The 576,716-nt window shown below is 42.0% G+C and overlaps 1 protein-coding gene and 1 non-coding gene across 2 annotated transcripts; both read left to right on the forward strand.

The window, feature by feature from the left end:
- The first annotated feature begins 125,890 nt into the window (after positions 1-125,890).
- Positions 125,891-392,206, forward strand: COP1 (COP1 E3 ubiquitin ligase). The gene is made up of 20 exons (XM_089676332.1): positions 125,891-126,287; positions 148,281-148,340; positions 167,217-167,314; positions 174,263-174,327; positions 183,171-183,290; positions 190,547-190,615; positions 205,064-205,123; positions 205,581-205,657; positions 212,022-212,079; positions 217,830-217,944; positions 232,126-232,261; positions 269,604-269,747; positions 278,544-278,652; positions 280,454-280,535; positions 307,174-307,290; positions 321,555-321,672; positions 327,469-327,593; positions 328,783-328,943; positions 387,434-387,478; positions 391,744-392,206. Exons 1-20 carry the CDS (start codon positions 126,004-126,006, stop codon positions 391,759-391,761), a joined length of 2,061 nt encoding a protein of 686 aa, XP_089532458.1. The 5' UTR covers positions 125,891-126,003; the 3' UTR covers positions 391,762-392,206.
- Positions 357,651-357,786, forward strand: LOC149462808 (small Cajal body-specific RNA 3). Its single transcript, XR_016312585.1, has one exon.
- Positions 392,207-576,716: the final 184,510 nt, after the last annotated feature.

Raw genomic sequence — 576,716 nt, forward strand, 5'->3', positions numbered from 1 at the left:
ATAAAGCAGCAACGTAAGCCCTGTACATACAGGCCGAAATACCGGTTTCTATTGAACTGGCCATGTGTACACCTGCCTGTCCAACAGAAGCTGGCCAAATGGCTGGCTTCTGTCTAACAGGCATGCTGGAAAACCATCATCTGATCGGCATCCGTGCTGACTGGTGTATTCTGTATTCTGATGGGGGGGGGGGGCAGGTGCCTGTCAGAGCATATTATCTTAATGGAGAGATTGGTATACTAACAAAGGATAGTTAGTACAGCGAGCTCCTCCTGAGCGCTTCAGTTTTTCTCCATTCAGCCTGCTGGGTTGAACAAAAAAAAAGACTGAGTGTGTACCCAGCATTAGTAGAAAGCTATAAACTTCCATGTATTCATACTACCAGGCTGGTTATGGTGAGGTGGACAAATCCTTTTGCCCCTGAGCCAACTATACAACCAGAACTGATGGTGTACAGCACAGATATGTATACAGCGGTTTCAGGTGTCTTGGAAATTCGCTTTAACTAATTTCTCCTTACCGTGAGTACTCGCAGTTGGATGCGCAGAAATCCCCCATAAAGCTGTGCGAATCTCGCTTACCACGACTGCAGCTAAACTACACGATTCCTGCCCATCCAACTACTTTTAGCTTCTGTTGAGATGTGGATGATGGAGCTCCGTTACCCTAGAATAATCACATGACACTCTAAGGCTGGTGTTGCAATTCACATAAGGGCCGGCTTCAGACTCAGCCTTTGGTTTTATTACAAATACACACATGCCCCCCACATGAATAAAGTCAATCCCCTCCCACCGAACAATGCAATGGGGAGTACCTATACACAGGATGTACATTCCGATTGGAGCATAGCCTTTCCTATTATCTATCACTGGTCCTCCCCCATGAGCCTTCTGAGGTCAGCAGACTTCCTCCCCTTCCTCCCATGAGCCTTCTGAGGTCAGCAGACTTCCTCCCCTTCTCCCCCATGAGCCATCTGAGGTCATATTTCCCAGCTCCTAGCAGTATGTCCATTCCCTGTACAAGCATCCCCTAGAAATATCAGTCTGTACCTGGATGGGCCCGATACGATCTTTATTAAAACACATCCATCCAAGATACAGTTCAGATTGGTAATGGGTTGTAAGATATGCATAAGCCTACACACGCAGTTCGTACCGCTTGCGCATTGCGTCACGGAGTCCATGTGGTACTATGCTGCTGATATGTGGATACAGGCCCACGGTCTACTGCCAGCGGCATTTGCATCGAATGCCGTGGTGGTATACACGCCGGTCTATAAGCGCAGATCTGCCATCTCATCCATTACCGAGCTGAGTACTGTAATACCTACATTGTACATGCGCATGGCCCAATTGCAGCCTTCAGAGCTTTAATTAAGCCACACGAGAGACATATGAATAACACTCATATATGACACATTTAAAGTTCGACCAACAATACAAAATTTCCATGACATTCCCTCCTGTTTTATCATATTCTCCTCGTGTCCCTTCTTGATCTTCAGCTTGATGGGTGTAGTCTCAAAACCTCAAAGAGTTCCTGTAGTTGTCCCTGAGAATAAAGCTCCACGGGGTACCTGAAACAACAAGACCCGACGCAGACTCGACGCAAACAGGCTTGATTGAAGCAATGATCCTCAAGAGCGTTGGAACCTTCACTACAGGAAGGCTCTTGCAAAAACCACAAACAGACTTGTGGTATGAATAAGGCTTGTGATCCCACGGTGGTCTGGGGAGATCCAGCAACAGATTCTCAAATTGCCCCTGCAGACAGGGCCATACAAGGCTGGTCTCGACCCAGACAGTTTTCCAAATCGCAGACACAAACCATGATGAGGCTTGAAGCTTGCTTGGAGGTCTCGGAGAATGTGGTCTTCAGAGAGATAAATTAGAGGGAAGCCAGGACGTAATCTGTAGAGAAGGTGGTTGGTTGGTGAGGTCTTCCTCCGATCAGTGGTTGGAGTGGGATTCCAGGAGCGGGCATGGAGATGTGGTCGTCTGCCCGAGCTTGGCTTACACGGTCGATGAGGCAACAGGAACATCTCACCGTGGCATATAAAAGGCAGATGAAAAAGAGAAGCATCAGGACATACACTCCCACTTCCTTCAACCAAGATCCGATGGAGAACAGGAAATCTCCCAATCCTCCCAAACCCTTGAACGGATTCCAACCCTCACTAGCTATAGCTATAGCTTTTCCCTGTAGTTCACTAACTTTGTCCATATGGGCCTGGACCTTGTCATCGGTGTCTTCTATCCAAGTACAACAATCCTCTCCGATGAACTCACAGAACCCCCCTTTGGCGGCTAAAAGGTAATCAAGGGCCATCTTCTCCTGAAGCACTAAAATTCCCATCTGCCGTTGTTCTTGGGCAATTTCTCTGACAGCCTCTACGGTCTCATTAAACATACTATCCACGATGACAGAAAAATTGTTCAGGCGCTTCATAAGTTCTATTCCCCATCCTGTCCATGAGGGGAACCAAGCCCATGCCTGGTCGCCCTCAGAGAACAGTTCCCTGCGAACTCTCCCTGCCATCCTTACCTTCTTGTGGACCATCAACTCTTCATGATCCATCACTACATAGGATGCGGGGACTAGCTTTATGAGGGCACACGAACCTTTCGCGTTCTGGGGAAATGTTCTATAGGCTGCCGAACCACACAGAAAATAGTATGGACCTGTCAGAGCAGAGCAGGAGGAGTTCCTCGTTCGGCCTCTGGCACTGAGCAACAGTTGCACAGACTGGGGGATTGCTCCCTCAGTCTGCACATCACATCCGTCCTTCCAACACACGTGGTCTGGTCGGTCAGTGTGGTTACTCAGAAGGGAAGTCTGGTTAGTAGATTGACAGTTATACCTCCCTTACAGGTGGTAGTCCCAACAAACTTGTTACCTGTGCCAAAGCTGATGTTAAAGCACACCTGAGGGCTGCCTAGCTGTCCATTTACCCATAATGGACTGACGAGGGTCCTACAGGAGCTAGAGCTAATATTGGTGCTAAAACTGATGTTACCTGCTAGAAATGTGTCATTAAGTTCTACCGACAAATGTCTACGTGGGGGCTGACCAGGGGTCCCTTGCTTTTTCATGCCGACGCGGATGTCATATAGGGCATGAACAGCGGCCATTGCGGACATGTGATGACTGGGTGGGGGCTTAGAGCATACCCAACAGTTGGTTTTGTTGGCGGTTCTGGCTAAACGCAGGTGCATTTTAAATAAAAGGTTGGGGTATCTGCCGTCTTTTCCTCCGTTCACACACATGTAAGACATACAAACAAAAAGAAAAAGGTAGGGTGACAGCCCATGTGGTTGCCGAGGGGCATTCCTGATGGAATAGGGGGCAATGGGGAGACACTCAGGCCAAGGTTTAAGGGTATCAGCCATGATGTTGGAGATCCTGTTTTTAAGGATTCCGTTAAGACGTTCAACCTTACCGCTACTCTCGGGGTGATATGGGGTGTGTCGTCGCTGACTCCAGTTCCACCAAAGAAATGCAGTCGTGTCCTTTGGAAGAGAGGTTAGTAGTGGACAAAGAAGACATGTTAGCAGAAGAGGTGTTAGTATTGTTAGTTGTGTTGCAAAATTCAGCACTGTCGTTGCTGTCCTCCCCCCCCTTCTCATCTTCCAACACAGGAAGAAGAGAAGCTGGGTTAAGAATAGTGCATCGTTTGATAGTGAGGTTAGTAGGGGTTAGGAGGGCTTCCCCCTGAGAGGGGTACCTTGGCTTGGATGTCCTGATTTTGCAAGACCGTTCTTGCTGCACTGGTGTCGGTGAGGCAAGGGAGGGGATATTTTAATTCCTCTAGAAAAAGATGGATCTGGGCCGACACCGATTTGTCAACTTCCTATGAGAATTCATAGGAGTTACTTACCATGGTGGTCATAGGGGCGGAGGACTCATCAGGAATGAACTGCCACCGACCTTTAGGTAATTGGGGACAGCTCCTCCTCATGTGCCCCGTTTGGTGGCACTGGAAGCACCTGGATGGGGGCCTATCCTTCCTGTGACCCAGATCCCTTGGTTTTTCGTGTGGGGTCTGGGACATAAGAACTTTGGCCTTGTCCTGTTTTCTTCTATCCATTTCCCTCTCTATTGCCGCAAGAGTGGAAAGGATAGCAGGGATAGACATCTCATTATATTCGGGTCGGGCCAGAACCAGCCTTTCCCGAATTTTAATATTGATGCCTTCCAAAAATTTGGCCGCAACAGAATGTGCGTCGCGGTCACCTTTACCCCTTCAGTTGGAGCATCAGGTCCAACTTCCAGATCTGCATCCAGTGCCGTCTGCTTGAGACGGCGCCAGAAGCAGGCGCTTTCCTCATTAGGACCCTGGGTGAGCTTCATCATGTCCGTAGTAGAGGTAGCACCATACATTTCTGGAAGCTTTGCCTTTAGCTGTGCACAGAACTCTTTGCCCCCTGAAGTCATCTCCTCATGAGTGGTTATAGAGCACCCTGCAATCACTGTACTGGCCACTTCCATGCCCACCTTTGCCCGCAGGATCTGCGCACAATCTGACCCGCTCATACCATAGCTGAACTGGTTTTGTCCAAACATTCGAGCAAATCCTCTCGGATTGACTCGATAGTCCGGGAGCTCAGCCAGAATAGTGCGGATCTCTGCCGGGGTGAAGGGGACATGCCAAACTACCCGTTCCCCTAAAGTCCGTTCCCCCTGTGCATTGGGAGGACCTTCAAATTGCTGCACTCTGACTGGATAGGCCTCGGTCCGGGAAGAGTGCAAGGGCTGGCCCAGCTTCATCGGTGGGCTTAGATTAACCACCTCGCTTACTGCACCTTCAGGTTTGAGGTCCCTCAGATCAGGGTATAGCTGGGGGGCAGAGGTCTGATCAGTGGTTCGTAGCGCTTTGATGCAATCCGCCCTGTTTCTTAACCGGGTGTCTATTCCCCTTGATTCACAGATAGTCTGCAAATCGGTTGTTGAGTAGGCTTCATAGTTGGAAACAGAAGGAGCTGGGGTGAAGCAGGGAGAAGGGAGAGGTAGAGGTAGAGGCTGAGGCATAGAGACAGAAGACACAGAAGGTACATCAAGAGTGACATCACTAGCAGAAGAGACAGGTGCAGTTATACTTATCTCAGCCACTGTTGGTTGTTCGGGAACCCCAGCAGACCCTGATCCTGCCTGCCTTAGTAGAGTCAGCCCTGAAAGAGCTTCCTCCACCTCTGACACTGGATCCTCCTGTTTTATTCCCTCTGGAGGCCAGGTATACATCACCTGGTTCTTCCGGACAGACACCAGTTTATGTATGCCCTGCCTCCCTAATTGGATTGACCTGTGAAGCCATAGCTGTGCGATCTCTAGTTCTGACGCCTGCATCCGTGATCCAAATTCAGAGATGAATTTTTCCCACCTCCATGCGTCAAATGTACCTTCCCGGGGAATTTCCCATCTGGTACCCTTCGACCATTTATTCCACCTTTTGAGGGGTTCTGTAGACTTCCCCCCCAAACTCACCTTCATCAGTTGTGCAGCTGTCCTTACCCTGAAGAGGGCTGGTTCCCCCTCTCTCTTCATGGACTGACTACTGCCCATCGTGACTAGTCACTGGTATATATCCCGCGTCCGGGTACCTGTTTACCCCCTGGAGCACTCGGTGGGATCCTACCGAGAGGCCTGATTCCACCACTTTCCCAGCACAGCGTAATTTATGTGATACTTATCGATCACCCGAAGAGCATCAAGTGGCGGTCAGACTGAGAGCACACCTCCCACTCCCACAGCGCAATTTATATGATCCTGACCACCCGAAGTGTTTGTGGTAACCAGGCTAAGCGTTATACTTCCCTGGACCGCCCACTTGCACAGCGTAATTTATGTGGTTCTCATCACCCACTGTGTTTGGCAGGCCACACCGCACAATGATGAAAGTGGCTTTTCTCTCCCTGCACAGTAGCTAACACAAGTCAAAACAAAAAGAGGGGTTCTTGGATGTTACTTAGGGATCACTGGTTGGCTGGAAACCTGCTAACTGACCTTTAGGAAATTTGTGTAAAGAAAAAAACTTTTCCTAATACACACAGAAAAACCCCTTTTCAACCTGAAAAACCTGAAAAACAGTTAAAAAGGACAAAGTGGATCCTTATGAAAAACACGGGACATTTCACAGTAAAACAATTACACAGAGGTGAACCGAAAAACTGCTCCAAGAATAACCCGTTGCTGACGCAAAAATCAATCCTACCAGCACTGCTAAACGATCTGCGCTACACACGTGATCTTCGCTGCAACCACCTAAAACCGTTTACACAAAAAGTCTGCTGGATGCGAAACACGCAACGCAGCAGCTTTAAAACAAACCCGCTTTACAATAAGGAACTACTTTTAACAAGAAAAACACAAGAAAAACATAATCACTATACAAGAAATCTATGTGCAAAAACCCAGACTTCACCGCGCTCACTAAATGTGGAACACGTGAGGGGAAAACTCGCTTAACACACTTTAAATTGGCTGGCAATACGCAAATTTAAAGCTAAAAGCAAACAAATTAAACTGTAAAAAATTTGGATTACAAACACAAAATGGGTCAAACGCATATAGGAAAAATTGCATAGAGATCATTGAAACTCAAAGTGAAACTTGGAAAAAGGAATGGTGGAGAAGCCACATGGCATTCACAACTAGTTGCCAAACAAAGCAGCACATGTGGTTAGTCAAGAAAATGGCCCCCCACAGGGAAGCACATGGCAGCAGACACTAAAGTGGCCCCCCACAGGGAAGCACATGGTAGCTGTCAGGGATCCCCTCGATCCCCGCCGCGATGGTCCCGGCGCAGGCGCAGTATGCCGCCCTGTGCAGGGACTCGAGCACTGGGTCCGGGCCGGCCGCGGCGTTCGAGTTCGCGCATGCGCAGTAGAAGCCGCGGCCGCCCGCTGGGCACCAATGGCAGCGCAGGGCGGGATATTTAAACGACCCTGAGCTGTCATTCAGTGCCTTCTGGTCTTACCTGTATCCTGTATCCGTGAACCTGTGTATTGTAAGTTGCTGACCCGGATTGTACCTGACCTTGCTGTATTTCTCCTGCCCAGACCCTTGCTTTGCCTGACCTCTCTCCTGAATGCCCCCTATTGGATTTGACCTGCTGTTGCTGACCTGGCGTGTGACCCGACTATTCTATGCCCGCTGCCTTGTACCTTGCCGTCCTCTCTGTTACCGACCCGGCCCGTCTGACCTTGCTCATCCATCCATCCATCCCGTGCAGTGGGGTCTGCTGACCTCCTCATATCAGACTCTTCCCCGTGGGAGCCCTTGGCGCATACCACTACCACTGACGGACGCACCCAGTAGCCACGACCTGGTCTCAGGGGGCTCCAAGTCCATCCCCACCATCAGGTGCCCTGGTGAACAAGCACCCTGGGACTTAGACTCCGTGCGCTGGGGACGCCTACTCAGTGGAGTGCTAGTGGTACCGCCAGGCGGTCCCTTACAGTGGCAGACACTAAAGTGGCCCCCCACAGGGAAGCACATGGTAGAAACTAGCCTCAAAATTGCCTCTAACCTCTTACATAAAACAGACTTTTGGACAGAACATACACTGGACAATTACACAACAATATGAAGTACACACAATTTGGCACAATCACAGAACAGACATAAAACACCAACATATCACACTAACATGCACATGTAACAGAAAGGACCCCCTGCTGCATGCTTGCTGGGAGCAGTAGTACCACAAAACATTGCACAGACTACATACACACAAAGGTCTTACAACAGTTAACAATTAACCTAAACCTTTCAGCACTGTAATGATTACCTCACGTGGAGGGGGGTAAAGTAATCACCACAGTACCTACAACCCACAAATACTTACCTAACACTATGCAACAACTTTTACCCACTAAAACATATACCCGTTTAATTTTTGGTTGGAAGATTTTTAAACTTGACCAAATCCAGCCAACCAAACCCACCCCTCTGCTGCTTTCCGCAGAGACAAACCCTCGTCTTTCACCCACAAATCAAGATTTTAGGACAAAAACTAGGTCTTTGCTAAGCGGTAATTCTTGTTAGCTAACAGAGAGCGAAATCAGCCACACGAACGTGCAAAAAGCGATCCTCTTAATGGCAGAGAGACCTGAAATGTGCCGGCATACTTTTTGCTAGTTCATGATGGCTCATTCCCCCCTCGTGCTCGGTTAGCTATGCAAGAATACGCGTTAGTATCCACCAGGCTCGCCAAACTGTCTTGGAAATTCGCTTTAACGAATTTCTCCTTACCGTGAGTACTCGCAGTTGGATGCGCAGAAATCCCCCATAAAGCTGTGCGAATCTCGCTTACCACGACTGCAGCTAAACTACACGATTCCTGCCCATCCAACTACTTTTAGCTTCTGTTGAGATGTGGATGATGGAGCTCTGTTACCCTAGAATAATCACACGACACTCTAAGGCTGGTGTTGCAATTCACATAAGGGTCGGCTTCAGACTCAGCCTTTGGTTTTATTACAAATACACACATGCCCCCCACATGAATAAAGTCAATCCCCTCCCACCGAACAATGCAATGGGGAGTGCCTATACACAGGATGTACATTCCAATTGGAGCATAGCCTTTCCTATTATCTATCACTGGTCCTCCCCCATGAGCCTTCTGAGGTCAGCAGACTTCCTCCCCTTCCTCCCATGAGCCTTCTGAGGTCAGCAGACTTCCTCCCCTTCCCCCCCCATGAGCCATCTGAGGTCATATTTCCCAGCTCCTAGCAGTATGTCCATTCCCTGTACAAGCATCCCCTAGAAATATCAGTCTGTACCTGGATGGGCCCGATACGATCTTTATTAAAACACATCCATCCAAGATACAGTTCAGATTGGTAATGGGTTGTAAGATATGCATAAGCCTACACACGCAGTTCGTACCGCTTGCGCATTGCGTCACGGAGTCCATGTGGTACTATGCTGCTGATATGTGGATACAAGCCCACGGTCTACTGCCAGCGGCATTCGCATTGGATGCCGTCGTGGTATACACACCGGTCTATAAGCGCAGATCTGCCATCTCATCCATTACCGAGCTGAGTACTGTAATACCTACATTGTACATGCGCATGGCCCAATTGCAGCCTTCAGAGCTTTAATTAAGCCACACGAGAGACATATGAATAACACTCATATATGACACATTTAAAGTTCGACCAACAATACAAAATTTCCATGACACAGGTGTGTTGGCCATCATCAGAGTAGTGTATGAAACATGTAAAAATAGTGAGAGGTTTGTGGCCACTACACATACACATTGATAAGGCATTTACAGCGTATTCTTTTAACACTTGACTTGCTTGCTAGATTCTGATCTGTAGTACATAAAGCAGAGAAAACGGAAGTTACACAGCACATACTTCAGGAAGTGCCCTTCGACAAAACATTTGATGAACTGTCTGGATTTTGGCTGCAGAGGGTTACAGAGAACATAACTTAAAGTGTTATTAACCCTCCATTTAAAAAAATGACATACAGCAGCAAATATATGCACTTACTATGTAATGATTGCCTTTTGTTTTCCTTCTGTCACTTCTCTGCAATTTCCACTAAAAAATGTACTAGCCCCTGTTTTCATTGTTACATTGGTCAAATTCCCTTGAATAGTCCCCTGGAGACACCCTTATGAGCATGCTCCCACCCAGAAAAGCAGCCTGACAAGTCAATTCTCAGACAGTGGACAGAGATACCTTCTGAAATTCGATGATGATTATGGATGCTTTACAGCAAAGGTACATCTAGTCCTGATGCAGCATTGTGGGCAGTCATGTGACTTGGTGAGGTTTACAATGCACGCTTTCCCAACTGAAAGTTTAGAGAAGTTGTGTTGGGGCACAAGGAGGAAGCGGTTTTTGAGGTTTTGAAAATTAAATGACTGGAAACAAGTTTTTTTAAAACAACATGCTGGTATATGATTGCAGGATGTACCTGAATACTTTAACGGTGATAATGGCCACGCAGTTTACCTTAAAAGAGAAGTATGGCCAAATCTTTTGTGGCCATACTTCTCTCGTGGGGTATTGGAGTGCACTTACTTGTGCTCTACTGTGACCCAGAATCAGCAGACAAGGGGCTAAAGCCAGCTGTCAACTGACATCACAGAGCCACTCCAGGCTCTGGAAGGACCACAACCATATTGTTGGGATCCACCCAGCTGCCTGACTACCAGCTGGCTCCAGCTCCCTGCACTTGGCTGAGTGCCAAAGTCAGTTGTGCACCGCCCCCTCAACAGCCCAGTGCTCCATTGAGTGCTGGAGGGGCATATCAGTTAGCGGTGACTGACAGTCACCACTCTTTACTCAGAGCTGACAAAGAACTGAGCAATCAGCAGTCATGTGATAGCTCAGTTTTCAGGCCTAGAGTCAGTGGGAGACAGCTACTGCATCGCTATGAGGTGAGTAGGTATGTTTGTTTTTTAGTAACCCCATACATCTTCTTTAAATACTTCTTTAGGGTATCTTGAGTATATAGCATTATCACTATTTAAATACCATACATATCTTTGCCTTGATGGTATTTCATGGACAACTCACTAAATAAAAAAAAAAAATGACTGTCACTAGAATTAGAACAAATGTCAGGATTTATTTATCACAAAGCTTTGATAAATAGACTTGATTCTTGTAAAATTAACATTCTCTCACCTCTGGTTTGAAGAGGAGTTCAGGGTCACCACTAATGATACTGAATAGTGTTCTCTGAGGCTTGATAATATATGGCAAATTCTGCAAATCTGTCACCAGGCAGGCTGCAACATTTGTAACCATTGGTGACATTACTGATCCTCTGTCTTCAAAAGATAACAAATCTGGGAAAATATGACAGTATAAAATATATTTTCACTGACATGCACACCATGACCACCTCTTCTCCTTGCCTGCAGTGATCATTTTTCAGCCGCCTGACAGAATCTCACCTAGCTCTGAAAATTTGTGGTTTGTATTAGTAGCCAATCATCTGCTTTGTTGCTTTATCTATTGAGGTATTTAGAGACATATTTCATGCTTTTGACTTGAGTCATTTCCACCTCATTTTCTAACTCAGTTCACATGCAAAAAAATTACCGAAGGTTTTTAGAAATAGAAAGCTACTCTTTTTTAGAACTTCTATAGCATTATTTGGCTTAATGGAATTGTAAGCTGTAGCCAATTTTATTTTTCCAGGATTTAAAAGAAAACACGTCATCCTTTCCCTGTCAATCTCCAGCAGTGTACTGACTGCTAACTGTTTTCAGTTGCTCTATAATGCGTAATGATAATTTAATTTATGTCACTGGGAAGATTTTCGTACAGACAGGATTTGAAAGTGCTTGGAGCAAACCTGGAGATATGGAAATGATTTATAGGTTGGATGATGTCTGTTTGGAAAAGGGTCTCTGTCACTGGAATTTTAAAATAATTGAATTTTAATGGTTGGAAGCAGTTTGATGAAATTGAATTCTTGGGATAATTTAATTGAGGGCATATTTTAAAAAAATATATATTTTTTAATGCCATGTTATTTAATAAAAGCCAGTTAAGTAAATTGTTTTGTCATTACTTTATCAAATATAAATAACTTTACCTATTTTAAATACAGTGCAAAAAAGTTTTAAATAATTGAATTTTAATAGTTGTATTCAGTATGATTAAATTGAATTCTCGGGATGATTAAATTGGGGGAATAGTTAAAAAAAGCAAATATTTTTCAGTGTCAGTGTTATTTTCTAAAGAGCAGTATATTCAATTGTTTTTGTCATTTTATTACCAAATATATCTAACTTTACCTATTTTACCTACAGAGCGAATATAGCTAATGTGGAAACTACAGTATAAATAGGTGTGCATGGCCCAATGTACTAAACATCAAGCTTCAGCCAAAGATATATCTCATTCAACAATGCGGCAACATCATTTTTTTAGGTGGCAAACCCAGCTTTTTTATAAAGCATATTCTTCTGCTTTTACACAGATCATAGTAAGTAAACTATATTGGATTTTGAGTCTTGAACAGTGTTCACAATGCATGCCTTATTTACAGACTCATTGGGGTAGATTTACTAAAACTGTGGCACTCAGAAGTTTGTGCAGCTGTGTATGGTAGCCAATCAGCTTCTAACTTCAGCTTGTTCAAGTAAGCTTTGGCAATAAAACCTGAGAGCTGATTGTTTCTATGCAGAGTTGCACCAGATTTTGCACTCCCCAGTTTTAGCAAATAACCCCCACTATATATACATTATGCAGGTTATAATTTCAAAGGAAACCTATAGTAGTTTTGGGTCGATTTTATTTTATTTTGTTTTGTTTTTAATGTTATAACACATTTTTTATATATGTGTACAATCATTGTTTTACACATAAAGATTTTAAAGTACACTTAAATCAAAATATTTTGTTAGTTGTGGGAAATGGTTAAAACTGATTATCATTTTTCTTTTTACATTTTTTTAATATCACCTAAATGAGGTAAATCTTTTCCTAGTTATCACTGGAATAATTGCCTTCTTTTAAAGATATACCCTCTATTTCTGTTCTGGTGACAACTTAAAATGCTGGTTTTTCCACAACTTCTTGTGAGAGTGGTCAAGAGGACAAACAGAGAGGGTGAATCTCCCAGGCAGAGACACAGACAACAATAACCACTTTTAATTTTGCTTTTGTATTATTATACTGTTACTAATGAAACATATATTTGAATACAATTTAAAAACTGAGTTTAGTTTGTAGGACCCCTTTTCCTTGTCCCTGTTTATATTTGCAATTACTAACCTTGCTTATCCATCAATCAGTTAGTGAGTTACTTGCTGAAAATTTCTCAAAGCACTATTCTGAGAAAGTACACAAAGTTGTACCAAAGAATTTTCTTCTTTTCCATTTGACATATTTGGAAGTCTTGTCTAGTCTTACCTCCCTGAAAACAGAGTAAAGCCAACAAATAGTTACACTTAATGATGAAGGCAGACAGACCTATTCTATTATTATTATTATACAGGATTTATATAGCACCAACAGTTTGCTCCGCACTTTACAAAATTAAGGGAGACAATACAGCAACAATACAGTGAGGGTTAGGAGGGCCCTGCTCCTTGGAGCTTATAATCCAAGATAAAGTGCAACTGTAAGTACATCAAAAAAGTTTTTTTTTAAACTACAGGTAGGTTTCTTGAGTTTGGTCAAAGTCAGCTAGTGTACCTCTGCCACGAAACCCCTTTTATTTTAGAAACCTCATGATAAGATAAATATGTAGGCATCTATAATTGACCTCTTCTAAAGAAAACATATGCTGCCTGCCTGTCATGAACACCTTCTGGTTTCAATGCTTTTTGAGTCACTGATCCAAAAAAAGTATGCAGCTCTGGAAGAATAACGTCACTTTCTGCATACCTTCCTGCTTCTCTTAATACAGTTGTATTTTAGTAAAAGCAGTTTGTTTTCTATATGACTAGAGTATTCATGAAATTGATGTAAATTTTTTTTCTTGAAATAAATATATTATGTACTACTGTAGATTTCCCAGTTTTGACAAGAAGAGAAGTACCCTTTTTGTCTCCAAATCACTGCAACTTCTCACATAGATTCTGTTAGATCAGTAATTGAGTTATGTTAAAAAAAAAAAACTTAAAACAGGGTCACTGCTGAGGCATGAGCCTAGAGATAAAAGTAAGTAAAAAATCAATGTTAGACAATTATGTGCAGAATGGCGGTTTTTTAAATTAATAATATATATAGTACATAGGAGACAATTACACACTGTAATTTGCCTTTTAATGAATATAATAAAATATTAATTTTAACATCAAAGTAGAATGAACAAGTGTGTTTTATTGATTTCTCTTTTTTTCTTATATCTTAACCAGTTGGTGGGAAGGCTACCAATGAAAAACATATGTAGAGAGAGGCGGTGGGTAAGAGTCATTAGCAAGGGAATGGGCATGTGAGGACACTGAGTAAAAAAGCAGCAAATTAAAGTGCTTAATGGCAAGAGTCACAAAGATGAACAATGCTGGGCAGCCAGGAAGACATAAAACACTGGCTGATGTAAGTGATTCAGATTAGTTCGGGCACAAAGGATCAAGTCTAGAAGAATGGGGAGCTGAGGGCATAGATCATTTGTGGATAATTAATGCTAAGTAACAGAGGAAATACAAAGAAAAGTTATGAGCAACTTGCAATATAAGAATAAAGTTTATATGTTCAGGAGTAGTGACCATTTACATGTCCAATGTTGAAGCAAGAGATGCCTGTTAGGTCTTGTTCACATACACAACTTTTCAACACGATGTTATATACACATGTACCTTGCTAAATTGGAAAAAGAGAAAAAAAAATTGTGACATTAACCAATAGAAGATTCCCATGGTACCTTTATTTATTCTTTACCTTTCTTAAGGAAGAGTCCTGGACAAGGCTTTTCAATATAGACAAGGCTTTTCAATATATGGCTATGTAGATTTTTTTTGTCAGTGTTTATTTCATTTCACTTTGATCTTAAGTGTAACAGTATGAGTGAGTCACTGTTTTTACATGGTTTCAATATTTTTGGATATATCTAACATACCATAAATTAACAAGGGGCCTAAATAGGGAAAGAGGTACACATTGGGGGGAGATGAACTAAAACTGGTGCACACATAATCTGGTGTAGCTGTGCATAGTAACCAATGAAGTTAGTAAAGTTAGTAGGTTTAGTAAATCACCCACTGTAATTCCTAGTGGTGCAAGGAAAATGTATCCTATAACTACAGATATAAAAAAAACAAAAACATAGCGTAGACATTAAATAGTTTTTGTCTTCTGTCTGTGGAAAGTAAGGATGTCTACCAATTAGTCTGGCACTGGAACACTCCAGAACCTAATAGCCAGTCTTGAGTCTGCAGTACAAGCCCCACATTCTTGTACAGTTCAGTGACCCTGATCTACTTATTTTTTACTTTTGCCATAAATAACCTAATTATAGTTGTATATTTGGGTTCTGCCTTCTGTGATACTGCCTGCCTCTACCTCTACCTCTAGTGCTTGTAGCTTCATCCACAATCCCTTTTTACCCCCACCCATAGTCCTGTCTACTTCTCTTCTTCTCTGTCTAGTATTGCATAGTTATTGTCTGCCTCTGCACCCCCACCTCTGTATTATACCAGTTTGTTGTTACTTTTCCTCTGCTTGATAATCCAATGTGCTACCAATTGTGTTTTTTCCACCACAGTCTGATATTTCCATGTCTGTCAGCTTTTGCCAGCCACTCACTCCCAAATGCCACAGTCTCAGAGTGCTCTGCACGAATATTCAACTCGAGCATAAGGGTCTGGTTACAACTAGGCACTCCTTGGTCTTTCACCCTGAAAAGAGCCTTTTATTACGTATGACAGCCTTTACTGCCATCTCCTTGTTGCTTGTTTTTTGAGTTCTACTTGTTAGCCTCTTCACTTGTGTGGTCACCTAATGATGACTTTGACTGACTACCTCTTTCAACTTTTGCCCTTTGTCTTTCCCTCTGATGTTGCCTCAGGTTACCATACATGATCCTGCCAATAGTTGCCATGGGTCCCACATTAGAATCACTCATCTCTAGATGTGTCCAACAGTTCCCCCCTGGTCTTTACAGCTTTTGTCACTTAATAGCATTGATCTGTGTGACTTGAATTTAAGAAAAAAATCTGTCATGTTTCATAATTTGGAAACAACAGGACACTACCATATTATTTGCCATTTTCTCAGGCTTACAGCCATTAAAGCACTATGAATGTGCAGGCAACTAGAGTTTATTGGCCTGATTCACTAAATGTTTGCACTTATTTGGTTTGTTTCCACATGGAAATATTTTTTTTTTCCATTAAACCTGATTCACTAGGATTTTTTGCTTTAGAACCAGATGAAACTTGTGAACACATGCCATGTGTGTTACATGGAATAATTATGAATGAATTTCAGGTGTTCAAATGAGTGTTAAGGGTACAAATGGAACAGCCCAGTTTCACGCAATGAAACATTTATGGAAGCTTGGCATTAAAAATGTATGTAGTCTCATAAATGTAATCTACTGAAATCATTTTAGAAATGTGTTATATTTTCTGAAGTCCAAACTGAACAAGGTAAACTATGCAGCATGACTATATGTCTTTTTTGTACACAAAATATATGTTTTTTTCTTACCTTTTAAATTATTTTCCATCCTCATCAGTATTAAACATTGTATTCAATTTTATATTATTGTGCTTAATTTAGATATAAAACAGGATACCCCTACTTACCTGACACTTGTCTAGCCAGCAATCACCCTCCAGAAACACTCAGCTCCCTTTTATCACTTTATTTCACACACTTTCTGGTGGTTACTTTTGGCAAACTATATTGGCAAAGGAACACACACATTGATGCATGCACACACTTCCATGAAGCGTGGGAATTTTGCTTTCACATGCAAAAGTTTGCTCTTTTGCTTTAGTGAATTATCCTGTATGTAGGCTAGAAGTCTAAAGTATAGAAATAATTTGCACAAATTAAATAGGATAGCATTCCTTAGGGCTAGTGTACATATTAATTTGATATAAATCTAGGTCAGTTTATGTTTCCTTTTATTCTTCAATACTCAAGTCAATGTATATACATGGCACAATCCCAGATGCATCACAAATACCTGTACACTAGCCCTAGTGACCGTGGTGCAATTTCTTCCATTCATTTAGATCTGGTTCACTTTCCAAGTCCTGCCCCCATGAAAGCATTTTTGCATTTTTTTTTCTTTTTTTTGCTCCTTATACACTTTAATGCAACTTTGATGCAATTTGCATCAAAGTTTGGATTCTCTGAATTTTAAAAAGCATTTACTGAACCCAGTGTGAATTGAACCTGGACAGACTCACTCATCATTTTTAGGCAATGATGTAATATCAGAATATTAAACATCTCCACTTGCCCCTTTGGCCTCTATTTTGTATCTCCGGTGGCTGGACCATTTATACACATTGCAGGCTTGAAAATTTGTGAAAGCCCCCTTTCCAGTGAGACCTTTAGAATTTAAAGCTGGTACTGTAGATTTTGTATGTTCCATAAACATTGCACTAATAATCATCATATTATATTTCTTTATCGTTCCTTAAAGAAGAACTACATTGCATCTGAGCAACACAAACCAAAACACTATTTAATACATTTTTAATATACAAAGCAAACTCTCCCATCCATCCATGTCTCCATACTTTATTTTGCTGAGAAATCACTTTGAAAAACACCCTTTAGCATTTCTGGCCACAGCCATCTTAAGTATGGGCAGATGAATTTACTTCCTGGAATCTGCAATCCATCCACCTTAGCTGAGAAAACCCATACTCCCCTCCTAAAGATTCCTGGGATGGATGACATCATTTGCCTAGGCATGGAAGGCAGGAAGTGACTGAAGAAATGTAAAAAAAAGTTTAAAACAAGTAAATATAATATACCATCCTATCTATTTACTATTGCTAGCAGCACAAAGATTAAAAATAGTCAAAGTTGATTGAGAGAGTAAAGTTCCACTTTAGGCAACACAGGATTCAGTTAATCTAAGGCAATGGGGTTGTACTGCCACTTATAGGAAGATTTGGATAATTACAAACAAAGCAAAGACCATTGGCCAGTGAATTATAACCCCTGCCTTTCCCACATGCTTCAACTTTATTGCTAGTGGCCCAGGAGGATGAACATCTCTTCTTTATTTTATTTTTTATCAAGATGTTTTTTTTTAAGTCAAGATATCATCTATATGCTAATGAACTTGGCTCTATATGCAGCTATCTGTATTGGCTATTTCATGTGCATTGGAGGTCATGACCATACCTCGCTGGACCAAAAATTGCAGGACCTGCCTGCAGCTTACTAACACAAGGTATTGTGTTAGCTGCAGGCAGGCCTGAAATTGTTGTGTGTTTCCAGGTCTAGGCCATGGTGTGTTTCAGTCTCTGAAGACTCTTTATGTGTACATCATTTGAGCAGGTGGAGCTACTGCATTGTTACTATCATTGATTGCCACTGATACTTCCCTATTCTGTTGGTTACTGTGGAAAGGGATTAACATGTTGAGGAATTTTATGCAACACCATTAATTGAGTGTCACACAAGTGTACTCCCCACTCTCTACCTGCCTTTTCCTTCATCAGGAGATAACTTCTTCCTACCATTGGTCCTATATGCAACAGACATGCAGTTTTGACCCCAGTTAGTCCTTACTGCCACTTACAGTGACCTGGTCACCTCTAGCCATTACCTCTTCGACTTAAGCAGTTGGTTGTGGGTAAACTCCATTTTTTACCTTTTTTTAATATTATTTGTTCCTGTTAACACAGTATAAAATGTTGGATCTCAAACACAAGGGGAGCAGTCTTTGCAGAATTGTTTTAATTCAGCAAAGACTGAATTGGAGGATTTTCAAGCATGAACGGCCTGTTTAAGGTTATGCTGCACCTTCTGTATCGGGTTTAAGTCCGGACTTTGACTAGGCTACTCCAAACCATAATTTTGTTTTTATTAAGCCATTCAGAGGTGGACTTGCGGGTGTGTTTCGGATCTCTTTCCTGCTGCATAATCCATGTGTGCTTGAACTTGAGGTCATAAACCGATGGCTGGACATTCTCCTTCAGGATTTTCCGGTAGAGCACAGAATTCATGGTTCCATCAGTTATGGCAAATCATCCAGGTCCTAAAGCTGCAAAGCAGCCGCAGACCATCACACTACCATCACCATGTTTGACTTTTGGTATTTTGTTATTTTTATGAAATGCTGTGTTAGTTTTATGCCTGAGGTAACGGGACGCACACCTTCCAAAAAGTTCAACTTTTGTCTCATCAGTCCACAGAATATTTGCCCAAAAGTCTTGGGGATAATCAAGATATGGCAATTTTGAGATGAGCATTTGTGTTATTTTTGGTTAGCAGTGGTTTTCACCTTGGAACTCTCATTCTCATGTAATTTTTGCCCAGTCTCTTTCTTACTGTTGAATCATGAACACTGACCTTAACTGAGGCAAGTGAGGACTGCAGTTCTTTAGATGTTGTTCTGGGCACTTTTATGACCTCCTGGATGAGTTGTCATGCTCTTGGGGTAATTTTGGGGTTTGTTTGGATTTTGAACCTTTAAAAATATACCCCTGAAAAGTGTCACATTGCCTGGAATATATGGGTCAGGTCCTAGACAGCCCAGAGTTTTACTTCCCCAAGAACCATTTCTGTCTCTCAACTCCCAGACATAGACTCTACTGTCCAGGAACCATCCAACACTGCGATTCTGCATGAGACTTCTGGGCTTGATGATGGCTTTCTCCGAAGCAATTGCTATTTTCTCAGTTCCACTCCAGACCACTACAACTCAATATTCTGGCTGTGTGAAACAAGGTGTAATCTTTGAACAAATTGATACACCTAACACTGAACACCAAGTTTTCTCTGGCCTGGTGGCTCAAGAATCCAGATGTGGAGTCAGAAAAATCCTTCCTCACACTTGGAAGATGATCACCATGGATGCCAATCTGAAGGGCTGAGGGGGTCCTCATCAGTACAGAAGACTTGGTCATCAGAAGAATCTTGTCTGCCAATCAACATTCAGGTGTTCTGAGTAAGTTATGAGTTGTCTATGCAATATTGCATGCCTCAATTACACATAATAGCTTACATCAATCATCAGGGAGAAACCAGAAGTATTGTGGCAAGAGAGGTAGAAAGGATTCTAGCCTGAACAGAATGCTGCATTCCAGCCCTGTCCACAGTTCACAATTCAGGCATGTACCATTGGCAATAAACAAACAGAAGGCGTCACCATCTAAGTGTTTAAGTGTATCGGTTTAATTAAAAACAAGTAAAGGGAAGGGTTAAAATACACTCACAAGGATAAGAGTAAATAGGCATTTCATCAGACCTTATTTGCTGGCAAGCCTCGGTGGACAAGCTATGCTAATTTGACAATGGGGCTATGGGAACTACAGCATATCCATCACCATAACCCTTTTACTCAGCATGTCATCTTTTTTGGAAGGTATATCGACGACATCATAATTATTTGGGATGGCCCACCCACCATGGTTCCAGAATTTGTTGAATATTGTAATACCAACTTCTTTGGACTATCTTTTAGCCATGTATTTTTTTTTTTTTTTTATGGTGACGTTCTTTAATTTATATGGGGCAATCTACATACATAACATATGTCATTGATTTTCTTGGAGGATAGCAGTATGTTATGAACATAAAAGCTGCTGAATGTCTCACAGTTCAACTACTCATTTTACTCTATGGATATTATAGGACAAAGTAATGAAATATAACTACAGATACAGTACACAACTATAATATTGTCATATATATTTATATTTCAATGGTTTTTATTAATTTTAAACAGTCTAAAACAGAGGCAACAAAACACGCCCACGCAGGGGCTATCAATTGCACCGATAAAAAAAAGCAAAATAGAGTCTTATCCATATATTTAATCAACATACCCTCATTTTCCTAGATATGGTATTAGGCTCCATGGACACTCATATAATCACTAAAAATCATTTCAAAAGAGACCGTGGGGAACTCTTATGTGCACTCCAGAATTTGCCATCACCCCAGATGGAAACATAACATTCCAAAAAGCCAATTCCATTGGCTCCACAGAAATTGCACATTAGATGCAGACTATTTAGATCAAGGTAAAATTTTACTTAAGAAATTTAGTGAAAAAGATTATGCTGCTAAACACATTAATCATACATTTGCTATTTATAAAAATTCTCCCGAGAGAACTCACAATCCTTCAACTGAAGAAAATCCCAAAGAGAGTCCCACCAGATTCATAACACAATTCCATCCCAAATATAAATGGATGGAAAATATTTTCAAGAAAAATTGGGGAAGCTTGTTACAGGATCCTATTTTGAAACTCACAGCCTAAGTTCTCTTATCCTAAGGCTCGTAATGTAAAAAGCCAGGTAGCTCCAAGCAAGTTACAAAATCCAGTGTCCGCCGGCCCCACAATAACCAGCTTCTTCTCCAACTTATCTGAAATGTATAGATGGAACAAGAAAAAATGCCTAACATGTGCCTTTGTCCCTAATGGCCTCAAGAGCTTTGAGGCCAATGGTAAAAATCATTCAATTTCCCATTTCTTCACGTGTTCTACATATTTTGTTATTTACGCCCTCAGGTGCCCTTGTGGGCTACTTTTGGAGAACACAGGAGAGCCATCGAACAAAGAGATAAAAATAAAAATAACACAAACAGTGTACCCAGACACTTTCTACAAGTGCATGCCAGATCTTCATTGGGACTACAGGTCGGGAGCATAGAGCAGATCTCTAATACTTTCTCCAAAGCCGAAAGATATAAAAAATTGTGTGAACAGGAGACATATTGGATGTTCTCGTTGAATACCGTAAGACCAGCAGGGCTCAATGAAGAGAAAGAAACCAGTACTATCATTTAGCTCCATTGCTTTGACAATTATATTATATTTAAAGGATAAGTTTACCTTTTTGACAAAAATAATAAATGTGCATTTTTTTGCAGGTAAAAAAATGTGCATTTATTATTTTTGTCTGCAGGAGCCTGGGAAGCATTGCACCAGTGATCAGTAGAGTGCTGATGCCATGCAAGTGTCCTGCAGACCTGTCAGAATATCTGCTTGCTAACGGGATGTACGAGCAAGCAGACATTCTGACTGGAAGCTTCAATGAACTACTACGCTGCTCCACAATGCTGTGGTAGTTAATTGAAAACAAGTCGACACCTGCTAAGGCTGCCGGGACTGGTAGACACTCATTCACAGAACTCTGTGAATGAGTGACGCGCCGTGTGGGTGGAGTCCTGCACGACCACGCTGTTTTCAAATCTGACAGATAGCACAGGGAAACTTCTCCCCGTACTATCTGTCGGGGGGGGGGGCAGCAGGCACGGCTACATCTATGGGAACATGTTACATGTTACACCCTAAAAACGGGTGGAACATGCAACATGTTCCAAAGGTGAACTTACCCTTTAAGCTATATATAGCCTTTTATAATATTTATGCTATTATTTTATATATATTGTTATTTCTTTCCCTCCTAAGCTATCCATATACAGAGAGCGAATGGCAAACTCTTCTTGGAATGCAATTCACATCATGATCTTTATTTTAAGGGCTAGAGTTCCCCTTTAGGTTTTTCGTTTGTTTGTTTGTTTTTTGATCTCTTATATAGTGTCTATTTATTCTAGTTCTGTTTACATTGATTCAAACGTTCTTTGCAATGCTATTTGTATCTGTTATTTTTAATTTTAACTTATTTTTATTTGCTGTTTTATTTTTTGTGCTAGAGTTCCCCTTTATGGGTTTTTTTTTTTTGTTTTTTAGATCATGCACATAGTTATATTTATTCAGTCAGTTCCACCCAAATTTAAGCCATGTCCACCCATATTTAACTATCAATATTATTCCATGTGTGCTACATTTCCCCTCCTCTTCCTCTTTCAGTGCCTAATAAAAAGCTATCCTTTCTTCCTTATTTTATCGTTGTTGAGTTGTTGTTTGTTGTTTTTTTTTATATCATGCACATAGTATTCATTTATTCAGTCAGTTCCACCCGAATTTAAGCCATATCCACCCATATTTAACTATCAATAATATTCGATGTGTGCTACATTTATTCTCCTCTTCTTGTTTCAGTGTCTAATAAATAGCTATCCTTTCTTCCCTTTCCCTCTCATGGTTTGACAAAGAAGCGATTGTAGGCTCCAAAACATGTTACCGCACATCAGGCTTTGACATCAATACGTCCCAACGTCACTTCTGATTCTGGTCCTAGAGCTGGCTTGTGTTTCAGTGCGGCTATATTTGCTTCTGGAGGAAGACGCAGCCTGTCATATGGACTTAATCTGCGTTCTGACAGAGTCCAGTTTTATCCCACCTATCTTGCAGAGCTGTTTTAAGGATATATTTCATCAATCCATCCACCCGCTGTCCACCGAGGCTTACCAGCGAATAAGGAATGATATAGCCCATTCACTCTCATCGTTGTGAGTATATTTTAATCCTTTCCTTTACTTGTTTTTAATTAAACTGATACACATAGATGGTGGCGCCTTCTGTTTGTTTATTGTTTTAGTGAACAGAAATATACAATACCCTGTCAGAAGAGCTGCAGCCATTACAGAAGTGGATTAACACACATGGATCTACCATACAGAGACTACAGTTTCTTGCTTGGGACCTAATCACTCTTTCTCCATTTGCGCTATAGAGTTTTTTATGTTTATGTACCATTAGCAGGCAGACTACCTTATTCTGCAATGCCTGGACCTGGAGGAATGGTCCCTACACCCGGTAGTGTTTCAGAACCTGTGTCATGGGGGTGGGCAACAGATATGGGCCTCCTGGCCTTCAGGTTCAACACCAAACTAAGCAGGTTTGTCACCAGATGCAGAGATCCTTTGGTGGAAGCAGTGCATGATCTAGTGACTCCATGATATCAGTACATCCTGATCTACACCTTTCCTCCTTTACAACTCCTGCCTCTGCCTTGTCTACTACACAAGAGTGAGATGGAGGTCATCTTAGAGATCCTCATAGCCCCATATTAGCCCAGGCAGATATGGTACTCCTGCTTGATCAAACTTACTTACCTGCTTTGAACCAAGAAAATTTCACCACAGGAAATACTCTGTGAGATGAATAAAAACCTTTTTCCAATTTGACCTGGATCAACATTTGGCCCTAAGTACCATCAAGGGCCAAATCCGGGGTCTTGCAAAGGTATTTCAAAGACCACTAGCTTTCAATCCTTTGGGCAATACCTCTCTCATTTATCTCCTCATGTACACTTTCCTGTGATAATGCTCCACTTCTTCAAACTAAACTTTTCCAAAACCGAGCTTCTAGTTTTCCCCCCAGCCCACGCCCCCCCCCAACCTCTCCATCACGACCAATAATGCCATCCTCAGTCCCACCCCGCAAGCCAAAGTTCTAGGTGTCACTCTAGACTCCAATCTGTCCTTCCAGCCCCATGTCCAATCGCTGGCAAATTCATGCAGGCTCCACCTTCGCAACATCTCCAAAATACGTTCGTTCCTAACCCCAGACGCTACTAAACAACTCATTCACTCCCTTATTATCTCACGACTTGACCGGGAACTTGACCGGGAACTTCTGGCAATAAAGGTAGCTCTGTAGGAATGGAGATACTTACTAGAAGGGGCTACACATCCAATTTTAATCTACACAGATCACAAAAATCTGGAATACTTAAGGACTGCTAAACACCTCAAACCACGCCAGGCCAGATGGGCACTGTTCTTCTCCAGATTTGCCTTCCATATCACCTACAGGCCAGGATCCAAAAACACCAAACCTGATGCGCTATCACGCATGGTCGAGGATCCAAAAGATACCCCAAAGCCAGATACCATTTTACCAGCTGGAAATTTTCTGTTACTTCAGAATACAGCAGGCATCAGTAGGAGCATCCAGTCCACCTGGAATCATAACACAGAGCAAGGAGGGGCTTCTATGGAAAGAGGAACAAATTTTGGTACCTGAAGAAACACTTGTTCTGGGTTACTGCCATGATCACCCATTAGCAGGTCATTTCGGGGTCTCCAAAACGCTGGAACTAGCTCAACGCACATTCTGGTGGCCAGATATGGCTAAGGACTGCAAAACATATGTAAAAACATGCACCATCTACAACCGGAACAAGACCACCCGAAATAAAGCCTGGGGATTGCTTAGACCCCTGCCGGTACCTCACAGGCCATGGAAGATGATAACAATGGACTTCATAGTGGAACTTCCACCTACCCAGGGATGCACCGCTATCTTTGTGGTAGTGGATCGGTTATCAAAAATGGCCCATTTTTTGCCACTAAAGAATACACCTTCTGCCTCCGAAACTGCCCAGGTCTTCATTAAAGAAATTGTTAGACTCCATGGAATTCCTGTGAACATTGTCTCTGATCGGGGGGTACAATTCACGTCGAGATTTTGGAGAGCACTATGCGAGACTCTGGAAATCGAGTTGTCTTTTTCCTCTACCTACCATCCACAAACAAACGGACAAACCGAACGGACCAACCAAACTCTGGAGCAGTACATCCGATGTTACACGTCCTTTGTCCAAGATGACTGGGTATCACTCTTACCTCTGGCGGAATTTGCATACAATAACGCTAGCCATTCTGCCACCAAACAGTCACCATTTTTCGCTCACCTTTTTACCTGACCTGGTGCCAAAGACTTCTGTCCCTGCTGCCCAAGATACATTACATTTTTTTGTCACTAACAATAAATTGTTACAGGAGACGGTCACAAAAGACCAGGAGGACAACAAGAGGGTCTTCGACAGAAGGAGAAGGGGAGAACTAATTCTGCACCCAGGAGATCAGGTCTGGCTTGCTACAACCAATCTGAAGATGGCATGCCCTTCAAGGAAGTTGGCACCAAAGTTTGTGGGACCATTTCCGGTAAGACGCAAAATTAATAATGTTAACACTTCCGGAATCCCTTAGAGTGCACCTAGTCTTCCATGTGTCACTAATGAAGCCTGCAGTACCTGATCCCTTTCCTAATCGAAGGTCAAGGCCCCCTGAGCCTATAAATATTAACGGGGAGGAAGAATTTGAGGTTGAGGCTGTTGTGGACTGTAGGAAAAGGAAGGGTCAGACACAGTACCTTATCAAGTGGAAGGGTTATGGTCCAGAGGAAAACTCATAGGAACCGGCACAGAACGTACACGCCACAGACCTAATCCATGAATTTTTTCTTAGCCACGCGCAAAAGAGGAGCCAATTGGGCATCCAGAGGCTGCCCATAAGGGGGGGGCATTGTCAGGAAATGCCTTCCAGTAGTACAAGTGAAGCTCCGTGGCGCACGAATATGCGCATGCGCCGGGTTCTGGCAAGCCGAACAGATGTGCGGGTGCCTGGACAGAGGCGCACGCGGCTGTGCTCGCGGCTGCGCGTGCGCACTCGCGCAAGTGGGTGCGCGCCTCTCACTAATGCTGGCACCAAGCAGGCTATTTAAACTGGCTGCTGTGGATGTCTCATTGCCATATGGTCTTTTCCCCTGCTTGAGTTCCTGACTTCTGTGATTGTTCCCTGTTGCCGAAACCAGCCTGTTCCTGACTTCCGATTGATTGTCTCCTGCCCTGACTTCTGGCCTGTCCTTGGATTACTCTTCTGCCTGCTCCTGATTGATTGACCTTCTGTTGCTGAACCTGGCCCGTGATCTGACTATTCTCCTGCCTGCCGTCCATGCCTGATCTGTCTCGTCTAATACCGAACCCAGCCCGTCTGACTCTGCTTCTCGCTACACGGTGCACCCGCATCCATCCATCCTGCATGGATCCATCTGCACCCTGCTCTGGTCTGCTAGTCATCAGTCCAACAGCTACCACCAGATAGATCCCCAGGCCCTCTTGCCCCACTGAGCTCCTGTGACCACTGTTCCACTCCCAGCGGTCCCCGAGCCGGGATTGTACGAGAGGTCTGCCTCTTCACGTCAGGCTCACTACCCAGGTACATGACAGATACACTCTCTGGCCACTTTATTAGGTATACCTTGCTAGTGCCGAGAAAATATCCCCCACACCATTACACCACCACCAGCAGTCTGGATCCATGATTTCCTGTTGTTTACGCTAAATTCTGATCCTACCATCTGTATGTCGCAGCAACCAGTCTGCCCATTCTCCTCTGACCTCTGACATCAACAAGGCATTTTCATCCACACAACTGCCCCTCACTGGATACTTTTTTTTTTTCAACCCATTCTCTGTAAACCCCAGAGATGTTTATGCGTGAAAATCCCAGTAGATCAGCAGTTTTTCAAATACTCAGACCAGCCCACCTGACACCAACAACCATGCCACATTCAAAGTCACTGAAATCCCCTTTCTTCCCCATTCTGATGCTCGGTTCGAACTTCAGCATGTCATCTTCACCACGTCTACATACCTAAATGCATTGAGTTGATGCCATGTGATTGGCTGATTAGCAATTTGTGTTACCAAGCAATTGAACAGGTGTACCTAATAAAGTGGGTAGAAAAGAAATAAGAGAATGTGTAGTAAAAAAATTTTGAAAAGGCTTTTTACTTGTGTAGCACTACCCACTTAGAAGTCGCTAGAAGATTTGGGTCCCCCTATAGTCCTACACAGCGAGACATCACATATCTTCACAAAGATTTGCATCCAGAATCAGAAATCAGTCCTTGAGCTTTGGTTTTGTTGTTTTATTTAGGGGATTTTGAACTTGGATAGGGTTAGGGGTGTACAGGATGCCCAAGGGTACTGATGAACTGAGTACAACTTCCTATAACTATTTACAAGCCTTCACTGCAACACAGTCTTAGTTGGAGAACTAGCCAGCATCTCCCAATGTACCAACCCCAACCCTAGATGAACTCCTTTTCTTCACCCAGCAATCTGCAGGTATCCCTGAACAGGGGATCCGGTTCCTGTCACTTTAAGAGATGGACAGTCACTGGCAGGTGACGAATCTGGTTTCCCACCAGAGTGCTCCTTCCCCTATACACCCAGGGGGTGCAGGGGTACTCACTCAGATTCTCTCCTGTACCGCTGGTGGGTTGGTGGCTGATACCAGGCCTATCAGCTGGGCCAATCCTTCCCTGCTATACAGGTGGTTCTCTATCAGGGACCGGTGAGCTCCCAGCTTTCCTCCTTTCCAATTCCTCGCAGCCTCCTGTCTTGAGCCTCACATCTTCCTCACTCTCTTCCACCCAAACTTTCCAGTAACTGAGCAGGCTCCAATACTTTTAAGGGTGTCTGAGCCCCTTGCCAAGTCTTCTGTTGGGGATTGGATGGGGTCCCTCAAGAGTGCAGACAGCCACTCCTTAGATCCATCCACTGCCTCTAGGGCATTCCTTCAAAACCCTAGAGCAGGGCGAAATTCAAGAGGGGCTGGCCTCAGCTCCTGACCATGATTTGACCTTCTGGCTATTACACCGAGGCTGCTACTCAGCCCGCCTTATTACCAATTAACCTCTAGCTCCCCCTAGCTAAACTACACTTGAAATTCCAAGTGCCAATAGCACAAATCACATTTTAGCAGTAAAGCAATGTTTCAAAAGGACCCTTTACTGCACTAATGCCAGAAAAAAGTCCAGTGATGCGTGTCAAGGTGTTGTTGGGCATATTGTAACTAGGCTTTTTTGTGGCATTGATGTAGGAAAGGCTTTTTTCTGGCAACTCAACCATGCACCTAGTTTTTAGTTCAAGTGATGTTGTATCATCCTCCTTTAAAACAGCCACACCATCTTTTTCCAGAACAGCTTGTATTTCTTCTGAGGTTACCTGTAAGTTTTTCTTTGTATCCCAAATAATTCTTCTGGCAATTGTGGCTGCAGTCGTTTTTAGTCTACCTGACTTTGGCAAGGTATCAAGAAATCCCCAAATTTTCCACATCTTAATAAGTGATTGAACAGTACTGACTGCCATTTTCAAGGCTTTGGATATCTTTTTATATTATTTTCCATCTTTATAAAGTTCTATTACCTTGTTACGCAGGTCTTTTGGCTCAGTATCTAGCCTGCTCAGTGTACCCATGTGAGAGCTAACAAACTCATTAATTATTTATATGCAGACAATATTTGCAGTTTGAAAAGCCACAGATGTGGGAAATTAACCTTCAGTTGCCATTTTAACTTGTGTGTGTCACCTTGTGTGTCAGTACCAAGGCCAAACAAAAATACTAACAATCAACTTCTATTTTAATCTTTTATATATATAATTGACAGCATTTTGTCATATCTACTCAACAAGTGAACAAATATACCTCTTAACCTTTTTGCTGCCGAGCCCTGCACTCCACTTTTTAACTCATGTGGCCAGACTTTTTTTTAGCAATTTTTCCATTTTTTATTTTTCCATTAAAACTTTCAGAGTTTGTAAAAGACCCACCAAACCATACATTTTCTGAAAGCATAGGACTTTTTTTTTAGGCCCTGTGATATCTGCGCAAATGTTTACCAATTCACTATTTTTGCTAAAAATACACTAAAATCATTATTAGTGGATACATACATGCCAAAACTTACACAATTCCTGCCAAAATACTGCTAAATATAAAAGATAAAACTGTACTGAGTTAAAAAAGGAATATTTGTAAATTTAAAATTGCACCATTTTGTGAAATGGTGCAAACTGAAGGTGTGCAAAATTGTAAAGAAAAACAATTTACTCAAAATTTGGAGGTTATCATTTTTCATTTACAGCTTTCAAAGTTTGTAAAACACCCCCTAAACCATACATATTATGAAAGCACTTGACCTTTAGATTAATAAAATGCGCTACTGATTTTTTTAGGCTCCACAATAGTTGCACAATGTTTATCAATTCGCTATTTTCACTAAAAATACACTAAATCATTATTACTGGATACATATATGACAAAACGTAAAACACTTCTGCTAAGTTCCTACTAAATGTAAAAACTAAAACTGTATTGAGTTAATAATTAACAAATATTTGTAAATTTAAAATTGCACCATTTGTGAAATGGTGCAAACTGAAAGTGTGCAAAACTGTTAATAAATACAATTTACTCTAAAAATCTGGAGGTTACCATTACAGCTTTTAGAGTTTGTAAAAAATTCCCCCCCCCCATACATTTTCTACAAAGTCTTTAGGCCCCGCAATAGTTAAATTAGTGCACGTTTATAAAAATACTATTTGCACTAAAAATACACTAAAATCACAAACACCATATAACTTAAAAAAAATTGTGTCTAAATTGCTAATGAGGCCTTGTTCATATTGGCCATACTAAAGTGTATGCCTTTGGAGGGCCGTGTTTACCCACCCAGGTGTCCTGTGCATCCCCATGTAGGGAGTCCCATTCATGTTAATTGGGATGCAGCGGCTGCACGAGCACAGCAGTTGCTCCCAATCTGACATCTGTGTGGTTGAAGGCAGACAGTATGAGCTCAGGAACATGCACCTGGACTCACATGGATGTCAAATTGGGAGTAGCAGCTGTGTTTGTACAGTTGCTACATCCCAATTGACATCAATAGGACTGCATGCATGGAGATGCACAGAACACCTGTGCATCTCCATGCATTTAAACACGTCCTCACAGGAGCATATGCTGTAGTATGCCCTGTGTGAATCAGACCTTACTATGTTTTTTTTAATTATTATTATTATTATTTTTTTTTTTACAATTTATTTTTCAATATTTTGTACATTTATTTTTTGGGTGGGGGGTGCTTTGGTGAAATATCAGAGGTCTAAACAGACCCCTGATGTTTCTTTTTTGAGACAGAGAAAGGGACTGAAGACAGTCCCTTTCTCTGCAGCCTTATCTACACTGTACATGAATGAACAGGAGTCTATATAGCGACTCCTATGCATTCACAAAAGTTAAGCATAGTAAACACTTCAGTGATGAATGAACACAGAAGTCATCAGTAATGATCACTCCTTGTGTCCATTCAAGGAAAGGAAGGGGGTTGGTAAACACATGTTTACCATCCCCCCAACACCACCTCCGCTCTCCATCCTGACAGCTTCCCTGTGTGCCCCAGCAGCAACTGTAGCCGGATGGAGGGGGGGGAGGCAAATCCGTCCAGCAGTACTACAGGTAGGGGGTGCCGGGGATCGGGTGAGGGGTGTTTAATGCAGGGGTAGTCAGAAAGATGGGGGGGGTGGATTTGCTGGATTTATTCCTGTGTGGCTCCCCTGCAGCACCTAAAGCTGGAAGGAGGGCAGAGGAAAGAAGCTCAGTGACAGGGAAGCCACAGTGAATCAGTCCTGGCAGGATTGGTGCTGAAGGGGGGGATCGGCTCAGCGGGTATCGGTGCTGCAGGAAAGGGGAAATTAGAGTGGTGGCAGGGGGAGGGAATTTAGTTGTGGCAGTTTATTGGTTTGTTCAGCAGAGTCTGCTGAAAAGTCCTGCTATAAGCTCGTGGTCAGTGAGGTGACCATGAGCTCTCTAGAAGAAGCAGGATTGCAGGTCCGGACAGCATACGGACCTGGCCAGCTGGAAGCAGTGCTGTAGGTCCCTACGTTGTAGGGACCTGGCAGCAAAAGGGTTAATGCTATCAGAAATTCAGCGAGTTTGCAACTTCCTGTGCATACTGCATCTAATACACTAAAATCTCAAGTGGTGTTATCAGCCCTGACCAGCTCACCTCTGTGAACTACAGAACAAATGCCCTATGTTAAGGAGATAAGCAAAAGGGAGGTGCTCCTTTGTTCTAATCCAGAGCAAGCTGCCTGAGGTTACAAAGCTGTTTTTCCATAGGTACTGAAAAGTACAGTTTGTAGGACAGGAAATGTGTTACTGGCAGGATCATGGCATGAAAGTAGAAAAATAAGGACTGGTGAGCTGCAACTATTTTTTTTATGTAAAATACACTTTAATCTGTTTTTGCAACAATTTTTTCAGCCATATGTATGAGTATTTACAGAGTGAAACAAATGATTTTGGGTAAGGTTATATTTGTTCCATGTAGCCTGGTCATTTTAAGTGTAGAATTTTGACTGAAGTTCTTCTATAATTTACTAGCCCTTTAACTGCTGATAATTTGTATTCTGTAGCATAGGTCATAGGTATTTATGTAAGCATGAAGCTCTGCAGGTTTGTGCTGCTACTTTACAGATATTTCTGCACTATGCAAGGAATGGTTTGAAGCTGGGTGTTCAAGGGTGGTCTTTATTAATGAAACAGAGCAGGAATTGTTTTGACTGCTTCCTTCATACTCATGATACAGAAAATTCAAGACATATGTTCTTGTACAGTAATGGGGAGGTATTGATCTGTGGCATACTGACATATCATATGCTAAGGAAAGAAATCTAGCAATACCTGTCACAGAACATAATGTACACCAACAGAAGTGGGAGTTCCGAAGACAAGAACACAAACAAAATATGGCTATTGCCCACAACTAATCACATTTGAATGTACATACACTGGGGACATGACGTAAAGAACAAATGAATGCTGTGGGCAAAACATCCAGTTTTCTTCAATCCACTTTACAAATCAGCCTCTAGTTCTGCAGAGAACTATAACTGTGCTAGAGCTAGAAATGTTGTAAGAGAAGAACAGGGTTGTTTTTTTTTTTGGTGGCTGGAACAAACATGTATTTGTTCTTACGTATTCATGCCTTAGTGCCAGTGACTGTAAATTTCAATACAGAGGGTACCTGCCCACAAACATAGACATAAAGGAAGTTGTCAGGAATGGACTCAGCACTGGTTTTGGGACTCACCTGCCGTGTGGGCTGCAGTACCAGGGCTGACCAGCGGGTGCTCTCAGCAGTCAGAAGCTCACTCCTGCAGTCAGCCAACACCTGGGGCTGATTGCAGGAGGTGTATTTAAGGAATGACCAGGCCTGTGATCAGTGCCTTGCTGTATGTTTCCCATGAGCCCCTGTACCTGGTATCCTGTGTTCCTGCCTAGTTGCTGACCCTGCTTTGATCCTGACCTCTGCTGACCGTCTCCTGTTGAACCCCTAGCTTGCCTGACCATCCTTCTGACAGATCCTCTGTACCGCGCTGCCCGTGAGTTACTGAACCCGGCTTGTGACCCTGACTATTCTCTGCCTGCTCCTCCGGTACCTCGCTGCCCGCACGTTGCTGACCTGGCCTGCCTGACTCTACCCAGACGATCCATCCATCCCGCACGGATCCAGTCACTACTGTCCAAACCTGCCAGCCCCTTCACATCAGGCTTTCCCCTGATACATACCCTCGGCGGACCCCTCTACCACAGTTGGGTGCACTCGGGGGCCGCGACCTGGTCTCAGTCCTGCGCCAAGTCCATCCCCACCATGAGGGGCTCTGGTGAAAAGGCAGATTGGGGCTTAGACTCCGCGCCCTGGGGAATCCTGTTCTGTGGGTCACTAGAGATCCCGCCGGGCAGTGCCTGACAGTACCTTACGGCCCGCCTGACCATTCCACCTCTCCAGCCCTGACTACGCCTGTGTTCCTGAAGCCTGCTACTTCCCTGTGTCAGTCCACACATTTCTGGTCATACCCAGATCCCTAACAGAAGTTCTGCACAATGCTTCCTATGTGTACTAACACTGGTCCATTTTGGCAGCCCAGAGCTGTTGTACAGGAACTAGACTTATCGGAACATTAAAATGTTTACTTATATCAAACAAATGTGCTTCAGTTGCTGTCGCCAAAGCTTCGCCCCTTCTTGTGAATCCCCACCCATATGTATAAGTGTGTTATGGAGCACTGAGCTGTGGAGGGGGTGGGAGCAGCTGGCTCAGGCTCTCAGTGGCACGTTGAGCGGCTAAGCCAGCTGCCGCTCCAGGCGTCTAGGTGGATCCCAACTCTAAAGTCGAGATCTTTCCTGAGCCTGGACTGGCTGAGTGACGTCAGCCAACAGCGGAATTTAGCCCGCTGACTTCTAAAAATGAACCACAGAATGAACTACACACCTGTGATCCATAGGAAAAGCATAGCCAAAAGAGATTTGGCTTTACTTCTCCTTTAACTTCCCTGAGTTCAGAGCTAGACTCTGCCCATCCGTACTCAACCTATTCAATGAAAAAACCTTTAGCGACCCTTGAGAGACTCTCATTGGACAGAGTTGTGTCAAATGGGCTAAATATAGTCTTGCCCTCAAAGAAGTCAAGCCCTTAAAATATTGTGAAACTATCTTCAGAGGAGTACATAGTGGAGGGCTACCTGTCCATGCTATGTTCAATTCATCCAAAATTTGTGTGAACGAGTTACCAATTGTCATGTTAGATTTTGCAGGGGTTCATTGGTGAAAGCTCCCCCAATAAAATTCCTTATAATACCCCTATCACCAGCATTACAAAGCCAAATTGCTAGTATCATTCCTCGTACTTCAGAACCCATCTGATGTAAACCAAAAAAAACTCTAGTAGCGAAAGTAGGTTAGCTTACGACTGACAAATGACTGGAGCAGCTGTGCCACTTAAACTTATGGATTGCCTAAAAAACTTGAGAAGCTGGTGGGTGGTGATTCAGCCAGACATCCACCGACAACTGAAATATTAGATTTGAATAGACTGATCATGTAAACTACACCAAATGCATGAATAGCAGTCTTATTCTATCAGTATTGAGTGAGCAAGATGCATAGTACTAATAATAGAAAAACTCTTTATTAAAAGATAAAATAATGAAAAGACCAGGAACTTCTCAGCACAGCTGCCAGTAATGCACTATTCGCCTGAGTGTGTGTGCATGTTTGCAGTTTGGCAAGAAGGTCGGATGTAACATATCATTACCTCATAATGATTTACTTAAGTTGTTATCAAGTCACAGCCCTTCACAGTCCTGCTATTAAAAGACAGCTTTGATGAAGCCAGGCGTTACAGGCCTCGTATGTGAAAGGCTTTTTGCCTGACTCCTCTGGGCAGTTTGGCAGAGTATAGTTAAGGCATGAAGCATTTTGTTGCTGGTCTCCGGTGTACACCTTTAGGGACCTGTTTCTAAGACAACTGGTGAGTAAAAAGCTTGGAATGCTGGATTTTGAGAGGCCTAAAGGAAATCCCGCATACTTCATAACTGAACTCACTTTTACTCTATATGCATTTTTCTTAGCCTTCTCTTCTCCTGCCTTATGAAATGATTTTAACCATCGCATTGTATTAAGGCCTACCAAAACAAACATCATAATTCAGTATTCATCAGATTATACATTTATTTACAGAACTAATAGCTGACTTTATGTTTTAGAACTGGCTGTTGGGCAGAATAGGTAGTGAAGTGACTGGCAGTTGCCATCCATATTTTAATAAAGCGTCTTTCTTAGCTAAATTAATTTTTCCACTGTAAATAGTACATTTCTCTATGTGGACTTTCATATAATCCCCAGTGCTTTGTCCCCTTTCCTATTCCCAAATTCTTATCTATTGACCTTAAAAGTAGGTTCCTTTATGCCTCACTTCTATTTTATCATGCTGACAAAGCTGCAAAAGTACTTCTCAGTTTGTAGCATTGTTTTTCACCCTCTACCACTTTGTACAGCATGTCCGCATACGTCCACAGGATGATATAGATGTGCAGGCGTATCATGCCTCCTGCAGACATGCAATAGTTCTAGCAGAAAGAAGGGTGTCTTCTCCCATGATGTGGGAAACCTACCAACAGGCCCCGCAGGAAGGGAGAGAGAAAGTAGAGACTAAGGGGTCACATGCCAAAAAGGTATTTATCTTTAGAATTTCTAACGTTTGGATAGTGTTATTGTACATGTATATAAGAATAGACATGACATATGCACATATCAAGTAGGCAAGATGAAAATGTTGATACATTTCTTATTGCCTCCTCTAGAGGGATTAAGGTAGCAGTGTCTGCATAACATTGCTGGTGCTGGTTTGGAAAGTTATTACTAATGTACTTATTGTTGTGCTTTTAGGAACTATTTCTTGAGTGCCAAACTATTTTATAAATTGGTTTACACACTGTATTTTATTTATTACAGGAATCCATATAGCACCGTCAATTTACTTATTGCTTAACATAAATTGTACATACACATCAGTCCATGCCCTGAAGGAGCTTACAATCTAAGATCCCTAACTCATACATACTAGGGCCAATTAACCTGCCAGCATGTCTTTGGAATGTGGGAGAAAACACACACAGTAGTGCCATGCTTGGGATTTGAACTGGTGACCCCAGTGCTGCTAGGCAGAAGTGCTAACCATTTAGTCACTGTGCTACCCATATGAAATTCACTGGGCAGCTTTAGGTAGGTATTTCCAGAGGATTGCCAGCAGTAATTTGGTTTAAACTCTCACATACCCTTCTAGTAGCTGTCCAGAGCTATAAAACGGTAGTAAAGACTCCCAGAGTTCAAGCTAATTGAATTGTTATTTTAACCTCTTCACGCCAGCCGCACACAAATGTGCGACCTCCCAGCGTCTGGACCTAGAAGCCGAGCGGCAGCACATTTGCGTTCAATTATAAAAAAACATATGCTCTGAGTGCGTGCGCCCTGCGCGTTCCCAGCACACATGTCCGGTACTCACGGAAAGGTCCCGGTCTTCTCTTTCGATCGGGAACCTTTCCCGATCATGTGATCGCCGTGACGACACGTCACGGCGGTCACATGATCCCGAAACCCCGCCCCACCCGTCCCACCTCCCAGCTTCTGAAACTCTTAAAGGGCCGCAAGGCGCCGGCGTGAAGGGGTTAAGTAGAACTAAAGGAAAAAATGTTTATCTTAATCATACACCCTGGGTAATACAGGCTGCTTTTTTCAGGTGACTGGACACTGGCAAAGCTTTTGGACACCCTTCTGGGCATATCCCTATATCCCTACCCACTCTGTGAGACCTCAGTTATTTGCTAGTTTCCTACGATGATGACCTCTTCCCTCTATGCTTAAATAGTTTTTTTAACTGTATTTTGGATTTTTCAATCAACATTTCAATCAACTCTTCCCTGTCTTTTACTATAACATTAGAAGCAGTGCATCTAGATTGGTATAACCTCTGTAATACCTTTGGATTTGTACCTGAAACCCACACCATGGGGATGGCCTGTCATTTTGCTTCAAGCACTGGATCCTGTATGGGAACTCACCTTGGCAAAGAGTATGACATGTGTTTTAAGCCACAGGGTGCTATATATGCCCAGGGCCATAGTCCATTCCTATGGTTCCCAGTCCCTGAAGACTATGATGGTCGAAACCTGGACCACAATAGAGAGCAACATGAACAGGTAAGATGGTTAGTCCTGTTATTAGGTTGATACTGTAGCCTTTTCAGTAAGCATGTTAATATCTATCTGCAGCACACTTATTTCAAGGAGAAGTACAGCCAAAGTTCTTTTGGCTGTATGTCTGTTGATCAAAGGAGTGTAGTTCGCTTTGTACTCCTGTGACCCATTTTCAGATGACAGTGGGCTGAAGCCTGCTGTTGGCTGACATCACTCAGCTGGTCCAGGCTGGGGAAAGATCCCGACTTTAAAGTCAGATTCCTCCCCGAGTTTGGAGCGGCATCTGGCTCAGCCTGTCAGCAATCTGCTGAAAGCCTGAGCCAGCCAATCCCTACTCCTCCACAGCCCAGAGCTCCAGTGAGCGTGGGGGGCAGAGTAAACAGCAGACAGAGCAGATGTAAACTTCACAATCAGCAGTCATGTGATTGCTGTGTTCTCACAGTTAGAGCCAGCAGGGGACAGAGTCAGCATTGGACCGATGCTGCATCCACCTAGGTAAGTATGATTGTTTAACCATTAGCCGCCCGGCCTATAGCCGTTTGGTGGCCGCAAAAATGCTTCAGCTTTCCGGGTGCACGCCATTTGGCGTGCTACCGCACATGCGCAGTTCGCGCGGTTGCAGAGCCGCGCAGCGGCGCGATCTGTCACCGGCCGTGTACCTCGGACACGGCCGATGACAGATCTGAGCACCGGCCCCGTTGCCGGTACCATGTGACCTGCTGTGACCAATCACAGCAGGTCACATGACAGTTGTATACAATGAATGGCTTCATTCATGCCATCCATTGTATACTAGTGCCTAGCTGTGAATGGTCACAGCAGGTCACATGCACATGTCATGTGATTAGCTGTGGCCAAATCACAGCTAAGCACAAAAAAACAAAAAACAAAAAAAACCCAAAAAAAACCTGAATGAATCGATTTCATTCAGGTAAATGCTTGCTTATAGCAAAGTAATTCTTTGCTATAAGCAAATTGTGTAAAAAAAAAAAAAAAAATACTGATCACTTTCCCAAAGTAGTACAATGTTACTATGGTAACATTGTAGTACTTTGGTCATAGTAAAATATGAAAAAAAATCTTTAAAAAAATAAAAAAAATTGTAATAAAAAATAAAAAATAATAAGAAAATAAAAAAAATATATATATATTTTTTTCATACTGTCACCAGTCAGTGTCCCTGTTCACCGCCATGCCAGTTATATGATGACGCTGTACTGCACTGGTGACAGTATGTAAAAAACAATTGTGAAAATAATTTTTTTAATTTTTTAATTTTCCGAAAAATTATGACAAAAAAAATACAACTTCAAAAAACTCGCCATTCCTCTTATGAAGTACGTCCGACTGTCTACTCTGCAAAAAGGGGTCATTTTGGGGATATCTGTACTATTCTGACATTCTTGGACCTCAAGAAATTAGATTGGCTGTCAGTACTTCAGGATTGATCAATTTTCAGATCTATACCATAGTTTGTGAACTCTATAACTTTCCTACAAACTAAATAATACATCCTAATTTGGGTTATTTTCACCAAAGACATGTAGCAGAATACATCTCGGCCTAAATTTATGAAGAACAATTATTTATTTGTAAACTTTTATAACAGAAACAAAGAAAAACGTGTTTTTTTTTCAAAATTTTGGGGGTTTTTTTTGTTAATTTAGCAAAAAATAAAAACCCCAGCGGTGATTAAATACCTCCAAAAGAAATCTGTAGTTGTGCGAAGAAAATGATAAAATTTTAGTTTGGGTACAATGTTGTATGACCGCGCAATTGTCATTCAAAGTGTGAGAGCGCTGAAACGTGAAAAATGGCCTGGGCAGGAAGGTGTAAAATTCCCCGGTATTGAAATGGTTAAGAAAAGGAAATCTCTTACTTCTCTTTTTAGTATCTCCTGAATAGCATTTGCTTTGTGCAAAAAAAACTATCTGGAACATGTTTGAGTTTATTCACATAGGCTACATTTGCATCCGCTCATACCCTTATAAATATATATATATATAGCCCTTATAAAGTACTTTCTCTACCCTTTTCCACTTTTTTATAGAACGATCAACACCTTGGTTGCTTCTCTGAACATGCTTACCCCATTTCCAGGTGCTACTCAATGAGTACCCAATAGGGGAATAACCTCACTCACAGCAATGGCGGGAACCAGATGCAAAGGAACTGCGGCAAAAATTCAGGCAAACACTTGAAAATATATAATTTATGGGGTTCTATACGCAGAATGGAGTTTCCTCATCTCTACAAAGTATCAAATGCATACATATAATGCCTATGGGACTTTTCTTAAGAAATGCCAAACAATGATACAGTAAAAAGGTAGAAAACATGAGTTTTATTACACAAATATATTAAAAAATACATTAAAAAGACTTAAAGTACATATTTGTAAGTAATTTTATGTTTCCGTCATATGTAACTTGTCAGGATGTATGCGATAAATGAATGATAATAACTGCAGATGACTGGACTACATCATTGATATTCTCATATCAAGAAAATTCTCAACGAGTTTCATGAATCTTTATCATGAACACTATTATTTGGCTGAAACATAATGAAAAAATATTATCATTAAAGCAATTGGAAATAACTAATCTTATTCTCATACATTTCCAGACCTGTTGCAAAAAATACCAATACTCACTAACCCAAACATAGTAAGAGGGGATGGGAGTAAGGCACAGTGGATGGATGCATGAAGATCGCCTCAGAGTGTCTTTCCTGGAAGCTATGGAAGGGCAGGACATCACACAATAGGGCTGCAACTATGTCAGACTTTCTTGGATAGTTAACGGCCTTAATACAGCCAAGAGCTCAAATGCACCAGGCTTCTTCTCCATCTCAAATTTCTCTATCTTAGTCAGAATGAAATCTATCTGTTCTAGAAGCAGAAGAAACTCAAGATCAAGAGGATTTAGAGTCAGTACTAGAGGTGGCAACGGACGATTTTTTATCCCAAGGTCCCTGTACACTTGATACCCTAGCTTCGTCCAAAATGCTTGCCAGTATAGACATGCTCACTTCTACTGTGTGCACAAGCCTTGGCATAGTTACACTTGAGTCTCCTTCATCTTGTCATGCCTCTTTGGAAATAAGAGTCCTGCCAAGTTTAAATAGACATTCCTCATTCCTAAACAAATAAAATGGGTAATTTATGATAGTTTGTGTACTTCTGTAAAGATTTTCACTCCTCCAAAAATCATTGCTGAGCTATATCAAGTGGAAAAAAATTCACCAAAAAGTAGACTGTTCTGGTAGAGGACCCTGCCATCCCAGTCTTAAAAAAAAAATATTTTGCTGTACCTATAGAAGATGTTCCTTTATTAAAATATTCCTCAGAAAGAAAATTTGAGATACTTAAAAGCTTTCTTTGCTCTTGAAGGCCCAGCTCTGAAACCAAATAATGCTGCAATCTCAGTTTGTCAAATAGCAGCTAATTGGATAAGGGAAATTGGCAATCAACAGGATCCAGTTTTCCATTATCCAGTTTTAGCAGAACACTTACAAACTTTTCCTTCCTCTCTACTTTTCTGTGATGATGGATAAAAGCATGGACAGCTGAAGCTGCCTATAAAATAAACCATATAGAATGCTGCGCTACATTCAAACTAATTTAAGTGAATGTGGAATCCAATATCTCAAATCAAAATAGTGACAATAATAATAAAAATATATACGTGCTTACTGATATCAAAATTATCAAATAAAACACCCAAAATGATGAAAAACACAAACTTAAATCTATACGCATGTGCATGAGAAATACATATACATATAATTACATCACACGTGCAAAATGTGAAGTGAAATGTTGACTAAATAATAAACGCAAACTCAAAGTCCAATATTGGAATGTTGAAGGTGAACAAAACTGTAAAACAGTGTTTCCAATAATACTATAAAGTGACCACAGGTGAAACAAATCGTGCAGGTATCTGGGTGTAGATAGAGCTTATGAATCCAACCACCTTCTGGATTAGCTTCTCACCTCCTCACTTCGACCCTTGCGGATCAAAGAGCAGTAATGGATCCCTCTCACAGATCCTCCAGGCACCAAAGCACTCCAAAAACGCTTTTCAGGATTTAATATTCCCACTCAAGCTCTTCTCCAGGTATAGGTGAAATATCAATCTCTCAGAACAAAACAGAGGAATCCTCCCATAGTGTAGTATATTTATTATACCATAGGAACATAAAATCTTTGGTAAAATTGAACTTACGTAGCAGCCAGTCCACATTAGACCCTCATGCTCTCAGATGAGGATATATCTATGTTTGTTGGGTGTACAGCTGAATACACAGGTGTACCAAGATGGCCGCCACGCCGGAAATACGTCACCGCGCTATGCCGACGCATTACGTCACAATGTCACGTGACTTCATCAGGGCCCTGATGAAGTCACGTGACATTGTGACGTAACGCGTCGGCGTAGCGCGGTGACGTATTTCCGGCGTGGCGGCCATCTTGGTACACCTGTGTATTCAGCTGTACACCCAACAAACATAGATATATCCTCATCTGAGAGCATGAGGGTCTAATGTGGACTGGCTGCTACGTAAGTTCAATTTTACCAAAGATTTTATGTTCCTATGGTATAATAAATATACTACACTATGGGAGGATTCCTCTGTTTTGTTCTGAGAGATTGATATTTCACCTATACCTGGAGAAGAGCTTGAGTGGGAATATTAAATCCTGAAAAGCGTTTTTGGAGTGCTTTGGTGCCTGGAGGATCTGTGAGAGGGATCCATTACTGCTCTTTGATCCGCAAGGGTCGAAGTGATGAGGTGAGAGGCTAATCCAGAAGGTGGTTGGATTCATAAGCTCTATCTACACCCAGATACCTGCACGATTTGTTTCACCTGTGGTCACTTTATAGTATTATTGGAAACACTGTTTTACAGTTTTGTTCACCTTCAACATTCCAATATTGGACTTTGAGTTTGCGTTTATTATTTAGTCAACATTTCACTTCACATTTTGCACGTGTGATGTAATTATATGTATATGTATTTCTCATGCACATGCGTATAGATTTAAGTTTGTGTTTTTCATCATTTTGGGTGTTTTATTTGATAATTTTGATATCAGTAAGCACGTATATATTTTTATTATTATTGTCACTATTTTGATTTGAGATATTGGATTCCACATTCACTTAAATTAGTTTGAATGTAGCGCAGCATTCTATATGGTTTATATTCACTTGATCACTGGTATATGATTTAATGCTAGCACCTGTTTGGGGTTCATACATAAATTTATTTTGTTTAATTGTTTAAACACACATTTGGAGCGCAGGAGGGTCACACCACTATTGCCTATAAAATAAGCCTAACTTGTAGGCCCTTTGATCAAAGATGTCTCTTTGGTGATGCACTTGACAAGTTTTTAAACAGACTGCCCTGAACCATCTCTTTTCCCAGGAAATAGTCATTCCAGTCCCTATAGAGGACAGGTTCAGATGATTCTATTCAAACCTGTTAAGGGTACCAAAACCCAATGAGGGTTTTTGTCCTATTCTAGACCTAAACCCTCTAAACAAGTACCTGTGTTCACCAAAGTTTTTCATGGAATCAGAAAGGTCTGCAATCGCTTTTCTCGGGAATATCTTATATCAGTAGACATTGAAGATGCCTACCTGCAGATTCCCATTTCTTCACCCCATCAGCACTTTCTGCACTTCGCAATAGGACACAAACATTTTCAACGTGTCCCACTGCCGTTTGGCTTCTCCTTGGTATTTACAAAGGTCCCAGCACCCCTACCTGTCCTAATAAAAACTCAGGGCATTCAGGTCATAGTGTACCTAGATGACCTTCTTCTGAAGGATTCATCCTCATCAAAACTATCTGCAATTACCCTCATCATCAGCAAACTTGTTTCTTTAAGTTCCCATACTCAGGCTTTAGGTTCAAAAACAAAACCATCTGTGATATTTTCCATGGGGATCCTGGGTCCCATAGCAGCCTCATTCAATGCTGTTCTATTCAAGGTCTCTTCAGCACAACATTCTCTTGGCCTTGAACAACTACACCCCCTCTCTCTATCTTTCCATGTTTCTTGCTAATCAAGCAAGGAAATCCCTAACTTGGTGGACTTCTAACCCGACCTTGGAAATGGGAAAGTCATTTCTTCCATGCTCATGGAAGGTGATAACAACAGATACCAGTCTCAAAGACTGGAGAGCAATGTTCCAATCTCTCACTGTTCAAGGAACCTAGTCCCCAAGGAAAGCAAAGCTCCCCATCAACATTCTGGAGCTCAGAACAATAAAACTAGCCTAGGTTGAGGCCGAGTTGATGAGAGGGCTTCCATTACACCTCTTGGCGAGTTTCCCTTGGAGTCTTAAGGAGGGGAGGAGGAGTTTTCCCAGTTAAGCATACCCCCTGGCCTGCATGTCTGAGCTAAGGGCAGATGGATTCCAGGAAGTAAATGCTGTGTTAACCATCTGGTCTTGTTTAAGATAGCCATGGCCAGAAATTCTAGGGGGTGTTTTTTAAACTGATTTCTTACTTAGTAAAATAAGGCATGGAGACATGGATGAAGGTTTTTTGAATATTAAAATTTAATAAAATAGTGTTTTTGGTTTGAGGTGCTCAGATACAGTGCAGATCCACTTTAAGAACAAGGTAAATTGACATACTCACTCCAACAGATCAGTGGGTGTTTCCTGGCCATTTTTACGTCTGATTTGAAAGGTAACCACTAGAGATGAGCGAATCGAAGTATCCGAAGTGGAATTCGAGTCGAATATCGGAAAAATTTCGATTCGTGCCGAATCCGAAAAACAGCCTAATTCGGACGCGCGAATCGAAATTTTTCCGAAAATGGCGGCTGACATGTGCGGCGACGGAGCGGGGATGTCGGGGAAGGCGCGCAGACAAGGCGCGCTGCCCCATAATGCATTCCTCAACGACATGTGATCGCATCAGCCAATCAGCAGCCAGCCAGCCAGCACTGTGTAATGGTCGAGGTATATATAGCGGCCATTTTGGAAATCTTCATTTGCCTGCAGTCATTGAACAGAGGCAGACCGCTCTGTACTAGGGACAGGGACAGAGTTAGGGCCACAGAAACGAGAATTGGGGACAGAGAGAAGTTACTTAGGGACAGAGAACCATTACTCAGGGACACAGACTTGTTAATGAGGGCCACAGAATCGTTATTTAGGGACAAAGAAACGCTAGTTAGGGCCACAGAATTCATACTCAGGGACAGACAGAATTTTCACTCAGTGCCAGAGAATTGTTACTTAGGGCCACAGAAACGTTATTAGGGCCACAGAATTTTTACTCAGGGACAGACAGAATTGTTACTGAGTGCCAGAGAATTGTTACTCAGGGACAGACAGAATTGTTACTGAGTGCCAGAGAATTCTTACTCAGGGCCACAGAATTCATACTCAGGGACAGACAGAATTGTTACTCAGGGACAGACAGAATTGTTACTGAGTGCCAGAGAATTGTTACTCAGGGACAGACAGAATTGTTACTGAGTGCCAGAGAATTGTTACTCAGGGACAGACAGAATTGTTACTGAGTGCCAGAGAATTGTTACTCAGGGACAGACAGAATTGTTACTGAGTGCCAGAGAATTGTTACTCGCACAGACACAAAATTGTTACTTGCACAGACACAGAATTGTTACTCGCACAGACAGAATTGTTACTCAGGGCCACAGAATTCATACTCAGGGACAGACAGAATTGTTACTGAGTGCCAGAGAATTGTTACTCAGGGACAGACAGAATTGTTACTGAGTGCCAGAGAATTGTTACTCAGGGACAGACAGAATTGTTACTGAGTGCCAGAGAATTGTTACTCAGGGACAGACAGAATTGTTACTGAGTGCCAGAGAATTGTTACTCACACAGACACAAAATTGTTACTTGCACAGACACAGAATTGTTACTCGCACAGACACAGAATTGTTACTCAGGGCCACAGAATTCATACTCAGGGACAGACAGAATTGTTACTGAGTGCCAGAGAATTGTTACTCAGGGACAGACAGAATTGTTACTGAGTGCCAGAGAATTGTTACTCAGGGACAGACAGAATTGTTACTGAGTGCCAGAGAATTGTTACTCGCACAGACACAAAATTGTTACTTGCACAGACACAGAATTGTTACTCGCACAGACACAGAATTGTTACTCAGGGCCACAGAATTCATACTCAGGGACAGACAGAATTGTTACTGAGTGCCAGAGAATTGTTACTCAGGGACAGACAGAATTGTTACTGAGTGCCAGAGAATTGTTACTCAGGGACAGACAGAATTGTTACTGAGTGCCAGAGAATTGTTACTCGCACAGACACAAAATTGTTACTTGCACAGACACAGAATTGTTACTCGCACAGACACAGAATTGTTACTCAGGGCCACAGAATTCATACTCAGGGACAGACAGAATTGTTACTGAGTGCCAGAGAATTGTTACTCAGGGACAGACAGAATTGTTACTGAGTGCCAGAGAATTGTTACTCAGGGACAGACAGAATTGTTACTGAGTGCCAGAGAATTGTTACTCAGGGACAGACAGAATTGTTACTGAGTGCCAGAGAATTGTTACTCAGGGACAGACAGAATTGTTACTGAGTGCCAGAGAATTGTTACTCGCACAGACACAAAATTGTTACTTGCACAGACACAGAATTGTTACTCGCACAGACAGAATTGTTACTCAGGGCCACAGAATTCATACTCAGGGACAGACAGAATTGTTACTGAGTGCCAGAGAATTGTTACTCAGGGACAGACAGAATTGTTACTGAGTGCCAGAGAATTGTTACTCAGGGACAGACAGAATTGTTACTGAGTGCCAGAGAATTGTTACTCAGGGACAGACAGAATTGTTACTGAGTGCCAGAGAATTGTTACTCGCACAGACACAAAATTGTTACTTGCACAGACACAGAATTGTTACTCGCACAGACACAGAATTGTTACTCAGGGCCACAGAATTCATACTCAGGGACAGACAGAATTGTTACTGAGTGCCAGAGAATTGTTACTCAGGGACAGACAGAATTGTTACTGAGTGCCAGAGAATTGTTACTCAGGGACAGACAGAATTGTTACTGAGTGCCAGAGAATTGTTACTCGCACAGACACAAAATTGTTACTTGCACAGACACAGAATTGTTACTCGCACAGACACAGAATTATTACTGAGTGCCAGAGAATTGTTACTCAGGGACAGACAGAATTGTTACTGAGTGCCAGAGAATTGTTACTCAGGGACAGACAGAATTGCTACTGAGTGCCAGAGAATTGTTACTCAGGGACAGACAGAATTGTTACTGAGTGCCAGAGAATTGTTACTCGCACAGACACAAAATTGTTACTTGCACAGACACAGAATTGTTACTCGCACAGACACAGAATTGTTACTCAGGGCCACAGAATTCATACTCAGGGACAGACAGAATTGTTACTGAGTGCCAGAGAATTGTTACTCAGGGACAGACAGAATTGTTACGGAGTGCCAGAGAATTGTTACTCGCACAGACACAAAATTGTTACTTGCACAGACACAGAATTGTTACTCGCACAGACACAGAATTGTTACTCAGGGCCACAGAATTCATACTCAGGGACAGACAGAATTGTTACTGAGTGCCAGAGAATTGTTACTCAGGGACAGACAGAATTGTTACTGAGTGCCAGAGAATTGTTACTCAGGGACAGACAGAATTGTTACTGAGTGCCAGAGAATTGTTACTCGCACAGACACAAAATTGTTACTTGCACAGACACAGAATTGTTACTCGCACAGACACAGAATTGTTACTGAGTGCCAGAGAATTGTTACTCAGGGACAGACAGAATTGTTACTGAGTGCCAGAGAATTGTTACTCAGGGACAGACAGAATTGTTACTGAGTGCCAGAGAATTGTTACTCAGGGACAGACAGAATTGTTACTGAGTGCCAGAGAATTGTTACTCGCACAGACACAAAATTGTTACTTGCACAGACACAGAATTGTTACTCGCACAGACACAGAATTGTTACTCAGGGCCACAGAATTCATACTCAGGGACAGACAGAATTGTTACTGAGTGCCAGAGAATTGTTACTCAGGGACAGACAGAATTGTTACGGAGTGCCAGAGAATTGTTACTCGCACAGACACAAAATTGTTACTTGCACAGACACAGAATTGTTACTCGCACAGACACAGAATTGTTACTCAGGGCCACAGAATTCATACTCAGGGACAGACAGAATTGTTACTGAGTGCCAGAGAATTGTTACTCAGGGACAGACAGAATTGTTACTGAGTGCCAGAGAATTGTTACTCAGGGACAGACAGAATTGTTACTGAGTGCCAGAGAATTGTTACTCGCACAGACACAAAATTGTTACTTGCACAGACACAGAATTGTTACTCGCACAGACACAGAATTGTTACTCGCACAGACACAGAATTGTTACTCAGGGCCACAGAATTCATACTCAGGGACAGACAGAATTGTTACTGAGTGCCAGAGAATTGTTACTCAGGGACACCTAATCGTTGAATTAAATAGTATGTCAGACAACATGCAGAGGAGTGGCAGAGGAGGCAATGTTTTAGGAGCGAGCAGACGTGGCAGCAGAGGAAGGGGTCGAGGCAGCAGTATTCGCAGCCAGAGGCCAGTGCTCCCGGTGTCATCCAGCGGTCGTGTCTCCACCGACAACCCTGCCGTCATTGATTGGTTGGCTCGGTCGTCTTCCTCTTCCCAGGTCACCTCTGACACCTACAGCCAACGGTCGGTGGGTACGTCAGACACAACCGTTAGTTGGCATGGCCCGGGAGCAAGCCCACTGAAATCACGTGTCCTCTACCTGCCCCTGTCCTTTGCTGTTCCCTCACCAAGCGAAGTATCGCATGCTGTGGGCTCAGCCCCACTGTACAGTGAGGAAGAGCTAACAGAGGGCGGTCAGGAACGGGGGGAGACATCGGCCTTTTCAGCAGCCAAGCGAACAAGTACTGGCGAGGAGAGTGGCTCGGTAGCCGGTCTAGAGACAGGTCTGTCTCCTGACCCAGACGCAGCCGAGGGGGCTAGTAGTGAGGCGGAGACCCTACTTGATGATGAGGAGGTTGATCGCACTTGGCAGCCTCGTCGTCATCAGGCAATTTCTTCCGCATCATCAGGAGAAGAGGGTGGCAGCTTGGCAGCGAGCAAAACAGTCGGTGGGTTGCCCAGGAGACAGCAGCAGGGTCGCATCAGTGTCAGTGGAGCCAAACGTCCACGGAGTAGAGCACCAGCTCCACTGCAGCCTACCACCACGGCCAGTAGTGGTGCCGGTGCGCACGGAGGAAGTAGCAGTCAGCCAGTGAAGAGTAGCGGGGGCAAAGTTTCCTACTCGGTGGTGTGGCAATTTTTCCTCAAGCCGCCCGAGGAAGTAAACGTAGCCGTATGTCGACTATGTGGCCAGAAATGCAAGCGTGGCCAGGGGGCCCATGTTGGGACTACAGCGTTGCGTCAGCATATGCAGCGTCACCATTCGGTGGCCTGGGAAAACCGTGATAAACATACGGCGGTTCTGCCTGCCCCAGCCCCCGCTCCATCACCCGCTCCGTTACTTGCTCCGTCACCCGACGTCGTCAATCGCCCTCTATCAGCCAGTCAAGGCTCCAACACCTCTGCTGACGGGAGTTGTCGCTCGTTGGCATCTTCCGCTCGTTCAGATGCTCCTTCTCCTGCTACTCCTCTTCTCGGATTCCGTCAACAGTCTTTCTTGGAATCCGTATCCAAGAGACAACAGTTTGCGAGCACGCACCCGACGGTGCAAAAGCTGAACGTCCTCCTGTCCAAGTTGCTGGTGCTGCAGTCCCTCCCTTTCCAACTGGTGGACTCAGCACCTTTCCGAGAAATGATGGCTTGTGCCGCGCCGCGGTGGAGAGTGCCAAGCCGTCATTTCTTTGCCCAAAAGGCAGTGCCAGCCCTGCATTCACATGTAGAAGAGATGGTGGGCCAGTCTTTGAGCATGTCGGTCTCTGCCAAAGTGCACGGCAGCGCCGACGTGTGGAGCTGTAACTACGGTCAGGGACAGTACATGTCATTTACGGCCCACTGGGTGAACGTGGTGCCGGCACAGCCGCACCAGCAACTTGGACAGGTCACGACGCTTTTGCCTCCACGTTTGCACGTCCTTGGTCCAGCAAGCATGTCCGCCTCTACCACCTCTTTTTCCGCCGTGTCCTCAGCCGCCACCCCCGTGCCAAGTCCCATTACCCGACCGGCATATCACATGTGCAGGGCGCAACGGTGTCACGCTGTGCTGCACCTGGTATGCCTTGGCGAACGTAGTCACACAGGGGAGGAACTGCTGAGTGTAATGAACAGAGAAATCGACAGATGGCTGTCTCCGCGCAAACTAAAAATCGGAACCATGTTGACTGACAACGGAAAGAACATGGTGTCTGCTCTGCGTCAAGGAAGGTTGTGCCATGCGCCATGCATGGCTCACGTGTTCAATCTGGTTGTCAAGCGGTTCCTAAAATCCACCATCCCACTGCAAGACATCCTTAAAATGTCACGTAAACTGTGCATGCATTTCAGCCATTCCTACACCGCAAAGAACACCCTCATTGAGCTGCAGCGGCAGAACGGAATTCCACAGCATCGCCTGATCTGCGACGTTGCAACAAGGTGGAATTCAACCCTACACATGTTAGACCGCCTTTACGAGCAGCGAAAGGCCATCACCGATTTCCTGATGTTACAAGCGGATAAAGGTACTCCCCTGTGTAACTTAGATGTCAGCCATTGGCAGCTCATGCGTGACACCTGCCGCTTGCTCAGGCCCTTTGAGGAGGCCACGCTATTCGTGAGTCGGCAGGACTATGGGATGAACGACGTCATTCCTCTGTTGCACGTCCTGGAACAAATGCTGTTAACAATGGCTGGTCAGGGTGCGGTAGACGTGGCGCACAGATCTCAACGCCACATGACCCCTGTGGGGGCAGGACAGGAAGAAGAGGAGGAGGTAGAGGAGGACATTTGTGCTCAGGAATTATTGAGTGAAATGGGTGGTTTTTCCACTCAGCGGACAGGAGTGGAGGAGCAGGAGCATCTGGTAGAGGAGGAGGAGGAGGAGACAGAGGACCCAGACGCACCGTGGCAGTATGCTGTGGAGATGGAGGCAGGGAGTCCCTCGCATTCCTTGGCACAAATGGCCCATAGCATGCTCGGTTGCTTGCGTAGCGACAGCCGAATAATAACCATCAGACAGAGGGATGACTTTTGGCTGTCCACCTTGTTGGACCCTCGCTACCGGTCCAAAATGGTGGCCTTTTTCACACCTGCTGAGAGGGAGGCCAAAATTACGTACTATAAAAACCACCTATGTAGTCAGTTGGTCTCTGCCTTTGTGCGCCAACGTCCATCCTCAGACACTGTGGGCCCTGTGCGCTCGCGTTCCGCTGGCATGGCAGCAGGGGAGGGGTGGGGTGGTAGGAGCAGTGGCAGCTCCACCAGCAGCGGCTGCCTCAGTCTGCAGTCGATGATGAGTAGCTTTCTTCACCAGCGCAGTGAGGAAACTACTAACCAGCCGCAGCAGCAGCAGCAGCATCAGGTGGACCTGGAGCAGGAGCTCAAACAACAGGCTTGGGCCTACTTGGACAGCACCCTGCCAACCGAGGTAGACAATCCCCTTGACTACTGGGCAACGAAACTTGACCTTTGGCCCCAACTAGCTGAATTTGCCCTTGAAAGGCTGTCATGCCCGGCCAGTAGCGTGGCATCGGAGCGCGTGTTTAGTGCGGCAGGAGGTATTGTAACTCCGCGGAGGACACGACTGTCCACCCAAAGTGTGGAGAGACTCACGTTTGTGAAAATGAATCAGGCGTGGATTAGTCTGGATTTCAAACCACCAGTTCCTGACACAACTGACTAAATCCGCCATGAATCATGCCTCAAACATGTGCCACTTTCAGGTCTCCTCACACTGCTGGTGTGTTTAATTTTTTGACATAGGGTGCTGGCAGATTACGGGCCTCCTATAGCTGCTGCCAGGCCCCTAATCTGCCATAGGCCCCTATATACCGCCTCCTCATGCTGCTGCTAGGTCCAGAGTCTCTCATGGGTCCCTGTACGGCCTCCCATTGCTGCTGTCTCCATCGCCACACTCTGCTGCCATGTGCCACTTTCAGGTCTCTTCACACTGCTGGTGTGTTAAATTTTTTGACATAGGGTGCAGGCAGATTACGGGCCTCACATAGCTGCTGCCAGGCCCCTAATCTGCCATGGGCCCCTATATACCGCCTCCTCATGCTGCTGCCAAGTCTAGAGTCTCTCATGGGTCCCTGTACGGCCTCCCATTGCTGCTGTCTCCATCGCCACACTCTGCTGCCATGTGCCACTTTCAGGTCTCTTCACACTGCTGGTGTGTTTAATTTTTTGACATAGGGTGCTGCAAGATAACGGGCCTCACATAGCTGCTGCCAGGCCCCTAATCTGCCATGGGCCCCTATATACCGCCTCCTCATGCTGCTGCCAAGTCCAGAGTCTCTCATGGGTCCCTGTACGGCCTCCCATTGCCGCTGTCTCCATCGCCACACTCTGCTGCCATGTGCCACTTTCAGGTCTCTTCACACTGCTGGTGTGTTTAATTTTTTGACATAGGGTGCAGGCAGATTACGGGCCTCACATAGCTGCTGCCAGGCCCCTAATCTGCCATGGGCCCCTATATACCGCCTCCTCATGCTGCTGCCAAGTCTAGAGTCTCTCATGGGTCCCTGTACGGCCTCCCATTGCTGCTGTCTCCATCGCCACACTCTGCTGCCATGTGCCACTTTCAGGTCTCTTCACACTGCTGGTGTGTTTAATTTTTTGACATAGGGTGCAGGCAGATTACGGGCCTCACATAGCTGCTGCCAGGCCCCTAATCTGCCATGGGCCCCTATATACCGCCTCCTCATGCTGCTGCCAAGTCCAGAGTCTCTCATGGGTCCCTGTACGGCCTCCCATTGCTGCTGTCTCCATCGCCACACTCTGCTGCCATGTGCCACTTTCAGGTCTCTTCACACTGCTGGTGTGTTAAATTTTTTGACATAGGGTGCAGGCAGATTACGGGCCTCACATAGCTGCTGCCAGGCCCCTAATCTGCCATGGGCCCCTATATACCGCCTCCTCATGCTGCTGCCAAGTCTAGAGTCTCTCATGGGTCCCTGTACGGCCTCCCATTGCTGCTGTCTCCATCGCCACACTCTGCTGCCATGTGCCACTTTCAGGTCTCTTCACACTGCTGGTGTGTTTAATTTTTTGACATAGGGTGCTGCAAGATAACGGGCCTCACATAGCTGCTGCCAGGCCCCTAATCTGCCATGGGCCCCTATATACCGCCTCCTCATGCTGCTGCCAAGTCCAGAGTCTCTCATGGGTCCCTGTACGGCCTCCCATTGCTGCTGTCTCCATCGCCACACTCTGCTGCCATGTGCCACTTTCAGGTCTCTTCACACTGCTGGTGTGTTTAATTTTTTGACATAGGGTGCAGGCAGATTACGGGCCTCACATAGCTGCTGCCAGGCCCCTAATCTGCCATGGGCCCCTATATACCGCCTCCTCATGCTGCTGCCAAGTCTAGAGTCTCTCATGGGTCCCTGTACGGCCTCCCATTGCTGCTGTCTCCATCGCCACACTCTGCTGCCATGTGCCACTTTCAGGTCTCTTCACACTGCTGGTGTGTTAAATTTTTTGACATAGGGTGCAGGCAGATTACGGGCCTCACATAGCTGCTGCCAGGCCCCTAATCTGCCATGGGCCCCTATATACCGCCTCCTCATGCTGCTGCCAAGTCTAGAGTCTCTCATGGGTCCCTGTACGGCCTCCCATTGCTGCTGTCTCCATCGCCACACTCTGCTGCCATGTGCCACTTTCAGGTCTCTTCACACTGCTGGTGTGTTAAATTTTTTGACATAGGGTGCAGGCAGATTACGGGCCTCACATAGCTGCTGCCAGGCCCCTAATCTGCCATGGGCCCCTATATACCGCCTCCTCATGCTGCTGCCAAGTCTAGAGTCTCTCATGGGTCCCTGTACGGCCTCCCATTGCTGCTGTCTCCATCGCCACACTCTGCTGCCATGTGCCACTTTCAGGTCTCTTCACACTGCTGGTGTGTTTAATTTTTTGACATAGGGTGCTGCAAGATAACGGGCCTCACATAGCTGCTGCCAGGCCCCTAATCTGCCATGGGCCCCTATATACCGCCTCCTCATGCTGCTGCCAAGTCCAGAGTCTCTCATGGGTCCCTGTACGGCCTCCCATTGCTGCTGTCTCCATCGCCACACTCTGCTGCCATGTGCCACTTTCAGGTCTCTTCACACTGCTGGTGTGTTAAATTTTTTGACATAGGGTGCAGGCAGATTACGGGCCTCACATAGCTGCTGCCAGGCCCCTAATCTGCCATGGGCCCCTATATACCGCCTCCTCATGCTGCTGCCAAGTCTAGAGTCTCTCATGGGTCCCTGTACGGCCTCCCATTGCTGCTGTCTCCATCGCCACACTCTGCTGCCATGTGCCACTTTCAGGTCTCTTCACACTGCTGGTGTGTTAAATTTTTTGACATAGGGTGCAGGCAGATTACGGGCCTCACATAGCTGCTGCCAGGCCCCTAATCTGCCATGGGCCCCTATATACCGCCTCCTCATGCTGCTGCCAAGTCTAGAGTCTCTCATGGGTCCCTGTACGGCCTCCCATTGCTGCTGTCTCCATCGCCACACTCTGCTGCCATGTGCCACTTTCAGGTCTCTTCACACTGCTGGTGTGTTAAATTTTTTGACATAGGGTGCTGCAAGATAACGGGCCTCACATAGCTGCTGCCAGGCCCCTAATCTGCCATGGGCCCCTATATACCGCCTCCTCATGCTGCTGCCAAGTCCAGAGTCTCTCATGGGTCCCTGTACGGCCTCCCATTGCTGCTGTCTCCATCGCCACACTCTGCTGCCATGTGCCACTTTCAGGTCTCTTCACACTGCTGGTGTGTTAAATTTTTTGACATAGGGTGCAGGCAGATTACGGGCCTCACATAGCTGCTGCCAGGCCCCTAATCTGCCATGGGCCCCTATATACCGCCTCCTCATGCTGCTGCCAAGTCTAGAGTCTCTCATGGGTCCCTGTACGGCCTCCCATTGCTGCTGTCTCCATCGCCACACTCTGCTGCCATGTGCCACTTTCAGGTCTCTTCACACTGCTGGTGTGTTAAATTTTTTGACATAGGGTGCAGGCAGATTACGGGCCTCACATAGCTGCTGCCAGGCCCCTAATCTGCCATGGGCCCCTATATACCGCCTCCTCATGCTGCTGCCAAGTCTAGAGTCTCTCATGGGTCCCTGTACGGCCTCCCATTGCTGCTGTCTCCATCGCCACACTCTGCTGCCATGTGCCACTTTCAGGTCTCTTCACACTGCTGGTGTGTTTAATTTTTTGACATAGGGTGCTGCAAGATAACGGGCCTCACATAGCTGCTGCCAGGCCCCTAATCTGCCATGGGCCCCTATATACCGCCTCCTCATGCTGCTGCCAAGTCCAGAGTCTCTCATGGGTCCCTGTACGGCCTCCCATTGCTGCTGTCTCCATCGCCACACTCTGCTGCCATGTGCCACTTTCAGGTCTCTTCACACTGCTGGTGTGTTAAATTTTTTGACATAGGGTGCAGGCAGATTACGGGCCTCACATAGCTGCTGCCAGGCCCCTAATCTGCCATGGGCCCCTATATACCGCCTCCTCATGCTGCTGCCAAGTCTAGAGTCTCTCATGGGTCCCTGTACGGCCTCCCATTGCTGCTGTCTCCATCGCCACACTCTGCTGCCATGTGCCACTTTCAGGTCTCTTCACACTGCTGGTGTGTTAAATTTTTTGACATAGGGTGCAGGCAGATTACGGGCCTCACATAGCTGCTGCCAGGCCCCTAATCTGCCATGGGCCCCTATATACCGCCTCCTCATGCTGCTGCCAAGTCTAGAGTCTCTCATGGGTCCCTGTACGGCCTCCCATTGCTGCTGTCTCCATCGCCACACTCTGCTGCCATGTGCCACTTTCAGGTCTCTTCACACTGCTGGTGTGTTTAATTTTTTGACATAGGGTGCTGCAAGATAACGGGCCTCACATAGCTGCTGCCAGGCCCCTAATCTGCCATGGGCCCCTATATACCGCCTCCTCATGCTGCTGCCAAGTCCAGAGTCTCTCATGGGTCCCTGTACGGCCTCCCATTGCTGCTGTCTCCATCGCCACACTCTGCTGCCATGTGCCACTTTCAGGTCTCTTCACACTGCTGGTGTGTTAAATTTTTTGACATAGGGTGCAGGCAGATTACGGGCCTCCCATAGCTGCTGCCAGGCCCCTAATCTGCCATAGGCCCCTATATACCGCCTCCTCATGCTGCTGCTAGGTCCAGAGTCTCTCATGGGTCCCTGTACGGCCTCCCATTGCTGCTGTCTCCATCGCCACACTCTGCTGCCATGTGCCACTTTCAGGTCTCTTCACACTGCTGGTGTGTTAAATTTTTTGACATAGGGTGCAGGCAGATTACGGGCCTCCCATAGCTGCTGCCAGGCCCCTAATCTGCCATAGGCCCCTATATACCGCCTCCTCATGCTGCTGCTAGGTCCAGAGTCTCTCATGGGTCCCTGTACGGCCTCCCATTGCTGCTGTCTCCATCGCCACACTCTGCCATGTGCCACTTTCAGGTCTCCTCACACTGCTGGTGTGTTTAATTTTTTGACATAGGGTGCTGGCAGATTACGGGCCTCCCATAGCTGCTGCCAGGCCCCTAATCTGCCATAGGCCCCTATATACCGCCTCCTCATGCTGCTGCTAGGTCCAGAGTCTCTCATGGGTCCCTGTACGGCCTCCCATTGCTGCTGTCTCCATCGCCACACTCTGCCATGTGCCACTTTCAGGTCTCCTCACACTGCTGGTGTGTTGAATTTTTTGACATAGGGTGCTGGCAGATTACGGGCCTCCCATTGCTGCTGCCAGACATGTAATCTGCCATGGGCCCCCGTACCGACTCCTCATGCTGTGACGTTGCAACAAGGTGTAATTCAACCCTACATATGTTAGACCGCCTTTACGAACAGCTAAAGGCCATCACAGATTTCCTGATGTTAAAAGCGGATAAAGGTACTCCCTGTGTAACTTAGATGTCAGCCATTGTCAGCTCATGTGTGACACCTGCGCTTGCTCAGGCCCTTTGAGGAGGCCACGCTATTCGTGAGTCGGCAGGACTATGGGATGAATGAGGTCAAATCGGCCATGGGCCCCCGTACCGCCTGTTCACGCTGATGCTGGTCCCACAGTGTGACCTGGGTCCCTGTACGGCCTCCCATTGCTTCCACTCTGCCATGTACCTCTTTGAAATCTCCTCACACTCCTGCGGTTGTCCATTTTGTCATAGGTTGCTGGCAGATTAGCGGCCTCCCATAGGTGCCGCCAGGCCCCATATCGGCCATGGGCCCCCGTACCGCCTGGTCACGCTGCTGCTGGGCCCACAGTGTGACCTGGGTCCCTGTACGGCCTCCCATTGCTGCTGCCAGGAGGCAGCAGGGTCGCAGCTGTGTCAGTGGAGGCAAACGGCCACGGAGTAGAGCAGCAGCTCCACTGCAGCCTACCACCACAGCCAGTAGTGGTGCCGGTGTGCACGGAGGAAGTAGCAGTCAGCCAGTGAGGAGTAGCGGGTGCAAAGTTTCCTACTCGGCGGTGTGGCAAGTTTTCGTCAAGCCGCCCGAGGAAGTAAACGTAGCCGTATGTCGACTATGTGGCCAGAAATGCAAGCGTGGCCAGGGGGCCCATGTTGGGACTACAGCGTTGCGTCAGCATATGCAGCGTCGCCATTCGGTGGCCTGTGAAAAACGTGATAAAGATACGGCGGTTCTGCCTGCCCCAGCCCAGGGTTCCATTTTGTCATAGGGTGCTGGCAGATTAGCGGCCTTCCATAGGTTACGCCAGGCCCCATATCGGCCATGGGCCCCCGTACCTCCTGGTCACGCTGCTGCTGGTCCCACAGTGTGACCTGGGTCCCTGTACGGCCTCCCATTGCTTCCACTCTGCCATGTGCCACTTTGAGGTCTCCTTACACTCCTGCGGTTTTCCATTTTGTCATAGGTTGCTGGCAGATTAGCGGCCTTCCATAGGTGCCGCCAGGCCCCATATCGGCCATGGGCCCCCGTACCTCCTGGTCACGCTGCTGCTGGTCCCACAGTGTGACCTGGGTCCCTGTACGGCCTCCCATTGCTTCCACTCTGCCATGTGCCACTTTGAGGTCTCCTTACACTCCTGCGGTTTTCCATTTTGTCATAGGTTGCTGGCAGATTAGCGGCCTTCCATAGGTGCCGCCAGGCCCCATATCGACCATGGGCCCCCGTACCTCCTGGTCACGCTGCTGCTGAGCCCACAGTGTGACCTGGGTCCCTGTACGGCCTCCCATTGCTTCCACTCTGCCATGTGCCACTTTGAAATCTCCTCACACTCCTGCGGTTGTCCATTTTGTCATAGGTTGCTGGCAGATTACAGGCCTTCCATAGGTGCCACCAAGCCCCATATCGGCCATGGGCCCCCGTACCGCCTGGTCACGCTGCTGCTGGGCCCACAGTGTGACCTGGGTCCCTGTACCGCCTCCCATTGCTCCCACTCTGCCATGTGCCACTTTCAGGTCTCCTCACGCTCCTGCTGGTTTCCATTTTGTCATAGGTTGCTGTATGGCCTCCCATTGCTGCTGCCTCCACCGCCACACTGTGGCTCCAAACACTGGTTTTGGCCCCGTGACTGGCCAAAGGAGTGAAGTGTGCAGTGATTCTAAGATCGACGGCACTCATCTGCATGTCATACTGACAGACAGTATTATTTCTCTTCCCCAGCAGACTCCAAGGGCATTTAAATTAAAGGTACAGTGTTCTGCACTAATATTAAGTCTCTCTGAAGCCTAGAAACACCCTTTTTTAAGTTAAATTCACAGCGAATTTATTCGACTCGAATCGAATATTGTCCACAAATTCGCCGAATCAGTCGAATCGAATTTTTCATTTCTTCGCTCATCTCTAGTAACCACCTTGTCTTCAATTCATACCTTCTCTAAGGTCTACCAGGTAAACGTCCAAGCTTCTGCGGATGCAGCCTTAGGCTACAAGGTTCTTTTGGCTGAAATCTGAGCTGGGTCTTTGACCCTTGTTTGTTGGGTCTGTTTGTACTGTTCTGTTTGCCTTGTTGTTGCCCACCCATCTGATTTATTGCTTGGGGATGTCCCAGGGTCTGTAACCAGGCTGTGTCCTGTACCACATGATTAATATAAAAGGCGTTTCGATTTACCTGTGAATTCTATATCTTGGAGTACAGTACAGGACACCTCTGTTACTCTGTTATTTTACATTGCTTGCTAAAAACTGAGGTCTCACAGAGTGGTGTAGGGTTATAGGTTACACCGAAGGGGCCTGTCCAAATCATCTGAAGGTAGCAGCCTATAACCAGGGGCCTTCAAATATCCAGCCTGTGCCCTCTAATATAGGACAAGATATGAAATTTACAGGTAAGTCAAAATTCCTTTTTTTATTTTAGATAGAGTATGGAAGGGTTATAAAACCTGTCATGTTTTGCCATCTGTGTCCTATTGGGAGATTTCCCTTCACTTCCTGTCCTATAGCCAAAATAGGAAATAGGAGGAAATCCCTATAACATTAGAAAATCCCTGGGTGTCCCCAGTGGAAGATTTCCTGTCTATTTTTGTTCTGGTGACAACCCAATGTTTAGGATTTTCTTTCACTTTCCCCCGTAAATAATAAAACAAGAAAAAAGACAGAGAGACTCTCCCTAACAGGGCACAGACAGAATTAAATGCCTGATCTCTCACCACACTATCAAAAAATGTTTTTCCTTTAGCTATCATTTAAAGTATTGATGGAGCCTGGTATTCTGAGGAAGGCTCAGCCTTTTTAAATGCTATGAATATTTTAACCCTGAAATATAACAACAAAAAGAACTGATATGGAGCAGATTAAGTAAAAACCTAAAAGGTGTCTCTAGGTCCATAAATAAGGACCTGGCAGCAGAGCATATTAAACATATCTGCTAAAGGAAAGCTTACTGGCCAAAAGGCCATAATGAAGAAATAGAGGTCAGTACAGTTTTATAACCGTGGTTGTGTCAGCTATTGGATACAGTTATACCTCTTTGTATAACAATGAGAGGAGTATTTAATATCATGAGTGTCCTCCCCCCAACATGAGATTGCTGGGATTCTTCAGGGACATCGGGTTAATGAGTCTTTCTAGGAACAGTATCTGATTTTCTTAGTTTCTTTTCTCATCTACAGTACATATAATATAGTATATTAGTCATATCTCACATATATTTCATTTTCCATCTTTTATAGGTTACTTTAACAACAGGTAAAGAGCTCCTTATTGATATGTTTGCACTAAAATTGTAGGGTTGCTAAAGAGATAATGTCATACCAATGTAATTTGCAGTGTTTATTTGTTTTTATTTTATACATCTGTATTTTTAATAATTTTTTATGTACTGGTACTTAATACTTCTGTTTTTTCAAGGAGGCCATTTGTCCACAAAAGAGTTAAGAGTTAAGCTTCTGTAAGTACTTGGCGTTTTTATATTACGGGTTTTTAATAGTTTTTAGTACTTTATAACTATAGACAAAACTTTTTTTAGTATGTTTTGGATAGAGTGGAGAGGGATTAGAACACCTGTCAGTTTTTATTACTGTACTGTGCCCCTGTTAAGGAGATTAACCCTCTCTATTTGTCCTGTTTACCATTATAATTGAAAGTGAAAGTAAAAGATAAATCCCAAATTTTGTGTTGTCCCCAGAAAATTAATAGAGGGGAAATCTTCCAATGAGGACACTAGTTCTGGTGACCTGGGGGTCCCCAATGAATTACGTTAATTTGCAGGGATTTCCGCTCACTTCCTGTTTGGCTATGGGACAGGAAGTGAAGGGAAATCTCTGCAATGGGACACCATGGTGAAAAAAATCTGACAAGAGTTATGACCCACCCTTGCTCTATCCAAAATGAAAAAAAAAAGTTTTGCCTACAGTTCTACTTTAAGCTTTCCTTTGTTTTATCATTGTTATTTGCTCATCTAAGTCCTGGTTCGGCATCTTTTTAATTATGCGCCCGACTGGCAGGGGTTTGTTGTCCTCCAGATTGCTGGTACTCATAAATACACTTTTCCAATGTGGTGGGCAGAACCAGAAACTCCAGCACACAAAAAAAAATCACCAAAACAGTCCCCAAAACACTGTCAGGTACTTTATCTCCCCATCATCCATCAAAAATTTAAATGTCAATATTAAAGTAGAAGTGTGGCATTGTAAAGAAATAAACATTCATGCTCCCCTCTGTGGCTGCAGCACTGCTGCAGGCCAGCTCTAACCCCAAGGGCTTAATGGTGACATGACCACTGATCGATCAGTTCTAGGTCAAATCTGAGCAGAGAACGGTGACTGTCAGTCACCACTCTCTGCTCTGCCCCTCCAGCACTCTCTAGAGTTCCGGGCTATGAAGAGTGCGGGAGCGTCTGGCTTCCGCAGTGTGCTGAAGGGCTGAGCTAGCTGCCCATTAGGCATCCAGGTGAATCCAAACATTATTGTTGGGCAGCACATTGGCTAAATGGTTAGCACTTCTGCTTGGCAGTACTAGGGTTGTTGGTCAAATCCCAACCATGGAACCACCTGCCTGGAGTTTGCATGTTCTCCCTGTGCCTGTGTGGGTTTCCTCCAGGTACTCCGGTTTCCTCCTACACTCCACAGACATGCTGGTAGGTTAATTGGCTCCTGTCTAAATTGGCCCCAGTATGTGTATGTATGAATGTAAGTTAGGGACCTTAGATTGTACGCCCCTTGAGGGTTAGGGACTGATGTGAATGTACAATATATATGTAATGCACTGCATAAATTGACGGAACTATAAACTGTAATTAAAAAATGTAATAAATAAATTATTGGAAGGATCCTTCCAGAGCCTATCCCAGCTCCATGACATCAGTCAACAGTAGGCTTTAGCCCGCTGTTGACAGATTCTGGGTCAAAGGAAAGCACAAGTAAGTGCACTCTTGTGACCTACAGGAGAAGTTTTACCATGACAGCTCTGGACATACTTCTGTTTTAAGAAGACTGTTTGCTTTAATCACACAGTCCTCAACCAATGCTGTGAACAGGACAAATAAACATTAGGATGTGCTGAGACTTGTAGTTTCACAATAGCAGGAGCACAGCAGGTTTCCTTCTGTCATCAATACCCTGGAAAGTTGTTAAGGTCAATTCCAATCCTGGCAGCCACTATCTAGACCTACTTAATTAAATGCATATGTGTATTAATCCTTGGAGTATTGTAGAGCTGACAGTTCTTCTTACATTTATCCAAGACTTTTCAGCATGAATATTTAACTTTAGCGAAAGTTTTTTTTGCAATTAATAATGAAGTAATGTATAATATGAGTGTGTGTCATCTATTGTTCCAAACCAGTTTCCAGACTCATAACAGCATTAAAAGCTTTTCAGTGACAACCTGCCTGTGTTTGTTGTGGACACCACAGTATTGGAAGCACATAATTTATTATTATGTTTACAGTGCTTTATTTTCTGGTTGAAAGCAAATTTAATAGGAAAGTCCTTTAAAATGTTTCAAAAATCCTGTCCAAATTTCTCATCTCCAAGTATTTCCTCAAAAAGTATTCTAGATTACCTTAAAAAGTTTGTATTCATTGTTTGTTTTCTTATGTGTCGGATAGCTCGAGGGAAAGGTTTTTTGTTTTGCTATCTGTGTCCCAGTATTATTATACAGTATTTATATAGCGCCAAAAAGTTTGCTCAGCGCTGTACAGAGTAGTGGGGTACAGTACATGAGACAATACAGTAACAAAACAGTATACGAGGGGTTCGAGGGCCCTGCTCGAGCTTACAATCTAGGAGGGAGGGGATAGTGGCACAGGAGGAAGTGGCTGTGGGGGATGGAGTGGTAGGAGGAGTGGAGGAGATCGACTGTTAGGTGAGGGTGGGGTAGGCTTCCTTGAAGAGATGGGTTTTCAGGGTGCGCCTGAAGGTGGGAAGGGTAGGTGACAGTCTGATGGATTGGGGTAGTGAGTTCCAGAGGATGGAGGAAGTCCTGGAGAAGTCCTGCATCAGGCGTGGGAGGAGGAGACCAGGGAGCTAGAAAGTAGGAGGTCTTGTGAGGAGCGAAGAGTGCGGGTTGGGTGGTATTTGGGTATCAGGTCGGTGAGGTAGTTTGGGGCAGTGTTATGAATGGCTTTGTAAGTCAATGTTAGTAGTTTGAATTTAATGCGTTGGGCAATCGGGAGCCAGTGGAGGGAATGACAGAGGGGGGTGGCAGATGCGGAGCGGTTGGTAAGGTGGATGAGTCTGGCCGCTGAGTTCAGGATAGACTGAAGCGGGGATAGTCTGTGATGAGGTAGGCAGGTGAGGAGGGAGTTGCAATAGTCGAGAGATAATAAGGGAGTGTATGAGTCGTTTAGTAGTGTCTGGGTTTAGGAACGAGTGTATTTTGGAGATGTTGCGGAGGTGGAGCCTGCAGTAAGGGGATTTTCCCCTCACTCTGCATCTCGGAGCCACATTGGTAAGCAAGAAACAAATCTCTCCAACATTAAGAGAAATGCCTTCTTATATAATTATCACTGAAACAGGTTTCCCAAATGGAATATTTCCCCCATTCTGTTTTAGTGAGAACTGTAAATGCTTGAAATACAGTATGTACCACCTTCTGTCCCAAAATAGAAAGAAAAATAAAGAGTACATCATCAGTGTAACCTAGACTACAATAAAAATCAGTCAGTGGTTAAACCTTGCCTACCCTATACATGCTAATATAGCATCTACACAAAATTCTTGGTTCATAGATATTGCAATAAATGCTAATGCAGGTTAAATTGATGCATCTCAGGACAGTCCCTGCTACATCAGCTAACAGTCAAAATTTATGTATGTAAAGCTCTAACAATGAATTTCTCTTATTTGCTCCCTTTAGGTCTGTTAATCCGGTATCTGTTGATCCTGCAGAAATCCTGGTATTTGCAAGTTCTCTCAGGTAGCTTAATCAGCCCTTCTCAGTTTGCCTCTGTGAACTTCTGATCTCCCTCCTTGTGGTCCTAACAGACTAAGGCTGCTTTCACAGTGATCTGTTTTTCTTCCGCTTTTGCGTTAAAAAAAAAAAAATCTGAAGAAAAATGTGTGATGATGTATTCCTATGAAGATCTCACACTGATCTGTTGTGGATCCAGTGCGTCCTGCTTTCTAGGTGAAGGATTGGTGCAGTTAAAAAAAAAAAAAAACAGCAAAAACGCACCTCTCCATTTACATCAATTGAAAACATGGCAAAAAAGCATCCGCTTTTGTGTTAGATACACTTGGACCAAATTGTAGTAACAATTAAGGGGAGCTGTAGAATTTACACTTGTTCTAGGTGTTTTGAATTCTGAGATCTAACACACTGTGTAATTTTACCTTAGAGTGGACCTGAACCCAAAATTAGAACATTTGCTTTGTTATAGGGAAAAAATATACAGTTGCAAGAAAAAGTATGTGAACCCCTTGGGATTACGTGGAGTTTTGCATGAATTGGGCATAAAATGTGCTCTGAACGTCATCTAAGTCACAACAATAGAAGAACACAGTTTGCTGAACATAATACTACACAAACATTAGATGTTGCTATGGTTTAATTGCACATAACATGTAAACATTCACAGTGCAGGGAGGAAAAAGTATGTGAACCTTTGGACTTAATAACTGGTTGACCCTCCTTTGGCAGCAATAACCTCAACCAAACGTTTCCTGTAGTTGCAGATCAGACCTGCACAACGATCTGGAGTCATTTTGGACCACTCCTCTTCACAAAACTGTTTCAGTGTAGCAATATTCTTGGGATGTCTGGTGTGAATCGCTCTCTTAAGGTCATGCCACAGCATTTCAATGGGGTTGAGGTCAGGACTCTGACTGGGCCACTCCAGAAGGCGTATTCTGTGCTGTTGCAGCCATTGTTTTGTTGAATTACTTGTATGCTTTGGGTCATTGTCCTGTTGCATCACCCATCCTCTGCCGAGCTTCAATTGGCGGACAGATGGTTGTACGTTTTCCTGCAAAATGTCTTGATAAACTCTGGAATTCATTTTCCCATCAATGACAACAATCCGTCCAGGCCCTGAGGCAGCAAAGCAGCCCCAAACCATGATGCTCCCTCCGCCATGTTTCACAGTGGGGATGAGGTTTTGATGTTGGTGTGCTGTGCCTTTTTTTCTCCACACATAGTGTTGTGTGTTCTTCCCAAACAACTCAATCTTGGTTTCATCTGTCCACAGTATATTTTGCCAGTAGTGCTGTGGAACATCCAGGTGCTCTTTTGCAAACTTCAAACGTGCTGCAATATTCTTTTTGGACAGCAATGGCTTCCTCCGTGGTGTCCTCCCATGTACTCCATTCTTGTTTAATGTTTTCCTTATTGTAGATGTGTCAACAAAAATGTTAGCATGTGCCAGAGATTTCTGTAGGTCTTTAGCTGACACTCTGGGATTCTTCTTTACCTCATGCAGCATTCTGCGCTGTGCTCTTGCAGTCATTTTTACAGGACGACCACGCCTAGGGAGAGTAGCAACAGTGCTAAACTTTCTCCATTTGTAGACAGTCTGTCTTACCGTGGACACATGAACATCAAGGCTTTTGGAGATACTTTTGTAACCCTTTCCAGCTTCATGCAAGTCACCAATTCTTGATCGTAGGTCTTCTGAGAGCTCTTTTCTGCGAGGCATGGTTCACATCAGACAGTGCTTCTTGAAACCAGTAAACCCAAAACAGGTGTGTGTTTTTTAAGGGCAGGACAGCTGTCAGCAACACATCCAATATCATCACACTGATTGGAGTCAAGGTTGGCTCACTCCTGGCTCCAATTAGCTCTGGGAGAAGTCATTAAGCTAGGGCCTCACATACTTTTTCCTCCCTGCACTGTGAATGTTTACATGTTATGTGCAATTAAACCATGGCAACATCTAATGTTTGTGTAGTATTATGTTCAGCAGACTGTGTTCTTCTATTGTTGTGACTTAGATGACGTTCAGAGCACATTTTATGCCCAATTCATGCAAAACTCCACGTAATCCCAAGGGGTTCACATACTTTTTCTTGCAACTGTACATTTAATTGTGGCATAAACAGTACCCTGAATAATTTTCATTGAATACCTTCTGAAAAATCATAGTGCATTTCCTGATAGACTATATTGCTAAAGGTATTGGGACACCCCTCCAAATCATTGGATTCAGGTGTTCCAATCACCTCCATGGCCAAAGGTGTATAAAATCAAGCACCTAGGCATACAGACTGCTTCTACAAATTATCTACAGATTAGCATAACAACAGTGCATAGAGAGCTTCATGGAATTGGTTGCCATGGCCGAGTAGGTGCATCCAAGCCTTACATCACCAAGTGCAATGCAAAGCGTCGGATGCAGTGGTGTAAAGAACGCCGCCACTGGACTCTAGAGCAGTGGAGATGTGTTCTCTGGAGTGACAAATCACGCTTCCCTGGGTTTGGCGGTTGCCAGGAGAACATGCTTTAGTGCGTTGTGCCAAGTCTAAAGTTTGGTGGAGGGGGGATTATGGTGTGGGGTTGTTTTCCAGTGAAGGGAACTCTTAAGGCAATTTGCAGATGGCCCCTTCCTGTTTCAACATGACTGTGCACCAATGCACAAAGCAAGGTCCATAAAGACATGGATGAGAGAGTTTGAGGTGGAGGAACTTGACTGGCCTGCACGGAGTCCTGACCTCAACCTGACAGAACACCTTTGGTATGAATTAGAGCGGAGACTGCGAGACAGGTTTTTGACCGAAGTCAATGCCTGACCTCACAAATGCGCTTCTAGAAGAATGGTCAAACATTCCCATAGACACACTCCTAAACCTTGTGGACAGCCTTCCCAGAAGAGATGGAGCTGTTATAGCTGCAAAGGGTGAGCCAACTCAATATTGAACCCTCTGGTCTGATTACTCTTGATTTCACCAGAGATGGTTGTGCGTGAAAATCCCAGTCGATCATCAGTTTTTGAAATACTCATGTAGCACCCTCCTAGTTAGCTAGGGGGAGCTATCTGATTATTTGTCTAAACAGGCTGATTAGCAGCCTGGGCAACAGTCAGCTGGGGCAAATTCAGGTCAGGGCTGAGAGGCTCAATTTCTTGATACCTCCCCCTGCTCTAGAATATTGGAGAAGATTCTAGAAGCAGTGGGCGGGGGTGAGGAGGGGCTAGTCTGTATACTCAAGGAACTCTACCCAATCCTGAAGGAGGAGGCTTGGCATGGGACCAGAGAAGACCTTATGTATGACTGAGCCTGCTCAGCAGCAGGAGAGTTCAGGTAGAAGATTTGAGGAAGACTGAGATGCAAGAGCCTGGGAGGAGGCCCAGTGGGAAGGGACTTATCTACAGGCAGGAAGCTGCAAAGGAGGATCACTCAGCCTCACTGGCCCCAGAGCAAGGGCCACCTGTAGGTCAGAAAGAAGCCAGCCCAGCAGGAGGCCTGAACACAGCCACCTACCTACACCAGCTCACAGGAGAAAGACTGAGTGAGTAATCCTACACCCCCTGGGTCAGTTAGGGGGAAAAGAGCACTCTGGTGGGAAACCTGATTAGCTCCTTACCCAGGACTGTTCAACTTACTGTGTCAGGCACTGGATCCCCTTGCCCAGGGATTCCCTCAGGCAGCTGGACAAGAGAAGGATTTATCTGGGGTCTGGGATAGTACACTAGGAGCTCTCCAAAGAAGAGAAACCCTTCTATGGACTTGTACATAGTTGCTAAGGAGTTTGTCCTCAGTTCACTGTTCCTTGGATATACCATACACTTCTTACCCCATCCAAGTTCAATACCCCTAATAAAAAAAAAAAAACAAGTTCAAGGACTGTTTGCTGTCTCCAGACAGTCTTTGGAAAATGCTTGTTGCCTGGCTGTACAGGACTATAGGGGAACCCAATTCTTCAGCAACTCCTGACTGGCACCAATAATTGTGACATGTTCAAAGTCACTTAAATCCCCTTTCTTCCCATTTTTGATGCTCGGTTTGAACTTCAGCAAGTCATTTTCAGCACATCTAGATGCCTAAATGCATTGAGTTACTGTCATGTGATTAGCTGATTAGCAATTTGTGTTACCAAGCAATTGAACAGGTGTACTTAATAAAGTGGCCGGTGATAGTATATCTTACATACATTTTTAACAAAACTTCCATTTTCTTATGCAGAACACAGTACCTGTGTAAGGTGATATTAAAGACAATTAAAAAAGTAAATAACAAACATATATTACTTACCTCCTCTATGCAGTGGTTTTACACAGAGCAATCCAGATCTAATCTTCTCGGGTCCTTTACAGCACTCCTAGCCCCTCCCTCCTGCCATATGGGAATTCACACACAAAGCCATGGCTTGGCCCCGCCTCCTCTCTCCTCATTGGCTCCTAGCTGTGATTGACAGTTTCTGTCTCAGCCAGTGAGGAGGGAGAGTCCCCTGAGAGCCGAAGCTCTTGTGCATATCGCTAGAACTTGATGGGGTTTGGGTAAGTATTGGAGGGGTAAATTTATAAAGGATCCACTGAGAAATCTCAAAGAATTTTTAGTGTTATTTGCTCAAGTGACATTCATCTGCATTTGCCTGGCATGCTACATTATGCTATTTATAATAGGAAGACTGTGACCCAGGGATTGTAGCAGCCAATGAACAGCTATGAAATGTCATAAATACATTAAGATATGACAACAGCTTGTAAGCTTCCATGATACTTGCTGGCAGGACCTCGCCATACCACTAAAACGGTTTTACACTGTTTCAGCACCAAGAGGGTAAACTGTCTTTATTTTTGTGCCCTTCCTCCTATAGAGCTAATCAGTTCAGCATAGCAGGCATGTAATATTAACATAGAAAGTGAGCAATGAGTGTGCAGCCCCCTGCTATATTGATACCGGCCCACATGCCCTTCTGCACGAAGGGAAGGGGAGTGCTTCTAGGATAAAAATCCTGGAAGTGTTGAACCTGTAAAAAAAAAACGTTCAGCACTCTTCATAGACAGTCATTCAATTTTTTTTTTAACAGCTCAACCAGGAACCAGGCAAATGGGTTGAGGAAATGTCAAGTGAATGTGCAGAGAAGGCAATAAGAAGGTGATTCTCCTTTGTTATATGGGGTATATGTTACAGGAAAGACCTTCTCCTATTGATGAAAAGAAGTCAGGAAATGTAATTTTAACTGGGCAAATGTTGCACGCATTTTCAATAATTTGCCTTTTTTACACAAGGAAAGTCTTGCCCAAAAGATGTTGGGCAAATTGCCCAATAAATCATTTATAACCCTACATTTCCTAAGATATAATACTCTTATTTATCAATGAAAGGCAGTTAATTTTAGGCTGCTGTGAAATGAGGACAAAACTTTAAGTATTAGAATATTTTATTCACCATCTGGAGTTAGTTAAAATGTTGATATAGAGAAATTAAAGGATATTTTTGTTTTTATAAGCCATAAGTTGGTCAAAGCAAAGGATGTAGTGGAAATTGAAGACATGGGCAAAAAAAGAGAAAGTCGTCAGAGTATACAAACAACTAGAAACTGCTTTTATGTAGGAAAAACAAACCTCAGATTTCAAAAACTATTTAATATGATCAAATGCTACAGTGTTATAGAGGAGTAATTAAAGATTAAAGCTTAAAGTGTAGTCAATACTTATGCACTCTGCTAGTCAATGTCCATCAGATACTTGAAGAGTAAATCCACACAGAACAGATATCTTGACGTGAGGTATGGTTCAGCACCCCTCTGGACATTACCTGCTTCTCGGAGCCCTAGAGAGGACATATATTTTCTAAAAAAAAGATGAAAGAAAATGATGTAGCCAGCTTAATGTGTAGTCAATACTTATGCACTCTGCTAGTTAATGTCCATCAGATACTTGAATAGTAAATCCACACAGAACAGATATGTTGACATGAGGTACAGTATGGTTCAGCACCCCTCTGGACATTACCTGCTTCTTGGAGCCCTAGAGAGGACATATCTTTTCTTCCATTGCTCAGTAGTTATAGGTTGAGCATGATATTTTTGACAAGCAGGTGTTTTCATGTACCTAAAACTGGCCACACACTATACAATCTGGCTGTATACTCTGTACAATTTTCTTTAGATTTATGAAAACTATGTCTTATGAGGACAGATCCCTTATTGTATCAAATCAAACAGGCACTCACATTACATAGTTGATGTAGATCTGAAGGAGGTTTCACAATCAGAATGAGTAGTGCCTGATCAGTTTATTTGTGATGTTCTTATGTCACTAAGGAGGCTACAAGAACAGAAAAGCTATACTCTCTGTAGGTTCCCCATTCCATACTAATATATGGAAAAATCACTTTTATTTGGCAGTAGTTTGAAGAATAAAGCAGTGCTCAGCAGTATCATACAGTATCTATATTACAGGACCCCATAGTAAAATTGTGATGGTGATGTAATGAACCTGGTCTTGCTCAATCAAAAACAGAAATTTGTTAAAATGGAGTAAGTTTTGTAGCATGAAAGTATATTTACAAAATAGCATCTCATTCATTGGCCTCACTTTGACGACCCAAAGGCAATGTAAATGCAACCTGCGGTTTTGTAATTACGTACAGATTCTTCCACCTTCTCATTACTGAACTCACATGTGCTCCTCAATCTATATCAGTCTGATGTTGGAGATATGTAAAATGGACAGGACCGCAGCGCGCAAGCCATCTTAAGAGCAAAAACAAGATTCAGGTATGTATCACTTTTGTGACTGAGGTTGGGGTGTTCTTTCCATTGATAAGACTGAAGCAGGCCAGAGACAGCTATCTATCTTTATAAATAAAAGGGGTATTTCAGAAGAAACTATATCATGTTTTTTTAAGAGAGTAGTTTAGAAATACATTTATACAAATGATTGTATGTGGGGGATTCTTGGGTGTTTAGAATATAGGTAGGAAAAATATATAACTTATTTGGGGTTTTGAAAGGGTAATAGTATTGTCTTGGATTTAAGCGGAATAGCATCATTCATTATTACCTGCACTCTGGACAATGAGTCTGCATCTTTTTGTTGCCAATCAATTGTCCATTGAGTAGCAAATAGCATAGAGTAGTGTCACCTCACCTGATGGAAGAGATGTGCAAATCACCAAACTGATAGACCTATAACATTCTTTTGCAGGTAAAACAGCATATACAGTATTTCATGTGTTGCTGAAGGTATGAGATATAAGTCGTTATCAAGTTGCATTACTAAAAAAATGTCTACTACAGTTCCCAGATGTCATTCTTGCCCATTTATTTAAACAGACCCACAATTATTCAAAGTGGTTGTAAACATCTAACATGAAATATGAACAAAGCACGTCCTTCTATAGTGTGTATTTGTCTCTGTCAAAAGCACTGATTGTGAGTTCTCTCTGCTGCCTTGTTCCTCTTATCTGCATGAATCACTTCTGATAGCTTTTCCTGACATCAAGAGATGAAAAAGGTAATGTGGGAGGAGAGCTCCAGCGCACGGCCTCAGTTGTGCATGTTCCTATGTACTGTTAAGAGAGGAGGGGTGGGGTTCCATCCCTCCAATCATGGCTCAGAGCTCTCCTCACTGAGCTCTGCAGGTTGGGACTTCAAATCTCCCCCCCCCCAGCTTTTTAGAGCTGAGAGATGCTATGCAAAATGTGTGTTTTAAAAAAACTGTAGAGAAGAGATGGCTGCAGATAAATCAGTAAAAATTACAGTATGTAGGAGGATTTGTTTAATCTCTGTATATTATCTGAGGCCAGTCACATCACTGGGTATATGAAGGGTTTATAACAACTTTAAACCTAATGTTGATTTTTAAATAGAGACCTCAGAAATGATTCATTGAGTGAAGGTTTGAGTGTTGTGAGTAGACTACATTTTGCTCTGTACCTTCTGCAGCTCTGCTTCTATTAATCATTTGCCCTCCTGAGGATTTACCCCCCTTCCTGAGCAGGCCATTTTTTGCGTTACGGCGCTGCGTTACTTTGACTGACAATTGCGCTGTCATGTAACGCTGCACCCCAATTAAATTTACGTCCATTTTTTCCCACGAATTGAGCTTTCTTTTGGTAGTATTTTATCGCCTGTGCGTTTTTTTATTTTGTTTATAAAAAAAATAACGACAATTTTGAGAAAAAAACTATATTTTTTAGTTTTTGCTATTAAACATGTCCAGTAAAAAATTTTAAAAAATCTAATTTTGTCATAAATTTACAGCAAAATGTATTCTGCTACATGTCTTTGCTAGAAAAAAATCTGAATATGTGTAAATTAATTGGTTTACGTGAAAGTTATAGTGTTTACAAATGGCGGTATATATACTGGGATTTGTTTTTAATTTTTTATTTTTACTAGTAATGGTGGCGATCAGCGACATCCCCAGTGACACCAATACAGTGATCAGTACTAAAAATAAGCACTGACACTGCACATTACATTACATTACATCTCGTTTATATAGCGCCAAAGGGTTTGCTCAGCGCTGTACAATAGAGGGGTGGACAATACGTGAAACATTACAGCACCTACAAGCAGCACACGAGGGGTTATAGGGCCCTACACTTTCGAGCTTACAATCTACGAGGGAGGGGGTAGTGGTACAGGAGGAAGTGGCTGTGGGGGATGGAGTGGTAGGAGGAATGAAGGAGAGCAGCAGTTAGGTGAGGGTGGGGTAGGCTTCCCTGAAGAGGTGGGTTTTCAGGGAGCGCCTGAAGGTGAGGAGGGAAGGTGACAGTCTGATGGATTGGGGTAGCGAGTTCCAGAGGATGGGGGAGGACCTGGAGAAGTCTTGCAGATGTGCGTGTGAGGAGGAGACCAGGGAGCAAGATAGAAGGAGGTCCTGTGAAGAGCGAAGGGTACGGGTAGGGTGGTACTTGGGAATCAGGTTGGTGAGGTAGTTAGGGGCAATGTTGTGAAGGGCTTTGTAGGTCAGAGTGAGTAGTTTGAATTTGATGCGTTGGGCGATAGGGAGCCAGTGGAGGGATAGGCAGAGGGGGGTGGCAGAGGTGGAGCAGGTAGTGAGGTGGATGAGTCTGGCCGCTGAGTTCAGGATGGTCTGAAGTGGGGAGAGCCTGCACTGGGGTAGGCCGGTGAGGAGGGAGTTGCAGTAGTCAAGGCGTGAGATAATCAGGGAGTGTACGAGTAGTTTAGTGGTGTCTGGGGTAAGGAAGGTGCGTATTTTGGCGATGTTCCGGAGGTGGAGCCTGCATGTGTTTGTAAGTGATTTGCACTAATGGCACTGGGCAGGAAGGGGTTAACATGAGTGGATCAAAGGGTTAACTGTGTGCTGGGAGTGTTTTACTAGGGAACTGTGTGCTTCACTGTAATCACACTGCTTCACTGTAATCACACAGCAGTGTGCCTGAGCTGACAGGGAGGAAAACTATTAGTAAACAAAACAGTTCTCCTCCCCGTCGGAGATCCTTGGAAATCACTGGGCTCCGGCGAGTAATCACTGGCCGGGACCCAGTGATTGACAGCCGTGGCTGAGAATGGTGGTGCGGGTAGGGCGCTCTCACCCCCTACCCAGAAATGCAAAATCACATATATATACAGGGTGGCCAGGAAGTGGTTAAGGATGAAGTGACTTATGGAACTAGTTTGCTGCATCTGTATGTCATGTGGCCTTTAAAATTGTGCTTTTAGATTACTATGGGCCTGACACCTAGTGAACACAAAAAAAGGAGCAAACCAATAGGACTTTGAGATTGCTCAGTTAAGAAATCTCATGAGATGCAGTATACTGTATGCTTTGTACTCATCTACTTTGTGATATTGCTCTTTAAAATGTAACTCCACATGTTTGCACATTGTTGAAGTACAACTGAACTTTCATATTAAATCACCTAAATACATTCCAAGTGTATCAAAACAAGGTGTTCAAAGTCTAACAGTTAATATCTTTAGAAAGTAGCCACAGCATGAGTAGAAAAGCCCATCCTCTGCCCCAGTGCTGTAAAAAAAGAAGCACCCTTTATTGTAACATTCATTACAGCCCTTTCAATAAAGTATTCGTGGAGCTAAAAAAAAGCACCCCCTTGCTCTCTGTGTGAAAGCAGCGGTCTCTCTGCAGAGGCCCACCATATGCTAAGTCACAACTAGTACTCTACAATCACCAAAGGCACAAAGTTTGCTGATTGGAGAGCTCAATGTCTGACTCACAGGGGATGTATCAGACCTCTGCAGATAGCCCATTATTTCCGCACAGAAAGCAAGGATCCGCCTTTGCAGTATGCTGTCTTTTCTGTTCTTCTAAAGTAAGCAAACTGTAGGATTTTGGACATACCTTGTTTTGATGCACCTGGAATGCTTTAATTGATTTAAACTGAAGTTCAATTGATCTTTCACAGTTTTTGATATACCAGGGCAGTGGGATTATGTAGTTTGAAAATACAGTATATTATTTATCTTTAATGTTTAATTGTATTCTAGCTATATAAGCCGTTCAGCTATTCAGTGTGCACAACTGGAAAAGTAACCGTGAAGTTGCCTGTCAGAGATCTACAGGTACCTGCATTTGTCACTGGAATATTTTATGTGGAATGTGTTTAGGAAAATAAATATTCTGCTATGATGAATTATTAAAAAGCAGTACAAAGTAAAATAATAGTCCGAGAAGTCACAGCCCATGCAAGAGTAGTGTTTTTTTATTTCTCCAAGGAGATCCACTGGGAAGATTTCTCTGCATTTGAGTTCCAAGGCCTGTACACCTGCATCAGCTATTAAAAGCAGATTTACTCTCACTTTCTACATTTTTAAAATATTTTAAATTATGGAGGATGCCACAGTGAGACTGAGCACCCTTTTAGAAGTAAGACTTCAAAGGTGAGTAGGGACCAAATAGAGAACAATGACAGGGAGATTAGAAAAAAAGTACAGGTTGCAACAAAGCTACTTACTTTCTTCAGTAAAACCTGTTCTCTCACCCATTGAGGGACACAGGAAGTCTGAAACCATTGGGTTATACTGCCGCCTACAGAAGGATTGGACATTGAGACAAAACAACTGTTAACTCGCTGGACTTTGAATGTGGTATGGTTGTTGGTGCCAGGTGGGCTGGTCTGAGTATTTAAAAAACTGCTGATCTACTGGGATTTTCCCGCACAATCATCTCTGGGGTTTACAGAGAATGGGTCCAAAAAAACAATATCCAGTGAGCGGCAGTTGTGTGGATGAAAATGCCTTGTTGATGTAAGAGGTCAGAGAAGAATGGGCAGACTGGTTGCTGCGACATTCAGATGGTAGGGTCAGAATTTAGCGTAAACAACAGGAAAACATGGATCCATCCTGCCTTGTATCAATGGTTCAGACTGCTGGTGGTGGCGTAATGGTGTGGGGGATATTTTCTTGGCACTAGCAAGGTATACCTAATAAAGTGGCTGGTGAGTGTATATTTGTTGTGGACATTGAAGTTTTAGTGGAATATTAGGTAAGACAAATAGACACATTTGATTTATTTATTTTTATTTTTGGTTGAAAGAAGCAGCGCAGCATTTCACATTCACGTTTATTATGGGAACACAATCTAATGCAAGCAGCAGCTTCACTTATTGTTTATTACATGTATAATTAGTGGCGCAGGAGTGACACCCATTTTTGTCATTTTTAGGTTCTCTTCATTGAGACATCAGGGATATAAAGGACCCCTGATGTCTCATCTATCCTCCGGTGTAGATGATGGAATAGAAATTGTGTTCCATTAGCTTCTTCCCAAACCAGTATGGCTAGTGAAAGTGACACGCAGACCCAGGGGTGACTTTTGACAAGTTGCTTCCAGGTCAGTAACAGGAAAGGGTAGCCATTGAAGGGATATTCCACACTGGGATGTATGGAAATGACCGGGAGACTGCACAGCCTTCCAACTGCTTCCATCTGACAGCCAGCAGTCGGCTTGTCAGATACATGCACACTCCCGATGGCTGCAGCGCGGGTAAAACTACCAGCTGCCACCCACATAATTTCTATGTCCATGGCAGTGAAAGGGTTAAAGGACCTATAGAGTAGGTGATTGTGGAAGGCCAAGCACATCATTTTAGCTGCCTCTATCTCTGGATCTACTGAGTGTTTTGACATGTGGTTTTCACTAAAGGTAACTGCTGCTTATTTATTTTACTATTTTTCCATGTACTCATTGTAGCATCTGCCAGACTGTTCAGATCCCAGGTTTGTGACAGTTCTTTTTAAGGTTCATCAGTGTTACTTAAGGCCTGAAGAATGAAATGTGGGCTGAAAGGTGATATTTCTTGCTGCCCACAGCAACCATTAAGCTTCTTATTTTTAAACCTGGAGTGTGAAAGATGAATATTTGCTACAGACAACAACACATTTGACATTTAAGGAATTTAGGTATCTGTTTATCAATATTTTCACTCTACAGGGTGTCCCTAAAGTCTGGACACATAAGAAATATATTACTATATGTGTGTCACATCACTATATCGGCTCACCAGACCTTAACTCCCCTCGACTACTTTTTTTGGGTATGCTAAAGAAGAAGGTGTACCCAATGAAAATCACAGATATGAATTACTTGAAGGAACGCATCATGAATGAATGTGCTCAAATTGGTGGAAATGTGGAATTATTGCATCGAGTTCATTTAAACCTTGCAAAGCACATGGAACTTGCATCACAAATTGTGAAAATCACATTAAAGATGTTATTGATTAATATTCCAATTGAATAAAATGTTGTTGAAAAATGTATTGACATTTATTGAAAAGATGCATTTTACCTATGTGCCCAGACTTTAGGGACACTCTGTACATTCATACAATAATCACCCACAATTCACATAACTTTCACATAAGGTTTAATTAGAAAATGTATTAATCTTCGTGAAAGTTATATGGATTGTGGGTGATAACTTGTAGGACTTTTATCAATAACATCTATTAGTACATATGGCAAGTGAAATTTTCCATCTTACACATTCTATGTTCTGACTATTATTATTAATATTACTACATTGACGCAAATGCAGATGTAAGATTCTCCAGGTTAGCAGTTTTTTTTTACAGAGGCTGAGTAGCAGCCTAGGAATGAGTCAGCCTGGGGAGTTGGGTTAACTCAGGACAGGCTTGGAGGCTCTAACAGGTCACAGCTTCTGGAGCCCTCCCACCTCTCCAAAAACCTGATTGCTTTCAGGAGGAGGGATGGAGGAGGCCCAGATCTGCATGTTTGAGGGACCCTGGCCAATCCCCTAGCACGAGGCTGGGCATGATGACCAGGGCAACCCTCAAATGTAGCAGAGCCAGGGGGGGAGGTGTGCTGTGCCTGGTGGAAGATGGATTGAGGAAGGCTGGAGTGAGGAGCCTGGGAGGGGACCCCAGGGAGGGGAGCCCACAGCAGGCAGGATTCCAAAAGGAAGGAAGACCTGTGAAACAGGGAAGGAGCTAGCCCAGCATAAGGCCTGAAGGCAGCCACCAACCCACCAAGCAAATAGGGAAAGACAGAGTGAGTACTCCTACACCCCCCCGGGCCAGATAAAGGGAGAGGGCGGTCAGGTGTAATACCTAACTAGTCTTCATCCTGGACTGTTCTAAATCAACAGCTTTTGGGCCCCCTTGCCCAAGGATACCCTCAGGCAGCTGGGTGAAGAGGAGGATTCATCTGGGGTCTGAGGAGGTACACCAAAGAGTTTTTGGTGCTCTTAAATGAGAGACTGTTTCTTTCCACATTTTGTACATAGTTGGCAGAAAAGTTGTCCTCAATTTTACAGTTCTCTTGGGCAACTCGTGTACCCCTAGACCCCATCCAAATTCTTAACTCCTTAATAAAATCACAAATTCAAGTCCAAGGACTGTTTACTGACTCTGAATGCAAAGTGTGGAAAAATGCATGTTGCCTGGCTGTGCAGAGGTTTAGGGGGACCCAAAACACAGCGACTCCTAAAGGGTTAGTGCTACACACATGAGAGAGATGTAGTCTGATATTGTCCTGTTATTTTTCAAGTGATCACTGTGCTTATTATTGTGTTCATTAGCCTAGGTTCACACTACAATGGTGCAGTAAATCCCATGTGATTCGCACAGGAACCGCACCGCATTCCTGTACAAATCACATGCAATTTGTATGCGGTGCAATTAGAGCCATACATTTTGTATGGCTCTATTTGCACCGCACCAGCACCAAAAATGTGCAGGACCCTTTTTTGGTCCACACTAGAATAGGATCGTATAGGTGTTCACACCTATGCGATCCAATTCTGCACATCGCACCATGTTTTTCGGATCGATGTCAGGGTGTTGTTAACATACACACCCGCATCGGTTCATATGAACGGGGTGCGATTGTGATGCGGTGCGGAATTCGCACTGAAAATGCTGTAAATTCCGTACCGCATCAGTGTGAACCAGGGCTGAGATATAATTAGACCTTATGGTGGTAAGTTCTCTCAAAGATTCTTGGTTTTGGGTAGATACCCATTGAATGAATAACATGTTACCTGTCTTTCTTTCTTAGGAATTCATTGCCAAGAAATGTGTTTATTTTGTATTGTACACATTATAGAGAATTCAGAAGGCAGGCTGAAAAACTGACTAACTGATGTTGAAGTAGGGTGTACAAGACATTATGGTTGTCAAAAAGAACTAGGACCTGCAGCAGGGAGATTCTGACACTATGACATCTCAGAGCTAATAGAAAACTTGTGATTAATTTCAACTATCACCATCCACCCTGAACATAATTATTTATCTCTGTGAACCTGACGTACTGTATATTCTAAATATGGTTTGACATTTGTGGAGTTCCAAGGCCCTCTAGATGCAGACTTTTAGTCCTTCACAGATACATGTATAAAAAGGTGGTGTAAGGATAATAGTGGGGAAACCTATTAAACCCCTGTATGTGGAGCCTGAAGTTAAATTACAGAGCAGGGTGTAAGAAACAAGATATTCTTCCAACGTGAAAAGAACACAGAGCTTCTACTAATATAAACAATTGATAGTAAGAAAGAATGAAAGAACAACATGATAATGGTTCCTCTGTGGCCAGACAAGGTATCGGTTTCAATAGAACATTTAGGTGCCTGATAAAAGCATACTATTAGGACAGAGTGGCATTTTCTTTAAGATTAATTCAGTTTAAAAAAAATACTCAACAGTTTTATTTTCCACTTTACAGAGCTAGTCCACCCAAAACTATTATTACACTTGTAATCTCATGAGCTGACTCATTTTCTGGCTTTTTATATGTTTTGGGACTAAGTAAAGTCATGGTACAGCTCACAGGATAAAGACTTGTCTGTAAGCCAGCCGTAGATGCACAAGGCCTAGCCGGGATACATCCAACTCTTGGAAAGCACAAATACAGGCCACACCACTGCTACTTACTTCCGTCAATAAAACTTAAATGTCCAAAGAGAATCAACATGCCCTTGATGTGTTTTGCCCTTGTATAAGGCTTAAGCATAGAGTCTCTATTAAGTACTTCAGTGGAGGAGCCTGTGTCTGATGGGATACTGGTGTTCTTTGAACAATAATAGTATTTTGTACTCACAGTAAAATCTTTTGCTCAGAGTCAATTGAGGGAAACAGTCTGAAACCTTCACCTTATACTGCCACCTGCAGGAGGATTTGACATTGGCAAGCCACAAAACTGTGGGCCATCCCTAGGTATAATCACTCCCACAACCAGCATGACTCAGATTAGCAGCAAAGTCAGACCAAGAGCATGATTATCAACACAGAGAGGTGGGACCTGTGTCCCTCATCGGAGATAAAATAATTTATTAAAAACAAAATCCAGTTTGGGATGTCTAAAAGTAGTCCAACTGAGGGGTAGGCCATTCAGCCAAAACAGCTAACAGGCCCTACAAGAACAAGACATTAAAAAGCAGTCCAACTGAGGGATTGGCAACAGTCCAATAAGAACGAGGATCTGCCTGCAGCCTAAAGAGCCATCTAAAGGACCTTATTATTATTATACAGTATTTATAAAGTGCCAATGGTTTGCTCAGCGCTGTACATTACAAAGGGGGACAGAACATGTGACAGAACAATACCAATACAATGCAAAACATGAGTGGATCGAGGGCCCTGCTCTTTCGAGCTTACAATCTAGGAGGGAGGGGATAGTGGTACAGGAGGAGATAGCAGTGGGTGATGGAGTGGTAGGAAGAGTGGAGGAGGTCGGCAGGTTAGTAGGGGGTGGGGTAGGCTTCCCTGAAGAGATGGGTTTTCAGGGTGCGCCTAAAGGAGAAGAGAGTAGGTGATAATCTGATGGGTTGGGGCAGGGAGTTCCACAGGATGGGTGACACCCTGGAGAAGACCTGGAGACGGACATGGGAGGAGGAGACCAGGGAACTAGAGAGAAGGAGGTCTTGTGAGGAGCAGAGTGTGCGTGCTGGGCGGTACTTGGATATTAGGTCAGTGATGTAGTACGGGGCAGTATGGTGGACAGCTTTGTACGTCAGCGTTAGGATTTTGAATTTTATTCGTTGCGCAATTGGAAGCCAGTGGAGGGACTGGCAGAGGGGGGTGGTGGAGATGGAGCAGTTTGCAAAGGTGAATGAGTCTGGCAGCCGTATTCAGGATCGACTGAAGCGGGGATAGCCAGCGGCGAGGCAAGCCAGTGAGGAGGGAGTTGCAGTAGTCGAGTCGTGATATGATGAGGGAGTAAATGAGCTGTTTAGTGGTTTCTGGGGTTAGGAACGTGCGTATTTTGGCGATATTGCGGAGGTGGAGTCTGCACGAGTTTGTTAAAGATTGGACTTGGGGCTGGAAGAATAGGTTGGAGTCCAGAATGACACCAAGTACTCTGGCCTGCGGGGCGGGTTTGATGGTGGCGTTGTTGGATGTGATAGAGAAGTCAATGGGGGGTGGTGTCCGGGCTGGGGGGAAGACAAGAAACTCGGTTGTGGAGAGGTTCAGTTTAAGGAAGTGGAGCGACATCCAGTCTGATATGTCGCTCAGTAGGTGTGTGATTCAGGCGGAGACTGAGGGGGTGAGGTGGGGGGTTGAGAGATAGATTTGTGTGTCGTCGGAATAGAGGTGGTAGTTGAAGCCGTGAGAGTGTATGAGTTGGCCAAGGGAGGAGGTGTAGATGCAGAAGAGAAGGGGCCCGAGGACAGAGCCTTGAGGGACCCCAACAGAGAGGGGGAGTGAGGGGGAGGTGGTAGCATTATAGGTAATGCTGAAAGAGCGTTGTGACAGGTAGGATGAGAGCCAGGAGAGAGCAGAATCTCTGAGGCCGAGGGAGTGTAGTTTTTTAAGGAGGAGGGGGTGGTCGACTGTGTCGAAGGCCGCTGAGAGCTCAAAAAGTAGGAGCACTGAATAATGGCCATTAGCTTTGGCGGTTAGCAGGTCGTTGGAGAGTTTGAGTAAGGCAGTTTCGGTGGAGTGTAGGGGACGGAAGCCGGACTGTAGGGGATCGAGGAGGTTGTTGTCGTTGGGGTGAGAGCTTAGGCGGGTGTAGACTAGGCGCTCGAGGAGTTTAGATGTAAATGGGAGCAGAGCTGATATCAGATGGGGCAGAAACATTCATTTGGTTAAAGCCAGCAACCAAGAAGCAAAAGGATAAACAGTCTGACAGAGGCTACTGTGAGTTTGTGAGAAGTCATACCAGGCCAGCTTACTATGCTCTTCTGGGCCAATTAGGGGCTTTAAGAGCCACTGGACTGCTTTCAATCTTGATCCTGCCAAGCAGCTGAGGAACAAGCTTCAGGGGAAAAAAGGCAGATTGTACTACTTCAAAGAAGCAACTGCTACAATTTATTTTTTACTCTGAAGGCCAAGAAGTCCACACCCATCATGCCCCACCTGCGACACAGGTATTGGAATACCTCTGGGTGTAAATACCACTCTTCTAGATCTAGCCACTGCTGGCTTAGAAAACCTGCCTTCAATTTGTCCACACCAAGGATGTACTGTACATGGCTGACAGAGCTGAAACATGATGTTCTGCCCAAGACAAGTTTAGCCACAGTGAGACATCTTGTGAGACATTGATGTATGCCACTGCTGTGCCATTGGCTGACTAGATACAAATTGGATTCCCTGTCAACAAGCTAGTCCAATGCTGAAGAAACATCCTGATCGCCTGAAGTCCCAAGATGTCAAAAGGGAGGCGAGATTTCAGACAATCAAATCCTATCTGCTGACAGAATGCCCAGAACTCCTCCCTCAGATCCAAGGGTGGACATCTATCATCTGGATATTCCAGAACACTGGAAGGAATAAATTCCCAAACATCATAGTTAGATTCCAAAGTCACAAGCTAGAGACAGCTTGGCCCTTATTATCAAATGCATCCGTTTGTCCAGAAACAGGTCTTACTTGTCCCATGCTGACAGAATGTTATCTTGAAGGTTCCTGGAATGGAACAGGACAAAGGGAACTGTTTCAAAGAAACCTACCATCATCCCCAAGATACACATGCAGAAGCATAGTGTGGAAAGGCTCCTAGACAAACCCTTTATTAAGTGGGTATAGCATTTGAGGGGAATGAAAATCCAATCTGGATAGTGCCAATCTTCATACAGAAACAACTCAAATTGTTTGAAGGGTCAGGCCAGACATAGCACTAGTAATAGCAACAGGCTGTTCCTCCAGCTTCAGGATGTTGTACATCAAATCAATAGGGGCTGAGTTTGGTTGCCTTTAACTGAAGAGTGAGAGCAGAGGATTGTAACTCCACAGGGGAAACTTATCAGTCAGAGACCTGAGCCCTGCATGATAGTTGTAAAAACCTCTACTGAGAGGGAAGCAGGCCCACCAACACCCAACAGGTAGGAAGGAAGATTCTAAAGAGGAAATAGACTCAAGCACTAGGGGAGAACATGATCTCAGGCTATGGGCGTTGCCACTATCATGAAGCAGGCCGACTCTGACCCATTACTGGACAGTATACCAGGGGCACTTGGTACAAGATACTGACCTTCCTGTGACTAAAATCTGGCATGTTGTAGTCGCTGTTGCAATAAGCAACTTATGAGCCCAAGTTAGAAAGCTAAGTTTTGACAAATTGGATAGCTGGTAGCTGGCAAAAATGGTGTGCTGAGTGGCTGGAGGTGACTAAGAGTCAATGCAGGGAAGTAGTAGGAACAGATCAGGGAGCAAAGTTGGAGCAGCAGTGGGAAGATGCTTCCTCACTGCTGTCTTGGTGGAAAGGAGGGCAGAGAGTTTGAGTGCATAATACTCCACCCAGTGGAATAACATCAGTGTTCTCTGCCACAAAGGTAACCATTTCATAGCAAGATGGCAGGAAAAGAAGAAGATGAAAATGATTAGGCATCCAATGACTAATAAAATTGGCTCTATATATTCTATATAGTAATAATAATAATGTGATGGGTCACATGACTGGGGAGAAGAAACACTGATGTCAGATCTGCTGCTGCTCTGCATCAAAGGAGGATGCCTGTTCATGATATTGTGAGACCTAAGGGAACTGTGTGGCCTTGGCAACAGGGAGGAAACACTGCAGCTTTTACCACAATGCTTTCATGTTGTGTACATCCAATTCTGACCCTACCATCTGACTGTCACAGCAACCAGTCTGCCCATTCTCCTCTGACATCAATAAAGCATTTTTGTCCACACAACTGCCACTCACGGGATATTTTAACTTTTTTCGGCTCATTCTCTGTAAACCCTAGAGATGGTTGTGCATGAAAATCCCAGTAGATCAGCTGTTTTTGAAATAGTCAGACCAGCGCGTCTGCCACCAACAACCATGCCACGTTCAAAGTCACTTAAATCCCCTTTCTTCCACATTCTGATGCTTGATTTGAACTTCAGCAAGTTGTCTTCACCATGTCTAGATGTCTAAATGCATTGAGATGCTGCCATGTGATTGGCTGATTAGCAATTTGTGTTACCAAGCAATTGATCAGGTGTACCTAATAAAGAGGCCAGTGAGTGTATATTTACTACACAAACCATTTTGCAATTTAGTGTTATTAACTACATTACTCTTTATTTCTATTTACACTGATCTATGATATTCTAAAACTTGTCTGGTTAACAATTTTACCTAATGTTACCAAGCAATTGAACAGGTGTACCTAATAGAGTGGCCGGTGAGTGTATATAAAAACACTACAGCCCCCCCTTCCCCATCAGGCCCTGAGGCAGCCTGATTTGTGTCTGCACTAACCCTCCTAAAGTATGAAAACCTGTAAACCTCCCTAAATGAACTGGATATCTATTTAATCTATTAACCACTTCCCGTCCGGCACATGTATCTAAACGGCCGGACGGGAGCAGTGCAGGGGTGGGTGGCCGTTTATAAACGGCCTCCCCGCACCCTGCTTGTGCGCGCTCCCTGGGAGTGGGCAGCACCATGATCTGGTGCCCGGGGGACACAGTGGAACAGCGATCATTGTACGGAACCTCTGTGTGAGGTCCCAATCGTGATCACTGATTGGCCAATCAGTGATCACATGCAGAGTAGTAAGCAAGATGTCACTTCTGACATCATTGCTTACTACTTGTGAAATCTGTGAATGATCACAGAGGTCATATGGTACAAGGCTATTCACAACAGCCTTGTACCATGTGACAAGCTGTGACCAATCACAGCTCACACGGTATTTCTCAATGGCTGCAAGAATGCAGCCAGAGAGAAGGAGAAATGATTGCTTTTACAACCTTTATGGGTGGAAAAGCAATCAGTGTAAAAAAAAACAAAAAAAAACTTCATAACCCCCCAGAAGTAGTACAGTGTCACTATGGTGACACTGTAGTGCTAGGGCAGTGGTTCTTAACTTTGTTGGAGGTACTGAACCCCACCAGTTTCATATGCGCATTCACCGAACCCTTCCTAATTGGAAAAATAAAATATGATTTTTAAAATTCAAAACATAGGTATATATTTATACATAGGTGCACAAAATGAACAAAACCGTTAAGAAAAAAGAACAAAACCATTAAAACATGATTTTCACACAAAAACAAAAACATAATAATGAATATTTACTGCACGAATCATATGAGTCGGGTGTGAGTCTTCACCTCCGCTGAACCCGCGAGACTGACTCACCGAACCCCTGGGGTTCGATCGAACCCAGGTTAAGAACCACTGTGCTAGGGTGACAGTATGTAAAAAAAAACAACATAAATAATAATATAAAAATAATGTAAAAAAAAAATTTGAAAAATTATAATTTTTGGTTATAAGCTAATTTGGGTTTTTGTTTTGCTAACAAGATAACGGAATACATTTTGGCCAAGATTTATGAAGAAAGATTATTTATTTGCAAAATAAAGAAAAACACTTTTTTTCAAAATTTTTGGACTTTTTAATTTATATAGCAACAAAAATAAAAATCCCAGTGGTGAAAATAAAGTTTTATCTGTCTCAAAAAAATGCTAAACAATTCATATGGGTACAACATTACATGACCGTGCAATTGTCATTCAAAGTGTGATAGCACTGAAAGCTGAAAATTGGCCTGGACAGGAAGGGGATAAAAGTGTCCGGACTGGAAGTGTGTAAAGTGGGCACATTCATTGTCATATCATTGCCCTTAGTCTACTATAATCTATAGTGGATGTTGGTAGGTTAATTGGCTGTTACCTGCAGTGTAAATTCGACTGGGGCTGTGACTGATATCAATGGTGTATCGCAAGGCACAGCTGTTTGCGTCAGTGCTAAATAAATACCAGGGAAAAATAACAATGTTTATCAATTTTCAAATAATGTAATGCAGTAAGGTTGTTAGCATAATTTGGAAAAATGACTGCAATGGAAACAGTTGCTTCAAACATGATATGGATTTTATGTTAACTGTTACTGATAATAACATAGCTCTGTGAAGCTGGATACATCATAGCCGTTATTGTTTACCGAGCAGCTAACTGGAAACTAATTATGCTGATGGCCTTTCCTTAGTATCTGTAATTCTGTGAGAACAAAATGTTAACTTTTTATTTCTATCTGTTCAAAGAAAAACATCATGAAATTGATTATCCTGAGACCTTGCGCTCTATAGGAGACGCAAATTGCATTCAACATGTCCTAAATCTTTTTGCAGCATTTGGGTGCATGTACAACTAGTGCACATATTGCAGCTTCGCATACACTGAGCCTCATCCACCTGTTCTGCTCTGCTCAGCAGGGGATCAGCAAACAGATCCCCTGCTGAACAAATCATAATCTGTCCTGTTTGAAAGGGGCCTAAGGGGGAGCTTTACTAAACCCGGTGCACACTGCATCTAGTGCAGCTGTGCATAGTAACCAATCAGCTGCTAGGATTTATTGTCAAAGCTAAATTAAACAAGCTGAAGTTAGAAGCTGATTAGGTACTATGCAAAGCTGCACCAGATTCTGTGTGCACCAGTTTTATTAAATTTACATCTAAGTGTCATTTCTCTCTGTTGCCTTGTAACTCAGCTATCAGCATGAGTCATTTCTGACAAGTTTTCCTGAAACCAAGAGAAAAAAGTGACAGGGGAGCACGTTCCAGCACACAGCCTGTGATTGACAGCCTCAACTCTGTTCCTGTGAGCTGTGTGAAGGGGGTGTGTCCCTTCCCTACAATCAGTTCTCACAGCTCTTCTTACTGAGATCTGCAGAGTGTAACTTCAGCTCTCTGCCCCCTGTTTTCTGAAAGCTCATAGGAGCTGTATAAAGTCCGCACTTTGAACCAATGCAGAGAAGAGTGGGCTACAGATAAACAGGTACAACCAATGTATAAGGATTTGTTTCATCTCTTTAGGTACTTCACTGGATATGTGTAAGGGTTTACAACCACTTTAACTGTACTAGTGTTTATGTCACCTGCAATTAGAATAGAGTTTAAAGGAAACCTGTGTGAGAAATACATGGGCCATTGCTGATCTCGTTCTGAAAATACTAGTTTTCTGGCTGGCAAGTTGATCTAATTGCTTCCCTGCTTTCTGAGTCAGTGACCCAGAACAAGTATTCAAATCAGCAGTTCTGATTTCTCTGTAACTGTCATATTTCACACTACTGTCATATTGACTGTCATATGCCTTTAAGAGTTTCTATATTTTGTTTCTACTCCTCCCTTTCCTTTGGTTTAGGTAATGCTGTATAGATAGCCCTCCCCCTTTCCCAGAAATGCATTGCAGCTCTAGCCTCATGTCATGGAGCAGGAAACATTATGATCTTTTGACCTATCCAATGTTCATTGTTGTGAGATTCTCTCAGTTTATGGAATAAACTTTACAAGATCTACAAGATGTCTTATCGATTGAGTCACTGACTGTGGTATCCAACTGAGGTTGAAGTTATCGCTGTCTCATCACAACTGTAAATTACAAAGATCACACTATCAATGCTTAGATTAGAGAGACAGAACAGTAACTATGCCACATAATTCTTCAGGGTCAGATATTCATAAAAATAAATAGCATGAGACATCATCATGTATTTCTTTCCTAATAGATGTCCTTTACATCAGGCGCAACAAAGTGTTTGCTGTTGAACCTTATCTAACTTCCTGAAGCCTTTCCAATAAGATACACAGCTTGCCCAGTAAGGGGAAAATGACAGTGTCTGTGTGAAATCCATCTCACCTCTCCAGGGCTCCTCCACAGCACCTTCTTCCATTGAACTTGGCACCAAAATATCTGGTGTTGGCTGATGTTGGAGCTCAAGGGGAGTGGTGATGTCACTCCCTTCGTTGTGTGATGTGACAATACTCAAGAACAGTATTGCATCATGGAAAGGGGTCATATGCTCCCCCATACCTGAAAGCACTGGGTATTTTGCAGTGTCCATGAAGTTAGGAGTGGAGGCTGATCACTGAAGAATGCCAGACAATAAAAAGTGGTCAGTGAGGTGGGCACAGGTTGAATGAGCAAGATGACATGGTCTCTTATTTAGTGATACTAAAGGCTTTTTCTTTTAATAACAGACATGTTATACTTACCTTCTCTGCACAATGGTTTTGCAAACAGCCGCACTGATTCTCCTCTTCTCAGGTTCCCCACCAGCGCTCTAACCCCCCCTACACACACACTTTCCGAGTGCCAACATAGCAAGACGCTTGCCATAGGGACACCTGTGTGTGCTCACTTCTGAGTCCCACTACGTATGTCCATAAAACACACAAAACAGGGCTTGACCCTGCTCCAGCTCCCTCCTCACTTGTTGTGATTGACAGCAGCAGGAGCCAATTGCTCCTGCTGCTATCTCTGAGCCAATGAGGAGGAGGAGAGCCAGAACAGCAGCTGCTCTCGTGCACACCACTGGATCGAGATGGGGCTCAGATAAGTATTAGCAGAGGCTACAGGGGGAGCTGCATACTGAAGGTTTTTTACCTTCATGCAAATGCATGAAAGTATAAACCTTCAGGCTTTTCAACTACTTTAATAGTCACTAAAGTGATCTAATTTTATTTTTAGATGACAGTACTGCAGAGCTTAACCTGGAAATCAGGGAAGCAAAGCCCCTAGTAATAAAATGAAAGTGTATGTCCAGCGTAACTTTTTTTTCTTTAGTTTTGGATAGAGTAGAGAAGGTTTATAACCCATGTTGGGTGTTTATTGCTATATAGCAGTGATGGCGAACCTTTTTGAGCCCGAGTGCCCAAAACTGCAACACAAACCAACTTTTTTATTTCAAAGTGCCAACACTGCAATTAACCACTTGCCTACCTGGACGCATTGACAGACGGCACTGATCGGTGGCACTGCTGGGCATCATTGATGGGTGGCACTGATGGGCAGCACTGATGGGCGACACTGCTGGGCACTGACAGGTGGCACTGCTGGGCAGCACTGACAGGTGGCACTGCTGGGCAGCGCTGACAGGCGACACTGCTGGGCACTGATGGGTGACACTGCTGGGCACTGATGGATGACACTGCTGGGCATCATTGATGGGTGGCACTGATGGGCAGCACTGATGGGCGACACTGCTGGGCACTGACAGGTGGCACTGCTGGGCAGCACTGACAGGTGGCACTGCTGGGCAGCACTGACAGGCGACACTGCTGGGCACTGATGGGTGACACTGCTGGGCACTGATGGATGGCACTGCTGGGCATCATTGATGGGTGGCACTGATGGGCAGCACTGATGGGCGATACTGCTGGGCACTGACATGTGGCACTGCTGAGCAGCACTGACAGGTGGCACTGCTGGGCAGCACTGACAGGCGACACTGCTGGGCACTGATGGATGGGACTGCTGGGCATCATTTATGGATGGCACTGATGGGCAGCACTGATGGGCGACACTGCTGGGCACTGACAGGCGACACTGCTGGGCACTGATGGATGACACTGCAAGCAATCTCACCTCTGGCAGCGTTGGTGTGGCTTCCAACCCAGCAGCTCATTCCCATCCACACTGAACACGTTGCCCCTGGCCCCGAAGCAGTGTGGGAGCAGTGTGGGAGCCTCTTCTTCTCTTCCGCGCCCATCCCCGGGTACATCACCCCTGGTGCCAGAGCCGCATTGGAGCCATTTCCTCTCGTCCACGCCCACCCTGGCCCCAGAGACATGTGGGAAATGTAGTTTGATGGGGATCCAGTGTGGACGAGATCTGGATGGCCGGTCCATGCGCGCTCATCATCCTCTTCTTCCTGGCGTGCCCACTGAGATGGCTCTGCGTGCCATAGGTTCGCCATCACTGCTATATAGAATCTCATTTATACAAATTTACCCCTACTTTCTGTTCTGGTGACTCTGGCAGCTTTATTAGACAGGAAATGGCGGTAAATCTTCAACAGAAACAGAAATAAAAAAAAGTTTGGGCTGGACAAATAAATTGAACTAATAAGTTTTTGGTTAACAAAGGTAATGTCAGATGAAGGAAATGCCTTTTATGAAGTACTTTTTATTTGAAATGTTTAATATCTGGTAGGTTACATTTAATAACTAGGATGGGAAGTAGAGGGACACAAAGACAGCATTAAAAAATACTTGACAGAGCCACAAACTCTTCCCCACTCTATCCAAAAAATGCAGATGAACTTTTATGGCTCCAGTTTTTATTCTGGTGTATATTTTTTGCAACTGATCACCTAAAATTTGATGGTTCTGAATGTTTCTCATTCTAAAAGTTATTAAAGCTTGGTAGTCTTCTTGTCAAGTGTTGCATTCTGTAGACTCCAAGTGCCAAAGCTACATCCCTTTGAAACTTGTGTGACCTTGGGACCCTGGTATTAAGTAGTAGGAACATTGATTTGCAAAGGCACAGCAATGGCAGTGATTTTTGGCAGCATCTTGTAACATGTTCTTGACTCTGTCTTTGTCTTCACCATGTCCCCAACCACACCTGCAGTAGTCTTGGACCATTTTGAGGTATGTCCACAGTCTTTTGTAGTATTGCATATTGACAGAATGTCTTCATTACATATTCTGAACATTGTGTGTGGTTCTTTGGTAATGTCAGGGGCCTCAGTTGAGGTCTCCCTATACTTTGCAATTTGACAACCACTTCTGTAGACTCTCAAAAAATTTAATTTTTACCAACAGGAGTTATAGTTTAACATAGCCTGAATGTATTTTTAAACCTATTCTGTAGAGGATATACAAGAAGACAAGGGTGTAATCCTTACATTTTGTATACATACTACAATCCTGCATTAAAGTGTTACTAAACCCACAACAGTACGCTCAGTCTGCATATGCAGTAAAGCATGCTTGTTATACTCACTGTGGAACCTAAGGGATTAATCCTTTGTATTCTGTAAAAAGGCTGTTTGATCCTGACTTCTCTGCCTCTCCTCTTGTTCAAATGTCCATGCTGATAAGACAGACTGAACCCGTAGCCAGGGGCGGACTGACAACTCATGGTGCCCCCGGGCAATAGAGGATCATGGGGCCCCTGTGTCCTTGCCCAAACTCAAAAAAGCCTATGAAAAAGGTACAAGGGGCATCTCATGGGGCCCCCTACTGACCCTGGGCCCTCGGGCAGTGCCCGAGTTACCAAATGGTCAGTCCGCCCCTGCCCGTAGCCCTTCTGCACATGCTCAGTTTAGTGTGTATTGCTATAGAGTTTTGTTTTGTTTTTTTCTTGGGAGAGTGCATGTCATCAGCAAAGGGCCAATCAGCACTGTCCAGACAAAGGTCAAGGGTTTTGCATCCTCCTAGAGCAGAAATAAAACTCCTCCTACAAGCTTTAACCAGTTCTCTGCTGGACATGTAGATAGAAGCCACAGGACTGTTGTAACTGCTGATGAGAAAAGGTATTTAGCAGTTTATATTTACTAAAATAATTGCATTTCCATGTTCTGTGTACAGTGGGAGAGCGGATATAGTAAATGCAGGGTCATGGGTTTAGTAACACTTTAATTTATTGTGTTACTATCATTTATTGATTTATTTTAAATATAAACAGAATACAATTATATCAGCATCACCATTCTGTCAAAAAGTATAATCTGTTAGCAGAATTGTTATCCAGGAGATGGTCAAGGACTGGTGGCTTTTATTGTAGCAAAAAGACTTTGATGCTTAAATGTGCCTTCACAAGGATACAAGCTGTAATGTTCAGAATACAAATTGGTCATCTCTGTGTGTCTGTTTAATCCAATTGCTCAGACTTAGCTTCAGATGAGTGAGTTAGTGGCATTACTACTTCAAGAAGCTAAAAGAGATCACTTATGTCAGCTTCCGAATGCCCTGGCCAATGCTTGCTGTGTGCAATAATTAGTACTTAAACTAATCTGCTGTACAAAATGGGCTGTACGTAGCTCGCCCTCTGGTGACCAAAGTGCTTTATGAAGTCAGATCTTCAAAGAAGTCTAGAAGAATTCCGCCAAGGCCCACGCTGCACGGGATTGTTACTGGAAACACGGTAGCTTTTGATGTGTGTTAGAAATAGCAAGAATGCCAGTGCTATATTTGCAGAATGAGGCACTGCTCAAAGTGTAGAATGAACAGTAAGCTATTTGAGCTCTGACTGTAAATGCAGATATATTTAACAGAGGCCATGTGTAATAATAGCACTGATATATCTTCACAATGAAATAACTTTTAAGGGCATAGACCACCTTTGCAAAAATATAATAAATGTACCTACTTTAATAGAATTTTAAAAAATGTGTATTTAAAGCTGAACTCCGGGGAAAAGAAAAATCCTCTCTTGCAGTGGGTCTTCCCTAACAGTGCAAGGGTTAAATGCATGTTTATGCCTAGTGTACCAGTAAAAAGGACTTATATTTATTTTATCCTCATCTCCTCTGGCAGCCAGTGCTCTCCTATTCTTCATAACACTCTGGATTGCGCAGTCCATTGCTAGTGGCCCTGCATTGTACTTGATGATGCTCTAGTGTCTTAGAGAATGGGCAGTAGGACCTATTCACATAGTATGGATGGAGTGGGAATAAGGGGTTAGGTAAGTAAAAGTCCTTTTTACTGGTACCCTAAGCATACACGAGCATTTAACGCTTGCACTGTGAGTAGTAGCCCACTGCAAGGAAGGATTTTTTTTTCCTGGAGTTAATTTTGCATTGAAGCCTGCAGAGCAATACGTGTGTAGTCGGTGCAATGCACAGGCTCCTGCATTGATTACATCCCAGTCTCAGGTCTGTATTAAGGTTATGGGACTGGAGGAATTCCACCCCCCTTCTATGCTAATTATGGGTATCATCTTTCTTTTTTGCCTGAGGTGCCCCTGGAATTTTCTGTACCGGCTGTGCAAGATAGATTGAACTTTCTCAATACCAACAACCATCTCTTACACGACACCGTTTTTAAGGCTCAGCAAGTAATACAACATTTTTTGACAATAAGAGAGAGAATTTGAATTTAGAACCAATAGATAAAGTTTGGCTGTCCACAGAAAACCTGAAACTAAGCTGTCCCTCAAAGAAGCTGGGCCCATCTGAAAATCCATCCTGTGTTTCATGTTTCTTTATTAAAGCCAATGGTGCCAAACCCCTTTCCGGATGAGATCCAGTGACTCCTGCTCTGCTGATTATTGAAGGCAATGAAGAATATGAGGTAGAAGCTGTACTCAACTGTAGAATTAAAAGTGGTCAGGCTCAGTTCCTTATTAAGTGTAAGGGCTACAGCCCAGAAGAGAATTTGTGGGAACTGTCCTCAAATGTTCATGTTCCTTATCTGTTGCAAGCTTACTTCCAGCTTCATCCAAAGAAGAAGGCTCTGGGGAACATCTGAAGACTGCCCATAAGGGGGGATAATGCCAGGGAACTATTGTGAGATGGCAGGCGCACAGATATGCACCATGGATTGGTGGCACAGGCGAGAGCATATGCACAGGAATGCACGTGCACATGTGCACAGGAATGCGTGCTAATGTGGGAGCATGTGCACAGTTTCTATTGGCGCCAGATGGCCTATTTAAAGGATGCTAAGATACATGCTCAGTGCTTACTGGTCTTCAATTATTTCCTGTGTCTTGCTTGCATCCTGCGTTATCCCCATTGCTGAAATTTGATCCTGTTTAAGCTTCTGCCCATCCGTTCTTGACCTCGGCTTACTCTTGACCACATTCCTGCCAATGCTTCTGTATCTCGTTGTCTGCCTTCTGCTGACCCTGACTGTTTCTCTGACTATGCATCTGTCTCCAGTTTGGCTCCATGTTACTCCTGAGTGGCTTCCCTGGTTGTCCCTCATTTCAGCTCCAGTCATCACAGTGTGTTCCTGCTTTAAGCCTGCTGGGAGCTCCGGCAAGCTACTCATCCAGAACCTGTGATTCATGCGAAGTACCCCTTTAACCTCGGCTGGTCCACCTTGCACTGTTTCAGACCCTGACTTGATGTCTTGCCTGACCTTCTGAGCCTGCATCTCCAGCTGCATGTTTTTCTATCAACACCTGCCAGCACTTGTGCTGCTTCCGTCTCTCGGAATTATCTGTTCCACCTTCAGTGGGGCCTGGGCACTCGTGTTGCTTCTGTCTGTCAGCATCATCTCTTCCACCTTTAGTGGGGCCTGGGCTGGAGATACCAGAAAGGCCAACCACGTCAATCCAGTCTCCTATTAGGTACAGTGGATATAAAAAGTCTACACACCCCTGTTAAAATGTCAGGTTTCTGTGATATAAAAAAAATGAGACAAAGATAAATAATTTCAGAAATGTTTCCTCCTTTAATGTGACCTATAAACTGTACAACTCAATTGAAAAACAAACTGAAATCTTTTAGGGGGGGAGTGAAACACACCCTCTTTTAACTGGGGATGTAGCTGTGTTAATAATTAAGCAATCACATTAAAAATAATGTTAAATAGGAATCAGTACACACCTGCCATCATTTAAAGTGCCTCTGATTAACCCCAAATAAAGTTTAGCTCTTCTCTTAAGGCTTTCCTGACATTTTCTTAGTCGCATCCTACAGCAAAAGCCATGGTCTGCAGAGAGCTTCCAAAGCATCAGAGGGATCTCATTGTTAAAAGGTATCAGTCAGGAGAAGGGTACAAAAGAATTTCCAAGGCATTAGATATACCATGGAACATAGTGAAGACAGTCATCATCAAGTGGGGAAAATATGGCGCAACAGCGACATTACCAAGATTGATGAAAAGACGAGAAGAAAACTGGCCTGGGAGGCTGCCAAGAGGCCTACAGCAACATTAAAGCAGCTGCAGGAATATCTGGCAAGTACTGGCTGTGTGGTACATGTGACAACAATCTCCCATATTCTTCATATGTCTGGGCTATGTGGTAGAGTGGAAAGATGGAAGCTTTTTCTTACGAAGAAAAACATCCAAATCCGGTTAAATTGTGCAAAAACATCTGAAGTCTCCCAAAAGCATGTGGGAAAATGTGTTATGGTCTTATGAAACCAAGGCTGAACTTTTTGGCCATAATTCCAAAAGATATGTTTGGCACAAAAACAACACTGCGCATCACCAAAAGAACATTATACCCACAGTGAAGCATGGTGGTGGCAGCATCATGCTTTGGGGCTGTGTTTCTTAAGCTAGAAACTGGGGCCTTAGTCAAGGTAGAGAGAATTATGAACAGTACAAAATACCAGTCAATATTGGCACAACACCTTCAGCTGGAAAGCTGAACATGAAGAGGAACTTCATCTTGGAGCATGACAACAGCCAAAAGCATACATCAAAATCAACAAAGGAATGGCTTCACCAGAAGATTAAAGTTTTGGAATGACCCAGCCAGAGCCCAGACCTGAATCCGATCAAAAATCTGTGGGGTGATCTAAAGAGGGCTGTGCACAGGAGATGCCCTCACAATCCGACAAATTTGGAGTGTTTTTGCAAGGAAGAGTGGTCAAATATTGCCAGGTCAAGATGTACCATGCTGATAGACTCCTACCCAAAAAGACTGAGTGCTGTAATGAAATCAAAAGGTGCTTCAACAAAGTATTAGTTTAAGGGTGTGCACAATTATGCAACCATATTATTTTAGTTTTTTATTTTTACTTCCCTCCACCTAAAAGATTTCAGTTTGTTGTTCAACTGAGTTGTACAGTTTATAGGTCACATTAACCACTTTCCCACCGCCCTATAACAGAAATACTGCTACAGGGCGGCAGAGGTGCGCAAAACCACGTATATATATGTGATTTTGCATTTCCGGGTAGGGTTGACGGCCTCACCTGTCAGTTCTCCGTCGGCACCCGGCGATTGTATCACCGATGGTGGGATACATCGGTGATATGATAGCCGACACATTGCTTTATATTGCTCTACATAGCAGAGCAATACAAAGCAATGTGCTTACACAGTAAAGCACACACACAGCACACAGTAAAACACAACACAGCACACAGTTAACCCTTTGATTGCCCCAGATGTTAACCCCTTCCTGCCCAGTGTCATTAGTACAATGTCAGTGCTTTTTATTAGCACTGATCAATGTATTGGTGTCACTGCGGATGTCAGTGACAGTTAGTCAGTTCCCCCCCAGTGTCAGAATGCCCGCTGCAGTCCCGCTAAAAGTTGCTGATCGCCGCCATTAATAGTAAAAAAAAAATCTATACCGCCATTAGTAGCCGCTATAACTTTCACGTAAACCAGGGGTCTCCAAACTATGGCCCTCCAGGTGTTGAGGAACTGCATGTACCCATGAGGCCTTGCAAGACTCTGATAGCCACAGGCAAGACTCCCAGAGGCAGAGGCATGATGGGACTTGTGGTACTTCAACTGCTGGAGGGCCATAGTTTGGAGACCCCTGACGTAAACCAATTAATTTACACATATTGGGACTTTTATTAGCAAAGACATGTAGCAGAATACATTTTGGTCTAAATTGTATTTTTTAATTTTTTTTACTGGACATGTTTAATAGCAAAAATTCTAAAATATTGTTTTTTCTCAACATTATCGGTCTTTTTTTATAGTGCAAAAAAATTTAAAACGCAGAGGCGATCAAATACCACCGAAAGAAAGCTGTATTTGTGGGAAAAAAAGGACATAAATTGTATTTAGGTGCAGTGTTACAAGCAAAAAATGGCCTGGTCAGAAAGGAGGTAAATCCTCTGGAGCGCAAGTGTTTAAAGGTGGAAAAAGTTCTGAAATGATTTATCTTTGTCTCATTTTTTTAACATCACAGAAACCTGACATTTTAACAGGGGTGTGTAGACACTGTCTGGCTCAAAAACACAAAATACAAAGCCAAACCTGTCCCCCACAGCAGGTGATTGACAGCCTTTGATTTTCATGTTTCCCTATTATTCTGTGCAGGGGGCGGGGTATCTTTTTGCTTCACTCAGGTTATACTGATCTCTCCGCTGTGGTCTGTGCTGTATGTGACATCAGATCCCTGCCCCGTCTGCTGTTGCTAGGAAAAATAATTTGCTCTGTGTGTTTTAGAAGGCTGTAGAAAAGAGATTGCGGCAGATAAATAGGTATAACTTATATAGGCGGATTTGTTTCTTTTCTGTGTAGCACCTAAAGATTGTCACTTCAGTACATGTAAGTACATTGAGTACAGTGTAAGTACAGAGTACATGTAAGTACAGTGAGTATATGTAAGGGTAAAAAGTGATTCTGGCACAAAAGGGTCAAAAGTTATTCTGGCACCAGGGACTTCCATGGTGGGTGTCAGGAAGGATGGCAGAAAAATGTGCTGATCTCTTCTGGGTAGTATGAACCCAGAGGCATCCAGCTTTGAGAACTTACAGGCTCAAAGCTGTAAAACCCCAGCTGCTGTGGCCAGGAAGAAATCTAATTAAGCACAGTAGCAACAGTGGTTGATCAACATCCACATAATGCAAAGGTGACATTAGTGGTCTAGACCCCTGATGGTTTATTAAAGAGAACCTGTCACCTGCACTATGCTGTAACATCAAGGGATTATCATTGTGATAGCAAATAAACCCCTTGTTGATGAGAGAGAACAGAGGAGAAAGGCCAGATTTGTTCAAACTGACAAAAGGGCTGTGGTAATTCAGATAATAACTCTTTACAACTGTGGTTTGCTAAAAGTAACCTTGAAGCAGGTGGTTCCACTCCTATCAGTATGTCAAGAACAGAAAGCTGAGGTTGCAGTGGTAACAGATTCACCAAAACTGGACAGCTGAAGACTAGGAGCCTGGTCAGTTGAATTGTAATTTTTGCTGAGGCACACAAATAGTAGACCAGTCAATGGATCTGATTCCAATAGAACGCCTTTGGGATGTGGCAGAATCGGCAATTTGCAGCATGAATTTATAACTAACTTGCAGAAATTGTGTAACATAAGCATGTCAACATGGACCAGAACCTCAAATGAATGTTTGTGGAATATACTCAAAATATATCTATAGCCAAAACTTTTTTCTGTTTGGAAAAAGTAAGGAATTTTAAAGGTTAAAACCACCATCACACAACCAACTGTGTGGAGAGATTACCTTGATGTCCTGTACTGTAGACATAAAATGAAGTGAGAGGTAATGTCTCCAAAACGAGATGAGGGAACTTCTCTTAGCAGCACTAAGATGCAAAAATGCAAAAAAAAAAAAATGAAAATAGTACTTAAGGAAAAAAATAAAAGCATGCCAGTTGTTGTCATCATCTAGTTATGGTTTAGATCTAAATTAAGTGAGGTACATTGCTTGTGCGACAGGGTCTTTTTTCAAAGCTTTCCACAGAGATCAATACATGGGAGCTGCCAATAATTACATATTTATTATGTTACATAATACAGGCTACAAGGATATTATCTACAGTATATCACTCCTTACACTTTTAATAATAGGTCAGCAATGGCCCATTCCATATTTCTGTCTATAAAAGGTGGTAAATATAGGTGGTTGTTTTAGGCATTTAAAAACAGACAACCAGGAGGGAAAGAGAGAGCAACAATATATAAGTGTAATAGTGATAAGAAAATCAATTTAAAAAAAGAATAAGTATTGCACTCACATACACACAGATAAAACACAGTGTATCAATATGTTCGGTGGAGACATCAACGGATGGCAGAATCTTAAGAATACTCCAATGGTTTAAAACAATAAGAAAGTGGAGGGAGGGGAAACACACCACTCTCAGTGAACTATTAATAAAAGGGAATGTACAAAAAATTAAAAGATGTACTCAGAGATGGTGTAACACAGGCACTACTCAGAATCCAGCAGGTGGCGTCCTTCTGATGGTCCCCAATGGAGATGTGTAGAGGGTGGATAGGGAGCTGCTGCTGGTGGATGGTCTCATCAGTGGATGTAAAATTATGGTGCAAAAGACAGAAACCAAATGGACAGTGCTGCTCTATTGTAGTATTATTTATTACATAAAAGGATAAAAGATAAAATTGCACTCACATCTAGTAAGTAAAGTAACAGGCAATGTACCAAAAACATCTAGCCAGTGGCATGATATCGTGGATTCCAATGGACAGTAAGTTCTGGATAGTCATAGGTGGATCAGTATGCCAAAAGCACTAGAGTCTGTCATAGATAATAGCTGTAAGCAGCACTCACAAATAAAAGGTTACCATTGTCCCAAAATTGTAGAAAGAATGCCTGTGTTACACCATCTCTATGTGAGTGCATCTCTTAATTTTTTGTAAATTGCCTTTTATTAATACTACACTGGGAGTGGTGCGTTTTCTCTCTCTCTCCATTTTCTTATCATTTTATATCCACCGGAGTATTCTTAAGAAGCTGCCATCTGTTGATGTCTCTACTGAACATAATAATACACTGTGTTTTATCCACATGTATGTGACTGCACTACTTATCATTCATTTTTTTTTATTGATTACCTATCACTACTAAGCTTAGACAATGGTGCTCTCTCGCTCTCCCTCTCCGTGTTTTCTGTTTTTACATGATCATTGGTGGGAAAACTCCAGAACTCGCCTACAGGAGAGACTGCTTACACTTTAACAGTGTATTTCCTCGATTTGATTTATTATATTATATGGACATTATATTCATGATCATTACCTTGAGATTTATTGACAATCATCTCTGTTCCTTTACCTCTGAGAGTTGTATACTGTCTTGCTCCTTTTTGTGTTGGGTCTCAAGTATATACCCTTGTGGGAGCATATTTGATATTTCTTTTCAATGCGTGTTTTGGTTGTTTTGGGCATGCTCACTTTAGGTGCCCAGGGGCATACATTCTATATTAGTGTCCTATTTGTGGATGCAGGAACAGCTCTGATAGCCTTCTGCACCAAAAGCAGCTGGGTCTCTTATCTTCTAACAGAAATGTGTAAAGAATAATCATTTCAAATGATGTCTTTGTTTAAGCTAAGCCCCCAAGGCCCGAACAAAAATCTTAAAGATTTATAAAGTCAGCATCACAGATTTATCTAAGCATCAAAAAGCTTTTCACTTAAGAACCATGATGAAGAGGATAGCTTTATAACAGTAAAAGAAGAAGTAGATGTAGATCGCTCTGTGATTACCTTCAGACCATTGTGTGATTATTTTCTGCTTTAAATCTCACTGGTAAAAATGTAAAAACTCTCCTATTAAAATAAATCTTTCCCTGCATAAATTTGACTTTTGAAGCTGTCATGTTAATAGGAGAGGGAATATTGTTTCAAATCCCAGTGTCTCATAGAGTGGACTTCAAAAACTGATGTAGCACTACCCCTGCAGGTGACGCTTGGTAATTTGGGTTCTCTGTTCTGCGCCTCGACTCCAAAAACAGCCTAATCCTCTCTGGGTGAATGAAAATTACGGCAAGCACTTATAAGAACACTATGAAACATCTGTGGTAGTGAGCCCTTGTAGATCACCAACTTGGGATTCCCCAGGGAGAGAAGTCTATGCCACAGCCTGCTTCTTTACCAGGGCCCCTGATCGTGGGGATGGCTTTGCAGCAAGCTGGAACCAAGTCGCAGTCCCCAGGCACACCCAGTTGAGGATGCGGAGACCACTCACGTGTGCAGAGTACAAACAGCAAGAGACAACAGAAAATCCAGGAGACAATCCAAAGTCAGGATGGGCAGCAGACAAGCACAGATGGTAGACGAAGCTGGGACTGATCCACGGTTAGTCAGACATAAGATACATGGGTAGTAAGCAAACAGAGAACTGTGAAGTTACTCAGACAACGTGAGCTGGACTGAGCATGTCTATATATAGGTGTAGCACTACCTCCTTAAGGGTTGCCTAGTAATTTTTTGGGGGTGCCCTGTCAATCTGGACCTCTCGTTGAAAGCCCAACCTCTGCTGACACCACCATACTCTGCTGACCCAGCTAAATCATACTTGGAAAATGGACTCACACACAGAGTAGTATAAACAAAAATGAAGGTTATATTGGATTAGGAGGTAACTGAGTCAAGAATAACAAAATAACACTGGTATTGGCAGCAAATCCGATCACTCTTGGCAACTGTGAGCAAAAGTAACAACATTCACAATAAAGCAATATCTGTTAGCAGGCCTGCTTTCAGAAATAATCCACTGCCTCCAGCCTGAGGGACTGTTGAATCCCCAGTAAGCAAGTATAACTATCAATAACAGATAAGCTCACTGTGGGTCCTCAGAACTAGATAACAAGGAATAAATGAGAAATAAGGAGAATTCTCAGTCATAATTGGTAGTGTCCCCTTTAAGAGCTTGGTAATATATTCTGCATGCTTGTTGGGGCCAAACTGAAATTGAAAGCTGCGTCAAGGGGTGGATGGTAGTTCCTTAGGGTGGTCACATCAAAGATAGTGAAGGAAAAGAAAATGTAATACTTCTCTGATTGATGGTAAACATTTGTGCAAGGTTACTTTTAAGGGCTCTAACCATGAACTGAGCTTGAAGTAGTAAATAGCAACAAATGACATAAATGTCAACTCCCTCTGAATGTCAGTAGTAGCAAAAGATGAACAGTAGTAGAAATCCTGCTCTGCAGACAGGAAAATGGACTTGTTGATTTAGTTGGCATTGCTGTATCTTGGTCTGTAACTGTATGTCCTGCGGTCAGCTTGAGCGATAACTGTACTGCAGATATATTTCAACAATGGCACTGGTACAACTACGCAGCAAACTGGGGCAACTGTATATGATGTTAACAACTATGTAAAAGCAGGTAACAGAGGTGATGAATCAGTGTTCACTTGTTTACATTGTTCATTTTAATGCATGCATGGGTCTGTCTCACCCAGTCAATGTGGTTTGGTGGATTGCTGCAATCCATCTTTCCCGATGGATAGAGATAGTCCACGGGCCCTCTGGTTCAGACTTGTTGTTCCACTCTGTCTCCTGCTGTCAGAGTGACCTGCTTGGCAGCATAGCAGGCCGGGCGGTCAGTAAGTTCTTTCCGCTCTTTCTCTCCAATCCTGGCTCCGTGGCCTAGTTCAGCACTTCAGCTATCAGCATAACTCCTTTTCCTTCAATCTCCCTCCACACGCTCCGAAGAGGGTGGGAAAACCTATTAATGATGTACGGTTTCAGGAGAGAAACATGGAAAACATTAGAGATCCTTAAATGTGAAGGCGCTTCAAAGAGAAAGGATTAACCTGGCAGTGGGTGATAAAGGGACCAATGAAACGAGCAGCAAATTTCAGAGGGTACTCTGAGACAGATATTTTTGGTAGAGAGCCAAAGCTTGTCCCCAGGGAGATATTTGTGACTTGCACAGTGATGACAATCTGCAGCTACTTTGTACTTGCGAACCGCCAGATGTAAATTCTTGGACGCATCTGCCCAGATAGATTTGGGAAACACAGTGGCTAATTGGTTAGCACTTCCGCTTGGCAGTACTAGGGTTGTTGGCTGAATCCCAGCCACGGCACCACCTGCCTGGAGTTTGCATGTTCTCCCTGTGCCTGCGTGGGTTTTTTCTGGGTACTCTGGTTTCCTCTCACACTCCAAAGACATGCTGGTAGGTTAACTGAATCCTTTCTAAATTGGCCCTAGTATGTGTATGTATGAATGAAGTTAAGGACCTTAGATTGTATGCCCCTTGAGGGTTAGGGACTAATGTGAATGTACAAATACATGTAAAGTGCTGTGTAAATTGATGGCATTATACATCAACCTAAAATAAAATAAAAACATTTGAAGGATTGTTGCGTATCTGCAGCTGCAGGCACCACACAAGAGATTGAAACGGGAAGCGGTACAGAAGGATGGTGAGCATACACCATGAAAAAGGGAGACTCACCGGTGCTGGCATTAGTGTGGTTATTGAAGACAAACTCTGTCCAGGGTAGAAGGTCTACCCAATCATTCTGATGGGCAAAATTGCAGGGACAAAGATACTGTTCAACATTCTGGTTGACCCTTTCAGTTCGCCCATTTGACTGCAGATGAAAGTGGAAGTCCAACTTGATTCCAAAGGATGTGGCCAGAGCCCTCCAGAAGTGAGCTGTAAATTATAATCCTCTATCATATATTTCCTTAATGATGATGGAAGCCAAAGTGACAGCAGAAGGTGGTGAAGTTAAGTGACACATTTTAGAAAATCTGTCCGCAACCATCCAGATAACAATGGAGCCTGCTGAGGGGGTTAATTCAGGAATAAAGTCCATGGAGATGCCACACCAAGGTTCATCTGGAATAGGTAGAGGTAAAATGAGACCTGCTGGAGTCGTTGTGGAAGACTTAGACTGCACACAAATGGAGCAGGCCTGGACATAATCTTCAACATCCTTCCAAAATGAGGGCCACCAGTAGTAACACTGCAGGAAAGCACAGGTGCGTTGCACACCAAGATTTCCCGAGAGTTTAGTCATGTGCCCATTTGAGAAGCTTGGAGCAAAGGGTGGGCACCACAAAGGTCTTTCCAGGCGGGATACGTGAAGACGGGTGGTGGCCATGATACGATTGGCAGGAATAATAGGTTTTTGCCGCCCTCTTAGCATATTAATATTAAAAACACAGTATATGAAAAGCAATTTATTCAGAAATAATAAAACCCCATAAAAAAGAGAACTATCCAAATTATGTCATATAATAAAGTGGATGTAAATCTCTGAAATAAAAAATTAACAGAGCATATCCCTCTATAGTGTGTATTAGCCTCAATACAAAACACCTGGTGTGATTTCTATCTGCTTTGTCATTCTTCTGCTGTCTACATGACTCATTTCCAATAACCTATCCTGAAACCAAGGATCCCCACCCCCAGTACACAGCCTCAGCTGTGCATGTTTCGCTATGAGACTGTATAGAGAGGGTTGTGTCCATGCCCTCCACTCAGGTCTTAGTTTACACTCAGCTCCCTGCTCTATGCTGTGCAGTATGTGACATCAGATCCCCGCCCCCTGCCTGCTGGAGCTTAGAAATAGCTGTTCTGTGTGTTTTAAAAAGCTGTGGAGAAGATAGGGCTGCAGAAAAAACAGGTACAACTTATGTAGGAGGACTTGTTTAATCTCTGTGTATCGGTCAGGGCTAGTCACTTTAGTGGGTATGTAAGGGTTTAAAACCACTTTAAGACTTTCACATACACTCACCGGCCACTCTATTAGGTACACCTTGCTAGTGTCAAGCAAATATCCCCCACGCCATTACAACACCACCAGCCTGAACTGTTGATACAAGGCAGGATTTCATGTTGTTTACACCAATTTTTGACCCTGCCATCTGAATGCCACAGCTGAACCAGCCTGCCCATTTTCCTCTGAACTCTGACATCAACAAGGCATTTGTGTCCACACAACTGCTTCTCACTGGATATTTTCTCTTTTTCAAACCATTTTCTGTAAACCCTAGAGAATAATCCCAGTATATCAGCAGTTTTTGAAACAACCACAACAGCCGGTCTGGCACCAACAACCATGCCACTTTCAAAGTCACTTAAATCCCCTTTCTGATGCTTGGTTTGAACTTCAGCAAGTTGTCTTCACCATGTCTACATGCCTAAATCCATTGAGTTGCTTCCATGTGATTGGCTGATTAGCAATTTGTGTTACCAAGCAATTGAACAGGTGTACCTAATAAAGTGGCCGGTGAGTGTACATCACATCTATGTATCTATGTATGTAGTAATCACCAATCAGCACCTGGCTATGCCTAGCATTCAGTACTTGACTACACTTAGTCCTAGTTCTTCAGTGTCTGGGGCATGTGGGACAATGATGATGGAAAATTCGACTTAGGGAAAGTAAAGGCAGTTGTTTTTATCCTCCCTGAGCTCTGTGGTTTGATATATCAACCCTATGTCACCGCTGTATTCTGTAGTGATTGATGTAGGGATCAACGGATTGAACACAGAGCACAAAACAGAAGTATTGAATCCTGGGGGTTCTAAAGCAAGATTAGCTGTTTAGGAGAACACAGACTGGTAGTATTTTTTTACAAGCAAGTCCTTTTTAAAAGTTTTTATTCTAATGGCAGAATCACTAAATTCCCTGTCCCTTAGCCACAAAAGAAAAGAACCATTGTAGCTGGGACAGGAAGACACAGACACTAAAAAAAGATTTTGACTGGAGTTGGGCAAATGTATTTTAGCTGGCAGAAATTTAGCTCCAATACGGCATTATCTGCAAGAATGTAATTATCCTATATTGGTATTCTTATAGAGTACATGTAAAAGAAATGTGACAAAGATACGCACTTAGATTACAGAAAAGTAGATACAGGAAAGTACATTAAATGATGCTTTATTCCTCTAATAAAATGTTAGTTATACTGCTATAAAATGTGTTACATACTGATGTGTGTTATTTTAAATATATAACAGTCATGTGAAGTAACAAAGCAAGAAAAGGCAGCTCAGAAGCTAAATTCTATTGTATTTTCAGTTCTAGTTCCAGAAATTTAGCTCCATCTCCTGAATGAAAAAAATGCATCAAAAACAATGTGATCAGCTTTGTTTAACTACCTCTCTCCCAGCTTATGCTCAAATTACTACCAAGCAGGAGCTTTCTAATCCTGGGTGGACGTCATATGAAGTGTTCCAGGTGTGTGCCTCCTGCAAGCTCTAGAGGCCATGCTGTGACTCAATTTTTCACCTGCTGTGTCCAGTGGACACATTGGACGAAAGCTTGTTGTACCGGGCTGGCCCCAGTACGGTGTGAACGCTGTGACCAATCAGTGATCACATGTCAAATGTATGCGATGAATGACTTTCATTCATAGCCATTCATTGTGTGTTATTGTGATCTCTGATTGGTCACAGTGATCACATGGTACAGACAGGGCAATTCACAGTGCACCTGTACCATGTGATAGCTGGGGCCAATCACAGCTATCACAATTGTACATAACATCACATGAATAGATGTCATTCATAAAAATGATTGCTTATACCAGTAATCATCACTGTTATAAACAATCATAGCTTAAAAAAAATCCTGATCACTCTGGAAACACTGCACTGCTCAGGTCACAGTATGTTAAATGCCACCAAATGAAAGCTCTATCTGTCTCGAAAAAATTATAAAAGTTTAATTTAGGTACAGTGTTGCATGTCTGAGTAATTGTCATTCAAAGTGTGACACAGCCTGCTTCTTTACCAGGGCCCCTGATCGTGGGGGATGGCTTTTCAGCAAGCTGGAACCAAGTCGCAGTCCCCAGGTACACCCAGTTAAGGATGCGGAGACCACTCACGTGTGCAGAGTACAAACAGCAAGAGACAACAGAAAATCCAGGAGACAATCCAAAGTCAGGATGGGCAGCAGATAAGCATAGATGGTAGACGAAGCTGGGACTGATCCACGGTTAGTCAGACACAAGATACATGGGTAGTAAGCAAACAGAGAACTGTGAAGTTACTCAGGCAACGCGAGCTGGACTGAGCATGTCTATATATAGGTGTAGCACTACCTCCTTAAGGGTTGCCTAGTAATTTTTTGGGGGTTCCCTGTCAATCTGGACCTCTCGTTGAAAGCCCAACCTCTGCTGACACCACCATACTCTGGTGACCCAGCTAAATCATACCTGGAAAATGGACTCACACACAGAGTAGTATAAACAAAAATGAAGGTTATATTGGATTAGGAGGTAACTGAGTCAAGAATAACAAAATAACACTGGTATTGGCAGCAAATCTGATCACTCTTGGCAAATGTGAGCAAAAGTAACAACATTCACAATAAAACAATATCTGTTGGCAGGCCTGCTTTCAGAAATAATCCACTGCCTCCAGCCTGAGGGACTGTTGAATCCCCAGTAAGCAAGTATAACTATCAATAACAGATAAGCTCACTGTGGGTCCTCAGAACTAGATAACAAGGAATAAATGAGAAATAAGGAGAATTCTCAGTCATAATTGGTAGTGTCCCCTTTAAGAGCTCGGTAATATATTCTGCATGCTTGTTGGGGCCAAACTGAAATTGAAAGTTGCGTCAAGGGGTGGATGGTAGTTCCTTAGGGTGGTCACATCAAAGATAGTGAAGGAAAAGAAGATGTAACACTTCTCTGATTGATGGTAAAAAATATTGTGCAAGGTTACTTTTAAGGGCTCTAACCATGAACTGAGCTTGAAGTAGTAAAGCACTGAAATCTGAACATTGGCCTAGGCAGGAAGGGGGGTGAAAGTGTCAAATGTTGCGGGACTTGTATCATAACAACGACCTCCTAAAGGTCATTTCTATCCAAAAAAGTTTGCATTTTGGATAGTGAGTGTTGGAATCCCTGTAAGGGAGATTGACCCTCTTTATAATTTAGATCTACAATTATAATAGGGACAGAAACAAGTTGAGATATCCATTTTTTTCTCAGGGGAGACATTTTCCCATGGGAACACCCATGGATGATTAGCTGAGATGAGCTAGGGTAAAAATATGAATGTCATACCTGGAAGCAATTTCTGCAAAGGACGCTTGGGGCACTCAGTAGAAGAACACACATGCTGCCTTGGATGCCATGGTCTATCATTACCCCTGATTGCAACCAGTTAAATGTTTAGAGAGAAAAGCAAAACCAGCGCTCAGGTCTATAAGCATCCCAGGAACATGGTAACAGTCAATCGCTGAGGTGCAGCCCTCTAAAGATCTGGGAATCTTGATAATACTGGAAGAAAGCAAAAAAGGGAGCACTCTCCTCGTGCATTACCAAGCTCTGAGGAACGGAGTTCATCTCCCGAAACGCGTTAGAATACCCTGTCGCAAGACCACCATTTGCTGGGACTGTCACATCGGTTCCCTGTTTGTTTACATGACTCTTGGTTTGTGAGTATATATTTTTGTCATTTTCAGTAAACCCTTTTTTTATCACGGTAATGCACGAAGAGAGTGCGCCTTTTTTGCTTTCTTCCAGTTAAATGTTTACAAAGGAACTAGAATTATCCAGCTCTATCACCAAATCCAACACAGTCTTTGTTACAGGAATTCCATTTCTATCCAAACTGCACACCCTACACACAGTATTAAAGAAACCTAATTTAAAATGATCTCCATGTTGTAAATTTAACAGTGAATTTGTGTTTTCTATTGACTTCTCATTTGAAGCTGATCTGTAGTCATCACAGTAAATCTGTATTTATATGCCTGATAATTAATTGTGTTCTCAAATGTATTTTTTTAACTTAAAACTGTTTTTAAAATCACTTTCCATTTCCCCAGACAGCCCATGCAGGACAACAAGGGAATGCCTGTGGACACTGTGTGAGGACCCTGTAAGAATAATCAGGTATCTCTAAAGAAGACAAAACCCAGCATGTGAGTACCTGGAGATACCTGCAATACAAGGTAAGTAGTGGCTTAGAGCAGGGGAGGACTGACAACTCATGGGGCCCCCGGGCAATAGGGGATCACGGGGCCCCAGTGTCCTTGCCCAAACTCAAAAAAGCCTATGAAAAAGGTACCAGGGGCATCTCATGGTGCCCCCTACTGACCCCCCGGGCAATAGGGGATCATGGGGCCCCTGTGTCCTTGCCCAAACTCAAAAAAGCCTATGAAAAAGGTACCAGGGGCATCTCATGGGGCCCCCTACTGGCCCTGGGCCCTCGGGCAGTGCCCGAGTTTCCAAATGGTCAGTCCGCCCCTGGCTTAGAGTATAACTAAAGACAAAACATTAGTTTAGTTTTAGATAGAGCTGAGAAGGATTAGATCACCTGTCAGGTTTTACTGCTCTCTGTGCACCCTGTTAGGAAGATTCACCCTCTCGATTTGTTATATTTACTGTTATCAGTGATAATAAAAAAAAACAAAATTTTTGGTTGACCCCTTGGTGACAACAGGGGTTCCCTCACAAGATTTACTCTCATGTCCTGGTTTGGTTATGGGACAGAAAGTGAAAGGAAAGCTCAACAATGGGATACAAATGGCAAAAAAACCCCACAGTGGTCATATCCCTCTCTTAAAAGAGAAGTTTTTTTTCACCAAATCTTACTTACCTAGGTGGATGCAGCATCAATCCGATGCTGCATCTGTCCACCGCCAGCTCTAAGGCTGGCCATACACTATACAAATTCCTGTCCAATTCTGCCCAATTTCCTTTAGATTTATCTTAAACTATGTAGTACAAGGGCCTGCCTAACTGGATACAATTGAAAGTGTTATTCAGGTTTGACCTCATATTATATAGTTTTTAGTAAGCCTAAAGCAATTTTTCAAAGAGAATTGTATAATGTATGGCCAGCCTTAGTGTTAGAACTCAGCGATCACATGACGGCTGAGTTCTCACCGCCACAGTGAGCAGAGAGTGGTGGCTGTCAGTAACACCTGGCTGCTCTGCACTGGAGCTCTGGACTGTGGATGGGGAGGGAGTAGCTGACTCAGGCTCTCAGAGTCTGGGGTGGATCCCGACTTTAAAGTGAGTGACGTCAGCCGGCAGCAGGCTTTAGCCTGCGGTCAGCTGAAAACAGGTAACAGGAATGCAGAACAAACTGCTCTCCTGTGATCCACAAGAGAAGTACAGCTAAAAGAGCTTTGGCTGTACTCTCCTTAAGGGCTGATTCACACAATAGCAACGCAGTCCAGATGCATTCCGGATGCGTTTCTGCATGGTCATTTTTATGTGTTTTTGACGCATTCCAGTGCGATTTGATGCTTTCCAGTTCAATATTTCCCCTCTTTTTCTGCAATTTAAATAGGGAAACGTGCGTTCCAGTGCGCTCCGGTGCGTTCTTGATGCATTTTACTGCGCGCTAGTACAGTACTGTGCAGGAAAAATGCAGCCGGTTCTACTTTTTTTTCTGCATCCGGAACACACTGGAACTGCAAGCACTGATGTGATCTATGACACTGACAACCTTATAACCTACTTTCTGTGCAGTTTGGATGCAGAAGAAAAAACAACAGAAACACATGTAGTGTGAACTGGCCCTTAATCTTAGTTTTGCCTTTAGTTCTGCGTTCTACTTTAATAACATTATTTTATCCACAGGTACATTTAAAGATATTAACTCATGATCCATCCCTTGGAAAGGTTTCTTAAAGCCAGAGTCTCTATTTTTGTAACAATATGTATTATATGAATAGATTTCTCTAATATGCACAGCACAAAGCCAGATATGCCTTTCATTTGTAAAAGGATTAGTGCGTGCCTGGCTCATAGACTCAATAGTATCAGTCTATAAATCAGCAACAGTAACGTGTACACAGTCATGGTTGTTGCTGTCTAAGCACATATTCCTTAGCAATAATATTTGTAATCAACTAGCAGCTTGAACACGCTGGACAGATTCAGTGTGTCTCTTCTGATACATAACCCTTAGTGATTACATGTCAGCCAATCACTTTGTTAATGTGAAACTGGCACATAGATATCAATTAAATATTGCAATATGTATTATAAATAGACTCATTTTCTTACTGGTAACATGAATTTTGATGGCTAATAAACACTAGGCAGAAAATAAAAATTGTTTAAATTGGTTGCCAAATAGCACAAGGCACATATATGAAATTGTTAGCTATGGTTAAAATTAACCTGTCATATGGAATAGGATGCTAACCTGCCAGAGGCCTTAAAAAAGGTAGGTGCCTGCTTGTATCTTTACAGCTGAACTGAGAAAAAAAAACTGTCATGCAAGCAAACCACTACCCCCTTCCTGTAAATTTAGGATAAAATACTTTTTTGGTCCAGGGGGATGTAATCGAGAGAATTATTTACTGTACTCCATGATCCTACAGGCTTCCTGCCCACTGGTGCCAATAGTAGCAACCATTCTCACACAGCTGCTTCTCTTTTCTACTCGTGTTGCTTCCATATTCACAGACATCATCATGTACAATGAAGGATCAGTGGCCACCCACATGTCATTGTTTTTTAAACTGGAGTTTAGCTTTATATCCATATGGTGCATGTCCACCATGCCAGGGGAATCACTTCAATGAACTCTGGAAGCTGTGCCCAAGAGAAAAAAAAGACAGGCAGAGGGCAATACAAGGACTAGTCGCTCATATTGCCTGCAGTTTTTCTGCAGCCGATCTTTCCCCATTAATGACTTCCATTACTGACTTCCAATGCCTTGTTCTGCACTGGGCCTCTGTGTGCAGGCAGCCATCTTGGTATGGGAGGGCTTTGCTTCCTCAGAGCCTTCAGCAAGGAGAACCATGGGCAGCACAGTTATCTCACCAAATCTCCAAATGTATTCCAGGAGGTCGGCATCTTCAGTGTGGGCACCCGGCTGTGACAGCTTGTAACCACTGCGCATGCACGAGTAGCGCTGTGCTTCATGAATGGTCCTGTAGTCTTCTGGGACCTGTCACGTGTCCCAAAAGACTACAGGGAGGGAGGACACTTTCCGCTTCCGAACGCCTAGGCGATCGGACTGGAAGTGGGAGCAGATACCTGTCAAATTCCCCAATCCTTAATGGGGAGTGGGGGAGCAGTCTTTAAAGCGGAATGTCCTCTTTTGGGTGGAGCTCCGCTTTAACACTTCAAGATGTTCCCTATAACATAGCATTGCCAATAACGAATTGTATACATCATCGGCTTCCTATTGGAGGGTACAGCTTTGCTGTATGTAATACACTCTTGCCAGTTCAAAGGGTTAATCAATATTCTTCCTACTTACCTTACTTACCTCTAGCTCACGATAATTAATGCCCTCCTCACCCTTCTCTCCATAGCTAGGTTTTGTTTGCTGTTTAAAAAAGAACTCCAATAACTGTGAAATAGCTTCTTTGCTGGGGATTTTGTTTTTTTAATTTTTTTTTTCAGCTTAATAACTTAAATCTTGAACTAAACCAATTTAGAAAAGATAGCTTAGGTCTTGTGAAGTGCACTATTATGCACTGCAGGATTACTTTTATTTAATGTGCACCTGGTGATCCTGACAGTTTTAGTCCTCTTTGTAATGCTGGCCATACATGGTTAGAACATTTTTGGAAAAAGCATTCAATACACTCGATCGTTCGACTTTCGAAACAATAGTGGACTAATTTCGATTAGCGAAATGTAAAGTTTAATGGCAAAAAAATTAACCATCATGTCGGATTTTTTGAGCCTAAGAAATTGATTTTGAAAACATGGAATTGATCGAAAAGAGTTTTAAAAAATCTATAGCGTATGCATGTATTAAAATGTAACCCTAGTAGTTGAATCAACAAGCATCGAAAAGAAAGATAGTGTAAACGATCAACGAAATATGTACCATTTATGTTGTTAGCAATTGATAATATTTTGATTATTGGACGACATCTATCGATACAATGATGGCGTAATTGCATGCACGTTCAACAGAAGTTTAGAAATCCAACCGTTTTTTTTTTTTAACAATTTTCTAATTGTGTATGGCCAGCATTAGGCTCCTTTTTCATGGGATCTGTGATAAAGGGAGGCTCTGTCACTGGGAGAATATAGGAAAATATGACACAGCTGTGTTGACAATCTGACAGCTCATAGACCCATACTGCATGAAGAGCTGTTTATGTTTACAGAGCAGCGTGCAGGCAGCCTGTATTAGTCAATGGAGATGCAGCGCCAGGGACAAGTGCACAGTTTTAAAGGAATATCATCATGGAAAAGGCTAATACCACTTAAACCCCTCAAAACCTCACTATTACCATTTATAGATGCATCAAAGTGAGAAAGCTACATTTGAATCTATGATGGGGTAGGGGGCTGACTCTTCTGCATTCTGGAGCCATTTGAATCTGCTTCAACAAGAGTTGTGCTAAGCAGGTGTATTTCTACTAAAGAAATAGAAAAACATTTTTTTCACATTTATATAATGAAATCCACAATGCAGAAAAAAATGAAAAAAAAAAATCTATCTATCTATCTATCTATCTATCTATCTATCTATCTATCTATCTATCTACCTATCTATCTATCTGCAATTAGGCAAACACTTATAAAATGTTTGTGTAAATATTGAGTAGTTGCAGCTCGAAGGTCAAAAAAGGGGATAGGAGGGGACATTTATATGGTATATACGTTATAAAGCATCTTTATAATACAAGTTGTACCTCACTGGCTTCAGATATACACCCCACATTTTAAATCCCCTCCTATCTCCCTGTGGAGCTGGGTTCGTGCTGCAGCTACTCAAGAGACTCTTCAGCAATCAAGGTTGGCTGGTGTTTGATCACATAACTCCTGTATGTGTGCAGGTGAATTTATTTATTCCTGCACTGAAGCATGCCGAGAATGTGACTTGAGCATACGCAGCTTAGTGTACAACATAAAAAAGACCAGAAAAAAAGTGCAGCCGACAACCGGCAATTACATTTACCCGGTGATCTGCTGTATCATTGGACACGGCTGATCACGTGGTAAAAGGCCGCTGTGATTGGCCTTTTACCACATCACATGATCAGCTGTGTCCGTAGGACACAGTGATCAGGGAGATCGCCAGGTGTGCGCCGATGTGGGCGCGCGGGAGGGCTACAGCCGGTTGTCAAGTGGTTAAGGGGTATTGAACTTGGGTAAGGTTGAGAGGTGTATGGGGTGCCCAAGGAAACTGCAACTTGAGGACAACGTAGCCCCTCCTCACCCCCACCCACTACCTTCTAGAAACCTCTCAAGCTTCTAGAGCAGGGGGATGTATGAGGGAACTGAGCTGCAGAGCTCTCAGCTCTGACTTAAAGTGAACCTGGCTGACTCATCCCATGCTGACTCACACCAGGTTGCTATCCAGCTTCTAGCTGAAAACCTATCTAGCCCCCCCTAGCTACCTAGAGGGGCGCTACATACGCATAATAGAAAGAATAGATTTCGTGCATCAGACTTTAAAGAGGTGATGGTCAAAGCAGGCTGGTCCTGCTTTAAGGGCTCATTTACACATGTGGCCAGGGTGCTATAAAAGCTGGCAGTTTTACCTCTCCCCAACTGCTCACCTAAACACTGCAATGCATCTGCTCAGTGTTTGCTTTTCAGAGGGGTGGCAATTTGTGAACAAGCCTAAATGCACAACTCCCTGCTCTCCCCCAAGTGCTTGCCCCCTTCCCCTCCTGAAGGCTGCCAGACAGAGGCAACACTCTAATTAGGCAAATGAAGTGGTTGCCTAAGGCTTCGCAGCCACCCAATAAGCCTGATACATCCAGCTACCAGCTTGAAAGAGAAAGTGATGCAGCAGCTCTCTAGCTGCTGATCACTTTCATGGAGCCAGCAGCTCGGTCCCTCCCCCATTAGACACCTAATGCAGTGGTTCTTAACCTGGGTTCGATCGAACCCCAGGGGTTCGGTGAGTCAGTCTCGCGGGTACGGCGGAGGTGAAGACCCACACCCGACTCATATGATTCGTGATGACATGCCCCGCTTGTCCATCATTGGCTGCAGGTGGTCACGCAACAGCCCAGTGGTCGGCAAGCCTCTCGGGCGGCAGGGACTCTGCAGCGTGATCCAAAAAAAAAAACAGCCAGGGCAGCGCGCTCAAATGCAATGATTGGCCAGTCTCGCTGCCACTCACATCCTGATAGCCAGTGATTGGCTGTCAGGATGTGTGTAGGCGGGGCAGCGTGACGAACGTGAGAGGAGCTAGGCTCCTCTCACAGTCCGCCCTGAAGACCGGAACGGCGCAGGAATACGGCGAGAGGAATGCGCGGAGCAAAGGTAAGTGAATTGACACAGGGGGGACTTGGCTTACTACTTGCTACTTACTTACTACTACTATATAAGGGATGAATTAATATGGGGGATGAATTACTATAGGGGGGATGAATTACTATATGGGGAATGAATTACTATATGGGGGATGTATTACTATGGGGGATGAATTACTATATGGGGGATGAATTACTATATGGGGGATGAATTACTGTATGGGGGATGAATTACTATGAGGGATGAATTACTATATGGGGGATGAATTACTATGGGGGATGAATTACTATATGGGGGTGAATTACTATGGGGGATGAATTACTATATGGGGGATGAATTACTATGGGGGATGAATTACTATATGGGGTATGAATTACTATGGGGGATGAATTACTATATGGGGGATGAATTACTATGGGGGATGAATTTTCATACCGTTTGTTACAACATATCTTTGCGAGCAATCCTTTTCGAGGATGCTGGACATAAAGACGAAGAAAAGGAACAGACTTTGTTGCGAAAATGACATGAGAGTGGCACTTGCCAAGGTAATGCCGCGCATTTCTGAACTGGCCTCTGAAAGACAACAGCAGAAGTCACACTGATTTGCGGTAAATATTCATTATTTTGTTTTTGTGTGAAAATCATGTTTTAATGGTTTTGTTCTTTGTTCTTAATGGTTTTGTTCATTTTGTGCACCTATGTATAAATATATACCTATGTTTTGAATTTTAAAAATCATATTTTATTTTTCCAATTAAGAAGGGTTCGGTGAATGCGCATATGAAACTGGTGGGGTTCAGTACCTCCAAAAAGGTTAAGAACCACTGACCTAATGTCTTCATAAAGAGTACCTGTCACCTGCCCAATGCTATCACGAGGGTTTATTAACCACATGTGATAACAATCAAGTACAAATAAATAAAAAAAAAGAAACAATAAAATATAATACATTTTTTTTTTAAATTGCAGTAACCCCTGTTGTTCTGCACACCTGTGCAAAGCAAGCCCAGGATGTACACGTGTATGTAAACTGCAGTTGCACCACACATGTGACATATCGCCGCAAACGTCAGATTGAGAGCAATAATTCTAGCACAAGAGCTCCTAGTTAACGCTAAACTGATGAGCTGTAAAGACTTTTAAAACATCACCTATGATGATTTTTTGGCACCATAGTTTTTGGTGATATCGTGGGTGCACACAATTTTAACCGCTTGCCGCCCTGCCACTGTGTATATACGTGTGCAGGGCGGCAGTGGAGCGCAAAACCACGTTTAAAAACGGGTTCCGCGCTCCCGACACTTTCGCCGGCAGGGGGCGCGCGCGCGCGCTCCCGCCGACCCGCGGGTGACACTATTTGATCCAGGAGGGATCAATCATTAGATTTCAGCCAGTGATTTCTGGCTGAAATCACATGATCGGTCCCTGTCCTATCCTGTCCTGTGTTGACATACACAGGGCAGGATATGATGTCATTCTTCTCTGCCTGGACACATTCCGTTCCAGACAGAGAAGAAGACATCCAAAAAGTGAGTACACAAGCACTACACTACAGTTAGAACACTCTAGGACACATTTAACCCCCTGATCGCCCCCCCCCCCCCCTCCAGTTAACCCTTCACTGCCCTGTCACCAGTGTTACTGATCAGTGAAGCGATTTTTACTGATCAGTGTCGCTGGCGACTTCCGATAGAGTTAGCGCCCCTCCCAGATAGCGCCAGATTGCCCGCCAGTACACCAGTAATCCCGTTTAACCCCTTGATCGCCCCCCCCCCTCCAGTTAACCCCTTCACTGCCCTGTCACCCAGTGTCACTGATCAGTGAACCAATTTTTACTGATCACTGTATCAGTGTCGCTGGCGACTTCCGATAGAGTTAGCGCCCCTCCCAGATAGCGCCAGTTTGCCCGCCAGTACACCAGTAATCCCGTTTAACCCCTTGATCGCCCCCTTCTCCAGTTAACCCCTTCACTGCCCTGTCACCCAGTGTCACTGATCAGTGAACCAATTTTTACAGATCACTGTATCAGTGTCGCTGGCGACTTCCGATAGAGTTAGCGCCCCTCCCAGATAGCGCCAGATTGCCCGCCAGTACACCAGTAATCCCGTTTAACCCCTTGATTGCCCCCCCCCTCCAGTTAAACCCTTCACTGCCTGTCACCCAGTGTCACTGATCAGTGAACCAATTTTTACTGATCACTGTATCAGTGTCGCTGGCGACTTCCGATAGAGTTAGCGCCCCTCCCAGATAGCGCCAGTTTGCCCGCCAGTACACCAGTAATCCCGTTTAACCCCTTGATCGCCCCCCCCCCAGTTAACCCCTGCACTGCCCTGTCACCAGTGTCACTGATCAGTGAACCAATTTTTACAGATCACTGTATCAGTGTCGCTGGCGACTTCCGATAGAGTTAGCGCCCCTCCCAGATAGCGCCAGATTGCCCGCCAGTACACCAGTAATCCCGTTTAACCCCTTGATCACCCCCCCCCTCCAGTTAACCCCTTCACTGCCCTGTCACCAGTGTCACTGATCAGTGAACCAATTTTTACTGATCACTGTATCAGTGTCGCTGGCGACTTCCGATAGAGTTAGCGCCCCTCCCAGATAGCGCCAGTTTGCCCGCCAGTACACCAGTAATCCCGTTTAATCCCTTGATCGCCCCCCCCCCCAGTTAACCCGTTCACTGCCCTGTCACCAGTGTCACTGATCAGTGAACCAATTTTTACTGATCACTGTATCAGTGTCGCTGGCGACTTTCCGATAGTGTTAGCGCCCCTCCCATATTGGGCCAGTTTGCCTGCCAGTACACCAGTAATCCCGTTTAACCCCTTGATCACCCCCCCCCAGTTAACCCCTTCACTGCCCTGTCACCAGTGTCACTGATCAGTGAACCAATTTTTACTGATCACTGTATCAGTGTCGCTGGCGACTTCCGATAGTGTTAGCGCCCCTCCCAGATAGCGCCAGATTGCCCGCTAGTACACCAGTAATCCCATTTAACCCCTTAATCTCCCCCCCCCCCCAGTTAACCCATTCACTGCCCTGTCACCAGTGTCACTGATCAGTGAACCGATTTTTACTGATCACTGTATCAGTGTCGCTGGCGACTTCCGATAGAGTTAGCGCCCTTCCCAGATAGCGCCAGATTGCCCGCCAGTACACCAGTAATCCCGTTTAACCCCTTGATCACCCCCCCCCAGTTAACCCCTTCACTGCCCTGTCACCAGTGTCATTGATTACAGTGAACAGATTTTTACTGATCACTGTATTAGTGTCACTGGTGACTTCCGATAGTGTTAGCGCCCCTCCTAGATAGCGCCAGTTTGCCCACTAATGCACGGGATTTTTTTTACCAAAAACATGGAGCAGAATACATTTTGGCTTAAATTTATGACTAACTTTGAGTTTACGATATATTTTTTATAGCTGAAAGTAGAAAATATTGTTTTTTTTCAAAATTTTTGTGGTTTTTTTGTTTATAGCGCAAAAAATAAAAAGCGCACAGGTGATCAAATACCACCAAAAGAAAGCTCTATTTGTGTGAAAAAAAGGACGTAAATTTTGTTTGGGTATAGCATTGCATGACCGCGCAATTATCATTTGAATTAGTGCAGCGCCAAACAGCAAAAAAAGGCCTGGTCATTAAGGGGGGTAAATCCTCTGGGGCTCAAGTGGTTAAGACATGGAATCTATTTACTCGATGCAAACGCATCTTTTTATAAAAAGCGCACAGGTGAACAAATACCACCAAAAGAAAGCTCTATTTGTGTGAAAAAAAGGACGTAATTTTCGTTTGGGTGCAGCATTGCATGACCGCGCAATTATCATTTGAGTTAGTGCAGCGCTGTATAGCAAAAAAAGGCATAAATTACAGTATCTATACCATAGTTTGTAGACGCTATAACTTTCACACAAAGCAATCAATATACACTTATTGGGATTTTTTTTACCAAAAACATGTAGCAGAATACATTTTGGCTTAAATTTATGACTAACTTTGAGTTTACGATATATTTTTTATAGCTGAAAGTAGAAAATATTGTTTTTTTTCAAAATTTTTGTGGTTTTTTTGTTTATAGCGCAAAAAATAAAAAGCGCACAGGTGAACAAATACCACCAAAAGAAAGCTCTATTTGTGTGAAAAAAAGGACGTAATTTTCGTTTGGGTGCAGCATTGCATGACCGCGCAATTATCATTTGAATTAGTGCAGCGCTGTATAGCAAAAAAAGGCATAAATTACAGTATCTATACCATAGTTTGTAGACGCTATAACTTTCACACAAAGCAATCAATATACACTTATTGGGATTTTTTTTACCAAAAACATGTAGCAGAATACATTTTGGCTTAAATTTATGACTAACTTTGAGTTTACGATATGTTTTTTATAGCTGAAAGTAGAAAATATTGTTTTTTTTCAAAATTTTTGTGGTTTTTTTGTTTATAGCGCAAAAAATAAAAAGCGCACAGGTGATCAAATACCACCAAAAGAAAGCTCTATTTGTGTGAAAAAAAGGACGTAAATTTCGTTTGGGTACAGCATTGCATGACCGTGCAATTATCATTTGAATTAGTGCAGCGCTGTATAGCAAAAAAAGGCATAAATTACAGCATCTATACGATAGTTTGTAGACGCTATAACTTTCACACAAAGCAATCAATATACACTTATTGGGATTTTTTTTACCAAAAACATGTAGCAGAATACATTTTGGCTTAAATTTATGACTAACTTTGAGTTTACGATATATTTTTTATAGCTGAAAGTAGAAAATATTGTTTTTTTTCAAAATTTTTGTAGTTTTTTTGTTTATAGCGCAAAAAATAAAAAGCGCACAGGTGATCAAATACCACCAAAAGAAAGCTCTATTTGTGTGAAAAAAAGGACGTAAATTTTGTTTGGGTATAGCATTGCATGACCGCGCAATTATCATTTGAATTAGTGCAGCGCCAAACAGCAAAAAAAGGCCTGGTCATTAAGGGGGGTAAATCCTCTGGGGCTCAAGTGGTTAAGACATGGAATCTATTTACTCGATGCAAACGCATCTTTTTATATTTTAACCAAAAATGGGTATGATATTGTGTGTTTTTGCACTAAAATTAATTTTATTATATTTTTTCCTGAAAATTTGCATTTAATAAACAGTTGTGCAAATATCATGTGACATAAATATATGCAAATATCGACTTTTTATTCTACAGGGCCTCTTTTTCAAAAAATATATAATGTTTGGGGGGGGGGGTTAAGTAATTTTATTGCCAAGAATTGCGATTTACATGTATGCAAAAAATTTTAGAAATTGCTCTGTAGCCAAACTGGTTAACACATCTGTGCGAAGGCAGAGTTAAGAGGCCTGTCACACTCATCTCTCGCATTACCTAAGACTTCTAGAACTACGTGTCCGCATACGTCACCCGTCCCATCCACCGCACATGGATCTCAATCTATAAAGACCTGCTGTGTAGCTGATGGTCAGATGGGCATGAGTGGGGCCTCATGTCTAAATTTTGCCTAAGGCTTCAAAAAGCCTAGAGCTGCCTCTGCTCCCAGGCAATATTCCATGCTTCCTTTCTTTATATTCATCATTCTCAGATGTTTCCAGATTGTTCACATAATTCCGCATGGACAAATTCTGTAGGCTGGGTGGTCCCCAAAGCATCATTACACTGTGAGTATAACCGCAGGAGTTGTTACCCTCAAGAGCAAGCACAGTATGTGAGGCCTTGCATTCACAGTATGTTCTCAGTCTTCTGGGTGGAATGATGTTCAGCATCTAAAAGAAAAAAGACACAACTGTGGGGGAGAGCATGGGGAATGAGGTCAGTATTTCAACCAGAGCTGATGTTTTTTAACACCTGCTAGGACACAATTATAAAAACATAGCATGCAGGCTAACAATACACTCTTGGACAAGATCATCCAGTGCTCAGGGCAAAGATGCCAAATTGCACCCCCATCTTCATTATGTGAGGGCTTAGGAAATGGAGGGGGAGAGAGAGCACAGCCAGCACCTCCTCCTAAGTCTCTCCTCCTCTCCTCACCGCTTCCAGTGCTGGGCTCACAAAAGTAATGGTGCTGCTGTCACTACTCCTGTCAGCCTTATAGTAGAAGGAACTTGTGGCGCCCCCATTCGTACAATACCTGCTGTGCCCAGGGAAGCCGCCCCTTCTGCCCACCCCTTGTCACGGCTCTGCTTGGACCTAACCTGAGCATTGATGAGCTTGTGCTGTCATTCGTGGTCCAATGAGCTGCAAGCTAGGGATTCCCTGCCCTTCAATTGGCAAATACAAAGAGGAGGCAGATGCTCAAGACATCATTAGAGTGGAAGTAAAGTATTTTCTTAACAAACTGTGAGCAGGTGGAATGTTTATTGCAGAAGAGACATGCAATGTCTCTTCTGCAATAAAATACATTTACCTACTCGCCTACAGCCTTCTGTAGAATGTACACTGAGCTTCGCATGCACAGCTCCGTATACATTCCGACACAGATCTTGTGTGCTAGGATGATTGAACTCCTGCAAATGCGGAAGAAGCCAGGGAAAAGATGGCAGCTCCGTATTTTGTGGGCATCAAACCTTTGGAGCAAGGGCAAGTACTGCTGCCATTAGTTCTGGTTTAACCTAATATGGCTACATGGCCATATTAAGTCAATATGTCAATATAATGTGCAAATATTAGGTCAGTGATGTAATGAGCATCCCTGCCCTTTTTTATACATCATTTGAGGGATTCCCCCTCCTGAAGCTCATTAGAACAGGAATGACAGCTGACCTCCAGGTTTGGACATAAACCTATCTGAACAAACGCAAGCTCATCCCTAATAAAAAGGAGGATCCTAGAGCTGGCTTATGAAAACTGGAGCGAAACAGGAACTCTTGCTTTGTAATTAAAGTAGAACTACTATAAATGCATTATTTGAATGCAGTAAGAAAGTGTTATAACCCGTCAGGTTTTTTACCTTCTGTGTTCCATTGTGGAGATTTTACTTCACTTTCTGTCCCATAGTCAGAACAGGAAGTGAGAAGAAATCTCTCCAAAGTGAGGCAATCCCTGCTTGTCACTAGAACCTGTGTCCCCAGTGGAAGATTTCCCCTCTATTCATGTTCTGATGACAACCCAAAGTTTGTGATTTTTTTTTCACTTTGACTCTTGGTGAAAGTGTTAAACAGGACTAATTGAAAGGGTAAATCTCCCTAACAGGGACACAGATAGCAATAAAAATTTGATTAGGTGTACTAATCCCTCTCTTTCCAAAACTTTAAAATTTAAACTTTAACCATTTGCTTGTGGGCAGGGGTCTAGATTCGCCTGTGCACATGGGGTACCCTTGCTCAAAAGCACACCCACCAATGCCCAGGACCAGGCAGAAACTGCAGTCATGTGAAAAGTCTAACATCAAGGTAGTTCCCGGACTCAGAGATCAACTTATGTGTGCAATCAACATACAGTGTCCTATGAAAATGTTGTTTTGGTTCAACCAGAGAAGTCCGTCTCCTAGTTGCTATGGGAGATGGACTTCTCAGGAGGGGGTCAAATAGTGACCCCCTCGCTGCCGGAGGACCTGCCCCACCTTACCACGTACAACGTCTATGACTGGTTGCTTCTTGACTTGAACGTGTGCTTATTTAGACATGTGCGGTTTGTTACATTACAAATCGAAATTCAGCTGAAATTTAAATTTTTCTGAGATTTGGATGCATCCGAATTACAATAGTACAAAATTGAAATGAACCTGAAGGATGCAAACTTTCATTTGAAATAACGACTTAATTGAATCAAATTCAAATCAAATTTGCAACTGAATTTGAAAACAGATTCAAAATCAGATTTGAAATTTAAACATATTGCTGATTTCCTTCAAAGACTATACAGTATAGTAAAATATAGCCGTCTTCTGAAATTAGAATTTTGAAAAGAATAGAACTGAATAAAATAGAATAGATAACAAAAGAATAGAATAGAAATTATTATAATAGAATAGAATAAAATAAAATAGAATTTAGCCGTCTTCCAAATTTTAAATAGAATAGAACCAGCTATTCTTCACAATGAATTTGGATCAATTCGATACTTTCGAATACTTCAAGTCCATTAGAAAAATGTGAAACCGGTCAAAAAGGAATAAACTAAACAAAACGAAATTAATAACTTAACGAATCAATCTGGAACAAAAACAAATGTCCTTTTTTCTGTGCATGTCTGTTCTTGGTCTATGCAACGGAATTATTCTTCCTTGATTTAGGCCTGGTTCACGTCTAAGCAGTTTGCTTTTGATCTGTTTTTGCAGTGCTTTTTGTGGTGCGTTTTTCCAACACGTTTTTGATGCTTTTTTTAATGCGTTGTGTTTTTATATATTTTTTTGGCCAATTTGTTGTTGGGCAGATTAAAAAAACGCAAAACGCATCAAAAATGTGTCAAAAATGCACTAGATGCTTTTTCTGCAGCATCTCCATTGAACCAAAAACGCATCATTTTACGTTTAACCACTTGCCTACAGGGCACTTATATCCCTTCCTCCCCAGGCCAATTTTCAGCTTTCAGCGCTGTCGCACTTTGAATGACAATTGCGCAGACATGCAACATTGTACCCATATGAACTTTTTATAATTTTTTTCTCACAAATAGAGCTTTCTTTTGGTGGTATTTACTCGCCACTGGGTGTTATTTTTTGCGCTATAAGCAAAAAAAAGCAAAAGAATAAAAAAAAAGTTTTTCTATGTTTCTGTTATAAAATTTTGCAAACAGGTAATTTTTCTCCATCACTGATGTGCATTGAGGAGGCTACACTGATAGGCAGCACTGATGGGCACTGATAGACAGCACTGATGGTCACTGATAGGCAGTACTGATGGACACTGATGAGGTGGCACGGATAGGCAGCACTGATGGGCACTGATAGGCGGCATTAACATCCATGGACCTCATCCCAGGATTACACAACCGCGCTGTAGCCATCCTTCGGCTATAGCGCGGTTGGGAACCGGTTAAAAAAGTCTTTGACTCTTTCCAAAACCACAGCAGCTGAAAAATATATAGATGTTAATGTGTCCCATAGGAAACCATGTTAAATGGAGTGTAGTGCGTTTCTGCAAAAAGCACCAAAAATGCACAGGTGTGAACCAGGCCTTAGTAATTATATGCATGGTTGTGTAGTGTAACCCCAAGTCCTGTGACTTCATACCCCGTTGTGCTTTACAGACCCTGGTTCTTTTGGAAACACTAGAACTAACATGCACCCCTTTGGATAACTTCAGACCAGGCTCAGAATGGTTATTGCAACCTTACCAACGAAACTTCAGCATAACAGTTTATTGTGAACCATTCTTTACCCTAATACTTTCTACATGTGTGTGCCTGTGCAGGCATACCTCTGTGAGGTGGTAGTCCGTGTAGGTGTAGCGCCCTCTGATGTACATAGTTGTTTAGAGTAGCTAAAGGCTTGCTAGAAGCCTGGATTTAGAGAGAGAGTTACTTCAATGCAGGCTAGAGGGCTCTACAGGTCAGTCCTCCGACAGCTCCCCCTGCTCTAGGAACTTGAAGAAGCTTCTAGAAGCCAGTAGGTGGAGGTGAGGAGGGGCTGATCTGTATATTTTTGGGGAATCTGACCAATCCCAGGCAGAGGGGCCTGGAAGTGTGGCTGGCAGACAAGCCCATAAATATGACAGAGCCCAGCCAGCAAAGGAGTCGGTTGATGGAGTGATGAGAGGTGCTGCTGTATAGCCTGGGAGGGGGCCCCGAAGAAGGGGGGTTTTGCCTCCAGGCTGGAGGCTGGAAGCTGAAAAAGGAAAGAGGAGACCTGAAAGAGGGAGCTCCGCTGCCCTGCAGTCCACCGGGGTAGGACAGCCTGCATAGCTTGAAGAGGAACCAGCCCAGCTTGAAGGCCTGAAATCAGTTATATCCACAGCTGCTGGACAAGGACAGTGCAAGTACCTCTACACCGTCAGGGCCTATAAGGAGGAAGTCTGTTGGGTGCAAGTTCTCAGCAAGTATTCAGGGGACAGTTTATACCCAATCCTTTGTCCTGGGATCAAATATCGTAGCCACATGGGCTGATATTTTGTTCACTTAGGGGACTAAGCTCCTATAAGTTGGGACTTTGCTAAAAATTCGCTCAAGGGGACTTTAGAGCTCCGGCAAAATACCACTTTGTTAAAGACTGTCATAGTTGCGGCTGGAACACAGTCAAATTCCTGCCACTTTTGTAGTAGTCTAGAGAAGGCAATTTTCCTCACTTGTTATTCTGCAATCAAATTGGGCATCCCATAATCCCATTACCCCATCCAAGTTGAACTCCTTAATAATTCCAAAGAAACCAAGCCCATGAACTGTTTTTTTTTGTGTCTGGAAAATGCATTTTGCCTGGCTGTTCAGGAAGGGACCCAAAACCAGGGTCTCTCAAGGAGATATGGCTACATAGGTAAATTCCATTGCTCGAGCAGCAACTCCTTTCCAAGTTGAATCAAGAGCGGGAAGCGGGACTTGTGGAATAGCTGAAGATTTCATCTTTGGCCTTGTTTTCTTGGCTTGATACTTCTTCCCATGCAGCAACTCTCTGTGGGCAGAGCCTGTAGCAAACTAGCTCATCAGAGTTGGACACGGAGTTCCCCTTTTTCTTTTAATGGAAGTATTCCTTATTCCTCACACTCCCTACCCCCTCCCTTCCTGAGAGGCAAACTTATCTCCTGACAGATGGGGAGGGGGGTCAACCACAGGTTAGGCATCCCTAGTTGGTGCCAGCAGTCTGGGAAAGTGTACATTTTCTCACCCATCATAAAACAGATAAGACCTTCTCCCCGGACTTGAAAGAAGTTGGAACCTCATAAAACTGGCCAGCAGTTAATTGAACATTCCTCGGGCCAGCTGTCACTTATGTTTCATATCATGGAGTATGATCCACTGACCTCCTGCCCAAAATATTGTATTGGGCAGACTAGAGCCACCCCCCCACCTTGCAGAGGGATTTTAAAAAAGAGACAGGCCAGCAAGCCTGAGAGTTCAACACACACATCTCCTGAGTGTAACATCGTAACAGAGGAGATCAAAGACCCTTCCTGCTCTGCACTTGGATCTGCTTACAAACCAAGGCATATTGGCAAGTAAATGAACTCTTTAATTTCCTTCCTATGATCTCTTTGCTGTACCTTTATATGCATATATATATATATATATATATATATATAGTTACATTTTCTTTGTAAATATTTTATTGCACCTGTTTGACTCTTTTAGTAATAAATCTTTCTTTCTGAAAGGGTTAAACTGTTTCTAAGCACTTACTTGCAATTCATGAATTCCTGCCTTTGAAGAGACGCTACTGTGTTTGTTTAATCCTCTGCCCAATCGGCCTGCGGTGACCGTATTGGACAGGCGACTTTTTAATCATTATAGTGTATATTTGATAATGGGAGTTTCCCAGTCTCCGACAAAAGTGGTGGTGGCAGTAGAGGGTTAGTTGCGTAATTAACCTGACCCAGTAACAAGCGCATTCAGGCTGCAGGCACCGATTGTAGCCCATTAGCTGGACAATCGCTGTGCAGGGTGCAGCTGGGTGTGGCCTTGTTACGCGCAGCACACTGCGGTTTTAGATCGGCCGGTCCTTTGGTCACGAGTTTGGTGAGAAGGTCTGGGGTCTGATGCCGCGGGCGTGACGTGTTACTGTTGGTCGCGGTCGTGCGATTGTTGGTGGCGGCGACCATGCGATTGTGACAGAGCCCTTCCTCCTTTTATTTACAGCACAGAGGAGGAGGCAGACCCAGAAAAAACAAGGAAACTGCATTAACCCTTCCCTAACCTGGGCAACTAGCTAGCCTACTAACATGATACACCCCCCTTGTAGGTAGCAGCCTACAGCCTGCCTTCATGATTCCGCCATACATATATATGGCCTGTCAACAAGTGGATACACCAATCAAGTATGATCAGTGCTTGGCTAGTGGCTCTGGAGAGCGGGGGAGACAGGACATTACTCTCCTGATGTCACCATAAAGAGGACTTGTTATGTCTGGTACACAAGTTAAGTTTTTTTTTGTTCAACCCCAGTGCACTGAATGAAAAAAAACTGAGAAGGTTGCTGTACTAACTATGCAATGTTAGTACAGCGATCTCCCCACTGTGTTCTAACAAGGGAACCTCCCCCCACCAGAACACATGGGTCTGTACTCCTAGCCATTGGCTGGAAGCACTGATCTGCTGCTGCTTTTCCAGCCTGCTCCTTCAATGGAAGCCAGTCGTGAGATCGGTCTCTGACGGACAAGCGGCTGTACACACAGGCCGAACGTTGGTTGGTGTTTACTGTAACGGCTGATTTCTGCCAATATTTGGCCTGTGTGTAGAGGGCTTTAGCCTCCTTGTGATATTAAAAAGTTAAATGAAAAAAAAGTTAAAAATGTGTAATAAAAATTAAACTATAATAAAATAAATAGAACTAGTTGAAAAAAAGATGTAAAAGCACCCCTGCCCACCTGTACATACATGGAAATACAAGCGTGCCCGTATGTCACACATTTTTTATATTTACAAAGAAAAATGTGGTATCATGTCGGGTTTCTGTGCGCTAAAATTCATTTTCGTGTATTTTGTCCTATAACTTCGAGTTTGATAAATGGCTGTGCAAAATGTGCGTAACGTTAGTGCAACAGCCACCATTTTATTCTACAGGAGCTCTGCTTTAAAAAATATATAATTGTTGGGGGTTCTAATAATTTTTTTAACAAAAAAAAATTTCAGATTTTTAACATGCATGTGAAAAATTTAAAAAATGGTCCAGACAGCAAGTGGTTAAACTTTGAACAGACAGTAAGGTGGGGTTCACAAAGCATCGTTTTTTGTGTGTTTTACAAGCATTTTTACTGTTGGCAACCACTTCTTGTCACATATTTCCCCCACCCCTCAGTATAGTACCATAATTCCCCCTGCAGTGTGTATCCCCTGTATAAACAGGCTGCACAGCCATGACAGGTAGAGCTTCGCAGAACTCTGTAGTTTGTCCTCATTCAGGTGCCGTAGTCCCAAGCACAGAGGAGGCGTGGCGTCCGTCTGGCGCCCCGTCACTAGCCTGACACTTCCGGTGTCGGGCTGGAAGTGGTTCTCTTGTTGACACTTTATTGTTCCGCGTCTGGTGAACAGTAGAATGTACCAGGCCTGAGCATCCCTCGGTCGGATCATGTCCTCGGGTCGGCAATCTCAGCAGCTCCCGGGGCCGGGAGGTGGAACAGGCCCGTCTTCCTCCTCTTCGTCTTCTTCCTCCCCGTCTAGTTCATCTTCAGCCGGGCCGCTGCGTCAGGGACTGGTGGGGGTGAGCGGACTGTCCAGGCTCGGCGTTCCAGGAGGAAGCTCGGCGCTGGCAGGAAGGTCCGGCGGCTCAGGTCCGAGGAAGAGGCCCCTACCTACTCCACTGTGCAACGGCCTCATCAACTCCTATGAAGACAAGAGCAACGACTTTGTGTGGTGAGGAGCTCGGCGGCCTCTTATGAATCATAACCTGAGAGTGATTGTAGGGGGAGTGCAGCCAGGTCACAGGGGCCCCTGACACCCTCTACACATACTATGGTGGGGGTGCAAGTCACAGGGGCCCCTGACACCCTCTACACATACTCTGGTGGGGGTGCAAGTCTCAGGGACCCCTGACACCCACTACGCATACTCTGGTGGGGGTGCAAGTCTCAGGGGCCCTTGACACCCTCTACGCATACTCTGGTGGGGGTGCAAGTCACAGGGGCCCCTGACACCCTCTACGCATACTCTGGTGGGGGTGCAAGTCTCAGGGACCCCTGACACCCTCTACGCATACTCTGGTGGGGGTGCAAGTCACAGGGGCCCTTGACACCCTCTACGCATACTCTGGTGGGGGTGCAAGTCACAGGGGCCCTTGACACCCTCTACGCATACTCTGGTGGGGGTGCAAGTCACAGGGGCCCTTGACACCCTCTACGCATACTATGGTGTGGGTGCAAGTAACAGGGGTCCGACACCCTCTACGCATACTATGGTGTGGGTGCAAGTAACAGGGGTCCGACACCTTCTACGCATACTATGGTGTGGGTGCAAGTAACAGGGGTCTGACACCCTCTACACATACTATGGTGGGGGTGCAAGTCACAGGGGCCCCTGACACCCTCTACACATACTCTGGTGGGGGTGCAAGTCTCAGGGACCCCTGACACCCTCTACACATACTCTGGTGGGGGTGCAAGTCTCAGGGACCCCTGACACCCACTACGCATACTCTGGTGGGGGTGCAAGTCACAGGGGCCCTTGACACCCTCTACGCATACTATGGTGGGGGTGCAAGTCACAGGGGCCCCTGACACCCTCTACGCATACTCTGGTGGGGGTGCAAGTCTCAGGGACCCCTGACACCCTCTACGCGTACTCTGGTGTGGGTGCAAGTCTCAGGGAACCCTGACACCCTCTACGCATACTATGGTGGGGGTGCAAGTCACAGGGGCCCTTGACACCCTCTACGCATACTATGGTGGGGGTGCAAGTAACAGGGGTCCGACACCCTCTACGCATACTATGGTAGGGGTGCAAGTCACATGGGCCCCTGACACTCTACGCATACTATGGTAGGGGTGCAAGTAACGGGTCCGACACCCTCTACGCATGCTATGGTGGGGGTGCAAGTCACAGGGACCCTCTACGCATGCTATGGTGGGGGTGCAAGACACAGGGACCCTCTACGCATGCTATGGTGGGGGTGCAAGACACAGGGACCCTCTACGCATGCTATGGTGGGGGTGCAAGTCACAGGGACCCTCTACGCATGCTATGGTGGGGGTGCAAGTCACAGGGACCCTCTACGCATGCTATGGTGGGGGTGCAAGTCACAGGGACCCTCTACGCATGCTATGGTGGGGGTGCAAGTCACAGGGACCCTCTACGCATGCTATGGTGGGGGTGCAAGTCACAGGGACCCCCGACACCCTCTACACATGCTATGGTGGGGGCGCAAGTCACAGGGACCCTCTACGCATGCTATGGTGGGGGTGCAAGTCACAGGGACCCTCTACGCATGCTATGGTGGGGGTGCAAGTCACAGGGACCCTCTACGCATGCTATGGTGGGGGTGCAAGTCACAGGGACCCTCTACGCATGCTATGGTGGGGGTGCAAGTCACAGGGACCCCTGACACCCTCTACGCATGCTATGGTGGGGGTGCAAGTCACAGGGACCCCTGACAAACTTGACAAAACTGAGTTCTATAGAACATTTGTTCGGCTCATTACATGGAAGGAAGGTTAATAATATAACTTAGATTACAAAATCTTCAGTTTTACTCCAATTAGTTGATGTAAATATACCTACGTGGCGCACAGAAATGCATGTCCCGGGTGTGGGGCGATAGGATTTATGCCTGCCTATAGTACCATGAAGTTTGTATAAGTAGCACCTGAACTACTTTTGCGTGGTCTGCAGACAGCAATCCATTGAAATGAATGGGCTTTCAAAAACAGAAGTCTGCACACACAGAAACTCATGTGTTCTAGCATGGTGCGGCCCCTAGAACGAGGACTTATCAGTGTATTTTTTAAATGTTTTTCACCAATACTCTGGGAGAAGTAAAGACAAAAGGGAATAAAGATGTATGAAATTATCCCCTCTCTTCCTAATTCCCTTTCCCCAAGCTGTGCAAACAAATGAAGTGAAGAATGAGCAGAACAGGGATGTTGTGGAACTAAAAGTCCCAGCTCGCATCAACTAACCCCACCGCTGCCGGGGGGGGGGGGGCAGGAAGCAGAGGGGCTGAACACAACAACCCCTACACCCCTCTGTAACTAGCAGCTCTCATTATCCCAGGAAGAGGGATGTTTCATCCTATCCTCTCCTAGCTGACTGTGCTCCCATAAGCCTGATCTCAAAAGTAACCCTGCTACTTGCTCGCAGCAGGGCAAAATGTGAAAAAAAACCCCATCTGCCCGGTGTCACGATCGCAGCGTCAGACCCCAGACCTTCTCACCAAAACTCGTGGCCGAAGGGCTAGCCGACCTAAAACCGTGATGTGACGTGCGTAACAATGCCACACCCAGCTGCACAACGATTTTCCAGCTAATGGATACCGATCAATGTGCCAGCAGCCTGAATCAATTGTTACTGCGTCAGGTTAATTACGCAATTAACCCATTCACACTGCCACCACCTCCTTTTTGATCAGAGAAGGAGAGGAAACTCGGCATTCAGCTATAACACTATAATGGTTGATATAATCGACTGCATAACTCGGTCATAATACAGGCCTGTTATACAGAGGGTTAAAACAAACGGTAGCGTCTCTTTAAAGGCAGGGATTCAGAAATTGCAATTAAGAGCTATAGAAACAGTTCAACACTTTCAAAAAGAGAGATTTATTACTAAAAGGGTCAAATGGGTGCAATAAAAATATTTACAGAGAAGATGTAACTAAGAAAATATATATATATATATATATATATATATAATGTATGTATGTGTACAGAAAACAACACAGCACAGCAAAGAGATAACAGGGAGAAGTTAAAGGGTTAAGTTACTTGCCATTAAGCCTTGGATGTAAGCAGATCATGTTTCAGAGTGAAAGGCACAGGTCTTCCCAGGTGGTATATTGATGTTAAAATTGGGAGATGTCTTCAACTAACTTCTCTTGGGCTTGACAGCCTGCTTTAAAGTTTCCCAGCAGGGGGTGGTTCTGAAGTAAAAGACCAATCCCCTGTTTAGAGAGGGATCGTCAGGCAGAACCCTAAACTGGAGCCCACATCTTTCATAATTCATATTCTGGTCCATAACTTTCCATCTGCACAAGCGACAGTCCACCCGCGGGTATATTATTATGCAGACAAGTCTGAGGATTATTTAGACTTGAATTATGAAGTTGTATGCTACACGGTTCGCGAGATCTATTTCTCTGCCTTCCCGGGCGCCCGAGATAAGGTGAGTGACCCATCAAACTGTTCGCCTGCTCATCCTCCATCCGATATGTCCGGCTTTTATGTATGTCTCGCATATTCCAAGATATGAGACTTTCATTTTTTACAATATAAAACAATTTTTTTTTGATCAAATAGGGGATAGTCCCCTATGTGATTATTTTTGGTGACAGGTTCTCTTTGAGATGTCCAAGGTCTAAAAGAACCTGCATGTCTCCCTTCTGCTCCACTGAATGTAATGCAGCACACATCGCAACGCATTACATTCTTTCCTGGAGATTGCATTACAATCACTCAACGGGGACCTGTTAGTGACATTATAGGTTCCCTTCCGGGTCAGCACAAGAAGGGGAGGGGAGTGGACTTGTCTGCCCTTCTCCCCCCCCCCCCCCCCCCTCTAGCTGACGGTGAGCCAGGCCCGCAGATGGGCAAGCAGAGCCCGGGGAAACCTCACGGCGGGACGTGGAAAGGCTGGCACTGTGTGGAAGCGATCGGCGGCCGCCTATTTTCACCTGACCGGTAGAAAAAAGGTAGAAAAAAAAAAAACTAGCTGCCCGGTGACTAGAACTACATGTTCCAGGCATTGGTCGATAGGATCCAACATCCCTGTGTCTATAATGCCTTGGAAATTCATTTGTACCCTTCTCCTGACTGATACCTTTTAACTATGAGATCCCTCTGATGCATTTGAAGCTCTCTCCGGACCATGGCTTTTGCTGTACGATGTGACTAAGAAAATGTCAGGAAAGATCTGCTAGAACAGCTGGAAGGTGTGCACACTTATGCAACCACATTAGTTTAGTTTATTTACCCCCCAAAAAAGATTTCAGTTTGTTTTTCAATTGAGCTGTGCAGATTATAGGTCAAATTAAAGGCGGAAAAAGTTATGAAATGATTTATAATAAGCTTTATGCTCAGAAGCCACCTCGTCCAATCAGGGACCATACTGGATACCACAGTAGAGCCACTACCTTTCAGATCTCCTCCAATCATTTTATAAATATCTCTCACAACAGCAGGGTCATGTTCAGAGATAAAAAAGATCCTCCATAGCGTAATACAGTACTTTATTTTTGTAAAATACATTAAAATGCCTACTCACATTTAAGTAGATGATCACAAGCCAAACATCCTGCTAGGAGGGATGTTTGGCTTGTGATCATCTACTTAAATGTGTGGTCCCTGATTGGACGAGGTGGCTCCTGAGCATAAAGCTTATTATACAAGTGAGCTGACCCTTGGGGTCATTGCAAGGAGGTGAGGGGGCACCCAGACCACTTAAGGATTGTGACACCAGTGGCACTTTTACGTTTGCAGAGATATTCACACTATTTGTTTGAAGTGGACTATTTTGTGTATCTACTATTATCACTCATTGCTTGGTTGAGTGGTGTCTCACCTACACGTGTTTGTGCATCGTGTTCCTAAGAGGGAACCACTATATTCACTTGGCCATTCACGGCTATATTCCCCCATTGGGGTTATCATAAAGGGAGTCTGGTTTTATGTTTATTTACTTTGTTTATTTGTTCAATACGATTTTATACATTGTCCTTTTTATATTAGTGCTACACCAGTCAATACTTATATTTTGCATGCTTTTTTTGGTCAAAAGGTGGGTGTTAGCAGCTTTCAGTAGGGGATCCATCTAAGCGCAGGAGGTTCTTTATAAATATTATCTCATATATTAGTTTCACCTTTTAAGTTGCAATACTGAAATAAATGAACTTTTGCACGATATTGTAATTTTTCGAGTTTCACCTGTATATTCTGAGAGCAAGACCCTGTTGCTGTCAGAATAAACAAGTTGGTGCTGCAGCTGAAAGACATCATCATTTCTCAAGCTGGCTTTTTTCCCCCATTCTAAGACAGGTATTTACAAGCCGTTGGGGGAAGCCCTGGCGATTAGGTCGCACGGTGCCACATGTGCCAATTCCAAGATTGTACAAATGTCTAAATAGTGGCACACTTGAATAAAAATTGTCCACGTATAAGTGGTACCCCATATGGAAAAAGAATGACATCAAGTCCCAAGCTGTCTTGCCACTGCTCAACATGTAGTCTGGGCATCGGGGGGGGGGGGAGACTATCTTTTCCCTCGTAAGTCCAAAACTTATATGTATAGCCTGTTGCCTTCTCACAGGTCTTATACATCTTGACCCCATATCTGGCACGTTTGTTGGGGAGAAATTGTTTGTTTGAATGCAATGCGGCCAGAAAAATTAATGAGGGACTAATCAACGCAGATGTTTTGCTGCGGAGTATAGACATCTGCAAATTTTTGGTTAAGGTGATTTACGAGGGGCCGAATTTTGTGGAGCTGGTAAACTTCATGGTCACCTCGTGGACGACAGTGTGTTTTTGAAATGCATAAAACACATTGTATACTCTCATATCTATGCCTGGCCATGGCAGCAGAGAACACGGGCATATGATGAATTGGGTTTGTGGACCAATACAAACGCAATTAAATTTTTTTTTTTTTTGTTATGCCCATGTTGAGGGTTAGGCCCAAAAATTTTTAAATTTAGAAATTGTAATGGGTTTCCATGTGAATGGTCTGGCAAGGTTTGAATTTGGGTTGGCGGTGATAAACTGTTGTGTATATAAATTGCTTTGATCCACAATCAATGCATACAGATCTTCTGTGAAAAACAGCTCCAAAAAAATCAAGGAGTATTTAAATTTGCTGTTTCCACCTGAATTCCAGGTTGGGCAGTGAATTGGGGGAAGTACGAGTGCTGCAGAATTTGTGAGCTGCCAATTGGGATTTGAAAGCACATCCGGAAGGATACTAGGGGCTCTGTGGGCCTGTGTGCGAATTCTTGCTGGCTGTGGGACACTGCTTGTGCTCGCCACCGCACCAGCTTGTACTGCACTTATGGGACTCGCTGCGTCACCAAGTGATACTGCAGTGCTGGTATGTGAAATATCAGGATGTACTAGGCCGCTGGTGCTCGCCAGTTCACCAAAAGGTAGAGCGGTACCAGTACTGCACTCTGCGGCATATGAGAGTCATCAAAATTTTACCAGCAAGTGCTAGCAGAGATCCGGCCTGATTCTGCGAACACTGTGGTTTTGTGTGCAATGTATCAAGTGACCGTGACATACTGACACTGCACTTTCTGGGGGAGAAGAGGGAGGTAAGCGTAGGGGCTAAATGCAGGTGCCGGGGCTGATCCCGCTAACGCATTTTTGCAGCACTACAATAATGTGAACGTTGGTATAGTGCTGATCTGATCAAAGATATTGGTCCGTTCAGACATTTATACTAGCAATGGAGGTTTATTGTGTATGTGAGTGTGTTCCAGGCAATCAAGGGGTTAAATGGTATTACTGGTGTTGACTAGGTTACATGTATTTGTGAATACATCCCAATCCTTTTAGGAGTATTTACATGTACACAGCTAGATCTGAGAGTTCCTACACAAAAGAGGTAGTTCAATCTGCTATATACATTTATTGATAGAGGTACATAATATATACAAATTACACTGCTAAGCAGTACTTAAATTGATATTTACCATGTATTCACAAAACCATGTTTAAAATACAATGTACAATACAGGTATAAAGTTAGTTACCTCTCAATGTCAGGTCTGCTCATGCTGCCTGCTGGGCGTCCCAGCACAAAAAGATCTCCAGCTGGGTGACCAGGCCTTAAATCCACCCTCCTGTCTGTACTGTGGCTAAATGGTTAGCACTTCCGCCTAGCACCACTAGGGTTGTTGGTTCAAATCCCAACCACGGCACCACCTGTCTGGAGTTTGTATGTTCTCCCTGTGCCTGCGTGGGTTTCCTCCAAGTACTCCGGTTTCCTCCCACACTCTAAAGACATGCTGGTAGGTTAATTAGCTCCTGTCTAAATTGTCCCTAGTGTGTGTATGTATGAATGTGAGTTAGGGACCTTAGATTGTACGCTCCTTGAGGGTTAGGGACTGATGTGAATGTACAATATGTGTGTTAAGCGCGGTGTAAATTGACGGCGCTATATAAGTACCTTAAATAAATAAATATAATGCTCACTAATTGGACACTGTACCTAGCCAATGTATATTGGGCACGGCCTGATTGGAAGTTAAAACGAGGCTGCTGTTTACTACTCATGTGAGATATGCGAAGTGGACAACAAAAGTCCAGAACTTCTACAGTGGAAAACTCCATATACATCTACACCAGCATGGAAGCCAGAAAGCCTTGATGCTGCAAAACACTCAATGGCCCAAATACTGTACATTTCCATCTAACCAAAATATACTTGCAATTACAACACCATTTACATCCATTAATAGAGATTTCACATAAACTTATTATCTAACACTGGTGTACTGATGGGCAAACTGACGCTATGTGGGAGGCACAAGTTTACATGAAAGTTATAGCGTTTACAAATGGCTGTATAGGTACTGGAATTTTTTTTCCTTCGTAATAATGGTGGCTATCAGCGACTTATAGCGTGACTGCGATGGGCAATCTGACACTGCGAGGGGTACTGACTTGGTGTCACTGACATCCCCAGCGACACCATACAGTGATCAGTGTTTAAAAAAAAAAAAAAAGCGCTGACACTGTACAAATGGCACTGGGCAAGAAGGGGTTAACATGAGGGGTGATCAAAGGGTTAACTGTGCTGGGAGTGTTTTACTAAGGGGCGGGGGTGTGTGCTTCACTGTAGGCGCACTGCTCTGGATGGCTGTGCACAGCCATCCAGAGCAGTGTGCCCAAACTGACAGTGAGGAGGACTGTTGGTAAACAAAGCAGCCCTGCTCCCTATTGGTTGCTGATAATCACCGGCTAGGACCCGGTGAATGACAGCCGCAGCTGCAAATGGTGGCACGGGTAAGGGCGCGCTCCCCTACCCGGAAATCTAAAATCACGTGTGTAAAATATATATATATATATATATATATATATATATATATATATATATATATCAGTGTGGCAAAAAAGTATTTAGTCAGGCACCAATTGTGTAAGTTCTCCCACTTAAAAAGATGAGAGAGGTCTGTAATTGGCATCATAGGGAGACCTCAACTACGAGAGACAAAATGAGAAAACAAATCCAGACAATCACATTGGCTGATTTGGAAAGAATTTATTTGCAAATTATGGTGGAAAATAAGTATTTGGTCACCTACAAACAAGCAAGATTTCTGGCTCTCACAGACCTGTACCTTCTTCTTTAAGAGGCTCCTCTGTCCTGCACTCATTACCTGTATCAAAGGCACCTCTTTGAACTTGTTATCAGTATAAAAGACACCTGTCCACAACCTCAAACAGTCACACTCCAAACTCCACTATGGTGAAGACCAAAGAGCTGTCGAAGGACACCAGAAACTACATTGTAGACCTGCACCAGGCTGGGAAGACTGAATCTGCAATAGGCAAGCAGCTTGGTGTGAACAAATCAACTGTGGGAGTAATAATTAGAAAATGGAAGACATACAAGACCACTGATAATCTCCCTCGATCTGGGGCTCCACGCAAGATCTCACCCCGTGGGGTCAAAATGATCACAAGAACGGTGAGCAAAAATCATGGACCACACGGGGGGACCTAGTGAATGACCTGCAGAGAGCTGGGACCAACGTAACAAAGGCTACCATCAGTAACACACTACGCCGCCAGGGACTCAGATCCTGCAGTGCCAGATGTGTCCCCCTGCTTAAGCCAGTACATGTCCGGGCCCGTCTGAAGTTTGCTAGAGAGCATATGGATGATCCAGAAGAGGATTGGGAGAATGTCATATGATCAGATGAACCAAAATAGAACTGTTTGGTAGAAACACAACTCATCGTGTTTGGAGGAGAGAGAATGCTGAGTTGCATCCAAAGAACACCATACCTACTGTGAAGCATGGGGGTGGCAACATCATGCTTTGGGGCTGTTTCCCTGCAAAGGGACCAGGATGACTGATCCATGTACAGGACAGAATGAATGGGGCCATGTATCGTGAGACCTCCTTCCATCAGCAAGGGCATTGAAGATGAAACCTGGCTGGGTTTTCAACATGACAATGATCCCAAACATACTGCCTGGGCAACGAAGGAGTGGCTTCGTAAGAAGCATTTCAAGGTCCTGGAGTGGCCTAGCCAGTCTCCAGATCTCAACCCCATAGAAAACCTTTGGAGGGAGTTGAAAGTCCATGTTACCCAGCGACAGCCCCAAAATATCACTGCTCTAGAGGAGATCTGCATGGAGGAATGGGCCAACATACCAGCAACAGTGTGTGCCAACCTTGTGAAGACTTACAGGAAACGTTTGACCTCTGTCATTGCCAACAAAGGATATATAACAAAGTATTGAGATGAACTTTTGATATTGACCAAATACTTATTTTCCACCAAAATTTGCAAATAAATAATTTCCAAATCAACCAATGTGATTTGTCTGGATTTTTTTTCTCATTTTGTCTCTCATAGTTGAGGTCTACCTATGATGCCAATTACAGGCCTCTCTCATCTTTTTAAGTGGGTGAACTTGCACAATTGGTGGCTGACTAAATACTTTTTTGCCCCACTGTAAATACGTGATTTTGCGCACCCGTGCCACCCTGTAGCAGTATTTCTGCTATAGGGCGGTCGGTTAAAGAGTCTGTTTCAGTTGAGCCCTGGTTCACATATATGCGAATTGGATGCGTTTTGTACTGCACCCGATTCATATAGGTGCGGTGCAGCCACAGTGCGTATTTCAAGAGTCAGGTGCGATTTAAATTATCATACCCTTTAAAAATTTGCACCTGAACCGTTGAATGAAACCGCACCAGACTCCTTTTTACAAATTGCACTGAAACCGGCCCCGCACATATATGAACCTGATCTAAATGTGGCTATTGAGAGCAGCAGTGAAGCAGAACTGTATGAAGAAGATGGTTGAAAAAAAGCAGTTGACTTGTATTTGGTGCATATTAACACAGTTGTGGCTGGGACATCCATAATCGTGCTGACAAGAAGGTAACTACCCTTGGGGTCAGCAATTTGTGTAGTATAAAATATACCATCTATGGTATGCACATCTTTAACATCTTTTAAAATGTGTATTGGGCAAATTGCAGAAAAGTAGTGCAGGAACTTCTTCTTTTTTTTTTTTTTTTTTTTGTTATTGCGACTTCATTTGGCACCAATTGAAATTAATGTGTTTTGACTTGTCATGCGACTTTGAAGTGTAAACTGGGGCAAATGTTTTTTTACCTTAATGCAGGGAAAAAAATTTCACTTGTTCGTGTTCAAATTTAGACCTGGCACTTAAAATACAGGACAGGAAGCAATGGAGGAAGTCAACGGGAGTCTAATATAATGCTACCACACTAAGAGCGGTAATGTAAAGAGAACTTCTATAAAAAAAATATTACCATCGGGTATACATCGATCTATAATAAATTTTTTAAATCCCTGACAAAAGTTTACCTTGCACCTGTACTAAGTAAATGTCTTTAGGGATAGCTAGAAGAGGTGTGGGAGGACTTTAGAACCTAGAGGGTCATTATTCTGTCTATCCTATATCACGGGTAGGCAACCTTAGAGGCAGGAAGTAAACCCTCTGTTGCTTTTGATGGGTTCTACCAGCCATTCAAGTAAGTGGGGCCACTCTGCAAGCGCCCCTTATCTGCATGCTTCTGTGGGGTTCAGGGGGTTAAAGCGGGTAGTGAGAAAGCAACACAACGCTGCCTGCTTTAACTCCTTTTTTTGTTGTACTGCACAAGGTTGCAGGGCACTTGCAGAGTGGCCTCATTCACTTGAATGGGTCGTGCTCGGCAGGTGCTATGCCCACCAACCATGACAGGGCGTTTAACTGCTGCTGCAACATGGGTATCCCTAGCCATTGCAGCTAAAGGGGGAGTGGTTGCGGCTTGAGCGAAAATAAAAATATCTTAACTATGGGGTTTTACCACCCCCAAATTGCGCATGTAAATGAACCCTTATTGTTCTGAGCCCCCTATAAGGCTGCTTTCACAATGATGTGCTGCGGTTTACCTGCACCGCGGGTTTAGCGCAGTGCATCTGTGACTTTCCTGGGTTAGCTGCACTTTGCATTAGACTTCTGCAGGTGTGGTGCGCTTTCTGAAAGCACACCAAAATTCCTGCATTCAGGAGTTTTTGTGCACTATTAGAGTGCACCAAACTTGCAGAATATAATAGAAATCTATGGCTAAGTGCAGCAAACTCACAGGAAAGCTGCAGATACAATGCACTGCACCCACTGTGTGGGTAAACTGCAGCGCATCCGTGTGAAAGCAGCTATATAGTATTATGACCAATATATTGCTTCATATTGACCTGAAGATCTCTTCTTTCTTGCTGCTGGCTCCCCTGTGGAGAGCTCTAGCTGGGATAAGAGGTGGAGAGCAGTTGGTATCACTCCGCATGGAACAGGAGCCGGTACTACAGGGGAGGCATCAGCTTATGAGGCTCTTGCTTCCTATTACAGCTCCAACTTTACAAGTAGACCTTCTGGATTGCACTTTGATGCTCTGGGATGGGGGGGGGCATCAAGCACAGACCATGATCTACCAGTCACCTGGATGCGATCTACAAGTTTTTGACCTCTGCTATAACACAATCCATTCTCCAAGGCTACACTGGAGTGATTTGTAAGTTAATATGATATAGCCCCTCCAACTCTGTTTCATAAGGGCATATTTTAGGAATAATACTCAAAGTAGGGAAATATGGTGGAACATAATTTACATGGAATCTCTCTTACATTCAGGGGAAGGAGATAGCTGAGATAAGTTGACCTGATTAACATAATAGCATTCAATTAAAAGGCTCCTTGACTGGATTGCCACAGTATGCAGAGTCCCTAGATGGAGAAATTGAAGTTTCAGAGGGAAGCCTCATTGGTAGCCTGGTTGCTGTTAATGTAACACAAGTATGGGCAAATATCCCTGTGGCATGCAATAGTGGATGGTGAGAGGTCTGTGAACAGTCAATAGAAGTGCCTTCATAAGAGCTCTGTTGATGCAGTCAAGCTCGTGGCGCTCAAAGGACAGTTCAGGCACCAGTTCTTCGAAAAGAGCAGTGATTGATGAATTTAGACCTTTGATGGTTTCTGGTAGCCCACAGCGGCAAACATTAGCTTTGTGGTCTGTTTTTGAGCCCTGAAGTTGACGTTTAAGTCCATGTGCTCATTGGGTGTTTAGCCCTGATGCATGGAATTCTGGCCTTTAGCTACTGGCAGCGTGTCAAACTGAAATGCTGGCAACAGACCTGGCTGGCATTGATTGGTACTGGCAGTTAGGGCAGTATGTGCAAGAGACATATACCTGGAACACAGGCTTCTTGTGTTCTGAGTATTGTCCCTGAGTGCTTAATGCCCAAATGTAAGTACCACTCAATGTATTATCCACTCAGAGCTGTTGTCAGCCTCTCATAGTGTTTGCCTGCTGGCAACATGGCTGGACAGTGCATCTGTGCCCTCCATCCACAGCTAATCATTGGAGCCTCGTGCATTGGGGCTAAACACCCACTGTGCTCCAGGCCTATATGATTAATTTTCTGTTCAGAGTCTCTCTGTGTTCCTTATGGCTTTCAATTATAATAGCGAAGTCTGAACCATGAGTTTCCAGTGCTGAAGTCATGATTAGAGTGGACACAGCATCTAGTCTGTTTGGTACTTGGCAAAAGATATATTGTCCTTTTGCTTGGGGCTATGGTTTTAAAGCCCTTCCTTGGCAGTATGCAGCTATTGGCAATTCAGTAAACCTTGTGAAGTCATGGGTTGTCAAGTTAAGCTTGGGGTCAGATTCACTGACCTTAAACTAGAAGTTGATCATTCTTCGCTGAGGTTAGCCACATGCATACTACTTGCAGGGACTTTTAAATGCCATTCTTTCTAGATGGAGGTTCTGATTGGCCATGGGACTATTCCTAGCAGGGCAAGCATTGTTTCCTCCACCATGCTTTTCACTTGTGTTCAGTTCCTGTCATCCCCCATTGCATGACTATCGGCTAACGCTTGTTTCCCTCTCCTGATTTGTATTTTGTCTGCATACGCAAGAGTAAATGATTCTACCATTCTGTCAGTTAACAGGTTAAGACAAAATGTTTTCTTCACATGAAACTTTACTTCCCACATTTTACTACTCTTGCTCCAGAAATCATGTAATGATTACTGTTATAAAAGTTTTCTATTGGGATCTGCTGTTAAAACACTCAGTTCAGTTGTGCAATCTACTCTAATGGCTAGCCATAAATGATTTATCTTCCAAAAGTTCACGTCATTGCCAGTATCGGATGTGATGGCACATCTGTCACCCTTACTGTGATCTCTGCAGTACTTCTTGCCATGCCTTATTTTTGTTAGCTCCAAAAACTGTTCTTTCCTTATTAAAATCTGATATGGTTTTATATATAGCTGTTTAACCTTTGCTAAGTAAATAAGAGACTAATACATTCTCATGCTCTTTGTTATGAAAGTAAATTTGTAATGTCTGCTCTTGATTTAGTATATTTAATACTTTGATATTAAAGGTAGAATTAAAAAAAATAAATAAATAAAAACACGAACATGTCATACTTACCTGCTCTGTGTAATGGTTTTGCACAGAGCGGCCCCTATCCTCCTCTTCTGCCTTTTTAGAACCACTTTAAATTACATTTAATGAATATGTTCACTTTTTTTGGGGACAAAAAAGCAATAAATGCACCTTTTTTTTTTTGTGGGAGGGAGATCAGAGCATTGCAGGAGCAAAAACATGTTATATGTGCCAACCTAACCATGTTCCCAAAGGTGAACTTATCCTTTAAAGTAGGGCTTGAAATTTCCGCTCGCCAATGGCGAGTGGAAATTATGGTGGGGGCGAGTGTGTACCCCAGGGCCGTCTTGCTGAGCAGGCTCGGAGCTCAGGCCGGATCTGTCATTGGCACTGGGAGCCGTCAGACTGTTCAATAGCTGAGCGCAGTGAAAGCAAAGGAAGGAGTGTGTGCTGTGCTCTCTGCCTCCCCCTAGAGTGCAGTACCCGGCTCTGTGAGTGAACAACGAAGTACTGCAACTTTTTATAGGGCTGTGTGTGTGTACAGGTGAAACTCGAAAAATTGAGAATATTGTGCAAAAGTTAATTTATTTCAATAATGCAACGTAAAAGGTGAAACTAATATATGAGACTCATTACATGCAAAGCAAGATAGTTCAAGCCGTGATTTGTCATCATTGTGATGATTATGGCTTACAGCTCATGAAAACCCCAAATCCATAATCACAGAAAATTAGAATATTGTGAAAAGGTGCAATATTCTCGGCTTAAGGTGTCCCACTCTAATCCGCTAATTAAGCCATGACACCTGCAAAGGGTTCCTGAGCCTTTAAATGGTCTCTGCCTGGTTAAGTAGGAATCACAATCATGGGAAAGACTGCTGACCTGACAGTTGTGCAGAAAACCATCATTGACACCCTCCATAAGGAGGGAAAGCCTCAAAAGGTAATTGCAAAAGAAGTTGGATGTTCCCAAAGTGCTGTATCAAAGCACATTAATAGAAAGTTATGTGGAAGGGAAAAGTGTGGAAGAAAAAGGTGCACAAGCAGCAGGGATGACTGCAGCCTGGAGAGGATTGTCAGGAAAAGGCCATTCAAAAGTGTTGGGGACTTTCACCAGGAGTGGACTGAGGCTGGAGTCAGTGAATCAAGAGCCACCACACACAGACGGATCCTGGACATGGGCTTCAAATGTTGTATTTCTCTTGTCAAGCCGCTCCTGAACAACAAACAACGTCAGAAGCGTCTTACATGGGCTAAAGAAAAACAGACCTGGTCTGTTGCTCAGTGGTCCAAAGTCCTCTTTTCTGATGAGAGCAACTTTTGCATCTCATTTGGAAACCATTTGGGGAGCCATGTCATCTGCTGGTGTTGGTCCACTGTGCTTCATTAAGTTCAGGGTCAACGCAGCCGTCTACCAGGAGATTTTGGCGTACTTCATGCTTCCTTCCGCAGACGAGCTTTATGGGATGCTGACTTCATTTTCCAGCAGGACTTGGCACCTGCCCACACTGCCAAAAGCACCAAAACCTGGTTCAATGACTGTGGGATTACTGTGCTTGATTGGCCAACAAATTCACCTGACCTGAACCCCATAGAGAATCTATGGGGCATTGCCAAGAGAAAGATGAGACATGAGACCAAACAATGCAGAAGAGCTGAAGGCCGCTATTGAAGCATCCTGGTCTTCCATAACACCTCAGCAGTGCCACAGGCTGATAGCTTCCATGCCACGCCGCATTGAAGCAGTAATTGCTGCAAAAGGGGCCCAAACCAAGTACTGAGTACATGCATGCTTATACTTTTTAAAGGTCTGATATTGTTCTATGTACAATCCTTGTTTTATTGATTGCATGTAATATTCTAATTTTCTGAGATTGTGGATTTGGGGTTTTCATGAGCTGTAAGCCATAATCATCACAATTATGACAAATCAAGGCTTGAACTATCTTGCTTTGCATGTAATGAGTCTATCTCATATATTTCACCTTTTAAATTGCATTACTGAAATATATGAACTTTTGCACAATATTGTAATTTTTCGAGTTTCACCTGTATGTGTCTGTGTATCTGTACATGTGTTTGTGTGTATGTATTTACATGTCTGTATTTCTGTGTATGTACATGTATCTGTGTGTATGCGTGTCTTTACGTGCCTGTGTGTGTATACATGTGGCTGTGTGTGTGTGTTTGGTGGCGAGTAACTCTTAAGGCTTGGCTAGTAGCTCAGGACTTGAAATTTTAAGCCCTGCTTTAAAGTACCTCTGTGACATTCAAAATTGAAATAAGTAAACTTCTAACTGAGTTCATTCTTGAGTGGTCAGTTATCAGGCATACCTGATGAAACTTTATGTAACTCTATGAGCAGGCCGGAGTAAAAATATTTGTGTAAAATGATTTTGCACACCAGTTATATACATGTGTATATTTATATAAAAAAAAAAACTGCAAGCAAAAAAGTGAACTAATCACCCCAAAAATGTGAATGTGCCGTGCTACATTAAATCTATACTTCTCAACAAACACGTACAGTTGTGTTCAAAATAATAGCAGTCAGACATCCCTAACCTGATCAATCACTGTTTTTGGTAGAAATGATATTTCTACATGGCAAATAATTTACTAGCAGGTGTAGTAGAGTAATAGAAATCCAACAGACCCAACAGTCATGACATGCATGCTGCTGATTCCGTGTAATTGAATCACTCGTTGAAAGGGACATGTTCAAAATAATATCATTGTGGAGTTCTATTAGTTAGGTCATTCATTCTTTGAAAAACAGGAAGGAAGGCAGCAAATGTACATGCTGGTTACAGTGCATTTCTCTCTGAAATTCTGAGGAAAATGGGTCGTTCCAGACATTGTTCAGAAGAACAGCGTACCTTGATTAAAAAGTTGATTGGAGAGGGGAAAACATATAAAGAAGTGCAGAAAATGATAGGCTGCTCAGCTAAAATTGCAAATGCTTTAAAATGGCAACCAAAACCTGAAGGACGTGAAAGAAAGCGAAAAACTACCAATCGAATGGATCTAAGAGTAGCCAAAATGGCAAGGACTCAGCCAACAATCAGCTCCAGGAAGATGAAAGAAGGTCTAAAGTTACCTGTGAGTACTGTTACAATTAGAAGACGCCTATGTGAAGCCAAGCTATCTGCAAGAAGCCCCTGCAAAGTCCCACTGTTGAAAAAAAGACGCGCTGAAGAGGTTACAATTTGCCAAAGAGCACATTGATTGGCCTAAAGAGAAATGGCGCAACATTTTGTGGACTGATGAAAGTAAGATTGTTCTTTTTGGATCTAGTGGCCGGAGACAGTTTGTCAGACGACCCCCAAACACTGAATTCAAGCCACAGTACACTGTGAAGACAGTGAAGCATGGTGGTGCAAGCATCATGATATGGGGATGTTTCTCATACTACGGTGTTGGGCCTATTTATCACATACCAGGGATCATGGATCAGTTTGAATACATCAGAATACTTGAAGAGGTCATGCTGCCTTATGCTGAAGAGGAAATGCCCTTGAAATGGGTGTTCCAACAAGACAACGACCCCAAACACACCAGTAAACGTGCAACATCTTGGTTCCAGACCAACAAGATTGACGTTATGGAGTGGCCAGCTCAATCCCCAGATCTTAATCCAATAGAAAACTTGTGGGGTGACATCAAAAATGCAGTTTCTGAGCCAAAACCAAGAAATGGAGAACTGTGGAATGTAGTCCAATCATCCTGGGCTGGAATACCTGTTCACAGGTGCCAGAGTTGGTTGACTCCATGCAACACAGATGTACAGCAGTTCTCAGAAACAGTGCTTATACAACTAAATATTAAGTGATTCAAAGGAAAGCAAAATCTTCAAACATTTTTCAGTTTTTATAGTGAATGTTTGTTTGAGTTTGTAAAGAAGAATACAAACACTGCTATTTTTTTGAACAGTCTAATCACTTTTCTTTACTTGTTTAGAGGAACAACACAAATTTGATATATTTTTCTTCATGTTATGATTGGAATAGAATGTGTGGTGTTCCCAATGCATTTGTGTGTATTTAAATAAAAGCTATTAGAAGTATTTTGAGCTTTTTTCACTTTTTTCAACACACTGCTGTTATTTTGAACACAACTGTATGTGATCTAAGTCATCAGTGTTTGTTTTTTTTTTTTCATGTAAATGTCCATATATCAGTTCCTGAATAGGTCCATAACATATATTCAGTCCAAAGAAAACGTAAAGCAAGTGCGAAGAGGGTGTAGTAGCAGATACGCACACTCTAACCTTAACACATTTACTCTCATAACAAAAGTCAAGTTGCAAATCCATAAGATCAACAGGATCTGTGTTTGTCTACCTGGACTCTCCCCAAAGATCCCAATATCCCTCTCAGAACTCTAGCAGACATTCACAGCTCAGGTGGTAGAAGGCAGATTAGTGTTTGTGAAGATCCCCACGCATTTACTTGAATTTTGTGACCTGTATTCATTTTGCCCCGTAAGCACTGCTGTGGCACAGATCCCATAGAGCCTTCTTTCTGAGCTAGAGTGGTGCTGAGAGTTTCAGAAGGCACAGTCAGCACAGGAATTACATCCTGCAAGAAGCAAGGTACCATGGAGTATGTAGTCTTTCTCTCCTAAAAAGTCAAATCAGTCAGCATGTTCCAAAGGTGAACTCGGCTTTAAATTACCTCCCTTTTTTTTCTTTTTTTTTTTTACATAAAATTCTTTCTTGTTCACTGAAGGGCAGTCTTTAAAGCAGAATTACACTTCATCGAAGTACCACAAACCAAAAATCTGTTTCATCCATTTGTAATATTCAAAGCAAACTCGCCCATCCACCCATGTCTCCATGCATTATTTTGCAGAGAAATCACTTTGAAAAACACCCCTATTTCTGGCTGTGGCCATCTTGAGTAAGGGCAGATGATTCAGTTGGCACAGGGGTGCTCAACCTTTTGAAGAGCGAGGGCCACTTAAGTGGTTTGGTAACTGGTTGTGAGCCACAATGAACTATGGGGTTTTACCGCCCCCAAACTGCAAATGTAAACAAGCCCTTTGTCGTGAACCCCTTTTTTATAAGGCTGCTTTCACACTGATCTGCAGGTGCAGCATAGTGGATTGTGGCTTTCCTGTAGCCATGTAGACACTGAGCCATGGACTTCTATTAAAGTGTGGCGTACTTTTTGAAAGCACACTAAACCCACATGATATGACAGTCTGTCTCAGTGCCACTAACCCACAGTGCTGCACCAGCAGGGGCTGCTAAAAAGGTCTCGGGTGACATGCACTTAGTATAACTCTGCCTTGAACGAGAGCCAGTACTACAGAGGAAGGCATCGGATTATGCCAGTTCCTATTCCCTCTATGGTCACCTGCTCCCTCTGCTTCTGGCTCCATGCACTCTGAAGCTCTGGAATGACGGTCGGCAACATGTTGATCGCAGTCTGGGCTTGCCGACCCATTATCCCAGAGCATGGTAAGCACTTCCCTGGTTTGCGGTCGGGGGCCTCATCAGAGGACGCTACAGGTTGAGCAGCCCTGATGTAATATTTACCTCCTGGAATCCATTTGCCCTTGGCTGAGCATGATGGTGTGCTTAGCTGAGAGAGCCCTTAGGGTTTGGAAACCAGAAAGTACTTTTCTATCTGTTTACTAATGCTAGCAGTATAAGGTTAAAAAAATCTTGATTACGAGGGTGACATTCCGATTTAGCCTCTGGTTACACTTCCACGAAGATTGGACACTAGCAAACAAGACTACCAACATTTCTCAGTTTTTTTGTTAGTTTTCTAGGAGGGTGGATGTCTTTCCTTCAGCTCTACTTGGTGGTGATAACCAACTTTATTTTTTTTTGTTTTTTTTCCTAGCACCTTTTTTATTTTTTTTCTTCGACCTGTTTTTTTTTTCTCTTCAATTAAGTCTCTTCACATCACTGCTAGAGTTTTTTGTCTCTTCAGTTGCACCTATACAGCACAATCAACTTCTGCTTGGCCCTTAAACTACTTTGTTCATACCCCACGGGATTGGATGTTGCAGCGATAGCTTGGAAGTGACCATCAGGGTTCCTCATGAGGGGCTTTCCATACTCCTGTACTGGAAAAAATTAGCTACTGAACATTTTCTACTTCCAGAGTCGTGGCATTGTTTAAGACTTGCCGTGTTTCTGAAGACTCCATGATTTGGCTGGTCAGGTCAAGATTTGGGAGCTATCTCCTTTACATAGGTTGCTGGGTGGCTTTATTCCCCAGTCCCATGAGACTGAGCAGTGATATCATCTGATGCATAAACTCCTTCCTGCAATACACATTGAGGAAGAATCTCACCCCCCCCCCCCCCCCCAAACACACCCCGGTCTCAGATTTGAACTGTATTCAAAGAGTCTAACTTTCCGCTTGAGCATGAGTCCTAAGTCTAATGATGGCCTCTTTCAAGACTGTTTTTGTTTGCCCAGTTTTTGTTCTTGACTTGTGCAATGCAACATTTTGTCGTCTTGGGGCAAATCAATTTGGTCTTGCAGCTAACTGAGTTGTCTATCACTCAAGGTTATCCTTGGCTTGGTGGCTCAGAAATCCAGCTCTTGTGTTTTTGGAGGGAAGTCCTTCCTATCTTTTGGAGGATCTCCACAATGGATGACAGCCTGTCTGTCTGGGGAGGAGTCCTGGGTACCCGGTCTTACAGGGAGGCCTAAGGAGGAATCTTGCATTCTCAATCAACATCCGGAAACTTTGGGCAATTTTGGCTCTGCAGTGTTGGACCATCCTACTACTAGAAGGTCATTCGATCTGGATTCAGACCGTTCATGGGTGTACATCCAGTATCAAGAAGGAATCAGAATTCTTGCTGCAGCAAGAGGGATAGATTGAAATCTATCCTTCTCAGAACTTCACATTCAGCCTTGTCAGCCATGCGCCTTTCACTGATACAGTGGGCAGGTTGACTTCCTCATCTGACAGTTGTGTGGGCTAGGGGGTGATCCTCACAATTGGAGGTGTTTAGGTATCTATGTCGCAGGTGTTGGAGACTGTTGCTAAACCTGGAAATTAGGAGGTCCACATACACGTTTTACAGGTTTGTCACCAGATAGAGATACAGAAGCAGTGGCTGCTCTGGTGGCTTTGCAGGCTCAGTACACCCTGATCTACGCCATTCCTTCCTAGAAAGTTCTTGTCTGCTTTGCAGGATGGAGATAAGAAGCTTTGCCAGGTCATTAGAATCTTATGTCCCAATGACACATTATTCCCCCTTTGCTTTACAGTTGCTGGCTTGTACATGTGGCTCCTCCATCTGTTTACTTCTGACCCATTGGGATCTCGCTGCAGTTCAGAATCCACACTTGAACCCATTAGATTCTAGATTGTAAGCTCGAAAGAGCAGGGCCCTCGATCCCCTCATGTTTTGCATTGTATTGGTATTGTTCTGTCACATGTTCTGTCCCCCTTTGTAATGTACAGCGCTGAGTGAACTATTGGCGCTTTATAAATACTGTATAATAATAATAATAATAATAATAATTAGAGAGTTATTAAACTGGTGACTCTATCCCATTCTTGTTTAGCATAGGAACAAGACAGTTTTGAGGGAATATTCCAATGGGGCACTTGTTCTGACACATTGGAGAGAGAAATCTCTCTAATGGGAGTCTGCTAGGAAAAAAAAAACATTGCAGTTTCATGATTCCCTCCTCCACCCAAAATAGAAAAAAAAATGCTTTTAACTGGGAAATGTTCAGGTAAGTCAGGAGGAAAAGTTTGTGGTTAGCTCTGGTGCTTTAGTGATAATATTGAACTTTGGCATAAACTAAAATATGCCTACTGGTCTAGAATTAATTTCTCCTAAATTTCTATATAAATTCTAGACCAGGTCAACTAGAAAACGCAACCAGCTGTTCAAAATCAATTGAAGTCCTAAGAGAACAATTTCAGCTTGGCTGAAGAGCTGGGCCAGACCAGTAGCCTGGGGTTGCCACTATATAATTTTACTAATGGCAGGGCTGGAATGTTTTTATATTGATTATTAAAGTTTGCTAAGTTAAATGATTAAAATCCTACTTTTTTTTTTTTTTTCTTCCTTCCAGTCCGATTTGTTTTGATATGATCGAGGAAGCCTACATGACGAAGTGTGGACATAGCTTTTGGTAAGTTTTAAATTTTTCTTTGGTTTTGCATTAGATTTTGTTCTATGCTATGGATGAATTCATAGAAAATAATTCTACTTCTGGGAAAAAAAAAAAAGTGGTGACATGCTCCTTGCTGCTGATTGCTTACTGACTACCTGAGTTGTGCACGCTTTCATACAGTTCCCCACAATTTCACTGCTTTTTCTTGTGCAATCTGGTCATGCAAAAACATTCAATTTCTGAAGCCATGAGGAACGTGAAATATTCCACATCAGGAGGTGGTGGATTTCTGTGCAAGATTGCATTGAAGAAACCTGAACAACGTTAGGGTAGATTTAGACGTATGTCTAAATCCCCCTTGGCTCTGAAGCATGATCCATGTTAGGATCGCGCTCCAGAGGCTGACAGGTGGTGACGAAGAGATTCGATGCCTCCTCTATTGCCTGTTTTAGCCCTGTTTCTATGAACAATTGCACCACAACTGCTTGCATTGCATGTGGTTGCGGGGTATTTGTGGCGCTTCCCCATTGACTTGCATGTGTAGTGTTCATGTTGGGTTGACATTTTGGGTCAACTCAGCCGCAAAGCATCGTGGCTGTGGCTTGAAAACATCCCCGTCTACTTCCTATTGCAGCTTAAGGGGAGGAAATGTAGTGGGCTTCAAAAACGTGCCTCAACTGCACATTTTTGCCACCCTCCAATTGCTAGTCTAAACGAGGTCTTACAGTGTCCTAAAAGTCACATAGTGGCTTTAATAAAATACCTGTTTGCTTGGCGTGCTGAGCTTCATCAATCAGCAGCAGGGGTTTCATTTATGTCAACTGGCTTTTCAATTTATGTTTAAAAGTTGTCCTATTGATTTTAGCATTTCAGTTCACGGTCTTTGTTTCTGTGAAAAAACTTGCATTTAAAGCCATATGCATGAACTTTATATGAGCAATATCAGCCTTCATTTCTGTGTTCACTTATCAGCTAATAAATATACAATGATTTGGAGTTGTGAAAATATCTCTGCTTCATTGCTTGCCATCTTCTGTTGACCACATTTGTTGTTAAGGAATTTTGGGGATAAAGATTGTTGCAATCCATTTATTGAACCTTTTCTCAAAATGGTGATCTAATCCAGAACGTGTCAGTCGAAACTATCGTTTTTATTTTTTTGTTTTTTTTCTGTAATCTGATTTTCTTAAATGTTTTTCAAAGAGACAATTTTAAAAGTATTTATTTGGGGGGTTTTGAAGTGCTGAGCAGAATTCTGAAGCCTGCACTATTGGATAATTTAAATCCTAGGCATTGCAAACAGCTCTTTGGAGCATGGCAGTTACTGGACACTTTGAGGTATAATGGCTAGAATAGGCAGAGCATACTGGTCTTTTTTTTTTCTCAAGCTTTCAAATGTGTGTAAACCCTAACCATGCACTTCTCTTATTTAGTCCGTTTTGGCCTGTTAAATATACCAATTGAAGGTTGTTACTGGGCATGAGTTTGGGTTCAGTTTGAAATTATTTTCAGCCCAAGCTGGAAGTAAGCTGCCAATACTTCGCCAGTCAACTCCAGGCAGAGGATTGTGCACCAGCTGTACACATACAAAGGGATGGGGGATGCTTCTGACAACATTGTAGGACCTAGAGTTGTAACTTAAAGAAGAACTCCACAAATACACCTTTTTACATAGTTTTATGGCTACTTTCCTACCTTTCTACAATATGGAGTCCATCCTCTGGTTGCCTCTGTAGATTTTGAGAAACGGCTTATGCATTTTTGAAATAGGGTTAATTCCCCATGGTTTTCTGTTCGCAAGACCAGTGGCTGCTGTGCTTTGTAAACCTCCCCCCCCACCAGCCGGTCTTGTCACATTTCTCCTGTAGTTCTTAGTTCAGGGGTCTGAAAACTCTCTTCATCAGGGCTCAAAATAAGATAAGGACTGGATATAAAGTAGAGTATATCATGGCTAAACCGGGCAGATATTAACCACTTGCTGTTAGGGCCAATTTTTTTTTTTTTCATTTTTCACATGTTGAAATCAGCATTTTTTGGTAAAATAGATGATGTTGCTTCAAGTAAATAGATACCAACCATGTCAAAATTTTAAATTGCACACGCCTGTGAAATGGCAACAAACTGGTACCTAAAATCGTCCCTAGGTGACACTTTAAAAGCCTTTTACAGATTATCAGTTAAGAGTTAATTGCGAATTATGTCTGTAGGACTATTGCTTTCACTTGAACGTCCACGCTGTTGTCTCGTGTGGTCCAATCACTGTTTGGACCTACGCACACATTTGCATGCATGCCCAGTGGGGGGCAGGGGTGTTTTTTAAATGTTAAGTTTTTTTATTTATTTTATTAAACATTAGTACTCTAACAGGGGACCTAACAATCCCCTTTGTGATAGCTTTGGGCAGTGGCAGGTACTCTTTATGGGTCATACAGATTGTGCTTGGTTAGCTGCTTCCCTGGCTGTACCAGCCAGAGAATAACCGCTCTGAAACAAGAGGTTATGAAATTATTGTAGTATCCAAGTTCATTCCTCAGAGAGGAGATAGAATGGATGTTCTTCCATCTCCTCTGTGGAAAATCATCTGGCTGCTTACTGTGGTCCCGTGCTCCCTAGAGGAATAGGAGAGCCCACAAGCCACCCAGATCACTGTTGCAAAACAGCTGGCTGAAAAATTGAAAAAAAAAGTACCAGTATCATAGCTGCAGTCTTTAACTTGCAAGAACCATTTACCTATAGGATGTTTACATACGTCGGTCAGCAAGTAGTTAATGTAGAGGATGTAAGGGAATGGTTTGATTTGCTCAAACCTGCTGCTGACAGCCTGTGCAATGATATCTGCCTGGTTCAACTGCCATAACCTTTACATCCAGTACATAGTATGTCTCTTCTGCAAAAAAACCCAAAACACTTCCTACTTGCAGATGTATAGTATACATTTAGTCAAATGACGAGGAGTGTTTTCTGAACGAAACGAAATGGGACTCCAGACCTTCTCCTGCATTTGGCCTACACTTGATCAGTGTTGAGGCATCAGCCACGTCCCTGGCAAAAGCTTCTCTTAGGACTTCATGCAAACCAAGCCTTCTAGTCAGTGGCCCTCATGATTGTCCAGTACCATAACTTGGCATTGGTTGTGACCAACTGCCAGAGAGTCCTGATACCTGTTTTCTTCACAAAAGGCAAGTGTTTCACTTTCTCCTTTCTTTGTATAAATCAGGCTGTTTGTGAAAGCTAATCAGACATCGATATTAACTACAGTTCTATTTTTAAGGGTAATTTGAGTGGCCTTTCTGATTTTAGCATAGTGACAACATTTCTTCTAGAGCAGAAGAAACTCACCCATTAATATTACTTTGTTGGCTTGAGTTGCTCTTTAAATTGATAACTTATGGCATTGTTGAATTTCATGGGGTTTTGGAACACAACAATTAGCAGAATGTGTTAGGGTAATGAATAAACTTTTGAGTCTCTATGCATTTCACAAGCAGAGATCAGTATGTTAATTCTCTCTGTTGATGGTGTGCACTTGATTGTTTGCATTAAGTGGGAACATTCACTTCCTTTTTGATTTTTCTCTCTTGTTTTCTATTCTAACTCATCGTTTCTAAAGCAGCTTTTTATCCTTAAATGAACTGTGAGATCCCACAGAGATTTAGTACTAGGGTTAAAGAACTAGAAGTAGAGTGAAATGTAATACTTTGCTCTGCGTACTGCAACACAAGTCGCAGTGGTAATCAAAGTCAGAATGTAGCTATTAGAGGGGTTTTGGCTTGTCTCAGAAAGTGTCTTATTTGGGAAGCAATAATAGGGTGGAAGTTGTGTATTGCCAGAGACATGTATTCGTAACGGGTTATAAAAAACCTACTCACTTGGTTCCATTGGCAGAAACAGCAGGTGAAGAATAATTTTTTTCAGGCTTCATAGGTGTACAAATTCTTGAAGGCTCTACTTTCCCTATTATTGAGAAGATTTTATAGATAAAATACAGGAAACTGTTTAACCTGCTGGTTTACAAATAGTTAATCCTCAGGTGTTTTTACCTTATGAATCAGTCTATTTAACTACTTGCACTCCAGAAGATTTACCCCCCTTCATGACCAGGTCATTTTTTGCTGTTCAGCACTGCACTATTTCAACCTGTAATTGCGTGGTCATGCCATGCTGTACCCAAAGAAAATTTGTCCTTTTTTCACACAAATAGAGCTTTCTTTTGGTGGCATTTTATAACCTCTGCGGTTTCTACTTTTTGTGCTATAAACAAAAGAAGACCAAAAATGTTGAAGGAAAAAAAAAAACAATATGTTTCACTTTTGGTTTTAAAAAATATCAAACTCGGTCATAAATTTAGGCCATAATGTATTCTGCTACATGTCTTTGGTAAAAAAAAAATCTCAGTACATGTATATTAATTGGTTTGTGTGAAAGTTATAGCGTTTACAAGCTATGGTATATATTTTGGAGTTTACGCAGCTTTTACTTTCTGACTGCCTATCACATTTCTTGAGGTACTAAAATGCCAGGGCAGTACAACCCTTTTTGGAAAGTAGATATCCCAAGAATTTTGCAGGGAGGCATGTTGAGTCCATGGAACATTTTAATTTTTTGCACGAATTTTTAGAAAATGACACTGTGTTTTTTTTTTTTTTTATTTTTTTTAAATACAAAGTTGTCACTAGTGATATATTACCCATACATGCCATGGGTATATGTGGGATAACACCCCAAAACACATTCTCCTATTTCTCCCGAGTATGGGGACACCACATGTGAGACTTTATGGCAGCCTAGCTACATACAGGCCCCCAGAATCCAATTACCACCTCCAGGCTTTCAAAGTGCATATTTCCTCATATCACTTCCCCACTAACTATCACCATTTTGGAGGCTCTGCCAGGATAGTACAAACACCCCCCCATGACCCCTTTTTGGAAATTAGACACCCCAAGGAATTTGATAAGAGGCATGGTGAGTGTTTTTACAGATATTTTTGTCAGGGTTTTGAAAAAGAAAAAATAAATTTGTTTTCCAAAAACATATGGCAACAAATGAGAAATACTCACCATGGCTCTTAGCAAATACATTGGAGTGTCTACTTTTCGAAAAAAGGGGTCATTTGGAGGGGTTGCTTCTACTATCCTGGCATTTCACTTAAGTGTGATCATCGCACCATTAAGAGATTTGTGGCTGATTCAGAGCACAGACGGGTTTGTGCAGATAAAGGCACATTGAGGAAGATTTCTGCCAGATCCATGCATCGGATCAAGAGAGCAGCTGCTAAAATACCATTACATAGCAGCAAACAGATATTTGAAGCTGCTGGTGCCTCTGGAGTCCCACGGACATCAAGGTGTAGAGTCCTCCAGAGTCTTGCAACTGTGCATAAACCTTCTATTCGGCCACCACTAACCAATGCTCACAAGCAGAAACAGCTGCATTGGGCAGAAAAATACATGACGAATTTTCAAACAGTCCTGTTCACTGATGAGTGCCGTGCAACCCTGGATGGTCCAGATGGATAGAGTAGTGGACGGTTGGTGGACGGCCACCCTGTCCCAACAAGGCTGTGACGTCAGCAAGGCGGTGGTGGAGTCATGTTTTGGCCCGGAATCATGGGAACAGAGCAGGTCGGCCCCTTTAGAGCCCCCGAAGGTGTAAAGATGACCTCTGCAAAGTATGTGGAGTTTATGACTGACCACTTTCTTCCCTGGTACAGAAGGAAGAACTATGCTTTCCATAATAAAATCATCTTCATGCATGACAATGCACCATCTCATGCTGCAAAGAATACCTCTGCATCAATGGCTGTTACGGGGATAAAAGGAGAAAGTCATGGTGTGGCCTCCATCCTCCCCTGACCCCAATCCTATTGAGAACCTTTGGAGCATCCTCAAGCAAAAGATCTAAAGGGTGGGAGGCAGTTTACATCCAAACAGCAGCTCTGGGAGGCTATTCTGACACCTTGCAAAAACTCACAAGTTCAATGGATGCAAGACTTGTGAAGCTGCTATCAAATAAGGAGTCCTATGGTAAAATGTAACGTGACCTGTTAAAATGTTTAGAAAGTTAAAATGTTAAAAGTTTGATTGAAATAGCTTTTGATTTCAGTAAATATGCTGCAAACACAACAAATGACAATTTTCAGTTCTTACAACCTATAAAGTGTTTTGAAACTTACTGTGAGTAATAATTTGGAACAGTGCATTGTAAGTTTTTTTTATGTTTAAAAAAAATACTGTTATCACTAGGAGGTTTTTTCAATAAAATTTGAATTGTACTCCTAATAGTTGGTAACATGAGAATTATGCTGACTGTTATTTACATAAATTATTTAAGTAAATGAGAAAAATATCATTTGCATAATAATTTGGAACAGGGTGTAGAAGCTGATGCCAGACATCACCCACTCTTGAAGACCAAGCCTGTCTGACACTTTGTTCAAATGAAAAAAGTTTTTTTGCTAGAAAATTGCTTTGAACCCCCAAACATTATATTTTTTTTTTTCTTTAAGCAGAAACCCTAGAGACTAAAATGGTGGGTGTTGACAGTATTTGTGTTGACAGAATTTTAATGCAGAAAAATATAATCTATTACCCAATTATTTGATATAATATAAAAGATGTTATGCAAAGTAAATGGATACCAAACATGACATGCTTTAAAGTTGCGCATGCCCGTGCAATGGCGACAAAGTACATACATTTTTAATATCTATAGGCGACGCTTTAAAAGCCTTTACAGGGCACCAATTTATATTCACACAGGGGTTTTAGTGCTAGAATTACTGCCCTCGATCTGACGTTTGCGGTGATGCAGGGATTTTTTTTTTTTTTTTTTACACTTTGCTTTGCAGGAGAGAGAATTTCTCCTGCAATGCAAAGCTTGCTGTCATGAACCTAACAATGAATGAGTTAGGTTTTTGACAGCTGAAGATAGTGATCTATGATTGGCTGGAGCTGGTCACATCGTGCAGGGTGCTGTGTTTTGACTCCGTGTATCATGTGACAGCTGTGGGCAAATCACAGCTCACTAGGAAGAGAAGCAGAGCTGTTATGAATTAGATTGATTAATAACCGCTTTGGTTACGTTGTGAATCACATTGTAATTCATTCCTCTGTGTCCACCAAAAACAGCAGTCGCGGGAGGGGAGCACAACGCGACCCCCTGTGTTAGTACAGCCAGAGAGACATACCCTTACATGGCTTTGCCTGCAGCTGCTGCCCTGCTGCAGTACAAGGTGGGCGGGATGTGGTTAATATTTAAACTTTGAGCCCTGATAGGGTAGCTTTTGCTGTGTTAGTACAGCCAAAGCGACATACCCGTACGTCGCTTTGCCTGTAGCTGCTGCCTGGCCGCAGTACATGGCGGGCGGGAAGTGGTTAATATTTAACTAAATTTAGCAACAGCATAAAGAGACAGGTAGTCCATTTAACTCTGGAAGAGAACTGTGCATGCAAAATCTAGTTGAACTTTTTTTGATAGATGCTTTCAATGATAGAAGCTATTTGGTGCTGGAATGATTTGTGGCTAATTTTACAGAATAACATTGTTGGTGTTCTTGTGCCAGCAGGACTTTTAAAAGGCTGGATATATGACTTTTTGTGATTTCACAATAGTAAATACATTTTTAAACCAGAAAATCAAAACAAGGTGGGTGATAATTGAATGAATGTCATAATGTAGAGCAGCTTCAAACATTGATGAGCTGCCTTTTTATTATTTTCTCCCCCAAGTCTGGGAACCGATGAATCTAGGGATTTCGGCACTCTGACAGTTTATAGCCAGGTCTCATTGGGAGGCTTAGTGGTTTTTTTCTTACTGTCAAAGACAATTTTTCTCTGTAGGAAGAGAAAAAAAAAGTCACCAGAAGAAGTGCCTAAGCATTCACTTTAACATCACATCCTAAATATCAAGGGATATACTGTACTGGGATGTACTGGCTGTAAATATCTCTGCCTTCAATAAACATCTTATCGTACAAATTGAAGATTTTCCTTCATTTAAAGATCCCGCAGGTAGGAAGGTTGAGATGCTTTTACAGGCTTTCTTTATGCTTAAGGTCCAGCTCTGCAACCAATGCAGTTTCTGTCATACTGCAGCTAACTGGACTAGGGCAATGAACAACCAATACAATCCTGTATATAATCAGGTATTTGTCATATTCTGGACCTAAAGTCTTTCACTTGTTAACTTTATTCAAGGTGGTGCTTGGATCACGTCTCCCTTACAGCACCCTTGGGACCTCAGACTGGTGCTGTCTAACCAGCAGAAATCAAAATATACAGGAGACCTCATATAAGGGGATTTCCCTGTTGGGTGCAAAGGGCCTTTTTAGTTGTAGTCATGTCTGTGCGATGTGTCTGAGTTTGTGGTTCTTTTCTGAGAAGCCCTGCCTCACTCTTCATAAAGATAAGGTATTTTGATGCTGAAGTCCATATTTTCTTCATAATATGATATCCATCTTTGACCTCAATGAAGACAGTCTTGATTTCTTTGTGCCCTGCTACAAAGCACTTAAAGAAATCTGTTCTTCACTGCCTGGACATAGTTGAAGCCATCAAGAGTCTACTTCAAAGCAACTGCTTCTATCAAGAAGATTATTCCCTATTCGTCATACCCTTACGACCTTGCAGGATTCCGCTTTCAATTTCACTGCCGCTCAAGACAACTCCTCTCTAGAGCTTACACTCAAAGGACAAACCTCATTTTGCACTGTTACAGTGCCATGAAAAAGTATTCATACCCCTTGAAATTTTCCACATTTTGTCATGTTACATCCAAAAATGGAAATGTATTTTATTTGGATTTTATCTGATAGATCAACACAAAGTGGCAGGAAATTGATACATGGTTTTCAAAACTTTTTACACATATCGGAAAAGTGTAACGTGCATTTGTGTTCAGCCTCCTGTACTCTTGATACCCCTAACTAAAATCTAGTGGCACTAATTGCCTTCAGAGGTCACCTAATTTGTATATAGAGTCCGCCTGTGTGTAATTTAATCTCCGTATAAATACAGCTGTTCTGTGAAGCCCTCAGAGGTTTGTTAGAGAACATCTAATGAACAAACGGCATCATGAAGGCCAAGGAACACACCAGACAGGTCAGGGATAAAGCAGGGTTAGGTTATAAAATATCCCAAGTTTTGAACATCTCACAGAGCACTTATTGAACAATCTCTCCGAAAATGGAAAAAGTATGGCACAACTGCAAACCTACCAAGACATGGACATCTACCTAAATTGACAAGCCAGTCAAAGAGCGCATTGATGAGAGAAGCAGCCAAGAGGCCCATGGTAACTCTGTAGGAGCTGCAGAGATCCACAGCTAAGGTGGGAGAATCAGTTTACAGGACAACTATTAGTCATGCACTCCACCAATCTGGCCTTTATGGAAGAGTGGCAAGAAGAAAGTCATTGTTGAAAGAAAGCCTTAAGAAGTCCCGTTTTGCAGTTTGTGAGAAGCCATGTGGGGGACATAGCAAATGTGGAAGAAGGTGCTCTGGTCAGATGAGACCAAAATGGAACTTTCCCTTCCCAGTCTTTCAGGACAAAACCTTGAGAGACTTTGGCTCCTCCCCACCTGATTAAACACCTCCACCCAGCATAAAAGTGCGGCGTCACCACACAGACCTCAGTATTGTTTTTTTTCTCCGGTGGGGAGACACGGTCTCGGAAGCCCTTCCAGGGCGGTCAGAAGATCGCGTGGTGTCTGGGAGATGAGGGGTGTCCATCTGGTGTCCCCCTCCCCCGCCCTCCGCTTTGCGGAAGAAGGGCTGGGCCCCCTCGACGGGGCGGGGGGGGTTTGGGATGCGGATCCGAGTGCGACTGGTGCTGAGGGCTGCATCCTGCACAGCTGGGCGACGGTTGGTGCAGGGAGGCCACACTTTTATGCTGGGTGGAGGTGTTTCCTCAGGTGGGCAGGAGCCGAGGTCTCTCAAGGTGCTGTCCTGAAAGACTCCTGGAAAAGGCATTACTGTAAGTGTTACTTTTTTCTTTTTTTTCGCTCTGCCTGTAATGAGCTCACCTCTGTCCATGACCTTTTTGTTTCCTGCTCCCTTAACCTATTAGCAATTATAGAAACCTGGCTTCAAGCAGCAGATTCTTTTTCTCCCACAGCACTTTCCTATGGAGGCCTCCTCTGGACCCACTCACCCAGACCCAGTGGTCAGAAAGGAGGTGGGGTTGGTTTGCTTCTATCCCCACTGAGCACCTTTCAAGTCCTCCATGAGACTCACTGGATTTGGCGGTTTTCTCCCATTTCTCTGAGGATTGCAGTGATCTATCGGCCTCCTGGACCGTTGTTGCGCTTTCTTGATGATTTCTCCGCCTGGCTACCCTACTTTCTCTCCTCTGAAATACCCACTATCATTCTCGGAGATTTTAACATCCCTATAATGTCAACAACCTGGCTATATCCCAACTCTTCAACCTAACCTCATCTTTTGCATTAGCACAATGGACACAGTCCACCACTCACTCTGATGGGATTACATAGACCTTGTTTTCTCCCTTCTTTGCACTCCCTACAACCTCAAACCACCCCCTTTCCTCTCTCTGATCAGAATCACATCACCTTCACATTGTCCTTGTCTTCAAACACTTATCCCTCCAAGCAGCAAACAATTACCTGCAGAAACTGTCACAACTTGAACCCTGCTCCTTTACACTCTCCAACTGACCAACTGTATGACGGAATCTCTCCCCTGACCTGGCCACTTTTGTCTACAACAGTTTGCTTTCATCCACACTAGACTCACTTGCTCCTCTAACAACACAAAGCATTACAACCATGGCAGACTGGCAACACCAGAAATCTTAAACGACATAGTCGTACTCTGGAGCGAATGTGGCATAAAACCCAAATCTCAGCAAGCATTCACCCTATATAAATCTGCTTTCTTAAAATACAATTTCTCCCTCCATGCTGCCAAACAAGCCTACTTTGTCACTCTCATCAATAGCTTATCATCCACTCCTCGTCGTATCTCTTTTCTACTTTTAACTCTCTACTTTCTCTACCTCCACCCAGCACCTCACTCACTGCTCACGAGATTGCAAATCATTTCATAAACAAGATTAATGCAATTTGTAGGGGCATCTCTACTGCACAGAACTCTATCCATCTTCGCATACCTTGTACTAAACCTCCCTCAACACTTTCCTCTTTTGACCTTGCTACTACTGAAGAGGTCACTAAGGTTTTCTCAGAAGCCCGTCTCACTACTTGCCCCCTGGATCCTGTCCCCCTCACAACTACTACGGTCACCCTCTTCTTCCATCCTATGCTCCCTCACTCACATCTTCAATCTCTCCCTCTAACGGTGCCTTCCCCTCCCCTCTAAAGCATGCACACATCACTCCCATACTTAAAAAGCCCTCCCTGGACCCCACCAACCTGAACAACCTAAGACCCACCTCCCTGCTCTTGTTTACCTCTAAACTCTTAGAACGTTTAGTCTACAATCGCATGAACTCCTACCTCAATGACAACAACCTTTTTAACCCTTTACAGTCTAGCTTTCGCTCACTCCACTGAAACTGCCCTACTAAAACTCACTAATGATCTACTAACTGCTAAAACTAATGGCCACTACTCCGTACTCTTACTACTTGACCTCTCTGCAGCTTTTGAAATGGTTGAACATCCCCTCCTCAAAAAACTCCACTCTCTTGGCCTCTGAGACTCTGCTCTCCCCTGGATCTCCTCCTACCTATTGCAGCGTTCCTTCAGCGTTACCTATAATGCTGCCTCCTCTTTCTGTAGGGGTCCCTCAAGGTTCCGTCCTTGGACCCCTACTCTTCTCCATCTACACCTCCTCCCTTGGTCACTTGATAAACTCCCATGGCTTTAAGTACCATCTCTATGCTGATGATACACAAATCTATCTTTCTACCCCTCACCTCACCCCTTCAGTCTCCTCTCGCATTACTAACCTACTGAGCGACATATCGGCATGGATGTCACTCCACTTCCTCAAACTCAATCTTTCCAAAACTGAGCTCTTCGTATTCCCTCCAGCTCGTGCCCCTTCCCCTAACTTCTCCATCAAAATCAATAACACAACCATCAGTTCCTCCCCTCATGCCAGGGTACTAGGTGTAATCCTAGAGTCCCATCTGTCCTTTCAGCCCCAAAACCAATCGCTGTCCAAATCTTGTAGACTTCACCTACGCAACATCTCCAAGATACGCCCGTTCCTAACCTCGGAAACTACTAAGCAACTTATTCACTCCCTGTTTATCTCTCGCCTTGACTATTGTAACTCCATCCTCATTGGCCTACTTCATCGCAGGCTATCCCCTCTTCAGTCTATCATGAATACTGCTGCCAGACTCATCCACCTTACTAACCGTTCTGTATCAGCCACCGTTCTGTATCAGCCACCCCTCTCTGCCAATCCCTCCACTGGCTTCCCATTGCCCAATGGATAAAATTCAAAACATTAGCAATAACATTTAAAGCCATTTATAACTCTGCCCCAAATTACATCACCAATCTTGTCTCCAAATATCATCTAAACTGTACTCTCTGCTCCTCACATAACCGCCTGCTCTCTAGCTCCCTCATCTCCTCCTCCCATGCTCATCTCCAGAGCTTCCCCCATCCTCTGGAACTCTCTACCCCAATTTATCAGAGTTATTGCCTACTCTGCTCACGTTTAGGCGATCTCTGAAAACCTATCTCTTCAGGCAAGCCTATCCTGCCCTCAGCTAATAATGGAATCTTCTACTTTTCCTACCAGTTCATCCCCCAAAGTTACTACCTTTTTGTACCACTAGCCCCTCCGTCCTAGATTGTAAGCACCAAGGAGCAGGGCCCTTCATATCCCTCTTATATTGAACTGCATTGTTGCTGTATTGTCTCCCTTTATATTGTAAAGCGCTGAGCAAACTGTTGGCGCTATATAAATCCTGTATAATAATAAAAGCGAAACGCTATGTGTGGCAGAACACTATCACTGCACATCAGCCTGAACACACCATCCCCACTGTGAATCATGGTGGTGGCAGCATCATGTTGTGGGGATGCTTCTCTTCAGTAGGGACAGGGAAGCTGGTCAGAGTTGATGGGAAGATGGAGCCGAATATAGAGCAATCTTTAGAAGAAAACCTGTTTGAGTCTGCAAAAGACTTGAGACTGGGGTGGAGGTTCACCTTCCAGCAAGACAACAACCCTAAACATACAGCCAGAGCTACAATGGAATGGTTTAGATCAAAGCATATTCATGTGTTAGAATGTCACAGTCCAGACCTGAATCCAATTGAGAATCTGTGGCAAGACTTGAAAATTGCTGTTCTGGTGATCTCCATCCAATCTGACAGAGTTTGAGCTATGCAAAGAAGAATGAGCAATTTCACTCTCTAGATGTGCAAAGCTGGTAGAGACATCCCCAAAAAGACTTTTTTGTAATCACAGCGAAAGGCGGTTCTACAACGTATTGACTCTGGGGGGCTAAATACAAATACACGCCACACTTTTCAGATATTTGTAAAAAATGTTGAAAACCATTTATCATTTTCCTTCCACTTCATAATTATGTGCCACTTTGTGTTGGTCTATCACATAAAATCCCAATAAAATACGTTTACGTTATTGGTTGTAACATGACAAAATGTGGAAAATTACAAGGGGTATGAATACTTTTTCAATGCACTGTATATGCCTAATCAACAAGGTAGGTGAGTGTTTCCTGGGCATTTGGCACCAGGCCTCCTGCTGCTCAGCATTGTAAGGCTGCCACCTGGTCCTGGTGGTTAGGGCTGAGGCTGGGTTTTGACAAGCCAAAATGTATTTAATCACACAGTTTTTTGTGTTTACAATAAAATCTTTTATTTTGGTTTAAAAGAAAAATCTTTGGGAATTTTTGAACCAGCAATCTGCTACAAGAATAAACCTTGTGCTCAAGACCTCAAATTGTATACTTATTTTGTGGCACAATATTAGAGGAGGTAGTACTGGCACATCTTACAGCAGAGGAGGTACAAATCCATTTTCCACTTACATCTTAATGCTCCTGTGCTAAACATAAATTTAATTCCCAAGTTTGTGATTCCAAAAAAAAAAAAAATTCTAAAAGCAGACTATGTAAAATCATATCCAGGTGTCAGTCTGGAATCATATCTTCGTGTGTGTGTGCATGTTTTTTTTAAGACCTTTAGACCTTTCTAAAACTAATAGCAGCTGCCTCCCTGACATTGGAGAAGTTTTATCCCTGGAAGAAATCCATGTTCTGTGAATACAGAGGGGGAAAGATGTTTTTGTTTTTCTGCGGCTCATCTTAAGCCCTTTGTTACTGAAGGGGCCTCATGGTGTTGTGGAGTAATGCAGTGTTGGCGGGACGGCCAGTACACTGCGTGGTCCGCTGATATGCCTTTGCTCTCTCTACACTGTACTTCCCAACTCTGTTCTTTGTTTATCACAGAATGGGACACTTTTGTACCTTTTATCCGCACTGAACAACAGGATTTAAAGATGGAACTGTTCAGTTTTATTTATTTTTTTATTTTGAGAGCTTTTTTTCTGTCAATTGCTTACTACAATTAAAGAAAAACACTGTTGTATGGATAAGCAGGATATTGTATCAAAGGATCGCTATACTGAATTATAATTAATACCTCCTGTAATGATAATATTCATTGCTATAGTAATCAAATCCTCACATCTGCACTTTAGATAGGTGGATTTGCATGGTGCCAAACATGCAGGCCTGGAGGCTTGTGCTCTACTCAGGGACACCTCTATGGATAACCGTTGACATGTAGCAGAAGTATTCTGCAGCTGTAACTGGGAATCTGGGCTCCTTCAGTCTCATAGGAATTGAACGGCTTCTGGATGCTGAGGAATAGTGGGTGGAGAAGGAATGCAAGTCTGTGATTTGACCCACAAGTCGAAAGTTCATCATACAGTAACCATCAGGCTTTCTGAGCAATTTTGCAGATAGGAAAATGAATACAATGACTGTGTATATGGTCTGCAAGTTTGTTTTTGTTTTTTTTGTTTTTTTTTTTATAAACAAAATGGGGGAGATGTATCTATTTTGTCCAGGTGACCATTGTCATCGAGACAAAGTGATGGGAAGTCCCAACATTTTGCTGTCACTAGAGAAAGAGGTGAGAATACATCTTCTGTTCTGGTGACCTCTGTCTAGATAGGGTGTTCTCCTCACTTTCTAGATATTTTCTTTCATATCTGCAGGATAGCAAGCAAAAATAAATTTCCCTAACAGGACACATATAACAGGAAAAAAAATGACACGATTCATCTCTTCCCTGCTAACCAAAACAAAACATGTTTTACCTATAAATACAGTGTAAAGTCTGATTGTAAGAACTAGCATAATTTCTTTAAAGCTGATCTCCAAAAGAACTTTAAAAAGTTTTTGGATCAAGCTGGTCCAAATAATTTACTTCACTGACAAATGCAGCTGCTGTGAGCGCTATGTAAACTGTGTGTAGCCATATCTAGTATACAGCGCTGTGTTCAGGCAGTGGGATGGGAACTTCCTGCCCTGCTCTTAGAACAAAAAAATCAGAGCACTGCTCAGCCATTCACAGGAACCTTTTGTATCCTATGGCTTGCAAAGCCTTTTCTGTTTGGCTGAAGTCAAGATTGTGACTAGTGGTGCACCAAGCTGAAAATTTTGGTAACGAAATGGAAAATTCAGGATGAACTGAAATGGGCAGTTTTTAAAAGTGTATTATATTTAAGACTCCACATCTCTCCACTACAATGTAAAGCATTAGACCCAAAAAAAATATTGATCTAGTGCTTTTAAAAAAACAAAAAAACAAAAAAAAACCAAAGTACCGGAAGTGACGTAATGACGTCATTCCAGTCTTCCAAGGGCATAGAGATGAGGTCATCTTTCCTCCACTGATCTCTATGCCCAATGCTGGGATCGTTGGATGGGTTCTCAAGTAAGGCTGAGAACCACCAGGCGGCGGGGGCAAGGCTATTTTCGGCACCTGTATTGATGCCTAGTTTCATATTGGCCGAAGGCCAATGGGGGTTTTTTTGACCGATATGTTAAGACCGCTGAAATTTTTGTGTATTCCTAATTATTATTATTATTATTTATCGAGTTTATATAGCGCCAAAGGGTTTGCTCAGCGCTGTACAATAGAGGGGGGGACAATACATGAAACAGTACAGCAACTACAAACAGCACACAAGGGGTAAGAGGGCCCTACTCTTTCGAGCTTACAATCTAGGAGGGAGGGGGTAGAGGTACAGGAGGAAATGGCTGTGGGGGATGAAGTGGTAGGAGGAGGGAAGGGCAGCGGCTGTTAGGTGAGGGTGGGGTAGGCTTTCCTGAAGAGGTGGGTTTTCAGGGAGCGCCTGAAGGTGAGGAGGGAAGGTGACAATCTGATGGATTGGGGTAGTGAGTTCCAGAGGATGGGGGAGGACCTGGAGAAGTCTTGCAGTCGTGCGTGGGAGGAGGAGACCAGGGAGCAAGATAGGAGGTCCTGTGAAGAGCGAAGGGTACGGGTAGGGTGGTACCTGGGAATCAGGTCGGTGAGGTAGTTAGGGGCAATGTTGTGAATGGCCTTATAGGTCAGAGTGAGCAGTTTGAATTTAATGCGTTGGGCAATGGGGAGCCAGTGGAGGGAGAGGCAGAGGGGGGTGGCAGAGGTGGAGTGGCTGGTGAGGTGGATGAGTCTGGCCGCTGAGTTCAGGATGGTCTGAAGCGGGGAGAGTTTGCACTGGGGTAGGCCGGTGAGGAGGGAGTTGCAGTAGTCAAGGCGTGAGATAATCAGGGAGTGTACGAGTAGTTTAGTGGTGTCTGGGGTAAGGAAGGAGCGTATCTTGGCGATTGTTCCGGAGGTGGAGCCTGCATGTGTTTGTAAGTGATTTGACATGAGGGTGAAAGGAAAGGTTTGAGTCCAGAATGACGCTAAGGACCTTGGCTTGCTGGGCGGGATTGATGGTGGTGTTGGTAGTGATGGAAAGGATGGGGGGCGCGGGAAGGGGGAAAGACGAGTAGCTCGGTTTTGGAGAGGTTGAGCTTGAGGAAATGGAGCGACATCCAGTCAGAGATGTCGTTTAGGAGGTGAGTGATGCGGGCGGAGAATGTGGGGGTGAGGTGAGGGGTGGATAGGTAGATTTGAGTATCATCAGCGTAGAGGTGGTAATTGAAGCCGTGGGAGTGTATGAGTTTGCCAAGGGAGGAGGTGTAGAGGGAGAAGAGAAGGGGTCCAAGGACAGAGCCCTGGGGGACCCCAACAGAGAGGGGGAGGGAAGGGGAGGTGGCACCGTTGTAGGAAACGCTGAAGGAGCGTTGGGATAGAAAGGACGAGAAACGAGAGAGAGCGGTGTCTCTGATGCCAAGGGAGAGTAGTATATTGAGGAGAGGGTGGTCGACTGTGTCAAAGGCCGCGGAGAGGTCTAGGAGAAGGAGGACAGAGCAGTCGCCTTTGGCTTTGGCGGTTAGTAGATCGTTGGTAATTTTGAGGAGGGCAGTTTCGGTGGAGTTTAGGGGACGGAAGCCGGACTGTAGTGGGTCAAGGAGGTTGCTGTCAGTTAGGTGGGCGCTTAGGCGATCGTAGATCAAGCGCGCAAGGAGCTTGGAAGTGAGTGGCAGTAGGGAAATTGGTCTGAGGTTGTTGAGGTCAGTGGGGTCCAGGGAGGGCTTTTTGAGTATGGGGGTGATGTGCGCATGTTTTAGGGGGGAGGAGAAGACGCCAGTAGAGAGGGAGAGATTGAAGATGTGGGTAAGGGAGCGGATGAGGGAAGAGGGGGGTGACCGGAGGAGTTGAGAGGGGATAGGGTCCAGGGGGCAGGTAGTGAGGCGGGCTTCTGAGAAGACTCTGGTGACTTCCTCAGTGGTAGTAGGGCTGAAGGAATGCAGTGATGGGGGGGTTATGGTAGGCAGGGCCTTGGGTGTGGTGGGGGGCAGTGCCGTTGCGAGGTCAGAGGAGGGGAGAGATGAGGGGGTGATGGAAGGGGGGAGGCTAGATTGCAAGTTGACTATGTCCTTGCGGATTGCGTCAATCTTGTTGTGGAGATGAGTGGCAATTGTGACATTATCTGTCTCACCCAATCAGAGGAGGTTTTGTATTCTTTCATAGAATATAGAGCCACCTGTTAAATCGTGCAACTTCCCTTCCAAGTCTGATAGCAGTGCCACTTGGGGGTGCGACTTGATAGACATTTGTGCAACTTCATGCATGAATGTCTATTCAAGTCGCACCCCAAATCAACAAAAGTAGTGCAGAAACTACTTTACTAATTGGTGTGACTCCAAAGTCATAGTCATACTGATTATACAATGGTTGTATTGCCGATCATTGCATGCAATTCTTTTTCATGTGCAATTCTTTTTCATTGGTGCCGAAGAAGAGGAAAGACCCATAAAACCACTGGACCGGCTAGAAGACTGCAGGAAAGGAGTATGTATGGGATATTTTTATTGAAATTTTTTGGTATTTAAAAAGTGTGGGTATTTGTCTTTTTGTATTGTAGTATATTTTTTCAATAGTTTTTTTTTTTTTTTTTTTTTCCAGGGAAAAAATGTGTAGTATATGCCTTCAATTTCACCCAGGTCCAGCTCCAAACATAATCTCCTGTTTGTCCAGATTACTGACATTCTGTGTTTTTTATTACAAAATAAGCTTGCACATTTCACATTGCAAAGTATACTTATATTTTATGGACTTTGGCACATTATAGAAGGGCTCTTCATTATAAAAACTGTGTGAAAAAAAGGTATTTCTTTTTTTAAATTATTTGGAGAACTGCATATTTCAGGGAAAACTGGTCATGACAAACACTGACCTCCTCCTGAAAGTGTCTGGAAGTCACAGACGTCAATACTTTAGGTAATTGACTGGAGCAGGCATGCAGCAAGTGAAGTCAATGAAAATCCATGTCATATTTTTTTTTTTTCTTTACAGCTACAAATGTATCCATCAAAGTCTGGAGGACAATAACCGCTGCCCGAAGTGTAACTATGTGGTTGACAACATTGACCACCTTTACCCCAACTTTTTAGGTGAGTACTTTACTTTAAAAGTGAGCAATCTAAGTACCTGGTTTCAGCTTGGTATCAACCTCCTGCAGTCCCTTTACAGCAGAGCTTAGATGGGGGTTGGGTGAAGTAGCGCAAGGAGCCAATCAGTTGTGCTACAGTGTACAAAGCATGCTTGCTAATAGAAGGAGAGAGAAGAATGAAAGAGTGATGAGCTCATTAGACTGACACTTCTTTCCCTGTCTAGTTATAGGGTGGGGAGATAAGCTGTAAGTGTTACTGAACTGTAGCTTAGAAAAAAAATCAGGTTGTCTTCACTGTCAGGTGTGGACGAGCTATGTAAATCTCAGAACTTGAAGGAAGGAAATACAAATCATTTGTAAAATAACCACTACATTTATTTATGTATTTAGTTGTTTGCTTGACGTTCCGCTTTTTCTTTTTTTTATCGTACATCATGGGGCGCAGAGCAGGCTATTCATGACTATGTGGATTATATGCCACATTATAGGTGATTGGAACCTGGCCAACCAATCGGAGAGAAAGCCCTCCCCTATTTAACCCCCTCCTACACAGGAAGTACTTCAGTTTTTTCACCAGTGTCTAAGGTGGATGGTCACTGAAAGTGTTGCTTGTGCTCCAAGGAGCATACCTAAGGTCTGGATGGGTTCCTGGGGAATCGTGGACTGCAATCAGATCTATTCGGAAAGCTGCATAGCCAAAATGGCTGCTTAGCTGGATAAAGAGAAGCGTCCTCAGGGTTTTGCCTGTAATGCTGCTTTACAGCACTGGGCCCTGCGTAATGGAATCCTGTGCAGTGGAAACTGACCAAGGCGTTTTCCGGTAGGCTGCTGTACAGGTCCGAGGCAGTGGCCCCATTTAATAGGGGACTGAGTCCTTTAGGGTCTGTATGACACAGCCTGCTGTGATGGGTGAAGATTGGTACCTGATGGAAGTCAGGACCTGGGGCAGGACTGGTAAGCTGCCTCTGTATTTTACCTAAAATCAGTTTGTGGTTTTGGAGGGAAAAGTTATATACTCTGTTGTAATAGGCCATGATACCACTAGGGGGAGTGCTCACTGTGAACCTGCTGGTTTTTTTTTTTTTTTTTTTTTGCTTGTGTTGTTTTGAGGCCACTAAAAGGAGCAGAGTGCCAGAAAGTGCGGCTGGCTGCACGGGGCGTGCACATGATGGGGGTTCACTCGCAGGCTGGGCTGCTGCTGGACTCTGTGGCTGGGACACAGAGCAGGCTATTTGGTGGGGGGGATGTGAGTTGGTGGGGACAGTAGGCCAGTCAAAAGGATCACACGTGCATGCGCAGTAAAGGCCAGAAATGGAAGTCGGTCATGTTTATTTATTCGGCATCCTGGACACTCGTGGGCTGGGCTGCGGCTGGACGCTGTGGCAGGGACACAGAGCAGGCTATCCGGTGGGGGGATTTGAGCACTCCCCTTGGTGGGTGCAGTAGACCAGTCAGTCAGAAAGCTGCCTTTAGGGCAGCTGTGGGAGTGTTTATTTTCCACACTACTTGCATATCTGTATTGGTTCCTGTGTTGCTGTTTTTGGTACACAGGGTAGAAGCGCTGAGTGAATGAATGTCTTCCAGAAAGTGGAGTGGGGGAGGCATGGCAGGAAGGGCCACTAATGCATTGCCTTCATGTCCTGAGGAGGCTAGTTGAAGTGCTGCTGTGATATCCTCTCCTGAACGGCCAGAGGCAACTGGACAATCTGAGCCACTGCGGTTGTCTATCATTGTGGCTACTACTGGTGCTTCTGCCCCAGGGTATGTAACCAAGGACGATCTTGCTTCATCCTTAGCAGGATTGGAGGATAAGATTGCAGCGATGATTGCCTCTGTTTCACAAGGGGCTAAGTAGCAGGAGAGGTCCCCTTCACTAGAGCTACCAATTCTGGAGGAATGGGTGGAACCCAATGATGAGGAACTGGAGGAAGGTCAGACACTAGAATCTCTATCGGAAGGGTCACAGCCTGAAGAAAAGCAGGCAATTTCTGCATCTCAATCTCAGAGGTTATTGATGCAAGACCTCACTGATCAGGTACGTTTGGGTTTCATGCTACCTCCAGTAGAAACCTCAGATTACTTCTTCCTCTCTGGGCTCTTTGAAACCTCCACAGAATGTTCAGGCATTTCCAGTACATCCCCTCCTGGAACAGATTATGTATGCTGATTGGGATCACCCAGGCAGGGTTTTTGTTCCACCAAAAAAATTTACATTTTTGTATCCCATGGAAGAAAAGTTTAAAAAAATGGGGTATGCCTGTAATGGATACGGCTGTTTCATCCCTGAATAAGTCTTTTAACATGTCTTGTGGATAATGTCCAGGTCTTCAAGGATCCAGCAGATAAGCTTGAATCTCTACTTAAGGCGTTTTTCTCCTTGGCAGGTTCTGCTACACAGCCTGCAGTGGCAGCTATTGGGTCAAGTGATTGCTTGGAAGGGCTTCAGGGCAGGGGGATTATTTGGGTGATGTTCCACGTGCTTTTTTTTTTTTTTTTTTTGTGGTTGATGCTCTTCTCGCTTACCCTCGTATTAGTACACATGCGCAGGGTTTTGTGGCTGAAGAGTTGGTCGGCAGAACTGCCGTGCAAAAAATTATTAGCAGGTGTTTTTTCCTTTCGGCACAGGTGAAGAGATCAGATGCTCTGTTCGTGCCGCTAGAGGGGCCTAGTAAGGGCAGGCGGCATCCAAGGTGACTATTTCACATTGGATCTGCCAATTGATCATTCAAGCCTATGGTTTGAAAGGTAAGGTCACACCCTTTTGGGTAAAGGCACACTCTACCAGGAGTGTGGGGGCATCTTGGGAAATCCGCCATCAGGCATCAATGGCTCAAGCTTGCAAGGCCGCTGCATGGTCTTTGGTTCACACATTCACAAAGTTCTACTAGGTGGATGTCAGAGCCGCAGAGGATTTTGCCTTTGGCCGCAGTGTTTTACAGACGGCTGAGCAGATCCTGAGGGATTGACAGTGGCTATCATGGTGTCACCCTCCCCTCAAATTTCGCTCTGTTTATCGCTGGCTTTAGCTGCATTGAATAGATGAGGAGGTGATGGATCTTTTGTAGCAGTCTACTGATTTGTCTGTACAATGGATTGACTATCACTTTAGAACCTTGGTTCTTTTCAATTATTTTAAAGGAGAAGTTTACCTTTCGCTAAAAAATAATAATAAATGCTCATTTTTTTGCAAGTAAACAAATGTGCATTTATAATTTTTTTTTCTTGCAGGAGCCTGTAAACTATTGCACCAGCAATCAGCAGATCCCTGGGGCCAGGCAGGTCTCCCGCAGACCTGTCAGTATATATGCTTGCCTGTACAGGATGTATGGGCAAGTAGATATACTGACAGGAAGAATCAATTAACTACCACAATGCTCCACAGATATAGAAATGTGTTGCTGCTATCTTTCAACAAAATGGCTATTATGTTTTTGGAGACTATTTTGTGTAAATTGGCTGGGGGATAAATTGCATGTAATTCTTGCCATCTGGACAGTTTATAACTTTCTCCACTTTTGATGAGCTGAAGGATACATATAGAACTATCTCTTTTTGGTCCTCTGAAATCTGCTCATGTTTGTTTCCTATATACTGATAAAAATGTAGGCTAGGATAGAGATTTAGCTCTGTAAGAGAGCTTAAAGCGGAGTTCCACCTAAAAGGAAAAAAAAACAAACAAAGTCAGCAGCTACTATAGCTCCTGACTTTTAAAATACAGACACTTACCTGTCCCTTGGTCCAGCAGTGTCCTCACCACCACTGGTGTCATCGGCGGTCTTCTTTCCCTGGCCCCGGGGCATCTTCAGTGTGGGCACCCAGCTGTGACAGCTTGCAGCTTCAAGAAGCTCTGCGCTTTGTGAATGGCACCGTAGTCTTCTGGGACTTGTCACGTGTCCCGGAAGACACGTCCCGGAAGGGGGGGGGGGGTGGACAACTGCTTTTGATCGCCTATGTGATCGCAGCGGAAGTGGGAGAGCGGGTACTTGTCAAATTCGGGTACCCGCTCCCCAAAGGTGCCAATCCTTAATGCGGAGTAGGGGACACAGGTTTATTATTATTATTATTATTATACGGTATTTATAAAGCGCCAATAGTTCGTTCAGCGCTGTACATTACAAAGGGGGACAGAACATGTGACAGAACAATACCAATACAATGCAAAACATGAGGGGATCGAGGGCCCTGCTCTTTCGAGCTTACAATCTAGGAGATGAGCCTCCAGGTTTAAAGCAGAACTTCCCCTTTTGGGTGGAGCTCCGCTTTATGGCCTCATGCAGATAGGACATTCTAAAAACGCTTCTCTTGGCAGTAGCATTTTGGCAAAAAAAGTGTCTAATGCATTTAGGCATGTTAACAAGCGCCAGAATAATTTATTCTGGCCATTGAAATTAATGCTAAACGTGCCTAGCATTATCACGCGTTTAGGCACATTTAGACGTGTTTACAAGCGCCAAGTGTTTTTTCTGCCAAAACGCTGCTTCTCCTGGGTGCCCTGTCCTTGGGATTTGCTTTCTGCTGGTAAATGCTACTGCTACTAAAAGCTTCTAAAAGTCTGTGTGCATGGACACAGAAGATAACATGGAAGGCCATTTGGAAGCCATAACAAAAGCCGCCTGACACCCCTAAAAGTGGCTGCAAAAACACCCTGTGTGCATGAGGCCTTATAGAACTGGGATGCACACTTGGATGGAGGCTTATGAGAGGACAAAATTAATTCCAGTGGGTTCAACTCTTTCAATGTACATATCTGTTTCGGTAGTGATTGAATGAATTAAGAGAACAGAGTGCAACTCAATTTATCCTTGATAGTCGTTGAAACAGGGTTTTTCCAGTTTCCATTAATTCTATCATGAAGTTAAAAAAACCTGTGTGCAGCTGTGCCCCCAGCCCCCTCAATACTTATCTGAGCCCCATCGAGATCTAATTTGTCAAGTGTCTCTGCCTCTTCATTGTCTGAGACAGCAAGCGAGAGCCATTGGCTCCTGCTGCTGTCAATCACAGCCAGTCAGCCAATGAGGAAGGATGGGGCCAAGCCACGGCTCCGACACACAGAGCAGCGGCTTGGAAACACACCTGCTCTGGTGCCCCCAAAGCAAGCTTCTTGCTATGGGGGCACCCAACAGAAAGGAGAAGCCAGGAGTGCCGGAAAGGGACCCGAGAAGAGGAGGATACCGTCTGCTCTGTGCAAAACCATTGCACACAGGAGGTAAGTATAGACATGTTTATTTCCCCACCAAAAAAAATTAACCTTTAATATTACTTTAATTTTGACTGAGCTCCGCTTTAAAAATTACCTTTTTCTTTTCAATCTGTAGCCAATGTAATTTTCTGTAAAATGCAATGTGGCTAACTTGAGGCACTCTGGAAAATGTACTACCTGTGTACATTGTGTACAAACAAGAGGGGAGCAGACTTTCTATCTAGGGACAGTAAGTTTTTAGAACGTTTGATTTATGTTAATTTTATAGTTCCAAATAGTCCCAGAAGATCAGAAGGATAACATTGGGTTAGCAAGGGATGCCTTGGTATGTAGAATTTATACCACCATCTTAACCAAAAAGTTTAAACAAAGCTCTGAGTTTTATGGCTGTCTGTGCTAATTGCTCCTTACCATATATCCTGTCTCTTGTAATTGTTTTTAGTAGAGCTAGGAAATGTATCCCTCAAATGGAGGGGCAATGCCTGCAGTCCAGGTGAATTTTAGTGAATCTTATAAATGCTTACCTGTTTCAGTGATCTATCCTCTCCTTCAGGGTTATAAGTCATTGGCGAGGAAAAAATAGAACTATGGAGTCTAGTAAGTTAAGCTGCTTTCACACTGATCAGTTTTTCTTCAGTTCAGTTGCAAAAAGCAGAAGAAAAATGAAACCATTTAAATGCGGGTTTACACATATTTCGACAAAAACACTGCTGTTCCTAAATGCGCTGGCAAGGTTTTTTTTTTCTTTTCTTTTCTTTCTGCCTCTAAACACTTGTGTGCATGGACACATAAGCCAACATGCAGGGATGTTTAGAGGCTCAAAAAATCCCCTGCCAGATTCCCCTAAACAGAAGCTTTAAAACATCCAGTGTGCACAAGGCCTTAAAAATCTTAGCTGGAGTTTAGCTTCAGTTTGTTAGTGCATCTAAATCTGCTAGTACATCTAACACTACCTTCCCTCTAATAATGCTGCTGTCCAAAGATGTTTCTCTTGCTCTTTCATACAGAATGTAGACACCCTAAAACAGGAGGTGTATTACTGCCCAGGTCATCAGGTGAAAATAGATGGTGTAAAGCCTTAAAAAAAATTATAGATAAAACTAAACCAGTCACCACATCTAATATTACAATCTTGGATTTGGGTTTAAAATATAACTAAAGGCAAAACTTTTTTTATTTTAGTTCTGGATAGAGTGGAGACGGATTAGAACCCCATTCAGTTTCTATTGCTGTCTGTGCTGACATTTAAAGAGATTCACCCTCCCTATTGTTCCTGTTTACCATTTTCATTGAAAGTGAACGTAAAAGAAAATCCTAAATTTTGGGTTGTTCTACAGTAATAGAGGGAAAATCTTCCAGTTTGGACTCTAGTTCTGGTGACCTAAGGGATTCCCTTAAATTGCAGGTATTTCCTCTCACTTCCTGTTTGGCTATGGGACAGGAAGTGAAGGGATATTTCCGACATGGCTAAATAATCCAACATGGGTTATAACCCTCCCGTGCTCTATCCAAAAAAAAAAAAGTTTTGCTCATGGTTCTCCTTTAATTCTGCTTTAAGACGTATTTTGATTTCTGTATACCCTTTATACTGAAATTTTGTGTTTTAAAACAGCCATACATAAAACCACTCTCCTTTAGGTATTTGCATATGAAAGTTTTTTTTTTAATGTCTTTGTTATTTTGTAAGTTCCTGGTGTATATAACTTGCAGTAAGTTACCTGATATTTGCTTTTTTTTGCTTTTTTTCAGTAAATGAACTAATTCTGAAACAAAAGCAGAGGTTTGATGACAAACGCCTAAAGCTGGACCCATCGGTGAGCTCTTCTATTTAAGACAGCTCTGTGCAAATTAGTAATTTGTAATTACAAAAAGCAGTCATGTGGTTATGGCTTGTTTGATATGAATATCCAGGGGTAATAGAACCCTTCAGCTGTCCTTACTTCACTCTAGCAAGTGTTACTTTGTAGTGGAAAGAGTATTTAACAGACCTGTGTGAGACAAGCTGTATTCTATTATCTCGTTGATTTGTTACATCCTCTCCACAATCATACTGTGGACGAGGATTTTATTTATAAATGTCCTCCATTTCTGAGAAAATCCTTGCAAGAGTTTGGTTTCCACAGGTGTGCAGCATCTGTTAGTGGTAATTTCACCTAAAATACTTGATAGTTGGTCAGATACTCAAGTCCTTTTTTAAAATGTACTATGCACTCAGTTGGGCAGTTCATATCTATGATGGGTATGAAAAATGCTGTTTTGGCTTCAGGTATTCAGATTGAGACCTATGCAGATCAAAGTGTGTAGTGTGTCACGAAGGGGAATTTTAGAATTAATTTCTGTAAAGGAACAATTAAAAAGCTGTTTTATAGTGACTGTCATCTATTTAAAGAATATAACTGAACAAAAACAGTTGGGATGGTTTTTTTACCATGCAAATTAGCAACACAGTTCTCAATCAGGTTGCGTCTTCTCAGCAAAGACTCTGAGAGCCGTGATTGGTCACAGCTTGTCACATGGTACAAGGCTGTTGTGAATAGCCTTGTACCATGTGACCTCTGTGATCATTCACAGGTTTCATAAGTAGTAAGCAATGATGTCAGGAAGTGACATCTTGCTTACTACTATTCATGTGATCACTGATTGGCCAATCGGTGATCATGTGATCGGGACCTCGCACAGAGGTCCCGTACAGCGATCTGTGTTCTGCTGTGTCCTTCGGACACAGCGGGCACTGGATCGCGGTGCGGCACGCTCCCAGGGCACAGGCAGGGAATGCGGGAGGTCGTTTATAAACGGCCACCCACTCCTGCACTGTTCCCGTCCGGCCGTTTATGTACATGGCCCGGAAGGGAAGTGGTTAAAGTAAATTTGCCACAAGCCAAGTAACTTAATCCAAACATGTAATGAAAATAAAAGCTGAAATAGAGGTGACATTCAGTAAAAATGCACAATAAATCAACTGGTAAATAAAGATATATAGGCAGCTGAATATTTACTGTGACGGAAGCGTAGGCAGGACAGAACACACACGGAGGATGATAAATACACAAAGCTTTATTGTAATATGGAAGGCACTCAATCAGGGTAGGAAAGTAGCGTCCGGGTACCCAAAAAAGGGGGAAGAGAGGGGAGGAGCCCAAAACAATTGTAATCTGGCCCACGATAGGGCAATTTGGGTAGCGATGGCCCGAGCAAGTATTAATCCAAGCAGGCAGCTCCAGCAAAGGTAATAGGGAGGTTCAATGGGGCAATGCAGGCATAAAAGGTATGAGTGTTCAACGGAGCAGTCCAGAAAAATAGGGGCATTCAATGGGGCCAGTCCAGGTAAAAGGGAGAATCACGGACATCCAGGCAGGGAAAATAGGGAGATCCAAGGGGGGTAGTTCAGACAGTAGGATATGGGCACTCATGGTTTAGGCAGGAGTAACCTCTGGCACACAGCGGGTAGCAGGCAGGAGTACCCTCGGCACACAGCAGATAGCAGGCAGGAGTACCCTCAGCACACGGCAGATAGCAGGCAGGAGTAACCTCGGGCACACGGCAGATAGCAGCAGGCAGGAGTAACCTCGGGCACACGGCAGATAGCAGCAGGCAGGAGTAACCTCGGGCACACGGCAGATAGCAGCAGGCAGGAGTATCCTCGGGCACACGGCAGATAGCAGCAGGCAGGAGTAACCTCGGGCACACGGCAGATAGCAGCAGGCAGGAGTATCCTCGGGCACACGCCAGATAGCAGCAGGCAGGAGTATCCTCGGGCACACGCCAGATAGCAGCAGGCAGGAGTATCCTCGGGCACACGCCAGATAGCAGCAGGCAGGAGTATCCTCGGGCACACGCCAGATAGCAGCAGGCAGGAGTATCCTCGGGCACACGCCAGATAGCAGCAGGCAGGAGTTTCCTCGGGCACACGCCAGATGGCAGGAGTATCCTCGGGCACACGCCAGATAGCAGCAGGCAGGAGTATCCTCGGGCACACGGCAGATAGCAGCAGGCAGGAGTAACCTCGGGCACACGGCAGATAGCAGCAGGCAGGAGTATCCTCGGGCACACGGCAGCTAGCAGCAGGCAGGAGTATCCTCGGGCACACGGCAGCTAGCAGCAGGCAGGAGTATCCTCGGGCACACGGCAGCTAGCAGCAGGCAGGAGTATCCTCGGGCACACGGCAGATCGCAGCAGGCAGGAGTATCCTCGGGCACACGGCAGATCGCAGCAGGCAGGAGTATCCTCGGGCACACGGCAGATCGCAGCAGGCAGGAGTATCCTCGGGCACACGGCAGATCGCAGCAGGCAGGAGTATCCTCGGGCACACGGCAGATCGCAGCAGGCAGGAGTACCCTCGGGCACACGGCAGATAGCAGCAGGCAGGAGTACCCTCGGGCACACGGCAGATAGCAGCAGGCAGGAGTACCCTCGGGCACACGGCAGATAGCAGCAGGCAGGAGTGACCTCGGGCACACGGCAGATAGCAGCAGGCAGGAGTGACCTCGGGCACACGGCAGATAGCAGCAGGCAGGAGTGACCTCGGGCACACGGCAGATCGCAGCAGGCAGGAGTGACCTCGGGCACACGGCAGATCGCAGCAGGCAGGAGTGACCTCGGGCACACGGCAGATAGCAGCAGGCAGGAGTGACCTCGGGCACACGGCAGATAGCAGCAGGCAGGAGTGACCTCGGGCACACGGCAGATAGCAGCAGGCAGGAGTGACCTCGGGCACACGGCAGATAGCAGCAGGCAGGAGTGACCTCGGGCACACGGCAGATAGCAGCAGGCAGGAGTGACCTCGGGCACACGGCAGATAGCAAGCACCTCTAGCCCCCCGGCACACGGCAGGTAGCAAGCACCTCTAGCCCCCCAGGGATCAGCAGAGTACTCAGTGGGTTCTTGGGGCTGCGGGGGGTCTGGCCTCAGCTCAGAGCTCCCAACAGCTGGCCACGGCGACTTACAGGGGACCAACAGGTCTTCAGAGGGCTGTATGTCTTGGCCGGAGCTTCAAAACCACACAGACATTATAGGACTATAGGTCCCAGCCGTGCACAAAACAAATCACAGTTCCTTGCATCTCATAGTTAGGCTCAGCTAGGAGTGACTGACTTCCTCTCTCAAGCTCTCCCATTCATCCAGAGACCGCATGGCCCTTTCAAATTGTCCCAACCCCCCAACGTCCTGCTAAGAACTGGTCTGGACTGGTCTTCACAGCCACACAAGACCATACTGTCTTTGCTTCCTGCTGAGATACATCCCCCCCCCTGCAGGCACAGGAACTCCAGACAACACAAAAAAAAAAAGAATATTTCTGCTGTCTGTCACATTTAATCAAGTCTCAACTCTTGAGATTCTCACTCTTCCCACTTCCTGGCTCTCTTTGTATGATTTCTTTGACCAGCCTCATTGGCAAATAGGGACAATATAGAGAAGGCGGGGCAAGAACAAGTTTCCCAAGAAACCATTATGTTTTAATATATATATTGTATCTCAATGGCACAGTATAGGACACAGGCTGGATATGCATAGACCCTGGGTTATAGACGGCTACTTTCAGGTTAGTGCTACACCAAAAAGAAAATTCTGTTATTTTATTTTAATTTTATTTGAGCAACTTATTCTCTTCAATTCATGTTTATTCATCACCTTTTTGCTGCTATCTGGTGCAGCTGTTTGCTGCCTTTTGCTTCTGGACCTTCACTGTGTCTGGACCCTGTTTGACTGGCCGTTCAGACTGGACTGAATCTCGGGGCACTGGGCTTCACTTAAGAGCTTTTCAAACTGGTTCTGGTTTTGTGGACTTTGGAGTGCTTCCTATGTTTGGAGTCACAGGTATTGCCGTAGGGCAGTGTCTGATCACTTGCTCTCGTGAATAGTTCATTTGGGCCTGTAATGCCTATGAAATGTATTGGCCTTGGACCCTTTTGTTTCTTGGGTAGTTTTTACAATAAAGCATTGTTGCCCAGATGCCAGGAGCATGAGACATTGATGTCATTTCTCTAGGCTCAAGGAACAGAGTCACAAGATATTAGACTGCATAAAGCACATAAAGAGTGTTTGTGGGATAGAACGTGTTTGTGGCATCTAGAAATGTTACATTACTGCTTAAATTAGATAAGAACTTGTTTGAGAAGTTAGAAATCTTTAAGTTTAGGGTAGATAAGAAGCTAAACTGAAGCAAAAGTGTGATATTCTTAGATAAACGTTGTTTGTAGTGGCTGGGCATGACTCTGTTATCCTCTCGGAACCCTTCTGCTAGCTCCTCTTAGCGGTATGGCGCCCGCCCACTTCGGGAAAGCTGCCAGAAAAAGGGTTTAAAACGGAGCTTATGCAGGATCAATCGGGAGCAGCCTTCTTAAGAGTGTGTGTGTATATTACTTGCTTTTAGTTTTAGCATCCATCGTTGCATTACAGAGCCCAGACGTGGGCGCTGCTCTTTTTTTGGGTTGCTGGGCAGCAAACGCATTTCCCTCTTTGTCCACCAGCTTGCCGCAGAATGGTTAATGCTTTGGGACAGCGAGCTGACAATTTTCCACTGGTTGGAGTGTCACATGCGTGCACGCTTCTCTTTTTCCTGCCAAGACAGTGTTGAGGAATCCCCCCGCTGCTTCTTGTGCTGCAAAGGTGACACAGAACTCTGATCCCTTTCTAGTTGTCCTGCTCACATTGACACTTTGTCACATCTTGCCACTCAATGCTCTGCTCTCGAGCATTTCTGCCTGATACCCATATTTTATAGGTACTCGGGGTCTTTTCTGATAAGTTGAGCCTGCTTACTGAACTTGTAGCTTCAACATACCTGATTCTAGGGTAGGGGGAATAGTACTGCTGTACCAGGTAACCAAGCATACTGTTCACTTGCAGCACACCTCTTGACAGTTGGGGCACCCATAGTCTGGGATCTTTGTCCCCTTGTATTAGTTTATCCTCTCCTCTGGATTGTCCTTTTTTGGGTGTTCCTGGACCTGCTGTCCATTTCGAAGAGTTGTTTACTGTGGTTATGCAGGATTAACCAGCTGATTTCTAGCTGTGATGGTAGCTGCCGTGAAAACTATGCATCAAATGTTTCCGGCTTTAGCTGTGATGGGTTGTTAGAAACTTCCCATCTTCTGTCTCACGTTGGCATATTGTCACTATATATGCATGGGCTTATTGGCTACAATGTGGGACTGCGGAATCTACTTGCAAGAAGCATTTGCTATACTTTGGTCTTTGAGGCCAGCAGCTCTTCTGATGTCCTTATGTTATCGTAGATGCTACCGACAAGCCTACCTCGCTATCCAATTTTCTGTTGTTTTTTTAAAATTATTATTAGGCTGCCTTCTGGACAAGAGAAAATATTGGATTTTCTTTTTTTTTTTTTTTTTTTTTACACTCACTTTGAAATCCTATTCTTGTATCTCTCCATCCATTCGAATCATATTCTTGGCCCTGCTTTGCCACTGGCATAGTTATAATATGAGAAGTTTTACTTGGGGCTGGCTTACAGTTTTGACTGTGTCCTATTCTCCTGTATCCACACTGCCTACCCAGTTGGTCAATCACAACTTTCTATTGCTGAGAATATCGGATGTTGCTTGTTGATTTATAAAGTCATGTTCTACTATTTTGGGTCTTTTCATTTCTTAATGGTTCATGTCAAGTTTTTGAATATTAAAACTGTGTGTACTGAGCATATCCTGAGTTACATGCTCAGGAAATACTTCATCAGTGCATGTAGTTTTTCTTGGCTGTGTATTGCAGAACATTTTGTGTGTGTGATTGTGTTTTTTCTTTTTTTTTTTTTTTTTCTTTTTTTCTTTTTAGCCTAATCATTACCCTGACATACAGTGAACTTGACCTTACATTCATAAAGGTGTCCTTTTATGAAACGGAGATCAGTGGCGATCCTGAGGATTGTTGCTGATCTCCAATCATTAGTGGTTTAGCAAACAGAGATGATCAGCGGAGAACATGTTCTCCACTGATTATCTCAGCACACAGACAGCCAGTGTATGAAGGAGCAATGGCAGCCCTTCACTGGTGATCTGTGTTTTCCTTCCAGATTCTCCAGCCCAGAGCTGGAGAATCGGAGGAACCGCAAACGAAGCAGAGATAATTTACAGCTGCTTAAAAAATGGTGTTTGATTTTACTGTAATCTCGCGAGATTATAGTAAAAGCAGCCGTTTTCCAGCGTTTGTAGATCGCTTCTCCCTTCATTCGGAGAACTGATCTGCACCGCTTCATAAAAAGGCAATGAGAGGAGATCTGTCTTCTCTGAGAATGCCGGAGAACTGAGTAGCGGTCATTTACCGCTGCCTGATAAAAAAGACACCAAAATGTCTATTTTGTATACCAAGTTAGCTGCAATCAAATCTCTGCACTCTCCCAACCAGGAATTTGGATCGTATGTCATATAGTTAGGTTTAAAAAGACACTAGTGCATCTAATTCAACTAGTTCAACTAATTAAAAAAATAAAAAACCACAAAAAACACACACAGAAAACCTCCATATGCAGAGTCCTATACTCAGTTAATCTAGAGGAAGGCAAAAAAAAGCATGATCCAATTCACTCCAGGGGGGAAAAAACTCCTTTCTAATTCCCCCATGAGGCAATTTGATATTCCCTGGATCAACTACTCCTGTGTTATTACCTCTAAATATTAATATCCAGATATACACTTACTGGCCACGGTATAAGGTACACCTTGCTAGATTCAACAAGGTGTTGGAAACATTCCTCGGAGGTTTTGGTCCATATTGACATGATAGCACAATGCAGTTGCTGCAGATTTGTCGACCTCATATCCATAATGCGAATCTCTCATTCTACCACATCCCAAATGTACTCAATTGAATTGAGATCTGGTGACTGTGGAGGTCATTGGAGTCCAGTGAACTCATTGTCATGTTCAAGAAACCAGTTTAAGATGATTTGAGTTTTATGACATGGTGCGTTATCCTGCTGGAAGCAGCCATCAGCAGATGGGTACATTTTAGTCCTAAAGGGATGGACATGGTCAGCTAAAATACTCAGGTAGGCCGTGGCACAATATTACACCACCACCAGTCTGAACTGTTGATACAAGGCAGGATTGATCCATGTTTTCATGTTGCTTAATACAAATTCTGACCCTAGTATCTGAATGTTGCAGCTGAAATCGGGACTCATCAGACCAGGCAACGTTTTTCCACTCTTCTATTGTCAAATTTTGGTGAGCCCGTGCGAATTGTAGCCTCTGTTTTCTGTTGACAGGAGTGGCACCCAGTGTGATCTTTTTGCTGCTGTAGCCCATCTGCTTCAAGGTTTGACGCGCTGTACGTTCAGACATGGTATTTTGTATACCTTGGTTGTAACAAATGGTTATTTAAGTTACTGTTGCCTTTCTATCATCTCAAACCAGTCTGTAAATTCTCCTCTGACATCAATAAGACATTTTCATCCATGCAACTGCCGCTCACTGGATATTTTCTCTTTTTCGGACCATTCTCGGAGTGAAAATCCCAGTAGATCAGCAGTTTTTGAAATACTCAGACCAGCCCGTCTAGCATAAACAACCATTCAAAGTCACTTTCTTCTCCATTCTGATTCTCTGTTTGAACTTCGGCAAGTTGTCTTCACCACGTCTAGATGCCTAAATGCATTGAGTTGCTGCCATATGATTGGCTGATTAGTTACCAAGCAATTGAACAGGTGTACCTAATAAAATGGCTGGTGAGTGTATATTTGAATCATTTTTTGGGGGTTTGCCCTACTTTTCTGCAACTTGTTTGTTTTTAAATTTTGCGGCCTTGTTTTATTTTTTACATATTCTGTTACTCTTTGTAATTTTTAAATGATGATAGTGTTCCTTCATTTTTTATATTTTTAAATGCTGTTTTCTTATTTATAGATATTTTAAATTTGGACGTGAGCATTTTTAGCCTTTTAAATGTAGTGCTCACGGGAATAGATTTTGCAGTGTGTTTTGCATACAGTTGATTTGAAGCATTCCCATTTCTCTTCTGTGTTCTTTAATGACAACATTCTCTCCCAGTGTAAATCTTGGAAAGCAGCCCTCAACCTTGGAAAACTTGCTGTCTTAAAATGAAAGTGATTGTAACACTACTTTTTTTTTTTTTTTATTTATTTATTAAAATAATAAACATGGTATACCTACCTGCTCTGTGCAGTGAGGCACAAGCGTATGTGACCCATGATGTCATCCTTGACATGCCATCTGGGTCTAGTCTGGAGGTGAGCATAGATTGTTCATGGGAGGTGTATGCATGAGTAGTAACACAGTTGATCCATAATAGAAGATATTGGTGCATGGAGATATTGGGACACGAGGATAATTTGGTAGAAGATTTTACTACTTTGGACTTTATTATTTTATAGTGAAAGTTTGTGGGATGTGCGGCATGCTTTTGCTGCATTGTTCTCGTTAAACTGAAGTGCTATTGCACATTGTGCATAACTTAATGATATAGACGTTTACTGTACATTGGGTAATCTGGGTGCCTATAAGGATGCTTTCCCACTAACCCACAGCGATGATGCAGTATTTTTGTCCGGGTTAAATGTGGGAAAGCGCAGCTAACATGCATGAAAACCAGTAGTATGCTGCGTTGCAGCCAAAACACAGTGGATCGGTGTGAAGCTACCCTCAGGGTTGTATATGCTAATATTTGTTTTTTTCTGTCCTCTCAGAATGGTCATCGGTGGCAGATCTTACAGGATCTATTTGCAACTGATCAAGATAACCTGGATCTTGCCAATGTGAATCTGATGCTTCAACTTCTGGTACAGAAGAAGAGGCAGCTTGAAGCTGTAAGTATGCAGGACAGGCAGAGCAAATGCACCCCTGAGCATATATCCTAAATATTTTTTAGAAACCTTGATAAAACCAGCCCCAGCTTTGTCAGCTTGAGTGCTACATTGCCATTTAACTACTTCCAGTCCGGACACTTTTACCCCCTTCCTGTCCAAGCCAATTTTCAGCTTTCAGTGCTATCACACTTTGAATAACAATTGCGTGGTCATGCAACACTGTACACTGCATTTTTTGACAGATAAAGCTTTATTTTGGTGGTATTTATTCACCACTGGGATTTTTATTTTTTTTGCTATGTAAATTAAAAAGAAGAGCTAAGCTTTACATACCTGTCCTTTCTTTTGCCAAAAAGGACAGGTAGCACCAAGGACTGCATCAGACTTGCGCTATATCTATATATATCTATATCTATATATATCTATATATATCTATATCTATATCTATATATATATATATATATATATATATATATATATATATATATATATATATATATATATATATATATATATATATATATATATATAAATGAAATGTGGTCCATAAAGCTTATGTTCTGAATTGGGGTTTAGGATATACAGTTTATTTTTCTTGTGAAAACTGGGAATGTGCAGGTAAAGAGAGTATTAGTCTAATGATTTCCTGCCTTGCATGAACAAACATACATATATTTAGAAGTATATGCAAGTAGACAGACAGTATAAGATTTGCAGTTTCCTTGGATAATCAAGTAGACCAGCAGCAGAAAAGACTCCACAATTAGGTGACATCAATAACTGTCTTACGTTGATTGGATACCTGGCTTTTGTTGTTTTTTTTTTTTGTTTTTTTTTTCTACAACAGAAGTAAATTACTATTATAGCCCTCAATCCTGTTTTAAAATACTGGGTGTCAAAATTCAAAATCTGTTTAGATTTAAAATATTTACTCCTTTATTGAATACTTTAGTTTTTTTTTTTCTGTATAATAGTAAGCTTGACAGGCCTTTGTGGTTTTCTGTACTTCCCTAGCTGTAAGCTGGATTTAGTTGGAATTTATTGGACCTGTGTAGACATTATTCTCTGCATAAGAGTCATATGAAAATGTGTTCTGTAGTTCTGTCTTCTGGTAGAAGGTAGTGGTGCCCCTGTTTTCTCCCTCTTGGCAATCCCTTCCAGGCTAGCGAAGACACAGTCTTGTGGAATTGATAGAGTTTTTCTGTCCCGGTTGCATGCTGTGCCAGTAACAGAACCTCCTTCTACAGCACATATTGTTCAGCTCTGCTGCCAGGACAGCCATAAAAATATTTGGCCAAATATCACAGCAGCAAAAAGGGAAAATATAATCTTCAGATTAAATTTAGCTCCAGAAAGTGAGGGGCTGAAGACAGCCTAACATTTTGTCTACTAGAGCCTGGCACGAGAAGATTGATGGCAGTCTGCATCGGGTGGGTAAATTTAGGAATGATAGTGAACTAGGGATGTGCCTACACTCCTGTTCACAGTTGGCTCGTTTTGTCAGTGTTGATGTAACTTATGTCCAAAACTGATAACGGGCATGGGATTGCACAGATCCTTGGCAGGTCACTCTGCAGCTGTGAATGCACTTTTCCCAAGTGCTAGTTTTTATTATTGTTACTATTGTCATTAATTTTTATTTAGGTGAAAATATGAACCCTTCCTTGTGCATAGTTTCTGCAGAACAGCACAAAGTTTATTCAGTGTGTCAGAACAAAATAAGATCAGGGTTGATCTGCTGTCATATACTAAAGCAACTGTAGATCATCTCCTAACAGGTATGATTCAATGAATCTGAGATCTGATTGGCTATTGTTAGCATAAAGAATAAGTGAACCAACTGAATACATTATATGTTTGTGTTAATTCTGTGACAATACTTTACTTGAGGAAACTGGTGCACAATGAAAAATTTTTACAATTTTGGGCCTAGTAACTACATGTGTTCTTGGAGGTTATTCCTTTCTGTACAGGTTAGATCTTTATCTTTTCATAAACTCAAACTAAACCTCTCATTTGCTAGGCTTGGGCTGGAGAAAATGGAGCTTGATTAGTTGTGCACTTCATAATTTATTTTGTTTCTCCAATACTTCTATCTAAGGCTCCATGTGCACTAGTGCTTTTTTTAAGCTAAAAAAACTACTGGATAAAAAAATGCTGGTAATCGTGTTTTAGAAGCATTTAGCAGCTTTAGTGTTAGTGTTTTTACAGTACATGTACAGAAAAAAAAAGCTAGAAATAAGTTGTAACCCCCTTCTAGTCCAGGCCAATTTCCAGTTTTCAGCGCTGTCACAATTTGACAATTGAACTGTCATGCATCACTGTACTCAAATTAAATTTTCAGCATTTTTTTGAGACCGATAAAACTTTCTTTTGGTGGTATTTATTTAACACTGGGATTTTTTTTTTGTTATATAAATGAAAGACCAAAATTTTTTTTTTTTTAAAAAGTGTTTTTTAAAAACATTTTGCAATAATTTCTCCTTTTCTCTGGCTGCATACCTGCTGCCATTGAGAAATACTGCGAGTGCTCTGGTCACAACTTGTCACATGGTACAAGGCTGTTGTGAATAGCCTTGTACCATGTGACCTCTGTGATCATTCACAGATTTCAAAAGTATTAAACTATGTCAAGAAGTGACATCTTGTTTACTACTGTTCATGTAATCACTGATCACATGAATCGGGACCTCACACAGTGGACCCGTACATCGATCTGTGTTCCGCTTTTGGTGGCCACAGCGAGCACAGATCGTGATGCTGCGTGCACAGGCAATGGATTAGAAACGTTCCCCCCCCCCCCCCCGCATCGACAACACTCCTGTCTGGCCATTTATCGGCATGGCCTGGATGGGAAGAGGTTAACAGTGTTTTAGTAGCATTTAGGTGTGTCCTGTGTTTTCTGCTGGAGTTTTTTTTCGAGCTTTTTTCAGCACAAAAACGCTCCTAACATTTTACTGTACTGTAAAAACATGTATAAAATGCTAACGCTGACTTCTTCTGAACACTTTTTTTTTTTTTCTTTAAAAAAACAAAAACAAAAAAAAAACACGCTAGTGTTTATAGAGCCTTAATGTGATTCCCTGGGAATTCAAGAGATATTTACTGAGATAAATACAGTTTTATCTGGACAAAGCAAGTGTGCAAGTGATACTATCAACTTCATTTCTGTTTTCAGTTTAGATAAACCGTACACACCAACAGTGCACTATATACACATATCCCCTTCCAAGAGTAAAAGCTGAACTAAATTGAGAAATACATTCTTCCCATTTCAGTAGCATTGTTTGATTCAACTGGAACTGATGAACATTCGAGTTGCGAACTTTCACAGATATGAACGGATCTCGCATTACAAACATTTGTAGATGCAAACAATGCGCTGGAAGTAGCTCACGAGTCAGCCGGACATTGTCACAGCTGCTCTGCTGTGTGCGTACTGTACAGTACAGTGCGATAGTGTACTGTACAGAGCCCAGGATGTCTGGAAGCAAGAGGAAAAGCAGTGGTGATGTGGAGGGGACTGCTAGGAAGTGCAAAGCAATAACCATGGAAAAAAAGTGAAAATAATTGAGGAATTGGAAAAAGATGGTAGACATTGCTCGTTCTTATAACGTGAATTGTTCATCCATTGACACAATTCTGAGGAACAAGGCCAAGATTATGGAACCTGTGAAGTCTGTTGTGCCTATGAAGTCAACAATAATATCCAAAAAGTGTGGTACAGTGATAGAGGAGATGGAGGAACTTCTCAGTGTGTGGATGCAGGATCAGCATCGAGTCCCACTCAGCTTAATGCTTATTCAAGAAAAAACTAAAAGCCTGTTTGAAGACTTGAAGGTGAACGGGGTGAACAGTGTTTATCTTTTACTGTCAGCCATAGATGGTTTATCAGATTTAAGGCTAGAGCCAACCTTCACAATGTAAAAGTAAGTGGTAAGGCTGCGAATGCAGATACCATAGCTGCCCAAGAATTTCCAGCAACACTTATAGAAATTGACGAATTTGCTTATTTACCCCCACAGGTTTTTAAAGTAGATGATACAGGACTGTACTAGAAGAGGATGCCAGAATGAAGTTACAAAAGTAAAGAGGAAAAGGTGATGCCAAGCTTTCAAAGCAGCAAAGGACAGTCTAACTCTGTTTGGTGGCAATGCTCCCGGTGATATGAAACTAAAGCCTCCTGTAGTTTACCATTCAGAGAACCCAAGAGCCCTCAAAAACATAGCCATAAAAACATAGGCTTTCTTCTGGCCATTTTCCAGGACTGGTTCGCCCACCATGTCACGGTCCCCTGCAACCCCTCCCCCAAACCACTGCCTCTTTTTTCCCCTCCCCCCCCTTCGGATCCCTGCACAATATGCCCCCTCTCCCTTCCCCATTACATGCCCCTGCATGTAGCCCACTTAAGTGGTGTGCCCGGCGCCAGGGAGCGGCCTCCTGCTGCGGACCGCACACCTTCCCCTCAGCCAAGCGCTGAAGAGTCTGCCTCCCCACTGTGTCTGGATGTGGATTCCCACATGCTGGCCACCTGAATGCAGCCACGCGCCCCCCTCCCCTTGTCTCGGCGGGCACAGCACGGCCCCGATGTTCCCGCGCTCTGCACCTGCCAGAGACTAAGGTTGTACTCCTTGTGAGGGGGCAGGGCTTGTCACCACGGCAACCCCCGACGCCAGGGCGACTGCGGAGCATCCTGCTCTGGAGATAAATACCAGAACAAGACCTGGGCACACAGTCTCCCCCTGTTCGCAACCTAGTGTGCTATGAGAGGTCTTGTGCTGCTGCCAGATCCTTCAGCCAAGCCAAACTTAACCCATTGCCTAACAGAGCCTGCCTTCTGCTGTGTGCCACTCGGACTTAACCCAATGCCTGCCAGTCTCCCGCCCTGCTGTGTGCCCCCCGAACGTAACCCATTGCCTGCCAGTCTGCTGCCTGCTGTGTGCCACTGGGACATAACCCTTTGTTGCCTACCAGAACCCGGTGATCCTTGTCGTGTGTCCCACCGTGTGGTACAGACGTAACTTTTGTTTTGCAAGAACCTTCCTATACTCATCATGTGCCCTGCAAATCACTCAATAAAAGCCTTGGGTCCCACTGCTCTCCGTGTGTGTTCTGTCCCACCTACACCTCCGTCACACACCACTTTATCCCAGATATAGAGAAATATTGTTTGTAGAAAGATATCCCATATAACATTCTTTTGCTGCTTGAAAATGACCCCAATTCATGGATGACTTTCATCCCAACGTCAGAGTAGCACATCTGCCAATGAATACTATGGCGCTCATCCAACCTATGGACCAAGGAGTTATTGCAACTTTCGTGAAATATTATTTACGTCACACTTTTCGTCAGGCAGTGAAGGCTATTGATGAAGCAAGTACAACCTTGCGACAATTTTGGAAGGACTATAACATCTACAAGGCCATAAAAAACATCAACTTTGCTTGGCGTGAGGTTTCGGCTGTCACTATAAATGGGGTTTGGAAGAACCTTTTGCATGCAGTTTGTTCATGAAGTTCATGGACTTGAGAAGATGGGTAAGGAGTCCAAAGGGGTCTTCAACAACTTAGTGACCCTTAGCACGAAGCTGGAGCTAGATCTGCAAGTGGACAACTTCATTGAACTCCTTGCTGTGCAACATGAGGAGCTTATTAATGAGGACCTGATGGGGTCCTGATAGAGGCCCAGCAAAAAGACAGCCAAGAGGAAGATGTAACTAAAGAACCAAAGAGATTCACAACACAGGAAATGGCAAGGGGATTTTCTTTACTTTACTGTTAGTTTTTGAGGCACAGTACCTCAACGTAGAGCGATACACAAAGGTTACAGCAGCCGTTCAGAATGCCTTTTCGTGCTACAGAGTCATCTATGGTGAGAAAAAAATAGCTACTACTCCGACATCACCGGATCATTTTTTCCAGAGGATAGACAGAATTGAATCCATCAAAAAACACGTGCCATCAACATCAGGTGTGGGCCAAATTCCACCTTGCCCTCCATCTCCTATTGCTGATGATCCTTCAGCTCCAACAACATCAGGTGTAGTCCAAATTCCATCTTGCCCTTTTTTCTCCTATTGCTGATGATCCTTCAGCTCCACCATCTCCCAGCTACCCTCCCTCCTCCTGTTAGTAACTCTTCCACTATACGCCAGTTGTGGTACTGTACCACCATTTTAAGGAAACTGTAAAAGTAAAAATAGTTTATTTACAGTATTTGTGTGTTTTTGTTTTTTTTTTTGTTTTATTTCTTTACATTGTATATTTGTGTCAAAGGTGTATAAGACTCACTTTGTCGGACTTACGGATGAATCCGATTTACGAACGTTCTCCCGGAACGGAACTTGTTCCTAAGTCGGGGGCTTGCTGTACATGTATACCTGTAGGATCCTGGATATGTGCTCACATTAGGGCAGTAGAAAAGTAATTGGTTACTATGCTGGGTATCTTAGAATGGGGGAAGTGCATGATCATACAGAGTGACATGAACTGATTGCAGTTGTTAAGAATGGTTATAGTAAATGAGTGCATTGCAACTTGCAGGATAGTAGGTGGTAATTGTCAGCACTAGCAAAGTAGGGGGGAATATATCTAAACTGGAGCAGCCAGAGTCTTGAGCAATTGTGCATGGCAACCAATCATCTTTATCTTCAGCTTGTGTAGTTAAAGCTTTGAAACTGAAAGAAGAAAGCTAACTGGTTGCCCTGCACAGCTGCTACAGATTCTGACTGCTCTAGTTCTGATGAATTCCCATCATAGTGTTTGGCATTACTTACCAGCATTGTAGGATGGTGGTGTTTATGTTGTAAGCTTTGGATATTGTAAAAATGTTCTCTCCTTGTTTGACTGAGTTACTTTGTGTGTCCCAGTGTCATCTGACAATTCTAAAATGCTCAGCAAGATCGAGTATTTCTGAGCTATGGCAATAGATTGTAGGCTTCAGACATTCAGTAACTAAACCTGTTTGTGGATGTTCTCTGTAAAGCATTGCACATTAGCAAACAGAATTTTGGGTGTACATTTTTTTTTTCTTTTTTGTTTTTTTTTTTTTTTTGGGGTCAAGCACTTGTCAAAAGTTGATTTCATTTTTATGTTATTTACAGAACTATTATGGTGCCTTTTTGATTGACGTTTTTCTGTAACTGTCTGACACTGATACAGAAGTATGTAGTGCTTGTTGAAACATTCTTGTACATGATGTGGGATGATTGAATCTCTGCTGCAGAATAAATACTCTAATTATATTCCTCACAGGAATCACATGCTGCTCAAGTCCAAATCCTCATGGAATTCCTGAAAGTTGCCCGGCGGAATAAGAGAGAGGTAATGTGGCTTTAGCGGTTAAGTGTCTAAAGTACTGTACTTCTAAAGGTACACTTCATTCCTCCACACCCTACATACCGTCCTTATCATCATAGTTAAATATAAACAAGTATCCTTCAATGGGTGACTTCCGCATAGTTACTATTTATTTTTGAGATTTGCATAGAACGTAGCATGCGTTTTTAATGCTTCCAACCACTCCTGAAATCACATCCTTCAGACATTTTTTGCAGCCATGTAAATAGTCTTTCTGTCCATGCTTTAGAAATAGTTTCCTTTTCTTATGTGTGGTAGAAAATAGGTCATTTACTCTGCTTACTCTGCACGTTTGACATCTCTCTCCCGAGAATAATTCCATTTAACCAATTTTGTAATTGTGCATTTGCAATTTGTAAAAAGAACAGAGGAGCATGAGGAGAGCAGTCCTAAAATCAGAAGTGTGCATGACTTGGGAATAAAATACTGCTACTCTGCTTTAAACGGGTTTTTTTTTCTTTTTTCTTAAATAATTAATGAACCAAACAAGCTAAAATGGAAAGAAACTGAATTTTGTAGAAGAGCTGCTATAAATATATCCACCTTTTTGTATGTTACATTTTCTACACCTGAAAAATGGCTTTGATCTCTCTAATTTCTTGCTTCATGCCCCTGCTAGTAACACTGACAGTAGCACAGTAAGCCTTCAGTGTTCATGTGCATCCACTACAGCGTATCTGATAATTTGCAGGAATAGAGGGCACCCGGGCACTACATGTCCATGCATCATTTGTAACAGAATCCCTGGTGTTAGGGAAAGGGTCAATCCCTTCACAATGGAAGCATACAGGCTTGAAAATGTCACTGTGTTTTCTTCATGAAACAAAAACAATGATACATGGAGAACTGGCCTTAAAAGTTGCCTTTTCATTTTTCTCCATTTCCTCCTCACTGTTTGGTGTACATGTGCATCTTTCTCTCACTCTGTTTACTGATATATATATATATATATATATATATATATATATATATATATATATATATATATATACACACACACACACACACACACACACACACACACACACACACACACACACACACACACCTTATTTGTGTATTCAGTAAAGGATTGCAGCTTGTTATAGTGTTCTTAAAAGACCTAGAGCTCCCTATTCTGTTGCCATTAGAGGGTCTTACTTTGCAAGAGGAAAAATCTAATGAATCTCTCTATTGCAAACCTCAGACATGAAATATGAACAAAGCATTTTTCTCCATAGTGTGTGCTTGTCTCAATCCAGAGTACTCAGTCATTTCTGTGCACTGCCTCATTCCTCTATCAGCATGAGTCAGTTCTGACAAATTTTCATGATATCAAGAGAAAAATGATGCCAGGAAGGGCATATTCTGTGATTGATATCCTCAGCTCTGTTCCTGTTAGCTTTGTGAAGAGGGTTGTATCCTTTCCCTCCAATCCACTTTTAGAGCTCTCCTCACTGATGTGACTTTAGCTCTCCTCCCCCTGCTTTTCAGAGCTGAGAGAACCTGTGGAAAGTCTGCACTTTGGATGTAGGACTGGAGATACAGCTTCAACTTATGTAGGAGGATTTGTTTCCTCACTGTGTGTCATCTAAAGCCAGTCACTTCACTGGGTATGTGTGAGGGTTTACAACCATTTTAAAGCTGAACTCTAGGAAACCTAAAAATTCTCTGTTGCAGTGGGGCCACTACTGCATACTGGGCTTGAGTCGCTCATCCCTGATACAGGTACTGTGCCAGCAAATTGAGCTGAGCTGTGTATACGTGACTCATTCTACATTACAGAGAAGACCACAGGCAGGCAGATAGTTGTATATTATTGCGGATGAGACGATGCTCATTTCTTCTGCAGTGATAGCTTGCCTGCACGCAGTCGTTTGTAAATTTCCTTAAAGCAGAACTCCAGGCAAAAACATCTTTTATATGTCCTTGTTGCTGATTTCTTATCACTGAATAGGCCATCTAGCTTCTGATTCTCTTGTTAGTTGCTCTGAAATAACCTATTCATTTTCAAATTAAACCGTTAATTCTCTTTGGTTTTCTGTTTGTAAGTCCAGTGACTGCTATGCCTCCTATTCCCCCAGCCACTGGTCTTGGCACAGGCACATCCCTTCTGTAGTTTTCTCCAGAAAGCAGTGATGTAATTCAGCCCCACTTGCAGTGGTGGGTGGACTGAAACGCTTGGACATATTCAACATGTATAGGCCTAATGTACCCGCCATATTCACTACAATTCCCTGTAGATGATGGGAACAGTAGTTTCCGTTCTCTGCAGAGAGGGAGGAGAGGAAATGATGTAATCCCTGCTGTTACACCTCTTCCTTGGCAGAGCAAATGCTGTTATTTTTTAATTGCAGAGATGAGGTCATGAAAATTCAATTTGGCTTTTTCTCTTAAATGGTAAGGATTTTCAACATTTTATTAATGTTTTTTTGTAGAGGGGGTGTACTAATGGGTGATTTTTTTTTTTTTTGCCTATCCTGGAGTTCTTTAAGTTTCTCTTTAAGCCCAATACATAGTTTTATAGCCCTGCATTGAACATGAGGATGCAGAGGAATAGTTCACTGCCTGAGCATGGGGTAATGCGGTCTGCCAGGGTAGTGGAGAATTGGGCAAGCAAAAGTCCTTTTACGGTCTCCTAGACTAAATGAGCAGTTTTCCTTTGCAATGTGGGGGCAGCTCCACTGCGAGGAACAATTTTTAGCTTTCCTGGTGTTGAGCTTTAAAGCAAAAAAAGGTTTCCTGTAAAAGAAGACTCTTAATTTCTGCCAGGTAAATGGTATCTCCTCTGCTTTTCTTTATTCAAGAAATACAGCCTCCAGCAGAATCTTTAACCTATGACACTTTCAGGTGTGTTGAATGCGTACGTCACCCAATGCCTTCTCTTATTCTATCCACTGGCCTTTGTCATCGCAGAGGGGAATTAACTCAAACTGAACCAGCCAGAATCTATAGCAGCTGTGAATGGCAACCAGTCAGCTTCTATTTTTAATTTTCAAAGCAGATGAGCCAATGTCTCCCTCTGCTGTGTGAGCCATTGAGAGGAGAGAGACCCCTGGAGATCCTCTCCTATCATGCACATCACTTGATCTAGATGGGGCTCAGGTAAGTATAAGGGGGGGGCGGCTGAGGAGGGGGAGGCAGGTGCACACAGAATTTTTCTTTTTTTTTTTTTCTTTACTTTAATGTATAGAATTCATTAAGGTAAAAAACCTTCTGCCTTTCAGAACTACTTTTAGGCTTTCTAGGGGCATAATAATACGCATCTAATTTCCTATGTACCTATCACATTTTTGGGTGCCTTGGAGCACCAGGAGAGTAGAAACACCCACAAAATTGCCACATTTTGGAGAATAAACACCCTAAGGTATTTTGGAAGAGGCATGGTGAATCTTTCAAACACTTAATTTTTTGGAAAATGTGAAACTTTTTTTTTTTTTTTTTTTTTTTTTTACACATAATTGTTAGTTTTAATAGGTATTTTTTTCTCAGACACAACGTAGGCATACATAGAATTTCACCCCGAAACACATTATGCTGCTCCTTCTGAATATGGCGATACCACATGTGTGAGACTTTTTTCTTTTCACTTTCTTGGCTGCTTATCTACTTGCCGTGTGCCCACAGTAGTTATATTGTGGGCAAGTGGCACAACATCACCGGATCACGTACCTGTACATCAGCGGGGCTCTTCTGGGTTTGTAGTTACACACATGCACGTGCCCACTGCTGACTGGCCTGTGGTTGAAAACATTGTGATTTTGTCATCAGGTCCCCGCCAATGGTTTTATGGCTGAGACCTGATCGGCTATGTCTAATCACAGCACAGAGCCCTGTGTTTACAAACACACAGGACTCTGTACACTGATCAGCGATCTGGATGTTTGTTTTTCCTGCAAAGCAGGGAGAAAAAAACATCCTGATTGAAACGTAAAAGCACATATTGTTACATATTTAACTCCTTGGTCTCCCCTAGATGTAAGCCCCTTCTCAGCCAGTGCCATTAGTGCAGTGTTGGTGTACAGTATTATTACCGAGTGATCACTGCATTAGTTTTACTAGTGATGTCAGTGACACTCACCGATAGTCTGTTAGCATCAGTTTGTCTGCCACACTCAGTCATACTATTAGTCGTGGATCTCCGCCATTACCAGTATAGTCATAGCTGTGTAAAATCTAGTATATAAGCCATAGTTTGTAGACTTTTGCACAAACCAATTAACATACACTTATTTGGATTTTTGTTTACCAAAGGCATGTAGCGGAATACATTTTGGCTTAAATGTGTAAAGTGATTTTATTGAATATGTCAACATTTTTGGTCTTTTTTCGTTGATCCCTCCCCCCCCCCCCCCCAAAAAACAAAAAGTGGCGATCACATACTATCAAAAGAAATCTCTATTTGCATGATAAAAAAAATAAGTAGCAAAAAAAATGCCATGGTCATGAAGGGGGTAAAACCTTCCGGAGGTTAAGCGGTAAAATAACTGACATTATTTAACGTGTGTATCACACAAATCAGCTGTATGAAAACCAATGTACCGTAATGGTCGCCTCTATACAAGTGGTCAGAGAATATAGCTTAGTGTAGCCTCACCTATAGCAGTTCCAGTTCCTGTAAGCCAAGTAAGCTTAGCCTACTGGAACATGGGTTGCCCCCACGAATGCCATGTTCACTGGCCAGGAAGTACAGGATGCTAAAGAAAGGAAGAACAAAGAAGGTTCTATGGTTCCCGGAGTGCAGTTGTCTGCAGGAGATGGCTGGTACTGGGGTCTCTCAGGAATTTAGGACATGCAGATGGGTCGGTTAAGGTGACAGGAAGCAGTGTGGTCAATAAAAAGGTGAAGGATAAGTCCAGTCAACAGGCAGAAATGTAGTCCATAAACAAGCCAGGCTCAGCAAGGCAGCAGAGGAAACACTGCAGTGGTGTGGTGAGAAGGAACACTTTTGTTCACTTACTGATGTGGTGGAGATCAGGGACACTGTTGCTGGCTCCACTGGTCTGGTTATATTGTTACTAGTGTGACACTGAACAGGATCACAGTGACTCCGCTGAACTATTAGGCCTCGTTCATCTATTTTAATGCAGTGGCTACACTAATACATCTGCTCTTAATCTGTCTGTGTTTAGGTCTTGCATCCGCTTGGATGTCAGATTGGGAGCAGCAACTTTCTGTGCAGCCACTGTGTGCCAATAGACATGAATTGAACTGCCTGCATGGGGATGCATACAATACCTGTGCATTCCCGTGTGGGTAAACCGCCCTCCCACGGGGTATGCGTTGATACTCCCTATGTGAATGAGGCCTTATTGTGACACTAAGACTGGTGTGGTGGTGCTCATGGACACTATAATTGGCTGCACAGGTGTGGTGAGTGCGTAAGGGCTCGTTTACACTTTGTTGTGTTTGAGGCGGCGGTAAAACCCTGTGGTTGAGCTTCATTTTTGCTGCCTCCTCAACTGTTACCCCTTTACCTGGGAAGGTAGTAGCCGGGGGTTTGCCATGTCAAGATTACACCCCACTGTGTGCAACACATGCAGGTGAATGGGGCTTCGCTGTAACTGCTTCATCACTGTGTATCATCTAAAGTAACAGGTTTTTTTTTTTTCAATTTTATTATGTTCTTTTACATTAAAAAAAAAATCACGATCACCAGAGCAGTTCAGTGCAGTATAATTTCATCATAGTGACACTGATCAATGATCAGAGACACTGTATGCTGCAGTGGCATATAGCAGGGGTGTCAAACTCTATTTCATAGCAGGCCACATCAGCATTATGGTTGCCCTCAAAGGGCCGGTTGTATCTGTAAGACTAGATGTCCAGAGCACCCCACCCTTCCCTACATCACAGTGCACCCCCCTTACCTTGTGCTGATGCCAAGAAGAAGCTGGAGGCGGATCTGGGAAGCAGAGTGCACGATCTGGAGGACGACCAAAGGCGGGCTGGAGTCAGCTGCTGAAGTCTGTAGTGGAGGTGGAGACAAGGGGGTGCTGTGGCTGCACAGAGACCTGCAGGATCTGTTGGAGTTTTGTCCACCTCTCTGCTGCCAATTGCTGAGACCAAGGGTGGGGGGTTGCAGAAATGAGCATCTTAGTGGCTGCATGGAGAAAGGCAGGATCTGTCCTCTCTTCTGTTGACAGCTGAGACAAGGTGGAGACGAAGTGCCACAGCTGCAGGAGAGGTCTGAGGGCCACATCAAATGGCCTGCAGGGCTAGATTTGGCCCTCTGTTCTTGTTTAACACCTGAAGTCAAACAATGTCACCATAGTTGCATTGCACTGCTCTATTGACAATGAGTCGGTGTCAGGTGCTTTTTTTTTTTCTTTCAATAAATTCCTTAGCGTTTAGTACTTTACTACATACTTTCTCAGCCGGTTGCAGTGAGAGGAGAGACTTCACAGGCTGCAGTTTGTGTGTACACTGTGATCGCCCACAACAATCACATGGTACAGTAGCCCTGTACCCAGATCTGTGATCCGCTGTACATGGTGGACACAGCAATAACAGATTGCTGAAGGCCGAGGAATAGGTGGCTATGCCATCAGTTAATATTTGGTAAAGATATCTGCCAACAGTCGACAGTTTAATAAAGTAGATTTTAATCCCACTGACTTGGATGCATGTTTTTAGTTCAGTTTTGTATCGGATATATACCCAGATTTGTTTTTATCATACACTTTTACATGCCCAAAACAAATGTCCTAGACGTATATTAGAAGAAAGCTATTTTGTAAACCTTATCAATTTTAAAATAAAGCAATGCTCTCATTTGCATATATGTTGTTGTGGAGGTCACCTCTATACCAAATCCAGGTAATCTTTCACCATCCTATATGCAATGTATGATATTAAAGGGAAGTACTACTTTTACTTTCACATGGAAGATCCTTCCTCCAGGCCAGCGATCCCACACACGATCTCATTTGCAGTGTTACTTTCTCCTCTTGTGTGTATGCTTCTTTCCTTCTCACCCCCCTTGTGCTCCTGTTCTCTCCCTCTTTTTGTTGTTGGGTTAACATGAAACCTAATGAGTAGGGGAAGGTCAAGTTTCCATGGCTGTTTCCCATTTCCTGTCTAGGTGATCTCATAGGAAATGTGGGGAAAACTAAATGCGGAACTAAACCCATCAATTTAATGGTTTACCATAACAGTTGCAGTCAAGGCATGCCATGAAAGATAACTGTCACGGCTGCTTCTGAAATCAACCAAACTGTCAAGCTATTAAATGTCTGTTGTTGTAATTCACATGTGCAGCACCATGACAAATGCAAATCAGAGGCTAAGATGGCTGCTTCTTTGGGTGTAAAGGATTGGAGGGTTTAGTTCCATTTTATCTCTCCTTTTCTAGTGAGAACGTTCAACAGTGGGGTTTCCTTCCCATTTTGTCCTGTTGGCAACTGTCTTCAGGACATGAATTTAAAGCTGTATTAAACACAAATCCAAAAATGTTAATATATTGCAGCTTACCCATCATAAATGTGGTGACTGCATTAGGTTTTTTTAGGCCTTTTTCCTTCTGTTTTCACCCGATTTGGCCAGTAACACACTTGCTGTATTATAGAGCCCCCATGCTGAATTAAGGAGCACAAGGACACCTTTTGGACAGCAGCTTTGTCAGTCTGGGGGGGAAGGGAGCATTCATTGTACTAGCAGATTTAAAATACTCTAACAAATTCAAACCAAATTCCAGCTATTACTTTATAAGCAGTGACAACAAACCGTTTTTTTTTTCTTTTGCAGTAAATGCTTTACATAATATCTGATCATTGTAAGCACCCCTGTCACTAGTTAATGGGTTTGTGTTAACCCTCTAACGGCTACATTTGCAGGACAGCTTGTTCAGTTAAAAAGAACAAAACAAAAAAAAAAAAACTTAATGGCCAAATTACTAGGTGAAAATAGAAGAAAGCAAGCTAAAAGAAAACAAATGCAGACACCACATGTGCGAATTGGTAAGCTGCAATATGTTTGCTTTTGGGTTTGATACCACTTTAAGGAGAAATCTCCCTAGTGGGTACACAGGCAGAATTAAAAATGATATAAAATGTAACCACTTTCAACTCACTCCAAAGTTAAGAAAATTATTTGGTTTCCATTATGGATCAATATGGATTAAGGCACATCTTTCCTGAGTTCTGCCATTGCTGACTGCTTGTTCAGGCTCCTAATGCCTCTGTCTGACTTCAGTATATTTGAGTTACAGATCTAGTACAAACATGCAGAGTCATAAAAGCATGCATGAAAGTCCAAATTCCTAATCTCTAAATGTGTTTTAGGGTCACTGAAAAATGTTGAGGTGAAAGCAATCTACCTGGCAGCTAGCATGTTAATAATGAGAAATGTCACACTCTGCATGTGTCGGCTACCTTTAAAAATGTAAAGGAGCCTAAGGTGTCACTTTTGATTACCTGGTGTATTGGCCAGTATTAAGTATCAGACAAGGTAGCACATGGGCTTGGAAATGTTAATTTGAATATTTATGAGCAGATAGAAATGTTATCAAGATTATTCATAATGTAGTTTATGCCTAGCACTGCTTATCTTTGGCTCACCTTAAGTAGTCTTCGTGTGTTCACTTCTTTCCTTTTTTTTTCTTTTTTTTTTTTTTTAAGATCAGATCAGTAAATAAACTTTAAAATTCATGTCATTTTCTTTGCTTGGTCAGTAGCTGGGATGTTGATGACTTTTGATTGGTCCAGTGCTTTTATTGACGAAGTTTGTGGTATAACTTTCTGATCAGGTCGAGAGATGCTAAACAGATGCTTGGTGTCTCTCAACTGACAGAGCAATGGATTGCATAACTCCCTGCCTTGTCTTTCCAGTTTCTTCCATTCCCCTTTCAGCTTCATATATTTTCTCTGTTTTGGTCAAGAATAATTAAAAACAAATGACAGAGTAGAAATGATATTTATATTGGCAAGAAAATGTCTTAAAGTAACTCCCTCTACACCCCTGAAGATAAACATTGTGTTGATGATATAACCTTCTTAAATGGAGTTCCTTGCTTCATTTGTTTAAATTTCTTTCATACGTTTTCTTCCAACTTGAGGAAACAGTCTTGCGTCTGTTTGGGTTTCCAGTTTTGGCTTTCAGGGAGCTTATTTCTTTCTAGAAAGATAGGACTGTGTCCAGAATTCGGCCTCTTGCTCATTTAACCCTTGGACCTCTACTTTTGTCCAAAAAGTCGGAATGTGCGTAAGATACGTTTTGGCCATCTTTAACATGTCATGGCCTAAAATTCCTTTAGTCTGTTTCAGTCACAAATGAGGCGAAATGGGTTCCTGGGGGTTGTAGAGGATAAACATCTTTTACATTTCATTATGCTGTACTGTTTCTGAGATGTAATCACTCTGAGGGTAGTTGTATACATTTTCTGAATATTTTTATGCACTTTTTGATGTTGTGCGTCATTGTAATCAAAATTTTTGTTTATGACGCACATATAAAACTTTAATCCCAGCACAGTTTCTTGATGATGGAAAACAGCTAAACTAATGAGCACTGATGAAGCAAATACTGCAGCAATGTGTTACAGATTCTAGTACTTCTACTTAGAGAAGAGTGCCAGTCATATATTTAAGTACATCTAAAGGCTCCTGTATTACAATCTAAAGTCCCAAATCCAGCTGCTGTGTAATGCACAAGCCTTAGAGGGTAAACAAAGAAAACTTCCTTTACCTTCACTGAGTGAGCCAAATCCTCATTTATTTGTGCCTTACATTCCTCCCTCCATGGCACTGCTGTCTACAATGGGAAGATTTCGGTACCATAAGCCCACACTCTCCATCCAGAAACAGTGAGCAGTACTTGACCACGTGCGATTTGACAAGCAGCAGGTTTGTAAATCGGCAGTTACATTTCTGACATCCACACCCCTTGCAGCATCACCTCATCCCACTGTAGTGTATGAAGGTACAGCCATATGAGTGGCAGTACTGCATGGAATTCAGAAGCAGGAAACACTTTGAGGTGGTCCCCGTGCATGACAGTATTTATTAGTATTCCTCCACCAGGGATGGGGGGGGGGGTGACGAACATGTTGTTGGAACTCGGTGGGTGGGAAGAAACCAGCTTTTTTTTTTTTTCCTGCCTTTTTACTTTGGATTAGGGTGGCTTACACTTTCTAATGGTCCTGGAGCATCTTTCATCCTTCACTCACTAGGGTGAGGTCTAGGGCTTCCACCTCAGCTCAGTGATCCATGGGGATCCAGGACTTCCCTTAGTCTAGCCCCAGATTCTGCATTTAGTGGTTTAACCACCTGACCATAGGTGCTGGGCATCATTTCCGGTATGGGCAGCACCTTGGTAGTGGCATCAAACCTCAAGTTCTTTTCTATGTGAAAGGGGAGGGGAAGGGTCAGACTTTAGAAGATGCTCCCACATTCCTCCCCCACCCCCCTCTCACACTTTGGCCATTTCTACTGTGCGCGAGGCAGAGGAGATGTGAGTGGTTGCAACAGGCACCAGTGGCACTAGCACAGATGAGCAAGGCCATAGTACTGATATCTTGCTGATCTGTTTTAGAGGTATGGAATTGTTCTACACTCCTCTCTCCTGCTGGACTTTAGGACCTTCTTATCATAGTTCTCTGGCTCTGTTGGAGAACTCTTGGCTTTTTTTTTTTTCTTTACCATCAGGGTGTTTGTTGGTAAGTTGGTAACAACAGAAACCTGGTCTCTCTTTTAGGCTCCTGCTCCACCCAAGCATAAACCTCCTCAGGCTTCCAAAATGAGATGTCGTCCTTGTGCCACTAAGTTGAATTATAACTTCAGTACGACTTTGTCATAAGTCTATTGACAACTTGGTATATAAGGAGTCATCTATAGCTTGTAAAGTTTTACTCACTAGTGTTGAGGAGGAAGTTTTAGATCCATGCTTTTGGATCCTAACTTCTGAGCCAACCATGTACTGTGCCATCTGTTTCCATTCTGGGGTTGTCTTAAAAGAATGTTGATATAGAGGATGAGGAGAGTGACTCTGAGAGGTTGGCGAATTGGAATCTCCCACCCAAAAATTTCTCTGAGCCTCAGAATTCCAGGTCACATACGAGGACCTGCAAATCAGTTTTCCCTTTCTATCGGATTATCGCAGAACCCCTCGACCTGCTTGGGTGTGAGAACCCCAGTGTCGTCCAACTGTGATGATTGCCCTTATAGGAAACCTTCACTGCCGGTTTCCCTTAGTCAAGATGGCAAAGCTAGCACCTGACAGCCGATTGAAGAATCAGCTGGGGGTGAGGACATAGTTGAATCCCTGGACAGGTAAGTGCTCTAATATTAAAAGTGTGGGGGGCTGGAACTCCGCTTTAGAGGTCAAGGATAGGCAGCGTTGGTTTTCAGCAAGATCCCTCTTAGGAGTCCACCCCAGAGGTGCCTCTAGTATACTGCTGAGAATGTGTATAGCTTGATCCTCATCAAGCTCATCAGGATTGTAATCTCACTTGCTGGTTTACAGTTGCGTTCATATATATTTGGACACGGGGACAATTTTCATACTTTTGGCTCTGTATGCCACCAGAATAAATTAAAATGAAACAATCCAAATGAATTTGAAGTGCAGACTTTCAGCTTTTATTGAAGTGGTTGAACATAAACGTCAAGTACAAATTTTAGGAACTGCAATTATTTTTGTAATTGGACAAGTAAATATAATCATAAATAAAATGTTCATTTTTAATATTTTGTTGAGAATCCTTTACTGACAATGGCTGCCTGAAGTTTGGAACCCATGGGCATTACCAAAGACTGGGTTTCCTCCTTTCTGATGCTTTGCCAGGTTCTAACGACAGCTGTTTTCAGTTCTGTCTAGGTCTTTCTGCCTTTGGTTTTGCCTTCAGCAAGTGAAATGCATGCTCAATTGGGTTGAGATCAGGTGATTGACTCGTCCATTGCAGAATATTCCACTTCTTTTCCTTCAAAAGCTCCTGGGCTGCTTTTGCAGTGTGATTTGGGATCATTGTCCATCTGCACTATGAAGCGCTGTCCAATCAATTTTGCTGCATTTGGCTGAATCTGGGCTGACAGTATATCTTTAAACACTGCAGAATTCATCCGGCTGCTTCTGTCACATCATCAATAAACACCAATGACCCAGTGCCACAGGAAGCCATGCATGCCCATGCCATCACACTGCCTCCACCATGTTTTACAGATGACGTTGTGTACTGTGGATCATGACCTGTTCCAAGCCTTTTCCACACGTTTTTCTTCCTGTCATTCTGGTACAGATTAATCTGGTTTCATCCTTCCAAAGAATGCTTTTCCAGAACTGGTCTGGCTTTTTTAGATGTTTTTTGGCAAAGTCTAAATCTGGCTTTTCTATTCTTCAGGCTTATATGGTTTGCACCTTGTGGTGAACCCTCTGTATTTGCTCTCGTGAAGTCTTCTCTTGATTGTAGACTTTGACAATGATACACCCAGCTCCTGGAGAGTGTCCTAAACTTGTCTGGATGTTGTGAATGGGTTTTTCTTTACCATAGAGAGGATCCTGCGATCATCCACCACTGTTGTCTTCCGTGGACGTCCATGCCTTTTTATGTTGCTGAGCTCACCAGTGCGTTCAACTTTCCTCAGAATGTAACAAACTGTTGATTTGGCCACTGATGGATTTGTTTTTTTGGGGTTTTTTTTACATTTTTGAAGCCTTAAAATTACCTGTTTCACTTGCATGGACAGCTCCTTTGAACGCATGATGTAGGTTCACAGCAATAAATTCCAATTGCAAATACCACACTTAGATACAACTCCAGACCTTTTACCTGCTTAATTTATGAAGAAATAAGGAAGGAGTAGCCCATACCTGGCCATGAAACAGCTTTTGATTCAATTGTCCAATTACTTTTGGTCCCTTGATAAAGGGAGGATGGCTACTCTTAAGAGCTGTAATTCCTAAACCCTTCCTCCAATTTGGATGTACATACCCTCAAATTAAACCTGAGAGTGTGCACTTTCAGCCTGTGTCCATTATACAACTGTAGCTTGAATATATGTTGGTAAATACCTGAAAAAAACTAAAATTGTGCCTGTGTCCAAATATATATGGACCTAACTGTGTGTGTGTGTGTGTGTGTGTGTGTGTGTGTGTGTGTATATGTGTATATATATATATATATATATATAATGGACCATGTTAAGCTTACCCTTTTTGTGGTGCTTTCCATGCACCTTGCTCCTTTTAGTCATGCTAATTTTGCAGGATCAAATCCTGGGTTTTCTAGATGTACTCATGAGCCACTTTTTACAACGTTTGAAGGTTGTTCTAGTCAGATTCAGGGTTCTTCCCTGGTAAGCCTAAGCTTTGCAAGATTTTGTTTCTCTGCTGGTTTTCCTAAGGACATCTGTCCTATGTTCTTTGCCTGGCACCTGTTCCTACTAGGGTGGATTCAGATTTACCAGCATTTCCCCTATCAGGGGCTCATCTAATGTCTGATTTGGGTGTTTTTTCCTTCAGGTGTCTCTTGGGTTGATAGAAGGTCCCTATTTTATTATTTTTTTTGGGTTTGTCACTGGTTGTTGCTGTTTGTCCACCCCTCAGTTGTACGTCCCGATAGATGACTTAGTGCTCCTAAATGAGTGACAAATATAAGAATTTTGTGAAGAGGAGGTATTATTCTGTTCTGGCCTACATAATTTGTTAGTATTCAAGTGGTTGTAAAGGCTCAAGGTTTGTTATCTTTATGCACTCTGTGCATGAAAGTAAAAAAATCCTTTTCTGTGCAGCAGCCCCCCCAATACTCACCTAAGCCCCCTCTCGATCCAGCAATGTGCACTGGAGTCTCTGCTATCCCAGGACTCCCTCTCCTCAGTGGATGAGACAGCCTGCTGCTGTCATTCACAGCCAGTGTGCCAATGAGAAGGGGGGGGGGCCAAGCTGCTACTCCGTGTGTGAATAGACATGTGGAGCAATGGCTTGGGAACGTGCTTGCTCAGTTGTCCCCATAGCAAGCTGCTGGAAGACCCGAGAAGAGGAGGATTCAGGCTGCACTGTGCAAAACCACTGCACACAGCAGGTAAGTATGACTTGTGTTTTTTTTTTATTTAAATTTTAAGCCTTTAGTGTCACTTTAAGTCTTCCTGTAGGCAGCAGTATAACCAGACAGTTGATGTCTTTCTGTGTCTCTCGGTGAGAAGAAAAAAAAGAAAAAAAAAAAAAACTTTGCGAGGAGTATAAAAATCCTATTATATGTGGATCGCACTAGCATGGTTAATAAGGACGCCAAATGCTCTGTGCTCAATAACCCGATTCTATATTTCCTTGTGTCAAGTGGCAGTTTCCGGTTATTATTGATGATTTGCTGTAAACGAAATGCCGCTCTCTTTCTCGCTGTGTGTCATACAAGCTCTTCCTTTTTATGTTCACTGTAAATTTATAGATAAGTGAGGCTATAAAGCGTTTTTCATGTGTTGTCCTCTGTTTTTGACCTTCTAGCAACTGGAGCAGATCCAGAAAGAACTGAGTGTGGTGGAGGAAGACATAAAGCGTGTAGAGGTGAGAGACTTGATCAAATTTTTGTCTGCAGCTGGATGCTTTTGGCAGTCTGTCTGCTAACATCCATCTGTAAAGTCAGGTGGCTTTAGATTTGGATCATTCACATTTATTTATTTTTTTAATTTTTTCCTCTGTTTTACCTCCTCTTTTGAATCCTCTCGCGCTTTCTCCTTTGCAATTTTGCTCGCCTGCACTATTTATATTTTGTGTTTATATTTGCTTTAAAAGGCCCCTATTATGATATAAATAAGAGAACTGTCGTTGCTTAAGCAGTCACCAGAAGTCTGGCAATTACAATACTGGCTTGGGCATATGCCAGGAAGGCCGTGGGTTTTGTTGGAGCCTGAAGATCAGCTTTGATCAATAAGCTGCTACATCAGTGTCACACTTTTGCTGTTGTAAAGTATATAACTACTATTTCATTTAATTTTTGTTTTTTGGTTTTTTTTTTTTGCAGGAGATGAGTGGTTTATACTCTCCACGCAGTGAAGATAGCACTGTTCCCCAGTTTGAGGCCCCCTCCCCATCCCACAGGTGAGAATATTAACACCAGAATTTTGACTGGCTGCACCTCTGGAAATATAATTATATCGTTATTAAATGGTTTCACTCTTCCGATAAGGCCTCATTCACAGGGGCATCAAGGCCCACAAACCGTGGATGAGCCTCCAGGTGCTGCGTGCAGGCAGCCCATGTAAGCATATGGGGATGTAGCAGCTGCACAAACTCACTGCGCGGACTAATTTGACAGGCAAGCTGGTTTGAAGCCCTGGCATCAGAGCTGCTCACCTGCACATCGGTCATATTAGGATGCGCCCCATACCCTTACATGGGATGCCTGCATGCAGCGCTTGGTGGTTTAAGCTGCATAAACAGACAAGTCCTTTCATGGTTTATGGGTTTCAGTGCCCATGTAAGGCTGTCCATTTTTGTGGTTCATTTCTACGGTACCCAGACCCTGAAGACCCCTTCAGGGGTATAGCCGCAGTGACGGGCAAAGCCTGAACCTCCCTAGGTCCAGCATAATGGATAAGGTAAAACAGGATTTCCCTGTATGTTTACACAAGTTCTTGAATTTTCTTAATGTGTTGAGGCAGAGGATTTGCGTGTTTTGGGTGTTGGGTAACCCTTGTTATTTTTTCTAATCTCTTGCGGTGCCTCACCACAACTCCTCGATGACATTTTCCCACCCTCCCTATGCAATGAGAATGCAATCCACATGTTCCTGCACTCCTGCCATCTTCTAAAGAGACATAGCCACAGAAACATGGTCAGAGCCTGGATTATAGCAGCTCCTATATCAAGACTTGCACAACCCCATCCATTTCACACATAACGATGAGTTCCTCACTGGATCCCCTCCCTTATCAAGGGTGGAACACAGCTGGAAAGTTGCTGGGACAAAAGGGCCAAATAATTTGTGTTCTACAGATGCCCTACAGGATACTCTTAACAACCGCTCAGGGTGATAGTCATGGCCAAAGGTATTGGTCCACTTTTTTTTTTTTTTTTTTGCGTGGAATGTGTCAGATTTGGCTTTTTGTTTCTCCACTTTTTTGTGTCATACCAATACAAACAAAGGAAATAAACACGAGAATGCCTAAACATGTAATTGCAACAATTTTTTGCGTGAAGTGGTGCCAATATTTTTGGTCATGACTGTAGCTGTTCTTTTGTCCCAGAGCAATAGCCTATTATGACACCACTGTCTTTGTCGGACTGTGGCTATTTCTCAAGCACACATATTGCCTGTCTGGCAAAAGCACAGTTCTCTGCCAGGTCTAAATTCTTTGTAAAACTCGAAGCACTTCTAGAACCTTCAAGAATGCTGCAGGTCTTCCAGTCCCCCTAATCCTGTTCAAGATTCAGAATCTCCTTTCTTTAAGGTTGTTCTGCAGGAAGATATTGAGGGCCTTGATTTTGTAGCGGAGGCTGCAGAGGATTTTCTCCCTTCTGTGTTTTATTAGGTACAAACTGCAGCTTAATACGTCTATGACCTGCATCAGCAAGTCCCTATGAACAAGAAGTCAAAAAGGACTTTACCCATACACACAGATTGATTGTACACTTTGAGGACAGGTTCAACCCTTAGAGGATATACACTTCTGATCTTTTTGCTCATTCTGTTTCCTTATTCAGTATATACAAAAATAAGTGCTGCTATTTCTCCAGCGTGTCAAGTGCTCATAATCACAAGTATAGATAAATATGGTGTACGATACACATAATTGAAACTACCAAAACATTGTAACATAAAAACACATGTATGTGTCACAGTCCAAATTGTGCATCAATAATAAAAACTCTTCTTTTATCCAAAAGTTTTTATTTTTTTATTTTTGTAGGACCCTTTCGTCCATCGCTTTGATTATACAAAGATATACTGTACACAGCAATTCCCCATTACAGTATCACTTCTTCTCACCTCTATATCTCAAGAAGGTCTTAAGAGCATATGAATCATCAAATATTCTCTAATCTTATCCACTGATCTTTATAAATCCTTTATCTGTAGAGATGTATTCACAGTGCAAAAAATGTACTTCGGCTTTTCATCTTTTTTTTTTTTTTTTTAAATCAGAATATCTCATTCATATAGCTTGATAAAAAATATAGAACTCAATGTAGTGTAAAATCTGTCTTTATTAAAAATAGAATCACAAGAAACACACATGTAACGATGCTTCCGATCGCACTGATTTAAAATGCAGAGGGAATATGACATCAGGTTCCATATTTTTAATCAAAGAAGTCACTGGGGGTAGAGGTGCTTTTATCCCACAAGAAGAAGCCTAAGTCTCATTCTTACAACTACTACTTCTACTCAGAGGAACAAATTATTTTCATTTTTCCCAGGCATCTACTTCCAAATCAAGACTTTTCAACTTTTCTTGCAAGCCCTGGACTACCACAGGTGAAATAATGGCAAAAACTCCTGCACATAAGTGTGCAAAGCTGGAAATGGGAATTGTCAGTGAGATGTGGACATATAGGAGGTTCAAGTGAGTAGGCATAGCCTTGCAGCTCTCGTGAACAACAGGGGATGTCCAGAAGCTATGCAAAAGGAATAAAACGAGCGCACTGGCCTAGCGCATTATCCCGAATTTATTAAATGTAATAAATTGTTATTTGAGATAATGTGCTAGGCCAGTGCGCTCTCTTTATTCATGGACTACCAAGTCTGCCTAGAAGCCTTCCTAACAAAGAACAGGTGCCCCCACTCTCAGGAGTGTTGGGGGCATCTAATGGTGTTTGTTCCAGTCTGGATCTGGGACTCCCCAACCTCTGGGTCCTGTGTATCATTTCAAAGGGGTACAAAATTGTTTCTATCTATGCCCCCTTCACTTCTTTAGCCATCCAGTCTGCTGGCTTCACCTTCTGCCAGACCATAATAATGCCTGTTCAAAGTTCCAAAACCAAACGTGGGCATCCGCCCAGTACTGGACCTAAAATCTCTAAACAGGTTTCTTTTGTGTACTAAAATTCTGGATGGATTCAGTGAGATCGGTGATTACTTCTTTACAGAAAAAGCAGTTTCTGGAATCAGTAGACATGCTAGATGCTTATCTAAACATCTCCATCTTTCCTTCACATCAGCACTTTCTGCATTTGACTGTGAGGGACAACACTTTTCCAATTTTTATAGCACTGCCATTCGGGTTCTCCTCTGCACCCTGAGTGTTTTTACAAAAATGCTTGCCCTGCTTCTGGCTTTTTTACAAATCCAGGGCATTCATGTCACATATTACTTGCATGATCTCCTGCTGAGGAACAACTCGGGCATACCTTTTGTCTGCCAACATCCATAGGAAGATTCAGTTTACACAGCCAAAGGTTTGGACAATCAAATTTCCAAAGTCTAGCCCTCACACCATCTGGAGTACTTGGGTCTAATCTCCCACACATCTCAAGCTAGAATTTTCCATCCCCAAGAGAAGGCTACTTCCTTAAATGAGTAGTATGGGATTTTTTTTTTCTTTGTTTTAAATCATACTTGCCTATGTGGATGCAGCGTCTGTCTGATGGTGCATCTGTCCCTGCCGGCTCTAAGGGTGAGAGTTCTGCCCCCCTCCTTTGGCTGTACTTCTCCTTTATGGTCCCACATGAGGACCCTCCGTTCACTTCTGCAATAAGGGCCTGATAGTAGCCTCCTTCGAGACAGTTCTTTTTGCCCAGTTTCACTTCAGACCTCTTCAGTCCAAAATGCTCATGACACTGAACCAACAAATTCAGTCCTTGGATCACATAATGTTTCTGTCCAGCCAGACAAAGCTATTCCTGACTTGGTGGGTCTCCAGACCTGCCCTAGACTTGGGAAAGTCTTTTGTTCACACATCCTGAAAACAGGTGACAGCCTTACAGGCTGGGGCAGAGTTTACAGCTTCCTGACTGTTCAGGGTTCTGGTCCCCACAGTTGTAACTGCCCAGCAACCTCCTGAAACTGAGAGCCATCAGATTTGTCTCTACTCTTCAACACTGGACCTGCCTTCTGCAAGGTTACCTAGTCAGGGTACAGTCAGACAATGCCACAGCAGTGGCCTACATAAACCATCAGAAGGACACCAGAAGTTGGGCTGCCCTAAGAGAAACAAGTCTGTTACTCTCCTGGATGGAGACTCACATTCCAGCTCTCTGGGCCATCCACATCCCTTGAGTGGACAGGCAGGCAGTCTGTGTCCAGGGCCGATCACTCACATGTGATCGCTGCACGAGTAATTACATGTTGCTTTCAATGGGGCTGCCTATTCACAGATACCTATTCGCAGGCAGGGTGCATTCACACCTGCAAATGGTGTTTTCTGGGGGCAGACCTAGTATATATTTTTTGCCAGTGTCCAGTTACATGAAGGTAGTTGCATATAAGCCATGGTCTAAGAAAACCAGTCCTGTGTTTCCTGTACTGCTCTCAAAGTTGATGAGTTTACTGGTAATTCAAAATTTTTTTTTTTGTCATTGACTGGACAAGATGAATAGGGGTGGTAGCATCATAAACTCTACCATGTCCAATCGGAGAATGTTAAAAAAAAATAAATTTAAAAAAAGACAACGCTTATTGTGAATGGCTTCAGTACCATGTGAGCAACCCCCTGTGGTCAGTGTGCAGGGGGAAGCGTGTCAGGCACTACAGGGATTGTCAGGGTTTTTACTTCAAACCTTTTACCCTCTAGGGCTTCCTAGTTTAACATTTTAATCCTTTATGGAGTAGTTTAACATTGTTGTCACTTAACTCCAATGTATTTTAACCTTTTTTTTTTCTTTTTTTTTTTTTTGGGAGATGCTGAGACGTTTACCTCTAAGATTTTATTAAAGTCACAACTAATCTTTAGTAGAGCATCGAGTTACAAAGACAAACAAACTGTGATGCAGTCAGAAACCTCTAAAACCCTCTAAGTTTATAAGTTCTATTACAAAAGAGTCCTAACTGGACAAATGTTATGTCTTTTATAAAGTAAATCATATATGTGATTGACTGACTGGAATTCTACTTTGAACTCATTAAATAACATGTTCTTTCCCTGGTCACCTTTATCTATGGATCGTTGATCTCAATATTAGGTTAACTAATCCAGTTAGATTACAGCCTAAGTGTCCTGTGTTCTTCCACATGTTATGTGTTTTGTAGTGGTGCACCAAAATGTAAATTCTGGTGCCGAAATCGATACTGAAAATTCAGAATGCATGTGGCCGAAAACCGAAATGTCTTCGTATGTGGGGGTGTGGAGGCTCCAATTTTTTTTTTCTCCTACTGTCGTGTGTGTGTGTGTGTGTGTGTGTATTATATGTGTGTGTATTATATGTGTGTGTATTATATGTGTGTGTATATATATGTGTGTGTATGTATATATATATATATATATATATATATATATATATATATAATATGTATGTATGTGTATATGTATGTATGTGTGTATATATATATATATATATATATATATATATATATATATATATATATATATATATATATATATATATATATATATATATTTTTTTTTTTTTTACTTGCTATCAAGTGATTTTATTGCTATCACATAGGGGACCAATAGTCCCCAATGTGATAGCATATGAGTGACAGGTCCTCTTTGTAGGGGGGAGGGGGGTGGGAGGCAGTGTGTGCAAGGAGGGGGCAGGAGAGGAGCAGTGTATACAGAGAGGCCCCCTCACTGGCTATCACTATGTGTCAGTGCTGATTTTTAATTGCAATTGCCGGCTTTTTTTTTTTTTTCGCTATGAGCTGTCACTTTCCTCAGTGGTATAGGAATCTTTGTTTCTTTTATCTCATGAAAGAAACTAAAAGGAAACTTTTTTTTCTTTTAGCATGTGGGGGAGTGACAGCTAATTCTGTGAGCTATAGTGAAAAAAAAAAAAGAAAAAGCCGGTAATTGCATTTAAAAACAGTCACTGACCTATAGTGACAGCCAGTCACTGTATACACTGCTCCTCTCCTGCCTTTTTCACCTTTTTCAGCTATTATCCCCCCCCTCACATCTGCAGTACACACAATCTACTGTATAGGCTAAATTTTTCCTATCTGCAAAATGCCGATATGTTTTGGTGGCCAACATTTCAGTGCATCCCTAGTGTTTTGCATGCTGGAAATCTGATCTACACCCCTGCCAGTACTTAAATGGCTTTTGCTGGAGTCTCTTTAAGTGAGTTTATTTTTCAATTCCGTAGGTGAGCTATTTTTCTTAGTGTGTTGCAGTAACCCATTAATGAAAGATGTCTTTAATTTAATCTGTGACTGTATCTGTCATCATCGTGTCTGTTTTCCTGCTTGTGCCACTTTTTCCTTGTCTAATTTGGGTCATCAAGTTTAAACCCAAAAAGCCAGGCTAAATAGTAATATCTTTAGAATGCATAAGTAACGCTTCTATTTTTTTTTGTTTGACAGTAGTGTAATTGACTCAACAGAGTACAGTCAACCACCTGGATTTAGTGGAAACTCTCAGGTGAGTTTTTTTTTTTTTTAATACTATTATTTTTTTTTTCTTTAGTATTATAACAGCAAAACACTGCTTGCTTCCTTGTACCTAAACTGACCCTATACCAGCAATCTAGCTGCTAAAAGAAACTTTCATTGAAAGAAAGACATAATAAACTATCAAGCAAGACTTTAGCTATAACATTTCAATAAATGATAAATGTAGAGCACGTCTGGTGCAATTCTAATAACCCCATGATTGGAGAGACTGGACTTGCATGGCCCTTGGGTTATGCACCCCCGATCCAAAGGCTATCTGGAACCTTCTTAACTACATGCATTTTAGAAATCTCTAGTTGACGTGTGTACAGTACATCAGTGTCACAATTTTCCTAAACTCAAATCTGGCAGTCTTTATTTCAATAACCTCCACCACATCTGTGATTAAACAATTTAAGATTTTCTATGTTATAGGGAACATCTAGAAATGTAATTGTACCTAAGAAGTACCATGCAAAATGCAATTAGTGCAACCTACAAGGCACTGCTGCCTTCAACTGCTAGTCTTGGGAGATTGTGGAACAAGATTTTCTCACTGTTCTCCTTGTAAGAAGACACTGATAAATACACATTGTGAAGTCAACCTCATATAACCCTGCCTCTAAATTTCTTGTGTCCTTCTTTTTTTTTTTCTTTTTTTTTTTGTCCTTTTCTCATGAACAATTAGAGCAGTCTTGTGACTTCTTTCAGTGTCCATCAGAGCAGTAGTTCAAGCTTGTACAAGGAGTATTCATTCTCCCCTGATTGTCCTGTGAGGGTGCATTACCCCTGACTCTCTCTGTCTGGACAGCACTGATTGGCTCTGTGCTGATCACATGCACTCTCCCACAAAAAACAAAACCTCTAGCAATACACACCAAACAGAGCATGTGCAGCTTTCCCCAGGGCAGGCTGGATGCTTCTTAAAGTAATTTGGTAACTGGTTACGCAGGTTTGCAGTATGGTTATCATACCCCAGAAACACCTATAGGTAATGGTTGAAAAGAACTGTCTTTTTTTTTTTTTTTTTTTTCCCTTTCATCTTAAGGGTTTTTGTTCAGTTTTTTTCATTTAGATTTTGTGCTGTGAGGACTCACATTCATGGTTCTCTTTTGTGAGATTAGTTGTCTAATCAAATAACAACTTTCCTTATCATGGATCTTCTTTTTTGTGAAGTCACAGACAGGGTTCGGTATGCTAGGCTTTTCTGTCAGTTAACCAAATGCTTTGGTATGTCTGTTCAAACTTCCTCTTAGGAATCTTTTTTTTTTTTTCTCTGCTACCTGGCCCAGTAGTTTTTGTTTTTTTTTTTTTTTCTTGTTGACCACGATATTTCTCGGTCTGGTTTTCTCTTGTTTAGGTAATATACTGTTCCTCCGGATTTTAGTGGATGGTTGGGCTTTACCTATTGGGGTCTATGTCTTCTAAAGAAAGCAGTTACCCTTTAGCATTGGTCTGTCCTGATCTGGAGCACCAGACTGATCCTCAGAGCCCTGCCCATGGTTGTGGAAATCTCCATATTTGGTTTGGCCCTTTATTCATTTAGCCTTTAGGCATTCATTTCTTTTGATATTCTTTTGTAGTATGATCACTATATCTATAGGATCTAGCTTTGGCTGTTGCCCACCCCTCAATTAGGCTTCTTTTGGATATCCTGACTGTTTAAGAATTCCTAAGTTCCTGTGTCCCTTAATGGATGATAAAGTAAGATTTTCCTTAAATCTTTTTCTTGTAGTTCATTGAAGGACATGGGTTTCACCCCTCTGTTACTGGCTGTTTGCGCTGTTTGCCCAAGACTAAGGCATGAATGTTAGAGGTAGTTATACAGGCTCTGGCTTAACAATTCTGGTTAGCCAGTGTCCTGATGTCCTGTAAGTGGCAGTAAACCCAACTGTTTAAAGTAGAACTACACTGCACCTGAGCACCACAAACCAAAAATTCTATTTAATTCATTTTTAATATTCAAAGCCCACTCAGCCATCTATCCATGTTTCCATGCTTGATTTCCTGAGAAATCACTTTGAAAGACACTCCTTAGCATTTCTGGCCATGGCGATCTTGAGTAAGGGCAGATGATTTGTGCAGTAGTTACCTCCTGGAATCCACCTGCCCTTAGTTCAGGTACAGAGGCAAGAGGGTGTGCTTAGCTAAAAAAAACCCTCCTTCCCTCTTGAAGACTCTTGCAATGTATGACTTCATTTTCCTGGGTATGGAAACCAGGAAGTAACTGAAAAAATATTAGAAAAAAAAAAAAGTTTAAAGCAAATATGAAATAACTTACTATTTAATAATGCTAGCAGCATAAAGATTAAAAATAGTCATTTGTTGATTGAGAGAGTGAAGTTTCGCTTTACGCACTCCTAAATTCCTGTAGGTCATTTCCTCTTACTTTTTATCTGCAAAGACGTGCATTTATTTATTTTCAAAAGGAGAACTTATCCTTTAACTCTTTAACCTTGCCTTTCCTCCAAATTTTCAGGCATTTGATCAATGGCATTTCTTATAAATGTCTGCAGGTGGCACTGTTGTCTTTTGTAAAAACTTCAGTTCACAAAGCTGAAAATGTAGTTTCAGTTCAGATTTGAAAGGTTCTCTGAAAAAACAAAAGTTAATGTGAAGGATGCTTTTTTGCTATTATAATTGCCACATTTTCTTCTGTTAAAATCTGTTACTTTCAAAAGCGGTTTTATGTTTTTATGTTATCTATTGTGAAATGTTAAAAGTGTCGCTCCTTCTTCCTGTCCTCCCCTCAACTGGTAGTTTGGTCAGAAAATTAAGTCTTGATAGATCGCATCAGGATGGCCCCTTTTGAAAGTATAGCTATGTAATACATTCAAATATGTGTGTATACTGTATAATCAAGTAAAATTTAAAATCCAGCAAAGTAAAATCCTGTTCTGCTCATGCTCAGTTCTCATTGTGCTTAAAATCAGATCTACTAGAGGCCAATCTGCTACAGACTAAAGAGTTACAACAAGGAGGAATGAAGCAGCCTGTGTTAGGGAACTCCTATATTAGGGAGGGAGAAAAGATAAGTATGAGAGGTGACAGGACAAACTCTGCTGCCAGGGACACACAAAAGAATGAAACTTACAAATGATAGTGTCTTATCTCCCTGATATTCTCTCCTTTCTCCCTCATGGGCAGCCTGTGAACTTCAGCACTATAAAGCTCCTGTCAGCCTTCTTCTCTATCTGAACAAAGACAAATAATCAAGGCTGGAAATATACATATTTAATTACAGAAAGTGAGATATTTTTGTGACCAAAGAGAGGGGGAGAGATTCCAATAAGAAGTGACTGCTCTGAGCTTCAAAAAATCGCAGCCCCCAGCAAGAAGAAACAGGAGTAATGCTGGAGGCAATTTACAGCATACACTAATTTTGGTAGCATAATTATTAATGTGGAATGTATATTCTTTTGTGAAAGAATGTTAACTGTTATCAAACCGCCATAGTAAGTGGTAAAATTCCACTTTAAGTGATGTCACTGGGACAAAACTTGAGCAGAATTACCCACAGAGGGGACAGGTGAAAAAAAAATAAAATCATAGAGGTGTTTTTTCTTCTTTACGCTTAAGTGCTTCTTCACGCAAGTGAACATGTCCTGTAAGTTCAACTTGAAATAGTGAAACATCTTCTTTCACAGTAAATTCATCCCCTAATGTGTACACATATTAGGAAAATTCTGCTAAGCCCTGGTTCACACCAGTGCAACTTCAGGTGCGACATGCGATTTGCAAATCGCACCCGCCGTTGAATCGAATGTATTTCTATGGCACTGTCTTAATCTGTGCAATTTGCAGTAGTGCAAGTTCCTGCACTATTTTTCTGATTCTATTGTAACTTGTATTGACTTCTGTTAAATGAAGTCACAAGCCGCAGTGAAATCAGAGGTACAAATCCAACTGATCTGTGGCTTTGAAATTACGATACTTCAAGTGAAGCAACGAGATTTCAAAGTTTTTTTTTGAGATGTGGAGGCCATAAATGATGCTGATGAAATCTCTCCCAGCAAGGCAGTTCAGTTTTTCTGACTAAGGTTTCTCTTGTCATTAGGATGTCTCTTCTCTGATATCATTGCTGTGCCTGTGGAGTGTTTTGAGACTTGTGGACTATGACTATTCACAGACTGTGTTTAGTGGTCTTCTGACTGATTTGATCAAAAATATGTAAGGTCACTGTGCTGTACACTTCTGCCTCATGCTTTTGTTTTCTGTGTATGTGAAGTCATTATTTGCAGTTGGAGCAGCTTCGCTGTCTCCTTATTAAAATGAGAGAAAAAAAAATGAATAAGCAGTCAATCTGTTGGCTAAGAATTAGTAGTATTTGTAACCCAGCAAGTGAAGAGTGACAGGCGAGGTGATCTGGTACAGCAAGGGGATAGAACATTACTACTTCAGTCCAGAGAGGCAAAACCCTTAAACAGGAAAACATTTACAGACAATTCTTATTCAAAGAAGGTTATTTATTGTGTCTTTAGCCAATGTGCTTGGGGTTTCAGTATATATTCTTCATCTGGCTGTATCATGCGGTGAATTACTAGTTTAACCACTTGCCTACCGGGCACTTTCACCCCCTTCCTGCCCAGGCCAATTTTCAGCTCTCAGCGTTACAGCTCGTGAGGAGAGAAATGCCAGCATTTCCTTATATACATGCGATCAGCTGTGATTGGACACATGACAGAGCCAAAGTCAAAGGTGATCCGCTGTGTCCCGGGGACACAGTGCACCACCGATCGCCGCGCTGCACATTCCCGGGGAACGCATGCGCGGTTAGAGTGGGATGATGTCATATGTCGTCCTCGCAGAACGAGAGAACCACCTTGCGTGCCGTCATTGGATCTCTAATGTTTGCAGTGGTTGAATGTGACCAACTTGGAAATGAAACTGTACACCTTTTTAAACAACTGAAACAAAAGGCTAGGCACTGTCACTGGTTTCTAGTGAATTGGGGAACATGCTTACAAACATTTGCTGGTTGTTATAAGCTTCTGCACTTTGCATCTTTTAAATTTCCCTCGTTGCGTCTTTAATTATTGCTCCCTAACAGGCAGTATTTGCATAACGGAGTTAGTGGGGTTTTTTTTGTAGTTGTAAGTGGTGAAGATTATTTCCTTTGCGCATTCTATGCATGAAGGTAAAAAACCTTCAGTGTGCAGCTCCAACTAATACCTGTGCAGAGTCTTCATCCAGCGCTGTCCACGGGAGCTTCTGTTGGGTGTTTCTTTCATTGATTGAGAGACAGCAGCGGGAGCCATTAAGGAGATCAAGGGCGGGACTAAGCCACGCTGTGTGTCTCCATAGACACACAGAGCTGGCTCGGGAGCGAGCACGTACAAGTGCCCCCAACACAAATTGGCGAGGGAGAGGGGCCACAATTGTCGACGAGGGACCCGAGAAGAGGATTGGGTTTGCTTTGTGCAAAACCATTGTACAGAGCATGTAAGTATAACATGTTTGTTAGTTTAAAGAAAACAAGTTAACCTTTAGAACCACTTTAATTGTGTTGTGCTAATGCAATGTCCATTTACCCTGATGGTCTATCACCTTTTGTGGAATTGCACTGCTAGGCCTTGCCAACCATTGAAACGTGCAGTATTATTTGGCATTGTACTACCTACATTTTTTAAAACCAATACAGGACCTAATTTTGCTTGCTATTACATTAGATTGTCTTTATAGTATCAGCACTGTCCTGCTTTTATTTATTTTTATTTTTCCTTTGTACTCCCCTTGCAGACAAAGAAGCAGCCTTGGTACAACAGCACTTTGGCATCACGGCGGAAACGTCTCACTGCCCATTTTGAAGATTTGGAGCAATGCTACTTTTCTACCAGGATGGCCCGTGTATCAGGTATGTATAAAGAACCAAGTCTGTCAACTTGTGGTTGCAATTTTGTTTTTTTCTTCAAATTTGGTTCTGTAATAGTTTGAAGCAACCTGCCAAGTACCTTTTTTTCATGCAGCTAGTCAAGCCTTTGCCCTTTTCTCATATCGATCTCTCCCAAATGAGATGCTTAAATCAGGATTATCACTTTAATTTTGGCAGAACAAAAATTCAATTAAGTTCGTATGTGGTTTGTGCCATGGTCTTTCTTTCAAATGCTTTGGATTTAGTTTTTAATTGCAGTTGTCTTTTCTATTCCTTTTGAGAGATGGTCTTTTATGACGTTATTTATGTCTATATCAGCATTGTGAGCTCTGCTTTCATTTTTACTGGTTCTGTAACTAGATGCAGTGGCTTCACATGTTCTACCCTAAAAACGGATGGAATATGTAATATGTTCCCAAAGGTGAATTTATCCTTTAAAATCTACACCACCTAAATAGATTAATTCCTTTCAGTGTGATGAATAATTTCAAATCATTTGGCAATCTATTTAAATTTCTTGCCAGACTTGTCATCCACAACCTTCTTTTTGAGGGCTTTAGCACTCTTAATCTTGGTATGATTAAGGTAAGAAACCACTAAACAGCTCATCCACTCCCTCATCATATCACGACTCGACTACTGCAACTCCCTCCTCACTGGCCTGCCTCGCCGCTGGCTATCCCCGCTTCAGTCGATCCTGAATACGGCTGCCAGACTCATTCACCTTTCCAACCGCTCTGTCTCCGCCACCCCCCTCTGCCAATCCCTCCACTGGCTTCCGATTGCGCAACGGATCAAATTCAAAATCCTAACACTGACGTACAAAGCTGTCCACCACACTGCCCCGAACTACATCACTGACCTAATATCAAAGTACCGCCCAGCACGCACACTCCGCTCCTCACAAGACCTCCTTCTCTCTAGTTCCCTGGTCTCCTCCTCCCATGCCCGCCTCCAGGACTTCTCCAGGGTGTCACCCATCCTCTGGAACTCCCTGCCCCAACCCATCAGATTATCACCTACCCTCCTCTCCTTTAGGCACACCCTGAAAACCCACCTCTTCAGGGAAGCCTACCCCACCCCCTGCTAACTTGCCTCCCTCCTCCACTCTTCCTACCACCCCATCCCCCACAGCTATCTCCTCCTGTGCCACCATCCCCTCCCTCCTAGATTGTAAGCTCGAAAGAGCAGGGCCCTCAATCCCCTCATGTTTTGCATTGTATTGGTATTGTTCTGTCACATGTTCTGTTCCCCTTTGTAATGTACAGCGCTGAGCGAACTATTGGCGCTTTATAAATACTGTATAATAATAATAATATAATAATGATTCCTCCACTCAGCAAAGCAAACCCCATATCTTTTATATAGGGGTTTTAAATAACACATATCCTACCTTTTTCTAAAGGTGGTTCTTATCATTGACCCCTAATCTAGACTACCTGATTCTATTTTCATGGATTTCAAGTGGTAGTAATTTAAGGGTGTACTTACTTTTTTAACCACTTGCCTACCAGGCACTTATACCCCCTTCCTTACCAGGCCAATTTTCAGCTTTCAGCGCTGCCGCACTTTGACAATTGCGCGGTCATGCAACATTGTACCCATATGAAATTTTGATCATTTTTTTCTCACAAATAGAGCTTTCTTTTGGTGGTATTTAATCGCCACTGGGCGCTTTACTTTTTGCGCTATAAATTAAAAAAAGTGCAAAAAATTTGAAAAAAAAATAAAAAGTTTTTGTTTCTTTTATAAAATTTTTCAAACAGGTATTTTTTCTCCACTGATTTGCGTTGATGAGGCGGCACTGATGGGCACTGATAGGCGGCACTGATGGGCACTGATAGGCAGTACTAATGAGGTGGCACGGATAGGCGGCACTGATAGACAGCACTAATTAGGGGTCACGTATAGGCCGCACGGATATGCAGCACTGGTAGGCGGCACTGATAGGTGACACTGATGATGGGTACTGATAGACGGCACTGACTGGCATCACTTCTGGGCACTGACTGGCGGCACTGACTGGCACAACCCCTGGGCACTGACTGGTGGCACTGACTGGCAGCACTGCTGGGCTGCACTGGTGGGTGGCACTGGTGGGCTGCACTGGTGGGTGGGCACAGGTGGGTGGCACTGGTGGGCACAGGTGGGTGGGCACAGGTGGGTGGCACTTCTGGGCACATGTAGGTGGCACTTCTGGGCGGCACTTCTGGGCACATGTAGGTGGCACTTCTGGGCACAGGTAGGTGGCACTGCAGAGTGGCACAGGTGGGGGCACTGCTGGGCACAGGTGGGGGCACTGCTGGGCACAGGTGGGGGCACTGCTGGGAACGGGTGGGCGGGGCTAGTGGGCGCACTGCTGGGCGGAACTTGCGTGTGTCACTGCTGGGCACCGATCATCAGGGCACTGATCATCAGTGCCCTGATGATCGGTGCCGATCCCCGCTCTGACAACTGCCGGTTCTCGGCAGTACTTTCCTCACGATCTGACAGCGTGAGGAAAGTGCAGCCGAGAACCGGCACTTGCATTTCCCTGTGATCAGCGTGTCATTGGACACCGCTGATCACGTGGTAAAAGGCCGGTGGGATCGGCCTTTCACCACATCACATGATCAGCTGTGTCCGTAGGACACAGCGATCACGGAGATCGCCGGGTGCGCGCCCCCTGGGGCGCGCAGGAGAGCGCGTTCTGGGAGGACGTCATATGACATCCACTCAGAACTGGCCGGCCGCGGTGAAGCCGTCATTCGGCTATGCGCGGTCGGCAAGAGGTTAAGCAACCTATTCATTTTCGTTTCTGCATTATAAAATTAAATACACATGGTTTATTTAATGTGTCATCTGTTCACGTACAGTATATCATCCTAATCTTTTGAATAAAGATCTAAAACTTCTCTAAATAAACCTTGGTGGTTCGTGTATAACACAAATAATTTGCTTAATAAATGGTTTGATCCTTCTGTATTGGGAAAGCTGCACATTAAATAGTGCTTGAATACAGAAACACAAAAACAGCAATGCAGTACTAAATTAAAATGAACTGTCCCTTTGAGGGGACATCACACCCAATTTTAGCACTGCAAAATCTAAAGTTTGCCTGTTCAAACCTGTTTAAAAAAGACAACCAATTCCCATGGTTACGTTCTTACATGACTGTATATAGCAACAACCGTTTTGGTAGCGCTTTTCAAAATAAAGGAAAACACTATAGTTACATCACAGTTCAGGACAATTTATCAAATGGTTTAAAGTAGTTGTAAACCCTTACATATGCTCAGTGAAGTGACCAACTTCAGGTGATACACAGAGATGAAACAACTCTTCCTACATAAGTTGTACCTGTTTATCTGCAGTCTTTTCTTCTCTACATTCGTTCAAAGTAGAGAATGTATACAGCTGTCTGATCATCCAGAAAGCAGAGGGTGGGGAGCTGAAGTTACAGTACACTCAGTGAAGAGTTGATTGGAAGGAAGGGACACTCCCCCTTCACAAAGGGACAGAGCGGAAGCTGTCAATCACAGGCTATGTGCTGGATCTCCTTCCTCTGTCACCTTTATTCCACTTGGTGTCAGAATTGATACATGCAGATAACAGAGGAACAAGGCAGCAGACAGAAATGCCACTTAGTGCTGTTAATGAACACAAGTCCACACTATAGAAGGATATGGTTTGTTCATATTTCATGTCTGAGGTATACAACCACTTTAACTGGGTCATTAAACATAGTGTTAAAACTCATACCGTTGTCACTCACTGGATTTTCTGCTACTGTAATGTCATTAATTGAGTCTTTAAAATAGTGGGAAATTGAACATCTGTGAGAAATATAGGACATGTCACACTAAAATAGCTTATTATTACCTTCCTATAAATTTAATGCCTTTCATCTCTTTTGTCCTGGTGTGCTGAATCCAGAGCAATGTATTTATCATGGCTTGATGAATAATGTTTTCCTTACAATTACTGTTAAACTTTCTGCACACTGTTCACATTGTCAGTATTCCGTTTCATGTTTCCCCACTGCCCTCTTTAATGATTCAGCAGCACGTTGTATAGTCCCACGTTCGTATTTAATGGAGACCCATGCTGCTCAAGTCAGCTCCTCTGTACAGAGAACTTTAAAGGAAAAGTTTTTAATGTATTTTCATTGAACACATATTTTCAATATTCATTGCAGTGGTTACTTTAAGTGCATTGCTGTAAAATGCTGCAAATCTGCAATTTACTGCAACTGATTGCAATGAACCTCCTGGCCACATTGCAGTGCAAACGGGGCACTAATGAAATGGCTATTTTCTGTTCCCTAGCTGTGGCCTGTATTGATCCAGTGCAGGAAAAAAGCAGGTCTCCTTGTATAATGTGAACAAGCCCTAATGTAATTTTTGACACTTTTACGTGCTCACTCTTTATTTTTTGTATTGCATTAAGGGCTCATGCACATGGGGCTTAACCACTTGCTCTCCCGAGGATTTACCCCACTTCCTGACCAGGCCATTTTTTGCGTTATGGCTCTGCGCTATTTCAACTGGTAATTGTGCGGTCATGCAACGCTGTACCCAAATGAAATTTGTCCTTTTTTCACCCAAAGCGTTTTCTTTTGGTGGTATTTGATCACCTCTGGGTTTTTAATTTTTTTTTCGCTATAAACAACAAAAGACTGAAAAATATGTAAAAAAAAATATTTTTTTACTTTGCTATATAAAATATATAGTAAACTCAAAGTTTGTTATAAATTTAAGCCAAAATGTATACTGCTTTAACTATGTGTATATTGATTGCTTTTTGTGAAAGTTATAGCGTCTACAAACTATGATATAGATACTTCAGTTTATGCCATTTTTTGCTATACAGCACTGTGGTCATGCAATACTGTACATAAATTAAATTTATGTCCTTTTTTCACACGGAGAGCTTTCTTTTGGTGGTATTTGATCACCTCAGGGTGGTTTTTTCTGTTTTGTGTTTTTTTGAGCGCTATAAACACATTTGTCATAAAAAATATCCAATAAACTCATATTTCGTTATAAATTTTAGGCCAAAATGTGATTTGCTACGTGTTTGGTAAAAAAAATCCCAATAACTGCATATTAATTGGTTTGTGTGAAAGTTATAGCATCTACAAACTGGTATAGATGCTGGAATTTACACAGCTTTTACTTTCTGACTGCCTATCACATTTCTTGAGGTGCTAAAATACCAGGGCAGTACAAACATCCCTAAATGACCTCTTTTTGGAAAGTAGACACCCTAAGCTATCTGGCTTGTGTCATGTTGAGTCCATGGAAGATTTTTTTTTTTTTTTTTTTTTTGTTTCCACAAGTTTTTGGAATATGACAATTTTTTTTTTTTTTTACACAAAGTTGTCACTTAAATGATATATTGTTCACACATGCCATGCGTATATGTGGAATTACACCCTGAAATACATTCTGCTACTTCTACCGAGTATGGAGGTACCACATGTCTGAGACTTTTTGAGAGCCTAGCCACATACAGGAGCCTGAAATCCTACAACCACTTTGAAAGCCTGAAGGTGTGTAGCTTCCTCATTGCACTTCCTCACTACCTATCACTGTTTCGGAGGCCCTGAAATGCCAGGATAGCACTCCCCACCCAAATGACCCATTTTTGCAAAGTAGACACCCCAAGGAATTTTAAAAAGATGCATTGTGAGTATTTTGCAGATCCTAATTTTTTTTTCCTCACAAGATTTTGAAGAATAAAAGAAGAGAAAAAATGTTTTTCTTTCATTTTCCAAAAACTTGTGGCAACAAACGAGATCTGCAAAATACTCACCATGCTTCTTATCAAATTCCTTGGGGTGTCTGCTTTCCAAAAAGGAGTCATTTGGGGGGAGAGGGTTTGTACTATTCTGGCTTTTCAGGGCCTCCGAAACTGATAGGTAGTCAGGAAGTATAACGAGAAAATAATTGGATTTTGGGGTCCTGCACGCGGCTAGACTGCCAAAAAGTCTCATGTGGTATCCCCATACTTGGGAGAAGTAGCAGAATGTATTTTGGGGGGTAATTCCACATATACCCATGGCATGTGTAAGAAATTATCATTTAAATGACAACTTTGTAAAAAAAAAAAAAAAAAAAGTTTTTTTTTTTTTCTTTTTTTGTCATTTTCTAAAGACTTGTGGTAAAAAAAAATTAATTCTTCTGTTGACTCAACATGCCTCTCAGCAAATAGTTTGAGGTGTCTACTTTCCAAAAAGGGGTCATGTTGTGGGTGGGGGGGGGGGGGCATTTCATGCCCAGCATTAGACATTTATGCCACACATCGCTCACTCTTCTAACCACCTGAAGACCAAGCCTTTTCTGACACTTTTTGTTCACATAAAAAAAAAAAAAATCAGTATTTTGTGCTAGGAAATTACTTTGAACCCACAAACATTATATACCGTATTTTTCGCTCCATAAGACGCACTTTTTTCCCCCCAAAAAAGGGGGGAAAATGTCAGTGCGTCTTATGGAGCGAATATGGAGCAGCTGGTCCGGTATTTCCACCGCCGCCGTGTCAGAATACCGGGCCGGGCTCTCAGCTCTGCAGTGGGACCTTACCTGTTCCTCTATCCAGCGGCGCGCTGTCTTCCCGGCTTCTGTAGTGTGCGTGACAGCCGGGTCCCAAGTGCGCATGCGCAAGAAGCGGTGTTCTTTGTGAATGGTAAGGCGTACCGTGAGGACCATCCGCTCCGTGAGGACGTCGATGACGAAACGCGTAGGGCGGAGCTTGATTGATGTGACGTTATTACGTTTTTGGCTGCCAGCTACTGCGCATGTGCTGAGTAGCCAGGCTCGTTTATGTGATTGCTGTTATGCTGTTGATGCTGGTGTCGGCTGGGACACCTCTTGAGTAAGTGCAATGAGTACCTAATAAAGGAATTGGTTTTTATAATATTGCACCATGAAGTCTTTCTGTTTCTCTCGAGTGCTTGGCATTTCCCCCCATGGATACGTTTGAAGGTGGTCCTTTATCTATTGGAGAAGTGGATTTTCGATTAACTATAAAGTTTTTCATCCTGTTATTTCGATCGATGAGGATCGGTGTGTTGCAGAGTTTCCGTTTCTGAAGATATATTTATGGATGATCTGCCATTATATTATCAAGGTTTTTTGGTGAAATTTTTCATATTTAGACACTTTTTTTGCACAAAAGTTTTTTGCACTTAAAAGTTTTTTTTATATTTTTTTGTGGTATTGGCATATATATATTTTTTTCTGGACTTATGATTTGATGATTTCTTTATATACATTTATATATTTATACACATTTACTAGCGCAAATTATTTATTTATTGGTACACTTTATATATGGTGATTTTTTGCAGCTGGTACACTATTAGTAAGTTATATAATTTTGACCATAGGCGCTATTATTAATTTTTCTTATTAATGTCGACAAACTGCATACATTTGTAACATCCATAGGCGACGCGTTAAAAGCCTTTATAGGCTACCATTTTAGATTTACACAGGTCTAGTGCTAGAATTACTGCCCATATTCTAACGCATCTTCTCCCGCTGCTTGTTAAAGTAATCCTGCAGCTAATTAGCCACTAAGATCGCTTTTACATGAAAGCCAATCGCCGGCTAAAGAAGAAAAAGGAAAAAAAAAAAAAAAACGAAAGCAGGATGATGCCCGAAGCTGTTCAAAGTACAGTGATGCACCAGTACGTCGCTGGTCTTTGTTGGGTAATTATGCTATGTATGTTTTTTTTTTTTTTTTTATGTAGCCTTTGGGCTGAATGGGGAAAAAAAAAAGATCTCTGCCAGAAAAAGTGTGTGGTATGCCCACCAATGGAATATACTGCCCTGCATCCACCCACTCTAATGGGGTGGGCACACATGAAATGGTGTTTTTTTTTTTTTTTTTTTCTTTTGTCCAGAAATGAAAAATAATATATGGTGACGCATAGGGGCCGTCTACTCACTGGCCACCCCAAACCCCCATGCTTGAGCATATATGATCTTTTTTTAACCGCAGGTGAAAAATCTCATCCAACAGCTCTGCATACACTTATGTATATTCTCTGGGAGGGAGAAACACTGCTTGGGTTGCCTAGGCGATCCAAGTGGGAGTGGGTACATGTGAAAACCAAGTACTCCCCTCCCCAAAAAAAAAAGAAAAAGAAAGGTTAGGTGCCAAATATTAGAGGAGAGAGTAAGGAATAGGAACAGCAGAACTTCTTTTGGGTGAAGTTCAGCTTTAAGTACCTTTTTTAGGTTCTGTAATCGGAATGTAGATGCATCAGAACTAGAGACGGGATGCTTTGCTTCCCAGTTGAAACAGGTGCCACTAGTACATGCTTTGTATTCTTCCCCATGTGTTTGAGTTGTGACTACTTTATCATATCTATTTCTGGCTACCTTTCTGTTTTCAATTTCTTTCCTTGTATAGCTAAAATGAGAAATGGTTTCTCAGAGAGCTGCACCAGCTCCACATCTGTGTTGATGTTGCCTGTTAAGCACATAGCTGCCTTTGAACTATAAGCACATTTGTTGTACAAGTCGCAATGATTTATGTGTGTGATCATAGTTAAAGATCTCAAAGCGAACAGGTGCTGATATATAACTCAAGAGCCAAGATCAATTTTTTTGTAATGGCAATATGTGTTTCTTCACAAGAGACATATTTATCCTTGTGAGATTGGAAGATGAGAGATTGATAGAAAATGGACCATATGATTGCTGTGCATGTGGATGGAGAAGATGGCATTTTATTTAGTGATGGTGGAGGGGAGATACGGGCAGGAGGGGAAGGGTTGGTGGGGGTTTACAGGGACATTCACCAAAAGGGATTTCAGTTGTTGGTAGAGCATGTTGGGATGTTTTACTTCTGGTAAAACACATTTACCCTCCCATCACTCTTACCTTTTAAATATCGCAAAAGCTCCTTTGACAAAGTCTCCCTGTCATAGTGTAAGGTTCTTTTCTTGTCCACCCCAGGTGTAGTATTTACATCCATCAGTTTGGTCTTCTCTGTCCTATTCATTTAAAAATTAGTTACCCCTTTGGCTTTAATATTTCTAATGGACATGACCTTTTCCTGGTTACATAAAGGAAACAAAACCTCTTACAATGTTTGGTGCCTCCTGGAGCTTTTGCCATATGTATGGCAAGTATGCCCAGCTTGTTGCACACTTACTTTGAAAAGTACCCTTCTGCAGATATGGTGGTGTTTTTCCCTTGTTGCTTTGTCATTGGCAAGTTTCTCCTTGCTCGGTCGTCCTCTGAGAAACATGGTGATTTCCTGTCTTCATCTACCCTTCTTGACGAATAATGACCCCTATGTGGACAGGGAGTAGGTGGCAGCACAGTGTGGATGGTAAATTATATATTATGTGCGTAATATTTCCACTGCAAGTACACACAGCAGTATTCTATAGTCTGCCTATACAGTCATTCATTGTATGTCTTGTCACTTGACAGAGATGCTGGGAAATTCTAGTGATCTAAAATGTGGAACAAAATCTGGCTGTGCTGGGAAACCTTTAGAACGGAAGTTTAGAATGAATATTTTTTTGGTGGGAAACAACACTATGTTCATTAGTTATATGAAAGTTTGTGCATATCATTGCCTGCTAACAAATCTTCACTGCTGCCAGATCCTCAAAGCTGCTAGATACCGTCTTCAACAGCTGTCTTCCAGTTCTGTAAATGTTAGCTGCTGTCTTGGCTACACACAGGTTGCGCCGTCCACTTTCTCACAACCCCAGAATGCCATGCAATGTGGGATTGTAGTAAGATCAGCTCTGTGAAAGGCAGAGAGCAAAAGAGGGTGGGCAAGTGGTGCAACTTTTTTTGTAGGTAAGGCTTATACGGCTTTGGATGTGAGCCCATGAGGATGGTATCTGGAAGAATTAACAGAGCAAAAGTTTTCCTTTTAACTGTTGCGTAACTATGTATCTTTCAGATACATATATAGCCATATGCTGGTTGCATAGTTCTTGCTTCTAGTTCTGGGTGATATTTATCTGATTTAAAGTGTAAGTCCAACTTTTAATTGATGCTGGAAAGGGTTGAAAAATTTTTCAGGGTTTTACAGTTTCTTTGTAGCAGCGGTGAAAATAAAGATTCCCTTTTGTGTTCTGCTGATAGTTTCCCCCACTTCCCATCCTATCTGTAAAGGAAAGTCCCATCTATGAAAGAGTCAAAGGAAAAACTCCCCTCTACTCTCGCTCAATTTAGTGACAGAGGTCATCCGAATTAAAAAATAAAGTTAAAAGGAATTTATATCTGATTTTGTTCCATACAGATCAATCTGGTGTTATACCTTCCAGGGCTACAGACCACAAATATAAAGAGACTGTTTGTTTAAAAATATGCAAATCTCAACAGATAACTTGGGATGGAGAGCAATTCTCTCCTTAGATGCTCAAAAAGCATTTGATAGCGTAGAATGGGAGTACCTATGGGAAGTACTGTTGACTTTCAGAATTGGACATAAATTTCTTACCTGGATCCCACTCTTGTGCAGTAACCCCATAGCTAGATCATAGCTAAATTGAAAGCCATAACGCCCTTTCTTGCCCATTTGGGATACACAGCAGGACTAGACAGATCTGTCCTTTGTCTCCACTTTTATTTGCCCTGGCTATAGAATCATTGGTTATAGCCATCACAGACACGCACCAGACATAGCGGACTTCAGGAGGGAAACGAGAGAGGATAAGGTGGGACTTTATGCCAACAATGCCCTTGTGTTCCTCGGTGATACACGACAACCTGACAATACTAATACTGCTAATCTTACAATTCAGAACATTTTAAGGCTTACGTATTGGGGCAAATCAGTCTTACTGTCCATAGACCACCTTAAAGACCTGCTGATACACCAAATCCGTACAGTAAATATTTTAAATATCTAGGAGTGGTTGTATCTACAGACGTGCATGATTGTGTCCCTTTTTCTGAAACCACTGTTGGACAGATTTATGGCTAAGTGTACTAGCTGCCCTTTTCAGTCATTGGAAGAACAAATATAATCAAAATTATCTGTGTTCCTCAACTGTTATACGTACTTCACAACTCCATCTGGAAAAAAATCAAAATGTTTTAAAATGATTTTCATTATTTTGTGACCTTGTTTGGGAAAAAAACATCACCCCCAAATTAAACTGTCCACAGTAGAGCTGCCCAAACATACAGGAGGTTTAGCCTTTAACACTTATTAGGATAGGAAAAGGAAAGTATATTTGATAGTTCAAAAGGTGTACTGCTCACTAGGTGTACAAAATAACCCCTCTTCGCTCTCTTAAAATCCAGATGCCTGAAAACATTCACTCAATACCCCACATATGTATTCTGGATAAAGTATGGCAAGCTATGGAAACTTCTGTGGGCATTAATGGGTTTATGCAATGTACTGAAATATGGAACAATGCTGAATATGGGGAGCTATACAAACTAAAAGATTTTGAATTGTACACCAAAGGGGTTAGGTATGTTTCCCAACTGTTTGAAAATGGTATTGTCAAAACATTTTGAACAACTATGCACTAAATTTGATATTGTGCTGGAGATTTTTTCCAATATTGAGACATGCTATTCAGACACAATCACACACCCACAGTGTGTAGCTTTGAATTGTGTCTATTAACTCACTGTCAAAAAGTGACTCTAAAAAGAGGCATATATCCAAAATCTATGCTATACTCCTCGCCAAATTTCAGGGAACACATAGAGAAAAATGGGTCAGAGATTTGGAAGAGCAGTGGGAAGCTGTGCTAGTTGCATTACAACCGGTCTCTCTGTCCCCTACGCACAGACTTACACAGCTGTTCCTTCTATATAGAACATAACACACCCCCAATAAATTATTTACATGGTACGGCAGAGACACCCAACTGTCCTAAATGCATTGGGGGACCAGCCAATGTAATTCACATGCTGTGGAGGTGCCCTAAACTCCATCAATACTGGACCTACAGTTAACATGGTATTCCAGATGACACTTGCAGAGGATCCAGGTATCTGTTTGCTGAATATGGTATAGGAGGCAACCTTACCTATGAATACCTATGTTCCTATGTGGGTACTACCTCAGACCCATAAATTAAGTGCCCAGAAATGGCCGTCCCCACATCTCCTGACATTCGATGAATAGAAGACCAATGTTAACAATGCTCTATCTAGGGAGAAGCTAGTCTATCAGCACAAACTGTCCCTTGAAATTTGAAAAAATATGGAACATGTGGGTAGCAACCCCGGCCCGGGCCTGGCCCCAACTTCGCCAATACTACACAGACTGTTCTCATGAGTGGGGAGCATACTGAATAGCATGTCTTGCTTATCACCAAGAATGTAGCCTAAGCCCTGGTTCACTTAAGTGCGTTCTTGCGGGCCGCATTTTGCGCGGGTACTAGAGCCCATTCATTTGAAAGGACTCCCATGTCCTGGGACACGCAGGGAAGAAGTCCCTGCACTTCTTTGAAAACCGCAACCCGCCTGGGAACCTCGGTTCCAACTGGTAAATTCTGGAAAACGTTAATAAAAGCTGAATTTGAACTAACAAAAAATTATAATAATAACTTTACTTTAGTTCTAATCCACCCCCTCTTTTTTTTGAACTAGAAAACGTTTGACTGGGGTATTACTTTGTCTCCAGCATAAGAGATTACCTTTAGTCTTGAACCTTTTAATATGCTTTGCTATACTGTGTTTAGGCTTTTAAATAGGAACCTTTCCTAAGAGAAATATGGGTCCTACCATTGCTGACTCCTCCTTGAGGTGATTGTAGCCGCATTAGTGCATTTGTTGCAAAAGAAAATTGAGTACTGTTCATGATACTTTATTTGCGCTAACATCCAAATTTTCAGCACAAACCTTAGGGGGTGTACTCCCTCACTTTGCTTGGACCTTAGAATAAGGAGGTACACCACAAAATCTTGTCCTTTAAAATTTGGTTGTTGGTGCAAATTAAAAAGTATCATGGACAGTACTCCATGGCAGTAGTATTGTTTTTGACCTCATAAAATTCCTAAATGCCTATTGCCTTTTTATTTAAAATTTTTATGTTCGTTGGTAACATCATAAAGTTGAATTCCCCTTTAGAGGTCTTTAAAAGTATGTCCAGGCACCTCTAAATGCTTGTTAAAATGTACCGTGTTAGAAATACTTTAGAACAAATGGTGACATATTCATTGTATGTGTCATTTGCCATCTGTGAATTAATTTGTTTGTCAGTATTTAAACTTATAGCACAAATTTCCCATGAAGAGCATAGGACTGAATTAAACATCTTTGCAACACATTGGGGTAGCTTTACTAAAACTGGTGCAGCTCTGCATGGTAGCCAATCAACTTCTAACCTCAGCTTGCTTAATTTAGCTTTGACAAAACCTGAAAGCTGATTGGTTTCTATGCAGAGCTGCACCAGATTTTGCACCATGCAGTTTTAGTAACCCAATGGGTTGTCGAAAGGTCAACTTTAAACACAACTAAAACCATACAGATGTATAAATGTTGCCCAATATAAGTGGAATAGTGTGGGAGAGGAGAGCTGTTTTTGGAAATCTTGATGCTTTGTGTCCTGGAAATGGTCTGTTAAACTGCTATTTGGTCTGTGTGCTCTTCCCGTTGCTGTACTATATTGCTTATGTCTGCAAGGGATGTCTTGATAACATCTCTTGTGTTGTTAAAGAACGTGACCTGGAATGGGTTCTTTACAGATCTTCATCTCCTGTCCAGAACATGCCTGTCCACCATTTATTGGGAGACTGTGCCTTCTCCTGAATATCTACTACAACCCCAAAGTGTGGAGTTGGCACTAGGCCTTACAAATGTTTTCAGAGATATGACACTTGTTAATGATCTCTAGACTGCCCTATTTGTTAATCATCTCACAATTTTGAACTATTCAAGGAACCAAACGGCTTGAGTGCAGCATGAGGGAACATGTTCAGGGTATAAATAAGGATATTTGCACATGTATGAAATGCAATCATTTGCAAACTCATAGATGTCAGTTTATGGCACTTAGATATGTAAAACATGACAACTATTGTTGCTGTTGTTTACACACTGCACTCTACCTTATGTATTTAATGGCCTTTTCTGCATGTAATATGCTGAACAGTGAAGTTATGCATACTTTGATTTGGATCCGATAATTATGGTTTTGTTATATTCATATTGCTTTTTAATGTCTCCTGCACAGATGATAGCCGGACAGTGAGCCAGCTGGATGAGTTTCAGGAGTGCCTATCCAAATTCACCAGATATAATTCTGTGCGTCCTCTTGCCACCCTTTCTTATGCCAGTGATCTGTACAATGGTTCCAGCATTGTGTCCAGGTAAGACTGACATTCCATCTTACCATACTTGTTGCTGATACACAGAAATGGCACTGTATTCCAGATTTCTGATGTGAAATGTTGGTTGTGAACAGGTTAATTTTCCCTGTTGCTTCAAACCTATTTCAAATTAAATAAGCCGCTGAATCCTATTTAAGCACTTTTTTATGTCTTAAGTGAGTTCAGTACAGTGATTTGTCATTTGCTTGCAGTATTGCATTGACAGAATGACAGATTTATCACTGTTTAGATGCCATTGGATTTATTTACAGATTTATTAGTGCACCAAAGATATTTTTCTTGTATGATGTATAATCAGTTGTCATCAGTGGGTGTGATGCTGTTTGAAAACACTTGGTGGCGATCTTTGCACACATTTTCCAATATATGTTTCTAAACAACTGCTGTTAAGACAGTCGTCCATCCCTTATCATTGTCACAATTCATGGGCAGTTTTTTTTTTTCCTTCCCTAATAGTGCTGACAAACACGGGGCATTTCAAAGTATGTTGCACTGTCAGTACTTGATCCAGAACTTGCAGTCTGTGGCATGTTAGAATTTTATGCCAGCATACAAACTCATGGGTAACTTCAAGATTCTTTATTCCTTGTACCAAACCTGCAGCCCTTTGGCACTTACTGTGCTGCCCTTATGGCCCCTGCTGACAGTAATTTACGTTTGATGCTTACTCAAACCAATGAAAGAAAAATGTATTTTAAACTTTTTTTCCTCTAATAAATGATCATTTTGCAAAAAATCACAAATGTGGTAAAAGTAATTTGTAAAGGGTACGTTAACCTTTCCCCAGTCTTTGACCACCTTCTTCTGTAGCACATCCATAGTCTCATCTCTTGTAGCATGCACATAACCTCTAACCATCTCCGGTTGCATGTCCGCAGTTAATTCCTGTAGCATTATATTCTGGGAATATTATGTGTGGTTTTTTTTTGTGATGCCAAGAACCCCACTTGAGGCCCCCTGTTTTAAAGTGGAACTAAACTTGACTAATAAACTGTGCGCAGGCAGCTTTTTATTGCATAACAGACATGCCAGGTCTCTTCTGCAATAACAAACACTTGCCTGACTGACTTCTATTGAATGCATTTATAAACAACTAGGAGTGGTGCAACAAATCAAGCTTAGCCCTAAAATTTTTGAAATGAGTCTGTTAAAGTCCAGTTGTTGTAATTAGAAAACCTTTTGTCTTGGCTACAGCAACACCCTGGTGTAGGTACTTGGGTGAATCCTACTAATGCAATACAGGAAAAGAGAGAGCAATAAGGTGTCACCAGTGTAAACTTATTAAGACGGCAGATGTAGTTCCCTTATGTTTAGATCGGCTGGGGATATGTAGAGGCTGGTTCTAAGCGGCAGAGTCTCAGGAATGTGGTCGGGTATAGCAGAGTGGAGCAGGGAAGCTGCTGGATGGATGGACTGCAGCTGGCTAAGATACTTCCTATATGGTGACAGGAAGAATGATGCAAGGAAGCGGCTGATTCTATGAAACTGCACAATGACTTCACATGCCACGTGCAGAGGAGGCGTAGCAATGCATTTCAGGACACTACGTCCCTTTGTTGAGCCTTTAATAAATGTACACTTTGGCATGGTGGCGCTCTCTATTTTTTTTTTTTTTTACTTTTAAATTCTATATTGAATGCACCCGGAGCTGAACTACATATGCTCAACATGCATTCCTGGCACACTGTGGCTATGCCTGGGTGACAGACTCCTGTGTGCAAGTGTGGATTGATGTCATTCCCCAACTGGCCAACAAAGAGACCAAAAACTCGGCATCCAGAAGTAGCCGGAGGCGAGTATTTCTGTGAATTTAGTTCTGCTTTTAGTTGGCCACCAAAGCTGTATCTGGACAGTGCCCAGGGTTGAAATTAAATTAAGACTTTTGTAATTGAAAGATGGAAGTTGCCATCCCTGACGACTCATTCTACAAATGCATGTTCCTGGCTCTCTGGCCTCTTTACTTTGCACTGACCTGGAAACAAAAAAAAAGCAGCTAGTGAAATCAAGAGAGAGCTGAAACTTCGTCTTCCTACTTATATCAGTTTAGTTTTGCTTCAGCTTTTTAACTGACATACCAGCCGGGCAACTAGCAAAGACAGTTTTGTAATGGCAGCCTATGTGTTTTCTCAATATAAACGTTAAGACCTGGACCCTGCAATAACTTTTATTCTGGATACAGACACACATCTGGTGAATCAAATGGTAAATTTGACTACTTGTGAACACCTATGATGACACATTCCCCCCAGTGTTTCCAGTTCCACACAACAGCCACTACAAAGCCTACAGTGTTTATGCGGTGTCCTGTATCTACATCTGAAGGCCTTAGGGAAGACTAGAACCCCACCAACACACCCCCCAGACTTTTATTTTGGTATGTGTTGCTGCTGTAGATTTTTCCTTTGCTTCTTGTTTTATGAAACAGTTGTCATCAGGACCGGAAGTGAGGGAATCTCTCTCTAACAGAGCCGCAAATAGCAGGAAAACCCAGCACATGTTCTGATCCTTCCCTGCTCTATCCAAAGCTAGAACATTTTTTGGGGCTTTTCAGACACTTCAATGCTATGTTGCAAAAGTTATTTATGCAAGGATTAGTGGAGAATGTTTATACATGGGTAAAGAATTAGGTAAAATAAGACAAAGGGTAGGTCTAAACAGGTTGTTTTTACAATGGGCTACAGTGTTAAACGATTATCAGATTTAAGAAAAGGACAGTATGATATTTTGCAACAGATATCTAACTTTTTTGGAGCTAAAGTCTAATGAGGGATATTATGCGGCTCTCCCTGGGAGGTTATAAAATAATTTTTAGTTTTTTCCTTGGGTGGCAAAATTGGAAACTTGTCGAGTGGTTTTGTTTTGGTCTTCCTCTGAACTAAAGCTGCAGGAGTTGTGAAAGGTTGTATTTGATGGGCATCTGACTTTTTTCAACCTCATTAAATCTGTAACGCTGTACAGATGCTGACATTGGCAGCCAGTCAGATTCTGCATGTCATGTTTTCTGGTTAATCTTTAAAAAACCAAATGGTGTGAAATCCTGGATTCACTGTAGAAGTAGGATTGTTCATTACCCAGAAGATGCAAGCAGTGTGTAACATCTCCTGCTGTTTCAACATACTTTGCTTATGTTTTACTGAAAACACAGGCATACATTTAGGCCTACAGGAAAATGAATGTATTACTATGAAGGATGCTGCTAGCTCCATGTTTTCCAGAGTATATCAGTGGTGGTTCTTGGTCCCTGAGATGATACGCATCAAGGTTCAGGGTTTATGTACATGTAATTTTCATGGTAAAATGGCTTTTATGCAGTTCCACTTTATTTCTAGATTGCTGGCAGAGGACAGTGATCACCACCTGCTAGTCAGTAGCTTTGGTTCCCAATTCCTTTATCATTGTTGGGCCTCTTTCAGACAGGGCAGACTCCGTCACTATCAGCAGGGAATGCTCTCAAAGATCCCTTCAATATTGGAGCATAGCGGGCGGCTCTGCTCTGCTCTATGGGCGGCCGGGTGTAAGCGAACTCTGCTGTCCATTTACACCCAGATACCCTTCGATCCAACTAAATGGAAAAGTATGAATCCCCTTCCATGTTTTTATTTAATTTAAGTGGACTGGATTGGACCCAGAGCTAGGCAGTTGTAAATGGACACAAATCCGTTTGACACCTGCCTGTCCATAGGGGTGAATAGACCATCCTATCAGGTCCGCCTGAAAAACTGACTGGCAGACCTGATTGGATCTGCTGTTGTGAAAGGAACCTTACAATAACTGAGAAAGTATATGCTTGTAGCAGTGCACAGTCTAGTGGCCGTACTCATCCGCATGTCCGTACACATTCTTGGGGGTGGTCATCATATGTGGGGCAAATGCCCATATACACTTAGAGGGCTAACTCATATGAGCCCATGCGCTACAATTATCTGTTTTAGAAGATGGGCTAGTGTACTTTATGTTGGGGGTGTTACTTTGTTCTATCTTTATGCTAGGAATGGTTTACTTTTTTTACTCTTTGTTGACATGTCAGTAACTTCATGTGATTTCCAGTGCATTTCTACATTTTTACGCAGTGCACTGCAACCCAGCTGAAAGCAGCTTTGCAGTGAGAACAGAGACAGCTGTTTTTCTATATGCCCTTGAGGTGACTGGTAGGTTTATAAATTCGTATTTTGTTTTTTTAATAAAACTTTAATTTGAACAACTATATACTTAAAGCTAAATGCTGTGGTCCTCTTCCCAGCCACCACTAGGCATCATTCAACAATTAAAGCGGGATGTCTAGTAAGTAAAAAGCTTTTGCAGCATAGGACTTTAAATGCAGACGTTAATAGAGACTAATACTTTGCTACTTTGTAATGGCGGTGAGGATCTTTTAAAAGGGAAAATATTCGAAGCAACCACTACTGTAATGCACATTAAGTTGGGAATATGTATGTGTTTTGAATATTTAAAGTCAAGGGAGTCTTACAGCCATTACTGTGAAAGCATTACTGGTGTGTGGCACAGTTTGTAAATTTCAACAGTACAAGCTGCATTTTATATTGTTTAGATTGTAACAGCGACGAAGGATACACTGTATTTTGAGCTCTGCTTGGGGTACATTGGACATATCTGATTCTTCCTAAGCAAATCATGATTGTTAGGATTCATGAACTGTGTAATTCTGCACGTATCCACTAATTAACATGCACATATTCCATAAAATTGGCAAGTTAGTTTGAAAGGTGTTAGATTTTCCAATTAGCTGTAAATGAATTCGCTCTGTTAATTCCCATGTATCTGGCATTTGACTATTTTTTTCCTTTTTTGTCTGTTTTTTTTTAGAGGACTTGTTCACATTCCTGTACTGTACTTCACACCACATGTGAATTGGCAGTTTGTGCCATTATAGCCAGCAGGACGGTTCAGATATCAGCAGTTACTGGCAGTGCATTGTCATAGAGTGCCCAATTCCTAGCATTCAGCGATTTGAATTTGAGTTACATAGCATACAATGATGGGCATTCTCCAAATTGGCCCCATGTTAGACTGGATGTTGCCTTGTAGCAATTATTGTAAGTATTTAAAAAAAACGTATGCTGCAAAAGTATGGAGGCTTGCATTGCTGAACCCCCTTTGTGGAAATTCAGTTTTTTTTTTTTCTTAGTAGGAGTTTCTGGATTCCATATTAGAGTTGCAGACCTGGTACTTAATGCGTGTGTTCTGATTCTACATATTTCTGTTTTAGAGGCTTATTCGTGGCCAGTGACCTATAAAGTACTGAAATTGGAGACAGACAGTCAACTTGCCTTTTTATAGGTAGTCTACACTGTGGCAGCCCCTTTGTATTTCTTCCTTTAGATGGTATTCTATAATGGCCCTCACAGTTTTTCTCATTGTAAAAACCAATAACTTTAGCAAATCGTTGACAGGGTAAAAGCCCCAGAATCTGCTTCTGTAAAATATATTCACAATGATTATTTTAAACCTTTCTACCTGCACCTTGTGTTTTTCACCTGCATAAAATGTGTATTGATCATGTAGTGTCATTTGTTGTGCTGTATGCACAGTCTATTGTAAAGTAAATCTTCACATTCCTGTGTCAACAATTTCTGTTTGTGTAGAAACATGAGGCATGGCATATCCCACAACCCCTGCATCTGTCTAGTGGTCCTGCTGGTGAGAGCTTCAAAGTAATTCGGTCTGACAGTCACAAGTCGGTAAATCATTCACAGCCACACAGCTCACCAAATTTTTTTTTTATTATTATTATTATTACGTTAGCACTTCCACCTCTGTGATGCAACGCAGAGCAAATTTTGTCCTGGCCTCTTGGACGATAAGGACAGGGTAGCTGTAGCGATACATGGACTTAAAGCGGAGTTCCACTCACGCGGTCAAAAAATAAGTCAGCCACTACAAAAAACTATAGCTGCTGACTTTAAAAAAACACAGACTCACCTGTCCCCTGCTGCCCATTTTACCATCTGTCTTCTCTCCCTGGGTGCCGGCATCTTCAGTGTGGGCACCCGGCGGCTGTGACCGCTTGTGGCTTGACAGCCTGGTGCCCACTGCGCATGCGCGAGTAGCGCTGCGCTTCCTGAATGGTCCTGTATTCTTCTGGGGCCTGTCACGTGTCTCAAAAGACTAAGGGGAGGAAGGAAGGGAGGACACCTTCCACTTCCGATCGCCTAGGTGATTGGAGCGGAAGTGGGAGCAGGTACCTGTCAAGTTCGGGTACCCGCTCCCTCTCCGCATCCCAAAGGTGCCAATTCTTAATGGGGAGTGGGGGACCAGTCTTTAAAGCAAAACTTCCCCTTTTGGGTGGAGCTCCGCTTCAATCAGCCATGATGCTACATACTAGAAGCACAACATGTGACCCATTATTGGGCCTCGTGTACACAAGAACTCCCCTAGACGTTTAGCTCTCCTGGCAGCAGATAAACGCAAAACATTGCAAAAACGCGTGTAATTTTATTCATTTGATTGGCCAGAGCATTTTCCTTTGACCTAAATAAGCACCCAAGCGCTAAACGTGGCTAGAGTTTAGACATGTTTTTGCAGCGTGTAGCATTCTTTGGTTAAAAACGTTTAAATTCCCCTAAACTTTCCTGCTTTTAAACTCTGGTAAAAGCCTAGTATATTGGGATGAATTCAGGGGCCTTGGCAAATAATTGTCAAAAGCTCCTAAACTCACGTTTAGGAACAGCAGTGTACATGAGGCCTTACAAAGTAAGTCAAACAGAGCAGGGATAAATGAACACCTAGTTTAAAACAACAAAACATTTGTAAGTGTATTATACCTGAAAGGGCAATGTGCTGGGTTCTCATAGCTTTGGTTTGCATTCATTTATAAATGGCTAATATGTCATAATGAATATATACAGTAAGGGCTGGTTCACACCATGAATCGCACAGGAATGCATTAATTAAATTAATTTAATTCATTAAAATGGGCTGAAATTGCGCCGGGCCACACCAAAAGTAGTGCATGTACCACTACTGTACCATGCGTTTCGGTGCAGGCATACACTGTTTTCGTGACCTGCATTTGGGGTGTCATTAACAGGTACGAGCTGCAAATAGCAGTTGCAGTGCGTTTTTAATGCAGTGCGGCAAAACACACATAGAACGCAAGTTTCTCACATGGAGTTCTGATCTGAACTTGGCCTAAAGGTTTCATAATTACCAAATTTAGACAGCAGATGGTGAGCTGCTATTGCAAGTATAATTTGATGCCTAGTAAGCTCTATTCAGACTACATACACAGCTACAGTCAGGTCAATAAATATTGGGACATAGACACAATTCTAACATTTTTGGCTCTATACACCACCACAATGGATTTGAAATGAAATGAACAAGATGTGCTTTAACTGCAGACTGTCAGCTTTAATTTGAGGGTATTTACATCCAAATCAGATGACCGGTGTAGGAATTACAACAGTTTGCATATGTGCCTCCCACTTGTTAAGGGACCAAAAGTAATGGGACAGAATAATAATCATAAATCAAACTTTCACTTTTTAATACTTGGTTGCAAATCCTTTGCAGTCAATTACAACCTGAAGTCTGGAACGCATAGACATCCCCAGACGCTGGGTTTCATCCCTGGTGATGCTCTGCCAGGCCTCTACTGCAACTGTCTTCAGTTCCTACTTGTTCTTGGGGCATTTTCCCTTCAGTTTTGTCTTCAGCAAGTGAAATGCATGCTCAATCGGATTTAGGTCAGGTGATTGACTTGGCCATTGCATAACATTCCACTTCTTTCCCTTAAAAAACTCTTTGGTTGCTTTTGCAGAATGCTTTGGGTCATTGTCCATCTGCACTGTGAAGCGTCCAATGAGTTCTGAAGCATTTGGCTGAATATGAGCAGATAATATTGCCCGAAACACTTCAGAATTCATCCTGCTGCTTTTGTCAGCAGTCACATCATCAATAAATACAAGAGAACCAGTTCCATTGGCAGCCATACATGCCCATGCCATGACACTACCACCACCATGCTTCACTGATGTGGTGGTATGCTTAGGATCATGAGCAGTTCCTTTCCTTCTCCATACTCTTCTCTTCCCATCACTCTGGTACAAGTTGATCTTGGTCTCATCTGTCCATAGGATGTTGTTCCAGAACTGTGAAGGCTTTTTTAGATGTCGTTTGGCAAACTCTAATCTGGCCTTCCTGTTTTTGAGGCTCACCAATGGTTTACATCTTGTGGTGAACCCTCTGTATTCACTCTGGTGAAGTCTTCTCTTGATTGTTGACTTTGACACACATACACCTACCTCCTGGAGAGTGTTCTTGATCTGGCCAACTGTTGTGAAGGGTGTTTTCTTCACCAGGGAAATAACTCTTCGGTCATCTACCACAGTTGTTTTCCGTGGTCTTCCGTGTCTTTTGGTGTTGCTGAGCTCACCGGTGCATTCCTTCTTTTTAAGAATGTTCCAAACAGTTGTTTTGGCCACGCCTAATGTTTTTGCTATCTCTCTGATGGGTTTGTTTTGTTTTTTCAGCCTAATGATGTCTTGCTTCAATGATAGTGACAGCTCTTTAGATCTCATCTTGAGAGCTGACAGCAACAGATTCCAAATGCAAATAGCACACTTGAAATGAACTCTGGACCTTTTATCTGCTCATTGTAATTGGGATAATGAGGGAATAACACACATGTGGCCATGGAACAGCTGAGAAGCCAATTGTCCCATTACTTTTGGTCCCTTAACAAGTGGGAGGCACATATGCAAACTGTTGTAATTCCTACACCGTTTACCTGATTTGGATGTAAATACCCTCAAATTAAAGCTGACAGTCTGCAGTTAAAGCACATCTTGTTCGTTTCATTTCAAATCCATTGTGGTGGTGTATAGAGCCAAAAATGTTAGAATTGTGCCAATGTCCCAATATTTATGGACCTGACTGTATATTTGTCAGAGGAGAGACGCATCCTTCCTCCTTCTCTAGTTAATATGGGTCTATGTGGAGTGTCGCAGAAATTTTCCAAATGTAAGCAGCTACTGCTGAATTGTATTATTAGAGTATGCTTTACTAACTCAGTGTTGTGGAAGAATTGTGACCTAAAAGATTGGAAATGTTTAGAAATATTTTTACATAAACTTGCCATTGGCGATTGTACCCAAACATTTCATTTAGTTTGCCAGTTTGCGACTGTCTCAAAACTCAAATGTATCTCTTTTTGATATAAAGTTTCCACTAAAATGTCCAAAAAAAGTACAACAAACATTTGACCAAATTATTTAAAAAACACACTTTCTACATCACCAACATTTACATTGTCATGCTTTCACAAAATTATTATATGAAAGGTGTTAGGGGGAAAATTGTAGAACATTTTAGCCAGATGGGCTATAAAAAAATATTTCCTGACTCGGATTGCGATCTTGTATTTAAACACAGTGCTATTATTGTTCTGGAAAGTAAGTGAGTTTACCCAGTACTTTACACGGCAGAGTTAATGATCATCTTTGTAACATTTATACATTGCTTGTGCGTGGTCTGAGGACATAAAAAGAAAAATGGATAATTGGTGCATGTAATTTTACCGGTTGTTCACTTTACTCAGCAAGAAATAACACGTTATAACTTGCTTAATGGGAATAGTCTCTGACTTGATAGATGTCACAACTTTAATAAATGTTATATTTTCACATGCTTGCTGAACACAGATATCTAACTTTACAATTTCTCTGTAAATTATAGTAATTGTCCAGTGGTGTGGACTAAATGAGCTTTCAAATTTCATTTGCAGTAATATAGCTTTGGGTTGTTCTGGAGACCTTATTTTCCTGGCAATTTCCAATTTATTCTCCGAAATGCCAAGTACTCTAATTTCTAGTCTTGCTATTTGTTTATCTTTTGCAGTACAAAGCTCTAGAAAGCTCTGTGCACACTGGACGTTTTTACAGCGGCTGTTTTTGGCTTTTGGCAGTTTTTTTCTACAGCCAGTAAACTCCCCAGCATGTTATCCTTTGTGTCCATGCACACAGACTGTAATCAGCGGTTTTTGGTGGGGACAGTTTTTGGCTGGAAAAAAACCCCAGAACTAGTGGGTTTCTAGAGGATTTTTTTTAGCTGTGAAAACGCTCTAATGCTGTAAAACGCTTCAAACAGGCGTTTTTGGACTTTTTTTTTTTTTTTTTTAGCAAAAATTTAAAAAATGTTTTTGGCCAAAATAAATACTGCAAACCCGGCTAAACACTAATACAAAAATGCTGAAAAACTCACATTTTAAACATGACATTACACAGCTAATGGTACCAGCGTTATTAAATCGCCCCGTGTGCATGGAGCCTAAGTAAGCCTAGCTTTGTTTGCGAGTATCTGAATACTGTGTTTGTCAACTCTAGTCTTTAAATACCTCCAGTGGTTCATATTTTCGGGAGTTCCCTAGGCTAGGTACACACTGACTGTTTAATCAGCTGATTAGAAAATGCTTGTAATGTGTTTTGGCAGTTAGTAAGGCTGGCCATACATTGTACAATTTTTTTTTTTTCTTGTATAATTTTCTTTAGATTTACCAAAACCTTATAATATGATGTCAAACCTAAACACTTTCAGTTTGTGTGCAATCAGGCAGGCCCTTGCACTACATAGCTGAAGGTAAATATAAAGGAAATTGAGTAAGAAAATTGTATGAAGTATGGGCAGCTCAACATTTAGAAGAGCTTCTCAAAATGTAGGCAGCCATTCATAAACAGTACACTGCTGTATGCATATGTCTTACCTTGTATTTTAACTGAAGACCCTTCTTTTCTGGGATTCCTGACCTCCTGTATCTCCTAAGCCATTTGGCAGCGGCCTGGTTGTCTTGGGCATGCCCCCTGTAGTTGTCAAGCCTGTAGCGAGTATTGCCATCAGGGCTTCAGCAATAGTGAGTGTTAATAAAGCAGACAGGTAATGCAGTCTTCTTCATAATGCCCACCTCCTGTAACAAACACATCCCCTGGGCGCCACTCTCCTGCTCTCTGTATGAGCGAGGTAAGAGGAGTCAGGAGTTAGTTGCCCAAAGAAAGGCACCTGAGAATGCCTATGCGCATGTCCTTGCTTCACCTTCTTAACCACTTCAACACCAGGCACTTTTACCACCTTCCTGCCCAGGCCAATTTTCAGCTTTCAGTGTTGTTGCACTTTGACAATTGTGCGATCGTGCAACACTGTACCCATAAAAAGTTTTTATCATTTCTTTCACACAAGTAGAGCTTTCGTTTGGTAAAAAAAAAACATATTTCTTCAGCGTTATTATATAACTGGTGTGGCGGTGATCTGGGAAACTGACTAGAGACAGTGTGCAATAGTAATTATTTAATTTAAATTTTCAAATGTATCTATTTAATTTTCTATTACATTATTTTTTTCTTTTTCTTTTTTTTTCAACACACTGTGACCAAAGCAATACAGTGTTACCATAGTAACATTGAACTACTCTGGGCAAGTGATCAGGATTTTTTTTTTAAATGATTAAATGTATTAATGTATTTCAGTGATATTTTCAATCATTGTTACTGAATGAAACTGAATAATTCAGTCTTTTGTTGTGATTAGCTGTGATTGGGCAAAGCTCATCACATGATACAGATGGGCTGTGATTGGCCCTGTCTGTACCATGTGAGTGCTCAGACCAAACACAGCTAACACAATTGTATACAATGGATGGCATGACAGGAAGCCATCAATTGTATACAATTGACATGTGATCTGCTGTGATTGGTCACAGCTGTCACATGACAAAGGCAACGGGCAGGTGTAGTGATATGTCATCGGCTGTGTCCCGTGGACACAGCCAGTGACAGATTGCGCAGCTGCAGTGGCTCCTTTTGACAGGACGTCAAAAGGAGGAGTGTCCCGCCCGGCCGTCAATCTGTTATAGGCTGGGCGGGAAAGTGTTAAAAGAGAAGTATGGATGAAAATGTATACTCGCCTAGGTGGACACAGCATCGATCCTATGCTGCATCTGTCCCCCACTGGCTCTGCAGTAAGAAATGAGCAATCAAACACTGCTGATCGCTCAGTTCTCTCCCTCTGCCAGTCACCGGTCTTTGCTCTGTCCCTCCGGTGCTTACTGGAGCGCTGAGCTGTGGAGGGGGTGTGAGGGGCTGGCTGAGACTCTGAGCAGATTGCTTAGAGGCTGAGCCAGGTGTCGGTCTAGGCTTCTTTGTGGATCTTGACCATATGGTTGGGAATTTTTCGAAACTTGTACCGGCTGAGTGACAACAGCTGACAGTGGACTTTAGCCTGCTGAAAGTGGACCACGGGAGTGCAGTTTGTTCTTTGGCTACACTTCTCCTTTAAGCCACACAGACTGAAGGGAAATAATCATGTATGTGCCTTCCTTCCTCCCACTAATTGATCCTGGCATAGACAAGGAAGGTGTACTGAGGGTCATGTGATGCCAGTTTTAATGGATTTTTTTTTTTAGCTTGTTGCAAAGTATGAAGCAGTGGTTGCTGCTGTTAAAGATTTTGGTTAGTTTCCTGGATTTGGACTTTACATTTTTTTTAAGTCTTGCTTTTGATGGATAAACAAAGGACAAGATACAAGTTGTTGAAGGCTCTTTCCATTAGAGGCCTCTCTCTTTGGTCACATGGTGTCTCCTGAAGGGAAGGTAGGCCAACCTGGACTCCTCAAAATAAAAGCAAAACAAAATCCTATTACAATCCCCTTCATTAAAAAGGTAGCTTACAGACCATTTGCAAAGTAGACAGTCCGAGGTATTTCATAAGAGGCATTTTTTACAATTTTTTTTTTTTTACATACTGTCAACACTGCAATACAGTGTCATACTGTGGTGATCAGGGACACTGACTGCAGTGATCAGGGACACTGGGTTTTTATTTTCAATTTTTTATTTAATTTCATTTTTTTTAGATTTTTTTTTTCATATTACACTATGACCAAAATAGTATAATGTTACCATAGTAACATTGTACTACTTTTGGGAAATTAACGGTATTTTTTTTTTTTTTTTTTCACAATTTGATTGCTTATAGCAAAGAATTTCTTTGCTACAAGCAAGCATTTAATTGAATGAAATCAATTCATTCAGGTTTTTTTGTTGTGTTTAGCTGTGATTGGCTAATCACATGACACAGATGGGCTGTGATTGGCCCAGCCTGTGCATGTGATCACTGTGACCATTCATAGCTCGATCCCCTCATGTTTTGCATTGTATTGGTATTGTTCTGTCACATGTTCTGTCCCCCTTTGTAATGTACAGCGCTGAGCGAACTATTGGCGCTTTATAAATACTGTATAATAATAGCTAGACACACTTGTATACAATGCATGGCATGAAAGGAAGCCATCCGTTGTTTACAACTGTCTTGTGATCTGCTGTGATTGGTCACAGCAGGTCACATGCTACTGGCAACGGGCCCGGTACACAGATCTGTGTCCTTGGCCCTGCGGGCACGCGCTAGGCGTGATCTGGAAAGGATGTCATATGACGCCCACCCGGATCGATGAGAGTCCCGCACGGACGTCATTTTCCTATTGGCCGGGCGGGAAGTGGTTAAAGCATATCTTCTCATGCACAGCGCCAACACACACACACCTACACAGAGCAGGAATTTTACTCCATAAGCAGAGACCACAGTTGTCCAGGAGCAATCCTACAGCAGCATTTCTTCTCAGAAGAGCAACAAATGTAGTCCTCCTGTTATGCTCACTCTATACCAGCAGAACTGTTTACTTTGCTTTAAGTGAGAAAGTGAGTGTAGATCCTCCTCAGAGGAGAACTGTTATCTTGGAAACGTTTGTACCTTAACCAAGCCCCCCCTCCCCCGTCTTCACTGTCCATAGAAACTTGTAGCTTATAATTGTAGTCATCAATAAGAGGAGAGTATTGGTTTAGTGAACTATGGCAGGCCATAGATCATGCAATTCTCTTTCCTTCCACTATGGGTAGAAGGGAAGAAAATTGCTTGATTCCCCCATCAACACAGTCAGTGCTGATGGGGGAATCCCCCCCCCCCCCCCCCGTGCTATTGTGTCCTTCCATTGGGAAGCATTCCCTGCAGGCAGAACACATTGATTAGTGTCGGCAGCATTAATTGTTTGGGAAAAACCTGACAGGCTGGTGGTACACAAGTCTATAGATATGTCGACTTATACAACCAGGTTACCTATAAATGGATAGAAATTCAGCCGGTCAATGCTCAACCGTCCAAGTTTCAATCCATGTATGGCCAGCTTAATTTTCAAAAATCTTTTTTCCTAATAGTTATATTCAGTGGTAAGAGCTGAAAATAGTGACAAATGGCATGTGCGTTAGTGCACTTCATTGCTTTCAATTTGGTAATGGATATCTATAATTTTAAATGAACTTTTTAAGAAGTTGTGTCAATTTAGTTTGACTCTTAAGAAGGCTCATTTTATTCACTGGACAGCCGTAGATGGGGAAAAAAATGTGTATGCAAATTCTTAGTTGTAAATCAGTGAGGATTTCTTTCAAAATGTCTCTTAGTTTTAAAGAGATTATTCAAATTTATTCCTTCAGTTTAAAGAGTACATAAAGTATGTTGCTGAGCCCAAGAATCAAATGGACAGATCATTTTCAACAGCTTAATATGCAGTTCCCAATGGAGCTGAGGACAGGCAGTTCCAGCCTTTTGTGTCCTATCCTTCCTATTCCCAGAAACCCCCTGGCAGTCAAGGACAAGGTTGCAGGCAGTGGCGGGCTCCACAGGGGGTAAATCCACTAACTTGCTAGTTAGGACAAAACGGCCTCCAGGAACAAAGCTGTATTAATCACATATGTGCTGGGTCACCTCTGAAGGCCAAGTTGCTTCCGTTCCAGGTCACCAGATTTTATTAAATGTGCTGTGTCCTTCCCAGTAAAAATTCAACTGGAGTGAGATTTCATTTTGTAAGGGGAGGAAATATTGGTGATATTTGAGAACTTATAGATTTAATTGTCTTGATTTATTGAAAATAATGTGTGGTACACGAGGCACAAGAAGTTGGTTATTTTGTCCTTCTCTGGTTTGCTGTTTTGTTATGGTTGATTACCTTTTGTCCTTTCAAGGCAATTTGCTTCTTTCTGTATCACTGTTTAAAGTGTTACTAAACCCACAACAGTAAAATCAGTCTGTATATGCAGTAAAGCTTACTTGTTATGCTCACTGTGGAACCTAAGGGGTTAATCCTCTGCAGTTTGTAAAAAGTCTGTTTGATCTTTTCTTCTCTGTTCCCCTCCTTTTTCAAGCGACCATCTTTTATCTCCAGACTGAATCCATAGTCACATGCACTTGCTCATTTTGGTGTGTATTGCTAGGGGTTTTTTTCTTGGGAGAGTGCATGTGATCAGCACAGGGCCAGTCAGCACTGTCCAGACAGACAGAGGTCAGGGGATTTCCATCCTCCTAGAGCAGAAAGAAAACTACTACTACAGGCTATAGCTAGTGGTGGGCTGGACACAGAAGTCACAAGACTGCTCTAACTGCTGATAACCACTTTTTACAGCTTAAGGAAAGTGCTGCTTATAACTAGCAAATGCCGCAGAGCAGATCAGCACTGATAATCAGGGCAATCATCAGTGCTGTCTAGCAATTGTGCCCAGCAGTGCTGTCAGTCAGTGCCCATAAGTGCTGACCTATCAATGCCCACCACTGCAGCCTATCACTGCTATCTCCATGCTACCTCATCCATCCATGCTACCTCATCAGTGCCGCCTATCAGTGCAGCCTCATCAACACAAACCAATGAAGGAGAAAAATTACCTGTTTGCTAAATTTTATAATACAAACAAAAACTTTTTTTTTTTTTTTTTATTAGTTTGCTCTTTTTTGTTTATAGTGCAAAAAATAAAAACCCCAGTGGCGTTTACCACCAAAAGAAAGCCCTATTTGTGTGAAAATTATTAAAAAATGTCAAATGTGTACGATGTTGCATGACCGCACAATTGTCATTCAAAGTGCAACAGTACTGAAAGCTGAAAATTAGCTTGGGCACGAAGGGGGTAAAAGTGCCCGGTAGGCAAGTGGTTAAAGGAAACCTGAGCCATTTCAAAAGATTTTGGTCACCTTCAAATAGAGAGCCAGTAGCTGTGACTTGGAGCCTTAAAGGGGTTTTGGCATGTGTTTAATGGTTCCAAGATGTCACATAAATGGTTTACATTCATTTGTAAAATGTTGGCGAATATTTTTTGGCAGACTATGTTACGTGAAACATGCTAATTGACATTTAGACAAGTTACAAAGGTTGAACACTAGTTTAATTATCAGTTAGGATCTTGTTAAACTCAGCATGGTAGAGCCTTGTTGTGAAAGTCTGAATTAGAACAGCAGGTGGTGCTGGAAACATCTATATAGAGGGAGAGAGCTCTATTATTTTCTGACCTATAATAAAACCATTGTGTGCATTCAGGAGAAACGGTGGCATGGTATGTAGCAGTGTACAATCTTTTTATGAAATACTGGTAGACTAATAGTACTTGCTTTTATTTAAAATAAAGAGAAATTGCTAGAAGCAATACACATTGGCCCTAATTTTTCAGTTATAATGACGTGTAGAGGAAGAATCTGCCTTGTAACTTTTACATGTTTGCGTTGGTAGCTATAATTGAGAAGCAGTTGCTTTGGGCAACAAAACATATTTTTCCTTCAGACATGAAGGCCTATAGTGTCTGAGATCTGTGTCTCCAGTCATAAGCAGACCTCTGATTCTTCTGAATGAATGGCTGCCTGTGTTGCACATAGAAACCAGATTCCAGCTGTCTGTGGATAACAGTTGTCCTTTGCTATTCCCAGCCACTAATTGGAGTCAGATTTTCAGATACCAGCTGACAGTTGGAATATGAAAGTTTGAATCAGATTGGTAGGCCAGTGCAGACAGTACTTGTACAAAGCACATTTCAGACTGAGGTCAATTTTTTTGTTGGCAGGCCTACACAGTGACAAAACTTGACAGTCAGAATCTTACTGCTGTGAGCAACTGAGCCTTATTTAACCACTTGGCCTCTGGAAGGTTTCACCCCCTTCCTGACCAGGGCATTTTTTGCTGTTTTAACTGGTAATTGCAATGCTGTACCCAAACGAAATTTATATCCTTTTGTTTTTTCACTCAAATAGAGATTCTTTTTTTTTTTTGTAGAGAAAAAACAGGTGGTGCACACACCTAGTGCATTATCCATGGTTTATTGTAGGAGTGAAAGAATAATAAAAACATACTCACAGACGAAGCATGTATCTAAAAAGCATAGAAAAATTACAATGGCCACAACGGCAGGCAAGGTGTTCTCACTGTCAGTGCGGTCAAATGGCTGACGCGTTTCGGGGACGAGTGACCAGCCTTTGATGCAGATGTATGATGAATGAAAAGTAGGAGCCTTGCTGTTGTTGCCTTTTGGCTGTGCATATGCTGAGGCGCTGGAGAGTACATACGATATCTTGTTTTTTTTGTTTTTTTTTTGTATTTGATCACCACTGTTTTTTTTTATTTTTTTGTGATATACAGTGGGGCAAAAAAGTATTTAGTCAGCCACCAATTGTGCAAGTTCTCCCACTTAAAAAGATGAGAGAGGCCTGTAATTGGCATCATAGGTAGACCTCAACTATGAGAGACAAAATGAGAAAAGAAATCCAGACAATCGCATTGGCTGATTTGGAAAGAATGTATTTGCAAATTATGGTGGAAAATAAGTATTTGGTCAATATGAAAAGTTCATCTCAATACTTTGTTATATATCCTTTGTTGGCAATGACAGAGGTCAAACGTTTCCTGTAAGTCTTCACAAGGTTGGCACACACTGTTGCTGGTATGTTGGCCCATTCCTCCATGCAGATCTCCTCTAGAGCAGTGATGTTCTGGGGCTGTCGCTGGGCAACACGGACTTTCAACTCTCTCCAAAGGTTTTCTATGGGGTTGAGATCTGGAGACTGGCTAGGCCACTCCAAGACCTTGAAATGCTTCTTACGAAGCCACTCCTTCGTTGCCTGGGCGGCATGTTTGGGATCATTGTCATGTTGAAAGACCCTGCCACGTTTCATCTTCATTGCCCTTGCTGATGGAAGGAGGTTTGCACTCGAAATCTCACGATACATGGCCCCATTCATTCTGTCCTGTACATGGATCAGTCGTCCTGGTCCCTTTGCAGAGAAACAGCCCCAAAGTGTGATGTTGCCACCCCCATGCTTCACAGTAGGTATGGTGTTCTTTGGATGCAACTCAGCATTCTCTCTCCTCCAAACACGACGAGTTGTGTTTCTACCAAACAGTTCTATTTTGGTTTCATCTGACCATATGACATTCTCCCAATCCTCTTCTGGATCATCCAAATGCTCTCTAGCAAACTTCAGACGGGCCCGGACATGTACTGGCTTAAGCAGGGGGACGTGTCTGGCACTGCAGGATCTGAGTCCCTGGTGGCGTAGTGTGTTACTGATGGTAGCCTTTGTTACGTTGGTCCCAGCTCTCTGCAGGTCATTCACTAGGTCCCCCCGTGTGGTCCTGGTATTTTTGCTCACCGTTCTTGTGATCATTTTGACCCCACGGGGTGGGATCTTGCGTGGAGCTCCAGATCGAGGGAGATTATCAGTGGTCTTGTATGTCTTTCATTTTCTAATTATTGCTCCCACAGTTGATTTGTTCACACCAAGCTGCTTGCCTATTGCAGATTCAGTCTTCCCAGCCTGGTGCAGGTCTACAATTTTGTTTCTGGTGTCCTTCGACAGCTCTTTGGTCTTCACCATAGTGGAGTTTGGAGTGTGACTGTTTGAGGTTGTGGACAGGTGTCTTTTATACTGATAACAAGTTCAAACAGGTGCCATTGATACAGGTAATGAGTGCAGGACAGAGGAGCCTCTTAAAGAAGAAGGTACAGGTCTGTGAGAGGCAGAAATCTTGCTTGTTTGTAGATGACCAAATACTTATTTTCCACCATGATTTGCAAATAAATTCTTTCCAAATTAGCCAATGTGATTGTCTGGATTTTTTTTCTCATTTTGTCTCTCATAGTTGAGGTCTACCTATGATGCCAATTACAGGCCTCTCTCATCTTTTTAAGTGGAAGAACGTGCACAATTGGTGGCTGACTAAATACTTTTTTGCCCCACTGTAAATGAAAAAAGGCTGAAAATTTTGGGAAAAAAATGTTGTACTTTCTATTAAAAAAAAGAAAATCCAATAAACTCAATTTTGTCATAAATTTAGGCCAAAACGTATTCTGTTACATGTCTTTGGTTAAAAACAAATCCCAATAAGTGTACGTGTTAAAGTTATAGCATCTAAATATTATGGTGTATATATACTGGAATTTACGTAGCTTAAACTTTCTGACTGCCTATCACATTTCTTGAGATGCTAAAATGCCAGGGCACTAAAAAAGTAACAACTTACCCCTTTTTTTGAAAGTAGACACCTCAAGGAATTTGCTGAGGGGCATGTTGAGCAAAGCAAACAACTGCTAACAATAAAACACAGTAACAATATAACATTAACTCAACACTGTTTTTTTTTTTTTTTTCTACTGAAATCTGTGCCAAAAAGAAAAAATACGTATGTCGGATCATAGGAGTGATCCGCTCACTGACCACCCCAGGCCCCTCATGCTTGGGCATATGTTGTGGTGTTTTTTTTTTTTGTTTTTGTTTTTTTTTTATTGTAGACCGCAGATGGGAAATCTCTTCCAGCAGCACTGCAAGTGCTGATGTATATATTCTGAGAGCAACACTTTGTTGCTGTCTGAATAAACATATCAGCACTGCAGCTGATGGGTGTTCTTGCAAAGCAAACAATAACCGTTAACAATAAAACACATTAATAATATAACTTTAACTCAAAACAACTTTTTTTTCTTTCTTTTTTTTTTTCTTTCTTTTTTTTTCCTTGTAATTTAATTGTAACCATAAACTTTCCAGACTGTGATTTTATGGTTTCTCAAAATGTGACTACATTTTCTGACTACCTAACATCTTTCAAGACCCTGTGTGAATGTGTACTCTAGACTGTGCCGTACTCCACTAGTGAGTGGTAGCAATGGAAGCAGTCCTAGAAGCAGAGACCAGGTTGGCCAGGACAGGAGGGACAAAAAATGCGCTTGTCATGCCGAATTCCACATCTGCTACAGACACATCTTTTTTTTGGATGATAATTGGGCCGGGGTACCAGAAATCATTGACCTGGACCTGTTGACTGATTGGTACTAGGTACGTGATCCAGCGCAGGAGAGCCACACTGCCGCCATATAACTGTTATGGTCAACAAGCGTGTTTGCATATGTGTATATAGTTATTTTATTGGTAAGTGGTGCGGTCTTTGGAAAACAATGTGGTTGATTTACTAAAGGAAAATATACTGTGCAATGTAAGTGCACCCACTCTAGATCTGAGGGGAAGCTCTGCTGATTTTTTTAAGCAAAGATGCTTTTTTTTTTTTTTTTTTTTTTTTTTTTTCTTTCCTTGCATGTGATTGGGTATTCTTTGCAAAGTGATGCTTTACCTCCTTTTACTAAGCTCTGGAGCAACTGCAGTTGCAGTGCACTTGCAGTGATTTGTATATAGTCGCTGGTAGTGAATCTACCTTTCAAGGTGATGATGTGACCTGCAGAATACCAAGATATGTCTGCCCAAAACATGATTGTGCCGCCGCCATGCTTCACTGTTGGTACAAGACAGTCCTGGTTGTAAGTTTGGGACAGTGTTTGCCACTTATAAGCTTGTACGGTGGTTTGGAACAGTGTGAAGCTCGATTCATTAGTCTTCCATTGATCTATATTCCACTATTTATGGGTGTTGCACCACTCTCTCCTCTTCTTCGCATTAATATCAGTCACTAGTGGTTTGGCAATTTTAGCTCGCCCATGAATATTTTGCTAATGGAGTTCCCTCCCATACAGTTTTTTTTTTTTTTTTTTATTGGACACTGGCTTTGGAAGACAGAGATTGAGCCAACTTTACAACAGTTTTCTTACAACATGTCAGTCCTGCACAATGTTTTTTTTTTTTTTTTGTCTCTTCTGGTCAGTTGACCATGTCGACCGCGCGTATGCTCATCGGATTACATTTTCCTTGAAACTGCATTTGCCATTATAACTTTTTATATTGTACCTTAATGTCAGTCACAAATGCACCAAGAGTTTGACCTCTTTAAAGCTCAGTAAGCTCCGACATGACTCCATATTACTAGCAGTGCACGCAGTGAATGACTAAAGTGAGGCTTCCCACCTGTTAGCTAGGTATCTCATCACGCAGTGGAAGTAAAAGAATGTTCTATCACTTCCGCTTTCAACATTAAACATATCATTTTCACACCTGCAAATCATGCAGTGTTTCCATATTTTTGTCCAACCCTCTGTACTTTTGCTGTTTATACATTTGAAGGCAGAATTATGGAAAAATAGAAGGCTTTACATGTTAAAGTTTTATTTTGGGCAGGAGTACACTCAGAAAAACCTTATTGGGGGGGTTAATGTGGGGAAGCATTGCTGTGGCTCTTGAAAGGAATCTATCTGTTCTGGAAATGGACACTAGGCACATTAAAAAATTGGAGGCTAGTCCAGTGAAACACTAATTTGTATCAGACTTATTTTCTGTTCATTTGGAAATTTTTTATTTTTTTTAAACTGTCATCCGCAGCTGGTAGATTCGGGCTAAATACTAAAATCCTGGAAGTCTCTACAGTCGGCCAACGAGCAACAAGGATTTCCCATTCTATCAAGTGCAATGGAGTTATTTCTGTTACAATCCTGCTGAGTAACCAGGTCTGTGTTCTAGTTGCTCAGGACTTTGCAGAACTCCCAGACTACTACTCTGACTTGGTGCAGAGAGTTCTGCTTCAGGTCAGAGCTATATTTTTCCAATTAGTCTGTTCCTGCTTGCCACCCTCTGTCTGGCATCCAGTTTTTGGATTTTCTCTCACTTTTTCCAAAGGACAGGGGTAACAAAGGCAGATAGGTTGAGTCTTGGCCACAGATGGCAATAATTGACGTAACCCCACCTTATTCTTTTAACAGCCAAGAAAAGACTTTTAGTTGGCATTCCACTTTGTCCTTCGCAAAACTGTCTTTTGGTGATACTTGTATGGCCTACAAGTTACATTACATTGCTATGTCTCATGGTTTTAGATTCTCCACAGTAATTCCTCACATTTTTGTGCTCTCTGCACTGCGGTCAGGATTCTTTTTCTAAATATTCACAGTAAATTAGTGAAAAAAGTGGCGAATGCACTCCACATTGTCAGCACTTAATAAAATATATATAAAATCTCCTGTCTCAACTAATTTATCATATATCCTCAAAATATCTTCCAGTGAAAATAATATAAATTTAAAAAATAAATACACAATGACCATAAAAATTAGTGATCAAATCAACCCACTATAGTGAGCAACACAAACAGTGATAAAACAAACTCCAGTGATGCAAACATTAAGTCCAGTGATAAAAATGTCCCGTGATAAAAATCATATGGTGTTGAAAAACATACACAGTGCTCACAGTGTGCCCCCCCCCTCAGGTGTGCACTCACCAAATTTATAATGTCCTCTGCCTTTAATATATAGAATACCGAAGAGGGCTTCCACTAGTGAGTACTGGAAGTTCCTCCAGACTTAGCTCATTCAATGAACAAATGCCAGGGTTATTCAAGTATCCACTCCATTATTACTCCATACTTCTCCATATCATGAAAAGAGAACAAGACCCGCTCCAATAGTGTATTACCCAAGATTTATCGCTTTATTGCTACAAGTATTGCACTTACAATGTATAAAATCAAAACAAGCCCATATTGCAAGTATTAGTGATCAGCAGAGACCGCTTGGTGCTCTCACTACCTCTGGAACTGTCGGACAGAACGCCGTCATGTCACTTCTGGTTACGGACCCACGTCACTTCCGGTTTGCCGCACCGTCATGCCCTGACACGTTTCATCATTTTCTGACCCTATGAGGTAACCCTGACATTTGTTCATTGAATGAGCCAAGTCTGGAGGAACTCCCAGTACTCACCAGCGGAAGCTGTCTTCGGTATTCTATATGTTAAAGGCAGAGGACATTATACATTTGGTGAGTGCACACCCGAGTGGGGGCACACTGTGAGCACGGTGTATGGTTTTTCAACACCGTATGATTTTTATCACAGGACATATTCATCACTGGACTTTTATTTCTATATCACTGGACTTTGCTTGTTTTATCACTGTGTTTGTTTTGCTCACTATAGTGGGTTGATTTGATCACTAATTTTTCTGGTCACTGTGAATTTATTTATTTGTTATTTTTTTATGTAATTTTCACTGAAAGATATTTTGAGGATATATGATAAATTAGTTTAGACAGGAGATTTTTATATATATATATATATATATATATATATATATATATATATACATTATTATTTATTTTGTATTAAGTTTTGGCACTGTGGAGTGCATGCACCACTTTTTTCACTAATTTACTGTGAATTATGTTTATTAATTGTGATGATCATTTAGTGGCAGCAAGGGGATTTATATGATTTGCACATATTTGAGTTAGTTTTGCATCCGGCGCGATTTAGTGGCATTTGATAGATTTTTGCACTGGTCACTTTGAGATTTAGGATTCTTTTTCTGCAGTTCCATATGCAGAACAGATGCCCCCTATAACCCTGCTAGTGAGACTACACATAACCCCATCCAATGTGCTGTAACCGGTGTACACTCTCTTAAGAGGAATTAAAGTTCCTTTTAATCCTGTCCAGACCTTCCCATCCCTTGTTGTCATTATTCTTCCTCACACCCTGAGCCGCTACTAAATCAGCCTTTGCTGCAATGATGTGTCATGGGAAGCTAATGGAGCATTTCATCCAGGCCACTGAGGGAGGGAAGTGTTACATAAAAATAAAGACCACGGAGGATGGCTAACAGACAATTATGTTGTGTAGCATTGACCTTCAGGGAACTTCAAAACACCAGGGATGTAACTGTCAGCACTTTGATTGACTTGGCACTATACACAAATCTAATGTGATCAGTGCAGAAGCACTAACTACTTGTGTATGTTGACTTCATCTGTCTGAAACTTGCAGGAGTGACTAGTTACCAGCTGCAAAGGACATCATGTAATTTTTAGAATATTTTATTTTTAGATGTTCCTATCATGTTTATATTAACGCTAAGCTTCAGATAAATGGGCAATAGTAATACATTTACCAGCCAAAAGACTTTGTTTCCTGTTCAGTCTTGTGATTCACATACCTCAGGCAGATACTGTAACAAAGACACCTGACCTCCAGTGCAGCTAAGCAGCACAAATCTTTGACAAGGACCTACCCCCTGACTGCCAGTTAAACACTGAAGGGTCTTCAATGTGATTGTTGGTTACCCTAGTTCCTTCCCATTCTGTAGGTTTAATACTGATTTGTTTAGAGCTGTGGTCTCCAAACTATGGCCCGGGGGCCAGATGCGGCCCTTTGCTTTACTCTGTGCGGCCCTTGGGGCACTGTTCCTCCAACTGACACCAGTGATGAGGCACCATTCCTCCCACTGACACCAGTGATGAGGCACCATTCCTCCCACTGACACCATTAATGGGGCACCATTCCTCCCACTGACACCATTAATGGGGCACCATTCCTCCCACTGACACCATTAATGGGGCACCATTCCTCCCACTGACACCATTAATGGGGCACCATTCCTCCCACTGACACCATTAATGGGGCACCATTCCTCCCACTGACACCATTAATGGGGCACCATTCCTCCCACTGACACCATTTACCTCCCTGGCGGTATGATTATTTTGCATGGAAATTTTGGCGTTTTATATTGTAAGCCTGTAATTCTTAGGAATAGCTCACTGAAATCTGTCCGAACAAAAGTCTAGTAAACATCCCCGGTAGGATAAAACTTGAAACACGAAATCATAAATTATAATTTAATAAATAATCCTAAAAAATAATTATATAATATTAATAAATTTAATTCAATAATATAATAAAACCAAAAACACTGAAATTTGAAATATAGCGCCATGTTCGCACATCACTGAGCAAAGTTGCAAAATCGTTTTCAGTGTCTGACCAATTTCCCCACGAATCATCACTCAATTCTGCAAGTAGTTCTAATTTACTATCGCTGTTCTCTAGCCGGTCTAAAACCACTTTTGACCTAAAGGGACGCTTTTTGGACACCATGGACGTTTCTCAGTTTCCAGGTAGAAAGAACGGTAAAAATGCAGGCAGGGCGCAGGACAAAGCACTCGGGACAAAATGTATGTGAAATGCTTTGATACAGTAATGTTTTACTATGTGATTTTAGTGAATGTCACTTTTTGTCATTTTCAAATTTCCCACCATTCCGTCCCCCTGTACATCCCGACGCTCGCAGGGGACGGAACCCAGATGACAGATGCTGGCATCCGCCGGATTACATTGCCGGGACACTGCAGGAGGGACATCGCGGGAGCACAGGACAAGGTAAGTGATCTAGGGATTGCGCCGCATGGTAAGCCCGAGTGTAGCTCGGGGTTACCGCTTGTGGTGCTGAAACTTTACCCCGAGCTACACTCGGGAATACCTCCAGGGAATTTAATGGGGCACTATTCTTCCCATTTACACTATTAATGGGGCACTATTCTTCCCATTTACACTATTAATGGGGCGCTATTCTTCCCACTGACACAATTAATGGGGCACTATTCCTCCTGCTAAGACCAATGATGGGGCACTACTCCTCCCATTGACATAGTCGATGAGGCACTATTCCTCCCATTGATGCCAACCATGGGGCACTGTTCCTCCGGCTAAACCAACAATGGGGCATTATTCCTCCTGTTAAAACCAATGATGGGGTAGTGTTTACTCTGATGCCGAGACCTTTTCTACTCACAATGGCCACAGTCCGGCCCCCCCCTAAGTCCTGAAGGACCATAAACTGGCCCTTTGTTTAAAAAGTTTGGAGACCTCTGGTTTAGAGCATTGACATTTCCTCCCCTGGTGTAGGGTTCTTACAGGAAGCTAAAAATAGAATTCCAGGTACATTAACTATATCTCTAGATACAGATATGTTTAAGCGATTTTAAACCCTCACCTTGTAAAACAACCTATTCAGTGTAAGATAGGAATGAAAGGCAAAACATTGTGTATAGATATAAAAACATAATAAATATCTTTCCCTTTTTTTTTTTTTTTTATAAGTGATTACATACCCTCTGTTCTCTGCTGCATAAGAAACTAAGGGAGGAGAAACAGCAGTACACTGATCTGCCAAGTGAATGCCTGCCTTTTTGGGGAGTGGGGGGGGGGGGGGGGTTGATCAGACTTGTCCGCAGAAGTCTGATTATCGGTGAAGTGCACACGGAGTTCCAAGCACAGTTAGAGAACTGACCAATGCTGTGCTCTCGTGCCTAGTGTAGTCAGTTTTTAATAGGAAAGCAGGGGGACTGGCAGGAACACCAGGAATTTCACACAAAGGAAGCAATACAAAGAGAACAGGATACATTTTCATACAAGTACATGGCACAGCAGTCACATATCAGCAATATGAAATGTTGCGTTTACGTATTCTTTAATTTTTTTTTTTTTCCTAATTTGTATCAATTTGAAGTTTTGGTTTTAAATTAAAACTGTGATAAACCTAAGTTAGTCAAGCTGAACTTTAGCTGAAAACTTTCAAAAGCAGAACTTACTTTTAAGCTTTGTACACACGGGTCTAAAATCAGCCAAAATCTTTTGGGGCATGTGTATAGTTGTCTGTTTTACAGAAGCTGGCTCCTATCAAACATAGTGGAAAACCATCTTCTGACTCACATCCGATCAGTGCTGGCAGCCAATGGCCCCTGTCAAAACACGAAGGCACAGCGGGGGAGGTCACTTGTGTTAGTATAGTGATCACTGTGGTTTTTTTTTTTGTTTTTGTTTTTTTCATTCAGCCTGCTGGGTTGAATAAATAATAAAAAAAAACTTTGTGTGTGCCTAGTTTTAGAGAGAGCTGCATGAGTAGATCAGGACATACAGGCAGCTGAATTTGCATGCAAATCTCTACTTTTCCTGTAAAAGTTGCGATTGGCTCAGTTCTGTCGGAGCTTTGCGAAGGAAAGCGGCGCTATGAAAGCACAGTGTGGCACTTTACACCCTGTTCTAAATTATTATGCAAATGATATTTTTCTCATTTACCTAAATAATTGATGTAAATAACAGTCAGCATAATTCTCATGTTATCAACTATTAAGAGTACAATTCAAATTTTATTAAACAAACCTCCTAATAACAGTATTTTTTTTAAACATAAAAAACTTACAATGAACTGTTCCAAATTATTACGCACAGTAAGTTTCAAAACACTTTATAGGTTGTAAAGAACTAAAAATTGTCATTTGTTGTGTTTGCAGCATATTTACTGGAATCAAAAGCTATTTCAATCAAACATTTAACAACATTTTAACTTTTTAAACATTTTAACAGGTCACGTTACATTTTAACATAGGACCCCTTATTTAATAGCAGCTTCACAAGTCTTGCATTCATTGAACTTGTGAGTTTTTGGACAGTTTCTGCTTGAATTTGTTTGCAAGATGTCAGAATAGCCTCCCAGAGCTGCTGTTTGGATGTAAACTGCCTCCCACCCTCATAGATCTTTTGCTTGAGGATGCTCCAAAGGTTCTCAATAGGATTGAGGTCAGGGGAGGATGGAGGCCACACCATGACTTTCTCTCCTTTTATCCCCAAAGCAGCCATTGATGCAGAGGTATTCTTTGCAGCATGAGATGGTGCATTGTCATGCATGAAGAGGATTTTATTACGGAAAGCATAGTTCTTCCTTCTGTACCAGGGAAGAAAGTGGTCAGTCATAAACTCCACATACTTTGCAGAGGTCATCTTTACACCTTCGGGGACCCTAAAGGGGCCTACCAGCTCTGTTCCCATGATTCCGGCCCAAAACATGACTCCACCACCACGCTGCTGACATCGCAGCCTTGTTGGAACAGGATGGCCGTCCACCAACCATCCACTACTCCATCCATCTGGACCATCCAGGGTTGCATGGCACTCATCAGTGAACAGGACTGTTTGAAAATTTGTCTTCATGTATTTTTCTGCCCAATGCAGCTGTTTCTGCTTGTTAGCATTGGTTAGTGGTGGCCGAATAGAAGGTTTATGCACAGTTGCAAGACTCTGGAGGACTCTACACCTTGATGTCCGTGGGACTCCAGAGGCACCAGCAGCTTCAAATATCCGTTTGCTGCTATTTAATGGTATTTTAGCAGCTGTTCTCTTGATCCCATGCAGGATCTGGCAGAAATCTTCCTCAATGTGCCTTTATCTGCACGAACCCGTCTGTGCTCTGAATCAGCCACAAATCTTTTAATAGTGTGATGATTACGCTTAGGTTTTCGTGAAATATCTAATGTTTTCATACCTCATCCAAGGCATTGAACTATTTCACTCTTTTCGGCAGCAGAGAGATCCTTTTTCTTCCACATAATGGTGCTTTGCTTAATAATGTGGAACACCCTCCTTTAGTAGTTTTCCTTAAATTGGGCTCACCTGCCAATCTAATTATCACAGGTGTCTGAGATTGTTTTCAGTGATCAAAAGAGCCCTGACACACAATGCCATCCATGAGTTAAACTTAAAAACAAAATATTTAATCTTTGTGACACTTAAATAGAATTTGCATAATAACTTGGAACAGGGTGTATAGTGTCTGGTACACAGCTTCACTGTTAACTTTGTCATGAGTCATTACATGTGTACGGTAATTTTACTTTGTTTACCAGAGTTTATAAAACTTTGCTTTGCTGCGGCCATGAATCTTCATCCACTATTTCAGTGTTTTCCTGGGTTTCCACTGGTTATTTGTAAACTAAGGGCACCCTAGTTGTAGTTGAACAATGTACATAGGTGCTGGATCTGAAAGTAGTTGGGTAATGTAGTTTGGTGTAAAGTTTGATGTATGGCTTAGCAGCTTACTAGGCAACTCTTTAAAAGGTGCCCTAAAGGGAATCTAGGTGGTGTGGAATAAATAGGGAGAGGCACAGTAAGCAATACGTGTCAGCAGTTTTCCACTGATCTTTTTCTGGCTATTCATTGCTTTGATACTGCATTCATTTTTGACTGCTTTCTTGCCAACCTTGCGTGCTTTCTTCCCAAACTCAATCGCTTTCCTTTCTTTAACCTTTTCCAGCATGAAAGTCTTCTAAAATGTAACTTGCATTAAATTAGGTGGGCAGTATTTTAGTTTAACTTTGATCTTTGCTATGTTCTCTCTATTAGGGGACCATCTTTATGCACGAGAAAATGACTGATGAAATTAATGTACCTAAATGAGGCACTAAAGCTGGCTAGAGATGGAGTGAATTTCGGTCAATCCCTGATGAACTGACTCAAATTCAATCCATGTGTGGCCTTGTTAGCACCCTCATATCCAACATCATTTGACCTGAAAACCAAAGGAGCCAGGTGGAAAAGTGTTGTCTGTACAGTGACTGAATCCAATAAGATGCAGCCACTGTTGAAATATTCTGACAGCCGTGGGTTTCTAGCTGTCAAAACAATAGCCAGCATTTGAGTTTCTTCTACCTGCCCATATGGGGCTGTACAAGAGAAATCTTAGTGTATGGCCAGTCTTTACTTCATGAACTAAAATAACGTCTTATAACAAAATGTGCTGTCTTGTAATTTTGGGCCACACATGCGCATTGTGTACTTTCCCTGTTACAGCTACGTAATTTATCATAGATGACAAGAGAGCGTACACACTGTATATGTGTGGCCCAAAAGAACAGGGCTGCGCGCCTTTCTGTGGCACTAAGGGGCGCTGGTCCCAACAACTGCCCCACCCCCATAATAACTGATCAGTCTAAAAATCGAATTGTAAGTGTAGTGTAGCATTGAGAGACAGAATAGCAACAAAAAATTCTAAAGAAATGCATGTCTAACAAATGATGCACTGATTTGCATGTTCATAAGGGAAATAAGTATTTGATCCCCTATCATTCAGCAGGATTTCTGGCTACCAGGTGTCTTTCATACAGGTAACAAGCTGAGATTAGAAGCAGACTCTTAAGGGGAGTGCTGCTAATCTCATTTTGTTACCTGTCTAAAAGACACCTGTCCACAGGAGCAATCAAACAATCAGATTCCAAACTCTCAACCATGGCAAAGACCAAAGAGTTGTACAAGGATGTCGGGGACAATATTGTAGACCTACACAAGGCTGGACTGGGCTAACAAACTATCGCCAAGCAGCTTGGTGAGAACGTGACAACAGTTGGTGCAATCATTCGCAAATGGAAGAAACACAAAACAACTGTCAGTCTCCCTAGATCTGGTGCACCATGCAAGATCTCACCTCGTGGAGTGTCAATGATCATGAGAACACTGAGGAATCATCCCAGAACTACACGTGAGGATCTTGTCAATGATCTCCAGGCAGCTGGGACCACAGTCACCAAGAAAACAATTGGTAACACACTACGCTGATTGAAATCCTGCAGTGCCAGCAAGGTTCCTCTGCTCAAGAAGGCACATGTCCAGGCCCGTCTGCAGTTTGCCACTGAACATCGGAATGATGCAGAGGAGCACTGGTTGAAAGTGTTGTGGTCAGAGGAGACCAAAATTTAGCTCTTTGGCATCAACTCAACTCGCTGTGTTTGGAGGAGTAAGAATGCTGCCTATGACCCCAAGAACACCATCCCAACTGTCAAACATGGTGGTTGAAACATTCTGCTCTGGGGATGTTTTTCACAACAACTGCACCGCATCAAAGGGACAATGAACGGGGCAATGTACTTTCAAATCTTGGGTGAGAACCTTCTTCCCTCAGCCAGGACATTGAAAATGGGTCGTGGATGGGTGTTCCAGCATGACAATGACCCAAAACACATGGCCAAGGCAACAAAGAAGTGGCTCAAGAAGAAGCACATTAAGGTCCTGGAGTGGCCTAGCCAGTCTCCAGACCTTAATCTGATTGACAGTCTGTGGAGGGAGCTGAAAGTTTGAGTTGCTAAACGTCAGCCACAAAACTTTAATGACTTGGAGAGGATCTGTCAAAAGAAGTGGGCCAAAATCTCTCCTGAGATGTGTGCAAACCTGGTGGCCAAGTACAGGAAACGTCTGACCTCTGTAATTGCCAACAAGGGATTTGCCACAAAGTACTGTCATGTTTTGTGAAGGGGATCAAAAACTTATTTCCGTCATGAACATGCAAATCAGTGCATAATTTGTTAGACATACATTTCTTTAGAATTATTGGTTGCTATTCAGTCTAAAAATGGTAGGTGTATTGTAACACAGACAGATCAGATGATGTTTCATCTGTTCTGTGCATTTCTCCGGTTGTAAAATTTATATTGTGCTCAGCCCCATCTTCTCACATAATCCCTTATAAAGAGTGACAACCAAGCCGTCCTATCGGGTCTGAAGAAAAAGCGGAAGCTCTGAAATGCATCACTTGACTCATCCTCGTGTTCTCATTAGATATTGCCTCTGGTCCGGTCTTCCGTGCTTTCCACAGTGGTTACGGTGTGCTCAGCTGATGGCCCGCGTTCACATCATATCCTCTATGCCTGAGCTCCAGTGGATACACACCGGCTTTTGCATATACAGTGAAGGAAATAAGTATTTGATCCCCTGCTGATTTTGAATGTTTGCCCTCCCACAAAGAAATGATCAGTCGAAAAATCGATTTTCTCGTCAATCGTCCCTTTGATGCGGTGCAGTTGTCCTGTCCCCTTAGCAGAAAAACACCCCAAAGCAGAAGTTGGGATGGTGTTTTTTGGGTCATAGGCAGCATTCCTCCTCCTCCTCCAAACATGGCGAGTTGCGTTGATGCCAAAGAGCTTGATTTTGTCTCATTTGAACACAACACTTTCAACCAGTCCTCCTCAGCATCATTCAGATGTTCAGTGGCAAACTTCAGACGGGCCTGGACAAGCTTTCTTGAGCAGAGGGACCTTGCGGGCACTGCAGGATTTCAATCCTTGTCAGCGTAGTGTGTTACCAATTGTTTTCTTGGTGACTGTGGTCCCAGCTGCCTGGAAATCATTGACAAGATTCTCACGTGTAGTAACATTCAAAATCAGCAGGGGATCAAATACTTATTTCCTTCACTGTATCCTTCTGGGACTCGAAAAATTATCATTTAGTTGCCCCAGTTGTGAGTAGTTATTTGGCTAATTTCAATAAACTTGTTCTTTTTAATACTGCACTTAGGTTAGCATCCCACTTGTGTTCCTTTTCAGGTTTAGAACACTATACTGCTATACCCATATGGGAAAGCATACCGTATATACTCGAGTATAAGCCGAGTTTTGTGCTGAAAAACTGCCCCCTCGGCTTATACTCGAGTCAATGTCTGCAGATGACATGCCGTCCCTGTCATCTGGACACACCCCCGGGATCAATCCTCGCCGGTGATTGGCCGCCGGAACTGTAGCTCAGGAGAGGCACACAGGCGCCCAATCACCGGCGAGGAGGTGGAGCTGGAGAGGAGGAGCCGAGCGGAACCGCGAAGATCGAGCGAGTGAAGAGGAGGAGAGCGGCCGGAGAAGGAAGACATCTGACCGGTAAGTGTGTACCATGGGAGAGGGAGGGAGCGAGCGAGCCCAGGCTGGAGCAGGGGTCACCAACGATGGGGCGCTATTCCTCCCCCCACTGACACCAACGATGGGGCGCTATTCCTCCCCCCACTGACACCAACGATGGGGCGCTATTCCTCCCCCCACTGACACCAACGATGGGGCACTATTCCTCCCCCCCCCCGACACCAACGATGGGGCACTATTCCTCCCCCCCACTAACACCAACGATGGGGCACTATTCCTCCCCCCCACTAACACCAACGATGGGGCACTATTCCTCCCCCCCACTAACACCAACGATGGGGCACTATTCCTCCCCCCCACTAACACCAACGATGGGGCACTATTCCTCCCCCCCACTAACACCAACGATGGGGCACTATTCCTCCCCCCCACTAACACCAACGATGGGGCACTATTCCTCCCCCCCACTAACACCAACGATGGGGCACTATTCCTCCCCCCCACTAACACCAACGATGGGGCACTATTCCTCCCCCCCACTAACACCAACGATGGGGCACTATTCCCCCCCCCCACTAACACCAACGATGGGGCACTATTCCCCCCCCCCACTAACACCAACGATGGGGCACTATTCCTCCCACACTGACACCAACGATGGGGCACTATTCTTCCCCCCACTGACACCAACGATGGGGACTCTATTCCTCCCCCCACTGACACCAACGATGGGGCACTATTCCTCCCCCCTCGGCTTATACTCGAGTCAATAGTTTTTCCCAGTTTTTTGTGGTAAAATTAGGTACCTCGGCTTATATTCGGGTCGGCTTATACTCGAGTATATACGGTAATTTGATTTTTTTTTTTTTTTTTTTAAGCTGAACTTATACTTTAGATAGATGATTTGTAAACCTAGGTGTGTGGTTTTTTTTGTTTTGTAAAAGTGTCACAAATCTAAACAACTGATGCTGAGCATATGGTAAAAATGCAGAGATTACAATCTACTATGGAGGCTCTTAAAACTTAGGTACTGCAGAATATTGGGGTGCTATGAAGGGGCTCTGCATCTTTCACATGTATTTGCAAATGTATGCTAAATAAACCCCTGTTTTTAACGCAAGCTGTTACGAGACAGTTCGGTTTGTTCGTAATCTGCTCACTAAGTTGAGCTGGGAATTTTTTCTTTATCGTTTGACATGCATTGCCCTTCCATGTGCTCCTTGCTGTGAAGGCCAGTTATAGATTGGGGCAGTGGCCATTTCTTCAGATGTGAATGGGGCTAAAAGTAGAGGTTGGCCCTGCCCTGCCCTCCTTCCTCCCAAGACTTCCTTTTTGGTCATTGACGTTATTGATCGCTAGGGAGAGCAATAGGGATGCTTAAAAAATAAAGGGGTAGGGTACATCCAGGTACCTCTATCTCACTGCAGGTAACTTCTGACTGCATTTTTTTCCATTATATATTCAGTTTAAACTTTCTATATTAATTTTCATATCTGGTTTTAGGTTATCTACATTACTGATACTCAATATACTCAAGTGTCCAATGTCTCTGGCCAGTAACACATCCTGCAGGTATTCTGCAGCTGATGAGTGTGATTAGCATAGCCCCGTGCTGCCTCCATGATCTAAACTTTCTCAGATGTGTCTGGTCTGATGAGTTCCTGTAATTTATTTCATACATATGTATAAATTCAAGAACTGTCCTTTTTTTTTACTTATACATTTCAGGCTTAGTTATCCTTTTATAAATTCCCATATTGCCTACTCACATAAGTTACAGGCAGAGGGGATATAAATCTTCAGCAATCTGATGCTGATTTTTGCTGCAAGTCAAACTCTTTTTCATATGAACTGTCTTCACAGAGCACTGCTGAATCAGCCTCTTCATCTGTAAGGACAGTGAGTGGGAGGGGGAGAGAAAGGAATCGGGAATGTACAGGGATGGCACAGCAGCCCTGCCAGTAAACTAAATGAAAGCATGCGAGACATTAAGATTAAATTAATTCCTCATTTTGGATATAGAATATTCTTTGCTTATTGGTCTGTAGGGAAACTTTTTTTTTTTTCTTTTACATAAATGAATTGTGTGTGTGTGTGTGTGTGTATGTGTGTATGTATGTATGTATGTGTGTGTGTGTGTGTGTGTATATATATATATATATATATATATATGTATGTATGTATATATATTTATATATATATTTCATTATAATTTGCATTAGACCTGATGATCTCTTTTGACAAATCCAATATGTATCTGTCAGCATCCTGAGGACGGTATATAAACATTATGGTTTAGAAAAGGGTGCAAAAATCGACTGGTATCCTAGGATGGATGATCACCTAGATTTTTTTTGTTACATTTGCAAGGTAAATAAGTGTGATGGACTGCTACTTTTTTTTTTTCCTTTTTCACCTGTAACTTTACCACTAAATAAAGTCCTTTTAGCACAAGTTCCAAACTTCGTTATAGCCTATGTGCGTTTAGTTACAAACAATGCAAGATAAGCAAGTCAATTCTTTGTCACAGTTCAATGTCTCTTCATATTCAGTGACTATTCCAAATTACTCCATCCAAATAAGTGCTTTTCCTCCATCTCAAATTGGAAAGCCGCTCACCCCACTTAGTGACTTTGTCTAAGCAAAGGCTAACAGTGCTCCATTAATCCACTATGCTGTATACCTCAAAGAAGCTTCCTGCTTCAACTTCTCCTGGATGAAGCAGAAAGAAAGCAGAGATCACTAGAAGTTTAGAAACATTTTTTTTTTTACCAAAAATAAAAACGAGAAATCTATTAACCGCTTAAGGACAACCCTAGAGCAGATATACTGTTACAGGGCAGCCCCTGTGAGCAAAATCACATACAGTATATAAATGTAATTTTGCATTTCCTGGTAGGGGGCATTCCCTACCCGCGCCACCATTCACGGCCACGGTTATCAATCACCGGGTCCTGGCCGGTGATTACCCCCTGGCATTTCAGGGCCTCAAACTGTGACAGGTAGTGAGGAAGAGAAATGAGGAAGTTACACACCTTCAAGCTTTCAAAGTGGTCAATGGATTTCAGGCTCCTATATGAGGCTAGGCTCCCAAAAAGTCTCGTGTGGTATCCCTGTACTCGGTAGAAATAGCAGAATGTATTTTGGGGTGTAACGCCACATATACCCATGGCTTGTTTGAGCAACATATAATTTAAATGACAACTTTGTGTAATAAACAAAAAAAAAGTTGTTTTTGTCATTTTCCAAAAACTTGTGGAAAAAAAAATAAATCTTCCATGGACTCAATATGCCTCTCAGCAGATAGCTTAGGGTGTCTACTTTCCATAAAGGGATCATTTGGGTTTTTTTTTACTGTCCTGGTATTTTAGCACCTCAAGAAATGTGATGGGCAGTCAGAAAGTAAAAGCTTTGTAAATTCCATTATCTATACCATAGTTTGTAGATGCTATAACTTTCACACAACGCAATCAATATACACTTATTGGGATTTTTTAACCAAAACATGTAGCAGAATACATTTTGGCCTAAATTTTTATGACGAAGTTTGAGCTTTTTGGATATTTTTTATGACAGAAATGAGAAAATATTGTTTTTTCAAAATTTTCGTTTTTTTTGTGTATATCGCAAAAAATAAAAAGCGCACAGGTGATCAAATACCACCGAAAGAAAGCTCCATTTGTGAGAAAAAAAGGACGTAAATTTTGTTTGGGTGCAGCATTGCATGACCGCGCAATTATCAGTTGAAATAGTGTAGCGCCGAATAGCAAATAGAGACCTGGTCAGGAAGGGGGTAAATCCTCAGGATGGCAAGTGGTTACATAGTTAGTCTGGCTGAAAAAAGACAAAAGTCTATCCAGTTCAACCATAGAAAAAAAAAGTTATAATCCTATACCCACAATTGATCCAGAGGAAGGCAAAAAAAACCTAGCAAACACGATCCAATTTGCTCCTGCTGGGAAAAAAGCATTCCTTCCTGATCCCCCCAGAGGCAATCGGATATTCCCTGGATCAACTTTACCTATAAATGTTAGTATCCAGTTATATTCTGTGTATCTAAGAAACAATCCAGGCCTTTTTTTGAAGCTGGACAGAAGCAACTCTTGAGGAAGTCTATTCCACATTTTCCCAGCTCTCACTGTGAAGAAACCTTTCTGTGTTTGGAGATTTATTTATTTTCCTCCAGATGTAAAGAGTGCCCCCTTGTCCTCTGTGATGACCTCAGGGTGATTAACTCTACACCGAGTTCACTATATGAACCACTGATGTATTTATACATGTTGATCATATCACCCCTTAATCTCCTCTTCTCAAGGGAATAAATTCAGTTCCTCTAATCTTTCCTCATAGCTGAGCCCCTCCATGCCTCTTATCAGTTTAGTTGCCCTTCTCTGTACTTTCTCAAGTTCCCCAATGTTCTTTTTGTGAATATGTTAAACGTGCAACATAGCACCATGTAGACATATGGCAGTCACAGCTCTCGCTCCAGCGTTCGTTTATCTACCTTCCCCAGCTGAATCACCCAAAGTGCCGTTCACTGTGGCTGTGTTAAAGTGCTGCCCCCTTTGTGATATCTCCAGGCTCTACCCCTTCTATGGAAACTTTGTTAGAATTGCTACCCTTTAGAGTGTCTTGGAAGGAAAGTAGAGCATCTTGGCAAAACTCTCGTAAGCCAAGGTTTTCAGTATGACTTCAATGAAGATTGTGCCTTTTGTGAGAAGTAAACCAAGGACCTCCATTTTGAAAGGCAGCATTGCTTGTCATTGTTCCAATCTAACACTTCACATTAACATTTTGTGTATTCAATTTTAAAAAGTCTTTTTTTATTATTTTATAACCCAAAATTCTATTTTATTGCAGCATAGAGTTTGACCGAGACTGTGATTACTTTGCCATTGCTGGTGTGACTAAGAAGATTAAGGTGTATGAGTATGGTACAGTTATCCAGGACGCTGTAGACATTCATTACCCAGAGAATGAAATGACCTGTAATTCTAAAATCAGGTAGGAGACAATTTTGTTAATGTGATATTTTAATGTTTTTTTTCCTTTTTAAATTGGATGCTGTAATAGTTGACAGTTTTCTACAAATAGTTATAAGATGAATTGCTGGGGAGCTGAACCTACATTTGTTTGTGTGTGTGTGTTGGATATAAACAGTCCATTTTAAGGCAACAATGTGCCACACAGCGCATCATTATGAGGCAGTGGCTCCCGGACTAATTGTACACTTGTGACCTTAGTCCTCTCAGAATGCAGATTTGTGGTGGTAATGAAGGAGGGTAGTAAAAACTGGTGATTGTGCCACCTATTTCCTGCCCGCTTTAGACCAAACATGCCGCTGCTCAAAAACACGTTGCCAATACTGTTATGCTTTGCTTCACATTCGGTGAGCAGTGCTTCCGCCAAACCAGACCGGTTCAAGTGAATAATACAGTGATGCAACTGCGTGTAATGCACATGGTTATAGTATGGTGGTATGGGGTTTTCAAGGTTAAAACAGGTGGTGAGGATGCACATTATCACTTTGTAGCTGCTTGTCAACCACAGATTGGTTCAGAAAGCGGACTCGGTAGTGGCAGGGGTTGCTTTAAGGGCACATTCACACTTTATTTCTAACTCTTGCCAAATGCCCCTATAGCGTTTGGGAAGCATTTTTAATGCTCCCAAAACCCCCTATGTGCGGTTTTGAAGCGGTTGATAGGTGTTTGCCAAGCGTTAAAACCTCACCACAAACTCCTATAATGAAGTTAAACGGTATTAACGCACCGCAAACGCCTTGCAACCGCACCGCAAGCGCGTACCAGGCATTTGCGGAGCGGCACTATAGACTTGAATGGAAGGCTTCAACTCCTTCTGACTCGGCACGAGGCGTCAGTTTTGCTGCGACGCTAACACCACCTTGTGGACAGCACAGTGTGCTGCCATGTGCACAATTTTCATAGGCTTTTGAGAAGCATTAAAAACGCTTTCCAAACGCCTTTCTGACACCTGCTGACAAAGCTAGTGTGAATGTAGCCTAAAAGTAGAGGAGCTGCAGGACTCCTTTGTAATGTCTGCAGCAAGTGGGCAAGCTTAGGAAGTCAACCACTGCTAGTGTTTTCAAAACCTGCTAGAAATCCTTGATTGGCATTATCCACTGGTGTTCAGTGCAATAGAATTTACATAACCAGGTCATGATTTTGGCAGTATCTTCAGTCAGGAGTAGAAGCTGACCCTGGATGATGCCTGCTGATTACCAGATGAGGAAGATGGATGCATTGTCAGAGAAGTATTGTAATCACTTGGGGATGGGGGCTGACTAGACAGGTTTTATATGGTTTCTGAGTTTACTTTTTAAAGTTGGCCACCAACTGCGCACCTGCGCACCACCATATTATCGCTCAGTTGAGCTGTAGCCAGATTGGGTGACTCTCCTAGCATAAAAAAACCTCCTTTAGTCCACCATTTTCTTTTATTTTTATTAACGTGATTATGTTTAATGTTAACAAGTTTTTGGGCTGCCTCAGTAACTCCCTGTAATTAATTTGTAGAGTGAATATTTATCTGTTGCAAAAAGAATTCCCCCAGTAGTTTAGTTGAAATGAAATACTTTGTCTGGAAATCATGTCTGTGTTTAATTAATGTGTCTATAGACTGGTCCAGGCTTATTATGTACAGTCCCAGCAAGCTGCTGCCTATTTGTGTGTCTGTAGCTGCACTGAGGACATATTCCACAATCCGCTCTGTCTCCTTTTCAAATCAGAGTGTGATACATGTCTGCTCCCTTCAATGCTGAACTGAGCTCGCTGAGCACTAATCTGCAGTATGCCAGCTGTGTCCCCCAGCTCTGACTGCCTCCTCTGTACCAGCAGTGTACTTGGAGCGGAGCCACATACCAGCTGGATCACCCATTCTTCTCACCTGCTTCCTGAACACATCCATCGCCTGTCTCCTTCCAATCTGTATTCACAGAATGGACCCTTGGGAAATGCACTTCATTTTCATTTACTGTGGCATTCCTCCAGCTCCTTTTGCAGACACATAAGTTTAGCAAGATTCCATATATAGTAGAGTGTTAGTAATTATGGATCTTTGTTTTTAAAGTCTAAATCAACTTGGTGTATACTGCCTGTTTAATCATTCCAAAGAATGTGGATTATGGTCACTTGGCGGATCATCCTACTACTGTATAACATTGCATCTTTTAACCTTGTCTGTTGTAATTAGAGGGCACTGTGCAGGTATCCACAGTAAATGTCAAAACTAAATCTCCATTATTCTTCTAGTTCATCAAAAATCAAGTCACTTGACAAGACAGGTGCCGATTCTTTATTAGAATGGTGGAGTTACTGACATTACATTTATTCAGAGAGTACGTGTCCTTGCAGAACGGTCTTCAACTTTTATTTTTAGTTTGAATCAAAGTATTGTGTTCTGTAGTTCTGGGATCATATGTCATTGAAAGTTAGAGTAATGAGCAAATATACCCTAAACCTTAACAACCTCTCACTCTGACATCAACTGCAATTCTATAATGTGGCATGGACAGAACCTTATAATTGTTGGATTTTTTTGTCAGTCAGTTTTGTATAAATTCCTGTAGCCATTAGTCAGCCATGCAAGACTTTTTTTGTTTTAAAGTTTTATTAAACCCACCTGAAAAAATAAAATGGTGCACGGTATGAGTGTAGAGATTGGGTATGCTGACACATGTAGTGCACAGTGCAACTTGCAAAGTAAGATTAATGCCACATAAGGTGATAGTGAATTGACATTTTCAGGATTGCATGCAATATTTGGGAAAAATATGTTAGATCACCTAAATACCTAAACACACACAGACACACACAAAAGAACCAAAAGCATTTTAAAAATGTTTTTGATGGGGTTTTTTTATGGTTTCAATAATTGGGTCTCTGGTCTTTTTATATGTGTTTTTTTTTTTTTTTGCAATTTAAAAAAAAAAATTTGTACTTACCTTCTTTGTGCAATGGTTTTGCTCAGAGTAGCCCTGATCCTCCTCTTCTCAGGTCCCGTGCCGGCACTCCTGGCCTCTCCCTCCTGCTGAGTGTCCCCAAAGCAAACAGCTTGCTATGGGGGCAGCCAAGCAGGATTGTAGGCTCGTGTCCATTCACACACACACGCAGCTTGGCTCCACCACTTCTCTCTTTTCATTGGCTCTAGGGCACATAGAATGCATGATGGTAAAAAAAAATTAAATCTTGAGCCCTTACAACCACTTTAAGTTGTTGGTAACAACTGTGATATTTTTTTTTTTTCTTCCATTAAAGATCTTTTGTATTTTCTTTTTGAATGTTGTCAGTACGTGTGTAGTATCCAACGGTTTCTAGCTTTGTGCTTTTGTTGCTTCGAGCCTTATGGATGCTGTGCATACTACTCGGCATCTAGAGGATCAGCTTAATTTTTCTGGCCTTGGGTCTTTCAGAGCTGCTATTGAAGGTTTCTGGGCCCCACCTGGCAGTGTGTTAGAACTTTTCTCTTTAGAAAGGTAATTTGTACATTGGTGGTCTGTTCCCACCATGGTTACATCTGTGACCCACCTTAACAGGAATATCACTAGACTGCTTCAGGGAGTTCTCTCCCTTCAGGATTCCACTGACACAGTCCTTACTTAAATCCCAGTTTGACTTGACGGTCTTGTCTTATTTTCCATATTGGCAGTGACTTTAATCTGTTAAACCATGACAACATGAGTGGAGTCAATCAAATGTGTTCCCTCCACCATTGGGGTAGGTCCCTATTTTACAAAGTAGATGGAGCAAATGTCCAGAGCCTTGTGATTTAGTTTGATGGTTGGTTACAAGCATCTAAACTTGTGTCTTGCATGGGACTGATGTCCTGTGCAGATCCATAGGAGCACTCTGCCGACATAACTGGGATGCTGATGCTGCATCCACGGAGTAACTGACTTGATTACTCTTTTGAGGGACATTGTCTCTTTGGCTCTGCTCTTGACATTGTGATTGGCAACACTGGGTGGCCAGAGTGTGCTCCTAACTGAAATCAGGAGGTCTGCAGAGGGATCTGAAAAATCCCACCCTTCCTCATCTAATTCTGCAGTATTTACCCCTAGGTCTTCAAAGCCTAACTCCCACTTGGCCTGTATGGCTTGAAGCCAGAGTACAGCTAACCACTCTTAAGTTTTATGCATAAAGGTGCACCCCCACTTCTACAAATGGGGGTGATGTTTGTGCTTCAAGACTTTAGTATGTACTACAGCTCAAATATCCCTGGGTATAGTTGCTGGCTGTTGTCTGTTCTTTGCACTACTCTATTAAATAAGCTCCATGGTGTATAAATTGAAACATGTTGATAGCACTTGCAATTTGCTTTAAAAAGAGAGCGTGTCCTCCTCCAAACAACCTTTATATTTTTGAAGAAATCTCTCCCTGTTCCCTGTATCCTGGGCACAAGGAGCATACTGCATTCAGCTGGGTGCCACCAGCTCACAAAAGACTAGAGGATTGATGTGGAGAAGAGTAAAACTGTACACAATGCAAGCAGCGGATAACTCATTTGTCTGTTATAGAAGCTAAAATTTAGAAACAGTCTTTTTCCTCTGTGGCATTCTCCTTGACTTTGTACTTGTCTGGTTATAAAGCACTGCCTGGAGTGAGATGCTGGAATATTTTTCATTTCCAGATTTTAGACTTTCAAAGACTTAAGACCACATACCAAGGGCCATTTGAGGAGAGTTAATCATAATGTGGTCACCAATTTTGTTATCAAGAGGTAAATATAAAAATAATTCAAATGCTTTTTAATTAAAGTGCTATTGGTTTATTTCAAGTTATTTTATTTAAAGTGTATATTAACCCCAAAACAAAAATGTTATATGGTAATCCTGCAAATAACACACTTCCCTGGGTCCCTGGGTGCATGTACTCACTCATCCACTGTATTTCTGGAGAGGAGTCTCAGTTCCCACCCAGGCTGGACATTTAATATGTTTTCTTTATCTGTAACACACGGGGTTAGGGAGATCAGTTTTTTTTTTACAAAAGAAAGGTAAGGTACGTTCTTTTAGGTTTTTGGGAAGTAACAAGGACACTTCTGGTAAGATCAGCAGGCATATGCTGTACTTGCTGAAAGTGTTCTTAGCCTGATAATAGAAATTTAATGCAGCCACCCCATTGAAGGACTGGTAAGCTGCAATATAGTAAGTTTTTGTTCTTGTATTTATTTGCACTTTCGTTTAACCTCCTAAATGTAAATTTTCAAAATAAGGCCTGTTGGTGTATTCTCCTGTATATTGTCTCACAGCTTGTTCTATTTGGGCACATTCAACTGCAATTGACCAAGTAATTTTCCTTTTTCTGTCTGGCCCTTAAGCCCTAGTAGCAACTGCCAGTTTTTCATTTAAACAACATTAATATTGACATTCCGAGGTGGGGAACGAACCACTAGGAAGCCAGCACTCATCTTTGGGTGTATGGACATAAGCATCTGCATAGAAGCATGGTATCTTGTAATTAATAGTGGCATTCACAGTGAAAGGGTTATTTCCTTTTCTTAGCTGAGACCCCATTCACACTTGTGTGACTTGCCATGCGACTTTGGACATCAAAATCGCGTGACAAGTTGTACTCCAGGTTTTTCAATGATTACATTCATACGGTGAGGAAAATAATTATTTCATCCCATGCAGAGTTTGTAAGTTTGCCCACCTACAAAGAAATTAAGGGTCTATAATTGTTATTGTAGGTGTATTTTAAATGAGAGAGAGAGAGAATATCAGTCAAAAATCCAGAAGAAAACACATAATACAAATGTTATAAATTGAGTTGCAGTTAAGTGAGTAAAATAAGTATTTGAACCCCAAGTAAAACTTTACTTAGTACTTGGTGGATAAACCCTTGTTGGCAAACAGAGAGGTAACCTGTTTCTTGTAGTTGGTTACCAGGCTTGCACACATCTTAGGAGGGATTTTGATCTACTCTTCTTTACAGATCTTCTCTAAATCCTTAAGGTTTCTTGGCTGTCGCTTGGCAATTCAAAGTTTTCATTCCCTCCCTAAATTTTCTATAGGCTTAAGGTCTGGAGACTGGCTAGGCCACTGCATGACCTTAATGTGCTTCTTCTTGAGCCACTCCTTTGTTGCCTTGGCAGTATGTTTTGGGTCATTGTCATGCTGGAAAACCAATCCACGGCCCATCTTCAGTGTTCTGGCTGAGGGAAGAAGGTTCTCCCAAGATTTTACAATACATGGCCTGGTCCATTGGCCCCTCAATGTGCCAAAGTCATCCTGTAGCAGCCCCAAAGCATGATGGTTCCACCTCCGTGCTTGACTGTAGGGATGGTCTTCTTAAGGTCCTAGTCAGCATTTTTCTTCCTCCAAACACATAGTCGAGTTAATGCCAAAGAGCTCACTTTTGGTCTCATCTGACCACAGCACTTTCTCCCAATCCTCTTCTGAATCATTTAGATGTTCATTGGCAAAGTTCAGATGGGCCTGTAAATGTGCCTTCTCAAGGAGGGGAACCTTATGGGCGCTACAAGATTTCGATCCATGGTGGCATATTGTGTCGCCAATGGTTTGTTTGGTGACTGTGATCCCAACTGCCGTGAGATCATTCACAAGCTCCTCCCATGTAGTTCTGGGCTCATCCCTCACGTTTATCATCATCCTCATCGCCCTGAGGCATAATCTTGCATGGAGCACCAGACCAAGGGTAATTGATGATTATTTTGTATTTCTTCCATTTGCAAATAATTGCTCCAACAGTTGTCTCCTTCTCTTCAAGCTTCTTGCTGATGGTCTGGTAGCCCATCCAGCCTTGTGCAGGTCTACAATCTTGTCCCTGACGTCCTTTGACAGTTCTTTGGTCTCTCTTGCCCATGATGGTGAGGTTTGAATGGAAGAAAGATTCTGTGGATAGGTGTCTTATACACATAACTAGCTGACGTTAGGAGCACCTTCTTGACAGGACTAATCTGTGTACCACACGAGCACATAGCCAGTCTGTGGGAGCCAGAATTATGGTTGGTTGGTAGGGGAGCAAATACTTATTTTACTCACAGAACTGCAACTCAATTTATAACGTATCATGTCTTTTTTCTGGATTTTTGGTTGATATTCTGTCTCTATCATTTAAAATACACTTATAATAAAAAATTTTAGACCCTTAATTTCTTTGTAAGTGGGCAAACTTACAAAATCTGCAGGAGATCAAATAATTATTTTACCCACTGCATATGTGCGACTTAATTTTCAGCGAGTTCAAAGTAGTTCATGCACTACTTTGTTTTCACTTTCATGCAACGTGAGGGCTATAGACTTCAATGTTAACCCTCAAAAGTTGCATGAAAGTCATACCTGAATGTTTTACATGCAACAGTGGGTCGGACTCTGCAGAGGGACACGTCACATCCAAGCCTGACCAATAGTCACCCACTTACCTCTTAAGCTGATTTTGTGTTTTGGTACCCATACCCATACACAGGTTGGAATTTCTCAAGTGTTCCTCAGATGTTCGAGGAATAATTATTTATTTTTTACACTGGAGTGACAGTTGACACTCTAGGAAACTAAATCATTCTCCATATCTCTTCCTTTTAGTGTTTGTAAACTCTAACAATGCACTTCTCTTCTTTGTTCCTTTTTTGTTGTGTTTAAATGCATCATTAAAAGCATTGTTATATCTGTTTAAGTGCAAATAAAATCCTTCTGCTGACTCTTATCAAATTGCATTGTTCCCAGTGGACTGTGTTGACTACAAAACAACGCCCCTTTATGTTATGGAGAAGAGGCGAGGTGAAAGTGTTCTGAATTCATGCATTATAATGACTGTGCTTACTTACCACATATTATCTACAAAAGAGCAGTGTTGTCATAGTAGGAGGGGAAGTGTTACAGGCAGATGAAAATAACATGAAAACAAAATCTGAAAATAGAGAACAAGTTCAGCCACCACAACTAGGGGCTTGTAAGCAGCAACGTATTAAATGTTTGATCTTTTGGTTTAGATATGCTGTAAATAATATTGTTTCCTGATAACGGTATGTGATTAATACATGTAAGTGATGTGAGTTGGAACAGTCACTTCCAGTAATTGTGCAGCTGCAGAAGAGGTGTTATTTAAAAAAAAAAAAAAAAAGACAAATTTATATACATAAAAAGATGACCATTTCATGCAGCTTTGGTAGTGTTATACATGTCCCACTTGGCCTGAAGGTAAATTATGGGAAGAAAAGTCATTTAAAAAAAAAAAGGAAATCGTATATGTTATACCAGTGTTGATATTGAAGCAGAACTCAAGGGGCTAATATTGGTTCAACAACGAAAAAAGGTTTTCCTGTTCTATATTTGGCTTTATGCTTGTCTTAATTCAGTCCTCTTTTGGCACCTTTCCATGCTGTATAACCTAATTTACTCTGTGATACAAGTGTGAAGAGCCAGATTAGATGATATCATGCATTCTGTGTTTTCACCTTCCAGATCTGTGGAAAAAAAGCAATATTCTCTGATAAATTAATCCAGACATAATACAAGATACTCCTGTCATTAGGGAACAATGCGCTTACCTGCTTGCTTTTTAGGTTTCTGCCTTTCGAGAAAGCAATTATTTTACAATAAACCGAACCCCCTGACAGATTCAACTTGGAGATGTTTTTCCACTCTTAAGTGTAGGTGTTGTTGTCAGATGTTTGGATCTGTCCCATGCTGAAAGGGCCCACAGTGCATTGCATGTATTAGGCGTTGAGTCAACAGGACATCCCTATAGACATTGCACTTCAAAGGGGGCTGAATTTTCTGCTTCCATCACTTAATTATTTTTTTTTTATTTTTTTTTGCAGCTGTATAAGTTGGAGCAGTTACCACAAAAACCTCCTGGCCAGCAGCGATTATGAAGGGACTGTGATTCTGTGGGATGGCTTCACAGGGCAGAGATCCAAAGTTTACCAGGTAACACTAAACACCTTTGTTTAAACAGGAGCCAGTCTTTTTGTATAGTGTGTATTTGTACTGTGAGTAATAAACTGCAGGATGTCTTCAACACTTAGCCATATAAAACTGTCATGCCACCACAGTTGAGTTGCCTCTTTAAAGCAGCATCTTTTGATTAAAAAAAAAAAAAAAGAAAAGACAAACCCTAAGGAGATTTTTTTTTTTTTTACTGGAATATTTTTATTCTCTAGTACTTTTATGTTTGCTTTGTTTTTCCATTTTTGTAATTTAACCATTTTCTTTTCTGTAACCCTTGAAAACATTCACTACTTGTTCATGTTCTCCCTATCCTTGAAGATTGCAAATTACCAATAGACATTAATTGACAGTATAATGGCCAGATGTGGTGGCAATCTAATGTCTTTGAGCTATACGCAGACCCCACAATTGAAGTTTCTCAGGGAGGATAACAATATCACTAGTTAATACTAACTTGTCTGATCTTTGTTCTGCCCTTGATGAGCTTGGATGCAGTTACTGTTCAGTAGCAGCAGTATATTCAGGCTGCCACATGTAACACAGCTGCCTGGAAACAATAGCCAGCAGTGGTGGTTCCTCCATCCATAATGTTGGCATGGATTGGGGAATCTTTTGATTTTTTTTTTTTTTTTTTATTTAGTCTGAATGAGAAAAAATTGTGCTCTGCATGACTACCTTAAATTGGGGAAGGAGCGGCAATAAATATATAGATATCAAAAAATCTCAAGCACTCTAAAACTCCTCTCAAACATATTACCTCTCCTCTGCTGAAGCTACCACAGGTAATTTTTTATATACCCAACAGCTGAGGAATATCCATACAAAAATATCTACAGCTCTCTTCCCACTTAGGCTCCATTCACACGTGTGACTTTTCATGCGCCTTTGAGCATCAAAGTCGCACAACAAGTCACAGCCCATTATTTTCATTAAACTGCGACTCTTTCGAAGCAACTTTGAAAAGATGCTTGCAATACTTTCATGCAACTTTGACCCAAAATGTGAAGTCGGATCAAAGTTGCACTGAAAATTGTGCCACTTTGGAGTTGTGCGAATGAAGTCTTAGTCATAACTTTAACAGTAATTGCAATAAACAGCCTATCTATATATATATATGTGTGTGTGTGTGTGTGTGTATATATATATATATATATATATATATATATATATGTGTCAGCTTCACTGTATCACACCAAATCAAGTATAGAATGTCAGTGTTTTAAGATAAAATGTATTGTATCACACCAAATAGTCTATAGACCGATCGAATATCTGCAATCGGTGCTCCCCACACAGAATTTCACCACTTCTCCTCACTTCCCCAGTTTAGAAAGGTTGTAGCATTACAACAAACCACAATTTGTTTCTTCCTCTTATAAGTTTAAATCAGGTCTCATCATTGGTTCTCCTGTAAAGACTGCAAATGAAAGCCATATAGTGTAATCCATTTATTAAAACATATACACTGGATGTAATAAAACAATAAGAACTATTACGCTCACTTTTCCCATGTGCTTGCTTGGGCTTTGCTGTACACCAAATTCTGGTGACTTATCTACTGTATCTTGTTTATTTTTATATAACTGGGCTTAGTTAACTTTATGGAGTGAAGTTTTGCTGCGTTCACTTTTCCGAGTAGTTGCTTGATTGCTTTAGAAGATACTATGCTTTAATTTTTTTCTTATATTGAAGTGGTTTTTTTGTTTTGTTTTGTTTTTTTTTTGGTCTGGAAGATATCTTGCCTACTGTGATATTGATTCGCATTTTGTTTCACAAATAGGAACATGAAAAAAGGTGTTGGAGTGTGGACTTTAACCTCATGGACCCCAAACTTTTGGCGTCCGGGTCAGATGATGCCAAAGGTTTGTTGCACTTTTTTTTGTTTTTTCTAGCTAAACTAATGTTGTGTAAACTAATGAATTAGTATTTCACCATATTGTTTGTTTTTAGCTCTGTTGATTGGAAATCTTAGTAAGTGTTCATTGTGTTGCAGGTTTCCAGAACTAGCTAGTGTTCATGATTTGGCTATTTAGTATCTGATAGGAAGCTTTAAAGAATATCTTTGATGCGGGTTATGTGACCATAGCACATAGCCATCATGTGCCAGTAACAAAAACAAAACAAAAAAAACATTTTTACTGTGTGTATGTGTTGTCAATGAGCAGGATCATGGACCAGTTTTTGCACTGAGCGTGCACCTTCAACCTTCACTTAACGCCTTTGGTTACACAGAATCTGTCACTTTGCCCAGTTAGACATTACTGAGGACCGGTTCACACTACAGAAACGCAGTCCGGATGTGTTCTGAATGTGTTTCTGCATGTGCGATTTTTGTGTTTTCAATGCGTCCCAGTGCATTTTTCTTCTCTTGTTTTTTTCCCCCCAAAACTTCCAGGGTTTTTTTGCAGGAAAAATGCAGCATGTTCCACTTTTGTTGAGTGAACTAGAATGTACTGTAATGGTGTGAATTTTGCCATGGAAATCCATGTAACCTGCTGTCCCTGTGTTTTTGATGCAGAAAAAAAAAAAAACACTGGACTGCATGTGGTGTGAACCGGCCTTATTGGTTAATGATTTTCATTGTCATGTGACAATGTTCAGATCTGGCACTTGGACTCTCAGGCTCATTGTCACAAAAACTGCTGCAGCCTTCCACCCTCTAGTTCTGCTTTAAAGCAACTGTCCGGTATGCAATTGAGCAGGGGACCTTTCTCTGAAGCTTTGAGAAAGTTCAGCTTACCATACAATCATCAAGCTGACCCTTTTATTTGAGTACATCAGTGAATGAAATTAGCATGGCAGAGTGCACTGTAGTGTCAGCTTATTTTATTAATATTAGGTGTATGTTTGTTTTTTTTTTTTTGTTTTTTGTTTTTTTATTTTATTTTTGTTTTTTTATGTTTGGTGACAGAGAGCTTGAAGTGAGCTCAAGTTCATTTTATTGGCTGATTTACTTTGATCAGCCTGACATTATCAAGAGGTGGGTTATCAAAAGGGCCCAAAGTTGCAAATAAATATTCCTGTGATAGATACCTAAAACAACATAATTTTTCCTGGATCAAGAAATGGCAATTCATAGTGTCCTAAAGTCTTAAAGTGTCAAATTTGTTGGCAGTTATACAGAAGCAAAAGCTGCATTTCTCGAAAAGCACATTTCAGATTGATCACTAAGGCCTCATACACAGAGGACGTTTACTTAACTCTCCTAGAATCCAGTAGTGTTTTTGCAGAAATATTGTCTGGTGCTTGTAAAAGTGTCTAAGGCTGGCCATACACTATACAATTTTTTGCCCAATTTCCTTTAGATTTACCTTCAACTATGTAGTGCAAGGGCCTGCCTAATTGGATACAATTGAAAGTTTTTGTTTAGGTTTGACTTCATCTTATATATGGTTTTTGGCAAATCTAAAGCAAAATTCTCAAGAAAATTGTATATTGTATGGCCAGCCTAAAGCTTTTACAAGTTTTTAGGAGCTTTTACAGACGTCAAGCTCTTGGATGTTCATTAAATAAATCATTTATTCTGGTCATTGAAATGAATAAATGAATAAACTCTGAGATCTTTAGGTCTCATGTATAGTCTTTAGGTCTCATGTATAGTCTTTAGGTCTCATGTATAGTCTTTAGGTCTCATGGTATAGTCTTTAGGTCTCATGGTATAGTCTTTAGGTCTCATGGTATAGTCTTTAGGTCTCATGGTATAGTCTTTAGGTCTCATGGTATAGTCCTTAGGTCTCATGGTATAGTCTTTAGGTCTCATGGTATAGTCTTTAGGTCTCATGGTATAGTCTTTAGGTCTCATGGTATAGTCTTTAGGTCTCATGGTATAGTCTTTAGGTCTCATGGTATAGTCTTTAGGTCTCATGGTATAGTCTTTAGGTCTCATGGTATAGTCTTTAGGTCTCATGGTATAGTCTTTAGGTCTCATGGTATAGTCTTTAGGTCTCATGGTATAGTCTTTAGGTCTCATGGTATAGTCTTTAGGTCTCATGGTATAGTCTTTAGGTCTCATGGTATAGTCTTTAGGTCTCATGGTATAGTCTTTAGGTCTCATGGTATAGTCTTTAGGTCTCATGGTATAGTCTTTAGGTCTCATGGTATAGTCTTTAGGTCTCATGTATAGTCTAGTTTTTTCCATTCAATAGATGCAGAATGGTTGGAAGCAGATAAAATTGTAAGTTCTGCTGGAGGGCTTTTTCTCCCAGTACTTTTTTCCTCAATCTTTACCTGTCCTAAATAGCTGCTTCTTTTAATTGCATCTGTCAAATCTTTCATGGATAAAAATGCCTTTTGCCTGCAGGTCTAAATAATAAAAGCTCTGTTTGCTGAGCTGGTGACTTTTGACCTACTCTGTCTACTGGACTTCATTTTTCGGCCCAGGGATTTATTTGCATGTGGAGTGAAAAGTCATTACTGCCCGTAGTGCATATTACAGCTGTTACGTTTCTACTTGAGAGGCATCTCTCCTGCTTGCATCTGCCATCCGGCCTTGTCTGGCTAATCTGTTTTGATTGGTGAGACACAACTGTATTGGTCGCAATTACATCTCCATGGCAGCCTTTCCTCTTAGATCAACATCAGAGCTTTCAGCCCGACAGAACTGTTCTGTGGGTCTGGTTGACATGTTGTAGCAAGTCTTTTGGAAAGCTCTAGCAAGTGTCTTATGAAATGACGAAAGGCCACAGCCAGGTTAACTAATGAAGTGTTTTAGTTTAAGCAATCTAAAAGAGCCTAGGCCATCCAGCTATTTTGATTGATCTTCTCCTGAATGTCCTGGCTTTCTCTAGCTTTCTGGTATTTATGCAGAGCTGAGAGTATTGTCTGCCTGTTCCTGTTTAACTTAAAGTGAAACTAAACTCTGGAAATATCTGTATTCTTAACTCAAAAAGTACCTTCTATTGTTCTCAGCCGCCTTCAAAAATCCATATTCCCTTTTTTTTCCCCAACAGTGATTGGTGGCGCACACATGCTGCAGTCGCCAAGCTTCGCGGCCATGCCAGGGATTAAACCTCCCTCACATTTGGTGGGCATTACCTGTCAAACATAACACATGAAGGTAGTACTTCATTTAGGGGGTTAAAACATATGGTGAGTTAGCAACATATTGAATCCTCACTGCCTATCAAAAGGCCTCTGAAAAGCTAGATGAGCATAAATTGCTTTTCAGAGGCGTGTCAGTATTGCCATGTGTGTAAAGGAGCCCTAAAAAAACTTCATGAAATATGGATTATAGGGCCATTAATGCGGTATTATTCCCAAAACCAAAAATGTAATAAAATTTAGCCTACCAATCATTGGATGTAGTGGCTGCATATGTTTTGTTTTTTTTTGTTTTTTTTTTTTTTTTATTATTTTTATTTTTTTTAGGCTTTTCCCCCCTCTTTTGACTTGATCTGCCCAGTAACACACCTGTATTAGGGGCTCGTTCACATCATGGTGCAGAGACGTCTGTTTTTCTGCACGCATTCTGCAAGGGCACAACAAAATCAATTGTTCTCCCTGTTCACACCACAACACTAGTATCATCTGCAGATTTCTTCTTGGCAGGAATCTGCAACCTGTATAAAACGCATTGCAGTCCACATGAAAACCAATGTAAACTGATGTATTTGCAGGTGAAATCTGCGCGTCAGTTTACATCACTTTTTCAGCACATATGGTGTTAATGAGGTCTCAGAGTTCCTCCACACTGGATATAGGAGCACGGGGGGGGACACCTTTGGACAGAAGCATTGTCAGTCTGGGGGAAGGAGAGTTTTATCCCAAAAGTAAAAAGAAAAAAAAAATCTAGAAAAGTGCTTATGAAGGGTTTAATTGAGTAAATAAAAGCTGATCAGTGTAAGCACCCCTGCCCTGTCAGTGCTAAATGGTTTGTGTCATCTCTGTAAATGCTACATTCTGCTGGAAGGCTTGGACTTTTGAAAAACAACAGACTTACTGGCTGGATCACCAGGTCAAAACATAAGAACTTAAGTCTAAAAATGAAAATTAATGTTGCCACCACATCTAAGAATTCGTAAGCTACAATTTAATAAATGTTTGCTTTTGGGTTTAAGTAGTAAAAATATACAGATTATTTTTGGAAAATAAGGATATCATTTAGTGTCACTTTAAAGTAAATACAAACCCAGTCACTAAAATTATGAAAGACTTAATGTGTTCAAATTTCAAAAGCCTTTACAATACTTTTAAATGTGCCATTTTCATTGAAAGAGTACATTCATCCTGCCTTGAAGGTCCTGTCCTAGGGTGACAGTCTTTTGACCTTGTCCCTTAATTGGCTCTCCTGCTTTGTTTTCCTGTCATACAGGCTTCAGATGGTCACTACAGTTGGCAACTTCAGCACATATTAGGCGAGCCTGGTCCATGGTCTGACCATCAGAAGACCACCCAGAGAGATGCCATGCAACAGTTATTGGAGCGCATTTAGTCAGGAAGGGGTTTCCAAAAGTCTAAGGGGTGCAAAAAGCAACAAAGGAATACAGTATTTTTTAAGGAAAAAGTGTATTTGTAAATTAAACAGTTCTTTAGAAAAATAAATGGCATTCAGTAAGTCTTCTTTCACATTTGTGGTAAGTTCACGGCCCTCTAAAAAGTGATCAGTGGTGGATCGCTTTCTAGCGGGCAGTATAGCAGCGGCTCAAAATCATTCAGCTGCCTCCTGAATTCCTGAATGCCTATTTATTTCCCCTTTCACTTTTATTTTTAATTGCTATAAGGCAATTTATGGTGAAGGAACTCAATGGGAATAGAACTTAATGGATGAGTTTGACAGTGCTGCCTGTCAATCTCTACAGCTTGAGGTAAAAAAAAGCTACTGCCACAGCCCTGTCTAGCTGTATTATTACAGTCGGGGGTGTAAAACCACAACTCTGCTGTCTGATTTTAAACCCCCATATCAAGTTGCGTACATTCTGCTTTGAATTGATTATAGTTTTCAGTACAGCAGTGCTCATATTGACACCTCACTGGAAAATCTTCAGTCAATACCACTGTGATTGCTGTGGAACAAGGGCATCCTTGCTGTGGCTCTAAAGTATATGTCAGGGAAAATAAAAACAAAAATAATTCACTACATCTCTACAATATGCACACATTTCCCCTATGTTTTAGGACTTTAATCACTTGCCTTCCTGAGGATTTACCCCCCTTCCTGACCTGGCTATTTTTTGCTGTTCGGCACTGTGCTATTTCATCTGGTAATTGCGCGTTCGTGCAATGCTGTCCCCAAACGAAATTTGTCCTTTTTTTCACACAAATAGAACTTTCTTTTGGTGGTATTTGATCACCTCTGCGGTTTTTAGTTTTTGCGCTATTAAAAAAAAAAAAAAAAAAAAGGAATATTTTGAGAATACTTTTTCACTTTCGGTTATAAAATATATCCAATAAACTCAGTCATAAATTTAGGTTAAAATGTATTCTGTTGCATGTCTTTGGAAAAAGAAAAAAAAAAAAAAAATCTTAATACGTGTATATTAATTTGTGTGAAAGTTATGGTGTGTACAAACTATGGTGTGTGTCTCTGTCTGTCTGTGTCTCTCTCTCTCTCTCTCTCTCTCTCTCTCTCTCTCTCTCTCTCTCTCTCTCTCTCTCTCTCTCTCTCTCTCTCTCTATATATATATATATATATATATATATATATATATATATATATATATGAATTTACGTAGCTTTTACCTTCTGACTGCCTATCACATTTCTTGAGGTGCTAAAATGCCAGGGCAGTACAACCCCCCCCCCCCCCCAAATGGCCCCTTTTTGGAAAGTAGACACCCCAAGGGTTCTGCAGAAAGGCATGTTTGGTCCATGGAACATTTTATTTTTTGACACAAATTTTTTTAATATGACAATTTTTTTCTTGAACAAAGTTGTCACTTTAATTATATTTTGTTCATGCATGCTATGGGTATATGTGGAATAACACCCCCAAAACACATTCTTCTACTTCTCTCGAGTATGGGGATACCACATGTGAGAGACATTTTGGCAGCCTAGCTACATACAAGCCCCCAAAATCCAATGACCACCTCCAGGCTTTCAAAGGGCATATTTTCTCATATCACTTCCCCACTAACTCTATCACAGTTTTGTAGGCTCTGCCAGGATAGTACAAACACCCCCCATGACCCCTTTTTGGAAAGTAGACACCCCAAGGAACTTGATAAGAGGCATGGTGAGTATTTTACAGATATCGTTTTTGTCACAGGGTTTTGAAAAAGAAAAGAAAAAATACATTTTTGTTTTCTTTCTTCGTTTTCCAAAAACATGTGGCAACAAATGAGATCTGAAAAATACTCACCATGCCACCAAATTCCTTGGGGTGTCTACTTTCCAAAAAGGGGTCATTTGGAGGGGTTGCTTCTACTATCCGGGTATTTCAGGGCCAACATTAGAAGCTTATGCCACACATCACCCACTCTTGAAGACCAAGCTTTTTCTGACACTTTTTGTTCACATGAAATACCAGATTTTTTTGCTACAAAATTACTTTGAACCCCCAAACATTATATATATTTTTTAAAGCAGAGGCCCTAGAAAATAAAACAGTGGGTGTTGAAAGTTTTTACGTCACACAGTATTTGTGCAGCGAATTTTGAAACGCAAATCTTTTGGGGAAGCATACACTTTTTTTTAGAATTTTAATACACAATATATTGTCCAATTGTTTGATTAAATATAAAAGATGATGTTACGCTGAGTAAATAGATACTAAACATGACATGATACGCTACGCTTTAAAAGCCTTTACAGGTCACCACTTTATATTTACTCAAGAGTTATAGAGCTAGAATTACTGCCCTCGATCTGTCGTTCGCAGCGATACCTCACATGCATGGTGCAACCACTGTTTACATAACAGGAAGGGGTCAACGTTTTTTTATTTTGATTTTTTAAATTATTTTTACACTGTCCCTTTTCATTTTTTTTTTTTAATGTATCACTTTTAATGCTATCACAGAGAATGCAAATATCCCCTGTAACTTCAATGGGCATTGTCATATATTCTTTTTGAGAAAACTGTGGTCTATCAGACTCTAGATATCTCCACTGCACTTACATTATCTAATCTCACCAAGACGGTGTGATCAGATGCTTTCCCAATTTACAAATGGCGCTTTTTATATCCTGCAAAACTGAAGTGATGAAATGCTTGTAGCTTCCAATTTCTTAGACAGTAGAGATGATTGGAGCCATTCTGGTCTCTGATCAGCTTTATGGTCAGCCAGCGGAACTTCCGACTGCATTCTCTGATTCCCCTGTGGGACAGGAGAGCCCAAGAAAACTGTGGAAGGCAGCAGCTAATTGGCCACTAGGATTGTTTTTATATGAAAACCGGCCACCAACTGAAAAAGACGATACCAGGATGATGCCTATAGCTGCAGGCATCATCCCGGTATAACCACTCAAAGTCCAGCAACATTCCATTACATTGCTGGTTCATGTTGGGCATATATGTAACATCAGAGAACACAGGCATACGATGAATTGGCTCTGTGGATCAACATGACTGCAATTCATTCTTTTCTGTAATGCCTATGTTGAGGGTTAGGCCCAAAAGAGTTTTACATTCAGATACCGTGATAGGTTTCCATGCGAATTGTCTGGCAAGAGCTGAATTTGGGTGTGCGGCTATGTTTTGTTGTGCGTATAAATTGCCTTGGCACACAATCAGTTGATACAAATCTTCCGTGAAAAACAGCGGAGGGGCTAAACGTTAGTGCTGGCAGCGAACGGGACCGAACCTGCTAACTCTGCGTTTTTGTGGACACTATAAAAAGGAGGCACTAGTATAGTTCTGTTCATGATCAATATATTGATCCATACAAATACTAAACTAATAATGGCAGTGATCAGCGACCTATAGCGTGAGTGCGATAGTGTGCAGGCAATCTACCACTAGCTGACCCTGGCTGGGAGGGACGCTTACTGACCCTTACGCTATCTGATGTCGCTGGTGACAGTAATACAGTGAACAGTGAAAAATTCTACATACTGACGCTGTATTAGTGGCACTGGCTGGGTGATCAAAGAGTTAAATGTGCTAATCTAACGCATGCGTGTAAAATGTAGTGGTGCTTTTACTCGGTGCGGTGTTCTCTCTTCTCTCCCTGGACTGACAGGAGGGGGGCAGTTGGGGGTGAATGTGCGTTCACATAATGCGGGTAAGCAGTTGGCATGTAGTTTAAAAAAAAAAAAAAAACTCTTTAAAAAAATTCTCAATGTGTGTTTTTTTTTTTACATTTTTATTATTTTTGTAATACTTTAGCAGAATATTATAATACTACCATATGTAGTAACATTGTACTACTGTGTGTGTGGTGGGAGGGGGGTGATCAGGGATTTATTTATTTTTTTACACTTTGCTTTGTATAAGAAATAAAGATCATTTCTCCTGCAATGCAAAGCTGTGATTGGCCCCATGTATCATGTGACAGCTGTGGGCCAATCACAGCTCACTAGGAAGAGAAGCAGAGCTGTTAGGACAAGGATTCATAACAGCTTTGCTTACCTAGTGATCATGTGATCGCACAGCAATCACATGATCACCAGGTCCTGTGCATCAGGATCTTCATTCAGCTGTGGCCACTGGACACAGCAGTCATGGGGAGCAACCCTTGTGTTAGTACAGCCAGAGTGACATACGGGTACGTTGCTTTGCCTGTAGCTGCTGCCCGGCCACAGTACATTGCGGGCGGGCGAGCGAGCGGCAGAGAAGTGGTTAAAGACCCTGCAAGTACAATAAAATATCTTTTGATCTGACAGAAATGAGAACTATTTTGTGGATGAAGTGAAGGCTAATCATTTTGTAGTCTCAAGATAAGAGCTGGGAGGGCAAATTACTGTCCTTGGGATAGCAGGAAGTGAGCACAGGACAGTTGTAAATGTCTGAGATGGAAAACGGGTTTTTATTTATTTGGGGGTTTTTTGCCCTTACTGAACAGATATAAGAACACTTTTAATTATAGATATAATTAACCAAAAGGGAGCAAATAAGAATATTTCATCATTGTTGGGATTTACCCTTTAGGCCTCACTCTCACCATATGTGCAGAAAAAACGATGGAAAAAAACGCACAGATTTCACTTGCAGAGGCATGAGTTGACAGTTTTTATGTGCTGTCCAGTGAGTTTTATACACGTTGCAGATTCCTCCATGGAAAAAAATCTGCATGTGATACCAGTGTTGTGGTGTGAACAAGGCACATATAGAACAAAATTATTATTTTTTTTTTTTTTTTTTTTGTATCTTCAATTTGAAAATGATAAATGTGCAGTAGAGGGTCATTTATCAGTAAGATGGGATTCTATAAAAAGGCTTGTATACTCCTATAAGCTTGTTTTATGTTTTTGCATGTACCAAAAATTCAACATTCTTTGGTACGAACTGCAGCCATGGCTGCAAAAAAAAAAAAAGGATGTTGTCTAAACTGTCAAATACCCCAAGGGGCTTCAAGTCCATTTGTCATCCACATGACAAAATTCTAGGCTCTATTTTGAAATGACACTATAAAACATTAAGCACATAATGACTTATTCATAGCATTTAATCAGCAGAAGCTGTAAAATCGCAATATAAAATTTTACACTACTTGTAATAAACGTGAATCCAGAATTCCATTAGTGTTTTGTTGAAAGAATCTCACAGAAACCTGAACAAGTTTATAAAGTTTTTGCTCTTATAGACAGTGACTGCTAAGTGAATAAATTCTGAACCCTCTGTTCACACCAGCTTCAGCTCATATTACTGAGGTTTGCCAAAATGTCGCTGACACCATATGACAAATTCACTGTGGTGTTTGGTGATGACTGTCAGCAGTGTGGAAATGCAGACTCATTAAGCACTTCCGTATTCAGGGCTTTTACATATAGTTCCCATGAGTAGCTTTTGTGGGGGGTACAGAGCAACTCCCCATCTTCAGCTCACCTTCCTTTTTTTGTACTTGATGATTAAGCAATATCTTGTAAACCATTAAATGGCAGACTTCCTATGCAGCAGCACATATTAACCATGGCATCATTGGCAAGTCACAGACTAGTAGATTTTCACTATAAATCCAAAGCGCACAAATTCAACTTCTCGCAGGAACATATGTTCAGTTCCTTAAAGTGGTAGTAGAAAAAAAATAATAAATTTAATCGGCAAAATAGCATAATGTGCTAGTCTGCATTGCGTACTAGCAGATTATGAAAGACTTTCCTTAGAATGAAGCCCTCCTGCGGTGCTTGTCGGGGTCTGTAGGGTGGGTGGGAGGATCTAAAAAAGTGTAAAAAATAAATAAAAACAGAATGTAAGTTTTTGACAAGTCTGGACAGCTCTTAAACAACGAAGTAGTGGGGCCATCCACTGAAACTTGTGTTTTTATTTACTTTTTGCACTTTTTTGGTAAATAAGATGGGGTATTTATTCTAAAACTCCTGGTATGGATTGGGGGGGGGGGGGTACCCCCATGCTGTGTGTTGTTTTTTTTTTCTTTTTTCTAAATTGCCGACATTGGGGGGTCTATTTTTTTTTTTTTTTTACATTCCGCTGTCAACGGGGAACCCCGCTGACATCTGATGACTCATCCATTGTTAGGACATGATGTTCGGCTTCCCTGGCCCTCTCCTTAACCAGTGACGAAAGAAAAACTCTGCTATACGCTGGACTTCGGTGTTTAGCAGAGTTTAGGAGCTGTCAGCGTTTTTTTGTTTGTTTTTTTGCCAAAATGCTGCTGTTCTTGGACGCACTGGGCTTTTTTTCCTGCTGGTAAATGCTACTGCTACTAAAAGCTTCTAAACGTCTGCGTGTACATGGGCACATAGGATAATATGGAGGGCTGTTTAGAAGCAGTATAAAGAAATAAAGCGCGATACCCCTAAAAGTGACTGCAAAAATGCCCTGTGTGTATGAGGCCTTACTGTCATTTAAATAGCTTGGGTCAAGCTGAGTGCACTGTATAACCGGCATTTAGCCATTCAACCTGACTCAATAAGGTGAGTCAGGCTGAGCGTCACTCGGCCATTCAGACAGCTTTGTATTTTCTGAATGAATATAAAACTCAATCTGATTGGCTGAGGCTGGGGGATGACATCACAATATTCACCTCAGCTAAACAGAGGAAGCTCTGTATTCATTCAGAAAATACAAAGCGGTCTATGAATGGCTTAGCAGAGCTCCCTGGTGTGGAATGGGATGTTCACGTCCCTCTGCCAGAACACAAGGCTGTATACTGTATTTAGCTGAGGAAACATACAGTTTATACAGCTTACCCAGCAGGTCCACCTGTTACTTGTAGGAAGTGATTTGTTAGGGCCAGCTTGGCCCAAATAAACTAGTTAAAGTAAAGCTGGAGTAATATTTAAAAAACAAAAAATAAAAATTAAATGTGCGATGGGTTTACCTGCACAAGTATTTGCTGTTCTGTTCAGCCGGATTAGTGATTCACTCGTACAGAGGCATCCCCTCCCTGTTCCTAGCCTGTTGATTGGATAGTGTTGATGAACTAAACGCTCTACTCAGCCCTCTGTCCCCATTCACATCTAGCATTTTGGGATCTTGGGATTCTGCCTGCAATCTCAAATCTCACTGCAATAGTGGGAAAACGCACCACGTGTGTTCAAGTGCCATTAGTTTTCAATGGCACCTAAACAGGGTGCTGTTCTAACAAGATTGTCGTGCTGCAATCGCGGCAAACTGCATTGCATGAAGCGTTTCATCCAAAATATTTCCAAATATTGCAGTGCGTTTTGAGATTGCGGGCAGAATCTTATTCTGTGTGAGATCCCGAAACTCCAGATGTGAATGGGGCCTTAGATTTTTGTTACTAGGAAATAATTGCAGTTTGTAAAAAAGTTCATAATAACTGCAGGAATGTTAAATTCTGTAGAAAAGTGATGGACTTTTTGCAAGATTAAAAGGTTGCACGATCTCGATCTTCAGTAAGTTTTCACTTTATTCAGTGCAGTTGATGATGGTCATTGAACACCTGCAATTTATCAATAGAAGAATCATTGTACCAAGCAGCAACTCTGTAGCTCAAAACCTGCTCTGAAACAATGTTCGCTGCAAGGTGGTTGCACTGGGCAGAAGCAATACGTCTCATGAAATAGGAAAGCTATGGATTGGGATTCCCTCTTAGCCTATGTGTCCATGCAAATAAAGTAATTTACAGGTATATTAGAAGCGGGGGTAAAAAAAAAATATATATATATCTCCAGTGCTTTCAGGGTAGGAGCGCGCATAAACTCTAGATACATTTAGGCACATTTGCATGTTAATGCATTCTAATCGCCAGAATAAATTGATATTCTGACCAGTAGAATGCATTACTCATAATTACGGCAGAAAAAAATGATAATACACACTCAGTGCTCAGCATAAGTGCGTACACTCCTTTTGAAAAGTAAGATTTTAATCAATATCTCAGAAAAATTTCCAGTGCAAAAATGAATACACCCCACAACAAAAACTATTACATCTAGTATTTTGTATGACCTCCATGATTTGTAAGGACAGCACCAAGTCTACTAACCATGGAATGAACAAGTTGGTGACATATTGCAGCATCTATCTTTTTATGTTCTTCCAAAACAACCTCTTTTAGAGCCTGGATGCTGGATGGAGAGTGATGCTCAACTTGCCTCTTCAGAATTGCTCATAGGTGTTTGGGTTCAGATCATTGTCATGTTGGAAAAATGCATGACGACCAAGAGCATCACCAAGGTGATGGTAGCATCTTCTCTTTCAATATAGAGCAGTACATCTGTGACTTCATGATACCAGCAGCACTCATGAAGCACCATGCATTTTTCTTTGTACTCCTCACCTTTGTGACACCATACAGTTTTGAAGCCATCAGTTTCAAAAAACATTTATCTTGGTCTCATCACTCCAGAGTACAGAGTCCCAGTAGTCATCTTCTTTTTCAGCATGGGCCCTGGCAAATTCTAGGTGAGCTTTTTTGTGCATGGGCTTTTAGGAGAGGCTTCCTTCATGGACGACACCCATGCATACAAAGAAAAAACTGGTCACCTACCCAGGTCTATAACCCATGCATGCCATTCCTCTGCAGTGTACGCTGTATTTTGCCATGTGAAAGAATCACCCCAGTTTGGCTTTCTACTTTTTTAGCTAACTGCAGTGAACATGCATGTTAATTTTCTTCAACCCTTCTAATCAGAAGACACTCCTGTCAAGGTGTTAACTTCCATGAACAGCCTGGACATCTCTGTGAGATGGTTGCAGTTCCATCTTTGTTACATTTTTGCTACAGTATTCTGACTGATAAGCAAAGCTTTGCTGATCTTGTAGCCTTCACCTTTCTTGTGTAAAGGAATTATTTTCTTTCTCAGTCCTTGTGACATTTCTCTTCCATGTGGTGCCATTGCTGACAGCATGAAATGGGAAGAGGTTTACACACCTTTTTAGCCTGGGTTAAGGCTTTATGCTCATGTCCTTTGGCCTCTGTCAAGTACACCGTTTTGTTTCTCCTTGCCCTTCCCGATAATTTGGGGCACGAGATAGGGCTGTCCACTATCACCTGCACTTTTGTTCTAGCCCTTGAACCCCTTGCTGTGGTCATTCGAAACAATCCAGAGATCTCTGGTGTCCCCTATGCAGACAACCACTACAAGGCAAACTTTTATGCGGACAACGCCCTTCTGGTTTTAAGTAATCCCCTCATTACTCTCCCCAATCTACAGGATATATAGGGCTATATCTGCCCTTTGCTTTAATTTTTCCAAAACAACTGCATTGAACATTACTCTCCCTGCTGACCTGATTGAGTATTTGCAGGTACAATTTCCATACCGTTGGGAGTCCCATTCCTTAGACTACCTTGGAATTAAACTTATTAAATCTTACTCCACCTTGTTCTTGGCAAATTATTACCCTTTATAATGATCTCTGACTTCCCTCCTTACTTCATGGCAGTTTTCTTCTCTATCATGGATTGGCAAGATACATGCTTTCAAAATGACAATTTTGCCTAAAGTCCTATACTATTTATGCACCCTACGTATTTCTGTTGCTTTGTTTTTCCTCTGTCTTTTACAGAACCAGATTCTTGGCTCACAAATGCCTCATAGTTCCCAGATCTACCTTCTATACTTATAAATTGATGGCTCAAATCTCTCAGCTGTCCATGCTACATGCCACAACTGATATCCCATTATGGGTACTTCTGCAGTTGCCAAATTGTGCCCTGATCTCCTTACATGCCTTGCTCTGGCTTCCGCATAAATTGCGCCCACCGGACTTGAGCCCCATTATGCTTCACAGTCTGTGAGCGTGAGACTCTGTTAGATATTCAGGTAACCTAATGTCACCTTTCCTGCCTCTTTTGCCAATCACTCACAGCCCTCTCTTCCCCTCGGGATTAAAACATCACTCTTCTCTCTCTTGGTGGACCTCCCACTGGTTTACAAATGTGCATAGCTTCCTAGCCACCCACCTATTTCCATCCTGGGAGGCCCTCCAGGAGACACGTGAGGCCCCACCACAGGAACATTACTACTACCTGCAACTACGATATTGAGTTACGTCCCTCCATTGCGCTTCCACACATTTTTATCGCAAAACGCCCTTTGAACACACTTGCCAACATTCTCCAGGGTCCCCTTGTCTCATTTCTTCACTTTATGCCTGTCTTAGCAGCAGGACTTCCTTAACATCTCTTTATGTGACTCAATGGGAGCAAGATCTTGGTTCATCTATTGAGGGTGAGGACTGAAGCAAGGCCTGGAAGATGATACCGAAATTTAATACAGCTACTTTTGATGCTGCCTACAAAGTTTTCCTGTGGTGGCAATGGGTCCCGGCTGGGATTGTTCACACCTATCCAGGTGGTAGTGATAGGTGTTTTAAGAACTATGGTCAGGGTGGAGAAGCCCTGCATACTTGGTCATGTTCACGTTTGATACTCTTCTGGTCTAAGGTTTTTGGCCTGCTGCAGACACTGTTTCATGTAACGGTCTGCAAGGATGCCAGGTTGGCCCTTCTGCGTTGCCCTATTCTGGGCCTTTTCACACCCCAGCAGACATCGGCTTCCTACTTTTTCATCTCTGCCAAACATACTATAGCTCAAGCCTGGAAGACCTCTTCGGTTGCCTTCTAGGTTGTGAAAACATGGATGACTGCTGATGATGATTAATGCACAGATGTCCAGCATCCTAAAATATTCATATCTGAAATTCCTTAAAGTTTTGGAACCCTGGATAAACTATTAATTTCTAACTTTGCTTCCCACCTGTTATGGCCTCTTGTAGCTGCTGCCCGCACTGGCCCCGGATCCGTGATATCTTTTCCTTTTCCTCCATGACTTTTTTTTTTCTTTCTCCTGTCCCTCTCAGTTTCCCTATATTTCCTTTTTTCCTATTTCATTCTGTGTCTTTCTCTTTTTCCCCTTTCTGGGTTGATACTTCTCAGTGGGGATTACTGCCTCATAGAGCACAACTGAGTGATGTTGATATAATTATTTTAGATTTTTCTGCCAATCCTCCTTAGTTATGGTTGGCACTGAGCTGACTTATTAGTGCACACTACTGACTTGTATCAGCTTTTGTATGTGATTAGCTCTGCCCCTGCGTTGGCATATCGTGAACCTGTTACGTTGTTCTGAAATCTCTAATAAATATATTGAAACCAAAGTGGGAAGGGGTTTTCGTTAAGTAATGCACTTTTATAATCAACTTTCTGCTGGACTCCTGTTAAATAAATCATTAGACTCACTTGTAGTTGAATTCTTGCTAGTTAGGATTTTGTTGTCTAAAATGTAGCGTTGCTTCTAACACTTTCATTGGGGTGTATTCATTTTTTTTTTTTTTTTAAAGAAACTTTATTTGGTTTTATTGTATACACACATTAACCAACGCTGAAATTATGCAGTGTTCATAGCGTGGCAACATGTCAAAGCCGGTGAAAGATTCAAGAATAATAATTGTACATGAAAACAAATTGTCAAAACCCCAAGAGAGACAGAGAGGCATCAGAGAAATTTAGTAAGGAAAAAGTTACTTATAAGAAGGAGACATCGTCTGATGAATCAGAATACCAGGGCTTAAGAATAAAGTATCAAGGATTTAGAAAGGTACATGTATATATCTTCATTTATATGAGTAACCTATAAATGCGCAAATGTATGGCATGTTGACCATTTGTCAAAAGACCAAGAGGAAGGTCATCGTGTATCTAGGTAAGAAGTAGATGCAAAATGAGAGCAGAAGGTAAAGATAGATCAGTGAAGAAAGAAGAACAAGGAGCTGAGAGAACCAGCCAAGAAAAGAGTATACGGACAGGAAGAAGATAAGGAGAAAGGGAGGACAAGGAATTTTGTTGCCAAAGATCAGAGGTCAGAGACCAGAAGACCAAGAGGACAGGCCAGAATATAAAGATTAGGACACTAAGATAATAGGGTGTTAGAATAGTAGGCTACTATGATGATATAATAGGAAACAGCTCAACATTGTGTGTGAAAGTGTGCTATTACGGGGACTCTTCACTAAGAGTCAACAGTGAAGCGAGGCTATGAAAGAGAGCGAGAATAAGAAAACAGAAGCCAAGGCGTTAAAAGGGCAGATTGCCTTTTTAGGGAAGCTGGATCTCCAAAGTAGGAAATGTTCTTGAGACATATTGACCCCACTTGCGGTTGAACTTTTCCTCTCCTGATGTGGATGGAGAGATATGGATGCTGAGCGGGTGTATTCATTTTTGCAACATGTTCTTGAATGAATTTGTTAGGAAAAATATATTTTTTTTGTGTGTGCAAATGAACAAATCTTGTTTGCAATCAGTAGCCCACATTTGTGGGAGTATTTTATAGTATAGTGCCCCATAGAAAGTATTGATTCTGAAAGTAAAGGTTTTCTGATGATTCTGTTGGGGTGTACTCCTCTATGCTGAGCACTGTAAGTAAATATTTAATTCTCCCCCCCCCCCCCATAACAAATATGTAATACTTACATACACTGTGCAGTGGTCCCCCGCCACTGCTTCTAGCCCCTCTATCCTGCCAAGTGCCCCAGAGCAAGCAGCTTGCTATAGGGGCACCCGAGTAGGCTCATTCCCGAACACAGAGCCATGGCTTGCCACCTTTCCCCTTTCGCTCACGGGCTATGATTGACAGCAGCGGGGGACTATGGCTCCCATTGCTGTTTTAACCAATGAGGAAGGAGAATTCCCGGAGAGCCAAGGCTCTCATGCACATCGCTGAATCGCAGTGGGACATGGGAAAGTATTGGTGGGGCTGCTGCACAGTTTTTTTTACCTTCATGCATAGATTGCTCGAAGATAAAAAAAAAAAACCTTTGTTTATTTATTACAGGTTCTTATATGGCACCATCAATTTACACAGTGCTTTACCAATGACCCTAGTGCTGCTAGTGGAAGTGCTAAGCATTTAGCCACTGTGCAACCTTGAGCCTTTACAACCACTTAAGCTCATGAGGGCTGGCGCCTGTCGTAGTGCAGGACCTGAGGATTGTGCACGGAGCTTGGAGCTGTGCAGTTTTGTTTTGAACTTCTAATTACAAACACTTTTCATACACCCTTCCATCTCTCTTCATTTGTCAATGTAGGGACATATTTTGAAGTGATGTGTTTTAACACCTAACATTATACCTATGTATCATTTCTGCATCATATATAAAATTCCTGGTGTTCTAACAATACGCCAACTATGATGGCAACAAACGCTGAGAATAGTGTGACAGAGATTAATTGACGCTGCATTGCAGATATAAGAATGTCGTTTCTGAGTTTAAACTGTGTTACCGTTATCTTTGTGAGATAAGCCATGACATCTAGTTGGTAGAGGCAAATTAATGCCACATACTGAATCACATTTACAATCTGCAATGAAACGGGATACCCGGCTATTCAGGCTAATTTAGATTTCGGAAGGCTTGGAAGAAATCTTGCTGAAAATAATTTCTGATTAATTGTCGGTGTCTCACTTTAGGTCTCTGATCCAAAGGGTAAATGCACGAATATTAGAGAAACCCAATATTTTTTCTCTAATCCATTGAAATAATGGAAGAGGCTGTAAAGCATCTTTGTTGCTGCCTCTCCTTAATGTACCTCCAGCAGCCCCAAGGATGCATCTAGGAGTCTCAAGATGTAAATCAAATACGTTAACATTTATTATTGCCGTGTACTTAAGTAGATGTATGGTGCCGGCAAATACACAAACGAAAATGTGTGTCTGCAAGTGCCAGCCTTCTCCGAGGGGTAATTATACATGCTTCATAATCACAATGTCTCATACTTCACACAGTGCATAAATATTATAAAACGAGGAGTCCATTTGATTGTACAAGATTTAATCAAATACAAAGTGCTTTGCAGTCTTAACCAATTTTTTTTTATTGCCGACAAGTAAGCTGTAATGACTTTTTTGTTGTGTTTGAAATATCAGTTTTATTTTAATGTAATGAACATGACACACACACTGTACATTTGTTCTGGTACAAGCTTGGAAAGCAGCATAGCAATTATAGAGTTGTACATATGTGTACCTGCCTCACTTGAATAGTATTGATAATTATTTTAAAGGCTAAGTTCACCTTTTTTTATAAAAAAAAAAAAATTTTAAATGCACATCTTTTGGCAGGTAAAAAAAATGTGAATTTATTTTATTTTACACTGCAGCCTGTAAAGCATTGCGCCCACGATCAGCAAATCATGGGTGCAATGCCAAGATCCTGCAGACTGTCAGCTGTGTTCATACCTCCCATACAGGCAGGCAGTTACTTAATGGAAAGAAGAATCAATTACGAGATAGGAGCGAAGGTGAACTACAAGGTGTCGACCGCTGCGACAAACGGTACTTGCAGTTCATTAATTCACAGAACTCTGTGCGGTTTTTTAATTCTGACAGTGGGTGCAGGGTATCCATCGCACGCTGCCAGAGGGGGGAGGGGACAGGTGCTGGAACATGTTACATGTTCCACCCTAAATACGAGATGCAAGTTCCAAAGGTGAACTTATCCTTGTGCTGTAGCACAGGAAGACTGTGTGCGCCCATTGTGCAATATTGCAAAATCCGTCATTAGTGTTGCAAGTGAATTAAGGTACTGTGAAAGGTTGTTTACCTGTGTATTTGTCACTAATACATGAAATGCACACAATATTTGGGCCGGTGTCACTTCAGAATTGATTGGCAGATGCATTTTACTTGCAGTTGACCACCACCTAACCTGCTTTAAGCTGCTTTTGCATTCACGTAGACTTAAACCGATCAGCCATAACATTATCACCACCTGCCTAATAATGAGTAGGTCCCCATTTTGCCCCCCCATACAGCCCCGACCTGTCAATGCATGACCTCTGAAAGTATGCTGTGATATCTGGCACTAAACCTTCAGTAGCAGATCCTTTCAGCCTTCCCAAGCTTGCCTTCTTCACATACTACATTCTGGTGCTGTCTCTTCTCCAAGTACAGTAAGCACCGCACACCCAGCCATCCCCATTATGTAAAAGAACACCTAGTTCATCAGGCCAGGCCCCCCTTCTTCTGTTGGTCAGTGGTCCAGTTTCTGATGCTTACGTGCCAGTTGTAGAAATTTTTGGCTGTGAACACAGAATCAGCGTTGTCACCCTGACCAGTCTGTGGCTACGCAGCCCCATACACAACAAACTTGGTGCGCTTGGTATTATGACACCTTTCTAGTGGAACCAACTTTAACAGATAAGTTACATGTTCCACCCATTTTTAGGGTGGAACATGTAACATATTCCTGCTGCTGCAGCCGCTGCCCGCTGTCCTCTCTCCCTGTGTCAGCAGTGCGGTGAAAAGTTCCCTGTACTAGCTGTCACTTTTTGAAAACAGCGTGCTTACATGACCGTGTCATTCATTCACAGAGTTCTGTTATTGAACGAACTACAAGTCCCCGACAGCCTTTGCGTTGAGCGCTGTGGTAGTTTGATTCTACCTGTCACAGTGTATCTGCTTGCCTGTATGAGGTTCAAGCACACAGATACACTGACAATTTTGCAGGTGTCCTGTATGGCAGTTAAATGCACATTTTTTTTTTTACCTGCAAAAAAATGGCCATTTTTTTTTTTCCTAAAAAGTGAACTTATCCTTTAACTTTTCAGCGTTTTGAGCTACAGCAGCGCTTCTATTGGATTGGACAACACTGACTAGGTTGCGCTCCCCATGTGCATCAATTAGCCTTAGCTGCCCATGTCGCTTTCATCAGTTTTTCTTTCTGGGACAACTTTTTGCTTCCTGACCAACGCAGACTTGGGAGCACCCCACAAGAGTTGCAGTTTTGGAGTTGCTCTGACCCATTCATCTAGCCCTCACAATTTTACCCTTGCCAAAGTTACTCGGATCCTTATGCTTGCCCATTTTTTTCTGCTTTCAACTTCAGGAATAAAATGTTCACTTGCTGCCTAACATATCCCACCCACTTTCAAATGCCTTTGCAACAAGATAATCCATGTTGTTCACTTTACCTGTCAGTGGTCATAATGTTATAACTGATCGGTATATATCAGAAAAGGAACCGTTCTAACTCAAACAAAAGCCCATTGATACAGACCCTTTAGGGCCTTCATGCACAAGGGTGCGCAATGCTTCACATTCAGATCTGCAATGCAAACTACTTTTTTTTTTAATGGATTTAAAAAAAAAAAAAAAAAAAGATTTCTCTTGGTGTTCCCATTAGGGGGATGAATTTTTTGACTTTTGTCCAGGGACAAGTGACTAAACAGAAAAAAGGGAAACCTTGTGAAGGGAATGGGTTTCCATATCATAGTAGCTGCGTCCAAAACGGAGTTTTAATATCTTAAAAAAAAAAACCGTATTTTTCAAAAGGGGTGTGCTCATGCTGAGAACTGTATATGTATGTACAGTGCCTTGAAAAAGTATCCATACCCCTTGATCTTTTCAACATTTTGTCATGTTACAACTGAAAACGTAAATGTATTTAATTGGGATTTAATGTGATAGACCAACACAAAGTGGCACATAATTGTGAAGTGGAAGGAAAATGATAAATGGTTTTCAAATTTTTTTTATAATTATCTAAAAAGTGTGGCATGCATTTATATTCACTCTGATACCACTAACTAAAATCTAGTGGAACCAACTGCCTTCAGAAGTCACCTAATTAGTAAATGGAATCCACCTGTGTGTAATTTAATCTCAGTATAAATACAGCTGTTCTGTGAAGCCCTCAGAGGTTTGTTAGAGAACATTAGTGAACAAATAGCATCATGAAGGCCAAGGAACACACCAGACAGGTCAGGGATAAAGTTGTGGAGAAGTTTAAAGCAGTGTTGGGTTATAAAAACAAAATATCCCAAGCTTTGAATATCTCACGGAGCACTGTTCAATCCATCATCCGAAAATGGAATGAGTGTGGCACAACTGCAAACCTACCAAGACATGGCCGTCCACCTAAACTGACAGGCCGGGGGCAAGAAAAGCATTAATCAGAAACACCCAGGAGGCCCATGATAACTCTGGAAGAGCTGCAGAGGTCCACAGCTCAGGAGGGAGAATCTGTCACCAGGACAACTATTAGTCGAGCACTCCACAAATCTGGCCTATATGGAAGAGTGGCAAGAAGAAAGCCATTGTTTAAAGAACGCCATAAGTCATCCCATTTGCAAGAAGCCAATGTGGGGGACACAGGAAACATGTGGAAGAAGGTGCTCTGGTCAGATGAGACCAAAATTGAACTTTTTGGTCTAAAAGCAAAACACTGTGTGGCAGAAAACGAACGCTGCACATCACTCTGAACATACCATCCCCACCATGAAATGTGGTGGCAGCATCATGTTATGGAGATGCTTTTCTTCAGCAGGAACATTGAAGCTGGTCAGAGTTGATGGGAAGACGGATGGAGCCAAATACAGGGCAATCTTAGAAGAAAACCTCTTAGAGTCTGAAATAGACTTGAGACTGAGGCGGAGGTTCACCTTCCATCAGGACAACGACCCTAAACATATAGCCAGAGCTACAATGGAGTGGTTTAGGTCAAAGCATATTCATGTGTTAGAATGGCCTGAAGTCCAGACCTAAATTCAATTGAGAATCTGTGGCCAGACTTGAAAATTGCTGTTAAGAAGCTCTCCATCCAATCTGCCAGAGCTTGAGCTATTCTGCAAAGAAGAATGGGCAAAAATTTCACTATAGATGTGCAAAGCTGGTAGAGACATCCCCAAAAAGACTTGCAGCTTTAATTGCAGTGAAAGGTGGTTCTACAAAGTATTGACTCAGGGGGGATGAATACAAATGCATGCCATATTTTTCACATATTTATTTGTAATGTTGAAAACCATTTCTCATTTTCCTTCCACTTCACAATTATGCGCCATTTTGTGTTGGTTTATCACATCAAATCCCAATAAAATACGTTTACGTTTCTGGTTGTAACATGACAAAATGTGGAAAATGTATGAATACTTTTTCAAGCCTGTGTGTGTGTGTGTATATATATGTATATGTGTATATATGTGTGTGTATATATGTGTGTGTATATATGTGTGTGTATATGTATGTATGTATATGTGTATATATATATATATATATATATATATATATATATAATGTGTGTGTATGACCTTTGTGACAGCACCTATAAATTGCAATCTGGCTGTAGTATTAATCATCTTTCAGGTTCATATGATTGCTCTGCTATAATGTAAAAACTGATTGTCTTATTACTTACTGCATATTTCTTCGGGTAGCTGTGCCATGCCAACCGGCTGACTTGCTCATTGTTTAGTTAAGTAAATCTGGTGAGATGTGAGTTATCCCTCCGTAACGTTTCTATTACCTTACTGTCTAGTGTTATCTATTACCTCAGTATCGGAGCTTGGCTCTTGTGTCTATTACTTCTGAGAGGTAAAGGTGTGTGGATGCCGCCTGAATGTTAATCACATTCCTGACATTAAACAGTATTGACTGGTGAAAGTAGTTTGACATCTGTGGTTCGTTATGGATCTCCGTATTCTATCGGTATATGAATTAAATTATCATAATTCCAGACACTGTGTGTTTACTCATGGCTTGTAATCGGAGATTACAGACAGACAGAGCTTATATACTGTGGTATAGCGAGGAAGTGGATTTCCTTGACACAGATTTCGTTAGGGAACACTGTGTTATGTGGATTCTCAAATAAATGATCAGCAAATGTTATGACTATTTATCCGTTAAACTGCAATAGTTATTTAGCAACAGGCAGAAAAAAAAAACATGACACCTCAGCGCTAAGAAATGGTAGAGAAGCTGACCTTGGGGTTATGCAAATTTAATGACCACTGTGCTACTCGGGTTGAATTGTTAAGGCGCCGTGGCCTCTTCAGATTGGGGAATCCTGCATTGTACAAACGGAAAAAACAAAAGTGTGCAAATGCCTAGTGCATTAACAACATTTTATTAAAAGGTGAAAGCTACAAATTGTACTCGCAAACCAAAATGGATTAGTGTTGTCTCTCAAATACAGAAACCAGCAGTTCAACCTCTATCCTCATCAGACCAAACGGATGACCATACTGGCTGGCTTGTTTTAGGGGACAGACCCTATTCCTCAGAGCTGAAAATGTTTATCTAATTTGCTTCTAAGTGTTCCTGTAGGATTTAGGTTTTCATGCTGTCACTCACGGTTACTAAGCCCAGCTCCAGGGCTTTGTAAACTGTTCCACTGTTTTGCTCTCTAGAGTAGGGTTTCTCAGCTTTTATAAATTGTATACCCTTTTGTAACACTGTTTACATACCACCTTATGTGTGTCTCAGGATATCCCAAAAAGTCTGTACGATTAATTGCCGATGCCCCTATATTCTTGGATAATAGAAATACGGTAGGCATAATCACTGGAGAGAGATGAATGCAAAATTCAATGGATATTTTCGGTTTGGTACACAGATCACATGTGAAGAACTTGTACGGTGTTTCTACCTCAGATACCCCCAACAGGTCATGTCCTCATGATTTCCTCACAGAACAGATAAACGGGTAGCGTACTTCTTTTGAAAAGTGACCAGGTGCCAAGGCTGTGCTTAGAAGACTGGAAAACATTTCCTATTGGTGAACCTTGAAGACTTGTCGAAAAACATGATTTAAAATTATGTGCACATCTCATTCTTGTTCTCTTAACACCAGCAATGAAACACTGTGCTTGTAATTAGTAACATTGTTAGTTTAATGCAGCATTAAACCCAGAAGCAAACATTTACTATATTGCAGTTTACCAGTTCATATATGTGGTAGCTGCATTAGATTTCTTTTTAAGGGTGGCTTTTTTCTTTTTCTTTTGGTCATCCAGCCAGCAAGTCTGTTGTATTTTGAAAGAACAAGGTCTGTAACTGCTATGTAGATGCAGCAGTTAGATGGATGAGACCATCCATCTACCACTTACAGGGGTGCTTACAATGATCAGCTTTTATTTATGTAAAACCTTTAAACTGTAAGCTGGAGTTTGACTGTAATTTGTGTTTCTAAATCTGCTAGTACATCTAACACTTCCCTCATCCCAATGCTGCTGTCCAAAGGTGTTCCTGTGCTCCTTTATTCAGAGTGGGTTCACATTAATACAGAGGGTGTGCTACTGGCCAGATCACCAGGTGAAAACAGGGAAAAAAGCTGCAATATATTATGTTCTTGGTTTTGGGTGTAATACCACTTTACGAAAACCTCATCTTGCAGTAGCAGATGGGGTCTATATCAGAGGGGGGTCTATATCAGAGGCTGCAGGTGGTAATTTAGGAGTGCATGTTCTGTGGGGCCAATCTAAGCATTGATAGTGTGATCTCTGTAACCTACAGTTGTGATGAGATAGTGATAACTTCAACCTCAGTTGTGGTCCACAGGCAGTGACTCAATCAGAATGATATCTTGCAGATCTTGTGAAGTTTATTCCATAAACTGAGAGAATCTTACAACAATAAACATTTGATAGGTCGAAAGAACATACTGTTTCCGCTTCTTGCCATGAGGCTGTTGCAATGCATCTCTGGGAAGGGGGGAGGGCTATCTATGCAACATTAGCTAAGCTAAAGGAAAGGGAGGAGCGGAGACAAAACACTGAAAACATTTAAAGGCATATGACAGTCAATATGACAGTCATGTGAAACATGACAGTGCACAATGTGTGTTTGGTTTTATATCTCATTACAGCTTTATTTCTGTAGCAGCATATACACTGATCAACCATAACTTTATGACCACTGACAGGTAAAGTGAATAACATTGGTTATCTTGTTACAATGGCATATGAAGTGAGAGGGATGTATTATGCTGGCCATACATGGATTGAAATTTGTCCAGTTCAGCAAGTAACGGCAGAATTGTGATCCATATGAGCATTTATTAATCAACTTGTGTACAACCAGCCTGTTGGAAAAATTTATCTCGATCAGTATTGCTGGCTATAGCTGGCAGTGCTGATCAGTGTATTCTAACAGCTGTCTCCCCACTGTCAGAATACAAAAACACAGTGGAAAGCACAGTGGAAGGGATTCCCTCATCCACATCAAGTGCATTTGTGTGTGACCACAGGGGAAATGGGTGCTTTTATTTTATTTAAATGTATTTTTTCACACAGTGGGGATTTTACCACTTGATCACCGAAAGGTTTTTCCCTCTTCACGACTAGAGCACTTTTTGCTATTGTTAACTGGGCTTTAGTGCAAATATATGAGATAAATGTCAGTTTTGGTGCTTTTTTTGCAGATTGATACAATGCATATGAAACTAGTAATTAGAAATCATATTTTTAGAACTGGTGCATCTTAAAGCAGCCTTTTTCATCCAGGATGTCCAAGCACCCTGAGGTGTTTTCAGGTTTCTTCAGGGCTGCCTTGGCAAAATGCCTAAAAATTGCCCACAAATTATATTCAAGCCAGCAAGTGGATCAAGCCTGCCTTTTAGTTTTGCAGAGCCACAGGTTGTCATTGTGCACCATTACTGCGTTCTAGCCGCTGGCACCCTAGCAACTAATTACATCATCATTTGATGAGGATGTCGGGTGCCTGCAGAGCATCCTTGTTTGATGCCTTCCTGCCCCTCTCCATAAGCATTGGGTCACATTAGCTGAGTGAAGGAGAGAAACTGAGGGATAAGAGAATCGTTGGAATACTACCTAGTACCAGTGTGCAAAGGTGTGTTTGCTTTGGAAAAATAAATCAACTCTAACGTTCGGTGTGTTCTACATATGTGGATGTTGCTGCATTATGTAAACCTAGTTTCATGTTTTACTTTTAACATTGGGATGTCTCGTGATTGGGAATAATTTTAAAGGGTGCCTTGACTGAAAAAAGGTTGAGAAACATGGATCTAAAGTTTCAAAGAGCTATGGTAGCATTCCTGTACATTTGTGATGATTGTTAGCTCTTTTGTGTACTTTGTCATTTGTAATGTGCTGGATTTCCTTAAATTAAAACAAATCTTTACTCTTTCCTCTGGCTTTCCTATCCCTCTTTGACAATTTATTTTGAACAATTTAGAAGCTGAAATCTTTACATATCATTTTTTATATTTTTTTTGTTTTCTCTCCTAATGCAGTAAAGCTGTGGTCTACCAACTTGGATAATTCTGTTGCTAGTATTGAAGCCAAAGCCAATGTATGCTGTGTCAAGTTTAGTCCCTCTTCTCGCTATCACCTGGCGTTTGGCTGTGCAGGTAAGTCCTAACCTTATGACTTATGCTTTTCCTAACTCATTTTATGTTGTGTTCATAATTGTCAGACACGAAAAAGTTAATGTTCATGTACTGAACTAAGCACGCAAGCCATGGCCAGTAAATCTGAGCCAAAGAGGGTTCTGTGCAGTGAATTTCAGCTAGGGAGATGTAGTCGGTCAGTAAGTATGAGTCAAGCTGGTCATACATGGATCGACATTCAGCCAGATCAGCAGGAACCAAATGAATTTTAATCCATTTGTGGTTACTGCTGTTAAACAGAAGTCTATCTGCGAGTCGAATTCTGTTCAACCACCCTGTTGGAAAAAAGCCTGTGGATTAGCACCGCAGGCAATGGACTACAGCGCTGATTGATATCTTCTGATGGCATGGAAGTCTTAACACTGTCAAACTACAATAGCACAGCGGTAAGATTTCCCTCATCCACCTCAAATGTGCGGATGGGGGAATCAGGTTAGTTTTTTATTCTTTCAGCCCGCCGGCTGAACTAAAAAAAAAAACGGACCCATGATAGTCTGCCTTAGTAAAACCTTTTTTTTTCTGTCAGAATGTGGCCAATGTTTGAATCTTTGTTGTCTTTTCTTGATCTTGAAGTGGGCATGCTTGCTCTAACTTGCCCTTTTAAAGGCAACTTGCCAGATTATCTAAAAAAAGAAAAATGTCTGGAAGAACAAATGTCTTAATTTAGTCCTTTTGTAAGGTTTCACAGCGCATGATAGTGTTTTGTAGTGCACTAGGGTACCATACATGAACACGCACCCATGGCGCATTGGTTTACCACTGGTAATAGGTATGTGAGGAACCTAGGTGACACAACTGCATATATACGCTGTGTGTATGTATACTTGTGTACAAGTGACTTCCTGTCTGCCTCCAGAACTAGTGTCAGCCTTAATGCTTCTCTTCCTTTCAGAAGAAGCCTTGCATTTTAGCAGTGAATACACTGTTTTCTGTGATTGGCCGAGGTAGAGAGATAGGCCAATGATGTAACAACTCCCACCTCAGCCAGTTAGAGGAACTGAATAGAGAAAAACAAACAGGGGGCGCATCAGCCTAGTGCATTATCTTAAAAATGTTTAATGAATGTAAATAATAAGTATTGTACTCACAAATGATCAATAAATAAAAGGTACGTCATAAATAAACCGCTCTGTCCAATTCACACTGCATGTCTGTCTGTAGTGAGAACTCTGGACATCCAAAACGCTGCCACGTTTCGAGGACTAGCCTTTTCCTCAGAGCCAAATGACTAGATGTTCGAGGAACTGCATGCTGCGGGTAGCTGATACACCTACAGTATAGTACTACGCACACAGCAGCCACAGTTCGTAATGGAAAGAGTTTGATTTGAACCTATTTAAAGTCAAAGTAAACCTGAAATTATACATTTAAGGATTCTCTCAGCTTCAGAATATTTTTCAAAAGAAATTCTTTTATAATGTTACTAAACCCACAACAGTAAAATCAGTCGTTATAGGCTGTAAAGCATGCTGCTTATACTTACTGTGGAACTTAAGGGGTTAATCCTCTGCATTGTGTAAAAAGGATATTTGATTCTGTGATCCTCCCCTTCTTCCACTTTCCCCATTTCATCTCCTGATAGAACACAGCCTCAGAGACACCCTGCACATGCTCAGTTTGGTGTGTATTGCTAGAGTTTTTTTTCTTTATCTTGGGAGGGGTTATGCAACCTCATAGGGCAATGAGAGGAGAATGAAAACTCCTCCTATAAGCTTTAACCAGTGCTCTGCTGGACACTGATAGAAGTCACGAGACTGCTCTAACTGCTGAGAAAAGGTATTTAGCAGTTTATATTTACTTTTTGCAGGGTCCTGGGTTTAGTAACACTTTAAGGCATTGCTTTTTCAGCCAAAACCTTCTCAGTCCACCCGCTATGTCAGGTGTGCTATAGTCACTGCTTGCAATCTGAAGCAGGTGTTTGTAGCCCAAAATAAATGTATTAAAGCATGTAACTCATTCCACTGAAATTAACAAGATGAATAGACATTGACTGGTCTGTGTGCCAGCTAGCCTAATGGTGCCTCCCTACACTGTGTGGTAAATTCTATACTAGGCTGGCCTCCGTTGTGTATAGATTCTGGCAGGGACTATGAGGATTGGTGACAACCCTGACGATAGGGTGAAAGCAGTTTGCGTGGTAATATAAAATGTGTAGCACTAACGAGCGCAAGTCACTGTAGAAATTGACTGCTTCACTCAGTGAAAAGGATGAGATTAACATCAGTTTGGCAACCTGGAATGTATCGGCCGTTATTATCTATATTGAAGCAGCTTTCTTTTTAGTTGTAGGTTTTCTCCCCCTTTTCTCTTCTCTGCAGTGAACCTTGCTCTCTTTCATTGACATTTTTATCGCCTGTTATGTCAAAAGCTTTTGACAATACAATTAAAACAGAAAGGGCGCGTGTGTCCCCTCCCCCAGCATTCAGTGTATGCCCCATTATCCAGAGCTGGCTGAATGTCATCTATAACCTCCAGCCATCAGCAGGGCCTGTCAGGAGAGAAGGTTACTAAGTAAGGGCAGGACACACTGTGCTCAACACCATCATTTCCATGTGCTCCCCAGCCACACCGCCTGTTCCTGAGCCCTTACAGAAACAGACTTGTAGAACATGACCCTTAGGACTGTAATTGAGAGTTTTGTTTTAACTTTGAGTCTTTCCACTGTAACCATGAATGCCAAGCCTTTAAAGGAAGGTATAGTGTTTTTGTATCACTGGTATTTCTTTATTGTGCTCAGCACTAATCTATAAAATGTTTAAATGTTATAATCTGAACTATTGCACATTAATATTTTGTATTTCTCTTACATTCATTGATGGAAACAGCTCTTTCTATTCTTGATCATCAGGTTATATTGCCACCTACAGGAGTAGAGCACTAGGTATGCAGTCCTTGCTGGTATAAACCCCCTCTCTGCTATAAGCAAGCCAGCTGCTGTTTAGAGGCCCTTGCCCACCCACCCTTCTCCCTTGGGAGGGTTTTGTCTGGGTAGTTGGCATGTTGCCTGGTTGCTCCGATTTTGATGTTTACCTACCCCTCTTTGAGGCATCCCAATGGTCAAGAATAGAAGAGCTGTGTCCATAAATGAACATAAGAGAAAATGGGATTTTTTTTACTCACCGTAAAATCCTTTTTATTGATGGACGCAGCACCCACCCCTCTTTTGGAGACTTTGCTGCTAACATGTTTTTGTGACTAATGGGATTTCCTATAGCAGAGACGGGGTTTATACCAGCTAGGGCTGCCCATTGATGGGGCTGTGTTCTTTTTCTGCCTAGTCTCCTACTTCTGTAGGTGGCAATATAACCCTATGGTTAAGAATAAAACAGCTGTGTCCATCGGTGAACTCAGGGATTTTAAGGTAACACAAATTCCTGTTTTCCTGTTGTGGCCAGCAGCTGCTGACATACCTTTTGCTGTTTGTTCTTGCTTCCTCTTAAACAAAAAAAAAAGTTTACTACAGTTCTCAGTGGTTTTGGAGTGAAATCTACATACACAGGTCATAAAATCACAGTAGTGACTCGTTTCTCTACATTCCCCTTCCTGTGAAAGCAATCAGACTAAGCCTCTGGAAGAAAACACTCTGTGCTCTTTTGAAAACTTGTAGTGCTCTGGGATTCCTGTGTCAAAAGTGCATCCTGTGTTCATTGTGTATCTGTAAACAATGCTTGTGTAGATAGAAACCTTAAAGCGGAGTTGCACTTACTCTGTAAAAAAAATAAGTCGGCAGCTACAAAAACTGTAGCTGCTGACTTTTAAAAAAACAGCCACTTACCTGTCCCACGATCCTGCGTTGCCCCCGCCGCAACTGTTTCACCTGCCATCCTGTATTCCAGGAGTCTGACATCTTCAGTGTGGGCACCCGGCTGTGACAACTTGCGGCTTCACAGCCGGGTGCCCACTGCACATGTGCGAGTAGTGCTGCACTTCCTGAATGGCCTCGTCGTCTTCTGGGACCTGTCACGTGTCCCACAAGACTTTGGGGAGGGAGGGTAGGAGGACAACTTCCGTTTCCGATCGCCTAGGTGATCGCAGAAGAAGTGGGAGTGTGTACCTGTCAAATTCGGGTACCTGTTCCACAGCGCCCCACCCCCGCTCCCTAATGGTGCAAATCCTTAATGGGGAGCGGGGACCAATCTTTAAAGCGGAACTTCCCCTTTTGGGTGGAACTCAGTTTTAAAAAAAATATGGACCCATCACGATAAGAGTAGTAATAGATGGATTTTTTCTTTGTGTGTTTAAAGTATGTAGTGGAAAACAGTCCTGTAAGACAGCATAGACATATAAGAGCACATGAGCCTCAGACAAAGCTGTAATAATAAACTGACCCATAGACAAATATGGAAAACGATTCCTGCCAAGACACAGGCAGATCGGTGTAGTCAACAGAAGAACATATAACAGTGGCAATGTACCTGTGCTAGGAAGCTGTATCTCAACATATATAGCAAACAAAAAACACTTTGAGGCTCTGTGTACACTAGCGTTGTTTTAAGCTCTTAGAAGCTATTATAAGCCTATAATGTTCTGCTCCTAGAAGCTAAATAGTGTTCTCCTATGTGTCCATGCACACTACTTTAGGCTATTAGCATTTTTTGAGCTTCGGTGTCTAGGAGTAGAAAAAAAAATTGTTTTTGTAGAGTTTTTTTTGGAGCGATTTTCTAGCAGAAAAAAATGCTCCTAAATGCTACTAAAATGCTCCCAACAGCTTTTTCCTAGCTTTTTTTCCTCTGCATGTATTGTAGAAATGCTAATAAAACGCTACAAAAAAATGCTAGTGTGCATGGAGCCTGAGAGAACAAAGCAAAATCTGAAAATGTCAAAAGTGTGAAAAAAACAGCATATAAAGCATGATTAATTTCTGAAAACAGACATGGCTTGTTAACAGCAAAGTGTAAGCATGTGGATAACTCAGAACAGTTTCCCCTTAAATAAGTACATTACTGTTGCTTTATTAGAATGTTATATCGGTTCCCCCCTTTCTTTTAAATTGCTAAAACTATGTATGTGAGCGTCAGTGTCTTCTAAATACCCTCAGCACAGATTACTACTTAGGCTAGCATTAACTGCAATTTCTGAGTGCACACAGCCATGTAATATCACATATTAGCATTGTTCAGCTACAGAATAGGATACTTTTTGCTCTAGATTGAATATCATTTATGGTTTCCAAAGTGCTTAAAATGAGCCTTTTATATCAAGACACTTGGCTAGTTGTTAATGTGGTAGGATTAGCAATACTAAAATGATTGTATTTTCTAGCAACACTGCTTATCTGCTGATCTCTCTCAGTAATGCATATATTTAAAAAAATTTTATGTAGAGCCACCTCCTTGATATTTTCTTTAATACTGGGATATATCTGTATGCAGCATTTTATACCCTATTGTTAGGTTATGTGAATTGGCAGACACCCTTGTGGAGGTCAGTACAGTTCTACTGTATACACTAATGCAAAATACCTATTCCAGTTTCATCAACACAGAGCAGGCATTTCCCTGTGTCATCTTATCAATACCATTCTCCATTCAAGCAGCCTGTGACCATAATGCCAGTGTGCTGTGATATGCAAGTGGTTCATGGGACACATGGGTCAAACATCTATCCTCATCTTAAAGCGGAGTTCCACTCGCTCTCAAAAAATAAAAGACAGCAGCTACAAAAACTGTAGCTGCTGACTTTTAAAAAAACAACCACTTACTTGTCCCTCGGTCCCGTGGTGTGTCCCCCACAGCCCGTTTCACGGGCCGTCCTGTATTCCAGGAGGCCGGCATCTTCAGTTTGGGCACTCGGCTGTGATAGCTTGCGGCTTCACAGCCGGGTACCCACTGCGCATGCACGAGTAGCACTGCGTTTTATGAATGGTCCTGTAGTCTTCTGGGACCTGTCACGTGTCCCAAAAGACTACAGGGAGGGAGGACACCTTCCGTTTCTGATCTCTTAGGCGATCGGACCGGAAGTGGGAGCGAGTACCTGTCAAATTCAACAGTCTTAACATTGTCATAGTTGCAGTCAAAAATGTTATTTTGTGTTTGATTCTGTGTCAGGTGCCCTCTGTCTTGTTATTGGGAGATGTCTGCTCGTGTTCCTGTCATCAAGCCCTTAGCCTGTTCCATCGTATATCAGACTTCTAGCTGGTAAAGGAGCTAGAAGGAAAATTCCCACATGAATAAAACATGGCAGCAGGAAGTGCCCTTCAAGCCCTCCAATTACAGTGGGATGTTCAATGGTTGCATGTTTTTTACATTTTATAATCTTCCTTTTAAACCAGATTTAGCTGCTAGTTAAGTTAGGGGTTGTTATTGTGCACCTGTAATTTTTATTAAAAAAGTAAATCATTTAATGAATGTAAAAGATTCTAGCTTCTTAAAATGTACAACATGAAACATGTACAATTAAAGTATATTATTAACCCGCTATTTTTTTCCTATTTCTCTCTTCATTATGTATGTTGTAGCCGCTCGTAACTGCTAGGTTAGATTTTGTGAGAGTTCATTCACGTGTGTAAAATTATCTCTTTAATATTCTTTCTAAAACTGAAAAAACATAAACTGAGCCTAACTATGGTATCCCACCTAGGAGAACCAGCGCAGCATCATATGAGCAGCATAGTGGAACTCAGTACTAGTGACCTTTATCAGGACACTTCAAAATACCCTAAATCTTGTGGGTCTTTTCTTTTTTTTTCATCACAAGCTAAATTTGATTTCTAGCATTCCATAAATATTTAGTCAACTAGATTAAATTCTGCAGTTGTAACCTCATTCCAGAATTGCCAGTAAATATTCTGAATTAACCAGCTCTCTAGTTTTCATAAAATTCCCTTATTTCAAGTAGGTAAGAATGTAAAATTTAATTGACAAAGGTAAATTAGTAGTTAACTTTTTTCTGTAAGAAGCAAATAGCTGTTACCCAACAGGAAGTGTTTTTCAAATAATATCAATTTTCAGTTCAAGGTTTGTTTAGTTTACTTTAGAAAGGAACAGGGAAGAAGCTGTCTGTTCTTTAGCTTAACTGGGGGCATTGGACTCTGAATGAAATGTAACCAATATGTAGAGCGTATTTACTTTGCCTCCAAGCAAGTTAGACTTTCTATAGCTGTTGCCCATTCTGATTTGTTGAATATTAGGCTTTCAGCTTGGTTTGTTTACAGTGCCTTGGGCAATGTCTGACTCCACAAAGCTTGTCTCATATGATGGGCATGCCTTTTATTTGGTGAAGGCTGGGGTTCCCGCTGAGCTTCTCCAATGTGCCTAGAAGCACACCCAACTGAAGCTCAGCAGGAAGCTTAAGTTGGTGTCATGTATGCTCTGTGGAGTATATTGTGCTTTGTATTCATACCAGACACAGTCAGTCTGGTACCTAATTTAGTGCAACCACTCCAAATAAAATAAGAACACATAGTTGTTATTGGTGTTGCATCACTTCTAGTTCCACACAGTTGCATACTTGGTTGGACTGGGCACATCACCAGGGTCAAGGGTCTCCCAATTGTCCTACCATGTTGGTAACCTCCCCCAATGGAGACTACAAGCAGCCATAATATGACGCTCGTTGCATGGGCATGTTTCGCTGTTCTCTCCATTTGGAAACATGCAATGTGAAATACCATGCAGCTGTCATTGGAGTATATGCAAGTAAACAGAAGTGCAGCATAGAGGCTGCAGAAAATATGCTGTACCGAGATGCTACAAAATTTGAAAATACTTTGAACACAGGAATTCAGTAACGCACCTCTGATACTTCTGGCGCTATGACCCTTTAAAATGACCTGCGCCAGATAGAAAAATCTCTACTGTCTGTTTTGGTAAGTGTACTGATATGTACAGCAACTAACCCTTCACACTGCCACCACCTCCTTTTTGTACAGAGAAAAAGGAAACACTGCGATATCCGTTATAACACTATAATGGTTGAGGTAATCGTCTGTATAACACGGTTATACAGAGGGTTAAACAAACACAGTAGCATTCTCTTTAGAGGCAGGAATTCGTAAATTGCAATAAAGCGCTATAGAAGCAGTTCAACACTTTCAGAAGGAAAGATTTATTACTAAAAGGTCAAACGGGTGCAATAAAAATATTTACAGAAAAGATGTAACTAAGATATATATATATATATATATATATATATATATATATATATATATATATATATATATATATATATATATATATATATATATACATATATATATATATATATATATATATATATATACATATATACATATATATATATATATATACAGAGACCAACAGCACAGCAAAGAGATATCAGAGAGAGGTGAAAGGGTTAAGGTACTTGCCAAAGTCCTGGGTTAGCAGATCCAAGTTTCAGAGCAAAAGGGCACGGGTCTCCCCAGGTGGTACTGATATTAAAATGGGAGACGTCTTCAACTTCGTCTTCCTTCTCTTAGGCCTGACAGCCCAATTTGTAGTTCCCCAGCAGGGGGTGTCTCTGAAGTCAAGGACCAATACCCCGTTTAGGGCGTGGAGGTCTGGGTGTGGACCTAAACTAGAGCCAAAATCTCGTTTAGTTCATATTTTTGCTCATAACTTTTCCTATGCACAAGTGACATTCCACCCGCAGATAGATCATTATGCAGACATGTGTGAGGATTGATTCGATATGAATTATGAAATTATACACTGAACGGTTCACGAGATCTATTTTTTTGGCTATCCTATGTATTTGAGACAAGGCAAGTGACCTATCAAATTGTTCGTCTTCTCTTAGCCAATCTGACGATATGTCTGGTTTTTATGTAAGTCTCTCATATTCCAAGATATGAGACATAGGGGAAAAATGGATTTTTAAAAGTGTTAGCTGGTCCCCGCCTTCCTTGGAATGTCTTAAACTCCTGGGGGAAAGCTTGCCTTATCTTATACGAGGTGTTACATTTTACAGGTTCTTCAGACAGCTAGGCCCCAGCTCCCTTGGGGTCTTTATAGCTCCTAACACCCTGCTGGGCTCTGGCCTTCTGTGACACTCCTAACACACCTACACACTGGCCAAATGTCACTGTGACTCTTAGAAAGGGAGGGGGAGAATGAGGGGGAAATATGTTTGTCAGGATGGTTAACCCCTTTGCCAAGATGGAGGTTGAAGCCAAAATGGTTGAACTGCGTCCATCTCTGTGTGTATGCGGTTACAGCGCCTGCCACCCCCCTCCTTCTGACAGTACAGGGAAACTTCTTCCCGTACTATCTGTCAAATTTGAAAACAGCACGGCTGTGCGTAGCTCTGCCCACACAGCCGCATCATTAATTCACAGAGTTCCATGGATAAATGAACTGCAAGTCCCAACAGCCTTAGTGGTTGTGGGCTTGTAGTATTCAATGAACTACCACAACGAAGCAGAGTGCTGTGGTAGTTCATTGAAGCTTCCTGCCAGAATATCTGCTTGCTCGTACAGCAAGCAGATATTCTGACAGGTCTGCAGGGGACCTGCATGGCATCAGCGATCTACTGATCGCTGGTGCAATGCTTTCTAGGCTCCTATAGACAAAAATACTAAATGCACATTTTTTTACCTGCAAAAAAAAGTGCATTTTAGATTTTTGCCTAAAAGGTGAACTTTAACCATGCTGTTAGCTTCTCCTGATGGTGAGCTAGTGTCTGAATCCCCATCATACTCTACCCCCAATACAAAACACTCTGGCACTGTGGTAGGAAGCATAGTTGCACTGAGTACATCTCAGTACATCACTTGCCTGATGAAGGGGCCCTGCCTGGCACTGAAGCGCTACCTTTGTTAATATCCTGTGATTGCTGAATAAAGCTTTGGACCAGTGTAGAGAATCCTTGGTGTGCTGGTGATGTACTTTCAGATTCAAGTACCGGTCTACAACAGGTGTATGACTCTGTCTTCCACACCAACATTTGTTGTGTTCAGGCACTTCAGAATTCTACTGAGTGTTTCCCTGAGTATATTTCATTTACGAAAAAAAGGGCAGTTCTTTTTGATCAACAGCACTTTAGCAAATAGACAACATTAGATAATGTAATGTAGAAGGAAAGGCAATACAATTATCCAAATTTAAATGTTGCCTCCCCATTTCTCTTATACTCCATGCATACAGTTTCTAATAAATCTCAGTGTAAATACCAATTTTGTTGTGGTTTTTAATTTTTTCAAGTGGTAACTGCAAACTACTATATATCTGTCTCTGCAGTTGTTGGGTGTGAATTGTTTCAGGGCCGATAGCACCTCATAGCTATTGACCTCATTGAAATGACATCACTGCTGTATTGATTTAGTGGAGTTGTCGGCCCTCCGCAGGCAGAAAGACTGTGTAGATTTGTTGTTACATAACCATTTTATATAACATTTTTTTTACATTCAGTTTATTAAAAACTGTATGCAGGAAATATAAGAGCAGTGAGGATGCAACATTTAAAAGGTGGGTGATTGTGTTGCCTTTCCTTTTATGTCTTGTGTGAGCCATATGTTCATAGTAAACTTTCCAATAAGAGAGCTTCACATAACTAAAGTTTTTATATATTCCGTTTTGATTGCAAATATGATTTGTATCTTAACATTAGACATAATATTTTGTTTTTGTGTGCATTTGTTTCATACACGTTTTATGAGAAAATCTTAAGTTTGACATATTATTATATTGTAAAAAGTGCATGTAAAATGTGAAATTGTATGTGTGTTTTCCATTTATCTGTTTTTTGTATGTTTTATTCCTGTACTTACAACACAGATGGCATTTTCTTCCTTTCGTTAGTCTTCATGTGTGAAGAACCATATGGCAGAGTGGCAGCACTGACTTTTTACATTGGCCCAGCTGTTACCTGGCCTGCCCTAACAAGGCTTATAGATGTCGTTGAGCTTATTCACTGGTGGTTGGGAAGTGGAGGATAAATGTAAAATAAAGATTGCCTGAATTGATGTGTGTAGGGAGATGCTGGCGTACACTGCATGTTTTAGCAATCAATTAATAATTAAGCACCTAATTTTAGCTAGATAAGAAACTATGCCTAAAGGGATAGCAAACGATTGAGTGCCTGGCCTACACATGTATGAAAATCATGGCCAGACCTGATGCCAGGAGGCTTCATTGTCCTGCACGTATCCATAGAAGGCACTAAGGCTACAAGGAGATTCGGTCAGCAGAAGCTGTTTGCAGAATATGTATCTATACAGGCAATTTCTGAAGGTCTGGGTTGAAACTATGTTCCTGAAATGCTTTGAATGTGTTTAGTTGATTTCTGTTTGTGATCTCTTTGACTCTCTGATCTTGTGGCTTTATGTAGCACACACGATATAGGTTCATCTTGCACTTTCTCACATTCTTCACAACTCTAGTAATAGCTTTGTCTGTGCAAGAGCTTAGACATTCTCTGCTGAAAGACTTGGCTTGTCTGCTTTAATCTTTCCATTTTAGTACTGTATTCCAACTCTGCAATGGGAAGAATCAATATGAATCTGGATTGTTGAGTATTGCTTATATATGCACTCAACACTGAGGACATTTTAAGCATTTTGGCCTGCTCTATGTACTAGTTTTAAAGTTTTATTTCATGAAGGCTTGTCTGTAGCTGTCAAACGACAAAATGGAGTCAGTGTCAGCACTTGAATAAAGCTTTGTCAATTTTTGAAAATTACACATAAACAGCGCTATGTCAAAACACAATGTCCAATTGATAAAAAAGGAAAAAAAACTTCCACTAAAAAAAACCTATAAAATAAAATTATAATGTGAAAAGTTCAATTCATTCCAGTGGTAAGTGTCTCTTTAAGATAGTGATCCACCATCCATGTGAGCCTGCAGTGATTAACACCCCATTGGATACATGATACAGAAACCCTGTCTTCCAAAGGAATGTGTGGAGACTGCATGTTCCCTTGTAATACTGGAAAATTTACTGAAAATTGGAACATGGATGTCTGAGCCATACAGGGAGTGAAAGAAATCTCTCTGCTGTGGTATCCAACTCTAACTGGTCTTGGATAGGTTGGTGAGGGACTAGAACCTCTGTCAGATTTTTATTGCTAGTCTGTTTCCCCTTTTGGAGATAAATGCAAAAATCAGTGTGCTCCATAAAGCAGAATGACAGCAAGGCAACTATTCAACAAAAGAAAGGCCTCCATGACAAGTGTTCTTTAACATGTTTAGATCCTCAGACCATGCCTAATGATGCTTGTAAGGAGGGAGGGGGAAAGCAGCCAGTCACCCCAATTCTGTCCAGTAGTATTTCTAAGCAAATAAAATACAGCTGATTTCTACCATCCCTAGACAGAGGAGCAAAGTTCTTAAAGGGGAGATGCAGAGGCATTTAAGGACTGTGAAGGAGGTAAAAATCAGAGTTGTGCTACAGAGAAACTGTAAGCATAGCTCTTTTGACTGTATAAAGAATTTGCACATTGATACACATTACTTTACAATCTCTCTAGCAACAATAACCGTTCCTGGGAAGATATTACTTCAGTGTATACCAAAAAGTTGTGAGCAGTTGAAAAATATTGTTAGAAATCAGGTTTTTGTTTGAAGCTGAGCTTTGGGCACAGAAATGATCATATCAATATATTCCTTAACCACTTGCCTACCGGCGCACATTTACTCCCTTCATGCCCAGGCCAATTTTCAGCTTTCAATGCTGTTGCACTTTGAATAACAATTGTACGCTTATTCAACACCGTACCCATATTCAATTTTTATTTTCACACAAATAGAGCTTTCTGTTGGTGGCATTTAATCACCACTGGGGTTTTTTTTTTTTTTTTTTTGTACTATAAACAAAAAAAGAGCAAAAAATGTGTTTCTTTTAAATTTTGCAAACAGGTAATTTTTCTCCTTCACTGATGTGCATTGAGGTGGCACAGGCTGCACTGATGAGGTGGCACGGATGAGGCAACACTGGTGGGCATTGATGAGGTGGCACTGATATGCAGCAATGATGGGCACTGACTGGCAGCACTGCTGGGTGGCACTGATCATCAATGCAGATCTGCTCTGTGACATTTGCCAGTTATCAGCAGTACTTTCCTCACGTTGTGACAGCGTGAGGAAAGTGCTGCCGATAACTGGCAACTGTATTTACTTTGTGATCTGCTGTGTCATTGGACGCAGCTGATCATGTGGTTAAAGGCCATTATGATTGGCCTTTTACCTAGTCATGTGATCAGATGTGTCCATAGGACACCTTCCTAGAACTGGACAACTGCGCTGTAGCTGTCATTCGGCTATAGCGTGGTTGTACAGTGGTTAATATCTATAGAGGGTGTATAAATCCACTTTGCATGCTCCAAATGTCTTTCCAAACCCTGCATTTCCATGAAATAGTACTAAAGATAATGTGCTGCAATCATCTGTGCAGATAGTGACAGGAAGGTCCCAGAAGGCCCACAACCTACAGGCTGCCTGCAGAAACCTGAAGGATGGTCTTGCATCAGCCCCGTCATCCTGCACAAAAAGAGAAAGCAGCCATAACTGGTCTTTATTACAGGAAGCTCTTGCACAGAGGCAAAGGTTCACACTGGATTACTGCACAGATCTGGAATGAATACACAAAGGACAGCAATATTCAAGCAAGGATACACACGCCTCTTTTAATTAGACAATATTTGCTTATCCTGGAGTTCAGCTTTAGCACAACTATTTTCCATGCCGATATTTATTAGAAAGCGCTGAGCTTTAAATGTAGTCAGAGGAAAAACAAGATCACCTTACTGGTTATTTCCTCCACACTGAAGCTGTCAAAACTTTTTCTTTTCTTTTGTCCCAAAATGACAGGCAGTAATAGTCTACATAAAGACCTGACTTTTCTGGACCAGCTTATCAGACATAGGGCACTTTACTGCTTGCTGGGTATAGAGAAGGTTAGTGCACCATGTACTGCAAAGAGATTTGGTCCATGATCCCAATCATTGCAGTGCGCAGGACAGCGTCCAAGAAACCGGTCTCCGAGTAACACGACCCTGTTTTCTCATTCCTGCAATCAATCTCTGCTAAATAGCCTATGTGGCCTGTGTCTTTGTAACAAATTATCCAATAACGTGTATTGCCAACGTGTGCTAATTTTGATTTGTTGTTTTACGGATTCTACATAAAAAATGAATGCACACTAACAAAAATCAATGTCTTTGCAACATTTTTAATACATTACAGCAAGGATGTGACCTGTATCTTGTTGGGGCTTTATATTTCCACACAGAGCTGTAATCTTTCATGTACGTTATTTTTTTTAACCCATACTTGTTTTATCCTTAGATCACTGTGTACATTACTACGACCTCCGCAACACTAAGCAACCGATCATGGTGTTCAAAGGGCATCGCAAAGCTGTCTCTTATGCCAAGTTTGTGAATGGAGAAGAAATCGTTTCTGCGTAAGTAGTTTTAAGGTTAACGGTGAGCTTTAAGGGGTCCTTCCTACAATGGATTTCTATGTGAATAGGTTTGTTTTCATTAGAGTGATTAGTACATGTCAGGTTTTACTGGTATGTCACCATTAGGCATATTTTACCTCACTTCCTGTATGGTCACCAGTACATACAAGTATGGGTATGGACCCACTGATAGAAATGAATATTGCAAAGTAACTGGAAACTCATAATAATTTTAGATCATATTTGCTAATTGTTTTATTGAATTTGTCCAGTAATTTTTTTGATGTGTTCATCTGTTAAAGCTGAACTCAAAAAATTAAATTCTGATATATTTAGCAATATCTAAAAACAACATAAACACCAACTGACTTTGCAAACCGAGATATTGGCTTTTAAAAGTAGTAGTGACATAATCAGTAGGCTGTACATAGAGGAAAACCAGTGAAACACAGTAAGTCCAACCACTAAGGCTGCCTGCAGAAAACTACAGGGAAGCGGTTACAGGACCAGTCACCCTGTACAAAGAGACGTAGCAGCAGTGACTGGTCTTTATTGACTGGAGTTGTTCCATGCTAGTTAGCAGACCTGGTAGAAATGTACAACATTTAGTTAGAATACACATGATTCTTGTATTTTGACATGTTTGTTTAGCCCTGATTTTAGCTTTAAAAAAATTCTGTGGCAGCATATTTTTTTTCTTAACCCTCTTACTATGATCAGAAACACATAAGTAGGTCATCTTTGGTGAAAATAATTATTTGATCCTCTGCAGATTTTGTAAGTTTGCTCACTTATGAAGCAATGAAGGATCTATAATTTTTTATCATGTGTATTTTAAATGATAGAGACAGAATATCAACCAAACATCCAGAAAAAAACATGATACAAATGTTATAAATTGAGTTGCAGTTCAGGGAGTAAAGTAAGTATTTGATCCCTTACCAACCAACAATAATTCTGGCTCCCACAGACTGGCTATTTGCTCATGTGGTACACAGATTAGTCCTGTCAGTTTAAGAAGGTGCTCCTAACGACAACTTGTATATAAAAGACAATCTGTCTACATAATCTTTCTTCCATTCAAACGCCACCACGGGCAAGACCAAAGAGCTATCAAAGGACGTCAGGGACAAGATTGTAGACCTGCACAAGGCTGGAGTGGACTAAAAGACCATCAGCAAGAAACGTGAGAAGGATACAACTGTTGCAGTGATTATTCGTAAATGGAAAAAAAAAAAAAACTTAATCGCCCTTGTTCTGGAGCTCCATGCAAGATTTTGTCTCATGGGGTAAGGATGAACATGAGAAAATTGAGAGATCAGCTCAGAACTACACGAGCGAAGCTTGTGAATGATCTCAAGGAAGTTGGAACTAGCCACCACCAAACCATTGGTAAGACAATATGCCGCCATGGATGAAAATCTTGCAGCGCCTGCTAGGTCTTCCTCCTCAGGAAGGAACATGTACATGCCCATCTGAAGTTTGTTGGGGTCCCAGCTGTTCATTGGCAGACACCTGGCATGTAATCCTAGGGGGCAAACAGCCTCCCGAGGCTTTCTCAGGGACAAGACACTTCTGTTCCAAGTCTCAGACTATTTATACATGTTCCCACCAATCATCTGTGCAGTCTCCCTCAGAGATTGAAGACGTTTTAAATGTTCATGCTGGTCATTTGCCTAATCCACACCCATGTGCAATGTGTGCACATATATATAAAGAGCCTAAAAAAAAACGAATTCATCCACAACACCTAAGAATTAGCTGCAATATAATATTTGCTGTTGGGTTTAATACTGCTTTAACATTTGTTTTACCTTTTGTCATGAAGGGGTTAATTTAATCTAGAAAAAGTAAAGTTGCATCCATATTTTTCAAAAGGGAGGAAGTGTCCCTCTTCTGACTTGTTCTGTGGTGCGTTTGTTATTACAGTCAAAAGCAGGAGAAGAGATGAATGGGAAATAGTTTTTTCAAACCATATTTCATATTTACCTAAGAAAGGAAAAGTAATTTTTATGTCTGCTTGGGCCTTTTAAAAGGAAAATTTAATTTAAAAAAAGCAGTATTTATTGGCTCTGGCATGTCCACTAATGTGTATAAACTGCTAGTAAGGTGGCCCTTGTATGCAAATATGTTCCTTTGTACCCATGGTGGACTCGGAATTGTAGACCCAGGTCATTTAAAGGCCCTTGGTTTTTTATGAAGCTTAGCTTAAGCCTAACCGTTGGGCATTCAGGCATCAAATGCCAAAAACTGGCGTTTAAGAGTTAATGGCAGGGGGAGGTTTTACACTGGAATGGGATTAGGGTCTAATCTTGACCTGGAGAGAAGTTTGTTGCAAACTTGTTATACAAAGTAAACCGTTTTGCTGCTTATGCATTTGGAGCCATTTTGCTCAGTCTGTCATTGGCAGATAAGGGCACTAGAATGGCATTTACATATGACTTGGGTATCCCAATTTACAGACATACTGGCTTCTCAATGTGCTCTATTTTCTTGTTTGCTAACAATGAACTGTGTCCCATATTTCTGTATGTTGTGGTCGTTCCACAACAAAGGGTTCAGAACAGTGACTGCTGGCTAGGCAGCAAGCAACACGTTTGTAATTTTTTAAAAGATAAGTTCACTTCTGGAGCTTGTAGGGTGAAACATGTGTTCCTGCCCCGACAGTTGGGGGGTTCTTCTCTCTGCATCTGCTATGACTTTTTAAAAACAGCCCGGCTGTGCGGGGGTTCCACTCACTTAGCTGCATCATTCATTCACAGATTCCTGGAATGAATACACTGCAAGTACTGTCTGCTACCACAGCACACAAATTTATAGATTCAGTGGACTTCGGGGGCACTGATGAGCGCTCTCATAGTTCCCTGACATGTCCTCCTTCAAATGGAAAGCCTGTAAAAACGTAAGGGGTGAAAGCAGGAGGACATACATGCAGGAGCCCACATTGCACCCATGATCTACTGATCGCATGTGCAATGCTTTCCAGGCTCCTGCAGGAAATAAAATAATAAATGCACATTTTTTTTCTGCAAAATAATAATTTTCTATCCCTGATTATGCTCAAGGACAAATTAAAACTTAATGAATACAGACAAGTACAAGTTTTTCTTAGCAATACACACATTTTAGCTCCTCTTAGAGACTAAGTTCACCTTTTACAGAAAAAAATAAAGGCACAGTTCATTAACACATAAACTGCTGTTTAAAATGAGTGACATTTTAGGCATTATAAACAAGTGGTAATAATGCCATTCAGTGGCTTTCCAACAGGTACACTTCAAGATATTGCTATTTTTCTGATTGTTTGGCACAACTAACAAGGTGGTATTATCAGTGCAAAGTCCTGAAGGACTGAGACTGCATTGGCTTTTAGAAGAAGGATGGAGAGAAGAATGGAATTATGTTGACATATATCGCACAACAACATGATCACTGTTTCAGTGAGTTGAGGCATTTGCTCTCCAGTTAAACTGCAGAAAAGGATCTGCAGACCCTCATCATCATCTTTATTAATTGCTCATGATGCCTTCAGCACTCACCAAGACAATATCCTGCTGCATCTCAGTCATCCATTTCACAGAACTGTTTGTTAAAAATATTTCACTGCTCAAGGACAGAATCAGACTTATAGAATAGGGATGAAGTTCATGTTCGTGGACCCAAGGATTTAAAGGAGTTCAACACGGAGTCCAAAATGCTCTTCCTGGCCTTTGAACTATAAAAGGTTGGGATTTCAGCAGCCGTGTTTCCTTGTGCTTTAGCTGTGATAAAGTATAAGAAGTGCTGCTGATAACGTGCATAGGGAGAGATTAGTGCAGGCATTTTCAGGTCTTTTAAAGTAGATGTAAAACCTTACCGAATGTCCTGCAGGTAGCAAATTGCTGTGTTTCTTGAATTTCAGTGACCATCCACCTTACACTTGCAAAAAAACTGAAGTACTCCCTGGGTAGGAGGGGGTTATATAGGGGAGGACCTCCTCTCCGATTGGTCTGCCAGTGTCCATTCACCTATAGGTGGCCTATAACCCACATAAATAGGCTGCTCTCTGCCCCGTGATGTATGATAAAGCAATAGGCTTTCTAAGTGATAATGTTAATGCCTATATGAGATTCTAGTGGTTGGGTTTAAATCTATTTTAACAAACTATGCCTGAGTTATTTATGCCTTGCCTATATGCATAGATCTGTACATACAACAATTCTTTTAAAGCTGATCTCCAGCTATTAGTGATGTTTAAATAGTTTAGTTAATTTAGACAAAGCTGATCCAAATGAACTATTACCTTCATTACTAGATTGGCCTGCTGTATGCATAGTGGGATGGGAACTTCACATCCCACACCTTGCACAAAAATGAGTTGGTCTGAGCTGCATCTTGCCTTTCACAGGGAACTTTGTATTTTATAAATGAACACAAAGCTTCCTGTAATTGGCTGACTTGGAGAACATGACATCATCTGCCTGCCTCTCTTCCTTAGCCAATCAGAGAAAGCTTAGTGTTCATTCATAGAATACAAAGCTTCCTGACCGAATTTTGTTCCAGGAGTGAGACAGGATGTTCTCATGCCACTGCCGAAACACTGTCATGTATACTGTATGTAGCAGGGCTACATACAGTTGATATAGTGCTCCTAGCCCCCGAATCTTAGTGATGTGATCATTCGTTTGGACCCCTTGATCCAAACAAACTATTTAGGCTTCACTAAAAGCTGGAGTTTAGCTTTAAGGCAAAGCGAAACAAAAACGAGAAGCGCACCAACCTTGCGCATTACCTCAGTAACAGACCAACTCATTTGTACACTGATGAAGAAGGGATGCCCTTCAAAACGCATCAGCTGTACTGAGTGTCTACCCCCATGATGGGACTCGCGCTGGTTCCTTATCTTTCAAGTCCCTCTGAGGACTCGCATGCCTGATTTTATTCGCTGTTTGTGAGTATCATTTTGTATTTAATAAATTTTTGTTACTGCGGTAATGCGCAAGGTTGGTGCGCTTCTCGTTTTTGTTTCGCTTTGCAGTATTGGTCAGGCTTTCCCAGCCTTGTTTGGAGCTGCACAACTTTATATGCACTGGTGGGCGAATTTTCCAGTTCTGGTTCCATCCATCTGCCACCCGCCTGGGTCCTAGAGCGCAGGAGAATTTATTTCTGGTTTAGCTTTAAGGACCAATATCTGTTTGCAACAACCTATTATTAGTTTGCTCCAAAGTTGTCAACACCTTAGCTACATTTTGTTTTTTTTTTGTCTTTTTTTTTCTATTAATCAGTGTTTCCCTTTTCTTTTTTTTTTTTTTTTTTTTTAAGATTACAATATTTTAGTTTTCGCTGATCAGGTCACATGAAGCAGTTATTGCTAACAGTCCACTGCCTTGTATTCTGCATTTAAAAAAAAAAACAAAAACACAGGAGCCAAGTCCGTTCATGTGCTAACAAGAAGAATGCTGGTAGTAGGAGTGAGAAAAGTAACGAGAGTTGATCAATGTGCTGCTTTTCCTTTCACTGTCCTGACACAGGTTCCTGTGGGGCAACTTGGGCTCAGAGGAAGTTGATAGATGCTGCTCATCAGACTGAGGATGTTGGCTGACAGGAATAAAGTACTGTGGAGGAAATTTCAGTATTGAAGTTAAATATTGCAGAAAAAAAACTTGAATGATTCTTTAACACCTGACTGTACCTTTTTTGAGATGGAAAAGTTTGCAATGCTGATGTACAATGTACACCTCTCAGTAAAATATTCCTGTATATAATACTAATTACACTTTCATTCCCCTCTGCTAAGTTTGCTTCTTTAATTTTTAGGTCAACGGACAGCCAGCTGAAGCTGTGGAATGTCTCCAGACCACATTGCCTGCGCTCCTTCAAGGGTCATATCAATGAAAAGAATTTTGTTGGTTTAGCATCAAATGGAGATTATATTGCCTGTGGTCAGTATTTTATTGAATTCTCTGCTTAAGCATGTGTAATTTTACTCTTCCCTAGATAATTTGTGTTTTACCACAATTAGCTTGGAGAGCTGTGATCATTAGCTAGTGTTTGGTATTAAATAAAAAACCTATTTGTGCAGCGTTATCTCTATCCTGAAGTGTTTACATGAGTGCAGTTCCTGCAAGTTTACAGTGAACTAGTCCATTATTGTTCAGACTAAGGCTAGTCCTGTTTTGTTCCTTTCTCTCTGGTCTTACCAGCTTGGCTGAGAGCAGTTAGAGCCATTGGCACCTGCTGCTGTTAGCAGAGCGTGGATGGAGGCAGGGCCAAGCTGCGCTGTGTTAATGAATTCATACAGTCCAGCCCAGTATTGAACCTTCATGGTCTGCCATCATAGTAAGCGCTTGCTGTGAGGGCAGACACAGAAGAGGAGGTGCTAAGATTGCTGGCACATCTCCTTTACAAATGCTTTAAACAGCAAATGGCTATCATTTTGAATGCTAATTAATCGCAGCAAGTGCGAGGGGAAGTTGGGACAGGAGTACAGAGTGTACCACACATGCCCAGTGCACCTTGGTTACGTTTTTTTGTGGTGTGTGTAGCATGCCCAGTGTCTACAACTGGTTAAACAAATGGATATTTTTTTTTTTTTTCCATTATGATTTCAGTTGAGAACTATTGGTTTCTGAACCATTTTACAAATGCAGATTTTTGCCTGATGACGGATAAAGATTTCTGAAGCTGTACTCAAACCGAATTCAAGATACTAATTTATAGCAAATTAAGCATCCCCGGCAGCCCTGTAATCGTACATGCTCCCAGCCCCCTAATCTTATGCATGAAAAAAGAAGGAACAAGTACATCGAAAAGGTTGCCTGGATGCCCTGCTTCATTGCAGCCTATATGCTTCTCACCCTTTTTCCCTTTTCATAATTTTTTTTTTTTTAAATAACTATTCAGTTCTTGGTCAATGCTATTTTGTAGGGCTGAAAAGATGGTAGCTTTAAAATTACAAGGTACAAATAGGCATGATGGGGCATATAGTCATATGAGGCACATACTGTATAATTATAAAAGCAAACAATTTTATATTAAAAAACTTTGTATGTTTGAATTTTAATTTGTCATTACAATGTATTAAATGATTAGTTCATGAGGACTGATATATAGATTTTCACTTTTGTTTAGGAAGTGAAAACAATTCCCTCTACCTGTACTATAAGGGCCTCTCAAAGACCCTGCTGACGTTCAAGTTTGACACAGTAAAAAGTGTTTTGGACAAAGACCGCAAAGAAGACGACACCAATGAGTTTGTTAGTGCTGTATGTTGGAGAGCTCTTCCTGATGGGGTAAGATTTCCTGTTACTACTGTGCCTAGACATATGCATTATTAGATGTGTGTTCTTCATATAATGGAGAAGGGTTATACAGACAGTTTATTGCGACGCATACTATATTTAAAAATTACCACAGGATGTAAATATGCCTGAATCAGTGTGAAGTACTGTAGATGTATTGATGTCTATTATATTTATCTGTAAGTTATCAATCCAGTGGCTGTATAGCCGCTCAGATCACAATTGCATAAGAGAATCTCCGGCAGAAAAAAACAGTATCATGGGCCACAACCATGATCCCAATATTACTACCTCTATACAAGGCTATATATACAGGTGAAACTCGAAGAATTAGAATATCATGCAAAAGTTCATTTATTTATTTCAGGTACTTATATAGCACCATGAATTTACATATATATTGTACATTCACATCGGTCCCTAACCCTCAAGGGGTGTACAATCTAAGGTCCCTAACTCACATTCATATATACACATACTAGGGCCATTTTAGACAGGAGCCAATTAACCTACCAGCATGTCTTTGGAGTGTGGGATGAAACCGGAGTACCCGGAGGAAACCCACGCAGGCACAGGGAGAACATGCAAACTCCAGGCAGGTGGTGCCGTGGTTGGGATTTGAACCGGCAACCCTAGTTTTGCCAGGCAGATGTGCTAACCACTTAGCCACTGTGTCGCCCGTTCAGTAATGCAACTTAAAAGGTGAAAATAATATGAGATAGACTCATTACATACAAAGCAAGATAGTTCAAGCCGTGATTTGTCATAATTGGGATGATTATGGCTTACAGCTCATGAAAACCCCCAATCCACAATCTCCAAAAATTAGAATATTGTGAAAAGGTGCAATATTCTAGGCTCAAAGTGTCCTACTCTAATTAAGCCATAACACCTGCAAAGGGTTCCTGAGCCTTTAAATGGTCTGTCTGGTTCAGTAGGAATCACAATCATGGAAAGGTCTGCTGACCTGACAGTTGTGCAGAAAACTATCATTGACACCCTCCATAAGGAAGGAAAGCCTCAAAAGGTAATTGCAAAAGAAGTTGGATGTTCCCAAAGTGCTGTATCAAAGCACATTAATAGAAAGTTATGTGGAAGGGAAAAGTGTGGAAGAAAAAGGTGCACAAGCAGCAGGGATGACCGCAGCCTGGAGAGGATGGTCAGGAAATGGCCATTGAAAAGTGTTGGGGACTTTCACAAGGAGTGGACTGAAGCTGGAGTCAGTGCATCAAGAGCCACCACACAGAGACGGATCCTGGACATGGGCTTCAAATGTCGTATTCCTCTTGTCAAGCTGCTCCTGAACAAAAAACACAGTCAGAAGTGTCTTACCAGGGCTAAAGAAAAACAGACCTGATCTGTTGCTCAGTGGTCCAAACGCCTCTTTTCTGATGAGAGCAACTTTTGCATCTCATTTGGAAACCAAGGACCCAGAGTATGGAGGAGGAATGGAGAGGCACACACTGCAAGATGCTTGAAGTCCAGTGTGAAGTTTCCACAGTCTGTGTTGATTTGGGGAGCCATGTCATCTGCTGGTGTTGGTCCACTGTGCTTCATTAAGTCCAGGGTCAACGCAGCCATCTACCAGGAGATTTTGGAGCACTTCATGCTTCCTTCCGCAGATAAGCCTTATGGGGATGCTGACTTAATTTTCCAGCAGGACTTGGCACCTGCCCACACTGCCAAAAGCACCAAAACCTGATTCAATGACCGTGGGATTACTGTGCTTGATTGGCCAGCAAACTCGCCTGACCTGAACCCCAAAGAGAATCTATGGGGCATTGCCAAGAGAAAGATGAGAGACATGAGACCGAACAATGCAGAAGAGCTGAAGGCCGCTATTGAAGCATCCTGGTCTTCCATAACACCTCAGCACTGCCACAGGCTGATAGCTTCCATGCCATGCAGCATTGAGGCAGTAATTGCTGCAAAAGGGGCTGAGTACATATGCATGCTTATACTTTTCAGAGGTCCGATATTGTTCTATGTACAATCCTTGTTTTATTGATTGCATGTAATAATCTAATTTTCTGAGATTGTGGATTTGGGGTTTTCATGAGCTGTAAGCCATAATCATCACAATTATGACAAATTACGGCTTGAACTATCTTGCTTTGCATGTCATGAGTCTATCTCATATATTATTTTCACCTTTTAAGTTGCATTACTGAAATAAATGAACTTTTGCATGATATTCTAATTTTTCGAGTTTCACCTGTATATGCACAGCAGTATTAAGACTATACCAAAGAATCACACATGGAAACTACAGTGGGGCAAAAAAGTATTTAGTCAGCCACCAATTGTGCAAGTTCTCCCACTTAAAAAGATGAGAGAGGCCTGTAATTGGCATCATAGGTAGACCTCAACTATGAGAGACAAAATGAGAAAAAAAATCCAGACAATCACATTGGCTGATTTGGAAAGAATTTATTTGCAAATTATGGTGGAAAATAAGTATTTGGTCACCTACAAACAAGCAAGATTTCTGGCTCTCACAGACCTGTACCTTCTTCTTTATGAGGCTCCTCTGTCCTGCACTCATTACCTGTATCAATGGCACCTGTTTGAACTTGTTATCAGTATAAAAGACACCTGTCCACAAACTCAAACAGTCACACTCCAAACTCCACTATGGTGAAGACCAGAGAGCTGTCGAAGGACACCAGAAACAAAATTGTAGACTTACACCAGGCTGGGAAGACTGAATCTGCAATACGCAAGCAGCTTGGTGTGAACAAATCAACTGTGGGAGCAATAATTAGAAAATGGAAGACATACAAGACCACTGATAATCTCCCTCGATCTGGGGCTCCACGCAAGATCTCACCCCGTGGGGTCAAAATGATCACAAGAACGGTGAGCAAAAATCCCAGGACCACACGGGGGGACCTAGTGAATGACCTGCAGAGAGCTGGGACCAACGTAACAAAGGCTACCATCAGTAACACACTACACCGCCAGGGACTCAGATCCTGCAGTCCCTCTGAATGGCTAAAATAAAAAATTAAGATTTTGGAGTGGCCTAGTCCGGATTTAAATCCAATTAAAATGCTGTGGCAGGACCTTAAACAGGCTGTTCATGCTCAAAAACTCTCCAATGTGGCTGAATTACAATTCTGCAAAGAAGAGTGGGCCAAAATTCCTCCACGGCAATGTGAAAGACTCATTGACCGTTATCACAATTGCTTTGCATTTGTTAACGCCAGTGGTGACCCAACCAGCTATTGGGTTTAGAGGGGGCAATTACTTTTTCATAGAAGGCCAAGCAGGTTTGGACAGCTTTTTTTCCTTAATAAATCATCATTTAAAAACCACATTTTGTATTTACATGGGTTGTCTTTGTGTATTAAAATTTGTTTGATCTAAATCATTTAAGCATGACAAATATGCAAAAAAAAAAAAAAAACCAGGAAGGGGCAAATACTTTCTCACAGCGCTGTATATGTAACCCCACCTCATGTGGGTTCATTTGACCATACAACAATAGGTGAGCAGTTAGCTTTGCTTCCTTGCTGCTCTGAGATTTGAGATCCTATAAAGGTTAGCACACTATGCTTGTGCAGTCTTTCCTACTTCCACCCATTTTTTTTTTCTCCCACTCAATCCAAAATCATTCTGCTAATGATGGTGATCAATAAAATACAACCCTGAGGTTAATAGAAAAAATGTTTTGAGACACAAGATTCTTAAACTGTCGGGTTGTACTGCCCTTTATAGGAGTAATAGTAACCAAAAAACAAAAACAAACCTGTTTCTGTTTGCCAACATAGAATAACTCCACCCACTACTGGCATGCCTTTTTGGCTAGTGTTCTCAGGGGAGTAGACATGTTTTTTTCAGCTCTACTTTTCTTTCTTCATTTTGGAAGTTTTTTGTACTATTACCAGCTGCTGATTCATGCCGCATATGTTAAAACCTGAAAGTCTCCATTCAGACAATGTGTGCTGGTGGATTTTATGCTGGATATGTTAAACCTTGGAAGGCTTTCTAGTCGACCATTAAAGCGGTAGTAAAATGCCCCAAAAATCTAAAAAAAGATCTTCTCCCTGCAAGTTGAGAGCATAATGTGCTAGTATGTATCGCATACTAGCACATTATGAAAGACTTACCTGAAAACTAAGTCCTCCAGCGGAGTGCTGTCACAACTCGGCAAGGCTTCCATCTTCATCTGGTCTTCCTTCCAAGTTCGCAAGCTGTGACCATCTGATTGGCTGAGCCACGATGTTGTTACTCTCGTGCTTATTAAAGGCTTACCTGTAGGTAAAAGTTACCTAAGTGGGTTTACTTCCACTTTAATCTGAAGTTTTCAGTTTATACTGATGTTCTCTGCAACTTACGTGAACTTTTGGAAACTTTCTCCAGTCAGCTACAGGCCAAATATGGAAATCTGTGAATGCCAGGTAGCACAGGTTTCCAGTTCATTAGATATACTGGTGTTCTCTGCAACAGTTTTGCAGTCCCTGTTGACTACTGTCTGTGTTCCAGTTTACATAGGACTCTGATCAAGCCATTTGTCAGGTGGATCATTTATTCTGGGTTTAGGTTTCCTCTCTGTAGGTACTGAGGATACATACAGTATATGGTATTTATTGTAGCAGCAACTAGAGCTGACTGGCCATTTTGTTTGAAAATGTGGTGGTGACTGTAAGATTGTATGGGAACACATGCATAGAAGCATGTGAGTGCGTGGTTTGTAGAACGTATGCTGTGCAGTCTGAGAACATGTTTTAATAAGAAACCTCATTGCCCCACAATGAATGCTGATAATGTTTGGTGGCACATCTCCTCTATCTGTCTATATATATATATATATATATATGATACAACACAGGATGGATCCATGCTTTCATGTTTACACCAAATTCCAACCCTACCACCTGTGAATGTCACAGCAACTAGTCTGCTCATTCTCTTCTGACATCAACAAGACATTTTCGTCCACACAATTGTTGCTCACGGGATATTTTCTCTTTTTCAGACCATTCTCTGTAAACCCTAGAGTTGGCTGTGCATGAAAGTCGTAGTAGATCAGTAGATTTTTAAATACTCATACCAGCCCGTCTGGCACCAAAAACCATGCCACATTGAGTCACTTGAATCCCCTTTCTTCCCCATTGTGTTGTTTGGTTTGAACTTCAGCAAGTCGTCTTCACCACATCTACATGCCTAATGCATTGAGTTGCTGCCATTTGGTTGACTGGAAATTTGTTACACCAAGCAATTGAACAGGTGTACCTAATAAAGTGCAGGTGAGTGTATTTGCAGTTGGTCCACATCACTTCCTCATTGAAAATCTTGCTGTTGCAGTATCAGGTTGTACTCGTTTATGCATTTACACTTTTCTGTAGGCTGTGTAAGTCTCAGTTCAAATTCTCTCCTTTTTGATTTGCAAGTTTACATGCAGCACCATCTACACTGATTATCACAGATTAGTGCTTCACTCCATGGCTTTTGAGGGCCAGTGGATTAATTTCCAGTGTTTCTCTGTGGCCACTGTTTTTTTAGCGGGCATGGTACTGATCAGCCATTTTACAGACCACCTCTTTGCTCTTAATAGTACATCTGGACAGTTGGGGTATAGTTTGGATCTTTACACTTTTATTTTTGTCTGGCCTTCACTTTCTGCCTCTGGTAAATACCTCTCGTAAATTGAAGTGGGGTAACTCTGCATCTGCAAACTGCAGCACTTAGTCCCACTTGGTTCTTGTGTGAAGGGGGCTTCTTATGACCTGGTTCAGCTTTCTGCTGGGATCAGTCTCTGACACATGGGCCATTAACATCACTTTTTTCACCTTCTGTTGAATCTGACACACACTGTGAACTTCTCTGTGGATCCATATTGATTGTGGATTCTGTGTGCTCTCTGAAGGAATAATCATTCAGAACAATTTGTCTGCTGCTCTTATTGGGAGAGTCAGTCCTGTCTTGAGACTATCACAAAAGTATTCCCTTTCTTTGACTTCATTACGAAATTTGGAAAGACCACATCCTGTATGTGTTTTTTAGTTTTGTTAAACCATCGCTTGCTGGTCAAATTCACTTTAAGGAGATTCCTTTAGTACTACAATTGATCCCTTGCTTATTCTGTGCATGCAGACATGGCTATAATTTTTTTTTATTTAGTTGTGCTTATTTGCTAAAGCTTCCCAGTTCACATGGTTCTGTGAGTACTCATGTGTTGGCTTCATGGGTAAGGTATTGGACTGCGGTGGTGTTCTATATGAAAACATTTTCTTCCACATGGCCTTTGGGGACAGTGGCTGTTCAAATCTATTCTAGGTCTGGCAGTCTGACAAAACCTTAAACAAGCCTTTCTCGACATGAAGTTCTGTCCCCGAATCTACAAGTTGGGTGCTGTTTGTGCATTTGGATTGGTCATCGGGTAGTCTCTCTGTCCTTTCAGCCCATAGACTTATTGTGTCTGGAATCTTCTTTCACCATTTTACTTGTAAGACTGCACCCAACAATGTATCTTCCCAGGTGTTCCTGTACCCTGAGACCCCTTGTCCTGGTCTAAGGATTCTGTAATTTTACTCCATCTGGACTCGCTCCATTGCCTAGGAAAAATCTGTATTTGAATACAGCTGACCCCCTTCAAGGTGTGTTGTCCCTCTCCATTTGTGTTGCCCATTCCAGGACCATAGGCATCCACTGTTGATAAAATTAGTGAGTATTTTCTTAACTCTTAACTATCAGTATTTGTTCAGTTCCAAGTTCTGCTGAAAGGTACATTATCTTCCTTCTAGGCCTCCTCATCACTAAACTTGAACAAATGCATAACAGATTCCATTGTGCTGGAAAAGAAAGATATTGTTTTGCTTTCCTGTTCTTTTATGGCACATTGACCTTCACTGCCTTCTTTACAACAGCGTCTTACTTTGCATCAATAAAGGAGTTCAGAAAGCTCTGTTAAACAAATTAAGAAATGGAAGTGAGAATTGTACAACATTCCATTGGATCTGGCGCAGAAAATGTAGACTGAATGGAGTCTATTATACATATTTATTTTTAGATTTGTTCTTTGGTTATTGTTTTAGCTTTGCTGCTGCAGTAGCTGTTCTGTGAACAATACCTAAGGTATTCTTGCACTGAGCTGAATATGAATCTGCATATTAATTTAGTCTCTGTCCCTCATAATCATTAGAAGCCGAGCAAATTGCTGGCTGTTTGTCTGAAAGTTCATTACTGCAGATAAGGCGATTGAGAAGGAAGGAGGGGTGATGCAAGTGCAGAAAGTACGTAAAAGTAATATCAGTTCTGTGATCAACCAGTAGATGCAGATAAAGAATCATTAAGTGGAAAATTTAGCTTAGGTAAAGGTTAAAGCAGCTGGAGGCTATGATTGGAGTGGGAGAGGATACTTGTGCAAGAATTGTTTAATGAATTAATACTTCTTGAATGTTTTAGGCTTTGTAAAGTTTAAAGGAAAATAAGAAAATGTCATATAAACTAGATTAAGTGTAAATCATTTTCAGTACAAAATGTTATTTACTTTTGTGGTTATTACCATTTTGCAATATGGTCATCCCTTTTCAGGTGATGTTGGGGGATGGGGAAGTTGATTAATTCAAGCTCTTCAATTATTTTTGTAGGTGATTGAGTAAAGTATCAGGGTTCATTTTTTAACCAGCTTAGTGGTTCTAAAAGCTGAAGGTTTTTTTTATCTTAATACATAGAATGCATTCTACGCATTAAGGTAAAAAACCTTCTGGGTGCCCCCTCAGCCCCCCTTTTTACTTGTGTCCCATCTCAATCAAGTGTGCATGAGAGGCTGCTTTCCTGGGTGTCTCTCTCCTCATTGGCTCACACAGCAGGTTGAGCCTTGGCTCCTGCTGTTGTCAATCACAGCCAGAGAGCCAATGAGGAGAGGGCGGGGCTGAGCCACACTGTGTGTTAACGGACAATATCTCTTCACGGGAGCACACCTGCTCAAGTGACCCCATAGCAAGAGCCTTGGTATTGGGGGCACTCAGCAAAACCATTGCACAGAGCAGGTAAGTATAACATGTTTGTTTTTAAAAAAAAAAAAAAAAAAAACAACCTTTAGAATCACTTTAATATATTATGCATAGCACTCCAACACAGGGAAAGACAGAATACCTAATTGAATAGGCTAGCTGACTAAAAAAAAAAAAAAATAGCTTTTGCCTGTAGTGAAGCTTTATATTAAAAAAAATTAAAAAGAAAAAAAATCGGACCTGTTGTATTATAAGAAAAACAGCTCTTGTGGTTCTGTTTCTCCCAGAGCTCACTAATCTGGAACTGCTCCAGGATTTACATGTCCAGGAAGTCGATGCCGACCCTGTATGGTCATGAACAAATATGGTACCTGTCTTTCAATGAGAAAGCAAGATAGGCATTGTCAGGGGCAGTACTGTGAGGGATGGTTAATATAAATATCTAGGTACATAGGGTAAAAAAAAAAATAGGGTTTTGTTTATCGTGATTTATTTTGGCTAATTTAAACTTTTAACCTTGCTGCTCTCTAGTAAATGATGCAAAAACAGTGTATTAAGGTTTTTCCTACAGACTAATCTAAAGCAAACCATGCTAAAGTGCTGCATATTACCCAGGAACACTTTTGTCTGTGATAACCAAATTTGGAGTGAACTCAAACATCCCTTTAAAGTTAATTTATAGCAAAGTAGACTTTGGGGAAATAAGAGGTGATTTATTAGTAATCAGTGCTCTGCTCCCCAGCAGGAATATCTGCGCATACAGCAAGCTAGCAATTGACATTTACAAAAGAACAGTCTGAAGACTTGTCTTCCTGCTATCTGCTCTCGGGCTTTTTACTACCACTTTTCATTTAGCCACTGTGATGTATTATTGTTTTTCAATTCAGTGACAAGGTTTTAGTAACTGAGCTTGCTTTTGTTTATTTTTCAGAAGCCTGTGCATGTACGTATTATGGTCTGCAAGGCTACAGCTACTTTGCTGTCAAAGCAGAATTTTACTGTGTTGCAAACTGCGTTCAGGTTAATATGTGCAATAAAATGCATGTCAGCACACAAGGCTGTTTGCATTAAATTATGCTGAGATTAATTTAAAATGAACACAAAATGCAAATGGACTCACTCATTAATGTAAACTGCGTTAACCTACGTTTTATTTAACATACTTACATGGATGCAGTATTTTTCATTCTGGAAGGTGTTCAAGAGGCACTGGATTTTTGTTCTTAATGTCTCATGATTTTAGAAGGTCAGTCCAGTATATTGAGCACCGTGACCCTTATAAATCTGCTCTCATGGAACACTGGGTACCCCTTGCTTGCAAGTAATACATTTTAATAAGTACCAAACCAGTGGTCAGAGAGCCCACATAATTTCTTATGTATTTTGGAATGATGTTAAACCGCAAACCCGGCATTCCCTCTTCATCACGGCTTGGAATTGGTGTGAACTTGAACTGAAAGCTCTCAACTCAGGTTAATTATTGTTTGTGATCACAGCAAAGAACTCAGCCGATCCACTGCACTTCCTGGGTATCTGATCACTTCAATTTCACAAATTCAATGCTCTTATGAAGGTGGAGTTTTATAACCCCCAGAATGCATTAGTTGTGCAAAATCATCACATTATAAATCAATAAAAATGTATGTGAACTCTTTGTACATTTGGCTGGTGCTCTTATGAGTTTTGTTGTGGTCGTATTGTATAGTTTTTAATATCACCTCCACAAATATACATAGGGAACCCCAGCACACAGATATGAGTGCTTTGTGTGCTGTGGTGCACTGCATTGGGAAGAAAGGTTCATTATAACGGCACTGCAATGTGTTGACAGTACATTCAGAATTAATGGGCTGCCTAATTATGAATTCTGTGAGGAGGGTTATATCCCTTTTAGCTTTTCTTTTGTCATCTGTGCCCCATTGGGGAGAGCTCCCTTTTCTTCCTTCCCCATAGACAAAAGAGGAGAGCAAATTCCTCCAAAGTAAAGGAATCCCAATGTGTCACCAGAACTAATGTCCACATTTGAAGATTTCCCATCAATTCTTGTTCCAATATCAACTCAAAATTTGGTATTTTCTTTCACTTTCAATAACGGTTATTGAATAACGGTCTTTATTGCTAGCAGTTATAGCCATTAGCAATAATCACATGTAAAAATCCAACAAGCTTACAATTGACTTAGGTACAATCCGCTTTCTCATAGATGGTTCGAATCTTGGTTCAAACAGTCTATGACAAGCTTAAAGTATAACTAAAGGCAAACTTTTTTTTTTTTTTAATTTTTTTTTAGTTTTTGATAGAGTGGAGATAAATTGGAACACCTGTCAGGTTTTTATTGCAGTCTGTGCCCCCGTGTGGATGATTCACCTTTTCTGCCTATTTACCATTTATCATTGAAAGTGAAATTAAAAGAAGATCCCAAATTTTGTGTTGTCTTCAGAAAAGTAAAGGGGGAAATCTTCCAATGGGACACTAGTTCTGGTGACTTGGAGGTCCCCAAGGAACTCCCTTAATTTGCATTTGTATGGCTATGGGACAGGAAGTAAAGGGAAATCTTCACAATGACTGACCAGCTGACAAGAGTTCTAACCCTCCCTTACTCTAACCCTCCCTTACTCTATCCAATATGGAAAAAAAAAAAATTTTGCCTAGAGTTCTACTTTAAGACTTTTTCAACATATTCACGCAGGCAAACATTAAATCTCGATTCAAATAGTTCCTACAAATAAACTGGATATACTTAAAATTGACATGGTATATACATTTTTAAGATCGAAGTTAATGAAAATGTGGATTCGTCATAAAAAAAAAAAAAAACGTTAGTACACCCCTGCATTTATCATCCAAATTATAGTCCAGGTCTCGATGATTGGGACCCCCTTAGGCGAGTATGCAAGTGGAATCTGTCTTTTGAAGCTCAGGTATCTAGGGTCTGTTCTTTTTGCTATTGACATGCATAGTGTAATCATGTCAAGCTCAATAGAAATCTCTAAGACCCGCAGAATGAAAGCTGTGGATGCACAGGAATCTGGCAAGAAATGTAAAAAGTGCTCCCACTGTAAAGAAAATCAAAACAACTATGTGGTGTGGATTTCAAATGACTGCTAATTTGTCCACGTCTGGCTGGCTTAGCACATTCAGCTCAGGAGCTGATTATTTGATGCTAAATGATGTCTTCAAGAACCCCCAAGTTTCATTATGGGTGTTGAGTTAACTCTTGCATCAAATGAAATCAAAGTGCATGCATTCACAGCCAGAAAGATTACAGCAATTGAGCATGCATGAGAGGTCTAATTAGAAATGTATCCAAAAAGAACATTAGAACACGATTATAGTTTTCCATTTAACATATAGGCAAAGACCAGGTTTTCTGTAAGTGGTCTCAGTGTTTGGTCACTGTAAGGTCCCGTTCACATATCGCATAGCGGGAGCAAGCACTCCCACAGCGCGATTTTCAAAGCGCGAGTCTCGATTTTGCTTGTTGCATAGGGTCAGCACTGTGCAGGATTGTTGCCTATTCAGCTTCTGCTCTAGAAAACTTCCAAAAAAGACATGTTTAGGAAGCACTGTACAACTTAACATCAAATAATGCGATTCACAACTATACATCACAGGTAGGTAGGACACCTTTAATCTGAGGAAGTGACATATAGTCACAAAATGCATCATTTGTTAAGTTTCACCCTAACCTTACATTGTTCTATTTAATATGCAGTCATCTTGTTTTTTGATGAAGAGAAAAAACTGAATCATCTTCGTGAACGTTTTTTAGTGTAAATCTGATGTTGACTGGTGCTGGTATGCCAATAGAGGGCACTTTTGACGCATAAGCTTCATTTTGGCACACCCAAACCAAGAGATTTTTAATCAGTTTCTTTAGGTAGGTTTCTTTGAACTGTCTAAGACCTGAATGTTTGAAGAAAACATATCTGATAACTTGCTAGGAAGAAGTACGGATAACGTGCTATTAGAAATAGAAGGCCTTTTGGTATTGTATCATTGAACTTTAAAGAACAGAATATTGATTGCACTAGACTGTAGACTGATGATTGTTCAATTGGAAAGCCAGCCAAATATTTTGAATGCTATGAGGAGGTTTGGATCGATTTAAGTGCAGATATGAGATAAAGAGAGAGAGAGTCCTTTTGTACTCCTGTTTCTTTAAGTTTTATTTAAATTTTTTTACTTTAACACTGCTTAACCACCTTCTGGCTATCCATTGCAGTTAAATGGTCGGTTTTTGAATGGATGTCCTAGTGCCGCTTGTTGGTGTGCGTGTACAATGCTTGTAATTGTGTCATCATTAACCTTGCAGATCATAGACAATGCAAAGAGCCAATCAGAGTGACTGTGTGCATTGTCATTGCTGTGTTTGCCCATTACCGCTATCACAAATGTAAACACTGCCATATATGGAGGATTCCAGTCTGAGAGGAAGAGAGACAACAGCACAGGGAAGGCTTCTATTCATTAATGGTGGGAGGATTTTAAAGCGCCGCTAACCATCAATGATTATGGAATTCTTTTACGTTTATCCATGCCATCTAGCCATTGCACACAATGAAGTTTCAGCCCCCAGGGAACTTTCTTCCACTAAAAATGGAAAATTTGCACTTGGGTTCATTGGGTGACTTTTAAAGGCTAAGTGCACCTTCACAATCTCAGATCTAGCCAATTTCTCCATTTTCGTGGTGCTTGCTATCTTTAGGATTCAACATAATATTTTCCCATAGTTATATTTGTGGAAGGTAGCCTTGTTCAGAAAGCCTAAATGCAGAAAAAAAGATCATTTATTTTTTGGACAAAATTGTCAATTTTAATAAGATATTTCTCACACACATTATGGACATATCATTTTACCTCAAAACACATTCTGCTACTCCTGAGTATGGGGATACCACATGAGTGATGCTTTTTTAATGTTTGGACCAAATACTTCGCATACCATGTATCTTGTGTATCACAAAAATCAACATTGTATGAAAAACAATGTACATGAATACTCTTCTCTGGATGAGTGATCAGGGAACATAGCTTAGTGTAGCGTCACCTATAGCAGTACCTGTACCTATAAGCCAAGCGAGCCTAGTCTACTGGTATATGGCTGCCCCCAGGAATGCCATCTTAACTAGCCAGAAAGTACAGTAGGGTAAACAAAAGTTCCTGTGGTTCCCAGGAGTCAATGATACAGTTAATGGCTGCACGGGCACTGGTGTGGCTAGCAATAAGGATCATTGTTGCTGGCTGCACTGGTCTGGTGTCACTTTCACTGGTGTGGCAGCAATCAGTAACACTGTTGCTGGCTTACACTGGTCTGGTAACACTGGGACTTGTGTAGTCATGATCAAGAACACTGTTACTGGCTTACACTGGTCTGGTAATACTGGGACTTGTGTGGCAAAGATCAGGAACACTGTGGCTGGTTGCACTGGTCTGGTGACACTGGCAGGTGTGGCAGTGATCAGGAACACTGTGGCTGGTTGCACTGGTCTGGTGACACTGGCAGGTGTGGCAGTGATCAAGAACACTGTGGCTGGCCGCACTAGTATAATGACATTATACTGGTGTTTATAGTGATCAGGGACACTGTATAGCTGCACTGGCACACAGTCATTAAGGGAGCCAGCCAGTGTACCTGACCACTAGCTGCCCCAGTACAGTGTCGCCATAATACTGCAGTAATACCATAATGACAAGGTACTGGGGTGGCTAGTGGTCAGGGACATTGGCTATCTGCTCTAGTGATAGTATGGGTTAAAGTGTTCCCTACAATGTTTTTCACTGAAAGAGAAAACCAAGCAATGCCCCTGTACCCCATCGTGTGTCCTAAGGGTTCACAATCCTAAGGGACATTTCTATTTATATTCCCCCCCCCCCCACAAATAGAGTTTTTTTTCTGTGGTATTTGATAACCTGTGCTGTTTTTATTTTTTGAGCTATAAACAAAGAAAGATCGACAATTTTGAAAAAATTTCATCATAAATGTAGGCCAAAATGTATTCTGCTACATGTCTTTGCTAAAACAAATCCCAAGACATGTAAATTAATTGGTTTATGTGAAAGTTATAGCGTCTACAAATGGCGGTATATATACCAAAATGTTTTGTTTTTTTTACTGGTAATGGCGGCAATCAGTGACTTATTGTGGGAATGCGGCAGGTATTCTGACACTGGGGGGAATTGACTAACTGCCACTGACATCCCAATGACACTATACAGTGATCAGTGCTAATAAAAAGCACTGTCACTGTACTAATGACACTGGGCGGGAAGGGGTTAACATCTAGGGCGATCAAAGGGTTAACTGTGCTGTTTTACTTAATGTGCTGTGTGTGTTTTATTAGGGAAAGATGCTGCTGTGTATTTCTCTGCTGTGCAGAGAAATACACAGTAGCACAGGGGTGTCAAACTGGCAGCCCTCCAGCTGTTACCAAACTACAAGTCCCATCATGCCTCTACCTTTCAGAGTCATGCTTGCAACTGTCAGCCTTGCAATGCTCATGGGACTTGTAGTTTGGCAACAGCTGGGGGGCCTCCAGATTGACACCCCTGCAGTAGTATGTTCTTTGTTACTCTGCGAACGCCGGGTGCGGGTGGGGAATCTCCGGCCGGGTGCCGGTGATTGACATCTGTAGCTGCCAATGGTGGCGCAGGTGGGGTGGTGCACGCACCCCTTACCCAGAAGTGTAAATCGTGTATGTGTATATATCTATATATGTGTGTGTGTATATATATATTTATGTGTGTGTGTGTGTGTGTGATTTTGCACAGCCCTGCTGCCCTGTAGCAGTAATTCTATTATAGGGCGGCGGGCAAGCGGTTAATACAGCTGCTGGACAGCAAGTAGTTAAAGATTTTGATATTGTTCTTTTGGACGGAATTTGGCTGCATTTTATTTCCGATTTCACAGTATGCTTTATTATTAAAAAGCAAAGGAGCATTAATCTTGTAGGTTAGTACTTTAAGCAGATCTTTCCTCTAAATTCTAACTCGGCATAAGTGGATAGTGCTTGCTTTTGTTTGTGAGCTTTTTCCAGTTAAGCTATATGAGCAGTTATTAGACCATTTGAACATGCTTTTTGTTGCTGTTTATGCACATCTGACAGCAAGTCGAAAAACAAGCAGATGTCCCCTGCCATTCTCAGTGATGTATTTATGGCTAACGTTAGAATGGGGCACAACTTTAGTGCCTTTATTTGTGTTCTATTTGGGGGAGTGTGGGGGGTTCAGAGAAGCAGGAGTGTGATGAACCAAATCAATGGTTGAAACCCATCAGTATATCTTTTGCTTTTTGTCATGGTTGGAAGATTTATCTTCACTTCCTTGCTGAGACATAAGGGGATGTGAGGGGGGATTTCTCCAAAGTCGGAGGAATTCCTCTTCAGACAGTTGTCATAGTGACAGGTGTCCCCACCTGAAGATTTACACCTGCTATACCTACATTTTTGGCTAGTATTCTAGTTTTGTTTGTTTAATTGTTTCTTGAATCTTATGTCTATTTTTCACAGGTGATCAGGGAGTAAACACATTGTGTTGCGCTGTATTTTAACCCATCTCATTAAAAACACAATATGCATTTTTAAAAGCTTCATAGCGTGTTTTACAATGCACAGATGTTACCGGGCCCTAAGATTTATATGCAGGTTTCATGTGACTAAAATATATGTCCTCATGCAGCGTATTAACATAGTTAAAGACGTTTAATAAGTTCCATATACCAAGGTATATATTACTGATCAGTGGCTGGTAGACTATCTGAACAAGTACTTCAGGAATAAGGGATTATTTTCTTTCTTCAAGAGCTATAGGTTATTTTTTTCACCACCATGTCCACATCGCTTCTGTTCATGTCATCTTACACAGCTGAAAGAGTCACTTTTGTTTCTGAACAAAGTAATTTGTAGTACCTCAGGCCATAATGATGTTGAGACGTCTTCCAGAACTCATTGTTTTTGTACACGGAACAAAAGTACATTTAAACAGCATTGCTGTCTTAAGAAAATGCTTGCAGCATGTTTCACTCTGAACTCTTTTCTGAGGCACAAATTTATAATAGAGATTAAAAAAAAGCTTCGATCCACTGTACATTCTCCATCAGGTAAAACATCTCCTTGTACAAGGGCTCAACTGTAAAGCGTTTTGTTAGAAACAAGTGTTTTATTAAAACCACATTGGCAGATGGTATCTTTTTTTTTTTTTTTTTTTTTTTTAAAGCAAGTCTTCATCCAAAACTTCTACTTTAGTTGTAGGTGTGGGTGAGCAGGGCAGAATGTTTGTAATGTGTCATCTTATCTTCACAGCCACATTGTGAGGGTTCAGAATCAGGAAATTTCTCTTGACAGTCTTCTGCCGTTTTTTGTCTTTTTGTCAGTTATGTTTTAACTAGAATTCAAAGAGGAATCCTTTCACACATGACAGGTGGTAGCAACATCATTAGACAAAAGAGGTGATAGCCTGGACAACATATGGGTCTGAATCTTCACATCAACGATCAGTGTAAGCTTATGTATGGCGGCCCTGTCACCCTCCTGCCAAAGCTTTTTAGATTTAAACCTTTTTTTTTCAACAATTTCTTTCACATTGATTTCTGTCATTTATTCTGAGAATCTGGGTTAAAACATTCCCTGGGAAAAATCTGTTTGATGGACATATGACTCTGGGTGCTTTGTTCTCCTTTAACAGTCCAAAAAAATAAGACTTTTTGCTGGTACTGGTATCTGTATCTATCCGACTTATTACTTTCATTAGATTATAAGATTTATAAAGCAGTAGAGGCTTATGTAAGTGACATACTAACCCCTTGACGCCGACGTAACACAAATATGCAGCCTCACGGAAATGGGCTTTTTTTCCGTGGGGCCACATATTTGCGTACCTGTCACTTACGTACCTGTCACCTCACGGCGCGCTCCCAGCACAAATACCATGGTATAACTGAGAGCGATCAGGACCCGGGACTCCCGATTCTGGGTCACATGATCGCTGTGGTAGCCTCTGATTGGCTATCACAGTGATCAGGCACTGTACAGCCCGGCCCCCCCTTTTTTTCTCTCTCTCTCTCTCTCTCTCTCTCTCTCTCTCTATATATGGAGAAAATAGATACATTGTATCGCTCTAACTCCTGGCATAGAGAGAAAAAAAAATGTTTGTAAAAAAAAAAAAAAAAGATAAAGAAATATTAAATAAAGAAAAAATACTTAGATCAAGGTTTGATCTAGTTCAGTGCCAGGGTAAGTGTTTGGGTCAAAGGTCAGGATTTAAAACAAATTTTATATGTCAGTTATTGTCAGTGTGTTTTAGGTAAAAAAAAAAAAAAAAGACAAAAGCAAAATGTGCACTATTGTTTCTGGGCTGTACTATGGGTAAAAACAGCAAATATCATACACATATATGGTATCGCTGCAATCATCAAGAGCTGAAGAATTTACTTTGGGTTGTTCTTTGGTGGTAGGTTATGGTAGTAACAAGAAACGCACAGCTAAATAAAAAAAAAAATATTTTTTTTTCTATTTTGGGGCAGTTTTCCTTTGATAAAAAAAAATCAGGAGATATCCATTACCATTTACCACCAAATGAAAGCCCAATTTGTCCTGAAAAAAATGCAGTATAATTCACCTGGATGTACAAAGTAGTTATGATATGTATGGTTTTACTAACATGTCAACGTTGCAAAATTGTGCTTAGGCATTTAGATTTGTTTTACCCTTAGGCGTGACGGGGTTAAGGAATAACTCCACTTTTGTTGAGAAAAAAAAAAACCCTCTGGGTGATCTATGTATATTGCAGGTATTTTAACAAACTTTGTTGCAGATTCCTACTTTTTGTTATTCTGAAGATACAGCTGTTTGTGTCCTTGTGCAAAGTGAGGAGGGAGGCATTTCATAAATTCAATCAGCTGCTTGCAACTGCAGGGCTCTGAGGAAAGTGTCAGGGTCTGTATCTTTTAGACAGAATTTCCCTTTCGAAGTATCTCACCAAAACGGATACTTGAAGGGGATGCCTAAAATCGAATTTGTGACTTCTGGAAAATCAGCCAATCACACAAGTAGGAAATTATATATCTTGGGGGAATTTTGTACACCATCTGTCTACAGAATGCCTCCAGGTAACCATACTGCTTTGCAATTTACAGAAAATTACAGTACTGCAGATTGAAAAGAAAAGATAATTTTTAATCACAGTATGACTTGTCACAATTATACACGCTATGTTTTTTGATATGCTTTTTTTTTTTATTCCCACAAAAGTGGAGTTACTCTTTTTAAACAAGTAAAATTAGTTACTTTTAACTTGTTGCTTTTGATGAAGTAAGAATGTTGTATATTTGGACATTCCCAGTTAAGGGACTGGCCTCAGGTGATACACAGAGATTAAACAAATCCTCCTACATAAGTTGTTTATCTGCAGCATTCTCTCTTCTACATTCGTTCAAAGTGCTGAATTTATAAAGCTTGCTGTCAAAATGTAGGGGGTGGAGAGCTGAAGTTACTCACTGAAGAGCTCTGTGAGGAGAGCTCTGAGAGCTGATTAGAGGGAAGAGAGACACTCCACTCCCACAGCTCACAGGAATAGAGCTGAGGCTTTCAATCTGCTTGAGGTCCCTCCCCTGTCACCTTTTTTCTCTTGGTGTCAGGAAAACTTGTGAGACGTGAGTCATGCAGATAGCACAGAACAAAGCAACTGACAGAAATGACACTTGGTGCTCTTAACTAAGACAAGTACATACTATAGAAGGATATGCTTTGTTCATATTTCATGTCTGAGGCTTACAACCACTTTAAAGACACCCTGCCAGTCAAAGCAAAGTGATGTAAAGGCCAACCCATGAAAACAACATCCTCCTCTCTGGCATTACTCACTACTCCTCCTCTATAGGTGCTGCTGCAAAATACCATTTTTTTTATAGTATAGGGGAGCATGTGACTTGCTTCAGTTAGGCCTGAGCAGTGACACCTAAAAGTAGGGGATGTCACTGCTCTTTATATGACCTGACACCAGGTATTATGGTGAGCTGCAGGGAACTGCTGGAGAGTATAAATTGGTCTGGGAGTGAACAGTACAGAAACTGTCACTTTGCCCTAAAGGGGCCACTCACTGATGCTATATTGTGGTCATCCATGCATGCGTGTTCAGCAGCTAAGTGATCTATTTTATTCAGGAAGATTGCTGTGCAAATAATGCATAAATTATATTGAACAGATGTGTGCATATTTTGGATGGAGCAGTGGAGAGCACTTGATCATCAGCTTAGCGGAAGGGGAAAGCAATAGCATTCAGCCTGGGAAACCCCTTTGACAGGTGGGGAATGCACAGAAAATGAAAAGTCCATTCTGCACACAATCTGTATGGCTGTAGAAAACCAGTGGGTGCATGACAGCTGTGTCATTGTTAACATAATAGATGCCAGCACATCAAAGATCAGTGGCATGTAATAAAAACATGTACAGCATACCACTACCCACTGATTTTTGGTGAGATTGCATTATCTGTAAGATGGGGGGGATACAGATTAAAATCAAATCCCAGTGTAACACTTAACGGGTCACATCAGACGTCTTCTATGTCTCTGGGAACATTTAGGTGATAGAGTAAACCCCATAATATAGATGAAACACACCTAAATATGCAATATAGCGTCACATTCTTCACAGAAAGGCATTCCAGCCTTGTTAGGCAAAGCAAATAGATACATAAAACACTTGCTGAAGTAAACCATAAAATGGAGCCATACCAATTTTGTTATATCAGTTGCTGTATCATATGAGTTCTCAAGAAGCCAAAAATAAATGAATTTCTATACTGTTATCTGCAAACAATAAACCTTCAGTGGTTTACATAAAAATGCTCTTCATCTGTTACTTTGACTTTTTTTATTGCGGAAAAACATATATTTATTGAATATTGTCATTTGTAAGGACAGGAACTTTGGCTCCGGCTTTCATAAGTGCATTACTTTGTGTAGAGTAAAATTATAGAGTGAACACCAATTATGAAGTTCTTCCAATCTTTGTTCCCTTTAGCTATCAGAAGCAGATAAAAAGGTACAGAGGTGAGCAAGGTCAAACAAGGCCATTGCGCCAAGAACTCTTCATTCAGTACTGCAAAGTTCACTGTCTAAAGCTATATCCATCTGAATCTAGATTTGTGTTATTATTATTTTAAGTGTTACTGTTTTCTAAACTCTTTGAATTGTAATTGTAGGAACAAGGTGCCCAGTAAGAATGAATAAGCTGTTGATGAAAGATCACATAACCCTTTCCCATTCTATCCTTGCTGATCCATTATCTGCAGCTGCTGAAGATCGTTTTTTGATAAAGGGCACCAATAGGCAGCCAATGTATATTAACTCTACCAAAGTTTAATAGTGTTTTTGGGGTTTTTTTTCTCCATCTGCACAGCCTTGATTCTGATGATCACAGGGTTTGTTTTGCTATGCTAGCTGAGAAAACGGTGCAATGTTACATACAGTTGAAAGCTGACATTACCCTAGGCCAAATTCCACACACTGTGGCATATTTATAAAGCAGGGAGGAGAACAATCACTAAACATGTACAGCATGTGAATATTCTTGGTTGTAAAAGAAGTATGGGAAACTTTTTTTTTTAAATCACACTTATCCCAGTCCTGATGCTGACTCTGTCCCCCCGATCCCCTCCCCCCATTTAAAAAAAAATCAACCCCATCTGCGTCCAAAGGCAAACAAACAAGCAGCGGTCCCCATGGCGGTATGTAAACAGATTGCACCATTCATGTGAGGCATCACCGCTAACATCAGATCAAGGGCAGAAATTCTAGCACTAGACTTCCTGTGTAAACCTATAGGGGTGATCTGTAAAGGATTTTAGACCATCACTGTCACAATCGCGGCATCACACCCCAGACCTTCTCACAAAATTCGTGACCGAAGGACTGGCCGATCTAAAACCACTATGTGACGTGCCAAACAATGCCACACCCAGCTGCACCCTGCACAACGATTTTCCAGCTAATGGACAACAGATTGATATGTCGTCAGCCTGAGCGATTGTTACTGGGTCAGGTTAATTACACAATTAACCACTTCACACTGTCACCACCTCCTTTTTGTTCAGAGAAAGAGGAAACTCGCAATATCGCTATAACACTATAATAATTGAAATAATCGTCCGCATAACCCGGTCGTTGACACAGGCCAGTTATTCAGAGAGTTAACACAAAAACTCTTTAAAGGCAGGGATTCGTAAATTGCAATTAAGAGCTGTAGAAACAGTTCAACGCTTTCAGAAAGAGAGAGTAATTACTAAAAGGGTCAAACAGGTGCAATAAAAATATTTACAGAGAAGATGTAACTAAGATATATATATACATATACAGGAAACCGCATAGTACAGCAAAGAGATACCAGAGAGAAGTTAAAGGGTTAAGTTACTTGCCAGTAAGCCTTTGATGTAAGCAGATCCAAGTTTTTTTTTAGAGCAGAATGGTGCTTTGATCACCCGCTGTTACAATGGAAAAATGAGAGATGCCTTTATTTCACCTCTCTTAGGCCTGACAGCCGGTTTTAAAGTTTCCCGGCAGGGGGTGGTTCTGAAGTAACAAACCAATCCCTTGTGCAGGGAGGGGTCGTCAGGCGGAACCCTAAACTGGAGCCCACATCTTTCATAATTCATATTCTGGTATTTTATTATGCAGATAATTCTGAGGATTATTTAGATATGAATTATGAAATTATATGTGGCACGGTTCGGGAGTTCTATGTTTCGGCTCCCCTGATGGTCCGAGATAATTCGAATGACCCATCAAATGGTTCGCCTGCTCCTAGCCCATCTGACGGGATGTCTGGTTTTAGTGTAAGTCTCTCATATTCCAAGATATGAAACATAGGGGAAAAATTGATTCGAGAAGTGTTCATCTAATTCTGTCACCTATGCTGAGTTAAGTTTATTAGCCCAGAGTCCCTTTTAACTCCTGGGAAGGCTCTGTTATCTTTTCACGAGGTGTGAAATTACACATGTTCTCCTGGCAGTGCAGCACCACATGGCTCCCTGCTGGGATCTGGCCTGTGACATTTTTAACACACACACATCTGTCACTGTGCCTCTCAGGAAGGGAGGGGGGAATGAGAATGAGGGAATAACATATATCAAGAGGGTCAATTCCACTGCCAAGATGGAGGTTGAAGCCAAAATGGTTGAACTGCATCCATCTCTGATGCGCACGTTTGCGACAATCGCCTATGGATATTTAAAGCATGTCACGTTTGGTATACATTTACTCGACGTAAAATCATCTTTTATAGTTTATCATATAATGGGGCAATATATTGTGATTTTATGCATTTAAAATTCTAAAGTGTATTTTTTTCCAAAAATATCTTCATTTGAAAATTGCGTAAATACTGTGTGGCAAAAAAAAAAATTCAACACTCACCTTTTTATTCTCTAGGGCCTCTGCTTTAAAATATATATTTTCTAGCAAAAAAAGTTTTTCAAGTAAACAAAGTGTGTCAGAAAAGGCTTGGTCTCCAAGTGGTTAAAAGAGTGGGTGATGTGTGGCCTAAGCTTCTAATGTTGGCCCTGAAATGACAGGAAAGTAGAAGCACCTCCCCCCCCATATGACCCCTTTTTGGAAAGTAGACACTCCAAGGTACTTGCTAAGAGGCATGGTGAATATTTTGCAGGTCTCATTTGTTGCCACAAGTTTTTGGACATGAAGAAAGAAAACAAAAATGTATTTTTTCTTTTATTCTTTTTCAAAACCCTTCAAAATGAATAATCTGGTAGATGGTGCTGCACTGCTGATATCCTAATTGAAGATGACGCTTGCACATAACTAAATTAGCATATAATATAAACAAGATAAATATCCTATTGCATTTCAACATGTATAAATATATAAAAGCGTCAGTTCATAAAGTCTACATATAAGTGCGTGATTATCCAACATCAAAATATACGTGCTTCTTTTTGACTTCGCACAATACAGTGCCATCTCTGTGCTCACAGAGCTCTCACCTCCAAATTTGTATCCTGATGAGTGTATATGACATACCATCCAGATTCCACCAACTCCTTCTGCCTCTAGACCACGAGGGGCTTTTCACTCCTTTCTTACATAAAACCAAAATGGAAGGGAGGTATGGTGCTTTTAAACCTCTTATGCATTCATACTGTTGCCTTCACCTTGCCCTTCTGGTGAAGACGAGCCCTCTGCTCTGGGGAAGAAAGTCTTCTCCTTCCTCGTGGTGATCGCCTTCTCTTAACACCTCCACGGGTGACCATCTTCTTCCTCTGCCAGTCGGTTCCCTGACACGGAGCTCACCGCACCAAGGTTGTGAAATACTCACCATGCCTCTTATAAAATTCCTTGGGGTGTCTACTTTCCAAAAATGAGTCATTTTGGGGGGGGGGGGTTGTACTATCTTGGCATTTTAGGGTCTCCGAAACTGATAGGTAGTGAGGAAGTGATATGAGGAAATATGCCCTTTGAAAGCATGGAAGTGGTCATTGAATTTTGGGGGGAATTTATGTGGCTAGGCTGCCAAAAATTCTCTCATGTGGTATCCCCATACTTGGAAGAAGTAGCATAATGTGTTTTTGGTGTCTTATTGCATATATGCCCATGATATGCATGAACAATAAATCATTTAACTGACAACTTTGTTGTTTTCCAAAAATTTGTGGCAAAAAGTAAAATGTTCCATGGACTCAACATGCCTCTCAAATTCCTTGAGGTGTCTACAAAAAATTGGTCATTTGGGGGGGGGGGGGGATTTACTGCCCTGGCATTTTAGCACCTCATGAAATATGATAGGCATTCAGAAAGTAAAAGCTGTGTAAATTCCAATATATATACACCATAGTTTGTAAACGTTATAACTTTAACACAAACTAATATACATATATTTGGATTTTTTTTTTACCAAAGACATGTAGCAGAATACATGTTGGTCTACATGTATGACTGAGTTTCTGTTATAAAAAATATATAGTAAACTAAAAAATGTTGTTTTTTTTTTTTTTCATTTAGATCACAAAAAATAAACCCAGAGGTGATCAAATACCACTAAAAGAAAGCTCTGTTTGTATTAAAAAAGGACATAAATTTTGTTTGGGTACAGCATTACATGACCAGTTGAAATAGCTTAGTGTCGAATAGCAACAAATGGCCTGGTCATTACGAGGGGTAAATCTTCCAGAGGGCAAGTGGTTAAGCATTCTCCTTTATTTAATTATTTAAAGAGTAACTCCACTTTTCTTGAGGGGGAAAAAAAAAAACCTTTCCCTCTTCGTTATCTATGTACATTGCAAGGATTTTAACAAACTTTGTTGCAGATTCCTTCCTTTTTGTTCTGAAGATAGAGCGGTTTGTCTGTGTCCATGTGGAAAGTGAATCTATTGGGACTGGTTTCATAATTGCCAATCAGCTGCTGCAAGGCTATAATGAGGAAAATTGCAGGATCAGCATCCCCTTAAGCTGGCCATACATGGGTCGAATTCCGAAAGAGTTTTCTTTCGAACATTTTTTTCTACAAATTTTTGTTTGAATTTCGCACCGTTAGTGGGCCATAGCAATGGACAATTTTCGAGCGAACATCAAATTTGAGTGATCAGGCATGTTGGAAAGTTTTTGAAAAACGAACGAATTCCTAATCAATGATAAGAGAATCATGTGAGAAATGTAATTGAAAATGAAATGATCCTGATCTGTGATCTGGAAAGAAAAAAGAATTCTTGGCCACGAAAATTCTTTTCTGTAGCAATGCGAGGTGAAATTAAAGGCTTGGTTGGTCAAATTTCGAAATCAATGGTGGCTCCATTGGATTACAAGATGCTTGAAATTTAGGATTTTCTAAAGAAAATTCATTTCGGAATTCGACCCATGTATGGCCTGCATAAGAAGTGATTTCGTATTTGGAGTATCTCACCAAAAATGACATTTTTGTTGCAGAGGATGTCTGAAATCTGACTTGTATGTTAGTGCAGACTTCTAGTAAAATAGGAAAATAAGTGAACCAATCGCTCTAATGATGTTACTGGGGGACGTTCTGTGTACAGAACACCTCCAGGTTGCCACATTGCATTGCATTTTACAGAAAATTACAGCGCTGCAAAAAGGAAAGTAATTTTTAATAACCTTCAATTACAAAATGACTTGTATCAGAAGTGTATATTATATATTACTTTAATTCCCTATTTATTTTTTCCCAACGAAAGTGGAGTTACCCTTTAATGGTGTATAGTCTTTACCAATTTGGCAATCTTGGCCTCTTTTGTAAATCCTCTTGGATGTTTTGCCAGTTTCTAATGTAATTGGTTAACAACGCCAATCTTTTCCCATTCAGCAGGTATGTTGCTGAAGCATCCATTTATTTCTATGGTTTGCAAATATGATTAACACTTTCTGAAAAAACAGTGTAATTTATCAGAAGAAGGCAGCAAGGACATCCAGAAAGAGGTCCTATATTAGTGGCAAGATTTAGTCTTTCAAAGATAAAGAAATGAGTAAGCTGAAATACTTACATTACCCAGAGAAAATACTGTTCCAGTGCTATGATCCAAATGCCCATGCATTTGATCATATGGTCGCTGCTGAAGGCTTTGATCAAACTCAGATTAGCTATTCTACTCCTTCAGCAGTGATCACATGACCAAATGCCTAAACTTTCGGTCACATGCCTTACTTTGCATGAATACTGGAGGAACATTCTTTCAGTCATAATGTATCTGTCCCAGCAAGACAATGATCTTAGACCTATTGTAGAGTTTAACTGTGTACTCAGTGACTTAGGACATGGACTGGTTCTGTCATTTCCAGTCCAAACAAATATATTTGACAAGTGATGTGAGGCAAGGAAGAACTTCAGGGCAATCCTGTATAATAATAATATCTGGCATTAGGGAAAAACAGGATGAAATGCCTTGGCAGTATAGGAGCCATTCAGATGGCTTGCACTGAGCTTTCAAGTGAAAAGGGGATATGATATTAAGGATGATGTTTGGCAGCAGAAGTAGCATTAAGGTGCCTGAAGAGTGCTTGCAAATGGTTTTGCACTGTAAAAAAAAATAGCGAAGTTGCATATAATTGGTGATGCTTTAATGGACCAACATAATAATTCCTTGTAAATGGAGTGCACAGTGTACTGAAGTTCATAAGACTCATCAGGTGCACTCAGGCTGTAAATATTACAGAGGTTATGATGGAAGTTAATGTGTTTACATAGTCCTTAGCAGGCATGTTTTTTAAAGGTAAAAAAAGCTGTTTTTTAACCCCTGAACAACTGTACAGCAAGATGTACTGTAAAGATCCATTGTATTGTTTTTCTTTTGCATACTTTGAAGCCCAAATGTCTGTGTACCATTAAAATGCATGTGTATGTACACAGGAATAAACTGCCTTTCAAAGGAATATTTTTAGATGACTATACACAGGCCAGGCATTCATAAAAAAAACTACATTCTCAAAAAGGTTTCTGAACATAATAAGCAGCAAAAATGTATTTCTCCCAAGGGGAAATAATTCCCATTTTGGGAAAAAGGTGCATTGGCCTTAACAAGTCAGTTCTTTGCTCTGACCTGCACCAGAAGAATGATAGCTGGGATCTAGTTGGCTGCCATAGACAGTACATGTTTTTGTATATCTGAACTACTGTTCTCCAGAAAGATTATACAGGGGTTGGACAAAATTATGGAAAGACCAGGTAAAAGAACAAAATTGTTACCTATTATAGTGTTGGACTTCCTTTGGCATCCAAAACAGCCTGAATTCTCCTGGGAATTGACAAATATAAGTCTTGGATGGTGGATAATGAAATCTGATACCATTCTTCATGGAAAAATCTTTCCAGTTCTTGCAGAGATGCCGGAGGCGGAAAAAGAGCCCCAACCACCTTCTCCAGAATTGACCATAGTGGCTGTATGATATTGCAACTGTGAGGTCCAGAGCAGGTCTGAGAGTTTGTTTACATGGTCGTCAAACAATGACCAACTGTGTGAATCTGAGCATTATCATCTTGGTAAATGTCACTGTCTTTGGAAAACAATGTCTGAACCATGGGGTGCTTATTGTCGGCTAGAATGTGTACATTGTCGCTGGCATTGACTCAGAGATGGGGCCTGCAGTGACTCTAGGGGGTTTATTTACTAAAGCTGGTTGACTCAGAATTTCGTGCACCTGTGCATGGTAGCCAATCAGCTTCTAACTTCAGCTTGTTCAGTTAAGCTTTAGCAATAAAACCTGGAAGCTGATTGGTTTCCATGCAGAAGTGCACAAGATTCTGAGTCAACCAGCTTTAGTAAATAAACCCCTAAATGTCACGAAGTGGCCTGCAGAATACAAAGATCTGGCTGCCCAAACCATGATTGCGCCGCCACCATGCTTCACTGTTGGCACAAGACAGTCCTAGCCATGAGCTTGGGACTGTGTTTGCCACACACAAACATGTCCGGTGGTTGGGAACAGTATGCAGCTTGATTCGGACCATATTGCAGTCTTACATTGATCCATAGTCCACGATTTATGGTTGTTGCACTGCTCTCTCCTCTTCTGAGCATTAAGATTGGTTACTAGTGGTTTGGCAATTGCAGCTCGCCTACGAAAGTTTTACTTCTGGAGTTCCCTCCCCACAGTTTTTGTGGACAGAGGCTTTGGAAGACTGAGATTGAGCTTTGCAGTCACTTTTGCTGCAGTTGTTTTCTTATTCTGGGTCACAAACTTGCACAATGTATGTTTTTTCTTTCAGTCATTTGGTCATGTTGACCGTGCTTATGCTTATTAGACAACTTTTCCCCGGAAACTGTATATGCCGTCATGCGCTTGAATACTGAACCTCGCAACACCGAAGATATATTGTCAACATCAGTCACAGAGGCAGCAGCTAAGCGACACCAACAATTTGCCCTTTTTTTTTTTTTGAAGCTCCGTAATCTCTGGCGTGACTCAATATTACTAGCAGCACATGCAATGAATGACGAAAGTGAGGCTTCCCACTTGTTAGCTAGGTGTCTCATCAAATAGCGGAAGAAAAGGAATGTTGCATCACTTCCACTTTCAATGCAAAACATATTGTTACTTTCACACCAGCAAATCATGAAGTATTTCCATATTTTTGTCCAACCCCTGTATGTTTGAAGTCTTATTTGTTATGTGTCTGCAGTATATTAGAGCTATGGGTGGATGCTTTTCCTTCAGTTTGCTACAGTTCCTAGCACAGAAATGCGTAGTGTTTTATGTTGTCCCAGATATTAGTGGATATCTTTCTATAATACCCAAGTAAACAACCAATGCAGGTGTTTAGGGTTTCTCAATAAAGGCCTATTTAGTGAAGGATTCCAGCATTCTGGGGACCCGAAAATGTATTGTGGGGTTCGATTTTGGAATGTGGCATACCATGAATTATTAGTAGCCTAGTCTGTTTTAGGTCAGTATTGCATATTGGCCATCAAAACTTGGACATTTTTATGTTGACTGCTATGTATAAAATGTTCTTTCCCTAATGCTGAGCAGTCAAATCCTGTCAATTTACCTGTTAAGGTTTTCTTCACTTGCCTGTCACTTTCTTGTAAATGTTCCCCTTTGTAGCTGACAAGTGGAGACACTTGTATTTTTTATGGAAACAGTTCTTGCTGGAACTCAATTGGCAACTAAATAATTTACAAGATGGAATGTACTTTATAATTGGATAATCTCGTAACCTAGCAGATCACATTTTTTGCCCCTTACATTGAACTGTACTTTGAATAGAAAGTCATAGAGATATTTGGAAGCTGAATTACTGAATACGTGCAGGTGAAGTGTCTGCACGTACAATCTGTCTTCCTATAGTAATGTACTGGTGATCTCTGTCTGACTCTGCCAAGCATACACAGAGCCTGATCGTTCCTCTCCACACATAACCCCACTGATACGTTCTGGTAGTTAAAGAGCGGCACAGATCAATGTGCCAACAAGATGTGCAGGACACGAGTTGTGTCGTGCCAAATGGTTTGTTACTAATGACTTGTTTTCATCATATACTGCCTTTCTTTTCTGTCATTCCACTAATGTTTTTTGTGTGTGAACACTTACATTGGATGCTAATTGTCTGCGAAGCATCATGTCTGCAGTATGTTTACAGCCATCTTTCTATTCTTTTCATATGTTTCTTTTATTCTGTTTTTATTGGTATGTGTACAGCTGTCATTTAGTTAATACAAAAAAGGTAAGAATTCAAGCAGATTTATAAAAGCTGTAGTAGAAATGGTATCAATTAGGTCACATTTGTGAATGGGACAGTGTGCGATTGCATGTGGGAAGCCCGGCGGGGGTTAGAGGTTCCTGGTGATTATCTGCGGGATGAAGCCCCATTATAAGCAACAGGAGGCTGAGAGATCCTGCAGCTTTCCGCAGCCGCTCACATGTAAACTCTCAAACCATAATTGCCTGTAAATGATTGGCAGGGCTAATCATATATAGGTAATCTGACCATTTTATGCTACTTGTTGCACTATATTAAATGTGAATCTCTGTTATAGCAGAAAGTCGTGTTTTATATTTATGGTCTACCCTTGAATTGATATATCTAGATGCAAGCCCATTAGTTTCTTCTAAGGTAGGCTTGTATTCATGATATTTGTAATTCCAAGAATTGTCTTGGTAATGTATTTAATGAAACAAATGTGGCGCGCTATCTCACCATAAATAGAACCATAAGCTTTGAAAGCATAAAGTGACAGTCCAAAAAATGTAACAGATAATAAACGTCCAATCCAGTATATGTTGCATTAACATCCAGCCATAATCAACACCGCGCTTGACTTGTGGCCCCATGCCTGGCTCACCTTGACCATTGACCTATAAATTATATTTGGCCAAAAACTCGCTTTATAAGGAAAATGTGTGTCCAAAATTTCTGATCCATGACGTGTTCCTTCCATGTATTATGCTTCTTTAAAACTCCAGATCCGTGCAAAATAAAACAAAAACATACCCTAGTGCAGCAATGGGCAAACTACGACCTTTTAATCCGGCCTGCGAAACTAGGCTCCCGCTAGGCTCCTCTAACAGTCCGCCCTGAAGACAAGTGCAGCATGAAAATCTGTCTCCTGTGAGGATCTGTCCCCCTCGACGTATCTGCGCATGTGCCGGAGATCGCTGATCGGCTGCTAATGCCTGAAACTGGCACATGCGCAGATACGTCGAGGGGGACAGATCCTCATAGGAGACAGATTTTCATGCTACACCGGAACGAAGCGGGAACACGGCGAGAGGAATGCGCGGAGCAAAGGTAAGTGAATTGACACAGGGGGGACTTGGGGACTTAATATGGGGGATGAATTACTATAGGGGGGATGAATTACTATATGGGGATGAATTACTATATGGGGGATGAATTACTATAGGGGGATGAATTACTATATGGGGGATATTACTATACTTACTATGGATGACACATACACATCATTCATCTACTCTTGGTCCGGCCCCCGGGTCCAATATATGAACCCATTGCGGCCCTCAAGTCAAAAAGTTTGCCCACCCCTGCCCTAGTGCAACAGTTTTATGTTACCAAAAATTAAATGTGTTAAAATATCCACTCACAAATTTGACTCCGAATTATGGTGAACATATATACATTACCCCACCATGCCGACTCTATTGTGGTGTTTCCCATCGCCGGGTAGGTGCACCAGGCACTCACCTTCTTCCCTTACCTAACAAATAGGGTCATAAATGCTTAGGAATGAAACCAGATTCTGCTTATCCACTGCCAATCCTTAGTAGCTACTTCATTAGTTTTGGCCCCTTAAGGGAACATGCTCTCGGATATCCAGTCGAATTAAGGTGTATATGATCAAAGACAAAAGGGATTGATCAAAGTGCAACCCCATAAAATATGAACACTTGATTCAAGTAAAAAATCCACTCACAAACTTCACACACACCCTTCACCCATCAACTGTTTTTTCGCAGCATCCCTTGGTTCTCTTCCCATGTGCTTTTGCCTGGCTACCCCAGTGTCCCTTCAGACAGGCTCAGGCTGTATGCAGCCCACAGGACACCCCTGATATAGTGCAAGGGCCTGCTTGATTGCATATAGAGTGATTGGATAGATGCTGTGTTGTCCTATTATATAGTTTTTGTAAATCTAAAGGAGATTGTACAATAGATTGTATAGTGTATGGCCACATTTATACACCTAAAATTAACTAGTTGCGCTTTTAATGTCCTTAATTAATGGCACACCAAACACACAAACAAGCACACATTTTGCCACGTGAAAAAACGGGTGACAAATGCAGCAAAACACGTATTAAAAAATGTGCACCATGCACCCTGCCAAAATGTCCCATAAGCTACTTTGCCACGTGTAGCCCAGCCCATTGAAATCAACGGGCTGCCCTATGTGACGCTGGAAAATTGCGCCAAAAAAAATGTGCTGCCTCTTTCTCTTGGTGTGAATGGGGCCTGAAAGTGCAATTGGTACGCACCTGTGTAATATTCTTTTGAAGATATGTACTGTTTTGGGGATTTCTCAGAATTTCTCAAAAATCTGCTGTACTGTACTTACAATTTATTTTCTTCATTTGATAAGAATTCCAATTGTATTTGGAAATATTTGGGTTGGTATGTTTTGTTCATTCCAAATTCAACTGAAATTAAGATTCCTTTATCAAAATTGTCATTCAGTCTTGCTTCAGGTTGTTTCAGGGATAACATCAATATATCAAATCTATTTGACATGATCATATTGTGCCTTTAACTGTCATGTCTTAAAACCAGGGTACCTGTATAATAGTTATTATAGCTGCCTGTTGGGTTTTTTCTTCTCTGAAACAATCTTTTTCTATGTGACCTTCTTTTATATTTTTATACTTTTTACTACTTTTGCTTTTTTTTTTCCCTCTTTCCGCTTTCTCATCTGTAATCAAATTGAGAAATTTGCTTTGTGAAGAACAGGCTTGAAGATGAAAAATGATTAGTACCTTGAAGGAAATAATTTATCTAGTTATAAGAATCTCTAGTTTATATTGTTTTCTTTGTCCTCAAGGGGTTTAAGCTTAACACGCTGCAGGGGTCTGTTTCTATTACTTTACAATCTCATCCTCATGGTTACCACCTTTCCATCTTTGCAAACAGACATCACATCCACAACATATTTCTCAAGCTTATAAAAGATGTTATATTTAGTTGCCTGTGTTGGTTTCAGGGTTTATTGCTCCTCTTTGGATGTAAACCTTAAAGGGAGGAGGGAGAAGTATAAAGTGTGCCTCAAAGAAAAGTTTGTTACCCAAGGCAAATTCTTATTTATCACCTGCTGTAGACAAATTACTACTATATGTAAGGCATTCACTTTGTCTTTAAGACCAAATGATTTTCAGCCAACACAATGAATTTTCAAGCTTCTTTTTGTAGTACAGTGTTGTTTAAGGTTGTACCATATCTAAAGTTAGAACTGTTGTTTAACCCCTTGGCACCGAATGTACAAATATATGTGGTCCCACTGGACTGGGCTTTTTTCTGTGGGGTCGCATATATGCATACCTGTCTTTGTGCTGGGGGCACAGAGATGGGTCCCACCGGGTGCCCTGGGTCCCTTACTAATGGTCAGGACTCCTGGTTCTGGGTCATTTGATCGCTATGGTAGCCTCTGATTGGCTATCATAGTAATCAAATGTTGGATGTACGAGCGCTAGGGTAACAAAGTATTATGGTATAAAGTCATCCGCCAGCATATAAAGGAAATACCTGAATCCTCTAGTGTATAGTACAATAATTGAAAAGAATGCAGCGCTTCAAATTGGAGATAAGCATGACATAAAATGGAAATAAAAAAATGAGTAAAAGTCTTAAAAAGTGCAACGTGGCATTCGTGATTCCTTAGGTGGTTATTTGAAATAACGTGACTTCCGTGGTTCATGAGAAGTGAGTATATAATGTACTAACCAGATAGCACATGTTAATGTGCGTTGGAGTAAATAAGACCTACTCCAAAAGGTACTCTGGAAACCGGAACTCTGCAAACAGGTGATGTCGTCAGGTGGGGTTGAGTCACCAGATGTCATCCGACCAGCGCAGATATCCTCATTCCAGTATAATGTATCACCACATAAGGTACATCATGCAATATGGACTTCGGCCACCAGGGGGATCATGCACATGGGTGTACGTCTCCTACCATGGATCACCTTAATGAGTGGTGGGGGGGCTCGCAGGTTCCAAAAAATGAGCCCAGAAAGAAAGGAAACTCCAATAGTGTAGTATTTATTATAACAGCAGGAGTAACAATTGCAAGCAGATATAAAATTGTAGAAGCAAGAAAGAACTAGCACTTACATCCAGATATGGTAAGGTAGCATATGGGCCATGGATCCTTATACAGAGGGGTCTCCCAGACGCGTTTCGAGTACATACTCATTATCAAAGGGAGAGTTATTTCAAATAACCATCTAAGGAATCACGAATGCCACGTTGCACTTTTTAAGACTTTTACTCATCCTTTTATTTCCATTTTATGTCATGCTTATCTCCAATTTGAAGCGCTGCATTCTTTTCAATTATTGTATTATAGTAATCAGTCACTGTGAAGCCCCTCTGTTTCTCTCTCTCTCAATGGAGAGGAGAGATGCATTGTATCTCTCTGCTTGCAGAGAGAAAAATGAACGTGTATTAACAAAAAAAAAAAAATCAAGGTTTGAACTAGGTCAGTATATGTTGGGCAGGATTTTTTTTTTTTTTTTTTAAATTGTATTTTAGGTAGGATTAAACAAAAAAAAAAAAAAAAAGCAAAATGTGCACAATTTTTATCCTACCTGGCCCTTACTACGAGTACAAAAACACTTATACGGCCGTGTAGGCTGAAATGCGTCAACTGACTGTATTTGCGTACTGTACACTGTGGTTTTCTGAATAAAAGCAGGATTTTAGAGCAACATTGGTTGTGCAGATCACCTTTATGGACTATTTTCAGATGTGCAACTGCGGATCTGGCAACCGTAAGCTCTATTAATACAACACTCAATAAGTAACAGCTCTGTTTTTGTTTTTTTATTTTTTTTTTTTTGTACTTACAAACTACTACTAACATACACATGTGGTATTGCTGTGATCTTCAGGAGCAGCAGAATTTTTTGTTCTTTGGTAGTAGGTTATGATAGTAACAAGAAATATACAGTTGCATTTAAAAAAAAATTTTTTTTTTACTATTTTGGGGCAGTTTTCCTTTGATAAAAAAACAAACAAAAAAAACTCAGGAGATATCCATTACCATTTACCACCAAATGAAAGCCCAATTTGTTCTGAAGAAAACAAGTTTAATCCACCTGGATGCACAGTTGTGATGATATGTACAGTTTTACCAACACATGTCAAACTTTCAAAATTGTGCTTGGGTATTAACATTTGTTTCACCCTTAGGCTGGAAGGGGTTGATCTTGTGGATAGTGTGTGGATGGCTTAAAACACCTGTCAGGTTTTTGATGCTTGCCATGTCCTGGCTAAGGAGGTTCACCTTCTCTTGTCCTGGTTGCCAGAACAGAGAGTGATGGGGAAATATAAACGTTTACACTTGCCATCAGAACAGAAAATCCAGGCACACCTACTTTTGGTTTATGCACACAAAATCATATGTAATATCACTCAGGGTAAGTGGCTCATTACAGACTCTGCTGTAAAATTCCTGGTTTCTGGCATAGCTCATTGCACACTTGATTAGAAAGAAATGCACTCTGGGCTGCGACAACGCTTACTTTTAATTGAATAGTAGCAGGTGTCACTTTTGACATTGATTGTATTGATGAGCCATCCTGGAGGGGTTGGACTGCCTGTGCAACCTCAGTAGGATCCAGGTATCGCCTCATGCTACCAGTAGTGACACTGACCCTAGCCAAATGCAAAACTAGTGAAAAACTGTCAGAAAAGATTAGTAGGGAAAAAAGTCCGTGGTCTTCACCTGTAAAACCATTCCTGTTTTGGGGGTTCATTGTCCATCTAGTGCATCTGTTAATCAGTTTCGGCAGCTTTGGTATTAATGAAATTAACAACCCCCTCTGCTACTTAACTGCCCACATCAATATCCCAGGAGTTTAAATGACTTGATGCTATACTCTGATTAACAAGTGTTCCTTTCATTTTTTTTTTTTTTTTTTCAGCAGTGTATGTATATTGTTGGAACTGGTCATAGTATAATCTTGGGACCTATCTGATGTTCATTTGTCAAGATCTGCACACGTTTTCTATTTGTGTTCTACAATCACCAAGTCACTATTTGCCAGTGCTGCTGAGACAGTAGGATTGGCCATACATTATACAATTTTCTTGAGATGTTTGGTTTAGATTTACCGAAAGCCATATAATAGGAGGTCAAACCCAAACAACACTTTCAATTGTATCCAATAAGGCAGGCTCTTGCACTACATAGTTGAAGGTAAATCTAAAAGATATTGGACAGAAAATTGTATAGTGTATGGCCAGCCTAAGTTATAGCTATCTTGCCACAACTGGGTGAATTGTAAAGATTACACTTTCAATGCATAGACTAGAAAGGCAGAACATATGCCTAAAAGTACCTTTTCTGTTTTTTTGTTCAGTTGCATTATTCTTGGATCCTGTTATTGGATTCTTCTTAGCAGCTGCTTGGCATGGTTCTGTAAGATCACCTTTTTGCTTTTTGATAATATGCAAGAACAGTAGGATCAACCTCTTGCACAGTAGAAGGAAAGAAAACACACTTAACACCCATTATTTTTGGGCTCACTTTGTACATATATGTTTAAAGTAGCTAAATGGCCCACTGTACAATGGTGAGATACTTTTTGGTAATTTTGTCATAAGTGAATTGGATCAGAATTTGTTACCAAGTAGATAAATCGGCCTACAGAATTTACCATGAAGCCATCAGAGAAAAACGGCCTAATCCTTTAACTTTGTGATGTGAAGCAAAATTGATTTCTAGTGGGCCAGAAAGATGTAAGAAGCCAGTATGAAAATAAATTTGCCCGCAGCCATGTAAATCTGTTTTAAGCAGAATTTTCCTAAAAAGCGGCTTTACAGCCTAGTCCGTAACTAGAATGCTTTAACTTTTTAGGTGACTAAAATTAAATTCTTCATTTTGTTTTATAAGATTCATAGATGAAATAAACATTGTTTTAATTAACATTTAATAAACCTCTCTGATTTTGTTGCTGTACAGCATATCTTAGAGTAATCTTGACATTCCAATGTATCGGATATAAATGCAACTTGTTACCAAGACATGAAAAGGAACACTGGGACACATTTAGTAAAGTCCAAACTGTAATTATTTCATGTATGAGCCAGCTCAGGCATACACTCCTTTGTTATATTTGAATGTCAAGTAGTACCTTTACTTACCTCTTAAGCAAAGTGACTGACTGGCTTGTATAAAAGCTTATAGAAATGAGAAGTGCAGGTGCTGATAATTGTAATTTTCCTGTGTGTGTATTGTACCAGGGCATTATGTACTGCGCTGTGATGCAACACATGCAGCTTACCCTGAAAGGCCAAGTCTAACCCTTTGATGCTGACATATAAAACATTAATAAGTGATCGTTTCTGAATACATGCACTTGCTGGGCTTCCTGCTATGGTGGATTGCCACATAACACTTTGTACCAACCTAAAACCTCCCCTCAATGTGCAGCCTAAGCAGTGCATATGTTAAGGTCCCGTCGCACAATGTTTTTCCCTAAAATAAGCTATTTAAGGATGAGAGTACATACAGGATCATCACCGACTGCTGAGTTCCACAGAGTGTAATACAGGAGTGAATAAGGACAAATACAGCTGCACATATGTCTTGCACAGATGTCTGAATACTGCATAGCTTGCATTTAGGAGAAAGTCTATAACCTTAGAAACATATCTTGTAGCTGTTATCCCAGCATTTGATTTTATAGAGTAAGGCTGCTTTTACACGGATCAGTTTTTCTTCCATTTTTGCGTTAAATAAACAAACTTTTTTCCCTTGCTCCCCATTGTCAATAATTCTCTTTGGATCAGCCAGGGCCGTGTTCTTGGTGGGTGACCAATGGTTTTTCGCAGGTGCTACTTTTTTGACGTTTACATTCTTCCCCACCTGGAACTCTTCGGGAATCACCGTTACCTTCAATTGCAGCACTGGTTGACCTCACTGCGTGGCACTTTCGCCTTTCCATATTAGAAATATGCCTTTGAACAGCTTTGCCAACAGCGTCCAGGCGCCCCGGATCTTGTTTCCCTACTTTATGCACCCTTGAAAAGGCGCTCATTGCGTACTTCTCTATTAGATGTTGCCTAGTGGGAGCGTGAATTGGGGCAGTCGTGGATCTGGAGGACTGGAATAAGGCCTGGTCGTTTATAGCTAAATGTTCATTTAATACAGCCACGCTGGAGGTGGCATACAAAGTACTGTTTCATTGGTATTGGGTCCCGGCTCGTATAGCCCAGGCGAATCTTGCCTATAGTGATCTCTGCTTTCGGGTTTGAGGCCATCGTGGAGATGTTTTGCATATATGGTGGTCATGCCCAAGACTGGTTCGTTTTTGGCCTTGTGTGTTTAGCCTTCTTTACACCTTGTTCCATCTCTCCATACGTCAGGAGGCTCAGTGTGCTTTGCTTCATTATCCCATACCGGGCCTGTTGGCTCATCTGCAGAATTTGGCTTAATATTTGTTTTTGTCGGCCACTAGAATGATTGCTCAGACCTAGAAAGACCTGTCTGCCCTCTTCGGGGGGTGCGGGACCATATGACCATTCTGATGCTCAATGAACAGATGCTAAGTATCCATAATGAGACTCAATGAAAATATGGGAGCCGTGGTTGACGTATGCTTTTCCCACGCTCCCCCTGGCTAGTCTGAGTTTATGATGCTGTACAGTATTGGCATTCCGGGATCCGTGCTTCTGGTTTTGTATTCTTCTTCCTTTACTCTTTTTCTTTTTATTTCCTGTTTGATTCTGTGAGGCGGTGGATGCTTGCCTTTGGCTGGAATTTTTGTTGGGGTTGTATCACTTTGTATTTTATGTGCCATTGATAGCCCCTATGTTGGCGCGCCTTTTGCATTGCTGGTGTTATAGCACTGTTCTTTTTTTTTTTTTATATAATGTGCCATTGATAACCCCTGCATGGGTGTGTCTTTTGCTCTAGTCCTTCTTTGTTAAATTGTTTAAAAAAGTATTGAAATACAAAATAACAGAAGAAAAACGCATGACCTTTAAATCATTTGGAACTCCTCACACTGGGCATTTGTGGGTCTGTTGATGTTTTTCAAAGTTATGCAAGCTGAATTTTTGTTGCATGTTTGGAGCAGTAAAAAAAATGCACAGAAAATAAAACTTATAAATGTGGCAAAAAAAGCACCCACGGTTGCATTTTTGGTGTTTGAGTAAAACTTCCTTTTTTCACAGGTGCAAAACACAGCAAAATTACATATGCATTTTTACACGTTTTTGGAAACCGAGTAGTATGAAAGTAGCCGAATGTGACTGCAAGGAAACATTAGGGCTGATTTTAACCTAGAACTGTTGCAAGCAGAATAGCCAATTTGGATGGAGTAATCTTTTCTCACTATGACTTACAAATGCTTAAGTCGTGTTAGTTTTACCTTCTCTCTGGGATCAGGTCTGCGTGGTAACACTGGAGGTCATTCTGCAGCTATCCTCCCTCCTAGATTGTAAGCTCCAAGGAGCCGGGCCCTCGAACCCCTCGTGTATTGTTACCGTACTGTCTCCCACTATAATGTACAGCGCTGAGCAAACTATTGGCGCTATATAAATACTGTATTATAATAATAATAATTGGGTTTTCTCAAGACAGAGTGAAACAACATTTGTAGTGCCAGCTTTTTGTTAAGGTTACTTTTATACTGATCCGCCGCAAAAACGCATGTTTTTATTGCGTTTGCGGTGCATTTTTTACAGTACATGTGACTCAAAAACTGGACCAAAAACAATGCGAGTGATGAATTTTTGCAGAGTTTTCCATTGATTTCAATGGGGAGGTGGGGTATTTTTTATCGCATCAAAAATGCAGCAAGTAGGATTTTAAAAAACACTGGACCTGCAACGGATCAGTGTGAAGAGTTCCATAGGACTATATGGCCATGTGTTTTTCTTCTGATTTTTGTAATGTAAAAGTGAAAGAAAAACGTATTGGTGTGACAGCAGCCTAAATCAGATTTCAAATGCGATCTTAAAATATATATGTGTGTGTGTGTGTGTGTGTGTGTATTTTTTTTTCTTTTATTTATGTGCCTCACCTGAATTTGGGCATTGGACAGGGAATTTGCAATTCTACAACAAATACCTGATGTTTAACCAATTCAATACCGGGCAACTTTACACCTTCCTGCCCAGGCCATTTTTCAGGTTTCAGCGCTCTCACACTTTAAATGACAATTGCGCGGTCATACAACATTGTACCCAAACTAAAATTTTATCATTTTCTTCACACAACTAGAGCTTTCTTCTGGTGGTATTTAATCACCGCTGGGGTTTTAATTTTTTGCTAAATTAACAAAAAAAAGACAACATTTTGAAAAAAAACACGTTTTTCTTTGCTTCTGTTATAAAAGTTTGCAAATAAATAATTGTTCTTCATAAATTTAGGCCAAGATGTATTCTGCTACATGTCTTTGGTGAAAATAACTCAAATTAGGATGTATTTTTTAGTCACAAACTATGGTATAGATCTGAATATTGATCAATCCTGAAGTACTGACAGCCAATCTAATTTCTTGAGGTCCAAGAATGTCAGAATAGTACAGATATCCCCCAAATGACCCCTTTTTGCAGAGTAGACAGTCCGACGTACTTCATAAGAGGTATGGCGAGTTTTTTGAAGTTGTATTTTTTTTTGTCATAATGTTTCGGAAAATGAAAAAAAAAATTATTTTCACTATTTTTTTTTTTTTTTTTTTACATACTGTCACCAGTGCAGTACAGAGTCATCATATAACTGGCATGGCGGTGATCAGGGACACTTACTGGTGACTATGAAAAAAAAAAATATATATTTTTTTTTTTATTTCAAATTTGATTACATTTTTATTTTTTTAAGATTTTTTTTTTTTCATATTTCACTATGTCCAAAGTAGTACAATGTTACCATAGTAACATTGTACTACTTTGGGGAAGTGATCAGTATTTTTTTTTTTTTACACAATTTGCAAGCATTTACCTGAATGACATCGATTCATTCAGGTTTTTTTTTTGTTTTTTTTTTGTTTTTTTTTGTGCTTAGCTGCGATTTGGCCACAGCTACTCACATGACACGTGCATGTAATTAGCTGTGACCATTCACAGCTAGACACTAGTATACAATGGAGGGCATGAATGAAGCCATCCATTGTATACAACTGTCATGTGACCTGCTGTGATTGGTCACAGCAGGTCACATGGTACTGGCAACGGCGGCTGGTACTCAGATCTGTCATCGGCCGTGTCCGAGGTACATGGCCGGTGACAGATCGCGCAGCTCTGCAAGCGCACAAACTGCACATGTGCGGGAGGACGCCATATGGCGGCTTCCCGGAAAGCTAGTACATTTTTCCAGACGCTATTCGGCCATAGGCCAAACGTCAAATGGTAAAGCTCATTTACAAACTTTTGTGTTGATAGGTTATGTCAAAATTTTATTGCTGCCCATGGCGTTTTCCGATTGTGATTGCTGACACTGGAAGTCAGTTAGGGACTGCCAATAGTCATGGAAATAAAAGCTTTTTTCTTTCTTTTTTTGTGTGGTTTTACCATCCACCTAAAAGACCTTTATGCAGCCATACAGGTTCTTGATAAATACCATGGCTAGTTTAGCTCAGCTTGTCCAGTTTGGTGCCAATTAGATTTTTCTTGTTGGTTTTTGGGGAATTGAAAAAGAAAAATGTTTACTCTTTAGATGTTCTGAGTTGCTGTATGTTGCTTTTTGTATTATGCACATTGTGTGTGCAAGTCTTTGTATAATTCTCCATACTCACAAACCTAGCTCAGTTCAAACCCATGTAGTTGGGATATGATTTGGTTTGTAGAAATTATCTATAAAAACAAAAAAGAAATGTCCATGTCACCTGTTTTCTCCAGTGAGGTTCCATTAGTTTTTTTTCTTGCAGGTTAGAGTACAAGGAGAGATCAGGCTGGCTGGTTAATGTGGACAACATAAACCTTCTCTTCATTTCATAAATCACAATCATTTCATAATTCCCCCTCTTCATCAAAACTTAAAGTATAACAAAAGTCAAAACTTTTTTTAGTTTTGGATAGAGTGGAGACATATTAGAACATCTGTCAGGTTTTTATTGCTGTCTGTGCCTCCATTAGGGAGATCTTTCTCTTTTTCTCTCTCTCTCTCTACTTTACCATTATCAGAAGTGAAAGAAATCCCAAATTTTGGGTTGTCTCCACAAGAGGAAGAGAGGGGAAATCTTCCAATATGGACCCTAGTTCTGTTGACAACCAGGGATTCCCACACTTTGGAGGCATTTCCTCTCACCTGATTTGGCTGTGGGACAGGAAGTGAAATCTCCCCAGTGGGGGATACAGATGGCAAAAAAATGGACCGTGGTTATAACCCTTCCTATACTCTATTCAAAATTTTAAAAAGGTTTGCCTTTCATTCTACTTTAAGTATTTGCTTTAAGGGATATTACACAGTGACTTTGCGTATAATTACTTCACAGTGCCTTCACAGACCTTATACTCCTAGGCTCAGAAACAAGACTTGACTAGTGGGTTCTAATCCCAGAAGCCAAATCACCTTGTGGTGCTCTAAAAATTGCAAAGTGGATCTGTACTAAAACGATGATGCCCCTTTTGGAGCTCTAGCGATGAGTATGGTTGTCGCTGCCATGGCCAGTTGCTATGGTAGAGGACACCCCCTCCCTATAATAGCTATTTAGTGGCTTGGGTTAACAAGCAGGTCAAGTTGTATCAAAGGAAACATTTACTGAAAACTATGGAGGTTGCCATTGCTGAGATCATTTTGAAAGACCTAAGTGCTTAGTTAACTATGGTTTTTACCTTTTTACTTAATGACCCATAACAAGCATGCAGCTAGTGAAATCAGATGAAAATCCGAACTGCTTGTGTCTTCCAGATCATTAACTTAACACTCCACTTTTGTGTAAAAAAAAAAAAAAAATTATTTATATATATATATATATATATATATATATATATATATATATATATATATATATATATATATATATATACACACACACACACGCTAACACAATCCATATTGTAATTTAACCTCTCTGTACTGACAATACACATACATGCGGCCTCTCGGCAGGTGGGCCTTAATGCCGAGAGCCCGCATATATGTGTACTAGAATGTAAACACAGCTGTGCCGAACGCGCGTGCCCTGCACACTTCTGACACAGTTACCAACGGCTAACGGAAAGATCCCCATCTCTACTTGTGATCAGGAGCTTTCCCATCATTGTCCGCTGTGATAGTCAATCACAGCATTCACATGATTGGAAGTCCCACTTCCTGGCACCAGAAACCTCCGGGCCAGGAGGCGTCGGGGTTAAGGGGTTAATGTTATAAAACAATTACTGCAGCTTTTCTCATTGAAGACAAGTGTTTCCTCCAAGCAAAAGCAAGTGGACCAAAAATGGATGAAGTTGTTTTTGGTTCTAACGGTGAACACAAATACTGACTAGAAGTTGTTCAATCCCTGTAGCCAGTGGTGGTCCCAGTTCCATTGTTTATTAATTTTCTGGTTTCTCAAACCGGTGCATTTCCCAGTGTTCATTGTCATTACAGCACTGTGCTCTCTAATTGATTGAAGGACCTTCTATGTCTATAGGCCAGCATGTTTTTTGCTGTGCAGCCCTGCATGTAAAGAAAAAGTAGCTGCATAATTGGAACAGGTAGCCACAGGGAGCTCCTCAGGTTAACTAGACCCAGGTTGATTTTTGTTTAGAGTACAGCAACTAGATTCCCAGTATACTGAGCCTCGTTCACCGGGTTCAACTTTCTCAGCATACATGGTTCTAAAGAAACGGAGGAAAAGTCTGCACTTTGTCCAGTGGTAGTTTCCATTCCCTGCATCTGATCATCTGACTGGTTACTCCAAAATTGGTTGCTTCAGCTTGTTGTGTCGCAAGGCCTCATTCACACTTGCATATGGGGCCAACTACTATTTCCAGCAGATGACTCCCTATCCAGGGCTGATCACCACTAGTTGATCATTGCGTGTTCAATTGCATGCAAATGTCTGTGGGTGTGTCAGCCTCCCCTTGCTAAAATCTGCAGGCAGGAATTCCTACTCAAAGCAATCAACCCTGCTGAATCTCCCATGGAAAGTGGTGGTTGGCCCCATACACAAGTAAGACCCCACATGAGCAGAAGACAGGAGTTAGCCAAACACAATCACTTGACGAAGGATTCACATAGGGAGACAAGTCAGTTATTTTTCAAGCCCTGTTCACAAATGGAATCATCTTTCACATTCTGTTTAGAAAAGTTGGTATGAAAAAAACTTGTAAGTTTTGCCTCTGTAGTGACAAGCTGTGGGGCACAGAGGGAGTAGTACACAGGAGAGGGCCAAAAACCCATTACACACTCAGCTGGGGCTGGATATTTCTGATGCTCCTTTTCCATTATCAAGTAGGTGGATTTAACGCCATCTTAGCTGCCTCTCACTGCAGTATATTGTGAAGGTGGGATCCTTGTCCTGGCTTTGAGATAGTTAATCTTTAGCATGGCTTTCAAGTTCTCCTGGAAAGTTACTGTCATGCACAGACAATCGAGAGCAACCAGTGTGTAATGAGAAATTCAGAGGTCGTTCCATGTTATGCCTTCTTAGCCCAAAAGGACCTTCCAGTCACTGCCTTCTGTCTTGTCTGCATCCAGTTCTAAGATGATTTTTACATCAGATTGTGCTTGAAGATGGAAGTTAGTATCACCAAGGTCATTTATAAAGGCCACATAAATTAGACTATTTAGTTCTCTAGGTTAAGTTTATATTTAATGATATGCCTGTGTTGAAAGTAAAAGGGCATGTAAAAGGAATTTTTTAGATATGCGATATTGTAGAGATTCTATGCTTTGAACTGTCAGTATTCAGCAGAATTTAAGCAGAGGCTATTCTAGCTCCCGGGCAGTTCAAGCAGAGAGAGCTAAACTCATAATAAGACCTGCCTAAGGCATGTTTAATTTCTAAGCTTTTGGGGCGGAGCTGCACAGTGAGAGATCCTACTAGAAAAGAAATTTGTACCACTGTGCTAACTTGAGGTAGTCATAGAAAAGCTGTTCCACACACAGACTGTCTGCAGGTGAATTAGCTGGCAGCGTGGTGATGCACATTCCAAGCACTATGGATTGGCAGGAGGTTCATACTATAACAGCTAAAGATGCTTTAGGCTAGATCGTTCTGTAATGACTTACATGTTCAGAGAAAAAGCAGATGTACTATGCAAGATAGTTTTGTAGTCAATTATCAGCTTATGGCCTTAGCCTGACTCAGAAATGTATTGCACCCAATTTGGTAAAATGTTTGGGGTTTTTTTTTTTACAGGTCCTGCATGTTGTTTGTAAACCTTTTTGTATTTCCTTTGTATCTAAGTATTTGTGTTTTTCCAAGTGTCCCAGTTTTCCTTCTCTTGACCATTTGTATTAAAAGAATGATCATTTAGTGTCATTCTACGTCAATGTATCTGTTTTCTAGCAAGGTTCCATAGCTAACCCTAATTTTAAACCATTTTTGTGGGGAACACTCATTAACCCCCCTGGCGGTATTCCCGAGTGTAGCTCGGGGTAAAGTTTCAGTACCAAAAGCGGTAACCACAAGCTACACTCTGGAATACCATGCAGCATTGCTCAGGGATTCCCTGCAGCACTTACCTTGTCCTGCGCTCCTGCGATGTGTTCCCTGCAGCGTCCCCGGCCGATGACGGCATCCGTCTTCTGGGTTCCGGTCCCTGCAAGCGTCAGGATGTATGGAGTCTGGAACCGGCGGGAGATTTGAAAATTTTAAAAAGTACCATTCACAAAATACACTAAAATAACATAGTAAAACTGTTTCAAACCATTTCACATACCTTTTGTCCTGAGTGCTTTGTCCTGTGCCCTGCCTGCATGTTTACTGTTCTTTCTGCCTGGAAACTGAGAAAAGTCCATGGCGTCCAAAAAGCGTCCCTTTAGGTTAAAAGTGGTTTTAGACCGGCTAGAATACAGTGATAGTAAATCAGAACCACTTGCAGAATTATGTGATGATTTGTGGGGAAATTTGTCATCAGACACTGAAACCGTTTCTGCGACTGAGCTCAGCGATGTGCGAACTTGGCGCTATATTTCAAATTTCAGTGTTTTTGGTTTGATTTTATTATTGAATTAAATTTATTATTATATTATTTTTTATTATTATAGTTTGATTTTGTGTTTCAAGTTTTATTATACCCAGGATGTTTACTAGACTCTTGTTCGGACAGATTTCAGTGAGTTATTCCTAAAAATTAAAGGCCTACAATAAAAGACATATTTCCATGCAAAAAAAGTACTGCTTTCAGAACAGAAATATGGACATAATCATACCGCTAGGGAGGTTAAATTTCTGTCCTTCAGTACAACCAGCCTGCCCATAGATGGCTTGAAATTTTGTCCACTTTCTGCTGAATCAGTCAAATTTCAATCCGTCTTAGGCATGCCTTAGGATTTTTTTTTCACATTTTCTCAGAACCTTTATTGTCAAAGCTCTTAATTCTTTTACAGAGAGAAAGAGAGAGAAACAAAACAGTACTTTGAAAACATAAATGTTGAAGAAAATCAAAACTGTTCCAAAACCATTATACTTTACTGTTTGTCTCTGCAATGAATCAAATTATAAGCTTGTGGTAGCCCTTAAAGTAGATATATACTCTAACTGGGGAAAATGTATTTTTATAAAAAAAAAAAAGATCATAAATGCAACACTCTTCCTCCAACAGAGCAAGGAGTCTAAACTAAACTGTGTATCGTTGTTATTGTCCAAATTTGATTTTTTTTTTGGCTGCTCAGGCAGAAACACAGCATCATGGGAGGAGATCAAAAACACTGTGAATTTGACCAGAACCGTGCAGCACGTAGCAACTAACTTAATTTTTGTGAACTTGAGCAAACCATAGATTATTCAATATTCTTTCCTTCCACGAAGGTCCAAGCTACCACCCTACTTTACAGTTATTGGCATTAACAGCTTGACTGTTGAAAAAAAGGTGCTAAAGTACAAAGGCCTTTCCCAGGCTGTCATTTCCACCATGTTTTGTGCTTGGAAGTCCATTTCCCGGTTCATCTACTAATGCACCTGGAAGGCCTACTTTGTTTACTGGGAGTCTCTGGCATTGCATCCCCGCAAGTTCCCTGTTGATCTCATGATTTCCTGTCTTCAAGAGACATAGCCCTCAGCATTGTGAAGGGACAAGTATCTGCCTTAGACGTTTTTGTTTTTTTTTTTCTTTCAACGGCCCCTGGTTTCCATCTCCCTCATTTGTACTTTCATTCAAGGGGTTTCCTGGGTATTTCCCCCTTTACCCTCTAGAGATTTAAATTTGGTCATGTCGGCTTTGCAAAAGCCTCCTTTAGAAAACATTCATGATAATCTTCTGTGTTCTTTGTCTCAAATGGTGGCCTTTCTAGTGGCAATTAGCTCCGCATGTAGTGTGTTCCAACTAGCAGCCCTTTCTTGTGAACAGCCGTTTTTGTTGTTACAAAAGGATAAAGTGGTTGTTCTCCTTTGTCCTTCTCACCTAAGGTGTTGTCCTTCCACTTAAAATACTTTGTTCTACCATCTCTCTGCTCTCATTTTTCTCATCCCAGAAAGGTGGACCTTCATTGCCTGGATGCAGTTGGGGCCATTGGAGTTTACTTTTCCACTACAGCCCATATTTGCAAATATGACTCTTTATCCATTGTTCCAGATGGCGCTGGAAAAGGTCTAGTGGCTTCTCCTTCCACCATTTTCAGGTGGATTTGTCAATTGTTGTTCATGCTTATACCTTTGCAAGCCGGGAACTTGCACTTCCAGTTACTGCACATTCTTCCAGGGTGCAGAGAGTGTCCTGGGCTTTTCATCATTCTGCTTCGAATGATCAAGTTTGCAAGGTGGCTACTTGGTTGTCTGTTCCCACTTTTACCAAGTTTTATAAAGTTGACGTAGCTGCCTGCTTGGGCTGGAAAGTATTGCAGGCAGCATTTTGAGTTCTGCCGGGGTTGTGTTTCCTATTCAATTGTTTTCTGTTTATGGTTCCACCCTTCTCTGTGGACCATCAATCCCAGCCAATGAGGAGAGAGAGGGGACAGGGCTCTGTGTGTGAATGGACACGCAGAGCTGTGTCTCATTAGCAAGCCTGCCTGGGTGCCCCCATGGCAAGTTGCTTGCTCTGGGAGCACTGGGTAGGAGGGAGGGGTCAGGAGCACCACCGGGGGACCCAGTTTTGTTTTTTTTTGTCTTTTAACCACCTCCCATCTGGCCAGTGTACATAAATGGCCAGGTGGGAGCTTCCCCGTTCTGAGTAGACGTTCCTGTACGTCCCTCAGAACACATGGCTGCGCTCATCCCCAAGGCCATGCAGCAGCGCAATTCTGTGATGGCTGTGATGACAGCACATCACAGATCAGGATATGGACTTTCTGATTGGCCCACCTGATCATGTGATGACTGTGTCCAATCAAAGCCATCTCTGAATGTCAACAGAAACACGTGTCTCTGTAGCTGGTTCCCTCTGCTGAGCTCTGTGAGAGCTCAGGGATGGGGGGATGTTGCAATCTGTGACAGCTGATGATTTTATTGATCAGTTACACAGATCTGCAGCCATCCCACACCAGTGCACCAAGCACCATTTGTCCCTGTCCACATGTCAGCATCTGTCAGTGTACCACCAACATCTGTCCATGTACAGTGCACAAAAACATCGACCGCACACATTGGTAGCATACGTGAACAGCGATCGCACCACACGTGAGGTATCGCCGCAAGAGCAATAATTCTAGTACCAGACTTCCTCTGTAACTCTAAATTGGTAACCTGTAAAGGCTTATAAAGCATCACCTATGGAAATTTGTAAATACCGTAGTTTAGCACCATTCCATAAGTGTGCGCAGTTTTAAAGTTTGACATGTTTGATATCTATTTCCTCCATGCAACACCATATTTTATAATTTACCAAAAATGTGGGTATTATATTGTGTTTTGGGTGCATTATAACTCGTGTATTTTTTCCCAAACAAATTGCATTCGAAAAACCACTGCGCATATGCCGTGTGACATAAGATTGCAGAATAAACAAGCCTCTGCTTAAAAATATGTAATGTTTGGGGGTTCAAAGTAATTGTTTGGTTAAAATACTGATTTTTACTTGTAAAAGTGTCAGAACAACTACCTGGTTGAAATACTGCCGTGATTTGGGAGACGCACTCCCTTCTTAAGAGCTCCCATCTCCCGAAACGCATCGGCTATTTCAACCGGGTTGTTGTTTCACAGGACCCCCATTGTCTGGGACTGAAAGATTTGGCTCTATTTCTGTTTTTATGGTCCTTTTGTGAGTATGCATTTGGTACTTATTTTCGAATAAAAAAATTATACCACATTAATGCACGAGGAGAGTGCGTTCTCTTGCGTTTTTCTCTTTAAAGTGGATAATGCCTGAAGGTGCCTGAACGAGAAAGTTTCACACATGTATCCCCATACTCTGAAGTAGCAGAATGTTTTTTGGGGTGTAGTTCCAAGTATGCATATGCCCTGTGTTAGAAATCACTTAATATGATGTGTTTGTGAAAAAAAACCCTAATTTTATTTGCTTTCTTTAGTTTCCAAAGAATTATTGAAAAAAAATACAACATCAAAAAACTCACCATGCCTCTTACTAAAAACCTTGGAATTGTCTACTTTCCAAAAGGGTCATTTGGGGTGTATTTGTACTGTCCTGACTTGTTAGTGTCTCAAGAAATGAGATGGGATGTCAGTATATCCGGTGTGATCAATTTTCAATAATTGGTACCATAGCTTGTAGACTCTATAAATACTTTCACACAGACCAAATAATATACACTGATTTGTGTTATTTTTACCAAAGCAATGTAGCAGTGTAAATTATGGCCAAAATTAATGAAGAAAAGTTACTTATTTGCAAAATTTTATAACCGAAATCAAGAAAACGTTTTTTTTTTTGTTTTTTTCAGACTTTTTGGTATTTTTTCATTTATAGCAGAAAAAAATAAAAAATCCCAGTGGTGATTAAATTCCCCCAAAAGAAAGCTCTATTTGTGTGAAAAAAAGATAAAAATTTCATAAGGGTACAGAGTTGCATGACTGAGTAATTTTCATTCAAAGTGTGAGAGCGCTGAAAGCTGAAAATTGGCCTGGGCAGGAAGGGGATGAAAGTGCCCAGTATTGAGGTGGTTAATATCACTTTAACTGCAGATCAATTTGAGACACTTTCAGAGTTTTATGTACAGTTGACCCTGTTCTGACCTGCGTTTTACCTGTTTCAAGTTGCTTTTGCAATCCCAGTAACTTTTATGGGGAGAGAAGCAGCTCTGGAGTAAGGAGAAAAAGGTCGACTTGAGACAGTTGCAATAGTCTGTAATGGCACAGATCCCATCTTGCATTTTGTGTGACATTTCACATGCCTTCAGATTCACCAAATTAGCACCAATTGAGTATTCTATATAGTCTAGCTATTTTGCTACCTACTGTAATTTGGTGTTTTGTTTTTTTTTTCTTCCCCTCTAAGGGTTTTTATACATGTGAAAGCTGTGAGCAATGGATTTAAGAGAATTGCTATGTCAAAGAATATTTCTGTTATTGCTTGACATTTAAATGTCATTGCCTAGATCGTAGTTAGTAAATTTCATTATATTTACATATTTTGCTCTTGAGTATGATTTTTAGTGTGGTGTCATGTTTTTACCTTCTGAAGTCATTTATGTGTTTTTGCTTATGGCTGTATATGCATACATCAGTGCAATTAATTTTCAGTTCCTCTGGGTGTCGGAACTGTGCAATATTTTCTACTGGTGAGATCAGCTAATAGTTTCACTGACAATAGTAATCCTTTTCCTTTAAAATCTTGTTGGCCTTCAGTTGACTTGGGAGGCACAACCTTTTTTTTTTTTATGAGGAAGCAGCTGTCTTTCTGTTCTGGGTCATTGTTGTAGAATGCTGAAACGTAATTCAATAAATGTCTTTCAAGACCCATATATTTCCATTTTATTCTGCTGTTTTCCCCCAGCAGATTCCATAAAACAACCTGTCAAACTCAACATTTTAAGGAAATGAAACCCATGTTCGCCACAATGTAGAGCACACAAAGCAATTTCCATCGACCTGAGATAATATAATCAGGTTCACTATCCTAGGCAAACATGACATTGACACCCATTGCTATATGAATATGAATTACAAAGAAAAATAGAGTTCACCTCACCTCATGTTTCAGGGAAATGCCATTTGTATCTTTCTGAATGTCTGCAGGAAAAGTTGGGCTTCAAAGGCTTTATTTTGGGCCCTCAAGTTTCTGAGCTGTTGCTGTAAGCGTTCCTTATACGAAGATGCAAAGTACCAGTTTTATCATAAATGTGGCTCAACTGTCTGTCTGCTGTTTTATTGGGGCCTCAGGTGTTAGTGCACCTCAATATTGGGAGTCCAGCTGTCAGCACAAAAATATTTTGGGAGTCTAAATCCGGCCATAGATGGATCAAATCTTGGACGGTTGAACAGGGACTGGCTGAGATTCGATCCATCTATGGGCAGGCTGGTTGCGCTGAAGGCGATCCATCAATCGACTTCAGTACAACCAGCCTGTCGGGTTGTTTTTCATGTGATCGTGTGGTTAGGCGTGAAAACAATCACTGAGGAGGTATGTTCCATGCTGTCAGTGTGGATGGGGGAATTGATCCATGTGTATGGCAGCCTTAGGACATCTGTTGTGACCATTTCCTCTCATCTGACAGCCCACGGTCCAGCAAAAGAATATAAACCTCTTGCTTTAAATTGGAGATATGGAATGTTGCTTACAGAGTTCTGGAATAGTGTGCACAGATCTCCCCTGATTTGGCAGGAAAAGCAAGCAACCCACAGATTTTGATTTCTTTCTTTTTTTTTTTCCTGCTTGCATTGTGAGGTGCTTTGTTGTTTTTACAATACATACTTGATGCCTGTAAATGAAAGAGCTAGCAGTGCTCTGTTATTTTATGCTAATAGCTTGACTGAACGCAGGCGAGGCCTTCACCCCCTTTTATGACATCATATCATGTTGCTGCTATTCTAACCTCAGTCATTCTGCTTTATTCCCACTGCAGAAGGCTTGACAATCCATAGTCACCCTGCTGGTTTTTACATTTTTTTTTTTACTAACCGTCAGCAAGTATCTGCAGCATCGATGAGGTTAAGAGCTGCGCTGCCTTACATATTGCATTTACATGCAAACATATAACCTTTTAATTATCTCCCCTTGATTCAGTCCATTAATGCTTTTGGCCTTTTGTTTTTACATTTTTTTTTTATTAGCTCTTTAGTCTCCTCTTTCAATTTCATTTACAAGGCCACAGTGCTGTCCTCAGCTCTACTCCTTTTACAGCCTACCATCTGATGCAGCACAATATTACAATAACAATGAAAACAGTAATCTTTCACAATCAAGAGTATGCCAGGGCCTCAGAATGATCTTTACCAGTCGGTGGGAGGGACACAAGCCCTCATGTATGCTTGACTTTCAGCATCATAAAACGGCTCACACTTCCCTTCTATTAAAGCAAACCAGGCACATCAAAGCTGTAAAAGAAAGCTGCCTACACAAACCTCTGTTGGTGTTCCTTTTGCTGCACCCTGGGAGTTCTTCACATTTCAGCCTTCAATTTTAGGGTCTACAGCATGCTCAAGCTTACTTATCACAGCCCAATACATTGCATGTGCCTCCCAATGCAAATGCAGCGCCTTGTGCGGCGGGACAGACATATCAAAGCTTTGACATTTGCATACATTTTAAACTTTTTATGATTTATAATGCAGGTATTCCTGCTCAAATATCTCTGGAAATAAAGATGAGTACTGAGTTAGACTTGTACATCTAAATATATTTTATTTCTTAACAACAAACTAACAAAATGCTATTGCGTCTCCCTATATACTCTGTGTGCTACAGAATTATCATAGGTAGCGTTCAATACAAATCTGTATATAATTCAATAGAGTGCAGTGAATGAGGGAGATGAAGGGGCATATAAATGGTCTATGGTGCTTTCAATCTTCGAGGTTCTCACACCAGCAGCTTGGCTTTATAGCTTGTTGTATGCAACAGGTGTTCTTAAAATGGTTGATGTCAAGGTCAAGACTTTGAAAATGGATAGTTTTTATTGAGTTTCATACCTCATTGTCTAGATGCTGCCACAGTTTATTGGCATATGGTTGATACTGTTGCTAAGCAAATTGCATCCCGTATTAACCATTTTAAAGTAAAATTTCAGGCAAAACGTTTGATTAAAGTTGGTTAGGTTAGATTCTCATTCAGGGTTATGTTTTGCTGTCTGATTCTATCAGGAAGATTTTCTCTCACTTACTGTCCCTGAGACTCAAGGAAAAGTGAATGGAAATCTCCCTAAAGTGACAGAGATCCCACCTTTTGACATGTGTCCCTATTAGAAGATAACTCCTCACCTCCTGTTTGGGATTGGTAGACAACAGTCTGCAGGACAAATGGAGGGGACACATCCTCCTTACAGGGACACACAGCAACAATCTGACAATTAGCAAGTTTTGTAATTAAACAAAATGCCCACTCACTTGTAAAAAAACAGTATACAGGCCTTTAAAACCTCATGCTATGGTGTACTGCATGGGTTTCAGGTATTGGGTGTGCCAAGATGGCGTCACCGCGTCCTGGAACTACGTCACCGCATACCTACGCGTTGCGTCACTAACGTCACGTGACTTCCTCAGGGTAAAAATACCTGAAACCCATGCAGTACACCATAGCATGAAGTTTTAAAGGCCTGTATACTGTTTTTTACAAGTGAGTGGGCATTTTGTTTAATTACAAAACTTGCAAATTAAAAACCTATTACACTATGGAGGATCTTTTGTCTTTAACCATGACCCGTATGGGAGATTTTGCTGTGTAGCTGATACGTATATCTGGAGTGGACCGGAGAAGCTCAAGTGCGGCCAGTGAGGGGGATTGCGGTTGGATACCATCCAGTAACCAGACACTGCCAGTGAAGAATCCTGGGGTGGTCCTGAAAGTGTGCTGGCCCAGTGGGTCATAGCAAGGAGGTGAGGGTCATTTTTGGCCATTGAGGATTTTCACAGTTGGCGTGTACGCACATTCACCTCATCACTTGCATGGCATATTTATGCCGTTTTTGGAGCACGATTTACATATAAGAGCTTTGTTGACATTTAGGGGATTTATGTGGACTTAATTTGTAACTGGAGTTCTTTGGAATGTTTTTTTATTGCATTTATATGTTAACACGTGTCACTTTGTTTTAGGAGATTATTCCCCCAGTTTGGGGATTTCACGGACAGTTTGCACGATTGTGTGTGGGGAGGTTTTGTTTTTCTTCATATTTCTTAATCCCGTGCAGGGATATCCCAGGGGTTTGTTTGGATTGGTTTGTTCGTTTACTTTATTAGATCCTGGGGAGGATAAGTTTTCACAATAATTGGGCAGTGTTTTGGCACTAATTAGATCCGTATTGGATCATACCACTATAGATTTGTTTTTTTGCATGATTTTTACTCATTTGTTTATATATTATCGCTGATTAAAGTATATTTATTTTTTGTCACAGTATCATATTGTTGCCACGTTCTATGGTATAGCGCCACACTATTATTGTTTTGCTTGTGGAATTTGCCATTTATGTTTCTAACCATCCTTTATTCTCTCAAAGCTGTACCGTCATAGTGATGAACTGTGCATGATGCTGGAACTGCATTATGATGTGGCTGAGCCATTGAGGAGAAAGCACAAGTCCTGCTTTAGGCCTCATGCACACAGGGTTGTTTGCAGCCACTTTTAGGTGTGTCAGACGGGTTTTTTTTTTTCTTTCTTTTTTTTTTTTTTTTAATACTGCTTGTAAACTGACCTCCATGTTATTCTATGTGTCCATGCACACATAGTCTTTTAAGAGCTTTTAGTAGCAGGAGCATTTACAGGCAGGGAAAAAAAAGCCAGTGTGTCCAGGAGCAGCAGCGTTTTGGCCGCAAAAACAAGTGACGCATGTAAACGCTCCTAGACGCATGTTAACACTAGGCGTGGTTGGTACTTGAGTGTTAATTCATTTCAATGGCCAGAATAAATTATTCTGGCCAACGCCCAAGTGCTTGACTGATACTTTTACAAGTGTCGGGTGTTTTTTCTGCAAAAAACGCTGCTACCAGGAGGAAGGCTTTTAGGAGAGATTTGTTTTTTTTGTTAACGTCCTGTGCGCATGAGGACTAAGTCTAAGGTTCACGCCTATTTAGGCTGCGTTAGATGCATTTCTGCCACATTTTTGATGCGTTTTGTGTAGGGTTTTTTTTCCCATTCTTTTTATTTTTCTTTTTGCTAGGCAGATTTTAAATGCAAAGCCCGGCAAAAACGTAATTTATGCTTTTCTGCAGCATTCCCCTTGAAGTCTGTAGAACCAAAACCCCAACGTTTTGCATTCAAAAAAGTCCCTGACCCTTTAAAAAAAACGCACTGGGTGAAAACACGGAGATGTGAACTTGTCCCATAGGAAATCGTGGTAAATGGACTGTACTGCGTTTCTGCAAAACGCTGCAAAAACCCCTTAGGTTTGAGCCTAGGGTAAGGGACCTCCCCAACAGCATATCTTTTCGTCACTCCACTATCGCTCTGTGCAGCTCCTATATTTTATATTTCAAACAATAGGGGAGTTTATTAACCTTTCTATCCTGCATCCCTTTCTCTATCCGTACAATGATGTTTAAAGTTTTACCCTGCAGACAACCTCACCAGGTCCATTTTCTTTCCTATTTTTCTCTTTGATGCCAAAGCGTCTTAACATTAGACATTGACTGCTCAGGATGAGGTGCTCCGTTTTCAGCACCATCTCCCACCCAAACTATGAACTACATACAGGTATATATCTGAAAAGACAAGCATGTATGCATTCTCTCCTTTTCCCCCGAGTAAAAGAGCAAGTTTTAAGGTCAGCAAAAGAGCGATTGTTCATCTTCATTTGGAAACGCTAGGCTTATGTCGATGGCATCTTTTAGAAATGCTTTGAAGTTCAATTAGAATTTATTACCAGGTGAATTGGACCTGCATTTGACCTTTTGAGGGGTGTGGCACTGCCATAGACTTGTATGGAAATGCAAATCGCACTTAAAGCATAGGAAAGCACATTGGCACATGCCCAGGAGGATTATAACAAGATGTGAGCAATGTACAGGATCTTAGTAAAATATAGGCAGCTCATGTACAGGCTGAAGCAAATACAGGCAGTCTCCAGGTTATAAACAAGAGAAGTTCTGTAGGTTTGTTCTTAAGTTGAATTTGTATGCAAGTCGGAACAGATACATTTTTAAGTGGAACTACAGACAAAAAAAAACTAGTTTGTTTTTTTTTGGATAGCCTAGGGAAGGTTAACACCCCTGCCATGTTTGTTTTGCTGTCTGTGCCCCTGTTCAGAAGATTTCGCCTCACTTTCTGGCCCTGACACAATTGGATTTTGAAAATTGTGGGTTGTCCGGGAAACAAGGATTGGTGATAAAACTTCAGTGGAGACACCTTTTTCACTATAATAACTCCTACAGGAATGAATTCCCCTTCCTACGGGTAGATTTCCTCTTCCTGTTTCCCTCCATTTTGTAAGTATGAATCGTATGTAACTCGGGGACTGCCTATACAGTAACATGAACTATAAAAGAGATACCATACATATGGGAAGATTAACAAAGATCCATTCAAACTTCAGGGAATAAGAGCATTGAAACAGGTACAAACAATTGCTAATCCCAAGCAAAATACAGTGTTTTGGTCAACCTGTTTTAGCAGACTGTTTTAAGCGCTTCGCCTCCACCCTATTGCAGAAATACTGCTACGGGGCAGTAGGGGTGCTGAACATCACGTACATATACGGGATTTTGCATTTCTGGGTAGTGGTCGTGTGCAAGCCCTACCCGCGCCACTATTCGCGGCCGCGGTTGTTAATCACCGGGTCCCAGCTGGTGATTACTCGCCGGCACCCGGTGATCACCGAGTATCTCAGACCGGGGGGAGAGATTTGTGTATAAGCAACACAGATCTCTCCCCTGCCAGCTCCTGCACAGTGCTTTTTATTGCTCTGCATAGCACTTCTGTTGCCACATTGCTGAGAGCACTGGCTTGCACTGTCCCATGAAGTGGGTGCGATGGTTTGAGCAGAGCAGCCTTGTATATACAATATTATTTCAATGTATTAGTCTTTTTTTCTGCAGTTCAGCTATAATGGTGATTCCCAGACACATACAACCCACCATTTTCTGCAGTTCAGGTTTAATGGTGATTCCCCAACACATACAACCCACCATTTTCTGCAGTTCAGGTTTAATGGCGATTCCCCGACACATACAACCCATCATTTTCTGCAGTTCAACTTTAATGGCGATTCCCCGACACATACAACCCACCATTTTCTGCAGTTCAGGTTTAATGGCGAATCCCCGACACATACAACCCACCATTTTCTGCAGTTCAGCTTTAATGGCGATTCCCCGACACATACAACCCTCCAATTTCTGCAGTTCAGCTTCAATGGCGATTCCCCGACACAACCCACCATTTTCTGCAGTTCAGCTATAATGGCGATTCCCCGTCACAACCCACCATTTTCTGCAGTTCAGTTATAATGGCGATTCCCCGACACATACAACCCACCATTTTCTGCAGTTCAGCTATAATGGCGATTCCCCGACACATACAACCCACCATTTTCTGCAGTTCAGCTTTAATGGTGATTCCCTGACACAACCCACCATTTTTTGCAGTTCAGGCTTAATGGTGATTCCCCGACACATACAACCCACCATTTTCTGCAGTTCAGCTATAATGGCGATTCCCTGACACAACCCACCATTTTCTGCAGTTCAGCTATAATGGCGATTCCCTGACACATACAACCCACCATTTTCTGCAGTCCAGCATTAATGGTGATTCCCCGACACATACAACCCACCATTAATTTTTTTTAGATACTTGTATATTAATAGGAAGGTCTTTTAAATGAAATAAAATGCTTTAGCTGTAATTAGGAGTTGTTTTGGCGTGCTTTTTGCCCACTTATTAAATAGATTAAATGGTCTTTTCAGGTTGTCAATGCTTTTATGATCACAAGAAAGATCAAACTGCAGCAAGGCTAAAAGATTTTGCTAGATCAATGGTACTGTGTGTAATGAAGGGGAAGACATGATTGCTGGGATTTCAGCTTGTGCTGATAGAATTCCTGGGTATTTGTGCCTTCGTGAGAAATGACTAGGATTCATTCAATGCAGAAAGTGGAACATTTCCCATGTGTGATGATCAGTGAGTGACCTGCCCAGGCAAGCGCTGTCTATAGTGTAATGAAACTGTCTGCTGTGATGGGAAGTTGCAGTGTCCTTGGTAACTTAATGTGATTTTATCTCTGGTGATAGCAGCAGTCCGGGGAGAGGGTGTAGTGCAGTTACTCCTGGACCTTCTGCCGCTAGGTACATATGTATTTGGAATTGCATTCATTTTTAATATACTTTCTTGTGGTTATGATCACATAGAGAACTGCGCCTTTTCTTGCAGTTGTGAGAGGCTTTGTATTGTACCATAATGTTTATAATGGTTTATCCAGCTTTTACAGTTCTATATCAGTAATTTGGGTTTTATAGTGTGGGGAAGTGAATCTGCAGCTTAATAAGTTCTTGCTGGCCTTTTTGTAGACCACTTACAATGTAATCCCGGTACTGTATGTCCTAGCAGTACCAGTAGCTTTTTATTTTTTTTTTTAAGCCAGTTCCAAATAACAGGCACATGAACTAGTTGTAATTAATGTCCAGATCTATCAGAAACCAATATATGGTAGTTCTGAGCAATCCAAGTATTTCTATCACTGTGGAGAGCTGATAGCAAGGACTCCATGCTGTGCAATCTAACTGGGCTATTTCTCCCAGGAGGCAGCAGAATAAGTTTGCCTGATGTAACATATTTTGACAGAAATACCTTTTCAAATTGGCCTCTCCGTTCTCCTTCCCAGTGACTAGGAGCATCATTACCACATTCCTCTATTGACAGCTGAAGGAAGCTCCTAGTCATTGCTGCTTCTATCACCTCACCCAAATAGTTGCCATATGGGAATATTTAGTGCATGGCTACTGTTACATATCTGCATTTTCATCTTTTCTCTTCTACAAGGATGATTTAGGTTACATTTTACTGCACCATACAGAGCATTCCAAAGCTTTCATTCTGAAGGCTCCTGTGTAGAAAACCTAGTTGGTTTTGCTTGAGCTGCTTTTTTTTCAATGATTGATCCCTCTTCCAGGATAGATGGGTTGGCCTGTAATGAGAAATTGTGCTGTTAGATAATGTTCAGACATGAGCAATAACCTGTCTCTGTTCTCTCGCAGGAGTCAAATGTTCTTATTGCTGCTAACAGCCAGGGCACAATCAAGGTAAGCTTTGCCATTAACCTCTGTTTAAACCACCTCAGGCAGTGCTGTACACACACTTTAATCTCTTCATCCAAACTGCAGTCTTCCTTCCTGAAAAATGTACATAATTGTTTATAATCAACTCTTTGCCTGTGATTTTATAGGTTGCTCAATAATAGAGAAGTGTGAATCAATTTGCCAATCTCATGTTCTCTTTGCAGGTTTTTAGCTCATCTGAAACTTGTCTGCTCTGCACAGAATGATACAATTCATTAATTTCTGATTGCCTGGATTCATGAATTGTGAACTTTCCACAGTTTGGGAAAAAAATTGCACAAACACACATGCTGGCGAATCAAAAATCTTCAATCCTAAAAAATTCAATTTGTGAAGCATTGTCACTCACCTGCTTCACAAATCGATTCTCTCAGATCATTCATTTGTAGGGTGTTTTACCTGTAGTGTTCCATAGGAGACTAAAGGGATCTCCAGGATGAGTGAACTGCATCCAGAGAAGCTGCACTTATCCATGAGTAATACTCCTCAGACAGTACCTTGAAATTGACACACAGAGATTAGGAGATAGTAGTACATATCTAGGTATAATGTCTGAAATTTTAGACCTGCACATACTGGTGGAATCCCAGTAATCCTTTAACACAGGAAGGAAAAAACCAAGTGTCCTTCCTTGCTTACATTTTTCAGCCCTGTGCAGGCCTTTATCATAGCTGTGATTCTGGCGCACACAGGACTGAAACGTGTAAGCAAGGAAGGACACTTGGTTTTTAATCCTGTATTACATAAAAAGGAGTGTTGACATTTTACCGGCATGTGGCGGTCTACAAAGTCATATTGCAGTTGTGGCTGTCAGGGCAGACTTGCACTGGACCTACACGGTCTTTCAGGTTCAGCCACAAATGCTATATAATTGTGGATAATTGAATGTCTCAATGTTTTTTTTTTCTGTTTCAACTGCCACTGTCTGTGCGGGGACAGTATGGTCACCTGCTGACTTGGCACCATCCACAAGCAGCTTAACTCTTCAGTAAGATACAGAAGTTGAATCGAACTAATTTTTACTTCAGCTACTTGCAGTACAGAGAATGTTTTCCCAGTCTTTAGAAGTGTAATACTTCAATGACTTTCCTAAACCCTGTCTCTGTGAGTAGCTCTGACTGAGGGTAATCACTGACTAAGGGAACATAGAAGAAGTGGGGAGGATCTAGCTGAGACTAAACTAACTAGAACTAAATAGGAGGGGTGGACAGAGGAAGATAGTAAAATTACATTGATAAAGTTATAGTGGTCAGAAACTGCCACTAGATGTGCCATACTACATCATACTGAGAAAATTATATCCTCTTTCTGTCCCTTAAGATATAAAAAAAATGCATGAAATTGTCTCCTGATTTGGATGTGTGGCCACCAGCAAGTAACCTTTTTGTGTGTGCAGTCATCGGAGGAGGGCAGCTGATCGGCTGCCAAGGGAGCTTCTTTTTTTTTTCGTGAAACTAAAAAATACATCAAAAATGGGGCCGAGCATTTTCCTTCCATTTTTTTCAAGTATTGCATGTATTTGACTATTGTACATTTTTATTATGGGATACAGATTAACAGGTCAACAACCGTACCCAAATTGCAGAACCTGGAAATTCCCTCTTTGCTTTCTAGATTCACGTCTACCCTATAATAATTGGTTGACTTTATGAAGTTCAAATTTCTTACAGTAAGCATGCTACAATTGGGCTCCATGACCCTCCAAGACCATGTCATGTGTCCATCTTCGATGTATCAGCTGTAATAGCAAATCTGCCTTACTCAACAACTCGTGGCATTTGAGTGGAGTTAAACAGGAATGGTTGTGTGTAACATGTAACATTGGCGGCATCTCTTCTGCTTTGTGATGTGCCTGCAGTGCTCTATCCCAGTCAGAATTTTGTGTCGGCCATCATATCGGCTAGAAATGTTCTTGTCTCCAGACTGGTGTGAGTAATGAGAGATGTCAGTTGGAGAACATCTAAACAGAGAACCTGCAAAGTCTTGGCTTGCCACTATTGCCTTTCACTGAAAACACAATCACTATAATTTGGAGAATATATTTGCCCAGTTCTGCTAGCACTTCGCATGATCACCGTGTGACTTAAATGTTACTTATACATGAAGAAACAATGTACTTGCTGCATGCAGCAGCTGAGCTCACCATGGACGCAACAAAATCTTATTGCAGCCAAACATTAGTTTAGGTATATGTTATTGGCCGCATGTGGTCTTCATACACAGTCATGTGGCCCTTATCTAACTTTAGAATTTAAACTGAACAGGGCTCGAAGACCAAAGGGTATGCTTCCTTGTGCCAATTGCAATTCAGAGCTGTTTCATTTTTATCAGAGTTTAACCACTTGCCCTCCAGAGAATTTATCCCCCGTCCTGACCAGGCCATTTTCTGCAATACGGTACTACATTACTTTAACTTACAATTGCGCGGTCATGCAGTGCTGTACATGAATTTATGTCCCTTTTTCCCCACAAACAGAGCGTTCTTTCGGTGATATTTGATGACTTCTGTGGTTTTTATTTTTTGCTCTAAAAAAGACCAACAATTTTGAAAATTAAAAAAAAAACAAAAAATAGATTTTTGCTATTAAACATGTCCAATAAAAAAAATTAAAAAAATCAAATTTCTTCATAAATTTAGGCCAAAATATATTCTGCTACATGTCTTTGCTATAAAAAAAAATCCCAATACGTGTAAATCAGTTGGTTTACCTGAAAGTTATAACTTCTACAAATGGAGGTGTATATACTGGGATTTTTTTTTGTATACTAGTAATACCGGCAATCAGCTACTTATAGCGGGACTGCGGTGGGCATTCTGACTCTGGAGGGAACTGATTAACTGCCACTGACATCCCCAGTGACACTAATACTGTGATCAGTGCTAATAAGGATTGCTCATGCACCTCCTACCCTAAAATTCAAATCTTGTGTATATATACATGATTTTGCGCAGCCCTGCCAGTAGTACTTCTACTATAGGACGGAGGGCAAGTGGTTAAATGTGACACATTTCATGAATCTAGAATTTATTGGGCCAGGTTCACATTAGAACGTAGTGTGGGAAACCCACAATCCGTTTGCCTTTCCCGCACCTTGTTTGAAGCGTACTGCAGTTGGTGTCAGTACAGTGTTGATGATGCCTCAAATGCAGGTCACAAACTCAGTACATTTGCCTGCATCGGATTGCATGGTACAAAATTATCATGGATCCAGTTGCAGTGCATTTTCAAAAGTAGTGCATGCACTACTTTGGTGTGACGTGGTGCAATCTGAGCCCACGAATGGGCTGAAATCACACTGCACTGAATCGCATGTAAATTGCACAGGAATGTTTGTGCACACTTTTCCACATTGCCTCTTGGCAGCATGTTGGTCACAGTCTATCACTATCAGAAATCATAGGATATGTAGTTCTATGAGGGCAGCCTGAAGTCTTAGGGACGTGTCTTCGAATGCCTCACAGATCCCTCCTCCCCCGTGGCCTGAGAGTGAATTTAGAAGACTATTGATGGTGTCACAGCAAGTAATTGTGACACCAGTTTTTCAGATCTGCACTAACTGAAAAAATTGGGAAGCATTTTAGCTAATTGTGGAGGTAACATTTTATTAAAAATTAGTCTCATGCTGGAGTTCAGCTTTAATATGTTTAATGTGTTTTAATATATCCTCGTTATGTTGATAGCCGCTTTAGTTTTTTTTTTTTTTTTTTCTCGGGATATCACAGTCCTTAGTAAAACCAGTGGAAGCTCCTTCCATTGACTCCATATTCTTCTTTAATACAGCAAGCTTCTTTATTTGTGTTAGGTATGCCTCAGTAAGTATAGGGTAGCTTTACAAAAGTGTCCTAAGACCTTGTTATTAGTTTGGTCTGTTTTGTAGGTAAGAATCATTGTACAGTTGGCACACTAAGGGACTTGTAGCAATAGTATGAAATAGACTGTGCTGTTTGGCGTTTTGGTTGTTAAAAATGTATTTTTCATCTTTTGGGAAAATCTTGAATGTAATGAGAGAGACAAAGTCTAGAATTGATGGTATGCAGTATGTACTATATCTCTATTTGGTGCTGCTTTTTCATATCCAAACACTATCAGCAGGATGACAAATTGTGCAAAATAGTCTGATCATTTAGCTTGAAGAAAACATGTCTTACCGCCATCTCTACTTTTCTCTCTCGCTAGTGTTTGTATTTGAGAGCCGTTAATGATCTGGTTCTGTCATCTTCCCTGTAGGTACTGGAGCTGGTATGAAACGTGGACTTCTAGATCAACTGCGGAGAGGCTACTAACTCTCCTGTCTAGGTCAGAACCTCTACCTGCAGAAAACGCTAATACCTTCCTAATGGAGACTGTCAGCATTATACCACACGTCGCTTCTGGACACTCGTAAGACTTTTGGAGGGGGGAGAATAAGAAGCAGGAACACACAGAGATGGATAATGGTTTAATGCTGGAATCATGGACCCTCACTGATCCTCTCCCCCCACTACTGTGTTCTCTCTTCTGGTGCTGCTTTATACCTTAGTAATGGGGGGGTCTGTAACCTGTTGCTCTTTTTGCAGTTCCTTCCAAAACTGAGGACATAACCTGAGAGGTAGAGAGAGGCTTCGTTTTTATCATAGGGGGAAAGCTATTAAACAAATCACGCCAAAAAAAAAAAAATCTCAAAAAGCCCAAAAATAAAGATTTAACTATTTCTAAGCATATGTGGTGATTTATTTATGGATGCTGGTGGAATAAATGGTAACACATCCAGTCTATGAACCAGATTTTAGTTTTTCTGCATGGTAAAAATAACAAACTCGCTTGTTTTACTATTGCCGTTTGCATTCGTATGGCTTTCTTGGCTTGGAGTCCTGTGAAAACTGCCAAAAGATATGATTTTCTCTCACACAAGTTTCATACTGCTTAATAAATGAAGAAAAATGCATCAGCTATGGGATTACAGCACTGTCTGATTGATAAACGTATTCACATTGATTCTCGCAGTCCATGGCAGCTGGCATCCTATAATTATGGGAAGCTTGAACTGAGAGAAAAGCAAAGGCTGCCTTTACTGACCACCTCCTGAAAATACTAGTTGCCTAGTTGTCTCTAATTTAATACTTTGAGACGCTGACTTGAAACAACAATGCAAAATGACATCAGAACTCCTAGTCTGCTCACTTGTTATGAGTTGGTTCTGTAGCCATTGCAACAGCATGACAGCCAGGCAGTAGTATTTACAGGTCAGCAGTGACAGCATATCTGCATCATCAGACAGATGGCAATAAAATGTAAATATTTGTCATTCCTTAAAACATAAAGGGACAAAACCTTTTAGCTGGAGATTCAGCCTAACAACATACAGTGGAAGGCCGTATACAGATATTTCTCTTCATGCGTAACACATTCATGTCTAGTGTACACACACATGTGCCCTCACAGATGTGGGCTTTCTTCTGAGCGTCTACATATATGCATGCCTAGATTTGTGTTGGAAGCACGCTCAATTGCACATCCCAATGAGGAGACCGATCGGTCATAGTTCTTGGTTTCATACTAACAATCAAAATGTGATAGGACCGCCTTCTGATCAAATGATCACTGTGACAGCCTGTGATTGGCTATCACAGGTGATCACTAGCTGTAGAACCCACCCCTCCGTTCTGTCTCATCTGAATGATAAAAAAGATGCATTGTATTTTTTTTCTTTCCCCTCATAAAGGTGAAAATGTAAACAAAAACTAAAATTGCTCCCATCAGTTTTGTATAGCAGCTGTTAAGGTCGATCATGCTATAGTGATCCAGTTGGAGAAGCACTTCCCTCCAACTAAGGGGATCAGAAGACCCAGTTTGCATCTGAATCACCATTGGTCACAATAGAGATACTTTCATGCATGATGCCTGACGGTAAACAACCTTCAGTGTGCAGCTCCCCCCCAGCCACCCAATACATACGCAAGTCCAATTTCAATCCAGCAATTTGCTGGAGAGCTGTGGCTCTCCCAGGTCTTTACCTCCTCATTGGCCAAGACACAGCAGTGGGAGTCATTGACTCCTATTGCTGTCAATCACAGCCAGTAGAGCGGCAAAGCCAAGCTGTCTATAAGACACACAGAGGAGCCTCGGGAACAAGCAGCATGCTATGGGGGCACTCAGCAGGTGGGAGGAACCAGGAGTGCCAGCGGGAGACCCGAGAAGAGGATCGAGGCTACAACATGGAAAACAATTGCAGGTAAAAATGATCCTTTGTCCTGTAGGTTGCGAGGTGGGGCCTCCATGGATCAGACTTGTTGTTCCTGCACATCCCTTAGTTGCTTAATTGGATTGAGATCTGGAAAATTTAGAGACCAAATCAACACCTCAAACTCACTGCTGTGTTCTTCAAACCATTCTTGAACCATTTTTAGCAGTGTGGCTGGGCGCATAATCCTGGAAGAGGCCACTGCCATCAAGGAATACCATTTCTATGAAGCGGTGTAATTATTTATGAGTTCAACAATGTTTAGGTAGGTTATACATGTCAAACATCCACATTAATGGCAGGATCCAAACGTTCCGAGCAGAATATTGCCCAAAGCATCACACTGCCTCTGTCGTCTTACCTGCTGCATCCTGGTGCCATCTCTTCCACAGGTAAGTGCCTCACCCGCCCATCCACATGATATAAAAGAAAACCTGATTCATCAGACCAGGCCATCTTTTTCCATTGCTCCTTTGCCCAGTTCTGATGCTCACATGCCCATTTTAGTTGCTTTTGGCTGTGGACACGGGTCATCATGGGCACCCTGACCAGTCTGCGGCTACACAACCCTATGCACGACAAACTCACGCCCATTATTTTCTGCTTTTAACCACTTGCCCTCCAGAGGATTTACCCCCCTTCCTGACCAGGTCATTTTTTGCATTGCAGCGCTGCGTTACTTTGACAATTGCGCAGTCATGCAACACCGCACCCAAATGAAATTTGTCCTCCCCCCCCCCCCCCCCCCCACAAATTGAACTTTTTTTCAGTGGTATTGTATTTGTACTATAAAAAAAAAAAAGAAAAGACCGACCATTTTGAGAAAAAAAATATTTGCTTTTTGCTATTAAACATGTCCAGTGAAAAAATGTTAAAAATCAAATTTTGTCATAAATTTAGGCCAAAATGTATTCTGCTACATGTCTTTGCTAAAAAAAAAAATTCAAATACCTGTAAATTGGTTTACGTGAAAGTTATAGCGTTTACAAATGGTGGTATAGATACTGGGATTTTTTAGATGCACTTTAAAGAGAACCTGTCACTTTTGAGATCCCCAATTAAACCCGGTGGTTTAATGCAAACTTGGTAGATTTTATTAGCAAAATTGCTTTTTTTTTTTAAAGCCTTTTTTAGTCAAATCTTTGACATGACTGCCAGGCGTCTAATAGATGGTGGATTTCTTTGATTTCACATCGCTGTATATGATCTTGGCATTTGTAAGTGCATTTTTATGGTTTAATATGTTTTAAGATGATTTTACACTAAGGGAAGCTGTTTTATTTTATGCACATACCACCTTTGATGCCTGATAACGTATGAACTGACGGCTATTACAGAGTGGGCGAACGCTGTTTGTTCCATATTGGAAGTTCTGGAGAAGGCTTGACTTGGTGGTCTTCGTTAATATTGAGCTGTTTTTGACCATTTTATAACATGATGGTCAAATATATCAGGTAAGTCTCTTTTTGAGCACAGAGTGGGGTGACATATGAGCATGGATACCACCTGGATATCAAGTTATCAAAGATTCACGTTAACACTTGTGATCTCTCTTTTTTATGGAATTAACACTCACATTTAATGAGTTATCAAATATATATTTTGTATACCATATATATCCTAGTGATATTGTTATGCATTTGAGTATTGTTCTATTGTATTTCACAAGGCAATAGCTGGGATTGCACCATTATATTGTATTTGCCAAGGTAATAGCTGGGATTGCACCATTATATTGCATTTCACAGGGTAATAGCTGGGATTGCACCATTATATTGCATTTCACAAGGTAATAGCTGGGATTGCACCACTATATTGTATTTCACAAGGTAATAGCTGGGATTGCACCATTATGTATTTCACAAGGTAATAGCTGGGATTGCACCTCTATATTGTATTTCACAAGGTAATAGCTGAGATTGCACCACAATATTGTATTTCACAAGGTAATAGCTGGGATTGCACCATTATGTATTTCACAAGGTAATAGCTGGGATTGCATCATATTAAATTTCCTTTTCAGTGCTACACACACACACACACACATTATACTGTATATATTTGTTAAATTCTTGTATCATATATATAGTGTGTGTGTGTATATATATATATATATAGTGTGTGTGTGTATATATATATGTGTGTGTGTGTGTGTGTGTGTGTATATATATATGTGTGTGTGTGTGTGTTCTTGTATCAGAATTTGTGTTGGCTGTTTATATTTTGAACCAGCGCAGGTTCTCTATATTTCATTCCCGTGTAATCGATGGGGTCTATTTTAGGACATTATTACTACCTATCTCTATTAAACGTCCCTCATTCTGCCACCCTGCTGCTGCTTAGCCCTCCGTTCCTCTAGGAAGCAGAGGCGGGGAGGAGATGAAGTGGCCTTGCTAGACTGGGTTAGGGGAGGTTTAGAGGGAGAATGATGTGAGAAATCTCCTCCTACAGAAGGGAAGGTTCTCCGCAGAGCTGGACCAGCTGATTCTGTGAAAACAGGTCAGCCTTTTAAATGTATTTTTTCCCATAACTTGCACTGAACTGATGAACAAGATGCCTGAACAGCAACAAGTGCACAGAGACATTGAGTGCTGGAGAACTATAGAAGCAGAGAATTGATTGTTGGATTCTTGTTTTTGGCTGATCCATTGTAGCCTTGCTGAGAGCGGCACAACAGTGCTGTTTCTAGTGCATGCCTCGCTTGCTTTCCATTCCACTTTAAAGGCCGTAGCCAGCAGTTTATTTAATATTACAGGATCTTTCAACCTCACAGCTACACCGCAGCCTTTCTGCGTGTTTCCCACTGCTCAGCCTAGGCAGCACTTATTCTGGACGTTCCTTTCTTTTTCTCTTCTTACATAATAAAAACAGTCCAATTTACGTAAACTAAATCAAATCTATGAAATACACTTGGCATTTCTGTATACATCTGCCATGGAAACATTCGGCACATTGTGTTTCCTTGAACAGAATACGGCTAAATGCTGTTTCCCCGTGTCTCGGAAGTGGCACATGCCAGTGCGTATGATGCCATTATATATGTAAATCCCCAGCGCACGTTCCAGCACAAGGGCAGACAAATAAGATCTGCTTAGCTTATTGTGGTTTCGTGCCACAAGATCAAAACATAGTAGCAAAAAGCTGGCTTTATTTCCCCGCTGTATTCTAGCACAAGAATTGCAGCGTACAGTTACACTGCCACTAATACCGGATCAGTGTTCCTGGAAGTAATCGGCTAACTTCTTCACTCTAGAAAGCTTAAAGGTTACATTCATCATTTTTATTTTATTTTTTTACACATTCTTCATTTTCTCTTGTGTTTTATTGCCTTTTAATCCCCATTTTATTCAAGGTTTACTTTGCTGTGTGCTTTTGTCCTTTCACTTTTCCAGAATTTATGACTGCCCAAGGAAGGCTTGTATAAAGAGACCTTATGGGAACAGAGGAAAATGGCCACAGGAATCGCCCTGCTAGTAGTTACCAGTCATGGACCAGGCTGCTTCCAGGAAACATTGCACACGGGGAAATCTGTGTGTGTCTATAAACAATTGTCACCAAGAGCACATTTTTCCTTCTCTTGGAAACTTGTTTTGGTGAAAAAATTTGTCAACAGACTACAAATGGATGGCAAATCTTTTCAGTGAGGACATGTTTTCCACTGATGACTGTCTACAAGAGGGCCCCCTTTACTTCGTGTCATTAAAAATGATCAGTAAATGCTGTATTACATGCTGTTCATACTCACTATGGGATTTGTTTTGTGTATAAAACATGATTGATCCTGCTGTTCTCTTTCGCCCTCTTATGTCTATGTCCCCACTGAAGTTGGGGATTTGCAGAACAGTGTTGGCAGCTAGTGCACATGCTCAGTTTTCATGGTATTTCTGCCCAGAGCATTTCCTCTCTATCACATCTGAGCAGCCTATGTGACTGAGTCACACATGTTGTATACACAGTGGTAAATTACAGCCCACTCCCCTCCTCCTCCATGCCCACTAACGAACTAAACACAATGTGATGGGATGTTACATCTTGATTGATGGTGGCTTCACCACCCTGTTATTCTAAGACACAGGCTGTTCTTGCAAAAAAATAATTCCAAATATATATTTATATGACACATTAAAACAGGTTATTGATAGTAATTATTTTTATCCTGTATCCCAAAGGAGTTTTTTTGTTTTGTTTTTTGTTTTTTTTAATTTTGGACTTCGTGGCAGAAGGAGCTTTTAGTCTTCTGCTGCTGGTCATGTTTCCCTGCAGACAGACTGGGAAAGAGCTGGGTCATATGACAGCTGTATATTGATTAGGAAAATTGTAGATTTTTTTGGACTAAAATAATTACAATGCCATCATCTGCAATACAGAAAGAGAAGGGATCATGTAAATTAAACAGTGTGTTTAGTATCCCTTTAGGAGATTTTCTCACTCAGTTTAGTCTCCAAGGCGAGGTGAAAAGGCTGCATCAGGTACAGCAAAAAATTACATTGATTTAAGTACATCCAATCAGATACTGTCACTGTTCAAATATTCTGAAAGCCGTGGATGGCAGCTGTCAGAATACAATAACTGGCAGGGGAGATTCTTCCATCTGTGCTATTTAGTGTTGATGGAGTAATTGCTTTTACCATTCTCTCATTTAGCCACATGTATGACTTACAGAAGTCTAGTGACAGCAATAGCAATTAGGCTACTTCTAAAGGATACGTAAGATTATGGATGGACAACCGTAAGTGCAGAAGAGTTTGTAGTGGTTTTAGTATTTTATCCAGCAGTAGTTTGCATCTGGTGTCTAGACTACATAAACGGTACTGTGATAAACAATCCTCCATCATATGACCACATACAGTGGGGATCGAAAGTTTGGGCACCCCAGCTAAAAATTTGTATTAATGTGCATAAAGAAGCCAAGGAAAGATGGAAAAAATCTCCAAAAGGCATCAAATTACAGATTAGACATTCTGATAATATGTCAACAAAAGTTAGATTTTATTTCCATCATTTACACTTTCAAAATAACAGAAAACAAAAAAATGGCGTCTCCAAAAGTTTGGGCACCCTGCAGAATTTATAGCATGCACTGCCTCCTTTGCAAAGCTGAGACCTGCCAGTGTCATGGATTGTTCTCAATCATCGTCTGGGAAGACCAGGTGATGTCAATCTCAAAGGTTTTAAATGCCCAGACTCATCTGACCTTGCCCCAACAATCAGCACCATGGGTTCTTCTAAGCAGTTGTCTAGAAAACTGAAACTGAAAATAGTTGACGCTCACAAAGATGGAGAAGGCTATAAGAAGATAGCAAAGCGTTTTCAGATGTCAATATCCTCTGTTCGGAATGTAATTAAGAAATGGCAGTCATCAGGAACAGTGGAAGTTAAAGCAAGATCTGGAAGACCAAGAAAAATATCAGACAGAACAGCTCGCAGGATTGTGAGAAAAACAATTCAAAACCCACGTTTGACTGCACAATCCCTCCAGAAAGATCTGGCAGACACTGGAGTTGTGGTACACTATTCCACTATAAAGAGATACTTGTACAAATATGGTCTTCATGGGAGAGTCATCAGAAGAAAACCTCTTCTACGTCCTCACCACAAAAATCATCGTTTGAACTTTGCAAATGAACATACAGACAAGCCTGATGCATTTTGGAAACAAGTTCTGTGGACCGATGAGGTTAAAATTGAACTTTTTGGCCGGAATGAGCAAAGGTACGTTTGGAGAAGAAGGGGCACAGAATTTAATGAAAAGAACCTCTGTCCAACTGTTAAGCATGGGGTTGGATCAATCATGCTTTGGGGTTGTGTTGCAGCCAGTGGCACAGGGAACATCTCACAAATAGAAGGAAAAATGGATTCAATAAAATTTCAGCAAATTTTAGATGGTAACTTGATGTCATCTGTGAAAAAGCTGAAGTTAAAGAGAGGATGGCTTCTACAAATAATGATCCTAAACACACCTCAAAATCCACGGGGGATTACATTGAGGCGTAAACTGAAGTTTTTGCCATGGCCTTCACAATCTCCTGACCTCAACATAATTGAAAATCTATGGATAGACCTTAAAAGAGCAGTGCGTGACAGACAGCCCAGAAATCTCAAAGAACTGGAAGACTTTTGTAAGGAAGAATGGGCAAAGATACCTCAAACAAGAATTGAAAGACTCTTGGCTGGCTACAAAAAGCGCTTACAAGCTGTGATACTTGCCAAAGGGGGCAGTGCAAGATATTAACTCTGCAGGGTGCCCAAACTTTTGCAGACGCCATTTTTTTGTTTTCTGTTATTTTGAAAGTGTAAATGATGGAAATAAAATCTAACTTTTGTTGACATATTATAAGAATGTCTAATCTGTAATTTGATGCCTTTTTGGAGATTTTTCCATCTTTCCTTGGCTTCTTTATGCACATTAATACAAATTTTTAGCTGGGGTGCCCAAACTTTCGATCCCCACTGTATATACCTATATTATTATTATACAAGATTTATATAGCGCCAATAGTTTGCTCAGTGCTTTACAATATAAAGGGAGACAATACAGTTCAATACAAGAGGTATAGGAGGGCCCCGCTCCTTGGAGCTTAAAATCTAGGAAATATGCTTGTCAACCCTCTCCTCTACTTCTGTACGGCAGTTATGCAGCAACCCAGAACTTTCTACAGCATGCAGGAAAGTGGGTGGCCTGTGCCTTTCGTAACTTGGCTTTGCGTAGGTGCTTTACCATATATACTGCTCGTGATAACAGGGCTGCTCCTATATAGCTTGGATTCAGTGAGGTTGTACTGTAGAGTTATGTTTATAATCTGTTTTTATTAGTTTTGGCATCAAAAGAAATTACAAGCTTCCAATACACAATGACAGTGCACGGAGCACAAATCACAGCTATCAAACAATTTAAAGATTCCACATACAGTTCCTTTAAGAGGGGTCATCAAAGCAGCATAGGTAATTGAGGTACCTGTTTAAATATTAAGTTCCCCTTTGTAAATAAGTAATCGGTGGATTGTGGGTGCAATGCGAGGCTCCTGCGGACTGTCAGTGGAATCTGTCTGCTCGTACCTCTCATACTGGCAGGCAGTTACTGAATAAAAGAAAGCATCGATGAACTACCTAAAGTGCTCATCAGCGCCCGGGAAGTTCCTTGAGAACTACAAGCCGTCAGCTGCGTCGGTATTTGTTTTTTTTCCCATTCACATAACTGTGAATGAATGACGTGGACAGGTGGGCACAGCTCTGCCTTGCCACTTTTTAAAAAAAAAAAAAAAAAAATTGTGAGCAGGTGCAGAGAGAGGATCCCCAGATCACTGTCACAACAGGAGATTGGGAAGGTGGCGGTGCAGGGGCTGCTGCAACAGCAGCACAGTGGCTAAATGGTTAGCACTTCCGCCTGGCAGTACTGGTCGTTGGTTCGAATCCCAACCACGGCACCACCTGCCTGGAGTTTGCATGTTTTCCCTGTGCGGGTTTCCTCCGGGTACTCGGGTTTCCTTCCACACTCCAAAGACATGCTGGTAGGTGAATTGGCTCCTGTCTAAATTGTCCCTAGTATGTGTATGTATGAATGTGAGTTAGGGACTTTAGATTGTACGCCCCTTGAGGGTTAGGGACTGATGTGAATGTACAATATATGTAAAGTGCTGCGTAAATTGATGGCGCTATATAAGTACCTGAAATAAATAATAAATACACCCTGAATATGGATGTAACATGTTACAAAAGGTGAACTTATTATATAGGATTTATAGAACGCCAGCAGTTTGCCCAGCACTTTACAACATGAGGGCAAACAGTACAGTTACAATACAGTTCATACAGGCGGAATCAGAGGGTCCTGCTCATTAGAGCTTACAATCCAAAAGGGGAGGGTCAAGTGATACAAAAGGTAATATCAGGAAGAGGTGTGCTTGGGAACACCAACAATTAGGCAGTGGGGTAAACCCCATGTACTGTATCTGCTCTGGTGAAAGACTGAAGCAGTGCGCCATTATACCATTGTCTTTCAAGGCTTACTTTTCACTGGCATATACCTTTTCTTGTAATCTGTTTTTAACCTGATCTCCAGCTTTTAGGGATGTTTAAGTAGTTCATTTGAACCAAGCTGATCCAAACAAACTATTTCACTAACAGTTGCAGTGGCTTTTGGCGCTGTATGAACTTGATCTGTATGTAGCCTCACCTATATACGTTAAGTTGGGATGGGCCATTTACTTTGTATGATGTCATAATCTCCACCTCAGCCAATTAGAGGAAGCTTTGTATTCATTCAAAGAATACATACTGTAGCTCCCTTTGTATGCCTGAGCAGCACTCAGCCCATCTAATTTTGTTCCAGAAGTGGGACAGGAATTGCAAGCCCTACTGCTGGACCACATCACTATATACTGTGTGTATCTAAGGCTACATACAGTTCAAGTTCTTACATTTTTGAAAGCCACATTTCTATTTTTTTTTTCATTCAGCCAGCTGGTTGAATGAAAAAACCACCAATTTTTTCATCCACCGATTCTGAGAAACTGCGCCAATTTCTCCACCCCCCAAACCCCAGCTCTCTCAATGTATCATTGTCTTGTGACAATAGGACCCACCATCAGAATACACCAATCAGCGCTACGGTCCATTGGCTGCATGTGTTAATTGGGTGAGCAACAAGCCAGTTCAGGAGATGTCAGTCAAGAGATTGACTTCCATGTATGGTAGTTCCCATGCATGAGATTGAAATTTTGCTGATTCCTCCTGAACTGACCAAATATCGATCCATATATGGCCAGCTTTAATGAAGTAAATCGTATGACTGGACCAGATTGGTCCTAATGATCTATTTGAACATCACTAAAAGCTGGAAATCAACTTTAAACCTTTCTTCCACTGGTATTCTAGAGCACAAAATACCTGAACTAAGACATAAAGATGGCAGTTGCAAGCTTCTGAAGCCTGCACAAGCTGACCATTTGCAGCTGATTCTGTATATTTCTAATGTGGGAGTACGTGTGACCCTAATATACAAGTGTTGTACGTACTCTCACATTACAAATATACAGGATCTACAAAAGGTCAGCTTGTGGAGGCTTCAGAAGCTTCCAACTGCCATCTTTGTGTCTTAGCCAAGTTTGTTCTGTTTGACAGATTTTTATTTCCTATGGGCTACAGTGATACAGAATGAAGAAGTAAAGATTTCACATTAGAACCATTTACACCATACAAGCTACATTATTGGTCTTTTATGGGGTTTTTTTTCCTGCACTCTCCTAATAAGACCTGTGCTTTGGCCTCTTTAGTAAAGCTTCGTTGTGAACACGTTGTTCCGTGTCTGAGTGGAAAATCTGGGCTCCGGTAAGCAAGCACGTCGCCCAAGCGTGTTTCCTGCGGCTAGCAGCTATTCTGGCTTTAAAGACTAATTTATTATTAACCACCTCATTTATTACCAGGATTTATTTGCAGCCGCAAAAAAAAAAAAAAGTGCTTGGCTCAGATTCAATAAACAATTCTTGCATTCTTCTCCCTAACGCTGATGTCTATTGAACATGTCTCTAAATATCTCCATAGGAGTTCAGCTTCACAGTTATCTCCATCTACAGCAATTGCAGCTGAGAATTGTCACCTTTCTGTTTTTGTGACGTTTACATCATCTAGTCTTCAAAACAGACACATGTTAAAATGTTAAATTGCAGCTTTATTGTCTTGCTGGAGAAAGGTAAATCAAGATTGTGAATTGCTAACATGCAGGTTTTCTCCCCCCCCCCCCCCCCCCCAATAGAAAAGGCTTCACTGAGCTGCCTCATGTGACCAAAAGCCAAGACATTTGGTAATGGGATCTGTGCAAGAAAGGAGAATCAAAATGTACTGTCTGGGGTTTTAGTCAAAGGACCATAAAGGGCAGGTAGCATCTGATGTGTGCTCTCTTTAGCTAATCTTTAGTGCTCAGGAAATCCTTTCTCCTTTTATTAAATGTTTATTTTTAAAACAAAGACTTATAGATTAAAATTAAATGAAAAACACACCAATTTTAAAGCTGAACTCCAGGATAAACAAATATTGTCTAAATACATTTATCCTGTGTATTTTTACTTGAAACTTGGTGTGTTTTGTGTATTTCTTTCAGATCTATGCAGTAATCCAGCGTTTTACTCTGCCATTGTGAACGAGCTTCCAGTAAAAAAAAAAAAAAAAGTCCGCTGCACACTCCTTGTGCAGGGCAACTGGTCTTGTCTCTACCCTCTGTCTGTCATTTTCTGCAGACCACATGCAGTGGGTGGGCCTGACAGGTCTCTCCCACAGCTCTGCTTTCTGCACAGCACAGTGATATCGCTGGTACTTTTACAAGGCAATATCTAGGTTTGCAAAGGCATTGCTACCCACAAAGTGGTTTTTCTCTTGTGGCTTTGAGAAAAATATTTTGTCTTAATGTTCTGGAGTTAGGTTTTAAAAATGTCCTCAAATCTATTTGAAATCTACCTTTTAACCCTTTTGTTGCCAGGTCCGTATGTCATATGAACCTGACAGCAGGGGCTTTTATATACAACCCAGGATTGTGTATAAAACAGGCAGACTCCTGCCTGTTAGGTGGAAGCAGTCGGGTGGCTGCACTGCCACCCAATCGCTTCCACAGCCCCCGGTACCTGTGTCCTACCCCCCCCCCCCCAGTCTGCATTGCAATACATTAAGTGGAGGCCACAGGAGCCATGCAATCTTCAGAGCTAAAATTATTATTTAAATGTGCAAAAAATGGGAAAAAACAAAACTGCTCTGGCAGCAAAAGGGTTAAAAGAAAGCTGATCCAATGAGGGCCAATAATGACTTGGGGTTCCATCCTCCGCCTTATCTATATATAGTCTTGGGGCACAAAATACGTACAGGCTGTATGTGGTCAGGTCTGTGATTCACTAACTGGCTCAATTCATATACAGTATGCATGTATTGTATGTATATATAGAGTGAAAAAAGTGTCTATTGTTCCACAGGGTATTATGACCAAGTGAAGGGCCTACTCTATATCCATAATCTAAGCAATAACAAAGCCTCAGTTATTACAGCTGAAAAGTGGAACAGAAGGCTCAATCATTTAAATATGCCACTAGAATGTACACTATATTGCCAAAAGTATTGGGACACCCCACTAAATCATTGGATTCAGGTGTTCCAATCACCTCCATGGCCGCAGGGGTATTATTTCAAGCCCCTAGGCATGCAGACTGCTTCTACAAACATTTGTGAAAGAATGGGTCGCTGTCAGGAGCTCAGTGGATTCAAGCGTGGTACGGTGATAGGTTGTCAGCTGTGCAATAAGTCCATCTGTGAAATTTCTTGCTACTAAATATTCCATGATCAACTGTTAGTGGTGTTCTAACAAAGTGGAAGTAACTAGGAACTACAGCAACTCAGCCACGAAGTGGTAGACCATGTAAAATGACAGAGCGGGGTCAGCGCATACTGTAGTGCGCAGAAGTCCCCAGCTGTCTGCAGAGTCAATAGCTAAAGACCTCCAAACTTGGTGTGGCCTTCAGATTAGCAAAGCAACAGTGCACAGAGAGCTTCATGGAATGGATTTCCATGGCCAAGCAGCTGCATCCAAGCCTTACATCACCAAGTGCAATGCAAAGCGGCGGATGCAGTGGTGTAAAGCACGCTGCCACTGTAGAGCAGTGGAGACGTGTTCTCTCAAGTGACGAATCATGCTTTTCTTGCAATCCGATGGACGTGTCTGGGATTGTTGGTTGCCAGGAGAACGGCACTTGTCTGACTGCATTGTGCCAAGTGTAAAGTTTCGTGGAGGGGGGATTATGGTATGGGGTTGTATTTCAGGAGTTAGGCTTGGCCCCTTCGTTCCAGTGAAGGGAACTTAAGGCGTCAGCATACCAAGACATGTTGGACAGTTTCATGCTCCCAACTTTGTGGGAACAGTTTGTGCACAAAACAAGATCCATGAAGACATGGATGAGCGAGTTTGGGGTGGAGAAATTTGACTGAGCTGCACAGTCCTGACTTCAACCAGACAGAACACCTTTGGGATGAATTAGAGCGGAGACTGTGAACCAGGCCTTCTCGTCTGACATCAGTGCCTGACCTCACAAATGCTCTTCTGGAAGAATGGTCAAACATTCCCATAGACACACTCCTAAACCTTGTGGACAGCCTTCCCAGAAGAGTTAAAGCTGTTATAGCTGCAAAGGGTGGGCCAACTCAATATTGAACCCTACAGACTAAAACTGGGATGCCATTAAAGTTCATGTGTGTGTAAAGGCAGGCATCCCAATACTTTTGGTAATATAGTGTATATTTCTTGCATTATGCAGGTTTGACTATACATAGCTTTTCTTGGTGCTTTTTGTATCACCAATAAATAATGAACCGCTCTGTTGAGACCTTTGTTAAAGGCACCTACAGTGTTCAAACCTTATAGTCACTTAGAGATTCCCATTAGTGCGACCTTTTATCCTTTTACTGTGTTTTAATTAGGTGTTGAGTGCCTTGTAATCTTTCTTTGTTTTCACTAACACAGCTGTTAAAATGTATTTACATCACCTCACAGACCAATAGACTGAAACAGGTGTCTTGCCTAATATGCTGAGATTTTTGTGCATGCCAGTTTTCTATATAGTACTTGTTGATATATTGGCTAGAAAAAGCCAGGCTTCCCACTTTTATCTAAGCAGTAGGTTGTCTTGTCACACAAAGTTCTTCCTAACCTTCTTTTTTTGTTAATTTAAGGCTTAGCAAATACAAGAGTTTTGTACAGGGGTGGACTGACCACTCATGGGGCCCCTGGGCAATAGGGGATCATGGGTTCCCCTGTGTCCTTGCCAGAACTCAAAAAAGCCTATGAAAAAGGTACCAGGGGCATCTCATGGGGCCCCCTACTGACCCCGGGCCCTTGGGCAGTGCCCGAGTTTCCAAATGGTCAGTCCGCCCCTGGTTTTGAAATGTGTTTTATATATTTTAACATTGTCTGTACATGCTTCTGGGGTATCCATTGTCCTCTGCTATACAGTATCTCACAGAAGTGAGTACACCCCTCACATTTTGTAAATATTTTATACGTTTTCATGTGACAACACTGAAGAAATGACACTTTGCTACAATGTAAAGTAGTGTGCAGCTTGGCAACTTGTGAAGCTCTGGTGAGCTCCATGCCCAAGAGTAACCCTGCCCAGGCAGTACTGGAAATAATGGTGGCCACACAAAATATTAACACTTTGGGCCCAATTTGGACATTTTCACTTAGGGGTGTACTCACTTATGTTGCCAGCAGATTAGACAATAATGGCTGTGTGTGGAGTTATTTTGAGGGAACAGCAAATTTACACTGTTATACAAGCTGTACACTCACTACGTCACATTGTAGCAAAGTGTCATTTCTTCAGTGTTGTCACATAAAAAGATAGAATCAAATATTTACAAAAATGTGAGGGGTGTACTCACTTCTGTGAGATACTGTGTGTATGTATGTGTGTGTGTGTGTGTGTGTGTGTGTGTGTGTGTGTGTATATATATATATATATATATATATATATATATATATATATATATATATATATATATATACACACACAGTTGTGTTCAAAATAGAAATCCAGCAGACCCAACAGTCATGACATGCATGCTGCTGATTCTGTGTAATTGAATCACTAATTGAAAAGGGGCATGTTCAAAATAATAGCAGTGTGGAGTTCTATTAGTGAGGTCATTCATTGACAATTATTGTCAAGGTGGCAATTATTGCCCTTATTTAAGGAAGGAAGGCAGCAAATGTTGTACATGCTGGTTACAGTGCATTTTTCTCTGAAATTCTGAGGAAAATGGGTAGTTCCAGACATTGTTCAGAAGAATAGCGTAGTTTGATTAAAAAGTTGATTGGAGAGGGGAAAACATATAAAGAAGTGCAGAAAATGATAGGCTGCTCAGCTAAAATGATCGCAAATGCTTTAAAATGGCAACCAAAACCTGAAAGACGTGGAAGAAAGTGAAAAACTACCATTCTAATAGAAGAATAGCCAAAATGGCAAGGACTCAGCCAACAATCAGCTCCAGGAAGATGAAAGAAGGTGTAAAGTTCCCTGTGAGTACTGTTACAATTAGAAGACGCCTATGTGAAGCCAAGCTATCTGCAAGGAGCCCCCGTAAAGTCCCACTGTTGAAAAAAAGACATGTGCTGAAGGGGTTAATATTTGCCAAAGAGCACATTGACTGGCGTAAAGAGAAATGGTGCAACATTTTGTGGACTGATGAAAGTAAGATTGTTCTTTTTGGGTCTAGTGGCTGGAGACAGTTTGTCAGACGACCCCCAAACACTGAATTCAAGCCACAGTACACTGTGAAGACAGTGAAGCATGGTTGCGCAAGCATCATATTATGGGGATGTTTCTCATACTACGGTGTTGGGCCTATGCATCGCATACCAGGGATCATGGATCAGTTTGAATACATCAGAATACTTGAAGAGGTCATGCTGCCTTATGCTGAAGAGGAAATGTCCTTGAAATGGGTGTTCCAACAAGACAACAACCCCAAACACACCAGTAAATGTGCAACATCTTGGTTCCAGACCAACAAGATTGACGTTATGTAGTGGCCAGCCCAATCCCTGGATCTTAACCGTTTCAATACCGTGCAATTTTACACCTTCCTGCCCAGGCCAGTTTTCAGGTTTCAGCGCTCTCACACTTTGAATGACAATTGCGCGGTCATACAACATTGTACCCAAACTAAAATTTGATCATTTTCTTCACACAACTAGAGCTTTCTTTTGGTGGTATTTAATCACCGCTGGGGTTTTTATTTTTTGCTAAATTAACAAAAAAAGACCAAAAAGTTTGAAAAAAAAACACATTTTTCTTTGTTTCTGTTATAAAACTTTACAAATAAATAATTGTTCTTCATAAATTTAGGCCGAGATGTATTCTGCTACATGTCTTTGGTGAAAATAACCCAAATTAGGATGTATTTTTTAGTTTGTAGGAAAGTTATAGAGTTCACAAACTATGGTATAGATCTGAATATTGATCAATCCTGAAGTACTGACAGCCAATCTAATATCTTGAGGTCCAAGAATGTCAGAACAGTACAGATATCCCCCAAATGACCCCTTTTTGCAGAGTAGACAGTCCGACGTACTTCATAAGAGGCATGGCGAGTTTTTTGAAGTTGTATTTTTTTGTCATAATTTTTCGGAAAATGAAAAAATTAAAAAAATTATTTTCACTATTTTTTTTTTTACATACTGTCACCAGTGCAGTACAGCGTCATCATATAACTGGCATGGCGGTGAACAGCGACACTGACTGGTGACAGTATGAAAAAAAAAATATATATATATTTTTTTAATTTTTTTTAATTTTTTTATTATATTTAATTTTTTATTACATTTTTTTTTATTTTTTTTAAGATTTTTTTTCATATTTTACTATGACCAACATAGTACAATGTTACCATAGTAACATTGTACTACTTTGGGGAAGTGATCAGTATTTTTTTTTTTTTTTTTACACAATTTGCTTATAGCAAAGAATTACTTTGCTATAAGCAAGCATTTACCTGAATGAAATCGATTCATTCAGCTTTTTTTTTTTTTTTTTTTTTTTTTTGTGCTTAGCTGTGATTTGGTCACAGCTAATCACATGACATGTGCATGTGATTAGCTGTGACCATTCACAGCTAGGCACTAGTATACAATGGATGGCATCATGAATGAAGCCATCCATTGTATACAACTGTCATGTGACCTGCTGTGATTGGTCACGGCAGGTTACATGGTACCGGCAACGGGAGCCGGTACTCGGATCTGTCATCGGCCGTGTCCGAGGTGCACGGGCGGTGACAGATCGCACTGCTGCGTCGCTCTGCAACCGCGCATGTGTGGGCGCACGCCAAATGGCGTGCACCCGGAAAGCTGCAGCGCTTTTCAAGCCGCCAAACGGCCATTGGCCGGGCGGCTAATGGTTAATCCAATAGAAAACTTGTGGGGTGACATCAAAAATGCAGTTTCTGAGGCAAAACCAAGAAATAGAGAAGAACTGTGGAATGTAGTCCAATCATCCTGGGCTGGAATACCTGTTCACAGGTGCCAGAAGTTGGTTGACTCCATGAAACACGGATGTACAGCAGTTCTCAGAAACAGTGCCTATACAACTAAATATTCATTAAGTGATTCAAAGGAAAGCAAAATCTTCAAACATTTTTCAGTTTATATAGTGAATGTTTGAGTTTGTAAAGAAGAATACAAACACTGCTATTTTTTTTTGAACAGTCTAATATTCACTTTTCTTCAATTTTTTTTAGAGGAACAACACAAATTTGATATATTTTTCTTCATCTTTTGATTTGGAATAGAATGTGTAGTGTTCCCAATGCATTTGTGTGTATGGAAATAAAAGCTATTAGAAGGATTTTGAGCTTTATTCACTTTTTTCAACACACTATTATTTTGAACACAACTGTGTATATGTATGTGTGTGTATGTATATATATGTATATATATATATATATATATATATATATATATATGTATATGTATGCAAAAATAAAGGTGTTGTGTGAATAACAAACATGCTTGTTATATTAAACATGTGAAATACATGACCTTCAGACTCTAGGTCTAAAGGGGTACTTGATGTATAATGATTGTAGGGGTGTGGTCTAGGCTGAACTCCTCCTAGAAACCATGTAAGGGCCATGTCAGGTCTGATCAGCAGGGATTCATGACCATCTTCTGACATTGATGACAATCTATGTTTTGGGGGGATTTGAGCTTTCCAAACACATGTTTGATCTAAGGGTGGCCTGATGTAAATGGACTTATGTCTGAAGCAACAAAAAGGATGCAGAAGGTTTTTTTTATTTTTTTTTTGGACCAGGGTGGACTTGTGTAAGAGAACATCTGATTTGGATTGGCTGTGTATTGGCACCAAGAAGTACAAGTCCCTCCACCCTGCTTCTTTTTGATAGAACAATAGCCCACCTGCGTATAGCCCTCTATTTCTACCATATTGTACTACAGGCCTTCCATGCCATTCACCTTTACATTCAAAAGAAAGAAATGTTCATACAAAATACAGTTTCTGCACTTTACTGATGTTTCTTCAGAATGGGGCAGTAACCAGTCACATCACATAGACCTGCTATCTGGTGTCACTGGACTTTGTCAGTCACATAGTGGATGAACTTCAGTAGTCATTATGTGAAAGCAGCACACGGTACATCACCCTTAAGTCATCTTCCATTTGCACAATCTCTCTTCTTCCCAAGATCATTAGTACTCAGAGGGCACTGACTTGCCATAGGCTCTGTGAATCCAGCTCAGGACTCCCTGCATGTTGTTCCAAAGACAAAACCACTGCTACTGCACCTCTATAATCTGTACTTCTGCCATGTCCTCCAGGAATAGAACTTAGAACTCACAGCAGAGAACATCTGGCATGAAAAGCCTTTTGCAACCTGCTGTAGCCTCCACCAACCATAAAATACAGGAAGACTACAGCCAGCTCTTCTATGTGCAGCACTACATCACCCTGTTCTCTAGCCCTATCCAGGGCCTCTGCACAGCTCACTACAGCTGCATGCTGGTGGAGTATCTGGTTTCCAGCCAGACTGCACTAGGCTCCTCCCAACCTGGTATACAGTATATATGGGCACTGACACCCCTTACATCACTACAGAAAGCCTGTGTCTAAAAGGGTCCTAACACCTGATTATATTACTATCACTGTTACTACACACTACCTTGGGACAGAGCCACCTAGTGGCAGAATAGCTATCTGCATCTGCTTACACAAATGTCCGTTTACAGCAGTCTGCCCATAGACTTACATAAAGCTTCCAATCAGGGCAGCCTCAAAAACGGACAGGAGGACCTGATCTGAGCCCAACTGTAGCATCTCTCTAAACAAGGGTGCGTGTAAGTAAAAACAGGTGCATCTAATATTCCACATACCAACAAGGGAAATTGGAATATACAGGTATGTATAATTTTAATACTTTTTAGATGTTTCTAATGAGAAGGTGTTATGGCTGAGTCTAAGAACTTCTGGATGGTCTCCGTGTTCTTGTAGCCACACAGACTGAGCTGTTTCTCATTAGCATTCAATGCAGGAGGGCAGTTTCTAAATTTATAATGGTTTGTTAGCACAGTGTACAAATCTAGTTTACAACTGATAATGAAGAATTAGGAACACAGTATAGACAACATTAGTTATGTTAAACATCCCTCCAAAGCCCCCTCCTAAACATCACAAAGCAGGGGTGAGCATGTTAAGCTCGGTACACATGGGCTGAAAATCGGACCGGTCAACAGAAACCAGCTGAATTATGGTCCGTGTGCAGCTCTCTTGTCAAACGGATGCTGAAAAACCTGCAATCGATCAGTGCTCACAGCCAATGGCTGCGAGTGCAGAGCAGTGTATTCTGGTGTGGGGGTGTCTACCTGTCAGATCTCTCGGCAGGAGAGATCCCTGCATCAACCTCACTTGTGTTGATACATGGATCGGTCAGCTTTTTTTTTTTCTTCCATTCAACCCACTGGTTCAATGAAAAAAAAAAAAGAAACTATGTGTCTACTCCGCTTAAGGATTTTTAACCAAATAAAAAGCATTTAAAAAAGGTAACCAGCATTTTTTAACGTTATTTGATATTTTAAATTTAAAAAAACAATCAAGCTTTACAAATATGTCACACTTATCTGCTATGTGAAATGGTTTTCCACAGAACAGCTCCAATCCTCCTCTTCTTAGGTCCCCTGCTGGCATTCTGGGTTCCTTCCACCTGATGAGTGCTCCCATAGCAAGGTGGTTACTATGGGGGCACTCGTGCAGGTTCATACCCAAGCCCCACTCCCACTCTGTATATCCACACACACACAAGTGCGCAGTCCTGCCCCCACCTCTCTTCACTGGCTGTGATTGACAGCAGCAAGAGCCAATGGCTCCCAATGCTGCCTCTGAGCCAATGAGGAGGGAGAGAGTCAGGAAAGCCTCTGCTCTCATGCACATCACTGGATCAAGATTGGTCTCAGGTAAGCATAAAGGGAGGCTGGGGGAGTGCAGATTGCAGAAGGTTTTTACCTTAATGCATAGAATGCATTAGGTTGAACCCTTCTGGCTTTGCAACCACGTTAGTTTGTCCTGTTATGTGCATGGGGGCATGTAACAAATATTATGTGGCTGCTATCCCAATTTGGCTACAAAAGTGGAATTACACTTTAAAGCACAATGTTTTTACTATCAAAATATCCTTCAATCATTCAACACACCTTCTTTTTCACCGTTACAGACTTGAATTAAAGTAGAGCTCCAGGTTTTAATGTACTTTAAATAGTTTGGGTCAAGCTAGTACAAATTCTTTCCATTAATAACTGATGAAGCTGCTGTGTGTGTTGTAATAGACTGCTGTAACATCAGCTGCATACAGTGAGCAGTGCTATGTTCCCCCATCAATACTGATAACGTCCACCCTGATGCCTGAATGAGAGTCAGGTTCTGCTGCTCCTTATGACTTTATCAATTAATAAAAGACATCCTCTGATTGGCCAAGGTGAAAATTGTGATGTCATTTGACCACCTCTCCACCTCAGCCAATCATAAAAAGTCTTGTATTCCATGAGAAATATGCAAGAATTCTCCTGAACTTCAGTGAAGCATTCAGACTGAATCTCTGTCAGCAGATGGGAAATTGGCTGTACTACTGGCAGAACACAGCACCATTTACTAAATGTAGCTAATGCTACTACAGTGTATTACAGCACACATGGCGATGTTCAAGCCTCCTTGCATGCCATTTTCAGCTGTAAGGGTAAAACCATGTGAGTTCCTGTACCCTTTGGTTGTCATTGAGTTAATGGAGTCCAGTTTGCCATGTTGCCCACCCCTTAATTACATTGCTTTGAGTGATTGTTCGCTAACCTGTAAAAATATATATTTTTGTTTATTTGTTTTTAAGTACAGTGCAGGGCACAAGACCCCACCTCTCTGTTTTTGTGAATTGCTCTGTTTATTTCTTGCTACAAAACTGAAACAGGCTGCTTATGCTGGGATGTCCTAACAGCTAAAAGGATCTTACAAGTAAGTCAAAGGTTATATTTTCATTAAAGTGTAAAGGCAAGACTTTTTTTTTTCATTTTAGGTAGAGTAAGGGAGGGTTATAATCCTGTCAGTTTTTTGCCATCCGTGTCCCATTGGGGAGATTTCACTTCACTTGCTGTCCCATAGCCAAAACAGGTAGTGAGTGGAAATCCCTCCAAAGTGAAGGAATCTTGGTGTGCTCACCATAACTACTGTCCTCTGTGTACTGTAAACCCAAAATGTGGGGTTTTTTTTACTTTCATTTTTGATAGCGGTCAACAGGACAAACAGAGGATGAATCTCCCTAATGGGGGCACAGGCAGATCTCCCTAATGGTAGCTCAGGCAGCAATAAAAGCTGACAGGTGTTCTAACCTCTCTCCACTCTATCCACAACTAAAAAAAATGCTTTGCCCTTAGTCACACTTTAAATATGGAATAAACAATGATGTATGGCAATTACTTTAGTCAGTTTCAAGCTATATGTGTGTACACTATATTGTTAAAAGTATTGGGATACCCCTCCAAATCATTGTATTCAGGTGTTCCAATCACCTCCATGGCCACAGGTGTATAAAATCAAGCTCCTAGGCATGCAGACTGCTTCTACAAACGTGTGAAAGAATGGGTCGCTCTCAGGAGCTCAGTGAATTCAAGTGTGGTTCTGTGATAGTTGCCACCTGTGCAATAAGTTCATCCATGAAATATCCTTGCTACTAAATATTCCACGGTCAACTTTTAGTTGTACTATAACAAAGTGGAAACAACTCATCCATGAAGTGGTAGACCATGTAAAATGACAGTGTGGGGTCAGTGTATGCTGAAGCGCACAGTACGCAGAAGTCACCAACTATCTGCAGAGTCAATAGCTAAAGACCTCCAAACTTCATGTAGCCTTCAGATTAGCGCAAAGAGCTTCATGGAATGGGTTTCCATGGCCGAGCAGCTGTATCCAAGTCTTACATCACCAAGTGCAATGCAAAGCATTGAATGCAGTGGTGTAAAGCACGCCTCCACTGCACTCTAGAGCAGTGGAGACATGTTCTCTGGAGTGACCAATCATGCTTCTCTGTCTAGCAAATCTGATGGACATGTCTGGGTTTGGTGGTTGCCAGGAGAACAGTACTTGCCTGACTGCATTGTGCCAAGTGTAAAGTTTGGTGGAGGGGGATTATGGTGTGGGGTTGTTTTTCAGGGGTTTGGCTTGGCCCCTTAGTTCCAGTGAAGGAAACTCCTACAGCGTCGGCATACCAAGACATTTTGGACAATTTCATGCTCCCAACTTTGTGGGAACAGTTTGAGGATGGCCCCTTCCTATTCCAACATGACTGCTCATCAGTGCAAAAAGCAAGGTCCATAAAGACATGGATGAGTCAGTTTTGTGATGGAGGAACTTGACGGGTTGAGTCCTCACCTCAACCCGATAGAATACCTTTGGGATAAATTAGAATGGAGACTGCGAGCCAGGCCTTGTTGTCTATCAGTTCCTTGGCTCACAAATGCGCTTCTGGAGGAATGGTCAAACATTCCCATAAATTAATTCACCATAGTGTGTTGCACTCCTATTAATTAATATCTCTTCAGTACTTATAATCCCCAAAATTAATAATCATGTATAAACAAATAATCTAATTTGCAAAAATATATTTAAATCCGTGTTCATACCATGAGCCAAAAATTCATATATAATGTAAACGTAATATGAAAAAATATACAGTAATAAAAACCTCAATTCATAATAATAATACGTATCCGTGATTATAAAATAAATTATAAATAAACAAATTATACACCATTAATAGTAAAAAAATATATAAAAATGTATAAATACTCATAATTATTACATAAAGTGCAAAAATACTGTCCCATTAATCATAAAAATAGTGACTCTGTGCTTAATTTAATCTTCAATCCGTGACTGTTTGTGAATCCGTGACTATTTGTGAATCCTCCAATTAGTGCAGATGTAAGCTCACCTCCTTATCTGCCTATAATTAGGCTATATGCGCTTTTGGTTCACCTCCTTTGGAACCTGCTTGATTAAGATATCTCCCTTTTAGATTGTGGAATAAGGGTATCCTTTATCGCTGATTATCCCCTCTGGGATTAATCCCTCCTCACGATGGTACAAGCCCCTTACACTCTCCTCTCCATGCGACTCTCCACATATAGGGAAAAATTACCAGACATAGTGTTTTATCCTTTTAAAATACTGCTTTATTCCTTCCAAGTAGTACACTCACATTTACTGCATTCAATATAAGGCAATTTGTGTGTAACGAATCCTCCGCCGACCGTTGAGTCATGCACCCGCCGTCTGTCAAACAATCCGGCTATCTCCGAGTGACGTTGCAGCCCCACCCCTATAGATATCTGCAAACATTCCCATATACACCCTCCTAAACCTTGTGGACAGCCTTCCCAGAAGAGTTGAAGCTGTTATAGCTGCAAAGGGCGGGCCAACTCAATATTGAACCCTACGGACTAAGACTGGAATACCATTAAAATTAATGTACGTGTAAAGGCAGGCATCCCAATACTTTTGGCAATATAGTGTACAGTATATGTATGTGTGTGTATATAATAGCTATACACCCACACAAAATACAATGCTAAGACTCCACTTTAACCCACAAAGAAATAAAAGACAAAATATCAGTTTGGCCATCTCAGTACAGTTAGGTCCACTTGCTCCGACTGTGAAATGTCGGATCACAAAAGCCAATTGCGGTTTTCATCTTAATCAATGAAACAATGAAGATTTGTCATACAAATTACCCTTATATCATTCAGCTCCCAGTGTAAGATGGTGAATTGCTAATTACTGAGTATCAATATTTGTGTAACTGCCTAATGAAGTAATTAGTAAGGATCACACAGTCGGCATTGAAAATGACCTAACTTAAAGCCAGCCTGTGCCTAAATAAGGCTAAGAGATGCATAGCTGAGCACTGAGGGAAATTAATATTTTGCATGTGTATCATTTGAAATCCAGTTAAACATTCTTCTCCTTCTGACCTTAGTCAAGTAGCCAAAATCTTGGCCAGAATATTTATGTTTAAGTTCAGCAATGCCAAATGGCCTAAAATTACACCAAATTATATAATTGGTATCTGGACTTTGGGGTCATAGTGATGACTGCAGCAAGAAAGTTTTGCCTAAGGGATTCTTTTTTTTTTTGTTAGCTATTAAAGGTCTCTAGGGAGAGTAGATTAAAATGTCTTTTATAAGATGAAGCCATCTGGCCAATGTCCTTTTATTGGCTTTGAGAAATGTTATAGCTGATTTGCACATACATGAGTGTGAACATCTTTCCTAATGTCTCAGTCGGGGAATTTGTTTATTACATATTTCGACATTTTCTTTCTTTTTACCTCTAAAATCTGCAGAGAAAAGGGTGATGTCTGGACTGTACAAGAATGGAGGGCTATTTCACTCCCACTGTGCACAATCTAGCATTGCCCATGCTCATGCAAAGTCTGCGAACACAGGGGTTTCCTGATTGCTTATGACAGTCTGATAGAAAGCTGCCAGAGCCAGCTGGTATTTACTGGAAAATACAAATAAGGTCAGGAGTTTAGGGGAATTGGCTGCAATTTCAGAAAACTATTCAAACAGATTTAGCTATGACTGGAGGCCCTGGATCAGAAAGCATTTTAATGTAGGAATTCAGCTCTAAAAGGAGACTCTGAGAAATATTTAGTTTATCATTCCGCTGTTGGATGCTGGTTCTGAGGGAGATTTATCAAAACCCCAGCCAAAAACATTCTGTCTAAAGGAGGTCCAAATTCAGACTTGGACTAGAGAACTTGACAAACTTTCAGACACACCAGCCTATCTGGCAATTGGTAAAGGATAATGTGCAGAAATTGACTTCAATCAACTTCAACCTGCCCATACATGGTACGAATTTTGTCTGGTCTCTGCTGAACCAGTGAAATTCGAACTGTCTATGGCCAGCTTTGCTTTTGTATTTAAACACAGATTAAATCAACAATTTTTTGGCTTTTTTTGTTCTGTAGATCTCTAACATTAGAGCAAAAGGTGCACAATATATGAACATCTCAAAACGGCTCTGTGCCTCATAACTATTCAGTAGGGCTTGCTTCAAGAGTCATGTGGTACCAGATTTCCTGTAATCTTTCAATTTTCTGAACTTAAATCTAATTGTTGGAGGGTACTGTATTTTGCACACACCTTTATGCACTGTTTTTTTAGATAAATAAAAGTATCACTTTTTTGGCTTCAGTATGAATGTTTTAATTGGCATGATATCATTTCTTCATTAACTTTTGCCTGTTGCCTCACACACCAGCTGCATTGCCATAAACCAAACTGCCCACACTTGATACAAACAAGCAATGCTCCTGAGTCTCAGCCCAGGTCTTCTCTTCAAGAGAGCAATAACAAGGACTATTAGGCAGCCGGAGGAGCTTGTTATCACACTGAGAGATTCTACAACTTGTTGGAGAATGTCTCTGCTCCCTGGTTCCAGTCTTTACTCTTCTAATAAAAAATATCTGAAGTACCACAAATATACCACCGTACGTGTCATTAAATATATCCCCTTCTCTTCTTTCCAAACTAGATATTTTTGGATATTAGACCAAAATTAGCATCCGTTGCATGTACATTTAACTCTTGTGTGCCTTCAAAGAACAAGTGTGAACACAGACTCGGTGTTCTAAGTCACTGCTGCAGGTCATGTGACCTCTGACAATCTAAGCAGCTTGTGTTTTAAAGGACAAGTTAACCTTTCGTAACATGTTACTGTAGGATCATCACATGCACCCCCATCCCCTATCCCGACAGCTAGCGGGGGGATTTTCTCTTTCCACCCAGCCACATCATTCATTCACAGAGTTCTGTGAACAGGAAACTACAAGTCCTGACAGCCTTTGTGGCTTCCAGATTGTAGTTCTCAATGGACTACTATTGCACAGTTGAGCACTGTGGTAGTTCATTGATTCTGCCTGTCAGTGTAAAACTGCATGCTCATAAGAGCAGACATTACACTGACTGTAGGAGTCCAGGCATTGCACCTGCAATCTGTTGATCACTGGTGCAATGCTTTCCAGGCTCCTAAAACAAAATAATACACATTTTTTTTAACCTGAAAAACAAGTGTAACATTTTCACAACACTCACTCTGAGTGCAATAGAAACTGGCTGACTTTTCGGCCTGTGTGTACACCTGCCTGTCTAACAGAAGACCGCTGAAAGGGCATGCTGGAAAGCCAGAAATCATTCAGTACTGGGGGGGGGGGGGGGGGTAGCAGTCACCCTGTCAGAACACAATAGCTCAGTGGCGAGAGTGCTGTACTAAGCTGATAGTGTGTACCCAGCAATAGGGTGATCAACCCATTTTTCTATTCTCAGATCGTGGTCACAAGTAGGTGCATTGAACCTTTTTATTGAGCCAAGATACTCCATTTTATTTCAGCACTCAGTACTTGTAGATATATTGGCTAGAAAAAGCCAGGCTTCCCACTTTTATCTAAGCAGTAGGTTGTCTTGTCACACAAAGTTCTTCCTAACCTTTTTTTTGTTAATTTATGGCTTAGCAAATACAAGAGTTTTGTACAGGGGCGGACTGACAACTCATGGGGCCCCGGGCAATAGGGGATCATGGGGCCCCTGTATCCTTGCCCAAACTCAAAAAAAGCCTATGAAAAAGGTACCAGGGGCATCTCATGGGGCCCCCTACTGACCCCGGGCCCTCGGGCAGGGCCCGAGTTTCCAAATGGTAAGTCCGCCCCTGGTATGTACTTGCCTTTCTCCAAAGTGCAGTTTAATTTCTGTCTGATCTTTCTTCCCTCTATCTCTGAGTCATTCTTGATAAATTAAGCCAATACAACAGAATCCCGAATGACTGCTCTACCCCCAGCACACCCAGCAGGTGACTGACAGCCTCAGCTGTGTATATTTCTCCTGGATATATGGGGTGTGTCCTTTCCCTCCACGCAGCTCTCAGGTTACAAGGAGCATGAATAGACTGTCCCCCAGTACAATTACACCCCAGGTTAGTCTGTCCCCCAGCATAATCACCCTCCCTCCTTAGTTCAGTCTGTCTCCCAGTACAGTCAGTCTGTTCACCAGTACAATAATTACAACAGTCCCCGAATGTCTGGGAGGGGGGGATTTGTACTGGAGGACAGATAAACAGACTGACCTCCTGGAGGATTTTTACTGAGGGACAGACTGACCTGGAGGGGGGATATTGTACTGGGAGGAAGACTGACCTGGTGGGGGCATTGTACTGGGAGACAAACTGATGGGGGGGCGATATTGTACTTTGAGACAGATTGACAGGGGGATTGGTGTGGGGGACAGACCATTTCAGCAGGAGGGATCCCTCCATCCACCTAATTTGTTTTGATGAAGGAATCTGTTAGCTTTTTTTTTTTTTTTTCTTTGTCGTTCAGCCTGAACAAGAAAAAAAATCTAAACGTCTATGGCAAGCTTCGCTATATTGTTCATTACAAAATCCTGCACTATATATACTATATTGTACATTACTGTATATACTTTTGACCAAAGTGTTTATTATCCCAACAGTTGCAGGTTGCTAAGCAGTCCCTATTTTAATGAACTTCTATAGGGTAGGATCAGTCAAAGTGTTAGCTCTCTGTCTATTTTCCATGTACACAAAGTCATATGTAATAGAAGTTTCATTATTTTATTTATTTTTTGTAATGATTGTGCTGAGGTGTATACATGTCTGCGAGTTTCTTAGTTGTGGCACAGCACTCTATATTTTCTGGGTACAATAAAGACTTTTGTTTTATTTAATCATGCCCCATTTGAGCCCTTGCCCCATTAACACAATTTGACCACAACCACTGTTTGCCAAAGAAATGTTAAGGGCGCCGTATTACTGTGCTACTTCAGGTAGCCAATTGTGCCTCAGGTGTTTTACAATCCTAGCAACATCCCAGCGCAATGAAAACCATTCTCACACTTTGCCATGGCGCACGAAGCACAACGCATTTTCTTTATCAAGCAATGGGCCCCAACTTATTATCTTGCACACAGGCCCACTGATTTCATAAACACACGAGTAGAACAATTTCCATACCAGTTTCCCTTAAATCCATCTAGCCTAGTTGTTGCACAGTTCAGACCTGTTTCCATGCCCAGCATATTTCCTGGAGCACTGAGATATGTTTCACATTTCTTTGTGTTCAGCTGATGACTGTACACATTTGTCCTCGCCAGGTATCACAATAACAGTCTCCTGTACTGCAGAAAATCTGTACCCATCAGCGACCCCTGAGGTATATGAGCTGTGCTGTACAGCACTGTGACCTGGACACAAGCAGCCGATAATGCTTATCCCTAGAAGCTTCCTCCTGGCTGAAGAGACCAGGAACATTGTTAGAGCAACACAAATCTATTAATTACACTGTCACATCTGGAAAACACAGCGATAACAGACAAGCAGACACTTTTACTGGGTAAAATTACATTATTAATACAAAACTCCAGTCTTATTGTGAGACAAAAATAAACCCTACAGCTCAACTAAATGCATTGCAGAAACTTCAGTAAATTTATTGCAGATCTGTACTATCCACTACTATTTTGTTTGTCTTAGAGCATAGAATTCCAGCGCACTTGTTGAAATCCTTCCAATGACTTGTCAAAGTAGAACTATGAGCCACCACCCCCCAAACAAATGGGTAAATAGAAAAAAAAAAAAAATATATATATATATATATACATACACACACAATATAAAACGTCTACACACCCGATAAAATGGCAGGTTTCTGTGATTTAAAAAATATGGGACAAAGAAATAATTTCAGGACTTTTTCCACCTTTACTGTGACCTATAAACTATACAACTCAATTGAAAAACAAACTGAAATCTTTTAGGGGAGGAAGTAAACATAAAAACCTAAAATCACGTGGTTGCATAAGTATGCACACCCTCTTATAACTGGGGCTGTAGCTGTGTTCAGAATTAAGCAAATTCAAAATCATGTTAAATAGGAGTCAGTACACACCTGCCATCATTTAAAGTGCCTCTGATTAACCCCAAATAGTTCAGCTGTTCTAGTAGGTCTTTCCTGACATTGTCTTAGTCACATCCTACAGCAAAAGCCATGGTCTGCAGAGAGCTTCCAAAGCATCAGAGGGATCTCATTGTTAAGCGGTATCTGTCAGGAGAAGGGTACAAAAGAATTTCCAAGGCATTAGATATACCATGGAACATGGTTAAAACAGTCATCATCAAGTGGAGAAAATATGGCGCAACAAGTCTCCCAAAAGCATGTGGGAAAATGTGTTCTGGTCTGATGAAACCAAGGCTGAACGTTTTTGCCATAATTCTAAAAGATCTGTTTGTATCAAAAACAACACTGCACATCACCAAAAGAACACCATACCCACATTGAAGCATGGTGGTGGCAACATCATGCTTTGGGGCTGTTTTTCTTCAGCTGGAACTGGGGCCTTAGTCAAGGTAGAGGGAATTATGAACAGTTCCAAATACCAGTCAATATTGGCACAAAACCTTCAGGCTTCTGCTAGAAAGCTGAACATAAAAAGGAACTTCATCTTTCAGCATAACCATGACCCAAAGCATACATCCAAATCAACAAAGGAATGGCTTCACTGGAAGCAGATTAAAGTTTTGGAATGGCCCAGCAAGAGCCCAGACCTGAATCCAATTGAAAATCTTTGGGGTGATCTGAAAAGGGCTGGGCACAGGAGTTGCCCTCGCAATCTGACCGATTTGGAGTGTTTTTGCAGGGAAGAGTAGGCACATATTGCCAAGTCAAGATGTGCCATGCTGATGCTAATGGGTGACCATATGTCTCTGACTGAATTCTGAACACAGCTTATATTATTATAACATGGAATGCTAAATCTACATTGTCATATTTTTTACAGATCACATCTCAGCTACTCAGATCTTTCATGTACGTTACAGCCCCTAACACAAGGCTTGCAGAAAGCACAACTAAAAAAGCTATCCCTAGAACTCTACTTGACCAATGAAATGTTGACAACTATCCACTCTGTATGTAGCGCACTCCTGAACTCTACACTCTGTAAATAGCATACTACTGAACTCTGCACCCTGTACGTAGCGTACTCATGAACTCTGCACCTTGTACATAACATATTCCTGAACTCTGCACCCTGTACGTAACGTACTCCTGAACATTGCACCCTTTACGTAGCGCAATCCTGAACTCTGCACCCTGTACGTAGCGTACTCCTGAACTCTGCACCCTGTACGAAGCGTACTCCTGAACTCTGCACCCTGTAGGTAGGGCACTCCTGAACTCTGCACCCTGTACGTAGGGCACTCCTGAACTCTGCACCCTGTACGTAGGGCACTCCTGAACTCTGCACCCTGTACGTAGCGCACTCCTGAACTCTGCACCCTGTACGTAGCGCACTCCTGAACTCTGCACCCTGTACGTAGGGCACTCCTGAACTCTGCACCCTGTACGTAGGGCACTCCTGAACTCTGCACCCTGTACGTAGGGCACTCCTGAACTCTGCACCCTGTACGTAGGGCACTCCTGAACTCTGCACCCTGTACGTAGGGCACTCCTGAACTCTGCACCCTGTACGTAGGGCACTCCTGAACTCTGCACCCTGTACGTAGGGCACTCCTGAACTCTGCACCCTGTACGTAGCGCACTCCTGAACTCTGCACCCTGTACGTAGCGCACTCCTGAACTCTGCAGCCTGTACGTAGCGCACTCCTGAACTCTGCACCCTGTACGTAGGGCACTCCTGAACTCTGCAGCCTGTACGTAGCGCACTCCTGAACTTTGCACTCTGTACATAATGTACTCCTGGTATTTTACCATTTGATATTGCTCGTTCTCCCCCCAGAGAGAGGGGGTGGGAGACATGCACCTATTCTTTGAGAGAAAAAAAGCCCTGTATATATGTGCTGCTGCACTTTATTAGAAGTGTAACTACACCACTGTATTTTGTTTGTCCCACTGAAAAGTCTCAGACACTTGTTGTTCCTGCCAGTAAAGTCCACCTAATACAGCTTCCTGTGATGGTGGCCAGATACCTGCTTTGCACCTGAGTTGCCACTCTAATGTAGGCTGTGCCTGCTTGCACTACAGTGGGAAGAAGGAAAATGATTTTTGATTTACCTGTAAAATCCTTTTCTAAGAGGATGCAAGAGGGTTAATTTACTAAAGACTGACAGACTGTGCACTTTGTAAGTGCAATTGCTCCAGAGGGGGGGGTCTTCTAACTTCCATTATCCAATAGTGTGAGCAAAAATGCTTTTTTTTTTTTTCTGTGCATGTGATTAGGTTTTCTTTGCAAAGTGATGCTTTACCTCATTCACTAAGCTTTGGAGCAACTGCACTTGCAAAGTGCACAGTCTATTTGCCTTTAATAAATCAAACCCAAGATCTTGGCCAGGGGTTGTTTAAAGAATAAGTTCACCTTTAGGAGCATGTTACATGTTACACCCATATTTAGCAGGTAACATGCTCCTATGTATCCACCTCCTGCCACCATCACTCCCCACTTTTTGACAGCGGCAGCAGAAAGGGGATACAGGGGATCTTCTCCACGCACCCACTGTCACAAACTGAACATGGCGCAGCCGTGCAGGAGTGTCCTGTGAATGAATTAGACTACAATTCCCATCAGCTGTTGAAGCTGACAGCTTGTAGTTCTCAATGAACTGCGAGGGTGCTAGTGAGCGCTCTCATAGTTAATTGCTTCTTTCTGCCATTCAGTAACTGCCTGTCCATATGAGGTATGGGCAGACAGTTTACTGAGAATCTGCAGGGTCCTGGCATTGCACCCACGATCTGCTAATCATGGGTGTAATGCTTTAAAGACTGCAATGTAAAAATAAAATAAATGCACATTCTTTTTTTTTACCTGCAAAAAAATGTGCATTTATTATTTTTTACAAAAAAGTGAACTTACCCTTTAAAGCTACATTCAGGTGATTGGACATGGGCAAAGAAAGCTGCAGGGACATCCCATATATATAGATATATATATAACACTGCAAAAAGCCTCAATTTTCTATCAAGCAATAAAGATATCATAAGAAACAGAGAATGGGGGAGCAGTACTACTCCAAGAAAAGGATTTTTAATGGTAAGTCCTGTTGTGTGTTTTTTTTTTTTTTTTTTTTAAATCATGCAGTAAAGGACACAGTATCTTAGTCTTAACTGGTAACTTTGGGACCATAGTCTAGAATGATGATTTGTCTAATTGACATTACAGTGCTGAAAGCTGTATCTGAGAGGCAGGCCGCTCAAGAACAACCTGCTACTGGGCTAATTCCTCACACCTCTTAGTCACGTGAGCATCTACCGTGAAGTCCCAAGGATCCCTTGACTTCATGACAAACCTGTCCAGTTTGTTGTTGAAGCCAGGAGATCCTCAGCTGGTATCTAAAAAATATATAAATGGTGTAGCGCTATTAGGTATGCATATGTAAACACATGCAAAATCTTAACAGATACATAGACATAAAAACACACAGATAAACATACATAAAACAACACTCCCCTTAGGTGTCCCCAATATGAACGGGAAACCAATAAGTGATTCAATAAGTATACAGTGGTTGAAATGCAAACTCATGCAAGCATAGCACACTTATTATGTGGTAATAGTGAATAATGAAACAGTCCACTTCAAACATAGGTGTAAAAACTTCAAAAACGTGAGAGTGCCACTGGTGTCACAATCCTAAGATGGTCTTAGTACTCAGTATCCCCCACTTTTGGTAAAGAACTTAAAACACCTCTGGAGAGCCCATTCCCCCAGATCAAGATGCTGACGACTGTAAAAGCCCACCTGTCAGTTTTCTATGCCTGAGATGTGGATGACAGACGGGGGTACATGCACTTCTGCCCAACTGGAAAATATTTCTACACCTATGGGGGAATGGGTTTCACTGACTCCAGCGTCAATTTGAAAATCCACCATGCCAGGGAAAATCTAGCCTTACAAGTCATATTCATAGAACGGTCAAAAGAACCAAGCCTGTGTGCCCCATGTTGCTTTAATTTTGAGATGGATTAGAGTGAAACTGGGCACACAGCGGGAATCCCCTCTCCCTCAGAGCCCCTTAAAACGTGTCAGACTTTTTGAAGGGACTTCTTGTGTATAGGACGTGATTAGGTGGCAGGATCGTTTTCAGAACATTGTGGACTGTGATGTGCCTGTATTTTAAAAGTTGTTTGTGTATACATCTTTTTTAATTAATATAATAAAGCTATCACAAAGGTAATGTGCTCTCTGTTCCTGGTTTTGCAGGGTTTCTTCTGGGTTCCCCCAGCCCCTAGGAAGCAGCAAAGACTGTGCCATTATCAGAATTGTTTGGGATCCATTTTTACCAGTACACTAGTTTTGAGCACAGGGGCTTGTTTTTCCTTTGACTGAGTAGGTTCCAGCAACTACTTCTGAAGGTTGAAGATCCAACTGAATCTCTGTAGAGTCCGCAATATCCACAGCATAACACAGATAGTGTTGTTGAGAAGGAAAGATGGATATGTGCAAGTAAGCATCCCTGATTTCCACAAAGGCCTAAAGGTCCACTGGAAGGAGTGAGGCAATGACAGACTTGGTCAGTTCCATGGGGTACTTTTGAATTCACAGGAACAAGTTGAGATTTTTAGACTCCAGTTTAGAGCCCCTGGAAATGACACTCGGGACTAAAATGTCTGAGATTTCTTGAAACCAGAAGGACAAAAAGGCCACCAAGCACTCACTCCCCCCTATTCTGACAAGTTCATGGTAAGGGGACTTGAAACCAGACTTGCCTGCCTTGGAGGTTCCTTTTTTTTTTACTTAAGTGTGCTCCAGGCTTAGACTTGAAGGAAGTTTTAGGAAGTACCAAATAGGTGCTCTTCCTCCAAGGAAATCCTTGTAAGGTGCTTCTTGCATAGGATATTAGTGGATCAGCATTTGAGCTAAATCTTCTGCTCCTGATGAATGGAGTGAAGGTTCATGTCCGAAAATCTAGTAAAGAATATGTGCCAAGCCATTCACGCAGTAGCGCAGGGCCACAGGTAAAAGCTCCAGGTTGTTGTGAATGGAGGGATCTGTTAAAATGAAGTTAGTATTTTGACCATGGGATGAATTCAGACAGCCAGGGTCTGGCAGATGGCCATGGAAGCAACTGCAGGTTGCATGGTAAGGCTCGCTAATAAAAATAAAAAAGGTTTCTAAACTGCTGTCCACTGGGTCCTTGAACAAGGGATTATATTGTACAAAGATAATCTTGCTGCAGGGTAACCTGTTTCCAATCCCATGTTTGGACCGAAATTTGCTAGTCTGGAGGCTAGGCAAGCGAGCCAAAATAAATGAGTGTTAGTCCTAACATCCAGCTGCAGTTGAAAGCGAAACATTTAGATGCCTTATTACTACAGACTCTGGAAGACCACACCTCTGCTTTATAAATGAGATGCCTAGTCTATTACTTATTAAAAGATTAATGAAAACAGTACTCTATGCCCTCAAGAAATCAGGAAGTATACGCTCCGACACGAATCTCCCTCCAGCAGTCTGGCCTCACACACCAGCATTTTCAAAAAGGAAGTTAGCAATTTAAATCTCCCTATTTCTCAGGTTTCCAACAAATTAATTAATCCAATCACCAGGATCCAAATAGCAGTGCTGGATTATAATATTAATAAATCACATAACCATTTGAATAACACATTGGGAAGCACCATAGTCCAAACCAAACGCAAAAAATAGAAAATGCACAGGCAATCAAATACCATCAAAAGAAAGCTCAATTTGTGAGGGAAAAAAAGGACATAAATTTCATTTGGGTGCAGCGTTACATGACCGTGCAATTGTCAGTTAAAGGAACACAGCGCCGTAACACTAAAAATGGCCTGGTCAGGAAGGAGGGGGGGGTAAATTCTTTGGAGGGCAAGTGGTTAAATAAAGGTAAGTATTTTATTTAACCACTTGAGCTCTGACCAGGACATTTTTTTGCTATTCAGCACTGTGCTACTTTAACTGGCAATTGCGCAGTCATGCAACACTGTTTTTTTTTTTTTTTTCTCACACCAATAGAGCATTATTTTGGTGGTATTTGATCACCACTGGGTTTTTATTTTTTGTAATATAAAGAAAAAAGACCAAAAATGTTGAAAAAAAAAGATAGTTTCTACTTTGTTATAAAACATCCAATCAAAAAATCTAATTTCTTCATAAATGTAGGCCAAAATGTATTCTGCTACATGTCTGCTACCCAGAAATTGTATATTTGGGCTTGCAGGGAGAGTAAATGGCTAGATCGCGGTTTCCTGTACACAGAGTTCTGAGGTTTGTAAACACAAAACGCTGTTTGTGATTGGACACAGCCAGTCAGCTGGCTTCAGCCAAAATCATTGGCTGAGGTCAGCTGCCAAACTTGTGCTATGTGCAATAACGGCACGAGTCAGAATGGGATGCAAGCATGCGTGCCCCATACCCAAAGCAAGGATGCAACGTACCATTACAACACCCGGCCTGCAGCTGCCGTCTGCTCACAATACAAATACAGTGGGCGTATGGTAAGCTGTTAATTAATGACAGCCAAGATCACCGTGGACTCCTTTCTCAAATGCCTCCTGCTAATGTCAGGCTTCTCTTAGGGTGTACTCATACTGGCAATTTTAATAATGCTTGAGTATGGTGAACAAAAGCAAAACAGGGCGCACTCTCTTCGTGCATTACCATGGTGAAACACAAATTTATTTGGACTGTCATTACGGACTCTTCTTCTCTGTTTTTATTCCCCTTTGGTTTGTGAGTATGCATGTATATGCTTTTAAATAAATTTTTGTTTCACCCAGAGGCGGACTGACAACTCATGGGGCCCCCGGGCAATAGGGGATCATGGGGCCCCTGTGTCCTTGCCCAAACTCAAAAAGCCTATGAAAAAGGTACCAGGGGTATCTCATGGGGCCCCCTACTGACCCCAGGCCCTCGGGCAGTGCCTGAGTTTCCAAATGGTCAGTCTGCCCCTGGTTTCACAATGGTAATGCACAAAGAGAGTGCGCCCTGTTTTGCTTTTGTTCACCAGTATCAAGATTTCCCGATCTTCTAAGGGCTGTACCTCAATGAATGACAGTTACAGTTATCTTAGTCTGCATGAAGATTTGAGAGCTGGTTTCATTTGTTTATTTGGAATGCCTGAGCATGGTTCACCCCCTTGGTCCAGTTTGTTTGGTATAGTGCGAGTGTTCCAAACCATGCCTTGGAGGGGTTCACTTGTGATCCGCTACAGTTCACTTCCCTGTGAGTGAAAACTACCTAAGCACAGAACTCTCCACAGATGAGTGAGGACAGAGGTTGGGATCACTTTAGTCTGGTTGGTAGAGGTGATGATGTACGTCTGCCTGGAATCATTTGCTTATAGATCAACGTGAATGCAGACTAGCGAGGAGAGGGGCAGACAGACTGACCATTTGGAAACTCGAGCAGTGCCCGAGGGCCCGGGCTCAGTAGGGGCCCCATGAGATGCCCCTGGTACCTTTTTCATAGGCTTTTTTGAGTTTGGGCAAGGACACAGGGGCCCCATGATCCCCTATTGCCCGGGGGCCCCATGAGTTGTCAGTCCACCCCTGGAGAGGGGACAACCAGGCACAGGCTTGGTTTTGTTCAGCCAAGCCCACTGTGTGTGCATCTTTAGACTAGATGGTAGAAGTGATCTTTCCAAAGTAATTTAGACTACTCTTGGGACTTCCTACCAGTGTACATGGTGAACCTGCTCCAGGAAGGTCCCTGGAGAAATCCAGCTATGCCCAGATAATGCTGCTCAGAGCTAAAGTCTTCCACTGACCAGCCTACCTGCTGTATTTTCCATGTTAGTGCTTTCTAAATGAACACTGACAGCTATAGATTTGTAAAGCAAATGTTCTCCAATTGCTTGGGCATGCTATAATACCAGATTTTACTTTTTTACTGATCCACTTAATATTTCTCCAGGCATTAGTGAAAACGTCTTTCAAGGCTGATCCAAGTTTACAACATGCGGCTGCCAGCGCAGTACGTTATCAATTCGCATGAAATACCTCTATGCTCGTTAATTGAAAGATGCTGCCAGCCCCCACCACCTGCCCCCCCATTTTCTGTCAGCATCAAACACAAGAGCCAGGTCAGCTGCAACAAAACCATAGATATATCCTTTTGTCACATGTGGTCTGGATGGGTGTAATTACAATTGGAGGCCTTGATGGAGTGTTTCTGAGGCCTCTGCCCATAGGATTGAGCTGTATGTGTTCCAGTTCTGTCCCCCCTCACATTCCCTATATAGCTGTGTCTGCTTAATGACATTTCCTTCTCGCTATGAATGGTTGCTGTGGAAAATGAGTGTGTATCGACAGGCCGGCACAGCAGCTGATATGCAATCATAGAATCTTGACTTTTTTTCTCTGCTATTGATTCTCATCCGCCTGCACAGTTGCACATGCTTCCTACCCGAGATGTACTAATCAATAATCCAAACGACCTTTACACGGGACCCCAGGACTTCGGGAAACTGAAATATCACTGCTACCATCCAAAGGTCGCCCAATCCTTTAATAGTAAAGAAATAAATCTCTATTAGAAAGACCTGCAAACCTGCTTAACCTGCACTGTAGTGCTTCATTAAGTAGCCAGTACTAGAGGTAGACTCACTTCTCTGGTACTACATATTTGCGCAGGATCAGTCAATGAATATAGATTATACCGCACTTTATTTTATGAGCTGCTGCAAACACAGTTGTATCATAAAATGTGTTTTCCTTTCTCCATCCTACACTGAAGGGTCAGGACACTCAATTGATATTACAGTTGCTGGTGGATACTGGTGAATTGAAGCACTTATCAGGTTCTTCTATCTCACAGAGGCTCTAAAACGGGATGACCCTTTACGTCTTTGAAGTATAGTATTTGTGTCAGATGCTTGAAGAGGACTTTTTCCTTTTAGAATATCTTATTCATCAATTCGGGTGATGGAAGTTGTTATATTTTCTGTCAGAGGGATTTCAAATGGGCATTTTCATTACTACCTCTCGCCATAAGAACAAACACAATGGCCTGTCTTACAGTTGAGAGCCTGGCCTATAGTGTCTATTTTAGAACATCAGGTCTACATGACATTTCTCTTCAGTCAGCTTGGTGAATGTGTTTACTGATGTCAGAGTAGAGCGGGATCCGCGACTGAAAGTGGTATTAAACACCAAATAAAAGAATGTATTATATTTCAGCTTGACAGTTCTTAGATGTGGTTGCTGCATTAGTTTTCTTTTTTATAGGCTTTTCCCCCTCTAAGTAGAACTATAGGCAGAACTACAGTGGGTTAGGAAGGGTTTTAACCCATGACTGTATTTTTTTTTTTTGCCATCTGTGTCCCACTGGGGAGATCTATCTTAATTTCCAGGTCCATAGACAAAACTGGAAGTGAACAGTAATCCCTGTAAATTAGAGAAATCCATTGGGCAACCCAGTTCACCAGTACTAGTGTCCCTACTATTACTGCTCTGGGGACAACCCAGCATTTCTTCTTACTTTATTTTTATGATAATGGTACATAGGATAAATAGAGAAGGTGAATCTTCCAATTGGGGGCACAGGCAACAATAAAAACCTAGTAGGTGTTCTAATCCTTCTCCACTCTATCCAAAACTAAATAAAATAGTTACCAAATTAAAAAAGAAAAAAGCGCCACTTACAAAAAACACCAAAGTGTCAGCAGCATATCCCACCCAAAATAAATTTTGGCAACAATAATCCAAATTAAAAGGTATGCGCTAATAACAAACTTATACAAAAGTGTATATCATCATCCAAAAAACATTAGTGTTTTAAATAAATTATAGTGTCCAAACATAAATTAGTGTCCAAAAAAATATATATATCTTCAGTGACTTGAACCAATTGTGAGAAATCCACCACCAAAGGAGATTAAATGAACTCACCAGAGCTAATGGCTGGTCAGATTATAAACCAGCAACAGCGCTTGTGCTCTGGGAGCAATGAACCCGATGTCCAAATAGATATGGTGATGTTTCAGATACTTCCAGATAATAATAATCACAGCCAAACAACTTTGCAGCCCGAGCTCTTATGATGAACTTCTCCACGCTTTCTCATACCTCCATGAGAGCATGCAGTACACTCAGGGACAAAAAAGAGAACATAATGGTGCAATATGTTTTTTTCATTTATCTCTTTAATAAAAAAGGTATAAGGAAACTCACAAACAAGGTGTCCAACAGACACCAGCTTCAATCGCAAAAAAGGGTTGAGATACAGTTAACGCTCACCGCAGATCTCTCCCATACAGCACAGACCAGCAAGGCTCTCTAACGTCCACATCAAGTAGGCTACGCCCAACCGGTTTTGTCACACCGACGTCATCAAGGGGTGGTAATTTATGTTTGGACACTATAATTTATTTAAAACACTAATGTTTTTTGGATGATGATATACACTTTTGTATAAGTTTGTTATTAGAGCATACCTTTTAATTTGGATTAAATAAAATAGTTACCTTTAGTTATACTTGTATATTCACCTAATGATCTGACCAGTAAGTCTGGTATTTTTCATCTTCATGTAACCCCTTCCCTACACATATAAACAACCTCACGGAAGTGGGCTTTTATCTATGTGGCCCCATATATGCGTACCTGTCTTTGTGCTGGGAGCACACCGATCCCAGCACAGAGACTGGGCTCTCGCTGACAGCCCCAAATCTCTTACTGATGATTGGGACCCGGGACTCCCAGTTCCAGGTCACCTGATCACTATGATAGCCTCTGATTGGCTATCACAGTGATCAGTCACTGTGCAGCCCGACCCTGTGTTTACTTCCTGTTCTGAATGAAGATAAAGATACATTAAATCTTTCTGTCCTTGCAGGAGAGGAAGATGTAAACAAACACAAACGTGTAAAAAAATAATAAAATAGCTAGGTCAATGTTTGATCCAGGTCAGTGCCTTTCTACAGGTACAAACAATTACTAATATACACATCTGTGGTATCATGGCAATCCTCAGGAGCAGGAGAATAATTTGGGGTTGTTCTTTGGTGGTAAATTATGGTAATAGCAAGAAAGATACAGCTAAATTAAGAAAAAAAAATTTTTTTTTTTACAAACTTGGGCAAGTTTTCCTTTTCATAACAAAAAATAAATAAAATCAGGATATATCCATTACCATTTACCGCCAAATGAAAACCCAATTTGTCCTGAAAAAAAACAAGGTATAACACACTTGGATACCCAAAGTAGTTGCAATATGTATGATTTTACCAGCACATGTCAAAGTTGCAAGTTAGTGACTGAGGGTAAAAAAAATGTTAATGCCTGAACCCAAAGGGGTTAAAAGACCAAACTGTCCACAAAAACGGCAGTTAGGGATTGAGACAAACCATTTAACACTGACGGGTGTTTACTATGATCAGCTTTTATTTATGTAAAATCTTTATCCCAAAAGAGAAACTGCTGTAACTGTTTAAAAAGTGTTAGCTGGCTTTCCGCTTTAATTTCCCTACTCAAGTTCATCTAAATCTGCTAGTTCATCTAACACTACCCTAGATGTGTATGTGTGTGTATATATATATATATATATATATATATATTTTTTTTTTTTTGAAAAAGTATTCATACCTCTTGAAATTTTCCACATTTTGTCGTGTCACAGCCAAAAACGTAAATGTATTTTTTGGGATTTTATGTGATCGACCAACAGAATGTGCCACATAATTACATAATTGCGAAGTGGAAGGAGAATGATAAGTGGTTTTCTAATTTTTTTTACAAATAACTGAAAAGTGTGGCATGCATTTGTATTCAGCCCCCTTAACTCTGATAACTAAAATCTAGTGGAACCAATTGTCTTCAGAAGTCACCTAATTAGTAAATAGAGTCCATCTGTGTGTAATTTAATCTCAGTATAAATACAGCTGTTCTGTGAAGAAAGCCATTGTTGAAAGAAAGCCATAAGAAGTTCAGTTTGCAGTTTGCGAGAAGTCATGTGGGGGACACAGCAAACATGTGGAAGAAGATGATCTGGTCAGATGAGAACAAAATTGAACTTATTGACTTAAAAGCAAAACACTATGTGTGGCATAAAACTAACACTGCAGATCACCCTGAACACACCATCCCCACTGTAAAACATGGTGGTGGCAGCATCATGTTGTGGGGATGCTTTTCTTCAGCAGGGACAGGGAAGCTGGTCAGAGTTGATGGGAAGATGGATGGAGCCAAATACAGGGCAATCTTAGAAGAAAACCTGTTAGATTCTGAAAAAGACTTGAGACTGGGGCTGAGGATCACCTTCCAGCAGGACAACAAACCTAAAAATACAGCCAGAGCTACAATGGAATGGTTTAGATCAAAGCATATTCATGTGTTAGAATGGCTCAGTCAAAGTCCAGACCTAAATCCAATTGAGAATCTGTGGCAAGACTTGAAAATTGCTGTTCACAGACACTCTCCGTCCACTCTGACAGAGCTTGAGCTATTTTGCAAAGAAGAATGGGCAACAATTTCACTCTCTAGATATGCAAAGCTGGTAGAGAAGTACCTAAAAAGACTTGCAGCTGTAATTGCAGTGAAAGGTGGTTCTACAAAGTATTGACACAGGTGGGCTGAATATAAATGCACGTCACACTTTTCAGATATTTATTTGTGCAAAATTTTGAAAACCATTTATCATTTTCCTTCCACTTCACAATTATGTGCCACGTTGTGTTGTATAAAATACATTTACGTTTTTGGTTGCCAAAATGTGGAAAATTTCAAGGGGTATGAATACTTTTTCAAGGCACTGTATATGTGCCAGCATTGCTGCTCTCCTCCCCTTCCCTATTCCAGGCTGCTATGCAAAGTCCAAAGCAAGAAGGATACATTGCTCTGAGTGTCTACAGCAAGCGAAAACCAGTGAGAACCAGAGCTTAGCGAATAAGCCTTCTAAGGACCTGTTCATGAGGAGTGAGTCACCAGGTCTCAGAACAACAGACTGCCAAGTGATCTGAACCAGATTGCTGTACCAAGAGTGGTAAGCGGAACTGAGTTTAACCCCTTACTGCCCACAGTTAATGCTGATAGGGACTGCTCCTTACTTAGCTGCCTGTCAGCCATCCATTGCATACTCTTAAAGGGACAGCTTCATGTGCACCCGCTTACAGAAAGGCCCCAACGATAGTCAACTAATACTAACAATTAGGCACCAGGTACTTTGTAACCACCTCCAGGAGTACCCCTTTGTCAGGAGTACCCACCAACGTCTGGGGCTGTTTGCATAGTGTGCACACAAGAACCCTTTTTTGGGTTGTTAATGCCGATACTCTTAACCTTATATGCATCAGTTATAAATTGGTTTGGCATCAAAACAGTTCATTTAATTGCTATCTTATTGGTCTGAGTTCACATTATCTAGTACACCATCTTTAAACCTGTTTAATTGCCTGGTTTATTGATTTATACATTTTCTAACTGCATTGCCATAATACATCTTTTCAGTCTACCATTTAGTTGCTTGTGATCTACTTTCTGTGCATTATAATAGGCTAGCATACTACCATTTAAAGTGTTACTAAACCCACAACAGTAAAATCAGTCTGTATATGCAGTAAAGAATGATTTTTATACTCACTGTGGAACCTAAGGAGTTAATCCTCTGCAATGTGTAAAAAGGCTGTTTGATCCTGTCTTATCTGATCCTCCTCTTCTTCCACAGTCCTTAATCCATCTGCTGATAGAGTAGAGCCTTGGGGGGAAAGCTGCACATGCTCAGTTTGGTGTGTATTGCTATAGAGTTTTTTTTTCCTTTGGTAAAATGCATGTGACCAACACAGGGCCAATCAGCGCTATCCAGACAGAGGGTCAGGGGTTATGCAGCCTCAGAGGTCACTCAGGGGAGAATGAAAACTCCTCCAAGCGTTAACCAGTGCTCTGCTGGACACTGATAAAGTAACAAGACTGCTCATGAAAAAAGGTATTTAGCAGTTTATATTTACTAAAATAGTTGCATTTCCATGTTCTGTGTACGATAGGAGACCAGATATAATAAATGCAGAGTCTGAGGTTTAGTAACATTTTAAAGTGGAACTTCACTCTCAATCAACATGAACTATTTTTTAACCCTTACACTGCTAGCATTAGTAAATAGATAGGAAAGTATTTCATAATTACATGTGTTAAACTTTTTTTTTTTTTTTACATTTCTTCAGTTACTTCCTGGTTTCAGTGCCTAGGCAAATGATGTCATTCAGGAGTCTTCAGGAGGGGAGGGTTCTCAGCTCAGCCAATGACTGAGCTAGGAACAGATGAATTTCAGGAAGTAGATGCTACATGAATCATCTGCTCTTACTCAAGTGCCAGGGGGATATCTCTATATCTGTTTTCTGTTTTAGTATTGGGATGTTGGCAAAAACAGTGTAAATGGTGGGACATCTTACCAAATCTCTTAGACAAGGGTGAACCACACCACTCTGGCCCCTAGTGGGGAGAAGGCTAAATGCAGCTACCTATTCCCTTGTGGAGACTGTGGCCAGTTAGGCACGCCAGCGGCCCTGTGTGCATGTGGCGATGTGCTGCGCGTGCATATGACGTCAGTGCACTGGCATGCGGAGCAGTGTCCCATGCGCATTGGGCCTGGGGACCGCTATTGATGGCCATGTGGCTGCCTTTGTACAGGGGGGGATCTTTGAAATACAAACAGGCTGATACTTATTTGGTTTACGTGTACCAGGTCGCCACTATTTATACCAGCCACTTCATAGTCTTTGACCTCTTGCTGGATGATTATGATGCAGCTCTATATGATACCACAACAATATTAATAATAATAATCTCACATACTATATGGCAAAAATATGTGACAACCCCTCCTAATTTTTGAGTGCAGATGTTTCCAATGAAGGTTAATGTTACAGCATACAAAGAGATATTAAACAACTGTGTGCTTCCAATCTTGTGATGATCATTTTAGGACATGACTGTGCCCAAAAGTCAGGTCCAAAATTATATGGTTTAATGAGCTTGGTGTGGACAACCTGAGTTGCCTTTACAGAGCCTTGACCTCACCCTATTGAAAATCTTTGGGATATACTCAAATGCCTATTGTCAGTGCGGTCAAATAACTGACGCGTTTCGGGGACGAATCCCTTTCATCACCAGCAAGGCTCCCACTTTTCATCCATTACACATCTGCATCAGAGGCTGGTCATTAGCTCTGAGGAAAGGGATTTGTCCCCGAAACGCGTCAGCCATTTGACCGCACTGACAGTGAGGACACCTTGCCTGCCGTTGTGGCCATCATCATTTTTCTATGCTTTTTAGATACATGCTTCGATTGTGCGTATGTTTTTATAATTTTTTACTCTTTACAATAAACCTTGGATAATGCACTAGGTGTGTGTGCCACCTGTTTTCTCTTTATCCAGTGGCTGATTTTCCCGTCTGAGGAGGGCTGCACCCCTGAAGTATTTCCTTTGATTTTTGCTGTCCTGATACCTTTGGCTTCCCTTTTGGCTGTGCATATCCTGAGGCGCTGGAGAGTACATACGATATTCGGTTCAGGTGTTCAGCAGACAGGTGATTATAAAGGGCATAACTTAACAAAGAAAGCCCCTTCCCATTTCATGCTGTCAGCAATGGCACCACATGGAAGAGAAATGTCACAAGGCCTGAGAGAAAATAATTTCTTTACACAAGAAAGGTGAAGGCTACAAGATGATCAGCAAAGCTTTACTAAAATGTAACAAAGATGGAACTGCAACCATCTCACAGAGACATCCAGGCCATCAATGCAAGTTAATATCTCTACAAGAGCGTCTTCTGATGAGAAGGGTTGAAGAAAATCACCATGCAATTTCATTGCAGTTAGCTAAAGAAGTAGAAAGCCAAACTGGGGCAATTGTTTCCCGTGGCACAATACAGCATACGCTACAGAGGAATGACATGCATGAGTCTTCCACAAAGGAAGCCTCTCCTAAAGCCCATGCACAAAAAAGCCCTCCTGGAATTTGCCAGGGCCCATACTAAAAAAGAAGACTACTGGGACTCTGTACTCTGGAGTGATGAGACCAAGATAAATGTTTTTGGAACTGATGGCTTCAAAACTGTATAGCTTTGTAAAGGTGAGGAGTACAAAAAAAAATGCATAGTGCCTGCAGTGAAACATGGTGGTGGCAGTGTCCTTCTATGGGGCTACATGAGTGCTGGTGTCGGGGAGCTGCATTTCATTGATGGTATCATGAATTCACAGATGTAATACTCTATATTGAAAGAGAAGATGCTCCCATCACTCCATGCTCTTGGTCGTCGTGCTCTTTTCCAACATGACAATGATCCAAAACACACATCTAAGGCCACTGTTGCATTTCTGAGGAACAGCAGGGTGAAAGTGATTCAGTGGCTAAGTATGTCTCCTGATCTGAGCCCGGTCGAACACCTATGGGGAATTCTGAGGAGACAAGTGGAGCATCACTCTCCATCCAGCACCCAGGCTCTAAAAGAGGCCGTTCTTGAAGAATGGAAAAAGATAGATGTTGCAATATGTCGCCAACTTGTTCATTCCATGCCTAGAAGACTTGGTGCTGTCCTTACAAATCATGGAGGGCATACAAAATACTAGATGTAGTAGTATTTATTGTGAGTTGTATTCATGTTTGCATCAACTAATTTGAGTAAAACCAAAGATTTTGTCATCTAAGTTATATTATTAACCTTACTTTCATGTAATGAGCTAAACAAATGTTCTATAAAACTCAGTTTTGTCAAGATTTCGGAAATTTGTTCTTGTGTTCATTGAGATATTGATTAAAATCTTACTTTTGAAAAGGTGTGTGTGTATACACACACACAACTGTAACCCATATTAAACCAGTCACAATTGTTAATTTATCTACAATATAATGTCTCATGGAGATGATTTCACCCGTCGCATGAAAAAGGCATATTTAACTGCTGCAGAGAATCATGAGGTCTCCTGCCCTGTCAAAGAGGGATTTGCTGCTTGGCAGAGCTGTGTAAATCTCAGGACCGTATGAACCAGAGATTGAGTACAAATCCTTTATTAAGTAAAACAGCTCCCTTATATGTAGTTCATAAACAATTAGTAATGTTACATGTCATTGTGTTAAAGATGCCCATCATTCCATCATTTATATTCAGAATCAAAAGCAAGAGCAGAGAGCCCATGCTCTGAGCAATAAAAAGGACTCAGATTAAGGTAAATAATTCAAACTTTTAACGACTGCATGTATTTGCTGAATAGTAATAGCTCACCGTTTGGTTTCACTTGTCTGCAAACTAAGCCTCTTTTAGGATAGGTCATGCCTTTATAAGCAAAGTAAATTGTCTGTTTTCTATGAAAATCAGGATTACACGCGCACAGGTACACAGTACCATTATCCCAATCTTTCAATGTTGTTTACTTTCAGTCTCTGTTTGAACTCCAGTGAATTTCCCAACTGGGGAGGAAAAATCCACTTTTGAAATAATTTTAGCTTCCACTGTGGCGCAACCGCCTTTCCGCTGGCAAGTGAATTGTTCTGTTTGTTTTTTTGCACTGCTGAGTCGGTGCTGTTTGGGGAAATATCAAAATAAACAGGGATTATGTCAAGCTTGCTCTGGGTGCCATTAACGTTTCATGAAAACAGTCAGTATTTCAAGGATGCAGCTGTTTGACTTTCATACTTGGCAATCCAGAAGAGATGATATTTAGGATATATGACAGACTGATGCCCTCTGCGGCAAACCTGTGTCATGGATGCCATCACACCTTTCCAGTCCTGTTTAAAAATATCAACCATTGAACAAAAGCCTTTAAGAGGGAATATAAAGGCACATTCTGCTGATAGGTTTTATAGTCAAATATGTTTCTACCAGTTGAGCATAAGGTCAAGGTCTGTGGAAAAGACAAACTGGTTTAAAAATGCCAGAGATAGTTTCTTCTCTTCATTTAAAGAAAGGCAAAAAGCAGAAATGTACCTTCTGTGAGGACACCTGAGCTGCAACTTCTTATGCTGTCCACCTTGCCACAAGCCTAGCAATACTATGGCAAACATATAGTGCCTTGGAAAAAGTATTCATACCCCTTGAAATTTTCCACAAGTTGTCATGTTACAACCAAAAACGTATATATATTTTATTGGGATTTTATGTGATTGATCAACACAAAGTGGCACATAATTGTGAAGTGGAAGGAAAATGAGAGATTGTTTTCAAAATGTTTTACAAATAAATATCTGAAAAGTGTGGCATGTATTTGTATTCAGCCTACCTTACTCTGATACCCCTAACTAAAATCTAGTGGAACCAACTACCTTCAGAAGTCACCTAATTAATAAAGTGTGTCCACCTACATGTAATTTAATCTCAGTAAAAATACAGCTGTATCTGTGAAGCTCTCAGAGGTTTGTTAGAGAACATAAGTGAACAAACTGCATCATGAAGGCCAAGGAACACACCAGACAGGTCAGGGATAAAGTGGCGGAGAATTTTAATTCAGGGTTAGGTTATAAAAAAAATATCCCAAGCGTTGAACATCTCATGGAGCACTGTTCAATCCATCATCTGAAAATGGCACAACTGCAAACCTACCAAGACATGGCCATCCACCTAAACTGACAGGCCGGACAAGGAGAGCATTTCGCAGAAAAGCAGCCAAGAGGCCCATGGTAACTCTGGAGGGGCTGCAGAGATCCACAGCTAAGGTGGGAGAATCTGTCCACAGGACAACAATTAGTCATACACTCTACAAATCTGGCCTTTATGGAAGAGTGGCAAGAAGAAAGCCATTGTTGAAAGAAAGCTATAAGAAGTCCCGTTTGCAGTTTGCGAGAAGCCATGTGGGGGACACAGTAAACGTGTGGAAGAAGGTGCTCTGGTCAGAGGAGACCAAAATTGAACTTTTTGGCCTAAAAGCAAAATGCTATGTGTGGCAGGAAAACTAAGACTGCATATCACCCTGAACACACCATCCCCACCGTGAAACGTGGTGGCAGCATCATGTTGTGGGGATGCTTTTCTTCAGCAGGGACAGTGAAGCTGGTCAGAGTTGATGGGAAGATAGATGGAGGCAAATACATGGCAATCTTAGAAGAAAACCTGCTAGAGTCTGCAAAAGACTTGAGACTGGGGCGGAGGTTCACCTTCCAGCAGGACAACAACCCTAAACATACAGTCAGAGCTACAATGGAATGGTTTAGATCAAAGCATATTCATGTGTTATAATGGCCCAGTCAAAGTTCAGACCTAAATCCAATTGAGAATCTGTGGCAAGACTTGAAAATTGCTGTTCACAGACACTCTCCGTCCACTCTGACAGAGGTTGAGCTATTTTGCAAAGAAGAATGGGCAACAATTTCACTCTCTAGATATGCAAAGCTGGTAGAGAAGTACCTAAAAAGACTTGCAGCTGTAATTGCAGTGAAAGGTGGTTCTAAGCACGAAGACTAAGCACTTGACTGTGTGAAACATGTTAACAGCCAGCATACTCCTGGTGCTGTATGTCCTGCTTTTTATGGATCAATAAATATTTTGCAGATTTTTTTTCATCAAGCCTCTGTTGTACGACGAAACTTTTCTTCTTCCTTTCGTGTTGGCGAGCCAGGGTCTGCACCTGTACAGGCTTTGTTCTAATTGTTTTCTTTATTGGAAAGGTGGTTCTACAAACTATTGACTTAAGGGTCTGAATACAAATGCATGCCACACTTTTCAGATATTTATTTGTAAAAAAAAATTGAAAACCATTTATCATTTTCCTTCCACTTCATAATGATGTGCCACTTTGTGTTGGTCTATCACATAAAATCCCAATAAAATATATTTACGTTTTTGGTTGTAACATGACAAAATGTGGAAAATTTCAAGGGGTATGAATACTTTTTCAAGGGACTGCATTCTTCTAGTTAGGTTTCTCCAAACTGTGGCCCTTTGCTTGTGTTTATCCAGCCCTTGGAGAGCTATTCCTTCCACTGATACAGGGCACTGTTCCACCCACTGACAGCACGGCACGGTTCCTTCAACTAACACCAACGATGGGGCACTATTCCTCCCAATGACACTATTGGTATGGCACTATTCCTCCCACTAATATTATTGATGGGGTAATATTCCTCCTAATATTAATGATGGGGCAATATTCCTCCTAATAATATAATAATACCAATGAAGGGACACTATTCTTTCTGATATTGACCACAGGCAGAGTACTTTTTTTTACTCACAATGACTACCAAACCTACAATGTTGTTTACTCCCACTGACGCTAAAGCTGAGTGTGGTCTAGAACAGGAAAAGTTTGTTTGACATTTTTCATTTTAAGAAAGTTGTAAGAATGTTCACTCATTTTTCTAATCATTAGTGGAGTCAAATCGACGTTTGTTTTCAACTGCAGTGACAAGAAAATTTGAAGGAATAGAATGGAAGTTTTCTCATATGTATGAATTTCTAACAGTGTATGTGGTTTTTATTTGGTAAAGTACATTCTTTTCAAAATCAAATGTGTAATACAAACAAAATCTTTGAACGACATTTGAATGTTGAGAATTTTCATTCAAATTTCTACTAATGTATAACCATTTTTATGCATTTTCTAGTCCCACTGGCCACAGTATGGTCCCCCTAAAATCTGAAAGACAGTAAACTGACCCTTTGTTTAGAAAGTTTGGAGACCCCTGTACTAGATCAATGGACACTATTTACTGCTTGTACCTTTTTGTCTGCTCCCCCACTGCCCTGTTCATGTATGCTGGAGCTTCCTCAAACTTCATGTGTGTGTTCTTAGTGAGGTTTGAGTCTAGGCTTACTAAGGAACCAACCCAGATTACAGCACATTATAATTGGCAGAGCTAGGCATTCTGGGAGGATGTTGGGGGGGGTGTAACACGTTCTTCCATACCTGTAAATACGTAGGTGTTTTTTAGGGCTCTCGTAGGTGAAATGTTATACTGCTACACTGGCCTGAATAATGGGCAAAGCACTGATGTGCTCCAAGATCATATTTTCTAAAGATTGTTTACATCTAAAATATGCATCTGCATTAACCTTTTGAATAACATTGACTATACAGTCAAGGGGCTCAGTAGGTTTAAAAAAACAATGAAAAATGTTGCCTAACATAATGTCATACCTGTAGGCAATTTGCGGCACTCCAAAAATCCTGGACAAAACACTCCCATATTCAGCATAACCCGGCCCCGCCCAGCATCACAGGAGCAAGAGCTTTCCCTCACTGAAAATCTGCACATGCTCACTAAGCGCTCTCTCCTCTGTAGCAACAGTGAACAAAGTAGGGTGGAGAAATACTAACAATGGGAGTTTTTCAGCCAGTCTTCGAAGGTGCTGCAAATGACTTACAGGTATGGCAATTAAAAGAGAAGTATGGAGTTGGGGGAAAAAAAATGTATACACATCTACATGGATGCAGAATCGCTCTGATGCTGCATCTCTCTCTGCCAGCTTTGCATTGAGAACTAAGCGATCAAGAACAGCTGATCACTCAGTTCTCAGGTCCACTCTGAGCAGAGAACAGTGACTGTCAGTTACCGGCTCTCTGCTCTGCTCCTCCAAGGCTCACTGGAGTGCTGGGCTACGGAGGGGGTGGGAGCGGCTTGCTCAGGCTCTGAGAGGCTAAGCCAGCTGCCAGTCAGGCTTCTGGGTGGAACCCAACCATCTGGTCAGGATCTTTCAAGGACCTTGACTGGCTGAGCGACGTCAACTGGTCACAGGAATGCAGAACTAACTGCATTCTTGTGATCCATAGGAGTATAGCCAAAATAGCTTTGGTCCTACTTCTCCTTTAGGCAACAAAGCTGCACAGTTTTCCTACACTTACTCTGGCCTCTAGACTGCATTGTCAATGTTATTCAAAAAGTAAACCTTTGAATTTTAATTACATCTATAGATATTTGTCGTAGTTATAGCTTATAGTATTGTTTGTTGGAAGCTTAGATAAGAAAATTAATTCCAAATATCAGCAACTATTTGGGGCAGCACAGTGGCTAAATGGTTAGCACTTCTGCCTGGGAGTACTAGGGTCGTTGGTTCAAATCCCCACCAGGGCACCACCTGCCTGCAGTTTGCATGTTCTCCCTGTGCCTGCGTGGGTTTCCTCCGGGTACTCCGGTTTCCTCCCACACTCAAGACATGCTGGTAGGTGAATTTGTTCCTGTATAAATTGGCCCTAGTATATGTATGTATGAATGTAAGTTTGGGACCTTAGATTGTACACCCCTTGAGGGTTAGGGACTGATGTGAATGTACAATATATACGTAAAGCGCTGCCTAAAATTGACGGCGCTATAGAAGTACCTGAAATAAATAAATACCTGTCTGAGTACTCCACTTTGCATTATATTCTAGAATATAAAAAAGAACTGGAAAGATTTGTTGGGATTGTGGTTTCAACACAACTGTAGTTCTCCTGTCCACCAATTTTAACATGTCTGGCTTTTTTCCATGTGTAAAAATGCATTTTGGACTTTTTGTTCGGCTGTGTAGTGATTGATAGAGCTGCAGTTTCAAAATCAAGATGGCTATTAGTCTCACTGAGCTAAGAAATTGGAAACAATCACACATAGTTGGTTTTAAAAGTCAGTACATAAGTGGAAAAAAATCAGTTGGATTAGGAATTAAAGCAACAACTTTATACTTCTACACCCTATTTCCAGCTTGGACAGAACAACTCTTACATTTGCTATGCTAACACCTGCTGAAGGAGACCTATGTACTGTATAGGCTCCAAATCATAGTTGAAAGCACTCAAAACCCTATTGTTTTAATCACGTGAATGTGGCAGGCAGGAGTCTGACGTTCTATGTATCCTTCCCCACAAGACTGTTGACACACCTTTAAAGAGTAACTCCACGTTCGTAGAAAGAAATATAGCAATAAAAGAAAGTTTAGTATAAACAATTGCTACACAAGACATGTTGCTATTTAAAGTGGAACGAAACTCTCTCAATCTACATTAACTGTTTTTAATCCTTATACTACTAACCTAAGTACATTGATAGAAAGGTATGTTATATTTAATTGGTTGAAACTTCATTTTTGAACATTCCTTTAGTTGTTTTTGTCTTGCCTATGACAAAACCATATCATACATCCCAGGAGTCTACTCCTACCTACATGTCTGAGCTAAGGGCAGATGGATTCCAGGAAGTAAATGCTGCATGAATCATCTACCTTTTCTCAAGATGGCCATGGCTAGAAATGCTAGAGGGTTGTTTTTCAAAGTGATTTCTCAACAAAATAAGGCACGGACACATGGATGGATGGGTGAGTTTTGCTTTGAATGTTAAAAACAAATTAAACTGTGTTTTCAGTTTGCAGTGCTCAGATACAGTTAGGCTTGGTTCACGCTAGTGCAAGTGCAGATGAAACTTGATTCACATGACAATGGAAATCACATTATTTTCAATGGTGCCACTTTACATCAACGCAGTACAGCACAGTACAATTTTGGAAAAGTGTCCTGTGCTACTTTGGTGCGATTCCAGTATGATTTTGGCCCCACAGAATATGCAAACCAAATGCAAAGCACAACCAAGTTGCACTGAAAATTGAATCAAGTCGCAGCAGTACGAACCTAGCCTTGCACTCTACTGGAAGAATAATTAAAATGACCTTACTTTTTCAATCTGCAACTGCTGTCCTTTTATATAAATTCAATGCAATATAGCAACCTGGAAGTGTTCTGTACTCCATCAGTGTACAGAGCATCCCCAGAAATGTGCTTGTGTGACTGGCTCACTGATTTTCCTGGAAGTCTGCACTAACATATGTAAGTCAAATTTTAGGCATCCTCTGCAATAGGAAGTTCACTTTTAATGAGATACTCTCCAAGGGTAAATGCAGACCCTGCAGCTTTTCTCTCTATATCAGCTTATTATAATGAGCCAGTTCTTCCATTCAGAATTGGTATCCAGAGAACATGGTCAAACAAACACAGAGCAACAAAAGGTAGGAATCTGCTACAGTGGTAGTAAACACTCCCTGTTCAATTTTCCCCATTTAAAAAGTTAAAACATACTCTAGATATCTTCTAAACTGCATTTTTTTTGCAGTCCATCAATGTTCACTTCTATGTCACCAGAGCATTTGTAAAATTTCCCCTATTCATGGCATGCTCATTGTGTCATTAGTCCATTCAGTAGTATGCCTTGTCCTTTCTGCAGCATTGCAATGAAATATTACAAGATTACAGTCTCATTGGCGCACAGAGCGGCAATACATGGTTTCCATAGCAATCCAGAACGAAAATGAGGCTTGGCTAAAACATTACTGAATATGTGCAAGATTACAGCAGGGAATAACAGGGCAGAAGTAAACTTCACAACTGACTCTGACCACAGTAGCTAACATGGCCCTGGCTGCTGCAGGATAGCAAGAACTTAGACAAACCTTAAAACAAGTAAGAAAAATCGAAAGGAGTGAAATAATAATCAAGAAAGTGATCCCCATAGCAAAAAAATAAATATAGTGGAGGGCAGACATGACTGTGTGAATAGGGTAGTACAGACAGGAGAGGGTTAAGGATAGGCTGGCAAGACTTTAAAATATGCAGGCTTATCTGATTGGTGACAATGTGGTGTGGGGCCTTGAGTACCTTTTGGGAGTGGTGTAGGATCACAAACGTTTTCAGTACAGGAGTGGCAGACGAAAGAAGAAACTTCCCTTGGCGTGTGGCAGAAGAAACTTTGCTAGGCCCTTTGCATGGGCTATGTCGGATCTGGAACTCTTCCTGTCCCAGCTGAGGGCTGCAGGACCAGATTTACACTCTGCTGTGGGGGATCATGTCTTTGGGACAGCAGTGGGAAGGAGGGGGTTCTGGAGTTCCCATGCGCTCGGCGGTCCAGGCCTCTGGAGCGCTTCAGCCCGGAACCCACCTCCAGAGCTTTGTGCCACCATTGGAGCCCCGACAGGGGTGGTGTGCCCGGGAGAAATCCTCAGCCATGACGGAGCTCGGGCAGGGAGTCTCGTGGTGTCAGTCCCTCTCCTCTGTCCGCTCGGAAGCTAGTGCAGGGTGGCTCAGACTCCTCCCCTGATGAGGTGCCTTTCAGTAGGAAGAAGGGTCAGCCGCACACCAGAGGATAGATGAATATAGTGTGTATTTATTGATCCATAGGACACACAAAACACCAGGACATAAATACAGGACTTGTTAGTGCGTTTCACACAATCTCATGCTTAATCATAACAAAGAAAACAACAAAAGTACTGTCTTATATAGGTATTAGTTAATAAAGAACACCTGTCCTAATCAGCACTCCTGAATCCTGAGGGTACGCCTACTAATATATTGTAACAAGACATATATAACCATTGTATCAAAAGCAGGGATCTCAAAGAACAACAAGGAAGAAAAAAAAAAGGAAAGTGAAGTAAAATAAAAAGATAAACAAAGAAAGAGAAAAGGAAAACTGGATAAAAATAATTGCGAAAAAATAATTATGAAAACATTTTAAATGAAAAATAGAATAACAAACAAAATATTGCATCATGTGTGGTGGCGAGCCAGAGCCTGCACCTGTTGTGGATTGATCTGGATTGTTTGCCTGAGCGGTATACCTTTTTGTTCTTTGGAGGTGCCTTTCAGGGAGGAGGTCCGGCGTGGGAGAAGATCAGCTGCGGCCACTGGGCTGTCACCTCCTGTGGCCAGCAGCCCCCCTGGATCTGTGGGAGTGACTGCGGGGGTGGCAGAGGGGAGGAGTACAGTTGGGTGCTCTGCTGCTTGAAGGACAGGGAATTTGATGGGCGGGTTTGGTGCTGGGAAGCGGGGCCAAAAGCAGACCCACAGACTCTGAAGTTCCAGGGTCTGGGAGACCTCCGGTGGTGCAGCATGGGACCACGGAACGATTCAAGGGCGAGCTTTCTGGATCTGAGGCTGGTGGAGTGAGCGGCCGCTCGGCAGCTGTGGAGTCTGGACCTGTGACTGATGGGACCTCTCCTGGGCAACCTGGTGAGTTTTCTGTGCATAGTTCTTCTTTGTCTCTGTGTTCTGCTGTGAGGAACTTGCTGGGGGGGTGGGTCTGCCCCTCTTTCGGCCTTCACTGCGACCGCTTCGGATGTGGTATGGCCTCTGCCCCCCAGGCAGCGTGCCTCAGTACCAAATGCTGGCTTGCGGGACTTGCTTTCTGGCTTGCGGGATTTGCTACGGCGGTTTGAACAGGGTTGTGGTGGCTGATCTGTGCCTGTGTGAATCCCTCCTAGTGGTGGGGAAGTAATTGGCGGGCGAGTGTGGGGCTCTGCTGAGGATTGAGGGGTTGTGGGAGCTTCTCTTTTGCAATCGGGTGGGGTGCTGGGGTTTCTTCTGCTGTGGTGTTGGTTGCTGCTGTATCTGCGGTGGGAGACCAATCTGAGACGTCGGGGGATGGTGCCCAGATGTCTGATCCTGTCTGCCTCACTGACTCCACGTAGTGTGAAGTTTGTTTGTTTCGAGGGCCCGTTAGGTGCACACTAGAAGCCATAAGTCTGAAAGAAGATTTGGAAAGGTGAGTATATAGAGATATTCACTCTCGGCTCATCCCGCACACCTTCTCAAACTGGTTGCAGGCATTTGCTATTATGGCCAGTGTAATGGGGAGAAGACTCCTGAACATTCGGTACTCCTCTGTTATCTTGATGCAATTAGTGAGGCCCACAGGGCACTGTCAGGCTCTGCTACGATGAACAGTTGCGGCAGCGCAGGGCTGTCCAGCCGTCCTTGCGTTGGGATTGCAAGGACATTACCTATGGATGAGGCTTATGAATTTGGCAAGGCTCCTAGTTTTTTCATGGGGGGGGGGTCATCTACCCCGGGACAACTGGCTGCAAAATGCAGGGGTTTCTGCTGGCAGTACAACAAGGGATCCTGTAAGTTCGGTGTGGCCTGCTGTTTCAAACAGGAATGTTCCAGCTGTGGTGGATCCCATACCCTGTCACACTGCTTCAAACACGGTAGGGGTCGTGCTGGCGAGCATGCGGGTAAGAGGGACGACACTGGTGAGGGTCAGGGGCAGACTGGCAACTCATGGGGCCATTGGGCAGTAAGAGATAATGGGGCCCCCTGTTCCCCCACCTACCCTCAAGCCACAACCACACAACACCCTACCTACATATTGCAGCCCAGCTGCATAGAAGGGGCATTTAAATATTTACTGCAGCAAAGTCTGCATTAATGTTCCCGGCTTCTTTCTGTAGAAGCCACTGGGCACTTCCAGGTTTAAAGATGGCTGCCATGTGGGGGAAGTGAAAGAGAGAGGGGAGTGAGAGGGTGAAAAAGAGGAGGGGTGTGAGAGAGAGGAGGAAGAAGAGGAGTGAGAGAGAGAGGAAGGGATGAGAGAGGAGGGGCGAGTTTTTAAATTGCGCTAAAAGTTGGGAATGGCTTAAAAGGGGTGTGGTTAAATAGTGTCTGAGATGAGTTATATAGTGTAGAATGAGGTAATGTTAAATACGGAATGTACAGTGTGGTGTGTATGACAGTGGGTAGTATGTACAGGGAGAGGAGTGCGGAGTGTGTGACAGTGGGTAGTATGTGCAGGGAGAGGAGTATGGAGTGTATGGCGGTGGGTAGTATGTACAGGAGAGGAGTGCGGAGTGTATGGCGGTTGGTAGTACTGTATGTACAGGGAGAGGAGTGTGGAGTGTATGACAGTGGGTAGTATGTACAGGGAGAGGAGTGTGGAGTGTATGGCTGTGGATAGTATGTGTAGGATGGTGTCAGGTGGTGTCAGTAGTTCTTCATTTTTATTAGTATTATTTGATTTTTATTTTACAATTTTATGATTTTTTTTTTTTTACAAATTCATGTTTTATTTTTTTTTATTTTTTTTTCAAAATGCTTTTGGGTGGCTAGTGGATGGTGTCAGTAGAGCAATGGTGTGGGTGTCAGAATTTTTTTTAATTTTTCTAATTTTTAATTATTTTTTACAATTTATTTCTGTATTATTTTTTGCACAATGATTTTGTGGGGGCAGTAGACAGTGTCAGTAGGGAGTGAACAGGGAGCACTAGTATATGTTGGACTTTCATTAGATTGGGATGAATAAACAGAACCTGTACCCCCTTATATTGCAAGGAAGGGAATGGATGGAGGGAAGGAAGAAAGAAAACGGAGGGAGGGAATGGATGGAGAAAGGAAGGGGATGGAAGGAAGGATGGGTGGGAGGAAAGAAGGAAGGGAGGGGATGGAGGAAGGAAGAAAAGGGAGGGAGGGAATGGATGGAGGAATGAAGGAAAGAAATAAAGTGGATGGAGGAAGGAATGAAGGAAAAGGAAGGAAGGGAGGAATAAAAAGGGAGAGAGGGACTAGATGAAAAAAGAGGAGGGAAGGAGGGGTGGGAGGAAAGAATGAAGGGAAGGGATGGAGGAAGGAAGGGAAAGAGGAAAATGGAGGGAGGAATGGCATGGATGGAGGAAGGAAGGAAAGTAAATGGATGGAGGAAGGAATGAAGGAAAAGGAGGGAAGGGAGGAAGTTAGGGAGGGAATGGATGGAGGAAGAAAGGGGAGGGAAGGAAGGAAGAAAAGGGAGGGAATATGGAGGGAGGAAGAAAGGGGAGGGAAGGGAGGAAGGAAGAAAGGAGGGAAGGAAAAAAGGAGAGCGGGAATGGATGGAGGAAGGAATGAAGGAAGGTAAGAAAATGGATGGACAAAGTAATTAACGTAAAGGAGAGAAGGGAAGAGAGGAGAGGAGAGGAAATGGATGAAGGAAGGAAAGGAAGTAAGAAAAGGGAGTGAATGGGTGGAAGAAGGAAGGAATGAAGGAAATGGATGGAAGGAGGAAGGAATGAAGGAAGGGGAGGGAAGGGAGGAAAGAATGAAGGGAGGGGATGGAGGAAGGGATGAAGGAAGGGGAGGGAAATAAGGAAGGAGGGGAGGGAGGAAGGAAGATAAGGGAATGGATAGAGAAAGGTAGGGAAGGAAGAAAAGGGAGGGAGGGAATGGATGGAGGTAAGAATGAAGGAAAGGGAGGAAGGAAGGAAATGAAAGGATGGGAGGGAGGGAGGAAGGAAGAAAAGAGAGGGAATAGATGGAGAAAGGAAGAAAAGGGAGGGAGGGAATGGATGGAAGAAGGAAAGAAATGGGTGGAGGAATGAAGGAAGGGAGGGAGTGAGGGAGGGAATGGATGAAGGAAGGGTAAGGAAGGAGGGGAGTGAAGAAGGAAGGAAGAAAAGGGAAAGGATAGGGAAAGGGAGGGAATGGATGGAGGAAAGAATGAAGAAAAAGGAGGGAAGGAAGGATGGGAGGAAGGAAGGAAATTAAAGGAGGGGAGGGAGGCAGGAAGGAAGGAAATGAAAGGAGGGAGGAAAGAATGAAGGAAGGGAGGGGATAGAGGAAGGAAGGAATGAAGGGAGGGAGGAAGGAAGGATTGGAGGAAGGGGAGGGAAGGGTGAAAGAAGGAAGAAATGATTGAAGGATGAAGAGGGAGAGAAGGAAAAAATTAAGGGAAGGGATAGAGGAAGGAATGAAGGTGAGGAAGAAAAGGGAGGGAGGGAATGGAGGAAGGAAGGAAAGAAGAAAATGGATGTAGGAAGGAATGAAGGAAGGGGAGGGAGGAAGTAAGGAAGAAAAAGGAGGGATGAAATGAAGGAAGAAAAGAAGGGGGGGGAGGGAGGGGATGGAGGAAGGAAGAAGAGGGAGGGAGGGAATGGATGCAGGAAGGAAGGAAATGGATGGATGGAGGAAAGAATGAAGAAAGGGAGGAAAGAAAGCGAGGAAGGACGGTAGAAAAGGGAGGGAATGGATGAAGAAAGGAAGGAAAGAAGGGAGAAAAGGGAGGGAAGGAATGGATGGAAAAAGGAATGAAGGAGTGGGTGGGAAGGAGGAATGAAGGAAATGAATGGAGGGATGGGAAGAAAGAATGAAAGGAGGGGATGGAGGAAGGAAAAAGAGGGAGGGGATGGATGGGAGAGAGAGAGGGAGAGAGGGAATGAAGGAAAGAAAGAATGAAAGGAGGGGAGGGATGAAATAATGAAGGGAGGGGATGGAGGAAGGAAGAAAAGAGAGGGAGGGAATGGATGGAGGAAGGAATGGATGGGAGAGAGAGGGAGGGGGGGAGGAGGGAGAGGGGGAGAGAGAGATTGTACATTCAGAAGCACCACAGAGCTGCCAGCTGATCTGGACAGGGGAGGCAGAGCAGATCCTCTCTCCTCTGCTCTGTCATGGAGGATGGGGGGAGGGTATGGACACTGTCAGAGGAATACGAGGCATCAGAGACCTGCGAGGGGGGGTTGAGGAGCACAGGGAGGGGTGGCCAGGAAGGAAATCCGATGCACAGTCAGGGATGATCGTTGCAGTGGAGGGACAGTGACAGCACCGATCTCCCTGCATGGATTTCAACAAGGCAGCTGGAAGCCCCCCCTCCCATCACCCGACTCACTCTGTCACCACGTGAAGTGACAGGTGAGCTATTTCTGTGTCAGGATCTGAGACTTTCTCCTCCTCCGCTCCCCACATTGTCACTGGACAGTGATCCTTTCACGGGCCCCCTACTGACCCCGGGCCCTCTGGCAAAGCCCGAATGGTCAGTCCACCCCTGGTGTGGGTGGAATGGATGCGGCCTTTCATAAATAGATACCCCCACCGGGAGGCTGCTTGACTGCTCGAGACCAGGTTTTCAGAGAGCTTTCGCATCCCTTGTACATTGGCTTCCATTTCGCTGATGGCGCGGAATTTACGTTTTGCCTTGCAGCATCCCGTGGTGGTTTCGAAAAAGTTGTGAAAGGAAGAGACTTTGGGCCACATGGGCGGCCCATTTATGTGCATGCCTGTGTCAGATTTGATGATCACTCCCTTGGGGGTAGTGCCCAAAAAGGAGACTTGTGCGTTTAGGCTGATTCATCATCTCGAGTTGTGTACTGTGTCGTATACTTCTTTCGATGCTGTGATTTTTTGGGTGTGCCATTATGGGCAGGGTGAAATGGTCAGATCTGACATTGAATCGGAGTTCTGGCTGCTGCCAGTCCACCCGGAAAGCTTTCACTTGCTGGGCTGTCATTGGCAGCGAGCATATTATGTGGACTGGTGCCTTCCCATGGGATGTTTCATTTCATGTGCGTTGTTGTTCAAAAACTTCAGCTCCTTTGTTGAATGGGTGGTGTGGGATGTCTTTGGAGGGAATTCCATCATCCATTATTTGGACGATTTTCTCTGTGTGGGACCGCCTGCTTCCAACATGTGTGCCATTCTTCTTGCGACTCTGCAACACATTGCCAAGCGTTTCGGGATTTCGCTGACTCTGGAGAAGACTGAGGGCCCAGCCTCTATGATCAGTTTCCTGGGCATTGTTTTGGATTGTGGCACTATGGAGTGTCATTTGCCTGAGGACAAGCTGTTGGCCCTCAAGATCGAAATTTGGGGGATCCTTGGTCAATGTAAGGTTCGGCTTCGTGCCTTGCAATCTTTGTTAGGCAAGCTGAATTTTGCATGTTGCATTATGCCTATGGGTAGGGTGTTTTGCCGACGGTTGTTGGCAGCGATGTCAGGGGTCACCTCGCCGTCTCATTTAATTCGCTTGACTAGAGATCATAGGGTGGACTTGTGAGTCTGGAATAGTTTCTTGGAATCATTTAACGGCCGGTCATTGTGGATGTTCAGCCCTGTAAGCAATTTCGATCCAGAGCTGTACATGGATGAGGCTGGTTCCACGGGCTATGGGGTTTTTTTCTTGGGTCGCTGGAGTGCAGCTCCATGGCCGCACTCATGGCAGTTGGCTGGCCTTCTTCAGAATCTGGTTCTGTTAGAGCTCTTTCCAGTCATATTAGCTGTGGAGGTCTGGGGGGAGTCTTTTCAGAATCTGAAGGTGCATTTTAACTGCGACAATCTTGGAGTGGTTCAGGTCATTAATCGCATCTCGGCCTCTTCACAGCCTGTAATCCTACTATGTTTTTATCTATGCTGTGTATCTCCCTGGGCTTGATAATGCTTTGGCTGATGCATTGTCTCGTTTTCAGTGGGACAAGTTCCAAGAGTTGGCACTGGCAGAGGATCAACGCAGAGTTCCTTGTCCCGATTGGCTGTGGGAGATTGCCTTGGACTCATCGTAGGATGGATCCAGTGTTCAGTGAGTGAGGCAACGTGGTCTGCCTACTCCAGGGTATGGCTTGAGTGTCCGTAATTGTTTCGACAGGCCGGACTTGATCCTCTGGGTCCAGACATAAGGCTTGCTGTCTTGTATTTTGTTGTTAGGAACTTTGAGTGGGGTGTGTCTGCTTGCTTGGCCTTTTTCTTTAAATTGCAAGGTTGTCAAGATTTTACAAAATATATTTGGGTCCGACAGGCTCTCAGGGGTTATCGCAGGGCCCATAAGCTCAGGGATACTTGCCATCCTGTGTCTTTTGCTTTATTGCATACTCTGTTTATCATTTGGGGGTCCTTGTGCTCTTCTGTTTATAAAGTTGGTTTATTTAAAGCGGCATTTGCAGTAGCCTTTTTTGGGGCTCTGCGGATTGGGGAGCTTATCAGCCCTTCTAAATTGGTTCAAGGGGGTTTGTTGCTGCAGGATGTTTGCTACAGTGCAGATTGGGTTGAGTTGCGCATCAGCTGGGCAAAACCAAACCAGTTGGGCATCGGCACGTAGGTGCGCTTTTTTGCTTTTTCCGGCTTCCCCCTTGTGCCCGGGGAGTGCGGTCTGGGTTTATCTCTCCTGCCGTTCGTCTTTGCCTGGGTCCTTTTTTGTGCATGCCGATTGGTCTCCCTTGTCTAGGTTCCAATTTGTGTCTCTTTCGCAAATGCCTGACAGCTTCTGGCATAGATGCGTCACTCTACGCCTCGCATTCCTTCTGCATCGGGGTGGCCACGGAGGCTGCCTGGTGGGGTTTGGATGAGGAAGTGGTAAAACGTATTGGTAGGTGGGAATCTCATAGATTTCGCCTTTACGTTCATCCTCATTTGTTGACGGCTTAGATGGGGTACTGGTTCTGTGTTCTTGTTTCTCCGAGTGTTATGCATTTTCTGGTTCTGTTTTTTGTTCTCTTTTGTTTTTCAGATGGTGTGGTGTGCCTTGTGTGGATCCTCAGTCACTCGTATGTGTTTTGGGGGGCCAGGTACATGGATGTCAGGCCCAATGGCAGTCAACTTGGTTTTTCTAGGCAGTCTGCCTGTGTCTACTGGATTGGGGTGCCAGGCATGATGTGGGGCTTGGTGCTCCCTGAAGTACATTGTTTTGCACTCCTGGACAGACCGCTGGATGTACTGTTGCTCCACATGGACGGCAATGACTTGGGGGTTAAGTCTCTTAGGGAGATTATTTGGGACATCAAATTTGACTTCATTCAGTTGCGCAGGGCTTTTCCAGACATGCTTATCTTGGAGTCTGACATTGTCGTCTGCACTTCCTGGCATTTGGCTAGAGCTGTTGAGTGGCTTAACAAGGCCTGAATTAAGGTTAACAATGAGGTGGGTAGGTTTGTGATCCGTAACAAGGGGCTGGTTGTTCGGCATTTGAAATTGGAAGTTGACACTTGGCGATACCTTCATAGCAATGGTGTGCACCTTAATGCAGTGGAGACCGATATGTGGTCCCTGGGCTTAAAGGATGTCATCCAGTGAGCATCAAGGGTGTGGCAGGGCACGCATGGGTAAGGGGTCACCCCAGCGTGCTGTGGTGGTTTGCTGGTCTTTTGGAGGCGGCAAAAAATTTTAAGTTAAAGTGAATAGTTAGGACCCATCGGTGGTATGGTGTCCTCGGGTGCATTCCGGTTAACCAATGTTTAACTGGAAGGGGGATGTAGTGCACTGCAAATTGTGTGTTTGGTCTCCAAGCTGGTGGGTTGCGTCTGGAGGCTTATTACTATTATGGTTAAGGTTCTGCAGGGAATAACAGTAATGTTTTTCTGCCTTCTAAGACCAACAACTTTTACTGTTCTGTTTCTGTTTGAAGGAATGTTTTGTGTTATTTAAGTTGAATTCTTAACCACTTTTCCACCGCCCTGTAGCAGGGGTGCGCAAAATCACGTGTATATATACGTGATTTTGCATTTCCGAGTAGGTGGCGCGTGCGAGCCCTATCCGCGCCGCCATTCGCGGCCCCGGCTGTCAATCAGCTGGTCCCAGACGGTGATTACCCCCTGGAGCCTGGTGATTACGGAGCATCTCTGATGGGGAGGAGGACTGTTTTGTTTACTACCAGTCCTCCTCCCTGTCAGCTCAGGCACACTGCTCTGGATGGCTGTGCACAGCACAGCCATCCGGAGACAGTGAAGCACACAGACACCGCCCCCCAGTAAAACACTCTCAGCACACAGTTAACCCTTTGAGCTTCCCAGATGTTAATGCCCATTGCCATTAGTACAGTCAGTGCTTTTTTTTTTTAGCACTGATTACTGTATTGGTGTCAGTAGGGATATCAGTGATACCAAGTCAGTTCCTCCCAGTGTCAGAATGTCCAACGCAGTCCCGCTATCGCTGCCATTACTAGTAAAAAAAAAAATAAAAAAATTCCAGTATCTTTACCGCCATTTGTAAATGCTATAACTTTCACATAAACCAATTAATTTTCACGTATTGGGATTTTTTTTTAGCAAAGACTTACTTAGCAAAGCATAATACATTTTGTCTTAAATTTGACGAAATTAGATTTTTTAAAAAATATTTTACTGGATGTGTTTAATAGTAAAAAATCAAAATGATTGTTTTTTTTTTTTTTAAATTGTTGCTCTTTTTTTATAGCGCAAAAAATAAAAAACGCACAGGCAATCAAATACTACCGAAAGAAAGCTCAATTTGTGGGGAAATAGGGCATAAATTTAATTTGGGTGCAGCATTGCATGACCGCGCAATTGTCAGTTAAAATAACTCAGCGCTCTAACGCAAAAAATGGACTGGTCAGGAAGGGGGGGAAATCCTCTGGAGGGCAAGTGATTAATAAAAGGCTGTGATGGCCATTTTACTCCAATTATTGGTTTGGTCTCCTTCATTTGTATAAGTAGAGTTGGGGGTGGGGGGGGGGGGGGAGTTACTGTGCGAGGAGTATGCATCAGTAGCTATTGTTTTAGTTTAGCAGTACATCTATTCTACATTAGTCATGTTATATAAAGCTTTATCGTACTGATTTTATGAAGAAAGAGCATTTGGGTGCCAGAGTTTACTACTGCTTCAAAAACTCTGCAATGTATGTTGATTGCCCAAAGGGGGTTGTTTTATCTTTTTACTCTTTAAGTCAGGGGTGTCCAAACTTTTTTCAAAGAGGGCCAGATTGGATGAAGTGAACATGGTGGAGGGCCGAACATTCTTTGAACCATTACAATTAAATGCAAATAAATTATTTTATGCCAAGTTAATTGCAAACGACATACTTTTAATTTCATAACATTAAGATCAACTGACAGCTGAGTTTTCACAATGTATTGAAAATAAAGTTTAAAAAAACTTGCCTGCACTAATGTGAAGGGTGAAAAAGGTAGCTGGAGCTGAAGTCTCTGCTCGGCAGCCGGGAGGGGAAGAGAAACACACTTCACGCTGGAAGCCCGGCCCTGACGTCACCGCCCTCTGTCGCTCCCAGCGCGGCGCAATCACGCATGCGCACTGCTCTCAAGCAGAAGACTGTCTGCCACAGAAGGGAGGGCCGTGCGACAGCCGCATTTACACAGACCAGGGAGAACGCGCCGCAGTCAGGCATGCGCACTGCCCTCTGCTCTCAAGCAGAAGACTGTCTGCCATAGAAGGGAGGGCCACATTAAACAGAGCAGGGAGGGCTGTTGGAGGGCCATATTAAACCGACCCCCGGGCCGTAAATGGCCTGCGGGCCGGACTTTGGACATGCCTGCTTTAAGTGAACAATTGATTATAGGTCAACTTTTAGGTTCGCACCAGTGTGACTTGTCATGTGATTTGGCAGTTCCAAATCTCATGACAAGTCGCACCCTATGCAGGCAATGGAACCGTTCATATCGCCGACACTCATGTTGCAGCGACTTTGAAAAAGATTCCTGCACTACTTTTTGCCGATTTCATTGCAACTTACATAGACTTCTTGTTATATGAAGTTGCAGGCCACAATGAAATTGGCAGTGCAAATTGCACTGATGTATGACTTTGAAATAGTGCTGAAGTAGCATAATTTCAAAACCTTACCAGTGTGAACCAGGGCTTAGTCTATATTTTAGTGTGGGTAGTATTTATGCAAATTCAGCTTAAAATCGAAGTAAAGCCTTGTATAAGTTTTCTGAAAAATGTTGCCTTCCCCCGTCTTCCATACTGTTTGCAAAAAAGATCAGTATTAATACCATTTTTAGTTGGTGTAGTCACATGATCAGTGTGGTAATGTGGTCAACAGGGCTGAATTTTCAAGGCTCTGATGTCACCTGCCAGCTTTGATTAAGCCCCCTCCCCCCATTGTTTGTGCTCCCTTCCATGCCCTGCATGTGCTGCACTTTAGCAGTCGCAGAGGGATGCCAGTAATTCTTAAAGGCACCCCCCAAAAACAGGAAAAAGCAGTGTGTTTGTGTGCAAAGACTGCATGGTGCTTCCATATCATGTGGTTCCGTGCACCCATGATACTTAATGTGTGGTGCAATTACTGTTTACATATGCATGCGGACTAACGCGTGCTCTCACCTTTGTGCAGGGGGAGCATTAAAATATTTTTTATTTAAATTTTTTTTTTAACAATTTTTTTGTTCTTTTATTGCTGTCAAACATCCCTTGTGACAGCAATCGGCAGTGACAGGTACTCTTTATGGAGAGATCTGGGGTCTATTGAATCCCCGATCTCTCCCCAGGCCTCCAATGCAGCTGATCAGACACAGAAAGGTCTGCTTGGCTGCTTCTCTGGCTGGTAACCAACCAGTAAACAAAGGGACAAAACCAGAAGTTACTAAATCATTGTTTCTTCTGGTTTCTGATGTCATACAACATCCATTCCTCTCACTGTGCGCTCAAAGTCTGGTGCTGCCAATTGCATCCTTACCAGGCTCCCTGGTTGCTCGGATAAGGCGGCAGCAGTGGGAGAAGGGTGGGATCCCTTTCTACCACCTGTAAAACGAATCCAGCAGCTGCTTAGCTGCTCGGATTACTTTTACTCAATGTAGATAATGATACCGAGATCATGGTTGTAGCCTCAATTATGATCCCGGTATAACCACTTCCATACCAGGCTATAAATATACGTATGGCGGTAGGGAAGCAGTTAAAGAAAGGATTGGGGACATTTTCTCCATGGATCCAGCAGTCCATTCAAATGAATAGTCTGCTGTGTTCAGAAAAAAAAACTGCAGGCAAAACACTCTGTATTCCCATGGCCATAACACAGCCATAAACATTTTACTGGTCATTAAGCAATAAGCAAAGGTCCCTATGTAAACAGATACATTTTAACGCATAAAACTTTTCCCGTTCTTTTATTCAATGCGTCTACACATACCACAGGTGCAGATTTTTGTATTCTGTGTTACGGATCTGAATGAAATGCATGTTTATGCACATGTGTGAATGTCTCTATTGAAAACAATGCAGCTGCTTTCAGATCCATAAATAAAAACCGCTTGTAAATGTGTTTTATTGCTCCCATGTGAATAAGGCCTAAATCCAATCTTCAATGTGTAGCAGACTCTGTGCCAGCTTGAAAAAAAAAGCTGTTATTTTTGACAGCGAAGGTGTACAAAGCTTCTTCCACATTGGGCATGCTAGCAATTTTTTTCTCAGTGTAAAGTTCTGCTGTATAAGAGCTATTGTTCTCTTTGGATGACTTTATTTTATGTAAATTAATTTAAATGGTTTTTTTTTTTAACAAAGTGATTTTTCTTAACTTTTGGAACCACTGGTCCACTTCAAAGAAAAGGTAACATAATAAGAGTTACGATATGAAAGAGTAGTTCAAAGAGCTTAAATTAATCAAAAACCTTTTGCTGTTTGCAAAAAAACACATCCATGCCTAAAACCTGCTGGATTATATTAGTATAACTATAATATACTGTATTTCAAATGACAACACACTTAAATTAAGGTGTTATTAAACTATTTATCGACTATGACAGCAGCCGACATAAGCATTAAGGCACTGCTCACATTAGTGTGCTGCAATTTTCTGGCTCACATTTTTAAGCGCGGTTTACAAGCATTTTTAAGTGCGATGCCATTAAACTCTATCAGCACATGCATTTTCATGAAAACATATCAAAGTCACGGATGCTGTGACTTTGATGCACTTTCATAGAATGCATTTTCTAATAGTATTTTTTTTCTTTTTAACAGAAACATCCTAATAGAGTTTAATGGCAGTGTACCTAAACTGCATTTCAAACATGCATAAAAACGCACTGTACTGATGTAAACCCAGCCGTTCATTGTCTGTTGCTTAATTTCCTTTCACATGTTGAAATATTGCATGTCTTCTTTGTTGACCCAATCCAAAGATCACTGCAGGTTTTTAGGTTGTCTTGCGGGGTCCAATGTAGTCACCCTTACTTGCACACTCCCCGGTGACTATCCCTACACTGTGTTTCCACACAAATACACAGCCCTGAAGCCTAGGGCAGGCAGTCCACACCTCATTCATTCATTGACAGCCTGTGGAAAATGCACTGTCTGCTGTGACTGGCCCCATTTGATATTGTTTTTGCACGATCATTATTTCTGACAGGAAATTCAGGGAAGCATCTTTAAAAGAGCAGAACACTGTCCCTTTGTAACAGAAGCTGTGAGTGCTTGGGCACAAATAAATCAATTCTTTATTGGAGATTGTTACTTAGGTTTATCAGAATGTATTCATGTCAAAATCTGGGAGTAATACTATTGACCTGAGATCTTTGGATGTGTTGGTACATCCGAGACTGCAAATAGTTAAAAAAGCTCATGACTGCAGCAACAGTTGTGAGCTTGTGTATAGCAGGCTCCTGACTTTCATGAAAGAGTGATCAGGTGGCTATAAAAAGGCTCCCGAGATACCACCTGTGCGGCGACCTAGAAATAAGCACAGGCACATTGCTAATAAGAATTAGGGGGAACGTGCCCGTGGTTGACCGGTCCTCTACTGTTTCCTTGTGTCCTGCTTGTATCCTGTGTGTTATCCGTTGCTGACCCGGCTTGCCATTACCCTGCTCCTATTTATGCTTCTGCTCATCGGTTTCTGATCCTGGCTTACTCCTGACCGCATTCCTGTCTGATGTTTTGGTACCTCATTGCCTGCTTTCTGCTGACCCTGGCTATCCCCCTGACTACTCTTCTGGCTCCAGTTCGGCTCTACAGACCCGCTGAGTGCATGCACTGGCTGTGTATCATATCTGCTCCAGTTGTCACGGTGTATTCCAGCCTTAAGCCTGTTAGAGGTTCCGGCAAGCCATGCACCCAGATCTTGCAGTTCCAGTGGAGTGATCCTTTAACCTTGGCTGGTCGTTCCTGCATCTCCTCTGTTCCTGACCGGATGCCCTGCCTGATCTACCGAGTTTACACCTCCAGCCACAAGTTCTGCAATCAACATCTGCAGGTACTCGTGTTCCTCCTGTCCCTCGGCACCATCTGTTCCACCTTCAGTGGGGCCTGGGCTGGGAATATAAGAGAGGCTGACCTCATCAGTTCAAACTTCTACCAGGTATGTGACACCACCCCCATGATGTTTTCATAAAAGACTGCCTGTTGCCTATAGCCTGCTCAAAGATAAAACATAGGGGGCTCATTATTTAAGTAAACCACTTGCTAAAAAATGTAATTAAAAAAAAAAAAATAACCAAGAATGTAAAAGCAACCCTATTGGCCTGTGCACACCTAAATGTGTCCTATGTACTGTATATGATTGTGCCATACATTCTTGTTTTGGTGAATTTATTTCCTGAAAATCTAGTTTGAAGAACGATTGTGAAAATATTGTGCAACATTAAGAAATGCAACTGCAATTTTTTTTTTATTTTATTTTACTGGGCTTCTGCTTTCAGAAAATATGTAACATTCTTGTGAGTTTCAAGTAAGTTTGTAGCCAAAATAATGCTGACTGTAACGTGTGTATGTGAAAACTGAAAATAATTGCTCTAGAGGGAAATCCTTTAACATTTGAAAGTTACTATTGAAAGTAATTTATCATGTCCCTCATATTTCTGCTAAAGCTGACCATATACAATACAAGCTGGCTGTACAATTTCTTTTAGATTTAGCAAAACTATGCCTGGAATGCGTACCTAAACAGTTCACTTAATTTGTATTTGACAGGCAGGTCTTTGCACCATGTAATCGTTGGCATATCTAAAAAATAAGGCATGGAAACAGCCACTGCAACCAATTTGACATCCTTGTGGATGAGGGTGCGTGTCCCTGTATGCATACTGTGAGTTTGGGGACACGCACCCACAGCCACACAGATGTCAAATTGGGAGCAGCCAATGTGCTCCAATTGATTTTAATGGGACTTCCTTTATAGGGATACATGAAACACCTGTGCCCCATGCAGGTACACTTTTGTGTACCCTTTGTAAATGAGGCCTTACAATACCTGCTGAGCTATGCAGAAATTGATAAATTGCTGAATGACCATTTCTGCAGTTGGAACAACCTCAATCCAGTAGACAGCACATTGTAGCAACCTCCAAAAATGTGGTTGATAGAAAAAAAATCACGCGTGCAGCATAGAGGACTGATGTGTGGATGATGAAATCTCTCTCCTCATTTTCATGTTGGTATCTCAAATAATGGTTTGTAGATTCTCCAAGATGAAAACATCAGTTTCTGGTAAAATCATATGACAAAACCAAGTGGACATGGCTAAGAAGTTGTGAAGCTGTTTATTACCGTTTACCCTGTTCATTTTTTTCCAATTCCTTGTTTAGCAGCCTATTCGAGAGAACAAGATACAGTGCTGATCAAAAGACATCAAATTAAAAAAAAAAACCTTGCAGTCCTAAGGGAGACCTGCAGAAGATGCGGAGTACAACCAATAAAATAGGACAGAAAGTAAAGTACAATACAGTATCCAAACAGTTGTCATGGTCCTATTGGGGTACAAAAAAAAAATAAAAAGGAAATGGGGATGTGTGGGGGTAGAAAACTTTGGCAGAAACCTCCCTACAGTTCAGGCTCCACCACTCTTGACATCAGGTGGTGTTTGAAGAAAACGTCAGTCCAATGAGGACAGGCCTGTACTTGGGCCCGCAGGTCTACCTCGGCAACTAAAGACAGAGACTCTGTCTAGATGAATCAAGAAAACTTGTACATCATGTAGTAGGTGAAATTTGTTACAAAGGTTGAGGAAAGGGTATGATCAATCCAATAAAACCATGTTTTTCAAAATTGCATGTCTTCCATCTGATATCTTTCTCTGATTTTATGTAACCAAACCTTCCCTGGGGGAGGTGTTGGTTGCTTCCAATAAAGAGGGATGCAGTCTTTCAAAGCATTTAACAGTTGTAACGTGAGTGATCTTTTATAGCATTTGGATGACATAGGAGTCAGATAAAGTAAGTATGCCAAGGGGTCTTCCCCCCAACTGGACGCCAGTAAGCTTGAACACCAGATAAAGGTCTCAGAACCAGCCAGCTCCAAAATATATGTAGGTAGGTGTCCTCTTGTTGGAAACAATGCCAACACTGAGAGGGCACTTTTGGAAAAATTTTGTGAAGGATTGATGGGACCCTGTACCAGCATGTCAGAATTTTAAAACCCGTTTCTTTAATGGAACAGGAAAAAGATGCAGTGTGGGTGAAATGCACTATACATTTCTTCTGTTTTCCTGAAAGGCTGATACCCAAGTCAGTCTCCCATTTTGTGAGGTAAGGTAAGTCCTGTCAGTCTGAGGGAAAGATGAGGAATTTGTAGGCAAGCAATAAACTGTCGTACTTGTGAAGAAGAGACACATAGTTTTTCAAATCTGGTTAAGGAGGGGAGAGGAGATGGCAATTTCCCTATACTCATAAAAATGTACCTTAAAGTTACTAAACCCACAACAGTAAAATCAGTTTGTATATGCAGTAAAGAATGCTTGTTATTCTCACTGTGGAACTTAAGGGGTTACTTCTCCACAATGTGTAAAAAGGATGTTTGATCCTGACTTCTCTGATCCTCCCCTTCTTCCATGTTCCCCATTTCATCTCCCGATAGAACACAGCCTTGGGGACACAGCACATCCTCAGTTTGGTGTGTAGTGCTATAGAGCTTTTTCTTTTTCTTGGGATGGTGCATGTGATCAGCACAGGGCCAATCAGCACTGTCCAGACAGAGGGTCAGGAGTTATGCAATCTCATAGGATAATGAGAGGAGAATGGAAACTCCTCCAAGCTTTAACCAGTGGTCAGCTGGGCACTGAAATAAGTCATAAGACTGCTATATACGGCTGATGAGAAAAGGTATGTTGCAGTTAATATTTACTAAAATAATTTCCTTTCCATATGCTGTGTACTGTGGGAGAGCAGATATAGTGAATGCAGGGTCCTGGGTTTAGTAACACTTTAACTGAAGTGCCTTCCAGAATGACATCTGTGGGTCTGTCATTTGTCGAAGTTCTGCAAGAGATTTATATCCAGTAGTGGCAATAAAATAGTCTAGCTGGAATTGATTTTTGTGCATCAAAGACCAAAAAGACTGATCGGTCGAACCAGTGAGGAATTAGGGGTGTCCTAAAATCAGAGTCATGCATGAATGTGATCGAGATTATGTCATCGCATTCAGTGAGAAGGAAGTGGGCTGTATATCCCATAAGTGGGTGAGATTTTACAGAAGAGAGGAGTTAATTTTTGAGCCATGGGATACTACTCGGCAGATAACACCACTGTTCAACAAATTTTTATTTTTTGCCAGTTTTGGAAACAAAAGGATCCATTTCTTAATGAATTTCACATTCTGAGTTCAAATATAACAATGAAATTTGTCAATTGGCTCTAGTTTTTCTGTAAACGGAAAGTTTTCTACTATAGGTGTAATGACTACATAATGCACAATAATTATATAGATAGATGTCTTTCCACAAATATAAAGCAAGTGATATTGACTACATAACAAAGCCTAAATGGCATAATATATTGCATAGGATTACCAAGAAAAATTATAGCCATAAGCTTTTATAATTTATGGATGCTAATTCAATCCAAAACCAAACTCTCGTGGCCTTTGTTGGTGACTCGGAGAAGGTGAACTGCCCTATGGTATTCCTATGCCACCATGTCATTTAGGGTAAGATAAAAGGGCGTGAGAAAGGATGTTAGCTTTTTGAGCCCATAAGAAGACATAGAAGACTCCCCTAGTTTGTGTTAGAAATGATTTAGGTATTCTTATTCGGAAAGTTTTAAGTTAGTAAAGTAACCGGGAGGATATTCATCTTAAGAATTATGTTCCTCTCAAACCAAAGGAAACATTTAGTAGACCACTTTCTGAGATCCTGGCGTAGTCATGTCAAAAGTAGAGGGAAGTTAGCTGAAAAGATCTCCTTATCTTGGCATTTTTTGTGTGTGATTTTTTTTTTTTTTAAATTAGTGGTAAGCACTTTGCATTGTTGGGAGATCTCTTTGCCTGAAAGCTCAGACTCTGACATGATGCTGTCTTGAAAATTATTTTTCTAAGAGATCACAAAAGGGCCCTTTAAGATGGCCCTGCACTAGTAGATTTTTTTTTATGAACATTCATACAAAAAATCATTACATTTGATGTCTTTGTGAATATTGTTCGAAAGTACCTCAAAAAAACTTAGGCTTTTAACAATCAATTTTGGAGTGAATGGAATTTCCTGAATTAAAACCACATTGACTATTAGAAATGTGTTAGTTCAAGAAAAAAATTCCATTCTGCTTGTCCTTGTGATAACAAAAATATCAGTTTGACCTCAATAATGTTTAGAAAATTGAACAAATGTCCTTAAAAGAAAATTATTTGAACATACATCAAAAAACAGCTTTATCTGCCCCAAACTCCATGTCAAGGCCAACATCTGCCACTTTGGAAACAATTTACCACCAACATACACTAGATACAGCCAAATAACCATTACCACATTAGTAACATATCCTAATTAAGGAAGGTACACCCATACCTGAGATGGATCCAACCCATCCCTGTCAAAATGTTCCTATCAACACTGTCTTCAAAGACCTTGAGACCCCTGTCAGCTGCCATGACTTGTTCCAGCTATAACCAACAACTCCCCCATAAGGATCTCAATACAGGACACCCACCATAATGGCAGAAGGAGAAGCTTGTCCAACACTGGTAATGTCCCAACTGATCCTGAAGCCAAGTACTTGCACTCTTCCATGACCCACCATTCCTGTGCCACCTCTCCCACCCATTCACTGACCAAGCTTCTCTGGCAAGTTTTGTCAGCCTTTCATTTATGCTTTCCTGGCAGCTCCAGGCCTAATTCTGGATTCAAACAGAAGTCCCTAGTGCTGCAAGGCAGCCACTATACCACTGTGCTGCCACTACCATTTGCTATGACAGTAAAACCGTCCATAGATGAATAGAAAACCGAACGCTCTGTCAACCGAAAAAATGAAAATAGCTCATATGATTGTGCCTTTATTTGTTTTTTTAAGAAACCTGCATGTTGTATCAGGCACTTTCGATTGCGCCAGGAAGAATGAACGATGTGTTGATCAACACAAATGTTAGTTCAGTTTTCAACTCATCTATGGCCGGCCTAATAAATGTGATTTATAAATCAGGTGAATTATGTGCTGCCAAACGTATGGTGAACCTTGGGTTAACGCTTTTTAAACAGGACCTACAGCATATCTAGAACACTTTAAAAAATACTACAGATTCTATGTAAGCACATATAGACTACCTCGGGTATACACCAGGCAAGATCACAGCAGCAAGCACAAGGCCCGTCACTCCAGGCTAGCTACATATTAAGCTCTTTGTAGAAAACGTGAACGATTAGATAAAACATAGAACAAACCTGCAGAGTTTTTAATGGCTTTTTTCCCCTCTCTGGTCTTTTATGTATCATCATACAGGATAGGAAACACATTTGTGCTGCAACAACTACTAATTAGCGATTACTTTTCCTCATCTAAATTAAGTCCTAAGAACAAGTAATGACCTTTAATGTTCCCAGGGTGTCTGTAAGACGTGTCTTTGCTCGAGTTCTGATCATTTTATTCCATAATTAATAATAATGTTGGAGAGGTGTGGCCTATGGAAAGTTAAATCTGGAAATGCTCTATACAGATGTTGTTTGTTATATATGTCCTGACTACACATGACGTTACTAATGACTTTCAACCATGAGATTAACCCCCCTGTTGATTGCTTACAACATATTGATTACACAGTTTTGCTAATGAGTCAAATGTCAACAGAAGGTTAATGTAGTATCAAACCTTCAGTGTTTTTTAAAGAGGTTTAAAGCTCTTACACAAACCCAGTGAAGTGACTGGCTTCTGGTGATACACATAAATGAAACAAATTCTCCTACATATGTTGTACCTGTTCATCTGCAGCCATTTGTCCTGTGCATCCTTTTACATGTAGTAGTACTCCCTTAGGAGTTGCTGAAGTTTTTGGTCCCCCTTTAGTCCTAAATGCATTTTCCACACAGACTTTCATCCAGGAGACAGTAACCAGTCTTTGAGCTTGTTTTTTTAATTTTTTTTATTTAAGGGAATTAGAACTTGGATAGGGTAAGGGGTGTACAGGATGCCCAAAGGTATAACTGAGAACAACTTCCTGGAACTATGTGCAAGTCTTTACAGCAAAATTTCTCTTCTTGAGAGCAAGCCAGTATCTCCTGTAGTACCACCCCAGACCCTCCTAATCATGCTTCCTGAAGGAATCCCTGAAGATAATCCATTTTCCCACTAAAATGCTAATTCCCCTTACTGGCCCCGGGGGTGCAAATCTACTCACTCAGTCCTTCTCCTTTGCTGCTGATGGATCAGTGGCTGCTACCAGGCCTTCTAGCTGGACCACTCCTTCCATGCTGCACAGATTTCCCCCTCTTTGTGGGGGGAGAAGTCTTGAACTTTTTTCCTTCCAAGATCCTTCACCTGTAGGTGAGCCCCTTTCCCTCCCAAGCTCACTACTCCATCTTCCAACCGAATTCTCCTTCTCCTCTCCAGCTGCGCAGGCTCACTCTTAAGATCTGTCCTGGCCCCAAGCCAAGCCTCCTGTTGGGGATTGGTCGGATCCCCTCAGAGTGCAAACAAGCCACTCCTCACTCCTTCCCACTGCTTCTAGAACTTTCTCCAAAGCTCTAGTGCAGGCGGAAATGCCGAGAGCTGATCTGCAGAGCCTTTCAGCTCCTGATTGAAATTTAACCCCTCTGACTAATACATCTGGGCTGCTCAGTCCTCCTAGCTAACAATAGGACTCTAGCTCCTCCTAGCTACCTAGGAGGGTGCTACATACGGTACAATACACAAAATTTACACAGGATCTGTCAGCATCTCACAGCAGAACAAAGCAGGGACTGCGGATCTGAATTCAAACACAACACAGCTCAGGGAGAAGAACTCTGAGCCCTGGTTGGAGGGAAGGGATACACCCCTTTCATACACTACACAGAGAAGAATCACAGCTGTGGCTGTCAATCACAGGCTGTGTGCTGAAACTCCCCCTCCTAACATTTTTCTTTTCGTTTGAGGGGAAAAGCTGTCTGAAGTGACTCATGCAGATAAAAAAAAAAACAGGCAGCAGAGAGAAACCACACTCAGTACTTTGAATAGAGACAAGTATATAGCATAGAACAATGGCCTCCAAACTGCGGCCTGAGGGCCAGATGTGGCCCTTTGCTATCCTTTATCCAGCCCTCGGGGCAATATTCCTCCTACTGATTTGAGGCTCAATTTCTAACACTGACACCAACAGTAGGGCATAAATCCCCCAACTGACACCAATAATGGGACATTATTCATCCCACTGAGAGAAGTGATGAAGCACTATTCTTTCCACTGATAATGATGGGGCACCATCCCTCCCACTGACAACAATAATGGGGCACCATTCTTCCTGGTAATACCAATGATGGGGCACTATTCCTCCTCCTACTGACCACAGGCTCTAAGCAACAGAATTTCACATCTGAGGCATTGTTTACTCACACTGAATGCTGTGCTTGGGACATTTTCTACTCCCACTGGCCACAATCTGGCCCCGCTAATGTCTGAAGGACAGTAAACTGGCCCTTTGTTTGGAAGGTTTGGCAACCTTGGTATAGAAGAATGTGCTTTGTTCAAATTTTATGTCTAAAGTTACAACCACTTTAACGTAACAAACTAAGCACAATAAAACACTCACTACTAAACTATTTTTAAAAAATGCTTACTCCAGTACTTTACAACTTTCAATGCAACTGGCTCTTGCTCCCGCAGTGCTGCTTTCTTGAACTTCCTGTCTTTGTAGGAAAGCTTTAATAATGGACAGTACAGTCACCATTTGGTCTATTAGTTTGGAGAAGGAAGGGAGGAGGAGAAAGGAGCAGCAGGGGAATGCCTTGTCATCCTAGGTTACAGGGCTGTGTGTTTCTATTGATGCACATATTGCAGGGAGACACATCTCTAGTCTCTACATACAAGGGTGGCTCCATAGGATGCTGCAAGAGAAAAGAATCATTGTGTGCCTAATAGCACACAGCTTCTCTAGAAGGCTCAATGATTTTGGGGAGACCCTCTCCAATTTCTAAAAGAGTAGTGAAGTTCAAGTGGGGGAGCCTGATACACAGGCCTAAACTAACCCACATCACGGTGCACATGATGGACTCTGGATTCTGTAAAAGGGAACAAACTTTGATAGGGCTGAAAAGCAATGGAATGAAACGTGGATTAAATGTAAATTTAGTGGACTTTCTGACTTTAACACCATCAAAATATTTCCTGACCAGCAATAGCAGCTGAATGGCTCATTATTGCTCTCCCGTTCCTTACATACTGCTCTTTATTTTCCCTCATCTAAACTATCGGCAGAACATAACAGTGATTGTTTACTCAACAAAACTCAATTAGAGTGTGTAAAATCTACCAGTAATGTATTTTTAAAATGAATCACAGCAGGACCGTCTTTCAAATACAGCCTTCATGCAGACGGCGCATAAAACAGATAGTGTATCCTGTGCCAAGCCACTCAGTGATTTTATCACGTTCGGAGGAAGATGTGCTGCTATTACCCTGTGATCAAGGAGAAGAGGTAGAACGTCCTATCCACCTGTTTTACATGGGAAATTTGGCATGACTCAGTCTCCCCCCTCCAATTTCGACTTTATTTAATAATGCTAGCAAATGTTTACTCTTTTCCCTTTTCTAGGTAACCTTAAAAATAATAATTTTGAGCACATCTAAAAGTTGATCTCAGCAGTACAGATATGCAAGTGGCTTTACTAGCCAAAAATGTGTATTTTTATCCTTCCAGTCCCAACATTTGAAGATATTATAGGCAATCTACTGAGTGGATCTTTTTTTTTATTGCAGTTAGGAAATATACTTAAGTCACCTCCCTGCTCCCAGTGATTGGACAGTGAAGAACAGTGGCAGACTGATGAGTTCATCTCTCTGATCTCTTCTCTTGTCAGCATGTTCCTTCAGTATATTTTCATTTTCCAAACCTGATTGGCAACTAGTGCTACCCCTTCTCCCTTAGGCAGGCCACAGATTATGCCATTTTCTTTCCTTCCACTACAGGTGGAAAGAAATAAAATTGGTTTGTTCCCCCGTCAACTCAGTCAGTGTTGATGGAAGAGTCCCTCCTGCAGTGCTATTGTGTTCTGCTGGCAGAGAGCCTTCCCTGCCAGCAGAACACAATGATTAGTGTTGCCAGCTATAGCCGACAGCACTTACTGGGAAAAACACAACAGGATGGTTGTATACAATTTGATCAATAGATCAACTTGTGTACAATCAGGGTACCCATACATGGATCAAAATTCGTCTGTTCCCTGCTGAACTTTGATCCATCTATGGCTGACCTAAAGTGGTTGTAAAGGTTCAAGTTTTTTTTTTCTACCTTCATACATTCTATTCTGTGCAGTAGTCCATCCAGACCCCCCTAATACTCAGCTAAGCCCCTTCTTTATCCAGCAATGTGCACTGGAGTCTTGGCTATCCCAGGACTCCCTCCCCTCATTGGTTAAGACAATCACAGGCAGTGAGCCAATGAGAAGAAAGAGGGGGGGGCTAGGGCTAAATGGATACACGGAGCAGCGGGGGCCCCATAGCAAACTGCTTTCTGTGGGGGCACCCAACAGAAGGGAGGGGCCAGGAGAGCCTGCAGGGGACCCTAGAATAGGAGGATTTGGGCTGCTCTGTGTATCGCTTTAAGTGTGCTGATGTTTTTTTGAATTAGGTACATTTTTATTGATGCATTTTCACATAGTACAAAGAGATAGGACCTATACAGCCCCCTTACCTCCCTTCTCCTCCTCCCAATCTCTCATAAAACAAAGTAGTACAAGGGCTGATATTGAAATAAATTCAGATACTACATCAGTTACATTAAATAACATGGTATGTTTTTCAAATCTGCCTGGAGTACATCTTTAAGAAATATATATATATATATATATATATATATATATATATATATATATATATTTCTCTAAGCTAAACTGAAGACTCATAACATTTTCATTTGCCTAAAATATTACTGAAGATTTTATCTGGGAATGACAAAGACACCAGGGTGACATACAAGAGCAAGTAGCATTCTTAGACTACATAGGACAGAGGTTATGAAACACTGAAATGAGAGCCCACGATTACAAGAGATAAATACCAGGGAAATTCACCAGTGCTATGGAGAAATGTTAATAGTGTCACTTATGTCCTTTTTCTATCCACGAGAATCATTATATAACGTCTGCTTAGACAGTACAGCGAAGAACTGAATCATAGGTCAGCAGCCGGAAGTGGCTCCTAACAGAAAATGATATTTAAACCAAATGCTACAGTTACTAGATTCATCGTGGTGAACTTCGAGATAATTCTGATTTCATCCATTTATTAGAAAAGTAATGTAGCTGTTTAAATAAAATGAAGGGCCTCCCAGTAATATTTCAAAACATAAAGAAAAACTCTGTTCTAATTAAAAGGCGGGATATTTTTTTTTAATTAACACAGATGTTAAAATCCAATAAATATTACCATTTAACCACTTCCAGTCCGGACACTTTTACTCCCTTCCAGTCCAGGCCAATTTTCAGCTTTCAGCGCTATCACACTTTGAATGACAATTGTGCGGTCATGCAACACTGTACCCATATGATTTGCTTAGCATTTTTTTTTAAACAGATAAAACTTTATTTTGGTAGTATTTATTCACCACTGGGATTTTTGTTTGCTATATAAATGAAAAAGTCCACAAATTTTGAAAAAAAGTGGCTTTCTAATAAAATTTTGCAAATCTTTCTTCATAAATCTTGGCCAAAATGTATTCATCTATCTTTTTAGTAAAAAAAAAAACCCAAATTAGTTTATAACCAAAAATTATAATTTTTCTACATTTTTGTTTACATTTTTAATTTTTTAATATTATTTTTGTAACATATTGTCACCCTAGCAGTACAGTGTCATCATAGTGACACTGTACTACTTGTGGGGGGTGATGAAGATTTTTTTTTTCTTTTTTTTTTACACTGATTGCTTTTACACCCATAAAGGCTGTAAAAAATAATTTCTCCTTCTCTCTGGCTGCATTCCTGCAGCCATTGAGAAATACTGTGAGAGCTGTGATTGGTCACAGCTTGTCACATGGTACAAGGCTGTTGTGAATAGCCTTGTACCATGTGACCTCTGTGATCATTCACAGATTTCACTAGTAGTAAGCAATGTCAGGAAGAGACATCTTGTTTACTACTATTCATGTGATAACTGATTGCCCAATCAATGATCACATGAATCAGGATCTCACACAGAGGTCCTGTACAGCGATCTGTGTTCCGATTGCTGTGCCGCGTGCTCCCAGGGAGCGCGCACAGGCAATGGATACGGAGGGATGTTTAGAAACGTCCGCCCGTATCAGCAGCGCTCCCTTCCGACCCATGTAGACAAATGACTGAACGGGAGCGCTACCGATGCAGGGTGGACATTTCTAAACGCCCCCCCCCCCCGGCTTCCATTGCCTGTGCGCTCTCCCTGGGAGAGCGCGGCACAGCAATCAGAACACAGATCGCTGTATGGGAAACCTGTGCATATTTGCTTATTTTAATTTTATTGGGAGAGCAGATAATTTGCAGTCTAGGACCTAACACATTTGTCATAGACTTTTCCCTCACTCCATAGTGTACAGCGTGCTGAGCTGAGGCTTCCATTGGTTTGTAGGACAAGAGGTGCTTTTCCCTAGTTACTAGAACATACCACAGACTACATTGATGTTATCATATATGAAATTCTTCAACATACCTATACAACAAGCCAGTACCCAACAATATGAAATATTTTCCATACAAACTATAGAAGCCTTTCATTTTATTTTAGTTTTTGGTTTTGTTTGGTTTTAATTGCTGTCTGTGTCCTGCTTAGCCCCCATTCACACCAATGCAATTTGTCATGCGGTTTGACAATTAAAAATTGCACAACAAATCACACCCTATTTGTGCGTATGGAACCGTTCAAATTGGTGCGACTCCAACAGTTATTTTGGAAAAGGTTCCTGCACTATTTTTGGCAATTTCATGTGTGACTTGCGTTGACATCTGTGCATGAAGTCGCACAGATGTTGGCATGAAACAGCACTGACTGGCAGCTTTGAAATTTCACAGGTGCATTTGGTGTGTGAACTATGGCTTAAGCAGATTCACTCTTTCTCTATTTACCCTGGTGACCACCACCTGGAAGAAAAGTGAGGGAGAAACCAAGGTTTTTAGTTGCCACTAGAACAGAAATAGAGGGGGAAACGTCACACTTGGACTTGGACAGTGGTCTAAAATGGGCCTTCCCTCGCATTGAAGAGATTTGTGCTCTCTCTCGCCTTGTCTCTAGAATACAGGTGTCAGGACCTGGGTCTGAACCTGCAACCTCTGCTGTGTCTTTCTCTACATGCTAAGCTACCTGAAATGCTGGACAACACTCTGTCTGATCCATTTGATAATGCTGCCTTTTTTTCTGCTGAACTTTGAACTCCTGGCTCCTCCCATGAACATCCTATTTAAGCCCCTGTCTTTGCACTTCCTGTTTGCCAGATTATTGTGCAGTATCCAACCAATATGTCGCTCTTGTCACTCCTGCTGCTGTCTGTATCTTCGCTACCACTTGTTATAAACCTTTGGCTTGTTCCTCAACTACGCATCTGCTTTATCCAAACTTGCCACCACATGTTACTGACCTTTTGGCTTGTTCCTCAACTACACATCTGTTCTATCCCAACTTGCCACCACTTACTGACCTTTGACTATGCTTCTGATTGATCCCTACCTGCTATATCTGTCACTGGAGCCCTGCTTGCTTATCTCCTGGTGGGGCGACCCTGAGGACTGCGACCTGGTACTAACACGCAGCAAAACCTATCTCCACCATCAGGAGCTCTGGTAAACACTAGTTAGCACCTCAGGGGAACCCATGTCATCTGCCAGTGTGACCTGCTGCACATATATAAACCTCAAAACGTGTCAGCAACCAGCTATCCAGAGGTTCACAGTCTCCCACCAGACCACCCACAGGGGTTCCTGAACCACTCGGCATCCATTGCGACATGGTTCCAATTTTAGATGAATAATCTGGGAAAACTCCTCCTGCGCTTATATGGGCAATCCCTCCCTCTAAGCTGCTGGCACTAAAACTTCACCCTCAAAGTGCAAATGAAAATCACAATATAAGTAGTGCAGCACTAAACACCTACTAACTCAATCAGTATATAACATATAATAACACAAATATATATATATATATATGCGTGATAAATCATACAATAAACACAACCCCCTTCCTGATCCTCATCTGAGGTATCATAAATAAGTGCAATAAAGTGAGTCCATCCCTTAATGGGGATGAGAACAAGTGAAAAAAGTGTACCACACTATAAAGAACTCACAATCCCCCCCAATGTCCATATGAACCCCCTACGTATATACACATAAAAATCCACAGAAAATTCAGTGCTCCAATTGAACATCACACACATGCAGGTGATAATCTCATGACCGTGATCATAGGTGCCACTCCTCCAATAGCCAGATTGCCCCCTCACCTTCTTACAAAGACCCCACAGGGCCAGCACGCTTTGTGGATCACCCTTGAATCCTCAGAGGTAGTACACTTCCTAGGTCAGTACCCCACTTATGGTTATTAATAGTGGCACTCTCTCCTCTCCTTACAAATCTCCTCCAGCTACTGCCATCAGCCGCATTAGATATCCTTAAGAAATCTTGTGACATAGCGTGACGTAACGCGTAGGTACACAGGGAGGAACTTCCGGTGCGCGGTGATGTCACATCCGGCGCGGGCACCATCTTGGTGCACCCTACACCCATGTAATACACCCATAGTGTGGTGTGAAGACATTTTTTTAACCTGGATACATGTGAGTGGGCAATTTTATTGTATTTGCTTGGCTTCAAATTAAACAGTACTATGCTATGGTGGATGTTCTTTATCTTATTACTGGGGCCCTACATGGAGAAAATCTAATGCGGTTGATGGCAGTAGCTGGAGGAGATTTGTAAGGAGAGGAGAGAGTGCCACTATTGATGACCATAAGTGGGGTACTGACCTAGGAAGTGTACTACCTGTGAGGATTGAAGGGTGATCCACAAAGCGTGCTGGCCCTGTGGGGTCTTTGTAAGAAGGTGAGGGGACAATCTGGCTATTGGAGGAGTGGCACCTATGATCACAGTCACGAGATTATCACCTGCATTTGTGTGATGTTCAATTAGAGCACTGAAATTGCTGTGGAATTTTGTGTATATACGTAGGGGGTTCATATGGGCATTGGGGGGGATTGTGAGTTCTTTATAGTGTGTTACATTTTTTTCACTTCTTCTCATCCCTATTAATGGACGGACTCACTTTATTGCACTTATTTATGATACCTCAGATGAGGATCAGGAAGGGGGTTGTGTTTATTGTATAATTTATCACGCATGTATACAGTTGTGTTCAAAATAATAGCAGTGTGTTGAAAAAAGTGAATAAAGCTCAAAATCCTTCTAATAGCTTTTATTTCCATACACACAAATGCATTGGGAACACTACACATTCTATTCCAAATCATAACATGAAGAAAAATATATCAAATTTGTGTTGTTCCTCTAAAAACATTGAAGAAAAGTGAATATTAGACTGTTCAAAAAAAATAGCAGTGTTTGTATTCTTCTTTACAAATGCAAACATTCACTGTAGAAACTGAAAAATGTTTGAAGATTTTGCTTTCCTTTGAATCACTTCATTAATATTTAGCTGTATAAGCACTGTTTCTGAGAACTGCTGTACATCTGTGTTGCATGGAGTCAACCAACTTCTGGCACCTGTGAACAGGTATTCCAGCCCAGGATGATTGGACTACATTCCACAGTTCTTCTCGATTTCTTGGTTTTGCCTCAGAAACTGCATTTTTGATGTCACCCCCCAAGTTTTCTATTGGATTAAGATCCGGGGATTGGGCTGGCCACTCCATAACGTCAATCTTGTTGGTCTGGAACCAAGATGTTGCACGTTTACTGGTGTGTTTGGGTTCGTTGTCTTGTTGGAACACCCATTTCAAGGGCATTTCCTCTTCAGCATAAGGCAGCATGACCTCTTCAAGTATTCTGATGTAATCAAACTGATCCATGATCCCTGGTATGCGATAAATAGGCTCAACACCGTAGTATGAGAAACATCCCCATATCATGATGCTTGCACAACCATGCTTCACTGTCTTCACAGTATACTGTGGCTTGAATTCAGTGTTTGGGGGTCGTCTCACAAACCGTCTCCGGCCACTAGACCCAAAAAGAACAATCTTACTTTCATCAGTCCACAAAATGTTGTGCCATTTCTCTTTAGGCCAGTCAATGTGCTCTTTGGCAAATTGTAACCTCTTCAGCACATGTCTTTTTTTCAACAGTGGGACTTTGCGGGGGCTTCTTGCAGATAGCTTGGCTGCACATAGGTGTCTTCTAATTGTAACAGTACTCACAGGTAACTTTAGACCTTCTTTGATCTTCCTGGAGCTGATTGTTGGCTGAGTCCTTGCCATTTTGGCTATTCTTCTATCCATTCGAATGGTAGTTTTTCGCTTTCTTCCACATCTTCCAGGTTTTGGTTGCCATTTTAAAGCATTTGCGATCATTTTAGCTGAGCAGCCTATCATTTTCTGCACTTCTTTATATGTTTTCCCCTCTCCAATCAACTTTTTAATTAAAGTATGCTGTTCTTCTGAGCAATGTCTGAAACGACCCATTTTCCTCAGAATTTCAGAGAGAAATGCACTGTAACCAGCTTGTACAACATTTGTTGCCTTCCTTCCTTAAATAAGGGCAATAATTGCCACCTGTTTTTCAAAGAATGAATGACCTCACTAACAGAACTCCACACTGCTATTATTTTGAACATGCCCCTTTTAATTAGTGATTCAATTACACAGAATCAGCAGCATGCATGTCATGACTGTTGGGTCTGTTGGATTTCTATTACTCTACTACACCTGCTAGTAAATTATTTGCCATGTAGAAATATCATTTCTACCAAAAACAGTGATTGATCAGGTTAGTGATGTCTGACTGCTATTATTTTGAACACAACTGTATATATATTTGTGTTATTATATGTTATATACTTATTGAGTTAGTAGGTATTTAGCTCTGCACTACTTATATTATGGTTCCAATTTTAATCTGATTTTACATTTCTTTGTGAGTATTTTACTATTTATAAATAAATCCCATATTTTAAGGTAATGCACCAGGCCTGTGTGCCCTCTTTTTGTTTCTTCTATACTGCTGCACATATCCAGCTGGTTGGTGACAGCCCTTCTACTGTTATAGCTACAACATATCTACATCACATTCACCACCATTTTAAGCTAGATGGGGTTCTGAAGTCATTAAAAACAGCTGTTCTAGATGAATAAACTGACCAGAAAGAAAAGAAACCAATTTGTGTCAGAGACTACCAAGGCTTTAGAGATTAAATCAGTATACAGAACAGTATAATGTATAAAGGATGAAGGATCATTATACCCAAGTATGTGTGCTCAGACATGATCGCACAAATTCATTCAAATCTCCTAGACATGCAGAGATGTGCTATTCTGGCCCCCAATGGGCCCAATCACAAATATGGAGCTAAAGGATTGTAACACCTGCAATGAATATCTTCCCAAGCAGACAAAGTGAACTCTCAGTTCAGTTAATTAAAGGATAAGTTCACCTTTTCAGGCAAAATTTCACTTTTCATAATAAATAGAAGTTTTTTTCCAATGCCATTTCTGGCCTAGCCATCCCAATGTGCTTTTCTCTCGCTTACCTTTTTCACAGGAGGTTTCAAATCTTGTCAGATTATTTGAATTTTTTTAATGATTTTCAGATTCCATTACCTCCTGTATATTCTCTATCAGCATTCACTTCCTGTAGGCCATCTTCCAGAAGCCTTCACTTCTTTGTTGCATCACAGAGGAGGGTGTGATAGGGTGTGTTCACCACTCTTGACTACACCGCACACTTTCTATACAATCTAATTGTACAATCTCCTTTAGATCTCCCATCAGCTATGTAGTACAAGGGCCTGTCTGATTTGATACAAATTGAATAGATTGTTCAGGTGTGTCTTCCTATTCCATAGTTCTGGTAAATCTAAAGGAAATTGTACAGAGATTATACAATCATATTGCATGTATGACCATCTTTATACAAGTGCATAGGAGGGGGTATAGGGAGACACTCAGTTGTCAGGCCCCATTCACATCTCCATGTAGCGAAAACTCACATTCCTGCATACGTTTGTTTTGGAGCGCTTTTACTTGTCACGCATAGGGCAGCCCATTCACTTGAATGGGCTGCCCTGCATGCAACAATCAATCCAGAAAAGCTCCAGAACTTTTTTTTGGAGCTGAGCACAGTGTGTTACCACAGTTTTTGGTGTGTTTACTGCACTTGGGGTGCCTTTCACATGTAATGACGACACAAATACTATTGGCAGCACATTTGCAGCATATTTCTGAAATGCAAGCATGCATTTTCTGTGCAGTTTGCCATGCATTTGGAAACACACAGATGTGAATGGAGCCTCATTGTTCCTGTGTAAATAAATCAATTTCACTTTCAGGCCCCTTTTCATACCTAGAGGAGTAGGAGCACATGTTTTCTGGCTCGTTTTTCCAGTGACACACATAGAGCAGCCTGTTGATTTCAATGGGCTGTGCTACACGTGGCAAAGAAGCTCATGGGACATTTTGGCGAGTTGCACGTTTTTTTTTACTGAGCATTTCACTGCATTTATCACTCGTTTTTTCTTGGAGCAACATGTGTACAATCTCCTTTAGATTTACCAAAACTATTGTCCCGTGGGCTGCATGTGGCCCCAAGGAGTTTAGCATGCAGTCTGAAGGGATGCTGGGGAAGCCAGGAGAGATGCTGGGGATGCTGTGAAAAAAAAGTTGGTGGGTGAATGGTGTGGGTTTTAGGCTCCATGCACATGGGGCATTTTGATAACACTGGTAACGTTAGCTGTGTAAATTCACATAAAAAAATGCGTTTTTCTTCTTTTTTGTTAGCGTTTTTGCATTAGCGTTTAGCGGTTTCCTGCATTTTTATGCGTTTGCGGTTTTTAGTGGATTTTAGCAATTTTTTACCAACAAAAATTTGGTTTTGGTCAAAAAAAGTCCAAAACTGCCAGTTTACTGCGTTTTTCACCATTAGAGCATTTTTACAGCTGAAAAACTCCTCTAGAAACCCACTAGTCCTGGGTTTTTTTTCCAGCCAAAAAGCGCTGATTCCAGTCTATGTGTGCACGGACAAATAGGATAACATGCTGGGGGGTTTACTGGCTGTAGAAAAAAATTGTCAAAAGCCAAAAACAGCCGCTGTAAACACATCGTGTGCATGAGGACTCAATGAGGTCAGCTGGAAAACCGCTTCTGGTGTCTTACTGATTTCTTTATCCAAAATCTACATACTAGCAAGTGATGAAGCTTTTTAAGAAATAAAGCAAGGGCTAAGTATTTCTCAAAATCAAAGAAAGTGTTTATTTTTCTGCAACCAAGGTACATTAATGGTATCCTGGTACATACGGGAGCCGGATTTTAGAAAGGGAAAAAAAAGTAAACTTAGCCTTTAAGGTCTACCTGTGCCCAGACTATGGACATTCAAGTATTTACATATTATTAGCAAGCAGCTTTAAAGCCCTATTGAATCTTCTTAAAATATTACGGTAATATCCAGTCAGACCATATACTGTATGCAGTGATAAATATGTTTTTTCAGGTAAGTGCTGCAGCAATCGGACCACAGCTTTAACACATCCGTCTCTCCTACTGTCTAACATGCCCCAAAGAACGCTGTTCTAATCAACTTCACTTTTGCTCCCTGAGCAGCATCAAGGCAGTGTGTCAGAGAGCTGGGCTGCTGCATGTGTGCGAGGACAGCAGTTCGAATCCTCTAGTGCTGACCGTGCAGGGTTTTTAACTGCTGATTAAACAATGCAAAGAAAGGACATATTTACTACTGTGAATGCAGTTACAGCAACAAGTTACAAGGGTTTAAAACAAGAACTCTGTACCTGAAGACACTGTAGAGTAATTCATCCTCAATGATCACGAAAGACACCCTAAGGTTGGATTCTTGCTGGTTTCTAAGGCAAATTTGACAAATTGTCAATGGCGGCTTTGATAGCTGCAGAGTCTCCTGCCTGAAATCAACCCAACAGTGATGACAGCGTTACCACTAGCAATAGTGCTGCTGTGAATCTGTCTAAGTTGGCAAGGACAATAGGATGCCTGCTAGTCCCTATGGAATGCCTTCCTTTATAGCAGTGAGATGTCACTCCCATCACTAAGATTCTGCAGTGTTTGAGCAAGTTACAGAGCAACATCTTGCCGCATCTACCTACAGAATGAACATCGTGATAATGCCACATGGACAGCCTTTTTTTTGTAAACTTTTAAGGGTATGCGACAGAACATAATAGTATGACATGACAGCACATTCTTAATGAAAATCATCAGAGGTAACATGTTGATTATTAAAATACAGAGATGAATAGTCACCAACAATGTAACATACCAGGTATCACTACAGCAACAATTAGTGATGAATAAGTCAGGGTTGAAATACCCATAGAAAACATACACTGTGATGTGAAAAATACAAAGGAGAACATGACTTACATTTTACATACTGAGAGGATCATACAACTCACAGGCACATATCTATCATAACAAATAACTATCAAAACACTGACCCTTTATATGGTAAGGGGCACCCTGCCCAGACTTCAAAACAGTTGTACCTTATGCTCAGTGCATGCTGGGAAGCATTATCCAATGTTTTTAGGGCCAGTTCACACTATGCCCTGATATGAATCACACAGGAATGCACTGGGCATTCCTGTGCAATTCATATGCGGTGCAATATTATGCCCATTCATTAGAATGGGATGAAATTGCAATGCACTGCACTAAAAGTAGTGCGTGTACTACTTTTTTTAAACGCAATGCAACCACATCGTAAAGCGTCCTTTGTACAATGCGGTTTGGTGCAGACAGACGCAATGTGTTTGTGATCTGCATGTGGGGTGTTAACTTTAACTGACCCCCACAGCAGATCAGAAGGTCATTGCAATCAGAATGCAGTGTGGGAAGGTGCACGGAAAAAAGAAGGTGAGTATAAGCAGAAGAAAAGGGAGAAAAAAAGGGGGGGGCTATGGTGGGGTTGAGAGTGCAAGGAATAGGGTTCTCAGAGAGGAATAACCACAATTTAGGATCAGGTTAAATATTAATCCGAAAAAAACCCATATCCCAATATAGCCAGAGTGCATTGTGTTCCACTGTCTTGTCCCTGAGGACAACTATTCACGTATCAACAGCCTACCAGCTTTTAGTAACCTGCTGTTTGTATAAATTAGATGAATGGCAGCCTGCAAAGTCCCTGCTGCCAGATAAAATAATGGAAGAGAAGCTGTAAATTCAGTGCCTCTTTGGTAAAATTTAAAGATTAATTCTTCAGAGTGCCTGCAGCTACAGAGGTGATTGAGAACTTTTTTTTAAAGATCTTTTACTGCTTGTAAGAATATGTGAATACTTATGTTCATAGTCTGGGCCCAAGTGAACTTTAATAGAATATTTTATATTAGAGAATATTTTATTAGAAAGAAAAAACTAAAGGAAAACATGAAATCTCAAGATACAATCATGTTCTGCATTCACCACTTTTCCATATGTAAAATTTACTTCAAATCAGCCACAAAACCTCTTCTTATGACTTAATGAAAACATACCTTTATGCTTCAGTGCACTTTCCCTGTGTTTCTGACTCAAAATGTAAAATCTCTTAGCTTTGTAACATTTTGCAGAAAAACAGTTTTACACGATTTATTTTATCTATTAAAGCCAAATGGAAGCAGATTACAGACTGTATAACTGAAGAACAATTACCCTGACATTTAGAGTCTGCTGAGAACGTATCAGTAAATTGTCCATGCAGGTTAGCCCAAGAATGTATAGTGTATGAGAGATGCTCCAAGAAAGGACTGAATGCAGTCTACTGGAAAACATACATAACCTATGCTTTTATTTATTTATTGCAAGTACTTATATAGTGCCAACAATTTACACAGTGCTTTACATCTATATTGTACATTCATATCATCCCTGCGGTCAAGGCCTGGCCAGCATGTCTTTGGAGTGTGGGAGGAAACTGGAGCACCTGGAGGAAACCCACGCAGGCAAACAGAGACCATGCAAACTCCAAACAAGTTGTGTCGTAGTTGGTATTTGCTATCTCTAGATCTTTGATTTAGGGCAAGGTGACTAAAGCTAGCCATACACTAGAAATTTCTTCTTTTGTTCTGCCAACAGGCTGTGCAAAAAACTCTGCAAATTCCTCCATCCACAGTAATTAGGTGGATGGAGAATCTCCCCTACCGGGAAATTGTATTCTTGCAACAAGACCCACACCTGTAAGAAGGCACTGAACTAAACGATAAACTTCTGTCAAGTTGGGACAGCCATACATTGATTGAAGTTCATCCGATTCCTGCTGAATCAAGTCAACATAAAACATTACTGGCAGGTCAACTGGCTTCTTCCCCAACTGACCTGTATGCACGTGTGACTGGCAGGGACATTACAATTAAAGCTCATTTGGGGCAGGAACTGATATGAATAGTTCTGTTGTGCATACCAAGCTGGGGAAGAATCATCACTACCAAATGGACAGAATAAGTTCCAAAGCCAGCAAAGTCCCAATAAGCACATCTTTTGTTTGGCCCTGTTGAGTAACAAAGGGGCTTGCGATTGGTAGCAGCAGCTGTTGCATTAATACTGGTTGCCACAGTGATCAGATTTAGACTTGAAGATTACATTCTCACTTGTCACATTAAATTGTCACTTAAAGATGTGGAATTACTTGTGAAAAAATGCTGTAAAGTTTGGATGCTTAAAAGGGCTCATTTACATTGTGTGTGATGTGAAGGGAACGGTGCCGAGTTGTTGTAATAGCGCATCACACTGTTTATTTTTTTCTTTTTTTTTTTCATGTATCTTTTATTTTTCATCTTTATTGAAATGTCACAAGATGACATTTCATTCATCTTTCTTCACTGCAATGGGTTGTGATGTGAGGTAGTGGTTGCCAACATGCTGTGCTGATAAAAGTAAAGCGTATCCTCAACTCATAGGATTCAATGCAAATTGCCTCGTCTATGCAATGGGACCGTGTTGGGCAAGACTGCGCAAGGTGTAAACGGACCCTGAAATCAATGAAATGTATAACAGGATTTTATGTACTCACTGTGCTTGAGATTATTGTAGCCATATTAATGTACTTGCAACAACAACAATTGAGTACTGTCTGTGGTACTTTATTACTATTATTTTCTTAATTTTTTATTATTAAACCTGAAGAAAAAAATGTCCAATATAAAGAGAAAAAAACAAATAACCATGTACCTCTAGTAACCACATGTAATCCAGCACTAGAAGAAAGATAATCAAAGATTTACAACCCATCATAGCATAGCATGAAACGCTGAAAGAAATATTCCAAGAACCCCCAATCCTGGCTTTCAGGTAACTACCCGAACTCAGACACAAACTAATCAATAGGAAACCTAATTCTGATTACGAAGTCGCAAATAAAGAAACCTACCCTGCAACGTAAAATTATGCAAACCATGCAGCCAAATCAATCTATCCAAAAGTGTCACACACAAAAATGGGACCTTCAATATCACAGGACCATTCACCTGTACTTTCAGTATTGTTGTGTACCTCATCCAATGCAGTAAAGAAAGGATCTTATGTTGGTGAAAGAGGACAGAAATTGCAAACTAGTGTAGCTTCCTCCTAGATACTGTAGGTGCTAGGATTAGGTAAATTTAGTTATGTGTTCATTGTGACCTTTGTGGCTGTTTGCAATTGTTTAGGTCTGTTCTGTGTTTCACAGGCTGCACTTTTCATTGCTGCTCCTGCAATACAGAAATTTGTGAGTCGTTCTGGAACATATGTGTGGAGCAAGGCAAATAGGCAGCGTGAATATTTATACTGTCTTGGTCAATCTCTGTGGGAAACTGCACAGATGGCTGCTGGGAAGGTGTATAAATGGGCTGAGACCTGGAATAGAAGTGTCTTATCTCTGAGAAGGAGATCACAGTCTGGGGGCTCTGATTGCCCCCTGGGCAGTCTTCCGTGTGTTCCGCTGTTCATCGTGAATCCAGCTGGGCTGGTTGAGAGGCTGATTTTTCTGAAAGTTGCTGAAGTCTGGTATCATGGGGAGAAAGTGACTGGAAGATATTGGAATAAAACAACCAATCATCTAAGGACATTTGTGTACAGACTGCTATGAGAGATCCTAGAGACTTTGTACTGTTACCACCCCTCTGGTGCTCTAGATTCAGCTGTGTTCAAATGGAACATTGCGTCTGGTATCCTGAAGAGCTTAGTATGTTTAATTCTGAGTCAAAGAACTCTGCTCAGATTTCCCAAGTTGCTACTACAAGGCTTAGACCACCATTTACTTGTGCAAGGACTTTTCCACATCATGTTACAACCAAAAATGTAAATGTATTTTATTGGGATTTTATGTGATAGACCAACACAAAGTGGCACATAATTGTGAAGTGGAAGGAAAAGGATTAAATGGTTTTCAAAATTATTTACAAATATCTGAGAAGTGTGGCGTGCATTTGTATTCAGCCCCCTTTACTCTGATACCCCTAACTAAAATCTAGTGGAACCAACTGCCTTCAGAAATCACCTAATTAGTAAAGAGTGTCCACCTATATGTAATTTTATCTCAGTATAAATACAGCTGTTCTGTGAAGCCCTCAGAGGTTTGTTAGAGAACATTAATGAACAAACGGCAACATTAAGGCCAAGAAACGCACCAGACTGGTCAGGGATAAAGTTGAGGATACGTTTAATGCAGGATTAGGTTATAAAAAAATATCCAAAGCTTTGATCATCTCATTGAGCACTGTTCAATCCATCATCTGAAAATGGAAAGAGTATGGCACAACTGCAAACCTACCAAGACATGGCCATCCACCTAAACTGACAGGAGAGCATTAATCAGAAAAGCAGCAAAGAGACCTATGGTAACTCTGGAGGAGCTACAGAGATCCACAGCTCAGGTGGGAGAATCTCTCCACAGGACAACTATTAGTCGTGCATTCTACAAATTTGGCATTTATGGAAGAGTGGCAAAAAGAAAGCCATTGTTGAAAGTCAGCCATGAGAAATCCCATTTACAGTTTGTGAGAAGCCATGTGGGGGACACAGCAAATATGTGGAAGAAGGTGCTCTGGTCAGATGAGACTAAAATGGAACTTTTTGGCCTAAAAGCAAAACACTGTGTGTGGTAGAAAACTAACACTGCACATTACCCTGAACACACCATCAACACCGTGAAACATGGTGGTGGCAGTATCACATTGTGAGGTTGCTTTTCTTCAGCCGAGACAGAGAAGCTGGTCAGAGTTGATGGGAAGATGGATGGAGCTAAATACAGGGCAATCTTCGAAGAAAACCTGTTAGAGTCTGCAAGAGACTTGAGACTGAGGCGGAGGTTCACCTTCCAGCAGGACAACGGCCCTAAACATACAGTCAGAGCTACAATGGAATGGTTTAGATCAAAGCATATTCATGTGTTAGAATGGCCCAGTCAAAGTCCAGACCTAAATCCAATTGGCAAGAAGAATGGGCAACAAATTCACTCTCTAGATGTGCAAAGCTGGTAGAGACATACCCAAAAAGACTGACCAATGTAATTGCAGTGAAAGGTGGTTCTACAAAGTATTGACTCAGGGGGGCTGAATACAAATACATGCCACACTTTTCAGATGTTTAATTGTAAAACATTTTGAAAACCATTTATCATTTTCCTTCCACCTCACAATTATGTGCCACTTTGTGTTGGTCTATCCCATAACATCCCAATAAAATACATTTATGTTTTTGGTTGTACCATGACAAAATGTGGAACATTTCAAGGGGTATGAATACTTTTTCAAAGCACTGTAGTTCTATAGAAGAGAGAGTGTCCTCCTGTTTGTACATACAGTAGTTTGGGAGTATCCCATTCAGTTCCCTATTCAAATTGCCTGAAAATAAAAACTCCAAAAAGAGAAAAGCCCCAGACTGTCCACTGAGCCAAAAGAATGACTGTGTGCCTGGCTGAGGGGAAACTATTGGGAAAAGCCCTGTGCATTTATTCAGTAGCTCCTATGGGGGTGCCTCTACACTAGGATGAATTTACACAGACACACCATCAAGGGACATAAGGAAGATGATTTCTACACACTTGTGGGACATGGAAGACATGAATGTTTTAGTTCTTAAAGGTAATTCAAAACTACTGGAAAGGAAAACTTTTCAACTAAGAATGATAATTCCATTTGACACAAAGGATAATGGATTTAATGTGGACCTTTGTTTTCAAAATTATTATTATTATTATACATTATTTATAAAGCGCCAATGGTTCGCTCAGCGCTGTACATTACAAAGGGGGACAGAACATGTGACAGAACAATACCAATACAATGCAAAACATGAGGGGATCGAGGGCCCTGCTTTTTCGAGCTTACAATCTAGGAGGGAGGGGATAGTGGTACAGGAGGAGATAGCTGTGGGGGATGGAGTGGTAGGAAGAGTGGAGGAGGTCGGCAGGTTAGCAGGGGGTGGGGTAGGCTTCCCTGAAGAGATGGGTTTTCAGGGTGCGCCTAAAGGAGAGGAGAGTAGGTGATAATCTGATGGGTTGGGGCAGGGAGTTCCAGAGGATGGGTGACACCCTGGAGGCGGGCATGGGAGGAGGAGACCAGGGAACTAGAGAGAAGGAGGTCTTGTGTGGAGCGGAGTGTGCGTGCTGGGCGGTACTTGGATATTAGGTCAGTGATGTAGAACGGGGCAGTATGGTGGACAGCTTTGTACATCAGTGTTAGGATTTTGAATTTGATCCGTTGCACAATCGGAAGCCAGTGGAGGGATTGGCAGAGGGGGGTGGCGGAGATGGAGCGGTTGGAAAGGCGAATGAGTCTGGCAGCCGTATTCAGGATCGACTGAAGCGGGGATAGCCAGCGGCGAGGCAGGCCAGTGAGGAGGGAGTTGCAGTAGTCGAGTTGTGATATGATGGAGTGGATGAGCTGTTTAGTGGTTTCTGGGGTTAGGAACGTGCGTATTTTGGCGATGTTGCGGAGGTGGAGTCTGCATGAGTTTGTTAAAGATTGGACTTGGGGCTGGAAGGATAGGTTGGAGTCCAGAATGACACAAGTACTCTGGCCTGCGGGGCGGGTTTGATGGTGGCGTTGTTGGATGTGATGGAGAAGTCAATGGGGGGTGGTGTCCGGGCTGGGGGGAAGACAAGAAACTCGGTTTTGGAGAGGTTCCATTTAAGGAAGTGGAGCGACATCCAGTCTGATATGTCGCTCAGTAGGTGTGTGATTCGGGCTGAGACCGAGGGGGTGAGGTGGGGGGTTGAGAGGTAGATTTGTGTGTCGTCGGCATAGAGGTGGTAGTTGAAGCCGTGAGAGTGTATGAGTTGGCCAAGGGAGGAGGTGTAGATGGAGAAGAGAAGGGGCCCGAGGACAGAGCCTTGAGGGACCTCAACAGAGAGGGGGAGTGAGGGGGAGGTGGTAGCATTATAGGTAACGCTGAAAGAGCGTTGTGACAGGTAGGATGAGAGTCAGGAGAGAGCAGAATCTCTGAGGCCGAGGGAGTGTAGTTTTTTGAGGAGGAGGGGGTGGTCGACTGTGTCGCAGAGAGGTCAAGGAGTAGGCGCACTGAATAATGGCCATTAGCTTTGGCAGTTAGCAGGTTGTTGGAGAGTTTGAGTAAGGCAGTTTCGGTGGAGTGTAGGGGACGGAAGCCGGACTGTAGGGGATCGAGGAGGTTGTTGTCGTTGAGGTGAGAGCTTAGGCGGGTGTAGACTAGGCGCTCGAGGAGTTTAGATGTAAATGTGAGCAGGGAGATGGGTCTGAGGTTGTTCAGGTCATTGGGGTCCAAGGAGGGCTTTTTAAGTTTGGGGGTGATGTGTGCATGTTTCAGAGGGGAGGGGAAAGTGCCGGAGGAGAGGGAGAGATTAAAGATGTGGGTGAGGGAGCATAGGATGGAGGGGGAGGGAGGTCTTAGGAGTTGTGAGGGAATAGGGTCGAGGGGGCAGGTGGTGAGGCAGGCATCATTATCCAACAGTTTTATGACCCCCCTCACCTCTGACTGTTACTCCCCATGCCCTCTCCCTGCCTTATCTTACTATCCAAGTTCAATTACCATTGCTGTGTATGTTTGTCTTTCTTTTTCTTTTCCCTTTTTTTTAGTCCTTATGCACACTGGACATTTTTACAGCGGCTGTTTTTGACTTTTGGCATTTTTTTGTACAGCCAGTAAACTCCCCAGCATGTTATCATCTGTGTCCATACACACATAGGCTTTAATCAGCATTTTTTGGCTGGAAAAAAAACAGAACTAGTGGGTTTCTAGAGGGGTTTTTTAGCATAGCAAATGCATGGCAAACCTGCATTTTTGGGCGTTTTTTTTAGCAAGAAATGTTTTTTATTGTGTAAGAAAATGCAAGAATGGGAAAATGCGGAAAACGAGGCTAACCGCTAATGCAAAAACACTAAAAACCATTGAAAAACTTGTGTTGTTAACAAGACCAGGGGCGGACTGACGATTTGGAAACTCGGCACTGCCCGAGGGCCCGGGGTCAGTATGGGGCCCCATGAGATGCCCCTGGTACCTTTTTCATAGGTTTTTTTGAGTTTGAGCAAGGACACAGGGGCCCCATGAACCCCTATTGCCCGGGGGCCCCATGAGTTGTCAGTCTGCCCCTGAACGTGACTTTACACAGCTAACACCACCAGCATTATTAAAACGCCCAATGTGCACGGAGCCTTATTCTCGAAGATTGTCCTACTTAACACTCTGCTAAAACTGTGTGTATTAGTACTGTTTGGACCTTGAAGAAGAGGGCACACCTCGAAAGAGAGGCTCCTGGATAGATGAATAGAAGTTGCTGATGGTGGACATTGCAAGACATTTTTATCAATTAAGGTGCTCATGGCTGCTTGGTTAGGGTCAAGGGCCTAGAATTCACCTAAAGTAGTAATGAACTCTATGAAAAAACAGGCCCCCTGTAGGTTTGTGCCATAATGTGCTAGTATACACTGCATACTAGCACATTATGACAGACTTACCTGTGAAAGGATGACCTCCAGTGCTCTGGAAATTCCATCTTCAGTCTTCCTTCTGGGTTTGCGCCATTCAGCTGCTTGAATGGCTGGGCCACAATGAAGTCACTATTCTTGAGTCAGGGCTCTATTCTTGTTCAGATGACCACTCAAAATTTGGGATTCTCTTTTGCTTTCAGTGATAATGGCTGCTAGAACAAGTAGGATGCATATCTCTAACAGCGATACAGACAGCAATATAAACCTCCACTCTAATTGAAACAACTAAAACCACAACTAACTGAAATGGGATCAATTATACTTAAATGATCCCATCTAACGTCACTTTAATAAATCAGTCATTTGTGAATGGCAGATCAATAAAAGCCTTCTTAGGCATTTGGTCAGCTGACCAACTTGTCAGCTACAGAAACCTCCAAATAACCACAGTCAAAGCTAAAAGTTATGATTCCAAGGCTCTTGGGTCTAGAGCCACATTGCAAACATACTTTAAAGTGGCTGCATTAAAGTAAAAAAACTCCCCACTAACTGTTCCCCTTATACCCCCACTCCAAACACTTACCTGAGTCAGTGAGCCAGCACTGTGCCTGGCTTCAGGTCTTATCTCTTCATTTCCTAGTCACACAGGTAACTCAGGCAGCAGCAGGAGCTATTGGTTCCTGCTGCTGTCAGTCAATCCAGTGAGGAGGGAGCGGGGGACACGGCTAAGCTGCACTGTGTATCTATGGACACATACAGCCCAGCTCAAGAGTGAGCTGACACATACTGTATGCCTCCATAGCACACAACTTGCTATGGGGGCACACTTGGGAAAGAAGGAGTGGAGAGCGCCAGTGGGGGACTCTAGAAGAGGACTTAAGGGACCGCTTTGTGCAATACCATTACTTAGAGCAGGTAAGTATAGCATCTATTTTATTTTAATTTTAAAAAAATAAACTTTACAACCACTTTAGGTCCTGTACCAGCTGTTCTGCTAAATACACATAAATAGGTGAAACATGTTCCTCCACTAAACTTTGTTTGTGAGCTTTGCCCACTTCGTCAAGGTTTGGGAAACTTAGTGGCTTCCACCTTCCTATCTGTTGAAGCTTTAAAAGAGGGAGAGTTCTCCAGTAGGAAAACAGTGGTCCTGTTCAACTGCCAGACTGGTGGATCTGCCACAGTTGGAGAGCCCAATTCTTAAATTCTCCCTTAAAGAGATAATGTACCAAAATAGTGTGTTGGTAAAACAAACAACTACGTTCGTCCCTTCAGCTCTTTATAGATAAAATCATCAAAAAAAAGTATAGAAAACCTTAGTGGAACATTTCAGCTTTTGTGTCTCAAAAGGTGCTGTGTGGTAGATGCCACGGCAGGGGAATATTAAATCTTAAGTGTATCCTTGACAGACCTAATCATTGCAAACTGCAAGTCTTTTACCTGAAGCAGTACCAGGTCCATTGCTGCAGCTTCAGAAGTCTTCTCCTATTTCTCTGAGGGAACAGAGAAGAAAGGCAGGCTGCCCTCGGACCAGAGGGTGAGATAAAGCACCTTCTATTAATGACACAAATTTCTGTAAAGTTGAGGTAAGAGAGTCCAAGGATGAGAATGAACCTGGGATGGCTGATAGTGGGGGACAAATGGATAGGAGGGATACTGATGGTACTGGGGAATGCTTTGCATCACCATATGGCAAGTAGAGCAGAGGGGAAAAAATCCTGTTTTACAGTCCCTCTGTAGAGGACCAAATCCCTCCACTATCATCCTGCCACAGACTCCCACCCTGAGCTTGCAAAAGTCTGGGGATGCAGTGTCCTGGTCGCAGCAGCTGGCTCTTGTAGCCTTTGTGAAAAGCGTAACACAACAGAAGGCAGCATTATATTTTTGAAGCATGAGGATGGTATCCATTTACTGATACTGGAACTAAGCACAGTGGAGCATTCTTAAAAAAGGTCAAAAAGGATCCTCTGCTGTTTGCACTGGGGGGGGGGGGGGGTTGCGGCAGAGGGATATTCATAACAATGCAGTGTCACATTATTGTTGTCAGATCACCAGCTGACACTCTAAGGGGTCTGTTTATAAACAATTTCCCTAATAAAACTGCATATACATTCATTCTGTGGAAACAAGGGCAAAAGATGAACAATATTAGGCTATTTCCTGTGCTGGCTGATAGTTTGCCATTGATCTAAAACTTAAAATACCACACTTGACCATTAGATGGCTGGGTGTTATGGGAAATGTCTATAATACATAACACCGTTTAGTGACCAAATGCAGTATTTTCTTTTTTAAATCAATAGAAAACATTGGACCAACACAGGAATCAGCCTAATAACATTCATCTTTTGATTCTATCTGCACAAAATAAATGTGCATGTATTTTCATTGGACGAATTGGTATGATTTTTTTTTTTATAAAATAGAGCCTAAAGTGTTCAGCTAGCCTCACCTTTCGTTAGGCCATGCCTGTTAATAAATGTCTGATTGCCATCAGCATACAGTGGATGGTGAAGTGCACACTACATGTCACGATCCGCCTGGCGGTGTTTCTATCGGTCCACAGCACGGATTTCCTCAGGGCGCGGGGTCTAAGTCCCAATCTGCTTATTCACCAGGGCCTCTGATGGTGGGGATGGACTTGGAGCAGACTGAGACCAGGTCGCAACCCCTGAGTACGTCCGACAATGGTAGAGAGCACCGTCAGAGGAGTGCGGGGTAAGGAGTCTGCTGTGAAGAGGCTGGCAGACCTGGTAACCAGGGACAATCCCTGCGGGATGGGTGGCTGGAAGCATAGTCAGGCGGGCCAGGTCAGCAACGTGCGGGCAGCGAGGTACCGGCGGAGAAGGCAGAGAATGGTCAAGGTCACAAGCCGGGTTCAGTAACTAGCGGAGAGCGCGGTACAAGGGGTCAGGCAGAAGGATGGTCAGGCAAGCCAAATGTTAAGCAGGATACAATCAGCAGGGTCAGGTACAAAGCAGAGGTCGGCAACGGAGTAACACAGGATCAGGTATCAGGAACAGAGCACAAAAGACCAAACGGCAATTTGACATACCTCTATTCCCGTTTAAATAGCCCGCCCTGTGCTGTCATTGGTGCCAGGCGCGTGTCCGCAATCGCGAGTGCGCATGTGCAGCCATCTCGATCGCCCGGGGCCCGCTGATTAGAACGCATCGGTGTCCTGCGCATGCACCGCCCGGCTTATCGCGGCAGGGACACCGATCCCTGACACTACCGATGGTGAGAATGCTCCCTTTGGGATGTAGATACATGTGTGAGCCTGTAGTGTTGTGTGTGTGTGTTCTTAATTTTGAAAATGGATACTGTTTTCCAAGATTAAATTTTCAATCCCTGTTTATTGAAGAGTTGTTATTCTCCGGCGCATCTGCACCGCGTGTCCATTGAAGGGTTACTGTTCTATGCATCTAAACATAAAGCTTTTGTATTCTAATGAACATACATCTACCTTATTTGTATGCAGGCTTTAGTGGACAGCTGACAGAATTTCAGTTTGTTTATAGGGTCATTATACATAAATTACAATGTTTTATGTAAGAGTGATATGAATGGCGTACATCACAGATGGATATGTAAAAGTGTTAGAAAATGATCTAAACAGAGAATCCCCGGAGAGACAACTGCACAGAGCAGGTAAGTATAACATGGTTTTTTTTTTTAATTACATTTAATATCACTTTAACTGTCATGACTGACTTCCATTTATGACAGCTTGCATTCTGTTGTGATACTGTGATTGACTACAGCTGATCACATTGTACAAGGTCGCTGTGAATGGCCTTGTACTGTGTGATCGATCACAAAAGTAAGCAAACTGTCATGGATGGCTGCCATTCATGACAGTTTTGTTTACGTTATCATGTGATTGTTATGATTGGTGATAGTGATCACATGATACCCTGGGTACCGAGCACTGTGATCCACAGGACACATTGGTCACAGGATCACATTGCTGCACTCCTCAGGTGGCATGCCAGTGCGCTCGTCGCTGTGCCTGCTCAATATTATTATTATGCAGGATTTATATAGCGCCAACAGTTTGCACACTGCTTTGAAAAATGAAGGGGGACATTACAGTTACAATACAATTTGGTACAAGAGGAAACAGAGGGCCCTGCTCATTAGAGCTTACAATCTAGGAGGAAAGGTTGAGTGATACAACAGGCAATAGCTGTGGGATGATGAGCTGATGGAGGAAAAAAAAGGCAGTTCACTAGTTAGAAGCAGTATAGGCTTCTTTAAAGAGAGAGGTTTTCAGGGACCGTCTAAAGGTGGATAGATTAGGAGATAGCCGGACAGATTGGGGTAGGGAGTTCCATAGGATGGGAGAAGCTCGTGAGAAGTCCTGGAGGCGAGCATAGGAGGAGGTGACATGGGATCTAGAGAGCAGAAGGTTTTGGGAGGATCAAAGAGTGCAATTTTGTTCATATTTTGAGACCAGGTTGGTGATGTAGCTGGGGGCAGAGTTGTGGATGGCTTTGTAAGTTGTTAGTATTTTGAATTTTATTCGTTGGGCGAGTGGAAGCCAGTGGAGGGATTGACAGAGAGGGGTAGCAGACACTGAATGGTTGGTAAGAGTGAGTGTGAGAGTGAGTCCAGGGGAGACCACCATGGGAGAGGGCAGCAGGAGCGGGAAAGTCAGATTCATGAAGCCAAGTTTCTGTGAATGCAAGTAGGTTAAAGGAGTTTATGATAAAAAGGTCATGGACAGAGGTGAGTTTGTTACAGAGCAGGCATTCCAAAGGGCACAGGAAAAGGGGAGGCCGGTTCTAGGAAGAAGAGGAACAGTAACCAGATTGTGTGCATTGTGGCTGCTGTTAGCGGATAGGGGGTGCTGGGTGTGTTGGTCAAAGGAAAAAGATGGCGGCCCAGGATTTGGGGAAATGTCTCCAGATGTTAGGAGCAGCAGAAGGGTGAGAGAGGTAATATGGGAATATGCCTTATATGGAGGGACATGTCCCAGTGTCCTGGAGGTTTTTTAGTATGTGGGTTCAGAATTAGCAGGAGATTATGAGTGCACTAATAAGGTAAAGACAGGAGTGATAGTGATATACAGTATATAAGCTGTGGGAAAAAATGTATTTATAAAAAATAAACTAGCTTGTGTGCTGGCTACTATAGTATTATAACATATGGAGAACGTCAAAATCCATGTCCAAGTACTTTATCTTGTATCCTTATTTTATCTCTCTCCTGGGGTAATGCAGCTCTCTCTTTTCTCCAGTGGAGAGAGGACCTATAACATACAAAGAGAGAGAGCGCACGGTCGCCCTAGTGTGATGCCGCTTTATTATAATAAGGATTCAAAACCTATCAGATTGCACTCACATTTTCCAATTTGTATCAAACATATCTGCATATAGAGTGATCCACTGCGTGGTTCCTGTAAGATCCGGGGCGTCTGGATGGTCCGTTGTCAGCCACAATCGACCAAGGACTGCACTGGATGCACAGTGACAGACCGCCGGTGTCCCTTCCCACTGCACATGTGTCCGGTCCAGCTGGCGCCGTTCTCCATTGGTAACTGGTAGCTCTAAGGGAGGATCACAACACAGGAACCCACATCACAACCACATTACGGTAGCTATGACAATTTGTTTTGGAGCCGTGACCTCCTTTATCAAGTCACTTGAATGGAGCGCGGTGCCGATTGGACACATGTGCAGTGGGAAGGGATGCCGGCGGTCTATCGCTGTGCATCCAGTGCAGTCCTTTGTTTATTGTGGCTGACAGCGGACCATCCAGAGGCCCCCCGGATCTTACAGGGACCACGTGGTGGATCACTCTATATGATACAAATTGGAAAATGTGAGTGCAATCTGATAAGTTTTTAATCCTTATTATAATAAAGCGGCATCACACTAGGGCGACCGTGCGCTCTCTCTCTTTGTATGTTTTAGATCCTCTCTCCAGTGGAGATAACAGAGAGCTGCAGCACCCCAGGAGAGAGAAAAAATAAAGATAAGAGATAAAGTACTTGGACGTTGAATTTGATGTTCTCCATCCATTATTATACTATAGTAGCCACAAGCTAGTTTATTTTTTATAAACACATTTTTTCCTCTTACTTTTTTTTTTTTTTAAGTGTTCACATACTCAATGTTCTCAGCTGCATAAGGATCTTAGAGGGCTAGGGGAGAAGAAACAGCAGTACAATGAATTTCCCAGTGAATGGCTGTTCGGGGGGGAGGACATGTTAGCAAAAGTCTGATCATTCCCGGAGAACAGGCTGAGTTCTCAGCACAGCTAGAAAACTGACTACGCTGTGCTCTCATGCCTAGTGTGGTCAGATGGAAATAGGAAATCAGAGGGACTGGCAGCAACACCTAATATTTCACAAAAAGAAAGCAATACAAAGACAACAGAATATTTTTCATACAAGCACATGGTACAGCAGGCACATATCAAGAATATGAAATTTTGGGGTGACATATTCTTTAATGAATCATTATTATACCCTGATCTCCCATTTCTCCTTTCCTGCTCTCCTTTATAGACACCTCATTCTAGCTCACAGTTGCTGGCAACCAGAGATTAATTGTATTCTAAAGAAGAACTCGTGAGATAATCTTTGTGATCTGACATTTACAGTCAAAATGCCTAAACATTTTCTCTAATCTGTAATACCTAGAACAAATTTTAAAAAAGACTATTGAAAAAAAAAAAAGCAAAGGTAGTGAAAGAACCACAAGTGTTCTGCTTTAGTGAATTGAGTTTGAAGTTCAGAATGTTGTAGTGGTGTCTTCCTATAATGTATTGGTAATCATCCTCTGACAACAGTTAACGTTTAGGCACTCAGCACTTCATGCAGCAGCAAAGTCACTATTATCTTGTGAGCTGACAAGCTAAATATTGCTTCAGTCCATGAAGCTGCCACCTTTTTGACAGGTACACTTTGTTAGAATACAATAGCTTACTGTGAGAAATGCTTCATTGGTTCTCTCCCGATGATAGAGAAAATCTAGTAACATCATTTTAGGAGCTCTCTCTTTTCTGCCACAAAACTCATGTTGAAAATGTTAATTTGTTTACTGAGAAAACATATGTTGAAGCTGCAAAGTATATAGTTTAGAGGTTGTACAGGGCAAGAATGAATGCTGGTCTAAAAAAATTATCAGTTACCATGGGATTTAAAGCTGAAGTTTCTACTAAACTTTAAAAAAAAAAAAGATGAAGTTTAGGTATGGCTTGGACCAATATAGGTATGTATGTGCCATACCTGTCTGATCCGCGTGGAAGCTGGAAATCACTGTAGTAGGCACTGCTACTACAGTGACTGCTGCTAGCTCCTGGATCCTGAGCTGAGTGGCTGCTCTGCTGCAGAATGAACACAGTGGGTCACTTGCTGTGCACAGGTGCCATTCAGGGCACTCTTTGCATTTTCTCAATGAATGCAAAGTGTTCTCTGATTGAACTAAGTTGGGAGGTGGAGCAACAACATCACAATGACTATATCAGCCAATCAAAGAATGCCTTCCATTCATTGAGAAATACGCAAGATGTGATGTGAATGGCACCTGTACTGGCACAGCACCCAAGAAATTAGCAGTGCTCATTGTAAAGTAGTGTCTTCTAGAATGATTTCCAATTTCCACAGAAATCGGGCCGGTATGGTACATACTTATGTTAGTCCAAGTTAGACCCATGTAACTCTGCAAAAAAAAAAAAGTCATACCTAAACATTAGCTATAACAGAGGTCCTTCCTCTCCGGGGTTTATGGTTTAAATCCATGTATGGATGATCTTTCGGAAAAAAAAAATTCTGGCTGCCAGTAACCTAATAATCTGGAATAGTTAATCCTGAGCCAGACCAAAACCTGCCATCTCTGTGAATTGTAATTATATTATTATTATTATGCACACTTAAGCTGGTAGATTTTCATACAAATATTTGCTTAAAAAAATCACATCAGTACATTTCATAATGCCATCAGAGACTTGATGAATATCGCTTTTCAAAATTTCATTTGCTTTTAACAATCTATTTTGGTATGAATAAAATTTTCTGAATGAAAACCACATATAAACTCTGAGAAACAATTTCCATACTGCTACTTTTCTTGTCAGTATGGTCAAAAATGATCTTGATTTGACTAATGATTGGAAAATCAGACAAATGTTCCAAGAGTTTTAGAAATTTTTAATGAAATTCAATTAGTGTATGTCCATCTTTACTTACCGAGAAGAAAATGCTTCATGTCCTCTTGTATCTACTTCTGTTGGCTTCAAGCAAAGCAATCATTTTGATATAAATTAGTGCCAAAATGTGCATGTGTATAAATAAATACAAATCAAAATGTAATGCCCATACTAATACACTATGTAGACTAGTATATGTGTTTGTTTATAACTGAATACAAATCAATGTGTAATATCCACAATTATTCCACCATATATAGACTAAATAACTAAAAAACTATTGTATTACACTACAAAAATATAGTGCAAAAACCTCTTCCTCACTAAAGTATTTTCACCATAATGTGATAATACAGTATAAAAAGTGCAATGCGGTATACCAGCACCTTAAATGACCCTCATACTAATCACATACCATAATAAAAACAAACCTTAGTGCAGTGCTGAATAATAGAAAAAACTACCATATCCCTAATCTCCCATATGAAAAAATATCTGTTTAGTGAATATTTCCAAAACAACATAAATCAAAGCAAAAAAACATATGCACGCAGTATTAAATGCAAGAATAAACTATATGAAGGAATGTCCATCGGGTAATGTAAAGTTGCAGCTTGTAGTCAATTCTTCTGAGTATACAGTTGTATTAAGCATCAGATTTCACCCTCGTGGTCCGGAAACACACAGCTCTCTGTGAACCACTACCATGTGTGCTCTCACCTTATCACTATGACCTCCCACATACAGTATGTGTTTGGTCATAAAGCGTTTTTGTCCAGCCAAGTGGACTGTGGTCTCCTCTTTGACAATAATCACGCCATCCGTGATGGAGATCTCTTCTCTTGCTGTTTCCACTCACCACCATGTAAACAAAACACTATATATAGTGCTTTATCCTTATAACACATTTTTAATATCCCTATAAACATAAAATCTAAAAAAAAATCATATTTATTAACCCATCCCGTTAAAATAGACATTTTACATAAAAACAATCAATTTCACAGTCTAGCGCCATCATACAGTCTTTTGAGTTTGTGATGAATGAACAATAAGCGTATAGGATCGGCATGTTTCGCTGCATTTGCTTCCTCAGGATCCATGCTTGAGATTAATCACTAAGCCATATCAGATCAGATTTGTTTTGGGTATATGCACAGTGTGTAATTGGATCTAGGATAAGAGCATTATGGGAAGAGCCTGGAGCACCATGTAATAAATTGCAAGCTGATCCTTGCTCTCCCTCACTAAGGGCCAGATGAGAGGTTGATCCTGCTGTTTGCCTAATATCTCCCAGTTGGTTCTGTTTGGTTAATGTGATCCCCTTCTCCCTCCTGATATATCCTGCTGATATATCTTTTTATGCTAGGTCATCTGATATGGCCGTGATTCATCTCAAGTGTGGATCCTGAGGAAGCAAATGCAGCGGGACGTGTTGATCCTATACGCTTATTGTTCATTCTTCACAAACTCAAAAGACTGTATGATGGTGCTAGACCATGATATTGATTGTTTTTATGTAAAATGTCTATTTTAGCTGGATGAATTAATAATTTTTTTTTAATAGATTTTTGTTGTGTATTTATCCCATTGTGAGGTACATATAAAGTCCCCCTTTTCTCTGAACAAGATAGTTGCCCATGTATTCTTAGGTGTGGTTATTTATGCTTGCTCTTTTGTTTCTGCTTTGATTGAAAGTTGGGGATGGTACCACAATGTGGATACTTTTAACTTGGCTCCGAATCACACATTGTCTCTTTCTTGTTACCATTACAGTATACTGTATAACCTTGAAGTGAACTGAATGGAGGTACTGATTTTAATATACTGTATTGCTGCATTGGTAATATTAGAAGTTCTTTGCTATCTTATGTTGGCATTAAAGAATGAAGATTAAAACCTATAGTTAATATTTCAGTACGTCAGGAAAGATGAGGGGATGGTATGTTTATGCTGGAGGCATTGGTATCTTAGTTCAGGGACATCTCCAGACGTGGGTAATCTCTAGTGCTTTCATTCATCATCTAGAGCTTATAACGGATATGCTTATTGTTTCTAATTAGGTTTTCTTTGCTGGATTCAGATACTTTTACTTGGTAATATTTTAATTATTGATGGTATTTTTTTTTTGCGTTATATTCAACCAGAAAAAGCTGTCATGCCATTTGAACTCCTTCTAATAAACTAGGTTCAATATTGTGAACATCACCATACAATTGTATCTGCCACTCTGAATGTTTCATAACCAGCCTCAAGTGCTGACATTATTAATAGTAAATACACCAGCCACACATCCATGAAAACGCAAATAGTTACAATGCTCAAAAAAAAGAATGTGAATATCCAGCTGGTTCAGCTTTTTATTTGGAGGAATGCAAAAATCAGATTAAATTTCAGTTCAAAATAAAATGCTTACTACCCCATAAGTCTTAGCAGCTTAAATTATTATTAATATATATATTTTTTTTAATAAGATAGCCTAAGACTAGTGCTGCTCCATACATGTTTGCATACAGTTGTGTCCAAAATTATTCAACCCCCACTGAAATTGAGTGTTTTGGCCAGTTTGACATTGCTTTTGATCATTCAGTCATCTTGCTTACATTTACATTAAAGAGGCACTTGTAGGTCAGACAAATATAACATAACAGTTATAATGAAATAACCACAAATGTCTTTTCTGTGCTCACAGCATTATCAGTTTTATTCAACCCCCAAGTGACATTCAATCTTAGTACTTAGTACAGCATCCTTTTACAGTTATAACAGCTTTTAAACGTGAAGCATAGCTTGACACAAGTGTCTTGCAGCGATCTACGGGTATCTTCGCCCATTCTTCATGGGCAAAGGCCTCCAGTTCAGTCACATTCTTAGGCTTGCGCACTGCAACTGCTTTCTTTAAGTCCCACCAGAGGTTCTCAATCGGATTTAAGTCTGGTGACTGCGATGGCCACTCCAAAATGTTCCAGCCTTTCCTCTGCAACCATGCTCTAGTGGACTTGGAGGTATGCTTGGGATCATTGTCCTGTTGAAAGGTCCAACGTCTCCCAAGCCTCAGGTGTGTGACGGACTGCATCACGTTTCCATCCAATATCTCCTGGTACTGAAGAGAATTCATGGTACCTTGCACACGCTGAAGCTTCCCTGTACCTGCAGAAGCAAAACAGCCCCAAAGCATGATTGACCCTCCACCATGCTTCACAGTAGGCAAGGTGTTCTTTTCATCATAGGCCTTGTTCTTCCTCCTCCAAACATAGCGTTGATCCATGGGCCCAAACAGTTCTAATTTTGTTTCATCAGTCCACAGAACACTATCCCACAACTTTTGTGGTTTGTCCACATGGCTTTTGGCATACTGCAGTCGACTCTTCTTATTCTTTGGAGACAGCAAGGGGGTACGCCTGGGAGTTCTGGCACGGAGGCCTTCATTACGCAGTGTGCGTCTTATTGTCTGGGCTGAAACTTCTGTACCCACATCTGACAAATCTTTTCTCAGTTCCTCAGCAGTCACACGGGGACTTCTCTCCACTCTACGCTTCAGGTAGCGCACAGCAGTCGAAGTCAGCATCTTCTTTCTGCCACGACCAGGTAGCGTTTCAACAGTGCCCTTTGCCTTGAATTTGCGAATGATGCTTCCTAAGGTGTCTCTTGGTATGTTTAACATCTTTGCAATCTTCTTATAGCCATTGCCCTTCCTGTGAAGAGAAATCACCTCTTCTCTTGTCTTCCTGGACCATTCTCTTGCCTTCACCATGTTTGTAACCACACCAGTAAATGTCTAGAAGGAGCTGAGTATCACAGTCATTTTAAAGCTGCCTAATTGGTGCTTATTATGCTTGATTGCTGCTCGGTGACATCCACAGGTGTTTTCAATACCTGATGGAAAGCACCTGTATGAACCTCTGTTCTTCAGAGTGGTAGTCTTTAAGGGGTTGAATAATTGTGGCAATGAAGAAACCACATAAGAACCATTTACTACTGTATTACATAAACAATTGATGTCATTTTAGTTGCATTTGGGTAGTTACAACGTCCTTGTAGGATTTGATTCTGAATACAATTCCAAATGTACACTATAGTCCCTAAACCCCTTTACAGCATTGGGGGTTGAATAATTTTGGACACAACTGTAGCTGCCAGGGTCTGAAACTGTTTCCTAGCCTCTTTATTTATATTATTATACAGGATTTATATAGCGCCAACAATTTGCTTAGCGCTTTACAATATAACGGGAGACAATACAGCAACAATACAGTTCAATACAAGAGGGTTAGGAGGGCCCTGCTCCTTGGAGCTTACAATCTAAGAGGGAGGGGCTGGTGGTACAAAAGGTAATAACTGTGGGGGAAGGACTGTTTAGGATGAGTAGAAGATTCCATTGTTAGTTGAGGGCAGGATAGGCTTCCCTGAAGAGAGAGGTTTTCAGAGATTGCCTAAAAGTGAGCAGAGTAGGTGATAGTCCGATAAATTGGGGTAGAGAGTTCCAGAGAATGGGGGAAGCTCTGGAGAAGTCCTGGAGATGAGCATGGGAGGAGGAGACAAGGGAGATCGAGAGTCAGGAGGTCATGCGAGGAGAGGACGGTTTGGGTGATATTTGGAGACAAGATCGGTGATGTAATTTGGGGAAGATTTATAAATGGCTTTGTATATTATTGTTAATGTTTTGAATTTTATCCGTTCGGCAAAGGGAAGCCAGTGGAGGGATTGGCAGAATTGAAAGGCAGGATTGAATCTGATTGGCAGCTTTGAGAAACCACTTAGTATTAGCAACATTTTATTATTACTGTACATCTGTGTTTCTGTGTGTGAGAGGCAGCAAAGTTCTAGCATCACCAGCATGTGTGTTCCAGGATCATTAGATTACTGTGAAAAGGGAGTAGGATAGTCTAATGAAATACACAAATGCCTGAATGAAAAAATGAACTAATTAGCAGGTAGACTGTGTTTCTTATATGCATCTTGTAGACCTGCAGCATTTTTCTAGGCGTTGCTTTTTTTTGCACTTATAATAATGCTTTTTGGTGTTTAAGATCTTAGTTTTATGTTTATTAACTAACCTTCTGCCTTGGACCCATTCAACACCTCCAGCACTTTAGCAGGAACTGAATGTGTCATCTTAAAGAGTAACTCTTTAACACTTTTGTTGAGAAAAAACATTCTGCTGGGTTATCAATGTATATTGCAGGGATTTTGTTGGAATACAATGTTCATTTATTTTGTGCAACAACTACATCAGTATTCAGTAGAGATATATCCTTCAACCAGTAGAGGACAGTGTTTCTAAGTTGCATCTATGATAAACTGTATGTCTTTTCTTTGAATAAAGTTTCCGGTTCCTTTGTTGCAGAGAAGCAGAACATGAGGGTCTGTTCTGTAGGACTATATACAGAATTTCTAACAGGTTGTGGGCCCAGTCATAGCTGGCTAAGTGCAAGATACAGCAAACGAAGACTGAAACAGAATAAAAGAAAATGGCCAGCAACACAACTGCAACAAAGCTTTCATCTTCAAGATTGTAAGCTCCAAGGAGCAGGGCCCTCAAATCCCTCTTGTATTGAATTGTATTGTTACTGTATTGTCTCCCGTTATATTGTAAAGCGCTGAGCAAACTGTTGGCGCCATATAAATCCTGTATAATAATAATAATAATTTGCAAATCTGACAAACTAGAACTACCAGTCTTGGAAACTCAAGTTAAAAATGCTGCTAATAAGAAACGGTAAGTGGAAATGTATAAATGAAGTCAGGCGAGAACACCCTTAGATGAGTGGATAAAGATCAGTAAGCTCAGAGCACAATCTCTCTTAGCATAGAAGATGATCAAATCATACATATATGTAAGAGTGAAATTGCTAAAGAAATGTGGGAAGGATAACAAAAGGTGCATGAAAGAGCTAATCTCAGCAATAAACTGTATTTGATTAGAAAGCTATAGCAAACCAAGTTGATGAAAGGCCAAGATATGCAGGATTACATACTGTAAGGCACGCCTTGAAAATGTTTGAAAGCCTGAAAAGTGTAGGAGAAGAAATAAAAGATTTTCCATGCTCAGCACTATTACTTAGTGGTTTAACAAAAAGTTATGAAACGATTGTCACAGCACATAATGCACATTCAGATGATGAGCACTGGAATATGCTATAAGCAAGCTTGTGGATAGAAGAGTAAAAAAGAAATCATCAATAGTGCCTCTGGCGCAGAGTCTGTTTTAAAGATGAATAATAAGAATAAAAACAGTAACGTGCAACAAGAAACATATGAATGCTTTGTGTGCACGAAACAATTCCATATAAAAGCAGACTGCAGGATCTGGAAAGCTGGAATGCAAAAACAAACTAAACTACAAGCCAAAAGTGCAAAGGAAGAAACATTTTTTTCTTCAGATAATGAATAGGTTTTTCAATCCAAAAGTTTCACCTCATCTTTGCAGGCATGGTGTGTTGATTCAGGCTCTACGAGTCACATGATAAATGACAGAAGTTTCTTTATTCACCTTGACCAGAGTTAAACAGAAATTGTTCATGAGGTTTCCTGCTTCTTAGGGGTGACTCCCCGCACCCCCAGCTTCCCTTCCCTGTTTTTTGCTCTTCTTCTCTCCCCTTTTCCATCTTTCATTGTTATTCTTTCCCTTTCTTTGGTTTCTCCAAAAATTGGTGTGCATAGACCTCAGCTGGAAACTCTGCATCTGTTTTCTCCCTCGTGACTCCGAAATTGCTTCCGGAGGACAAGGGACTCCCTATTACTTTATGGTTAGTTCATGAATGACCTTATCAGATGGCTCTTTCATGTCATGTTATGAATATTGCTACTTGTCTCTTCCTTTCATTCCCCAGAAGGGTATAGCTGCCTATCGAATATCCCTAAAGCAATTTCTATTACTTGAATATACTGTGAAGTTACCATTTCATTATCTCTGTAACACACCTTTAAATAAAAAAAAAGAAAAAGAAGAAACCAGACCACAAGAGGCTTCAATCAGGAAATTCACCAGAAGCAATAAAGGCATCCCAGCCAAATGTCTGTCCTATGTTGCTCGCATACCATTAAAACCAGAACCAAATTCCTGGGATGAGGCGCAAAGACATCCAATCCATGAGAAACAACCATGGATCAGATGCTTTGAGAAAACCGCTTACAAGAAACAGATTTATAGAACTGAGGTCCGAAATGGGACTAATATAAGGAGTAGTTATTGAGTGGGGTGCTGGAATACAGTATTCATGTATTTTGTGCAACAACTACATCAGTATTCAGTAGAGATATATTCTTCAACCAGTAGAGGACAGTGTTTTATAAGTTTGTGGCTGCATCTATGATAAACTGTCTTTTCTGTGAATAGTTTCCTTGGTCTGCACACTGTCTGTTCTGTAGGGCTATATACAAAATTTCTAACTTAGTTGTAGATTCTTACCTTTTGTTATTCTGAAGAAATTGCTGTTTGTTTCTCTGTGCCCATGTGCAGAGTGAAGCTGCATGGGAGTGACATTACTATTATCAATCAATCAATCAGAAAAGTGGCAGCATCTGCATCCCTTGTAGATATGATTTTCCTTTGGGAATATCTCACCAACAATTCCATTTTTGTTGCAGGGGATGCTCAAAATCTGACTTGTATCTTAGTGCGGACTTCTGCGAATGTCAGTGGACTAATCACGCAAGCAGGAAATTATGTTTCTGGGGAGCGTTCTGGACACCATCTGTGTACAGAACACCTCCAGGTTGTCATATTGAATTGCATTTTACAGAGAATTACAGCGCTGCAGATTGAAAAGGTAATTTTTAATAACATTCAATTAAAATATGAGTGTTGCAACTGTATACACTACATTTTTTTTTTGCCCTTTTTTTCCCATGAAAGTGCAGTACCCCTGGAAAATTATATTTTTTTTTGTATTTCATTTTCACAAAACTCTTGTCAATGATGATATGTATTTATTAAGGATTACAAGAAAAAAAATTTTTCCAACAAGTAATTACTTTAAAACATGGGCATTTCCATGGGTAATACTAATTAAAATATATTTGAAACCCATGGATGTTCTTGGAAACAGTATCATTCTATATTTCTGTTCACATCCAGCAACTAAAAGAGTTAATTGATATAATTGGGTAGAGAAATGATAAAAGTGACTCACTGGTTAAAGTTTCTAAGAATAGATTCCCATTCCAAGTATACTGATATCCATAACTTGCAGCTGCAGTGCAGATATGGAAAGGCACAGATAGCATCTTTGCACACAAGTAAAAATAACAGAGGGAACTTCAATGCATCGGATTTCATACAGAACCTCTTGGTGTTTTGGTTTAGTGTGGAGATCAGACTTTTACCCCAGATTGCAGCAGCCAGGGAAGGTAGTTCAGGGAATAAGTCTGAGGACACCACTCTGCACAGAAATAAAACACCCAGAAATGTAGATTTCTTCCTCTGAGACTGTCAGCTATCATTTATTATAATAATTTATAAAATATTGTAATTTATTCATATTATAACACACCCAGTTTACTCAAAGTGGTGTTTTAATTATTGCTGTAACTTGGTGAGCTGAACTAGCCCCTGGCTTCTTAAATGTCTGGGAAACACTAGCAGTGAGTTTTCTGTGCCAAAATTCAAAGTTCTGGTCATATCCACCCTTTTTTTTGTTTTAGGAGTGACTTAACCTCCAACCATCATATACAAACTTTCTATTAGAGAAAGACGGTCTGAAATCAAACAGCTACTGCTGTGCTCTCCTATAATGTTCTGTGACACCAGTGCCATGAGGATTTTAAACATTTGTAAAAAATACTTTTATATACATTGCAAAAATATATAAATCCGTTTATAAACAAAATGTTAAATTCACTCCAAATATTATGACTTTGAAGGACTATCATACTGCAACAGAGTGTCTAAAGCAAGGCATAGTATATCAGTCACTTTTTGTGCTATAATATTGCCTAAGATCTTTGCTTACAACAGAAAACCAAGATGTTCTATGATGGCAATGCCATGGGGGCACCGTGTATTTGTTAATTTGTATCATTGTTGAAAATTTTATATTAATAGTTAAAAAAAATATTTCAAAATGTAAAGACTTAAATGAAAATTTGAAATAAAATTGACTCCAAAACTACCATATTTTCTGGCGTATAAGGCGACTGGGTGTATAAGACGACCCCCTAATTTTCCAGTTAAAACATAGGTTTTGGGCTATACTCGCTGTATAAGACTACCCCCCTTCCAAGGCAACACCATTTAAAAACATCAGATTTTTTAATTGAAATGGTTATGACTTACCGGTACTTAAAATCCTTCAAAATCCTCATGTTCATCCTCTGACATCATAAGTTCATGAATGACATCTTGTGATACATTTGTAAAACAGTCATCATATGGATCAAATTCCAAATCAGATGGTTACTGCTGGATGTGCGGTAATACGGTAGCTTCAGCTACATACAGTATACAGTATATATACAGCCCGCTGGATGTGCAATAATGTACATACAGTATACCGTGCTGAGCAAAGCTGGCTCAAAACAAATGTCCCTATGACAGATTAATCTGTCAGCCGGCTGGATGTGCGGTATATACAGTATACTGAGCCAAGCGGTTTCAAAACGTACCGGTACGTCCCTACTGTAATCAGCCCGCTGGATGCGTGTATGTACGGTAGCTGCGGCTACATACAGTATACACTGGGCCAATCATGGCGAGCAATGTATTCTACTAATGAATACAAAGCCTGCTTGGATTGGCTGAGGTTGCGACATCATCAGCCCACCTCTCTGACTCAGCCAATCCGAGCAGGCTTTGTATTCATTAGTAGAATACATCACTCGCTGTGATTGGTCCAGTGTATACTGTATGTAGCCGCAGCTACCGTACATACACGCATCCAGCGGGCTGATTACAGTAGGGACGTACCGGTACGTTTTGAAACGGCTTGGCTCAGCGCAGTATACTGTATATACCGCACATCCAGCGGGCTGACAGATTCACATTTTATACTCCGCGTATAAGACGACCCCCAATTTTTGGGGTATATTTTTAAGTATAAAAAGTAGTCTTATACGCCAGAAAATACTGTATTTATTTTATTTTTATTTTATTATATTTTATATCATACAACATTTCAGGACATGAGCAGGGTGGCTCATGTGATCCTTTCCACAGAAACTCCTATTGCTCTGTTTTATGCTTAACGTGTATGTCCAGCTAAACGTTTATTTTAGTTTTGAACAGAGTGGGAAAGGGATTAAAACTCCTGTTGGGTTTATGCTTGTTCTGCTTCAAATGCTGTTTTATTCATTGACATATCTCAATAGACACAGTCTGTCCAGACACTATGATCACCTGCTGACTTGGCACAGTCCACAGGCAGATTAACTCTTCAATAAGAGAGAGAAGTTGATTCCAATGCCATTTAACTTCAGGCAAGTGCAGTTCCGTACTGTGACCATAGATTTCCTTAAATTGCGTTGCATTCAACTTTTTTCAGTCTTTTTTAAATATAAGACTACATTCACAGAGGTGGTCAGAACTAGTGCAGCTAAGCAGTGCATGCACAAAGTGTGTGCTAACAGCAGCGGCTGTCAGATTTGTAGTCTGTTCTAATCAGAGGCTGGTGCTGCTGTTTTTCGCATGTTTTGGTCATTTGTGCCATTACATGTGAATACAGCCCCTGACCAATCCTGGACTCAGACTGTGTGTGTTCCTTGGATGGAGTTTCTGGACGCAGCTAAACAGCCAGTTTGTATGGTTATCTAACCCAGGTTGCCTGTGTGAATGGGGTTTTAATCCCTGGCACTACAAAACGTGGAAGAACAATAGAAACCTGAAATAGTCCAATACAACAATAGAATAAAATATTGTACACATGGGAAAGTACAATACTTGCCTAAAGTGCTCCATAAGTTCCAGAGAGAGACTAAAGCCTAGTGCATATTAGAAAAAAACCCTGGGAAGTTGATGTACTAAAACAAGCCATGTTAGTGTAGTGATCTTCCCCTCAGTGCCTTTGTGTTCTTGTGCTCTGAAAGGGGGACCCCCCCCCCCGTCACAACACTCTGATCAGAGCTGGCAGCCATTGGATGCATGTTGGATGCTGGTTTTATAGCATGCCTGTTCGACAGAAACTGATTGTGAGACCAGCTTTTGTAGAAAAGACAGCTGTACACATGCGCCAAAAGTGGTCTGGGTCCTGCTGAACTGGCTGATTTTGGCTTGTGTGTACAAGGCTTAACTAGGGCTTAACTAATTAGCACAAAATGGGGGAGGGGGTGGCGGAGGTAGGGGAGAACACAGGGAGAAACCAAATCACAAAAACAAGTTGTAGTGGACCTAAATCACCACTAGGTGTCAGCATACTACAGAACAATAGAAACCTGAAATAGTCCAATACAACAATAGAATAAAATATTGTACACATGGGAAAGTACAATACTTGCCTAAAGTGCTCCATAAGTTCCTTCACTAACTGTCAGGGTGACAAAAGCTTAAGCAGATAGAAAGTGAGGGAGAATTTTTCACAACAGTACACATAGAAATACAAACTTATTTTTATTTTATTTTTTTGGAGAGAAGGCTGGCATTTTTTAGCTGTATTTGTGTCTCTTTCAGATTTGTCCATTATTTCTTTCTGGTTGAAATGCTGTTACTGTGAAAATAGGTGAAGAGAAATCTCTCAGAGCCCCAGCTAGCAGTTAAAACAAGGGTTAAAAACAGGGTTCTAGGGTCACTCACCACACTCTCCAAGGCTAGATGTAGGGTTCTATCAGATAGATGGTAAGCTTACCGCTCCCTGAAGAGATCTGCTGTGAATTTCCTACTGACTCCTGTTTTTTTCTTTTTTTTTTTTTTTAATTGCTGATCAGCATTTTAATATTGTCGGACTGTGCCACAATAGCAAGCGAAACCTTTGGCTTTCAGTGTGGTGCTGCTATATTGATCTCAATAGCTGGGTTTGACCGGTGGTTCTTCCTGTCGATATCTGTAGCCCGATTTAAAAAAAGAAAAAGCTGTGGCCGCAAAACATCATGGCCGCGGCATGTATACAGCCATGTCAGGCTGTAATGTTACATTTAGAGTGAAGGGCCAGAGGGGCCTTAAGCACTTGTCTATCGGGCACTTTCACCCCCTTCCTGTCCAGGCCAATTTTCAGCTTTCAGTGCGATCACACTTTGAATGACAATTGCGCGGTCATGCAACACTGTACCCATATGACATTTTTAGCATTTTTTGATACAGATAGAGCTTTCCTTTGGTGGTATTTAATCACCACTGGGTGTTTAATTTTTTTGCTAAACAAACCAATAACTACTGAAAATTTTGAAAAAAAAATATTTTTTTTCCCTAGGTTCTGTTATAAAATTTTGTAAATTAGTAATTTTCTCCTTCACTGATGTGTGCTAATGAGGCTGCAATGATGAATGGTCACTGATAGGCAGCACTGATGGGCATTGACAGACATCACTGATGGGCACTGAAAGGCAGTACTCATATATGGCACTGATACAAGGTACTGATAGGCGGCACTAACAGGCAGCACTGACAGGCACTGATAGGAGGCACTGACTGGCACTGATTTGCGGCACTGACTGGCAGCACTTATAGGCGGCACTGACTGGCACTGAAAGGCAGCTCAATGTGGGCCCTGATGTGTGGCATTGACGGGCACTGACAGGTGGCATTGATGGGTACTGACGGGGGTATTGATGGGCACTGACAGGTGGCACTGATGGGGCTACACTGATCATCAGGGCACACTGATCATCGGTGCCTTGATGATCAGTGTAGATGTCCCCTCTGAGGAATGCCGATCACCAGCTCTCCCCTCCTCATGAGCTGTCAGCGTGATAGCTTGTTTGGAGAGGAATGCTGATAACGGGCATTTCCTTATTTACATTCGATCAGTTGTGATTGGACACAGCTGGTCACATGACAGAGCCCACATCATCGGCTCTTTCCGCTGCACGGTGATCTTCTGTGTCCCAGAGACAGAGCTCACCACCGATTTCCACGCTGCGTTCCCCTGGGTGGAGTGCACGTGCAGTTAGAGTGGGAAGACGTCCTATGACATCCTCCCAGAACAAGAGAACCACCGCCCATCTGTCATTTCCTTATATGGCGGGCGTGAGGCGGTTAAAGTGGTTCTCTGCATGAAGGTGAAACACCTTTTGTGTGCAGATCCCCCCATGACCCTTTTATACTTATCTGAGCCCAATCTCAATCCAGCAATGTGCACAAGAGCAGAAGCTCTCCTGGCTCTCTCATTCTTCATTGGCTCGAAGACAGTAGTGGGAGCCGTTGCCTCCTGCTGCTGTCAATCACAGGCAGGGAGGAGGGAGGGGTGGGTGAGGGCAGGGCTGAGTCATGCAGTGTGTGTCCATGGACACACACAGCGGGACTCAGTAGCAAGAACACACAAGTGCCCCCATTGCAAGTGGCTTGCTCATCGAGTGGGGGGAAGGAGTGCCAGAGGGGGAACCTGCGAAGAGGAGGATCAGGACTACTCTGTGCAAAACTATAGCACAGAACAGGTAGGTATAACATGTTTGTTATTAAAATAAAAATACCTTTTAATATCATTTTAAGAGCCCTAAAACACTGTCAGACACTACCACTGAATATTTCATCGAGGAATATTTGTCCTAGGCAGTTCTAATGTGTTACTGGGTGTTTCTTTCACAACGGAGCTCAGTTTTGGGTCTTCTTAGCCAGCAAAGAGTTACATATCAAACATGAAAGAAGTCTGCCGATTTCCTTCATAAAATACACCTCCTGTGGTCAGGGAATCATACACGTCTCACATCTTCTCTAATCCGAAAATCATTTACACGGCAGTAACTTAAAATAGAAATAAGAATCTGGAATTCAGATAAATCTCAGCCACAAGGTAGCTGATAGAAAGATTTAATATATTTTGCACATCTTCAATGTAAAACAGTCATTTCATGATTTGAATGGAAGCAAATTATCCTTTTACTGAAGTCTTATAGCTGTGAAAGTATTTATGTAACAAATCAGGGGTGTTTTGGATTTGGTTATAATTCTACTAAATGGTTATTTAAAAAGTATCCTTTAACCTAAAGATAAAGTGGAATTAAACCTCCGCAAAAAAATGTTTTCAGTTGGGTCCCAGGAGTTTTTGGCTATAAAGTGCTGGTATACACACCATTTTAGTACACTCTGCCAGACTTATCTCGCTAATGATCCCCTCCATCGCTGTGCTTACAGTGCTCCCATCTGTCATAGGTGCTGCCATCTTCTCCTGGTCTTCCTTCCAGGTTACAATTTTACCTTGAAGTTGAACTCAAGCTATACTGAAAAATCCACCTTACCCCCTCTCCACACTGCAAGTTATTATTACTCCTTTATTCTCGGGGATGACGAATAAGGTGAAATACTTACATTTGTTCTCCATGGTCTAACTGTATGTAGGAACATATCCATCTTCTCTTGCTCACTCCCGAGATGGACTACAGACTATGGAATTGTAGTGTGCATAGAGCAATACAGATGACCGAAACTAGAGTGCACTGCTTGTTCCAAACAAATGGGGAAAGTGAGGGGAAAGAATGGAAAGGGTGAGGAGGAAGCTAACACAGTAAGAAATAATCAATGAGTCCCTCCTCCCCCTTAAAATCTAAACACTACCTTACCATACCTAATCTTGTCCCTCCACCACCACTTACCACCCTTCTTCCTTTTTTTATTCTTCTCTCTCTCTCTTTCACTCTCCGTTACCCTAACTGTCCTTTTTCCGGGTCTCTCAGCTCCCCATTTTTTTTTCCCACTCTACACCCTCTCACACAGGCTCCATGCATAGTCTAGTTGGTTAACCCATTGACCTGTGTGTCCCTTTATAATCCTTATACTTGCTTCCTGATTCAGTTTAGAGCCCCCCTTCCTCACTCCACCAGAAATTATTTAGAGGTTTTTACCACCCCTGGTGCTTTAGGAGTATGACTTATTACATATGGTCTACAGCACATACATCGATGTCCATCCTTGCACTGACATAGTCTACAACTACACTTCAGAAGACTTTACCTGTTCTATATGTATGAATTGAGTGTACTATCTTACTTGTCTTGTAATAACTTCCAATGAAACATACACTATATTGCCAAAAGTATTGGGACACCACTACAAATCATTGGATTCAGGTGTTCCAATCACCTCCATGGCTACAGGTGTATAAAATCAGGCACCTAGGCATGCAGATAGCTTCTACAAACATTTGTGGAAGAAAGGGTCGCTCTCAGGACCTCAGTGAATTTCCACGTGGTACCGTGATAGTTGCCACCTGTGAAATAAGTGAAATTTCCTTGCTGCTAAATATTCTACGGTCAACTGTTAGTGGTATTATAACAATGTGAAAGTAACTGGGAACAACAGCAAAGCCATGTAAAATGACAGAGCAGGATCAGCGCATGCTGAAGTGTACAGTGCGTAGAAGTCGCCAACTGTCTGCAGAGTCCATAGCTAAAGACCACAAAACTTTGTGTGGCCTTCAGATTAGCACAACAGTGCATACAGAGCTTCATGGAATGGGTTTCCATGGCCGAGCAGCTGCATCCAAGCCTTACATCACAGTGCAATGCAAAGAGTCGGATGCAGTGGTTGTAAAGCACTCAGCCATTGAACTCTAGAGCAGTGGAGATGTGTTCTCAGAAATAACTGCACTTCTCTGTCTTGCAATCCAATGGATGTGTCTGGGTTTGGCGGTTGCCAGGAGAATGGTACTTGCCTGACTGCATTGTGCCAAGTGTAAACTTTGGTGGAGGGGGGATTATGGTGTGGGGTTTTTTTTTTTTTCAGGGGTTGGGCTTGGCCCCTTAGTTCCAGTGAAGGGAACTCTTAACGTGTCAGCATGCCAAGATATTTTGGACAATTTCATGCTCCCAACTTTGTGGGAACAGTTTAGGGATGGCCCCTTCCTTTTCCAACAAAACGACTGCACACCAGTGCACAAAGCAAGGTCCATAAGGACATGGATGAGCATGTTTGGGGAGGAGGAACTTGACTGGCCTACACAGAGTCCTGAACTTAACCCAACAGAACAGTTTTGGGATGAATTAGAATGGAGACTGTGAGACAGACCTTCTCGTCTGACATCAGTGCCTGACCTCACAAATGCGCTTCTGGAAAAATGATCAAACATTCCCACAGACATACTCCTAAACTTTGTGGACAACCCAACTCAATATTGAACCCTATGGACTAAGACTGGGATGCCATTAAAGTTCATGTGCGTGTAAAGGCAGGCATCCTAATACTTTTGGCAATATAGTGTATTTCTAAATGTCTTTATTTTTTAATAATGCAACCGCTGCTGTTTTTTAAACTTTTTGAAAACTCAATACAGTCTTTAGTGACTGGCCTCAGGTAATACATAGAGATTAAATAAATGTTCCTACATACTTTGTACCTGTTTATCTGCAATCTTCTCTTCTCTACATCCATTTAACATGCTGAATTTAAAAGCTTGTCTGAGATTTCAGAAAAAAGTGGGCGGAAAGCTGAAATTACACTCTGTAGAGTTCAGTGAGGAGAGCACTGAGAGCTGAATGGAGGGAAGAGACACGCCCCCCCCTCCACACAGCTCACAGGAACAGAGGTGAGGCTGTCAGTCTACTGAGGGTCCCTCCCCATCACCATTTTTCTCTTGGTGTCAGGAAAACCTGTCAAATTATTCATGCTGATAGCAGAGGAACAATGCAGCAGACATAAATGATACTTTGTGCTCTTAATTGATACAAGTGCACACTATAGAGGGATATGCTTTATTCATATTTCAGTTCTTAGGTTTACAACCACTTTAAGGGAAAAAAAAAGAAATGATTTAATGAAAAATAGATTACAGGGTCATTTGGTAGTGAATGTGCATGGATTTTTATTTTAGAGTAAGAATATTGGTTAGTGTCACTTTAATCATTGCTGTGCTCTATTGCTGCTTGTCCCTTGCAGTGCCTAGAATACTGCTCTGCAGACTTAACCTTGTGATAAACACTCCACTTATTGAATTCTCAATAAAATACCTCTTGGCCAAGGGTACTCTTGATATCCACGTGTATTCTGTTCTTCCCACACCTCCATCATAATGGCAAATAGATAGATCAGTGAACATGGCAGACATGGTCACCAATCTCCTTGCAACTTTAAATGAACCAAAAATGCTCAAACTCAATTATATGAATGTAAAAAAAAAAAAATACAAAAAACTGCTGTACTGTATTTCTTTTTTTTCTTTTTCTTTTTTTTTTAGGAAAAATGACTTGCATTACTTACTGTACAGTGATTACAGCACAGCATTGGTCAGTTGGTGATCAAACACTATCAACTGTCCTTAAAAAAATGTTATAAGAGGATGGTACTTGTTTGTTGAATGTTACAGAAAGCATACATACAATTAAACTCTTGTGCAGTTCCCTGCTGGTGTGAGAAGTAATTAAAACTAGTGAACCTTATTAAATGTGTGACTATTTTATTACTTTAGGGTGTGAATTATCCCTCCTACTAGATGCTGCAATACCGTAAAACTTTTGTCTTTAATTAAGATTCTCTGAAAAATACTTTTATGTTTCTACTAGTAGTTCTGAATTTTTTCCCTTTTTTTATTTTTAGAGATTTGAACAAACTGTTCTGCACCTTTGTTCCTATCATCGAGACCTGGCAGAGACTCCAGTGACCAGGCCACCCTGCAGCAAGGATAAGTTTAGGATGTGCTGAGATCACATTACATGACTTCACCTAATCATCCATGTAAAATGAAAGATGTGAGTTTGTCTGATGCCACCAGATACATTACTTATGATTTCATCTACTGCAAGCTTTTCATAATCTCTCTGCCACTTTTTACAGACATCTGTAGGGTGATACAATTAACTTACATTTTTTATGTATTACATTCAGGGCTAAATCTAAGATGTTTAACAATATTTTTCCTTTTTTTAATTTAGGAAAATATAAACTATTGCACATATTTAGCCATTTGTTGGCAATCAGAAAGGGCTCTAGGCTTCTCTTCAAGTTTACCAGGCTGATCATAATCACTTTACTGAAAAAAAGCCTGTAAATAGGTCTATAAATATGTACAGTCTGTACAAGGCTACAGAATTTCAAAATGTTTGAAAGGTAAGATAATTCTTATACATGTGTAGTGCTACGCCCACAAGGGCCGCTGTATATTACTTGTCCTCTTGTGCTGCCCTGACCCTGGGAACTTCCCAGCCCTTCTGACACTCTAGGTTCTGACATGTTGTATACCTCTTTAAATGAACCACAAACACAATACAAAAGCAACACAGCATATTTCTGTATTGATTAAAGCAAACAATGTATTTGAAGGTGTCAGTCAGCCAAACCTTGGGGCAGCATCCATGCCTAGCTGGGTGGAACACCAGGTAATTAAACACTTTAAGACAAAGCAAACAGTAATGGACAATAGCACTTAAATATGCAAGGAAATGAAAGATAGAGAGAAAACAGGTGGTGCACACACCTAGTGCATTATCCATGGTTTATTGTAGGAGTGAAAGAATAATAAAAACATACTCACAGAGGAAGCATGTATCTAAAAAGCATAGACAAATGACAATGGACACAACGGCAGGCAAGGTGTTCTCACTGTCAGTGCGGTCAAATGTCTGACGTGTTTCGGGGACAAATCCCTTTCCTCAGAGCTGATGACCAACCTCTGATGCTGATGTATGATGAATGGAAAGTAAGAGCCTTGCTGTTGATGCCGTTGTGGCCATTGTCATTTTTTTATGCTTTTTAGATACATGCTTCGTCTCTGAGTATGTTTTTATTATTCTTTCACTCCTACAATAAACCTTGGATAATGCACTAGGTGTGTGCGCCACCTGTTTTCTCTCTATCCAGTGGCTGATTTCCCCGTCTGAGGAGGGCTGCACCCCTGAAGCATTTCCTTTGGTTGTCGCTGTCCTGGTACCCTTGTCTTCCCTTTTGGCTGTGCATATCCTGAGGCGCTGGAGAGTACATACGATATCCGGTAAGGAAATGAAAGATGTTAAATACCTGCATGTACCTGTAGAGCTCACTGGTGGAAAGGAGAAGTGGGATTATGACTAGAGAGGGGCTTGACACTAGGGAATCCTAAACGTATGGTGGACAACTAAGCTCTATTTGGGCCAACTCACACCCTGCAGATAAAACGACACAGGTAGTCCAAGTGTAAAGCCCGGATCCATCTTCGTCAGCATGTTGGAGCTCAGTAATGTTGAAGGAAATATCCTCAGGGGGAAAAGAGATTTTAGCAATCAACAAACAAATAGCGGGGGTATCAAAGTGGCAGATCCCTTTATGAACTGGATTATGATGTCTACATGCAGAGTCCATGTGCTGAGTGTTACTGAAAAGAGAAGGATTTGGGTGTAAGCCCTCTCACCAGATCCTGGATGTAGTTGGCACACGAAGTGATGCAGAGTCTGCCTTCCAGCCAGTTAAAGGGTGCAGGTTAGCAGCCGCAGCTCTGTGATGAAGTCCTCTAAAGCTGCACAGCAGTATAGGCTTAGCCTTGCAGATATAGAAACAGTTCCCAGGCTGCGGGTAGGCCACGATCCCAGCAGCAGAATGGCAGCTCTGATGCACACTGATGGATCCCCAGGGAGAGAGAGTGGGCTCGCCGACCACAGCTCTTTAAATAGCCTTTTCCATAATACCCCTGCTTGATTAGATCAGATCCCTATAGCCATATCTGGCTTGATGTTTTATAAGTCAAAAGATGTCTAACCACTTCTGTATGGTTAATGATCGGGAGAGTGAACGAATCCTTACCGATTTGGCATTACAAAGCGTATTTTTATTGCTCTGAGGTGAGAGTTCTGTGAGCACTGAGGTGACACCGTCTGCGTGTTTATAGCACTTAGCTGATGGTGCGGGTTTGAGCACATGAAGAAAATAAGCTGTGAAAAGTTGGATCATTTGTTCTATCACTGATTTTTTCACTTACTTTTACTTATCATATTGATTTGATGTACCACACTTCATACATATTTTGTTTATTTTGTTTAACCACTTCCATACCGGGCACTTTTACCCCCTTCCTGCCCAGGCCATTTTTCAGGTTTCAGTGCTCTCACACTTTGAATGACAATTGCGCGGTCATAGAACATTGTACCCAAACTAAAATGTTATCATTTTCTTCACACAATTAGAGCTTTCTTTTGGTGGTATTTAATCACCGCCAGGGTTTTTATTTTTTGCTAAATTAACATAAAAAGACCGAAAAATTTGAAAAAAAACCCCACGTTTTTCTTTGTTTCTCTTATAAAAGTTTTGCAAGTTATAGAGTTCACAAACTATGGTATAGATCTGATTATTGATCAATCCTGAAGTACTGACAGCCAATCTAATTTCTTGAGGTCCAAGAATGTCAGAACAGTACAGATATCCCCCAAATCCCCCCTTTTTGCAAAGTAGACAGTCCGACATACTTCATAAGAGGAATGGCGAGTTTTTTGAAGTTGTATTTTTTTTGTCATGATTTTTTGGAAAATGAAAAAATCAAAAAAATTATTTTCACTATTTTTTTTTTTACATACTGTCACCAGTGCAGTACAGCATCATCATATAACTGGCACAGCGGTGATCAGGGACACTGACTGGTGACAGTATGAAAAAAAAAATATATATTTTATTTTTTTTATTATTTTTAATTTTTTATTACTTTTTTTTCTTTTTTTAAGATTTTTTTTTCATATTTCACTATGACCAAAGTAGTAAAATGTTACCATAGTAACATTGTACTACTTTGGGGAAGTGATCAGTATTTTTTTTTACACAATTTGCTTATAGCAAAGAATAACTTTGCTATAAGCAAGCATTTACCTGAATGACATCGATTCATTCAGGGTTTTTTTTTTTTGTGCTTATCTGTGATTTGGCCACAGCTAATCACATGACATGTGCATGTGATCGCTGTGACCATTCACAGCTAGATACTAGTGTACAATGGATGGCATGAATGAAGCCATCCATTGTATATAACTGTCATGTGACCTGCTGTGATTGGTCACAGCAGGTCACATGGCACTGGCAACGGGGGCCGGTACTCAGATCTGTCATCGGCTGTGTCCGAGGTACATGGCCGGTGACAGATCGCGCCGCTGCGTGGCTCTGCAAGCTCGCAAACTGTGCATGCTCGGGAGTACGCCATATGGCATCCACCCGGAAATCTAAAGCATTTTTCCGGCCACCAAACGGCTATTGGCCAGGCGGCTAATGGTTAATTATTTGCAGCGCAGCATTGATTTTATTTATGTTAAAAAATGTTTTTTTTTTATTTTATATAATAAAAAATAAAGAAACCCAATGGTGATCAAATACCACCAAATTAAAGCTCTATTTGTTTGTATAAAATTATATTAATTTCATTTAGGTAGAGCATTGCATGACCACGCAATTACCAGTTTAAATAGTGCAGTGCTAAATCGCAAAAAATGGCCTGGTTTGAAGGAGATAAAACCTTCCGGAGCTCAAGTTGTTAGACTATACTGAATGAAAACACAACTGGAATAACTTGAACCTTTTACCTGGAGCTAGGGTTTAATATCTGTTAAAATCATGTATAAAGAGTGATAATGTTGGTACATTTGTACTGCTTAAGACCAACCTTATAAAAGTTGAAGTTCTGCTTTAATACTTTAGATTTCTACTGGAAGTCTATTGGTCAATTCCTGTACAGGTTGGAAGTCATAATAAGAATGACCTTGAAAACCTCATTCAAGGACTCCCAGGCTTACTCCTCCAGCAGTCCCAGGAACAGCTGGATAGCACAGGCTGCCTCCGAACATGATTTCCCCATAGAAGTGAACCAATGCAGATTTCCTCTACCGAACAACTTAAAAAAAAATAGTCTGACTAATGTATATTACACAGTGCATCACTATATCCCATTTATATTTATAGGATAGAGCTCCTGCAATTTGTTGATCGAAGTCTTGTAGTTTCTGTACAAGGATGAAAGGGACACGATTGATGATTCACTTATTAAATGCATAAAATTTTGATGACATACTTACTGTACGAATAAATCAGATCCCCTGTACCTGAGCTCTTCAAAATATTTTTACTGAGGAGTTATCCGTATGCCAGGTACACCTCCAACACTAATATAATGCACATGTAATAGGCATGGAGCTATCCCTACCATGATAGATTCATTCAGCTCTGCCGCTGCATGTTTATGTTTGATTTATATACTCTGCAAGTCACAATGTATATGCACACATAACAAACAGAGACATCAATTTCATGCCTCCTTTGCATCTCTCAAGGATTCTGTTTTCAATCAATTTAAACAATTTCATTTATATAGTGTAATAACCAGGTAAAACCAATATTAATAAAAACTGAAATACAATCCTATTCTTGTAAATTACTGCATTGCTGTCCAGCTGTTATTGATTACGGTTCTGCTTGTAAATTATACCTTGGTTTTGTTTAGTACATTATTATTATCTTTTATATACAGTATGTAGCACTAATTTATTATGCTCAGATTTAGTGATGGGTTTGAAATATTTACATAAAGACCCCAAAGGAGCTTGTAGTCCCATTGCTGCAGTATATGCGCTGCTCCCAACTTGCAGAGATAGCAGCAATAGTTTTAGGCCTCATGCACATGGGCATACAAAAATACCCCTATCTACACTGGATCTTTCCAAAATGTAAAAAAGTTTGTTTTGGTGTGTAATTACAAGCTTTTATGCACTTTATAGGTGTATCGCGTTGAGCGTAAACTCAATCTACTGGCCAGGATATTATATTATTAATATGGACCCTGCAACAAACTTTATGCACATATGAACGCATTTTCGCATGTAATTTGCATACATTATGCTTATGAGCTCTTCTCTGGACCCATCTTTAGTCCATTTTTTATGCTTACAAATGCTGCTCTTAAAATACTAATTTAAATGCCTGCTGTGCATGCCAACATAGGCTAACATAGAAGGTAAAGAACTTCACCCAAACGGGGAAGTTCCACTTTCCTGCCTCCTCCCCCCCTCCTCTTCTTTAGGTTTTGGCACTTGTTTTGTTTTTTTTTTTGGGGGGGGCTGAGTGGGTACCTAGTTTGGACAGATATCCGCCCCCACTACCGCTTGGATCGCATTGGCAATCCGAGTGGAAGTTCGCTCCCCCTTCCACTGCAGCCTTCTGGAACACGTCACAGATTCCATAAAGCTGCAGGACCATTCACAAAGTGCAGCGCATGTGCAGTAAGAAGCTGGTTGTGAAGCCAGAAGTCGTCACAGTTGACTTCTCAAAGTAAATGTCTGTGCCTGTGGATCCGAAGGTGGCTGAAGAGTCGACTCGGGTGAAGACAGCCCTGGCTGGACTACTGGACAGGTAAGTGTCCAATTAATAAAATTCAGCATTACAGCATTTGTAGCTGCTGACTTTAAATTTTTTATTTCTAGGCTGAAGAACCGCTTTAAAGGCATAAATAAATATGCTGTGTACCTGCAAAAGCAGCATGTTTTATGTATGTGTGCTTGACGCCATAATATATTTAAAAAAAAAAAACACCCTTTCTAAAACCCAGGTCACAATTCAATTACAGGACAAAAAACAATATCTCTAACCAAAAAGGTTGTTTTTTTTTTTATAAATGTACAGACAGCCACAATGAGTCACATGGCTATGCCATATAAGTAAAAATACAAAGGAAGACAAGGCACACCACAAATTGTGTAATTCCACAAATAAATCAATTGTATTAAAACGGTTTACAAACACATAAGTGAGTGAAACCTCAGGCACCAAACTGGAGACACAGTATGCATGGTGACATCAGCGTGGCTTTGTTCTACCCTATGTGTTGCAGGGGCACGGCCTCCATCCAGAGGACACTTTGTATTCTTCTCAATGAATACAATGCATTCTCTGCTTGGAAGAGGTCATCACTGCTCCTCCTTCTCTCCGCCTCATTCAATCAGAGAATGATTTGCAGTCATTGAGAAAAACTATGCAGAAGGACAGCCACATGGCACCCAGGAGAGCACAGCCATTACTGTAGTAGCCCAAGCTACTACAGTGATTTACAGCTTCCACAGTAGGTCTGCCTTCTCCACTGTAGGTGGTGCTCAGCTGGAGTGGTATTACAGTCAGAAGGGAAGTTAAGAGAAACCTGTTTCTGCATGGTTTCTTGGTCTACTGAGGCAGCATTCTGATTGGCTAGGCTGCACTCTGGTGACCATCTTGGGTCAGCTGAACCTTTTTAAGTGCATGTCCCCAGTAGGGACAGGACACCTGCCTATCAGGGAAAGTGATTAGCGTCAAGGAGAGGTTCTGGATGAGTAAGGATAGGCTAGAGACACACCATCCTGCACTGGTTTTCTCCCCATTGGGCTTGGACTGGCCAGGCTGCATTCCACCCTCAGAGATAGAAGCTGGTAGTACATCTGAACCTGCTCCATTCTACAAGTTGCACTGAACTGTGAGTGTCTCCCCAGTGTGGCGCTCTCTCTCTGGGCTGTAAATTTAGGCCATCTCTTCAATACACATCTTGTTATTTGCAACCAGAATCAGTGTATTTACAGCCACCACACCATGCTGCACCTACCCACAAGTATGTAAATATCATCCTTGGAGTTCAGCTTTAAAAAGCATAACTGTGTGTATGAGTCCTGAAGGATGGACATCTCTGACATAAAGATGGGCAGTAGTGAGCTTGTTATAGCCAGCAAATATGCACTTCAAGTGTAAGGTCAGATAGAATATTTCCACATCAATGAACTGAAAATCCAAATAACAACTTTTCACATTGAACCGATAATCATAATATAAGCTCAATGTGGAGGTTTCTGTTGAAGAGTTTTGGCCGGATAGACAAGGGCAAAGTGTTTTCCTGTTCAGCGAAGTCTAAAACACTCACTAAGAGCCTGAAGCATCCTCTTTTAAAAAAATAATCTTTTTTTTTTTCTGTAGGAATTCTCATCTCGGCCTCCTTCCCTATACCTTATTATTCTTGCTGAAGGCCAGGCAAGATAGCCAGAGCACAAGATGAAATTCTTAAGATGTTTCTATCGAATAATCAGTGAGGGAGGGATGACTATCTTGCCCAGCCTGAAGCCAAGTAAGAACCTAATAGGTGAATTGGGAGATGAAGCTAGCTACTCAGACATGGGAATCTTCCCTCAAGAACTGCAGAGAGTCATAGGGGCAGAGGGTGCTTCTGGCACCTTGCGCTCACTTTAAACTGTCAGCTTGGTTTTGGATGGTCTTACTTTTAAAGAAGACTGCCAGTGCGAATTTCTCGTCTAACATTGCCGTAAGGCCAGTTTAATCAGAATCCAGTTAAAGCCAATCTCTATGCAGCTGGAAGATTACTCACCTAACAGGTGCAACTGTGAAGGTTTTTTCCTTTTGCATGTGTTTCCATGGCAAATCTGACAGCACTCACATAGCTCTTTTCCCCTAAATGACTGCACATTTTGTTTTTCTATATTGCTTCCAGAGGTGACCTTAAAATCTGCAGCTGTGGAAAGAAACTGTATAATCTACTGTTGTTTTTGGATTTTTTGAGGCAACTATTATTTGTAAGCTGTCAGTAAGATGGTTTTCTGCAATGAGAGTGTGTTCAAGGTACATTATATGTAAACTCTTACCATAAAACAACCCATTCAGCTTAAAATAGAAATGAAGGACAAAACATTTGTGTATACATATAAAATTATTATAAATACCTTTTTTACCCTTTTTTTATAACTGATCACATACAGGTGCATCTCAATAAATTAGAATATCATTAAAAAGTTAATTTATTTCAGCAATTCAGTTCAAAAAGTGAAACTCATATATTATAAATGTCCATTACACATATAGTGATATATTTCAAGCATTTCTTTCTTTTCATTTTGATGATTATGGCTTACAGCTAGTGAAAACCCCAAATTCAGTATCAGAAAATTAGAATATTGTGAAAAAGTTCAATATTGTAGACTTACGGTGTCACGCTATTATCAGCTAATAACTAAAAACACCTGTAAAGGTTTCCTTAGCCTTTAAATGGTCTGGTTCAGTAGGTTACACAATCATGGGGAACACTGCTGACTTGACAGTTGTCCAGAAAACAGTCATTGACACCCTCCACAAGGAGGGTAAATCACAAAAGGTCATTGCTAAAGAAGCTGGCTATTCAAAGAGTGCTGTATTCAAGCTTATTAATGAAAGGTTGAGTGGAAGGAAAAAGTGTGGTAGAAAAAAGGTGCACAAGCAACTGGGATAACCACAGGCTTTAGAGGATTGTAAAGTAAAGGTCATTCAAGAATCACAAGGAGTGGACTACAGCTGGTGTCAGTGCTTCAAGAGCCACCACACACAGACATCCAGGACATAGGCTACAACTGTCACATTCCTTTTGTCAAGCCACTCCTGAAAAAGAGACATCAGAAGCATCTTACCTGGCCTAAGGAGAAAAAGGTCTGGACTGTTGCTCAGTGGTCCAAATTTTAAATTTAATTTAGAAATCAAGGTCCCAGAGTCTGGAGGAAGAGTGGAGAGGCACAGAATCCAAGTTACATGAGGTCCAGTGTGAAGTTTCCACAGTCAATGGTGATTTGGGGAGCCATGTCATCTGCTGGTGTTAGTCTACTGTGTTTTATCAAGTTCAAAGTTAGCACAGACCTTTAACAGGAAATTCTAAAGCACTCCCTGCTTCCCTCTGCTGACCAATTTTATGGAGATGCTGATTTAATTTTCCAGCAGGACGTGGCACCTGCCCACGCTGCCAAATGTACCAATACCTGGTTTAATGATCATGGTATCACTGTGCTTGATTGGTCAGCAAACACGCCTGACCTAAGCCCCATAGAGAATCTGTGGGATATTGTCAAGAGGAATATGAGAGACATCAGACCCAACAATGCAGATGAGCTGAAGGCCGCTATGAAAGCAACATGGGCTTCCATAGCACCTCAGCAGCGCTACAGGCTGATCGCCTCCATGCCACATCGCAGTGATGCAGTAATTGGGGTTTGGGTTTTCACTAGCTGTAAGCCATCATCAGCAGTTTTTAATAGGAAAGCAGCGTAACTAGCAGAATCACTAGGTATTTAAAATAAAGGAAGAAAAATGAAGAGAACAGGATACTTTTTCATACAAGCACATAGTACAGCAGGCACATTTGTAATGTTGGGTTGATATATTCTTTAAGGCAGTCTTCAGTGTAGGGCTTTTGGAGCTAAAAAGCAAAATTAAATGTGTAAATTGGACAGCATAGTGACCCCCTAATCCCTATTTCTAATCCTGACCCCAACCCAACTCTAACACTTTACATAATCCTTACAATCCACCCATAACCCAAACCCTAACAAATAATCTTAATTCTTAAAGCTGAACTCCAGGAAACCTACAAATTCTCAATTACAGATTGGCTGTGCCCACACTGCAAGGGTTAACTGTTTATTTTTGTCTATGGGATTTGGTAAAGCGGATTTACTTACCTAATCCTTATATCATGCAGGCTCCTCTGTGTTGATAGAGCAGTTCCTTCAGCCTGTTCTCTACTATGCATTGGTGGTTTGAGGTCCTCTGACACAATCAAGGCCATTGCTGGGTCCATAGCCCTGAACTGGATGTGAGGACACCAAGGGACAGTCCACTGCCAGAGTATGGAGGAGCGCTGCCTGCTGGGGAAACAGAGGATCAGGGAAGTAAAAGCGCTTCTTGATGCCCCTATACAGGAACGAGTAGTTAATCCTTACAGAGTGGGCACCACCCCATGGCAAGAGATACTTTTTTTAGGTTTACTGTAGTTGGGATTTAACCTATTAAAATTAGCATTGACTCAAGCACTAAAATCTTCTAAAAGCCTTAAAAAGTCAGTATTCAGGGCAAAGTAACAGTGTCTGTGAAAATGTTCCCCCAACGCACTAATACCCACCTCTTCAATGATATCATTGCTTCTTCATAGCAACTGGCACCAAAATACCCAGCTGGTGTCAGAACATAGAGCAAGTGATGACATCATGTGACAATGCGCAGGCCTAGTAATTGGCTTATAGGCTCCCCCATACCACTGGGTATTTTCACCCACTTATGTAGATGAAGTGATAGCTGGAGAGGTGAGTATGAATTGGTCTGGGACAATGGGGCTTTTCATAGAAACTGTAACTTTGCCCAAAATGGGCAAATTTCCCAAAGTTTAAAGTATGTTCAATTTTTTAAATATAAAGATTTTATTAAAAGAACACCTGGTAATCTTGTTAAATATCCTTGTTTAGGCACCTTCTGTTATGGAGTTCTCCTGCATGTGCCCCAATGAACATTAGGAGTGACTGTAGGTGCACACGTTGATACTTCACCGGTTTCACTATCAGGATACCAGTTTAGAGCAATGATGTGTACCTGACACTGGGGCAAGTGCATGAAGACAGAAAGTAGCTAAAAGGAGAACTGGAACACCAAGGTAAAAAAAAACGGTATCTTACTTAACAAAATGGCACTTGTTTATTATAAACAGTGATTTAGTAAACTAAACTGTCATTCAGTTTGCACCAGCCTCTGGGTGTTGGAAACCAATGATCCTTCACACTGGGTCCTCTTGTTGTCAGGAGGTCCGAGCAGTGTGGATATTATACTTTATGTTAGTTATACAGTATGTTCTTGGGACACACCTGCATGAATTCATTCATTCTTTTCTGGATTTATCCCGGAGCCTAAACATTTTGAGCTTTAAATAGAAATTTGAAAACTGTAAACGGTAATACTGGGACTTTGTTTAGCAAGTACATGAAAAAGAAATAATCATTTTCCCATCTATCTTGCTCTCAATGGAAAGCATTAAGCCACCCTTTGTATTGTGAGACATTAAGTGTTACCAGAAAAAAAAATGTTTTTAGAGAAGCAAAAATGAACCAAACAAGAACATTACTGCTGTTTGAGATTCCAAAGTCACCTATTATCTAACCTAGTTCTTTCCTAACCCTGGAGCTGTACATTTAGCTCAGTTAGGCTATGTTCAGACAGGTCTTACAGTAATTCTGGGCTATGCGTTAATGCTCTACCTCCTCTCTGCACATGTTCATGTAGTGCAGTGGTTCTCAACCTTCCTAATGCCGTGACCCTTTAATACAGTTCCTCATGTTGTGGTGACCCCCAACCATAAAATTATTTACCCAGTAATTATAATTCATGAGTGTCGTTTTACCTCCAATACTGCTGCTTTCAACACAGTAGCTGCTTTTAACAGAGTAGCTGCTTTCAACACAGCAGCTGCTTTCTACACGGTAGCTGCTCTTTACACATCGGAAATATGTGTTTTATGATGGTCTTAGGGGACCCCTGTGAAAGGGTTGTATGACCCCCAAAGGGGTCGCGACCCACAGGTTGAGAACCACTGATGTAGTGCATCCCCTAAGGAGCTGCTGGTGAACCTGCCTTCTGTCCCCCTAGTTACACAACACACAGCCGGGCATACAGCATTTTCTTTACTTTTCCTCTGGCTCAGATGAAATAGTCTAAGGTTGTCTTTTTAGGGTTTTATTGTAACATTGAACTTGGGATGCCCTAGCAAAAATGGTGAACCGAGGACTGTTTATCGTGCCGAACTGTATAGAATGTGTCACAAAGTCTCTAATGCTGTCAGGTGAATAGGACAAAAGATCAAAAGCTGAACACAGACAGTAACTTCCAGCACTGTGTTCATCTACTCACACAGCCACATTATCATCAGTCGCCTCCTTCCTATATCCACCAGACACTCTCCAATGATGGAGATATGGACTTACACCACCATAGTTCAGCTGAACACTTTTCTCCCAATTTCCTCCTGGTATTCTCCTATGAGCTTCTCTAGACCCAAACAGACTCCAGGACTATGCTTTGTAGGTAGGTTCCCCTGCTATGGCTCCTGCTGGGACCTCAATGTCTTCTGAATGGCACCTCTAGCAATTCTGTCCCAAGGGCAGAGCCCCTGCACAGGGGTCTCCTCCAGTAGGACTGGACCCAGAACCACTGCTACTCCTGTATCAGGTCCAAGACTACTTATGGGTTCTCCAAATACCTCTTGGAGACAACAACTAACATACACATATGTGGAATTGCTGCGATCATCGGGGGCAGGAGAAATGCATTTGGATCGTTTTTTACTATTTTGGGCCAGTTTTCCTTTAATAATAAAAAGAAAATCAGGAGATTTCCATTACCATTTACCAACAAATGAAAGCCTAATTTGTCCTGAAAAAACAAGGTATAATCTACCTGGATGCACAAAGTAGTTGTGATGATATGTACAGTTTTTCTAATACATATCAAAGTTGCATAATTGTGCTTAGGCATTAATATTTGTTTTACTTTTAGGTGTCAAGGGGGTATATAGCTCAAAAATTGATCAATCCTGATGTACTGACTTAGTACTATAGTAACATTGTACTACTATGGGGAAGTGATCAGTATTTTGTTTTGTTTTTTTACACGATGATTTCCTATAGCTGTGCATCTCACTGCTATAGGAAAGCATTTAACTTAATGAAATCGATTCATTCAGTGTTTTTTATTGTGATTAGCTTTGATTGGCAACAGCTAATCACATGACACAGATGGGCTGTGATTGGCCCAGTTTGTACAATGCGATGACTGTGACCAATCACAGCTAGCAACACAATTGTATGCAATGGATGGCATGAAAGGAAGCCATTCATTGTTTACAATTGTCATGTGACCTGCTGTGCTTGGTCACAGCGCTCACATGGTACTGGCAATGGGCCAGTACACAGATCAGTTATCGGCTGTGTCCAATGGACACAGCTGATTACATATCTTGCCACAACGCAGCCCTGCAGATGCACACTAGCCGGTAATCCAGGAGGACGTCATATGACGCCCACCCGGATCAACGATAGTCACACTTGGCCCACATTTTGTTATTGGCTGGGCAGGAACTGGTTAAAGGAATTTAAAGGGGAATTATGATCTTGGACGAGGAGCTGGATTTGGATTTTCTAAGGGTCACAGAAATTGTCACTGGGTACACTGGCACAGATTCAGCAGCAGCCCACAAAATGTGGACCACCTTCAGGAAAAAGGGAAAGGACCCAGAATTGAGAATTCACATACATACAATCCAATGAGGGCACCAAACAAATGTCCAAGAGTCCAAGATTATTTAAGGCTAAAATTGATTAATAGCAGAATAAGCTAACGTGTTTTGGGGCCAAAGAATCTCCCCCTTTCTCAGGGCATAAGAATTCTGATGGTGCTTAAATGGACTCAGATACCAAGTAAATCTTTACTGGGATTTAATGCTTGGAACGTTTAATGAGAGCTGGTTGCACCAATGTTTGTGAAGTTGGCAAAAGAGCCTAAGTTATTGGATTGTATGAGAGCTTTATTAATGTCTGTGCCTTCATGGGGATTTTTTTTCTAACCTAATGTTCTGTTGATGGTGTGTAACAAGCATAGGAAGTGGTGGGAAATCTTTCAAGTGGAGCCGAAGACTGAGGATGGGTTAGACCCTATGTCTTGTTCTTTTTACTGGTTTTATTACTTTATTACAAATTCTCATAATTTCCTATCTCAGTGTCACTAGTACCAAAATTGAGGAGAGCATCTTTGTAAAAGGGGCATGGGGAGAAATAACAAAGTGACATAGGTTCTCTCCCTTCTCCACTCTATTACAAGGAATTATAGATGCAAATAGCACTTTTTTCGCCTCTGCGCACCTCTGCATCTTCTGGGCTGAAAAGATACTGACTCTACATGCCAGAGTATATGGTTCAGTGTATGGTAATCCAGACCAACTCCAGTCAGTATCAAGCAGGACTATCCAGTTTAAAAGGCTTGCAGGAAGACATAAATTCTCCACCAGCTTGATTTAAGGTTGTGTGATCCCAGATTGGGTTTCATGCAACCCTACAAATGTGAATAACCACTCAACAATCCCTATATTTACTACCAATAAGCAGAAACACGAACACTCAATGAAGTTACACGAGATGCAGTTTGAAATCCACTAAATAACTTTATGAAGATATACAGTAAACCAGCACATTTTAGTGACCCAGCTCCTTGGTTACTGTATTTCCTCAACAAACTTGGGTTGGATGCAGGCATTTGCCTACTCCTTTAATTGACCTATTATTGGCTATAGACCTGAGGTTGGTCACCTACGGAATACTTGCTCTAAATGCTCCACCCAAACCTCTGTCTACACCATCAGGAACATAAGAGAGGTTAATAAAATTGTTCTGAGATTGAACAATGTCCATTCTCCTTCTGCACTCTTCACTAGGCTTCTATCATTTATAACTGTTCACTTGATGAATCATTTGATACTGTCAATTTGTAGACAACTCCAGCAATATCCCAGCAGCTCTCACATTGTAATTGTCATAGCCAATCTATTTCAAACTCCTCCTCATCATCAGTTTACTAGTAATATAGTATAGATTTTTCAGATTTGCACAGAGCTTGTTAAAGACCATCTCTAGGCAACAACAGAATTCAGTCAGTTACTGCAAATGCTATCAAGGAAATACTGCAACTGTGTTAAATTCAGAAAACCTACCCATTTGCATTCATCTGAATCTTCTGTAATGCACACGTTATTCGTTAAGCTTCTTGTTGGTGTTTCATAATATTCATGTCCTGCTCCTGCCTTTAAAATTCATGTCTTCCTCCAAATATCCAGTAAATCTAGGTTGCCTCCCTACTTGTAAGTCATGTGAAGACCACAACGATAAGGTCATGTTAACACTTATAAGTGATTTTTGCTTCTGTTTTTGTCATCTCACTATAGCCATAATAGATATATTGTTTTGGTTACTAGCCAAACACTACCGCATAAGATTCATGACATTGGTATCTTGCATTGATAATAGCATGGGTGTTTTTAGGATTGTAAAAGATCTATGACACCTTTGGGCATGCTATGAAGAGAAATAATGCAGTGTACGTATTGTGCCACACCCAACAGTGGGTGTGGCCAAATTGTGTTAACTATGGGAGGGGCTTAAAGGGGCATGGTTAACTAAAACCAAGAACCCCCTTGTACCAATAAGATATGCTTTAGATGCTGTGCCACAAGCAAGGGTCTTTCAGTCATGTATAAACCTCAGCACACTAATTTTGAAACAATACTTCCATTACATATGCTTTTGTACACACTTTGCCTAAGGCTGCCTTATGAAGAACTTCATTAAAATAGTAAGGGACTGCTTAGCAATCAGCAACTGTTGGAACAATAAACACTTTGGTTGGAACGTCCTAATGTAGAAGATAGTATACAGAGTGTGAAGTCAGGGGTGTGTAATGAAGAGAGTGCAGGGGTCAGGATTGTGTAATACACAGAGTGCAGGTGTCCAGAGAACAAAACAAAGTGTGCAGGAGTCAGCAAGCAATACTTTTCTGAACTTTTCCCTTAGCAAAAAAAAAAAATCCAATACTAATCTACATGCTTAGCCCCGAAGCAGAAATTCTCTTTGAACACCAATATCCCCCCCCCCCGCTGTAATCCCCCCTCCCAGCACAAATCCCCTCCCACCTGCACCCTTCCCCCCAAAATCCCCCTCTTAGCCCAAATCCTTTTCCTCCCGAAAGTCCTCCCTCTTAACACAAATTCTTTCCTCAGTAAATCCCTCCCTTCAGTGCAGAGGATGGGGAACACCACAGGAGGTATAAGATCATATAGGAGAAGTAGAGTTTTAGCAACAACACTGGATAAAAGTTAACATGCATGCACGTAAAATTCCTTTTTGATTAGATTATATGTACAAGAACATAAAGATATTGTTGTATGGCTAGACATAGTATTAGGTCTACATACATACTCCATGCCCCTAGTGTCTTGTGTCACTCCCTCCTGCCGCAGTGGATTGGCAAGGTGTATAATCATATTAAGAATACGAGACATCATACTGAACAAAGCATATCAAATTTAAGGGTAGAGAGACTGATAGAGATGGTCTACCCTCTCTTTATCAGTACACCTGGAGCCAACAGCTAGAAGAGTCAGAGAGACAGCTAACACTCTGCTTTGCTAGTTAATTTCTAAGTGTGGAAATTCAGAGGAGGTGAACTGTTAAGTACACAGGACACTATTCTACCAACAAAATGAACAAGCTCTGCATAGCCAGCAACAATGATAACCCAGTCAGAATGCACTGGCAAGCAGGACAGCGATCTGAAACTATTTATTATACAGGGAAAAGTGTTAGGCTAAGTTCACACTACTGTGGTTTCCCTGCAGTCCTGTCTGTACAGACATATTCTTTTGAGTGGGCTGCTGTACCTATGAAAAATACAGGGAAAAATACAGGGAAAAGGTCACTGCGCCTATTCCAAATTTGCAGCTACAGGGAAACTGCATAGCACTAAACGATTCCCAGCATGGCAAAACGTGGAGCAGCTTCCGTTGCATGGGAGTGCCATTAAGAATTAATGGCACCCCCGTGCATCTGCTATCAGCAGCGCATTTTTATGCAGGTGTGGGAAAGCGTATGAATACACCCAGACCCACAACCACATATGGTGTGAACCTAGCCTTACTGACAATTACCAACATGGGGGCTATGTGTCGTCCCCTGGAAGTCCCTCCATCCTTGGCTATGACCTGTGTTAGCTGTGCAGAATTGTTGACCTGTTTAGTATTTGCACATAAGGCACAGCTATAGGATGGAGAAATTGCAGATTCTCCCTATTTCATAGTATTGTCCTAAAAGTATCATATAGGACAAGTAGGGGAAATGTCTATTTCTAACGGATTTGACCCAAACAGTGCTAATATTGTGTGAAAATAATTCTAAGCATAGGAATGCTCCAACAGAGGAGGGTGCAGTTAGGACTCTGCGAATGTAAGCCTAAGGCTAGGGTCTTGAAGGAGCTTTGCATTCCATTGATTCTTGCCTGAGATCCCATTGGATGAGAAGATCTTCTCCATGAAAACATTGCCTGCCTGACAGGATTAGAATGTTTCCCACTGACTTCTGCACAGAAATTATGTAGCAAGCTTTAGCTCAGTGATCATTTTCCACTCTGTGATTTTCACTTAAAAACTTCCTGGCAAGAAGAGCTTTCTTATTACCTTGCTCTCAAAGGAAAATTATTGTGTATGTTTAGGAAGTATACATTTTAGTTATTGCAATTTTTACCAAAGAGTGATTTTTGATGTGACTGTCTGATTTGGAATTGGCTACTGTTTCAAATTTTCATGTTGGCATTTCATGTACAGGTTTGTTGATTCTCCCTCTAGTTGTTATCTGCATATCCTGGAGTGCAATCAGCATGCCTATAGTAAGCATGCTAAAGTTACAAGATAAACCACATAAAGCCTGAGCTGGCAGATAGACCTGCATGGAGAGAAAGAGATGGCAAAACAGTATGCAACCTTACTAAGTGGAAGTAGCAGAAGCATATCTAAAGTGAGCCTGTGCCCAGACTGTGCACATTAAAGTATTTATATATACTGAATGTAATGCTACCCCCAAATGAGCCGCCTGGTAATTTGGGTTCTCTGTTCTGCGCCTCACCTTGAGAATATTTTCAGCCCCTCTGGCACACTTGGTTGAGTGAAAGTTACTGCAAGCGCTTATACGAACACAAGTGTAGATAACTTTAATTTGGTTGTGAATTAGTACTAGGAATTAGACACAGGACCATTTTGTGGCAAATTAACTCCTTGGTAAAGGTTAGAATAAATGGTAATTTGAGCATAAATGAACACACAGAAGGTAGTTTCAGACACAGTCCACTGGACAGTATAATCATTATGCAAGGATAACTTGGAACACAGTTCTGTACCACTAGACTGGGATTAACTCATGAATCAGCAATGCGTAATGCATGCAGTATAAGCATTAACTGTAATGTGAATGTTAATATTCTAGCTATTCTAGAGTGCACTCTAGTGCCCAAAAAGCTTTCTAGGTTTGAACAGGACTGGATGGCATCTGTAGTGTCAGACTACCACAACCATCCCACACCAAAGTCTTCCTCTCAGTCATCTTCTTCCTCTTCCACAAAAAGAAGTAACTGTGATTGGGTCACTGGAGGGTGGATTAGCCAAAGGTGATTCATTTGCAGTTTGCACTCCAGCAGCCCCACCAAAAGATAGGGTGGATTCAAGGCTGAATTTTCAAAGGCCTTGTTTTCCTGTTGGGCTGAATCTGATATACAGGAAGACCAAGAAATTCCTTGCAGACAATGTTAAGAATTGCATTGGTCAGCTGGCTTTTTCTTTCTGGGAAGACCCAGATTTCTTAACAGCACCTGTCAAGGCTCCCGGGTATGACCAGAGGTGTGTGACTGATGCAGGGAAACGCAGACTTCAGATATATTATAAACAATATAATTTATTAACACTAACAATACAAACATAAACGCAGTGCAATACTAAAACATAACACAGTGCAAACAACCCAAACCAACCACCCACAGATAACAGTACATACAATGCAAGCGTCGTCAGGCAGGCCGGGTCAAATATCAATCGGGCAGGTAGGTACAGGGGGAGCAAGCGGAGAATGGTCGGGGTCACAAGCCAGGTTCAACAGGTAGCAGACAGCGAGGTACAGAGGGTCAGGCAGAGGGATGGTCAGGAACGAGCCGGGGTCAGAGCAGGAGAAGTCAGCAGAGATCAGATCAGGCAGGGTCAGGGACAGGGACAGGATGCAGGAACAGGATGCAAGATACAGGGCCCAGGAAAACACATACACCAAGGCAGAGTCTGCAGGTCTGGCCATCCCTTAAATACACCAGCATAAGCAGTTTCAGGTGTTTTGCTGGCTGCAAGGTTGAGTCTCTGATTGCTGGGAGCACCCGCTGGCCAGCCCTGGTACTGCAGCTCATAAGGCAGGTGATACCCACCATTGCTGGCCAGTCCATTCCTGACAGTACCCCCCCCCCTCAAGGAGCGGCCTCAGGACGCTCCAAACAGTCCTAGCTGGGCAAAATGTTCCACCGCCCGGGTCTGGTAACTGGTGGGATATCAAAGACTGGCCCACCGGGCAGGACTCCGGGCAGCGGCACATCGGGCAGCGGCACACCGGGAAGAGGCACACCTGGCAGGACTCCGGGCAGAGGCACATCGGGCAGGACTCCGGGCAGAGGCACATCGGGCAGGACTCCGGGCAGAGGCACATCGGGCAGGATTCCAGGCAGAGGCACATCGGGCAGGACTCCGGGCAGAGGCACATCGGACCACCAGGTGACGCAGCAGGCAGCGGGCCACCAGGCGGAGCAGCAGGCATCGGGCCACCAGGCGGAGCAGCAGGCACCGAGCCACCAGGCGGAGCAGCAGGCACCGGGCCACCAGGCGGAGCAGCAGGCACCGGGCCCCCAGGCAGAGCAGCAGGCACCGGGCCCCCAGGCGGAGCAGCAAGCAGCGGGCCCCCAGGCGCAGCAGGCCCCAAGCCCCCAGGCGGAGCAGCAGGCCCCGGGCCCTTCAGGCGGAGCAGCAGGCCCCGGGCCCCCAGGCGGGGCGACAGGCACCGGGCCCCCAGGCGGGGCGACGGGCACCGGGCCCCCAGGCGGGGCGACGGGCACCGGGCCCCCAGGCGGGGCGACGGGCATCGGCCCCCAGGCGGGGCGACGGGCATCGGGCCCCCAGGAGGGGCGGCGGGCGCCGGGCCCCCAGGAGGGGCGACGGGCATCGGGCCCCCAGGCGGGGTGACAGGCATCGGGCCCCCAGGCGGAGCGACAGGTCTCGGGCCCCCAGGTGGAGCTGCGGGCACCGAGTCGTCTGGCAAGACTGCGGGCACCGAGTCGTCTGGCAAGACTGCGGGCACCGAGTCGTCTGGCAAGACTGCGGACACCGAGTCGTCTGGCAAGACTGCGGACACCGAGTCGTCTGGCAAGACTGCGGACACCGAGTCGTCTGGCGGAACAGCGGGCATCGAGTCAACTAGCGGAACAGCGGGCACCGAGTCGTCTGGCAAGACTGCAGGCACCGAGTCGTCTGGCAAGACTGCGGGCACCGAGTCAACTGGCCGAACAGCGGGCACCGAGTCGTCTGGCAAGACTGCGGGCACCGAGTCGTCTGGCAAGACTGCGGGCACCGAGTCAACTGGCGGAACAGCGGGCATCGAGTCAACTGGCGGAACAGCGGGCACCGAGTCGTCTGGCAAGACTGCGGGCACCGAGTCTTCTGGCAAGACTGCGGGCACCGAGTCTTCTGGCAAGACTGCGGGCACCGAGTCAACTGGCGGAACAGCGGGCATCAAGTCAACTGGCGGAACTGCGGGCACCGAGTCGTCTGGCAAGACTGCGGACACCGAGTCGTCTGGCAAGACTGCGGACACCGAGTCGTCTGACAAGACTGCGGACACCGAGTCGTCTGGCAAGACTGCGGACACCGAGTCAACTGGTGGAACAGCGGGCATCGAGTCAACTGGCGGAACAGCGGGCACCGAGTCGTCTGGCAAGACTGCGGGCATCGGGTCACCAGGTATGACAGCGGGCACTGGGTCACCAGGCATCAGGTCATTTAGCTCGCCAGCGGGCACCGCGTCATCTGGCAAGGCAGTGGGCACCGAGTCACCTGGCGGAACAGCGGGCATCGAGTCAACTGGCGGAACAGCTGGCACCGAGTCGTCTGGCAAGACTGCGGGCACCGAGTCGTCTGCCGGAACATCGGGCATCGAGTCAACTGGCAGAACAGCGGGCACCGAGTCGTCTGGCAAGACTGTGGGCACCGAGTCGTCTGGCAAGACTGCGGGCACCGAGTCAACTGGCGGAACAGCGGGCACCGAGTCAACTGGCGGAACAGCGGGCACCGAGTCGTCTGGCAAGACTGCGGGCACCGAGTCGTCTGGCAAGACTGCGGGCACCGAGTCGTCTGGCAAGACTGCGGACACCGAGTCGTCTGGCAAGACTGCGGACACCGAGTCATCTGGCGGAACAGCGGGCATCGAGTCAACTGGCGGAACTGCGGGCACCGAGTCGTCTGGCAAGACTGCGGGCACCGAGTCGTCTGGCAAGACTGTGGGCACCGAGTCGTCTGGCAAGACTGCGGGCACCGAGTCGTCTGGCAAGACTGCGGGCACCGAGTCGTCTGGCAAGACTGCGGGCACCGAGTCAACTGGCGGAACAGTGGGCATCGAGTCAACTGGCGGAACAGCGGGCACCGGGTCATCAGGTACCGGATTGTCTGGCTCGACAGCGGGCATCGGGTCACCAGGCCTAATAGGATCGTCAGGCTGGATCAGTTCATCATGCTGGGTAGAGGCATCAGGCTGAATGCAGGCATCTGGCTGAGTAGAGGCATCAGGCTGAGTAGAGGCTTCAGGCTGAGTAGAGGCTTCAGGCTGAGTAGAGGCTTCAGGCTGAGTAGAGGCTTCAGGCTGAGTAGGGGCTTCAGGCTGAGTAGGGGCTTCAGGCTGAGTAGAGGCATCAGGCTGAGTAGAGGCATCAGGCTGAGTAGAGGCTTCAGGCTGAGTAGAGGCTTCAGGCTGAGTAGAGGATTCAGGCTGAGTAGAGGCTTCAGGCTGAACCACGGAAGGCAGGTTCACCGGTTTGGATACTGGCAGGTTGGTACTGGTTGGAAAGAATTTTCGCTTTTTTCTGGTTTTAACTACTGGAGCACTGCAAGTAAACGCAGGTCTGCAAACGAATGGAGCAGCTGGAGACAGAGAAGAGCTGGAGGATGGAACAGAGGAGGGAGCAGTTGCTACAGAGGGCTTTTTTACAGGGTTAAAGGCAGGATAGGTGCAGCGAGTGGGAACAGGGTACTGACATGCGGTAGATAGCCAAGTATACAGGGCTGTAACTGGAGGAGCTGTTGGGAATGCAGGAATAGAGTTTTGAGGAAATAGATTAGAAGCAGGACTGGGTCTTTGTAAGCTGACTGAGGCTGGGTGCAACAAATCTGTCCATGTCTGCAGTATGGGTTGAACAAAGCTGAGCTTACACAAAGCCTGTCTGACCAAAGACTGCACTGCGTTTATACAATCTCTTAGTATCTGTGGTGAACATGTGGAATAACACTCCAGAAAGTAACCCACATCATCCTCTAATAACCACACCAGGGACTCTACCTGGTCTGCACTAAATGGTGGCAAAAATTCATCCCTGCATTCGGGGAAACCAGATGAAACCAACTCAGCACAAACCTCAATCAATGGCTGCACCTCAGAAAACTCTGTGCCCTGATCTACTAGAACATGAGCGAGCCGTATACATTCTAGCAGTTCATCCCGGGTATACTCCTTCAGAGTTTGATAAGCATACTCCCTGTCATCAAACACTAGCAGATATAAATACGCAACCTCATCCAGATCCATCCTTCCCATCAACAAACCAAGATGGCTTCCCTGTGCAGCCACTTCTGGTCAGGATTGGGCCTTGGTGTAATGTCAAGGCTCCCGGGTATGACCAGAGGTGTGTGACTGATGCAGGGAAACGCAGACTTCAGATATATTATAAACAATATAATTTATTAACACTAACAATACAAACATAAACGCAGTGCAATACTAAAACATAACACAGTGCAAACAACCCAAACCAACCACCCACAGATAACAGTACATACAATGCAAGCGTCGTCAGGCAGGCCGGGTCAAATATCAATCGGGCAGGTAGGTACAGGGGGAGCAAGCGGAGAATGGTCGGGGTCACAAGCCAGGTTCAACAGGTAGCAGACAGCGAGGTACAGAGGGTCAGGCAGAGGGATGGTCAGGAACGAGCCGGGGTCAGAGCAGGAGAAGTCAGCAGAGATCAGATCAGGCAGGGTCAGGGACAGGGACAGGATGCAGGAACAGGATGCAAGATACAGGGCCCAGGAAAACACATACACCAAGGCAGAGTCTGCAGGTCTGGCCATCCCTTAAATACACCAGCATAAGCAGTTTCAGGTGTTTTGCTGGCTGCAAGGTTGAGTCTCTGATTGCTGGGAGCACCCGCTGGCCAGCCCTGGTACTGCAGCTCATAAGGCAGGTGATACCCACCATTGCTGGCCAGTCCATTCCTGACAGCACCCGATCTCCAAGTTGCAAATCCTGAACATTTATTCTCAAGTCATAGTTCCTTTGCTGCCCTTCAGCATCAGGAGCCACTTGAGCAGTTTTTAGATTCTTCATGAACCAATCTATATAGCCTTTTTGGCTCACAGCTCATATTCACTGGCAATTAGGCCTGTCTCCTGAACATGAGTATTTAGTTTGTTATAGGCATGTACGACTGCTGAGTGCCCCCTGTAAGAGCCCTGAGCAAGTTAAGGAGGGTGTAATGAAAGCCCTCTGTCTGTAGATTCCCTTGCAAATAAAAGGATGTCCATGACTTCTGAATTTCTTAAATGTCTAACAACTGCTTAAAGCATCTGCTTTCAAAGTCTCTGCCTTGGTCAAAATGGATCTTTTGAGGCAGTGTATAATTTCTACCAGAACTTTGGCCACAGTTGAAGCTCTTTGGTCTTTTATTTGTGCATGATGTGTTCAGAAAGAAGTGGTCAGTCACTACAAGGATGTTCCCGTGTCCACTTATATCAGGCTTCAAGCACAGGAAGCCCATGGGACCTTGACTTTGGAGGTGACCCATTGGGACAACTCTTGAGGGCAAAGCCTTTCGCTGCATGCAATGTAGACAGTAATAATAGTAATTTTCAACTTTAGTCCTCATGTAGAGCCAGTAGAACCAATATTTGGGCAGTTTAAAAGTTCTCTATGGTCCTAGAAGACCATGCTCAATATGTAGGGCCATTAATATTGTACCTTTATGCTTTCCCTTTTTGGGAATTGATCAACAGAAGCTTTCAATGACTATTCAAGGGCACCTAAATTCAGCCAAGAAAGGGAACTTCAGGACACCCAAAGCAGTGACCCCAATGGCTTCAGCCCTTGTTGCTACCTAGACTCACTGATCAATCCCCTGATACAGGGCTTGCATTCTTTCTGTCAGTTGAGGTAATTCTTTTTAAAGGGCTTCATTACCATTGGGTCTGTTGACAGAGTCGGCCTCTGTTTCCAACCCATGCTCAATATTTCAGACTGATACAGAATCCAGAAAGGGCAGCTAACCATGGATGCCCTCTAGAGTCCGACTTTGCAGTTGTAGAATGTATGTTAGAGGATTGCTGTCTGTCTTGACCTCAAATTCTGCTCCATACAAGTAGCCTTTCAACATGTCTATGACTTTTACTTCAGAGAATATATCTCCAGCTTGAGAGTGCGATAATTCTTCTCAACTGGGGAGAGACTCAGACTCACATAAGCAACAGACACTAAGATAGTCATTGTGCTCTTGGTACAGGACCCAATGGAGTACTTCTCTACTTGCATCCACATTCAGGTTAAAGAATATATAAACCCAACATTTCATATTCCTGATTTATGCCTGCTATACCATGTACTTGTATGAAAAAGTATCCTGTTCTCTTTGTATTACATCCTTTGTGAGAAACCCCTGGTGTTCCTGCCAGTCCCTCTGCTTTCCTATTAAAAACTGAACTGAACTAGGCATGAGAATACAGCATGGTTTGCTCTCCTCTAATGATCAGAATTGTGTTGACATGTCCCCATGCACAGCCATTCACTGGAAAGATTAGCATGCTGCTGTTTCTCCTCCCTAAGCACCTTATGCAGCTGAGAATAGAGAGTAACTAATAATTTATAAAAAGGGAAAAAAAGGTATTTATAATGTTTTTATATGTATACTTATATGTTTTGTCTTTTATTTCTATGTTAACCGCTTTCCGTCCGCACTATAGCAGTAATACTGCTACAGGGTGGCAAGGATGCGCAAAATCATGTGTGTGTATGTATGTGTGTGTGTATATATATATATATATATATATATATATATATATATGCGATTTGCGCTTCTGTGGTGATTGCAGGCCAGGGGCGCATGCGCACCCTCCAACACGCAGGTGCTGTGATTTGTCCCCAAAGGATCAATCATTTGATTTAGGTAAGTGATGTTTGACCTTAATCGGATGATCAATCTCAGGCCTATCACTGGTCTTCCTGTACCTGTGTTTACACTTACACAGGTACAGGAAATGAGGCAATCTTCTCTCTCTGGACACATCCCAGAGAGAGAAGAAAGAAGACACAGTGAGTAAAATCAGCACACTTTTACAGTTTAGAACACTGTTAGGACTCATTTAACCCCTTGATCGCCACCTCTCCCAGTTAACCCCTTCACTTCCCTGTTACCAGTGTCATTAGTACAGATTATTTTTTACCGATCACTGTATTAGTGTCACCGGCGACTTCAGATAGCGTTAGCGTCATCGTCCCTCTCAGTGTCAGATTGCCCGTCACTACACCAGTCATCACATTTAACCCCTTGATTGCCTGGAATACGCTCACATACACAATAAACCTTCATTGCTGGTATAGTATCTGCATGGATATCTTTGAACAATATCTTTGATCCGATCAGCACTATACCAGTGTTCACATTAGTATAGTGTCCCCAAAAATGCAGCGTTAGCGGGATCAGCCCCGACACCTGCCAGCACCTGCTTTTACAACCTACGCTTACCTCCCCTCCCCCCTCTCCTGCAGCAAGTGCAGTGTCAGTAGATCACTGTCACTTGATATATTGTGCACAAAACCACAGTGTTCACAGAATCAGGCCTGATCTCTGTTGGCACTTGCAGGTAAATTTTTTTTTAACTGTTCAAGCAGACCCCGACAGCCAGGTGCTCTTTTTCCCATGAGTCGCACTAGATACTTATACATTTAGTGGCCAAAATGTCCAGCAAAAGGTACTCGAGTGAAGAGGCCTACAGTATTCTGAGAATGTCAGATGAGAGCAAAGGGGAAGCCTCACTGACACAATCTGCCTCAGAATACAAACCTGTAGACAGCATCGGAACCCTAACAGATAGCTCTGACGATGGAGAAGAGGTCCCTGCTAATGTCTGGCATACCCGACCCCGTTCCCAGGTTGCTGAGATGTTACAATCGCATGATGATTCTCATATGCAGCAGAGTGCCAGTACTAGTGCCGCTCTACCTTTTGGTGAACTGGTGAGCACCAGCAGCTTAGTACAACCTGGTCTTTCACATACCAGCACTGCAGTATCACTTGGTGACAAGTCCCATAAGTGCAGTCCAAGCTGGTGTGGCAGCTAGCACAAGTAGTGTCTCGCAGCCACCAAGAATTCGAACACAGGTCCGTAGAGCCCCTAGTGTTCTTCCGGATGTGCTTGCAAATCCCGATTGGCAGCCCACAAAATCTGCAGCACCTGAACTTCCCCCATTCACTGCCCAACCCGGAATTCAGGTGGAAACAGTAAATTTAACTACTCCTTGATTTTTTTGGAGCTGTTTGTCATGGAAGATCTGTATGCATTGATTGTGGATCAAATTTGCAATTGAAATTTATATGCACAACAATTTATTGCCGCCAACCCAAGTTCAAACCTTGCCAGACCATTTGCATGGAAACCTATTGCGGTTTCCGAATTTAAAGTTTTTTTGGGCCTAACTCTCAACATGGGCATTACTAAAAAAAAGTAATTGCGGTTGTATTGGTCCACAGACAAGATTCATCATATGCCCGTGTTCTCTGCTGCCATGGTCAGGCATAGATATGAGAATATAATGTGTTTTATGCATTTCAACAATACACTCTGTCATCCTCGGGGTGACCCTGAATTTGACCGGCTCTACAAATTTTGGCCCCTTGTAAATCACTTTAACCAAAAATTTGCAGATGTCTATACTACCCAGCAAAACATCTGTGTTGATGAGTCCCTCATTAGTTTTTCATTGTCATGTTTGCCCTTCGTTACATATAGTTACATAGTTAGTCTGGCTGAAAAAAGACAAAAGTCCATCCAGTTCAACCATTAAAAAAAAAAAAAAAGTTATAATCTTACACCCACAGTTGATTCAGAGGAAGGCAAAAAAAACCCAGAAGAGCACGATCCAATTTGCTCCTGCAGGGAAAAAATTCCTTCCTGATCCCACGAGAGGCAATCTAATATTCCCTGGATCAACTTTACCTATAAATGTTAGTATCCAGTTATATTCTGTGTATCTAAGAAACAATCCAGGCCTTTTTTGAAGCAATCCACTAAGCTGGCCAAAACCAACTCTTGAGGGAGTCTATGCCACGTTTTCACAGCTCTCACTGTGAAGAAACCTTTCCGTGTTTGGAAATTAAATTTATTTTCCTCCAGACGTAAAGAGAGCTCTACATCGAGTTCACTATATGAACCACTGATGTATTTATACATGTTGATCAAATCCCCCCTTAATATCCCCTTCTCAGGAGAGAATAAATTCAGTTCCTCTAATCTTTCCTCATAGCTGAGCTCCTCCAGGTATCTTATCAGTTTGGTTGCCCTTCTCTGTACTTTCTTCAGTTCCCCAATGTTCTTTTTGTGAATTGGTGCCCAAAACCGAACTGCATATTCCAGATGAGGTCTTACTAATGATTTGAACAGGGGTAAAATGTTGTTCGTTGTCTGTGAACTATCAAGATTGCCCAATAAAAAATTAGCTAGATAACCAACCCAGGAAAAAAAAAAACTATGGCCCTGCTACTGCCACAGTAGCCCAGGTAGCTACTATGCAGCCTTTAGCAGAGGGTAGTCTGTTCTGTACCAAGAGGGCTGAGCTGTCCCCCTACAGTCCATGTTCATCCTTGCATGTGGTGCAGCCACCTGTTCCTCTCTTCTGTTAGAGACCAAGACCCTCCCATCCTCTCTCCTACCTGTCAGTGTGTGCCAGGACTTATGGAGTGATCTACTCCTGACATCTGCCTGAAAGTTTTGATGTGATTAGTCAGAACCAGCAGGTACCATGGCATGGGACAACTTAAATATGGAGCCACAGAGGCATGACTTTGACTTGCCAGTTGCCACTAATTATCCCAAGAACCATTGGGGGCCCAGGGGGATTTGTGCACAATGCATACTACCATCACTGAATCTGGCCTGGGAGGGAAGAGAGAATTTTATAATCATTAACGTTTCCACTAATAAAGCTGGGAAAAGGGTTGTTATAATTACACAGTGCAATTTTCAACCCCCTTTCCCCAGCTTCATTGGTGGCAGTGTAATTTACTCTTTTTTGAAGAAGGGGCCCAGCTTATGATCTTGCACACAGGTCTATCACATTCACAAAATGCCCCTGAGCAGGAATTTTGAGCACCAACAGTGAGGCTATGAGAACCCAATATTCCAGCAGCTCCTTAAGGGTTAACTATATATGTATGCCACTAAAACCTTATTTGCATACACTAGTTCATAAATGTTGTATTTTTGTATACTGACCGTTTAACCAACATTGATTATTGATGAAACCCATCTACTTGTTCATCAGACATTGTAATAGCCTCAAGAAATTCAGCACTGTTGAAAAGAAAGCGTTCCTCTCTAAAGTTATATATTGTGTGTAAGTATACATAGGAAAGAATAATATTTCAGTTTGATTCAAGAGGATCCACATCAAACCTGTAACTCTTCTGAGAGTATAGCAAAGTGTTATTTTCTTCTAGTATATGTGTAGTTATTAAACGTTCTCTGTCCTATCAATCCGCATTCTACATTTGTAGAAGTGAATAATATTCGGGTTTGGTGACCTGTCATGTGCAGGAAGAACCTTTGTACCTTGTGCTGTCAGTACATTAGTACTTACATCAAACTATTGAATCATTATTCTGTTTTATTGCTTAGAAGCTGCTGTGAAATCTCCCTGCTGGTCTCAGATCCATCCAACAGAAAAGCCTGGGGCAAGATTAACTTTCAATCTCACAGTGTGGAGACCTGCGACCTATATTTATTACAATTTTTTATATGTCATATTTATTTATGAGGTGTGATAAAAGTACATAATGCTTAATTATGGCATTAACCACTCCACTGTGGACCGTGGACTTTTCCGTGAAATTTTCAATGCAAAATCTTTAATAACTACCCAGTCTTCCTGTTTCTGTGTAACAAGTGGGACTGTGAGGAACAAGTCTCACACAAAAAGAGGAACGAAGGTTGTTTAGGGTAGCAGTATATTAATACATTGTTCTCAGACAAGCACCTTAGTGGAGGTGCATCTTTATTGGGTGAGATAAAGTAGCAAGTATAATAAAATTAACCAGCCTGAAGTGGACAGTGTGATTCCAATGGACGGCCCGTCCGCTCTGAGGGGAGCTGAGATCAAAGAATGCTCCTGTCGACTTCAAATCACGTGGTGTCAGCGTACCAGCGTCCTGGGTGGTGTCACCATGGCAAACGAAGGCAGTGTCCGGCGTTGGCTTCAGCTGGGAGCATATGTGGGGTTACCAAGACGACATGTTTCGCGCAGTTGCGCTTTGTCAAGTCCTTGCGCGAAACATGTCGTCTTGGTAACCCCACATATGCTCCCAGCTGAAGCCAACGCCGGACACTGCCTTCGTTTGCCATGGTGACACCACCCAGGACGCTGGTACGCTGACACCACGTGATTTGAAGTCGACAGGAGCATTCTTTGATCTCAGCTCCCCTCAGAGCGGACGGGCCGTCCATTGGAATCACACTGTCCACTTCAGGCTGGTTAATTTTATTATACTTGCTACTTTATCTCACCCAATAAAGATGCACCTCCACTAAGGTGCTTGTCTGAGAGCATTTTCCACAGCGCCTTTTTTTCCAGTTCTCTTTATCATGCATATGATTAACAAGGCAGCAGTGGTGAGCTCATGATTAACTGTTCACATGTTTCCACCTGGAGTGGCCTCTCTGCGCTCATTTGTATGAGTTTTCCTATTAATACATTGTGACAAACTTACTTCCTAGTTTTGACTCCTCCAGTGATACAAGGTCCATGCTCCTTCTATTCAATCCATTGCCTCTGCAAATAGCTAACATTTTTCTCCCAGCCTCATATCTTGCTTTTTAAGCCATTGGGTGTCCATTGGTAATGTTCATTATTCCAGCACCCAACTCCAACTCTTGGCCTTTAACAGTTGCTGAGCTTGCAAGTTGCATACTCCACAGCCACATTACAAATTAAAAAATGGTAGCAGGAAGGTAAATAAGCATTTAGCAACAGAAGCTCTTATCATTCCTGTTGTTTCCAAAACTCCATAAAAAGTTTTTGCTGAAATCCAGCTTTAAGAGTCTTTGTTAAAAAATGGAAGTAGTTTGACACCTTTTAAACACAACCCTTTTATTGTATGTATCCTACCATGGCATTTTGAGGTGGTTGTACTATTAAGTGTTACTGTAGTGAGTATTTCAGGATGGCAAAAACATTTGCGTAATTAGATTGTGGACAGTTGTGTGTTAGTAACCCTAGGAAAGGTTTAGAAGAACATGGCACACCGGGCTTGTGTACCTGTGGGAATGAAAGACAGTAAGGGCATGGATGTGGACATATAAATATTGAACACAATATTTAAGGCAGGAAAATCTAAGGTATGTGGCTGAGCAGAATCCTATATCTTAAAACAGCGGAAAATGCAGCATCTGTGGGTTGATGCCCAGTCCTCCAACTTGTGAAGCACACTACATTTGACCCTTTGTTAATTTTCAGTGATGACGAGCCTTTTTTCAAGTGATGGTCTGACTCTAGTGCCTTTCTGTTCCATTTTGAAATATGTGTGCCTGTCTTATGTGTTATGGGTCATCTGATTAATATAAGGTGGCATTAGTTTGCCCTACAACACATATTTACATTCCTTTCAGCAATGTTCTAAGAAGCTGAAGAAAATTCAGTTAGCTAGAGAGGGAAATTAAAAGAACTAAGAAATGTACATTTCAGCTTATAGTCATTCATATCCCATTTTCTGTCCTTCACAGTACCAAGCTTTGGAGATTCATTTGTGGAAACTTTTTTTTCACTGAAAACATCCATGTTTTCAATATGACTGAATTAATAAAAATGTATGTTACATTTTTTGAGATTTATAATCTATGGAGTTTTTTTATGTTGAAGAAGAGGAATTTTTTAAAAATGTTTTATTTTACATATTCCAGAACTTACAATACTTAGGAATAGCTGTTTTTTGATTTTCCACATAAGAACACTGCACAAGAAAAGAAAAAAAGATACCCTAGTTCGGCAACATTGTTGGAAATGGTTTGAAAATGTTGGTAAGTATGAAAGGAACTTGCATGGCAGCTGTTAGATAGCTGTTAGATAGATAGCTGTTAGATAGCTTACCGAAATTCTGTTGGTGCAACATAAAGACTGCAAAAATATAATTTCAAATTCAAGCCAGAGGAAGTGAAAAACCATGATCCTGCTTATGACTATTTGTGCCTGCTTTTTATAATTTATTTTATCAGTATCTAAAATAATGCTATATAACCGTTACTAGTTTTATTACTGTATTTTTCTCAAATATCCATGTACATTTGGAAATCAGAATTAGTGGTAGTGTAACTCTTTCTACAAGAGCATAACTCATACCCAGTTAAAGAGTATAAGATCTTGTATAGAAAGCCACTGTGGAATGTAAATAATTTATAAACTCAACCTTTTTTGCTTTGAAGGCATGAAGTGAACAGTATCCAGCATCGCTCCAAATCTCTGATGGATATTATCATCTCCCAGTCTGAAAGTTGCTGGAGCGAGAAATGGTCATCTGTATAAGACTTACTAGGAGCAGAAGGGCAAGGAAAGAGGAGCAGCAAGTATACCGAAGAAAAGTGATCACATTCATTCATGTATCTCTTCAGCAAACTCCTGCAAATTCCTGACTCCCCGCGGTTTACCAATATCAGAAAAGCAGTAATGTGTATCCATTGAACTCTTACATTGCCAGTGGTTTTTGATAAATGTTAAGCTACAAATGTTAGGACTGCGAGTGTTTTTTACATTCTTAACAGAAAAGCCATTTCTGAAATCTTAAAACAGGCAGTCCAATACAGCAGTCTAAAATAAGTAGTGGATAGGCAAAACATTTTATGTTTTATTTTTGGAAGGAGAAGGAAAGGTTAAAAACCTCTGTCAGGTTGGTGTTTATGTCCCATTGGGGAGATTTCCCTTCACATCCTGTCCTGAATACAGATCAGGAAATGACAGGTAAACTCTACAAAGTGAGGGGAATGACAGCTGTCATCAGAACAGATATTCCCCTCGGAGGATTAACCCTCACCTCTTGTTTTGTTGGCTACTATAAAATTCTGACAGTCCATCTCCGTGATAATCACCACCACTGTTGATTGACAATGACCACCATGATAAATAAAGAGTTAACTGCTGAGGCTACCTGTAAGAGAGACACAGTAAACGTGAACATGCACTAAGTGAATTTTAGTTGACTGCTGATGAATTAGCCAAAAATTGAACCATTGGTGGCCCAATTTGTACCTGCCCACCATCCTTCAATCCTTCAATCCTTGAAAATTGAAAGAGCTAGGTAAACATTTGTCAGCTAAATGGTGGCTGTTTCCAATCCGATGCAGCCACTGTTGGGGTCTTCTGACAGCTGTGGATGTGGGCTGTCAGCACACAATAGCCAGCAGGGGGGATTTGGCCATCTACCTTGTTTAGCATAGGTGGGGTATTATAAGATTTTGGTCATTCAAGTGTTTCTGTAGTTTTCTGTAGGCAGCCTGTAGTGGGAGGAATTGCTTGGGTTCCTCCCACAGCTCCACTTTCTATAAAGGCTCTGAGAAGCTCAGATATGATCTCGCTACTACGTTAAAAAGTAATATCTGAGTTTGCAAAAGCATTTGCTGCATACACAGTGGATTTGTATCCTTTGCCACTATTGAGGAATATATTTGCATAAATGCTTTTCGTGCTTGGAGTTCAGCTTTAATCAACCCAATATAAAGATCCTTTATGTTTAGTATTTTAGCAGCCAAAATGAAATGGTTTTTTCATCGTTCCCGATGTTTTGAACTACTGAAAGCTGAATTTTGATTATTTGTTATAGGTTACTGGCAGTTCTTGCTCTATTCAATGTATTATGTAAACGTGTTCTTTCTATAGAAATGGAACAGGAGAAAGAGAGAGAGAGAGATCTTTTATATTGCTTTGACTCATGTTTAAAAGTTCTGTTTTGTCTCCTCACAAAAACAAATCCTGGTTTGAAATATATATGCAGCATATGCATATTTTTGTTTATCTGTGCCTCTATGGTCTTGATGTGCATTACTTTGAGGCCAAATGATTGCATGTAGTTTTACAGTGTTGTAGAGCACAGCTTACATTTGATCTGTTCTTTGCTCGGTCTACATTGTTAGACACCCACGACTACTAAAATCACATTGATAGAGGCAGTACAATATGCTAACACCTGGAAACGGGTATGTTTGGAATGAATTTAAATGTATTAAAGGGAGGAAAAAAAAGATGTAGAAGCATACTTCTTAAAGCATATGTCATTGCAGAATTTAACATATTTTGTATATTTTTGCAATGCATGCACAATTCCCATGTCTTGTTGTTTCAGAAAATGTAGAAGTACAGAAAAGTAGCTTTGTACAATAAGAAAAAAAAATATTTTTTTTTTATATTTTTGTAAACCATGCACAATTCCCATGTCATTTCTTTAAAGGCAAAGATCATCTTTTAAAAAAAAAAAAGCATATTTTTTTAGCAGGAAAAAAAAGAAATATATTATTTTTCTTCTAAGGAACCTGTAGAGTCTCAGGATAGCTGTCAGCCCATGCATTGTACAGGCAGGTAGTTACTTGAAAGCAGGAAGATCAATGAACTATGACAGCGCTCACCAGCACCCTTGTAGTTTATTGGGAACCACAATGGCTGACAGTACTTGTAATCTGTTCATTCACAGAAAACTGTGAATGAATGACCCAGCAGTGTGTGCGTAGCCCTGCATGGCTGTGCTATTTTCAAATTGTGACAATGGGTGTGGGGAGAAGATCTCCACCTGCTATCACAGGGAGGGGGGATCGGAGGTTGAAAGTGCAGATGCTGGAACATGTTACATGTTCCACCTTAAAAATGGATGCAACATGTGAAATTTTTCAAAGGTGAGCATTTTAAAATGCTGCAAGTACAGAAAAATATGTGCATGTGCCAGAAATATATTGTGCTCCAATCGTCCTCTTTGACATGACGACAATGTATTTTTGGCTATGAATTCCAAAGCATGTGTTTTCAACCATGCCAAATTCATTTCTGTTGCATCAGGCTGTATGAACACTGGTCGTTTAACCCCAATGCATGAGGATTACGAGCTTAGCAGCGGGTGGAGGGCACAGGTCTCCTATCTAGCCTGTCAAGCAGTCTGACAGTTGCTCAGGCTGCACAGGGCAGAGTAGTGGTATGTGCTTTTAGGACAGTGTGGGCCCATGGACGAATGCCAAGAACTCAACCAGGCAGTTTTCCAGGCTTTTGTCCATGGGCACATACTGCCCTAAATGAAAGTACCGCTGAGTGCACCACCCTATCCAATCATAGCAGCTGTCATACTCTCATCCAGTTTGACAGGCTGTGGGCAGCAGGGCTGAATTGGACACCTGTGCCCTCTGCCCATGGCTGAATGGGACACCTGTGCCCTCTGCCCATGGCTGAATGGGACACCTGTGCCCTCTACTCATGGCTGAACGGGACACCTGTGCCCTCTGCCCATGACTGAACGGGACACCTGTGCCCTCTGCCCATGGCTGAACGAGACACCTGTGCCCTCTGCCCATGGCTGAACGAGACACCTGTGCCCTCTGCCCATGGCTGAACGAGACACCTGTGCCCTCTGCCCATGGCTGAACGGGACACCTGTGCCCTCTGCCCATGGCTGCACATGGAACTCCATGCACTGGGGCTAAAAGCTCAGTGTATATGGGGTCTTATAAAGAACACAGACCTCTCCCCATCCACCCCTTCCCCTGTCTCATGTCCTCGCACAGAATGAGAGCACAGGAAGTTATTAGCTCACAGACGTTTGCTAAAACCAATAGGTATTTTTGCACCTATTGAACAAATTTAATGAAGAAATGTTGATAAAATATTTATCAAATAAGAGAAGTTAATTGTTAGGGTTTACTTACACTTTAGAATAAAAAGCAATAGCCATATGCAACGTGCAGCACTGTATGACAGCCAGTCTGACCAGTCCAATTATAACTTTCATTTAGGAAGACAGAACAATGAAGACTACTTCTGAATGACTGATGTGTTACAGTAAAAATGCCGTTGATCATAGCAACTTGAGTTGTTGATCATAGCAACAGGTGGAGCATTTGCTTCTATTTTTACCCTGCAGTGGAGTCTGTCCTACTGTGTTTCCCAGAAGTGAACAGATTCACACATAATAAAGTCCGCAAGGCCAAATACCTGACCATGGTATCAGATGCTAAATATGATTATACTGTTGATAGAATTGTAGTCTTGGGCAAAGTGGTAAACAAAGGAGTGTGAAATATTAAAAATGGTGCCGTTCGGTTAAATTGAGGTTTGGACTGAAGTGTTTAGGAGGAGTGTGCTTACTGCAAACTATATGCCCACAAAGAAAAATCCATATGGCTAAAAGGGTGCAGAACTCCTAACTTCTCTTGTGGGGTGGGACTATTTGCAGCCTTCACCATTTAGTAGACTGATGGCAGAGAACGTCACAAGTAGAGATGAGCGAATTTTTCAAAAATTCGATTCGGCTGATTCGGCGAATTCCAGTGTGAAATTCGATTCGATGCGAATTTCTTCGCTACGAAGATGACTTATAAAAAGGGTTTCTAGGCTTCAGAGAGCCTTTAAATTAGTGCAGAACACTGTACCTTTAATTTAAATGCCCTTGGAGATGAGGAAAGAGAAGGAGAAGGAGAAGGAGAAGGATGAGAAGAAGGAGAAGGATGAGAAGAAGGAGAAGGAGAAGGATGAGAAGAAGGAGAAGGAGAAGGATGAGAAGAAGGAGAAGGATGAGGAGAAGAAGGATGAGAAGAAGGAGAAGGAGAAGGATGAGAAGAAGGAGAAGGATGAGAAGAAAGAGAAGGATGAGAAGGAGAAGGATGAGAAGAAGGAGAAGGAGAAGGATGAGAAGAAGGAGAAGGAGAAGGATGAGAAGAAGGAGAAGGATGAGAAGAAGGATGAGAAGAAGGAGAAGGATGAGAAGAAGGAGAAGGATGAGAAGAAGGATGAGAAGAAGGAGAAGGATGAGAAGAAGGAGAAGGAGAAGGATGAGAAGAAGGAGAAGGATGAGAAGAAGGAGAAGGATGAGAAGAAGGAGAAGGAGAAGGATGAGAAGAAGGAGAAGGAGAAGGATGAGAAGAAGGAGAAGGATGAGAAGAAGGAGAAGGATGAGAAGAAGGAGAAGGAGAAGGATGAGAAGAAGGAGAAGGATGAGAAGAAGAAGGATGAGAAGAAGGAGAAGGAGAAGGATGAGAAGAAGGAGAAGGATGAGAAGAAGGAGAAGGATGAGAAGGAGAAGGATGAGAAGACGGAGAAGGAGAAGGAGAAGCAGAAGGAGAAGGATGAGAAGAAGGAAAAGGAGAAGGATGAGAAGATGGAGAAGGAGAAGGATGAGAAGAAGGAGAAGGAGAAGGATGAGAAGAAGGAGAAGGATGAGAAGAAGGAGAAGGATGAGAAGAAGGATGAGAAGAAGGAGAAGGAGAAGGATGAGAAGAAGGAGAAGGAGAAGGATGAGAAGAAGGAGAAGGAGAAGGATGAGGAGAAGGAGAAGGATGAGAAGGAGAAGGATGAGAAGAAGGAGAAGGAGAAGGATGAGAAGAAGGAGAAGGAGAAGGATGAGGAGAAGGAGAAGGATGAGAAGAAGGAGAAGGATGAGAAGAAGGAGAAGGAGAAGGATGAGAAGAAGGAGAAGGATGAGAAGAAGGAGAAGGAGAAGGATGAGAAGATGGAGAAGGAGAAGGATGAGAAGAAGGAGAAGGAGAAGGATGAGAAGAAGGAGAAGGATGAGAAGAAGGAGAAGGATGAGGAGAAGGAGAAGGATGAGAAGAAGGAGAAGGATGAGAAGAAGGAGAAGGATGAGAAGAAGGAGAAGGATGAGAAGAAGGAGAAGGAGAAGGATGAGAAGAAGGAGAAGGATGAGAAGAAGGAGAAGGATGAGAAGAAGGAGAAGGAGAAGGAGAAGCAGAAGGAGAAGGATGAGAAGAAGGAAAAGGAGAAGGATGAGAAGATAGAGAAGGAGAAGGATGAGAAGAAGGAGAAGGAGAAGGATGAGAAGAAGGAGAAGGATGAGAAGAAGGAGAAGGAGAAGGAGAAGGATGAGAAGAAGGAGAAGGAGAAGGATGAGAAGAAGGAGAAGGAGAAGGATGAGAAGAAGGAGAAGGATGAGAAGAAGGAGAAGGAGAAGGATGAGAAGAAGGAGAAGGAGAAGGATGAGAAGAAGGAGAAGGATGAGAAGAAGGAGAAGGATGAGAAGAAGGATGAGAAGAAGGATGAGAAGAAGGATGAGAAGAAGGAGAAGGATGAGAAGAAGGACAGTTCTGTGACAGTTTCTCTCTATTTATGACAGTTCTGGGACATTCACTCCATACAGCTGTTTCAACCGCTGTATGGAGGGAATGTCATGGAACTGTCAGAAATAGACTATTAATGACAGTTCTGGGACTGTCCTTCCATGCAGCGGTTGAAACATTGTATGTATTTGTTTCCATAAATGGATCCATTTATGGAAACAAATACATACAATGTTTCAACCGCTGTATGGAAGGACAGTCCCAGAACTGTCATTAATAGTCTATTTCTGACAGTTCTATGACATTCCCTCCATACAGCGGTTGAAACAGCTGTATGGAGTGAATGTCCCAGAACTGTCAGAAATAGACTATTTATGACAGTTCTGGGACTGTCCTTCCATACAGCGGTTGAAACATTGTATGTATTTGTTTCCATAAATGGATCCATTTATGGAAACAAATACATACAATGTTTCAACCGCTGTATGGAAGGACAGTCCCAGAACTGTCATTAATAGTCTATTTCTGACAGTTCCATGACATTCCCTCCATACAGCGGTTGAAACAGCTGTATGGAGTGATTGTCCCAGAACTGTCAGAAATAGTCTATTTCTGACAGTTCTGGGACATTCACTCCATACAGCTGTTTCAACCGCTGTATGGAGGGAATGTCATGTAACTGTCAGAGTCCCAGAACTGTCATTAATAGTCTATTTCTGACAGTTCTATGACATTCCCTCCATACAGCGGTTGAAACAGCTGTATGGAGTGAATGTCCCAGAACTGTCAGAAATAGACTATTTATGACAGTTCTGGGACATTCACTCCATACAGCGGTTGAAACATTGTATCTATTTTTTTCCATAAATTACATTCTGCAGATACACTTAGAGGAGCGCTGCAGATACACTTTTTGCCGGCTTGGAATTATTCTTATTTTCATCCTACTTCTTCTTTTTCTTCTTATGAGGATGAGGATGAGGATGAAGAAGAAGAAGTAGGATGAAAATAAGATTAATTCCAAGCCGGCAAAAAGTGTATCTGCAGCGCTCCTCTAAGTGTATTTGCAGAATGTCATTTATGGAAAAAAATAGATACAATGTTTCAACCGCTGTATGGAAGGACAGTCCCAGAACTGTCATAAATAGTCTATTTCTGACAGTTCTGGGACATTCACTCCATACAGCTGTTTCAACCGCTGTATGGAGGGAATGTCATGGAACTGTCAGAAATAGACTATTAATGACAGTTCTGGGACTCTGACAGTTACATGACATTCCCTCCATACAGCGGTTGAAACAGCTGTATGGAGTGAATGTCCCAGAACTGTCAGAAATAGACTATTTCTGACAGTTCTGGGACAATCACTCCATACAGCTGTTTCAACCGCTGTATGGAGGGAATGTCATGGAACTGTCAGAAATAGACTATTAATGACAGTTCTGGGACTGTCCTTCCATACAGCGGTTGAAACATTGTATGTATTTGTTTCCATAAATGGATCCATTTATGGAAACAAATACATACAATGTTTCAACCGCTGTATGGAAGGACAGTCCCAGAACTGTCATTAATAGTCTATTTCTGACAGTTCTATGACATTCCCTCCATACAGCGGTTGAAACAGCTGTATGGAGTGAATTCCCAGAACTGTCAGAAATAGTCTATTTCTGACAGTTCTGGGACATTCACTCCATACAGCTGTTTCAACCGCTGTATGGAGGGAATGTCATGGAACTGTCAGAAATAGACTATTAATGACAGTTCTGGGACTGTCCTTCCATACAGCGGTTGAAACATTGTATGTATTTGTTTCCATAAATGGATCCATTTATGGAAACAAATACATACAATGTTTCAACCGCTGTATGGAAGGACAGTCCCAGAACTGTCATTAATAGTCTATTTCTGACAGTTCCATGACATTCCCTCCATACAGCGGTTGAAACAGCTGTATGGAGTGAATGTCCCAGAACTGTCAGAAATAGTCTATTTCTGACAGTTCTGGGACATTCACTCCATACAGCTGTTTCAACCGCTGTATGGAGGGAATGTCATGGAACTGTCAGAAATAGACTATTAATGACAGTTCTGGGACTGTCCTTCCATACAGCGGTTGAAACATTGTATGTATTTGTTTCCATAAATGGATCCATTTATGGAAACAAATACATACAATGTTTCAACCGCTGTATGGAAGGACAGTCCCAGAACTGTCATTAATAGTCTATTTCTGACAGTTCTATGACATTCCCTCCATACAGCGGTTGAAACAGCTGTATGGAGTGAATGTCCCAGAACTGTCAGAAATAGACTATTTATGACAGTTCTGGGACTGTCCTTCCATACAGCGGTTGAAACATTGTATCTATTTTTTTCCATAAATGACATTCTGCAAATACACTTAGAGGAGCGCTGCAGATACACTTTTTGCCGGCTTGGAATTAATCTTATTTTCATCCTACTTCTTCTTCATCCTCATCCTCATAAGAAGAAAAAGAAGAAGTAGGATGAAAATAAGAATAATTCCAAGCCGGCAAAAAGTGTATCTGCAGCGCTCCTCTAAGTGTATCTGCAGAATGTCATTTATGGAAAAAAATAGATACAATGTTTCAACCGCTGTATGGAGTGAATGTCCCAGAACTGTCATAAATAGTCTATTTCTGACAGTTCTGGGACATTCACTCCATACAGCTGTTTCAACCGCTGTATGGAGGGAATGTCATAGAACTGTCAGAAATAGACTATTAATGACAGTTCTGGGACTGTCCTTCCATACAGCGGTTGAAACATTGTATCTATTTGTTTCCATAAATGGATCCATTTATGGAAACAAATAGATACAATGTTTCAACCGCTGTATGGAAGGACAGTGGTTGAAACATTGTATCTATTTGTTTCCATAAATGGATCCATTTATGGAAACAAATAGATACAATGTTTCAACCGCTGTATGGAAGGACAGTCCCAGAACTGTCATTAATAGTCTATTTCTGACAGTTCTATGACATTCCCTCCATACAGCGGTTGAAACAGCTGTATGGAGTGAATGTCCCAGAACTGTCAGAAATAGACTATTTATGACAGTTCTGGGACATTCCCTCCATACAGCGGTTTCCGGCAAAAAGTGTATGTGCAGAGTTCCTCTATTCTGCAGATACACTTAGAGGAGCTCTGCAGATACACTTAGAGGAGCTCTGCACATACACTTTTTGCCGGCTTGGAATTATTCTTATTTTCATCCTACTTCTTCTTCTTCTTCTTCTTCTTCTTCATCCTCATCCTCATCCTCTTCTTCTTCTTCTGAGGATGAGGATGAGGATGAAGAAGAAGAAGAAGAAGAAGAAGTAGGATGAAAATAAGATTAATTCCAAGCCGGCAAAAAGTGTATGTGCAGAGCTCCTCTAAGTGTATCTGCAGAGCTCCTCTAAGTGTATCTGCAGAATAGAGGAACTCTGCACATACACTTTTTGCCGGCTTGCAATTATTCTTATTTTCATCCTACTTCTTCTTCTTCTTCTTCTTCTTCTTCATCCTCTTCTTCTTCTTCTGAGGATGAGGATAAAGAAGAAGAAGAAGAAGAAGAAGTAGGATGAAAATAAGATTAATTCCAAACAGGCAAAAAGTGTATGTGCAGAGCTCCTCTAAGTGTATCTGCAGAATAGAGGAACTCTGCACATACACTTTTTGCCGGCTTGGAATTATTCTTATTTTCATCCTACTGCTTCTTCTTCTTCTTCATCCTCATCCTCAGAAGAAGAGGATGAGGATGAGGATGAAGAAGAAGAAGAAGAAGAAGAAGAAGAAGAAGAAGTAGGATGAAAAGAAGAATAATTCCAAGCCGGCAAAAAGTGTATGTGCAGAGTTCCTCATTTTTCTGACAGTTCTCTCACAGCTTCTTCACATGTACAGCGGTTGAAACATCTGTATCCTAAATGGAAACTAATAGATACAAATTGTATCTATTAGTTTCCATTTAGGATACAGATGTTTCAACCGCTGTACATGTGAAGAAGCTGTGAGAGAACTGTCAGAAATAGAGGAACTCTGCACATACACTTTTTGCCGGCTTGGAATTATTCTTCTTTTCATCCTACTTCTTCTTCTTCTTCTTCATCCTCATCCTCTTCTTCTGAGGATGAAGATGAAGAAGAAGAAGAAGTAGGATGAAAAGAAGAATAATTCCAAGCCGGCAAAAAGTGTATGTGCAGAGTTCCTCTATTTCTGACAGTTCTCTCACAGCTTCTTCACATGAACAGTGGTTGAAACATCTGTATCCTAAATGTAAACTAATAGATACAATGTTTCAACCGCTAAACATGTGTTCCTTCTGTCAGAGAACTGTCAGAAATAGCGGAGCTCACTGCAGGGACACTTTTGCCGGCTGATCGGGAAATGTTCGATTCGCGCACCCGAAGTAGGCAAAATTTCGGTTTCGCCGCGAATCGAATATTTCCTGAAATTCGACTCGAATTCCGGTTCGCCTGGTTCGATTCGCTCATCTCTAGTCACAAGGCATGCTGGAGTGTCCTGTCTAGTATCGTCATTGATAACAAGGCCTTGTGAAGGCCTGAGAAAGTTGTCAGGACAAGCAGACTAACATGCCTGAACCTCTACAAGATAATTCTACATGAGATTTCTTGGGTTTTGATGCATTTTTTTTTACAAAGAAAGAGTTTATTAATAAAGATTGCTTTGCGATAACAATGTTCGCAGCACATAAGTGATCCAGCATCAACAGAGTACAAGAAAGCATGCAATGTACACCACCATACTGAGGAGGTATAGCCAAGATCTAGTAACAATTGAACATGAGCACAATGAATCCTGTATTAGTGAATACATGGAATACAGTGTTAACCATGGGAGAAACAACTTCCATAACCCATCCATAAATCGAGGGGATACCTCCTGTGGTTCTGCAATACTTTAGGAAGGATATATGAACCTAAACCAATCTAGGATGTGGAGGCTTTGATGCATTTAGAACCAATGGAGTCGAAAAACATTCTTATGTGTAAAGCCCTGCTATAAATGTGTAATGCAGGATGTTGAGCCAACACAAGATAGCAGTGTTGTGCAGAACAGTAGGAGCCACATGCTGAAGAATATCCATGTGGGACTTGTATGCTGAATTGCCGGACTTTACTGAAGAACAGTGCACCAGGAAACTACATCTCCCAGAGGAGCTTGCGTGTGGACGTGGGCATATAAATATCCTGGGAGACAGAGGGGGAAGTGTGGGAGATCAAGAGAGAAGGAAGTGTGCCGATGACTGGTGTCAGTAAAGGAATATGCATGCACACAGACGTCCTGGATTAAGGAACTCTGCTCATGGCCGGTTCACATGTGCGCATGCACAAACATTCGTGCATGAACGAATGCCCATGTGCGAGTGCGAATTGGTGCCAAGAGGGCTATTTAAACTGCACTAATGCAGTGTATCAGTGCCATGTGATCTATTATGTTCCTGTTATCTGTTTCTGATCTGATCTCCCATTGCCGACTTGATCCACCTCTCACTCTGTTCAAACACCCCCTGTACCGACCTCTGGCTTGTCTCTGGACTACGCTCTGGCTGCTCCTGCTGTTTGCTCAACCTGCTGTTACCGACCTTGGCCTGTAAACCTGATCTGCCCGCCAGCTGCAAACCCGGACTGTCTGACTACGCCTTGCTGCCATCTTGCTCCTGTGCAAAGCCAGTCTGCATTTTTTCCTAGCTCCAGCCCTTCAATCTGTGGAATCCAGTCTATCCATATTGTTTTTGTGAGTATAGGGTGTTGACTCAAGAATAATAAGCACCTACCAAGCAAGAGTCTTGAGATTGTAATAGCAACTAAAAAAATGACCCACAAGTATGTTTTTGGTAGCTGATCTTAGTGTCTATGCAAGCCTGCCATTTGTGGGATGTGCCTACACTGAAAAACATGGCCTCTTAACGCACTTATGACCTGACTGGGAAAGCTGATTAGCACCATAAAAATAACTATATAACTAATCATACCTTTTAATGGAGGTTGTAAGGTCAACAGTGCCTGACAGGACTCCAAGATAATAAAATGATGCTAAACTCTGGTTTAAAAATAAAAAATATATTCAAGTATGTACAGTGGGAATTGAAAAGAATTACCCCCCTTTAAAAAAATCACATTTTGTTGCTTTGCAGCCTGAAATAAAGACCGACACAGTTTTGTTTTATCCAGTTGTATTTACTTAGTGTAACTCATAACATCCAATTGAAAGATATAACACCAACAGGTCAGAAAACAATAAATAAAAAAATTCTAAAACAGCATCACGGAGTTGGAAAAAGGATCACCCCCTCCTAAAAATTACTCAATTAGGTGTAGCTAATCACCTTCTCAATTGCACACAAAACCATTTGACTTTCAACTGTGATAAGCTGTGGTCATTTTGATTAGCTCAGCATGTAAAGAGCTTTCCTAGAGCATTTCAGTCCCTGATAGTGCAACTGAAGCAAACAATCAACTATGGGTGGCAAGGCACTGTCAAAAGATTTCTGGAATAAAGTTGTGTACAGGGACAAGTCAGGAGATGGATACAATATATTTCTAAGGTTTTATCAATGCCTAGAAGCACAATGAAGTTTATTATTAAGAAGTGGAAGGTATTTGGTACAGCACAGACCTTCCTTGGATCAGGACATCGCTCCAAACTGAGTGAAGGAGTTAGGAGGAAACTGGTCAGAGAGGCTACCAAGATTTCCACAGCAACTCTGAAGCAGTTGCAGGAATTTATAGCAGAGAGTGGTCATTGTGTGCATGTGACAACAATATAACAAATTCTCCACAAATGTGGCTTGTATGGGAGGGTTGCAAGAAAAAAGCCACTCCTCAAGAAAGGTCACATGCAGTCACCAGTGAGCTTTGCCAAAATGCACCTTGAAGATTCTGAGGCCACATGGAAAAAGGTGTTCTGGTCAGATGAGACTAAAATAGAATTATTTGGCCTCAACACTAAACGATATGTCTGGTGGAAATCCAATTCAACCCACCATCCAAATACTACCATTGTTACAATAAAGCATGAAGGTGGTAATATCCTGTTATGGGGGTGGGGGGTTCTCTGCAGCAGGGACTAGAGCACTTGTCAGGATAGAAGGAACAATGGATGGGGCAAAATACTGTCAAATTCTTGAGGAAAATCTGCTGCCCTCTGACAGAAAGTGTTCAATGGGAAGAAGGTTTACCTTCCAACATTACAATGACATAATGCATACAGCAAAAATGACCACACATTGGTTGAAGGGGAAAAGGTGGATGTCCTTGCGTGGCCTAATCAGAAGTAATTGACACAAATACTCTTGTGCTTGGGGGTGAATTAAATACAGTTATGCATCCATTGTGGAAATCCTGGATGGTTCACGCCTTGCTGCCCTCAAAAGACTAGGGAAGTCCAATTACTGGATACAAAGAAAACAAAGAGAGGGGTCACCAGCCTAGTGCATTACCTTAAATAAAATTTATTGATAAAAATGATAGCTAATATACTCGCAAAAGACAAACGTATATAAGCTCATCATAAAGAACAGCACTGTCCAGTCCGCATGGTGTGGCCATCCACATGGGAGCACTAGACTTCCAACAGGCTAACGCCTTTTGAGGACTTCTAGTATCATTTGTGAGTATGTTACCTATCATTTCTATCAATAAATGTTATTTAAGGTAATGAACTAGGCCGGTGCTCTCTCTCTGTTTTCTTTATGGCCTAATCAGAGCTCAGACTTAAACCCCATTGAAAATCTGTGGAATGACTTGAAGACTGCAGTCCACAAACGGTCACCTTCAAATTTAACTGAACTTCAGTAGTTCTGCAAAGAAGCAAGGGTAAATATTGCAAAGTCTAGATGTGCAGAGCTAGTAGAGACATCTGCCAACAAACTAAAAGCTGTAATTAAAGCAAAAGGTGGTTCAAAAATACTGCCACAAGGGGATAATCCTTTTTCCAACTCAGTGATTTGGTTTTTGGACTTTTTAAAAAAAATTTCTGACATGTTGGTGTTATATCTTTCTCTTGGATGTTAGAAGTTGCACTGAGTAAATACAACTGGATAAAACAAAAACGGTGTCTGTCTTAATTTCAAGATGCAAAGCAACAAAATTAGAGTATTTTAAAGGAGGGTAATTTTATTCTATACCCACTGTATTCTTTATGCTCTCTTTATGCCTCCTCCAAACCTTCAAATTATTATTATTTTTTTTTGCTGCTGTGATCTGACCAGGGGCAGACTGACAACTCATGGGGCCCCCGGGCAATAGGGGATCATGGGGCCCTGTGTCCTTGCCCACACTCAAATCACACCCAAAAAAGCCTATGAAAAGGTACCAGGGGCATCTCATGGGGCCCCCTACTGACCCCGGGCCCTTGGGCAGTGCCCAAGTGCTTGAATGGTCAGTCCGCCCCTGGATCTGACATTCTGGTATTAGAATGGCTACATTCGTTTTCCATGGTCCACTGTATGTAGGAACATAGCCACCCTCTCTCGCTTGCCCCTGACCTGCGCTATGGACCATGGGATGTGTAGTGAGCAGTGCACATGACAGTTACCATCATGCACTGCATGTTCCAAACAAATGGAAGTGAGGGGGGAAATAAAATGTTCATGAGCTTACAGAAGACAATAAAAGGAGGCAGAAAAACACAGTAAGAAACAACTTAATGAAACATAGATTAGAGTGCCATTCTCTGATGGATATATTTTTGGAGAATAATGATTTAATTTAGTGTCACTTGTAGTGTCAGGGCTTCAGTCAGGAACTATGGAGGTCGTTTTTAGTTCTTTTGGTAGGGTTTTGTGCTTAACAACATATTTCCTTCTAGCACAAAAAAATGCATGAATCATGAAAATGTATCAAAAGCATACAGAAAATTGCATGGTTATGTAGCAGCACTAGTGAGAACCTAGGTTTACCCTCAGTTCCAAGCACAGTCCTTTACTTTCATGCCTGTTGTCCTAACCTGAGTGAGATTCCAGTTCCCCCATGTTACATATTTATTCCTCTGAGATTCAGGATGCTTCACTTTTGGAGATATGGATGTTGATGAAAAGTTAATCGTATAGCGAACATGCAGAATACAAATTGAGTCTTTAAAATGCTGAAATGTCTGTTCTGCAAAATCAAAAAGCAACATTTTAATCACACACGGTGCTCTGACTGCCACTATATCTAGGATAGGAAATGGGAGCCATATTTTACTGGCGGAAAGAACAGAGAAACCTCCAGACTGCAACATAATAAAAATCAAATATATTACTACACAAAGCGTAAAACAATCTTGTGCATATTGTGCATCAGTAAAAGTCTCTGTTATTTTACACCCCTCCTAGACGAGGCATTGCTCTATGATTCAAACCTGCATGGCATACAGTCAGGATTCTCTGCTTCTACTGCAGACAGGCAATATAGTACCGGAAAAATATGTACAAAGAAAATCTACATTTCTTTTTAAGTCACATCCCTTATTTCTAAACTAGAAGAACATTAATAAAACTTGTGAAGAATGAAAATGTGCTTTACTAAAAATATGCAATTTAGGTGTCATATCTCATTTCTGTAATAAAGGTGGGTGCTGACCTGCCAGGCTTACTTTTTTCTGCTTTGTGACTAATTTAGTTGAACTTATTTTGCCTTAAAGAGGCACTGTTTTTAGGATACATGTACAGTGCCCTAATGGCAGTATCAGTATTCAACACTTGAAACCTGACATAGGCAGGCTATGCAGAAGCATGTGATGGCGCCTGTACCATTCTCTGCTGCTTCAGTACGCCATAAATTAAGGCTACCATGGTGAAGACTCTTCGGGGGTAGGGCCATGACACCTTACACTCACATGTCATTAAACCCATAAGACTGAGGACATTTAATGGAAAAGAAGAGGTACTGCAGGTTTTTTTCAAATACAGGCTAGGGGAGCTTTTGAGCAAAAAACATTTAGCCAAGAGTTGGGCTTCAAACAAGCAGAACTCTGAGTTCTGTGTAAAAGAACTCTGATCTGCACAGCATTATTACTAGGACAATCACACTGAAAAGGATACAAAAATTGCATTGGTTAAACAAACAGTCTTATTTCTCAAAAAACAGGCAAACAGCAAACAAAATAGTCAATCACTGACTGGTATTACAAAATAGAGCTATGGCTCACTGCCTACATAAACCTTGTCTCATGCAGGGTTAAAGTAACAGACCGTTTCAAGGGTCCCAAAAGCCAGGTCACCAGGAGCTTAGCGGTCTCAATCACAAGCAGTCTACTAAGTGTGTACTGCTACACATTCCCTAACAGACAGGTTCTGCTTGTTTTCTGTTACTTTTCTGGATTCACATACAGGCCGGTTATCCCCTTCAGGACAAAAATACCTGTATTTAGTTTTTGGGGGTTCTTTCCCACCCCACACTTCTCTCTGAACCTTCAAATTTTGTGTCCCTAATGAGGGCCTACCAATCCAGAAAGTATTGAAAATGAGGCCTCTCTTCTCAAACTGGATTAACCCTGAACCCGTCACCCTGCATGAGTGAGAACCCCGCTGTACTCAACAATGTTTAACGAACTGTCTTCCTTAAATGGGCCACAACCCAAATAGTGGGGAAATGTACCTGCCGTCCAAGACCCATCCCCTTACATCCTGTACACTCCCTACATTTAAACTACTGTGACCATCATTACTGCCACCTTGGCTGCCCTAAATGAGCCTTTTTTGGCCATTTAATCTTCCCACTGTCAACCATATTGTCCTTGGGTGGAGCTGGCAGCACGGAGGAAATGCATGCTGTCAGTTTAAATTGATTACTTTTTTAAAATGTTAGTATGATGGAACTGGTGTGAATTAGTGCCCCGCATGGCTGAAGGGCATGGAGAGAGGCTGATGTATACTTTGTTAGGCTTCGCACAGCTGTGGTCAAGGCCCAGTCAATAGGAGGGTTCTGCTTTGTAACAGGCCCTGACATAGGGTCCATGCCACTTAAAAGGATAGACCACACAGCCACCAATACACTCCTTGGACAGAGCCTTTGTCAGTGGCCACCATCACCTCCTCTCATAAACTGGCTGCTCCTTGTTCCTTTTACTTTTTATTTTCCTTCATCCCTGAAGGTTAACAAAGGATTACACTTTGTTTCCCGTTCCCATGGCTCACTAACAATCCCACTTCAGGGTCCTGCCACAGGGTAACTCCACATAAGTTCAACTCTACATCTCCTTCTGTATGGTTCTTCTCAGTGCCATGGACAGCAAACTCTGCTGTCCCAACTCCTTCCTGCTTAAATACCCCTGCTCTGGGAAGTGCCACAGACCAAATAGCAGGCACACCACAGCAAACTGACCCTCAAGTTACTGAACATTACCCTTTAATGCAGCAAAAAAAGACATTTTAAGCACCTGCATACATTCTATTTACATATGAATGATTTTACTCCAAGCAGCCAGTCACCACTTAATTCTAAGAGAGAACAGATTTTGTTAGTCATGGTAACTAGCCATAAGCAGGGACAAAAGGAGTATCTGAGGAGTTCAGGTTCTTGTGTAGCAGCAATTTTTTTTTTTTTTTTAGCTGCTGTTTTAATACAGGCAACAAGCAGGATAGAAACACATTAGAAGAATGACACATACTAGTATACCAGAAATCACAGCTGTCATTAAAATTATTTGGGCCCCATACAGCCTGCCTGACAGGGCACCCCCCTCCTTCACCCCACAGAAATAAGGGACTTTAAATATTTTAAGGACGCACTGTAATCCCAACAATCCAAGTGACTCCCTACAATTCAATTAAAGTTCTGGCCTTCTCCAACAGATTGATATAGAAGAAGAGGCTGGAACTTTAATTAAAGTAGTTGTAAAGGCTGAAGGTGTTTTACCTTCATGCATTCTATGCATGAAGTTAAAAAACCTTCAGTATACCGCTCCCCTCAAACCCCCTCCTTACCCAAGCCTGATCTCCATCCAGCACTGTGCGCAAGAACAGCTGCTTTCCCATGTCTCTGCCTCCCATTGGCTCCCGCTGCTGTCAATCACAGTCACAAAGGAAGCAGTGCCAATCCCTGTTCTGTGTGTCTTATGGACACAGAGCGGGGCTTGCGAGTGAGCATGCATGAGGGCACCCATAGCAAGCTGCTTGCTATAGGGGCACTAATAGAAGAGGAGGATAGGGGCTACTCTGTACAAAACCATTGCACAGAGCAGGTAAGTATGACATGTTTGTTATTTAAAAAAACAAACAAACAAAAACAAATCTTTAATATCACTTTAAGATGACAAACGCCTAAATCCTTTATATATCGACAATATACCAGAAAAGCTTCTATAGGGATAATGTGCTGTAAAACACATCAAAAGTGCACAGAACATCAATGTGCAATAAAATGGTGATTAAAGTGCAATACTGCCACAATAAATTAATATATCATACAAATTTTGAATGCTAACAAAGTGCAACAATGAAAAACCTGTGCCATTCATAAATCATAACTACAAAAACAAATTAGCTTGAAGGTACAAACTCCAAAAAGAGTGTCCGGTATATGTATTAAGTGAAGTGGAAATCTTCACCCCCTCTGATGGCCAATATACTGTATGTGATTAAGAATGTCGCCTAATCAGTGCTCACATACCCCTTACCTAAGAAAGTCTAGATGCACTTGTGTTATAATCCACCAACCTGTGTTCCACTAAGCAGAAATAACATCACCATGAGAACTCCTGCCTCTTGACGTTTCATCAATTTAGGACGTCTTCAGGAAGCATCTTAGTCGTATTTATGTACAGGGGGTACAATTGTGATCAGCAGTTAGGCAAATAATTTTATAGTTATCTTTGGCTGTGTTTTGTTGGGGTAGGATGGGCGTTCTTTGTATTACCTAATTCTGCCTGTTCCTGGAATCGAGTAATAGTCTCCTCTCTTTCCCCAGTCCCTGATGCTGAACTGATAGGGCTCTAGAAACATTTATTTAATTGCTGGGAGCATCTGCCCACAGAATGAATGTGCTCAAAAATATTAAAGCGTCCACTCTCTGCCCCAGGGCCAGCTCTACTCCCCTATCAGTGGCCCTGCTAGAATTGCACAACTGAATGTAGTATTAGTCTGTGACACCATACATTTTTCAACAGATTTTAAGAATGTATCTTACTGGATCTCACACAGGTTTTACAGGATATTTGGTAGTGTAGATTTGGTAAGCGAGGGTACATGAGATTCTTGAAACTTAGGTATGCAGACATTAAAATAGACTTAGCAAGCAATATGCCTACAACTGGAAGATGAGAAAGAGGGGCACATAAGAAAACAGCAACAAAGCAACAGGAACATTTGCATGTAACATTTGGTATGACTAAATGGCCATAGATAAAGCGGTGTGGCTAAATAATTAATTGTGTATCCATACAATGTAATATTTAGCCGTGCAAATAGTCCATCAATAGATGTGCTACTAATACAAGTAACTGCTTTATAAAAAGATATTGATTGCTCATGATTAGAGATGAGCGAATTATTCAAAAATTCGATTCGGCTGATTCGGCGAATTCGCGGAATAAATTCGATTTGAGTCGAATATATTCGCTGCGAATTTAACTTATAAAAAGGGTGTTTCTAGGCTTCAGAGAGCCTTTATATTAGTGCAGAACACTGTACCTTTAATTTAAATGCCCTTGGAGTCTGCTGGGGAAGAGAAATAATACTGTCAGTCAGTATGACATGCAGATGAGTGCCGTCGATCTTAGAATCACCGCACACTTCACTCATTTGGGCAGTCACGGGGCCAAAACCAGAGTGTGGAGCCACAGTGTGGCGGTGGAGGCAGCAGCAATGGGAGGCCATACAGCACCCTATGAAAAAATGGAACCCACCAGCAGTGTGAGGAGACCTGAAAGTGGCACATGGCAGAGTGTGGCGATGGAGACAGCAGCAATGGGAGGCCGTACAGGGACCCATGACACACTCTGGACCTGGCAGCAGCATGAGGAGGCGGTACAGGGGCCCATGACAGATTACGGGCCTGGCAGCAGCATGAGGAGTCGGTACGGGGGCCCATGGCAGATTACGGGCCTGGCAGCAGCAATGGGAGGCCGTACAGGGACCCATGACACACTCTGGACCTGGCAGCAGCATGAGGAGGCGGTACAGGGGCCCATGACAGATTACGGGCCTGGCAGCAGCATGAGGAGTCGGTACGGGGGCCCATGGCAGATTACGGGCCTGGCAGCAGCAATGGGAGGCCCGTAATCTGCCAGCACCCTATGACAAAATGGAACCCACCAGCAGTGTGAGGAGACCTGAAAGTGGCACATGGCAGAGTGTGGCGATGGAGACAGCAGCAATGGGAGGCCGTACAGGGACCCATGACACACTCTGGACCTGGCAGCAGCAAGAGGAGGCGGTACAGGGGCCCATGGCAGAGTGGCGAAGCGTAAGCAGCTTAAATTGAAGGCCATACAGAGGCCTATGTTAAAAATAATAACATGTTTGGGGCATGATTCATGGCGGATTTAGTCAGTTGTGTCAGGAACTGGTGGTTTGAAATCCAGACTAATCCACGCCTGATTCATTTTCACAAACGTGAGTCTCTCCACACTTTGGGTGGACAGTCGTGTCCTCCGCGGAGTTACAATACCTCCTGCCGCACTAAACACGCTCTCCGATGCCACGCTACTGGCCGGGCATGACAGCCTTTCAAGGGCAAATTCAGCTAGTTGGGGCCAAAGGTCAAGTTTCGTTGCCCAGTAGTCAAGGGGATTGTCTACCTCGGTTGGCAGGGTGCTGTCCAAGTAGGCCCAAGCCTGTTGTTTGAGGTCCTGCTCCAGGTCCACCTGATGCTGCTGCTGCTGCGGCTGGTTAGTAGTTTCCTCACTGCGCTGGTGAAGAAAGCTACTCATCATCGACTGCAGACTGAGGCAGCTGCTGCTGGTGGAGCTGCCACTGCTCCTACCACCCCACCCCTCCCCTGCTGCCATGGCAGCGGAACGCGAGCGCACAGGGCCCACAGTGTCTGAGGATGGACGTTGGCGCACAAAGGCAGAGACCAACTGACTACATAGGTGGTTTTTATGGTACGTTATTTTGGCCTCCCTCTCAGCAGGTGTGAAAAAGGCCACCATTTTTGAACGGTAGCGAGGGTCCAACAAGGTGGACAGCCAAAAGTCATCCCTCTGTCTGATGGTTATTATTCGGCTGTCGCTACGCAAGCAACCGAGCATGCTATGGGCCATTTGTGCCAAGGAATGCGAGGGACTCCCTGCCTCCATCTCCACAGCATACTGCCACGGTGCGTCTGGGTCCTCTGTCTCCTCCTCCTCCTCTACCAGATGCTCCTGCTCCTCCACTCCTGTCCGCTGAGTGGAAAAACCACCCATTTCACTCAATAATTCCTGAGCACCAATGTCCTCCTCTACCTCCTCCTCTTCTTCCTGTCCTGCCCCCACAGGGGTCATGTGGCGTTGAGATCTGTGCGCCACGTCTACCGCACCCTGACCAGCCATTGTTAACAGCATTTGTTCCAGGACGTGCAACAGAGGAATAACGTCGTTCATTCCATAGTCCTGCCGACTCACGAATAGCGTGGCCTCCTCAAAGGGTCTGAGCAAGCGGCAGGTGTCACGCATGAGCTGCCAATGGCTGACATCTAAGTTACACAGGGGAGTACCTTTATCCGCTTGTAACATCAGGAAATCGGTGATGGCCTTTCGCTGTTCGTAAAGGCGGTCTAACATATGTAGGGTTGAATTCCACCTTGTTGCAATGTCGCAGATCAGGCGATGCTGTGGAATTCCTTTCTGCCGCTGCAGCTCAAGGAGGGTGTGCTTTGCAGTGTAGGAATGGCTGAAATGCATGCAAAGTTTACGTGACATTTTAAGGATGTCTTGCAGTGGGATGGTGGATTTTAGGAACCGCTTGACAACCAGATTGAACACGTGAGCCATGCATGGCGCATGGCACAACCCTCCTTGACGCAGAGCAGACACCATGTTCTTTCCGTTGTCGGTCAACATGGTTCCGATTTTCAGTTTGCGCGGAGACAGCCATCTGTCGATTTCTCTGTTCATTACACTCAGAAGTTCCTCCCCTGTGTGACTACGTTCGCCAAGGCATACCAGGTGCAGCACAGCGTGACAACGTTGCGCCCTGCACATGTGATATGCCGGTTGGGTAATGGGACTTGGCACGGGGGTGGCGGCTGAGGACACGGCGGAAGAAGAGGTGGTAGAGGCGGACATCTTTGCTGGACCAAGGACGTGCAAACGTGGAGGCAAAAGCGGCGTGACCTGTCCAAGTTGCTGGTGCGGCTGTGCCGGCACCACGTTCACCCAGTGGGCCGTAAATGACATGTACTGTCCCTGACCGTAGTTACAGCTCCACACGTCGGCGCTGCCGTGCACTTTGGCAGAGACCGACATGCTCAAAGACTGGCCCACCATCTCTTCTACATGTGCATGCAGGGCTGGCACTGCCTTTTTGGCAAAGAAATGCCGGCTTGGCACTCTCCACCGCGGCGCGGCACAAGCCATCATTTCTTGGAAAGGTGCTGAGTCCACCACTTGGAAAGGGAGGGACTGCAGCACCAGCAACTTGGACAGGAGGACGTTCAGCTTCTGCACCGTCGGGTGCGTGCTCGCAAACTGTTGTCTCTTGGAAACAGATTCCAAGAAAGACTGCTGACGGAATCCGTGAAGAGGAGTAGCAGGAGAAGGAGCATCTGAACGAGCGGAAGATGCCAACGAGCGACAACTCCCCTCAGCAGAGGTGTTGGAGCCTTGACTGGCTGATAGAGGGCGATTGACGTCGGGTGACGGAGCAAGTAACGGAGCGGGTGATGGAGCGGGGGCTGGGGCAGGCAGAACCGCCGTATCTTTATCACGGTTTTCCCAGGCCACCGAATGGCGACGCTGCATATGCTGACGCAACGCTGTAGTCCCAACATGGGCCCCCTGGCCACGCTTGACTTTCTGGCCACATAGTCGACATACGGCTACGTTTACTTCCTCGGGCGGCTTGACGAAAAATTGCCACACCGCCGAGTAGGAAACTTTGCCCTCGCTACTCCTCACTGGCTGACTTCTACTTCCTCCGTGCACACCGGCACCACTACTGGCCGTGGTGGTAGGCTGCAGTGGAGCTGGTGCTCTACTCCGTGGCCGTTTGCCTCCACTGACACTGCTGCGACCCTGCTGCCTCCTGGGCAACCCACCGACTGTTTTGCTCGCTGCCAAGCTGGCACCCTCTTCTCCTGATGATGCGGAAGCAATAGCCTGATGACGACGAGGCTGCCAAGTGCGATCAGCCTCATCATCATCAATTAGGGTCTCCGCCTCACTACTAGCCCCCTCGGCTGCGTGTGGGTCAGGAGACAGACCTGTCTCTAGACCGGCTACCGAGCCACTCTCCTCGCCAGTACTTCTTCGCCTGGCTGCTGAAGAGGCGGATGTCTCCCCCCGTTCCTGACCGCCCTCTGTTAGCTCTTCCTCACTGTACAGTGGGGCTGAGCCCACAGCATGCGATACTTCGCTTGGTGAGGGAACACCAAAGGACAGGGGTAGGTAGAGGACACGTGATTTCAGCGGGCTTGCTCCCGGGCCATGCCAACTAACGGTTGTGTCTGACGTACCCACCGACCGTTGGCTGTAGGTGTCAGAGGTGACCTGGGAAGAGGAAGACGACCAAGCCAACCAATCGATGACGGCAGGGTTGTTGGTGGAGACACGACCGCTGGATGACACCGGGAGCACTGGCCTCTGGCTGCGACTAGTGCTGCCTCGACCCCTTCCTCTGCTGCCACGTCTGCTCGCTCCTGAAACATTGCCTCCTCTGCCACTCCTCTGCGTGTTGTCTGACATACTCTTTAATTCAACGATTCTGTGTCCCTGAGTAACGATTCTGTGTCCCTGAGTAACAATTCTGTGTCCCTGAGTAACGATTCTGTGTCCCTCAGTAACAATTCTGTGTCCCTGAGTAACAATTCTGTGTCCCTGAGTAACAATTCTGTGTCCCTGAGTAACGATTCTGTGTCCCTCAGTAACGATTCTGTGTCCCTCAGTAACGATTCTGTGTCCCTCAGTAACAATTCTGTGTCCCTGAGTAACAATTCTGTGTCCCTGAGTAACAATTCTGTGTCCCTGAGTAACGATTCTGTGTCCCTCAGTAACGATTCTGTGTCCCTGAGTAACAATTCTGTGTCCCTGAGTAACAATTCTGTGTCTGTCCCTGAGTAACAATTCTGTGTCCCTGAGTAACAATTCTGTGTCCCTGAGTAACAATTCTGTGTCCTTGAGTAACGATTCTGTGTCCCTCAGTAACGATTCTGTGTCCCTCAGTAACGATTCTGTGTCCCTGAGTAACAATTCTGTGTCCCTGAGTAACAATTCTGTGTCCCTGAGTAACAATTCTGTGTCTGTCCCTGAGTAACAATTCTGTGTCCCTGAGTAACAATTCTGTGTCCCTGAGTAACGATTCTGTGTCCCTGAGTAACAATTCTGTGTCCCTGAGTAACAATTCTGTGTCTGTCCCTGAGTAACAATTCTGTGTCCCTGAGTAACAATTCTGTGTCCCTGAGTAACAATTCTGTGTCCCTCAGTAACGATTCTGTGTCCCTCAGTAACAATTCTGTGTCTGTCCCTGAGTAACAATTCTGTGTCCCTGAGTAACAATTCTGTGTCCCTGAGTAACGATTCTGTGTCCCTGAGTAACGATTCTGTGTCCCTAAGTAACGATTCTGTGTCCCTAAGTAATGATTCTGTGGCCCTAAAGTCTCTGTGGCCCTAACTCTGTCCCTAATACACAGAGGTCTGTCTCTCTTGAATGACCGGAGGCTAATGGAGAATTCTAAGATGGCCACGATTTATAGCTCCACCATTACACAGTGCTGGCTGGCTGACTGCTGATTGGCTAATGCGATCACATGTCATGAATGAATGCATTATGGGTCAGCGCGCCTTGTCTGCGCGCCTTCCCAGAGATCCCCGCTCCGTCGCCACACATGTCACCGCAATTTTTGGGAAAATTCGATTCGTGCATCCGAAGTTTGCTAATTTTCGGATTCGGCGCGAATCGAATATTTCCTAATCTTCGAAACGAATTCCACTTCGTCATGTTCGATTCGCTCATCTCTACTCATGATGTTGATGGCTAGGGCTATACTATACATGTCTTCACATGCTTTTCCCCTTCAAAAAGATAGACGCAAACCTTTTACAATATGGTAAAATGACCTCTCAGGGCTGGGACTCCAGCTCCCACCCAACTTCATGTGTGCAGAAAGCTATGAAACATTAATATAAGATTTCATATACAACATACTTATGTTTATAGTTTTTCATACACCTAATGATTTTAATGAGTACATAAAAAGACTAAAAGGGGTTATTTTTTATAGCTGATGCAAATTGATGCAATTCAAAGATAATTACAAGATGACATGCTGTTCATTTGAAACTACAATGCAAGCCATCCTTTTCTTTTGATTGCATGTTTGTTTTGTATATACAGGTGATACTTTTAATTAACTAAATATTTTTTTAGTGCAAGCTTTTGAAAATTCTCACTTTTCTTTGCAATGTTTGATGGATACAGCAAATTATTCATCTTATTCAAATTATTATATCTGTCCTGCACATCCATTCAAAGAGCAGAATTTACACAGAATCTCTCAGCTCTGAAAAGCAGGGGGCAGAGAGCTGAAGTTACACACTGGAGAGCTCAGTGAAGAGAGCTGATTGGAGGGAAGGGACCCCCCCCTTCCTCAGACAGCACAGAGGAACAGAGATGAGGCTGTCAATCTGCTGGAGTTCTCGCCCCTTTCACTATTTTTCTCTTGGTGTCAGGAAAACTTGTCAGAAGTGACGCATGCTGATAGCAGAGGAATGAGGCAGCAGACACAAATGACCCTTGGTGCTCTTAATTGAGACAAGTACACACAATAGAGAGATATGCTTTGTTCATATTTCATGTCTGAGGTTTACAACCACTTTAAGTCCTAAAAACACTAAAGTAAAGTGTACAAACATACACATAAATAGTATGATATCCAATTAAGAAATTGGTTATATAAATATACAGTATATATTTTTTTTTAAATAGATTGCTTGCTGTAATGTATTAAGTAAGCTGCCTCATTAACAATGAGCCAATCTTTTACTGTAAGATTTATTTGAGGTCCAGGAAGAGGCAGCAGAGGAGTGATGGCCTGTGACAGGCCTTCTTTACACCTTATAAAGTCAAATGATCCATACGGAATAACATTGACAGAATTGCTTTCCAACAGGTCCTGCAAAGCCAAGGTCACACTGAAATACTGCTGGATTTCACTTCCAACTTATGTACACTGCGACAGCCACCGACGCCCAGATATCTCCTTCTGTGAAATTAATTCACCCTCTACATTTGATAAACAGCTGCCACTTCACCCCTGATCTCCATTTTCTTCGGGTTTTAATCAGACATCACTATTGATGACTGCAAGCAGTGGGTTAATTGTGTTTCTGAAGGCTGTAATATTTTCAAAGTGCAAACAAAGGTAACTGTTGTGCCGATCGCTGGTAGCACAGATTTGCCTCTTCAGATTGCAGGGCAGAGGTATCCCTGGCAATGACATCCTGCATTTAAGGGTGTCAGTTTGAGTGGAGAGGGAGAGGCATAATTCACAAACCCCATCTGTCTCACATACACCTGTCAGAGAACTGCTGCTACTGCCATAGTCTAGCAAAATAATAAAGCTCTATGCAGACAGGAGCAAAATGAGACAAATGTATGAGGGAGAGAGGGAGGGGGCTACATAGAAAGAGCAAAGTGGAGAGGATGGAGAGGAATAAAGGAGGCTCAGGGGCTAAGAAATGTTGAGCTGTTGCTTGTTGAAACTCAGTTATCATTTTTCTACTACAGGCTGGGAAATAAAAGAGGACGTTTTCCAGGCTGCTTTGGCCATGTAGACATTGACCTTACTCATAGACGATTAAAGAATAATAAAAACCTGAAATAGTCCCTTTTATTTAAAGGATAACTGTACTAACTCTCCCCCAAATAACCACATCCTGCCTGGACCCCCCCCCCCAGTTTTACACTTACCTGTCCAAACTCTTCCTAGAGCCTATTTATGGGACTGATAGGAACTGCAAAGCCTCTGCAAGGATTGGCTTCTGGCTGGACAGCCTATATACATCCCCACTGATTTCTACTGAAAGCCATCTACCATTTGTCCCAATGATGAATGCCCTTTCCATAACAATGTATAGGGATTGTACTCTGCCTTCATACTGGAAGACGTTTTGTGAAGGGAGTGTGTGACTCCCAGCAGGTTTCTCAGTAAATATATAGAAGAAGCGAGGACACGTCATTAGTGGGGGTGCTGGGTGGTGTGAAGAGGGGGGAAATACAGCTAGGTTTTAAATAGGATACATGACTAGTAATGAGAAAATTGAACCAGAATTTACAGAAAACTACTGATAGTTATCTTACTGCCTGTTCCACTGGACCACCGAACCACTAAAGGGCTGCTCAAGTGCAGACCTTGCCGCCCCCTTCCTTGCCCACATGCTTCCATCCTCATTAACAGAAAGTCATTGAGTGAATGGGTTAATAGCTGAGTCAGTCTTATATTGATATGGTATGCAGCCATATAAGTGCTTCAACTGTTCATAATGCAGGTACCCCTATGTAGGCTATTCATACAAGGTAATTAGAGGGGCTTGAGCTCAAAAATAAAATTCATGCAAAAGCAAACAGTCCAGTGGACCAAAGGGACCTTTACATTTTTTTACTTTTGGATAAAAGGAGAGGGGGTTGGAAGTAATCTGAACCAAACAGTTTCTGCTTTGTGTAGGATTTGGTTTGAATGCATAATGCATCTATCAAAGGAAGAATTTATTTCAAGATTTTTTGTTTTGATACCAATATGTGGGTATTTTTTGCCTGCCATGACTTACATACATTAAAGACATTTAGTTAAAGTAGAACTGCAGTCAAAAATATTTTTGCTAATTGTTTTTAGTTTTAGACAAAGAAAACTAATTTACAATAACAGAGCTTCCAAGGGGTTGGAGGCATTGAGAGGAGATCTTTCCAATAGACAATGGTAAAATCTGACAGGGTACCTGGTTCTTCTCAATGCCACTCAAACAGGAAAAATATTAGCTGGTGTTCCTTTTTAAAGTGAACATGTGGCAAACCTAAGAGAATTCAAGTATTTATATACTACTTACAAGTAAATGCATTTTATAAACGTCTTTATTTATTTTTTGTCAAGATATATACTACAAAATGGCAGTACAGTATCAAGTAAAGCATACAACAAGAACAAGGCACATCTGTAATGCATATTTCAATTGGTACAACCATGTAAAAAAGGAAAAAAAGGAGAAGAGAAATTAAGTACATGAGTAGCATAAGTAGAGGGGTATGTAACGCTATATAGCTTCCAAGAAAATGACTCAATCAACCAAAATATGAGTGGACATTAGTCAGATAGTAAATGCCTGTAAGTTCTCCAGACTTCCAATTTTCTAAGTAAATACATTTTAAAGCAAGCCTTCACTGACCTTTTTATCTGCAAGCACTGTGAAACATTGTTTATTCTAAAAACTTACAGCAACACTTAGGTTGTCCAAGTTGTCCACGTCCAGTTTCTCAGCACCCAGATTTGCCTCCCATGTTTACATAGACATGAGAAAATTGGAAGGCTACTGAGTCATTGTTTGGAGGAAGGGGCAAAGTGAAATGGCTAACAAAAGGGCATAAGAGGTCACTGAGGGCTTGTCCTAAAGTTTATTTACCATGCAAACAGTTGCATGTCCATAATCTGTCAAAAGCTACACTTTAAGGTAAAAAAAGTGACAATGATAAATCCTTAGGGGTCCCCGAATAGGCTAACAAGGTCCGATGAATTGGATGTCGCTGACTACTAAGGGTGCAGGCTGGGCAAAAGTTCATCCAGACCCAAAACATGCTGTAGAAAATGGAAGAGGCACCCCAAGCACTGCGCACTTCACCCGACTGAGTGATTAGCAAGTAAAAGCAGCCTCAGCTTGATTCATCCAAGCCATGCCCCCATCATGTTTTGTCCCACCCCATGTTATGAACTCCATGATTAAGCCCCAGGGGTGGGGAGAAACCTGTTGGGGCATGGCTTGGATGAATCAAGCTGAGGTTGCTTTTACCTGCTAACCACTCAGGCCAGGCAAGGTGTGCATTGGTCAGGTATCTCTCTAATTTTCTACAACAAAAGTGAAAACTTTGAAATCATACCACATGGCAGTGCAATATTAACCTTTGTAAATTACTTAAGTGCTGATTGTGATGTATTTTGTCTGCACATGGTTTTAAAGTATTAATTGTGCCCTGTTGGAGATGTACAACTGTCTACCATTAACCAAAATGACCACCGAGAAGCAGTACAATGTAGTTTCTACAATTCCCAAATGGCAAATAATACAATTTCTGTGTTGGGTACAGTGCAACGTGAAGATCTATACAAGCAAAATGAAACAAAATAAGTAATGAGTACTAATTACAAAGATTACTCTTTTGCTGACTACTTGGCTTAGAAAATCAACATAGCCAAGAAAAACAAGTGTGTAAAGATAAATATAGCTTTTAATGAGCTACAAACCTAACACTAACCATAATAACATAGACATAAAAAGAGCAAGGTACAGAGTCGGTGTTCAAAAGCATGATGTAACCAATAGCTGCAACTGACATCAAATGATTTGCCTGTGTTGTATGCTGGCTCTGATATGGTTAAACAGGATAATGACAGTGAATAAGAATGAGGGATTTAATGGGGAATGTGCTGGAATAAAAGGTAAGGAGGTAGGTAGAGATAAGCACACATTGTTATATGGTGATTAGATCAAAAAACAATCTGTACGCAAAGAGAGAGAGAGATGTATTAAACATCTCTAGCTCTGTATGAATGAGTCTTCATATTGGAATGGGCTTTTCAATGGGCCTTACATCTTTCTTATCAGATGAATGATACAGCCAT

This window comes from Staurois parvus, unplaced genomic scaffold, assembly GCF_062004578.1.
Source record: "Staurois parvus isolate SC_StPar_1 unplaced genomic scaffold, SC_StPar_1.0 ptg000166l, whole genome shotgun sequence".
NCBI lineage: Eukaryota > Metazoa > Chordata > Amphibia > Anura > Ranidae > Staurois > Staurois parvus.

Coding starts and splice junctions, on each gene's coding strand:
- COP1 (XM_089676332.1), top strand. CDS start 126,004: ATGTCCTCGGGTCGGCAATCTCAGCAGCTCCCGGGGCCGGGAGGTGGA. Junction 167,315..174,262: donor CCTTTACCCCAACTTTTTAG/GTGAGTACTTTA, acceptor GCTTTTTTTCAG/TAAATGAACTAATTCTGAAA. Junction 212,080..217,829: donor GATTTAGTGGAAACTCTCAG/GTGAGTTTTTTT, acceptor CTCCCCTTGCAG/ACAAAGAAGCAGCCTTGGTA.